The sequence below is a fragment of the Symphalangus syndactylus genome, chromosome 4, assembly GCF_028878055.3.
Source record: "Symphalangus syndactylus isolate Jambi chromosome 4, NHGRI_mSymSyn1-v2.1_pri, whole genome shotgun sequence".
NCBI lineage: Eukaryota > Metazoa > Chordata > Mammalia > Primates > Hylobatidae > Symphalangus > Symphalangus syndactylus.
The window spans coordinates 102,559,044-103,135,759 of record NC_072426.2 but is presented as its reverse complement, the minus strand read 5'-3'; the positions used below and the strand labels follow the sequence as shown (position 1 = coordinate 103,135,759).

At 38.2% G+C, this 576,716-nt stretch overlaps 3 protein-coding genes, 1 long non-coding RNA gene, 1 other non-coding gene and 2 pseudogenes across 31 annotated transcripts; 3 read left to right on the top strand and 4 right to left on the bottom strand.

Annotated features, from left to right (window-relative positions):
- The first annotated feature begins 191,454 nt into the window (after window positions 1-191,454).
- Window positions 191,455-193,717, top strand: LOC129480147 (zinc finger SWIM domain-containing protein 5-like; annotated as a pseudogene).
- A 2,554-nt stretch (window positions 193,718-196,271) lies between these two features.
- On the bottom strand, window positions 196,272-197,159 carry LOC134736333 (uncharacterized protein C2orf27A-like; annotated as a pseudogene).
- Window positions 197,160-197,275: 116 nt separating this feature from the next.
- Window positions 197,276-224,933, bottom strand: C4H4orf33 (chromosome 4 C4orf33 homolog). Of its 7 annotated transcripts, none has more exons than XM_055275912.2 (7): window positions 218,873-220,835; window positions 218,309-218,498; window positions 214,455-214,515; window positions 211,462-211,513; window positions 211,148-211,347; window positions 198,235-198,347; window positions 197,276-197,441 (listed from the first exon to the last, which is right to left on the bottom strand). In XM_055275912.2, exons 1-7 carry the CDS (start codon window positions 218,888-218,890, stop codon window positions 197,398-197,400), a joined length of 678 nt encoding a protein of 225 aa, XP_055131887.1. In that variant the 5' UTR covers window positions 218,891-220,835; the 3' UTR covers window positions 197,276-197,397. The 7 variants fall into 7 exon arrangements, 5 of the variants coding, with proteins under 5 accessions (XP_055131887.1, XP_055131886.1, XP_063494271.1 ...); XR_010120543.1 differs by lacking the exons at window positions 197,276-197,441; window positions 198,235-198,347 and adding exons at window positions 208,145-209,138; window positions 210,478-210,829; XR_008657244.2 differs by lacking the exons at window positions 197,276-197,441; window positions 198,235-198,347 and adding exons at window positions 208,145-209,138; window positions 210,478-210,689.
- A 2,519-nt stretch (window positions 224,934-227,452) lies between these two features.
- Window positions 227,453-442,896, top strand: SCLT1 (sodium channel and clathrin linker 1). 13 transcript variants are annotated; one of them, XM_063638191.1, is made up of 23 exons: window positions 227,521-227,997; window positions 244,747-244,814; window positions 271,513-271,571; window positions 272,106-272,178; window positions 276,456-276,511; window positions 310,136-310,271; window positions 314,234-314,356; window positions 316,092-316,157; window positions 322,078-322,148; window positions 344,251-344,341; window positions 349,413-349,504; window positions 354,963-355,140; window positions 355,850-355,885; window positions 357,622-357,720; window positions 364,892-364,963; window positions 368,547-368,621; window positions 370,966-371,111; window positions 373,923-374,115; window positions 380,177-380,373; window positions 426,360-426,438; window positions 428,748-428,843; window positions 430,451-430,519; window positions 432,974-433,516. In XM_063638191.1, the coding sequence occupies exons 1-23, from the start codon at window positions 227,964-227,966 to the stop codon at window positions 433,034-433,036; spliced, it is 2,172 nt and encodes a 723-aa protein (XP_063494261.1). In that variant the 5' UTR covers window positions 227,521-227,963; the 3' UTR covers window positions 433,037-433,516. The 13 variants fall into 13 exon arrangements, with proteins under 13 accessions (XP_063494263.1, XP_063494265.1, XP_063494268.1 ...); XM_063638192.1 differs by lacking the exon at window positions 355,850-355,885 and having other exon boundaries at window positions 227,859-227,997; XM_055275876.2 differs by lacking the exon at window positions 430,451-430,519 and having other exon boundaries at window positions 227,859-227,997.
- LOC134736491 (uncharacterized) lies at window positions 293,884-302,632 on the top strand. The gene is made up of 2 exons (XR_010120544.1): window positions 293,884-301,613; window positions 301,914-302,632. It is a non-coding gene; the product is annotated as an uncharacterized lncRNA (long non-coding RNA).
- On the bottom strand, window positions 442,019-507,627 carry JADE1 (jade family PHD finger 1). Of its 9 annotated transcripts, none has more exons than XM_055275866.2 (12): window positions 503,592-504,574; window positions 500,928-501,362; window positions 485,254-485,331; window positions 473,803-473,888; window positions 470,333-470,490; window positions 467,709-467,896; window positions 464,860-465,071; window positions 461,348-461,515; window positions 459,712-459,828; window positions 454,999-455,520; window positions 449,257-449,374; window positions 442,019-445,873 (listed from the first exon to the last, which is right to left on the bottom strand). In XM_055275866.2, exons 3-12 carry the CDS (start codon window positions 485,303-485,305, stop codon window positions 444,966-444,968), a joined length of 2,529 nt encoding a protein of 842 aa, XP_055131841.1. In that variant the 5' UTR covers window positions 485,306-485,331; window positions 500,928-501,362; window positions 503,592-504,574; the 3' UTR covers window positions 442,019-444,965. The 9 variants fall into 9 exon arrangements, with proteins under 9 accessions (XP_055131841.1, XP_063494258.1, XP_055131837.1 ...); XM_063638188.1 differs by having other exon boundaries at window positions 504,039-504,574; XM_055275862.2 differs by lacking the exons at window positions 500,928-501,362; window positions 503,592-504,574 and adding an exon at window positions 507,443-507,627.
- Window positions 507,628-562,214: 54,587 nt separating this feature from the next.
- Window positions 562,215-562,318, bottom strand: LOC129481472 (small nucleolar RNA U13). Its single transcript, XR_008657458.1, has one exon. It is a non-coding gene; the product is annotated as a small nucleolar RNA U13 (small nucleolar RNA).
- Window positions 562,319-576,716: the final 14,398 nt, after the last annotated feature.

Below are 576,716 nucleotides of genomic sequence, written 5' to 3'. Positions count from 1 at the left end.
TGGCACTCTTCCTGTAAAACAGTAAACATTCAATAAATGCTCATCATAGCTTTTAGGCCTGTGTCCCAAGATCTCTTCCTTTCCTCACTTAGAATTACACTTTTAGGCTGTTCTCTATCACTTAACACAAAGAAGCAGAAATATATAGAATGTTAGGTTCACTAACATTTATAACTTTCTAATTTTTATGTGTTGCTCTTATCTCTAACAAGAAATCTTCATCTCCTTGTAGGTATGTTAAACTTAAAACTTACCCTTCCTATGTGACTTCAAGAGTGACCAGCACCACGCCAGTGTACCTCAATGTCCTATGATTGGCCAAAATGCTACAGAGCAACATAACCCAGCCGTACTTTGGTCAGATTGTCAACAAATGTTTTGACTGCAGGTCAAAAAATGTAAGCTGGCACATGGACAGCTGCTTCACCATCAGTCATACTTCCTGGGTTGTAGCAATTCTTCCTGCAGCATAACTCTGCAGAAGATGGATGTGTCAATGTAATATTTGCCTACCTGATACACAGTAAGCTAAGATAAAGCAGGAAGAAAGCACAGTATTTCTCCTGACCATTGTTTCAAATGAAGCCACGTCACTGCAAATGATGAAGGAACAGAAGCAATCTAGGATACAATCCCCAAAGTAAGTTGACTCATATTGAGCAAACAAGCCATCTGTATTTCAAGACCAAAAAAAAAAAAAAAATTGAATCACAAATAGCAACAAATAACAAATAGCTTTTGCCTCATTATGTTATGATTACTGGAGGAAGTAACATACCTACACAATATCCATCACATGATGTTGTAAAAAGTATTATTTTATTGAACATATATTGGCATTCCATTAAATATAATTTAAGTTCAGCAAAATATTTTAGAGAACCTTCTAAGCTGAAATCTGGCCTTTATACATATGTATGAACTCATCTTTGAAGAGCAAAAGGAAGGAGAAGTTTAATAATTTCTCACTTCTGTTTTTTCTCATTTGCCAGCCCCTTCACACTGAGAAATTGCAACATTTTTTTTTTAAAAAAGGATCTCTTTATCAACATCATGTGCTTCATTCCTTTCATGAAGGGGAACTAGTAAAGTTTGAGCTTACCACTTTACCGTCATCGCACTGCAGTTATAGGGTAAAAAAAAAAATGAACACTCTGGTCCAAAGAACAAGGTATTATTATTTTTAATGTTGTTATTTGGGCAATTTGTTTTTCTTCAGTCCTTAATCAAACTTTAATCAAGCCAAGAGCCTAAAGCAGAGTCTTTCGAAAAGAAAAATGGCCAAATGCACAGGTACAATCACCAGCGCCAGGTGAGTAACTCTTCTGTCTTGTTCAGCAGATTGTGAGCCCTGATAGTACATCAGACCTCAACTTTCTCAGTGTGCTTTGGCAGCAAAGAGAGGCAATGCAATTTTAGGCTGTGTACACAAATGCATCTGTCACAGAGTAGGGGAAGAACGCCCTGATGTTGCCCTTAGGAAACATCATCTAGCACGAAATATGGTGTGCTCTTCCAGCCCTTACAAATCAGGAAAGTTTCGATCAAAGAGGGAAGAGCTCAGAGGGGAATCACAAATGTGGATGGAGGAAGAGCAAAAGTTTTTAAAGACTATGGCAAACACTCTGTGGCCAGACGATGACTAAGAGGTATGGGAAAGCGTTTATGAGCACAAGGAAATGGTAAACATGCAGGAGAAAGAGGGATCGTTTGGTGTGCACAAAAGCAGAATAACTGCAGTAATGAGATGAAATTGAGCAAAGGAAAACTTAGGCAGCACATCAAGGAAGAGTTTGCTAACAGCAAAGCCTATTAGACTGCCAAATGACCTCTCAAGTCCATTGCCTGGGTCATTTAAAACAGGACTGGGCAAAAGTACTCCAGGAAGCAGTGTGGTGAACAAGCCCGCCCTGGCAGGGGAGAGTCGAGATGACCTACCAGTTATTGTTCTGTCCCTCTAATTTTTGTGATATATCACATCACATCATTACATTGCCTCCAAATGGGCTGCTCCTTGGGCTGCGGTTATAATGAGAGTGGATTACTTAGCAGGCAATGTACTCCAGAGGAGGCATGCAGTGGCCCAACCTGTAAACCACAGCTCATTAACCAGCAGCTACTCAAATTATTCTGTGCATCTCTGGTCTAATTCAAACTAGAATTGGAGGGTTTTTCCTGACAGGCTAGATGAAAGCTTCAAGTTCTCAGTATATTACAGACTGTTTTTACTATGAGCTATGAATTCTGCATGTTTTTTAAACTTTGATTTTGTCTCAACAGATACAGAGGGGAAAAAAGTGCTAGGAAATAATTGGAAAATGTCAACTGACAAAAGCAGATTGCCTTCAGCATGGGATATGATGTAGCGATAGCTGATCACATAAAGCCAGTCACTTAGCAGAACAAGCCCTTTTCGTTGGAATAAAACATCATCTATCAGTATACTTGGAGGACTGCAATATACATGTAAATGGGTATGGGCCTCCAATAACCCCTCCTAATACTAGTCCATCGTGGCTAAGTGAACACCTCTTGGCTTCTTCATTGCTGGTCTTTATTTTCAGAGTTCCTCCTGATCTTCACATACAGATGTCAGGTATCCAATGCACCCCGGTTATGCAGACATTATTGAAATCAAGTTTACCTGGGGTCAGCACAACAGCCTACACTGAATGTAGAAAAGATGCACTTTTAAAAATATTTAGAGCAGACTATCTTTTAACTGTTCCTAAAATATCGTCATTATGTATACACATATCTTTTTACATTCCATACAATATTTTTATATAAATAAAATCTGCTGACTTCCAGTCATTTCAACAAACATATTTAGTGCACCTGCTAAGTTCCAGACACTACGTTAAGGGGACCAAAGGGGAGGAGAGACAAATAATTACAAAGATGGGCCGGGCGCGGTGGCTCACGCTTGTAATCCCAGCACTTTGGGAGGCCGAGGCGGGCGGATCACGAGGTCAGGAGATCGAGACCACGGTGAAACCCCGTCTCTACTAAAAAATACAAAAAATTAGCCGGGCGTGGTGGCGGGCGCCTGTAGTCCCAGCTACTTGGAGAGGCTGAGGCGGGAGAATGGCGAGAACCCGGGAGGCGGGGCTTGCAGTGAGCCGGGATCGCGCCACTGCACTCCAGCCTGGGCGACAGAGCAACACTCCGTCTCAAAAAAATAATAATAATAATAATTACAAAGATGAATAAAACATGGCCCCTGCCTTCGAAGAACTCATGGTTACGAACTGACCCAGCAACCCCTTTCATTACAGCCAGCCAGAGAGACAATGCCACAGGTGATCAGAACCCCTCAGCATAGCTCTGGACCTCCCAACTCAGCTCCTGGTCAGGGAGTTGTACCCATTCCCATTATTTCTACCCTAACACTCACTGTTTCCAGAACTGTTGTAACAGCTGATTCCTTTTCAGCTTTTTTTTCCTGTATTCAGATCTTCATTCACCCCTGAGAATAATAGCACTTCTTGCCCTTCCATCTATATTCTTACTCAGACATGACCTGTCCTCACCCATGAATCCTATCCATCTCTGGCCCCTCCTGGTATATCCCAGTCCAGTAAAATTCTACCCATGTGAATGGGAATTCTTTCTAATCAGACCCAGGGCCACAAAGCGAGGGTTGCACAGTTCATATTCTAACAACAGGCATGTTGATGTCCAAAATTAATAATAAGACAGAATGTGTTATAATGTCTCAGGAAAAATAACAAATAAAAATGTCATAGCAATATATTGGCAGGAAAGATTATTTCTGACTAGGATGATAGAAGGCAGCTTCATGAAAATGTGATGTGTTGAGACCAACCTTAAAGAGGAAGGAAGAATTTATCAGGAGTTAGTTAAGAGCAATCTAAATGAGGGGAAGAGAGTGAACAAAGGAACGGGGTGAGGGGAAAGCCTGGGACACTATCAGCTTAAGGAAATAGATTGGGGTAGAAGGGAGGTGGTTGGCAAAGGCTCACAAGTTAATTGGAAAGGAGATTTGTGTGGCCTTGAATTCCATGATAAAGATTTTGAACTTTATGCTCTATGGGATGAGCCATTAAAAGTCTTTCGGTAAGGATATGATACAATCAGCTATGTTCTAAGAATAATACTTTGGCTGCAGTTTAAAAGATAGATGGGAATTGGGGGAGGTAACTACCGAACAAAACATTAGGATGAGATATTTATTCTCCTCAGAAGGTGAGCTGAATATCTTCTGCACGCCCTCAGAGCCACTTTCCTCTCTCCCGTACCTGCTGTCTCTCCTGAAAGACTGACTGCCTCACCAACTCTCCTCCTCTAGTTTCCTCTAACGTTCAGCCAAAGGCAAGGACCCACAGGAGATCTGGGAGAAGGAGGAGGGTAAGCTCAGGTACATATTTCCTCAGTTTCCTCCCTGCAAGGTTACCTTGGGTGGCTGTGCCCTATTCCAATAGAAGGTCATGGCTCCTGTCAGCGGGCCCTTCCAAGCCCACCCCCCATCTCTCTCTAAAGTCCAGGAGCTGTTCTCTCCCCTCACCCCTTCAGGCCTAAGGGTAGCAGTAGTGGCCACCTCTAATAACACCACATTATCCCTGATGGTTTCTCAATACCCTGCCCATACCTTGGCAAATAAGCTCTTTATCTAAATTTTCTTGACTTCCGCAGTGTCATGTGTCAGGTGCAGGAGGCACTAAATGCCCTCGAACCACAGGGATGTCCAAGAGCATGGAGAGGCAAGGGTAGTGCTCCTGAGGGCACGAAGCTAAAAGGCTCTTCCTTGCTGAGGAGATAATAGCTGTGGTAAGGCAGCCATCATAGCTTAGTTAATTTATCCGTTTCAGATTGATGATACAATCAGAAAACATTTCTGACAATCCATGTCTGCTGGAAAAGGGATTTTAGTTGTGAGGTGGATTCATGATCACACAATTTGCTTTAGAGGTAAGACAGTACACAGGGTTTTGAAGTCAGGTGAACACAGCTCTCAGGTACAGCAGCCCAAGGCTAGGTAGCTGTGATCACAAAAATGAGGCTTCCTTTAGCACAGGAGACTAGATGTGTGACTGTTTATATAATGTATGCAAAGGCTGGAGCTGGAGAGGAAGGCATTGAGAAAACGGAGTGCGAGATGCTGAAGCTGCAGTTCTTTGAGCAGAATTGTAGAAGAAAATGTTTGGAGTCTTCTATGTGGGTCTATATAGTAGTCTATTCAAACAGATCAGATAATACCTGAAGGGCAGGTGGCTTATTTGTTCTAAATGCAGCAAGAGGTAATGGCATGCTTAAGTCATTTCTGCAGCAGCCTGTAATTTCACAAGTGCTCAAACATTTCCTTTGACAGCTGTGCAGTGCGTTCATTATGTTGTCAATGTGAGCTCTATAAAAGAGAGAGAGTGCCTGGTAGGATAAGAGCTGGGGAGAGCAAGTGTTCAATGTTTTTTATCTCTCCAATTGGTTTAAAGCAATCAAGTAAGGCAAGAATCCTCTATCCTGAAAATATTCAAATTGCCCATTTCACACACTATTCCATCTTTTATAGAAAGATAAAGTTAATCTTCCATGATTTACTTGAAGTTAGTGATTACAAGTTATCTACTTTTTGACCAGCCTTATCACATTCTCTGGAAATATATTTAAATAGAGTGCAAGAGAAAATTGAATGGCCATAGGGAGGGGGATGCAGAATTTTTTTAAAACTACAACTCAAGTTAGTCATGCAAATAGAGTTCAAGAAAATTTGAAAAATAAAAATAAGTAACTTTTCAGAATTGAATTACAAAACAAAAGGGAAAAGGGGTTGGTTTTTCCCCTAATTTCATAACGACAACATGGTAAATACCACATAAGGAAAAAGAAAGGCTGGGGAGTTGTTCTCAGATCTTATGAGCTCTTGGCACTGATTAAAGCAGCTGCGATTCTGACGAATGCCACTGTCCCTTTCTTTCTCAATCAGCATTGCTCCCCATGGAGAAATGAAGGTGGGAAGACCACAGAAAACCAAGCAAAGCCTCTCTAGCATTCCTCTTTCTGGCCTCTGATGTGAGTGCTTCCAGCTGGGAATAAGAGTGAGCAGCAGCAAGAAAACTAAAGTAGGTACTGTCTGGATGACCTCAACCAATTAGAGAAATGGAAAATTTCCTTCAAATATGGATCAGCTTACTGACCAACCCCCAAGAAAGCACACTTGACTTCAGCTGACTGTCCTACAGATGTCAGCACACCAAATTAAGGATTTTTGTTTTTGGTGTTTTTTTGCACCCTGGCACCTGTTAAAATAGTTCAATCAATTGACCTAATTTTCATTCACCTCTATCAACTGTATGCTGCGCTATTAGTTCCTAACTCCAACTGATTGAAAGGTATCCACAGCAGCTGGTGACCCTGTGTGATGCTGACGACTCCCTTTTCTATGTTTTGTTTTGTTTTGTTTGGCCTTGCTTTGAGGGCAAAGCAGTCTCATGGTCCTTGATATTTTAAACATTTTAATAAGTGGATTTTCAGCAAGTCCCAGCAACCACAGACTTTAAAAAGCCTATAGGTCCAAAGTTGGCTTATTCTGTGTTTGCCTTGCTTACTAATGGTAACTAATTGCCTCAATTAGTGCTAATTAAAAAGGTATGATCTCTAACATTAGCCTGCTCTAGTAGAAACAATGGGAGTTTCTGATGGGACACAACAAATACACTGATTTAAACTAATTGAGGGAAAGACAGCTTGAGTGGAAAGTCAGAATTAGACAATACCTTTAAAGAAAGCCCATTCACTTGGCCCGGCGCGGTGGCTCTCGCTTGTAATCCCAGCACTTTGGGAGGCTGAGGCGGGCGGATCACGAGGTCAGAAGATCGAGACCACGGTGAAACCCCGTCTCTACTAAAAATACAAAAAAAATTAGCCGGGCGTGGTGGCGGGTGCCTGTAGTCCCAGCTACTCGGAGAGGCTGAGGCAGGAGAATGGCGTGAACCCAGGAGGCGGAGCTTGCAGTGAGCCGAGATTGCGCCACTGCACTCCAGCCTGGGTGACAGAGCGAGACTCCGTCTCAAAAAAAAAAAAAAAAAAAAAAGAAAGCCCATTCACAAACACTTACTGAATACTTTTTATGTGATAGGGCATGGTTCCTACTTTCTGGAAATGGATAATTTAATTGAGGAATTAAGATATGAATTCCCATCCCCCAAGATTTCTGGTTCTGTACAATTAAGTAACAATTAGGTCTATAATTTGGGAGGAAAAATGAGAGGTATGGCAAGAAAAACTAAGTTGACATCCAGATATCAGATATAAGCTAACAATTATTAAGTAATCAGTGCCAAACATTCTTCTAAGTTCTTCATATTCTATGTAGTAGGTACTATCATTTATATCATCTTATAGGTGAGAAAACTATAGAAATACAGAGATGCAATAAGATCAGTAAGTACAAAATTGTATTCTTTTGCATTCATTTATTCATTAAGCAAATTTTACTGGGAGGCTAATTTGCGCTTGATATTCCCTTAGATATTGTTGATACATTGGTGAGCAAAACAGACACAGGACCTTGGGTATGGAGCCTAAAGCTATGTGGGGAACTTTTTAACAAATAAATACATGATAAATGCACTAGAAGCCGTAAAGAGATACAGTGTACTCAAATGCATATAACAGGGTTGTTTCAGGGAGTTAGGGAAGATCCATATTTGAGGAACTGAAAGAAGACCCTTTGCCTTGTGCCAGGGTGAAGCAGAGGGTGACATGATGTGACCCTGGAGTGGTCAGGAAAGACCAGATCATGGAGAGTCCTATAGACCATGTGGAGTGGTTCACTTTTCATCCTAAAAACACAAGAAAAATATAGAAATGTTTTCACGAAAGGTGATAAGATGTATCTCGTTAAAAGATGACCCAACAAGACTGTAGAAAAAAATAAGGAGGTAGCCAGGCACATTGGCTCACATCTGCTAATTCCAGCACTTTAGGAAGCTGAGATGGGCACATTGCTTGAGCCCAGGAGTTCAAGACCAGCCTGGGCAACATGGCAAAACCCCGTCTCTACAAAAAATACAAAAATTAGCTTGGTGTGGTGGTGCATGCCTGTAGTCCCAGCTACTTGGGAGGCTAAGATGGGAGGATCCCTTGAGCCCTGGGAGGTACAGGCTGCAGTGAGCCATGATTGCTCCACTGCACTCCAGCGTGGATAACAAAGTGAGACCCTGTCTTAAAAATAAATAAATAAATAAGCTTTTAAGTACTTCAAGTTGATAGTTTAGATTCATATGATGACAGTGGCAATGAACATGTGTGGTCATATTCCAGAGATAGGAGAGGAAGTTAGCAGTACTTGACGATTGGTTATTTACGGAGGTGTAGGGAGAGGAATGGATGGATATACTAAGGACATACCAGGAAAACTGGTGGAAGATAACATTATTAGTAAGATAAAAAATCCTGCAGGAAGAGCAGGTTAGAGAGAAAAGATTGCATTCTATTTGGGACTTGTTTTTGAGTTGCCAATAAAAGACATAAATAAAGATAAAGAATAATTTGATAAATATAAGTGCCTGGAGCTCAAAGAAAAAGTCTAGGCTGGAGATACAAATTTTAGAAGTAATATATAGTGGCAATTAAAGCTGTATGAATAAATGAGATCACCTAAGAGAAATGTATAAGACAAAAAAAAAAACCTATGCCTTTTAAAAGGTGGCTTATCCTAAATGCTAAAATATTCTAATATTTAAGGGAAACTTAAAGAAAGAATAGCCAGAAAAGTTACAAGATATTCTGTCATGACAGCCCAGAAAATAGAATGTTTCTAAGGTAAGGAATAGAAGTCTACTTGTGGTAATGGTGGCATAAGAAGATTAGGTTTTTCTATTCCACATGAATCAAGTACTAAAGTGGGCAACATTATTAAAAATAACAATGTATGGGCACTGGAAAACAACCGAAGGCAAGGAACAACCTCAGAATTGTTTACTCATAACAAAGTGCTACTCAGCTGTGAGTGGGTAGCTTTCTTGCCAGAGGCCATTTCAATCCAATGCAGCTCACACTAAAAAACCCCTTTATCTTTATTTATCAGGGTAGTAGACCAAGTTCAGGGCAGGCAAGAGAACAACTAAAAATTTAACTGTGATATGTGGGAAGTGAAAGAGTCACAGAAGTACTGATATAACCAATTCCCCAAACATCCCTAGATAACTTCTATACTAAGCATGAATGCAGGACACCTTCAGGGAGCCTGGCAAATACGAAAAGCCTGAGGAGATGTGTAAATATGTTGTGCCTTTGAATGCACGCCTCAGCCCACATGCAGCTTGAATATATAAAGAATGTAAAAGAATTGAAAAACCCTACCAAACAACTTGACATCTATAGAACACTCTACCCAACAACAGAAGACACATTCCTTTCAAGAGCAAATACGATATTCACCAGGATAAATCATGCTGGCAATAAAGTTTCAATAATTTTAAGGCATTGAAATCATACAGAGTAAGTTTTCCCACCAAAATAGCATTAGAAATCAGTCACAGAAAGAAATGCTGGAAAACCCCAAATGAGTATAAATTAACACACCTCTAAATCACCTATGAGTCAAAGAAAAAAAAATAAGAGAAATTTAGAAAATGTTTTAAACTGAACCAATATAAAAACACAACATATCAAGATTTGTAGGCTATATCTAAAGCAGTGCTTAAAGGAAACTTTATAGTACTAAACACTTATACTAAAAAAGAGGAAAGGCCTCAAGTCAATTATCAAAGCTTCTACCTGAAGTAGAGAAGGAGAAAGAGAAGGAGGGGAAAGAGGAGGTGAAGAAGGACCAGGAGGAAGAAGAGGAGGAGGAGACAACATTAAACATAAATTATGTAGAAGGAGGTTAATAATAAAGATCCGAATGGAAATTAGTGAAATAGAGAAAAGATAAGCAATAGAAAAAACTCAATGAAACTAAAAGCTGAGTCTTTTAAAATATCAATAAAGGGAATAAGCATTTACATAGCCTGATAAAGAACAGAAAAAGGAGATTTAAATTAGCAATATCTGGAATGATAAAGGCAACATTACTACTGACATTATGAAAATCAAAATGATTATGAGAATGTTATAGACAATGTTGCATGAATAAATCTGACAATATAAATAAAATAGACAAACTCTTTGAAAGTCTAATGTTACTAATGTTAGTAACTAATGTCACATGCTGCTAATGCTCACTTTTTAAAACTTTTTAAACTCTAAATGGATTTATATAAAGTGAAATAAATTGAATTCATAACTCTTTAGAAATTCTCCTTTAAAGAAAGCATTAGGCCCAAATGACTATATTGATTAATTCTACCAAATATTTAAGAAAGAAATTGTAAGAATCCTACCAAAAAATACAGGAAATAGCCAAGAAAAGATAAATTCCAATTCATTTTATTAGGCCAGCATTACTCCAACAAAGACATCATAATGGAAAACTACAACCCATATTCTTGATAAAATCTTCATAAAAATTGATGCAAATATCCTTAGCAAAATTTCAGCAAATTGAATCCAGTAACATATTATACATATTCACAATAAAAAGTCTTAATAAACTAAAAATGAAAGGGAATGTCCTCAACCTAATAAACAGCATTTATGAAAAATCTGCAGCTAGCATCATATTTAGCAGCATAGTGGAGTGCTTTTAGCCTAATATGAGAAAAAGAAGATAAGGATATCTCAGTTTTTTTAACCTTGTACTAAATATCGAAGCCAATGCAATAAGACAAGGAAAAGAAATAAAAGACATGCAAATTAGAAAAGAAAAATGTTCTTTTTTTGCCAACACAGTCTTATATGCAGATAATTCTAAGAAATCTACAACATAGGCCAGGTGAGGTGGCTCATACCTGTAATCCCAGCACTTTGGGAGGCCAAGGGGTGGGGGGGGGGGCGGGGGCGTGGATCACAAGGTCAGGAGTTCGAGACCAGTCTGGCCAACATGGCAAAACCCCATCTCTACTAAAAAAGTACAAAAACTAGCCAGGCATGGTATCATGTGCCTGTAACCCCAGCTACTTGGGAGGCTGAGGCAGGAGAATTGCTTGAACCCAGGAGGCGGAGGTTGCAGTGAGCTGAGATCGCACCACTGCATCTAGCCCGGGTGACAGAGCAAGGCTCTGTCTCACAAGGTCATAATAGATCAATATATAGAAATCAGTTGTAGATTTATATATACTAGCAGCAAACAATCTGAAGTTGAAATTTTTAAAAATGCCATCTCTAATAGCCTCAATAAAACATTTAGCAAAACAATTTAAAGAAAAAATAAAATGCCTCACAAACGATATGCAAGACCTGTACAATGAAAACTAAAGATTGCCAAGAAAAAAATTTAAAACATCTTTAAAAATGGAGATATTCAATGTTCATTAATTGAAAGATTCAATACTGTTAAGATGGCCATTCTCCCTAAGTTGATCAATAGCTCAATTTGCAATTCAATTGCAATCAAAATTCTCATAGGCTTTTGGGAGAAATTGGCAAGTCAATTCTAAAAATATATAACAATCAAATACCTGGAATAACAAAGACAATTTGATAAAAAAAAAAATGGAAAACATATCTAAGCTGATTTTAAGACTTAAACCCACATTAATCAAGATAGTATAGTAATGACATAAAAACAGACATTAGAGTACAGAAATAGACTCACCCTTATATGGTCAATTGATTTTTTACAGCTATCAAATTAATTCTACAGGGAAAAGAGAGTTTTTTAATTCTTACTTTTTATAGTTATGAAATTACTATATATCCATATATTTTTAAAACCCTTGACTGATTTCTTATACCATATACAAATATTAATTCAAAATGGATTATAGTCCTAAGTATAAGAGATAAAACTATAAAATTCTAGGACACCTAAGGGGAAACATTGGAGAAACTTTTCTGACCTTGGATTAGGCAAATATTTTTATGCAGCACATAACAAACACTAGCCATAAAAGAAAAACTAGACTTCACCAAAATTAAGCACTTTAGCTCATAGGTTTTTTTTTTTTTTATTTTTTTTTTTTGAGATAGAGTCTCACTCTGTCAGCCAGGCTGGAGTACAGTGGCATGATCTTGGCTCACTGCAACCTCCGCCTCCTGGGCTCAAGCAATTCTCCTGCCTCAGCCTCCAGAGTAGCTGGGATTACAGGTGTGTGCCAGCATGCTTGGCTCATTTTTGTATTTTTAGTAGAGATGGGGTTTCACCACGTTGGCCAGACTAGTCTTGAACTCCTGACCTCAGGTAATCCACCTGCCTGGGCCTCCCAAAATGCTGGGATTACAGGCGTAAGCCACCACGCCCAGCCTATGGTTTTCTACTAATAGAATTAAAAGATAAGCCACAGATTAGAAAACTTTATTAGTAAAACACATATATATACTCATATATATACATATATAAAGAGTTATATATATATATAGAAAGTTATATATATATGAGAAGAGCTTTCATTCAGAATATATATTTATACTTTTTAAAAAACCTTTTATAACTCATAAGAATATAACTCAATTCTTTAAATTTGTAAAAGATTTAAACATACATTTTACAAAAGAAAATGTATGAATGGCCCACAAACACATGACAGGCTAAACATCACTGATCATTAGGAAAAACAAATTTAACCCACAATGAGGTGCCACTACACATCCACTAGAATAATCAAAATGAAAAATGTCGCTGATGCTGCCAAGAAACTGAAATCCTCATGCCTTGTTGATAGAAAGGCAAAGTGGCACAGACACTTTTTTTTGTAAACAGTATTTTTTCTTCTGAAAAAGCGGGGGGAGTACATGTGCAGAACATGTAGGTTTGTTACATTGGTATACTTGTGCCATGGTGGTTTGCTGCACCTATTGACCTGTCCTCTAAGTTTCCTCCCCACAAGAGGCCCTGGTGTGTGATGTTCCCCTCCCTGTGTCCTGGTGTTCTCATTGTTCAACTCCCACTTATGAGTGAGAACATGCAGTGTTTGGTTTTCTGTTCCTGCATTAGTTTGCTGAGGATGATGGCTTCCAGCTTCATCCATGCCCCTGCAAAGGACATGATCTCATTCCTTTTTATGGCTGCATAGTATTCCATGGTGTATATGTACCACATTTTCTTTATCCAGTCTATCATTGATGGCCATTTTGGCTAGTTCCATGTCTTTGCTATTGTAAATAGTGCTTCAATAAACATATGTGTACATGTGTCTTTGTAATAAAATGATTTATATTCCTTTGAGTATATAACCAGTAATGGGATTGCTGGGTCAAATGGTATTGCTGATTCTAGATCCTTGAGGAATCACCATACTGTCTTGGACAATGATTGGACTAATTGACATTCCCACCAACAGTGTAAAAGTGTTCCCATTTCTCCACAGACTCGCCAGCATCTATTGTTTCCTGACTTTTAAATAATCACCATTCTGACTGGTGTGAGATGGTATCTGATTGTGGTTTTGATTTGCATTTCTCTGACGATCAGTGATGTTGAGCTTTTGTTCATAAGTTTGTTGGCTGCATAAATGTCTTCTTTTGAGAAGTGTCTGTGCATATCCTTTGCTCACTTTTTGATGGGGTTTTTTTTTTTTTTGGTAAATTTGTTTAAGTTCCTTGTAAATTCTGGATATTAGGCCTTTTTCAGATGGGTAGATTGCAAAAATTTTCTCCCATTCTGTAGGTTGCCTGTTCACTCTGATGATAGTTTCTTTGGCAGTACAGACACTTTTTAAGCCAGTTTGGCAGTTGCTTACAAAATTGAACATGAATCACATGATTCTTCTAAATATCTACTCAACAGAAATGAAAAACTATGTTCACACAACTTTTATGTGAATGTTTATAGCAGAGTTATTCAGTATAACCAAAGACTTAAAATAATACAGATGTTCAACAAGTAGATAACCAAAATATGATGTATCCAAACAATGGACCGTTACTCAGCAATAAAAAAGAATGAATAGCTGATACATGCAACCATATGAGTGAATTTCAAAATATCATGCTAAGTGAAAGGCACCAGACAAATTTGTACATACCATATGATTCATTATTTATATGAAATTTCTTAAATGTCAAAGGTCATGACAGAAAGCAGATTACTGATTTCCTGGGGACAGTTGAGTACATAAGGAGCATAAGGGAACATTTGGGGATGATACAGTCAGTCTTAAACTGAATTGTAGTAATGCCTCGATGGCTGCATACATTTACCAAAACCCAACAATACATACATTTAAAACAGATGAATTAGCTTTATGAAGCCGTTAAAAATTTAAAAAGCAAAAACAAAAAGGAGAGAGTAACTATATCAATAATTGCTATGAGGTTTAAAACAAAGAGGAAAATAATTTTCCATTGGAAATAATGTTACAAACATCAATTGTGACCTTAATGAGAATAGTTATTAGTGGTTTTATTGGAAGTAGACACTGCAATAGAGTCAAAGAGTTTATGAAAAGTGAGGAAATGGAGACATCCCACTATATATGCTAGATCCATCCTTATTAGCTGAAGAGATGAGAAGAATGGCAGTAGCTATACCCAGGGCCTATGCTAGCAGACTGTTCATGAGTAGGTATTTTGATCCAAATGACATCACCTATCTTCCATCTTAGTAGGAGTGATGCCAAGTCCATCCCACTTGCCTTCACATCATCTCCTAAGGCCTCCTCCCCACAAATATTTACCCCCATGTGGAGAGGACAGCACCAGAGAGGGGTCCCAGAATACATATTTAGTGTTGGATAAAAGCATGTACACTTAAATGTTACATTAAGAACAATAGAATGGCTGAACTGGGTCACCAAGAAGTGATACTTCTATTGAAATGAATCTTAATAAATCCATCCTTTTCAGTGATGACTTCTTGGCCACTGGATCTGACAGTGAAATTGGCATTCATATAACACTCATTGTTCCTAACACCAATCCTTCAATTAAGCCTTGTGACGCCCCTTAGAATTCTAGAATGAAGAAGGGTAGAGAAGGGAAAAATGAAGCAAAGAACAGGACTCGGGGACACAGTCAACATGATGGCCTGCAGAAAAATTTAGCAACTGGAAAATCCCTTTTGGCAAGAAAAGGAACTCTTTTAGAAAGGAACAGGAAGTCTAACATCTAATTTTAACTTAATTCCATGTAATTCTTTTTACCAATTCAAATTCATAAAATTTCTACACACACACATAGACACACACACATGCAATGCATTCCAAGAAAAGTATTTGGGGAAATCAAGGAAAAGGGACTAGGTTCCATGGATGGATTAGCTCAGAGTCAATAGAACCACTGCAGAAAATGGCACAAATGAATTTGAGAGTCCTCAGGAACATATGACCGTAAGAACATAAGCCTCATTGAATTCACAGATATACTGGTAGAGGCTTCAGTTGACCTTTCCACATTATAAGAGTTACAGTGTTTATGCTAATTTTATTTAAATCCCAAAGGATGAAGTGATCTTACCAAGAACCCGAGTTATACCTAAACAAAGAAGAAGGAAAAATATCTGAGAGAGAAGCCCAATTAGGAGGGCTGATGAAGAACAGGATTCTGGGCAGGAAGAGGGTACTATCATGGAAGTCAGCAAATAGGCACGTGGAATAAGCCAGGCCAATATCAAAGCCAAGAAGTCCACAGATAAGAAGCAAATACAAGTTCCAAGTACAGAGACAGTTGTAGTGTAGTAATTCAAAATATAGCATCTGGACCAGGCAAGGTGGCTCATGCCTGTAATCCCAGCATTTTGGGAGGCCAAGGTGGGAAGATCACTTGAACCCAGAAGCTCAAGACCAGCCTGGGTAACATGGTGAGACTCTTTCTACAAAAAAAAAATTTATTAAAAAAGTAGCCAGGTATGGTGGTGCACACCTGTAATCCCAGCTACTCAGGAGGCTGAGGTAGGAGGATCACTTGAGCCCAGGAGCTCAAGGATACAGTGAACTGTAATGGTGCCAATGCACCCCAGCCGGGGGCACGAAGCAAGACCTTATCTCAAAAAAAAAAAAAAAAAAAAAAAAAGCATCTGACATTAAACCAGAAACTGAATCCCAGTTTTTATACTTACTGGTAGTATTGCTGCAGTTTACTAATCTGAAACAACGGTAATCATAATACATACTTACCTCATACATTTCTTTTAAGAATGAAATAATGAATGTGAAGGCATTTAGAGTAGTTCTTGGCATATAGTGAGCCACTGATGTGTGTTGTTAATGATTGTTATCATTGCTATTACTGTTGTAGAGGGCAAGCACTAAGGATCTGGATAAGAGAAGAAGTGGTAGGAAAACTCTTCGGCGTGCCCAAGCATCTCCAAAATGTTTTTTCAAAAGACAGGTGGACTTTAGCCCCTAAGAAGAATCTGGTGCAGTCAGTCTGGGTAGGACACAGAGGTCTGCACTTTTGTTAGTCCCCCAGGTGATTCTGGTACACGTGGTCCATTTAAGAAATACAGTTCTAGAGGGAAGCCCTTGGACAGAGTGATTTTTCTCAGTAGGCTAACAAAGAAGTTAACATCATTAAAAGGCACCCAAAAATTATCGCCTAGGAGACAGGACCTAGGATCCAGTTGGGAGGATATTACAACACCTGGGGCCTGAAAAAAAATAAGTAACAAACTTTGGCAAGGCCAGAGATAAATAAGGGCATAAAAAGACTTACATGAATTGTCGAATGACCTTTGCAGAGTAAGAGACTACAGGCCAGCTAGTAAGCATGGGGCCAGAGGAGAATCAGTCAGATCAAAGAGAACAACTAGGGCTAGGATGCAGCAGAGAGGCAGGTCTATGGCGGCAGGGCCAAATGAAGGGAAAAATGGCATTGGGGTGGACAAGAAAGTAGATTAATTAGACAGAGATAAAATAGTGACAGTATTTTTAAATTAGAGATGGAGTCTCACTATGTTCCCCAGGCTGGCTTCAAACTCCTGGGCACAAGTGATCCTTCCACCTCAGCCTCCTGAGTAGCTGGGACTATGGGCTCACACCACCTTCCCTGGTATTTTAAAATAATATGTGTACAGGACATTATATATTCATTATTTTATACTGTCCTCGCATTAGTCCCAATTATCTCTTTTTTTTTTTTTTCATAATCCTAGTAATTCCCTTTTTCACAAAAGGAAGCAAGGCACATCACTTAGCTTGTCAGGAAAGGAGCCCAGAAGCAAAGCCAGGCCATCGGAGTAGAAATCCTGGCACTGTCGACTCCACCACTTGCTTGCAGAGGAATGGAACTTGTAGGCAGAGAAGTGGAGAGAGGACTAGAGAACTCCCACCCTCAAGATCAGGGAGCACACCTCTCTGGCCAGGATTTATTTTTTGAGACGGAGTTTTGCTCTTTCGCCTACGCTGAAGTGAAGTGGCACGATCTCGGCTCACTGCAACCTCCGTGCCCCCCCACCACCACCCAGGTTCAAGTGACTTTCCTGCCTCGGCCTCCTGGGTAGCTGGGCCTCGGCCTGCTGGGTAGCTGGGACTACAGGCACGTGCCCGCATGCCCGGCTGATTTTTGTATTTTTAGTAGAGGTGGGGTTTCGCCATGTTGGCCAGGCTGGTCTCGAACTCCTGACCTCAGGTGATCTGCCGCCCCCCGCCCCCGCCTCGGCCTCCCAAAGCGCTGGGATTACAGGCGTGAGCCACCAGGCCCAGCCCAGGATCTCTTTTATCACCAAAAGAAACCATAAGGGCTAGTATGTGAAACTGTCAAAGATCCACTAGATATTTTGGGTGAAAAGGGAAGTTCTTGGTGGTTTTTAGGACTTGGCTTAAAGAGATCACTCATTCACAGCATTGTTTCGCCTCCCATTAATGCAATATTCTGTACTCACTAAAGTGCTTGATCTGACTATCTTTTAAGATTATAAAAGCTAAGACTATACAGTCTTTCTACAGGCCAGCAGTATGTTTTCTCTTAACCCTGCAGTAACAACCCTACAGTGTCAGCTGCTAAATTTAAGCCACTTGAGATGTCTCACTTAGCAGGCAAGAACGAATTGAGTAAGTATGATTTAGAGCTAGAGTCTTAATTATAGTATTGTGTACCTGAGGTAATTATTCACATGATGTAGTGATGCTTGAGACTATTACCTGTGATCAACTCAATTAATGCAATTTGCCCTAGCCCACAAGTGAAGTCAATTACCTGGCAATCACAAAAGTCTCCTGATAGCTTCATGCTGATTATTCCAAGAACAGCTTCATAAGATTGAATATTAAGATACACACACTACACACACACACACACACGCGCACACACACACACACACACACATATATTGCATTTACCCACCCTTTTTAGAAGCAAACCTCTCTGTCCAAGTTCCAGAGATATCAAAACACTGTTCTATCCCTTTTCCTGTCAGAACATTTTTCTTAAATGTTTCTTTCAAACTTTACAAAGTCTGAGATGAACACAAATGCCTCAGCTAAACCTATTACTTTATGCCAGCCACTGAGTGGTATTGGAAAATGAAGAGGCCACATTCACATTGCACTGGTAATAGGCCTTCAACACATCAGCACAGTGTAATGAGATGTATGGTAATTTTTCACTTAAATAACAAGATGAGGAACGTGATTAAAATGGAGTTGGTTATCTCAGTTGTTTAAAACCAGCATTTGCCTACATACATATAAGGAAACAATGCTAACCAAATGTTTACATTTTCCTTCTGAATTATGATAACTTGATTAGCTAAAGTGTAATGGTGAAAAATGTCCACTAGAATTAAACTACGGAAATTACCTCTCAATAGGGTAGTTGCAATATGACATCAGTAATGAAATATTCACATTTCAGCTATTCCTGAAAAACTTATGAAGTATTGGCCAGGCACGGTGGCTCACACCTGTAATCCTAGCACTTTGGGAGGCCGAGACGGGCAGATCATGAGATCAAGAGATCGAGACCATCCTGGCTAACACAGTGAAACCCCGTCTCTACTAAAAAAAAAAAAAAAATACAAAAAATTAGCCAGGTGTGGTGGTGGGCGCCTGTAGTCCCAGCTACTCAGGAGGCTGAGGCAGGAGAATGGCACGAACCCAGGAGGCAGAGTTTGCAGTGAGCTGAGATTATGCCACTGCACTCCAGCCTGGGCAACAGAATGAGACTCCGTCTCAAAAAAAAAAAAAAAAACTTATGAAGTATCTTTTCTCATTCAGTTTTAAGATCAATAACACTACATCAAAAGAGATAAAGATCCATGCATATAACTTACTTGGCATAAATTCCCTCAACCAGGCAAAGAACAACGAAAATATTAACTATATTTATTCAGCATCTGCTATGTATCAACCACTCTTTTAGCACTTTTCATGTAATATTTCCCTCCAGTGCTTAAACAACCTAATAAAGTAAGTACAGTTATTATCTCAATTTTCTTATGTCAAAGCTAAGGCTAGCTATGCTAAGTAATCCAAGTTCACTTAATTAGTAGTGGCAGAACTTTTATTCCAGCCCAGGCCTGTCTCTGGCTATGATCACTACTTCATGACATCTGTGAAACAGGAGGCACATAGCCTCCCCAGCTGGTGGTCCAATGCCTCTTTATATAGGAAAGAACAATGTGGCCAAGAAGCCTATTTTGTTATTAGATGGAACTAAAACTCAGGCCAAATGATTCTGCTTTTGGCCTTTAAATGATAAAAGACCATTTTAATTTTCTTCTTCCTGTTATTCTCTAACAAAGTTTATATATTTCAACAAAAATGCTTTGATTTCTTAATTAAATCAACTGTTTCTCATTCCTATTATCACTGAAGTAGAACATTTAATAGAGTATTTGTTCACCATAGGTTTAGTGTGAAATTGTAACTCTGTTCCAACTTGCAAAACTTCACATTTCATTTTTCTTGGCTTCAGAGCATATACCACATGCAGACGCCTTTCTTGTAAGCAGAGTCCTTTAAGAAAGCAAATCAGCATTCTGTGAACATGGTCAGCTCACCTGCTTAGCAGGGGCTTAATCACAATCATGGAAGGAAATCACCAAGCACTTGGCAGTACTATTTTGATCAGAACCAATGAAGGAGTCCAAATAAAATTTTTTCTACTATTTAAGGTCAAACCAATCATCTTGGCAATTATTTATTACTAATACTATTGTCTACATTTTTCATCTACTAATCATCCTGAAACAAAAATTCTGCTTTAAAGATTGTAAGCTATATTTTTCTAGTCAAATGCAACATGAAAATAAATGTCATTAAAGAAATTCTCACTCTTCCAAATATACCATAGGCTACATATTTTGGAAGCTTCTCCTACTACAATAAAATTAAATCCTGGGTAAATAACATATCTTTATGGCATTGATGATTTATGATAAAACAAGGAGAATCTAAAACAAAGAACAAAAAGCTGAATAAGAATGATGATGAGATATTAAAATCTGAAAACCAAGTTGCCCAAGAATGTAGATTCCTACTGACATCAGAAAACAGCTTTGGGGTCCTTGCATGAGAGGAGAACTGAACTTGATACTCCTACATTAAGCCAGCAAACCTAGAAGGGGATTAAAGAAGTCTCAGGAGACTGAGCCTCAGGACCATTGGAATTACAGGCAAGATGAATCTGAACCCCACAGTAAATTAAGAACTTCGAAATGAATTAAAGTAGTCTCTGACAGGGCCAAAACTAGGGTGAGGCAAGAGAGGTAGTAAGGTGCAAATTTAAGAAGGCATACTTGCATGACCTTGGGAGTGAGTGCCTCCTTAAATTCTGCACCTAGTCAACCTCTCCTGCTTAACTCTTGTCCCAGCCCTGGTTTCAGGTTGATTTGACAGCCTGGTTCTGCTAAAGGCAAATACAAATCTTCTAAGGATAAAAGAATTCCCAAATAGAACTTCAGGATTCCCACGGATGAAGTTCAAACGAATATGAGCTCAAAAATATCACTAAACAGACAAGCAAACAAGCACCAAGATTAAGAATCAGCAGAAACAACAAACGTTTTTCTTGGACACATAAGGACTTCAGATATTGTAATAGCAGATAACTAATATAAACTATTTAAAGATATAAAAGGTATAAAATTTAAATCTATAAGACACAGAATAAAAAATAAGTTATCAAAACAGTGTAGTATTGGCATCGGTATAAACACATAGATCAGTAGAACAGAAGACAGAGTCCAGAAAAAAGTCTCATATGTATGCTGAATTAATTTTAAACAAAGATGTCAAGTGGTTAAAAGGATAATCTCTTCAACAAATGGCACTGGAACAATTTGATATTTATATGCAAAAAAATAAATAAGTTTAGACTCTAACCTCACACACACAAATTAACTCAAAATGGACTACATATCTACATGTAAGAGCTAAAATATGAAACTTCTAGAAGTTTCTAGAAGAATTTTTTCCCTTGTAAGGCAAAGATTTCTCAGATATGATACCAAAAGCATATGTAGACAAGAAAAAAATGATAAATTGAGCTTCATCATACCTAAAAGTTTTAGTGATCAAAAGAAACAATTAAGAAAAAAAAAAAACTTGCCACAGACTGTGAGAAAATATGGGCAAAGAATATATATAATAAAAACATATCTATAATATAAAAAGAACACTTATTACCCAATAATAAAAAGCAAACAACTCAACTTTTAAGGTGAAAAAGATTTAAAGACACTTCATAAAAGAAGATATAGGGCCGGGCGCGGTGGCTCACGCTTGTAATCCCAGCACTGTGGAGGCCGAGGCGGGCAGATCACGAGGTCAGGAGATCGAGACCACGGTGAAACCCCGTCTCTACAAAAAATACAAAAAAAATTAGCCGGGCGTGGTGGCGGGCGCCTGTAGTCCCAGCTACTGGGAGAGGCTGAGGCAGGAGAATGGCGTGAACCCAGGAGGCGGAGCTTGCAGTGAGCCGAGATTGCGTCACTGCACTCCAGCCTGGGCGACAGAGCGAGACTCCGTCTCAAAAAAAAAAAAAAAAAGAAGATATAGGAAGGATGAATAAAAATGTGAAAATATGTTTATAATTATTTATTAGGGAAATTATAATTTAAACCACAATGGGATACCACTGCACAACCACTAGAATAACTAAAATTAAAAGACTGACAATGCCAAGTATTGACAAAAATGTAAAAGAATGAAACCCTTATATACTGCTATTATATATTGCCAATAGGAAGTTAAAATAATACCACGTTGGAAAATTGTTTGGCAGTTTCTTTAAAAAGTTCAACATAAACTCACCATATAACCCAACAATATCACACCTAGCTGTGATATTGCCAAAGAGAAATAAAAACATATACCCACACAAAGGCTTGTACGTGAATGTTCATAGGAACATTATTAATAATAATCAAAAACTAAGAACAACCGAAATGTCCATCAACTGGTGAATGGATAAGCGAAGTGTAGTGTATCCAAACAGTGGACTATTATTCAGCTATAAAAGGTAACAGAAAGTAGAGCAAGATGGTAGAATAAAAGCCTACGCCCTTCATCCCCCCACAGCAGGAACACTATCTACACACAGAAAAGCACTGTCACAAGAATAAAAACTCAGATGACCAATCACAATACCTGGTTTTAACTTTGTGTTACCTCCAAAAGAGGCATTGAGGAGGGCAAGAGAGACAGTCCTGAATCACTGACACCACCCCTCTCCTATCCCCCCCAGCAGCGGCCTTGTGGTGCGAAGAGAGAATCTGTGCACTTTGGGGAGGGAGTGCACAGTGACTGGGGACTTTACATTAAACTCAGCACTGCGCTGTCTCAGCAGAGAATAAAGCCGTGGTGGGCTCAGCCAGTGCCCCTGCATGGAGGGAGCATTTGGATCAGCTAGAGGGGAATCACCCATCTCAGGGATCAGAACCCGAGTTTCTCCGCAAGCCTTGCCACCACGGGCTAAAGTGCTCTGGAGTCCTAGGGAAGAGAGTCTAGGACACAAGGACTGTAATTCGTAAGCAATGGCTAGTGCTAGGCTGGGCTTAGAGCCAGTGAACTAGGGTGACACATGACCTAGGGAAATGCCAGCTGGTGCATCTAAGGGAGTGCTTGCACCACCCCTCCCCTAACCCCAGGCAGTACAGCTTAAAAATGAAAATGACTCCTTCATTATGCTTAAGGAGAAAAAAGTGAAGAGTAAAGATTTTGTCTTGCATCTTAAATAACAGAGCAGCCACAACAGAATAGGGCACCAGGCAGAGTCACGAGGCCCCCATTCTAGGTCCTAATTCTTGGATGACATTTCTAGATACACTCTGGGCCACAATGGAACCTGTTGCCTTAAAGGTAAGGACCCAGTCCAGGTAGTATTCATCACCTGTTGACTAAAGAGATCTTGGTGCCTTGAATAATCAGCAGTGATACCCCGACAGTATGCTGTAGGCTTTGGGTTCTGAGACGTGCTGGCTTCACAGGTGACCCAGCACATTTCCAGCTGTGGTGCTACAGTGCAAGACTCCTGTTTGAGAAAAGCAGAGAGAAAGGTAAAAGGGACTTTGTCTTGCACCTAGGTACCAGCTTGGCCACAGTGGGGTAGAGCAACAAGCAGGCTCGTGAGGTCCCTGAGTCCAGACCTGGGCTTTTGGACAGCATTTCTGGACCTGCTCTGGGCCACAGGGGCACCCACTGCCTTGAAAGGTGAGTCCTAGTCCTTACCACAAGCTGACAGAAGAGCCTTTGGGCACTAAGTGAGCATCAGCAGTGGCCTCGTAGAACCCCTGTAGACCAGTGGTGATGGTGGCCACAAGGAGAAGCTCCTCTGCCTGTGGAAAGGGGAGAGAAAAGTGGGAAAGATTTTGTATTGTGGTTTGATTGCCAACTTAGCTGAAGTAGAATAGAGTATCAGATAAATGGTTAAGGTTTTTGACTACAATCCCTGGCTCCCAGATAGCATCTCTGGACACACCCAGAAACTGAGGGCACTGAAGGGAAGAGCCTTGGGTAAGGCCCAGTGCTGTGCTGGCTTCAGGTCTGACCCAGTGCAGTCCCAATGGTGGTGGCCACAGTGATGCTTGCATCACCACACCTCCAATTCCAGGTGGTACAGCACAGAGATAAAGAATGTTTGGGAGAAAATATGGGAAAAGAACAAGAGTCTCTGCCTGGTGATACAGAGAATTCTTCCAGATCCTATTCCAGACCACTGAAGTGGTATCTCTGTGAGTCCAAAAACCATAGCATTACTGGGTTTGGGGCCCAAGTCCCTTTGCATACCTGGAAAGCCTTCCAAGAAGGACAGACACAAGCAAGCCCAGACTGTGAAGACTACAATACCTAACTCTTCAATGCCCAGACACCAATGAACATCTATAAGCATCAACACCATCCAAGGAAACATGACTTCACTAAATGCACTGAGTAAGTCACCAGGGACCAATCCTGGAGAAAGAGAGCTATACGACATTTCAGACACAGAATTCAAAGTAGCTGTTTTGAGGAAACTCAAAGAAATTCAAGATAATACAGAGAAGGAATTCAGAATTCTATTAGATAAATGTAATAAGGACACTGAAATAGTTAAAAGGAATCAAGCAGAAATTCTAGAATTTAAAAATGCAACTGACATGCTAAGGAATGCATCAGGGTATCTTAATAGCAGAATTGATCAAGCAGAAAAAAAGAATTAGCAAGCTTAAAGACAGGTTATTTGAAAATACACAGTCAGAGGTGACAAAAGAAAAAAGAATAAAAAACTATAACACACACCTACAAGATCTGGAAAATAGTCTCAAAAGGGCAAATCTAAGAATTGGCCTTAAAGAAGAGGAATAGAAAGAGATAGGGGTAGAAAGTTTATTCAAAGGGATAATATCAGAGAACTTTCCACACCTATAGAAAGATATCAACATTCAATTTCAAGAAGGTCATAGAACACTAAGCATATTTAACCCAAAAAAGACTGCCCCCAGGAACTTAATAATCAAATTCCCAAAGGTCAAGGATAAAGAAAAGTCCTAAAAGCACCAAGAGAAAATAAATTAATAATAATATATACAATGGAGCTTCAATATATCTGGCAGCAGACTTTTCAGTGGAATCCTGCAGGCTGGGAGAGAATGGCATGACATATTTAAAGTGCTGAAGAAAAAAAAAACTTTTACCCTAGAATGTTATATCCCATGAAAATATCTATTAAGCATGAAGGAGAAATACAGACTGTCCCAGACAAACAAAACCTGGGGGATTTCATCAGATTTCTGTCCTACAAAAAAAATGCTAAAGAAGAGTTCTTCAATCTGAAAGAAAACAATGTTAATGGACAACAAGAAATTATCTGAAGGTACAAAAATCAGTAGTAATAGCACACAGAAAAACACAGAATACTATAACACTGTAATGGAGGTATGTAAACCACTCTTTACTTAAGTAGAAAAAATAAATTAAAACTACAATAACTTTTCAAGACATAGTACAGTAAGACATAGAGACAATAAAAAGTTAAAATGTCGGGGGACAAAGTTAAAGTGTACAGTTCTTATTTTCTTTTTGCATGTTTTTTTATGCATTCAGTGTTAAGCTTTCATCAGTTTAAAATGATGCATTATAAGATAGTACCTGCAAGCTTCATGGTAATCTCAAATCAAAAAACATACAATAAATATATAAAAAATAAAAAGCAAGAAATTAAAGCATACTACCAGAGAAAATTAACTTTACTAAAAGGAAGACAGGAAGGAAGAGAAGAGCACAAAATAACGAGAAAACAAATAACAAAACAGCAGGAGTAAGTCCCCACTTATCAATAATAACATTGAATGTAAATGGACTAAGATCTCCAATCAAAAGATATAGAGTGGCTGAATGAATGAAAAAAAAAAAAAAGACTCGGGCTCAGTCATCTGCTGCCTGCAAGAAACACACTTCACCTATAAAGATACACATAGACTGAAAATAAAGGGATAGAAAAAGATATTCCATGTCAATGGAAACCAGAAAAGGGCAGGATTAACTATACTTATATTAGACAAAATATACTTCAGACAAGAACTGTAAGAAGAGAAAAAGAAGGTCGTTATATAATGATAAAGGGGTCAATTCAGCAAGAGGATATGATTATAAATATATATGCATCAACACTGGAGCACCCAGATATATAAAGCAAATATTATGAGAGCTAAAGACAGAGATAGACCCCAATACAATAATAGCTGGAGACTTTAAGACCTCACTTTCAGCATTGGACAGATCTCCCAGATAGAAAATAAAGAAAGAAACATCACACTGTAGAACAAATAAACCTAATAGATATTTACAGAACATTTTATCCAATGGTCATAGAATACATACTTTTCTCCTCAGCACATGGATGATTCTTATGGACAGACCATATGTAAGGTCACAAAACAAGCCTTAACCCTTTAACTATTTAGAAAAAAAAGTGCAGCTCTGCCAGTGCTCATTTAATTTTACATAAGCATGCTCTCTGATGCTGAAGCAAATTTCAATGTGAAAATAAAATATAAAAAAAGTTCTTAAGAGTTATTTCTGAACAGAACTAACATCAGAATCGTCTGGATCATCAGAATAATCTATTTTGGAAAAAAAAGGGTTCATCAAATGAATCTTTGGCCAACAATTGTCCAAGAATGTTGTCAACATGGCAAATAGGAATGCTAAGTTTTCTAGAATCTTGACATTTTCAGTGATTAATTGCTATATTTTTAAATGGAAATACCACGACTAAAGACAGAGTGTTATAAATAGAATAATGTCTTTTATTTCCTGAGTCATTATACTATAGTAATGCAAAAATAATAATAAAAGCGAGATTTTTTTGGCTAAGTTATCGCAGGGTAAACACTGAAGCCGCAAGTGTCACTAACATATATTCTTGGGACAAATAGGAAAAAGGCTAAAACATTTTAAAAAACTGAAACAATATCAAGCATATTCTCTGATCACAATGGAAAAAAACTTGAAATCAGTAACGAGGAATTTTGGAAACTATACAAACACATGGAAATTAAACAATATGCTGCTGAATGACCAGTAGGTCAATGAAGAAATTAAGAAGGAAATTCAAACATTTTTTGAAACAAATAAAAATTGAAACATAACATATCAAATCCTATGGGATATAGTAAAAGCAAGTACTATGAGAGAAATTTATAGCTATAAGTGCCAACATCAGAAAAGAAAAATTTCAGCTAAATAACCTAATGATGTATCTTATCTAGAAAAGCAAGAGCAAAATGAACCCAAAATTAGTAGAAGATAATAAAGATCAGAGAAGAAATAAATTAATTTGAAATGAAGAAAATAATACTAAAGGTCAATGAAACAAAAAGTTGTTTTTTTGAAAAGATAACCAAAATTGACAAACCTTTAGTCAGACTAAGAAAAAAAGAAAGAAGACACAAATAAATAAAATCAGAGGTAAAAAAGAATACATTACAAGGGATACTGCAGAAATTCAAAGGATCATTAGTGGCTACTATGAGCAATTATATGCCAATAAATTACAAAATCTGGAAGAAAAGGATAAATTCCTAGACACAACCTACCAAGATTGAACCATGAAGATATCCAAAACCTGAATAGATCAATAATAAATAATGAGATTGAAACCATAATAAAAAGTCTTCCAGTAAAGAAAAGCCTAGGACCAAATGGCTTCACTGTTGAATTCTACCAAACATTTAAAGAACTAATACCAATCCTACTCAAACTGGTCAAAAGTTTATTGAGTAATACCCTACAAGCAGAAGAAGGAAACTTGACTGCTACCTCTTCCTTTATATAAAAATCAAATCAAAATAGATTAAAGACTGAAATCCAAGACCTCAAACTATGAGATTACTACAAGAAAATATTGAGGAAATTCTCCAATATATTGGTCTGGGCAAAAATTTCTTGAGTAATACCCCACAAACACAGGCAACCGAAGCAAAACTGGACAAATGGGATCACATCAAGTTGAAAAGCTTCTGCACAGCAAAGGAAACAATAAACAAAGTGAATAGAGCACCCACAGAACGGGAGAAAATATTTGCAAACTACTCCTCTGACAAGGGATTAATAACCAGAATACAAAAGGAACTCAAACAACTCTACAGGAAAAAATCTAATAATCCCATTTTTTAAATGGGCAAAATATTTGAATAGACATTTCTCAAGGGAGTCATACATATGGCAGACAGGCATATGAAAAGATGCTGAACATAATTGATCATGAGAGAACTGCAAATCAAAACCACACTGAGATATCATCTCACCCCAGTTAAAATGGCTAAAATGGCTTGTATCCATAGACACACAATACCAAATGCTGGTGAGGATATGGATAAAAGGGAAAACTGTTAGTGAGAATGTCAATTAGTAAAACCACTAAGGAGAACAGTTTGGAAGTTCCTCAAAAAACTAAGAATAGAGCTACCATAAAATCCAGAAATCCTACTGCTGAGTAGACACACAAAAGAAAGGAAATCAGTATGTCAAAGAGATATCTGCACTCCAATGTTTGTTGCAGCACTGTTCACGATAGCCAAGATTTGGAATCAACCTAAGTGTCCAGCAACAGATGATTGGATAAAGAAAATGTGGTATTATAAACAATGGAGTACTATTCAGCCATAAAAAAGGATGAGATTCTGTCATCTGCAACATGAGTGGGACTGGAGGTCATTATGTTAAGTGAAATAAGCCAGGCACAGAAAGACAAACATCAAGTGTTCTCACTTGTTTTGGGGACTCTTAAAACCAAAACAATTAAACTGATGGATATAGAGAATAGAAGAATGGTTACCAGAGGCTAGGAAGGGTAATGGGTGGGGTGGGGGGACAGTTAATGGGTACTATATATATATATATATATATATATATATACTATATATATATATATATATATAGTATATATATATATATATATACTATATATATATACACACACACACTATATATATATATAGTGTATATATATACTATATATAGTGTGTATATATATACTATATATAGTGTGTATATATATACTATATATAGTGTGTATATATATACTATATATAGTGTGTATATATATACTATATATACTATATACTATATATATATATACACAGAAAGAATTGAACAAAACCTACTATTTTATAGCACAACAGCGGGACTATAAATCAATAATAATTTAATTGTACATTTTAAAATAACTAAAAGATATAACTGGATTGTTTGTAACACAAAGGATAAATGCTTGAGGGAATAGATAGCCAATTTTCCATGACATGATTATTATGCATTACATCCCTGTACCAAAATATCTCATGTATTCCATAAATATACCTATTATGTACACCCAAAAATTAAAAATTTTTTAAAGGAACAAACTCCTGATGCATGCAACAACATAGATGAACCTCACAAACAGTATACAATAAAGAAGCCAGATACGAAAGATTGCACATTATATGATTCTGTGATATGGTTTGGCTCTGTTCCCACCCAAATCTCACCTTGAATTGTAATGATCCCCAAGTGTCAAGGGCAGGGCCAGGTAGAGATAATTGAATCGTGGGAGCATTTGCCCCAAACTGTTCTTATGGTAGTAAATAAGTCTCACAAGATCTGATGGTTTTATAAACAGAGTTCCCCTACACAAGCTCTCTTGCCTGACACCACGTAAGACATGACTGTGCTTCTCATTCACCTTCCTCCATGATTGTGAGGCCTCCCCAGCCATGTGGAACTGTGAGTCAATTAAACCTCTTTTCTTTATAAATTACCCTGTCTCAGGTATGTCCTTATTAGCAGCATGAGAACAGACTAATACATTCTGCTTTTAAGAAATTTCTAGAAAAGAAAAAACTATAGTGACAAGTTAGAATAGTGGTTGCCACTGTGGGAGCTAGGGGTGAAAGTGGAGATTGACTCCAGATGAGCATGAGGGAACTCTGAGCTGATGGAAATATTCCAAAACTGGATTGTGGTGATGGTTGCATAACAGTATCCATTTCCCCGAAATCATCAAACTTCACACTCTCAATGGGTTAATTTTATAGTATATAAATTATACCTCTATAAAGCCGTTTTAAAAAGTGTATACTCAACAATCACCAAAGTTTTGAAAAAGTACAGAATAACAAAAATATAATAGTCAAATATAAAAGTTCTACAGATAGAATGTGATGATAGATGTAAATCAAAGTATTATATTTGATCTCTTGAATTGAATAACTGTAACTGCACTGTGGTCATATAAGGATACCCTTGTTCCTAGGAAAGTCACACTGATATGTTAAGAATTAAAAGGGTATGATACATGCCACCTTTCTTCACATGGTTCAGAAAAAATGAATCATGTGTGTCTATGTAATGCAAGGTGGGAGAGGGAGCAAAAATAACAAAGCAAATATTCCCTGTGTTATTATTGCAACATTTTTGAAAGTCTTTGTTTATTTCAACATAGAAAGTTTTTCAGAAATGGATCATTTGAAAAGACTATTAAAATAGACAGATTTCAATGAGATGATTGATAAAAATAGAAAAACAGCATTAGAAATGAAAAGGGGGATTTACCACAGACACAGTAGAAATTTAAAAGAATATGATAAAAAATGTGTGTCTCAATAAATTTGAAATAAGATAAAATGACTAAATTCCAAGAATTGACTATTCAGAATTAACAATTCAATTTTGGGGCAATGCAATTCTAATAAAAATTCCAACACTGTTTTTTAATGAACCTAACAAACTGATTCTAAAATTCGTATGGAAATACAGAGACACAAGAATAGTCAAGAAAAATATAGAAAAATTTCACCTGCCATCTATTATAAAAAGTGATAATTAAGACCGTGTGCTTATGGCACAATAACAGATAAATAGACCAAAAGAACAGGAGATCAGAAAGAGATCCACAGGTAAATGAACAACAGAGGCAGCAGTACAGTTCATTGTGGAAAAGATAAACTATTTCATTAAATTTTCCCAAGAAAATTGGCTATTTATTAAAAGAAAATAATATTGGATCTCAATCTCACACCATACACAAAAAATTAATTTCAGATAGCTTGAAGACTCAAATGTCAACAATAAAACTTTAAAATTTTTGAGAGAAATTATAAGAGACTATATTCATGACCAAGTCTTGCTCCTTCTAAATGCCTGTCTGCAAACTTCTCTTCATGTGTAGACATGTTCCTTTCCCTAATAGAAAATTGCCCATCATCAAGAGTCCTGTGACAAAGCTTCTTGTCAGCTTTCAGGGCTGGTTATTCAGTGGATTCTACAGGACGCTAAAAGGGCCACCAGCTTGAGGGAACTTTTTTCATTACTTCAAAGTTATAAATTAATTCTTAAACAAGACATAGAAAGTAGTAATCATAACATAAAAGGGGGTAAAATTGATTACATTACAATTAAGAATGTCTGTTTGGCAAAAGATATTTCACAGTGGAAGATGAGCAAAAACTAGGAACAATCCAAATACCCATCAATCAGAGAAGGATAAATAAGTTATGTTATATTCACACACTCTAATATTATGCAGCAGTGAAAATAAATGAACATTCAACCACTTGGACAAGTCTAAGAAAGAGAATGTAGAAAAAAACATAAGATGTGCAAGACCAGGTACTATATAATATCATCTCTTAAATATTTAAAGGCAAAAACAATGAACAATATTGGCTAGGGTTGCATTATCTTTAAAGTAAGGAAATGATAAACACCAATTCAGGATACTGTTTACCTCTGTGTGGAAGGCAGGAGATTAAGCTTAGGAGGAGCCCTCAGTAAGCTTCAGCAGTGTCCAGTTCAGGGCTGGCAAAGCGGTTAGGAATTGTTTTGTTAACTTGCTTCATAGTTTATATGTATATTGCATGTGTTCTTTTGCGTATATCAAATACGAAAATGTCAATTTAAAAAAATCAAGGATTACTTAAGAAAAAATCATGCCAAAGATCCAAAGGGGTTTATATGCTGTGTTTTTTTTAATTTCAAATACCTTTTTATGTTTTCATGGTAGTTTGTTTATCTAGGAAAAACATGAGATTTTACTGGACAAGAGTTTATGCTCCTTTAACCTGCTCATATGTAAAATAGCAAGAAGGACATGTGGATTCCAAGGATCAGTGAGAGATAATTCTAATTAACATAGATTTCAAGCACATTTTGTAGGCTGAAATGAACTCTGCCATTGTGGGGAGATTTGAGGAGCACTAATAAGACTAAACTAAATCATTATCCATGTAAATGAGGTAATTAATCTGAAAACACTGTACAAACATGAGCGCATGCCCAATTGTAAGGACCTGAACCAAGACAAAGTGAGGTTCAAATCTTGACTTTAACTTGTTTAACTTCTTTGAATAACAGACTCTTCATCTATAAAGTGAAGAAAATAATACCTCCTTAAAGAACATACCAACCTGTGCTGATAAACTAACCACAGTATTATAGATTAAGACACAAGGACCATAAACCTTGTTCTTACATAATTCCCCATGTAAATCACCATCGTCCTCAACAAATGTTAATTATAGCTACTATATTTCATTTATTAGAACCAGTGAAATTTTAATAACCTTCATAAATAATTGAATTAATGCAGTAATAGTGCTTCTCCTATAGCCCATTGGGGAGGTCCTTGAGAAGAAAAAAGATCACTTTTACAATCAGTATAAATGCTTTAAAATTATAATAAAGTTATATAAAAAAGATGAGTGTAGCTGATCCTGAGGGATTTTCATAAATACATAGAATCCTTTCCTAGCCTTCACACCAGTCATCTCTGTCAGCAGAAATCACAAGAAATCCTCTGAGACCCATCTGATCATACCAGGTATGCGCCTTACCCTCCATCAAAACTCTAAGGAAAAGTCTCAGAACTCTACAGGGGCCTGGAAAGAACCTTCCATCTTCCTCATTCTCCAACAGAGCCTCAAAAATTGCCTCGCCTCCCTCATCTTGAAATCATCGGAACTGACCATTTAATGTCCTTTGTGCACATTAGGTATCTCTGCACGCCAATCCCTATATGGTCCATTATAGACCTTCTTCTGACCCCATCTTCCTGAGTCCTTAACTCTTACATTGTGTCCTTGAGAATTCAGTCAGCCATTGTCACATTCCTGTATGTGCTTTTCTTTCAAAATTCCCCTGACTTTCTTGATCTAAAGGAAACATGAATCGCCCTTGACAATACTACTTCTTCTGCAGCCCTCTCAAGTAGTGGCTGTATTTTTCTCCTTCATAGTGCTGGACATGGGGTAAATGTGTTTCATGCTCCTCATTCTGCTCTCAGACCATTCTAGAAATTGCCAGCTATGGATTCCATAAGCAGAATATAACTGAATCTCCGGTCACATTCCTCCTTCCCTTGAGATATTTGTTCCTGGCTTGCTGTCACATGTAACTACATTATGCCTGTAATTCTCATGATTTTAACATCTGTTTAAATGATGCTTCCAATGCCTCAGCCTCTCACTTCCTTAATCTTGTCCTCTGCCTGATCCAAATACTCACTTACATGGTCTATCCTATACCTGTGGTCATTAGCAATAATTACAATCCCTCCCAGATCTCAAATGCAAGCCTCCCACTCTCCAACCACTACCTCTTCCCTTTCTAGTTCACTGTGATCCTTATACAGTGCCTGCACCTACAATCAATTCCATTACTTTTCCATGATTCCTTACTTCTCTTATGTCCTTTCTTCCCTCCTTAACCAGTTTAAATTTTCTTGGTCCATCATTATAACTTCTTTGTATCACCCTCAACTTTCTTGCTTGTCTTCCATTTCAATGTATTCACGCTGGTAAACCATAACCTTGGTTAATACTAAATCTCTACCTTGGCCACTCAGCACCATTGTAGCAGAACTGGCTGCAAAAACACAAAATTTGCTTGCTGGTCTCACTTTATACGTTCTACCTTTGACCTAAATGAGCTCTAATGCTTCCCAGCAATCATACTGCCTTTTCCTGTTATATTCACACCCCCTTTCCACTCAATAGCTAGTCACCCTTCCTGCACATTCTCACTGATGACCTTGCTGTTTCATGAAAAACATAAAATTAAAAATAAAACAGGCCGGGTGCAGTGGCTCATGCCTGTAATCCCAGCACTTTGGGAGGCCAAGGTGGGTGGATCACTAGATCAGGAGTTCGAGACCAGCCTGGCCAAGATGGTGAAACCTCATCTCTACTAAAAATACAAAAATTAGCCAGGTGTGGTGGCAGGTGCCTGTAATTCCAGCTACTTGGGAGGGTGAGGCAAGAGAATCGCTTGAACTCGGGAGGCAGAGGTTCCAGTGAGCTGAGATAGGGCCACTGTACTCTAGCCTGGGCAACACAGCAAGACTCCTTCTAAAAATAAATAAATAAATAAATAAATAAATAAATAAATAAAACAACCTCAGAAAAGGCTTTTCTCAAGTTGTCACCACCAAAATAACCACCCCCAAAGTGTCTACCCTCCAGAATATGGCCGCCTTTGTTGCTTCATTAGTACACCAGGCACACTTTAGCCTCTAGGACTTCAAACACTGCTGTTTTACTGACTAGAATGCTCTCTGCTAGCCACATGCCTACTAATTACCTACTTCAAACATTTGCTTAAGCAGTACCTTCTTAATAGAAATGGTCACGCTATTTAAAATTGAAATCTAGCACTTCATATCCTTCCACACTCCATATATTCTTTCTTGCATTATTGTTCCTTCTAGTACTTGTCACCATTTATCTTAACATACTTTTATTTAATCTGTTTATTGTTTATCTCTCTCACTACAATGTAAGCTCTATGAAGGCAAAAATTATTTTTTTTTTTTGAGACAGGTGTTTCACTCTGTTGCCCAGGCTGGAGTGTAGTGTTATGATCTCAGCTCACTGCAGCCTCTGCCTCTCATGCTCAAGTGGTCCTCCCACCTAAGCACCCTGAATAGCTGGGATTATAGGCATGTACCATGACACCTGGCTAATTTTTGTAGTTTTTTGTATAGACCAGGCCTCAACATGTTTCCCAGGCTGGTCTTGCTCCAGTGATTCTTGATCCTTGCTCAAGTGAGGCCTTCCTCGGCCTCCCACAGTGCTGGGATTACAGGCATGAGCCACTGTGCCCAGCCAGAAATTCTTATTTGTTTTGTTCATTGCTATTAATATATCCTCAGAACCTGAATAGTACCTAATGTACAGAAGAGATCAATAAAGATTTATTGGAAAATGAATGAATGGACATATCTCAAATTGTTTAATAAATACAAGAAATTATAGTAAGATTGTAGACACTTATGACATTTCAAAAATAAAATTCTTAATTATAGTTAATTATATGTAATAAATGTCACAATTGCAGAAGTGAAAAGTGTTTACTTCAAACCTCTAGTGAAAAGTATATTCTGCTGAGTAGGGTATAAGATGAATTGGAATCCTTTGTGAGAAAAGAACTATAGTCCTGAGATATATGCACTATAGTTCGCCACCAGCATCCTTCTTTTCCACCCTTAGCAAGTCCCACAACAGTGGGTATTTAGTTTTCTTAAAACTACACAAGTGTGCAGGAAAAAATTAGCATAATTATTTATTTAACAGTAATCACAAAGTGATTTTGAAAATGCTAAACATGTGAAATTGCAACAAGCTTCTAAGTCTCTATTAGCTTAACTTTTCTTCTAATGATTTAGGCAAAAGTTATGAGGAATAGGTAACTTAGTTAATGGCTCTGATTTTTTTAAAATAAAGTTTTAAGTTGAGGGTACAGCATACATATTCACTGCAGAAATTTTAGAGAAATACAGAAAACGGGAAAAGTCACCCCTAATCTTATTACCATCTTTGGCCTTTTTTAAAACATATCTTGGTTTTATTTTTAATAAATATCAAAATTTAGATGACAATGAATGATTTTTCTTCTAAGTAGTTGTCTTGGAGTACAATGTACAATTGCATCACTCCTGATGCAATTTCAGAAAAACGTAAAAAATGGAACTCTCTTTTTCAGAAACATTTTCTAAGTATACATTACATTGTTAAAATAATTTCACTCTTCGTGCAGGACATCGCTGAAAGAAAGGCAGCAGCCCCAGTCATGGGCTTATAGATAAAACTCCCAACTCCCTGAGACAGAGCACCTGGGGGAAGGGGCAGCTGTGGGTGCAGCTTCAGCAGACTTAAACATTCCTGCCTGCCAGCTCTAAAGAGCAGCAGATCTCCCAGCACAGTGCTCAAGCTCTGCTAAGGGACAGATGGCCTCCTCAAGTGAGTCCCTGACCCCTGTACCTTCTGACTGGGAGACATCTCCCAGCAGGGGTCGACAGAAACCTCATACAGGAGAGATCCTGCTAGCATCTGGCGGGTGCTCCTCTGGGATGAAGCTTCCAAAGGAAGGAACAGGCAGCAATCTTTGTTGTTCTGCAGCCTCAGCTGGTGATACCCAGGCAAACAGGGTCTGGAGTGGACCTCCAGCAAACTCCAGCAGACCTGCAGCAGAGGGGCCTGACTGTAAGAAGGAAAACAAACAAACAGAAAGGGATAGTATCAACATCAGCAAAAAGGACATCCACACTAAAACCCCATCCAAAGGTCACCAACATCAAAGACCAAAGTTAGATAAATCCATAAAGATGGGGAGAAGAAACCAGTGCAAAAAGGCTGAAAATTCCAAAAACCAGAATGCCTCTTCTCCTCCAAAGGATCATGACTCCTTGCCAGCAAGGGAACAAAACTGGATGGAGAATGAGTTTGACAAACTGACAGAAGTAGGCTTCAGAAGGTGGGTAATAACAAACTCCTCTGAGCTGAAGGAGCATGTTCTAACCCAATGCAAGGAAGCTAAGAACCTTGAAAAAAAGGCTACACAAATTGCTAACTAGAATAACCAGTTTAGAGTAGGACAAAAATAACCTGATGGAGCTGAAAAACACAGCATGAGAACTTTGTAAAGCATATACAAGTATCAATAGGCGAATTAATCAAGCAGAAGAAAGGATATCAGAGATTGAAGATCAACTTAATGAAATAAAGTGTGAAGACAAGATTAGAGAAAAAAGAATGAAAAGAAATGAACAAAGCCTCTAAGAAATATGGGACTATGTGAAAAGGCCAAACCTATGTTTGATTGTTGTACCTAAGAGTGACAGGTAGAATGGAACAAAGTAGGAAAACATTTCAGGATATTATCCAGGAGAACTTCCTCAATCTAGCAAGACAGACCAACATTCAAATTGAGGAAATACAGAGAACACCACAGAGACACTCCTTGAGAAGAACAACCCCAAGACACACAATCATCAGATTCACCAAGGTTGAAATGAAGGAAAAAATGTTGAGGGCAACCAGAGAGAAAGGTCGGGTTACCCACAAAGGGAAGCCCATCAGACTAACAGCTGATCTCTTGGCAGAAACTCCACAAGCCAGAAGAGAGTGGGGGCCAATATTCAACATTCTTAAAGAGAAGAATTTTCAACCCAGAATTTCATATCCAGCCAAACTAAGCTTTGTAAGTGAAGGAGAAATAAAATCCTTTACAGATGAGCAAATGCTGAAAGATTCTGTCTCCACCACACCTGCCTTACAAGAGTTCCTGAAGGAAGCACTAAACATGGAAAGGGAACAACTGGTACTAGCAACTGCAAAAACATACCAAATTGTAAAGACCATCGACACTGAAGAAACTGCATCAACTAACGGGCAAAGTAACCAGCTAGCGTCATTATGACAGGATCAAATGCACACAAAACAATATTAACCTTAAATATAAAGGGGCTAAATGACCCAATTAAAAGACACAGGCTGGCAAATTGGATAAAGTGTGAAGACCCATCGGTGTGTTGTATTCAGGAGACCCATCTCACATCCAAAGACACATATAGGCTAAAAATAAAGGGATGAAGGAATAGTTACCAAACAAATGGAAAGCAAAAGAACAGCAGGGGTTGCAATCCTAGTCTCTGATAAAACAGACTTTAAACCAACAAAGATCAAAAGGAACAAAGAAGGGCATTACATAATGATAAAGGGATCAATGCAGTAAGAAGAGCTGACTATCCTAAATATATATGCACCCAATACAGGAGCATCCAGATTCATAAAGCAAGTTCTTAGACACCTACAAGAGATTTAGATTCCCACACAATAATAGTGAGAGACTTTAACACCCCACTGCCAATATTAGACAGATCAGTGAGACAGAAAATTAACAAGGATTTTTAGGACTTAAACTCAACTCTGAACCAAGTGGACTTAATAGACATCTATAGAACTCTCCACCTCAAATCAACAGAATATACATTCTTCTTAGCACCACATTGCACTTACTCTAAAATTGACCACATAATTGGAAGTAAAACACTCCTCAGCAAATGCAAAAGAACAGAAATCATAAAAAACTGTCTCTCAGACCACAGTGTAATCAAATTAGAACTCAGGATTAGGAAACTCACTCAAAACAGCACAACTACATGGAAACTGAACAACCTGCTCCTGAATGACTACTGGGTAAATAACGAAATGAAAGCAGAAATAAAGATGTTCTTTGAAACCAATGAGAACGAAGGCACAACATACCAGGATCTCTGGGACACATATAAAGCAGTGTTTAGAGGGAAATTTATAGCACTAAATGCCCACAAGAGGAAGCAGAAAAAATCTAAAATCAACACCCTAACATCACAATTAAAAGAACTAGAGCAAAAAAAACTCAAAGGCTAGCAGAAGACAAGAAATAACTAAGATCAGAGAAGAACTGAAGGAGACAGAGACACAAAAAAACCTTTCAAAAAATCAATAAATCCAGGAGTTGGTTTTTTGAAAAGATCAACAAAATAGATAGACAGCTAGTCAGACTAATAAAGAAGAAAAGAGAGAAGAATCATATAGACAAAATAAAAAATGATAAAGGGATATCACCACTGATCCAACAGAAATAAAATTACCATCAGAGAATACTATAAACACCTCTATACAAATAAACTAGTAAATCTAGAAAAAATGGATAAATTCCTGGACACATACACCCTCCCAAGGCTAAACCAGGAAGAAGTCGAATCCCTGAATAGACCAAAACAAGTTCTGAAATTGAGGCAGTGATTAATAGCCTACCAACCAAAAAAGTCCAGTACCAGACGGATTCACAGCCAAATTCTACCAGAGGTACAAAGAGAAGCTGGTACCATTCCTCCTGAAAGTACTGCAAACAATAGAAAAAGAGGGAACTCTCCCTAACTCATTTTATGAGGCCAACATCATCCTGACACCAAAACTTGGCAGAGACACAACAAAAAAACAAAATTTCAGGCCAATATCCCTGATGAACATCAATGGGAAAATCCTCAATAAAATACTGGCAAACTGAATCCAGCAGCACATCAAAAAACTCATCCACCATGATCAAGTCAGCATCATCCCTGGGATGCAAGGCTGGTTCAACATACGCAAAACAATAAATGCAATCCATCACATAAACAGAACCAATGACAAAAACCACACGATTATATCAAAAGATGCAGAAAAAGCCTTTGACAAAATTCAACAGCCCTTCATGCTAAAAACTCTCAATAAATTAGGTATTGATTGAATATATCTCAAAATATTAAGAGCTATTTATGACAAACCCACAGCCACTATCATACTGAATGGGCAAAAACTGGAAGCATTCCCTTTGAAAACCAGCACAAGACAAGGATGCCCTCTCTCACTACTCCTATTCAACATAATATTAGAAGTTCTGGCCAGGGCAATCATGCAAGAGAAAGAAAGTGTATTCAAATAGGAAGAGAGGAGGTCATATTGTCTCTGTTTGCAGATGACATGATTGTATATTTAGAAAACCCCATTATCTCTCCCCAAAATCTCCTTAAGCAATTTCAGCAAAGTCTCAGGATACAAAATCAATGTGCAAAAATAACAAGCATTCCTACACACCAATAATAGACAGAGAGCCAAATCATGAGTGAACTCCCATTCACAGTTGCTACAGACAGAATAAAATACTTAGGCATACAACTACAAGGGATGTGAAGGATGTCTTCAAGGAGAACTACAAACGACTGATCAAGGAAATAAGAGAGGACACAAACAAATGGAAAAACATCCCATGCTCAGAGATAGAATCAATATCATGAAAATGCCCATACTGCCCAAAGTAATTTGTAGATTCAATGCTATCCCCATCAAGCTACCTTTGACTTTCTTCACAGAATTTTAAAAAAACTACTTTAAACTTCATATGGAATCAAAAATGAGCCTGCATAGCCAAGACAGTCCTAAGCAAAAAAAGAACAAAGCTAGAGGCATCACGCTACCTGACTTCAAACTATAATAAAAGGCTACAGTAACCAAAACAGCATGGTACTGGTACCAAAACAGAGATATAGATCAATGGAACAGAACAGAGGCCTCAGAAATAACACCACACATCTACAACCATCTGATCTTTGACAAACCTGACAAAAACAAGAAGTGGGGAAAGGATTCCCTATTTAATAAATGGTGTTGGGAAAATGGTTAGCCATATGCAGAAAACTGAAACTGGACCCCCTTCCTTGCAACTTATACAAAAATTACCTCAAGATGCATTAAAGACTTAACGTAAGACCTAAAACCATAAAAACCCTAGAAGAAAACCTAGGCAATACCATTCAGGACATAGGCATGGCCAAAGACTTCATGACTAAAACACCAAAAGCAATGGCAACAAAAGCCAAAATTGACAAACGGGATCTAATTAAACTAAAGAGCTTCTGCACAGCAAAAGAAACCAGCATTAAACTGAACAGGCAACCTACAGAATGGGAGAACATTTTTGTAATCTATCCCTCTGACAAAGGGCTAATATCCAGAATCTACAAAGAACTTAAACAAATTTACAAGAAAAAAAAACAAACCCATCAAAAGGTAGGCGAAGGATATGAACAGACACTTCTCAAAAGAAGACATTTATGCAGCCAACAAACATGAAAAAATGCTCATCATCACTGGTCATTAGAGAAATGCAAATCAGAACCACAATGAGATACCATCTTACACCAGTTAGAATGGCAATCATTAAAAAGTCAGGAAACAACAGATGCTGCAGAGGATATGGAGAAATAGGAACACTTTTACACTGTTGGTGGGAGTGTAAATTAGTTCAACCATTGAACTAATGGTTGATTCCTCAGGGATTTAGAACCAGAAATACCATTTGACCCAGCAATCCCATCACTTGGTATATACCCAAAGGATTATACATCATTCTACTATAAAGACACATGCACATGTGTGTTTATTGCAGCACTGTTCACAATAGCAAAGACTTGGAACCAACCCAAATGCCCATCAATAATAGACTGGATAAAGAAAATGTGGCACATATATACCATGGAATACTATGCAGCCATAAAAAAGGATGAGTTCATGTCCTTTGCAGGGACATAGATGAAGCTGGAAACCATCATTCTCAGCAAACTAACACAAGAGCAGAAAACCAAACACCACATGTTCTCACTCATAAGTGAGAGGTGAACAATGAGAACACATGGACACAGGGAAGGGAACATCACACACCAGGGCCTGTTGGAGGGTGGTGTGCTGGGGGAGGGATAGCATTAGAAGAAATACCTAATGTAGGTGACAGGTTGATGGGTGCAGCAAACCACCATGACACATGTATACCTATTTAACAAAACTGCACATTCTGCACATGTATCCCAGAACTTAAAGTATAATAAAAAAAATTTTAATAAAATAAAATAATTTCATTGTTTCAAACTTCTTTTTGTGAGGAAGAATTTGATATTTAGAAAAGCCAAATACCATTTGTAAGTATGATGAAGATATCCAAGTTAATTCAGGCTTGAAGCTTTTCCTCAATTAGCTTAAAATCTAGCATAACAATATGGCATGTATATTATATAAATATAAGCATAGCTAACAACAGTATTGTTTTTATCTGTTACTTTTAAGCTGTATTATCTCAGTTTTCCTTATGACAATTCTGAGAATAAAATAAAATTATAAGATCCATTTTTATATATAAAGGAATAATGATCTGAGATGCTAAAGATTTACGTGCATGATTTCAAACAATAAAATGGACAAGATTAATCCCATTCTCTTTGTATCTTGTCCTAGTTCTACCATATGATGTGACCCATCCCCCTAACAATCTCAAGGAATAAATCTCATCAGAGAAACTAAGAATAATCATAGATTAGAAAAAAAAGGAATTACAATTAAGTGAAAGGGGCAGTGGACTCATGGAACAGATTACTTTAAGCTTGGTCTTGAAGATAGGGTAAGATTATGTTTAAATCTTAAACATAATAGAAGATGGAGGATTCTAGGTATAGTAGATTGTATTAAAGAAAAAGGTATTGAGATTTTGAAGAAGGATATGGTAAATTTAAACCTGTATTTTATCAAAATTGATATGGCAGCATTATGTAAGATACTTTAATGGGAGAAGGCATTTGAGGTCAATAGACAAGTTAGGAGACTATTACATTAAGTAGGCAAGGAATAAAAAAAGTATGAATTCAGTTGATGGCAATGAAGATGAAGATGGGAAATATCTAGAGGCATTTTAGAGCTAGAATTGTTCAGATTTGGGGATTTATGGTAGGTGCAGTGGAAACAAAGGAAAGGCTAAAGTTTCAAGGTTGTATGAGTAGAGGATTAGGCACATAACAAAAATAGGGGTACAACAGATGAGTAGGCTTGAGTGGGGAAATTGTTTTTCCAGCCTATGACTTCCTGGTTCCCCACAGCTAAACCTACAGTTTAGTCAGTCCCAACCCAATCTCCAACCACATTTTTCTTAAAGCAAGATGAAATTACCCAGCTTCATTCCCCAACACTTCACCCCTAATCTCATAGGGTTCAGATTATGTCATTATCCCCTTTTAGGATTGTATTTCTAGCTACCACCTGCCTATCTGTCTCCTTGGACTTTTAAGTGTGGTTACTTTACCTATGACTCCATTCTGACTTCTTTTTGGAGGACTCAATGTTTCCCATTTAGTTTACCTGAATATTTCCTTACTTTTTGGAAAGATAACCTAACCACCCTACTGAACCCAGTTTTGTCCTTCTGCCTCCACAGCCAATGCAGGATGTTTCTACCCTGCCAATTTTTATCCACCAATTTGTCACCAAGATGTGTTATGAATACCAACATTTTTATCAAAATTGTACAGTAAGTTTCAAACAGAAAACATTATCTGGAACAAATTTCACTTTACCACATCTGGTTCTACAACCAGTTTTCTGTATAGCATGCCATAGCATTTCAAATTCTTAGTTTTTATATGTAACTGAAATATTAAAATTAAATTAAATTATTCAAAATTTTTATCAATAGGATCAGTTTTTATTTAAATTCTATAATAAAAATGGACTTTATTGATCATATTTTTACACTTCTAACTTGACCAATTATGGCATAACCATCATAATTTTCTTGTATTTTTTTGTGGTCATGACTTCTTCTAAGTCCAATTTTTCTCAGTCAAAATTGATAGGTCTACATTATATCAAGTATACTTGATTCACTCATTATTTAATTGTCATAAACAAATGTTAATGTGTGCATTTTCAGCAATAGTCCACTGAAGTTTTATACATTCACGTATTAAGTCAAACATGTTTATTGATTACCTTTTATGTACCAGGCATTATTTTAGATGCTGATAATTTAAAGGTGTGATTTGTTAATTATTACAGTTCTCTCAGAAAATTCCAAGATTGTTCCATTTTCCATTTTTGGCCTATTGAGGTCCTGATCTAATTTTTATCATTTTAATCATTTAATTCACTGGGTGCTAACTGGCATTGAAGAGATAAAGAAAATATAAGTTTACTGGGTCAAACATTTACATATATTTTATACATAAAATGGATCTTATAATTTTATTTTATTCTCAGAATTGTCATAAGGAAAACTGAGATAATACAGGTTAAAAGTAACAGATAAAAACAATACTGTTGTTAGCTCTGCTTATATTTATATAATATACATGCCATATTTTTATGCTTTGGCTGTGGAGGCAGAAGGACAAAACTGGGTTCAGTAGGGTGGTTAGGTTATCTTTCCAAAAAGTAAGGAAATATTCAGGTAAACTAAACGGGAAACATTGAGTCCTTCAAAAAGAAGGCAGAATGGAGTCACAGGTAAAGTAACCACACTTAAAAGTCCAAGGAGACAGATAGGCAGGTGGTAGCTAGAAATATAATCCTAAAAGGGGATAATGACATAATCTGAATGTCAAAACAATGTCAAAATGTCCTGGCTCATATATCCCTTGTCCTTACTGGGCAGGTCCAGTTCCAGGTTCAGGCAGTGATTATTTCCCCCACGTTGTGTTACAAGCATACTATCATTCTTTATCAAAAAACAACAAAGACAATGAACTCGGTCCTCATATCTTGAATTAAAGGTGCCAGAATGGCCCTCAGGTAAAGGCCACTGGAACTTAGGAGAGTACCCAAAACTACAGATAAAAATTCACAAGACATATGAATAGAAGAGGAAGTTTCTTATCATAGAAAATGATAAGTCTAGATGAGACTTCCAAAGAAGAGATCACAATAAAAGAAAATTAGAGGAAGATCAAGAACCAGTTTTGTGGTCAGAAGAGGAAAGAAACAAGGAAGGACTTTTTAAAAGTGGAGGTTTTTGAATAGTTAGAGAAGATATCATTTTAAAAACAGAGGGAGATAAGACTTCAAGAACTTAAAAAGTTAACATTAAAATTATTTTGTTTATAATAAAATAATTGGGGGGACATAGTATGTAAAAAAAAGATTTTGTAAATAAGTGGTAGCACAGGCACAGACTAGAACACACCAAGGAGCAATTTGCAACAATTAAAATTATGCCAAACAAAACACACACGTATTTCTTCGTTGTTATCAACTGAAACTACAATGACAGATTCTCTTTATATTTCTGCTAATTCGTCCCCACTGTGGACAGCTGAGAAGGCTAACTTCAAAGGAAGTTTATATCAGTGCCCAATTTTGTCCCTTGCTCTGGTACTGCAAAGAAATGAAATTGGCCCATGATTATTTTTAAAGACAAAGTATAAAAAGGAAGAGGGGAGAATGATAGAGGAAAAAAAAAAATGAAGATCTGTATTTGGTAGTCATTTAGTGAAGCACATTATTCTGTCTTATTCTAGCCCTATCCCCTAGTATTTCCTCATGAAGCTGGAGAACCTAGAACCTAATCTCACGAGATGGTAGAGATGTGCAACAAGGTAAAAAGGTGTGGATTTCTGTGGAGCCAGAGTCATCTACTGGAGTTGGATGGAAGCATCAACCAACTGGCCAGCCTCCACCCCAAAACACTATCCAGGAGCTGGAGACTTCAAACAGCATGTGTCTTGGAGCAAACAATTTCCTGTGGTGAGAGGAGGGAGAGTAACCACTGTGATGCTTCTGAAGCCTCATGGGGTGCAGACAGGTACCCTTAGATACCGTCATGTGCTCCAGGATTTCAGCAGCTCGTCAGTGTCAAAAGAGTCACAGCAGCTGCACGGAGTCAACGAAAGGACAGGATCCATTCTATTTGGAGATCAGTGGAGACCTCCCCTTCCCTACTGACCTTGGGCTGTGGTTGCACCCCTCATCCGCAGTGCCAGGAACCAAACCAGGCAAAGACACTAGCAACAAGTATCAGCAAAAAGGGAACCTGTGGATGAGATACACATCCTACCCACCATCCATTTCATACTTAACTTCCACAGATCACTTACACTTTCCTAACAGGTAAGCACAAACCCATTAACTACAATAGAAAGAAGAAAGGAGGGAAAAAATCTTCAGAGGGAAAAAAAATATGGAGAGCAAACTTTGAGCAGTATCTAAGACTATAGTGTGTGAATTGGACTGCAAAAAAAAGTCTGAGTTTCAAATTGGAAGAGACCATAATAACTTAAAGACTCCTTATTTTTTCACTGCTGATCCAAAAAAAATCAAAAATCAAGGAGCACTTACATGGCTATTTTTATTTGTGAAACGTATTTTCATTTTTTGCACAGATCTGATTTGTAACTGTTCAAGTTATATCCATTACAAATATGTGATATCATGGAAAATGGTATATAACATGCTAAATGAGAAAAGTAGTTTTAAAACAGTCTGTATAGCATGTTACCTTTTTTTAATGATACATGAGCTTTGAAAGAACATACTGAGCTAAATACTATGCTATTAAGAATGGCTCTCTCTCTTTGAATGGCAACTTTATGGGAGACTTTCCTTTCTTATTTTTCTTAGCTGTATTTCCTATTGTTTTTATTAAGTAGCAGGGTATTTTTTTTCTTTTAACTAAGATAAATGTTTGTTTTAAAAAGGAAAAATGGCCAAGAGTATTGAGAGCCTCAAAAAGAATGATTTCAATGAGGATAAGAACTGTAAAAAATAAAAGGCAATTAGATTTGGGTGGTGGAATACTCATCACTGACCCACAGAAGAATAATTGTATGAAAGTGATAGGGATGGACAGTCATTTGTAAAATTCTAATATCATTCATTTTAAAAATAGTCTTGGTACTATATAGTTACATCTCATATATACACAGAATAGATGATATGATTCATTTCCTCATTGTACCCTTACTGAGAAAGCAGAATCTTAGACATTTGTCTTTGTTCTGATGGAAGCTGCTAACCTGACTAGAAGCAATTTGTTCACAACATCACACTTTGTATGTCAACACAAAGATAAATGTAAGAAAAATTACCCCCTCACTTTTCCATGATGTTGCCCTGCCTCCAGGCAGTCCTTCCAGGTCAGATGCAGAATTAGGGGCTAATTTAAGACTTCTAGATCACAGTTCACTTAGTTTGCTTTCATTTTTTAAATTTCTGTGAGACTGTCATTATATATGACAGGTTAATGATGATATATTTACTCCTGGATATTTTTAGATATATTCCAGATTGTAGAATAAAGTTTTATAGAGATATGCACGACACAGTGGGTGGTTGATATCCAAATTAGTTACAGTTGCCACATTTAAATAACAGGAGAAGAAATATAGAGTAAGATAACCGTACCTATATTGATAAATATAGTATATCAAATGATGATAAAAAGAATATAAACCTCATCGTGACCTCTCATGTCATTGGATGTTACTATTATTCCAGTTCCAGTTTCTATTTCTAACCTTAAAAGGACTGGATGTTACTGTTATTCCACAGTTTCTGTTTCTATTTCTAACCATAAAGGATAATTGCAGAGTCCTTGAGGAAAAACAATGGCCTTAATATGAAGAGTTCCTAATGCATAATACAATGTCAGGAAAACAGTGGGTTCTTAGTAAATGTTAGTTGATGCTGACAGTAGAGTCAAATTTAGGTTATGAAATTTTATGAATTTCAATACATGTATATTTCTTTAAAAATACCAAGGATGCAACTGGTCCAAGAAAAAAAAAAGAGACGAATCCTTGTGAGTTTCACATTAAATATTTAGAGTCTTCTGATCCAAGGACACCTGCTAAGCCATGATAAGAATAATGCACTCCAGGCTGTTCAAAATTGTTTGACCCTATGAAACATTAAAGCTGTTTTACTCTCAAAGGGTTCTCTTATAAAAGAGTAAAAGTGACCTCATTCTTCTTGCAGAGTAACCAAAAGGAAAGTCTCTTAGATCAGCTTTCTAAACTTAACAGTCTAGTTAGTCTGAAGTAGCAAAATACAATGGTGCCTATGGGACACCCACTACTTTCTTGAGTGTAAGATGAACAGCTTCTATCTCTATAAGAGTAAGAGGTCACTTGGACGGCGTGAATTAAGAGTTTCCTAAAGGTCCTCCTGTCCAGAAACCTCTTTCACTAGCCTACTGTATAGTACCAGTTCATGGGGTCCTAGGGTTGGAAGAAACCTCAAAAAGCATCCTGCCCAATGACCTCATTTAATAATTGAGAAGAGATAAAATGACACACCTTAAGTCACTTTAACAAAAATGAAGTGACAGCACAGGGACTAAAACCCAGACCTTTAATTGCCAGGAAACTGCTCTTCACATCATTTTGGCTATCCTTTCCTTCTGGCATGATGTTCCCACCTTTAAGATTACTATGGGGTAAAAAATAAATTCAACAACACAATATCTGCCCCCAAATAATTTCAGAAGCACATTTACATGAACAAAATTATATTATTAGCTGTAGCCATTGTGCCTCCAAGAGGAAAGCACTCCTGGCTTATTAGCTCTGCCTATGTGTCCTCGCCCATCTCTGCAAAGCCACTCCCCTTCCTCCCTTGTGATAGAAATCGTGCCCAAGTTTTAGGCCCCAACTCAATGCTTACATTTTCTAATCGCTCCATGACAGAACATATTCTCCTACCTCTGGATTCCTATAACATCCACATATAAATATTCACATATTCACTATCCTACTCAACAATATAGAACTTTACTTTGTTATTTGACTGTTTCATGGCTCTATATCTTGTCTCCAGTTAATTTGTGTATGCCCTGATAGCCGGTCCATGTATCTTATTTCTTTTTTTTTTTCGAGATGGAGTCTCACTCTGTCGCCCAGGCTGGAGTGCAGTGGTGTGATCTCGGCTAACTGCAAGCTTCGCCTCCCGGGTTCACGCCATTCTGCTGCCTCAGCCTCCCGAGTAGTTGGGACTACAGGCGCCCGCCACCAGGCCTGGCTAAATTTTATGTATTTTTAGTAGAGACGAGGTTTCACCGTGTTAGCCAGGATGATCTCAGTCCCCTGACCTTGTGATCTGCCTGCCTCGGCCTCCCAAAGTGCTGGGATTACAGGTGTGAGCCACAGTGTCCGGCCATGTATCTTATTTCATTAGTGTCCTCCATAGAATCTCATGTCTACTTTTATTTTTTAATTATTTCTTCAGTCATTACCTATTTTTAATAAATTATTTTGTATATTTAAAGCATACAATATGATGTTATGAAACATAGATACATAAGTAAAATGTTTACTTATGTCTACTCTTAAAATAAATTGATACATTTAACATTGTCTCTTTCAATTAATAATATCTGTTGAGTTTAGCCAAATAATATCTGTTGAGTTTAGCTCAAATATCTGTTGAGCATTAACAATATCTTGAGTTTAGCCAAATGTGAATTCAGGAGACTGTATTTCCGAGGAGGAAGAAAAATATCAAGAGCAGCAGATAAGGCAGACCTACATGACAAGGTGCCCCACATCGGCCCCAGGCCTTTACCTATTGCACAGCCAAGCTAAGCCTGCTGTCACATCCCACAACAGGCAAGTTTTCCCTGAAACCCTTTCATGTTTTATTTCACATTAAATGACAACATACAATCTCCCATCATGACATTTCAGAAACCAGTTGTTCCAAGGTATTAAAAGCCGACTCATCACAACTCATTTGAACTGTTTGGATACACGAGGTGATGGAGGTTCCGAGGGCAAGCGCTCTATATTTGCATCTTAAAAAAAACGAGTCACCCTGATCTGTGATTTGGTACTTGAAACTCTAATCATGCGTTGGGCTTATTTGCATCACATTGTTTCAGATACATATAGTGTCATTGAGGCATAGTAAACAGGATATATTCAAGAAATTCCAAAATCCCATTTTTATTAATCGCTATGAAATTATGATACACCTGTATTATTTACTTAATAAACCTGTGTTCCTATTTAAAAGGAAAGTCTTATTCCCCTGAAGGCAAACTAAACAAGCATTTATAAAGATACTTATTTTCTTATAAAATAATTACAATTAATCGAAATCACTAAAATATTAAAGTATTTGGTTGTCTGCTTATTTGCTATAACTTTTTTCCTTATACACATTAAATTTTTCTTCAAACTTTGAATTCTACCTGGTTAAGTAGCTGATAATTCTGAAGGACATTTGCTGACTTTTAATTAGAACTTGTTATGAAATTAGTGTTATTTTTCTCAGAATTTATAAATATACCATATATATTCATCAAAATGCACAAAATGTTGAATTTTTAAAATAGTATGGCTTGTGATGCAATGTTAATTAAAATCACAGACTATTCTGTGGTAAAAGAGACTCTTTTATCCATATGATAGCTCTTTTAGCAGCTTGTAAATTTCTGAAATTATAATACTATTTCCCTAGATCATGTCAACATGAAGATATAATTAAGTCCCAATGACAATAACAGAATGGCCACTACTTGAACTTCTGCCCCACTCAAATTCGTGAAGGTTTGCCAGGATAAATATTCCTTGTCATAATGGTATCCCACATTAATCCAGTCCAAAGTACACTCTGCCTGGAAGCAAGCCACAGCATGAATCTTATCCGAATAAATAAGAGTCTGGCAACTAAAAAACAATTAAAGCAATTTAGATCTTCATTGTAGCCTCTCAGAAATATTCATGAGATATAGAAAACAAAATATGCTTTCTCCATCTCTGCCTCAATTTTCCCAAACATGGCAGCTGCCCTATTGTATCTCTCATGGCTGTTTCCACACCAGCTTGCCTCTCCTTTCTCCCCAGCTCTGCCCAGCAAGGCCCTTTATGGTTAGATCAAGTTAGACTCCCTGGCACTCATCTCATCAATATGTTCTCCAGTTCTGTTCAACAAAGGAAGGCCAGAGATCTGACCTAGTTCTGTAATCTTCCTGACAGGCAATAGATATCAATCACTCTCTCCTCCCCTGCCCATGTACATGTGGCTGCCTGGATCCAAATACTAATTTGAAACTGGATTGGTAATGCTCCTAATTCAATTCATGGACCCACACCTGCTTCGCAGCTCCACGCTTCAACAGTTACTTCACATCACCAATGCAATGAAGCTATAAAGCAGAATCATTTTTGCTCCCAGGATTCTACAAAAATACTTGAAATGCTAATGTTCATCATCTCACTGCCTTCTTTCCAAAGAGCGCCACCACAAGAGTAAAAAGAATTGGGGGAAACAGTTAAAAAAAAATGTAGTTCAGAAGATGATATTGATCAGCCCACAACCTTCTGTTCTCATATTGACCCTTCAATCCTGGACCAATTCTTTTCTACAAAGCTTTTAAACAAATAGCCAGGAGCATGTATCACAGGACTTTAAATGTATTTAATTTTTGACCCAATAATTAAACATACTGACTGTGGTTTGTACACAAAGATTTTTATAACATTTTTTTTATAGTAAAATGTTGAAACAGCCAAAATATCATACAATAGGAAAATGTTTAATTATGGCATACACATTCAATGAAATATTATATAGCAATATTCAGAGATTGATCAAATAATTAGATATGGAAATGCTCTTCTCTCAACCAAGTTGGATATACATGATATAAAACAGAAATCCTCTTCTTCAAGTGAATCCATATTTGATTAGTAAATAAAAATAATTGTTAGGGGAAGATTAATAAAAATTAGTGTACATACATATAATACACAAAACAATTATAATCTAAAATATAAATTATATTCTTTCACAAAACTTTGAATGTAGAACAAGTCCATTGACAAGAGTTCGGCATTTCTGCAAAAATCATACCCACAATGCTGAAGAATGTTAAGCAAGGTCCTGTTAACACTTTTAAAAGATCCCTCTTATTGCTTTATGGAGAGTTCATGTCAGCAAGGCAGGAGTGAAAGCAGAGAAACAAGACAGGAGAAGATTCTGATAAGTCAAGAAAGACAAGAAGGAGGCTTGGACAGGGGTTTTAGCAGTGTGGGTAGAGATAAATAGCTGAATTGAAACAGATTTTTACAGTAAGTAGATGTCAACAAGATTTTTAAGTCAGTAAATATGGGGGAGGAGAAGTGACTCTTAGGCCTCAGAAACTGGGGAAGTACAGAAACACTAACTGAAAAGAAACAAACTAGGGAACAAGCAGGAAGGCTAGCAAAGAGTCAAGCTGTTTTGGACATACCACACTAGAGGCACCTATGAGACATTAAAGTAAAATCAAATGGACAGTTGACTATACAACTCTGAAACTCAAGGGAGAAACTGAAGCTGCTGTTATAAATTTATGAGTCATCAGCCTATACATTTAATTTAATGACTAGAGATTGAATTAAATTATCCAGAGGGAATGCGTAGACAAAACAAAAAGACAAATAAATTAGAAAATGGAGAAGTCAGTAAAGATGGTAACCAATGAGACAAAGAAACCTGGCTTTTCCAGGGTTCCAGAAGCAGATAAGGAGTCATGCTGAGAGGCTGAAGAGATGAAGACAAATAGCTGACACTAATTTTGACAAGCTGAAGGATAGGGGTGCACATGATTAGAGTAGTTTCAGTGGAGGGTTGGGGAGAAAATACTAATTAAAATACATTTTTTAAAGAAACAATGTGAGGAGAAGAAATGGACACAGCAAATATGGCAACATTGTCAAGGAATTTTACCATGAAGGGTAGCAGAGCAATGGAGTGGTAGGAGGTGGGCAAAATAAAGTCAAGGAAGGGCTTTTCCTTAAATGATGAAAATCTATTACACCGATCACTCCCTCGGTGTAATAGATTTTCATCATTTTCATTATTCATCTACTGATCGGTAGAGAAGGATGAAGCCAATGAGTGATGGGATATTGCAGTGGCAGAGAATCCCAGTGAATAAGTGGGAGTGGAAGACCCAGTGCACAGTGAAATGTTGGCCACGGGGAGAAGCTAGGACAATTCATCTTCAGAAACCAGAGGGAAAGCAGAGTACAGGAATAAAGATGTAGACAGATTTGGTGATGGGAAATGGAAGCAGTTCCTATCTGAGTACTCTGACATCAGCTGGAAATAAGACTGAGATACAAAGTATTGGAAGTTTTTAAAAGAGAAATCCTAAAATGGTTGCCTCAGAGAGAGGGAAAATAAATTTACTAGAGAAATATATTTGGACTGCTTAGCAGAGCTAAATGTTCACTTGAGATTTTTGCTAATAAATTTAATCAGACCCATAAATATAGTTGGGTATTTCTTTTCAGGCACATTCAGCTATTTGATTTTAGCCATAAGACAAAGCAGAGTTATATTTAACTAGAACAGAGTTTTGTCAGGTAAGAGAAAAGCTGGGGAGTTAAGGATGTATCCTAGGCAGTGACAAAAGGCTATTGACTCTAAGCTAGAAAAGAAGAGAAGTGAGGACACAGGTGGGTGATGGTGGGAAGAAATGAATAGTGAAAATGTGGTGAGGGGAGGGGCAATGGATTGAAGGTCCTGGTAGCATCAAGAACAGTTGAAGTGGGAGTACTAGGGAAAGTGAGCTAGAAAGACAGGAAGTGATGGTTTCACATGAATGCTTGAAACTGATATTTTGATGGTGAGATCACCATTACCAAAGACAAGGTTTTTAGGGTTCTTCAGAGAAACATAACCATTAGAGAGATGATGATGATGATGAAGATAGATAGATAGATAGATAGATAGATAGATAGATAGATAGAGATTTATCCAGGGAATTAGCTCATGTGATTATGGAGGCTGAGAAGTTTCATTGTCTGGAGAATGAGGAAAAGTGGTGGTGTAATTCAGTCCAAGAACTTCTGGTGTAAGTCCCAGGATCCAAAAGCTGGAGAACCAGGAACTCCAATGTCTAGGACAGGAGAAAAATGAATGACCTAGCTCAAGAAAGAGAGAGAATTTGTCCTTATTCTGCCTTTTGTTCTAATTGAGCCCTCTAAAGGCTCAATTAGATTAGCCTCAAATACCAATCTCTTCCTGAAACACCCTCCCAGACACACTCACACATATGTTCACCAGCTATCTGGGCATCCCTAGGCCCATCAAGTACGCCCCTGCAAGTGAGTGATAAGGAAGACAAGATCATTGGAAATGAGAGAGTCAAGGCACTGACTGGCTAGGATATGGGTGGATTGTCCAAATGGTTATCATTAAATTGATGCAGAAATTACAGTATAGATTAGTATAGCCAGGTACTAACCCCTCAGTAAATGAGACACTTGTCATATTGTACTGAAGTAACTAGTTTACATGATAAACTCTACAACTGAACTATGAGCTTGTCAAGAATAGGATCCATACAATTTTATATTTCCTAGGAGAATGTCCAGTACATAATAAGCATTTAATAAATGTTTGCTAAAGCACCCTTGTCCCAAGATCAATTCATGGAGGACTGACATGAAAAGGGGAAAAGTAAACCACAACTTGGGGATAAAAAGCCAACATAGATACATGGATGCCTCAGAAAGGCTCAAAAGTTTGGTGTTATTTTCAACAACAACAAAAAAGTTTAAATACTTAACCACATTTTGAGGAGAGGATATTGCAGCCATCATGATTCTCCTTTGATTTCTTTTGAGAACGTGGTCAGCTTCTCCTACTGTTTCTAGTAATTCAACATTGGTTCCAAATTTCCTTATCACACACAAAAAAATTAATTCAACATTGGTTCCAAATTTCCTTATCCCATACAAAAAATTAAGTCCTTATGTTAAACAAACCCTACTTCTTGTAGGATAATTTAGCTTGATTATTCTAATATGCCTTTTACAGTCTCACATCCTACTCTAAACAGCTTGTAAACATATTCCTTCCAACCCAAGAGAGTACATGCCCTTATATTTACAGTGATGTTTCAGAATCTCTCATAGATCCTGATTCAACTCTGTCCCCTTGTTTGAGACTGGGAGGATTAAGGGGAAAGTTATATCAATAGCTGCATGAGGAGCCAGTCTATAAAAGTGCTAACATATAACTTGAATAAATGTTTTTAAATTCATCCTCTACTGCAGACATGCAGCACCCTCAGGTAAACAACCCTCTCTGCTGCAGACCTAGCTCTATTGTATTCTTAACGAACATTTGCAATGAAGGCAGATGAAAGTCAGTTGCAATCAGTTGAATTTCCAAAAATTGAGTGATGCAGGATTATTGGAGTGCAATTTATTTTACTGCCTAAATTTTGAGTTCATTGCCTCCTAACAAGTTGTCTGGCTTGGCATACACGGAAGAAAGCTAAAGAAAAAACAGCAGTTTATTAATAATATCTAACTTGAAGTTAAATGGCTTGCCCTAGGTCACACAGTTAGTAAGTGACAGAGCTGGTATTTAAACCTAGGCAATCTGGCTCAGAGCCTGCATTCTTCCCCGTTACATTATTTTTGTCTCTTTAAAAATAAAATTGACACTGGTTTGGCATGCAAAAGTAAAACACTGAGTAACTCTTTCTTTGCACAATTTGTTCCAGTAGATGTTCAATTTCTCTCCACCTCCACTAAATAAATGCCAAACAAGTATTTAAAGAAAGTTGGCTTTTTTTTTTTTTTTTGAGATGGAGTCTCGCTCTGTCGCCCAGGCTGGAGCACTGTGGCTCAATCTCAGCTCACTGTAACCTCCGCCTCCCAGGTTCAAGCAATTCTCCTGCCTCAGCCTCCACAGTAGCTGGGATTACAGGCGCACGCCACCACACCCAGTGAATTTTTGTATTTTTAGTAGAGACGGGTTTCATCATGTTGGTCAGGCTGGTCTCAAACTCCTGACCTTATGATCGGCCCACCTCAGCCTTCCAAAGTGCTGGGATTACAGGCATGAGACATCGCACCTGGCCAAGAACATTGGTTTTAAAAAGTGGCAAATCATTAGCCTCCCTCAATCAGACACACGTTCTCGATCTAGTCCTAGGAGGTAGACTGCATTGTTGTTCTCTATGCTATACTTTTCCTGAAATCTACCCTTTGCTGTATGACTTTGCAGTTCCTCCTGCAAGGCAAAAGGTTTACTTCTCAATCTTTCACTTAGGGCTAGGTCTTGTGGCTTGCTTTTAAGCCAATGGGATATTACCAAGCAAAGCTTGAGATGCGGTTATGCAACTGGGTTTGTTCCCTTATGCTCTGCCATGAACATGCAAAGAACATGCCCTGAGTAACGCACTATTCCCAGAATGAGAGACACCTGGAGCAAACCTAAACCTCACCTCCAGCCATTTGCTAAGCTCAGCCTCGATCAGCTTGGCTCCAGTCAAATCTCAGATACAGGAGAAAAAGGGAATTGTTTATTATTGCTTGTCATTGAGTTTCACAGTAGTTTCTAATCAGCATCAATTCCACCAAAGTTAGCTGATAGTCTGCTTAGGACCCATAAAGTCTTGGTCCCATTCTTCTACTCTGAGACTCCAGCTCAAGCCTGATAAAGTGTGTAGGAAAGACTAACCACAAACATTCTGAAGAGAAAAATCTTTTCATTGTCCTTTGAGAGTAAAAAGAATTCTCTCTTTTACAATCTATACAAAACTCTACTTTCTTCTTGTGAACCACCAGAAAAGAAAATACAAAGAGGAAAATATAAGAAGGAAGTTGAGGGGGCTTTTATGCATTGTTTTCTCCTGTTTTAAGTATTTGGTATACTTTCTTGTTGGTAGCACAAAGAAGGAAGAAAAAATGAAAGGGAAAAACTCTTGAGAAATGAAATTGTTCCCCTTATTTCAGGAGTGGTAGTTTAAAAATATGTGAAACTACATAGAGGGCCAGAGAAGCAGGAAACCAATTCACAGAACCAGTAGAAGACAAGAAAGGGAGGACGGTAAGCCATGCATCACTTAAACGAGCTTCCAGGCAGACACACCTACTTGAACCAGAGAAGTTTCTACTCACAAGTGAGGGAAACTGTTAAAGAGCTCTTACTCTAGTGTACTAGTGTGTCTAAGTCTGTAGCTGGTATCATTCTGAAGTGGAGCTCTGAAAGCATTTTCTTGTAGGAATAATTGTCTCACATTGTGATTAATTTTACAGTGTGTTACATTCAGTCATTCATTCCACAATTGTTTCTTAGTACTTACTCTGTAACCAGGCATTTTGTTGTGGTAAGTGATAAAGGTAATGACTTGAAGACTGTCAAAGGAAGCTCAGCAACAAGTATAGCATTGTTTAAGGGAAATTTCAAACAATTGGCTTACAAATCACCTTTCAGAACATGATCTCTCTATAAATTAGGAGCTGTGTTGTTCTGTACTTTGTCCACTAAGCGCTCAGAGAGGCTCAAGAAACTTGAGGATTAAAAATAGATGTGCTGGCTAATTCTTAAAAGGAAACTGCAATGAGATTACTACATGGAATTAGCAGGTCAAAATTGTAGTCTATATGATTAAGTCGGTCAGGAATGGCTTCATTTCAACTGGCTGGTATCACAACAAATACAGCCAGTAGCTTTAATAGGTGCTTAGCTGAAAAGAAGATAGTTTACTGCCTGCTGTTTTAGACAACTGATGACAATTCAGGAAAATGCACTTAAACTACAGCTCCATCTTCAATTAAACACTATATTAAAAACAATTTTCAGAAATACCTCAAGTACATTTTAGATTTTTTTAAAAGGGCAATTTATACCACAGAAGTGTGGAAAGCTAGGCTGAAAAGCCATATAGAGAAAAAGATTTCCAAATGCCTAACAGCTTATTGAACTGGAAGGATTCTACTGGGATAGAGTGAGAGACTTTACTGTCATGCCCATAAATCCTGTCCAAGGATGGAGCCTATCTTACTAGATCAAAGTGTGAATTAATTGACTCTTTCCACATAACGGGATCTACTTCAGAGCTTGAACACCAGTTTATGTGAAAATGAGAGAGAATAGCAGAGTAAGGTATAAAGGACCTAAAAGCAGTAATAGTATTCATACCAACTGAGTTACAGCAAATTAAACCCAAGATGGTGCATCTCAGTTTTGAAACTGACAATGCTGAAGAGGTCATAAAGAAGGGGTCTGCAAGAAAATAAGTGCAGTTTTGAGAGAGAAGGTAATTATGGCAGTTTTGAGATTTAAAAGCAAAGAGCAATAGAAGTCGATTATTTAACGAACAATCATGACACCTAGCACCAAGATTTTAAGAATCGGGCATGACTAGGGAGGGTAGGGAGAAGGAAAGAACAGAGAGAGGTTGGTCAGAGAACACAAAATTATAGCTAGATAGGAGGAATGAATTCTAATGTTCTATAGCACTGTAGGATGACTATAGTAAACAATAATTTACTGTATATTTTCAAATAGCTAGAAGAGAAGATTTTTAATGTTCCCAGCACAAAGAAATGATGAATGTTTGAGGTGATAGATATGCTACTTACCTTGATTTGATCATTATACATTGTATACATGTATCAAAATATCATACTGTAACCCCATAAATAGGTACAATTATGTCAATTAAAATAATTTATAAAAAGAATTAGGCATAATACAAAGTTTGAAAAACATTATATTCCATTAAAACATTATTGACATTAATACACCTTTAACTATCCATCTCTATTACTGCATGTATAAATGTCCTCATAAAGACACTAACACAAAGATGGATGATTCCACCCTGTTACTTGCATCCGTTCAGCTAGGTTTTATTTAAATAACAAATGATGTATCTATGATGGATATATAGTATTCCCATGCAAATAGACCACTAAAATAAATCCTTCCATTCTTTATAACAAATGTTTGCTAATGACAAAAGAGGCCTATCTAAATCCCAAATGTCATTGGTCTCCTACTGGTGACTTTGCCATATCAGTGTTAGACTATAATTACTTAACAGGAAAAAAAATGCCTTTATAAACTTTTTGAACAAACATAAACTTCTGATTAAAAATTGGCTTTCTTATATTCTTTATTTGAGAGGCATGCAAAAAGGATGATGCAAAACTACACAAAATTTTAGATATCAAAAAACTAGCTGGGATTTGGATAACTTTTCACCTTTCCATTTGCAAATAGACACCCCCAAATGTGTAAAAGATATTATTGCCAGCTCAAACAGGGCTGGTTTCTGTACTTATAAATGGATATGTGTAGCCAAATGGACATTTGAGAAATTATTTACTTGAACCATAGAGAGGACTATGATTGACTCCTTTGTCTCCATGCAGAAAAGGTTAAATTTATAAATTTCATGCAGACAAAAGTAAGTATAATTTATGCAGAAAAATAAATAGGTAGAGATTGATAATACTAAATAAAACAAGTGCACATAAATCATAATTTAATTCAGCATTATTTATTCATTCAATTCTACAAATATTAGATAAAACCTCACCATGTGCCCAACACTGTACTGCAGATTTAGAATCAGTAAATTTTGAAATTATTTCTTGGGTTAAAAATAGTCATTCCAACAGTTTGTGATCACATATGATTTTAGGTTGTCTGAATTCTAATTGCCACTCTTTCCATTACCTATTATATGACCTGAAACAAATAAATAACTTTACCAGTGGTGAAAAACGGGAGTTTAGAGCACATGATCTCAAAGGTCTTTTTCAGAACAATATCATGAGCATCAATGAATCAAGGACAAATACATTAAAAATCAACTTACAAGAATAATTACAGTGCTAAAGTTCATTTTTGTATATAAAATATAAAAATAAATTTAATAATGTGGTGATAAATTTGATAAGTGGTAGAAAATCATGTCCAACACATACCACATCTGAAGACTACATCCCTTTGTATATGATGTAAAATATCCTTTATATACAAAAGAAAACACATTTGAGAAGATGGTAAGAAACAGCCGCCATTGAGCCAGAGACTCCCAAAAGTAGCCCTCTGGAGAAACATTCCAGAGGCCGCTCTTCTCTCCACAACAGAAGCCACAACAGGATGTTCTTCAAAACCCTAGAAAAATAAGACCGATGGTGCGTGTGTGTGTGTGTGTGTGTGTGTGTGTGTGTGTGTGTTTTCTCCATGAAGCTGCTTCAATTTCAGAACTTCCTTAGAATTCAGGTGAGATTCTGAACTTAACTCCTTTTCAAGGGCACCAAGCTGTGCCTGAAACAACTCAGAATTCTGAAGGCAAAAGTTGTCTTCCATGTCAAGTGCAAAGAATCACCTCGCTTCCAATTAGACCTCTGTTCCATAGTGCTGTGCCAATCATTTGAATGCTTTGCTCTCCTTTTTATAATAAATAAAAATTTAGTAATATATTCTCCCAGAGAGTCTACTGTATCTCCTTTTGTGGAGGTCACAAAAATTCCCCAGAAAAATTTAAAAAGTATCTCCATTTTATGTCACTATAAGACTTATAACAATATTCCCATCAAGGCCAAAATACGCTATGAAATAAAGCATTTTAAATGAAATCTCTTTAAAGTCTTGAGTTGCCTGTATTTGTTATCCTAACAATAGCTATAGGAATAGTGACATTAATTATTGAACTGAAAGTAGATGAATACATTCTGCGTGGTGTTCAAAAGCACTCTGGGAGCAGAGTCACAATCCGGAATCCCTTCTGAGCACCTGCACCTGCTTTCCAAGGCGCTTTTACTGTCCTTGAAGCACCACCTGACACCAACAAAGTCCCTCTTTTTAAACCAGAGACTTGACTTAAAAGAGAATTGAAAAATCCACATGATGCCTAACTGTATTTACTAGGGCAGTTATTAAGTCAATAACTTATCCTCACATAACTACTTTTGTGTTTCCAGGTGCCATAAGCAGAGAAATCCCAGTTCTTTCTCCAATTCGTTACTGAAAAGTCTCTTTTGTTCTCTTTCCAGCAAATAGGCACTACTGTATAGTTTTCTCTTGTTTTGTGTGGGAGTCTCTGAAAACACTGCAGTCAGAAATGACAATAATGTTGCCATTTTCTCTGTGACAAAAGTCGAACTTAAAAACACGTTTTAAGTCTCTCTAAGAAAGAGCAGGGCTTAAAGAAATTAGATGAAAGATGACAAAATTTCAGTAAGTGAAAATAGACTGGTATAAACAGGCTTAAATTTTAATTGAAGTGATTTGGATTGGGGATTAGAATTTCATGACATAATAGTTATGAAAACTAGGAAAACTTATCAACAAAGTAATTTAATTGTTTTTAGAGAGCTTCTGTGTTGGAATAAAGATGGAACAGAATATTTCAAGGCCTCTCCCAGTGTTATGATTTGGTGCTTTTTCTTCATTGTTTGAATCTCCAGTTAGATTTAATTTGTGTTACAAAATAAACTATCCTAACTCTCTTTGCAAATGAATTTCATTTCTGAATCACTATAAATGACAAAGAGATTCTTAGTATTTACATATGGTGCTTATCAGTTATAAGTAGCAGATTACTACTCGTAATGCTAAAATCAAGTAGCAGATTACCACTTGATCAATTACGAAGTTGGCCTTCCGCACCCCCATAGGTTCCTGTTCTGTTTACTTTTCCTCCTTTAGGGACACTCCTTCCAACTTTTTAAATATCCCAAATCTTCATGTTTTCTTTTTCTTCATCTTGATTACAGAATCAATGTAAATTACTGATAGCAACTTAAGACAGCATTGCCCAAAATATGCTGAAGAGAACATTAGGTCCTTGGTATATAAAGGGGACTTATTTGAAAAAAGTCAAATGTATTTCAAGAAATGTGGTAAATGTTATTTTCGGCACTTAGAGCATTAATATGCTAATGTGTATTATGACTCACCAGGATAGAGCTATAGTAGATAATATTTCCAAAATTATTTGGACATAGAATCTTTTTGGTTTTTTTCTCCATGGAACAACTCGGGTGGACTTCAAATTCTATGAAAGGCATTCTGAGAAACCCCAGGGAACAGAAGGATGTTAGGTTTCTGAGGAGTCTTCCACCCAGGGGTTTTGCCAACTCCTGTGACTATTAAACCTGGCACTGTGGCCATGCATCCAGAAGTCCTTAACTCTAGCTCCTAAATTCATTCTCCACACATGTGTTACACTGACCTATAAGGCTGAAAGAATACAAAAAATAGATATTTGCATTCAAAACACAACTGTTCTGAGTAAGATATGGTCTAGAATAAACAGACTAGCTGGAGTTTTAATTTTATACACATTGCTTGCATTGAGCTCTAAATACACTTTACTGCTATCTTTCTATATTAAAAATTAATTTTATTCAATATAATTTAATGAATTCAAGACTTTTGTTTAATGCTTACTATAAGCCAAGAATTATTCAAGAAACTCAATAAATATTTGATAATATTATTAAGTATAATATTCAATGATATAAACTATTTTACAGGCACAATACAAACATTTTATTAAAATCTAACCAAAGAGGACCTTGTTAAATCAACATCTAAAACAAATCAACTATGGACTATCTTTTTTAAAGAATTGAAATGAGATTTTTATTTTGCTTTTGGCTTAATTCCATGAAAGATGACAACTTTTTGTTAGGTACTAACTTTTTTATGTATATTTGCATTCTTTAATGTTTATTCATATATATTTTTTCTTATCAAATGACCAACATGTTCATCAATACAGTACTTATACAGCCTGACTCTCCTAGAGCACAGCATCTCCAAAAATATTTCACACTTTAAAAAGTACTCAAGTTCTTTCAGACCAAAAAAATCTACTGCATCCTGAAAGCAATGTATAGAATATGAACAAAATGGTTCTAGAATATTTTACATTAAGCCTATTCAACAGTGGACAAAGCCCAGCATCATTAGCAAATTACAGCTTCGCTATATTAATTAGCTAAGGAAATTGATATAGCCTCCAGCTGTGCCTAATTTATAGTCAGAAAGATGCTAATAACTTCCCTGTTTGCATACATGATGCTTTGCTAAACATTAAAAAAAAAAAAGCCTTAATTTTCAGAGTCTAAAGAAATGCAATCTTCTGTGGTACCTGTGATATAAAGTGTTGAATCAATGCAGAAAACCCAGCAGTTGTAAATTAAAAGAGCACAGGTAAGGCACAGAAAGGGTGTGTCAAGTTGAAGACTTCGGGCGGTTATTATCATATAGATTGGTCTTAAAGTCAAGCAAAAAAAATTGCCAAAGAAGGATGCAATTTCCACCAGGAGGACAGAGTGATATGAGAAGACTAAATTATCTAGAAGATTCAGTTATATTACTATAGTTCTGTTGCTAAATCTACCAAACAGAATTTGAGGTCTTTTATGCCAGGACTGTGATGCAGTACTTGGTAAATTAAATGTTATTAAATTTCAAGTGCATCATTTTCATCCAACTGCATTTGTAAGATTTTAATAAGTTATGTCTATGTTAGATACATAAAAATGTGTGGGTAGCATTCACACTGGAAGCACTCTTCTGGTAAACATATTTGATTCTATTTTTATAACTGAAAAGACTCCACTGGATCACTAATGTTTTGAACCAAGGAAGCATATTTCATCTACAGAACTCTGTATTTTTTAAACATTATCATTAATCCTCAGAACAAACCTGTCACTGCAAGGAGGTCTGGGACTAGGTGTTCTTCTCCTAACAAGGAGGAAATCTTTAGACACAGCGTCTAGAATCAGAGACTTAAATCCCAGAAAATCCTAAAATACCAGCAGCAGCTCTAAAGTTTTAACACACTCGAGACTTTTAAGTCAAAGAAATCCCAGAGTACACGTGAACTTTGAGTAGAAAGAAACTGTGCACCCTGAGAGGGGTGTGATATAAATTCCCACACATGAGATTTTGCCCTATTATGTCAAGCCAAGAAATATGGGTTACAATAGTCCCAAGAGATGTCAGAAACCATGAATTGCGAAGGGACTTTAGATCTGTACACTTGTGTGTTCTTTTAAGTTGGACTTTTTCTTTCACACTAGTGATTTATTTTTAAAATAACCTAATCCCCATTAAGTGTGGGAATATATGTAGCAAGTCAAATGTTCCAACTGAGAGCTCTTTGATTAACTCTCCTTTTCAGTTTATCCAGTCTGTGAAAGGACCACAATATTTGAATGACAGTCACAGGTGAGAAGGAAGAAAATACACTGCTCAGAAATGTGGGTCAATATATTTCCTTATTGCTCAGAAGCTACTGGTGTGAAGGCATTTTTGGAGAAAATGTTTCTAAGGCTGTGCTGTGATAATAGTCATATTTCTTCTTTACTTACAGCTAAAGGAGAAAATTCTAGATATGATTGTGTGTCAGGAGCTAGAAGACGGTGGTGGAAAGAGCAAAAGCTTTCTCCGCCCACGAAAATCTCATAGTTAGGGCATGCTGATTTCAAATTTTACATCTTTGACTCAGTGATTTAAGTATTTCTTGCTTTGATTTTATTTTCCAGTATGTTAACATATTCATTTTTGTGATAAAAAATGTAGTCTTGACTATTGGAGATGTTAAGATTGGAGAATCACTTTTGATTAGTTGATTATTTATTCATGCATTTGTTCATTCAGCAGATGTGTTTTGAGTAGTTCTATGTGCTGGTCAATGTGTTAGATGTTAGCAATACAGTTAACAAAACAGAGTCCTCATCCTCAGAGATTCCAAGAGGTGGCAATAGTCATTTATATACTCAAGAAAGTAGTTACTAAGATCCTAATATGTGCCAGGCATTATGCCTAATTTGGGGATATAGTGGTGAACATGACAAATGAAATCCCTGCTATGATCTGAACGTTTATGCAGCCCCAAAATTCATATGTTAAAATCCTAACCTCCAAGGTAATGGTATTAAGTGGTGGGGCCTTTAGGAGATGACAGTGTTGTCATGCATGCTATTAGCACCCTTATAAAATGGGCTCGAAGAAGATATATTTGCCCCTTCTACCATGTGAAGACACAGTGAAAAGGCACCGTTCTATAAACCAGGAAGTGGAACCTCAGCAGACACTGAATCTGCTGGTGCCTTGATCATAAACTTCCCAGCCTCCAAAGCTGTGAAAAGTTTCTGTTGTTTATAAGCCACTCAGTCGGTGGCATTTTGTTATAGAAGCCCCAGTGGACTAAGACAATTCCAGACCTGATGAAGCTCACATTAGAGTACAGAGATAAGTAAATGAGTAATTGAGATGACAAGGTAGAGAGTAACTCAGGATGTGGAGTGTCCAAAGATGTTTTCTGAGCTAAGACTGAATGATTAAAATGAGTTGAATCTGCCACACAAAAAGGAAAGAAAAACTGTATTCCAGACATACAGCAGGGCAAGATCAAAGGCCCTGGTGCAATGTCCAAAAGGCAGTGTGGCTAGAGTCCTGAGCAAGAAGGAATGGGGCATAAAGTGTGGGTGAGAGTTGGGCAGGGACTTCATGATGCAAAGCCTGCTGGACCACAGGAGAGTTTGGGTGTTATTCAAAGCGAAAATGAAAGCCAGTGATAATTTTAAACAGAGGACTAAAGTGATTCAGTGTGTTTTAAGAAGGCTACTATAAGAAGAAAAGAAAGAAGTACACAGTGATGTGGGCAACCTTTTATTGCTGAAGTCCAGACAAAGGATGTCAGGACTGAGAAGAGGACAACAATAGAGTGATTCTCTGGGAATAGAAGAGAAACTTGAGCAGCCACAATATTCTAAAGGTAACAGCAGTAACAATGACAATAACCACAATAATAAACTATTTTTTGTACCGTCAATGTGGTTTGTCGATATTAGACACTAGCTCCTCAGATGAGGTATCAGTATATCTATTTTACATACAATGAAACTGAGTTTTAAAGAGGTTAACCAACTTGCAAAATCACATAGATACTAAGTGGCAAAGGTGGAATTTGAACTAAAGTTTCTGACTCCAGATCAGGGCTTTTAACTCTTAAAAAGCTCTTAACTATTAAAGGAACAATTACACTGGCAAGAATATTTAACACATACAGTATGTTAGTCTGAATCAACAGTATTGCTGATTATATAGTTATATAATTATATAGTATATAATTATATGTAATAATAGATTATAAAACTTTGATAATTAAGTATGCTATATACTTATAATTTGCTAACGTAAGTTGCATAACATAACTGGAGTTATTCAATTGGCAAAACTGTTCACTCCAATTGTCTTTGCTGGCTTCTTTTCCTCACACTGTTGGAGTTCTACAATGTTCTGTTCTAGGTCCACTTAGCTTCTTTTCCAGTTTGGTCTCCCTAGCTGAACTCTTTCATTCTCAGGGATTCAAAATTCATTTTTGCCAGTGACCTTAAATCAATAAAGCAGACTAGAATCCATAGATCCAAATGTCTACTACATATCTCTACTTGATATCTCACCAAGTATGTCAAAAACAACCTGCACAAAAGTTAACCCAATTTTTCCCATAAAACTCCTTGGCTTCCTGTCACATCTCAGTAAATGATCCTTCTGTTTATCCAGTTTTTCATGCCATAAGTTTGGAAGCTGTCCTTAATTACTACCTCTTCCTCATCCTCAGCATCTAATTCATCACCAAATCTTGTTAATTCTATCTAAAAATATGTTTCAGATCCATCCACTTGTCCTTTTTCTCCATATTCTCTGTTATTACCTTAGTTGAAGGCACCATTATCTTAGTTGGATTATTGTAATGTTCTCATAATTAATCTCCTTTCATCTATTCTTTCCACCTCTAACCCAATCTCCATTTTCAGCAGCAAATATCTTTATAAAACATAAATTGCATTTTGTCATCCCTTTACCTTAAACCCTTCAATGTCTTCCAGCAGATAATAAAACAGGTTCAAACTCCTTACACCACATGCAAGGCTCTGCGCGACCTGGCCTTTGCCTGCTTCTCCAGCCCCCTCTACTACCACTGTTGCTCTAGCACACACGTTACAGCTACATCAGTCCACACAATCCCGCAACCAAGAGAAACTTGCCTTTCATTCTCCCTGGAATGCCCTGTCCTCTATTCTTCCTCTCTATATGATAGTTCATATATATCACTAAGATCTCATCTTAGATTGTGTTTTTTCAGAGTCCTTTCCTGATCCCTTGATCTAAATTTGGCCTCCCTATTATGCTCCTCTTACAATATTTAACATATTTTATAATTATATTTTTATGTTGTACTTATATAATTTTTAATCTTCCCTAATAGAACAGCCAGTGGTAAAGCTTACTGAAAGATTAAAGCAGCTCAATGTACGTAGGACCACTAATGGCTCATATTTTAAAGAGTACAGGTTTGAGTCACCCTATGAGCTTAAGACCCCCAAACAGCTAAAGTGCTTAGTCAATAAGTTCCAACATATTAATACTACTCTTTAGTCATGATCAGCCATCCATTCAATACAATGACAACCTTAGTTGCTTGTTAGCTGATTGGCATGAGCATTCCAAGGTGGCTAGAGCAATCTCAAATTCCAGGTCAATGGAATCAATGTTGGGTTCCCTTTTGGAAACATTTCTCCCTTGAGAACTAAGACCACTCAAGTACCAGAGCCCAAATATGTGGAGACAGGAAGACAAATTTTGTATGTGAGTTACAAGGAGTAATAGTAAAATGAAGCCAGTCTCACTTCCACACCTGGATTCTCACATGCATGTGTTCTGGCTATGGAGAAAATGGCACCATATCTTAATCACTGGATCAACATATATGCTCCACCTCCATGCATGATAATATCAAAAATGCTGTAGACAAAAAAGACAATGTTTCAGTTAGAATAAATCACTGATTCTTCAATGACAAAAGAAGTCCAATGTAAACAACCTGCCACAGTGTAGCTAGCTGATTCCCATGGGGAATGGTGGCACATCCGGGGCTTAACCCTGGTTTCTGCTGTTGGCATGTTGTGCATTTGGCAGTGCAAGTAACCAGATTAGTCTCAGTGGGAAAAAAACATCCTTCTGAGCATGCATAGTCTCCTATGTCATTATGTCCATCTTGTTCATGATCCTATAGAGCAAGCACAAGAACAGATAGGAAAAGAAGCTTGCTGTTCCACAAAACAGATCATCTTGCCCGCCCTCCTGATTACTGAACCCCTCTGCAGTGAGTGTGCTTTGGAGCATTCACATGAGGCACAAATATTCTCACACTCTGGGTCTACAACCACATATTTCTTCTCCACAACTCCTCGTGATTGATTTTCCAGTTCTGTGGTTTCCAGGTCTTTAACCATTTGGCTGAACTGTTAGCTGCTTCTCTTTGATCCATATAGATCTTTTTTTCTGTCTGTGTCTTTTGCCAGACAACTAGGGTAACTAGATATACTGCTTGATGTCCTACCACTGGCAGGATTTTTCTTCCCCACTGTCCTTCCAAGCCACTCTTAAACTATAATGTTGCAGCATTGAATTCTGGCAGGTGCCTGGATATCATGAAGAATTATTGGTAAACCAGACCTGAATGTTCTTCTTCCTAAATTAGATCATCATAGGGTACTCCCCATGAAACACAGGTGTAGGTTGGGGAAGAGATGTCAAGGCAGCGGGAGTAAGTGCCATGAGTAGTTTAAGTACCTACTCATGCAACTCATATGTTTTTAGGGCTTTCTCGAGACTGATATCATATAAATAAATTCTTACTTGATTATAGAATGTTGTTGCATATATCAATGTTATTGCTTGGTGGTTCAGGTAACACCCAGTTCATGACAGCAGCTTTGGTCACAGGTCACTTGTTCTATGGTCAGGGTCCAATATCCAACCGAGATTTTTCTCAAAAAGAGAATAATTATTTGTGAAAAGGGCACAGCTTTGTTTCAGACCCTTAAGGATTTGAAATGCAATTACGTTGGGATTGTAGATGATGCCATAGAACATACATGACTGCTGTAGATATTTTAACTGATTGAATCCTATAGGTCACCAGGCTAACATGGTAGAACAGCTTACATAATATCCTGAAGAATCTCTAAAAACTTCTTTTACTATTGGCACCACTCAAAACTGATATCCTTATCAGTAATTCAAAAATTGGCTACTCAGATGTGGTATATATTTCCTCCCTAATCCAGGTGAGAGTCTGTTTTTTAGTAGTGAGGGATACAAGACAAAGCAACTTTTCACTCTGAACAGGACATTACAACATTCTCAGAGTACTAAAACTCTAGAATTTTTAACCATATGCAGGTCCCTTGAAATTTTATCAGGGTATCTAAGGCATTTAAGTTTTCCTGCTTCCTGTTTCCCAGGTCTAATAAGCATGATATCATCAATGTAGCATACCAGCAGAATGTTCTGTGGGATGAGAGGACCAAGGCATCTTTGGATCAGATTACTAAGGAAATCTATTTGGGATGCCCTGCAATTCCATACAAATTTTAGAATCAGCCTTTCCATTTCTGAAAAAAAAAAAAAGACCATTGAAATTTTGATAAGGACTGAACTGAATCTGTAGATCACTTTGGGGAGTATTGCAATTTTAGCCATAGTAAGTCTTCCAACCCATGAGCAAAGGATGCCTTTCCATTTATTAAAGCTTTATTTCAGTAATTACTTTTTCAGTTTTTGGCGTATAAATCTTGCATCTCCTTGTTTAACTGTATTCTAAGGTGTTTTATTCTTCTCGATGTTATTGAAAATGGAATTTTTCTAAGTTCCTTTTTGTATTGTTTATTGCTAGCCTATAGAAATGCAATTTATTTTTTGTGTTGTGCCCTGCAACTTTGCTGAGGTTACTTATTAGCTCTAGTGACTAGTTTTTAGTGAGATATTTATTTCTTCATATATAATCATGCTATCCACTAACAGAAATATGTTTGCCTATTTTCTTTACAGTTTGGTTGCCTTTTTCTTCTCCTACTAATTGCTCTGCAGTTAATGCTCACTACCCAGTACAACAGGCAATGTCTAGTACGATATTGAATAGCAGTGGTAAACTGGGCATCCCTGTCCTATAGTTCTCAGTGTACAAGTCTTGCACATATTTTGTTAAAGTTATCCCTAGATATTTCATATTTTGATGTCATTATAGATGATATTTTAATCCCCATTTCCAATTTTTTGTTACTTATAAAAGTACAACTGATTTGTATATTGGCTTTATATTCTCAGATCTTATTCATTCTAACAGCTTTCCAACAGATATCTTTAAAATTTCTAATTCACTATTATGTCAACTGTGAAAACAGAAAAAAAAAATCACTTCTTTCCAATCCGCATGGTTGTGATTACTTTTCCTAACCTTAGTGCTAAGCAATGTCTAGTACAATATTGAATAGCAGTGGTAAACTGCGCATCCTTGTCCTATAGTTCTCAGTGTACAAGTCTTGCACATATTTTGTTAAAGTTATACCTAGATATTTCATATTTTGATGTGATTATAGATGATATTTTTAATCTCCATTTCCAATTTTTTGTTACTTATAAAAGTACAACTGATTTGTATATTGGCTTTATATTCTCAAACCTTATTCATTCTAGCAGTTTTCCAACAGATATCTTTAAAATTTCTAATTCACTATTATGTCATCTGTGAATACAGAAAAAAAAAATCACTTCTTTCCAATCCACATGGTTGTGATTACTTTTCCTAACCTTAGTCCTAAGTTCTAGATCCTCTATTACAATGTTAAAGTGATAGTAAGAGCGAACATCCTTAACATGTTCCTGGTTTTTGGTGGTAATGCATTCAGTCTTTTACTATTAAACATGGTGTTAGCTGTAGGTTTTCATAGGTTTCTTTCAATCCATTGAGAAAGTCTCCTTTAGTTCCTGTGTTACTGAGAGCTTGATTAGGTATGGTGGTTGAAGTATTTTTCTGCATCTATCAAGATGATCATATGTGTTTTCTCCTTTTCCATATTAATATGATAAATTGCATTGATTTTTAAAAATTGTGAATCAATCTTGCATCACTGGGATAAGCTCCACTTCATCATAATTTATTATCACTTCTCTAAATTTCTGGGTTTGATTTGCATTATTTTGTTGGAAATTTTTTATCTATGTTCATGGGGATAATTATTTTTTATTCAATTTTCCTATAATGTATTTTCTAGTTTTTGTATCAGAATAAGACTAGCATTATCATAAAGTGAGCTAGGAGGTGTTTCCTCTTCTAATTTCTGAAAAAATTAATGTAAGATTGATTTTATTTCCTTGCCAAATATTTAATAGAACTTCCCTTAAAGCAATCTCTCTTGAGTTTTCTTTGGGGAAAAAGATTTTCACTATAAATTCCATTTGTTTTCTTGTTGTTACATTGTAATTCCTTTTAAATTTCAGCTTATATTTTATATTCAGGAGGTACATATGTAAGTTTATTACCTGGGTATATTGTGTGATGCTGAGGTTTGGGGTACAATTGATCTTGTCACCCCAGTAGTGAGCATAGTACCAGACAGGTAGTTTATCAATCCTTTCACCCCTCCTTTCTCTTCTAGTAGTCCCCACTGTCTATTATTCCCATTTTTATGTCCACGTGTATTCAATGTTTAGCTCCCACATATAAGGGAGAACATGCACTATCAGGTTTTCTGTTTCTATGTTAATGAATACAATTTTTAATAGGTATAGGGCAATTTGGATTTTCCATTTCTTCTACTTCCAAGAGAGTTTAGTACTTGTATTTTGTTCACAGAATTTGTTAGGTTATTTAATTTATTGGCATAAAGATGTTCATAACATTCTTTATTGGACTTTATATTCTGTGGGATCTGTAGTAGTGTCCACTCATGCAATTTCATTTCTGTTATTAATAATTTGTATTTTCTTTTTTCTTGGTCAGTCTAACTAAAGGTTTATTGATTTTATTAATCTTTCCAAAAAAAAGTGTTTGGTTTCATTGATTTTGTCTATTTTTTGTCTCCTTTTATTTTTGCTGTATTATTACTGTATTATTTTCTTCCTTCTACATATTAATACTTGGAGTAAAAATGATAGATGATTGATTTTAATATCTCTTCTTCTCTAATATAAGCATTTTAAGCTATAAATTTCCACCTCTGATTCAATGCAGTGATTTAGCTGTATCTCACTAATTTTAACATGTTTTCATTTCATTCAGTTCAAAATATATTCTAATTTTTCTCATGATTTCTATTTTGACCCATGGATTATTCAGAAATGTGTTGCTTAATTTCTAAATATTTTGGAACATTAAAGGTATCTTTCTGTTCTTGGCCACTAATCTGTTCTATTTTGACCAAGTATTATTCTCTATATAGTTCTGAGCCTTTTATATTTATTGACACTTATTTTACTTCCCATCATATTACTTTATTACTACACATACTGTATTACTACATATACTATATACTACTATATTACTACACATACTATATTACTGAATGTTCCATTTGTGTAGTCTGCCATTGTGGGTAATAATTTTCAAAAAATATCAATTAGGTAAAACTAGTTGGCATTTTTTTTAACTTTTCTATATTCAAAGTAATTTACTAGTCTATCCATTACTGAGAAGAAATACTAAAATCACCAATTATAATTTGTATGTATTAATTTTTCTTTTCAGTTCTGTCAGTTTTTGCTTCATGTGTTTTGAAGCTCGGTAACTGATAAAAACACAAAGAATTATGCATCTCGTTTATGCGTATTTTATCATTATGAAATATTTTACTTCATCTCTCTATATATTCCTAGCCCTAAAGTCTATTTTTCCTGATATTAATAGGTGCACTTCTGCTTTCTAATATTAGTGTTTGCATCCTATATCTCTTTCCATTCATTTACTTTTAAGCTACTTGTGTCTTGCTTCTTCCCCCTACTCTGGAAATCTCTGCTTTTTCACTGCATGTTTAAACTGATTTATGTGAGATATATCTTCTTATATTTGGGTATGAATCTACCACCTTGCGATGTGCTTTCTATGTATCCTATATGATTTTTGAGTTTTTATTTTGCTACTCCTTTTCTTCATTCTTTCGGATTGATTAGCTTTTTAATTTTTCAGTTGATCTCCTCAATTGCCAAATAGTTATATCTCCTTTTTTCAGTAGTTACTGTAGATTTTATAATATCAACCTTTAATACAGTACAGTCTACCTTCCAATAAGATTACACCATTTCATACATAGTATAAGGTCCATTCCCTCCCTACCTCATTATTTTTTGGCTATTTTGGTTATTTCTAAATACCTTATAAATGCCTTATTGTTATTACATATTGTCCTTGGGAGTCATTATATTTTAGAAAAAAATGGAAAATAATAAAAATTTTTCATATACTTTACCAAAAAATTTCATTAACTTTTCTTGTTATTGCTGATCTATTAGAACAAAATTTTTCAACTTGCCTTGCTGAAAATGATTTGAATTGTTTCCATCTTGAAGAATAATTTATCATAGAAAATCCTACATTTACACACTTGTTTTCTTTTACTTTCAACAATTTAAAAATGTCATTTCATAGTTTTCCAGCAAATGTTGCTTCCAATGAGAAATGGCAGGTCTTTTCTATCTTTGTTTTCCTGCAAGTAATAAGTTCTTTATTCTCTAGGTACTGAAAGATTTTCTTGTTTTTTGTTTTTGTTCTGTGTGTGTGTGTGGTTTTTTTTTTTTTTTAGACAGTCTTGCTCTGTCACCTAGGCTGGAGTGCAGTGGTGTAATCTTGGCTCCACAGCCTCCACATCCTGAGCTCCGGCGATTCTCGTGCCTCAGCCTCCCATGTAGCTGGGATTACAGGCACCTGCGCCACCATGCCAACTAATGTTTGTATTTTTAGTAGAGACAGGGTTTCACCATGTTGGCCAGGCTAGTCTCGAACTCCTGACCTTAAGTGATTTGCCCGCCTTGGCCTCCCAAATTGCTGGGATTACAGGCATCAGCCACTGTGATCTGCCTAAGGTTTTCTTTTATCACTTGTCTCCAGAAATTTAATTATATGTACTTTAGGATAGTGTTTGTTTTCTTTCTTTCTGGCCCTGCCTTATGTTCATTGAGTTTCTTGGCTATGTGAATGTATGGTTTTACCAAATATAAGACATTTTTGGCTATAATTTCTTTAAATATGCTTTCTGATCCCTTTCTGATATCTGATTCAATATTTCATACTGCTTTATGTTGTCTCAAAGGCTGTTAGGATTTTATTCACTTTTTTCAACTCTATTTCCTATGCCTCTGCCTGGATTGTAATCTCTTCAAATTTACTTATCTGTTCTTCAGCAGTGTCCCCTCTCCTTTTAGGCCCACCAGAAATTATTTTATTTTACTTTTATATTGTATTTTAGCCCTGGAAATTTTACTTGCTTTTTTTTATAGCTTCCATTTATTTTTGAATAAAGTTTATGTTTTCCTTTAAATCTTTTCACATATTTATAATAGTTGTTTTAAAATTCGTGTTTGCTCAACAGATACTGGAGAAAGAGGAACACTTTTACAATGTTGGTGGGAGTGTAAATTAGTTCAACCATTGTGGAAAACAGTGTGGTGATTCCTCAAGGATCTAGAACCAAGAATACCATTTGACCCAACAATCCCATTACTGGGTATATACCCAAAGGACTATAAATAATTTTACTATAAAGACACATGCACATTTATTGCAGCACTATTTACAATAGCAAGGACTTGGAACCAACCCAAATGCCCATCAATGATAGACTGGATAAAGATAATATGGCACATATAAACCATGGAATAAAGCCGGGCGCGGTGGCTCACGCTTGTAATCCCAGCACTTTGGGAGGCCGAGGCAGGTGGATCACGAGGTCAGGAGATCGAGACCACAGTGAAACCCCGTCTCTACTAAAAATACAAAAAAATAGCAGGCGTGGTGGTGGGCGCCTGTAGTCCCAGCTACTCCGAGAGGCTGAGGCAGGAGAATGGCGTGAACCTGGGAGGCGGAGCTTGCAGTGAGCCGAGACTGTGCCACTGCACTCCAGCCTGGGTGACAGAGCAAGACTCCGACTCAAAAAAAAAAATAAAAAATAAAATAAATAAATAAACCATGGAATACTATGCAGCCATAGAAAATGAGTTAATGTCCTTTGCAGGGACATGGATGAAGCTGGAAGCCATCATTCTCAGCAAACTAACACAGGAACAGAAAACCAAACACCACATGTTCTCACTCATAAGTGGGAGTTGAACAATGAGAACACATGGACACAGACAGGGGAACATCACACACCAGGGCCTATTGTGGAGTGGGGGGCAAGGGGAAGGAGAGTATTAGGACAAATACCTAATGCATGTGGGGCTTAAAAACTAGATGACGGGTTGATAGGTGCAGCCAACCACCATGGCAAATGTATACCTATGCAACAAAACTGCACATTCTGTACATGTATCCCAGAACTTAAAGTAAAATAAATAAATATATAACTAACTAAATCAATAAATAAATGAAATAAAAATTCCTGTTTGGTAATGTCATCAATCTCTATTATTTCAGGGTCTGTTTCTAATGACTTGTTTTTCTCTAGTTCCTTGATTCTTCACATATCTAGTGGTTTATACTGGATACCAATATCATGATAAGTATATAGTGCAGAGTCTAGATTGTATAGACTCTCTTTAAAGAATATGGAGTTTTATTTTGACAGCAAACTAAATTATTGTCATATCAGCTTGATCCTTCAAACCATATTTTTAAACAAAACCCTCTGTGTATTCAGCAAAGTCTCTCCACTCTCATTTGTCAAAACATAAACTCTTCCAGGCTCTATATGAACTCTGGGAATTATTTAGCTTAGAGCTGCCTACTAGTTTTTCATTGTCCAGCATCACAGAGTCTCACTTTATGAACAAAAAACTTAATATTCAGGCAAAGACTGCAGGAAATCACCATATAAAATTCTGGAGCTTTTTCTATATATCTTTTCCTTCACTCCAGAACACTGCCTCACATGTTTCAGCTCCTTCTGCCTACTGAACTCCAATCTCTGTCTCCTCAACTCAGTGAAACTGTTATACTCTATTTGAGTTTCCCTTCCCTGCAATGTGGCCAACAATTTTTCTCCAAGCAGAAAATCAGAGCAATCAAAGATCATATTGTTTGTTTTCCATCTCTCCATGATCCCAGAGATTACAATTCTAACTTGTGGTTTGTTCCCTGGAGCCTGTTCTGGTACCAAATATTTTCTGTTTCAATCAGTGTTCAGTCAGGAACACAGATACAATCTAGGTATTTTAAATGGGAATATATTTTACACAGGGAAATAGATAACTACTAAACCACTGGAAATGCTGAAACAATAAATATCTGGAATGGCCACCCACTCATAGATCTAGGCTTTGCTCTTAGCTCTGAGAAAGTTAGAAAGTAGTAGAAACTATAGGGAAATATAAACAGTAAGGTAATGCACCCCCAGCAAAAAGATGGGTGACCTGTAGGAAAAAGCCTGAAAGTCACTGCAAAATTTCATGTCTGCTAAGGCCCATGCATCTTCCTGCCATTCCAGAGGAACAAATATAATATGGTATCTTTTTCTCATCAACCTTCTATATATTATGGAAATGCTCCTCACTGAAGATAGAAGAGAGAGCATAGAAAGGGGTGATAGATAATGAGTTTCTAACAGACAATTGAGGAAAAAGAAAAATATTTGATTCAGAGCCAAAAGTATCTGTTCAAATCCCGGATCTGCCACAATTATCTACATGATCAAAGCAAATCACAAAACCTCTGGTGTCAAGGATCCCCAAGACCATCCTCAGTTTCAGTAATTTACTATTAATAGAAGGATTTGCAACAAGGATTTGCTAATATAACAGAAAAACTGTTATACTCACAATATGACTGCATTAGTCTGTTCTTACACTGCTATAAAGAACTACCTGAGACTAGGTAATTTATAAAATTAAATAAAAGAGGTTTGACTCACAGTTCCACAGGCTGTACAGAAAGCATAGCTGGGAGGTCTTGGAAAACTTACAATCATGATGGAAGGCAAAGGGGAAGCCAGCACATCTTACCACATTGGTGCAGGAGAGAAAAAGAGTGAAGGGGGAAGTGTCACACATTTTTGAACCATCAGATCTTCTGAGAACTCACTCACTATCATGACATCAGCAAGCGGGAAATCCGCCCCCATGATCCAATCACCTCTCACAAGGTGCCTCCCCCAACATTGGGAGTTAAAATTCAACATGAGATTTCAGTGGGGACACAGAGCCAAACCACATCATTTTGGCCCTGGCCCCTCTCAAATCTCATTTTCCTTCTCACATTTCAAAACCAACCATGCATCCCCAACAATCCCCCAAAGTTTTAATTCATTCCAGTATTAACTCAAAAGTCCAAGTCCAAAGTCTGATCTGAGACAAGGCAAATTCCCTTCCATCTATGAGCCTGTCAAATTAAAAACGAGTTAGTTACTTCCAAGATACAGTGGAAGTACAGGTATTGGGTAAATGCTGCCATTCCAAATGAAAGAAATTGGCCAAAACAAAGAAGCTACAGGGCCCACACAAGTCCGAAACCCAGCAGGGCAGTCATTAAATCTTACAGCTCCAAAATAATTGCCTTTGATGCCATGTCTCACATAAAGGGCATGCTGATGCAAGAAGTGGGCTCCCAAGGCCTTGGGCAGCTGCACCCCTGTGGCTCTGCAGGGTATAGCTCTTGTGGCTGTTTTCATGGCTGGCATGGAGTTCCTGCAGCTTTTCCAGGTGCATAGTGTGAGCTGTCAGTGAATTTACCACTCTGGGGTCTGAAGGACTGTGGCCCTCTTCTCACAGCTCCACAAGGCAGTACCCCAGTGGGGAGTTACTCTGTGTGGAGACTCTAACCCCACATATTCCCCCTACACTGCCCTAGTGGAGGTTCTCCATGAGGGCTTTGCCCCTGCAGCAGACTTCTGCCTGGACATCCAGGTGTTTCCTTATATCCTCTGAAATCTGGGTATCTGCCCAAACCTCAACTCTTGCCTTATGTGTACCTGCAGGCCCAACACCATGTGGAAGCTGCCAAGGCTTGGGGTTTGCAACCTCTGAAGCCACAGCCCAAGCTAAAACCTTGCCCCTTTTAGCCATTGGAGCAGCTGGGATGCAGGGTGCCACGTCCCAAGGCTGCACAAAGCATCAGAGCCCTGGGCCTGGCCCACAAAACCATTTTTCCCTCCTAGACCTAGCCTGTGATGGGAGGGGCTGCTGTGAAGATCCCTGAAATGCCCAGGAGGCATTTTCCCCATTGTCTTGTCTATTAACTTTGGCACCTGTTTATTCATGCAAATGTCTGCAACTGGCTTGAGTTCCTCCTGAGGAAATGGGTTTTTCTTTTCTACCACATGGTCAGGTGCAAATTTTTCAAACTTTTATGCTCTGCTTTCCTTTTAAATATGTTTCTATTTCAGATCATCTCTTTGTTTATGCAGGTGAGTATAGGCTTTTAGAAGCAGCCAATCTGCATCTTGAATTCTTTGCTGCTTAGAGATTTCTTCTGCTGGATACCTTAAATTACCTCTCTTAAGTTCAAAGTTCCACAGATCTGTAGAGCAGGGGCACAATGCCACCAGTCTCTTCATTAAGCATAACAAGAATGAACTTTACTCCAGTTCCCAATAAGTTCCTCATCCCCATCTGAAACCTCCTCAGCCTAGACTTCACTGTCCATATCACTATCAGCATTAGAATGGTCACAACCATTCAACAAGTCTCTAGGAAGTTCCAAACTTTTCCTCATCTTCTTGTCTTCCTCTGAGCCCTCCAAACTATTCTAACCTCTACCCATTACCGATTTCCAAAGTCATTTCCACATTTTCAGGTATCTTTATAGCAATGCCCCACTTCTCTGATACCAATTTTCTGTATTATTCCATTTTCACACTGCTATAAAGAACTAACCGAGACAGGGTAATTTATGAAGAAAAGAGGTTTAATTGACTCACAGTTCTGCAGGCTGTACAGGAAGCCCATGGCTAGGAGGCCTCAGGACACTTAGAATTATGGTGAAAGTGAAGGGGAACCAGGCACATTTTATCATGCCGGAGCAGGAGAGAGAGCCAAGGGAGAAGTGTCACACACTGTTAAATCATCAGTTCTCATGATAACTCACTCAATCAATATCATAAGAAGAGCAAGGGAGAAATCCACCCCCATGATCCAATCACCTCCCACCAGGTCCTTCCCCCAACATTGGGAATTACAATTCAACATGAGATTTGGGTGGGAACACAGAGCCAAACCGTATCAATGACATATTACAGTGAAAGACTACAAATTAAAATCAGCAAAGGGAAAAATGCATAGGGAGGAACCCAAAAGAAACCAGGCACAAGCTTCCCTTCGCCCTCTCCCCAGTGGAATTATAAGAACAGTGCTTAATTCTCTCAGCAGTGATCTGTTACAACATATGTGAGGTGTTATAAGAAGGGAAACTCATCCAAGCCTTGGCATCTAGGGATTTTATTGGGAGTCAGTTACCTAGGGATGTAATACAGCCTCCCAGGGGTAAAATGGATACAGAGTGTCCCAAATCTTCAGGCATGCAAAAAGAGCTATTCACCAAAAATCATACTGTTGGCATTAACTACCTGGTGACCCAAGGCAGTCATTCAAAGACTGTCTTATCAGGGAGGATAGTCCAAGGACTGAGAGGTCATCTCCCTAGAGGCATGCAAAAGCTAGTCTTTGGTAGCCCTTCCCTTCTTATAACAGTTGAATAGAAGGATTTGAGGAGCCCAGGCCTGCTAGTTAGCCCGGCACACCTCCCTCAACTCAGGCTCCATCATCTCTTTACAAGCAGCTTAGGTTTGTTGTAAACAATAAATGGAATTGTATATATGGAAAGTGTCTGTATAACTGATAAAGAGTTAATATTTATTCATTTATTTGGTATAGTTCAAAAAAAAAGGAAAAAGAACCTGTATACCTTTTCCAAAATCAAAATATCTATATGATTTTTACATAGCAAATAAACAGATAATTAATTGATCATCATCACATAATATTGTCTGGTCAATGTGGTTATCCAGATGTGTCACCCACTAGAAACTCTTCTAAAGGTATGCCATTTGTTCTTTTTAAGTAGAATCTTATCATTGAGGGCAGATTCATATTTGTGTGTGGTTTGTGCCCTGCGCAAGGGTACCTCACTGAGGGGGAAAGTCAGGAACTCAAAGGCATTGCAAGTTTTGCTTGCCACCCTGAGTGACACCAGCTCTATCTAACTGGAGGCATTTTATTATTATTATTTCATACATAGGCCTGTAAGAGCTGGTGGTAGCCCCATCACTATTGTTATCTTCATGTTATAGTGACAAAACTAGTAATTTAGTTAATAGTAGCTTAAAACATTACGTGTCAAGATTACAGTCATGGGCCGGGCGCGGTGGCTCACACCTGTAATCCCAGCACTTTGGGAGGCTGAGGCGGGCGGATCACGAGGTCAGATCGAGACCATGGTGAAACCCCGTCTCTACTAAAAATACAAAAAAAATTAGCCGGGCGTGGTGGCGGGCGCCTGTAGTCCCAGCTACTGGGAGAGGCTGAGGCAGGAGAATGGCGGGAACCCGGGAGGCAGAGCTTGCAGTGAGCCGAGATCGCGCCACTGCACTCCAGCCTGGGCTACAGAGCGAAACTCCGTCTCAAAAAAAAAAAAAAAGATTACAGTCATGGATTTATTTGAGGAGCTATGGACATTCTAAATGTTTACCATACTAACCCTAATTGCAATGTTACTGAATACAGGATGAAACTTGCCTAATAAAATAATGTGTTTTATGATATATTGAAACACTGGTTTGGAATAAGAATCAGCTGTTGATATTCTTTAAAAAACACACACACACAAATATTCTGCACACACAAGACCATTTCCAAAAGCTACAGAGCAGAGGTGTTGCTCAGATCCTCTGTTGTTTATTTTAGCATTAAAGCCATTAGCTCTGGTTATTAGATCCTCACAGGAGATGAAAAGGATTACTGTTAATCAGAGGGAATATAAATTACCATGTATGCTGATGACATTTTAATGTTCATGACAAATCCAGACAAATCTTGGTAGGCATTGTTGGATTTACTGGATTAATTTATGTAACTGTCAGAATATAAAATTAACTGTGAAAATCTAGTCTGACATCAATGAATGACTTTCATCTAAAGCAACTGATCACTTACCTGCCTTTCCCTTAGAAACTACTTGGGGATATACTACCTTAATATTAAGGACTCTGTAATCTTAGCAAAATCATAAACATTGAAAATAAAACCAGGCAAAGGTTTACTAACATGAGTTCCTTGGCAGATCATATTTACCAGCACTTCATGTTTGTTCTCTGTATATTCTCCTTTCTTTTTCTTTCTCATACAGATGTCAGTCTAGGCTTTTCTTACCTGAACACTATCTATCTTCTCAAAATATTTATCTTCATAGGGCAGGTCATGAGCAATGGAGTGGCAATTTTTATAAGCTTCCGCATATCAAGGATAAGGTTAGACTGCATAAAAGCTAAAGACTGATGAAAATAAGCAAGGAGTCATATTTCAGTCACCAGAGGACTTTACTCTCTGCTTCCTTGACTTTTAAGCTAACTGACCTGAGAACTAAAAATATCAATCTGTTCCAGTTTTCCAGCTCTCTCCAACTCTCCCCAACCCAGCCCCACTCTCCAGGAATATTCAAGCCCAGCAGAGCCAATTCTACAACATAGAAAAGCAACTGTCAATAAGCATTCAACCATCTTATTTTAAAATCATATTTAAACAGTATGACTTTAATCAACTCTAAATCTCATTATCCATTCTTCATTTGATGCAGAATCAACCTCTGACTTGGTGCAGTATTTCCCCAGATTCCACTGCAGCTAGGAGTATCTAAGTGGTTAACAAGGTATGAAATGAGAATTCTGGAAAGAGATGATTTCTTCATGCAGACACTGATCTTTGCTTCTCCCTTCCTCCTTTCCTGCCTGGGACCCAGACAGGATCCTGGAGGTGCAGCAACCAACTTCCAACCAAAGTTTCTGTAACTCTCTATGCTAAGAATGACAAAGTATGTTCAAACACGGTATTAGTGTTGTCTATTGTTTGCAGCCAAAACCCTTCTTAACCGATGGAAGCAGAATCTGTTTATAAGTCTTGCACCAAAAAGATATTCCACTCAGAGTCTTTAATATGGCAGTGAGACAGTCCATTTCCATGAGAGCACTATGTCTCCATAATTGTCAGACAAATTAAAATGTGGTTAATTGTTACATAATGTTCCCAATATAATGCCATTTGATGTTTATGGTAAAAACAAAGCCATCAAGATGATTTGAGTGTGAGCACAAAAGAAAACACCCCTAGAAGAAATAACATAATTCTCATTAAGCCATCCCTCATCACAGAAAGGACGTCGCTGGTTCAATCGTAGTTTATGGTTAACATTGCAGTGGCAGGGCAAGAGGAGAAGGATGGCAGATTAATAACCGGACTAATTGGTTTAAATCCACTTCAGTAAGTCTCCAAATATTGCTTTTATTGATACCCAGTGCAAGCTCAGTGCTGTCACGAAGCAGGCACTGCTGTGGTGTACCAGTGTAGAATCACAGAGCACACAAGAAATTTTGACAAGCAGCAGAAAACATTCTGTGGTAGAAAAGAAAATATTTGTCTAGCTTCTCACACAGTGGAGCAACATTTCCATACCTTATTTACTTCTTCTCAAGAGGGTAGACAATTTTTACACTGAGTGAGAAAAGGAAATACTAAAAATGGGAATTACGACACTCATCTGCTTCTCACAAATCAATATTTGTTCAAAATCTCCCCACAATAGCACTGCATGTGAATTAGGCAATGCCAAAATTGCTGCAATCTGGCAAAATGTTAGTGTATGGCGATTACGATCCAAGCTCCGATGTTTGTGTTGGTCCCCTCCACAAGGGAACAGCCATTGCACACAGGCCAAGGTGGAGCTGGTGTCTGCAAACTCTATCGGCATAAATGGTTGTGTCGCGAACACTTGCTGCGCACCCATCTGTCTTATGCAAGACAAAATGCTTCAATTACGACAACATTATAAATGGAAGCGTTGATATACTGAAAGAGACTGCTTACCGAGGGTATCCATCCGCACCAAAATAAACATCATATTGTTAATTGTGGCTGACATGCAATTTGCAAAAACACTGTAAGTTATTTGTATTACTAACAGCCATCTGAGGTCTTATTTTATCTCCTTAAATCTGCTGCAGTTTTCTGAATGAATTTTTATGGTCACATTTAAGGAAACAATTAGAAGTGCAAATAAAGAATTCCCGGTAGTCCCACTTATCTTGTTTGATCTGAACACTCATAAACAAGCCCTTTGAAAAGCTCAGGAGCTTTTCCCCATCTCCTCCTCACCATGACAATAAACCAATCTAGTAAAGAAAACATGCAACTGACAGCTGAATTATCCCCTTCGAGAGACATCCTGTAACATTGAAAATTAATCTTTTCATCTTTTGATGTTCCCCAAACTTTCTTTCTGTGTTTAGTCAGTAAGGTTTCCCCTTCTTTAAGCTAGAAATCACAATTTTCCTTTTTTTTTTTTTTTTTTTTTTTCTTTCCAGGAAGACACTATGATCCTTTTTCTCTACAAATCAAACTGCGTTTTTGTATTCCATTCTTCATGGCTCAGGTCCTCCTTACAACATTATTATAGATACTTGCATACATTGTATGTACACATGACATTTATGTATTTTTTAAAAACTATTGGTGTTGTCAGAAAGCTGAGCCCTGTTTACAAATATGCTCGATAAAAATGGAAAAATAAGAGCTGAATATACAAGCGCTAGTCCCAACCCTGACAGAGAATCAGTTGCCCACTCTGCCCTCAAGGGAGAAGAGACAGGTCTATAAATAAAAATAATACGAACAGAAATTGATGTGTCATAAAAGAACTAAAAATGAAGCAATAAAGGAGTGCAGAGGGAGACTCCTCCCGGCTGGGGGATCAGAAAAGGCTTCCTAGGGAGGGTCTACTTGACAGGTCCACCCACAGGGCTTTAAACAACCAGAGAGACAGAGCTTGGCAGAGATCAGAGAGGAAATGACAAGAAAAAGGTGGAGAAACAAGGGGAGGGAACAAAGCACACTAAAGACCACAGCTTGTCCTGAAAACTGGGGGCATGAAGTGGTATAGTAAAAGGTAAGTTCCAACTAAATCGATGAATCACATGAAAGCCCCTTCCCTGGAACTGGGAATTCTATACACCTTAGGCAAAATGAAAATCCAACTATGAAAGGGATTAAATTGAAATAAGCCTGGTCTCAGAGGTACTTGAAAGCCAGTCTAAGAAATTGAAGCCTTATTTGGTAGACAATCATGACAAAACTTATGACACCAGAATAGTACCATACAAAGGCTATCTGGAAGCGGTTTGTAATGTTAACGTGTAGTGAGTGATTCCGACAGGTTGTCAGATGTCTCCCGTGCACAGCACTATGCACAGACCACTCATCTATCTGAGGTTGTGTTCTCAACCAATCCTGCAAGAGCCCTAATATTTACCCTCCTCCGGAAAAGAAATATGCAAATGTATTAAGCAATATAACTCCAAGTCAAGGGGCTCACTGGGTCTACCTCCAATTCACAGCAATTTAGAGATTAGAATTAAGACTTTTCCATACTCTGTGAATCATCAGTGTTCCTGACTTCTTTAAACATCTGTACCTACATATAACAACTTTCCCAAATTTCTTCATGGTTTTCCAGCCAATAGCGAAGATAATGAATGACAGATTTTCACACAAAAAAAAAGGAGACTCACATATATCATTATAATCAGAATACACAGAGTTTTAAAGAATATACATATGTATATGCATATATGTATGTGTGTGTGTATATATATATTCATTAAACACAATGCCAATTCAATTTCCTTGAACACTTGTCAAGACCTATTTTCTGTGAGATTTCTTGCTAACAGGCCCTCAGTCACATTAAGTGTTCACAAAGTGCATAGAAGTTGTATTTTATCGCACAGCCCTAATTGAACTGTCAAGGTTAAAGAAGCCGAGCGTCACAGAAATGTTTATTATACAAGCACACTTAATCTGAAGCTAGAAAGGAACATTTCTGTAGCTTCGGGTGTAATTTATCCCTGCAAAAGGCAAGAAAAAGGACCTTTTTATCACCCTCTCATTTCAGTGAATTATGTTTATAGAGTCCTTCTACTGCTATGAATCTGGTTTCACTCCAACATGAAGAGGAGTTAAGTCCCAAATCCCCAAGTTGAATCTCATTATGTTCCTTGTCCCTTGTTTCCCATCAAGACACATGTCTTCACCATACATACAGTAAGTCACAGTCATTTACACCTGCTCTAACTTACAGCAGCCATTTATTTATAGCAAGGAAAACAGAATGTAAATCCAGGTATCCAGAGACATTTATTATTTCATATATTTTTGTTTCGGTCAACTTGCCATTGGGAACTGGGGTGGGGGGCACATTCTTTTTATTTTCTCTCTTTTTTTTCTTTTTTGGTTCTCTATTTTTTTTCAATTGATAGGACAAGTAAAGGAGAATCTCCATTTTGCTAAATTGATAGTTTTCTCATCTTTGAGTCCTTTAAATCTTAGCATCAGGGTGGCAACAGCAGCCAGTAAGATTATCCAGATTAAGCATAGAAAGCAGACTTAAAAATTGTTTTCTACTTTTTATTTTGTTCTACACTAAAACATCAAAAAATAAGCTCATCAAAATGGACAGTATTGCTTAAAACAAGATATTCATCTGCCTCTTCTTAACAAAGAAGATATTCTGTATGTATAGATTATAGTATTGCTTTCAAATTCTAAATTTATTTTAAAATTTAATAAACAAAAGGCTACAAAATTTAATTTGAAATACTTAGACTTCATATAACTTTTACCATCTAGAAAATAAATTTCCAATGAACATTTACATCCAATGAACAAAAATAATAGAATATTGTGAATAAATCATTCTTCCCAACATGAAAAAAATATAATTCTCAAATAGGTATGTGATAGTGCTGAGTAATTCATGCATTCATACAACAAGCATTTATTGAGAGCCAACTATGTTCCAAGCTTTCTTCATTGAACTTATATTCCAACCAGCTGAAAACCATTTCATAAAACAAGAAACAAGAAATAAGGAATATATAACCACTTGAACATGATTAATTTTTTAAAATTTGTGTAAATTTTAATAGGGTATAATCAAACATTCCAAGTGAAATTTGTCCATGGCACCAAAGTAATAACTGTTCAACCAGTAGCATCATAGATTTTCTCAGAGTCATCCCTCCCTGACAATCCTGGAAGAGAGATCACTGTTTCAGTAGAGACCTAGAATAATAGGTCAAGACTCTGCAGAATACAGTAACATTAGAACATGAGCAAAAGTTCATTTCATTTAACAAAAAAAATTGTTGAGGTATAATAAAAGAGATTGATATTCAAAAGTTGATGAAAAGTCAGAATGCAAAGCCATAGGTAACTCTCTACAAAGCTCTTCCCACAGCATCTCGCTGTAGCAGAAATTAGTAGACTAAGAAAATTGCGATGGAAATTCAGGTACAGCTACTGATACACCAGTTTCTCAAAACACAACAAAATTAAGTAACCATTAATGAAAGTGATCCAAAAACAAATAATTGATTTTTCCTATCATGTTCGAATTTAATAAGCAATAATAAAAATACTATGAAAGTGAGAATAACTAGGAAGGGTGTGGTGGCTCACGCCTGTAATTCCAGCACTTTGGGAGGCTGAGGTGGGTGGATCACCTGAGGTCGGGAGTTCGAGACCAGCCTGACCAACATGGAGAAACCATCTCTACTAAAAATACAAAATTAGCTGGGCGTGGTGGTGCATGCCTGTAATCCCAGCTACTTGGGAGACTGAGGCAGAAGAATTACTTGAACCCGGGAGGCAGAGGTTGAGGTGAGCCATGATAATGCCATTGCATTCCAGCCTGGGCAACAAGAACAAAACTCCGTCTCAAAAAAAACGCCATTAGAAAATGAGAATAACTAAAAACTTCAAAATGACACAAAATGGTTTATTGTACACTAGTTTTAGATGCTATATAGCCAGGGCCAATGGGTGTGGAGAGGATTATTGTTGGAGAATAGATTCCTGGGAAGATTGATTTTCCTTGTGGTTGCAGGAGCATTTTCAGTAGCAATTAAGGCTAAATGCTTCTCTGTTCCCATCCAACAGGAGAAAGAGAGTTGCTTCTTCCTTCCAGAAGTCCCAAGCCACTTCACCCATCTTATTTGTCCAAATTATCATGGGCTTATCCATCTGAGAACCAATTCCTGACAAAGGGCATGAAATCACCACAATCAGACAAATCATCTGAGGTAGATAATGGGGAACTAGGCACAGCGTCCCCCACACCATCTCCCAAAGTCCAATTCAGTTAACACTTTTTGCAAAGCTTTCTTCCTCCTTTATCCTTCTTGTCTCCATCCCTAAGCTGGAAGTAAGCTTTCACTACTCAGACCTCTGATAATGTTTACTCTGTACTACTTTTATGATACTTATCGATTCCACACTTTACTATGAATATTGAATAATATTATGAACTATGTTGCATTATAATCCAAATGTGTCCCAGCATCCTTGGGAATCCTCGACTTGCATTCCACATTCACCAGAGGCTGGACTCAGTGAATCTAGACTTCTCCTATCTACCCTTCCAGCTCCCCCACAAACACCCAACTCCATAAACACTGGTAATGAGTGTCAGTTTCATTTAAAGATTCACAGACAGAAAAAGACGAGTTCACCTCATGCGTTTGACACCACAGAGCAGGCCCTTCCAGATCTCTCCAAAGGCCTGCTGGCCTCCATGGCTCTCTGCCAGCCCGCTAGTTAGCACTGTCTCCACAATCACACGCTCCTGATGCTATGTGACTGATACTCTATCCAGTCTTCTCAAGCAGGAGACAGACTCAGCAAGGAGTCTGCTTGGACAAGATTACCCTCAGCGTCACCGTTGGTTGCTTTCCACCAAAGAAACTGCATGGACTATTTCTTCACTTTGAATGTCATAACTATATCACTTTCTTGCTTGTCTCTGCCTGGCCCTCCTGTTTCAGTCCTAAATAAACATAAACATAACTGAAAGAGTAATTATAATACTGGCCCCAACATCCTTTGTCTATAGCCCAACAAAATACTCATTAGATTTCTGTATTCCTGGCAAAAGTCTTCTATTCATGTCCACCACTTGAACTCTAGCCATAGTGGTGGGTGGAGGGCAGAGGTAATTTTTTTTATACAGTTGTACGTATCTTCTCTTCCTACAAGGGTATAAGATCCTTGAAGGCAGACTCAATTTCTCACAGACCTGGCATATCATATCCCATTCTCTCAATTAATGCTGAATAAAAGAGAAGGAAATTATAGACGTATGGCAGATACTAAAGGAATCTTAAGGTTAATTGTACTTTCTCCTCATTTGCTCTGCAATGCTCAAACCTCATATCTGCCAGGTAGAACTCCTATCTAGGTCCAGAATCAAATAAGCTCAAATATAAATGTTTTTTATTAACTTGAAAAGCCAGAAGCCCCTTATATAATATTCCTACCTTATATGTTCTTTGCCAACATCATTGAGATTGTAGGGACTAGATGTAATGTAAAAACTTAGAAAGGTTCTCTGAGAAATATTGATAAGGGCACTGTTTACCTCATCTCAGAAAAGTTTTACTTCTAAAGGCCAAAATGCCACCATAAATAATTTTCAATAGAGTGTGAGTGACAAAACCTCATTCCTAAAAGTCATTGTGTATGGTTTCTTACTTGCCTCTGCATGGCCCTCCAGCTTCAATCACAAATGACAATTAAAATAACAACGACAATAATAATATCTACCATTTATTGAGTATATACATCAATCACTGTCCTAAGTATTTTGCATGCATCACCAAATTTAATCACAATGCTACCAAATTTAATTTCATATGAGATAAGGATGGTTATACCCATTACCATGTGTGAAAATTAAAACACAGAGAAAATACTCATCCAAGACACTAAATAGAGCAAGACTGAAAACGAGCTCTGAAGAGCTTTGTTCTTGCTGTTCTACCTGCAAACTTCATTCTGCAGACTTGTAACCAGTCAGCTCTAGTCGAGGATCTTCAGCTCCACCAAGTGAATGTCTGGATAAAGGCTGCTGCCCCATTCCTGGTGAGAAGTCAGCCTGGAAGGAATCTAACCCCCCTGCCCCCAACTGCAGTACTCTATTTCAGGCTCATTATGTGTGAAGTTTAAACAGCTCTGCCTGACTTGACTTCTGCCTTGGCTTCCAGCCAGTTCTCCTCTGGGATCAATAACAGAATGAGTAATTCAGCAACTATAACCCTCTTCCCCCTACCAGGCCTGGCTTCCCAGCTCCCCAAGACTAGACTCTGTTTCCCATATCACCTCAGTCACAGGGTGGCCTCTGGGATTAACTGAATGGCTCTGAAAACCCCTGTGGTTGGAAAATTCATGTATGAGGCGGGGGTGGGAAGGGCCAGGATCCTAAAATAATAAGTGCAAGAGACAGAGGGAAAGGCCTCCATGAGCTGCGAAAGCAGTCTGAAAACTTCAGCCTTAAAGGAAATCGGGATGAGGGAACTAAATTAGGAGGAAACCCGTTAAAATAAAACAAACTTACATTCACTAAAAACAACCCAATACACAAATAGGATGGTAATTGTATTTTACACACCTAAAATACACAGTAACAGGCAGTATACAATTACTATCCATTTACAATACCTTATTCAAAAGCAGTGATTTTTAAGTTTTCCTTCCTCTGCAGTTTTTATGTCATGTGTATGATTCATTTTTGATGAACTATTTTACTAGAAGAAAAGACACACATTATGCATGTTATACAAAAACAAATTAGCTCAGTCAAGATTTGGCTCATCTCTTTAAAAAAGTAACAATCATGGAGACAGCAAACATAATAATAAAAGCTGTTGTTTATGGAGTGCTCAGTACACATTGTCATTATTATTGTTGTTGCCGTTATCCTTTATAGATGAAGAAAATAAGGTTCAGAGACGTTAAGTAGCATCACAACAAAGAGTATGTGGCACATGAGAAGCAAAAGAAGGTTTTTGGGTTAGCTGGAATGCCTGGATATCTGGAAACTCCATCATATTAAGAAGTTTATAATATTATGACCAAAATTATCCAGAAACCCAGAGCCCTTAAGGACTTGTGACTTTTAGAAAGGATGAAATGAGAATTGAGGGCAAAGGGCTGGTAAAACCATGATGTATAACTGAAATTTGGGGTCGTACCTCAGGCTAATGAAAAGTGCAGAGGGAACCCAGATTTTTCAGAGATGTTTCTGTGGACACAACGCTCAGACAGCAGACGCATGAGGCAAATGGATTCAAAAAGAAATGTTTTGACCTGGTACCAAGAGGACATCTCTAGGAGGTTGGAATGCTATCTAAAAAAAATAAGTCATTCTGGAATTTCAGGAAAAACTAGGATAAAAAATTTTTTAAAGGACAATGCTTTCAAGAATTAAGAAAAAAAATAAGCAAAAGAAACCCAGAAGAGTCATACTAACACATCTAAAGTCTATGCCTAACTAAAGGAACGACTCGAAGGTACTCCTGTGAACTCGCTCCCTTGTGTGTGATTTGTCCCCACTCCCTCAAAAAGTTCTCATGCCTTAGTAAGGTTGGTAAAGTTGAACTCATATACTCTCCTCTGCGATCAATAAAAGCAAAAGTGGTCTTGCGTCCTAGACATTAGTGCTAGAATTGTAGACTAAGAGAGAGATGCAAAGGGTAAGGATGCTGATAATCTGAAACTGGGAGATCCAGGAATTCACCGAAGCTGAAATGTTCGAAGCTCAACAGTGAGTTAGCAATAAGGCAGGCAGGCAGGCAAGAGTCCAAAAGGACTGCACAGTGTGTCAAAGGGCAGGCAGAAGCAGTGAGTTAGGAATCAGGCAGACACATGGAAGGCAGAGCCTCACAGCTCCCAGAGATTCAGGCAAACACAGGGTCAGAAATCAAGCAGGCAGGCCAAAGCCAAGAAGGCATAACTATCACAGAGCAAAGGAAAGCAGATGGCCAAAGCCCTGGACAAGCAGCACAGGATGGGGAGTTTCACAGAGAGTGAAAAGAAAGGGCAAAATAGGTGAGCAAACAGATTTAGAGACATGTACAGATTTATAATATATTTGTGCCTGTATACGCACAAAACTAGCAAAAATGGAATATTGATTCTAACAAAATAACCCATTTAACACTGAATTCTCAAGCTTTTTGTTACTCTGCAATTGAATGTACGATTTAGTGAATGCAAACATTGTGCTTTAGTGTCCATTTTCTCCTTCCTCAAATGAGGAAGCGACATAGATGCATAGCTCAAATGACCAATGATTTAAAATATTCGTCTGAACAAGTTTTTTGCTGCCTCCTAAGGGATCACTGATATTTTCCAAAACTGAATGAATTCTTATACACATTGGGGCCTTGGAGCTTATATAGTTTTAAACTCATTTTGCCATACATCAGTTATTCATTCTGTGATCATTTATTTTAAGCACTCCTAGGGCAAAATGAATGTCTAAAATTGTTTTTTGTTGTACCTGCTTTGACTGATACTGAGATTCTTAAGCCTTCCTGCAATTTTCTAACCAATTTCTTGCTCTCTCTGTCTCTCAAAACTTGGTCTTTTTAAGAGATTTATATATATGTAAAAATAATAATTTTTATATTTAATTATTAACTACATTTATGAGTAACTATTATTATAGGTAATCAATGAACACTGAAGTTTCAGACCAAGATAAACAGTTGTGAATCAAGATCTGTAACATGATATACAGATAAAAATTTGAGACTTTTAAAACTTATAAATCATATTGATGAAAAGCTTTAAGCACAAACTTCAGGGTAAAAATTGCGATTGGACAGTTGTCTAAAGATGTAAAATACTTGTGGTTTTTCAAATTGGATTTTCAAAGTAAAATCTGTCCCTAAGAGTGGCTCTGATAAAAGGGTAAAACTGCATCTATATAGCTCCGTGTCTCCTGTCTTTTCAGGTTTGTCATCAGATGGAAATATTTTCATAATAAATTGAAATTGTGAACTCAAAAAAAAAAAAAACCTGAATGATTACAGTCAGATGTGACTAAGAGTTGTCATGATCACACAGTTCTGAAATTCTAAATTTCTCCCCCCAACACTCTTGTTCCCCACACTTAACACAGTTCTCAAATGTATATCTGTACCCATTCATTTAATGTGAAGAAAAAAATGGCTAAATATAAATTAATATCATCATGGTTTTTATGGACATGCAAAAAATAAAGTATATATAAAGATATAAAACACCGAAGATATAAAACAAGAAGGACGCATTTGTGCTTTGGCCTGAAGAATTTATTTAAATATTTTAAATGTTAGCATAATATAAGAGAAAGCTTCCTAAGCCAGGAAACAGAGATTGGGGGCCTATTTTCTGCTGTGTCAGCAAGTCGCTGTGCCTATTAACCTCTCAAGGACACCGTTTCCTTATTGTTACTATAACTAAGATTATTTCTTTAGCTTTAACTTCTATGTTTCTAAGAAAGATTCCTCTAAGCATTCTAAAGACTGAAGATTGAACTGAGTTCAGCACGAAGGCCATACATTGTCTTTCTCTGGAAGTCTTTAGCTATAAATTGAAAAACTCCAGATGGAACAAAGATTGAAATGTAAAATCCTGAAAACATAGAAGGACTAGAAAAAATACACAGTCATATTTTATTATAATCTTGGAGTGAGGAAAACTAAATACTAAGAAACACCATCTTCACCGTATTTGACAAGGAAAATTGACTAGGAAACTTGAAAAGCTATTTACACAATTTTCTTCTAATGGAGCACTGTACACTGTACAGAATAGGTATTCAAAAATACTTGTTGAATAAATAAATGAATGAATGAATGTAGTGGAATTATACTTAAATTATATCAGATAATTCTATCTAATTATGTAATTTATAATCTGTCTTCATCACCATGTACCTTGTTATTCATAGTCGTTTTAAATTAATACAAACAAGTTATGAAAAGTATAAACAATATAGAAATGGCCTTCTTTTTCTTCACTGCATAGTTTCCCATTGAACTGAAAAAATGTGATTTACACAGTCTGCTTCTTACTGGTGGATATTTGAATTATTTATTTTTAATCTTCTTAACAAAGATATAATGTTCATTTTTTCATTTTTTTAAACTTGAACAAGTATTTCTATAAGATAAATTCTAGGAGGGGAATTTATAGAAAACTTGAGGTGAGAAAGTGTACACACACTTAAAACTGTAGTTCATATTACCAAGTTACTCTCCAAAATGTTGTACCAATTTATACTCAAACCAGAAGTTTATGAGTATATTTGTTTCTCCACATCCTCACAAAATACTGGTGACACAAGCTTCAAGAATGGTCAGTCTGAGAGGTGAAGAATTGTATCTCCTTATTGTTTAGTCTAAATATTTCTAACTATTAGTGAAATTGAAAACCTTGTCACTTTTAGTGACATCATAGTGATGTTATGTTTCTTCCAAGAATTTCTAGCTTATGTCTCTTGCCATTTCTCAATTGTGGTGCTTGTACCATATTTATTATTGACTTATAAGACCCCTTTGTAGATGAGGTAAACCATTCTTTTGTCTGTAATCTGTGTTGCAGTTTTGCTAGCTTATGTTCAACTTCATTTATGGCATGTTACGTCACATTTTGTTGTACAGAAATTTATAATCTTCATGTTGCTGTATTTATTATCTTGTCATGGTTTTTTATTATGTTTAGAAAAGCTTTCCTCACTCTATGATTATAGTAAAATATAACTATAGATTTTTTCTAGTCCTTCTATGTTTTCATGATTTTACATGTAAATCTCTTCCATCTGGAGTTTTCTAATTTATGCTTGAAGACTTCCAGCGAAAGACAATCTATGGCCTTTATGGTGAACACACTTCCATCTTTAGCCCCTAGTATGCTTGGAAGAATCTTTCTTAGAAACAATTTAAGAAAGGTTGAGCATATCAAGTGTGTCAATTTTCCTTCCCAAATACAATGAATTTCCATTCCCAAACACAGTGAAGATGATATTTCTTAGTATTTAAGAAAACTGAAGCAGGTAACATATCTAATATAACAGCAGAATTAATATTCAGTCTAAAAGCCCAGCCGAAAGGAACAACACAGGTAGAACTTCACCAGTTGGTTGTGAAAGATTAGTTATGCAGTTGGTTAGGAATGACGGTACTGTTGTTGCAGTACTCATGTTGCATTTTTACCAGGAATGTAGAGTTAGAAGAGAAAAAAATATTGCCTCCCCAATGTTTACTGCTCTTAAAATTCTCAATTCTTTCTCCCATTACCTAACTTAAGAAGAAAAGATAAAAGAGAAATTTTCTGCAGCTCTGCATTAGTCTGTTCTCATGCTGCTAATAAAGACATACCAGAGACTGGGTGATTTATAAAGAAAAAGAGGTTTAATGGACTCACAGTTCCACATAGCTGGGGAGGCCTCACAATCATGGAGGAAGGTAAAGGACAAACACACGTCTTACATGGTGGCAGGCAAGAGAGCTTGTGCAAAGGAACTGCCCTTTATAAAACCGTCAGATTTCATGAGACTTACTCACTACCACAAGAACAGTATGGGGGAAACCACTCTCATGATTCAATTTTCTCCACCTGGCCCCACCCTTGACATGTGGGGATTAGTAAAATTCAAGGTGAGATTTGGGTGGGAATACAGCAAAACCATAACAAGCATTATGAATTAACATCAAGAAAAGAGAAATTTGGCAGGACTGAAAATCAGCCTGTATGTACTGGTTCATCTGAAGAGGTTGTTAACATATTGAAACTTTTTCCTCACAGTTGATAGGAAGCCACTGAAACTCTCATGCTTCTCACAGCCCTGACTGTCCTGCCTTCCCCCAGCATGCCCAGACCTCTCCATGGTACAGACACAAAGGGCCTAATTCTGGTCCCAGCAGAGGCATCCAGGACATTGCTGCAGGACTATGGCTAGTGTCCTTCTGAAGGGTCAGCACCATGCCCTAATCTCTTCCTTTTGAGTAGCCATTGACTTTGAGGACATTCAGAAGTCTCGTAAGTAGTTGCCATCTCCACCATATTTGTTACCATCTACCTCACTTTGGTGTTGGCAAATCCAAGTATCTGCAGCCATGACCATTCTCACATCTCCCAGCTCCCACTGCTCTGTCGTGCCCCTTCACACTTGCCATCCTACAGCTACATGTGCAAGATAAAGATCGCTGATTGCCCCACGGCTTTGGCCAAAGCTTTGGATCTCCATATGTTACCCAATAGAGGGTAAAATTTAGATGAATTGTGTGGGATGAAAAGGACTTGAAAATGAATGAAGATTTTGGTCTTGTCTGTGACATATGCACTGATCACAAGAGAAAATCAAAGTTCTAGTTTCTTGATCTGTTGTATAGAATTAACATTAATTTTTGTTATATTACTTAATCATTGATATTATTGACTTTTCTGTTCTAGTCCTGCTTTTCTATTTTCAGTATTATTTTGAATGTTTTTCTCTACATATTCACTTTCCTACCTAAGACTCCCTTTACAACTCTGCTCTGTCCTCTCATTAAAATTCAGAGTCCACACTAAGCTTCTACTTTGATTGACGGAGTGATTTTTTCCTGTGCCCATGTTTGGCAGGCATTTAATAGTAATTAAAGATTTCTCTAATATGTTCATAGGGCTCTCTGATAATCAAGAAGAAGTCACTTTGATTGATAGTCTCTGTCATGAAAATAGGAAGGCAGGACCTCTTAACAAATTTCCATGAAGAAAAATTCAGTAGATGAAATGTTGCAAATGAATGTCCAGACGTATTTAACCTCAAAGCAGAATTATTTGAAAGGCCAATGTGAGCTTTTATTGTCTGGCAACAATATCAAAGTGAGGCCTGGAATATGGATTCTGAGCATCCTAAGGCCTGAAAAAGCCCCTGGGGTTCCCTTTCTCCTACTCATTAGCTGGCACTCTTTGGTGGTGTGAAGGATCAACTAGAAATCTATAGCAATAAAGCTGGTGCTGAGGCTGTCCTGGCAGGTGAGAAATTAAGACAGGAAGTGAATCCTGTGGGCTTTAAAATAATGAGGAGAAATGGCAAAACCAACAGCAGTGGGTAAAGGGCATGAACAACTAAAGAGTCTCCATGGGTCATCATTGGAAAACATATTATTTCAGTATATATTCTCTTGATTTAGTGCCTGCTGCCTGAGGTCTGTGGTACCACTAAAGCTAATAAATCATTGCTCTGGATGACAGCCTGAGCACCTGTGTTTTATCATACAGCAGGAAACCTTGTAAATTACCAGGAGAAGCAACTGGTGACCATGCAGCAGAGCTATGAGAATCAGTCAAAGCCTCAGTCCATTAAGCCCATTTCATTTTATTTGCAGGTGCATTAAAAGAAATAGGGAGCACTACAAAAAGATGAGCCCCAGCCTTTTGATTAGTGTATAATGAGAACGACACAGGGCTGCTAGAGCAGAATCCTAATGGCCTACAGATGGAATATGTCCACAATGGGACCCCACCTGCCTCTGTATACCCATTGGCTATGTTGCAATTTAGCCTATGAAAGCAATAGGACAACTTCAAGGGAGTAAGTTTGTAGCAGGCACAGAAACCTTGCTTTGTGCTTTTGTGCTTTTGAGCTTTGTTTTGTAGAGAAAGTTGGCTTATGAATTCACTGGATGTGTCACACTTTTCAAAACTTTTGATTCTGTAAGTTCCTCTCAAAGAAATTGGCCAGGAAAAAAATGTGCTAAAGTGAGATATCTTTTTCTTAGCAAATTTTTCTAAGTGAATAAACTCACTCTTTTTTCACCCCTCAATTTTATTCAAACTTCTTCTATCTGGTTATGATAACCTGTATTCCTGAGTATTCATTAGAGCTGGAAGTAAAATGAAGCCTAAGACTAAAGGATATGTTTTTACAACTCACTTTAATGGAGTCATCAGCCATAATATACACATCCACAAGAGACAACCTCTAATGGTGCTTTTCTCCAAGCACTTCTTGATGTACGGTCTCCTGTCTGTCATTTCAAGCAAATCCAGTGCTCCTAACTTAGGTCAAGATGACATTTAACTGTTTAGGGCTAAGTTTCAGATTACCTAGAAATCATTTATCTGAACTGAATATATGCAGTGCTATTCTGAGGTCACACTTATTTACATGGAAGAATTCTGAATACACCTGCCAGGCTTCCAAATACAAGACCACAGCCCAAATTTCAGCTTGCCAACTTGTAGAAGAGAAGAGAAAGGGAATTGTGATTATCTCTAATTGTCTGTACTTGTAATAGCCAGATGGCCATAATTCAGCAAAACCAACAGCTCTCTCTTCCCTGTCATTCCTTTGAAAGCTGTGAGCTGGACAAGGAGGGAAGATAAACATCAATCTTCCCTTCAAATATTCCCTGCCCACTGACTATGGGGAGTAATTCCTGCAAGCACAACTCATAGGAAGATTCCCCCTTTGTGCCTCTCTGTAAGTGACTGTTCAGCCAGTTCTCAATTATTCAGGGAGAAGGCCTGCCATATTCTGGATAATTTTCATTCTGTGTATCCTTCATACTCTATCATCGTCTCTTCACATGCTGTCTGCTATTTCTAGTTGTGCCATTGCTGGGGTGACAGAAAGAAGCATCACCCATCAGCAACCCCTTCCCCACCAGCCGTGCCAATAGCACATCAAGCAGGGTTGCTAGAATAAGTACTCCATCAAACTTCCACTTCTCAAGGCTGTCAGCCCAAGATGATGTATCTACAAAGGGATTTCAGAGCTTTGTAAGCAAATAATGCCTCCTCCAAAGCACATATTAACTGAGCAAAAAATACGCCTTAATTCATCATGTGCATTTGCATATTTACACAGGAGCCCCTGCGCTTATTTGCCTAAGATAATGAAAGAGCATCCAAGGAATCTTCTCCACTGGAGCCCAAGCACATGCAGAAAACATGATGGGTTGATTTAAAGTTTTAATTTCCTTTTTCTGTGGTGAGGAAGAGTCATCATTTGGATTAAATTAGATGACTCACAGTATCTGGAAAAAGAGGGAGTAGCCCAGGATAGAAACTCTTATAAATCTTTTTTTTTTTTTTTTTTTTTTTTGCAGTGCTGCTGATTTATTTCAGTATGTTCTACCAAATTTTCTTCAGTATTAAATGAGGTTAATACCTGTAGAAAGACAGTAAAGCCTAAATGATATGAAAAGCTGTGAAGTTCAACAAAGCTTTGCAGCAACATGAAACCCTAACACGGCAAACCAAATTCATAGGATATCTACTCCCAACTTTCACAGAACAAATCATGTGGTTTCACATAGTCACCCTAGGTTACTACCCCAGAGCAGCATCGAGAAAACTCGCCTTTCTAGATTTTCCCATCATTAAGAATTTTTCTTTCAGCAAAATATTCTTGAAGGTGATTTTTGTGGTACATCCTAATCAGGCATGTCCCCTTAAATCTTTCTTAGATCGATAAGCAATAGAAATAATCAGATGTTCAACACTTCCTTTTCTCAGATAAATTAAGTTTAGCTTTTTATAAACATTAGCCACTGAAATTTTAAAATTATGTATTTGTTTAATTGACACATTATAATTTCACATATTTGTAGGATACAATTTGGTGTTTCAATACATATCTCTGTTGTATAGTGATCCAATCAGGGTAGTGTATCCATTACCTCACACATTTATCCTTTCTTTGTGGTAAGAATATTCAAAAGCTTCTCTTCTAGCCATTTTGTAATATACAATATTTTACTGTTAATTATAGCCAACCTACTGCTCATTAAAACACCAGAATTTTCCTTCTAACTACAATTTGTACCTTGTACAAAATTTGCACTTTGTACCTATTGGCCAACTTTTCCCATCCTACCTTCCCTGTTCCCCTCCTAAGTCTCTGGCAGCAACTATTCTACTCTGCTTCTAAGATATCAACTTTGTTGTTTAAGAGTCCATATGAATAAGATAATATGGTATCTGTCTTTCTGTGTCTGGCTTATTTCACTGATATGATTGGGCTGTGTCCCCATCCAAAATCTCATCTTGATTTGTAATCTCCATAATCCCCATAATCCTCACGTCAAGGGTGGGACCAGGTAGAGGTAAGTGATTCATGGGGTCGGTTTTCCCCATGCTGTTCTCATGATAGTGAGTCGCACGAGATCTGATGGTTTTATAAGTGTCTAGCATTTCCCCTGCTTGCACTCACTCCATCCTGCTGCCCTGTGAAGAGGGTGCCTGTTTCTCCTTTGCCTTCCACCATAATTGTAAGTTTCCTGAGGCCTCCCCAGCAATGCAGAACTGTGAGTCAATTAAACCTCTTTCCTTTATAAATTACCCAGTCTTGGGTATTTCTTCACAGCAGTTTGAGAATGGGCTAATTCATTCACTCAAAATGATGTCCTCCAGGTTCATCCATGTTGTCAAAAATTACAGGATTTCATTCTTTTTATGCCTGAATAGTATGCCATTGTGTATATATACCACATTTTCTTTATCCATTCATCCACTGATGGACACTTAAGTTCATTCCATGTCTTGGCTATTGTAAATAGTGTTGCAATAAACATTTCTTTTGAATATATACTGAATAGGATTGCTGGATCCTATTTCTGTTTTTTATATTTTGAGGAATCTCCAGACTGTTTTTCCATGATGGCTGTACTAGTTTATAATCCCGCCAGCAATTTGTAAGTATTCCCTATTCTCCACATCCCTTCCAACACTTATTTTATTGTCTTTTTGATAAAAGCTATTCTAACTGGAGTGAGGTGGTATCTCATTGTAGTTTTGATTCGCATTTCTCTGATGATTAACAATGTTAAGCATTTTTTATATGTCTATTGGCCATTTGCATGTCTTCTTTTGAGAAATATCTATTAAGGTATTTTGCCATTTTTAAATTGGGTTGTTTATTGCTTTTTACCATTGTGTTGTTTAAGTTTCTTATATAATCTGGATCTTGACACCTTGTCAAAAGTGTAGTTTACAAACATTGTCTTCCATTCTGTAGGTTGCCTCTTACTGTATTAATGGTTTTCTTTGTTGTGCAAAAGCTCTTTTAGTTTGATGTAATCCCATTGGTCTATTTTTGCTTTTATTGCCTGTGCTTTTGAAGGCTCATTTTTAAAAATTCTTGCCCAGCCCCATGATGTGAAGTATTTCCCCTACGTTTTCTTCTAACAGTTTTATGGGTTTGGGTTTTATATTTAAGTCTTTAATTGATTTTGAGGTAATTCTGGTATATGGTGAGGAGTAGAGGGTCTAGTCTCATTTTTCTGTATGTGGCTATCCAACTTTCCCAGTACCATATATTGAAGAGACTGTCTCCTCCCCAATGCATGTTCTTGGTCCCTTTGTTAAAAATTAGTTGGGTGTCAGTGCTTGGATTTATTTCTGGGCTTTCTATTCTGTTTCATTGGTCTATGTATCTGTTTCTATGCCAGTACCATACTATTTTTATTACTATAGCTTTGTAGTATATTTTGAAATCAGCTAGTGTAATGCCTCCAGTTTTGTTCTTTTTGCTCAGGATTGCTTTGACTATTCAGGGTCTTTGGGGTTCCATATAAATTTTAGGACTGTTTTTTCTATTTCTCTAAAGAATGCCAGGCCAGGCACGGTGGCTCACGCCTGTAATCCCAGCACTTTGGGAGGCTGAGGCGGGAGGATCACGAGGCCAGAAGATTGAGACTATCCTGGCTAACACGGTGAAACCCCATCTCTACTAAAAAATACAAAAAATTAGCTGAGCATGGTGGCGGGCGCCTGTAGTCCCATCTACTCAGGAGGCTGAGGCAGGAGAATGGCATGAACCCAGGAGGTGGAGTTTGCAGTGAGTCGAGATCGCACACTGCACTCCACCCTGGGCAACAGAGTGAGACTATGTCTCGAAAAAAAAAAAAAAAAAAAGAAAAAGAATGCCATTACTGTTTTGATAGAGATTGCATTAAATCTATACATTGCTTTGGGTAGCATGGAATATCTTTTCCTTTATGTGTATCCTTTTAAATTTCTTTCAGTTTTCCTTGCAGCAATTTTTTTTACCTCCTTTATTCCTAGGTATTTTTTTTGTAATCACTGTAAATGGAATTTTTTTCTTAATGTTTTTCAGATACTTCACTATTAACATATTGAAATGCTACTGATTTTTGTATGTTGATTTTGTATCCTGCAACTTTACTGAACTTACTAGTTCTAACAGTTTTTTGGTGGAGTCTTTAGGGTTTTCTATATATAAGTTCCTGTCATCTGCAAACAAGGACAATCTGACTTCCAATCTGGAAGCTTTTGGTTTCTTTATTTTGCCTAATTGCTCTAGCTAGGACTTCAAGTACTATGTTGAATAAAGTGGTGAAAGTGAGGTGATCTTACAGGACAAATTTTCAGCTTTTCCTCACTCAGTATGATGTTAGCTATAGGTCTGTCACATATAGCCTTTATTGTGTTGAGGTACATACCTACAACACGTTTGTCGAGAGTTTTTATCATGAAGAGATGTTGAATTTTGTCAAATGCTTTTTCTGCATCTATTAAAATTATCACATAGTTTTTGTCTTTCTGTTAATGTGGTATATCACATTTATTGATTTGCATTTTAGACTATCCTTGCACCCGCAGGACGAATACTACCTGATTAGAGTGAACGATTTTTTAATGTGCTGTTGAATTCAGTTTGCTAATATCTTGTTGGGAATTTTTGCATCTATGTTCAACAGGGATAGCAAAGAGAAATGCATCAAGATTAGAAAGAGATAAATAAAACTGCTATTTATTTGCAAAGTAAATAATTATCAGTGTAAAAAATCAAAAAGAATCTAAAGAAAACTTCTAGAACTAATAAATAAATTTAGCAAGGTAAGGATATGAGGTCAAAATACAAAAAGTCAACTGTTTTTCTGTATACTAGCACCAGACAATCGAAAAGAGCAATTTAAAAATCAATGCCATTTACAAGAGTTCAAAAATCAAGACATTGTAGTATTAAAATAATGATGAACAAATAGGTGAATGGAACAGAATGGAAGTATTCAGAAATAGACACACATATATAGCATCAATATATTTTAGACAAAAACCTAAGACAAAACAATTGAGAAAGGAAAGTCCTTTCAACAAGCAGCACTGGAATAACTGTATAAATGTATTAAAAAAGAAAAAGAATCCTGACTCCATCACACCATGCACAAAATTATTTTGAAATAAATTATATAGACCTGAACTTAAAGCTAAAAGTCTAAATATTTAGAATAAAAAAATAGAATATTTATATTAGTTAAGGTAAGAAAAGATTTCTTGGGTGACAAAAAAAGTGCTAACCATAAAGTACTAACTTCATCAAAATTTAAAAGTCATCAAGAGACACCCCTCGGAAAATGAAAAAGCAAGCCACAGACTGGGCAACAATTTTGCAATGATCTTATGTGACAAAGGACTTGTATCCCAAATATGTAAAGAGCTCAATAATAGGAAGACAACCCATTTTTAAAATGGGAAAGTTTTGAATACACACTTTGCCAGGAAGACAGAGTGGCCAATAAGCATAAAAAAGGATCTTCAGCATCATTAGTCATAAGAGAACTGCAAAAATCAGAATAAAGTACCACTTCATGCTCACTACAATGTTAACATTTTAAAAGGTTTTCATGAATTGATTGCAGAAATGTAGAATGGTACAACCACATTGGAAAACTGTTTGGCAGTGTCTTAAATTAAACATATACTTAACGTATGGCCCAACAATTCCATTACTAGGTATTTACCAAAAAGAAATGAAAACATTTATTTGTGTCCACACAAAGACTTATACAAACATGTTCACAGCAGCTATATTAATGATAGCCAAAAGTGAAAACCATCACATAAGCTATCAACAGGAAAAAATGGATAAACAAAATGTTGTATATCATATAATGGAATACAAATCAGTAATCTTTTAAAACAAAATACTGACATGTGCAACAACACAAACGAACATCAAAAACATTATGCTTGGACGTAGATACAAAAATATATAATCAATTATTACATCATACAAAAAAAGTTAAAGAACATTCAAAATGTTCTAATCTATAGTACTAGAAACCAGAGGATTGGTTGCCTATCAAGGGGTAGAGATTAATTGGAAAGGGCCTCTATAGAGCTTTTCTGAGCTGGTGGAGATGTTCTATATCTTATTTGGGTAGTTGGTCATATGAACAAATGTTGGTCACATTTGTCTAAACTCATTCACCTGCAGCTTTAGGATTTGTAATTCTTATCCCAGAAAAAAGAAGAGAAAAATGAAAGAAAAATAATCACATGGAAAATACTGAATATTAATTCTATATTGTCCATCCCTCAAAACCTAAAGTATCATCTAAATGCAAACTAATAATCTACTTAAGTACTCACTGAACACTTGCTGTGTGCTAGGAACCTTGTTGGTGAGGTGTGTGTGTGTTTTAAGAGACAGGGTCTCGCTCTGTCACCCAGGCTAGAGTGCAGTAGTATGATCATGGCTCACTGCAATCTCAAACTCCTGGTCTCAAGAAATCTTCCCACCTCAGCATCCTGAGTAGCTAGGACTAAAGGAGCATGCCACTGTAACCAGCTAATTTATTTTTAAAAATTTTTTTGTAAAGACAGGGTCTCAGTATGTTGCTTAGGCTGGTCTTGAACTCCTAGCCTCAAGCAATCCTCCCACCTCAATCTCCCAAAGTGCTAGGATTACAGGCATGAGCCACCACACCTGGCCACTAGCAACCTTTTTGAATGAGCACAGTTGATTAATTTTTCTCATTTTATCATCAGGGTAACCTATGAGGGTATATTTTATTATCATCACCCCACTTTACAGATGGGAAAACTGAGGCCTGGAGAGAGTAAATAATTCACTCAGGATCACAGAACTAATAGGTAAAAACCTATACCTGACTGTCTAACAATAGAAGCCAGGCTCTTAAACAACATGGATCATCTGAAAAGCACTTGTTTGTGCTTTGGAAGGCTTCAATACCTATGCTTGAATTGATGAGAAATGTTGATGGGAAAAAAATATATTGTATCTAAGAGGTGAAGGATTTAAGAGAAATAGGATGTCTTAGGTTAGTGAATTCAAGGTAACATTAGTCGTGATGATAATGATAGCTAAAATTTATTGAGCACTAACTACATATCAGACATTTTCCAAGCACTTACTGAATTTTAATCATTAACACCTCACAATGGGCCTAATAAAGTAGGTCTGATTACTCTCATTTTTATAGATGAGGAAACTAAGGTAGAGAGTTTTAGTCATTTGATAGAGATACACAGCAAGTAAGTGGTAGAAATCAGAAAGACATTGGGGAACAGACAAAATAAGAAAAGGAATCGGCAGGATATTTATATTCCTGCAAACTCAAAGGTGATATAATACTTCCCAAGAACACAGTTGAAAGTTAGCTATAAGAATGTCATAACAAGAAAAGCCACAAGCAAAGTGATTAGAGAGTAATCAGAGACAGAGCTACCCATGTTTCAGCTATAGCTACCTTAAGAAATGGCCTAAGAAGGTGCCTGAAAGGGGGTTGTGCATTGGATAAAGAAGGCTTCCCCAACAGACGGTCTCAAGTTGTACATTGTGATTGAATTCTCTCTGACAGAACTTCTTGGGTACCATGGACACATCGTAGGTCAGACTGACATGGTCTTAGGCTTTAACGGAAATAAACTAGATACTTGTGAATTTACATAACTTCACTTGTTCTATGGATGGCTACTGCATAAAGTGAAACCCCAGATTAAGGGAAGAGTGGGAACATCACACTCTGGGGACTGTTGTGGGGAGGGGGGAGGGACAGCATTAGGAGATATACCTAATGCTAAATGACGAGTTAATGGGTGCAGCACACCAACATGGCACATGGATACATATGTAACTAACCTGCACATTGTGCCCATGTACCCTAAAACTTGAAGTATAATAAAAAAAAAGTATAAAAAGAACTTTGTGAAAATTTTCAAAAAAAAAAAAAAGAAAAGAAAAGAAAAAGCACATCCTCCCCATGTTGTGGTGGCAGTTTTGGCATACTGCTGCCATGACTCTCTCCCTGGCCTTGCAGCCATCAAAGCAACTTGAGACCACTCAATGCAGTAAAGATAGGTAGATGGGAACAAATAAGAACACGAGGTTGTCTTTTATTATGAAACTATCAAATAATCCCAATCAAATACAATATTTTGAATCATAAAAGCAAATGCTATGAAAATCTGCCTTAGGTGGGGATGCAAAACAGGTCATCTTCCCCCATCCAGCTCAGCTCTACCTCCTTCCTTGCTGGGATGGACTGTATTACATCTCTGAGGGCTGATATTCACCAGGAAGCTTGGCAGCAAACGAGCCAAGTCCCAAGTGACTCCTAATAGTTGAGCAGGAAGACAGATGAACTTCAAGCCTTTTCCTTACCCTCTATGCTAGGCTGCAGGCTGAGGAAGAGAGATCAGCTTGGTAGGCAGATGGAAGCAATGCAGCCTTTCTCAGCTTTCCCACTTCAAGAATACTGGGTGAACATAATAATTTTCATATATACATACATACTAACAGAGAAATGAGAAGCTAGAAAATCATATCCAGAGGTAAATATTTAAATTTTAATAGGCTAACTATAAGCATATGCTATAGGAACAGAATTGAAGGAAGATCTGGGGCAGGCATTTTTTATCTTTATTGGGAAATTTGACAGACTCTTTTTTACCAAGTTGGGAAAAAAAACCATAGAAATGATGGTTTTTAGTGTACTAGTTTTTATTTCTATGTCTCTAAAATACATAGAAATTCATGTCTTGAAAAAGCACTCAATAACAACAGTGATTAAGAAAATGCAGTGTATTTTGCTTTGATCATTGCAAGGATGAAAAAACACTACCGCAATTATCTTTTAACCACTAGAGATCCCTGATATAACCAGGTACATCTTTAATGTAAAATATATGAGTGTTTTCTCTGTAAAATGCCAGTACGTATATATAACGTGACACTGGAGGTGGCATGGCAATTAAGGGCATAATTGCTGTAATTACTGATGGAATTACTCATATTCCTCTACGCTACTTTTTCTAATTATCTTGGTTTAATGAAAATGTGTATTTTTGCATTGAACAGGATGTGGCCATCATTTGGCTGCCTGCCTGGGATGATGTACAGTGTCTGTCCCTTGAATGAACATGGAGCAGAGAGGTCACCACTTGTTTGCAGGAAGAAGAGGTTTCTGGAACACAACAGGCAATTTAAATGCATGTCATGAACATCCTGAAAAAGCTCACAGATGGTTTCATTGGAAGAAATGTAACAGTAGGGGGGACATTATCCTAGAAGGAGCCCAATAGCTTTACAGTCTTCAGGCTTTAATGAGAATGACTTGTAAAAAAGGTTTCATACTGTTTGTCCATTCTTCTTCTAGTCTCTAACTCAAAAACAGATTCAAACAGTACCATTTTTCCTGATTTTGTTACACTCTTTATCACAAGAATGAGGCTTAAAAAACTGGTGTTTTAAACTTACTGAAAATTGCAAGACTTCTGGAAGTGCCCTCTCTCTCTCTTTCTCCCTCTCTATCTCTTTTACTTCATACATTTTAAATGTCTTGGTAACTTAATTGGCTGGCTATACCATTTATTTATTTATCAGCCTGCTGGACAGAAGTTAAATAGATAACCATTCAACAAAGACTATAAAGTCATTCAAAACATATATCTGATATATGCAAAAAGTACTTTGTAAATTCAGGTAATTATTGGTATCACAGCCACTTGGCATCACTAATTAGAAGGGGTATAGTATTTACATTCTTGTTGTGAAAATCACATGGAAGGAAAAGATAAAGTTGAGGAAATTATCTTGACTCAATCACAACAAATCTTAAGATCTACTTTCAGGGCCTGTATTAATTTTGTATCTTTTTTTAACAAATAAACATCAATTTACTGGCTTAAAACATTAGAAGTTTAATAGCTTACAGTTCCAGGGGTCAGAAGTCTAAAGTAGGTCAGTAGGGCCACGTTCCTTCTAGAGGCATTCTTTCTAGGGTCCTTTTCATTGTTTACAATCTCCCACTTCTCTCCAGGAAAGGTTTGAGTCAATCTTAAACTTTCCCTTTTTCTCATTTAATGCAGAGTTAATAATAAGCTAAGCAAAGTTAAGCCAGAAATACAGGCTGCTTGGGGGCATCCGCTGTTATCTTATATATTTTTGTGTCTTAGTGTATCCTTTTATACCCTAAAAGGCATTCGTGTATATGTCAGGTATGAAATAAGGAGACAGAGTTCCACAATAGGAAAGGGGTTCCTGAGCAGGAGCATAATGTTTCTTGACAGATCCACACCAACCTACAGCCCCTTACCCATTGGTCCAATCTACACAATAACCATGTGGAATTAAATACATCATCCTGGATGACAAAGTAACTGACAAATAATGAGGAACCAAAGGGGTCATCAACTAACTGGATACTAGTCCAGATAAATTTTAATTAATTAAAGGGAAGGGGAAAATAATAATATACAGAGAGTGCCCTGTGTGTCTTCTCTGTTTTAAGCCAATCTGACAAGATCAAGTGATAAATCATCTTTATTTTTACGTCATGTATTATAAACACCTTGGAAATTTAATTGTCAAGCTATACTGCTGATTCATTCATTTATCAGCCTGCTGGTAAAGTTAGATAAAAATTTAACTAAGAACCATTATAATCTAAACAGTCTTGCAGTGAGTATGAATTCTGTACACATCCCTAAGATGCAAATTATATCGCATTCTTTGATTTCTCTAAATTTATTCAGAAAGCATTTATTGAGCACTTACTGTGTGCCAGGCACTGTGCTAAAGATAAAGCATGATTCAAAAGAAAATCCTTGCTCTCATGAAGGGCTAACATTCTGGTGAGAAATATAGACAATACACACAAGTAAATAAAATGTGTGTGTGTGTGTGTATATACACACACACACACACACACACACACGAGATATATATATATATGAATGATAGGGTTGTGCTCCAAGAAGAAACACAAAGCAGGAAAGGGGATGTAAATTATTGGAGGTGTGAGATTAAATTCTGGACAGGGTGGCCAGGGAAGGTCTCAACTGCAAAGGTGACTTTTAGTTAAGATGGGAAGGAAGTAAGATTAATTAGCCATGCAAATAACTGGAAGAGGAGCATTCCATACTGAAGGGACAGCAAGTTCCAAAGCCCTGGGATTGCAAGCAGAAATAAAAGGACTGGTGTAGCGGGAACTGAAACAAAAAATGGATGAGAGTAGTAATAATAAAATCAAGGAAAATGAGGAGTCAGTTGCCATAGGGTTTGTAGGTCATGGTTAAGACACTGGCTTTTCCTCTGAGTGAAATGGGAAGGCACTGAAGTATTCTGAACAGAAGGATGACATAGTCTACCTGTGCTTAACAGAGAAGTCTGGCTGCTACACTGAGAATAAACTAAAGGAAGGTATGTGCAGAAGCGGGGGCCAGTCCAAAGGGTATTGGAATAATTCGGAAATGACGTGACTTGGACCAGGTTGGTGTCCATGGGGATTAGGAGGAATGGTCAAATTCTGACAGAGGAGAGTCAGGAGAATTTGCTGAAAATTCAGATACGGAGTGTGAGAGAAAGAGAGGTAGTTGAGGTTCTGGGCTGAACAAGGAGGAAAATGGAGTTGCCAGAACTGAAGTGGAAAAGACTGTAACAGGAACTGATTTAAGGGAAAAGTCAAGTCCAATTTCAGACATGTTTAGCTTGAAATGCCTATTAGGCCGCCAACTAAAGATGTCAAGAAGACAGTTGGATATATGGTTTGGACATATTCGGCTCAGGCTCCCCCCTGGCTGGCCGGCCAGTAATCCAGTCTCAGTCATTGAATACTAGAATCACAGGTTTACATTATTCCAGAAAACCATGAAGGGACCAAGTCCCTTAGTCCATGGTGATTCTAAACATTGCAGTTGTTTCTTCTCCTTCATGCTGCCATCAAGAACTGGTCCTCCAGCCATCAGAGGCCTCAAACTTGTCCACAGGGAGACACATGTGGTCTTTAGGCCACAATGTTTCCAGTTATTAAGGGCACAGGCCCAGACCACCGTATTGAAGCTCACTCACTTTTTTACGTTAATAAGTTATTTAACTTGTCTGTGGCCTCTTCTCTGTAAAATTATTATGATATAGCAGTACCGGAATCTACCACAGTGGACTGTTGTGAGCATTAAATGTGTTAATACTCATAAAACACCCAAAATGCAGACTTGGCACCTGTGCAATAAAGAATCACTCTCATCCTCACCATTATCATTGCAAGAATCTGTAGCAGGGCCTGGAACACAAGTAGAGTCACAAATCCTCAGGCGTGTTCTTCATCTCAGGGACTTTCAACATTTCCCACCCCTGTTATCCCAAAACTTGGCCACTTTTGCCTCCCCATTATAAACTCTCTTCTACCTGCCTCCCTGTCAAAGATTCTGAAGCAAAAAAAAAAAAAAAAAAAATTCTAGCATGGGAGAAGGGAAATTGGGGCCCTTCAAAATTCTTTGAGACTTTTCTCCATAGGATAAGAATGGGGAAAGAAGATACTAGTATTAGTTAATGATTTTTTAATAGCCTATCCTTTATACTGTGACTATGTACATCCTTCAATATGCCTTCCATTAGGACTATTCAAGGTCTGTTCAAGTCTGTCAGTTTACTTGATTGTATCACGATCAAGAAACAAAGATCCAGAAAGTTCAGATGGCATGTAGACAAGCCTTTACCCAATGACAAAGTGTCTCTGGGTTAGATGATTGCACAGAAAACACGGCACACAGATTTGAAGCCAAGCCGCCAGGCCTTCCTTTTTGGGCTGCTTTACCTTATCCCAGGCTCTCTCCGTCAAGTAGATAGATGAAAATGATTTGTATTTAGCCCAACACATGTTTGAATGCAAATGAGTGCTTCAGAACTTTACATAACATATAAATACAGAATAATGCTTTTGGTATATTTCCAGTTAAAAAGCAAGTTCTCATTTGCAACAAAATATATTTTACTAACCAAACAATCTGACCAAAAACCAACAATTTGATCTATGCAGCATATTTATCTATTGTCTGAAAAAGCAAATATCCTTCTTTTTCTTTATGTTCAAGACCTAGTGTTAGAAATCTTTACTCATCATCAAGAATGTTCCTTTTCTCTCATCTTAAAAGTAAAGTTTACTTCAATAATAGCCTTAAAAGACAGTTGTACATTTTAGCTGAGAAACACTGGATCTTTAAATTTAAAAAATCTTTCATTTAGCTTCTTCCCAAACAAGATTTCTTATAGTACTCAACCAACTTGTGAAATATTTCAGTCATATATAAGCTTTCACTGATACTAGGCAATAGCATTTTGACAAACAAGTTTAGCATTGAAACCAACAGTTGCAATTCAGTAGAAAGAAGTTCTCTTTCATTTTAATAACATTTCTGCACAAATTCCAAAGCGATAGGGTTCCTGTTATTCTGGATACCATGCTCATTACTCATGTCTGCTGGGGCATTATTGGATGTATACTTTGGAATAAAGAGGGCTTTTACAATGTCTAATATGATGTCCTTTGCAATCTGTTACTAGCCTGTGCATTGCCTTGCCAGTTAATCATCCCATTATAGATTCAGAAAATCTGACAACCCAGAGGGGTTGAAATGCAGTGTGCTACAAGGTTAGAAATAGCTGTATGAAAATGAAGTAAGGATAACAAATGTTGTATATTGGTCCGTAAAATAAAGGTTTCAAAAGATTTTTGTTCTGGAGATCTCTCAATACTTTTACCAGAAAAGAAACAAGAGCAATGGATAAACAGAAAGACAGGAAAGCCTTGGCCTTGACCACAGGTGAGGAATAAAATAAAAGCAGTTTGTTCAGGGTTTGTTGAAACCTACCCAACATAATTAAAAATCAAATTAATACATACATCAGCTCTCTATGTACCTGCCCTGTTATTTGAGAGCAGAAGAGGCTGATGCATTTCGTCAGTCATCCCCAGAACTGCACAGCGCCATTAATCTCACCACTTGTTTATGTGTTACGGTTGGTGCCCTTGCTTCTGCGTACTTTGCTGCCATCTCCAGGAAACTGTGATGACAAGAATAGCCAAACCTGGAGGGTTATTATAGCCCTAGAAAGTCTTGTAGGTGACTTTCTGTATTAGAAAACCCAGTATTAGAGAAGATATTTTGTAAAATCAAAATATTTGCAACTATCAATGGTTATTAGATCACATATAGAATGTCTATTGGTTATTTATTGAGAAATAAGTCACACTAAAATGAGAATTTCATTAGCAAAATGGCAAATTCAGAAGAAAGCCTATGAAAATTGCACTTCTACTTTCCACATTGTTAAAGAGAGTAGAAAAATAGTTTGTCATGAACATCATTATTGCTATAACAATCCAAAGAATTAATGGTGAATTAGTCTGTATAGAGTATATTGAATTACTATAAATTCAAATCCTTTTTTAGTGAAGAAGTTGTCTAAAGAAGACAGTACACAATGAAATTCTGCCTGCTGGAGACCATAAAAGAGGATAATTAAAAACACAAAGACAGACAGGCATTAGTTTTCTCTAGAAAACATCCTAAATCGGTGGGAGCTCTGAGACTTTTTAAAATTTACTCAATATGTCTGTATAGTGGTTACTGCTGGAACAGGTCCCCTTTGACTCTTGTGTAAAGAAAAGGAAAACTGTTCTCATAGCCCTCAGGGAAAACTCAAGGTATTTCTCAGCCGTGAACATGCAGCGAGTGCGCTGAGGTTCAGTGCTATGCATAATTAATGTGTAGACTGTTCACAATGTCAGAGTATAGTGAACGCTAAACACATGACTAAATAACAGTGAAGAAAGAATGACAACTTTGGCCTTGATTATTTATGTTTGATCAAAAAATATATGATGTAATAACTGCACAACTCTGTATTCTACAGACAACATTCGATATATGAATAATATGTCTCTATACACTTCAGACAGATTAATGGATAGGTGACTAGGAATTTCAACATTTAATAAAAGGCCACAAACCAATCCTTATATACTCTAGTAAAAGGTATATTCTAAATACTCAATAGAAAATAATAGCTTTTTAAATATATTTTCAAATAATTATTTTATTTTTATTTTTATCATTTCTTTTTTATTTTTTATTTATTTTTGTATTATACTTTAATTTCTAGGGTACATGTACACAACGTGCAGGTTTGTTACATATTTATACACGTGCCATGTTGGTGTGCTGCACCCATTAACTTGTCATTTACATTAGGTGTATCTCCTAATGCTATTCCTCCCCGCTCCCCCAACCCCACAACAGGCCCCAGTATAGTCCACACTCAAAATCAGAATTTATATCATCTTTTCCCCCTACTGGATTGTAACGACTTTACACCAGGGAAATAGTATCTTACTTATTTATAACCCTAGCTCCTAGCAAAATGCACAGCACAATAGACAAACATTAAATGTTTATTGAACTGAACTGCATATAGTAAACATATTCAGTAAATATCACAAAAGGTTATATATTCAGGATGGAACATCTTCTAAAGTAATACTTTCTAATCCTTAGGACAATTGCCATCAAATTAAAGCTAAGTGCTACACCTTAGTGGGAGAAAAAAGATAGTTTACAACTAGGTTTCACTATGGAAATTAAGCCACCGTCAATATAAAAATAAATATTCTTTAGTCATCAAGCCCTCAAATGAGAGTAGTACAAATTAATGCCAATGATTTTCCTAATTCTGCCTTTTAAAAAATACTGTAAAACATCTAATAATTGGCACAATTTAAGTGAAAATAGTAAGGGATCAAAAAAAGAAACAGTACACACACCAAAAAAACAAAATCAACAGAGAAAACGAGCCAGTCAGTTAAAGATCCCTTTGTAGAATAGAGGCCTTGACTCATAAGACAAACCAGATAGAAGTAGGTAGGACATCATTATATCACATATGGTATATAATCATAATATACCAATTACAGAAGACCTGAAAAAGAGACAAGATGGACTCTTCCAGAAGACTTCAGAACTTTTTCAAACAATAATTGTTAGTGGTTTATAAATTTGAAAAACATACAAACATGGTTTGCCCTAAACACTGAAGTAGAATTAAGTTTATAAAGTAAGGGGTCTACAGCGCCCAGAGTAGAAAAAATGAGCCATTCTTAAGGTCCTACTTTTTCTGTGCATTGTTGTTAGAGTAGACCAAAGGTATTGATGAGGCAATTCACTTTACTCTAGATTAGTCTAGCATGTAATTAGACTTTTGGCTGACATCTGCCCAGGGACCAGTTCCTTCCACAGCTCTGCCAGCTGCACTGGCTTCTGTAAGTGGAACCATGTTGAATGAGTGAAGGAAGGGACAAGTCCTTTTTCAGTCTGATAATTAGCCTCCCCATCCCATTAAGTACAAGGCACAAGAAAGGGAAGAGCCTCACAATCATAACATGGCAGCTGTTCCATTTATTACAGAAAGAAAATTGATATCCTAATGCTGAGGCATGAGAAAAGTATACCTTTTAGCATATAGGTTGCACAATAGAACCTGTTTATTAACACGTGTGCATAACTAAACTGAAATTTGTTTCTATATACATTGGCATGACCCAAAGCTGTATGCCCAATGAAAGCATGAACAGATTCACAACATAAATAATCCCACAAGATACCAAAATTCCCCTCTACATCCTCCTCAAAAATCAACAAGAAAGTGAAATTCAACCTGGAAAATAATTTTTCATTAATAAAACTCTTTTCTGGCTATTTCTTCCTTCTGTATGCTGTAATATCAGTCTACTTTTTAAAAAATCAAAAATTTCATGACTTGTTAGGAGTATCAAATGACATAATGTACATAGAAAATGCTTATAAATGTAAAAGTTCTACACAAATGTTAATTTTTATTTTTACTGGGTTGGATGTGACTTCCTTCTAGACTTTTTAGGCTCTCAAGTGCAAATGTTGCTGCAAATATAATCATATACTGAAGTAAACTACTATACATTTAAACTGTAGGGATTGCAAACTTCAAGATGGAGTGCAAATATTATTTGTCAAGATGGGCTGGTTGAAGCTGTAGGAACCCGATATCAATCTACTCCTCCATAGAACAGACCTAAGGGAATCAGCCCAAGTGTGAGGAAGCTCAGACTAGTTGGGAAAGCAAAGTGCTTTATTAGAACGGGACACCATGTGTTCATAGGGTTACCTATGATTCAGGCAACAATGGGACTCTAGCAGGTGGCACCATGGATAGCATCACTAGCCAGATCAGCAGTGAGGCTGACAGATTGCAACCAATTTCTACTAGACCTACTCTCCCCACCACCCTCCTTTCCCACAGCCACTGGAGCAGGTGCATCTTTTCTGCTAAGCAGGTAGGAGTGGTCAGCTGGGGTCTAATAAGGGAAGTTTGTACAGACAAAGCAGAAGAGGGAAGAGCAAGCAGTCTACGTAATCTTTTTTTGTGCTATAAAATATTTTGTTTATATTTATACTAAAGTTTTTTTCTTTTACTTTTTAAATTTTTGTTAAAAACTAGTACACAAGCACACATATGAACCCAGGCCTGCGCAGGGACACGATCATCACTATCACTGTCTTGAGCCTCCACATCTTGGTCCATTGGGAGGTTTTCAGGGGCAATAACATGCATGAACTTGTCATCTCCTATGATAACAATGCCTCCAACAAACAGAAAGTAAGCTTTGCAGGTCTAAGTAACCACAGTCTTTTAGAAAATGTTTTCTCTTTAAACTGTCCAGAAACGTATTTCCCAACTGTTCCTTTTGGCTTAGTTGAACCTCACTCATCTCTGATCACAGCCTATAGCTGAGTCTCCTGATCCTGTCTTGATTCACAAAATAATTAGTTGGATAACCTTTTTATGTGCCTACTTTTCAATGACTTATCACATTGAATTAAAATAGTCTCTCTATTTGTATCTTTTCCCACTCTTAGTTTTCCATCAAGAGGATCTTTATGTATTTCATTCTGACCTCCAATCAGAACCCTGCCTACTTGAATGTTATATCTAAAGGCCATTAAAATAATAATCAACACCTACTTTGAACCCTATAACCTCCCAAATGTGCTCATACCTTAGGTGGGCACTTCATACTGGGTTACCCAAGTCCTGGAGTTGTTTCTATGCAAAAAGTCTCCTTAGAAACCAGAAAATCCTGGTGAAGATAATATACTAAATGGAACTCAGATGCCATCATGAATATATACTAAATTAAACCTGTTATATAAAGTACAGCATCCTTTCACAATATGGATTACAACAGATCTCATTGTGAAGTTTGGAGGAGAGCTGGCAGTGACAAAGGTCAGTGTGTGTGCTGCAACGTCGTCTCCTACAATATGGCTCCTACAAGATGGCTGGTGCAAGGCAAACTGTGAAAGCAAAACACTTCTGTCAATTTCACAGAAGTTAATTCTTTTCACTTGCTCTCCTGATGACTCAATTTACAACGTTCGTAAACTTGTTTTTACCTATAGTGTAGAAGCATTATACTGGGTGCTGGATGGGGATACACAACAGAAGCTGAAAAGGTTTATAGAGGTCTTTATGCTGCAAGAATAGGCTAACAACCTGCTTAAGCTGATAAGGTATCTCTGCAAAACTATCCAGACTCACTTGGACTCTGTCCTCAGTAGCAGCCAAGTGCCTGGAGATAAGCACCATCATGCTGCCAATTTCAGTGACATGATTGGCCTGTGATCCTTCCATTCTTCTCTCCAAGTGCTCAGGGTTTGCTAGTTTGAAAGTAGTGGTGATCTCGTACATCTTTTGCATTGTTTTATTTCTTTGTCTTTGTTGTTGCTATTTTGCCTTAGCAATTCTATTACATAAAGTTGAGAATGCTCTGTTTGTTAAATGTTGTAGCACCAAAAATTTCAGTGGAAATTGCATTTTAGGTTTAGAAAAACTCATCCCCAAGGGACTTTTCGGGAGCAAGTTATACTCCTAAGACTGAGGAAAGGAACAGAGGGGCAAAACTATACTATAAAAATGGCCATTATCCCTGATAAGCTCAAAAACTTAATGTAATTACCAATGAGTTTCAACATAATTTTGGCATAGGAATACCCGATGCAGCAGTCCCCAATCTTTTTGGCACTGGGGACTGGTTTTGTGGGAGACATTTTTTTCTGTGGGTGATGGAGGTGGTTTCAGGATGAAGCTGTTCCACCTCAGACCATCAGGCATTAGTTAGATTCTCATAGGGAGTGCAACCTAGATCCCTTGCATGGGCAGTTCACAATAAGATCTGCACTCCTATGAGAATATAATGCCGCCACTGATCTGACAGGAGGCAGAGCTCAGGCAGTAATGCTAGCTGGCCTGCAGCTCAACTCCTCCTGTGGGGCCTGATTCCTAACAGGCCACTGACCAGTACCAGTCCACGGCCCAGGGGTTAGAGACCTCTGACCCAACGTCTAAATGAAATAGACTAAAAAATCTAAAAACATATATATATGTGTGTGTGTGTGTGTGTGTGTGTGTGTGTGTGTGTATTGTTTTAAATAGGAGATTGATTATAAAACCTCAAGGTGGGACACAACTTAAGCAATGAAGGAAACAAAGAAACCATTAAAAATATAACTATAATTGTTTTTCTAATAATAAAACAGAAAGAATTTTCTTTGGCATAAAACACAAAAAAAGCCAAGAAACAAACTATATTATGGAAGAAAGTATGTACAAAACTCATGACTGACAAATGGTTGTATTAATACACATAGTGCTTCTACTGATTAATCAGCAAAATGACAAATTCCGTCATAGAAAAGTGATCAAAGAAAATATAAAGGCAATTTAGAAAAGAAATGGAATTCACTAAAACACAAATGTTCAACCTCACAATAGTAAGAAAAATGCAAAGCACAGCAACAAGATAACATTTTTAACTCATTATTGTTACAAACGTGTAAGACAGGTTGCATCAGTGCTCATAAGGATGTGGCACCCAGGCAGCCTCATGCAATCATGATGGGAGCTTGAATTCCTTTATTTCAGAAAGTATCTGGTAGTTTCTGTTAAAATGTTAAAAGGACATAACCTTAGACTCAGCAACTCTACCTCTAGAAATTTAACCTATGAAAACAAAATCACAAGCCTAAAATGATATATGTAGAAGAGTGTTCACTGCAGCATTGTTTGTAATACCAAAGCAACTGGAGATAGTCCGAATGGCCACCAATAAAGTAATGGTTAAATATATTAAGGTACATCCACAGGATGGACAATTCTGCAGTTATCACTGAGGAGTTGGAGCTTTGTACTGACCTGAATATCTAAGATAATATAGTTTAAGTAAAAAAGGTACAAGTTGTAGGGAAATATGTATAATATGATATCATGATATAAAGAAAAAACATCTATAAATATGTATGGATACATATATGTATGCACATATAATTCATGTATCATTCATGTAAATACATATATTAGAAAAATGTGGAAAAATACCTACCAAATGTTAATATTGGTTATTTCAGAGAGATATCATTAGAGATAGAATAGGAAACTAATAATTTTTCTTTTATATACCTCTGTAGTATAAAGCATATTATAAAAGAAGCAGCTAATCCTGCCACTTTACTCCTACTTTAATGTATTTATTTATTCAACAAATATTTACTGGAGCTTAAACTTAAAACTAAAATTGTGTAATCACTTAAAAGGAAAATTCAAAATAATCCCAACCAGGAGGTAAAATCATTTAGCTATTTTGAGTATATTCTACGTCAATGAAATCGTTCAGCTGCAGCTACTTAAAAATTTTACTGAAGTAGTTTCATAGTTAGAAAACCAATGGGTCCAGTAATAAAAAATATTCTTATTATTTATTCTATGCTTCATGACATAAAACCAAGTATATTATAGGTGTCTGATGAGATTCAGAACTTTTTCTCTTAATACATGGTCAACCTATGAGAAAATGAGAAGACCTACCTCGACAGAAGAATGTAAATCTGAATTCTCACACCTGATTGTAAATTTGCTTTCTATATTTTGGGTAGGAGTTGCATTAGTCAGAAACCCAGAAGTTCCACCCTTCATGTTCTCCTCAGAGAAGTCACAAATAAATTTAAGACAATCATTGCCAAAAGTTGACTTGAGAGGCTCTCCGAGAAATGCATTTCCTAGCCATTCCTCTAGATTTTCTGGGCTCTTTATTCTCTGTTTATATTAACTCCTCCATTCCTTTATCCCATTTTTTTTGTTTTTGCTTTTTAATTATTTTTTTTTCTTTTTTTGGTCCTGGGGGACCTCAGAGACAAATGTAATATCCAGTTGTAGTAACCAACTTATCCTAGGTTCCCGAGAGCATCTCTTGATTCTACATTACTTGATAGTTTATCTACCTTTGTATTCTTGAAGTTTTTTCTTTAAACTCTTATTTAAGTGTTACAGTACCTTATTATTTTTAAAATAATAACTGTTAAAATATATTTACTATTTTCCATAAATATTAAAAAACCAAATTAAGATAGTTCTCGGACACAAGGAAGCAAATATTGAATATACTATACCAACTTTAATTATGCATAAAGGTGCATTTATGTTATTTTCTGAAGAGTATTTTTAATTTTCCTCCAACTATGCAAACAAAGATATTTTTGAAGATGGTTCCACAATGGAGAGAAAGACATATGTACTTGAGTGGTTCCCCAATAAATTATGTTCTCAAATGACTTATCATAAATCATTACTTACCGTTCAAAATATGACAGAATTCAGACTTCTATGGGCCTTGTAAGAGTGCCAGCATATGTATAATGAAAACAATTAATTCATCTCTCTACTCAATTAATCTGAAGGTTTGGCCATTCTTTCAGTAAAGAAAAGGGATCTCTTTGGATTTCTCTGCTGTTAATGACAAAACCACAGTCAAGAAGTATTTCTTTGACTGCACTGGCTCCATTACTTTATTTAAGAAATCTCATTATCCCCCCCAAAAAAAACTTTAATTGTAGAGAAGCACAGAATTCTGCCACAATTTTACTTTTCTCACTCTCATTTTTATGAGCTATTTAAAATCTATATTGTATTAAGACTAGTTTCGTTATAGAACACTGGATTCTGAGTATTGGCTCATGGGGCTTATGTTCAGCATAAGTGTAAAACTCAATTGATTAAGATTTCAAAGAGGCTGGGTCAGAATCAGAAAGATTTACAATGATTAAAACCTAATATGAGGATTATTATAATTCTTTATATTTTCATGGTTCTTTGGAGTTTCAGAGGATCATTGGAATAAATTATTCCATTTGGTCCATATAATAATCCTGGGTCATGTATTATTCCTGTTTTGAAAAATGAAAAAACTGGAGTTTTTGGAAGATAATGACTAACTCAGGTTTTTCAAGGTAGGGAATGACAAAGATCATGAGCATAGACCTCTCTCTTCATTCTCCATGGTTCAACTAAAACAAGGTCACTGCCTTTTTCAAGATTGTCTAAAAGCTAGGGGACAGCAGAAAGCTAGAGGACATCCTCCTCTAGAGGACTCTAGAGTACCTCTATGCTGACCACCTCCTTCTATAGCAGGCACCAGCCCAGTCCCACAGCCAGAGTGTCTGGAAGTGTGTCTGTCTACCCAGAGTTTAAGTCTAATAAAAGGAAGGGAATCCCCCTTTATTCCAGCCTCATGCTCACTTTGTAAATTCTTATTTTCTTTCTTAGAGTAAGTCCTTTTTTGGAGTGTAAATGGCTACTTTCTCTACTGTGATATACCAGTAACTCTATCCAGGAGGAAGACTTGGTCTATCATTATCAACTGGGAAATTCCTTAAACGTACAGTTGGTTCCTCCAACTCTAGATATTTGGCGCTATGTCCAATATCTTTTATAAAACCCTAGTGATCTAGTCCCACTTGGTCACGTGGAGTCAGCCCAATCCATTCGCTTTTAAAAGGACTCTCTCCAGGCCCAGGGGAGGCAACATCTGTGTGATCTTCCTGCAGTTTTCAGACTTTCTGCTTAATGTCCTACAAGCAGTTGCTTGAAGAAGAGCATGTACATGTCGTACCAGGACCAAACAATGATAGCTGTTTGTGGAGTGCTTTGAATCTATATATAAAGAAACAATTCTCTCTATCCTCATTCTGCTTCCACCAAAACCAAAAGCATCTTCAGAAACTGAACACATCAAATATAAACCCAATGTATATAACTCTATATAGACTTAAATAGAATACTTATCTTTTTAATTTAGAATATCTACATCAAGTTATTTCATAGTATTTTTCCAAAATCATTGATAGATTATTTACTTCCTAGAACTAAACGAGCTATTATTGTTGTTTTGGCTTATGTATGTGCAATTTTTTTTCTTTTAGTTTTATCTCCTGAACAAATAACCAGCCTTCCCCAAAGAGAAACTTAAGTCCCTGGGGAATACAGAAAACAGCAACTTGGAAACAGCAATTTTTCCATCTTCTCACCATCAAGTCCTAGTCTCAGCTCTTTACAGAAATTTTCAGATGCATTCTTTCTCACTTACTATATGCAGAGCTCTAAACACCTTCAAAAGTGCAACAAAAGCAGAAATGAAAAGAGGTAATATGTCTATCTGGATCCTCTTCATGCCATCAGCATCTCACATATTGAAGACATTCAAGAAATGTGGGGTAGATGGATGGGCAAATAAATAAAAGAATTAACAAATTCAATATGACTCATTTGTTTCAGTTAACTATTTGCTCTATCGTTTAAAATAGCAATGATTTTTTTATTTCTTGGGATTCTGTGGGCTGGCTGGGCAGATTTGCTGCTGGATTTGCCTGGGATTATCCACTCAGCTGCATTTAGCTGCAGGATCAGCTGGGATGCAAGTGAGGCCTCACTTGGATGTCTGATAGTTGGTACTGGCTGTGAGCTGGAATGCTTTGGTTTTCCTTCACTTGTCCTCTCATTTTCTAGTGAGTTAGACAGGCTTCCTTACATGGCAAATGCAGGGCAGCATTCAAAGGGTGTGAAGGTAGATGCTGCTTGAACTCTTATTTCCAGACTTCAACATTCACACAGCATTGCTTCTACTGCATATGTCAGTCAAGGAAAGACACAAGGCCAGTCCAGATTCAGGGGTTGGAGAAATGTACTCCACCTGTGGAATGAAGGGACTGCAAAGAATTTGTTTCACAGTCTACCCCCTAGCCACCCTCTTGTATAGTCCTTGCACCTGCAAAATGTGCTCACCTCCTCTCAAGCCCCCAAAAAGTCTCAATCATTTAAAGCATCTGGCTCAGATTCCAATATCTAGAATTTGTAGCCACATTTAATTTATCACCCACTCGTGCACCATAAAATCAGCACCTGCTACGAGTAATCTGTAAGAGTTCCTGCCCCATTTATAAATCACTTCCCTCCTCCTTTGCACCACTTCTTCCCTAATTAACAAATTCTCCAATACCTGACCTCTTGCTTTGCTTCTCACTTTTATCTCTACATTTTCTCCTCCTATCAGCTGATACAGTTTGTCTAACATAGCCTAGGAATCTTCTCCTCAGAAACGTTTTATTCTCTTTCTGGTTCCATTCTGCTTCTATGTCTCTTAGTAACTAACCCATCCCAACAACCCCCATATGGCTAGAGAGAGGGTCAGATGGAGTAAATAGATTAAACTAATGTTTTGAAATATTTATGAAGTTTCTTGGAAAATCAAAGCAGTTGAGCTTTACTTATGACTTCAGTAATGATTTGCAATTTAACATTTCAGTGATTCACTCACCTGTCTATAAAATAGAATAAATGATCAGACCTGGGGCTATAGCTTGCCTCCTACCTATCTACAATTTGTTACTCGGAGAATTTCCAGAGACATTGCTATATATGCTACTTTTTCATCCCATGGAAAAACTATATTACTTTACTGTGATCACACATTTTAATTGGCAAGTTTAATTATATACTATAATCATCTTCTGAATTATACCTCAGAATGGTTTGATCAAGAACTGCTTTTATTAAATTTGACAGAACTCACTTATAATTAACTTCCTAGAGAATAACTACTGTTAAAAAAGAAATTGCTATTTGTGTTTCATCTCACACTCGTATTATAACCTTAGCCCTGATTTATTATGATAAAGAGAACTAAAAATGGGTATACTTCTTTCTTTTATAATAGATTTCTTAAGCACTCATTTCACATACCAAAACAACTTGAATAAATTAACCATTACTGTGATTCCTTTTGCTAGAAATAGGGTCAGAGCAGATAAATTAACTTCATTTCTCAGGTGTATGTGTTTAGTCTCCATAATCCATGGGCTCTGCCCAAAAGTAAAACACCACACAATATAATTTATAATTGGGGCTATTTGTTTAGAAATAGCATTTGTTATTTTCTGTGCCTATAATTGTTTAAAGCTGTGTAACATCCCATGGTCCTGACTTTTTGTAATTTCACTTGGACATTCCCTACCAAAATAACCTCAGATTTTCATACTTGAATATTATCTTCAGGCATCTCTTAAACTCCAGCTATGAATTCTGATAGCAGCTTGTGCAGAATAACTATTAAGAAAATACATTGATTATCCAAAATATACATTTGAGCCATGTTCTAAACATTCTCAATAAGCCAAACATAATTGATTCATTTACTCAACAAATATTTGTCTATCAAGTGCAGGAGATACATATAAAACAAAGCCCTGGCCTTTGTTCCTCTTATATCCCAGTGTGTTGAAAAAGTCAGTCAAATAAGTAAGTGTAGAGGGTACTCAACAGAGATTAGTCAAGTAAGGAAATAATAAAACAGAATGAAGAGACGTGAGTACAAGGTTGGGGCAAGGGGAAAGAAGGTTGCTATTTTATGTAGCAGTATTGCCTATTATTAATAGATATAGATGAGGCCATAATGTCTGAGTAATTTATTTCAGTCCAGGTAACTGACCTCCAGAATGTATTTCTAATTCTGGCCAAGCTCTCTCTTCCTCTCTCCAGGATTACATGGCAGATTATGCCTCCTTTGTCTCCCATGTTACTGATCTTGGCACACTGATATTGGACAATCATGTGGATTTCTTATCTCCTGATATCTTCCTTAATTCCACTGAGTCTGATTAAGAGAAAAAAACTGATGCAAATATTGCCTTCCTCTTTAAAGACTTATCTTTGAATCTATTATATTCTTGAAAGTGGGTAAATCAGGCTTCTTGAGGTTGGAAATTAAAGTTCTCAACAGAACTACTACCATTCGACTCAGCAGTACCACTACTAGGTATCTACCCAAAGGAAAAGAAATGATTACATCAAAAAGATACCTGTGTTCGTATGTTTACTGCAGCACTATTCACATAATGAAGATATGGAATCATCCAGACAGTCCATCAATGGTTGATTGGATAAAGAGAACATGACATATATATGATGGAATATTATTCAGCCATAAAGAGGAATGAAATCTTGTGTTTTGCAGTAATGTGGTTGGAACTGGAGGCCATTACCTTAAGTGAAACAATTGGGAAATAGAAAGTCAAAGATTGCATGTTCTCATAAGTGGTAGCTAAAGAAAGTACACACAGACATAGAGTATGGAATAATAGACAGTGGAGACTAGGAAGTGTGGAAGATGGTAAGGGATGAAAAATTATTATACTTAGTGAATACAATGTACACTATTCAGGCAATGGTTACACTAAAAGCCTACACTTCACCACTACCCAATATATTCATGTAACAAAACTGCATTCATACTCTTTAAATTTATACAAATAAATAAATAAATAAAAATGAAGTTCCTTGCTGAAGTCATCCCTGCTCTGTGTTTTTCCTTTGAAGATTTATCAAGTCTTTTCTCTTTTCTATTCAAAGCCAGAGAAAAGAACTTAAAAAATGCCAGAAGCCAAAAATTAAAAATTAAAAAACCCTGCAACTGTCTTATATGAAAATAATCTGAGTTGACATAAAAATTAAATTGCAGATCTTTTACTAGACGTTTCAGTTATATACAAGTTAGCTTTTATGATCATTTACCTTAATGCTTAGCCAAAATTTGTTACCTCACACTAAATTCTCATCCTGTCCATAAAAGTCCATCAGCATGGATTTAGCAGTTTAAATTCCTATCTGTGTTTCTAAAATGTGATCCTTTTCAGACCACTATCTTAATTATTTTTCTGTTGATTGCTTCCTGTGCAGCTGCTTTGAACTTCATGGAGATTTGGTCTTCTGATCTCCACTTCTTACCCACGGAGACTGAAATTGTAATTCTGCTTATCCTTATCACCCACCTTGAGAAGTTATAGTTTCTTGATCTGATTTCCCATTTCTAATCCCAAATCTGGGGACTTTTATGAATATTAATCACTGTGCAATATTGCACTGCAGCAATGCTGAAAACATGAAGACTGTACAGTATGACTTAATCACATTATTTAAATATAAAAGATTCAGTTAGGATCTATGAAGGAGAAATAATCCTAAACTATAGCCATTCAGCTTGAGTACAGTACTACAGGTAAGTATTGTTTCAAGGAGTGGAGAAGATTATGTGAATTGCTCCGGAAAACCAGTAAGGCTTTTAGCTCCTATGGTTCTGCTTAGTCTATCAGCTTGCTCTGTTTCCCACTGTGGTGTGCCTGTAGATAAATAATCTGCAAGAAACGTTTACTCCAGGCTTTTGCTGGATCACAACCATGAAAGTGATCAGCTAGAACAGAGAAAATTAAAAAGTTTAAGGATTAAAAAGTTTGTTAATTTCAGGGAGAATGAATATTATGAATAACTAAAAACTTTTCTTAATGGAAATGGCTTTTGAGTTAGAAAAGCATTAGAATGAAAATTGCTATTCCCCTCCTACTCTGCTTTCTCATTGTATGATAAATGATAGTCAGGTTTGCTGCACTAGCCAATTTCCATATTTTTGAGATATTTTTCTGGTGGCCATTGTTATACAAAGTCAGCTTATCATTTATACTGCCCACTAACTATTTTTCTTACTTTTTTCTTTCTGTCTTTCTCATGCATTTTCTTTCACTCTTTGTCAGTCAAATACATGCAATCTAGGATTTTTAAAAACCATACTGCAATTTGAAACTTGGATATTCATTACCATATTACTATTACTATATAGACTACCTAGTCAAACGGCAGCATGGAAATGTGCTGGCCAAATTAGCAAAGAAATATGAAAGATTATCAGTTGCTAGGCAATAAGTTAGTTGCTTAGGGTTTTTTTTTTTTTTTTTTAGCTAAAAAGAAGAAAACAAAAGGTGGAGTATCAGTAGATTAGGTGGATAGGTATGACAAGAACATTTTCCCCATGCTATCAATAAAGATTTCCTCTACGTAAACTGGTTTTAGTTTGAATCTGTTTAGATTTGTAATCTCCAGGAATGAATGACAAATAAAGATAATGATTTTTACCAATCCTCTAAGTTAACAAAAAAAGCCATTGTGCTGTGGTACAATTTACCTCTTCAATAAAGACATTTCTAAGTGATGAGAAGGATTGCTGATTTTCATTTGACAAAATTTTATTATGGTAAACTTTGCTTTCTCAAATTTAATTTACTGTGACACTAAAATGTAATATTGCAATAAATTCTCCATGGGTCTCTGTCTATACTAAAACTTTTCTAAACTGCTAGAAAGACCATTCTTTGGTTAGCTTTTTAATGTTCTGGGACCAGCAAAAAGGAGATATTATACATTTTTACTTCTATCTCTGGTAAACTTACTGGTTTTGATAAAACCCAAAGCACTTGCTACTAGGGCATTTATGAAAACAGACACATTGTAAGCTATCAGGGTTTTTAATTTTTCATTCATTCATTTATTCAGCACACTTAAATTGTGCGAAACACTACCTAAACACTGATGAGGGGTGAGAAGGAACGCCGCCATAGTATCAGATTGCTCCTTTCCTGTTAGAGACCAAGATTCAGGAAGGTAGACAATGCAGGGTTTATTGTAAACCAAGTCGAGTTCTTCTTCAGTTTTCTGTGCTATGAACTACACCAAGTCCCAGGCACATCATATCGTCCATTTACCTGCAGCACAGCTACTGAGCACTAAATATGCACCCTGTAGGCCGGGCGCAGTGGCTCACGCCTGTAATCCCAACACTTTGGGAGGCCGAGGCGGGCGGATCACGAGGTCAGGAGATCAAGATCATCCTGGCTAACACCCTGAAACCCCGTCTCAACTAAAAATACAAAAAATCAGCCAGGTGTGGTGGTGGGCACCTGTAGTCCCAGCTACTCGGGAGGCTGAGGCAGGAGAATGGCATGAACCCAGGAGGTGGAGCTTGCAGTGAGCCAAGATGGTGCCACTGCACTCCAGCCCGGGCGACAGAGCAAGACTCCATCTCAAAAAAAAAAAAAAAAAATGCACCCTCTATTCTGGGAGAAAGAAATGCACACCCAATCTGAAACATCGGATGGTTTCAGAATGGCATTGATATATTAATTGTCAAAAATGTAAGCTAATATTTGCCTCACTCTTCTTTTATATATATTCTCTTAGAACCTAGAGTCTTCATGAGGCACCTCTTAAGATTACTAAATGTGTGCTCTTAAAAAGTTAATGCAACTTTCAAAAGTTTTAAATGTAAAACCAGGTGTACCTAAACCACTGGGGAAATCTGGCTCAATTTGAATTATCATTTTTCACCCATTCTACTTTATGCTTGGTCTCTCTTGAAATTTTCTTCTCAAGTACAGGCAAAGTTCCTGTCATTAGGGGGCTACTGTTGTGTAAAGTCAGCAAGTGCATTTCAAACTTTAAAATATGCATTAAGGGAATTACATTTGCAGTCAGTAATTGCAGTATGCTCTAAAACCCTGGCCTAACAGGTCCAAGGACAATGCTGTAGTTGTGTTTATAATAACGACTTGCTATAACAACTTTATGTAAACATGATCTCAGTAAGTGTTCATTTCATAATGACTTCTGCTATCAATAGTCTACTTAGTTATCAGAAACTGTCAATATGCCCTTCACCTCACGTTCTCAAGTGACAAGTTCCACTTCTCCAGCTTGTTATTTATTTGTTAGCTTTATTGATTTAAATTCCTTCTCTGCTTCTATTTGTATGCCTAGAAGAGAATAATATTAGCACGCACTTTGTGACAAAGATTCAATAACAAGCTTGAAGTGATCACTATGGGATCAATCTGTAAGGTCAAGGAAAAATGAAGGGATATAAGTATACAACACTGTGTTTACCTCTATTCTTAATTTACACCAAACCAACTGCCATGAATATAATTTTCAAATTCAGACATTTCATTTTTAGCTAATAAGGGACCCATTCCTACCATTTAACAAACATTTTTGAGGACCTACTATGTTCTTGCCACTGGATTGGGTGTAGAAAGATGAGTATGACATGCTCTTTCTTCATATCCTCATGAGAGAAAGAGCAATTTTACAAAGAATCACGCTACGATGAAGTAAGTACCAAAGTAAAAATATGAATGTTTTGCATTTTGAATTTTGAGATATATAATTACAACTGCTTCCTAAGGAGAGACTTAAAAATGAAAATCCATGATAGGATTGTGTAGGCAAGTTGAAATAGAGGCTCAAGAGTTAAATTTCTTTGCATCATAGAAGTAGGACAATTTGACAATTCAGGAGAGAGATCTAGGACAACACTGCCCAGCAGAAATATAATGTGAATCACATATGTAATTTCGAAACGTGAGTCACATTTAAAAAGAACAGGTGAAATTAATTTTAATAATATATTTTATTGAAACCAATAGATCTAAAATATTGTCATTTTAACATATAATCAATCAATATTTGAAAAATTATTAATGAGATATTTTATGTTCTTTTTCCCAACTGTCTTCAAAATCTGTTGTGTATTTGACACTTTCTGCACATCTGATCTCATACTAGCTACACTTCAAGTGCTCAAGAGTCACCATAGACCACAGGTGACTAGTGGCTGGAGTACTGGACAGTGTAGATCTAGCAAATGAAAGAGGAGAGGAGAAGGGTAAGATGGCAGAAGCATGTGCACTCTGTCATAGGATCTCTCCCACAAAACCCCACAATCTTCAGTGAAGTCCACCATCCTCATAAATGCTTGATGTGAGGAATTTGTGTTGTGGAAAATGACAAAGCTAAGTTCCACAAAAGCATTGATGTGGTGTGGGACAAATGCAACAATACTTTTTTTTTTTTTTTTGAGATGGAGTCTCACTCTGTCACCCAGGCTGGAGTGTGATGGTGCAATCTCAGCTCACTGCAACTTCTGCCTCCCAGGTTCAAGCGATTCTCCTGCCTCAGCCTCCTGTATAGCTGGGATTACAGGGGCACACCACCACACCCAGCTAATTTTTGTATTTTCAGTAGAGACGGGGTTTCACCACGTTAGTGAGGCTGATCTCGAACTCCTGACCTCGTGATCCACCCCCCTCAACCCCCCAAAGTGCTGGGATTACAGGCGTGAGCCACCACACCTGACAAATGCAATAATATTTTTAAAGACAAGAAGGCATGAAGGGTGTGAATATGTAGCTGAAGAGGTCTGGGAGTTGTTATTAAGAGATAAACCAGACAGATGGTATGAGAATAGGAAGTACTGTGTATACCATGCACAGGGGTTTGGTTTTATGTCGAATACAAGAGGGAACCATGGAGTAGGCTTATGCCTGAGAATATATAATTAGATTTCTGTTTATCATTTTCACTTGGATGTCTTAAAGGCACTTCAAACTCAATATGATGAAAATTTAACTCATTGAACCATTCCTTCAAACCTGTTATTTCTATGTTTCTTAATTCCTCCTGCTCCTTTAATCTTCTAAGCCTACCTCCTAATATCCTGCAAAGCTAACTACTTTCCTTTTTTTCTACTGCCCAATCCTATTTTGTACCATGACTATCTCCCAACTGGATTACAACAATTGGTCTCCCTCTTCCAACTTGATCTATTTTAATCCATTCTCCATAGAAGTATAATATTTTTCTAAAATGCAAAGTAAATTATAAAGTTTATGTTAGTCTCCTGCTTTTCTTAGAAGAAATTCCCAATCTCCTTAGTTTAGATGCTGAAAGGTCTGAATGCTGATTACCTCTCTGGCTTTCTTCCCTCTCCACTGCAGCCATATTAAACTTCTTTTAATCCATCAATTGTGCCTATCATATTAGGGACTTTGGCAGGGGCTGCATCCTCTGTATTGAACATACTGTCTAATTGTTTTGGTCTCTATATACATGACCTTCTCCTAGGAAGTATTTCCATGTGTTCCCAAGTGTAGATTGAATTACTCTCGTATATGGCTATCTAGAACTCTGTACTTCCCCTGTAACACATAGCAGACTGTTTTGAAATTTCTCATGAATGTGATAATTTTCCAGTGAACTATTTTCCCCCTTAACAAAAAGGGTAACCAAGTCTTTTCTCCTGTGATATCTCTAGTGCAAACCACATTTGGTACAGATTAGATACTCAGTAAATGTGTGTTGAATGATCAATTTATATCAATAGATTGGAGTGTTAGAGAGATCAGAGAAAGGTATCAAGTTAGGTTACTGCAATACTCTATATAATAATAGGTGTTGAAAGCTTGAACTAAGGCAGGAGTACAAATAATGGGTGAGGGATGAATGAGATATAGTGAAAGACATATAGAAAGTAAATTTGCCAGAGCCTGGTAACTAACTGGATGTTGGAGGTAAAGAAGAGGGAGTTTAAAACGATTCCCAATTTTAAATCTGAGATGGTTAGTGATGTCAATAAAAGAAGAAACACAAAAAGATCAGCAAGCTTGTGTGTAGGAAAGTTACAATAAGGTTGTAAAGAAATAATGAGATCTGTTGGACACATTTAGTTTGAGGGCACAGTAGGAGATTCAACTGTGGATTGAGAGCCTCCAACTAAAAGTAAAGCTCTGAAAATTCAGGAAAGTAGTAGGAAGTGAAAATAGAAAGTTGAAAGTCATTGACCTACAAATGATAGTTGAAGTCACAGGAATGGATAAAATCGAAAAGCAAGAGTATGTAGAATGAAAAGGGAAAGAAAAAATGAGGACAGCACCTAAAGAGCCCCCAGTTGTAGCGATTTGGCTGAAGAATCAAAGCCATAGTACTGCTGGTCAAAAACGGAAGGTTGAACACATTTGTCTATGTTCAGCCCATCTATAAACCACATTAAGATAAAAATACAGGAATTGTATTTAAAAGGATAACTTGTAAGAACAAGCAGAACAGGAGCAAGGCAAGAAAAGAAGAAAAGAGTATAAAACTTTGGGAGGGAGTAAACATTTGGACAAATGATAAATAACTTAGCAAGCCTGGGGGGAAATACCACAATGAAATCTTAATCCAGTATGGACAATGTCCAAGATCCAAGTCAATTTATAAAACCTAATCCCCCAAATGGCTCAGTAAGAACTGGCCGTGCTGTATACTTCAGAGCTGGAGTAAAGCTCCACCCACATGCACAGTGCTTCCATTTAAATTGTTAGTTGCCAACCCTTCGGTTTGAACAGCCAAACCAAATATTACCAGGCCACAAAGGGAAATTTTGCTGTGCAATACAAAAACCGAGGCAGACAGCTAAAACTTGGAGGAGACGGATTTTGCAGGCAAAATAAAATTCCCAGGAAAATTACTGTTAATATTCTTAAAAAATAAAACAAAATACGGCAACCATGAGTAAGAACAGGATATCATTTTTTAAAGGGAACATTTCAAGAACCAAATACGGATGCATTTCTAAAAAGTTATAAATTTGAGAGCAGAAATTAAAAATCCAAAAAGATAAGTTTGAAGAGAAATTTAGGAAATATTCTAGAAAACTGGGCAAAAAAGACAAACAGATAAAAATAAGAAAATCAAAGTCTGGTCTAGAAATTATAATAAAATAGGAGTTCCACAAAGAGAAAACAGGAAAGAGACAGAGGAGAAAACCACTTGTATTAGTTTCCTATGGCTGCTATAACAAATTCCCACAAACTTGGTAGCTTAAAACAACACAAATTTAATCTTTTACAGTCAAGAGGCAAGAAATCCAGAATCAGCTTCACTAGGCTAAAGTCAAGGTGTTTGCAGGACTGGTTCTTCCTGGAGGCCCTAGTAAAGAATCCATTTCCTTGACTTTCTCAGCTTATAGAAACTGCTTGTATTCCTTGGCTCATGGTTCCTTGCCTTTATCCTCAAAGTGCATTACTTCAACCTATGCTTCTGGTATACATCACCTTCACTGATTCTGACTCCTCTGTTGTCTGCTTACAAGAATTATCAGGCCCACCCAGATAACCCAGGATAATCTTCCTATCTCAAGACACTTAACTCCATCACATCTGCGAAGTCCTTTTTGCCATAGAAGGCAGCATTCTCAGGTTCCAAGGCTTGGGACATGGGCATCTATGGCAGGGAGAGATGGGGCATTATTCAGCCTGCTACACCATTGATGAAATAATTCATGGAAATTTCCCACAACTGAAAGATCTTACTTTGTAGATAAAAAGGACATCCCACTACCCAGCACAGGGATGAAAACAGAGCCACAACAAGCACAGTACAGTGAACTTTTAGAATATTAGAGATGTATGAAGATCCTATAGGCTCCAGGATAAATCATAATGACTTCACTCTTCTCAAGAGCACTGGACATTAGAAGACAGTGAATCAATACTTCAAACAGTTTAAGGAAATTATTTTCAACTTAGTGTTCCATAACCAACTAATCTACTATTCAAGCATCTAATTAGTGCAATCCTGATATCAAAACCTGACAAAGACACTATAAAATATAAAAATCTGGCTGGTGTGGTGGCTCATGCCTGTAATTCCAGTACTTTGGGAGGCCAAGGTGGGTGGATCACCTGAGGTCAGAAGTTCAAGACCGGCCTGGACAACATGGTGAAACCCCGTCTCTACAAAAAATACAAAAAGTAGCCGGGCGTGGTGGTGGGTGTAGTCCCAGCTACTCAGGAGGCTGAGGCAGGAGAATTGCTTGAACCCGGGAGGCAGAGGTTGCAGTGAGCCAAGATTGAGCCACTGCTCTCCAGCCTGGGTGACAGAGCAAGACTCCATCTTGCATAAACATAAATAAAATCTAGGTCAACATCTCTCTTAGATTAAAAAATCCTAAATGAAATATTAGCAAAACAAATCCAGCAATATATTAAAAGCATAAGACATCAACACCAGGTAGAGTTTATTCCCAGAAGGCAAGGTTAGTTTAACATTTGAAATACAATCAGTGTATATTACCACAATGTATATTACCACAGCAACAGAATAAAGGGAAAAAACAGCACATCAGTAGACTAAGAAAAAGCAATTGAGAAAATTTAATATCCATTCATGATTAAAAAAAAAAAACTCAAAGCAAGCCAGTAATACAAAAGAACTTTCTTAGTCTGCTGAAGGGCATCAAAGAAAAGCTTACAGAGAATACTAAACTTAATGGTGAAATATTGTACACTTTCCCACTAAGACAAGCAGAGTGAGACAAATAAGAATGGTCATTATCACCACTTCTAGTAAAATGAGGAAAACATATATAAAAGACATAAATATTTAAATAGAAGGAGTGAAATAGTCATTATTTGGAGATGATATTTCTATGCATGTAGAAAATCCAAAAACTTCCAAAAACTACTTAATAAGCATATTGAGCAAGGTCATTGGACACAAATTTGACATACAGAAATATGTTGTACTACCAACAAAACAATTGAGAAATAAAAAATAAAACTTTTTTAAACACCATTTCCAGGCCAAGTGTGATGGCTCAAATTCCAGTGCTTTAGAAGTTGAGGCAGGAGGATCACTTGATGCCAGGAGTTTGAGATTAGTCTGGGCAACACTGCAAGACCCCATCTCTACCAAAAAAATAATTAGCCAGGTGTGGTGGTGCAAGCTTGTTAAGTCCTAGTTACTTCAGAGGCTGAGGCAGGAGGATCACTTAAGCCGAGGAGTTCAAGACTTCATGAGCTATGATCACACCCCTGCAACAGAGTGAAACCCTGTCTCCAGAAAATAAAGGAAGAAAACCTATTTCCAAAAGCATCAAAAATATGGGATGAAAACAACAGGAGAAAATAAAACTCCAAAACAATATGGGAGTAAATTCAACAGAAGCTGTAGAAGACCTCTATCTTGAGAAATGTAAATATTGCTGAGAGAAGCTGAAAAACATCTAAATAAATGGGATAACATGTTTATGAATTAGAAGAATCAATATTGCTAAGATGTCAATTCCTGCCTAAAAAGATATATAGATTTGATTCAATCCCAATTATATTCTCTGGCTGGAAATTTTTTTTTTTTGTGGTGAACATTGATGAGCTGATTTTAAAATTTAAATGAAACTTCAAATAACTTGTAACAGCCAAAGACAATCTTGAAGAAGAATCAACTTGGAGAACTTACTTTTCCAGATAGCAACATTACTATAAATCTATAACAAATGAGACCACGTTAATGGTCCAAAGACAGAAAAACACATCAACAAACAGAACAGAGTACAGAAAGAGACCTACAGATAGTCATCTAATTTACTCCAAAGATGCCACTGCAATTCAGTAGGGCACATGCTGTTTTTCTCAATAAATGGTGCTGGAAATGGAGCATCCATATGGAAAAAAAATAAACCCTGACCTACTTTATATCATATACAAAAATTAACTTTGGTAGATCACAGAGGTGTTCTTCTAGAAGAAAATATAAGATAATTTTTGTAATCTAGTAAAATATTAAGCAGCAACAAAAAAATAAAAATCATTGTAAATACAGTGATATAGATGAATCTCAAAAACATATTGAATGAAAAAATACAAATACAAAAAGGCACAAACAGTATGATTCCATTTATGAGGTTCAAGAAGGCAAAATTAATCTATGTTACACTAGTCAAAATAGTAATAACGCCTAAAGGGTACATATCAAATGGCATGGGCACTAAGCGTCCTTTTTGGCTGATGGAAATATTCTATATCTTAATTTGGGTGGTGTATAGAAGCATATACATATGTAAAAAAAATTCACAGGAACTACATTTAAGCCTTGTGCAACCTACTATATAAAAGTTATACCTCAATACAATTTAAAGGGCTTAATTGAGATTCTAAGTGTCAGGGTAGAATAAAACACGTTTTTAGACATGTGAAGTCACAGACTATTTGCTTTCTGTGAAAACTACTTGGGGATGATATTCTATAGAATGGGAGGGCAAACCAACAATGAGGAAGATCTGAAATAGAAAAAAACAGGAGATCTAATGTAAATGATGAGCTAATGGGTGAAGCACACCAACATGGCACATGTATACACATGTAACAAACCTGCACGTTGTGCACATGTACCCTAGAACTTAAAATATAATTTAAAAAAAAAGAAAAAACAGGAGATCTAACAAAGGAGAGGTGACAGAGTTCCCAGCAGGACAGTCAATAAATCCCCCAATTACACCCCGGATGTGGAGGAAAAACAGCCCAACCTAGAGCAAGCCCTAGGAGAGATGCCTCCAAAAATATTAATTTGATAGAATATCAGAAACATCTGAACATCTAAAGAGGCGATTTAGGCAATTGCCGAGAGTTTGAGGTTTAGTTAACAGAAGGCACAAAGAAGAGCAAAAAAATGAATAAATGAGACAATCATTTATTTCCGGGAAAATGAAAACTTGTATAGGAAAAATAATGTAAACAGAGTTTACTAACATGGTTCCTTAAACATTATTTATATGGTTACAATAGGGTAACCACTGAATATTTATCTAACCAACTTATAACCATATTGAGAGGCTGGCAAGTTGTACATTAAAAATGTACATATGAAGGAGGGAAAGAAAAGTGGCTAAATAGCTTTGTCCCATTTAGTGGGAAGTTAAGAGATGTTGCCTAAAACAGAACAATCGAATGCAGTGTTGTAAGCATTTTTATGTCAGCACATCAAATAAATAGCAAAATAATTGGCTAAGAGGTGAAAGGAGTTACCTCTGGGGTAGGAGGAATGGTGGGAAGCATGGCTGGAAATTGATACTTTGTAATAAACCTGGCAGAATATTTCAACTCCTTAATGTGCATGTAAAATCTTGATTGAAATAACGACTTCAAAAATTTTCAAAAAGAGGAAGAGTGATGGAAAAGAATCTGAGAAGAGATTATTAGAGTCAGGAGATGAACTTCAGAAGAACTAATGTTTGGACTGAGTGATAAATGGCTCCTGATCATGGTCTAGATGGAACATCTCAAGGTTTTCAAATTAAGTTTTCAATGCCCTACCCTTGCATTTTAAACCTATCATTTTTCAGAGCAAGACAACCTTTCTTTTTTGAAACTCCTTTTTCTCAATGCAAAATTCTTTAAATAATTTTTGAAGCATTCTGTCAGTATTTTGTGCTTGCTGGGAAAAGAAATTTTCTTCTTTTTATTACTGCTATCTCTCAACACCTTCGGCAGAGAATTTATTACTTATTAAAGCAGATGACATTCCCTGAGAGTTTTCAGGAATTATAAACAATTACAGGAAAGAAAAGTGTTTCCATTACCAAAAGGGCAGTAATGATAGAATCCACTATTGAATATGCCAGCAAGATCATAGAGTTTAGAGAGCAAGCACAGTGTTTTAACCTTTATTCTAGCTGATAGAAGATGATGCAGTATTCTATTATCCACAATGACAAGTGATTTATTGGGATACTTTCTTTTCTTCCAAAGTGTTTTAAACCATTGTTTTTTTCTCCAATTGCACTGATTTTTCATCTTCGTACATGCATGGAGCTGTAAGCATTTGAGTGATCATTTTTTCAAAAATCAACATCCTCACCTCTAGAGATAGTCACCTTGTTAGTGCTACATCACAAATTGAGGTTTGCCAGTGTTGCACGCCAGAACAGCTTTTATTTAGGCAGATTTTGTTAGTATCCTAGTTGAAAATTAATGATAGGCTTTGGAAATTTGTTCCTACAAACATTTCCCTAAAAATCTGCTTTATGAAATCTTATTTTAAGAAAAATCATGACGTAGGGAGCCAGATATTTTTGCTAAAAGAAAAATACTTTAAAATAGGATTCCCAAAAATTGAACGACGCAGGGAGCAGATTAAAGGCTGATAGTGGGACTGTAATGGTTATATATCGTGTCATTTTTCAGGCCTGAAATTCTGGTGTAGGCTTTCTTTTCCCTCAAGGGAGGTGAGATTATCAGTCTTGTGGTAATGGATCAGAAAACCATCAGACAAGCGGGTTTGCTGAGCTTCTGAAATGAGAACAAAACATTTAAGGACCTTTCCTCCTAATGTTCTTCTCCAATGGAGAGAAAGACCCATACATACTTCAGGTCACTTCTAGAGTAGCAGATTATTATTTAGTTTTCAGGTAGGGAGTTGGGGGGATTATTAGAATGCTGAGTCAAATGGCGCTTTGCAACATTGATACCTTTTGACAAATTGCCCAGATTTCATGGTTAATGAGCCATTGTTATCTGTGCTCTGTAGATGTACAGAATTAAAGTTCTGAAAGACTAAAGACTGCCACTCTAGTGCATTTTCCATTTTCAATTGCCCTTTGTAATTTTGCTATATACTAAAATTTAGAAATATATATGTATGAAATGGGGAAAAATTGTAAAGGAAGAATGCATTACTAAGATAACAATCAGTATAGTTTCAGGTTGCTTTTATTTTAAAATTTATAATCTAGCAAGAAAAGTCTTAGGTATTGATATATAAATCTTAGATTAAGGAACAAAAGAATTGGATTCTAGCTACCTAGCTGAGTAGGTTTCGGTAAATTAATTTTTGTGCATCTAGGGCTTGATCGTCATCCAAAAATAAAGTGAAAAGATAGAGAGATGAACTCTAAAAATGCTTCTGACTCCAAAAATATTTGTATTTTTGAAATACCACAAATACTATGAAATATTAATCTGCAATTTTTCCTGTTTAAAATATTCTAAGATCTATGCCCATTTAATAACTTTCATCTCTTTGTTTTTACTATTAATCTTTTGATTTACATAGCCTTTAAAATCACACACAAAGAATATTAGAAAAATGTGTTGATAATCAAGTGTATTTCAGATGAATTACAGTGTTGAATGTAAAAATAATGAAAAAAACTACATATAAATGAAGACAAATCCAGTAAGAACAAATATAAATATAATCTTGTTTTCAATAATATCATTTTAAGCTAATATCAAAGCAGAAATTACAAAGAAAAAGATTGATAGCATTGTCCAAAAAATTAAAAACAAAATTAAAAGGCAAAATATCTGTGCTGAATGTGTAGAAAAATATCTTCAAAATCAGTAGAAGATTATAAACATCCTAATATTAACATGAGCAAAGTAAGGGGAAACGTAGTCAACTGTACTTAACATCGTGAACTGTAAATAAATATGAAAAACTGCATATCAATTGGGTATTTTTCAATGTTTTATAATAACAGAGGAGGTTCTGGAAATGAGTACTCATATACTGTTAATGGACATGTTAGGTGGAAAAAAATTCTGGAGTGTATTTTGACAATATGACTCTAAAGTCTGAGAATTTTGCTTTCCATTGCATTCAACAAGTCAATTTTGGAGACTATGGTCTAAAAGAGTACCATGAGCATACTTTTATCTGAATGGGGTGAAATGCCACTGGAGGGTTTTAGACAGAGGAGTGAAATGATCTGACTGATGTGTTGAGAACAGACAGCAAGTGGCAAGAGGAGGAAGCGATGAGGCAAGTTACAAAGCAAAAAGTAATGGCAGCTTAGAAGGATAATATTAAGATAAAAGAAAAAATGTTCAGTTTAGTGTTAAGCACAAAGAGTAAGTTAGGTTATAAATCACCATGAACAGTCTGCCTCTATTTGTGTCCAAAATATAATTATGTCCACAGATAACAGGTTATCTCTAAGAAGAATGTTTGTTTTTTAATATCTCTATATTTTCAAACTAATATACACATAACTTCACATTTTATAATCAGAAAATATAAAACATATTAAAATATAACTATGCATCTTGAGTCAGAAGTTCCCAGGACATGGAGCTGTAACATAACTAGCACAAACTGACCCAAGAAAATAAATTTATCTCAATACTTGAGTTGTTCAGTGCCCATTAAGTCACATGGCTAAATTAAAGGAAGAAAAAGTAACAAGAATTTGAGCATGTTGTGATGTGGACCATCTAACCAAAGTATATACAGGATCCTAAAGAGGCCTCTCAGCAAACTCTTGCCATGCAAATCAGTTTAAAGCTCAATGTTGTATTATACTTAAAATTTTGAAATTTGGTATTAGAAAACAAAGTCCAACAAATTATTCAAAAGCAAAGTTTATATAACTAGAAAAAAATGAATGAGTGACAGGGAAAAAGAAACTTTCCAAATGGAGGAAGTATGTGTGCAGCCCAGCATGATCATTTTATATGATGTTAAAATTATGGCATTAATTAAGTTATTACATTGCTTTAATTAATATTATGAAAGATTTCAGCCATATTAAAAAGTATAGGTTTAATAAACTACCTAGTTTAAGAAAAGCTTCCATTCATCTCTCTCCCTACCTCGAAATAGCCATTATCCTAAATTTGGTGTTTATAACTTCCAAGTATGTTTTTATAATTTTACTATATAAACTATGTATGTACACATAAATGTTGTTCGTGTCTCTATTCTTTACAAAATAGTAGCATACTATACTTATGCCATATATATGTACGTGTATATATATATATGCAAGGTTATATTTTTAGATTGTCTATATTGTAATTTGGCTCTAATTCATAATTTTAATTGTTTTATTTTAATGAATTAGTATGACAAAATTTATGTATTCATTCTCCTGTGGATATATAGATCTATGTTTTTTCCAATTTTTCAAACAATGTTTCAACATTCTTATATGTATCTCCTGTATACATATAAAGAAGTGTCCCTAGATTATATACATGGGAATGGAATTTTTGGGTTTTAAGGTTATGCACATCTTTAGGTTTACAATATGTGGCTTCAGTTGCCCTCCAAAGTCGTTGTACCAATTTATACTCTCACCAACAGTGTTTACAGTGTCTTATGATATATAGAACCCTTTAAATTTAAATTAATCTTTTTGATGCTAAGTCTTAAGAAAGCCATCCCTAGTGTGATGTCAAAAATATTTTTGCTATGCTTTCTTCTGAAAGGAATTTAGTTGCATTTTCATGTTTGAATCTTTAATACGCCTGGAATTGCTTTTTGTTTATGTTGTACTCTATAATAGATTTATTTTTGTTTCCCTATGAATAACCTACTGATTTAACAAAATCTGAAGTTATTCCGCATCTCTACCCTCCTTCAGGAAGAAAAACAACAATCCAACGTACCCTTAAAAAGCTCTAAATTCCAACTCTTTGCTATTGTGAATAGTGCCGCAATAAACATACGTGTGCATGTGTCTTTATAGCAGCATGATTTATAGTCCTTTGGGTATATACCCAGTAATGGGATGGCTGGGTCAAATGGTATTTCTAGTTTGAGATCCCTGAGGAATCGCCACACTGACTTCCACAATGGTTGAACTAGTTTACAGTCCCACCAACAGTGTAAAAGTGTTCCTATTTCTCCACATCCTCTCCAGCACCTGTTGTTTCCTGATTTTTTAATGATGGCCATTCTAACTGGTGTGAGATGGTATCTCACTGTGGTTTTGATTTGCATTTCTCTGATGGCCAGTGATGAAGAGCATTTCTTCATGTGTTTTTTGGCTGCATGAATGTCTTCTTTTGAGAAGTGTCTGTTGATGTCCTCTGCCCACTTTTTAATGGGGTTTTTTGTTTTTTTCTTGTAAATTTGTTTGAGTTCATTGTAGATTCTGGATATTAGCCCTTTGTCAGATGAGTAGGTTGCAAAAATTTTCTCCCATTGTGTAGGTTGCCTGTTCACTCTGATGATAGTTTCTTTTGCTGTGCAGAAGCTCTTTAGTTTAATGAGATCCCATTTGTCGATTTTGGCTTTTGTTGCCATTGCTTTTGGTGTTTTAGACATGAAGTCCTTGCCCATGCCTATGTCCTGAATGGTATTGCCTAGGTTTTCTTGTAGGATTTTAATGGTTTTAGGTCTAACATATAAGTCTTTAATCCATCTTGAATTAATTTTTGTATAAGGTGTAAGGAAGGGATCCAGTTTGCAGCTTTCTACATATGGCTAGCCAGTTTTCCCAGCACCATTTATTAAATAGGGAATCCTTTCCCCAACCCAAATGTCCAACAACGATAGACTGGATTAAGAAAATGTGGCACATATACACCATGGAATACTATGCAGCCATAAAAAATGATGAGTTCGTGTCCTTTGTAGGGACATGGATGAAACTGGAAAACATCATTCTCAGTAAACTATCGCAAGGACAAAAAACCAAACACCGCATGTTCTCACTCATAGGTGGGAATTGAACAATGAGAACTCATGGACACAGGAAGGGGAACATCACGCTCCGGGGACTGTTGTGGGGTGGGGGGAGGGGGGAGGGACAGCATTAGGAGATACACCTAATGCTAAATGACGAATTAATGGGTGCAGGAAATCAACATGGCACATGGATACATATGTAACAAACCTGCACATTGTGCACATGTACCCTAAAACCTTAAAGTATAATAAAAAAAAAAAAAAAAAAAAAAAAAAGCTCTAAATTCCATGAAACCTGGCTTCTAAAGTTATTTGTGGCTGCTTCAACCCAGTGTATAAATCACCTACATAGTGTAAAACTGAGCCCCAAATTAATGTGAACGCAGACCTATATTTGCAAATTATCAGAGGAAAAATTCTGTCAAACCAACTCCCCAGTTCAGGCTGAAAGAGGTAGGTTGACTTCTTGTGCCATGGGATAGATATTTTTCTGGTTCACCCTTAACCTATGCACTGGTGTTGCAACCTGCTGATCATTTTTCATTTTATTTTCTGTTTCTTTTTCAATTCCCTGGCTCATGCAGATCCACGGCATCATTTTCTGTTCCTAAAGAGTGTTAAATTCCAATTCTTGTTACTGAGAGATGAAACCAACCCCGACCCCGACCTTTCAAGGTGGCTGCCACATTACCTTTTACTCCAGGAATTTTTTCCTCATTTTTTATCTCCCTTGAGATTTTCCAGTTCTTTTGGGAGCAATTAAATAGATAGTTGTTATATTTGATTTAGTGTTTTTAGCTATTTAAAAACTGAAGGCCGATTGAGTTATCTAATATCCCCTATCCAGAAAATGAAGCCTTCTAAGTTGTTTTAATATGTCAAGATTGGCTATCATATTTAATATTCAATTCAATGCTGAAGATAGTTTTAGGATTACTAAAAATGAAATTTAATCTTCCATATATGATTCATTGAGAAATCTTTATATTCATGTCACATTCAAAATGGCTCTCGTTCTTTCTTAGATCCTTGTTAGCTTCTTTTTTCAGAGGCCAAAGATAAAGAATTTGGTTACTCTCAAAGCTCTGTTATTTAACTCACTTATGAAGGTACTCAAATTTATATAAATAAAAATTGATGTAAATGTTTATCTTACTCATCTCATCTTACATTGTCTTGATTTTTATTGGGCTACGATGTATCACGATCTACAAAAATTCAAGAAGTCAGTTCAGTTATTTTGCCATTTTCCCACTATTCCCATGCCTAGCCTATGCCACAGTAAAGCAAACTAGAGTGCATTTTCCATCCAAATGTAAAATATTTTTCTGCCTCTGAGCCGTTGCTTATGCTTTAATCTGTCCACATGCCCTTATCCACCACTCCTCAAGTTCAATATTCAACACCCTACACATCCTACAAAGCCTCTTTAAATGTCTATTATCTTTATGAAAGGACTCTGTATTACCCTCAATATGATCTTCAATCTTTTTCTATAGAACTCCTGTGGTTCTTATCATATTTATCTTAAGTTATTGCTTCATTGGGATTTTAAATTTTGTTTTAGTTTAGAAAATAAGAGTCTCTTTTTTTGTATTCTTGTATTTCAGGAGCACTTTGAGAACTTGTAGAATGTCAACAAATACCGAAATTGAAGGTAAATAAAAATTTATGTGCAAGTCAAAATGATTGTTTTAAATAATTAGAGTATCATTATCTTAAATATAACCCTTAAAGAGAAGATTTAGAAGTGTTAAATGCTACGTAAAAGATATGACAACATGCTGAATAAACTTCTCTGGATTGCTACAAAACGAAAGTAGTAGACTAGACGTCTCCTAAGATGTCTCCCATCTCTAATATGCTAACATTATTCATCAACTTCATATACACATTCATGTGTATATCAGTCAGGATGCATACGGTTCACACTGTGAGAACACAGGATTCAAACCTACCCAGTCTAGTTCTAAAGTTCATGATTTTAACTACTATGATATACTGCCCAAGTTGTACAAGAGGTTTTTATAATCAATAAATATAATTTCTTGAATTAATTTATGAACCAATTTATTAAACATAAATACTATTTTACAATAATAATTTAATTAAACTTAAATTACAATGAATTTATGGTATAAAATTAGAATTTAAATTAATTTATGATATAAAATGTAATAATTTATATATCATATTAATTATATAAACATATTTACTGCATATATAAACCTTTGTATACCTTAGGCAGTATTCCACAGCAGTTAAAATAATGGACTTTAGAATCAGACCAAATAGATTTGAAACCTGTCCTTCACACTCATTGTGTGACTTTGAGCAACTTGCTTAAGCCCTCTCTTATTATAGTTTTATGATCTGTAAAATCTGAATAGAGTACCTGCTTCATAGGGTTTTGTGTGTATTAAATGAGTGTACACAAGTAAAGTACTCTTTGCCAAGAGCATAATAATTACTCAATAAAAGTTCATTATTGTTTTTCTTCCATCTATATACTTGAAAATAACTATCAAACACTCGATTGATGTTGGTGACTGATTATGTTTTAAGAAAAAACAATTAATTTTTCCTAAAACTCTCTCATTCCCACATCAGAGAATAGAACTATAATCTAAAGTGAACTCTCTCTTACTTTACAATTCCAGAATCATTTATCTGTTTTTTCAAAATGGGACCAAATGTGTTTTTGTACCTATCCTAACACTTGTTCAGATAATCATGACTCTTTTTTTATCACTCAAGTTTTTTATCTATCAATATAAAATATGTTACATATCTTTATATTTATAGATTTCCAAACCCAACAGATGTTCAGAAAAATCTAAAGCCCTGGCATAAAATTTCTTAGCCTTCTGATTTTAAACCTTGCTACATTTTCTATTTTAAGTTGTGTATAGGGATGCTAAGGAACTTATTAATAAAAAGTTACTTCTAGGACTGGTGCAATATAGAATATAAATTTCATTGCATTTTATGTTAACCACGTTTATGGATTGGAAGAATTAATATTATTAAAATGTCCCTACTACCCAAAGCAGTCTACAGAGTCAATGCAATCCATATCAAAATTCCAATGTCATTTTTCATAGAAGCAGGAGAAAAAAGCCCTAAAATTTATACGGGACCATAAAGAAACCAGAATGAGCCAAGGCAATCATGAACAAAAAGAACAAACCTGATAGTATCACACCACCTGTTTTCAAACTATACTACAAAGCTACAGTAATTAAAACAGCATCATACTGACAAAAAATAGACACATTGACCACTGAAACAGAATAGTGAGCCCCAAAATGAACTCACATGTGGACAGTCAACTGCTTTTCAACAAATGTGTCAAGAATATGCAATGGAAAAAGGATAGTTCCTTAAATAAATGGTGCTGGCAAAACTGGATGTCCACATGCAGAGGAATGAAATTGAAATCTTGTCACATACCATATACAAAAATCAACTCAAAATAGATTAAATACTTAAGCATATGACCAGAAACTATAAAACTACTAGAAGAAACATGGGGGGAAACTACACAACATCAGTCTGGGCAATGATTTCTTGGATTTAACCCCAAAAGTACAGGGAACAAAATCAAAAGTAGAAAAATGGAAATACATCAAATTAAAAAGCTTCTGCACAGCAAAGGAAACAATTAACAGTGTGCAGAGACAACCCACAGATTGGGAGAAAATATTTGTAAACCATACATCCTATAAAGGTTTAATATACAAAATATGTAAGGAGCTCAAACAAGTCAGTATCAAGAAAGCAAAAACTCTAATTTAAAAATGGGCAAGGGGCCTAAAAGAGCTTCTGAACGAAGCACTAAATATGGAAAGGAAGAACTGGTACCAGCCACTGCAAAAACATGCCAAATTGTAAAGACCATCAAGGCTAGGAAGAAACTGCATCAACTAACAAGCAAAATAACCAGCTAACATCATAATGACAGGATCAAATTCACACATAACAATATTAACCTTAAATGTAAATGGGCTAAATGCTCCAATTAAAAGACACACACTGGCAAATTGGATAGAGTCAAGACCCATCAGTGTGCTGTATTCAGGAAACCCATCTCACGTGCAGAGACACACATAGGCTCAAAATAAAGGGATGGAGGAAGATCTCCTAAGCAAATGGAAAACAAAAAAAGGCAGGGGTTGCAATCCTAGTCTCTGATAAAACAGACTTTAAACCAACAAAGATCAAAAGAGACAAAGAAGGCCATTACATAATGGTAAAGGGATCAATTCAACAAGAAGAACTAACTATCCTAAATATATATGCACCCAATACAGGAGCACCCAGATTCATAAAGCAAGTCCTTAGAGACCTAAAAAGGGATTTAGACTCCCACACAATAATAATGGGAGACTTTAACACCCCACTGTCAACATTAGACAGATCAGCAAGACAGAAAGTTAACAAGGATATCCAGGAATTGAACTCAGCTCTGCACCAAGCGGACCTAATAGACATCTACAGAACTCTCCACCCCAAATCAACAGAATACACATTCTTTTCAGCACCACACCACACCTATTCCAAAATTGACCACATAGTTGGAAGTAAAGCACTCCTCAGCAAATATAAAACAACAGAAATTATAATGAACTGTCTCTCAGACCACAGTGCAATCAAACTAGAACTCACAATTAAGAAACTCACTGAAAACCACTCAACTACACTGAAACTGAACAACCTGCTCCTGAATGACTACTGGGTACATAACGAAATGAAGACAGAAATAAAGATGTTCTTTGAAACCAACGAGAACAAAGACACAACATACCAGAATCTCTGGGACACATCCAAAGCAGTGTGCAGAGGGAAATTTATAGCACTAAATGCCCACAAGATAAATCAGGAAAGATTGAAAATTGACACCCTAACATCACAATTAAAATAACTAGAGAAGCAAAAGCAAACACATTCAAAAGCTAGCAGAAGGCAAGAAATAACTAAGATCAGAGCAGAACTGAAGGAAATAGAGACACAAAAAACCCTTCAAAAAATCAACGATTCCAGGAGCTGGGTTTTTGAAAAGATCAACAAAATTGATAGACCACCAGCAAGACTAATAAACAAGAAAATAGAGAAGAATCAAATAGATGCAATAAAAAAATGATAAAGGGGATATCATGACCAATCCCACAGACATACAAACTATCATCAGAGAATACTATAAACACCTCTATGCAAATAAACTAGAAAATCTGGAAGAAATGGATAAATTCCTGGACACATACACCCTCCCAAGACTAAACCAGGAAGAAGTTCAATCTCTGAATAGAACAATAACAGGCTATGAAATTGAGGCAATAGTTCATAGCTTACCAACCAAAAGAAGTCCAGGACCAGATGGATTCACAGCCGAATTCTACCAGAGCTACAAGGAGGAGCTGGTACCATTCCTTCTGAACTATTCCAATCGATAGAAAAAGAGGGAATCCTCCCTAACTCATTTTATGAGGCCAGCATCATCCTGATACCAAAGCCTGGCAGAGACACCACCAAAAAAGAGAATTTCAGACCAATATCCTTGATGAACATTGATGCAAAAATCCTTAATAAAATACTGGCAAACCGAATCCAGCAGCACATCAAAAAGCTTATCCACCATGATCAAGTGGGCTTCATCCCTGGGATGCAAGGCTGGTTCAACATATCCAAATCAATAAATGTAATCCAGCATATAAACAGAACCAAAGACAAAAACCACATGATTATCTCAATAGATGCAGAAAAGGCCTTTGACAAAATTCAACAACACTTCATGCTAAAAACTCTAAATAAATTAGGTATTGATGAGACGTATTTCAAAATAATAAGAGCTGTCTATGACAAACCCACAGCCAATATCATACTGAATGGGCAAAAACTGGAAGCATTCCCTTTGAAAACTGGCACAAGACAGGGATGCCCTCTTTCACCACTCCTATTCAACATAGTGTTGGAAGTTCTGGCCAGGGCAATCAGGCAGGAGAAGGAAATAAAGGGTATGCAATTAGGAAAAGAGGAAGTCAAATTGTCCCTGTTTACAGATGATATGATTTTATATCTAGAAAACCCCATTGTCTCAGCCCAAAATCTCCTTAAGCTGATAAGCAACTTCAGCAAAGTCTCAGGATACAAAATCAATGTGCAAAAATCACAAGCATTCTTATATACCAATAACAGACAAACAGAGCCAAATCATGAGTGAACTCCCATTCACAATTGCTTCAAAGAGAATCAAATACCTAGGAATCCAACTTACAAGGGATGTGAAGGACCTCTTCAAGGAGAACTACAAACCACTGCTCAATGAAATAAAAGAGGATACAAACAAATGGAAAAACATTCCATGCTCATGGGTTGGAAGAATCAGTATCGTGAAAATGGCCATAATGCCCAAGGAAATTTATAGATTCAATGCCATCCCCATCAAGCTACCAATGACTTTCTTCACAGAAGTGGAAAAAACTACTTTAAAGTTCATATGGAACCAAAAAAGAGCCTGCATTGCCAAGTCAATCCTAAGCCAAAAGAACAAAGCTGGAGGCATCACGCTACCTGACTTCAAACTATACTACAAGGCTACAGTAACCAAAACAGCATGGTACTGATACCAAAACAGAGATATAGACCAATGGAACAGAACAGAGCCCTCAGAAATAATGCCACATATCTACAACTGTCTGATCTTTGACAAACCTGACAAAAACAAGAAATGGGGAAAGGATTCCCTATTTAATAAATGGTGCTGGGAAAACTGGCTAGTCATATGTAGAAAGCTGAAACTGGATCCCTTCCTTACACCTTATATAAAAATTAATTCAAGATGGATTAAAGATTTAAATGTTAGACCTAAAACCATTAAAACCCTAGAATAAAACCTAGGCAATACTATTCAGGACATAGGCATGGGCAAAAACTTCATGTCTAAAACACCAAAAGCAATGGCAACAAAAGCCAAAATTGACAAATGGGATCTAATCAAACTAAAGAGCTTCTACACAGCAAAAGAAACTACCATCAGAGTGAACAGGCAACCTACAGAATGGGAGAAAATTGTTGCGATCTACTCATCTGACAAAGGGCTAATATCTGGAATCTACAATGAACTCCAACAAATTTACAAGAAAAAAACAAACAACCCCATCAACAAGTGGACGAAGGATATGAACAGACACTTCTCAAAAAAAGACATTTATGCAGCCAAAAGACACATGAAAAAATGCTCATCATCCCTGGCCAACAGAGAAATGCAAATCAAACCCACAGTGAGATACCATCTCACACCAGTTAGAATGGCCATCATTAAAAAGTCAGGAAACAACAGGTGCTGGAGAGGATGTGGAGAAATAGGAACACTTTTACACTGTTGGTGGGACTGTAAACTAGTTCAACCATTGTGGAAGTCAGTGTGACGATTCCTCAGGGATCTAGAGCTAGAAATACCATCTGACCCAGCAATCCCATTACTGGGTATATATACCCAAAGGATTATAAATCATGCTGCTATAAAGACACATGCACACGTATGTTTATTGCGGCACTATTCACAATAGCAAAGACTTGGAACCAACCCAAATGTCCAACAACGATAGACTGGATTAAGAAAATGTGGCACATATACACCATGGAATACTATGCAGCCATAAAAAAGGATGAGTTCATGTCCTTTGTAGGGACATGGATGAAGCTGGAAACCATCATTCTCAGCAAACTATTGCAAGGACAAAAAACCAAACACCACATGTTCTCACTCATAGGTGGGAACTGAACAATGAGAACACATGGACACAGGAAGCGGAACATCACACACCGGGGCCTGTTGTGCGGTGGGGGTAGGGGGGAGGGATAGCATTAGGAGATAAACCTAATGTTAAATGACGAGTTTCTGGGTGCAGCACACCAACATGGCACATGTATACATATGTAACAAACCTGCCTGTTGTGCACATGTACCCTAAAACTTAAAGTATAATAAAAATAAATAAAATAAAAATAAAAATGGGCAAGGGGATATATATGCACAATGCAATATTATTAGTCTTAAAAAAGAATGGAATGCTGTCATTTGTGACAACATGGATGGAATTGAAGGATATTATGGAAAATGAAATAAGCCAGGCACAGAAAGGCAAATACTATGTATTCTCATTTTTATGTAGAATCTCAAAGAAAAACCTCATAGAAGCAGAAAGCAGAATGGTAGTTAGAAAGGCTGGAGGGAGGGGAAAAGGGGTAGATGATGGTCAAAGGGTACAAAATCTCAGTTATACAAGAGGAATATGGAATTTTTTTCAGTTCCATTGCAGTGAATGTAGTTACTATGAGTGCTCTACATTTCATAATTGCTAAGAGTACATTTCAAATGTTCTTACCACATAAAATGTTAAGTATTTGATGTGATGGATATGTTAACTAGGTTGATTTAATGATCCCATTATAAATACAATAGTATTTATAAATCATAAGTTAAAATTTAAATTTAATTGTAAATTTACAATTTAAACAAAGAATAATCTGGTACTGAGAATTTGCTATGGAGCAGACACATAGTAGAACATTTTTTCCCCCTGGAATCCTTCGTATGTTCAAGTAGCCAGTAGTTCAATTCATAATCATTTAATAAAGTGAATATTTGTAGTCTTAAATACTAAGAAACAGGTTATTAAAAGTTAAAACCCCACTTGCATTTAACAATGTTTAAAAAATATAATCCCAGGAATATTGTAATGAGTCCTAGGCTTAGGAGTGAGCATTGTGCAAGTTAATGTAAGTAATGAACCTTTCATGTGAAATGATGTTGTGTCACAACTCATTTGCATCCCACTTAAAGTATAATTAAGTTTCCCTGACAGCATGGCTTATGGCTGAAAGAACAGACCTGGATGCTAAATTAATCCAGAGTCCCTCAGTTAATAACACTCAGCAAAGAAAACTTTATACACTCTTTCATTTAAAGTTTCCAAACTCCCATTTACAGAAGTGTATGACAAGGCAACCCTACTGAGAAACCTTTGCATGAAATGGATGGCCTCTTGCCAGGCAGATTCAATCACTAAAATACCTGAAAACTGAATTTTGATGAATTGGGACATAAGAATGCGCTATTTTCACTGTAGCTAGGAAGGCTGGTGGTCCAGAAGGGATGATTTCAAATTTAAATTTCACTGCACCATGTATTTAATCTATAGTATGTTTTCAAACTTAAATCTGAAGTGTTGGTAGTTTTAAGATTTATAACAGGACTGGCCTATAACACTAAGTGCTGCGAAATAATATAATTCATTTTTTATTCATTCTTTAAGGGCTTCAGTTCTTCATATAAGTTTCCAAGTGAAGTTATTCAATAAATTCTCTTGAGGTTTTCTGGTATGTCTGTTTGTTTGCAGTTGTCATTACTTGTTTTGTCAAGAATCTTCACTTTTTGCCATCTCCAGAACTGATTATGATGCTGCCATAAGATTAGAACTACACTGTATTGTTTAAACAAGTTTTAGCTAAACAAGGGTTTCATTTATAAACAATGCAAGCCATTTTCAGGGAGGTAGACATGAGGACAGCAAATTTCTCAGGATCAGATTCCACTTCTCTGACAGAGCAACATAAGAATTTTTGCCCAACAATAGTTATTGCTTGGTGCTATTATCCTGTTCTGTTTCTGGCCACCCCAGTAAAAGGCCAATGTGAAAAGAAACACTCTATCTTGAAATGGATGGCTTCAAAATTGACTATTGCTACCACCATAAATAAAGTGGTTTTTTGGAGAGTCATTTTACGTGTTGGTAGCTGGAGAAAGACAACTCGATACACCTCTAACACACACAACACCCTTGAACTCTATGAGTGCCCAACCTGATTATGCCTAATAGATTTACTCTAGTTCCCTAAACCAATATTGTTCAGGGTCTTTCAGGCTAAGTTAGCATTCATTCTGACAGATGGCCTGCATGCTGTCCCTACCAGGAAAGTTGTCACATTTAGAAATTAGATAATAATAAAAGTGTATAGCATTGAATAGAAGCTCTAATATTCTCCTCCAAGTATTTGCATGGTACTGAAATGTCCCCAGGGCAAATTTGCAGCAGCTCATTTTTCTAGATCAGGTCTCAGCATGGTGCAATGTATCACTGGCATTTTAACAGAAACATCAAATGCTCTTTCCTGATTTTCGAAAGAACTATTTCAGGGAAAAGAAAATGTACCAGGAAGGATGAGTTTATGGGAAAGAAGCACCCAAACAATTATTTTCTCTTTATCATTTGTTAGAAGAATCATTACATAGTAAAACATAAAGAGTAAAATTCATGTAAATGATTTATTTTTGACACGTTGTTGGATCACTTATAGTGATAGCAGGCAAAGATTTTACTGCAGCCATCCAAGTGTGGCCAAAAGGTGGTGGTACATGGAGTTCTATTTAAGTGCCTTTCTTTGTGGGTTATAACCCATGTTGTCAGAAGGTAAAGGATCACAACAAAGCTCCCTCCATAGCTCTGAGTCTCGCTGCTGCCAGTCATCTCCCATAGTCCACTTCAGATTGAAAGGTTTAAAATACTCAAGGCGATGGCTTAAGATCACATTGAAAACAATTTAACTATAAGCATTAAATACACAGCCATGTTTTTCTGTATTCATTAAATACTAGAAAAAAGAAAAAAGTGTGCTTTAAAGTTTATACATAAATCTGTTATTTTAAAACATATATCATTTGTATATATATTATTTTTCTTATGCAAAAGTGTATAGCCCTTGCCACAATATTAAAGAGCAAGAAACCACTCTTTCCATGCTATTAATAAATATAACTTTATATATATGCATAATATATATACACATACATTTTTAAATTCAAATCATACCTGAAAAAGGTTATAAAGCAGTTTATTGAATTTACATGTTAAGACATGTCAAGATGGTCCAACTCTAAGGTTCAATATGTAATAATGAAAATATCCTCTCATGTCATATTTAGTTTTTCTGAGCTCCTCGTTACTATAAAACATGCTGACTCAATTCATATAGTAGTACTATATACTAATTAAGTACTTCATTCATACCACACTCTTATAAGATGAGCTTTAACTATAGATTATCAAAGTATATGAACTTTTGCTGCCAGCAGCAATGTTATCAATACTATCCATTAAAGCAAATAGGAATCTTGGAGTCTTGTACAGAGGACCTAAAATAGCTTGAAGGAATTTGATTCAAATTGACTGCTATGTAGATTCATTTCTAATTAGCTGGGAGTTAATCCAAATGATAGAGTTGTTAAAAGATAAAAGTATAAAAATAGTTCAAATAAACATACTGAAAACAATTCACCTGTGCTGCACAAAAATACTGTATGTGTGTATATGCATGTGTATCTATATAATCAGAGATGTATATAGAGAATATATACTTATATAATTTTATATGTACATGCCTTAGCTATTTAGATACTGTGTAAAATGGTGTATGTTTAAAGCATCTCTCAAATAATGTGCAATTTTTGAAAAGAGCAGATATCAAACCAAAGTATTTCATACTGTATTCATAAAATATAATACATGAGGGATGCTTTTTAAAAGTATAGCATGAATTTTTCACATTTGGATTTCCAGCTGAGGTTATGGAAGACTGAGAAAATAATGCAAATATACAAGAAAGATTACTTGGTATATTTAACCCTACATTTTAAAAAGTTTAAATAGTCCGCAATTGTCCGTTGGCATTTTCAGTTACTATTATTTTACATTGATGATGTAATACAAGCAGAAAATGTTTTAGAATAAATTTGGTTAAAATCTCACTTATTTGTGAATAGAACCCCTTATTTCTAATACCAGAAACAAAATAAAGGTCTTTTTTAGATAGTAAAAAAAACTTAAGAAGTGTTGTTCACGCTCTTACTTCCCTCTCACAACCCAAAGTAGCTAAAAGCTGAAAGTAGGTATGTAATCAAATTCTTGTTGCATACTGATGTATTAGGACGTTGTCCGTCCTCAATCTCTTCATGCAGTATTGAATAAAGGGCTTCATAAATACTTCCAATCCCAGATTCATGAATTGCATATGAATTCATCACGTCAATACCAAGTGGAAAATATTCCCAAGGAAGAAATGCAATCCCATTTCACTGGTTCCAAGTGATGTTGACTTTAAATTGTAAGTTCAGCTCTTTCTTTCTTAGGGGAAAATAATCAAAAATGTATAATTTAAAGGTAGCAGATAGCATGCATTGAACAAATGGAACCAAGGATTAAATTAAACAAAAATTATATAATTGTTTTGAAAAGCAAGCTTGTAAGTCATGGTTCCTAGGTTGAAGATATATTAATAAAGCCATTGAGAAATAGCCCCACTTGTAAAAATATTAAAAGTATTATGGTCTGGTATACAACAAAATGTCAGATCTGATTTATGCAAATGACTAATTTTTAAAAGAGTCATAATGATACTGCTGATCTGAGCATCGGTTCTTCATGCTTGGTGTGCTACAGAAAAGCAACTGAAACTGCTTTGTTTGCTCATTGGCCCTAACTTTATTACAGTTGTTAATATCCATACTGATCCCTGCTGGGCAAACCCAGATCCTGGAGTCCTGTTAAACAGCCACCTTAGCTCAAGGAACTTGATCTATGTAGGCACTAACTAAGGGGTCTTATATGCCCCTAGCTGCTTGAGTTAATTTTATTCTTTCTTATGCTTTCAGAAGCTAATCATATTTATTATATTGGTTTTATTCACTCATTCATCAAACATTATTTTGCTATTTTATTCAAATTTGAATATTTAACAATTTTTTGCTGATATCAATTTTTACCTTTTGAAGCTGTTCATCTCCATATTAATTTTATAATATAACCTTTTGATGGAAATAAGGAACAAAAAGGATAGGACTTGAAAACCATCTCTGTTCCAAACAGAATATTGAAGGTCCTTATTCAGATTATCTTGCCATAGACTTTCCCCTCCTGTTCCCAAAGCAGATCTTGTCAACCCTAATGAAGAATCTAATCTTAACTGCAGTCAGCTAGAATAATTGACATTCCCATTCTAAAAATTACCCATTTGGAAAACAGTAGTGATTGAAAGCCAAATTACCATCTCTGCTCTTCCAGCTTCACTCCCTCAGAGATCAGGACAACTTAATTTTTAAAATTTGTCAGGGAACTTCCGTAACAATGTTGTCCACAGTACAACTTACAACTTCTATGAAGAGACCCATAAACTAAAATCTATGGTCTCTGATAAACACAGTATGCTGATCATAGTCATTTCTCACTAACAGTGTATTCTGCATCTAGAGAAGGAAGTATGCAAGGAATTTTATCCAGGAAGGCTCTGAAGCTCACTCTGTGTAACTCCACAGAGCTGCTAATAGTTGTCTCCTTTGGATTTTTTTAAGAAAGATAACTTTTAAAATAGAAGGTCCATCATCAAATAATTAGAATCCTATATATCATCCTGATGCCAGGACAAACTTGAATAACTAGCTTGGCCTCCTTTCAAAACAGTAATTCAAAAGAATTCTCCATTATGGCTAGAATTTCTTGGTTCATTCTAAGATGATAAAAGTATCATAAGAACCAAGCATCACTGGTTAGGGAGTTCATTTTTCCAAAAAGTTTTCAAAAAAAGATCATTTTATAAAGATCTGAGTCCATCACGCTCCAACAAGTGTTATAATCTAAATCAGACATTATTGTTCCTCTCATCACTCCACTTGCTTCTGTGCCAAGAAACTTAAATGAATTCCTGACTTTATAAAGCCCCAGGTTGTTATTCAGCAAGTATGTGACTGCCAAATGGAACTGGGTATTTGTGGTCAACAAAAGCAAAATCCTTGCCCTTATAGAGCTTATATCTCAGGCACATTCATAGAAGAGATTCTCGAGTATCAGCAGAACACCTAAAGCAAGCATCTTAAATTCTTTTACGTATTTATTTATTTTTGAGACAGCATCTTGCTCTGTCACCCAGGCTGGAGTGCAGTGGTGTGATCTTGGCTCACTGCAACTTCCACCTCCCAGGCTCAAGTGATTCTCATGCCTCAGCCTCCTTAGTAGCTGGGACTACAGGTACACGCCACCATGCCCGGCTTATTCTCTTATTTTTAGTAGAGTTGGGGTTTCACCATGTTAGCCAGGCTGGTCTCAAACTCCTGGCCTCAAGTAATCTGCCTGCCTCAGCCTCCCACAGTGGCATCTTAAATTATTTTACCCATTTACCAAAAGAAGAATGGGATGCTATTTTTGATTTGCTGAAAGCACTGCAGAAAAACCAATTGATGTCCAGACACAGACTGTAACAATAAGTCATCCAGCTGAATAATTATTTGTCATGTACTATATTCCCTTCTGCTTGAGAAGAATATAATTCTAAGAGGTCAGAGATTATGTTTACTTTGTACATCAGCATGTATCCTTTGTCTGGCGTGCCTAAGTTTGGTTGAATAATGGAATGAGCAACAGGCCAAGTAATGAATGAATAAATAAGTATCTTTGAAGCATCTAGTCACAGGGAATCCTACAATAAGTGTGCTTCATTTAATACTCTTAATTTTTCACAACTTCCTTCTTGCTCTCTAAAGTGACTGTCAAGTACCCTTCCTGTTACAATAGGCAGAAGAACAGGTCATTAAAAATATTGTAAATGCATAAATCATAGATTAAGGTAGCTATTTCTATGTTCTTTGTCCCCCCATCCCTTCTTCTTCCTCCAAAAATATGGATTTTTGCTGCTAAATTCTTTAAATCTTGCTATGAGTAGTGATGCAAAAGACTACATAGAGTAGCTGTAGGAAGGAACCAATGTGTTATTCATGTTATTATGACAAAGGATAGCTCCATTCTTCCCCCAAACTGCAACATCATCAACCCACTGCCTATCCTCTCAAACCCTATTCTAGTTTTATCTACTAGATTGTAGCAATTTCTTAATTTTTTTAAGTGGAATAAACTAAACATGGTTCAGGAGCCACATTAGGATCCAACCCTCAAAAACCTTCCAGGCAAATATCTGTAAGGTTTATAGTAAATAATTCTGTAATTTTAAAGTGCTTATTTAAGTATTTGAGTAGAACCAGAATTGCTTTTTGAGAAAAGCTTTGGCACTACCTGAGTCATTCCTGCAGTTTCTTGGTAAAGTAAGCTGCTCTTCATTTCAGTGAGAATCTAAGAGAGGCTCTTCATTGTTTCCTCTGAAACACCATCTTGGCCATCAGCTTGTCTAGTTAAGATCACAATAGTTTTCTATCAGTCAACAACAAATAAAGAAAGCCATCATCACAGTGTGCTTCCTGTTCTGAATTTTCTACTACATCATTCTTATCACAAATCCAGGTAGGATAATTTACAGTCAAAAGAAATTGATTAAAGAGGTAATTTCAAAAAAGTTTTCTGATTGTAAACTCACACAACGTACTTATAAGAAGCAAATTTCTGGAATGCATTTAAGATCTTCTGAATTTGAAGATTAATGGAAGATGCAATACCTACAACTGTGTCTTGCACACAGTAGGAGCACACTAAGTATCTGTTGAAAGAGTAAATGTATGAACTATTGAGTCTCATACTACAATGTTTTATTTCCTGAAGGTAGCTCATTTTGTGGGACAGAATCACCGATTTGTCTACCTGCACATTTTGTCTAGATTTTCCCTGAAATGTGAGCTCCTTGAAGGCAGGAGCTTTGATTATCTTGTTCACACTTATAACCCCAGGCACGAGAACAATATGCTACATATGGTAGGTGCTCACAAAATATTTGTTGAATGAATGAATGAGTCTATAAACCTCTCTATATATCAAGCTTCACACAATGCAAGCGTGCTTACCCAGAGTAGAACTTATAATACAAAACACAGGTGAACCTATGCAAGAAAAGCTGAAAGTTGACATTGATGACTTCAACACATTTCAATGGCCTGCCTATTTTCTAAACAATAATATTCACAATTCTCTTGGGAAGAATTGTAATCTCTCTCATTTAGGGAACAAATTCTTCTCATTTACTTCACTATGTATAATATTGCCCTATAGAATTATTACCTAAGCTAAAAATTTGAAATGTATTAGTTTGTTAATATTGTGACAGATTTCACAGGCAACATAAGTAAATCTATAAACCTCTAAGTCAAAAACCCACTAATAGAAAAGGTACAGCCCTTAACATAGAAGGAAAATGTTTTTTTCCTATCAGAGTCAAGGAAGTGTCCTTATTCTATAGACTCTCAGTGTACTGGCATGGCTTCATGTTATTTGTTGTTTTGTTTTGTCTTGCCTTTGTTTTTGTATTACAAAATAGTAGCAGAGGTATTTAAAGTACATATAAAGAATATATTAAAAAAAATTGGAGAAATATTATTTGTCATAAATCCAATAAACATTGACTAACTGATATGGTTTGGCTCTGTGTCCCCACCCAAATCTTATCAAATTGTAATCCCCACATGTCAAGGGAGGGACCTGGTGGGAGGTGATTAGTTCATGGGGGCGGCTTTCCCCATGCTGTTCTCATGATAGTGAGGGAGTTCGCACATGATCCACTGATTTTATAAGGGACTCTTCCCCCTTCAATTTCTCCTTCTCTCCTGTCACCATGTAAGTTGTGCCTGCTTCCCCTTCCGCCATGATTGTAAGTTTCCTGAGGCCTCCCCAGCCATGCAGAACTGTGAGTCAATTAAAACTCTTTCCTTTATAAATTACCCAGTCTCTGGTATTTCTTTGTAGCAGTGTGAGAATGGACTAATACACTAAATTAATAAAACATTTTGAACAAATTAATACATGTTATCAGAGTGAAATCTCCAGGAGAGCACAGACCACATATTCCGTGACTTTGTATCCTCTGCCTCTAACATAGAGTCAGGCTCATAACAGGTACTCAAAAAATTCTTGATAAATGAATGAATGCAAGAATGAGTGAATGAATAAATACATTTCAATTATTTTATTTTTATTAATCAAACCCATTTTTCATTTAGAAACCTACCACTTTCAGTAGCATTTGCTTGATACTCAAGTGTATCTACCTTATTTCACATATTAAGACGATATTGTGCTCTAATTTTCAGTGTCTAATTTTCAGTGTTGTATGCTAGCTCTTGTAGTACTATGGTACCAAACCATGTTAAGAATTCAGCAAATCACTTAACTCCATTTGACACTTAAATAGACAGCAGTGTTAAATCTGTCACTTTGTTTCTGTTACCTCCATTACTGTTCATGGGATGTTAATGTAGTTGGCATCCACTTAACAAACAATATACTCACAGTCTTCAATTTTCTTTATTTCTCTACTTTTACAAAGTAGAAAGTCAAATGGTACAGTTAATAGAGCTGTAAAAAAATACAGTACCAAATTTATTTTAATGACAGTGTGGGTGTCATTGATTTAGGACAGCTGCTGTCTGAATAGATATAGTCAGGACCTAATAACTGTACAGAAAAAGACCAAGGCAGATGTCCACTTCAGATGCCTGAAAACCTGTTGGGAGACCACTGCCCAGTTAGAATTACTGGTCTCAGCTGCAGTTTCTTTATGGTTTAAAAAACATCCCAACTGCTTTTGTATGCAGAAACCCCCTAGATTGATTTCTTACTGGAATAGATTTTTCACAAATAAGGATAATCCTTTATTTGAGGTTTAGTCACTTGAATTCCTCTCTGTATTCTTCACTGTCAGGCTTTGCAATTTTCATTTTTTCTTGGGAGAATGCACTTACCATTGTAGTTATGGAACTTTCCACTCCAAGCCCTTCTTTTCAGAGCCTTAGAGAAAGAAAGGTCTTTAGCTAGAAATTTCTCATGCTTGTTCACAATTTGGAGACGATTTATTTTAGAAGAGAACAGAGTCGAAGGGAAATATCATTTATTCCACCATCTTTGAGAACTTGATTATCAGTTAATCACAGGTTTGTTGTTAAAAGAAATGTAATGGCTTTCAACATTTAATTTTATGGCTTTTATCTAAGAATTTACACAAATATTTCAAAGTCTCATGAACAGAGTAAGCCCAATAGGCTAAAAAAAATTCTTTATGACTACTGCATTTTAACTTATTCTCTCCCACATTAATGTAGTAAAATGGATTCTGTAACACCAGATATTGAAAGCATATTTAATCTATATATATTTATAAATACATGTATATTTATTCAAATATGGATCTATATATAAACCAACATTTATGTATTCTGTGGATGTCCTTTCAGATCTTTTTTTTTTGAGACAGGTTCTCACTCTGTTCCCCAGGCTAGAGTACAGTGGCACAACCACTGCTCACTGCAGCCTCAACCTCCTGGACTCAGGCAATCCTCCTGCCTCAGCCTCCTGAGTAGCTGGGATCGCAGGTGCATACCACCATGTCTGGCTAATATTTAATTATTTGTAGAGATAGGGTCTCATTATGTTGCCCAAGCTGGTCTTGAAATCCTTGGTTCAAGCAGTCTTCCCACCTTGGCCTCCCCAAGTGCTGGGATTATAGACATGAGCCACTGCACTCAGTCTCAAATGTTTTTAACACTAGCTTCAACTACACATGGAGGAGTCCATAATAATAAAAACTGTCACTCTTTACCATCTCTGCTTAATATCTTAGCATTTTAATCCATTGTTTTCCAAAGCTTTTTCTCTATGAGAATTATTGCATATGTGCTTAGGACTAAATTATATAATGGTTACTGAAACAATTATTCAACAGTGTTTCAAAATGCATCAAACTTACTTTAGGGCTCTCTGATTTTGCTACGTAGAAGTAAAATATTTAGACTAACTTCTTTAGAGCATAGTAAGATTCAAGGCAATATATTGCTCTCATCTTTTCTTTTTCTAATAAAATAAATCCTTCAAAGTAAGTTATTGCCAATTACTTACAAGAATATACAGGAAGAGGACTAGAAAACAAATAGTGAGTGGATTTGCTTAAAAGACTATTTCAACTTCCTAAGTGTGAAGTCTTCAATATTATCTATTAAATAGCACAGAGACTATAGTAAATAATATAGAGAATGAAACTAGATATAACTATTAAGAATTTAAAGGAAACTTGTCATTATCTTCTTAATTAGATGTAAGAGCAGGCTGCTTATGAAAGTTAAGCCCCTATGTGCTTTTCTGATTTTTCATGCTAAACTCAAAGACTCTACAATAAATAAAAACAATGAAATACAGAATTTAGATTCAGATAATTATTTCTTAAAGTTTATATGCCAGAAACAGAAATAAGGAGAAGATCTACATAAAAACATAAAGTTATATGTTGTAATTATTATTATATTTTTATTCTCTGAGACCTCAAAAACTTGATTTTGCCTCAGATTTGCAATTCCAAATGCAACATTAAGTACCCTTGTTTTTTTTTTCCCTAAAAATATTTGACTAGAGGTAAGACTAGGAGTAAGCCATTATTAAATTCTCTTTCATCTTCTTAGGGTAGGACCAGTAAGTAAGAAGCAAGCTGGACATGAGTTTTGTATGCCAGGAGGTCCCCGGAAGGAACACACCTATCCAGGACAGAGCCCAAGATGTTATATAAACAGTGTGCTGGAGGCAGCCTCATATGAACTGGAATCGTCTTAGCTATTGCTCCAGAGAGCACAAGTAGGCATCCAAGGAAAGCATAGAAGGAAAGCTTCTCTCCTGTCTTCCATATTCAGAACATCACACTGCTATCAACTTTCTGGGTACAAGGGAAAAACATAAGTGACTCTTGCCTAACTTCCCAATATTAAAAACTATTATGCTCATTTGGAAAATCTTTTGCCAGCACAAAAGCATTACTTCCCATAAATTCACAAATGACATATAATTTTATGTTCAATAGAACGTTACGATTACTGTGTATGAAACACAGTAGGACCATCTGGCAGGCATATCATTTGCGACACAAATCTCAGTCTGTGTTTCAAAAAATTTTTAAAGGCATTACATAAAATGCTCAGCTAGATATTTGCCAGGGTTCAAAATGAAAACATACGCATGAGCCACTCAGAACTTATAAATAAATAAAAATGGAAAGGTTGGCAATGGTCTTTTCCTCACTGTTACTAAGCCTTTCAAATAAGCTCAGGAAATGTATGCAGGTGGTTTTTTGATTAATTTGGTAGAGGTACATCCACGGAACCAATTTACAAATGATTTGCAGGCAGGCTGGCATTACTGAAATAAACGGTGCCATTACTATGATTTATGCTACTATTCCTAACACAAATGATAAAGTGAAATTTACAGTCCTTAATTACCACCATGAAAAATTGGAAGGGAGAGAAAAGAGCAAAGATTGGCAATTTACAAACTTGTCAGTAAGGCAAGATGCAAAAATCCATTTTATCTATTTATTTAAAAAATACATATTGTATAAATGGGCCTATGTTGTTATCAATCCTCTAGGTAAGAGGGGGGAGTTAAAAATAAACAAACAAAAAATGACCAGAACCTAACCTTAAGATGCCAGGAAGCGTGTCTTATGAAAGCAGCTGACAAAATGAAGCCTCTAATTATAAAAAGCAAGAAGGTGACAAAACACAATACTGCACATTATTTGGGCCACTCAGAAGACCCAGTTTGCTCTTCAAATCTTTTCCTTTCTTCTATATTTTAAAAGGTTTATAGCGGAGGAAAAACCAAATTAAAAACTGCAATTTTTAACTGAATTCTTTTATCTTGTCTCATTCATATCTAAGTAGTACCTGCTTGAAGTCTGTTAGGGTATTCAAAAATACTTATAGGGAGGTTGTTATCTATAGAACACTAATAAAGCTATACAGAAAACTTACTTTGAAGACATGACTTACTACAGTTGTCAAGAGATTAGGAATAATGTGAATGTCCCCACTGGCTGGGCTCACAGCCCATTCTTGTTTTCATCTTCCACCATTTACTACTTTAAAAATCTAGCCATGCTTTATTTCCAAAACCTACTTTCTTGCATAACTGTGATACAGGAGCTAGAAAGAAATTATTTAGGAAGATATTAAGGGCAACAGAGTCCTTGGTGGAATTTCTTTTTAACAAAAAGCAGCCCAAAATAATTTCTTTTCTAACAAAGAGCAGCCTGAAAAATCTAACTGCAGACATAGATAAGCAAGCTAGAAGCTCACACAGGGGAATGCCAGCAGCTATGCCAATAGAAAAGGGCTACCTGCAAGCCAGTTATGTTCAGCATACAGGCTCCATCTTCCCTTTCCTTTGTCACCATGTGTACGGTAAAGAAGCAGGCAACATTGCACCGGCCAAGGTAAAGAACCCATCTGCATAATAAAATATGAGGGTGGGGTGGCCAGTTTTTTCACTAACTATACAAATGGCACACCTAGCTCTAACCAGCTTCTCGTACCTTATGCAAATGGCACACCTGGTCTGACCAATCTTTCGTGCCCAATGTAAATCAAACACTGCCTCCTCAAGCTCATCTATAGAACCCATTGCATTCCACCACAGAAGCGGCAACTCATTTCTCTGGGACCCCTCTCTCTGTAGCAGAGGGAGCTATTCTCTTTCATTCACCTGTTAAACTTCAGCACTGAACCTCACTCTGTGTGTCGGCGTCCTAGTTTTCCGTGGCCGTGAGACCACGAATTTCAGGTATTTACCCCAGACAACAATGCCGCTTCAACTGGCCTACTTTTAGGGAATGGCTGCGGTTCTAATGGACCTTCTAATCACTGTTTGCTAAGTTTGGTTCAGTCTATGGTAATTCCACACAGTGGCCATTTGTACTGTTTCACAGACTGCTTTATAGCAAAATTCTGAAAAGTTACAAAACAGGACAACTGATTCGATATGAGGGGCAACAGAGATGGAAGAATCAAAGACAGCAGAAGTTTCTTGTCTGCCAGATATAGGAAATAGTGGTGCAATTTTAGAAACAGGGAAGGCACAACCCAAAACTGGAAATTTATCAATTACTTTCAGGAATGTTAACTTTGAGTTGCAGGGCACTTAGTTGTAAACATTCAGTAAACATTATTAGAAAGGTAGTGCTAAAATTCTGAAGAGAGCTTAGGCCCAAAGGTGTAGGTTTGGGATAAATATGAATAGAAATAAAGGTTGAAAGCATGGGATAGGATCGGATGGTCATAGTATAGAATGGAAAGCAAAGAGATCTGAAAGGAAATACAGAGAAAAGACATATTTAGAGGATCCGGAAAAGAGAAAATGAGTTCCAGAAGGAATAGTCAGTGGAGAAGTAGGAGAATCCTGAAAATAATCTTAGGAAGAGAGAAATGATCATCAATGCCACATACTACATAGAAATCTGGAAGAATGAGAGATTAAATCTGTTGACCAAAACAACTTCAATAAATAAAAACCAAAATATAAACCTGGGTGTGTACTTCTTTCCAAACTCAAAATGTATACATTAAATATGTACAGCATTTTGTATGTGGTACATATTGTTTTTTAATTTTTTAGTTTTTAAAAAACAGACAACAAAGATTTAAGAAACAAACACATCGAAGAGAACGGAGCTGCATGTATAGTTTTCCTGTTAGAAATCAAATAGGAAAAGATTCAGGAGAACACTCTGGAGATGGATTAGAGGGCTTTTTAAATAGTGGATATCAAGCATATATAAGTATCTTAGTGATTTCTAATTGTTTTTACACTCCTTAAAAACTACTTCTTTCATTACTAAGATATTATAGTATGGGAAAAGCCTTCAGATAAGTCTCTTTTGGAGTTTATCCCTTTTGTATGTAAGACCTCATGATCATGGTGGATTCTTATTTTATCTTTGCCTTGTTCCTAGAAAACCTACGAACACTTGGGCATTCTACAAGCAAGTAGTTTCAGTGTTTCTATTCCCCATAAATTCAGGCTTCATTACTACTCCACAAAACTTAAAATGTTTAAGCAGCTTTTTCTCCACTTCAATTATCTTTCTCCAAGGTTTCAAATTGTAATAAAAGGTTCGCATCTTCTTTAATAATTTCCTCATTTCAAATTCCTAAGTTTCACGCTTTTCTCTCAGACTTTTCCATACCTCCATTCACGTATATTTGGGTGGTATCTCCTTCTCATAAGTATTTTCTAGGTTATAATTTCATTAGCATTCTTGAAACAGGCCCATGGAACTTGAAATGCTTTCTTCTAATTTATTAGTATTTCATGAAAGTTTAATATTAACTACCATTTGAGGACTTTATTAAACATTACATTAAGTGCATGAAATTCATTTCTCTTTTCATCCTCTCTGCAAACCTATTGAGGGAGTATTTTCATTCTCTATAATTCACAGGTAAGGAAACCGAGCATTAGTAGGGCAGGGTCACTCATCCAAAATCACACAGGAAGAAAGCAACAGAGCTGGGGTTTGAACCTGCATCCCTTTGACTCCAGTGCTCATCATCTTCCTTGTGGAAAAAATCTACTTCAACCCTTTTAGTCTTACTTTGTAAGGATTTTAATCATTAATTAATATATTTTTAGTTTTGAAACTCTGCTGCACAAAACAAACTCTCTTTAGAGAAAGCAGATATCAATTTGTCAATTCTGGTTCATCCGAACTCAAAATACTCAGAAGAGGATAAATTTCAAGAATTTTTTTTTTCCTCTTTTATCCTTAATTCACTTTGGTCCAGCAATCCTGTCTCCTAAGAGACCCATTCATTGTTTCAATGGGTCTTTCCCTCTATCATTCCCTCTGTTCTTTTCTCTATTCTAATTACTCTGATAAATAAGAGTAATTGTTGATAGTGATAAATGTAAGATCACCACCATTTGAAAATACTCATTAATTTTCATTAATATTATAACTACATATTCTAGAGTTGACTTTAATACATATATTTTTATCAAATATAATCTGTTATGAATCAATAAGTATATACATACTAATGACATTAGTCAGTAATATACCTTTATATTATGTAGTTTAGTGTAAATATGTTAAATTTTAATCATATATGCATACATATATACACATTCACATATGTGTATTTTAATGATTTTTAAACCATTGGTATATCTTTATATTAAGTAGTTCTCAGTCAATACATATATTGATTCCTTACTACATATGCTAGTTGTTTTTCTCTCTTCTCAAACACATTAAAAATCAAAAATCACAATTATATTTCAATATGGTAGCCATTAGCCACATCTTGGCTATTTAAATTTAAGTTTCAATTAATTAGAATTAAATAAAAGAATCCAGTTTGTCAGTTGCAATAGAAGCATTCTAAGTACTCCAAAGCCACATGTGGCCAGTGGCTACCATTTTGGACAGGACACATACAGAACATTTTCTGTCATTTCCACAGAAATTTCTATTTGGGCAGTGCTGACCTAGAAGACCCAATAGCTAAGTCCATTGTTAGGATGTCCTGCCATTTCTCTTAAGATTATTATCTTCTTGGCTACTTTCTTTTTTATGGCAAACCCTTAGGCATTATTTATTTTTCCACTACCACTTTGTAATACTCCTGAAAATATTTTACAACATATGATCAATATTGCAAATGTTTCCCAATTCAAAAAGTCTTCCATAATTTTTTTCTTAAACAAAATAGCCAACAGACCTGAGTTACTTCTGTCATATCCCCTTCCTCCAAAACTTAAAAAACAACTCAAAAATAAAGGAAGCCTCTGTAACAGAATGTGCAACCCTTTGTAAGTTCCAGTGATGAAACTATCTGTTCTTCCAGGTGGTCCTATGATGAGAATTTCGTATCTAGAGTTGTAAAAAAACTCCTTAATAGTTTATTATATTTTATACACACAGGTCATTATTTTAGCTCCTAAATCCTATATTTCTACCACTGTCAGTAACTTTATGCTATCAGCTTCTGGTTGTTTCCTTGCTTATTTTTTGAAAACCGAAACCAATAGAATACACAAGTAAAAAACTGGCAGAAGTTAAGATTGTAATCTATAATTACAGAACACACAGGGATAACTGGCCAACACATGGATCAAAACTCCAATCTTGACCTTTTTATCACATAAGACTACAACAAAGTTTAAGTCATATGTTGATATGGTTTAGCCCAAATCTCACCTTGAATTGTAATTCCCATAGTCTCCATGTGTGGTGGGAAGGGACCTAGTGGGAGGTAATTTAATCATGGAGGCAGTTACCCTCATGCTGTTCTTGTGATAGTGAGTTCTCACAAGATCTGATGGTTTTATAATGGGCTTTTCCCCCTTTTGCTTGGCACTTCTCCTTCCTGTCCTTATGTGAAAAAGGACGTGTTTGCTTCCCCTTACACAACGATTTTAAGTTTCCCGAGGCCTCCCCAGCCCTGCGGAACTGTGAGTCAATTAACCCTCTTTCCTCTATATATTACCCAGTCTCAGGTATGTCTTTATTAGCAGCATGAGAATGCACATACGTATTAGAAAAAAAAGGAATATATCATTCGTTTCTTCTTTTCTTAATAAGTAAAAAGAGCCACTGAAACATGAACCTAGTCCCTTAAATGTGAAAACCAATTTACCTCAAGGGCAACCTTTTAAAAACTAATCAAAGTTTTTCAGTAAAAAGCATCTGGTTGTTGATTATGAGTAGTTAATAATGTCATAAACTATTAGGTGCTTTTAAATGAATTTCAACACAAATTTTCATACACTGACAAAGATACTTATACTATTTTTGTGACACTCTTACTGGTGTATTTGTAGAGGACTGAGAGAAAAATAGAGAGAGTCACAGGTCTCATCACCTTGATTTTCATAGGAGCAACTCTGGCCCTGCCAGAGTTATCATATGTCTATCTCTCTGATACTGGAGGACCCAGGAGTGAGCAGTGACTTTTCCCCTTCATAGCAATTCAACATTTCATCTTTGCCACCTCTATACCTGGTGTTGAAACAATGTGAATCTTATCTCAATTGACAACAAAGCTCTACACAATGCAAGTGCTCACTAGATACTTCAGATTTCCAGTTGCCTGTCATTCCATTTTTTTATATAATACTTTGAGTTGCTGTTTTAATAATGCCTGCCGTTCCATTCTGACAGAAGATCAGTTAGACCAATATTGAAATAAGTCAAAGCCTTTTTACTCCAAGTATTGTCTGCAGGTAAGCATCACATGGGTGCTTATTAGTGACATAAGATCTCCCACCCCAACTCAGATTTAGTGAATCAGCATCTGCATTTTAACAAGATCCCATGGAGATTTGAGAATCACTGATGTGAGAGACTTGTGACCCATATTAAGCATGGATTTAGGTTAGATCTTACGTATCTAGGTTTTGTATTGCCTTAGCTCTCAAGGACAATATAAAGAATAGTTTTAAAATGTGCCATTTTATATGCATTAACTTATCCAGTCTTCCTGGAAGCCCTGCAGGGTTGGTGATCCCCATTTTACAATGAGAAACCCAAGTCTGAAAAAGGTCCAAGGCCAGTGAGTGGTAGTTTCAGTACTGAACCCCTATCTCCTAGACCCAAAGGCCTGAGCTCTCAAGTCACTGGCCTGGGTGAACTCCCCAACAATAAAGTTTTTGCCTTTTAATTTACTTGAGATTAAATCAAGAAAAAATTTATATAAGTACTTCTCTTTTATAAAATTGAGATTATAAACACATGGCCCAAATATTGAATTCACGGTATTTTATTTATCTTTGTTTTAGGACAAGGAAAAACTTGACAAAAGTATGTCAATAAATTTTCGGAAACTAGATGGAAGAAAGGTAATTTATTGATCTAGAACAGCAGAAATCAGGAAACACTGAGTGCATGTAACGGGAGAGAGCAATAAAAAAGCAGGTTAATTTGCCCTACATAATCTCTGAAAGGCTCAGGCCTTGGGAAGACAATAGACAATTTAAAGATATGAGTAAATCTCATGGCTCAAGCCAGGAGTTTATTTGAAAGAAATAGTCATTATGCCCATAGAGTTCTTAAACCCAAGCAGCCAGAGGTATCTATTACCCAGGCAGGAAACCAGAGGTTTGTTCTTCAGAGAATTCAACCAGAGGGGCTCTTGATTTAGTCATACTAGGCAGAGAGGGTGTTGGAGGTGAAAAGGTAGATGGAATATGATTGATTAAATAAGTCTATACACTGAATGATAGAAACTCCAGCCCCAGTTTTTGTGCTGTTCATAATCCTGAAGGAAAACCACCCAGAAACTAGGCTAATGAATTCTTCTCTAACTAGAACAGCCCTAGAGAATATACTTACAGCAAATGATTACTGAAGGTCTCCCAATTAAAAAAAAAATCCACTCAGAGCTTCTAGTATCAAAATAGACAAGAACCACCAAGCATTTGAAGAAAACCTCTCATATAAATGGCAAGAAGAAGATCAAGCATAGAAACAGAACACAGAGAAAATAGAACAGCAGAAATAGCAGAAGAAAACTTAAAATTTATTAGTAGTCCCCACATCTTCTAAAAGATGAGAAGAGGTGTTGCAAACACAGAAAAATTGCTGGATATTGTTTTTAAAGTATACATTCATGGAATAGATAATAGCTTTTGGAAATTAATTTTTATTACCAGAAAAAATTTTAAACATGTAAATTTGAAAAATGAAGTCCAGGAGATCTCATAGAAAATGATATAAAGTCACAAAGGGATGGAAAATAATGTAAAGTCACAAAGGGATGGAAAATGAAGTAAATTAAAGGAGAGTGATGAGACAGAGAATCATCCACATAGTCCAACATCTTACAATTAAAGAGTTCTAAACAAACAAAATAGAAGAAAAGAAAGTTAATAAAGAAATATTAGAAGAAAAATTATCCAGAGGTAAAGGACATGAGCCTCTACAGTAAAGTTTGTAGCATAGCCAGTACTATGAATGAAAAGAGATTCATATAAGTTTAAAGTATCTAAAATCCTAGTGTGACAGGGATAAAGAAAACATAGGAAAAGTATTCAAAAGAAGAACAGGCCAGGTGCGGTGGCTCACGCCTGTAATCCCAGCACTTTGGGAGGCCGAGACGGGTGGATCACGAGGTCAGGAGATCAAGACCAAGGTGAAACCCCATCTCTACTAAAAATACAAAAAATTAGCTGTGCGCGGTGGCAGGCGCCTGCAGTCCCAGCTACTCGGGAGGCTGAGGCAAGAGAATGGCGTGAACCCGGCAGGCGGAGCTTGCAGTGAGCCGAGATTGCGCCACTGCACTCCAGCCTGGGCAACAGCGAGACTCCGTCTCAAAAAAAAAAAAAAAAAAAAAAAAAAAAGAAGAAACAAAATGACACATTAAAAAAATAAGTAAAAGAATTGAAAGTCTCATCAATAATAATGGAAACTAGAAGACCATGGAGGACTGTCATTAAGATGGTGAGGAAAGATGACTATCAACTTCAGTGGACATTTTCAGACACAGAATAGTCAGAAACTGGACAACCCACACCTCTTTCCTAAGATGATTCTGGATTTTATGCTTCAGAAAATCATGGGAGTAAACTAAGAAAGATAATTATCCAACAAACAGGAGCTCCAGCACAGTAAGTGCTACAGAGAAGCTCCTGAGTGGCCCCTGTGCAGCTCACCGTCAAGATGGCAAGCAGCCAATCCAAAGCCTAGCAAATGGATTAAGAGCTATAGGGAAAAAATAAAACCAACAGAATATTTGAAACTGGGTTTGAGCATTTGTAAAAAATTAATAGGTTTATGACAAATGTGAGGGAAGATTTGGGGAAAAAAATACAGGCAAATAGGAAATTAGGCAAATGAAAAAATAAGGCAATTATAACCTTTAGAAGAAAGTGTGATAAAGAACATGTTATTAAATACATTTCTCACCTCTGTAGTGGACAAAATTTAAAAATCATAGCATAAACACTGAATTTAACTAAAATTTGTGATGTAAGTGTTCTTAAAGGAGGGAGTAAGGAGGGAAGGTGATGAAAAGAGAGCTAAATCCTCAACCACTATAACAGGAGGTGAATAGATAAGACTTTCGCTTGATGAATTAGAAAAGGCCAGTATCTGTATATTATTCAGAAATAATTAATAAAGTAAATACCAAAAGAACTCTTGAAAGCAGTTGTCTGTGAGGGAACAAGACTAGAGTGAGGAATAATAAGGCAAACAGTGCTCCATTTACTCATAAGCCCTGCAGTTGATCTTCTAAACCATATGTTTGTAAAATAATTTTTAAAAATAAAATTGCTTTTAAAAACTCTATGGAAATAACCTAATTGTCCACCAATTGAGGAACATATGAGTTCTATGTATTGAAACAAAATACAGCACTTAACATGAGCCATTGCAAAATATATGACTTTGCAAAATATTTGACTTCTGCCATATTTATATAATTTATGTATCTATACCTATATGACTCTCTCATATATATATATGCCTCATATTGTCATTTACAAAAACATCTTAATCGCTTTTTTCAATTAATTAACAAGAATATATCATTTTATAAACTTTCAAAATATATAAAATATGTCTTTTATGAATACACATATTGAAAGGCATGAAAATACTATGGAAATAATACAGACCAACTTTAGAATAGTGAAAGTAGAAAAATGAAAAAGTAGGAAGAGAGAAGAAAGGAAGGAAAAGAAAAGGATTAAGAGGTGAGTTTTTGGTGTGTCTATAATGATTTATTTTTTTAATATCTGACAGATTCAGGTGGTGAGAGTTAATTCCAGGTGGTAAGTGTCATTATTTTCTGTGCTTCTCAGTCATTTTGAAATATTTCACTTTTTAAAAAAATTTATGCTTCTACATTGTTGAAAGTGTCCTCAGTTTATATAAGATTTTCCAACAAAGTACACACTATTCTCTGCTGTTCCTTTTAGTAAGCTGAGTAGAAGAAACTCTGTTCCCAGAAGAGCAGTTATCATTACTAAATCCAGTGTGCAAGAGCACATATAAAGCAGTAAGTCTTATGAAGGACCCACTCATAAACCATCCAAACCAGGGGTTCATTAAAAAAATATTAGCCTCGCAGATACAACCCTCTCAAGTCCTTGAGCTCTCTTATTTTGTTTCCTTTTCCCAGAACTTTAGAGGAGAAAGTCAAAGTTAAAAAACAAGTATATATGCATTTGAAGTCCCAAAAACATTTAAACCGGCATTTCAAGATATAGTAATTGTAGCATAATGATTAAATCAATTTAGTATAGATTTGTATTACTCACTGCAAATGCTTCACCATGGCAGAGCAGCAGGACTAGGTGCTGTCCGTGCCTAAGCAAACAAAAGAGAATCATAATGATAGAGATGAAATTAGGCCAATAGCTCAAGTATTTTCAAGTTAAAATGTCATCCAATTTTTATTTTTTATATGATTATATTCATGATTTTCTAGTAGCTTATTCTTGGAAAATAGTGGCTATTTAACTGACAGAAGTTGAGAACCAGTAATGGTGGGACACAGAGCGTGTACATTTACAGATTTTAAAGGAAGGGATTTGTCTTTTCCATTTGCATAGATTATGTACATTTTCCCGCTTTTTAAAAAACTTACTATATAAAAAGTGTGCTAAGCAATGTCCATAAATCTCAACTTCATTTACATTTTTAGCTCTTCAAGTAACAGGGGAAGTTAATTATCAGATAAAAGAACATCAATTTCAAGACCAGCTGTTTGGATTCACGTTAATAATGTTCAACACAGTGTACATAATACACTAATGTATTCTACTCACAAATTGTCAGAGATGTAAATATACCAGCATCTACCCAATTCACTGCCTTTCACACAAGAGATACGTGCATTTCAACCAAAGTCTGCATTAAGTACATATCTGACAGGTGTCATATTTATAAGGTTAGAAGCTAAATTGCCTCATCAAAAAAGTTAAAGAATGAGGATCTTAGAAATGTCTCTTAAGAATTAGGATTCCCAATAATGTTTTAAAATTAACATTAAATCAGTAGTGTTCAAAGTTGGTAACATAAGAAAATTAAACTACAGAAATTTAATACCTTTTATCTTTAAATTTGTCATTTATAATAATGGACAATTAATGGACACTCAATGTAGTACTATTTGACCTAAAGTTTTTTACTTCCTACACTGATGTATATGGTTTATATTTTTTACTTTCTGTATATTAGGATGTTTTTGGAATCTTAAAAAAAGCCTTTCTGGCTGGGAAAGACTGCCCATCCAGAAACTAGCCAATTATTAGAAATAGGAAAGGGCCCAGCTGGGAGCATGCCTTGGAGATGCAAAGTAACCAATCCAGAGCCATATCTTCTCTGTCCATACACCCCAGGAAGCAATATTCCTCTGCTTTAAACAACCCAAGGCCAGGTACCATGCAACGGAGGATGGCCCCTATCTCACAGTTTAGAGGCTGCCAAAATTTTTTAAACTTCCCAATCCTAAACTGTTTACCTACCCTGTCTTTCCTGCACCAGCAAAAGCCACGGCCCAGGCTCTCCCCTGGCTCCTGCCCCTTTTGCATCCTGACTAAAGCTGATGCTTTCCCATATGGCCTTGCTTCCAATTTCTAGGGCCCGTGGGTACGAATGGTCCCAATTTTAGGATGGTTAGACTTAACGGTTTCTCAACATTGTGACGGTACAAAAGTGACACGTTCAGTGTGAAGATGCACTTTAATTTTCAGCTTACATTATTTTCAACTTAGGACGGATTTGTCAGCCTCCTCCTAAGTTGAGATGTATTTGTATAGTAAACTTTGTTTCCCTGAGCCTCTCCTGTAGCCACACCTAATCAACTACCATATGAAAGAACACATAAAATGATGTTCATGTTTCACTTGTTTTCCTGTTTTCTGCGTGAAGCATTCCTGCTGATTGTTCACCAGTATCTTCTCTCCCCTGCTACCTTTTAATTACAGATACCACTGGATTTAGCTGGCCCATGACTGCTAGAGGTGATATTTTCAGCCCCCCTTGCAGCTAGATGTGGCCCTGTGATTAGATTTTAGCCAAACTAATTACACAGATGAGAAATAAAACTTGTTTTGTTAATCTAAAGGACAAAACTAGGAACAACACAACAAATATAAAGGGGGGAGTCTCAAATATAAGAAATTACTTTCTAACAATAACGTTCTTTAGAAGATACTGCACTTCCAACATGAGATTTTCTTTTCAAACAAAGGCTGAATAATGGGCTCCACCACTGACATGGAAGGAGAGATTTCCGAACCAAATAAAAGTTTTGGATATATGGCCCTTAAAGTCTCTTCCAGCTCTAATATTTTATGGTTCTATGCTAAGTAGGAAAAGGAAAGTTGGGAGGAAGGCAAGAAAATGGGAGGCAGGATGAAAAGATAGGAGAGAGTGAGGCAAAAAGGAGTAAAGAAAAGACAAGTTTTAGAAGTAAGTTATTTTATTTTTTATTTTTTAAATTTTTTTGAGATAGGTTCTTGCTCTTTCGCCCAGGCTGGAGGGAATGGTGCAATCACAGCTCAGTGCAGCCTCAACCTCCTAGACTCAAGCAATCCTCCCCACCTCAGCCTTCCTATTAGCTGAGACCACAGGCATGTACTACCACACCTGGTTAATTTTTTTAAATTATTTTTTGAATACACAGGATCTCACTATGTTGCCCAGACTGGCCTCCAACTCCTGGGCCCAAGCGAGTCTCCTGCCTTGGTCTCCCAAAGTGGGGGGATTACAGGCATGAGCCACCACACCCGATAAGAACCAAGTAATTGGCCGGGCGCGGTGGCTCACGCTTGTAATCCCAGCACTTTGGGAGGCCGAGGCGGGTGGATCACGAGGTAAGGAGATCGAGACCACGGTGAAACCCCGTCTCTACTAAAAATACAAAAAAAATTAGCCGGGCGTGGTGGCGGGCGCCTGTAGTCCCAGCTACTCGGAGAGGCTGAGGCAGGAGAATGGTGTGAACCCCGGAGGCGGAGCTTGCAGTGAGCCGAGATTGCGCCACTGCACTCCAGCCTGGGCGACAGAGCAAGACTCCGTCTCAAAAAAAAAAAAAAAAAAAGAACCAAGTAATTTATAGCCAAGAACTAGATTACTGGGAAACAAGTCTTAATGATTACCAAAAAAAAATTGCTTTAAAGATAATTTTTATATAATACCAAGTTTTGTCAGACACAGTGGCTCACACCTATAATCCCAGCACTTTGGGAGACGGAGGTGGGTGGATCACCTGAGGTCAAGAGTTTGAGACAAGCCTGGCCAACTTGGCAAAACCCTGTCTCTACTAAAAATACCAAAATTAGCTAGGTGTGGTGGTGCATGCCTATAGTCCCAGCTATTAGGAAAGCTGAGGCACAAGGATCTGTTGCACCCAGGAGGTAGAGGTTGCAGTGAGCCAAGATCATGCCACTGCACTCCAGCCTGGGCAACAGAGAGAAACTCCATCTCAAAAAATAAATAATAAAAATAAAATATAATACCAAGTTTCACATGTTCCTACTCTTTTAAAAAAACAAAATAACCACATCTTACAAACAAAATGTTTGAGAATCTAGAGAATGGACTCCAGATTCAGAGTATAAAAGTAGAACTATGGCTTTGAGATTAATATAATTGGAATCAAAAATCTTTCATTTATCATTTATAATAGCAGTTTTAGATTCCTTGATTGATTCATGTTACAATCATGGAGTAATTTAACATCCTATTTTATAACATGCTGTTGGTTGACTTTTGCCATACTTATATTTATGCCTGCCCTAGATTCTGTCACTTTACAAGCACCTTAGTTAATGGCTCCCTCCCGTTTATTTATAAGTTTAATTAAAGCAAATAAGGCAAAGACTAGCTACACTCATCTTTGCACCATCTCTATTGCCTAACACAATGCCATTGTTTTCAGTGGGGCTCCAAAATACTTTTATTCAACAATCATTTATTGAGTCTCTACTGTGCACCTGCCAATGCTCTGGGCACTGAAAGTAACATAGTGTTATAGTTAAGAGTGTGAGCTTCTAAGTGAGTCAAATCTGTATTGGAATCCTTGCTGTGCCATTTACTATACTTCAGTTTCTTATGCCTAAAGTTTCCTCACCTGTAAAATGGATAAAATAATGATACTTTCCTCCCAGGTAAAGACAAAATGTGACAATATGTATAAGATGCTTAAAATGGCCTGGAATATAGTAAATCTTCGATAAATGTTATTTGTAAATCAATCACATAGTATCTATAATATGATGTTAATTATATGACTTCATATTATAATTTATGCACTATAAATTCATTGAATAAAAGTACCAGGAAGAAAGGACTTTTACCCGATTTTTTTTCCATTGCTGTATCTCCAGTGCCTAAAATAACACTGGAACAAGGCGTTTTAAATAAATGAATAAGTAATCAAGGCATTTTTACATAAAAATGATTTTATTTTCTACAACAAACTTTTATTTTAAGAATTAGAAACTATGTGAAAGAATGCTCTATTAAAATTAAATGAAGCAGGACTTAAAATATAGCTAGATATTCCATTTCCTTCCAGGATCTTGCCTTGGAAAGATCAGATCACTCGTATCTTTATGGCACTAACTACTTACATTAAAATGCTTACCTTTACAATCTAAGTAACAAAATATTCCAATTAGCCATATATTGTGAGTTAATTAAGCATAACTGTTACCACCCGGAAGTCTTAACATATAAGAAATTTAAAAATCAAAAATTATAAACTCTTGAATTTCTTCTCAATCTCTGGGACTACACAAGAGAAATGTTTTTAACAGAAGAAATTAAAATGTCAGTAATTTCAAGGTTTTCTTCCTAAAACATATTTTAGTAGTTCCTAATGTATAGGAAAAGTGATTTATCCACACTTACTTATTTTTCTATTCAGTACTCCAAAAGGCAGAGTTCCTGATAGAAAAGAACAAACAAAACGTGATGTACCCGAATAACCCACAAGGATTTATGTTTAAGAATTACATTATGAATGTACTGTATGTAATGAGGTATAATGGACACCAGTCACTTCTCTCTTCTAGCTAATATTTCTCCCTTTTCCTCAGAGCCATCAGTCCCTTGGAGAACTAACAGCTCCCCTCCCTTCCAACTCTGTGATTCACAGACCCCTTATCTTTACATGCTGAAATAGGAAGAAAAAAAATCTTTGTTTCCTCTAAGGTGGCTTAGCTAGCACTGGTGAAAATTTTCACCTGCCTGAGTCAGCGCCCTCAACTCTACTACAAAATAAAAGCCTCTTTCTATAAGAGGAAAGAATAAATTAAGACACAGGCACACCGATTTGTAAGAGACAGAGATGAATGGGTGGGGGGTAAGGCATGGAGTGTGAGAAGGGTACAGAGCAAGGGAGAAATGCCCGTTTACATTGCTCTGATCTTGGGATTCATGCAGGTCTGAGGCAAGCCACCTAGTTCACCTCTGATTTTCTTAGAAACCTGAGCCAACAAGCTTCTTTTTTATGAGTTGTACTTCTTTCACTGTTAATGAAAAGAATTCCAATGCACACAGGAGATTTTCTATTTTACTTAGTTACAAAATATCTAAAGGTACAGAATAAGTTTATAAATCAAAATATTTCAAGTCTTATGAATACTCAAGATTTTCAAATATGGGCACTACTTTTGTTTTTAATATTTTATACATTTGTATGATTAAAATTGCAGAACGCTTGGGTTTTACTTAAAACTTTCTCCTCTATGAGATGTGAGTTTCCACACAATTAAAAAGAATAAATACTGAAAATCACTAATTTATTTTGAAGAAATTATCTTACCAACTCAAGTGAATATAATTATTAACTTAGCAACAGAGGCAGTGGTGCATGAGGATTTTAAAAAGCACATATTCTGAAGCCAGACTGCCTTGATTCATATTTAGGACCTGCCACTTGCTCATGGTGAGGCACGTTTTCTCATCTATAAAATAGATTATAGAGTCATTAAAAGACTTAAAATGTGGACAGTGCTCAGAACAGTATTTGACACAGAGTAAGCATTACGTCAGTGTCATATTGTTATCTAAAACAAATGATTTTGCAATAAGCAGACCCTAGGTCTCATGAACATGACTTGGCAATAATAGTACAATGCTTTAAAATGCCTCACTGGTTGGTTCATTTTATCATCTCACACTTTGCTTCAGTTAAAGAAATGAGGATCAGATCTACTTGATAGATGCACAAAAGTTCATATGTACACATCCAAATTAATGAAGCATCTCAGCAATGTTAGTAATGACAAAGCCAAGATAGCATGATAGTTCCCCTTGCTACTTGCCCTTTTTCTCCTTAGAGAGGAATGCAATGGAAAGCAAACTATCTGACTAGGAATTTGGGACTTGAGGCTGGAAGAATCTAATGCTGATTGCTTCTGCTTATTTTCTACAATAATATGATAATGTACAGCAAATAAAATGCTGTCTATGATCCTAGGGATCTCATGTTCAAAATATGCACAAGACCAAGCATGCATTGTGACTGTAAGAAACACTGAGTATAAGCGCTTAAATTCAAAACTGGAAAAGCACATTGTAAGCTTACCAAAAAAAAAAAAAAATCTGCTGACCATATTCGGCCTTTGAGACACCAATGGAGACACCTGGTTGCACATTCAAAAGTGAATAATGACTTTACCTGAGTAGTAATGTTACATGACTTTTATGTTTGTGTATCTTTTATTATTTTTGAAGTGTTTTACCATGTACGCTATTTCCTTTCATCATTAAAGGATAAAAAGACACATGCTATTTTTTTCAATTATAGGTTAAGTGACTCAGCTGTACCTAAATGAATTTGTTAATTCATTACATGTTAGAAAATCACGTAGCAAGCCTTATGAGAAGAGGACAGAATGTATAAGCACTTTAAGGAACAAAAGAAAAATCTGTGGGTGAAGTTAATTTGAGGAGGCAAAGAACATTCTTAGATGATTGTCTGTTATAGAAAAGAAGTCCAGGATACCATTTTCAACAGGCAGAATTCACAGTGATTCAAATATGCTGAATGTGGTAAATGCTTTCTAAATGTGGTGACATTGTATTTAACTATCCAAAATGACTATGTAAAGAATTATTTTTTTCTTTAAAGCTGTAACTATGCAGTGCATCTGCAAATCATACTCCCTGAGAATACATCGTTCATTCATCTTTCCAGGTGTCAATAGCGTTTATTCATCAAATGCCAGAGGAAATGTTAAAGCACAATGAAGGTCAGAGAGTCGTATTATTAACCTTGTATGGATTTTGTATAGAAATGGATGATAGCCAGACAGAGCTGAATAGATCACTTTAAACTTTAAGCTTTTGAAGTTTACACAGTAAAGGCTTTGGAGCTCGGAATTTCTCTCATTAGGAAATTATCTGCTAAACTTTGCTTGCTTGTTGACTCATAGGCAGAGATTATAAAGCATAAGGGGTAGGGTGTGTGTGCATAGAACTTATTTAATGGAGTTAAATCAGGGTGATAAGTATCCTAAAAATCACTGGAAATCACACCTACACTAACATCTCCACAGTTTTGAGATCCATGAGACTAGTTTCATGAAAAGGTATCATCATGATGAACCTAAATCAGAAAGTGGGTCAGCCTTAAGAAAACATCATAATCTCCACCTTATGTGTGATTTTGCATTTCACAGAAAATGCATAGTCCCTCTAATTCTTCGAACTTTGCACGATGTCTAAAATAATAAATACAGACGGGATTCATGCATATTTTGCAAACCAAACAGAATGAGAGTTTACTGATTTTTAAAAACTATTTAGAAAGCTAGTCAAAAGCAGTGAGCAGCTTTAAGTATGCATTACAAGAGAATTTACAGAGTTCTACCTCAAGGTACTGCTTAGTCCTGTGGTTCAAAAAAAATGACCCAACAACTGCAAATAAAAAACTATTATAGTAAGAGATTTAATTCAGAAAAACTGAAGAAAGTAAACATTTGTAAAGGGTCACACTCTGAAGAAGGGAAGTCTAGTACCTTATAAAAGGAAATTTTTATGTTCAACACTACTGCAAATCGTTTCTGGAAAATGCAATGTACGTCCTCAGGACCTTGTGAATATTACAAGTAAAAGCAGTCAGGCACAGAGGTACATGCCTGTAATCCCAGCACTTCGGGAGGCCAAGGCGGGCAGATAACCTGAGGTCAGGACCTTGTGACCAGCCTGGCCAACATGGTGAAACCTCGTCTCTACTAAAAATACAAAAATTAGCCAGGCGTCGTGGTAGGCACCTGTAATCCCAGCTACTCGGGAGGCTGAAGCAGGAGAATTGCTTGAACCCAGGAGGCGGATGTTGCAATGAGCTGAAATCGCGCCATTGCACTCCAGCCTGGGTGACAGAACAAGACTCAAAAAAAAAAAAAAAAGTAAAAGCAACTTATCTGCTGTCTATACAAAATATTCTACTCCAGTTGTTTCTCAAAAGTGATTTCCTGGAAACGTTAATTCCACAGAATTTCGACAAATAACGGGCATTAAATATGGGAAGTATTTTAGAATAGCAGTTATGAGTAAGGCCTCTGGGTGCAAAGAAGGTGAGTTCAAATTATGCCCCCACCACTTATGTGTCCTTGGATATATTTCTTAATTGCTTTATGTCTCAGTTTTCTGATCTATGAAAGAGATAAAAATGGCATCTATATCACAAGATTCAGCAAGTATTCAAAAAATAGTAGTTGCCATTGTTGTTATTGGTATTACTATTATGTTAAAAATTACAGTGGTCAAATATGTTTGGGATACATCGGGTTAATAAAATGAGACATTTCTCTTCTGAAAGGTTTTGGAGTTATTATTATTGCTAATACTCAGTGTCTCCAAAGGACAGATAGAATTTGCAGTGTTTTCCAAACTTCTTTCACCGTGAAAGCTTTGTTTTTTCTGAGCACATTTTTCAAAACTAATGTCAAAGAACTGAGTTGAGGAATATGAATAAATAAGGGGATTTCAAAAAGATTTTTTTAAAAAAAAATAATACAAAAGAATCTTTCTACTGTTGCCACTCTAGTCAGGAGCTTTTTTCATGTCCCAGAGTCTTGCACAGTGGCTACGAGTTTTGGTGCTAAAATCAGATAACATGGCTTTGAGTACCAGCTCTATCATTTACCCACTGCATGAATCTTAGGCAAGATAATGAACTTCTCTGAGCCTCTACACCCTTATTTGCAAAATGGTAGTAGTCACCATGTTAGCAGTGGTATTATAGTTATCCATACGAGTCTGCAGCAACCTCAATTATTGCCTACTCAGAAGAAAGCATTTGACTGAGGGGCATAAGGCAAAAGGAAAGACCAAGGCAAGTTTCAGAGCAGTAATGAAAGGAAAGAAGGTACCTTTGGAAGAGGACCAAGCAGGCGACTTGAAAGACCAAGTGTGCGGCTTCACCTCTTGACTTGGGGCTTTATACATTGGCGTACTTCCAGAGTCTTGCATTACTTCTCCCCACTCCTGAAATCTTATTGGAAGCTGCTGATTGCTAGTTTCAGGTGTTTTCTATCTAGTAGGAATCAGCCTTTCCCTGGTGCCAGCTGTGACTAATTATTTCCTTAGAGAGATAGTTAACAACCTCCTGTCCATCACCTTGTGTCCAGAATTAGTGGGTTCTTGGTCTCACTGACTTCAAGAATGAAGCCGCCGCGGACGCTGGCGGTGTTACAGTTCTAAAGGCGGTGTGTCCGGAGTTTGTTCCTTCTGATGTTCGGATGTGTTCAGAGTTTCTCCCTTCTGGTGGGTTCGTGGTCTCACTGGCTCAGGAGTGAAGCTGCAGACCTTAACAGTGAGTGTTACAGCTCTTAAGGCGGCACGTCTGGTGTTGTTCCTTCCTCCCGGTGGGCTCGTGGTCTCGCTGGCTTCAGAAGTGAAGCTGCAGACCTTCGCGGTGAGTGTCACAGCTGTTAAGGCAGCGCGTCTGGAGTTGTTACTTCCTCCCGGTGGGCTCTTGGTCTCGCTGGCTTCAGGAGTGAAGCTGCAGACCTTCGCGGTGAGTGTTACAGCTCACAAAAGCAGTGTGAACCCAAACAGTGAGCAGTAACAAGATTTATTGTAAAGAGCAAAAGAACAAACCTTCCACAGTGTGGAAGAAGACCCGAGCGGGTTGCTACTGCTGGCCCGGGCAGCCTGCTTTTGTTCTCTTATCTGGCCCCACCCACATCCTGCTGATTGGTAGAACCGAGTGCTCTGTTTTGACAGGGTGCTGATTGGTGCGTTTACAATCCCTGAGCTAGACATAAAGGTTCTCCACGTCCCCATCAGATCAGCTAGATACAGAGTATGGGCACAAAGGTTCTCCAAGGCCCCACCAGAGCAGCCAGACACAGAGTGTCGATTGGTGCACTCACAAACCTCGAGCCAGACACAGAGTGCTGACTGGTGTGTTTACAATCCCTGAGCTAGACATAAAGGTTCTCCACATCTCCACCAGACTCAGGAGCCCAGCCGGCTTCATCCAGTGGATCCCGCACCGGGGCTGCAGGTGGAGCTGCCTGCCAGTCCCGCGCCGTGCGCTCGCACTCCTCAGCCCTTGGGTGGTTGATGGGACTGGGCACCGTGGAGCAGGGGGTGGCGCTCGTCGGGGAGGCTCGGGCCGCACAGGAGCCCATGGAGGGGGTGGGAGGCTCAGGCATGGCGGGCTGCAGGTCCCGAGCCCTGCCCCGTGGGAAGGCAGCTAAGGCCCGGTGAGAAATCGAGCGCAGCGCCGGTGGGCTGGCACTGCTGGGGGACCCAGTACACCCTCCGCAGCCGCTGGCCTGGGTGCTAAGCCCTTCATTGCCTGAGGCCGGCAGGGCCGGCTGGCTGCTCCGAGTGAGGGGCCCGCCAAGCCCACGCCCACCCGGAACTCCAGCTGGCCCGCAAGCACCGCGCACAGCCCCGTTTCCCACTCACGCCTCTCCCTCCACACCTCCCTGCAAGCTGAGGGAGCAGGCTCCTGCCTTGGCCAGCCCACAGAGGGGCTCCCACAGTGCAGCAGTGGGCTGAAGGGCTCCCCAAGTGCCGCCAAAGTGGGAGCCCAGGCAGAGGAGGCTCCGAGAGCAAGCGAGGGCTGTGAGGCCTGCCAGCACGCTGTCACTTCTCAACCTGATGGTCGCCCGACACTCCTGGTGTGTGTGTATGCTCTGCTCATACCTAACTAGCTACCTACAGAAACAAGCATGCCTGTCTCACAGGATTGCCATGAGGATTAAAGGAACAACGGTAAAGTACTTGCTAAAATGCTACCAAGCTGGGGGCAGAAATCCTGTTCAGGGCATCCTGGGTACTGATGTGTTTCTATTTCCCTATCCCTCCTTAAGTTTCTGACCTTCTGATGCTTCCTTTGACTTGAGAGCCAGGAAAATGCAGATGTCTTCAAATATTTCTCCCTGAGGACATACTATTGCTAGTAGAAGATTTTCTTGGATGATAACATAAATCCTAAAGATAAAGAGGAGTGACATAACAAAGTATTCAGTTTCTCAGAGACTTCATGACTGAGCCCGGCTGTAATTGTGTCACTACCAAGATTTTGGGACCAAAGGAAGCTGCTCTGAGAAATCCTATATTTTCTCTTGCCTTGTGTGCCTTTGCTTCTGCTGGATTTCTATATTTTTTATTATAAATTTGGAGATTAACATAATTATACTGGGGCCATGGTAGAGTTGGGGAGGGGTGTTCTATCTGCAGCCAAACAGAAATACTGTACTACAGCAAAACCGTCTCAACAGTAAGCACACAATGAACATTGTTAGCCAGCATTGCCATTCAGGGCCGGAATCAGGGTTTGTGGGGCCAGAAGTTTACACAATTTGGGGGAACTCTGAAAAACAAAAAAGAAATACAGAATTGTGACACAGTTAGACGCAGAATCTTAGAAGGGATCCATGCAAGTGAGCCCTGAAGCATAAGCCTCATTAGCTTTACAATAAATCCACTGAGGAGACAGAAAATACGTGTTCTTGCCTTCAAGGATTTTAAAATAAAACAAAGGAAATAAGACAATGCATAAGAGTTTAAGCAGCAATCAAAATACAAGAGAAAATTCAGAATGGTGCTATGTAAATGCCACAAAGCAGTATATAATACATTTCTAAGTGAATGGCACAGTTAGTATATGTTGCAGAAACTCAAAAGATAATCACCATAAACTGAAACTGTTTTAGAAGGATTCACAGAGCAGGTGCCATTTTAATGAGGTTTAAAAAATGAAGGATTGGAGTAGGCAAAAAGAAAGAAAAATTCTGTGTATTCAGAGGTTCAAATCATTTAAGTTAAAAGGAGAAAACCTGCTTGGTCGGGGCAGAGGCTTTTGGAAGAACAGTAACTGAACACAGGTTCAGGAGCAGCCAATTAAAGGCCTTGAAATGTCAACCTAACAACTTTGAGCTTAACCTTGCAAGCTGCTAATCTTCTTGAAAACAATGGAGTGACATAATCAAAGTGGTGTTTCAGGGCAGCTAGCCAGGTCATTGAGTGTGGAACAGAGGCACTGGCAGCAGGTACAGCCTCTGAGACCATATTATAATAGTCTAGATGGTCTTCAAGCAGCAATGCTGATGATGGAAATGAAGGGACATATTCAAGGGATATCTGCAAAGAGGAATTAACAAGAATTGATAACTATTTGCAGACAACAACAACAACAAATGACTAAGAGATCAATGATAACACCAGACTCTGAAAGCTGGTAAATTGGAGAATAACTTAACTGAACTGGCAAGTTGGAAATGAAGAGATTTTGTAGGAGGACAAGTTCATATTTAGGTATATAAGGTTTAGTGTAAAGAAAGAATACAGGTTTTCATGTTCATGAGGAAATCGTAAATATTATTCAAAAGTGACTCCAAACAAAGAATGTCTACTGATTAAATTCTAGTAGCCTAAGAAATGGATTTTTTTCAAAACAGAGTATCATCGTATATTGGAAGGTTCTGAGTTTTAAGTCAAGAAACCTCAGCTGTAGACATTTTATATATATATATATATATAATATATACATATAATTATATATCATCTAGTAATATAATATATATTATACCACAAAGCATTTTATTATTTTTATTTTAGATTCAGGGAGAACATGTGCTTATTTGTGACACAGGTATACTGCATGATGTTGCAGTTTGGACGCTTAATAATCCCGTTGCCCTAGTAGTGTACATGATACCTGATAAGTAGTTTTTCAATGCTTGTGCCCCCCCGCCGCTTCCTTCTTCCTCCCTTTTGGAATTCTCAATGTTTATTGTTCTCATCTTTGTTTCCACATGCACCCAATGGTTAGCTCCCACTTGTAAGTTAGAACATGTGGTATTTGGTTTTTTTAATCTATTTTAATTTTCTCAGGATACTGGCCTTCTGCTGCATCCATGTTGCTGCAACGGACATTACTTCATTCTTTTTTATAGCTGTATACTATTGCATGGTGCATAATTACCTCATTTCCTTATCCAATCCAAGATTCATGAGCACCTGCTTTGACTCTGTGTCTTTGCTGTTATGAATAGTGCTGCAATAAACATATGCTTATAGGTGTCTTTTTGGTAGAATAATTTATTTTCCTTTGGGTATATACCCAATAATGGGGTTGCTGACTCAAATGGTATAAATCTATTATTAGTTCTTTGAGACATCTCCAAACTGCTTTACACAGGGGCTGAGCTAATTTGCATTCCCACAAACGGTATACAAGGGTTCTCCTTTCTCCACAACTTTGACAACATCTGTCATTTTTTGATTTTTCAGTAATAGCGATTCTGACTGGTGTGAGATGGTATCACATTGCAGTTTTGATTTACACCTCTCTGATGATTAGGTATGATGAAGAATTTTTTGTATGTTTGTTGGCTGCTTTTATGTCTTCCTTTGAGAAGTGCCTATTCATATCCTTTGTCTGCTTTTTTCTTATTAAATTACTTATAGATTCTATACATTAGTCTTTTGTTCTATGCAGTTTGCAAATATTTTACTCCATACTGTAGGGACAGGTATATTTAAGGCAGCTAACTGACTGGATCCTTCATAGGCAGAGTTCCAATATATTATGATTCTCTGAAACAGTCACCTAATTTTCCCTAAATTAGTCAGTGAAGTCTATAAATTTTAAAAACACAAAATATCTAGATTTAAAATCTTTCTTCAGAAGCTATAGATAACTTTTTAGAACTAAGCATCACAACACTGCTGTAACATTTTAAAGGGGCACAGTTTTAACTTATAGTTCCTAGAACTTCAAAGAACACTGTCAATTTAAATTTAGTGCTTTGCAAATACCACTCAATACCCAAAATAAAACAATTATCTGTATTGACTATGTGGCCTAACATTTCCACATTAATTACTAATTAATATTGTTTCATGGATAATTTTCTTACATGCTTATCAAACATAGATTGTTCATTCCAAAAATCTCAATTCCGGTTCACACAATCTTTGGCCCAGCTTTCTGAGTCATTAAATTTTTCAAATACTCGTGTTGAATAAGCTGAGATATTTGGAAACTCCAAGATAAATAACAGATACTGTAAGAAAACATGGCCGCATATCACAATGTGTGTTCTTCATTTTTCTCATTGTCGGCACTCAAAATACAAAATCTCTCACCTTCATACTTCTAGAGTTCATTAAAAGGTTGCCCTGGTGCCCCTGATGGTGCTGGGGGATCATTGAAAATTGGAGCATTCACTTCCATTAGTAAGCCTTGAGCCCCAGGTTTAAATGTGAGAGTCACAGGCCTGTGCATCACTGGTGTACTGTTCCTTGTTGTGGTAATTTTATATTCCAACTACCAAAATGAGACAGAAGATCAAATACCATGATATAAGTAAAGCAATGTGTTTCTTGTTCCCCAGTCTTGATGTAATTAAGCTCAAATAACATTTTTACCAGTATCCTCAAGGCAATGAATACTTCATTACATTTTTTTAAATTCTATTAGTTGCATTAAAATGTTTTTACCCACAGCAAAATTTCTACAAAAAAAAAGTTTGAAAAATTGCTTGTTGTGACTTAATACAGGTACATTACCTATGCAGTATATACAAGGTTTACCAACATAAACATATTTTTATTCATTCCACAAACAATTTTTGAGAATAGACTATATGCAGCTGCTCACTAGTTCTATAAAGGAAATTCAAAGAACTGAAGATGTAATCCCTGTCCTTAAAAAATTATAATCTTTATTATTAGGGGAAAAAAACAAAATGCACATCTACAAACTAATGAACAGTTCAAAAAAGCATTAAGAACCTGATTGGAATACACAGAAAAGTAATAAAAACATGGAGATGAATATGAGTTGGAGTAGTCAGAAAAGCCTCCTGGTTTGGGAGTCCAAGGCGGGTGGATCACGAGGTCAGGAGATCGAGACCATCCTGGCTAATACGGTGAAACCCCGTCTCTACTAAAAACATAAAAATTAGCCCGGTGTGGTGGCAGGCGCCTGTAGTCCCAGTTACTCCCGAGAGGCTGAGGCAGGAGAATGGCGTGAACCCGGGAGGGCAGAGCTTGCAGGGAGCCGAGATCGCGCCACTGCACTCCAGCCTGGGTGACAGAGTGAGGCTCCGTCTCAAAAAAAAAAAAAAAAAAAAAAAAAAAGCCTCCTGGAACTTGAGCTGCACAAGAAAGGAAAACACATATATTTAATGTAACTATCTTATGGATGCTTATTTTGCCTACTTTAATTTCCATTTTTTTGAAAGCTGAAAGTAATCTCATCAGTTAGCATTTATTGCTCACATTCTGTGCTAGCTGCTGACTTTTATGTACCCTCCCAAAATGTATTAGAATGTTGTTCTGACCTAGGTATATATTAAATGCTTCGCAAGTGCTAATCAATTAATAAACATCATGACTTTTTTGTTCTAGATGATGAAGTTACAAAAACAAGACCTGTCCCTTGGACTTAGATGACTCACAGTCTAATGGAAAAACACACAACTGTGAGGAACATGTGAGAAAACAGCATGAAAAGTGCCTTAATAGAAGTAGGGGCACACGGAGCACGGGGCCTCTAATTCTGATGGTGGGAACTGCAAGAGTGGGAGTGTGGCTGACTGCCAGGGTTACTACCTGAGACCGTCACTACAGCAGTTACTACTGTTATTGCCTGGGACCGTCATTAGAAGACTGAACGAAGGGACGAACGCAGAAATGAAAACTTAATACAAAAGAAACTGTTTTAAAGAAGAAATGAAAACTTAAGACAAAGGTAACTATTTTAAGGAAAGGCTAGCATGGGGAAGAAGAGAAGAAGAAAAGGCTCCCTCTCTGCTTCTAATGAGCAAAGGCAGCCGCCTAAGCATCTACAGCCCTTATTGGGTAACAAGAGCAGGGAGGAGGAGGTAACGATTGGTCAGCTGCTTAATTGATCACAGGTTCATATTGTTACTAACAGGCTTCAATTATGCCTAATCGTAGGAACCACTTGCACCTGGGTTGTGACTGCCCTCAGCAGTCCTTCTGGGCGGCAGACGCAGTTTGTCAGTTTGCCAGCATTCTGCATTTATGAGAACAGTTTCTTGTTTACTCATGTAGCCTCCAGTGGTATACTGAGTTGATCACGACCCTCTCTCTCTTTCCGCCTCCAACAGGGGAATGCCAGCAAAGACCTCACAGGATGTGCAGGAACAGAACAGGAAAGGAAGCAATTATGTTACAAATGGAGGAAATAGCATGAACAAAAGCCCAGAACCATGAGAAAGCTGAGGGGAGATAGGAGATAAACGGAGCATAAGGGACATGGTGGATGGGGAGTGATGAAAGAAGTGATGTTGGCAGAAGGGGTGCAGATCACTGGGCTGACATTCGAGTTTATGCCGAAGCCATGTGGACCACTGAAGGTTGTAAGCAGGGAATTTACTGACAAGTTTTATGTTTTAGAAAAATCACTCTGGAAAATGTATAGAAAAACCAAAATACTCTGAGAAATCTGAAGTCTTTTTTTTTTTTTTTTTCCCGGGCCGGAGTGCAGTGGCGCAATCTCGGCTCACTGCAAGCTCCGCCCCCCGGGTTCACGCCATTCTCCTGCCTCAGCCTCTCCGAGTAGCTGGGACTACAGGCGCCCGCCACTACGCCCGGCTACTTTTTTTTTAGTAGAGACGGGGTTTCACCGTGGTCTCGATCTCCTGACCTCGTGATCCGCCCTCCTCGGCCTCCCAAAGTGCTGGGATTACAAGCGTGAGCCACCGCGCCCGGCCATAAATCTGAAGTCTTAATCCAAATTTATTTTATTTATTAATTATTTGTTTCTATCCCGATTTCTCCTAACTACACTGGTAAGGTTTTATTTTCAAAGTTATAGTCTTTATTTCAAATGGTTCTTATGCAATGTTTATCAGACAAAAGGATCTTAAAGAATACAATTGAACTCAATTCAATAGAACTCTTTATTTTCTCGCTACAACATGATACTTCTTGAATTTCCTAGTGCAAAATATATTCATGTCTTTTAAATTATTCATTCCCCATTACGTAGAGAAAATTAACCAAACTGACTCTGACTAAAGAAAACAACATTTACAGCCAAGAATAAATTATGATAAAACATTGGTCTAAACAGTCATTCAGAAAACTATACCATCATAAAAGCAGAAGAAATTTATGTGCAAAAAAGTTTAAAACTCCATATAGTCAGTGGTATGATTGTTCTTTTGCTCCTAAACATTCCCAAATTGTGCCTAACTCTGAGCTACTTTTGCTTAAAAATAGAATTAGAATGATTTTTTAAATGTATTATATTTATTTTTTCCTCTTTTTATAAATAGATTATGTTCTTTCTAACATCCCAACATGTTCAAAGGCGTTCTTCTAGCAACTTGCAAATTTCAGTAAAACTGTCACCTTCAGTAAAAGTTCAAAATGTCAAAATAATTTTAAATTTAGTATGAAATTTCACTTGTTTTGTTATGTAGTTTGGAAATATCAAATGTTAACCAGAAAATGTATGAAACACAATAAAAATGAGTATGTGTGGACAAATAAGACATTTTTAAAATTCTGGTAATCAAATGCTCTCTGGTATGAAACTTCTTAAGCAAGATTCCTATATATATATATATGTACACACACACACACGCACAACATTTTTAGACACCCTAATGCTCAACTGCTGGTGTATTTTAAAATAGCTTGATGCTTACCAAATTCTCAACTGCTTAGTCAGCTGTCTGTTAAATTCATGAAATTCCCACTTGATGCCAGCACTACGTAAAACAGAATTTGACCCGATGAGTTGATTTTTGTTTTTTGTTTTTTAAATTAGGTTTCCACAGAGGAATATCCTACAACCTATAGTAACAAAGAGGTTTTATTTGGACAAAAATGGTATGATTCCTGAAAGGCAAAATTAAATTTCTCTAAACTGAAAGAAATACACTTCTAAAAGTCAATGAAAGAGCAGATAACACTCTTTTAATGGACAGGTTTTGTTCAGCTATATAACCTTTTTTTGACAGATTTCATTTTTAAAACTCTCTGCAGGAAAATTACTAATGATTTTCAAATCAGAATAATAGGAAACAAAACAACATTAAAGTTAGGGCTGAGTTGTATCAGAATTAGAGAATTTTATTTCAAGATGTTCCCCTTTCATCTATAAAGGCAAAGAATTACAAGAGTTGTGCGATTATGTTAGGTCAATAGAATCGATGTAAATACACAGTTTGGGTAAGTAGGCTAAAAACTCCTTGCTGTATCATTTCTTCAACTATAGAATTTTACATTTTGCCCACCTTTTTTCAAATAATTGCCTCTATTCACTACCTTGCCTACATATATAGGGCCCTAAAAGATAAACAATAATTCATGTAGGTTTCTGTGGCCATTTTTTTTATCCTTCTGACAAATCCATTTGAAATTATATATTTTTATATCTAATACTACTACTGAGTTATGATTTTTTAAAGATTTTAATTGTAGATAGGCAGAAAATATAAAATCAAACTGCCATCTTCTCTTAGTAGGACAATCAGCTTATATTTTATAAAGGATGTGAAGGGTCAGCAAAATAAAATTAACTTTAATTAGGTTCAAACATGGATGATGTAGGTATGTTAAAATCTCTAGGATATTTACTTTGAATCCAGAAAAATAAGCATATAGAGAGAACTATTGATACAAATTACTTTTTATAATAAAAAGTGAGGTTTATAATCAAAATTTATTAATTGGAAATGATATATATATATAAGTATATATATAATTTTTAGGTAATCTAATAATCCTATATAGTATCACACATATATCAAATTTAAGTAAGATTTAATGAACAGCATTTTTACCCATTAAGATGTAAAATAATGTTTAAGTTTTAACTACACCTTACTTGTAAGCAAGATATAGAACAAAGTAGGTAAATGAGACTTAAAATTATATAAAGTCTTTACTCCAGAGCCAAAAAAATTATATAGTCTCCTATGTGTAATTTTAGCAATTAAAATGCTGAACTAGATACAAACAATATCATAGGAAAAATGTAAAAATCTGAATTCGGAAAAGAAAAAGTTACGAGGTCCTCATTGGGTTATACAAAATTATAATACTGTAAAGCTTGTCCCACTATAGAACAAGGTGATCTCTGAAATTACAAGCCAGTGAATTCAGAACTATAAAAAGGAAATATTACTTCATAACCTTTAGTTAACCTGTAGCTACACTTCCACAGAAGGTCATAAAATCACATTCTGTGGTTGGATTTAAAAGCTGGATAATTTTATAGCCACTCATAATATCAGAGCTCAAGATCATTGCCTTTAGTGGCTGGAATAGAATTCTTTTATCATCCCTATGAATATACTGCTAGGTAAGGAGGTAGATAGTACAACATGCAGCCTTACGGGTTAAATACTGGTTTCTTGGAGTCAAATGACAATGTTTATCACCTTTGTCTTCTTTCGAGAATGCTTAAGATTAGTGAAGGTGAATAGAAGCCACAGAAAGCTGCCTTTGTAAGTCAAAACATTTATTTCCCTTATGGAATCTTCCTAACAATTGATAGAACCATGTGTACAGTAAGCCTACATCTGATAAAACACTGGCATCAAATGGAAGCTAGAATTTCCATTTCCAGGTTCTTTCAACTTGGGTGACCTTTCATTTCCAAGCTGAAACTTCACTTTCCCAGCATCTAAGGTGCTTCTCTTAGATGGTACCTTAGTTTGTGAGTATACTTCCTGTATCTATCATCTGCTTAAAAAGTACCACTTACAATGTCCTCTCTAGGCAAGCTTTTAAATTATTTTAAAATGTACTATCCTTTCATCTTTAAACATTTTTTAAATTGTCGTTTCCTGCCTCTGCGCCTTTGTTCATTCTGCCTCTGTCACTGGAATGCTATTCTCTGTCCCTCCTACTTCAAGGATCCAGTTTCTTCCTGAAGTTCTCAGATATCTGATGTTCTCAGATAAAAGTGATATTCCAAACCTCCCTCCCCACCTACCATGTACATCCCAAATATTATATCTGTGATTTTGATATTTATCAATCTCTACCTTATTCTAAGACTATGTATAAATTCATTTGGCTTACCTCTTTCTTAGCTCTCTTCTAGAATGTAAAAATTTTATAAATAGGAGCTGTACCCAAGTCATTTCTTGTGTGTTTCACAGCACCTAGTCCACTGTCTTCAACAAGGGCAATACTGTGTGCTTTCTTGGCAATAATGCATGCTAAGAATTACTTTGTGGCATACCTGTTATGGATGTTTTTATATAATTCTTACCTTTCCTCTTCCAGCTGGCAATTGTTTTCTTTCTTGGTTACTTTTGAAATCTCCAGTGATCAAAATAATAAAAAGAAAATTAATCTCTACAAAAATACGGTTCTTAGATCCAGTATTCACGCAAAAAGAATAATGCAGTAAAAATAGATAAATAGAAGCATGCTGAGGTTGTCATTATTTTAAACACAGTTGTGTGGTGTTTCCTGGTAGAGTTGAATGAAGCACCAAAAATATCATTTTGTTAACCTGCTTCTTCCATCTAGTGGCAAAAAGCAGGAAGAAACAATGTCCTAGAAAAACACCATGATCAAATGGTTCTAAATGCCATTTCAGGAAATACTGATGGTAAGAGTTCAACATTGAAGGTTTAAATGATAAGTATATGATAAGTATTTTAAAATAATTTTAGCAAATTGATAGTGCTCAGCTGGGATAACTGTCAAAGTTACTTAAAGTCATACATGTATTTGCATGCTTTCACAAAGACTTCAACTACATATGTAAAGCTATGTATCACCCCACATTAAATTGAGATGGATTTATTTTGGTATACATAATTATGGATCTGGAACAAACTGTTGGATAACTATTTAGAATGCCATTATTTCCTCAGCTATAAGCACATGGCAACCGTGCTGATATAAGTTTTAAGAGATACAATTGAGAACCACTGCAATTGGACTTCACCATTGGAATTGCCAGTGAAAATATTTCTGCAATAATAGGCAGTGAAAAATTTTGTGACCTGAGGCATAGGGTCAATTGGAAGGCGGAGAGAGGGAAAGTTTAAAGGGAGTACAATCAGCTGCTCTGCATTGTTAGAGCTGCTTCAAAGACATTAATGAAAAATAATATGCAATGGACAGCATAATTGTGCATTCTCTGCACTCAAAGGCCACCAGCTTATCTCTAATACATGAGGTTTGACTGCCCTTCTAACACTTTCTGTTTGCCTCACTGCAAATGTAATTAATGTTTTAGAAGTTAAATGTGGGTTATGCAGAAGTGGAAAGAATGTTCTCCAGGACAGCAACTTTTTCCCGTTCTTCTTTTCAAGTGAACAAGTCAACCATGTGTAATGGTGATAAAAATAAAAAGCCATCAAAGTATTTAAATATGTAAAGACTATAAGGGAAAATATAAGTATTCATGAGTATCATAATTATTTTAAACTCAGTTTTTAATAAAAGAAAATATACTTTTTGTTTATTTCCTAATTTTTAAGAAGAGAAAAACTTGTGTCTTCCTATCTCTGAAACCCTTTTCCAGATGAATAGGGACCAGCTACAAAAGTTCATCGAATATTTAATCACGGCACACCACCACGCTGAAGTTCTTCCTACTGCACAGAAACTGGCAGATGAGATTCTATCCTCCAACTCAGAAATCAGCCAAGTGAACAGCGCTCCTGACCCCACAGCTGGGGCCAGCATTGACAGTGAGAACTGTTGGCATTTGGATGAAGAAAAGGTGAGAGAACAAGTGAACCTTTTTCTCTCCCAGGGGGCTTAGTATGGCTCTGGAGAGCAACTGAACTCAATATTTGCCAAGGTTCGAGAGATGCTGTGGACGAGAGATTCCAATGGAGCAAGGATACTGATGCTAACAACTGAGCAGTTTATGGCTGACCCACGACTCACACTCTGGAGTCAGCAAGGAACAAGCCCGACAGGCAAGGTCAGGCAACTCTGGCATGAGCTAGGGCTTTATGGGTGTGCATAATTTTAAATCCACAATGCAAACTGGAGGAGAAATCCTGCTGGCTGCAGCAGCTGCAGAAGTGGAGCGACCTGGATATCTGTCCCCTGGAGGATGGAAACTATGGACATGAGCTGTCCAGCATCACCAATGCACTTCCCCAGAATGCCGTTCACAGCCCAGACTCCTTATCCAGACCAAGACGAACGATATTCACAAGGGCCATTGAGGGCCATGAATTACACTGACAGGACAGCCACCTACAGCGAATAATCAGCAGTGATGTTTACACAGCTCCTGCCTGCCAGCAGGAAAGTGAAAGAGTACTCTTTAGTTCCCCAAGCCAGCCACTGTGCCTTGAGCATGTGCTTACAGCCTGTGCCCAGGTTGATGCCCTACGTTCCCATGGTTATCCAAAAGAGGCCCTCAGACTCACAGTGACCATTATTAATACTCTGAAGCTGCAGCAACAGTGGCAACTTGAAATCTACAAGCATCAGAAGAAAGAATTGTTGCAGAGAGGAACCACAACCATCACAAACCTGGAGGGCCAGGTGAGCCACCCCCGATCCCATTGGCTGCCTGTTTCTCACTTTGACTGAGGCCTGCTGCCTGAATGATGATGGCTATCTGGAGATGTCAGATATGAATGAAAGCTGACCCCCCCGTGTACCAACATGTACCTGTGGCTGCAGGCTCCCCAAACAGTAGTAAGTCCTACCTGTCATTGGCCTTGGAAGTTGCATTGATAGACCTGGGTCAACAGAGGATAATGCCTGAAGACCTCTACGCACAGGACAAGGTGTCCCGTAATGAAGAGCATCTCCTAAGCCAACTCCAAGAGCTGCAGTTTGACGATGAGCTAGTGCAAACACTGCAAACAGTGTATCTTACTGCTGGAAGGGGGCCCTTTCAGTGGTCTGGGAGAAGTCATCCACTAAAAGAGCGTTCCCATGCATACATACCTTTGCCAAGTATTTGTTCTCAGCTCTGTTGTCTCATGATCCAGACCTGTCCTATAAATTAGCCTTACGTGCTATGAGATTACCTGTTTTAGAAAACTCAGCTTCTTTCTGGGCATGGTGGCTTATGCCTATAATCCCAGCACTTTGGAAGGTTTAGGTGGGTGGATCATCTGAGGCCAGGAGTTCAAGACCAGCCTGGCCAACACGGAGAAACCCCATCTCTACTAAAAATACAAAAAAAAAAAAAATTAGCCAGGTATGGTAGCAGATGCCTGTAATCCCAGTTACTCGGTAGGCTGAGGCAGGAGAATCAGTTGAACCCAGGAGGCAGAGGCTGCAGTGAGCTGAGATCATACCATTGCACTTCAGCCTGGGCAACAAGAGCGAAACTCCATCTCAAAAAAAAAAAAAAAAAAATGAAAGAAAGAAAACTCAGCTTCTGTAGGTGACACATCCCACCCTCACCATATGGTATCACAGCAGTGTGAACTGGCCTCTGCCATGCTGACTGCTGCCAAAAGAGACACTGAGACTCTGAACAATTCTGGAAGCAATACAGAATCAAAGCACATTCATTCTTCCTTCCTCATCTTCAAACTGGCCCAAATGCATTCAAGATTGCTACTCCCACTGACAGTAGTACTGACAGCACCCTGCTCAACCTGGCCCTGGGACTTGGGTTACAGGTGATGCAGATGACCTTATCAATCCTTAACTGGAGATGCCAGGAGATGGTACTGTGGTTGGTGACCTGTGCTACAGAAGTGGGTAATTCTCCCACCTCCATCTACAACCAGGAGAAAGGAATTTCTAGGCCCTACTCTTGGGATGGGACAATGAATCCTTAGAGCTTTCATATTCCTATTCCTAATGGCCTAAGAAAGGATGGGGCTGCTGGTGGGAGAAGATGGCCTCTGTTCAGCCAGCCCAAGCCCTGTTCTCACTGCTTGAACCATATCCTGATGTCAGCAGAACTTTGACCCTCTCATCAGAGACATATCTAAGAGAGTGAATTTTCAGCTGCCAATACTCAAGTGCTCCCTTGGGAGGTATGGAGCCAGGTGGTTTGCTCCCCAACCCTGTCCATGCTCGTCAGAAACCCTAGACAACTTGGAGGCTCAGGACCCTTTCTAAAGTCCAAAGCCCCAGCACAAGACTCTACCCTGAGAGGCCTCACTTCAACTAGAACCCCCGGCAGGTCTCCAACCCTGGCCTGGGGGCAAGCAAACCACAGGCTCCACTGCTCCATCCTTGTGAGAGGCTAACGGCACCTGAAGAAACCTTCAACCTTCTGCCTAACACTCATGCCTAACACACATCAGCTCTCGCCACTATGGAAAGTTCATTGAATTTCTAAGCAAGGCTCTGGAGACCTTCCTGCTGCCCCAGGATGACCACTTGCAATTTTCCCAGTTCATCGACAACCTCAAATAGATCTACAAAGACAAGAAAAAGCTGATGCTGCTGGTGCGAGAGCGCTTTGCCTGAGGAAGCAGGTAGCTCACCACCAGGGCAGACTGGGTCCCCAGGTAGGATCAGGACAGGCCAAGGACACTGAAACATTTGTCCATGAATGTGTCCTTTTCTTTTTGCCAGACTTCTCTTTCCCATTCCTCTTAAATCTCTCTCACCACCTACATGTTTGTTCTTCATCTCTGTGCCTCCTCTATTCATTCTCTCACCAAACGAGCTTCTAAGCACCAGTCTCCATCTGCCATCAGATTAGCTGCTTTAGGTGCACAGTTCTCTTCTCACCCCCTACTTTCTTTCTTCCCCTGCCTTTCTATCTCAGTCTTCCTCTGCCTGCTTTTACCACAGTCTCATTGCTCGCTGACTTGGAGGCTAGGGCTGGTCTGTACTCTCTCTTCCTGACTAATTTCTAGACCTAGTGGGCAGCCCTGTCTTAGCCCTGACTGACCTCCACAGTGTATCATCATGTTCCTGCTACCTTCCTGACCCCTATGCTCAGTCTGGAATTGTTATAGGAGGTAACAAGGGCACTCAGAAGAGTCAGGTGGATACCAGTGTCTTGGTGTTTACTGTTTCATGTCTTCGTTCCTGAGTTAGGGGTGGGGTGTCATAGAGAAGGGGTGGTATAGCTAGAATGCAAACTAAGAACCTCTCCATCTGCTTTACTTTTTTTTTTTTTTGAGACAGAGTCTCGCTCTGTCGCCCAGGCTGGAGTGCAGTGGCACAATCTCGTCTCACTGCAAGCTCCGCCTCCCGGGTTCACGCCATTCTCCTGCCTCAGCCTCTCCAAGTAGCTGGGACTACAGGCACCCGCCACCACACCCGGCTAATTTTTTGTATTTTTTAGTAGAGACGGGGTTTCACCGTGGTCTCAATCTCCTGACCTCGTGATCCACCCACCGCGGCCTCCCAAAGTGCTGGGATTACAAGCGTGAGCCACCGCACCCGGCCTAATTTTTCTTCTTTGACAAACTGTCACCTTTTTTACCCCAAAAAGACCAAGAAGTTGTGTTAACCGTTTGTGGCTCCTCAAGTCTTACCGTCCAGCTGAGGGCCCCTACAACATCTCAGTCCAATGTGTTGGTTAAAAACAAGAGAGAGAGAAGCCACTCTCATTTCTGTATCACAATTGCCCTTTTTTGGCAAGTGTGTGAACTCACAGTGCTTTTCTATGAATAAACCATGGATCACATAAAAGATCATTTTTCTAAAAGAAAAAGAAAATCCTAAACCCAGAAGGGACCAGCAAACAATTATAGAAGATTATAGATTTCCTGTGAGTGCATATGGATCAGGATGACCTGATGCTATAAACTCAAATTCATGTGTTGAAATCTCATTCTCCATACGATGGTATTGGGAGGTGGGGCCTTGGGAGGTGATTAGGTCATGAAGGCAGAGACTTCATGAATGAGATTCATGCCCCTATCAAAGGACCACAGAGAGCTCCTTCATCTCTTCTGTCATGTGAGGACACAGTAGAAACATGACTGTCTATGAACCAGGAAGCCAGCCCTCACCAGACACAGAATCTGCTGACCACTTGAGCTTAAGTTTTACCATCTCCAGAACTGTGAGAAATAAATTTGTTTCTATGCTACCTAGTCTATGACATTCTGTTTTGGCCCCCAGATTAGCTAAAGTGCCAACATATCAACTTCTACACATAATTTGTGGAAACTCTGTTGCTAAATCTTTGATGGCAAAAGGTGATTGGTCTGCTGGAGAAGTGAACCTACATGATCCCTCTTTTCACAATAAACCAGACAGTCAAAACCGGCAAAAGTAGGTCAAGTTCTTCTAAAAGCCATACCTGAAAGGTTTCCAGTAACAGTTGATTCGATGGTAATTCAATCACACAAACAACCACAACAAAAACACACAACTATCAGAGATTTTCAGTTTAGCCTCAAAAACACCATCTGACATGAGTTAAGAAGGCATGAAGTTTCAAAAAGTCAAACTTTATTAAAATGTTATTTTATAAACTTGTAATTCTGGTATTATGAATAAATCTTAGGGCAGGTGGCGGCATGGAGACCCTGGGGCACAAGCGCTGAATTTGGAAGCTTCAGTTCCTATACCCTTTGGAGATGCCCCCCTGGCCCCTGCATCCCCTGTCCACCTGTCAAGAAGAGCCCATACTTGGCAGCACATCAGGGGCAAATAGCCCAGATGCCCAGTTGAGGACAGACCTCCATGCCTGGAGGAAGAGACCACCTCTGGGAGCAGGAGGAGCTGCTGGAATGCCTCCTTGCAGGCTCCTTTTCCTGCTCTCTAGCACCTTTTGCAGGCAGATATACACCCCCAGCAGCAGTAGCCCAAGCAGGTCCTGCAGGAGCACAGCAGCAGCTCTGCTTAATGAGAAAAGCCTCTCTCCAGCGAGGCAGAGGAGCCCAGGCTGCACACCCTGGTCTCCACCTCCATGACTCCCACTGTGCCCAGGACCAGGAGCAGTGTGGGAGCTGCTGGCTCGGGCCATGTTGGCCACACCCTCTCTGCCACCTCTAGCTCCAGCCACACTTTCAGATCCAGGGCTTAGGCCAATGGCTACAGCAGGTGCCATGATGTCAGGCAGCTCCTCATTGGGCTGGTCCTTGGCTGTACCAGGGCAGTGGCAAGAGGGCTGTGGGGCTTCCTCTAGCTCCAGCACTATCCCTGAGGGCACTCTTCCCCTGGTGCTGGAACTGGCTTAACAGTACTGGAAGTTCCTCTATTGCTGGAAGTTCCTGTATTGCTGCATATGGAGCAGGAGCTGAAAAAGGAGAAAGGGTCACAGTCACTTTCCACTGGAATTTCCAAACACAAAAACAACCTCATTGAATTTAAAGGAATTCAGCCTGAAAATACCACCCCCAGAAAGTCTTCCAGACTGCAAGCCACCTCACCATGTGCCTGTGCCTCAAGGGGATCCAGAGGCTCCAACCGGATGAGGACAAGGACAATGTGCAGGTGAGGTCCTGATGGGATCACTGGTGAGGCCTGCCCTGAGGTACCTGGGGCGCCTTCAGTCAAATGGCCAGAGGTGTCTAGGGTGAGGGATGAGCCTTCATTGGCATCATTGGAAAACGCTCTCACTCCCGCCAGTCCTCAAGCAGGAGCCTCAAGATGTGGGGATGCAGCATGAGAACAGCTTCCTCTCCTGAGCGACTCCCACCAATTGAGCTGGCTACAGGGCTGACTCTAAGATATGGGTGCCTAGTTACCAGGGTTCTCTTGTTCTGTTCGGGACTGTCATCAAGGAAGTGAGGTCGCTTAAGTTTCCGTCCCCTTGGCCCCTTCCTTCCATAAGACCTACTCAGGACCCCACTGAGGTGCTGACTGTTCACCCTCCCCCCAGGTCAACTCCTTACCTATATACAGTTACGTCCACCCAGGGCCTGCTTGTATACCTGCACCTGATGTCCACCAGGGGCCAGATGTCCTCCTCAGGCCTGATTTCCACCTGGGGCTTGTGTGTCCACCTGGGGCCTGATGTCTGCCTTGGGCTTATGTCCCACTTGGAACCTTGTGTTCACCTGGGGACTGGTATCCAGCTGGGGCCTGATGGCCTACTGGGTCCTGTTGTTTACCTAAGGCCTGGTGTCCACCTGGGGCCTGGTAATCACTTGTGACCTGGGGATCAACCTGGGTCTTGGGTGTCCACTTAAGGCCTGATATGCACCTAAGGCCTGAGTTTTCATCCGGGTCCTGATGATCACCTGGGGATTGTGTGTCTAATGTCCACCTGGAGCCTATGTATCTACCTAATGCATGGTAGATGTCTACATGAGTCTGGTATTCAACATGGGCCTGCTGTCCACCAAGGGCCTTGCTGTCTATTTGGGACCTGGTTGTCAACTTGGGGCCTGATGTACACCTTGAGTCCAGTGTGCACCTGGGACCTGATATCTACCTGGAAGACTGGTGTCTTTCTGAGGCAGGAGGATCCCTGGGCCCCAGGAGGTCGAGGCTGCAGTGAGTTGTGATTGTGCCACTGCACTCCAGCCTGGGTGACAGAGTGAGACCCTGTCTCAAAAAAATAAACAAACAAAAAAACCACACAAATTATGTAGCTGTACAAAAATATTTTCTTTCTTTATAACCTTATTCTACAAGCTTTTTTCTATTATTTATTTATTTTACTTTTAAAACTTTTTTTTTGTTTGTTTTTGTTTTTTTGAGACGGAGTCCCACCCTGTCGCCCAGGCTGGAGTGCAGTGGCGCAATCTCGGCTCACTGCAAGCTCCGCCTCCCCGGTTCACGCCATTCTCCTGCCTCAGCCTCTCCGAGTAGCTGGGACTACAGGCGCCCGCCACCACGCCCGGCTAATTTTTTGTATTTTTAGTAGAGATGGGGTTTCACCATGGTCTCCATCTCCTGACCTCGTGATCCACCCGCCTCGGCCTCCCAAAGTGCTGGGATTACAAGCGTGAGCCACCGCGCCCGGCCTACAATGATGTTGCTATATGTGATAGTTCCATTATAATCTTATGGGACCACTGTCTTATGTGTGGTCTGTTGTTGACCAAAATGTCATTATGCAGTGCAGGACTGTATTTGAAAATGGTACAAATATACTCAGAAATACATGAAAGATGTCCAGGCACAGTGGCTCATGCCTGTAATCCCAGCACTTTGGGAGGCCGAGGCGGGCAGATCACCTGAGGTTGGGAGTTCAAGACCACACTGACCAACATGGAGAAACCCTGTCTCTACTAAAAATACAAAATTAGCTGGGCATGGTGGCACATGCCTGTAATTCCAGCTACTCGGGAGGCTGAGGCAGGAGAATCACTTTAACCCAGGAGGCAGAGGTTGCGGTGAGCTGAGATCATGCCTTTGCACTCCATCCTGAGCAACGAGAGCGAAACTCTGTCTCAAAAAAAAAAAAAAAGGAAATACATGAAAGACGGAACATTAAGACGAGAAACTTAAACAAATTTACAAAAGAAAAACAAAGCCCTATCACAAAGTGGGCAAAGGATGTAAACAGACACTTCTCAAAAGAAGACATTTATGCAGCCAACAACATATGAAAAAAAGCTCATCATCACTGGTCATTAGAGAAATGCAAATCAAAACCACAATGAGATACCATCTCATGTCAGTTAGAATGGCAATCATTAAAAAGTCAGGAAACAACAGATGCTAGAGAGGATGTGGAGAAATAGGAACACGTTTTTTTTTTTTTCTTTAAGACGGAGTCTCGCTCTGTCGCCCAGGCTGGAGTGCAGTGGTGCAATCTTGGCTCACTAGGAACGTTTTACATTGTTTTTGGGAGTGTAAATTAGTTCAACCATTATGGAAGACAGTGTGGCAATTCCTCAAGGATCTAGAACTAGAAATATCATTTGACCCAGCAATTCCGTTACTGGGTATACACCCAAAGAATTATAAATCATTCTACTATAAAGACACATACACATGTATGTTTATTGCAGCACTATATATAACAAAGACTTGGAACCAACCCAAATGCCCATCAATGATAGACTGGATAAAGAAAATGTAGCACATATACAGCGTGGAATACCATGCAGCCATAAAAATGAATGAGCTTGTGTCCTTTGCAGGGACATAGATGAAGCTGGAAACCATCATCCTCAGCAAACTATCACAAGAACAGAAAACCAAACACTGCATGTTCTCACTCATAAGTGGGAGCTGAACAATGAGAACACATGGCCACAGAGAGGGGAACATCACATACCGAGGCATGTTGGGGGGGTGAGGGGAAAGAGGAGGGAGAGCTTTAGGAGAAACACCTAATGCATGCAGAGCTTAAGACCTAGATGACAGGTTGATGGATGCAGCAAGCCACCATGGCACATGTATACCTATGTAACAAACCTGCACTTTTAGCACATGTATCCCAGAACTTAAAGTAAAATTTAAAATAAATAAATAAATAAAAGAAAACAGCAAAGCAAGAAAATCATATATAGGTAGAGACAGAGACACAATGAGACTGTCATTCTCTAGATCAAATGCTGTCACATGTCATCATACTTGTAACCCAAAGCATCCTAACTTACAGATTAGGAACAGAGCTACATACTGTGAAAAGTGGTCACTTCCAATGAAAAATTTTAAAATCTTAGTATCTCTGTATGTAAGTCATCTATCTCTACCTATCCGTCTCAATATATCTACCTACCTATCTATATCATTTGTTTTATTCTCAATTTATAAATCAAACTAAATTGAAGATTGTTACTCTCCTTAGTTTTTAAGATACATCAGAGACACATTTGGGTGTGAGCTACACTTCCAAATCTTCTCTAGTCACTAATTATTGAGATTCTTTTGGATATAAACAAGTTACCCAAAAGATAATACTGTGAACACTCAAGTGTTTAAAGCTTGTTTTCTATAAACAGCATAAATTAATGGATTTTGAACTTTTATGATTAGATAAAAAATAAAATTATTAAAACAATATATACACTTAATACATGTGATGCATTCTGATATTTTCTATTTACTTCTCTGTTAGATACAATCTACTAAAAGATTCTATAATCCACTCACTAATGGGTTTGTAACCTGGATTTTGAAAAGTCACTGATAAATTACTCTATTGCTTTTGAAAAAAGATAATCCTCTCAAGAAAAAAAAAGGGTGACTTGTCATTGTTGCGAAGAGTATAATATAATGCAAGGAAAACAGATTCATTTATAATCTTTAGATTTTCTGCACAAGTGGACTATGAGATGACCATTCAGAATAAATTTTAACTAAATCCATCATATTTCTCACATATAAAGATAAAACTTTATTATAGTTATTGCAAGTTATTTAAGGGTATGAAGTTTTGCTTGCCAAAGGTTCCATGTCTTCTGAAGCTTGTCTTTTGATCTTTGATAAAAACAAGCTAGTAAAAGCATTTAGTACAGATGAGGCCTGGGATTTCTTTCTTTCTAATATTCCAGAACAATATGATACATTCCCTAACGACAATAAATGTTAAAAGAGTTGCATTCAGATTAGCCACTAGTCCACACTACAATAATAATTTCCATGTGTTACACTGCTGCAACAAATAATACTTTAGAAGGGCTTAGGGGAAAAAAAGTGGCTCTCTTAGTGAATGGCTTATTAATGAGTGGCTTGAATACTCATCTTCCGTATTATATACTATCACATAAAAGCGAAGGGTTTATGAACCTCTTTTCTCTTGTATGCTGTTTTTATTTATAGAATCAGGGAGGAAGAGATCTTGATTTAATATCTTGTAGTACTTTATTAAATATGTTTTTCTCACCATTTCCATACTCTTCTCCTTCTTGAGTGCCTATAATATGAATATTTGTTCACCTGATTTGGTATTCTATACATTCTGTAGGCTTTCTTCATCCTTTCTAATATATTTTTCTTTCTTTTGTTATTTTTCTCCTTTTTCTTTCTTTCTTTTTTTTTTTTTGAGGTACCTGTGTTATTTCAAAAGATCTGTCTTCAAGTTCAGAAATTATTTCTTCTGCTTGTTCTAGTCTGCTGGTAAAGCTCTTGATTGTATTTCTTTTTTATTGCATTCATTGAATTATTCAGCTCTAGGATTTCTGTATGGTTTTTAATGATATCTCTTTGTTGAATTTCTAATTCAAATCATAAATTGTTTTCCTGATTTTGTTAAATTATCTGTCTGTATTCTCTTGTATCTCACTGAGTTTACTTAAGATTATTATTTTGAATTCTTTTTCTGGCATTTCATATATTTTCTTATGATTGGAGTCTGTTCCTGGAGAACTACTGTTTTCCTTTGGAGGTGACATATTTCCTTGCTTTTTCATGGTTGATATGTCCCTATGTTGATTTCTACACATCTGGTAGAAAAGTCACTTCTTCAATTTTATGGGGTAGGTTTCATAGAAAAAGAGCAATTTGTATTAATGGGTCTTAGAATGTCAGTTGGGTGGGGTGTGTTGGCCTTCATTTTAGGTGGATGCAGTAGTGTAGCCTCCAAGTAGTTTCTTTAACTGAAATCCACACTAGTGGTGTTTGTGAGTTTCTCAGTGGCCTAAGCTGAGAGAATTTGTGGTGACAGTGGTGTGCCTTTGCTGGGATTGGGCTCACCACCCTGTTTCTCTGGTCAGGGATACATGCATGCACACAGTGGGTCAGCCACCCTGGGGTCTGTCTTGCTATGGTTGAACCCATAGGGCTGTTACACTGGCCAGAAGCACAGACAAGTGGCTGCTTAGTTGGTTCAGGGGCGTGTCCACTGGGGACAGCCCATGGGGCTGTTTCTCAGGTCTGGGACATACGCTCTTGGCTGCTTGGCTAGCCTAGGGATGTGTCCACCTATTTTTCAGGTCCTTATTGGGAGCACAGGGCCAGTGGGAAGGCCCAGGGATGTGTTTGTGGTGGGGTTAGGGGAGGACGTGAGGGTGCAGGGCTGTTTCTCAAGTTCTGAGTGTGGGCACATAGCCAACTCCACTGGGTGTATCAGCTGCTCGGATGCTCAGAGACCTCTCCCACTTGGAAGAAGGCATGCAGCAGTTTGGCTGGCTCGAGGGCAGGTTCGTCCTGGGAAGGACTGGAACACTGTTTCTTCTGCCTTAAGCATGAGTGGGGGTTGGTTTCTCTGCCATGCAAGACCAGAGTCACAGCCAATCCTGAGCCCAGACTCCCCACAGCTGGGTTGTGAGGTTCAATCACCCATGTGGGTTTGGCATAATGAAGATGGAGCCCCAGTGCTGGAAAAGCACAGTGGCTACTGACCTCAGAGGAAAACACACTCCAGAGATGGCTCAGATCTCAAGATGGCACCATGCTGCAGCTGCTTTGCTCACAGTGGGTGAGTAGGGGTGGGGAGTATACACCTTGTGCAACACAGCTGCATAAATTCCCTGCAGCTCTCCAAGAGGGACTCGGGGCTTACAGGAACTATGGGATTCTTCTGTTTAAGGACTATAGGTGTTGGCGGTGGCAATGGGGCTGGGTGACAGTGGGGGATCTCCTGCTTATCATTTCCCCACATGTGAAGTCTCTCCTGACTCCAGGTGTATCTGATCTAGGCAGAGAAGATGAAGCTGCAGACAACAGGTACCTCCACCTTACCCTCCTAGACTTCCAATCACTACTCCTCCATCACACTCCAGCACTCTCCCTTCAACACTGTAACCAAAATCTTAGCTGTTTATTCATTGCCTTGGTCCTTTATTGTGGTGGGAATGAATGCCAGGTGTCTCTAGTCAGCCATCTTGCTGACATCACTCTCAATAGCTTTATTTTGTAGATGAGTAATGAAGACTAAGAAAGGCAGCAGCAGAGTAAATAAGTGCCTTCTCTTGAGAATCAAATTCCCTGGGTTCAAATCTGCTGCTTCTTAACTGTATGATCTTGGGCAAGATACTTAACTCTGTAGGTCTTAGTTTCATTAACTTTAAAAATAAGCATTCCAAGAGTATCTGACTTTCTTTGAGATTGCTGTAAAAAGTAAGGGTAAAGTTCTTAATATAGTTTCTGAAAAAATAATAAGTATTCAATAAGTATTAGATATTTCAATGAGGCCACTTGCACAAGGTCAGGCAGCTAAAAGGAAAGCCCAGTCTATTGTGCGAGTATAAGACATTGGGTGTTTCTGCTGTGTATACCAAAGCATACTAATTATATTTAGTGATATTAATGATATTAATAATATCACTAAGTAATATTATCTTTTTGCCATTTTTCAAAAAACTAATTCAAAGACATATATTTGTATTTAGCATAATTTTTATTTCTCTGAATGCTCAGACTTCAATTTACAGTTTGGTTTTCTATTTCAGCAAAGCTCTCTCCTCAAAATATATACGCTAGGTACTGCAGTGCTTTAGGGCATTATTACAGACATGGGTTTTCAGTGTACTATTGAGTCAGAAATGCTGTTTAACGGAAATTACAGGTGATAGGCTGCCAAAAGAAAATAAATTTTTGCTAAACCTTGCATTCTCTGCGAATTTTTCAAGAGTGCAAAGTAAAAAATTTACAGAACACCCAAAGCTCTCTCAGGAGCCAGTGATGTAGCTATATATTATTTCATTGTAATTCAAATAAGTAGTAAAGTGAAATGTCATTTGATAGCATTTTCTATTTCTCCTTTATATTACATATTAGATTTATAAATATCAGACAAAAATTTACTCGTAGGTCTCATTATATGGAAAAGAATATTTTAATTACTGGTTATTTATTATGAAACAAAATAAAATAAAATATGCACAGACACCCCTCACTTTTCATAGATTCATGATTTCTGGCTTCCTATATTCCTCATACATGTGTCATCTTAGCTTCAGAGGTAACTCTTTTTACTATTCCTTCCATGAAAAATTATAATTGGTAAAAAATAGAGTTACAATAGTCAATTTTATAAGTTTTGCTCTTTCAGAGCAAATTAAGATAAGAAATTATCAGAAAATGAGTAGGGCCCAGGAATGGTGATTTAACAAAATATATGCTACACACATACACAGCACATTTTATGCTCTCTCTCTATATATATGTATGTTATATATAAACATATTTTTTATATATATTCATATATATATTCATAAATATATATATTCATATATATTCATATATATATTCATAAATATATATATTCATATATATTCATATATATGAATATATATATATTCATATATATATATATATTCATATATATATGAATATATATATTCATATATATATTCATATATATATATATTCATATATATATTCATATATATATATATATTCAGTTAGAAGATAGGTTAGGCACATATTCCTCTTGGACTTAGGTGCCTTAGGCTGGATACCCCTTCTACCCCTGACAAAAGCAGAGGGTTGTGTGCAGTGCATTAATTTTGGAATGTGATTCTAAGGAATGGGATTGGGAACTTTGGAAAAATTAAATAAAGCAAGCCAATCTAAGATTGTATTTTTAAGCTGATCAGTACTGTAGGTAACTGAAGACCCTAGCGGAGTCCTACTGGAGACCACTAAGGAATGCACTTCAGAATTGTCTGCCCAAAGGACAGAAAAGGGGAATATTTATCCACTGAATCCTGTCCCTATTGTCAATTCCCTCAAACTTCCAGGTTTGCATATATGTCAGAGTAGATTAGCAGATTTCCACAGGTGTTCCACATAACTGAGGTGTCAGAAAAGCACTAATACAGAAATCTAGAGATACATGGGACAGCAGAGGTAAAGTGCTATCAAAGAGTAAAATGGGTGAATTGAAAAATGGCCTGAGAGGATGTGAGGTAGGACACAAGAGATATTAAATACAGTCCACTCCTTGCAGCACTCAGAGCCACACAGGTTCCACATTGAGTCCAATCTGTCACAGAGTCTTCAAGGAAGTGGGCGGCCATTACACAAATACTAAATGCAAAAGATTTAGTGGAACAAGTTTTGTGGCTCCTGTAACTGATTTCAAGTCTAGAATTGATAGTTATCATCTCTCTCTTCCATCACAAATTCTGTATTTCTCTCACATTTGGCCAAGCTCTTCAGTAGGTTCAAGTAGTTTGAATGGTGAGGTGACCTAGACCTTCATCCTCAAAGGGTCAGAGTCCTTAGTTGCTTTACCTTGTCAGGCTGTGGTTGCTACAGTTGCCCATTTAAGGTTATCACTTGACATTGAAGCACCAAAGGATGCCTCAATGAATCCCCTAGGAAGGACATACTCTATACTGCCTCCATTAATAGTTATAACTCTAGCTCTGCATGGCAGCCAGGATCAATATCTCTTCTAACATCATGCTTCTATTTGCCTGCTGAACAGTTGACACAAAGAGTCATTATGACTAGATGGCTTTCACAGCTTCAGGTACCTCAGCTGCACCTCAAACCAGTCTACCACTCCATGAAAGTTTTAATAACTGTGAAGTTACTTATAGCAGAGTCATTACCACTAACAATGAGGTCCTTGTCACCAAATGCCCTGTGATACAATTCTAGATTCCCATCCTGATGAACTGCTTTCTAGGGCTACTTTAGGTAATCGCTGACTTAACCTGGGTTCCCCATAAAGCAAACATAGGACAATAACTTCCAAAAAGGCTGACTGTAGTTAAGTAATTCCAAAATAGAAAATTATGGAAATGAAGGAAAGATAATGCAAAAGTGTGTTACTAGTTGGCCACTGTTGTGGGTAACCAGGGTGGGATCCTTTTAAGAGAACTTCTGAGGAGCTGTGTGGAAGGGACCATAGAATTGTTAAACTGATGGATGTAACAGAGAAGTATTTATCCATCAACTCCCACCCTCCTTGGTCAAGAGGTGCCCCATTGGGTGTTTTAGTCCCTTAACACATCCAGGGTAGTTAATGTGTGAGAATGGCTAAATGGGTGCCTGCAAGTGTTCCACACAGCAGAGGAAACAGAGAAGCCCTAGGGGCAGGAAGTAAGACATACACAGTACAGCTGAGGCAACTGGCCAGTCAGTTCACTGTATGCAACTGATTGCTGGAGTAAAAAGTTAGGCTGAGAGGATAGGAGGTGGGTCAGAAGAGCTATCTAGGACACAGTGAAATAAATGCTCTAATAAAGCAATGTGTAAAATACTATGGAAACTTACATGGAAGAGACAATCCTTAAGCTTTGAGGCATGAGAAAAGGGCTGATGGCTTACTGTAGTTGCTTTATCCATTTGCTACCCTTTCTGTTTCAATATCAGATTAATTATGCTTATTATCTTCTGTCCCCCAGAAGCCTAACATTTAAAAAAGGAGCAAAAGGAGAAAAAGGAGGAGGAGAAATTAAATATTTTTTTTCCTGTGGCAAAAACCTTTTTAACGTTTAAAAAAAGTAGTTTGGAGCCAAAAATAAAAAGCATATATTTCCCTTCAGACTGTGACTTACACTTTCCTGGAGCTGGGAAAAAGCATGAGAACGCACCTGAATAAATATGCACACTGTGTAATCTATTTAGGTGGTGAGAAGAGAGAATCTGCTTGACACTGCAGTGAACAATTCAAATCACAGCAAAGAATTGCATTTATGCATATTTTAAACAAAAGGATGATTATTCTTTCATGGTCCTGAAGTTGAAAAACAAATTTGAAATGGCTATTACAAACACCTACCCTCAAATAAAAGTTTCTTGGATACAAGTTTCTAGGATATATCATTTGTACATGACTAATGGACAAGCTTTCCGAAATTCTGTAGTTGATATGCATGTTCCTTTCAAAAGAAAATGTTTATATAATGTATTTTTGCTTGCTTGGTATTGGAAGAAAAGGAAATGTCTTATCTAGATGAAAGAAAGTTAAGAGATGTTTAAAAAACATCTAAACAAATTTTAAAAAGATACATATTAGGTTTGAGAAAGCTCACAAGCTGCAACATTCAAATTCAGTATTTTATATTGTTGTGATTGTATCTATCATATTTGTGCTTCATTTTTATCCATATTATAAATAGTTATTATTTATATCTGAAACTGTGATTCATAGTGTTTGATTCACTTCTAAAATCAAGATCTTCTAAAATATATCTTATTTTTATTTTGATAGTTTTATATGCATTTATAAAATTATTCAGGTAATTTATAAATAAATCATTCTAGGTTATTTAAAATATGCCATTCCTATCCAAAACAGGCAGATCGTTTCTATATCAAATTAATTAGTTGCTATTGTCAGTTTTAAGAATAATTTCTCAATTTATCTAAGATGCCTAACACTGCCACCATGATGTGTAGTCAGGATACTTATAATACCTTTTGTAAAAGTCAGCCTTACACCAGCTCTCTTTTTAGACAGAGAACATATATAAGAAATGAGTAAGTTGATAAGCCACATTTAACCAGCACTAGTGATTGTTCAATGGAAACATATAAACTCAATGTAAACTTGAAGTTAATTCCATTTAATTTACAGCTTATTTTATAATAGTATTTTATTAAGGAATTAATTTACATATACTAAAATCACAAATCTAAACATGAGGAATGTTGACAAATGTATGCAGCTACATAACCATCATCCAGATCAAAATACAAAACATTTCAATCACCCTAGAAAATTTCCTCAGGCCCCTTTTCCATTCAATTTGAATTCCCCGCCCTCACTCTAAGCAGCCACTGTTCTGGTATCTATCATCAAATGCTAGTTTTGCCTGGAAGTGGCTTTAATATAAAAGAAATTAGATAGTATGTTATGTCTGGCTTGTTTTGCTCAACTTAATGTTTTTGAGATTCATACAGGTTGTTGCATATATCAGCAGTCCTTTTTTAAATGAAGAGTATTCCACTGACTATATTGCAGTTTGTCTATCCATTTTCCTATGGATGGAAATTTGACTTTACAATTTTGTGCTATTATGAATAAAGCTGCTATGAGCAGTCATTTTTCTGAGGTATATATCTAGGAATGAAATGGCTGAATCATAAGATAGTGCAGGACAGTGCTCTAGGTGTCCTTGGACAAACTCAACTGTCCCCTCTTTCTCACTTGTACTTCTCAAGAATAACTGTACTGTGTGCTGGGAATGTAACATCCTGGACTAAGTGACTCTGAGAAACACTGTGACTTTACAGATGAAATAATCTACAAAGAATCATATATTTTCTTGTTAATCATATACAATTTGCCACAGATACTATATTTTCAGTGACTTCTATGAAAATATTTGTTGTTGAAATATATGCATGACATCTTAAAAAAATTGATATTTATTTTTTGTTTATCTTAAAAGGTATAGAGAAAAAATGATTGGTATGGTTATCTATTACTCCTGTATATCACATTTCTCTATTAGCCACAGGTCTGATTCCGGTTGTTTCCATTCTTTTCCAAGCAGTGTGTTAAAATTGAAAGGCTTGAAGTATTCTAGGCGATGGCTAAAAGCAAAGAAAAAGAAGGTGGGAATTGAAATGAATTATGCATTTGTGAAATAGTTGTCCTGAAGGGCTATTTATTTTGTCACATCTGTAATACGACAACATTCTATTTTAAGCAATACTAAAGGTAAGATATATTTTATATGTAGTTTTCTCACTCCAGCTATCAAACACTCAGCTCTGAAAACATTCACCTGCATCTCAAAGCACTCTTCTTCCAATTCTGCAAATAGCTCCCTCACAGCTGAAGGGAGAAATCAGTTCTCAAAACATGACTCATTCCATCCAGCTTTAAACAAATCATATCATGCTCTTGCATATGTTTTTATATTCAAACTTTGATATAATTTATATCAGTCATATAAGCAATTGTTTTAAAAAGTTTCAGTTTCATAGATAAAATAGACTTCTTAATTCCCTTCTCTGCCGAAGCAAGAGAGGTTAATGTAAAAGAGTATTAATCCCAGTTCTTTTCTTTCAAGGAAAACCAGTTAACTACATTAAGAAGCTTTCTCTTGTGGCTTAATGAGGAGAGAAAGGCTTAGCTAACATGCTGCAGTGGAGCCCCACTCTAGGAAGTCACTCTGCCTTGGCTCTGTCCTGGCCAATGTATAATCGTACTTCCACCTAAGATAAGCTTCCAAATAATGTATGAATGAAGAGCCTAAATACAGGAAGGTGTTAGCTGATGAAGAGCCAGAGAGACATGACGTCTTGATATGAGGACCTTGAGTCAGTTGCAACTACATGTTTGTCTCATTCTGCCCACCTGGCCAGGATAAGTCAGTTTTTGAGTCACAATTGTCAATCCCAGAATAAGAGATTAAGGAAAAAACAGTAAAGGATAAGAAGAAGGAAGGGGAAAAAAAGACTAGGTAAAAGCTACGTCAGGATTGGGGAGAAAGGCAAAGGGAAAAGGGGAAAAAATATCAAGCAAAATAAAGAAATATGCTAGAAGTGATAAAGACAAGCATAAAGTAAGAGCATGACAGGAAGGAGAAGGCAAACAGGGAGAGGAAGGACAATGCAGCACATTCCACAGGTTAAAAGGCAGGAATGTCCATCTACCACAGTGCAATGCTCACTAGGATGTCTCTGTTAGGTTCTTCCAAATGCCCAGACTCACGCAACTACCGTGGCCATAGTGAGTATACCTAGAGGGATACAGAGCAGCAATCACAGCTTGCCCCAGGACAGCATCTGGCTTTCCTCCCTAAAGGAGTAGTCCTTGCAGAAGTCCATGAAGCATTCATAAGGCTGGCCAGGAGCTCTAGTCTGCCTATGTGAGAGCTACAGGTGCAAGGAAACAAGACTCAAATTGAGAAAGCACAGCAGATACCTTGGCTCAAATGCCTGCTGCCCCATGAGAGCAGTATCTCTTGGAATAACTCCAAAGCCATAGTTTCCAGGGTTCCCACAGGGAAGATGACTGTTACAGGGGAATCCCAAAGTCATGCTGTCTCCATCATATATTTATAGTTCATCCAAAATTATTCTCAGTCCAGATGTAATGTACCACTTAAGGGTCATTTTTATCACAAGCAATGTTGCCTAGAAACATAGTTGATATTTTTATCCTTATGAGGTTACCAGAAGAGGAGAACTACAGAGATAACTGAAGATTAGATTTCCTTGTAACAGGGGACCGTTTGTTCACACCAGGAAACACTGATGCCTCTGGCCCTTTAGCTCTGAAAGAAATTTTAAATGAATTTGCGACCATACTTCTATACCAGCTGTTGCAACATTTACTTTTCTCACACGCAAACAACACTTTTCTCATACCACTATGGAAAAATAAGTGCTCTACTGACAGTAGTGAGAGAGATTATGTCAGTCCAAAGTTTACCAAGTATTCTCTGAGGACCATCAGTGAACACTGGACTCTACTAGGTACTTGTGCACATATGTCGTCTTCTTTGATCAAAAGTGTTACTTCGGCTCCATTAAGAATTAATTTCGAAAAAACTCGTATATTTGGAACATATCTTCATTTATTTTCTACTTACAAATCAGGTTTTTGTCCTTGTTGCAGTTCATGCTGAGGTACAGGGTAAAGAGCTTCATAACTTCGTTGATCTTCTGATCCATGAATTGCAAATGAATTGAATTTTGTCACATTTGGTGGAAAATAACTCCAAGGGAGATAAGCTTTGCCTTCCCATTTTGTCTCTCCTCTGGACACTCTGAATGATAAAGGAAGTTCTTGCTACAGAAACAACATGTGAAACACAAAAGATAAAATTGGGCTTACACTTTTAACATAGAAATATGTGTATTACTGTGTACGGAATGACTTTGCCTCCTATTTTTATTTACTTACTTTCCACACATTTCTTCTTCCAGAAAGTAAAAGCACTAAATGCTGTCCGTGGCTGTCAAAATTAAGATTCCTCATGAGTGTTTGAAAAACATAAATGTTATTTTCTTCACTATCCTTTATACATGGAATGTGTGTGCTTGCAACTAAACTTCCAAATAATTAAAAGATGCAGGCTGAGCATGGTGGCTTACGTCTGTAACCCAGCACTTTGGGAGGCCAAGGCGGGCGGATCATGAGGTCAGAAGATCAAGACCATCCTGGCCAACATGGTGAAACTCCATCTCTACTAAAATACAAAAAAAAAATTATCCGGGCATGGTGGCATGTGCCTGTAGTCCCAGCAACTTGGGAGGCTGAGGCAGGGGAATCGCTTGAACCCGGGAGGTGGAGGTTGCAGCGAGCCAAGATAGCACCACTGTACTCCAGCGTGGCAACAGAGCGAGACTCTGTCTCAAAAAAAAAAGATGCAATATTAATATGAGATAATTATAGGGCAAGCCAGTGTGTTCAGTTGCTTAGAAATGACATCTTTGGGTTTACCACTCTTCAGACAACTGCCACCAAATGCATAAAGTTTCATGTTTAGATTGCTTTTTATATTCTTTAAAGAAACAATTATATAAAACATTTGGTTAGATGATACAAAGTATGAAAAAAGGTCAGAGAGATACCATGTTATTTGGAGTTTTTTATAAAACGAGTTTCAAAAACTAAAGCAAGCAACAATTTCCAAGTCTGAATTCAACAACTTTAATAAAGGTTATTTCTGTAAGAAAACTATCTGGTAGCTCATTAGGAAAATAAAAAATGCAAAACATAGTCTACAACTAGTCAACAGGCTAAAGATTTTAATCTTTGTCTATTTTTTTCACACACTGTCCTCAACCTGTCTGCCTCTTGTGTTTTCCTGCTTTCTACCATTCGTTCAGCATCATGTTTTCAAAAAGGAACACAGTATATTTTCAAAGAGAAATTCTAATAACAGTGTACAATTGGTACTAGCCAGGTCATTAAGAACCAAAGGATTTCATGTATTTGCATGAAGCAAATTCACTAACTCTAGAAAAACCTATATATTAAAACATTTCTATACAGGTACTCTTTTGAGAGCTTTTCAGGGAGGATTTCCTTCAGTAAACTAACAGAAGCCAAGTATTCTTTTCCATTTAAAAGTCTTCTGATTATTTTTATTGTTATTATGCAGCCTTAGGAGTACATCCTAGGAGTAAAAATTCTTGCAAATAAAAAAAATTCTTCCTGTTGCTTTCTTAGAGGTTAATAAGCTCTTACAGGAAATGATTGCCTGAAGCAAAATTATGATTCTTGATTATTAACTATCCTGATACATAAGAAACCAAACTACTCTGTGAATTTTTTTAACCTTTAAAATCTATTAATTTTATACACAATGATTACTGTGTAATTTCTTAACAAAAGATAATCTAATTATTCTATTCATCTAGTGTTGTCATCACTTTATGAAAATGAACCAATATTATCATCTAATAAAATTAAAACTAAGGGCAAAACTTTAGAATATCCAAGTTCTTTACTGTTCTCTAGACAAATTATGAATGTTTGCCTTAGTTTTCTCACCTGTAGGGTAAAAATAAGCACACAATAGTTGAAATTTTCTTACTTCTCATGGCAGTTTATGAGAATTAATCATATTTTTCAATAACAAATTTTGGCACGTTAGTTGAAATGTAACACACAAAGGTATATGATTATTCTTCTTTAAAAACATAATGCAAACAGCTACACTTTTCTACATTAGATTTAGCTGAATATCAAAATAAAAGAAAAGAATATCTACAAATCTCATTTAAATCAATTGTTTGGAGCTCTCTGTCCAGCTTACAAAAGGAGCAATGGCTTCTGAATGTTAGGCACTGAGAGGCATTTAAACGGCATTTCAAATGAATAACTGCAATATAAAGAAATATTTCATTATTAAATACTTTATTAATTTTAAATGTGCTATAATTTAGATAATAGGTGTACATCTACAGGAAAAAAGAAATAGTTTGCCAACCAGGTAAACAGGATTCCCAAGAGACAGTTAAACCTGAACAAAGAGAGTCCAAGGTTAATATTTTTAATGAGGCCGGGCGCGGTGGCTCATGCTTGTAATCCCAGCACTTTGGGAGGCCGAGGAGGGCGGATCACGAGGTCAGGCGATTGAGACCACGGTGAAACCCCGTCTCTACTAAAAATACAAAAAATTAGCCGGGCGTGGTGGCAGGCGCCTGTAGTCCCAGCTACTCGGAGAGGCTGAGGCAGGAGAATGGCGTGAACCCGGGAGGTGGAGCTTGCAGTGAGCCGAGATTGCGCCACTGCACTCCAGCCTGGGCTACAGAGCGAGACTCCGTCTCAAAAAAAAAAAAAAAATTTTAATGAGTCTAAGAAAATCTATATGTGATTTAGTTTTTAACCCTGGCGCTGAATGCAAAAGTGACACAGCATATACTTAATAAATGCATGCTGAATAAAGAATGGAATACATGAATACATAATTATGTAATACACAAAATTAAAGTTTCATCTAGTCATTTAAAAATCCCCTAAAAGAAACATTTTTATAAGCTAGCTCAATTAATTATATCCATAGCTCTCCTTTTATTTCTGAATAGCTATATATAATAATACAAATTTATTGAGTAAATAATGAGAAAGTTTTTGTTTTATAATGAGTTTTCATTTTGAAAAAAATTATCTTCAAATTTATTAGAAAAATCTACATTACTGAACTGAAAATATTGACATAGGATTTTCAAACATTTAGAATATGAGTATATTCTAAACATACATTCTAAATATGTGCTCTGTACTTGAAACTAAGAAATATATAAAAGTATATCATTCAAACAAATTCAGAGTGCCATTCTTACTAGTCAACTGGAATTAATGAGCTTTTACTATATCATTTATAACTAGAAAATAATACGTTCAAATTATGTAGTAATAAGTAAGAAAAAACATTTTATACTTACGGACAAAGTTCAACTTCTAAATACTGCTCAGTTACATCATTCAAGAAAAATGCTTCCACAACTTTTGAAAACAGAGATATAACATACTGAGATATGTAATACTGCTTTCCAACAATAAATAATTTGTTTATTCCTTTAGAATATAAAATGAATTAACTATTCTTAATTATAATACTATCCCCAATAGGAAAAAGAGCAAAGAAAATAGACATTGCCTGGAAGAAGAAATATATAGGAAATAAATCAACAATTTTCTCACATATCAGATTGCCACATATTGAAAAGATTAATTAAAACTAGTGCTGGTTAGGTTGTAAAGAAATTAACATTATTACATAAACTTTGAGCCAGTTATCTTCTTCTAGGAATTTATCCTAAGAAAATAATCTGACAACTGGGAAAAAAATTAAGTATAATGCTATTCATTAGAGTACTGTTCAAAAATTAGAAATGATCTAAATGATTATCTCCTATTACATAAGATTATCTCTTATTCTCTAAATAAATCTCCTATTATACAGGAGAACTGTTAAGTAAATTATGGAATTCATGTATTCCATGCAATGGAATACAATGCAGCTATTAAAATCAAAGACACCATTAAATATTTGTTGATATAGGAAGATATCCATGACATTCCATAAGTCAGCTGCAGAATAGCAACCAAAATGTGCGTGACATTAAAATTGCATATGTGTCTATGTCTAGATGTCTGCAAAATGTGCACAAAAATGTTAATTACTGCCTATCTGTGATTGCAGGAATTTAGGTAGGTCATCTTTCTTTTCTTTTTTATAATTTTCTGGAAATTTCTGAATATTGCTATTTTTAAAATTGTTTAATTTTGAACATATATACATCTTTCTTGTAAATAATTAAAACAATATATATATGAAGTAAAAAGTCAAAGTCCTTTTCCTCCCCTTTGGTCTAAAACCTGCCAGACCTTTTCTGTGCTTCTACATACTATTTTAATGACTGAATAGTATTATTTTATAGAATATTATAACTTACTTAATCCTTTATGGATAGACATTTAGGTTGTTTCCAATTTTCCATGTGTTATTTTTACAATAAAATAGCTAAAACATAGACATAGTTCTGCCAGCAATTCAGAGAATCTTATTGTCCCTTTTTAAATCTTTTATCTAGACAAATTAGAATGTCTACTGTGATAGTTAACTGTATCTGTCAAATTAACTAGGCCATGGTATCCAGATATGTTGAAACATATTATTCTAGTTGTTTCTGTGAAGCCATTTTTTAAAGACGAGAGTAACATTTAAATCAGTAGACTTTTAATAGAGCAGGTTTCCCTCTATAATGTGGCTGGGGCTTATCCAATCAGTTTAAAGCCTTCACAGAAAAAAAGACTGACCTCCCCCAAGAGAGGAATTCTGCCAACAGACAGCCTTCAGATTTGAACTGCCACATTAACTCTCCAGGTGGCAGACTGAAGACCCAGGGAAGAGTGGACTCTCCAGCCAGTTGACTGAAGACCTAGAGAAGAGTGGACTTGCTAGCCGCCACAATTGTGTGAGCTCATTTCTTAAAATAGATCTCTCTCTCCATATATATAAAATAGATAGATACATACATACACACACATACTGTCTCTCACTATACATGTATGTGTGTATCTCTCTCTCTCTCTCTCTCTCTCACACACACACACACACACACTCAGATGCACATATATATCTTCTGCTTTCTACTTTCCATCATTACCTTACAAATACTTTTGGAGCTTATCTGTATTAAAACACTATTATCAGATTCTGGAAATACCTTTATTAGCTTACAATCTACTCAGATATAAAGTGGAAAATTTTAATAAAAGTTCCAAAATGGAGGATGCATGCATTGCTACAGGAAAAAAAGGAAACAGATGTTTAGCTCAAAAAAAATGGTTTAGTGAAGGATTCCTGGAGAAGTTGCTATTTAAGCTCTGTCTTGAAAGATGATTTGGAACTAGGTGAAGAATGATAGAAACAGCATTCTAGGGCAAGACAACAGTAAAATCAAGGGTACACAATTAGGAGATATTGTAGCTTATTGAAAGAACTATGAACAGTTCAGTCTTACCAGGCAAACCTTTCAATGTAGGAGGAGTTGGTGGTGCTCCAGAGAATAAGGGGCCAGGTCATGGAAAGTCTTATATAGAGATCATATGAAGAAGGACAAAACTTACCTTGAGAGGAAAAGGATCCTGAGAAGGTTTTTAGGTAGCTGAAGGATGAGTTTAAATTTTCATTTTAGATATAGCACTCTGGCTCCTAAGTGAAGAATGGGCTTAAGGGCTAAAAGACTATTTAGAAGGCTCTGCCCTAACCAAGGTAAAAGATGATGAAAGCCTAACTTTTGGCAAGGATAGTGGGAATGAAGAGGAGATACTGAGTTAGAGGAATATTTAGGAGGCAAAACTGATGGGACTTAGTAAATAAATCCAAATAACGGAGAGTGTCAAAGAAGGATATCTTAGAAAGATCTCACAATTTTTTAGATTTGGTGATTTAATGCATTGTTAGTACCATTTATTGATACTGGGCAATTAGGTAAAGAATTGGTTTATGAAAGAAGTAGGTGAGTTGAGGTTAGAATTTGTTGAGTTTCATGTCTGTAGTGCCTCTAGCAGGTAAGTCACATTAGTGTGTATTCCATTAGGAAGATGATATATACCAGTTTTGTATCAATAAAAGACAATATATGTTTAACATATGACAAATTAACACTGACAAAATGTGTGCTTACAAATGGCATAAACTAGACATATTGACTAGAAGATTCATCAAAATCTTCTTTGAAGAAATGGGACATAAATTAGATCTTGAACTATGCATTAGAGGCAAGGGGAATAGAATAAGAAGGTACATAGGTTAAGAGCTTTTGGTTAAATATGGTGGCCCAATTCATAAGTACGCTGAAAGCTTAAAGGAAGGGTTTGAACTTTATCCTAGGGATAGTAATGATTTATCATCTGGGAAATGGCATTATGAAGAGTATCTCAGAAAGATGAATCTGATAGCTTAATTAGGATACAGTAGGAGATCATAGAGCAAACCTGAGAGTGTAATTTTATGTTATGTCTTAATTTGATATGTGAGATGAGCTACCAGTATAAAGTAAAAACTACATTTCGTATTGAGGTTGATAGTGTTTCTACAATAAGTAAAACACTCCAGATCTTCCATAAAGAAGATTTATAAGGTTAGAGTGGTAATTTAAAGATACTTAAATACAAAACAGGAATCCTGAACTCTTCTCAGCATAGGTAACAGAAATAAAGGAAGAAAATAAGGCAGCAATTAAAAAATCTGGATTTGTGGCCAGGCGAGGTGGCTCACGCCTGTAATCCCAGCACTTTGGGAGGCCGAGGTGGGCGGATCACGAGGTCAGCAGATCAAGACCATCCTGGCTAACACAGTGAAACCCCGTCTCTACTAAAAATACAAAAAATTAGCCGGGCGTGGTGGCAGGCGCCTGTAGTCCCAGATCCTCGGGAGGCTGAGGCAGGATAATGGCATGAACCCGGGAGGCAGACCTTGCAGTGAGCCGAGATTGCGCCACTGCACTCCAACCTGGGCAACGAGCGAAGCTCCATCTCAAAAAAAAAAAAAAAAACAAAAAAATCTGGATTTGTAATTGCCATTTTTTAACTGTTTTGGTTATATAGTTAAAGTCACATAGGTAATGGAGAAAAAGTCAGAAAGAGAGATTGGTAGGAAATATCAGAAACTGCACATGTCAATTGCTCAGAAGCACTTACTTCCCAACAGCAAGATAAAATAATAGTTCTGTGAGAGGTTATTATAAGAAGATTTATGTTTGCAATAAAATACAGTACTTCCACTTACCTTCACAATCCCACAGTTCATTGAAAGGTTTTCCTGGTTCTCCAAGTGGGGCTGGAGGATCGTTGAAAAATGGAGCACTAATGTCCATCATCACTCCTCTGTCACCTGGATTCAGCCTGATAAATACTGGCTCGTGCTTCACTGGAAAACCATCCCAAGTGTGTTCAATTTTAAAATCCATCTGAAGACTCTAAAAGAAAATATGTCAAAACAAACTCTTTAACAATATACACGTTTTCTTTAATTGGAAATGAAATGAAAATTTCAATGCCAAACAGCAGACGGGAGTCAAAAGGCTATCTTGTGTTGTGCCAAAGCACGGACTCTGAGTTCTAGTCTAAAATAGGTAACTAGTTCCTAGAGGTTTTAAAACTTCTAGATTTAACACTTTTTTATTTAACTTTGTTTTTAATTGCTGCCATAGAAACACTATCAATCTCAACATGAAAAGTGATAAAAGTGTTAAAAGTCTAGATTTGGCTCTAGTGCTGTTGTAAACAGTGCATCAAAATCATTTTTTTAATTGTAATTAAGTCTACTGCAAAAATTGTTAACATACTTAACTGTAACTATAAGCACCATGGGTTCTTATGTCATCCTTTGTCTTTTATTTATTGTAAAGTGTGCAGGTGTCTCAGTTACTGGATCCTTTGGGAATCAAGATCTTTATAATAAAATTCAGTTTAGTTAAAAAAAATCTCCATAAAGCAGTAGAAGCAGTGCTGTTAACACCTGTTCTTTTGGCCAAAATCCTTTTCTTCACGGGGGTTGGTGATGGGGAGTTCCAATCATTTAAAAGTTAGTAGAGTTGAATTTTGCCTTCCTTTGTCCCAGCATATACACTTTCAGTTTTAATATTTTAACGTTAAATGACTGCTTGCTTGGTTAATTACCTCTCTCCAACTGAAAAATGGGAACAGAATCTGCAATCATTTAAACTTTGAAATAGAGTAAGTACCTACAAAAAAGCAGTTTTTGCATTTTAAATTAGCGTTCTAAGTATTCAATAGAAGGCCATAGTATTGTAATGCGTTGATAAAAATCACATTTTTGAATACTATGGATTGGGCATTTTCTAAACATTGTCTCATTTAATTGCACTACAAACTTGCAGAGAAACTATTACTGTCCTCATTACAAATGGAACAGATTTGTTCAAGGTCACGTGACTACTATATCTAGAAATTAAACCAATGTCAACAATGTTTTCCCAGATGCAGACATTTCAGGAATCTGCAAGGAGGTGAAAATTTTATTTTAGGAGTGGTGGACCCCCCAAATTATACTAGATCCTATGTTTTAACCAAAAGATAATCTCACTTAGTACCTGATAACTTTTCCAAACTGTAACTTCTTTTATCTGAAATCTTTGAATGCATTCCTTTGCTTCATAAGTTATTTACGGTCTTTTACTGTAACTAATGAAGTTACTAAATTTGGAATAAATTTAATTCAGTGAATATGTATTGAAAACCTACTACGAGCTAAGCAGTGGGAGATCCAAATGTACAAGCTCTGCGTAATATAAGAAATCCAAGACCTCTAAAAACCTTTTTCTAAAGCATATAGCTTTTACCAATTTTCACTATATGCTCACAAATTTTACTAGATAATCTCTAAAATTAAACAATTCTGGCATTATAACCCATTTGTAGACAGATCTTAAATAGCATGTCAGAAGAAATGTTCAGCAACTCATATTCTTCATTATTGATAGAAGCTCAATGAGTGATAAGACTATATAAATTGATTCTGATTTAAGTGGATTGTATGGAATAAAATAATAATAAATTTATTTTCTTTAGTTGAAACATCAAGGCACATTCTACAAAAAAATGCATAATCTTCTACCCTAAATTTTGGTAGTAATAAGTATCCTCATGCAGCATATAGGAAGAAATAAGAATAAATCAGGACGTTAGAAATGCTGAATGACTGATTCTGACACCAATAGGCTGAGAGAAAATGCTATTCTCCTAATTTAGAGCTTGATAATTCTTGACAATTTTGGCAATATATACCTTAGCTACTAGGAAGTTCTGGTAGATTCACTTATTCTTCATACAACCGCCAAATCCACAAAAATTCTGCATACATTAAAGAGATCCCTATCTTAATCAGTGGGTTTCCACTAGGGATTTATTAATTCCCAGCACATTCAGGCAATCAATTCTATGTCTAAATGGAATAAAACCATATCCAGTGATATCCAGTGATATGCTACTAAAAGCAGCCTATCATTTCCATGCACACATGGTGGGTCTCATGGTCAGAGTGAGGTAGACTTTATAGCAGGTGTGTCCAATCTTTTGGCTTCCCTGGACCACATTGGAAGAAGAAGAATGTGTGTCTTGGGCCACACATGAAATGCACTAACACTAACAATAGCCGATGAGCCAACAACAACAAAAAAAATCACAAGACAATCCATAATGTTTACGAATTTGTGTTGCGCTGCCTTCTAAGCTGTCCTGGGCCACATGTAGCCCATAGGACCTTGAGTTGGATAAGCTTGCATAGGTTTCAAATTACTTCAAAATGTAATATTATCTGGAAGATAAGAAGTAAAAGATAAAAGCAAAATTATCATTGTTAAGAATTAGGTAGTGAGTACCTCAAACCTTTCTACTGGTTCCTTCTGCTTTCCCCCACTAAGGTTTCTTTGAGCATTATTTGAAAATTACTGCTAAAAATAGTGACTAGACTTCCACAAGTAGGGAATAGTGCATGGCTGATCAGTCCAAAGACAGAATAAAATTTTGGCTTTAATTGCATAAACAACGTTCGTTTGTTATTGCAATGACAAATTTGTTTGTTTTTTTTTAAAACTTTATATCGCTTAAAGAACATTGACATCAATCTAAGTATGCATAATATTTATAAAAATTAACCTAAAAAGTATAGTCCGTCCTGCCCAGTAGTTAACAGTCTAGTTTAAAACTAACATAAGCTAGAGACAGATGATTCTCCTTCAGTAATCTTCTGAGATTTAACCCCTACAACCTTTCAATTTCTTTGTATTTGAACATGTGTTCATTAAGTAAAGACAACTGAATTGTCAATGTCCTTCACGTCTTGGGCTAGCACTCCACTCCTGGTCATTCTCTATTAACCTGTACACTGCTCTATTCCTATTCTTACATGGCACTTACATGGCATGACATATTTGTTTATTGACTCCCTGAACCCAGATAGAATGCCTATAAGTGATGGTTACTATTTATCTGTTGAGTGAATAATTTTTCTAGTCCCCAGATCTAACACTCTAGATTTTGTGCAGGAGAAACCTACTGTGTTCGTGGTATCATCATCTCATTTAACACTACATATCAGATCAATACAATGGCTAATAACAAAGATAATAAACCCAGAAATTCCCTTCAATTTAGTTTATCATCATTTATTAAGCACTCATCTTATTTCAGGTACCATACCAGATGCTGCGGAAATAATATATAATAAGTCTACAGGAGTTTGGGATGGTTCTCATGCAACTAATCAATGAGGTCCCCGTTTCCATTATCAGTTGGTTCATTTTGCAGTCCAATGTAATTCAGTGGGATCCTTATACCAAAGTAAGTTTTACATGAATCAAAGATTTAAACATAAAATCAAAATCATATAAAAACAAGAAATAAAAAGAGAGTTAAATAAAATCTTATAGTAGTAAGGTAGGAGATGAGCTGGACTTGTTTTCTGAGCACCAAGGCCCCACTGATTGAAACAGAATCTTATCAAAACAAGATGCAGCAAAGAAACTGGCCACAACCAGCTAAAACCAAGATGGCAACAAAAGTGATCTCTAGTTGCCCTCACTGCTCATTACACATTAATTATAATGCAGTAGCATGCAAAAAGAAACTCCCAACAGTGGCATGACAGTTTACAAATGCCATGGCAACTCCTAGAAGTTACCTTATATGGTTTAAAAAAGGGAGGAATTCTCAGTTCTGGGAACCCTTCCTACTTTTCTGGAAAATGCATGAATAACCCACCCCTTATTTAGCATATAACCAGAGCATTGTCCTGTATACAGCTGGCCAACAATTCATGGGAGCTGCTGCTCCTACTCTGTCTATGGAGCAGCCATTTTCCTGTACTTTGTTGCTCTGATAAACTTGCTTTTGCTCGTGAATCCTTTCCTGCATGAAGCCAAGAACCCCTCCTGGGCTCAGCCCCAAATCTGGGCTTTCCCTGCATTAGTAGAGAAAACCTTTTAAAATACAAACCAAAACCCAAACATTTTACTACATAAATATAACAAAACTAACATGGATGCAGCTGGAAGCTATTATTCTAAGCAAATTAAGGAAAGTACAGAAAACCAAATACCACATATTTTCACTTATAAGTGGAAATTAAACATTAGGTACTCATGGACATAAAGATGGCAACAATAGACACTGGGGACTACTAGAGGGGGAAGGGAAGGAAGGGGCAAGTGTTGAAAAACTAACTACTGGGTACTATGCTCATACCCAGGTGATGGGATCATTCGTACCCCAAATCTCAGCATCATGCAATATAACCATGTGACAAACCTGCACATGTATCCCCTGGATCTAAAATAAAAGTTGAATTTTTTTAATAATAAATAAATAATAGTGAAAAAGCAAAAACCTCCTTCCCAAGTTCCCTTCACCCCAAAAGCCTATCATTAACAAAATCAAAAGTCTGGGAAAAAGTATATGCAATTCATACTTGATACAAATAACTAATTTCTTTAATGCACAAAGAGCTCCTAGAAATCAATAAGGAAAAGACCAACATTCCAACAGAAAAGTGACCAAAAATTATGAACAGCCAGTTCACAGAGAGAAAATGCAAAATGTTCACTTATAATGACAGAAATGCAAACTAAAACCACAATAAATTACCATTTTTCACTTAGATTGGCAAGGATCAGAAAGTCTGATAACATGCTGTGTTAATGAGGGCATTGAGAAAAAAATCTTATATTGCTAGTGAGGCATAATTGATACAGCCTCTGTGAAGAACAATACGTCAATATCTATCAAAATAAAAATGCAACTAACCTTTGACAAAAATAATTCTAGTTCTAGGAGTTACTATACCCGCACATATTCAAAATGACATAAGCGTTGAGGATATTTGTGGTAGCATTGTTCATAATAACAACATGTTGGAAGCAACTTAAATACCCATCAGTAGAGGACTGGTAAAAAAAATTATGCTATACCATACAATGAAACACTGTATAACTGCTAAAATGAATGAGGCAGCTCTAAATTAACATCTATGCTAAAATATGTTGTGAAGTGAAAAAAAGCAAGGTGCATTTATTTAATAAAAAGGAAGCTTATTTGCATATATGCTTGTGAGTCATACACTATCTCAGGAAACATCCAAGAAATGAGTGGTAACGGTGGTTGCTTCCCTGAAGGGAATTATCTGCCTGCAGATATGGGAAGGAGGAAGGCTTCCTTTCAACTTCATCACTTTTTAAAAACCTATCTGCATTTTATACTATGACAGACATGCATTACTATTTTAAGGTAACTGAATAGTTTAAAATTATTTTTTGGCGGGGCGCGGTGGCTCACGCCTGTAATCCCAGCACTTTGGGAGGCCAAGGCAAGCGGATCACAAGGTCAGGAGATTGAGACCACCCCGGCCAACATGGTGAAATCCCGTCTCTACTAAAAATACAAAAATCAGCTGGGCGTCGTGGCACGTGCCTGTAGTTCCAGCTACCAGCTACTCGGGAGGCTGACGCAGGAGAATCGCTTGAACCCGGAGGCGGAGGTTGCAGTGAGCCGAGATCGCTCCACTGCACTCCAGCCTGGCAACAGAGCAAGACTCCGTCTCAAAAAAAAAAAAAAATTAAGTCCAATTTAAGGCTGGGTCTCTTAAAAAGAGTATAGTGGCTGCCTCTTCTCCCCTTTATATTATATATGCTGAACGTTTCCGAAAAGTCATAATGCACATTATCAAGATGATCGCTGTCCTGCAATGCAATTTTAAGTTTGGCTGTTTAGACTTTCTTAATACAATATTTATTGTTACTCTGTATGTTTCTTTTAACCTCTATTCTTCAAATTGCTCTTAAAACAAGTTAAAAAAATAAATTTTCAATTACTCTGATTGCTTTATCTTTACCTGGAAAGACCTCTAAAAGGAAACGAAGGAAGAGAAAGGAGACCGAACACTGCAGCATTAAGAACCCAGGAAAAGAAAAAATGTCCACAAAGTTTAAAAGAAATAAGTTATGGTAAAGGTGTTTTCTCAACCAAATGATCTGCAAGGAAAATTTCCAAATTCCTCTGCTCAACAAAAATTTCTTTAGTTTTTCTACAATAATGATTTCTTTTCAATTTCCATACCTCCCCGAGGCCCCGCCCATTTATCAGAGAAACGGAGAAATGAGGAAGTCAGCCTGAAAGGGGGAGTACGCTCACTTAGCAGGAGACAGCTGAAAAGTAAAATACTTTTCAGTATTTTCCAGAGATCAAGCGAAAGACAAGACCTGGCGACGACGAAAGGAATGTCAGAGAGAAGAAGGAATAACTAGAGAACACAGACCACAAAGCTTTTCTCAAACACTGGCTTCCTCTTTTTAGCCGAGGTCACAGGAGAGGGCTCGGCTTTAGGCTCCACCCAGCTGTCTACGCGTTCTGGGGGAGGGGCTTAGAACACTAAAGCTGAGACGCTTGATTTTTCTAGGAAAGACAGATGTTGAAGGGCCACACATGAACAACTGAAGACTTCTAATCGTTCCACTAAAGTTTGAGTGGTTTCCTAGAAGAAAGAAGGGTGATTTAGAAATATAAATACTGTGCAATAATTTGAAAATCAACTGTAAATCATTAAGATTACAATATAACATGTACAGAAATATTTCATTTAATACAACTAAAGGCTAACTGGCTATATAAGCAAAAACTATAAATTATATTATACCAGCTATAAACTATATTATACTATACTCCTGGGGAGGCATGTTCATAGCAGTTAACAATTGTGAAATTAGAACCATACTGCCTGGTTTCAAATCTCAACTCAGGCACTTGCTAGCTGTGTGATCTGTTCTGGTCCTTGCTTAAACTTCTAACTTTGTATTCTTCCTGGTACTTTGCACATAGTACTTGGTGCTCAATGTCAATTGATCGACCAAATGAATGTTAGCGAAATGTCACTAATTTTCAATCTATACAACTTTAGGGGTTTTCTTTATTGTAGAAAAGTCATATAAAAACATTAAATGGTGGCTTGACAAGAGTTACACACCAACTACGCACATTTCCGCTTGTCATTCCTTGTATTCAATTTATACTAATAGATACTTTTCATGAATATCCACTGAATTCTTTTATTCCTTCCATCAGATATTTAATCAACTCTGTGTTCCAGGTATTATGATGGAGCCTGGAGACAAACTACAAAACATGATAGATAACGCAGGAAGGAGCATGAAGTAAGTACTAAGGTGGCACCCACCTTGGGAGAAGTGGATAGAGAACTCAGGAGATGTGAAAAGGAGAAACATGAGAGGGGATCCTTTAAGGATAAGTGAAATCATCACAATTTTGTTTCCTAATGATGAAACTTATGTTGAAAATACTCCATTAAAATTCAACTACTAAAATCTTGTAACCACAAACACAAACGCAAAAACAAAAAACTATCATGATCATAATTATGATCATGTAAGCTAAAAAATTCGAGTGCAGACATAAAAGTTTTCACCTGAGATATTCATTTTATGTAAATACCACTCATTAATTACAGCCAGAAGGTATTTGCTTCCATCCAGTTTGGGTGTAAGTGTAAAGTTAAGTCTATAATTATTTATTTGGTGCCAAGTAGAAATACAATATGACAATATACAAGGTTCAAATGTGGGAGAAGTTACAAGCAAGTCCTTGGAGAGTCAGTGAGATGTTTATGAAGAAAGAGTCATATACTGAACTTCAAAAACGAGTTGGACCTTGCACACTTAATTTTCCCTTTACACAAAAAGTTTTCGTGTACACCTTATAGCTACTAAAAATCAGAACAAGTTCAATTATCACCGACTCAAAGCTGGATTAGAACTTTTCAATGATTATTAAGCTACACATCCATATTTAACAGCTAGTCTTTAGAGGAAGGGACCATCTCATTCTATTAACAGTGAGTATTGAGTAAGGCCTTCAGATGCCTAACTGCATATATTTGAATACATTTTTTAAATATCTTAACACATATCGCTAAGGTTACTTTGTTTATATGACATTATGAGTACGGGACAACAAAACTGTTAAGCTGTTAAACAGAAAGCCAAATCAAGCTGCATCTATGACATGCCTGTTCAGTGAAACTTTACTTCAGTCCATAAAAATACAATTTATTAAAAGCACAAAACTAGTGGCTAGCTTCAAGTTAACATTTTTGTTGCTAGTGGTGAGATTTCCTCTAATGTTAAATGACAGTTTTTTTTAAAAAATACGTTTTAAGTCCAGACAAAATTAATTTTCAAAAATGAAAATTGTAATCTATCCACAAATGTAAGTTTTACCGTTTTGTTTTTTGCAAAAAAAAAAAAAAGTACCTTTTATCTTTCCTTATATTTGAGGAAACAAGCTTATCTTTGAAGAAGTAGCTGCTGAATTTGCAAGATCTTTTGAGTACTTCTAACTACACGCTTTATTACTACACAGTTAAATATTTAAACTACAGTTGTCTCCCTTGTCTAAAGACCCACAAAGACCAAGAAGGTACTTACCTTCTTGAGATGACCAAATCCAAACCCAGAACTCCTCCAGAGGTACAGCCTTGGTGGGAGATTCTGAAGACGCCAGTCTGGCTTCTACCCCTAGCCGCAGGAACCTGCATCCTTTACTTAGTCCAGAAAGGCTTAGTATATTAGTAACCCAAAGATAGTGAGGGCATTTAAACTGTGTATTTCATTCCCTACTCACGTTTGCATTTTGGTTTTTGTTTGTTTGTTTTAAAAAGGTTGGGCCTCACCACCTGGAGACACTGTCCCACCAGTTTGGCCGCCGCGCCAAGCCGGTGTCTCAGCCCGCTGTTATCCTGGTTCTCACGACTCCTCCCATTGCTTGACAGCCAGCCAATAGCGTGCTAGGACTCTAGGACACGCGATGGCGTAACCTCCAACGCCCGCGTGATGACGCAAGCGGCGTCACCGTCTCCAAGGAGTGGTCCGGGGCACCGGTTTCAAAGTCGCAGGGCGGGCCGAGTGGACTTCCGCTACTGGCCTGGGGCTTCCCAGCCGTCTTGGCGTCGTCCTCTCCAACCCCCGCCGCTCCGCGTAGAACGCAGCTCTCAGGCTGCCCTCCAGCTCCCGCGGCACTCTCCTAGGTGGCCCGACGAGACCCAGAGTGACCCGCGGGACGCCTGTATCGACCGCGTCCTCTTCCCACCAGGGTGGGATTCGGTTGAACGTGGAGCAGAATTCACTTGGCGCGTCCCCAGCAATCTTCAGTCTCTCACCAGGGTCAGGGACTCGTCTGGGGCGCGGGGGAAGGAAGCGTGGCGGGGCTGTAGATGCCGCGTGAGCAGGATGCAGATTGCACCGCTGGAGCGCTTGACAACCTACCGAGCGTTGGCTTAGTTTTGTTTTCCCGCACAGCAAGCTCTCTTTCAGAGGAAGGTAAAGGTGGTGAAAGCTCCAAACTAAAATTGTATCGAAATGGCTACAGAAATCGACTTTCTGAGAGAGCAAAGTAAGCTCCGTGTTTTTTTGAGACTTCATATTCATATACAATGTTTAATATCGTCGTCGTTGACCGACAAATCTTTTGAATGCTGGTTGGGTACATGTAAATTGGTAAAGAGTTAAAGAAGTTAGTTGCAGGAAAAAAAAAGCTTGATGGTATACGTGAGGATGTGTGTGTATTTAAGCAGAACCGCGTGGTAGTACTTGTAGCTGAATTCTACTAGACGCTAAACATGTTTGTTATGCTCCTCTCGTGCTCTGAAGATTAGAAGGCTAATGGCCAGCAGGAGTTTCCAAGTGTGCATTTAAAATCTAGGGGCACAGCTCTCTGGCCATTTATTCAAAAGATGTTTATTGTACTCCTGTTTCTATTATGTACCAGACACTATAGAAGAACAGCTGCTGCAAAGATAAACAGGACAGTTTTTACCTCCCAAGAATTTAATTTGGGGAGGGAAATGTATTCCAAAATATATTGAAGTGGCAGCAACTGCTGGCTCTTTTGCCACAGTCCCATACGGTTGTTGGAATGATTAAATGAATATTAAAATATGTAAAGGATTTAGAATAGTATCTGATACATTGTGTTAAACAAATATTAACTATTACACGATTATTATTAAAATTTGTTCAAGGAAGGTGCTATTGGGCTGAAACGTGCAGTACCAATATGAATTTACTATATGAAAAACTCTAGGCATCCCAAATAGAACAATATTTGTGACACTGAGGGGATTAGGAATATGCTTTGTTAAAGACTTGCAGTAAGGCTGGTTTGAATGTAATATTGATGTAAATTGAATTGGAATATTTATATAGGGAAATGGCAAGTGCAGTCGAAGGCGTAGAAAGGGGCTGGATAGTGAAGGGCCCTGTCTTCTCTGTGCTAAGGAGTTTGGACCATTGCATGGGTTATAGGAATTCAATTGAGAGTGGCATGATCAAATTGTAATTTAGAAGGCCCGGTCTGATTTTTATGGGGAATATGCATTATAGCAGAGTGCAGTTAGTTGTCTACTGTCATCATTCAGGTAAGAAGTAAACTAAGTTGGGCACAGGGAGACTGGAGATCAGGGGATTTGAGAGAAAGAGGTAGAGGGCAACTTAGTTTTTGCTTGAGCAACGGGGAAGTTAGGAAAAAGGTAGTAAGTTCCATTTTGGTAGCATTATAGACCAGTGGTTAAGAACTCAGTCAGCCTCTGGATTTAGTCTGTCTGGGCTCACAGCCTACCTCTTTCCAGGTCTGTGACCTCGAGCAAGTTTCCTAGCTTTTCTGCACCTCAGTTTTCTCATTTATATGAGTATAAGAACAAAAGAATCCTCTTGAAGTTGTGAGACTTAAATGAGATGATGAAAAAGCATTGAGCATAGTGTCTGACACATATTAAGTGCGTGGTATATGTTATCTAAAATAATTAATGACACTATAATGACACAATAACATTAGCATTATTTCTTAGGTTTGCAGTGGGAATATCCCCACCCCATAAGAACAGCTAACTGGCCACCATAAGAGTGGTGTGGGACGGGAATTGGTTGATGAGGAGTTTGGCTAGAGTCAGGATAGTACTTGAGGCAGTCAGAAACTATTAATTTTATAAGAATGATCCAGCCAGAATTCTTAGATAAAACTGAGATCCAAATACCAGGGGAAAACAAATAAGACAACTGAAGCATAGTAACATTTTTTGAAAAATGAGTGGTATTTAATAGTTCCACAGAAGACAAATTGAGTGCAAGAAGGAAATCTCAAGCAGAAGGAGCAGAAGAAGGAATGGTTCAAAGGCTTAAAATAACTGATTTTATTCAGGAAATCGGAGCATAGAATGGTAGCATTTGCATGAAGAGATAAGAATGAGAGTTGAGTGTCTGTGTCGCTCTCCTTTTTTCTTTAACTGGATTTTGCATGCCATTTGAAAGTGGTGGGTTATTCCATTAAGTGACCCACCTAAATACCAGCCCAGATAAAGATAGATGGCTTGCCTTCTTTCCACCTGCCTCTGACTTTTTCTACACTGATTTCTGTTGATCTTGATTGTCTCTTTGTTCCATTTGGATTTGGGAGCCTAGGTCAAGACCATTTGTTTTGGTACTTATCAGCTGGCAACCCCACATGACATTTCCTCTGATAATTACTATTTCAGCTTTACATATCATAACGACAGGCAGCTCCACACTCAACCAGGCTACTAGTAGAGTAAGCTTGTAGCATATTTGCTGTGCACCATTCTTCCACCTTTGTCCGGGAAAGATCATTTAGTTTTTAGGAACCTTTTCAAAGAAGTACTTGTATTATCAATCTAAGGAACTAAGAATTCATTCATGAGTGGGGTGTGAGACTCACTGGCAGATTGGTGATGAACTCATTTTTTTCTTTTCATTCTCTTAACAGTATTGTAGCCAAACATTTTTAATTTCGATGAAATTTAATTCATCAGTTTGTTCTTTTATGAATTGTGTTTTTGGTGTCATAAAAGAAATCATTGCCTAACCCAAGGCTGCAAAGATTTCTTCTATGTTTTCTTCCAGGAGTTTTATAGTTTTAGGTTTCACATTTAGATCTATGGTTCATACAGTTAAATTTTATACAAGGCATGAGGTAAGGATCCAGGCCACTTTTTTGCATTGGATGCCCAATTGGAAAAACTACCCTTTCTCCATTGAATTACCTTTGCTCCTTTGCAGTTGTTTATATACATATGGATCTATTAATTAACTCTATTCTTTTCCACTGATTTATTTGTCTGTCTGGACACCAGTACCCCACTGTCTTAATTATTGCAGCTTTATAGTAAGTTTTAAAATAAAATTGGTTCTTCTTTACATCATCCATCGATATATCTTTTTAAATTTTCTTAGCTATACTTTGTAGTTTTTAATATTTAGGTTTTGCACATCTTTTGTTAGATTTATGCCTATGTATTGAAATTTTTGATACTACTGTAAATGGTATTATTCTTTTACTTTCAGTTTCTGATTTTTCGTTGATAGTATGTAGAAATAACATTTCTTTTTTATTATTATACTTTAAGTTCCGGGGTACATGTGCAGAACATGCAGTTTTGTTACATAGGTATACACGTGCCATGGTGGTTTGCTGCACCCATCAACCCGTCACCTACATCAGGTATTTCTCCTAATGCTATCCCTCCCTTAGTCCCCCACTCCCCAACAGGCCACGGTGTGTGATGTTTCCCTCCCTGTGTCCACGTGTTCTCCTTGTTCAGCTCCCACTTATGAGTGAGAACATGCGGTGTTTGGTTTTCTGTTCTTGTGATAGTTTGCTGAGAATGATGGTTTCCAGCTTCATCCATGTCCCAGCAAAGGACATGAACTTATCCTTTTCTATGGCTGCATAATAGTCCATGGTGTATATGTGCCACATTTTCTTTATCCAGTCTATCATTGATGGACATTTGGGTTTGTTCCAAGTCTTTGCTGTTGTGAATAGTGCCGCATTAAACATCATGTGCATGTGTCTTTATAGTAGAATGATTTCTGATTCTTTGGGTATATACCCAGTAATGGGATTGCTGGGTCAAATGGTATTTCTGGTTCTAGATCCTTGAGGAATCGCCACACTGTCTTCCACAATGGTTGAACTAATTTACATTCCCACCAACAGTGTAAAAGCATTCCTATTTCTCCACATCCTCTCCAGCATCTGTTGTTTCCTGACTTTTTGATGATTGCCATTCTAACTGGTGTGAGATGGTATCTCATTGTGGTTTTGATTTGCATTTCTCTAATAACCAGTGATGATGAGCATTTTTTCATATGTTTGTTGGCTGCATAAATATTTTCTTTTGAGAAGTGTCTGTTTATATCCTTTGCCCACTTTTTGATGGGATTGTTTGCTTTTCTCTTGTAAATTTGTTTAAGTTCCTTGTAGATTGTGGATAGGATCTGACCTTTGTCAGATGGATAGATTGCAAAAGTTTTCTTCCATTCTGTAGGTTGTCTGTTCATTCTGATGATAGTTTCTTTTGCTGTGTAGAAGCTCTTCAGTTTAATTAGATCCTATTTGTCAGTTTTGGCTTTTTTTGCCATTGCTTTTGGTGTTTTAGACATTAAGTCTTTGCCCATGCCTGTGTCCTGAATGGTATTGCCTAGGTTTTCTTCTAGGGATTTTATAGTTTTAGGACTTACATTTAAGCGTTTAATCCATCTTGAGTTGATTTTTGTATAAGGTGTAAGGAAAGGGTCCAGTTTCAGTTTTCTGCATATGGCTAGCCAGTTTTCCCAACACCATTTATTAAATAGGGAATCTTTTCCCCATTGCTTGTTTGTGTCAGGTTTGTCAAAGATCAGATGGCTGTAGATGTGTGGTGAGAAATAACGTTCTTTAATATTCTGCTCTGCAGCTTTGCCAAACTCATTCATTAGCTCTAGTAGTTTTGTAGAGTCTATCAGTAGTTTTATGTAGATAATCTTGTAATCTGAAAATAAAAACAGTTTTATTTCTTTCTTTTCAATTTGGATGCCTTTCATTTCTTTTTCTTGCCTTATTGCAGTGGCTAGAATCTCTGGTACAGTATTGAACAGAAGTGGTGGGAATACACATCCATATCCTGTTCCTGATCTTATGGGGAAGGCATTTGTCTTTCAGAATTAGGTATGATACTAGTTGTAGGTTTTTCATAGATGTTCTTATGTTGAGAGTGTTCCTTTCTATTAATTTGCTGAGAGTTTTTATCAAAATAGATGCTGGATTTTTAAAAATGCTGTTCTGCATCCATTGAGATTATCAGATTTTTTCATTTTTTGTTTGTTAATAGAGTAAATTACATTGATTAATTTCAAATGTTAAAACCACCTTGCCTTTCTGGGATAAATTCCATTTGCTCATGATGTATAATCCTTTTTCTATATTGTTGAATTTATTTTATAAATGTTTGTTTAAAATTTTAGTGTGTTCAGAAGCTTTTTTTTTTTTCTTTTTGGGACAGGATCTTCCTCTGTTGCCCAGGCTGGAGTGCAGTGGCACAATCACGGCTCTTTGCAGCCTTAACCTCCTGGGCTCAAGCAATCCTTCTGCCTCAGCCTTCTAAGTAGTTGGGACTACAGGCACGTGCCACCATATGTGGCTAATTTTTTTTTCTTTTTGTAGAGATAGGGTCTCCCTATGTTTCCCAGGCTGGTCTTGATTCCTGGGCTCAAGTGATCCTCTTGCCTCCCAAAGTGCTAGGATTATAGGCATGAGCTATCGTGCCCAACCTATGAAGGTTTTTTGCTTTGCTTTTTTTTCTTCCTTTTTTTTTTTTTTTTTTAATTTGCTCAAGGGTCTCACTGTCACCCAGGATGGAGTTAATGGTACACTTGTAGCTCACTACAACCTTGAACTCCTAGGCAGAAGCCCTCCACCTGCCTCAGCCTCCTGAGGAGCTAGGACTACAGGCATGTGCCACTGCTCCTGGCTAATATTTTTATTTTTTATTTTTTGTAGAAGCCAGGTCTCCCTTTGTCACCCAGGCTGCTCTTGAACTCCTGGCTTTAGGCAGTCCTCCCACCTCAGCCTCTTAAAGTGCCTTTTTTTTTTCCTTCCCAATATTTTTGTCTGGTTTTATTATCAGGTAATGCCAGCCTCATAGAATTACTTGGAAAATATTTTGTACTCTTCAACTTTCTGTAAGAGTATCTATAAAATAATATTATTTCTTCCTTGAATATTTGATAGAATTCACCAGTGAAGCCAACTGGACCTGAAGTTTTCTCTGTGGAAAGGTTTTAAAATACAAACTCAATTTCTTTAATAAATAAAGAGCTATTCAGTACTCTGTATTGTACTCGAGAAGAACCTCTGCAGGTCTCATATTCCCTAGGGTTCTTTCTCTGTGCAGTCTTCTATCCTTTGTCCTGCCAATTCTAGTTCACTTAATCTCCACTACTTCTCAGCTCCACCTCTTAATAAGAGTCCAGTGGTTCTCCACTTGCATTTCCTCCCCTCATGTCATGGCCCTGGAAAGTCTCTTAAGTCATTAAGGTGGGGCAATCATAGGGCTTACCTCATTTGTTTCTTGTGTCTGATTATCATTGTCTGATGTCTAGTGTACTATAAGGTATTGATGATTTTTTTGCTTGCTTTTTCGTGTGTATCAGGCAGAAAAGTAGTTGCCCTACTTTTTGATGTCTTAAACTCAAGTATCTTACTCCTACTATAACTGTTCTTTGACCTCCTCAGACCTCTATCCTTTCAGCCCTTCATTTTCTTTACCACCTTGACTGCTTCCCAGTTTGTTTTTACTGGTGTCTTTTACAGGCTGTAACCATTGCCCATTAGTCCTTCTGCTCTTGTCAGTAATCTTAATATGATTATGCCCCTGCTTTTCTATAGCTGATGCCCGGTAACACCTCATGCCATAATTGGTTGGTTTGCCTTTACAGTTCTTGCACCGAATGCTGTTTAGTACCTATAGATAGCTGAACCCTCTGGATAAGTGCCTTCACAAAGTCAAGGTTAACAAAGCTAGTAGGTGACTGAGCTGGGATTTGAACCCAGGCAGTCTAGTTTCAGTGTCTCTTTTCTTAACTGCTACACAAAAAGCATACTTGCAAGAAAAGAAAACTGTAAACCTGTTTTACGTATGCATGTTGGAACTAAAATCCAAAATAAAATATTAGCAAATTGAAACTAACAATGAATGTGTATGTGTGTGTGTATATGTATACATACATATACTAGCATCTTCATATATCCAGGAAATGCAAATTAAACAAGTGAGATAAGTACTTGTAGAATGAAGGAAATAATAGCATTTAAGTTACAGTAAAATTTTCTCCAGATTATAGTCAATCTATGAAGATTGAAAGTGTTTCCCTCATTATTAATACATAATTTACTTCTTATCCTTTTTTAATTACTGAGGACGCAGATCTAGTTTTTTTCTTAATTGAAAACTCTGTCAGGGGAAAAAAGGAGGTTCGTATTGTGATTAATTTTTTGTTTTAAGTTTTTCTTTTTTTAAAATTTATCTTTTAAGTTTAGGGGTGCATGTGCAGGTTTGTTATGTAGGTAAACTTGTGTCATGGGCATTTATTGTGCAGATTATTATCACCTAGGTATTAAGCCTAATACCCATTAGTTGCTTGTCCTGATCCTCTCCCTCCTCCCACCCTTCACCCTCCAATAGGCCACAATGTATGTTGCTCCCCTCCATGTGTTCTCATCATTTAGCTCCCACTTATAATTGAGAACATGCCATACTTGGTTTTCTGTTCCTGCATTAGTTTGCTAAGGATAACGGCCTCCAGCTCCATCCACGTTCCTGCAAAGGACATAATCTCGTTCTTCTTTATGGCTGCATAGTATTCCATGGTATACATGTACTACATTTTCTTTAGCCAGTCCACCATTGATGGGCATTAAGGTTGATTTCATGTCTTTACTCTTGTGAATAGTGTTGCAATGGACATACATGCTCATGTGTCTTTGTGGTAGATTGGGTGTATACTCACTAATGGGATTAAAGGGTCAAATGGTATTTCTGTCTTTAGGTGTTTGAGGAATCACCACACTGTCTTCCACAATGGTTGAACTAATTTACACTCCCACCAAAATGTATAAAGGTTCCTTTTTCTCCACAACTTCACCAGCATCTGTTATTCTTTGACTTTTTAATAATAGCCATTCTAACTGGTGTAAGATAGTATCTCACTGTGGTTTTGATTTATGTTTCTGTAATGATCAGTGATGTTGAGCTTTTTTTCATATGCTTGCTGACCGCATATATGTCTTCTTTTAAAAGGTGTCTGTTCATGAGCTTTGCCCACTTTTTAATGGGATTTTTTTCTTGTAAATTTGTTTAAGTTCCTTATAGATGCTGAATATTAGACCTTTGTCAGATGCACAGTTTGCAGAAATTTTCTCCCACTTTGCAGCATGTCTGTTCACTCTGTGGATAGTTTCCTTTGCTGTGCCAAAGCTCCTTATTTTAATTAGTTTCCATTTGTCAATTTTTGCTTTTGTTGCAATTGCTTTTGGCATTTTTGTCATGCAACCTTTGCCTACTCCTATGTCCAGATGCTGTTGCCTAGGTTGTCTTCTGGGGTTTTTATAGTTTGGGGTTTTACATTTAAGTCTTTAATTCATCTTGAGTTATTATTTATATATTGTGTAAACAAGGAGTCCAGTTTCAATCTTTTTTCATATGGCTTGCCAGTTATCCGAGCACCATTTAAAGTAGAGAATTCTTTCCCCATTGCTTGTTTTTGTCAGGTTTGTTGAAGATCAGATAGTTGTAGGTATGTGGCCTTAATTCTGGGTTCACTATTATGTTCCACTGGCCTATGTGTCTGTTTTTTGCACCAGTACCATGCTGTTTTGGTTACTGTGGCCCTGTAGTGTAGTTCTAAGTCAGGAAACATGATGCCTCCAGGTGTGTTCTTTTTGCTTAGGATTGCTTTGGCTATTCAGTCTCTTTTTTGGTTTCATATGAATTTTACAGTTTTTTCCAGAGAAACGTTTCATAGTTTTCTGTGTAGGGGTCTTAAACATCTTCTGTTGTATTTATTCCTGGACGTTGATATTTTTATGGTACTATAAATAGCATCTTTTACTGTTTTCTAACTTTATGTTGCCAGTATCTAGAAATATAATTAATTTTTTTTTTTTAATTTTTTTATTTTTATTTTTTTTATTATACTTTAGGGTTTTAGGGTACATGTGCACAATGTGCAGGTTTGTTACATATGTATCCATGTGCCATGTTGATTTCCTGCACCCATTAACTCGTCATTTAGCATTAGGTGTATCTCCTAATGCTGTCCCTCCCCCCTCCCCCCACCCCACAACAGTCCCCGGAGTGTGATGTTCCCCTTCCTGTGTCCATGAGTTCTCATTGTTCAATTCCAACCTATGAGTGAGAACATGCGGTGTTTGGTTTTTTGTCCTTGCGATAGTTTACTCAGAATGATGTTTTCCAGTTTCATCCATGTCCCTACAAAGGACATGAACTCATCATTTTTTATGGCTGCATAGTATTCCATGGTGTCTATGTGCCACATTTTCTTAATCCAGTCTATCGTTGTTGGACATTTGGGTTGGTTCCAACTCTTTGCTATTGTGAATAGTGCTGCAATAAACATACGTGTGCATGTGTCTTTATAGCAGCATGATTTATAGTCCTTTGGGTATATACCCAGTAATGGGATGGCTGGGTCAAATGGTATTTCTAGTTCTAGATCCCTGAGGAATCGCCACACTGACTTCCACAATGGTTGAACTAGTTTACAGTCCAACCAACAGTGTAAAAGTGTTCCTATTTCTCCACATCCTCTCCAGCACCTGTTGTTTCCTGATTTTTTAATGATGGCCATTCTAACTGGTGTGAGATGGTATCTCACTGTGGTTTTGATTTCCATTTCTCTGATGGCCAGTGATGAGGAGCATTTCTTCATGTGTTTTTTGGCTGCATAAATGTCTTCTTTTGAGAAGTGTCTGTTCATGTCCTCTGCCCACTTTTTGATGGGGTTGTTTGTTTTTTTCTTGTAAATTTGTTTGAGTTCATTGTAGATTCTGGATATTAGCCCTTTGTCAGATGAGTAGGTTGCAAAAATTTTCTCCCATTGTGTAGGTTGCCTGTTCACTCTGATGATAGTTTCTTTTGCTGTGCAGAAGCTCTTTAGTTTAATGAGATCCCATTTGTCGATTTTGGCTTTTGTTGCCATTGCTTTTGGTGTTTTAGACATGAAGTCCTTGCCCACGCCTATGTCCTGAATGGTATTGCCTAGGTTTTCTTGTAGGATTTTAATGGTTTTAGGTCTAACATATAAGTCTTTAATCCATCTTGAATTAATTTTTGTATAAGGTGTAAGGAAGGGATCCAGTTTCAGCTTTCTACATATGGCTAGCCAGTTTTCCCAGCACCATTTATTAAATAGGGAATCCTTTCCCCATTTCTTGTTTTTGTCAGGTTTGTCAAAGATCAGATAGTTGTAGCTATGTGGCATCATTTCTGAGGGCTCTGTTCTGTTCCATTGATCTATGTCTCTGTTGTGGTACCAGTACCATGCTGTTTTGGTTACTGTAGCCTTGTAGTATAGTTTAAAGTCAGGTAGCGTGATGCCTCCAGCTTTGTTCTTTTGGCTTAGGATTGACTTGGCGATGCGGGCTGTTTTTTGGTTCCATATGAACTTTAAAGTAGTTTTTTCCAATTCTGTGAAGAAAGTCATTGGTAGCTTGATGGGGATGGCATTGAATCTATAAATTACCTTGGGCAGTATGGCCATTTTCACGATATTGATTCTTCCAACCCATGAGCATGGAATGTTCTTCCATTTGTTTGTATCCTCTTTTATTTCATTGAGCAGTGGTTTGTAGTTCTCCTTGAAGAGGTCCTTCACATCCCTTGTAAGTTGGATTCCTAGGTATTTTATTCTCTTTGAAGCAATTGTGAATGGGAGTTCACTCATGATTTGGCTGTTTGTCTGTTATTGGTGTACAAGAATGCTTGTGATTTTTGTACATTAATTTTGTATCCTGAGACTTTGCTGAAGTTGCTAATCAGCTTAAGGAGATTTTGGGCTGAGACAATGGGGTTTTCTAGATATACAATCATGTCATCTGCAAACAGGGACAATTTGACTTCCTCTTTTCCTAATTGAATACCCTTTATTTCCTTCTCCTGCCTGATTGCTCTGGCCAGAACTTCCAGCACTATGTTGAATAGGAGCGGTGAGAGAGGGCATCCCTGTCTTGTGCCAGTTTTCAGAGGGAATGCTTCCAGTTTTTGCCCATTCAGTATGATATTGGCTGTGGGTTTGTTGTAGATAGCTCTTATTATTTTGAGATACGTCCCATCAATACCTAGTTTATTGAGAGTTTTTAGCATGAAGGGTTGTTGAATTTTGTCAAAGGCCTTTTCTGCATCTATTGAGATAATCATGTGGTTTTTGTCTTTGGTTCTGTTTATATGCTGGATTACATTTATTGATTTGCGTATGTTGAACCAGCCTTGCATCCCAGGGATGAAGCCCACTTGATCATGGTGGATAAGCTTTTTGATGTGCTGCTGGATTCGGTTTGCCAGTATTTTATTGAGGATTTTTGCATCAATGTTCATCAAGGATATTGGTCTGAAATTCTCTTTTTTGGTTATGTCTCTGCCAGGTTTTGGTATCAGGACGATGCTGGCTTCATAAAATGTGTTAGGGAGGATTCCCTCTTTTTCTATCGATTGGAATAGTTTCAGAAGGAATGGTACCAGTTCCTCCTTTTACCTCTGGTAGAATTCAGCTGTGAATCCATCAGGTCCTGGACTCTTTTTGGTTGGTAAGCTATTGATTATTGCCACAATTTCAGAACCTGTTATTGGTCTATTCAGAGATTCAACTTCTTCCTGGTTTAGTCTTGGGAGGGTGTATTTGTCGAGGAATTTATCCATTTCTTCTAGATTTTCTAGTTTATTTGCATAGAGGTGTTTGTAGTATTCTCTGATGGTAGATTGTATTTCTGTGGGATCGGTGGTGATATCACCTTTTTCGTTTTTTATTGCATCTATTTGATTCTTCTCTCTTTTCTTCTTTATTAGTCTTGCTAGCGGTCCATCAATTTTGTTGATCTTTTCAAAAAACCAGCTCCTGGATTCATTAATTTTTTGAAGGGTTTTTTGTGTCTCTATTTCCTTCAGTTCTGCTCTGATTTTAGTTATTTCTAGCCTTCTGCTAGCTTTTGAATGTGTTTGCTCTTGCTTTTCTAGTTCTTTTAATTGTGATGTTAGGGTGTCAATTTTGGATCTTTCCTGCTTTCTCTTGTGGGCATTTAGTGCTATAAATTTCCCTCTACACACTGCTTTGAACGTGTCCCAGAGATTCTGGTATGTTGTGTCTTTGTTCTCGTTGGTTTCAAAGAACATCTTTATTTCTGCCTTCATTTCATTATGTACCCAATAGTCATTCAGGAGCAGGTTGTTCAGTTTCCATGTAGTTGAGCGGTTTTGACTGAGTTTCTTAATCCTGAGTTCTAGTTTGATTGCACTGTGGTCTGAGAGACAGTTTGTTATAATCTCTGTTCTTTTACATTTGCTGAGAAGAGCTTTACTTCCAACTATGTGGTCAATTTTGGAATAGGTGTGGTGTGGTGCTGAAAAAAATGTATATTCTGTTGATTTGGGGTGGAGAGTTCTGTAGATGTCTATTAGGTCCACTTTATGTAGAGCTGAGTTCAATTCCTGGATATCCTTGTTAACTTTCTGTCTCGTTGATCTGTCTAATGCTGACAGTGGGGTGTTAAAATCTCCCATTATTATTGTGTGGGAGTTTAAGTCCCTTTGTAGGTCACTGAGGACTTGCTTTATGAATCTGGGTGCTCCTGTGTTGGGTGCATATATATTTAGGATAGTTAGCTCTTCTTATTGAATTGATCCCTTTACCATTATGTAATGGCCTTCTTTGTCTCTTTTGATCTTTGTTGGTTTAAAGTCTATTTTATCAGAGACTAGGATTGCAACCCCTGCCTTTTTTTGTTTTCCAGTTGCTTGATAGATCTTCCTCCATCCCTTTATTTTGAGTCTATGTGTATCTCTGCACGTGAGATGGGTTTCCTGAATACAGCACACTGATGGATCGTGACTCCTTATCCAGTTTGCCAGTCTGTGTCTTTTGATTGGAGCATTTAGCCCAGTTACATTTAACGTTAATATTGTTATGTGTGAATCTGATCCTGTCATTATGATGTTAGTTGGTTATTTTGCTCGTTAGTTGCTATAGTTTCTTCCTAGCCTCGATGGTCTTTACAATTTGGCATGTTTTTGCAGTGGCTGGTACCGGTTGTTCCTTTCCATGTTTAGTGCTTCCTTCAGGAGCTCTTTTAGGGCAGGCCTGGTGGTGACAAAATCACTCAGCGTTTGCTTGTCTGTAAAGTATTTTATTTCTCCTTCACTTATGAAGCTTAGTTTGGCGGGATAGGAAATTCTGGGTTGAAAATTCTTTTCTTTGAGAATGTTGAATATCGGCCCCCACTCTCTTCTGGCTTGTAGAGTTTCTGCTGAGAGATCAGCTGTTAGTCTGATGGGCTTCCCTTTGTGGGTAACCCGACGTTTCTCTCTGGCTGCCCTTAACATTTTTTCCTTCATTTCAACTTTGGTGAATCTGACAATTATGTGTCTTGGAGTTGCCCTTCTCGAGGAGTATCTTTGTGGCGTTCTCTGTATTTCCTGAATCTGAATGCTGGCCTGCCTTGCTAGATTGGGGAAGTTCTCCTGGATAATATCTTGCAGAGTGTTTTCCAACTTGGTTCCATTCTCCCCATCATTTTCAGGTACACCAATCAGACGTAGGTTTGGTCTTTTCACATAGTCCCAAATTTCTTGGAGGCTTTGTTCATTTCTTTTTATTCTTTTTTCTCTAAACTTCCCTTCTCTCTTCATTTCATTCATTTCATCTTCTATCAGCGATACCCTTTCTTCCAGTTGATCGCATCTGCTACTGAGGCTTCTGCATTCTTCGCGTAGTTCTCGAAACTTGGCTTTCAGCTCCATCATCTCCTTTAAGCCCTTCTCTCCATTGGTTATTCTAGTTATCCATTCTTCTAATTTTTTTTCAAAGTTTTTAACTTCTTTGCTATTGTTTTGAATTTCCTCTCGTAGCTCAGAGTAGTTTGATCGTCTGAAGCCTTCTTCTCTCAACTCATCAAAGTCATCCTCCATCCAGCTTTGTTCCGTTGCTGGTGAGGAACTGCGTTCCTTTGGAGGAGGAGAGGTGCTCTGTTTTTTAGAGTTTCCAGTTTTTTTGGTCTGTTTTTTCCCCATCTTTGTGGTTTTGTCTACTTTTTGTCTTCAATGATGGTGATGTACAGATGGGTTTTTGGTGTGGATGTCCTTTCTGTTTGTTAATTTTCCTTCTACCAGACAAGACCCTCAGCTGCAGGTCTGTTGGAGTTTACTAGAGGTCCACTCCAGACCCTGTTTGGCTGGGTGTCAGCACCGGTGGCTGCAGAACAGCGGATTTTCGTGAGACCACAAATTCAGCTGTCTGATAGTTCCTCTGAAAGTTTTGTCTCAGAGGAGTACCCGGTTGAATGAGGTGTCAGTCTGTCCCTACTGGGGGGGTGCCTCCCAGTTAGGCTGCTCAGGGGTCAGGGACCCACTTTAGGAGGCAGTCTGTCCGTTCTCAGATCTCCAGCTGCGTGCTGGGAGAACCACTACTCTCTTCAAAGCTGTCAGTCAGACAGGGACATTTAAGGCTGTGGAGGTTCCCGCTGAGTTTTTGGTTGTCTGTGCCCTGCCCCCAGAGGTGGAGCCTACAGAGGCAAGCAGGCCTCCTTGAGCTGTGGTGGGCTCCACCCAGTTCGAGCTTCCTGGCTGCTTTGTTTACCTAAGCAAGCCTGGGCAATGGCGGGCGCCCCTCCCCCAGCCTCGTTGCCGCCTTGCAGCATGATCTCAGACTGCTGTGCTAGCAATCAGCAAGACTCTGTGGGCATAGGACCCTCCGAGCCAGGTGCGGGACACAATCTCCCAGTGTGCCGTTTTCCAGGCCCGTTGGAAAAGCGCAGTATTAGGACGGGACTGACCCGATATTCCAGGTGCCGTCTGTTTCCCCTTTCTTTGACTAGGAAAGGGAACTCCCTGACCCCTTGCGCTTCCCGAGTGAGGCAATGCCTCGCCCTGCTTCGGCTCGCGCACAGTGCGCTTCACCGACTGTCCTGAACCCACTGTTAGGCACTCCCTAGTGAGATGAAACCGGTACCTCAAGCAGAAATGCAGAAATCACCCGTCTTCTGTGTCGCTGGGGCTGGGAGCTGGAGACCGGAGCTGTTCCTATTCGGCCATCTTGGCTCCACAATATAATTAATTTTTATATATTAACCTTGTATCCAACAACTTTGTTAATCTTCATGATTGATTTTTAAGACGGTATCTGTGTTTTTTTGGATTAATCACATATGCACTCGTAACTATGAATAATGACAGTTGTTTCATCCTTTCCAGCCTTTATACCTTTTAGGTCCTTTACTTGCTTTACTGCGTTAACTTAGACCTCCAATAGAGTGTTGAGTAAATGTCGTAAGAATTTATCCTTATGTAATTCCTAATTCAAGGGAAAGTTTTCAACATTTTCACTCATAAGTATGATGTTTGTTGTGTATTTTACGTAAACATTCATTATAATAACAATGTTCCCTTCTAGTCTTACTTTGCTAAGGCTTTATCATGAATATATCTTGAATTTCATCAGATGCTTTTTAAAAATAACTTTTGAGATGATCATATTTTTTATCATTTTTTGTGAGTTTATTTTCAATTTCTTTATTTTCTGGGCTTATCTTTATTTACTCCACTTGGCTTTCTTTGGATTTAATTTGGTGCTGTTTTTCTAACTTCTTGGAATGCATTTGTAACTTGAGACTTTTTCTCTAGTATATGCAATTAAAGCTACAGATTTCTCTTTAAGCAAGTTTTGAGGTATCACATTTTCACTATTGTTCACTTCAAAATACTTTAAAATTTATTTTGTAATTCCTCCTGAGATCTTTCTTCTTTTTTTTATTTTTATTTTTTTGAGATAGAGTCTTGCTCTGTTGCCCAGGCTGGAGCGTAGTGCAATCACAGCTCACTGTAGCCTCAAAGTAGCCTCAAACTCCTAGGCTCAAGTGATTCTCCTGCTTTGGCCTCCCAAAGCAGTGAGATTATAGGCATGAGCTACCATGCCTGGCCAAAAGTGATTTCTGAACTTCCAAACATATAGAAGATTTTCCTTTTTTTTTGGTTCTTGATACTAACTTAATTGTGCTGTTATAAGATAACATACTATCTTTGGTTTCAGTCCTTTGAACATTATTGAGACTTTCTTTTACCAGTAAATAATCAACATTAAATGTTCTGTGTGATCTTGAAAAGAATGTGTGATTGCAAATTTGTTGGGTACTATGCTGTATGTGTGTTACTTTTCTTGATGTAAATAAAAATATGGTCTTGTTATTTCTTTTTTTCTTTTTCTTTTTTTTTTTTCAGAGTCTCACGCTGTCACCCAGGCTGGGGTGCAGTGGTGCGATCTTGGCTCACTGCAACTTCTGCCTCCCAGGTACAAGTGATTCTTCTGCCTCAGCCTCTCAAGTAGCTGGGATTACAGGCGCATGCCACGGCTCTTGGCTAATTTTGTAGTTTTAGTAGAGATGGGATTTCGCCATGTTGGCCAGGGTGGTCTCCAACTCCTGACCTCAAGTGATCCACCCACCTCGGCCTCCCAAAGTGCTAGGATTACAGGCATGAGCCACCAGGCCTGGGCTGGCCTTGTTATTATCAAGACCTCTCACCTTTATTCTGGGTCTTCTTCCCCCATTGTCTCTTACCCACTCCTGTTTAATTTGGATTCTTTGTCCTGCAATTTCTCCTTAAGGTGGAGGTTTGTCCTGGAAGAGTTTCAATTGGTTTTAAGAATTCTAAAAAATATGACTATAGTTTATCTTCCCAATGCTTCTCAATTTTCGTAGCAGTAATAAGATGTGGAGAATATGTTTTACTTTCATTAACCCGAAGAGCAAGCCAGCAGAGACTGAGATTTCATGTTTATGAAATCAGAAATGGTAGTTCTTTGCAGATGTTATTTTTTCACTTTGGCAGTAATTAATTGGCTTAGATATATAAAAGGGCCTATTTTCAAGTTTTAAAATGGTGTAATGAAATTGATGATTCATCTTATCTTGAGAAGCAGTGAAGACTAGCTGTTTTGCACTGGATACATCAAATAATTACTGTATTTCTAGTTTTAAAGAATTGACCATTACTCAATGAACTGAAATCTGTTTTCCCCCTTGTTTCAGATCGAAGACTAAATGAAGATTTTAGGCGGTATCAAATGGAAAATTTTTCCAAATATTCATCTGTACAGGTATGTAAATTATAAATTCTACTGGGGAATATTCTCATGTGAAGTTGCCTACAGCACTTTGAAGCTTGGCTTACAACTTTGATTCCTGTAATGAGAAAGCTTGTTTTTGCTTAATGAAAGTAAATCTTTCGACAATAGAAATTGCCCTTTTCCCCCCAACCAGAGTTGGAGCTTATATTTATATATGATATATAAAATGTCTGAGTTCTAAAATGAGAATTCATTCGAGTTTTGAAACATCCTAAAATTGTTTCTCAAAATACCTCTAGTTCTGTGTTCTAATTCTCTGCATTCTCATAAATTATGACAGAAGCATAAACTAATGCAAATTGTAAATAATATATGGATTTTAAAAAATATCTTTTTTCCTTGGTTGTCATATCTTCTTATTTAAATATTGTGTTTAAAAAATTATTTAGCCAGAAAGGTATAATTATTGGTGGACGTTGCATTACAGGATATTAAAAGGAAGGTAATGGCTCGTAGATTAGTGGTGACTCTCTATAGAAGCAAATAAGAGTGTTTTGCTTTTACATAAATGCATTTTATAATTAGAACTTAATCTGGTTTGGATCTGTGTCCCCGCCCAAATCTCATGTGGAGTTGTAATCTCCAGTGTTGGAGGAGGGGTCCTGGTTGAAGGTGATTGGATCATGGGTGCAAATTTCCCCCTTGCCCTTCTCGTGATAGTGAGTGAGTTCTCATGAGATCTGGTGGTTTAAAGTGTGTAGCACCTCCCCATTCTCTCTCTTCCTCCTGCTCTGGCCATGTAAGACATTCCTGCCTCCCCTTCATCTTCCACCATGATTGAACATTTCCTGAGGCTTCCCCAGCCATGCTTCCTGTACAGCCTGTGTTGGGGAAACCAGCCCCACACCACCCGGCAGGTACCCCGAGTCCAGCGGAGACAAAGGAGTTAGAAAGAGACAGAATAAGCATTTAAAAGGTGGGTCCAGGGGACCAGAGCATTAGAGGCTTGCTCATGGCCCAGAGCTCTTTGACTCTACCTAATTTATTAGTTTACAAGCTCTTTGTTCTTAGGGCAGATGGGAGGGGTAGGAAGGGATGAGGAAAAGGCTCATGAGGGAGAACTTGTGAGTCATTCAGTAAGAAGTGTAGCAGTGGTGGTTTCTGTGAATTTCCTTGAGCAAAGACGTGTGTCTAAACTACTTAAGATCTTTAACTTACTGGGACTGAGATGGGTAGGAGTGGGTTTCAGGAGGAGCCAAGATGTTTGATTATACTCCACTGCTTCAAGGGAGTGTTATCTCCCTGAGCAACCTGTGGAATGCCGCTGAGCTGTTATGCTCTTGGGGCATAAACATATAAAGGCAATAAGGAGACTTTTCTCCTCAGAGGCCGCCCATGGCTCCCCATGGGTGTCTCACACAGGGGAGACCAACTCATCTGGCACCCCAGAAACTCTCTTTCCCACAGCCTGCAGAACCATGAGCCAACTAAACCTTTTTTCTTTATAAATTACCCAGTCTCAGATGTTTCTTTATAGGATTGTGAGAATGGACTGATATAGAAAATTTGTACCAGTGAATGGGCATTGGTATAAAGATACTTGAAAACGTGGAAGCGACTTTGGAACTGCATAATGGGCAGAGGTTGGAACAGTTTAGAGAACCTAGAAGAAGACAGGAAGATGAAGGAAAGTTTGGAACTTCCAAGAGACTTGTTGAATGGTTGTGACCAAAATGCTCATAGTGATACAGATAGTGAAGTATAGGCTGAGGAGGTCTCAGATGGAGAAGAGGAACTTACTGGGAACTAGGGTAAAGGTCACTCTTGCCATGTTGTAGAAAGAGACTGGCAGCTTTGTGCCCCTGCTCTAGGGATCTGTGGAACTTTGAACTTGAGAGAGATGATTTAGGGTATTTGGCAGGAAACTTTCCAAGCAACAAAGCACTCAAGATGTAGCCTGGCTGCTTCTAACAGTGTAAGTTCATATGTGTTTGCAAAGAGATGGTCTGAAACTGGAACTTACATTTAGAAGGGAAGTAGAGCATAATAGTTTGGAAAGTTTACAGCCTGACCATGTGATAGAAAAGAAAAACCCATTTTCTAGGGAGAAATTGAAGCTGGCTGCAGAAATTTGCATAAGTAAAGAGGAGCTGAATGCCCAAGACAATAAAGAAGATGCCTCGAAGGCATTTTGGGGATGTTCACCACAGCCCCTACCATCACAGGCCTGGAGACATAGGAGGGAAGAATGGTTTTGTGGGGGCAGTCCCAGGGCCCCACTGCCCTGCACATCCTCAGGACATTGCTCCCTGGTCCCAGCTGCTTCAGCTCCAGCTGTGGCTAAAAGGGCCCCAGATAACATCTCAGTCAACTGCTCCAGAGAGTGGAACCTGTAAATCTTGACAGCTCTACATGGTATTAAGCCCGCGGGTGCGCAGAGGGCAAGAGTTGAGGCCTGGGAGCTTCTGCCTGGATTTCAGAGGATGTATGGAAGTGCCTGGATGTCCACACAGAAGCCTGCTGCAGGGGTGCAGCCCTCATGGAGAACCTCTGTTAGGGCAGTGCAGAGAGGAAATGTAGGGTTGGAGCCCCTACACAGAATCCACACTGGACACTGCCTAGTGGGGCTGTGAGAAAGGAGCTACCATCCTCCAGACCAAAGAATGGTAGGTCCACCAACAGCTTGCACTATGTGCCTGGAAAAGCCTCAGGCACTCAATGCCAGACTGTGAAAGCAGCTGCAGGGAATGTACCCTGCAGAGCAACAGGGGCGGAGGTGCCCAAGGCTGTGGGAGCCCACCCCTTGCATCAGTGTTGCCTAGATGTGAGACATGGAGTCAGAGGAGATTATTTTGGGCCCCTAAGATTTAATGACTGCCCTTCTGGGTTTTGGACATGCCTCGGGGCCTGTAGACCCTGTCTTTTGATCAATGTCTCCCTTTTGGAAAGGGAGTATTTACCCAAGTCTATACCTTCATTGTATCTTGGAAGTAACTAACTTGTTTTTTATTTCACAAGGTCATAGGCAGAAGGGTCTTGCCTTGTCTCAGATGAGACTTTGGACTGTGGACTTTTGAGTTAATGCTGAAATGAGTTAAGACTTGGGGGACTGTTGAGGAGGGATGATTGTATTTTCCAGTGTGAGGATATGAGATTTGAGAAGGGCTGAGGGTGGAGTGATACACTTTGGATTTGTGTCCCCACCTAAATCTCATGTCGAATGGTAATCACCAGTGTTGGAAGAGAGCCCTGGTGGGAGGTGACTGTATCATGGGGGTGAATTTTCTCCATGCTGTTCTCCTGATAGTGAGTTCTCATGAAATCTGCTTGTTTATAAATGGGTAGTACCTCCCCATTTTCTCTCTTCCTCCTGCTCCAATCATGTAAGATGTGCCTGCTTTCCCTTCACCTTCTGCGTTCTGAAAGTTTCCTGACACCTCCTCAGCCAGGCTTCCTGTACAGCCTGTGGAACACTTAGCCAATTAAACCTCTTTTCTTTATAAATCACCCAGTCTTATGTATTTCCTTATAGCAGTGCAAGAATGGACTAATGCAGAACTAAAATTATTTTCAAGGTATTAAAAGTGAAGAGCTTGTTTTTAGTATTAAAAAGGAATAGTTTATTTGGTTGGCTTGAGTATTTATTCTTATAGATATTTTTTAATGTATATTCAATATTTAGCTGACTGCTCTATGCTTTTATTTCCAAAGACCAGATTCAGAGTCCACAGAGTCTTGAAGCTATCCATTCACTATTTACTGTTATAACCATGATATTATTTTTATTATATAATTTTTATGCATACTTAATAACTATAATAATTTAAGTGATAGAAAATCTTTCATATTCCAACAGCTTGTAAGTTTTGCTCAGAATCTTAAGATTTTTGCTTCTGTTTAGTGTCTTGTGGAATAGGCCTGAACAAAAGAGTAAAAAAAAATTTTTATTTTAAAGCCCCAGATGACTCTGGGCATGGTAATGCATCATATCTGTGGAAAGCTGTGGTTGACTTGATTATGAAAGATGTTTTTAACAGATAGCATAATGGTGACTCTAGCCTTTCAGATGCACCTGCATTATGTATTGTGATTATACTAATTAAAGCTCAAGAGTAGCAGACCTAGTAGGGACAAATCTTCCTTTACAAGAGTGTCCTCTTTGAAAGAATGATAACTGCTTTACTTTTCTGAAGCTAACCATTCTTCTCTTATGTGTGCTATTCTTGTTGTCTTGCAACCAAATCTTGATTCTTATCTCTTTAGTGGTAACATACTGTTACTGCCTAAGAGTCCTCTGCCATCCTCCATATCTTCAGAACATGTTGCTGTTTCCAGACTCCCATCCCCATGGACCTTGCTTTTCACTGCATGTTTTGCAGTGGTAAGAGAGGAGGTGATATGACAGCATGAGAAGGAGATTAATCTGCTTTCTAGCAATAATGCCCATATCCTTGGCCATATGTAGTGCATCCCCAGAGGGTTCTTTACCTCAGATATATTACTTCGGTTTCTGGAAAAATGTTCAAGAGAATTTTTTTTCTTTTTTTAGTTTGTTGTCGTGTGTTTTGTAGTAAAGGAAGAAGTAGAAGGAAACCATTATCAATGGGTATGTGGGATCCAGGAGTGCTAGCTCATATATCTTATCACTGTAACTTAGTTGTTGCTACTAGCAACAGAAATCCTTTATAAATTTGTGTTTCCCCTTTTTGTTTAGCCATGTTTCCCAGATGCCTAGAACAGTTCTGGTCAGTAGGCATTTGATAAATATTTGTTGAGTACATGAAACAACTATGTTCTTCCTCTTTTTCCTTCCCTGCTACCCATTTATCTTCCAATATGATTTCAACTCTATGTGTCAAATATAGTGAAAGTCGTGGAGATGTGAAAAGTCATGGTCAGCTTGGGAAATACAAGTAGTTCTTACTTTTTAGTTTTATTTTTCAAGATAAAGTCCTAAAGTCCTTACGTTGGGTGCCATAAAATTGCCAGGAGTTGTGTTAAATGAACATATTTTATTAAGTCTTTTTATGATATTGGAAAAACAAAGCAACAGGAGTTTGATATTTATTTCTTGTATTTTAAGCTGGAACTTCAAACTTGATTTTCTATATAAACTTTGTTAGGTGTAATGGTGAAAATTCTTTAGTGCAGTTATTACATAATGATCATTTTGGCTTGCTTTGGATCAAAATAAGTTTTCTGAATTGCCTTAAGATAACCATTTTGAAGCTTATTGTTCTTAGGGGACTATGTTACCTTTATGATAGCTAACTATATACTTTATGTAGATTTTGTGGACATCGGCTGAAATTTGAAGTCTTCCAATGTGTTGAATAGCTTATATATTTAATATATTAAATATTTGGTTCATTGTACTTTCATAATTCAATCATCTGTTCTCTTCATTACATTTGTATGTAACTTTTAAAAGATATTTTAAATAGCTGGTTTCTTGATTTTTTTCAGAATTGTGAAATTCAGTTGTCTTTCTTTATTTTGTGTTTTCTGTATAAGTAAAAAGTATTTCAAGTGACATTGCTCTCTGAAGTACAGTAGTCGGCACTAGGTGACAAATATTCAAGATTAGGAAAAGATTTTGCTTAAGAAGCTTAGTGGAAAATTTCCCTTTTTTCCCAGTCCTTTATTCCATTTTTTTTCTTGAATACGTGCTTTTTTTTTTTCATACCCAGGCTAATTGAATCCTCTTTGTTATCTATGCCACACTGGTATATGTGTCTACTGAAGGGGCTAAGGTTAGTGCTTTGGTCTCTTGGTACTTGCTGAGGGTACAGGATGGAATACTAAAAATAAGTTTGTTTTCTCTGAAAGCTCACCTAAAAATACTTTCTTCTTCTAGCTTGGGAATTCTTTTTCTACTCATTACCCTTTGTACCCAAAATTAAAACAAATAAATATTGAGATAGTCTGCTGGGGGAAAAAAGGAGATACATAAGCTAGAATAAAAAGAAAGGGAGGAATACATATAAAAGCATAGTGCCAAAGAGGTATGAGTGGCTATGGAGGGGAAAGACATCATAGTCTAAATATATTCACTTATTCAACAAACATTAGTATACTCATTCAGTGAATTTTGAATTCATGCCTATGCTAGGTAAGCTCTGGGGACAGGACTATGAATAACATAGACAAAGGATCCTCCTTCTGTAGAAGATACATGAATGAACGAAAGAGATGTGAAGGAATGAATGAAATAATTAAAATTACAGTATCCTATGAAAGAAGCAGGGTGCCAAGATAGAGATTAATGGTATGTTGTTGTGGAGGTGGTGGTGGTAGAGACCTATTTTTGATAGAAAGGTCATAGAAGACCTTTCTAAGGTAGTAACATTCCAGCTGGGACAGAAAATGAAGATTGAGCCAAAGAATGGACCAAGAAGGGGCCTTGAGGCAGGGAAGAATTTGGCATGTCTTGTACAATGTATAGGAGTTTGTGCCAACTGTCATCAAAAAATAGTTATTTGAAAATTATATTAAAGGAATAGCAAGGCTACACCTATTGCTCATGAGTTAACAAATAAAAGATTCAACAGATAAAATATAACAATTCACCTGTACTGTTTGAGTTGAATCAAATTATTAGCTTTCTAGACCAGCACTGTCCAGTAGATCTTTATCTGATGATAGAAATGTTATATAATTCTGCACTGTCCAGTGTTGTAGCCACTAGTTACATGGAGCTTTTGACCACTTGAAATTAGGCTAATACAACTGAAGAAATGAATGTTTTATTTAATTTTCATATAAAATGAATAAAATTTAGATTTAAATAGTTACATATGCTTGAAGCTTTTGCATTGGCCATTGTAATTCTGGACTCTCTATTGATGAGTTACCAGCCTCCTCATGATATAAACGAAAGGATTAAGAAATTTCCTGCAGTCCTTTAAAATGTACAGGAACATCTTCCCAAAATGCTACCCAACCTGTACTTTATTTCCTTCCAAAGGATAGAGGAAAAGATGCAATTTACATATTTGGTAGCCAATATTGATTAGAGTGAGAGCCAAAAGTAAACATTCAAATTTGTAATTAGAGTACTTACAGGGTGTATAATTTTGTTAGAGAACGAAAAGTATCCAGAGAATTTGCTTACATAACCACAATCCAATATTATTGACATTTTTTTCTGTGATACACCATCAGCATTATTTCAGGGAGTCATCTGGAGAGCAAAGATAATTAGAGACCCAGTGTGGTGGCTGATGCCTGTGAACTCAGCATTTTGGGAGGCTGTGGCAGGAGGATCATGGAGGCCAGGGTTTGAGACCAGCCTGAGGAACATAGCAAGACCCCATCTCTACAAAAAGTTAAAAAATTAGCAGGGCATGATGGTGCATGCCTATAGTTCTGGTTACCCAGGAAGCAGAGGTGGGAGGATCTCTTGAGTCCAGAAATTTGAGGCTGCAGTGAGCTATGCTTACACCATTGCACTCCAGTTTGCGTGATAGAACAAGACCCTGTCTCTAATTTTTAAAAAGATAAATAGAAATTAATTACACAATATCAGTTATTTAAGATTCAAGAAATACACAATTCTTTAAATTATTCCTTTATTTAGTATAGCTTGTTTAAATTTTGCTTTAGAGAAAATGAAAGGAACATTTGTAAATTTTTTTAGGCAATTTCAGTCTTATTCTCTCAGTATGATTTTTTCTATTACTGCTTGAGTTATTAAGTAATGTAGTTTTTTCTTCTAAAAGTTTCACTAGCAAATGGAAAGGGATTGCCAGATCAACATTTTTATTCTTTCAAAGATTTTTTTTATCTCTGTTTTGACATATGCTTATTTTCATCTTACAACTTTTATAATTAGTTTGGATTATTGGGTCATTTATTCTTAGGTTCGTATTTTCTTAGCAATTGTTATTAGAAAATAGTTTTTGAACAGTGTTTTCACATAATTCAGCTTAACTAATATTTTCTATCACTACCTTTATGGAAAGAATTATGCCAAGTGCTTTAGTGATATGAAGTTAAAATGACCATATTATAGGAACTTAAAGACTAATAAAAATATGGAATGAGACAAATATCAAATAACAAGGTAAATGACATATTATTGGTATCTTAAGAACATTAAAAACAAATGTGTGTATTAAGGGTGACAAAAGAAATATAGTTGGAGAGATCAGGAAAAGTTTCTTGAAAATGTAGCATATCTTATGGACATTGAAGAGTAGATGAAATTTCAAACTAACTTGATGAAGGCAAAACTAGAGGTTGTTGGGAGTGTTTCAGATGGACCCACTGGCATAAGAAGCCAAAGGAGATGAGAAAATGAGAGTTGTATTTAGGGAATAAAATATATTTCAGTTTATATAATGTATTTGGCATATAGGAGAGAATATGAAAAACATTAGGTTGAGTAAGTTATACAGAGCTGTGAATGATTATGTTGAGGAGTCTGGATTTAATTGAATAAGCATTGGTAGACTGCTAAATTTTTTTTAAAAAATGACTTTCTGAATAATCTGAAAGAAATTCATTTATTCATTGGTCTATAACTAATTTGTTGTGCACCTATAAGTAGTGAGACATTGTGTTAGACTCTGGGAATATGATAGTGAATAAGGCAGGCATAGTGTGATCTATAAGGTAAATTAAAATGGAGTGAAATGTGATAGGAGTAACAATCAGGAAACTCATATAAATGATGGGTAGATCAATTAGCCCATAAATTACTGTTTTATAAAATGTTATTCATCTCCTACCTTCAGTCATAAGAATTTGTAAGATTTTGATTTTATAACTATTCCTAAGAAACTTGAGAAGTAATATTTTAAAAGTTTGAACTGTTTAGTCATCCCAGGTAGCTTTTGTAAGTAACTTTTGAACAATTGAAAGTTAAATACAATGGACAGAGTAGCATGCAGAGGCTCACATTGTGAATTTTTGCTCCAGAACGACTACAGGAATAAGTCAGGAAATCCAAGAGGACCCATAGACCCTCTGAAGGAAGCAGATTGCAGGGCTGAGAGACCCACAGATGGTTCACATCACAGGACTTTGTACAGACAACCCCCAGTACAAGCCCAGAACCTAGTAGACTTGCTGGGTGGCTAAATCCAGAAGAGAGATAGCAATCACTACAGCTAGACTCTCAGGAAACCACATCCATAGGAAACAGGGCAGAGTGTTACATCAAGGGAACACCCCAAGGGACAAAAGAATCTGAACAACAGTTTTCAGCCCTAGACCTTTCCTCTGATAGAACCTACCTAAATGAGAAGGAACCAGAACACCAACCCTGATAATATGACAAAACAAGGCTCTTCAGCACCCCCTGAGAATCACACTAGTTCACCAGCAATGGCTGCAAACCAAGAATAAATCCCTGATTTACCTGAATAAGAATTCAGGAGGTTAGTTATTAAGCTAATCAGGGAGGGACGAGAAAAGGCAAAGCCCCATGCGAGGAAATCCAAAAAATGAGACAAGAAGTGAAGGGAGAAATATTCAAGGAAATAGATAGCTTGAAGAAAAAAACAATAAAAAATTTGGGAGACTTTGGACACACTTTTAGAAATGCAAAATGCTCTGGAAAACCTCAGCAATAGAATTGAACAAGTAGAAGAAAGAAATTCAGAGCTCGAAGACAATGTCTTGGAATTAACCCAATCCAATAAAGACAAAAAAAATAAGAAAATATGAGCAAAGCCTCCAAGAAGTCTGGAATTATGTTAAACAACTAAACTTCAGAATAATTGGTGTTCCTGAGGAAGAAAAGAATTCTAAAAGCTTGGAAATATTTGGGGGAATAATTGAGGAAAACTTCCTTGGCCTTGCTAGAGTCCTAGACATCCAAATACAAGAAGCACAAAGAACATCTGGGAAATTCATCGCAAAAACATCTTTGCCTAGGTACATTGTCATCAGGTTATCCAAAGTTAAGATGAAGCAAAAAATCTTAAGACCTGTGAGACAAAATCACCAGGTAACCTATAAAGGAAAAACTATTATATTAACAGCAGATTTCTCAGTAGACAAACTGGAAGGGATTGGGGCACTATCTTTAGCCTCTTCAGACAAAACAATTATCAGCCAAGATTTTATATCTAGCTAAACTAAGCATCATATCAAGGAAAGATACAGTCATTTTCAGGCAAACAAATGCTGAGCAAATTCACCATTACCAAGCCACCACTACAAGAACTGCTAAAAGGAGCTCCAAATCTTAGAACCAAAACTTGGAAGCACATCAAAACAGAACCTCTTTAAAGCATAAATCACACAGGACCTATAAAACAAAAATATAAGCTAAAAAAGCAAAAATAAAAAAATCAAAGTACACTGGCAACAGAGAGCATGACGAATACAACAGTACCTCACATTTCAATACTAACATTGAATGTAAATGGCCTAAATGCTCCACTTAAAATATACAGAACTGCAGAACGGATAACAACTCACCAACCAACTATCTACTGCCTTCAGGAGACTCACCTAAAACATAAGGACTCACATAAACTTAAAGTGAAGGGGTGGAAAAATAATTTCATGCAAATGGATACCAAAGGCGAGCAGGAGTAGTCATTCTTATATCAGACAAAAACAAACAAACAAACAAACAAACAAAAAAAAAAAACCTTTAAAGCAACAGCAGTTAAAAGAGACAAAGAGGGACATTATATGATGGGTAAAAGGCCTTATCCAACAAGAAGATATCACAATCCTAAACATAAATGCACCTAACACTGGAGCTTCCAAATTTATATAACAATTACCAATTGACCTAAGAAGTGAGATAGACAGCAACACATTAGTAGCAGGGGACTTCAATACTCCACTGACAGCCCTAGGCAGGTCATCAAGACTGAAAGTCAACAAAGAAACAAGGGATTTAAACTATACCTTGGAACAAATGGACTTAACAGATATATACAGAACATTCCATCCAACAACCACAGAACACACATTCTGTTCAACAGTGCATAGAACTTTCTCCAAGATGGACCATACGATAGACTATAAAACGGGCCTCAATAAATTGAAGAAAATTGAAATTATGTCAAGCACTCTGTAAGACCACAGTGGCATAAAACTGGAAATCGACTCCAAAAAGAACCTTCAAAACCATGCAAATACAGGGAAATTAAGTAAGCCTGCTCTTGAGTGAGCGTTGGGTCAAAAACGAAATCAAGATAGAAATTTAAAAATTCTTCTAACTGAATGACAGTAATGACACAACCTACCAAACCTCTGGGATACAGCAAAAGCAGTGCTAAGAGGGGAAAGTTCATAGCTCTAAACACCTACATCAAAAAGACGGAAAGAGCACAAACTGAGATTCCAAGGTCACACCTCAAGGGACTAGAGAAACAAGAACAAACTAAACCCAAACCCAGCAGAACAAAGGAAATAACCAAGATTAGAGCAGAATTAAGTGAAATTGAAACAAACAAGCAAGCAAACAAACAAAAAACCCAAAAGATAAATAAAACAAAAAGCTGGTTCTTTGAAGGGATAAATAAAATTGATAGACCATTAACAAGATTAACCAAGAAAAGAAGGGAGAACATCCAATAACCTCACTAAGAAATGAAACACGAGGTATTACAACTGTCACCACTGAAATACAGAAGATCATGTAAGTCTGCTATGAACACCTTTATGCACATAAACTAGAAAACCTAGAAGAGATGGATAAATTCCTGCAAAAATACAACCCTCCTAGCTTAAATCAGGAAGAATTAGATTACCTGAACAGATTGATAACAAGCAGCGAGATTGAAGTGGTAATTAGAAAATTACCAACAAAAGAAAGTCCAGGACCAGATGGGTTCACAGCAGAATTCTACCACACATTCAAAGAAGAATTGGTGCCAATACTTTTGATACTATTCCACAAGATAGAGAAAGAACCCTCCGTAATTCATTCTATGAAGCCAGCATCACCCTATTATCAAAACCAAGAAAGGACACATCCAAAAAAGAAAACTGAAGACCAATGTCCTTGATAAACATAGATACTAACATCCTTAACAAAATACTAGCTAACTGTATCCAACAACATAGCAAGAAGATAATCCACTATGATTAAGTGGGTTTTAGAGCAGGGCTGCAGGGATGGTTTAACATACGCAAGTTAATACATGTGATACTCCACATAAACAGAATTAAAAACAAGAATCACATGATCATCTCAATAGATGCAGAAAAGGCATTCAACAAAGTCTGGCACCCCTTTAGGATTAAAACTCTCAACAAAATTGGCATACAAGGGACATACCTCAACATAATAAAAGCCATCTGTGACAAACCCACAGCCAACTAATACTGAATGGGGAAAAGTAGAAAGCATTCTCTCTGAGAACTGGAACAAGACAAGGATGCCCACTCTTACCACTCCTCTTCAACATCATACTGGAAGTCCTAGCCAGAGCGATCAGACAAGAGAAAGAAATAAAGGGCATCCAAATTGGTAAAGAGGAAGTCAGACTGTCACTGTTTGCTGATGATATGATGGTTTACCTTGAAAACCCTAAGGACTCCTCCAGAAAGCTTCTAGAACTGATAAAAGAATTCAGCAAAGTTTCCAGATACAAGATTAATGTGCACAAATCAGTAGCCCTTCTTCTATACAGCAACCAAGCAGATAATCAAATCAAGAACTTGACCCCTTTTACAATAGCTGCAAAAATAAATAAATAAAATGCTTAGGAATATACCTAACAAAGTAGTCAAAGTACAAGGAAAACTATGAAACACTGCTGAAAGAAATCATAGATGACACAAACAGAAACACATCCCATACTCATGGATGGTAGAATCAACATTGTGAAAATGACCATACTTCCAAAAGCAATCTACAGATTCCATGCAGTTCCCATCAAAATACCATTATTCTTCACAGAATTAGAAAAAACAATTCTAAAATTCATATGGAACTAAAAGAGAGCCTGCATAGCCAAAGCAGGACTAAGCAAAAAGAACAAATCTGGAGGCATCACACTACCTGATTTCAAACTATGCTATAAGGCCATAGTCACCAAAACAGCATGGCACTGGTATAAAAATAGGCACATAGACCAATGGAACAGAATAGAGAACCCAGAAATAAACCCAAATACTTACAGCCGACTGATCTTTGACAAAGCAAACAAAAACATAAAGTGGGAAAGGACACCGTTTTTAACAAACGGTGCTAGGATAATTGGCTAGCCACATATAGGAGAATGAAACTAGATCCTCATCTCTCACCTTAAACAAAAATCAACTCAAGATGGATTAAGGACTTAAATCTAAGACCTGAAACTGTAAAAATACTAGAAAATGACATTGGAACAACCCTTCTAGACATTGGCTTAGGCAAGAATTTCATGACCAAGAACCCAAAAGCAAATGCAATTAAAAACAAAGATAAATAGCTGGGATCTAATTAAACTAAAGAGCTTTTGTACTGCGAAGGAACAGTCAGCAGAGTAAACAGACAATCCACAGAGTGGGAGAAAATCTTCACAATCTATGCATCTGACAAAGGACTAATATCCAGAATCTACAACAAACTCAAACAAATCAGCAAGAAAAGAACAAACAATCCCATCAAAAAGTAGGCCAAGGACCTGAATAGACAATTCTCAATAGAAGATATACAAATGGCCAACAAACATATACATATAGACAAATTCTCAAAAGAAGATATACAGATGGCCAACAAACATATGAAAAAGTGCTCAACATTACTAATGATCAGGGAAATGCAAAACAAAACCACAACGTGATACCGCCTTACTCCTGCAAGAATGGCCATTATCAAAAAATCAAAAAACAGTAGATGTTGGTGTGGATGCAGTGAACAGGGAACACTTCTACACTGCTGGTAGGAATGTAAACTAGCACAACCACTATGGAAAACAGTGTGGAGATTCCTTAAAGAACTAAAAGTAGGACTGCCATTTGATCCAGCAATCCTGCTACTGATATATATACACACACACATACATATATATGTGATGGAATACTACTTATCCTTGAAAAGGAATGAATTAATGGCATTTGCAGCAACCTGGATGAGATTGGAGACTATTATTCTAAGTGAGGTAATTCAGGAATGGGAAACCAAACATTGTATGTTCTGACTCATAATTGGAAGCTAAGCTATGAAGATGTAAAGCGTAAGGATGACACAGTGGACTTTGGGGACTCAGGTGGAAAGGGTGGCAAGGAGGTGAGGGCTGAAAGACAAATTGGGTGCAGTATATACTGCTCGGGTGCTGGCTGCACCAAAATGTCACAAATCATCACTAAAGAACTTACCCATGTAACCAAACACCACCTGTTCCCCAGCAAACTGTAGAAATAACATTTTTTAAAAAACAAAAAAGTTAAAATATTACTTCTTTGCCAGGCATGTTGGCTCACGCCTGTAATCCCAGCACTTAGGGAGGCCAAGGCAGGTGGATCGCTTGAGGTCAGGAGTTAAGGCCAGCCTGGCCAACATGGTGAAACCCCATCTCTACTAAAAATAACAAAAATTAGCCAGGCATGGTGGTAGCAACCATCCCAGCTACTTGGGAGGCTGAGTCAGGAGAATCACTTGAACCAGGGAGGTGGCTGTTGCAGTCAGCTGAGATCGTTCCATGGCACTCCAGCCTGGGTGACAGAGCCAGACTCCATCTCAAAAAAACAAACAAACAAAACCTCTTACTCTTTTTAAAGTATAAACTATTTTTAGTAGTCTAGGATAAATCAGTTTCTGAAATTATGTAGGCTACTAGATGGATTTATTATTTTGTTCACCAAGATGTACTATGGAAGATTGCCTTTTCATTTTACCTAATTCATATTGCGGTTCTCCTGGAACCATATGAACATATCATTTAAAGTTTTGCATTTCAAGAGTTAATCCTTCCCATGTTGGTTAAATGCTTATAATATATACATTGGGTTAGCTAATGATTTGGGGTTTTTTTTTCTCATGTTTAGAAAAAAAACAAAAGATAATGAGCCAAGATTTATTAAGATTTATTAAGAGTTTTCTATGTCAGGAATTAGGCTAAACACTTTATATATCTTATTCTTTATTTTGAAAAATTTATATACTTCAAGCATACATCAAAATATAGAAGATAAAACTAATACCTGTGTACCTACCACCCAATTGTGTCAGTTCTTAACTTTTTGCCATATTTGTTTCAGGTTTTGTTATGTTTTATGTTTTATTTTTGTTAAGAAATTAAATATTGCAGAAATAAATGAATCTCTGTGTGCACTTCTTTCCTCACCTGTTTCCTTCTGTCTCTTCCCAGTGGTAATTACTATCCTGAACTTAGTGTTTTTCAATACTATTCATGCTTTAATACTTTATATGATTATACCTGAAATTACTTTATAGTGCCATTTGTCACATTTTTAAACTAATAAGTGATGATATCCTGCTGTATGTATCCTGCAAAAGCTATTATGTGCTCAACATTATTTTAATATTTGAAATATATTTTGCCAGTTTATGTACTGTAACTATTGTCTGCTACATTCCATTGTATTACTATACTAAAATGTATCCATTCTCTTGACAAAGAAATTTAGATTTTGTCTAATTCTTTAATTTTGCGATAATGTTTCAGTACAGTCTTGAACATGTCTCCATATATACATCTGAGATTTTTTTTTGGTATGTCTACCTAAAATTGGAGTTATCTTGAGATTTACTAGAATTGCTAGAGGTGGTTGCAATAATTTTCATTCTAATTCATGGTCTGTAAGAGTGTTCATTGTGAAACAACCTTTTAACATTTGGTAGTAATGTCAAATATTTTGTTTTGTCAGTTTGACTTGTATGAAATAACATCTCACTTTTGTTTTTATTTGTATTTCTCTAATTATTAGTGAGATTATTCTTGCTTTTATTTGTTATTGGTCTCAGATTTCCTCTGTTATATTTTTTCTAATAATACCGTTTGGTCATTAAAACATAGTAAACTTTAAATTGTGGGCTTTCATTTATCTGGTTTATATGTTTTCTAATAGAAAAATTTTAACTTTTAATACAGTTAAATGTATATGTTTTTCTGTTGTGCATTTTATTACTGTGTCTTAAGAAGTTCCTCACTAGCATATATGAGCTTTTCACATTTAAGTCTTTATTCAGTCTGGAATTTATTATTGTGGATTGTTTAGGACAGGGCTCTGTTTTTTTTCTCTGTATAAATAACCAGTGCTTTCAGCATTTATTATTTGATGTTTCCCCTACTGACTTATCTATATCAAGTTTGCATATATGCATAGCTTATTCTGTGTCTAGGTACTCTAATTTTGTCTGTTGCTATTTTGTGTTTCCTTCTCAGAATAATATGGTTTAATCGCTACAACTGGAAAGAAAATAAATTGTCGTGAAATTGCTAATTTAGAATTCACACTTGAAATAAATTGATATTCTATGAGTCAAACTTAAACTCAGTATGCTTTTGCAGGATATTGGTGCTTTGAGCCTTTTATTTATTTCCTGATTACAATAAATTTATTTATTGTAATTTATAATAAATTACAATAAATTACATTTATCTATTGTAATTTAGAGTTTAGCAAACTATAGCCCACTGGCCAAATCCCACATGCTATGTGTTTCATTAGATAGAGATTTATTGGAACACAGCTGTAGTAATTTGTTTATATATTGTCTATGACTCCATTTGTGCTACAGCAACATGCTTGAATAGTTGGAACAAAAAATCATGTTATTTGCAAAGTCAAATATTTATGGTCAGGCCCTTTACAAAGAAGCTTTGCCAACTCTTGTTTCAACTCTATTTTATTATGAACATTAATTATATTAAATGTGAATAAATTAAACATTCTAAGTACTTAAAGTGCACACACATACACACACACAAAGCCAACTATGTGAACAACAATATGGTTGAAAATCAAAAGGATAGAAAAAGTTACACCATGAAAATATTAATTAAAAAAAAGCAAACATAGGCCTAGTGATATGAAATGAAATAGATTTAACTAAGAAATATTACTATAGATAAATAAGTGAAGGAGTTAAATCTGTGGTAAATTTTAATACTTCTATACCCAACTTCAGGCTTCAAAATGTACAAAAGAAAAAGTGACAAAACTAAAAAAAGAAGCAAATATATACTTTTAAGGGAGAATTCTTTCACCATGGAGAATAAGCAAGAATAAGTAAAGAAAAAAATAAAAGGTTCTAAACAGCACAATTGACAAAATTCCCCTAAATGACTTATGTAGAACACTGAACTCAACAAAAATAGAGTACATGTTCTTTTACAGTGCATATGGAGCAGTTGCCAAAATTGACCATATGCTGAGTCATAAATTTCAACAAATTTCAAGGATTTCAAATTACTTATAATTTGTTTTCTGACGACAGTGGCATTTAGCTATAAAGCAACAACAAAAAGTTAACCAGAAAATCCTCTGTTGCTTTGAAATTAAACAGTATGCTTTTAATGGCTTACTAGTCCAAGGGAATTTCTAAATTAAGCTAGAAAATAGTTTGAACTTAGAATACTAAAAATTAGACACATAAAAATTGTAGGATGGACATCTAATTTCAGGAATATGGTGTAAATGTACTTTTCCTTATTCCTCTCACTGTGTACATCTAAAAGCATTGAATGTTATATGTGAAACAAAAATACAATGCTGAAAGCTAGAAAGAAGGCAAGCAGACTGTAATCTCAATGAAAATCTCAAAACTTATACGAAAATGAACTCAAAGTGGCTCATAGAATTAAACTGAAGATGTGAATCTATAAAATTTTTGAGGGTCATTTGCAGATACTCTTCAGAATCTACAGCTAGAAAAAGAATTTTTGATATCACGAGCATGGTCCATAAAAGGAAAAAGCAACGTCTATAAATTGAAAATTTGAACTTTACTAATGTTAAAAACTTTGGCTCTGTTACGGGAGGATGAATAAACATACCACAGACTGACAGAAAAATTTGCAAACCATATATATGACTGGTTATTACTATGTTAAATTTATATAGAACTCTTAAAATTCAACAGTTTAACAAACAAGAAAAAACAAAACCAGCTATTAATTAGAAAATATTTGAAAGAGGGCTAGATAAGAGAATAAGTGTTATCTACTGTCATCTCCCCACAGTGCACCAATTTTGACAACCACCCTTTCTAGGAGTTTAAAGGCTAGAGAAGTTCCAGAATACTGTTGGAAAATAGACACATTGAAGAATGTAAGAACAATTTCAGTTCACCTGCACACTCCTGCCCCAAGATGGCACAGCTTGGTTCCAAGAGAGATTCCCTCAACCTGTGATTCTTCCCACAGAGGGAAGTGAGAGCATAGTGAGTAAGCTCCTGGCTTTTCTACCTGCGCAGCACACTCAAAAAGACCCACCTCTTTTTGACTCACTCAGAATAATGGGATCAGCCTGGCTAAGTGTCCAGGAGAGACCGAGAACAGGGAGGGACTCACAGTCAAGGCTTGAAACTCAAGAAAGGGCTATGTATCCTACTAACCACTTTGCAGACTCTATCAGCAGACCCACTCATAAGCTGTTTGGGATGCCTAACCTGTGGTGTACCACCACACCAGCTGGCCCACAGGTGATTCCAACTCTTCATATGCATTACTGCCCTCCTTCCCCATGGCTGGCTGTCATGTGCACCCCCTAGATGGGGAATGCAAGCACAGTCAGCTGGCACAACCCTTTGGGATTTAGAGAATGCACACAAACTTGAGCATTTCAGGGCACTACCCCCCCCCCCCAAAAAAATGGGATATTCTCAACACCCAGCCTAGTTTAATGGGATCCAAAGAAAGCATACAGTCTTAGGAATTCTCCCTAAAAGGTTATAGCCGAAGGTATGGAGTGGGTACATCTATTGAAAATGTCTGAGAGAAGCTTGGTGAAGCTGTTTGTTTCCCAAAGCCAGTCAGTAAAGACTACAAGAGGTGAGTGCTTCATATGTTAAGATGGCAACATAAGACTGACTCAGATGTTAAGATAGCAACATAAAACAGTTAATGAAATGAAAAGTGCAATAGAGAGCTTTAGCATTATACTTGATCAATTAGGAGAAAGAATCTGTGAACTTGAAAGCAGGTCATTTGAAATTACCCAGTCAGACAAGAAAAAAAAAGATTGAAAAGTAATTAAGAAAGCTTAAGGTATTTATGAGACATTGTCAAAAGAAGTGATACACAGATTGTGAGAGTCTCAGAAGGAGGAGAGAGAAAAAAAGAAGCACAAAGCTTAAAGAAATGATGTCTGAAAAATTCCCAAATCTTGGGAGACATCTGGACATCAGACATAAGACCCAAAGTTTCCCAAACAGATTTACCCAAAGATGACTTTACTCAGGCACATTATAATCAATTGTCAAAAATCAAAGACAGTTAATTCTAAAAGCAGCAAGAGAAAAGGACTTACAACCTACAAAGTAACTTCCATAGGCAATCAATGGATTTCTCAACAGATACCCTGCAGATCAGGAGACGGGGATGGCATATTGAAAGTACTGAAAGAAAAAAAAGTCAACCAAGAATACTTTACCCAACAAGACTACCCTTCAGAAATGAAGGAGAGATAAAGCTTTTCCTAGACCAACAAAAGCTGAGGGAGTTCATCACCATTAGCCCCAACTTACAAAAGATGCTAAAGAGTTCTTGAAGCTGAAGCAAAGTGATATTACTTATTAAAATATTGAAACATGAAAATATCAACTCATTGATAAAAGTAAGTTTATAGTCAAGAATATTCTGACACTGTAATGGTGGTGTATAAATCACTTTTACCTCCTCTACAAAGGTTAAAAGAGAAAAAGTGACATCTGCAAGATAGCGAAGTAGAAGACTCTAGCAATTGTTCCCCTCACAAAGATAGCCAGAACAACAAATAACTTCATTTTAACAAAAATAACCGAGAGTGAGTGCCAGAGTGCATCAGAGGAGTAACAGAAACCCAAGTGGGCACAGAAACTCAAAATGGCCATGTAGAAAATGGAAGGAAATGACAGGCTTCCATTACACTAACCACCAACTGGGACCAGCTAGGAACCAGGAGGAATTTCTCTCTACTTGGGAAAGGTAAGCAAGAGGATCTCAGCAGCCTGCATTAACTCCTTGGACAGCTACAGACCTCGCCACTGGGGTCCCCTGCAATCCTCAAAGTCACTAAGCTTATCTGAGGGAGCTACCTAGAGTCCACATAACCAGGAACCAACACTGTACCCTGACCCCTGTGGCTTATGCAACTAGTGTGCTATGCACTGTGGAATTGAAACTGCAATTGGAGTGTGCCTTGCTCTGGGGGCAAGTAGGCATAGCTCCCCTTCATTACTGAGGCTAAGCAGCTTTTCAGCCACCCCATCTCAGTGGTTCAGCATCTCAAGACTGAGCTGTGAGAAACTGTTACACCCTTCCCTGTGGGCCAGGCAGAGGTGGAACTACTCTACCTTCCCCTCACCCGATCCACGCCCCCACCACCAGACTGGACCCAAAATGGTACCCTGTCTCCTAGGAAAACAGCACCTTAGTCACTCAGAGCAATCACATCTCCTCAATGCCTCAATTTGAAGCAGCATCCCACATTCCAGCAAAATGGTGTGTAGACCACTCAGAATGCTCATTGTCCCCAGGATTGATCTGAAGTATGCTGTCACCTTCTGGGAAATTGCTGCCATGTCAGAGCTGAGTGCTTATCCCAAGGAAACATCAGTGACTAAGCTGAAACACCCCACCCTACAGGCCAGACATCTCATACCCTGCTTCCCTGGAGCTGGACTAGCTCCTGGAGTCTGTGCTGCAGAGACACATTTCTTTCTAGGGAGTGGATTCATTGTTGTGCTATTCTCTGATGCCCCCAAAGCTGAAAAGACAACTGTGCTTTGCCATTCTGGGAAACTTGCTGCTGTGCACCTGCCCTCACAGAAAGTAAGATACAGATAAGCCTTACCATCCTAGGGTCTATAGTCACCACTACATGGTGTCTTATCCCCTGGTATCTGAGATGCCACTGAACTCTACTGGCTCAAGTTCCTTACTTCTAGGTGTACTCTGCTCCTCAGGCACAAATCTCCAGAGTACCTTTTCTTCTCAGGAGTTGGGCCAGTGCTGTGCCCTGTCCCCACCCAGGGATAGAACCACAAGTACAATGCAGCCCTTTGGCCCAAGTGGATAGGGGTGTCTTAGAGTCCAGATCCTGGCTCTGTGGGCACTCTGCATCCAAACCTGCCACAAAGAGTAAACCTGAACCCCTAAACCCAGGTACCACAAAGGATTGATGAAATGCTGAGCCTAAGATCTCACCCCACAGCCATTCCAAAACCCTGCACCAGGAACCCAGTGCCACTGCAGCTACTTGTAGGCCATGTCATACCTGGGAACAACAGGGATCCTCTTGATAAGTCTCCCTATTGTGGTGAAATTAAATATAGGAGGACCCCAAGAATACTTGACATTAAGGAAATTAACAATCCATACCACCACTGCCACAAACTTCTACAGCTTAGGCCACTAAGAAACCCACAGTTACTGCGACATTAATTACAGCTGAAAAAGCTTCATGGACCCTATTCCATTGCACTTATCTGTAAACAAAATTACCGTGCCCTTCCCAACTGGTACACTAAAGCCCAAATGCAGGTGCAAGTATTTCTCTATGAAAACTACTCTACAAGATGTGGAAGAGGTGATTGTTCCAACAGGTGTATGGATCAATGCAGGGACACAAGAAACATGAAAAAGGAAGGAAATATGTCACCACCAAAGGAACACAAGTCTTTAGTAAAAGAACCCAATGAAAAGGAAATCAATGAATTTCCAGAAGAAGAATTCAATGTAATGATACTAAGGTAACCCAATGAAGTAAAAGATAATACAGTAGATAATTCAGTGAAATCAGACAAAGAATTCATAATATGAATAAGAAATTTAACAAAGATAGAAATCACTAAAATTAATCAAACAGTTTCTTCAACTGAAGAATTTGATTAATTAAATGAAAATTACAGTCCAGGCCTTCAAGGAGAGACTTGATCAAGCAGAACAAAGAATCTCAGAACTTGAAGACGGGTTGCTTGAAATATTTTCTGCAGAAAAATATAACAAAGTCTACAGTATTTATGGAATACCATTAGGCAAACAAATATTCATATTATGAGCTTTCCAGAAGGAGAAGAGAAGGGAAAAGCATAGAAAACCTATTAATGAAATAATAGCTGAAAACTTCCCAAGGCTGTGGAGAGATATGGACATCTGGATCCAGGAAACTCAAACATCCCCAAAGAGACTTAACCCAAACAGGTCTTCTCTGAGGTATATTACAGACAAATTTTCAAAAGTCAAAGACAAAGAGAAAATTCTAAAGCTAGCTAGAGGTAAGCAGCAAGTCACATATAAAAGAATCTGTAATTAGACCAACAGCATTTCTCTGCAGAAACCTTACAGGACAGGAGAGAATGATCAAAAGTACCAAAAGAAGAAAAACAGTATCAGCCAAGAATACTATACCCAGCAACACTCTCCTTCAGAAATGAGGGAGAAAGTTTTTCCCAGACAAACACAAACTGAGAAAATTCATGACCACTCTGTCAGCCCTACAGTAATGCTCAAGAGAGTCCTATTTTTGAAAGCAAAATACAATAATTGCTATCATGAAAGCACATAAAAATACAAAACTCACTGGTGGAGCAGATACACGAAGGAGAAATGGAAAAAGCATCAAACCTTATCACTAGAGAAAACTTCCAAACCACAATAATAAGAGAAAAACAGGAACAAAAGGATATACAAAACCACCAGAAGACAAATAACAAAGTGACAGGAGTAAGTCCTTAACTGGCAATAATAACCATGAATCTAAATGGATTCCATTTCCCACTTAAAATATAAAGACACGCTGAATGGATAAAAAGCTGTCACCCAGTTATATGCTGCCTTCAACAAACTCACTTCACCTGTAAACATACATATGGATGGAAAGAGAAGGCATAGGAAAAGATACTCTACTCAAATGAAAATAAAAATCAAACAAAGGTGGCTATTTCTTATATGAGATAATACAGATGTTAAATCAAAAACTGGAAATAAACACAAAGTCATTTTATAATAATGAATTCAATTATATCATGATGATCAATTCAGGAAGGAGGATATAATCTTTTTAAATATATATACACCCAACACCAGAGCATACAGATATGTAAAGGAAGATAAAGGGAGTCCTGTGATCAAGAATAAATAAAACAATTGTAAATATTTTATCTAAAGTGATAGATAGACTCTAATACAATAATAGGTGGTGGCATTAACACCCCACTCTCAGCATTGGACTGATCATCTAGACAGAAAAACAATAAACATTAGATTTAAACTACAGACCAAATGGATCCCACATGCATTTATATAAATTTTTATTCAACAACTGAAGAATACATGCTATTTTCATCAACACATGGAACATTCTCCAGGATATATCATATTAGGCCACAAAACAAGTCTCAACAAAATTAAAATGATTAAAATATTTCAAATATTGTTTATGACCACAGTGGAATAAAACTATAATTCAGTAGCAAGAGGAACATTAGAAACTGTACATATACATGGAAATTAAACAACATGCTCCTGAATGACCAATAAGGTCAACGAAGAAATTAAGAAGGAGATATGAAAATTTCTTGAAACAAGTGAAAATGGAAACACAGTATACCAAAAACAATGGGATACAGCAAAAAAGGTAAATTTATAGCAATAAATGCCTACATCAAAAAAATAGACTTCAATTAACCTAATGAAACATCTGAAGGAACTAGAAAGGCAAGAACAAATCAAACACAAAAAATAGTATAGGGAAAGAAATAATAAATGTCAGAGTAGAAATAGACAAAATTGGCACTAAAAAACCAATATGAAAGATCAACAAAATGAAAAATTCATTATTTGAGAAGATAAACAACAAACCATGGCAAAATAACCAAGGAAAACGTGAAAAGATCCAAATAAAGTCAGAAGTGAAAAAACGAGACATTATGATACCACAGAAACACAAGGGATTGGGCCAGGCATGGTGGCTCATGCCTGTAATCCGAGCACTTTGGGAGGCCAAAGTGGGCGCATCACCTGATGCCAGTTTAAGAGCAGCCTGGCCAACATGGTGAAACCCCGTCTTTACTAAAAATACTAAAATTAGCCAGGCGTGGTGGTTGGTGTCTGTAATTTCAGTTACTTGGATGGCTGAGGCACAAGAATCACTTGAACCTGAGAGGTGGAGGTTGCAGTGAGTCGAGATCCTGCCGCTGCACTCCAGCCTGGGCGACAGAGCGAGATTCCCTCTCAAAAAAAAAAGAAATACAAATACAAAGGATCAATGGGACTATTGTGAACAATTATATGTCAATAAATTAGAAAACCTAGCAATAATGGATAAGTTCCCAGAACCTTCCAAGATTAAATGTAGAAGAAATAGAAAACCTGAACAGACCAATTATGAGGAATGAGAATGAGTCTGTACCTACTACGTGTAAGGGCCCATGGGAGGTACAGTAAATAATACAAAGATGAACAAACAATTCATAGTCCTTATCCATTGGATGGATTGTAGTTATAGGAAGAGACAGGCAAATAAGCAAGGAACAATAATAATAATAAAGACATACCATGAAAGAGGCAGAGAATGGTGAGAATGAGTAGATTGGTATTGGATTGGTATCTAAACCAAATACAATCATGAGTATATTCAAGCTCTAATAAAGAGAGGTCATTGCCTCCTGATAGGTTTAGCTTGAGACATACAAGTATTTAAGAAATACTTCTATTATATGGTTATCCCAGTATCAGAAAGGTCAAAATTTTAGGTGAAAATGTTAAAAGACATTTTCAGATCAAAGAAACACGTTATAAATATTAGGCATACTCTAAACATGTAGCTCACTGAAACTCAAATTGTACCCTCAACAATTTTGTGCTATTATTCTAGTTCTCCATAAGCCCTGGGACCTGAATAAGATGTTAAAAATTAATTAAGTGAAAGTTTAGAATTCAGAGGCTTGAGTTATATTTTTAAATTGCTCTTTAATATGTATGTGATCATAAATACTTTCTCCCTTCAAAAGCCAGAACATTACAGATGCTTTTAGTGATCCCTTTGAGCACCTTTCTTCTCTGTCCTATTTTCTTCTTTCCACCCCTAGAAATAATTTCTTTGTTTTCTGTGATATATATATTTTGATACATATGAATTTAATTAATTTCTTGAACTACTTATGGATTCTATTGTATCATTTTTTATTTATTCTGTTAAAAGACATTTTGTTAGCTATGTTTTATAGTGAAGGCACCACTGAAAAACCTCGTACATCTTTTGTTTAAATGTTTCTCCATATGCCATAGATACAAAATTTCTGGTCATGTTACGAATGCTATAGGTCTTTTAACTTTGCTTTTGGTGTCTTTAGCTGTATAGAAGTTTTAAATTTGGATGTTGTAAAATGTGTCAGTCTTTCCATTTTTTTGCTCCGGGTGTCTTCCAGTTAACAAATGTAATTTGAGCAAAAAAGTATGGCAGGCACTGTTTGGGATATTTGCAAACAAAACAGACAAAAATTTCTGCATTTGTGACGTTAAGAAAGCATTGTCTAACTCAAGGTCAATAATGCATTTTCTTGCAATAATTGTTAAAATTTTAACAACATTTGGATTTTTATCTCTATTTTTCCATTTAGTATGTGCTAGAAGCTAATTTTGTTTTGTTACCCAGTACTATTTGTTGGATAGCAGTACTGTGTCCATTCAATTATAATTCCTCTTCCTTTATATACCACATACCTATAAATGCTTGAATCTATTCCTGGGTTTGTTATACTGTTATGTTTGTTACTGTACCTGTAGCATACTGTTTAAATTGCTGTAGCATTGTGGTGTTTTGCTATGTAGTAACCAAGTTCTTCCCTCTTTCTTTTTCTTTTCCTTTTTTTTTTTTTTGGTGAGATTATCTTGGCTAATTTTTCATACTTACTCATTCATGGAACTTTAGGATTTATTTAAGATCAAGTTTTACAAATTATTCTATTGGAACTTCATTTTTTAGTGCAATGAAGTTGTAGTGAATTTTAGAGAGCTGACATTCTCAAAATATTGACCGTTCCACACATACCTGAATGTTATATTACCATGTTTGTTTAGATTTCCTTTTATATCCTTTAGTAAAGCTAATTTGCTCAATAAGCTCCTGTACCATTTTTTGTTTGCTTTATTCCCAGATATTGTTTGTCATACTAGTGAATAGGATTTTTTTCAGTTACATTTTCTAATTATTGCTGGTATTTGAAAAAGCTACCAATTTTTTTTTAAGTGTTCATCTTCTGTCTGGTGACTTTTAGTGTATTATCTTACTAATTCTAATAATTGGTAGATTATACTGAGTTTTTAGGTAAATGGCCAAATTGTTTGTAAATAATAATAGCTTTCCATCTTGCTTTTCAACCTTTAAATTATAATTGATGTAGATTTCTGGCAGATATTTTTATCAAATTAAGAAAAAATCCTCAAATTTCTAATTTGCCAATGGTTTTTATTATGCATGGGTATTAAATATACCAAATGCATTTCAGTATAAATTGAGATTATTGTTTTTTCTTTTTCTCTCATTTTGAATTACATAGTTTCTAAGGTTATGAAAATTTAATTGCATTTAATATTATATCACTATCAATTTTGGCTAGAATGATGTGAGAACACATTTTAAGATGTACATTCTTTTATAGAAAGCTGTCTGCCAAGGAGAAGGAGACGACACACTTGAAAACCTAGTATTTGACCAAAGGTAAAGTATTACCAGAATAATATTTTCTTAGTTATATTTAATTATTATTAGAATAATTCTTTCAGTATCAGGAATGTTTGTTTTATGGTCTGCTGTTATTAAACTTAAATGCTTTGTTCTTGAATTGACAAGAAAAAGCAAGTATTACAGGGTCAACAAAATTAGTTCTCAGACAGGAACGACTTTACTCCCTGTTTCCCCAGAAGATATTTGGCAATGTCTAGAAACATTTTTGCTTGTCACTACTGTGGAAAGTGAGGCTGCTGCTGCCATCTAATGGGTAGATGCCAAGGATGCTGTTAAACATCCTTCAATGCACAGTCTAGCCACTCCACAACAAAGAATTTTTCAGTCCAAAATATTAATTGTGGAAATATTTAAAACTCCTGGTTTTGGAAAAAAGGGAAAAGTTTTAATTGCATGAGTAAACTAAACATAAAATTTTTATGTGTAATTTATTTCACTTGTTATATATTTATTAAACTAGATGGAACAGAATATGCTATATTTTTTATTGTCTTTTTTTTTTTTTAGCTTTTTAGCTCCTCTTATTACTGAGTATGATAAACACCTAGGAGAACTAAATGGGCAGCTGAAATATTATCAGGTATGAAATCATAGTTATGAGGCTTTTGTAATATTTTATTATGAAAATAAAAAGTAAAATAGACTCCGTCTTTTTAAAAAGACATTGATGAGAAAGAGAATATTTGCTGTAACTAACCAATTGGTGGCCCTCTGTAAATGTGTGTGAATGTATATATGTGCATATGTTTAAAGATTCTCTTCTAGCTGGGTGCGGTGGCTCATGCCTATAATCCCAGCACTTTGGGAGGCTGAGACAGGAAGATCATTTGTGCCTAGGAGCTTGAGACCAGCCTGAGTAACGTAGTGAGACCCCATCTCTTTTTTTTTCTTTTCTTATTTTTGAGATGGAATCTCACTCTGTTGCCAGGCTGGAGTGCAGTGGCGCGATCTCGGCTTTCTGTAACCTCTGACTCCCTGGTTCAAGTGATTATCCTGCCTCAGCCTCCCGAGTAGCTGGGATTACAGGCATGTGCCACCATGCCCAGCTAATTTTTGTGTTTTTAGTAGAGATGGAGTTTCACCATGTTGGCCAGGATGGTCTCGATCTCTTGACCTCGTGATCTGCCTGCCTTGGCCTCCCAAAGTGCTGGAATGAAGTTAGCTGGGTGTGGTGGTGTGCACCTGTGGTCCTAGCTACTCAGAAGGCTGAAGTGAGAGAATTGCTTGAGCCTGGGAGGTCGAGGCTTTAGTGGGCTGTGGTCAAGCCACTGCACTCCAGTCTAGGCAACAAAACTGGACCTTGTCTCAAAGAAAAAAAATACTCTCTTCAGTTTTGTCTTTTAATTCAGTGTTTCCTTGCTCTTGCTATCTTGCATGAGCTATTTCTTAGGTGCTTAGAAGAATCTCTTAATGTCATTATTGTTTGCTTACATCTCTCTGTCTTTTTTTAACCTAAAACTGTCTCTCATCCTTTCAGACCTTCCTCCTTACCTCATTCTGTCTCCATCTCCCATTACTTGCGGAATAGATTATCATTTTCGGTCCCAGGGCTTATGGAGAACTAGAATAATAGCACAAAATTGTTGAGGGTACAATTTGAGTTTCAGTGAGCTATATGTTTAGAGTATGCCTAATATTTATAATGTGTTCCTTTGATCTGAAAATGTCTTTTAACATTTTCACCTAAAATTTTGACCTTTCTGATACTGGGATAACCATATAATAGAAGTATTTCTTAAATAGAACTTATATGTCTCAAGCTAAACCTATTAGGAGGCAATGACCTCTCTTTATTAGAGCTTGAATATACTCATGATTGGATTTGGTTTAGATACCAATTCCTGGATAAATACAGTTGTAGCAAGGGTGGCAGGGTTGGCTTTCATTAATGCAAATGGAAGAGAGTGTAATGACTTTATATTAAAGCAGCCTGGCCAGGTGTGGTAGCTCACGTCTGTAATCCCAGCGCTTTGGGAGGACAAGGCGTGCAGATCACTTGAGGTCAGGAGTTCGAGACCAGCCTGGTCAACATAATGAAATCCCATCTCTACTAAAAATACAAAAATTAGCTAGGTCTGGTGGCCACAGACCTGTAATCCCAGCTACTCGGGAGGCTGAGGCAGGAGAAATCACTTGAACTTGGGAGGGAGAGGCTGCAGTGAGCCGAGATCGTGCCACTGCACTCCAGCCTGGGCAACAGAGTAAGACTCTGTCTCAAAAAAATAAATAAATAAAATATATTAAAGCAACCCCTGAGACTGATTTCCTCAGAATCGGTCTGTGTGTGTGGCAGACTCTAAGCACTTTCTCCCTTACTTCCTTTTCTTTTTATGCACGGACATGAAGGGATCCTACTGTGTACTTTCAAGTGTAGCACATAGTAGACCCTTAAATATTTAATGAATGATTAAATGCCAGGGCTTATGGGAATAAGATGATTAGAGCTAGCTTAACAAGCCCTTATTTATCAATTAATGCATTGATATGTAGCTTTACTAAAAGAACACATAATGCTTCCAATTTCTAAAAATAAAATGAGGTTCTTTCACTGCATTTGAAATTATGTAGGCTTTCATTTCCAAGGTTATTTCTCAAATACATAAAGTTGTCCTTTAGACCCAAATGTCAAATAAAAGCATTTCATTAAAATTATAGTGTCTGTTTTATCATAAAGTCTTCCTGGTCTTTACTGTGTATTTTTTAGCCTGTAGTTATTTAAATTTAGGACAAGCACAGTAATGTCTTTTAATCTTCCTAGCTGACAAAGAGCAACAGAAAGCTCTCTTTTGCACAAATGGTATTTTGCTTTTGTTTTCAGGACTAGTGAATTTAAAGTTGCTGCTGAATTTACTCTCTCTAAATTCCTATAATAACATATTATGTACTTTGGTTGTTATAACATAGGATAGCTAATTATCTTGAAATTAAATTCTTTTAAATTTTTTATAATCTGATTCATGTATTTCTTTAATCAGCCATTTTACTAAGATGTTTAACTTTGTTTTTCCATTTTGCATTCTTTACTGCCAAAGGTTGATCACTTAATTAATTACGAGAGAGATAAACTATGCTAGAAAGCCTGAGTCTTTGATGATAAAAATAATTGCTCCTTCTTTTAGAGAAAAAAAAAATGTTGACAGCTAAGAATGGTTGCTCAGATAGATGTGATTAGAAGGATTAGTTCTTATGACTTACTGACCTAGTCAAAAAATAGTATATCTCCAAAGCAGGAAAAGTAGCACTGCAATTCTCTATATGGACGATTTTCTGCCAGAAAATATAAATAGTAGGGAAGAATTTGATGATGTGAGAAATACTGTGTGGATTTCACTTCCTTCCAAATGTAAATATTTTGAAATATTTTACAGTAAGGAATTTATAGTGAGAGTGTTACAATCCATCTTTAGTCTTAGCTATTGAATATATCTTACATAATTAAGAGTAATAAATATTCTTTAAGATGCACTGATAGTTTTGCAACTTTTAAAGATCAGTTTATTGGCTGCAGTGGGCTGTGATCGTGCCCTCACACTCCACCTTAGGAGACAGTGAGACCCCATCTTAGGGGAAAAAAAATTATTTAAAAACTATAAAATTAAGATAATGGCTACAATAAATCCAAACCTCTTGCCATGGCATTCTTAAAACCCTGTACCTGTCTTTCTGATTTTATATCTCACTGTATCAGTCCATATATGATCAGTGCTCAATTATCTGTTAGTGAATTAATCCATGTTAGTTTAATTGTGTTTCAGGCATAACGGGGACCTTGGAAAAGTTCACTTTTCAAACCAAATTTATAGTTAGAATTTGCTATTCTGATCTCCTAGACCAAGCTGCCTTGATCTTCTCTGGTTGAAAGGGAGAGAAAAAGGCTTGCAGAACTGCCTGTTCCACCTGGCCCTTGCGAAAGTGTACTCCAGGATAAGCTTCTCTCCTTTAGCCTAGGAAGCACCATCAAGACTAATAGACAATCATGAATTGGTTACAGTTTTAAGTGAGATTTTGCATGCTTTTACATGTAAATTCAGGGTTTTGTGTGTGTGTGTGTGTGTGTGCGTGCTCTCCATTTGCCCATTCACACTTACTGAGAGTTGACTACTTATTTTTTGCTATTTTGCTTTTACTCATATTTTCGCCAACTTTAAATGCTCTTTCTTTTCTTTTGAAATCCTAACATCTTTTTACTCCTTCAGAGAGCATTAATCAGACCTTCATTTAATTCCCTTTCTAGTGTGCATTTTATTCTTCCTTGTATTTTAGTTAGGATTTTTTTTAACCATCTTTCCTACTATTTTTCAATAAGCATGTCTGTTTACCTTAGCAGCCTTGTATGGTACAGAGAGTTTAGATAGTTAATGAAGGTGGTGAATCAGAGACTGAATGAATGACTGCTAAAAAAGACCTCTATTTTCTTCTTTACTGTTAGCATTTTGCCTTTTGAAATACTAGAAAAATATACATGCTTATATGAGCTTCATCTTAACTGAGGTGAATTAACTAAGATATACATTCAAGATACAGGAACCATCTGGTATTTGTTATAGTGACATACTCCAGAATATCTTTCATCTGTTTTTCACAACTACAAGTCATAGGAATTACATTTATAAACATTTCTCACCATGTTACATAAAATATTTCTATTTTATTTATATTCTATTTAAAATGAATGTTTTATTGTGTTCTGTTTATTAGTAAATTATCCATATTAATTATCCCTTTGTTAGAAATAAAGAATAAGTCTTTCGTATCTGTAGACTAGTGTCAGAATCTGATTGCTTACGTGAGTGGTCTACTTAATGGAGATCTGATTGTCTGGAAAATGTATTGCCACACCATGTTTTATTCTTTCAGAAACAGGTGGGTGAGATGAAACTACAACTTGAAAATGTCATCAAGGAAAATGAAAGGTAAATCAATTAACTATTGGTTTTATCTTTTATTATTGTCTTAGGTAACTTTTATTTTTGTTATTTGATATTTGATAGCTATAGTATTAATAGTTAAGAATGTGGACCCTGGGGCCTGATTTTCTATTTGACTCCTGGCTCGATTACTTGTTAGCTGTGTGACCCTGGACAGGTTACTTCCCTTTCTGCTTTTGTGTCCTCTTCTATAAATCAGAGATAATAATAGAACCTATTTCATAGGGCTGACTGTAAGGGATAAAGTAAGTACTTGGAGTAGCGTACAAAATAAGCACCTTACCAATATTAGCAATCAATAATGTAGTATATATGTATATTAGAAAACATATTGATAAAATGAAAACTTTTCAGCCCACCACTCAGCTTGAATGTTAAAATGTTGCCAGTGCTGGTGCATCTATCCATGTTTTTCTTCCATTTCCCATCCTTCTCTTTCTCTCTGCCAGAGATAAACAGTATCTTGAATTTTGTGTTTATCATTCTTTTGCTTTTACTGTTTTTTTATAGGTATGTGTATCTCCAAGAGATATACTTTTTAGTTTTATATTTTTAAAGACTGTATAAAAATGGTATCATCTAGTGTTCTAGGACTTACTTTTTTAGTCAATAACATACACAAGTGCAAGAGTTTCAAGGAAGGAAGTTGCTGGATTATAGGTTATATGAATATCAATTTTGCAATATAATATCAACTTAATTTCCAAAATAGGTATACCAATTTACATTCTTACCAGTGATATTTATGAGTTTATATTGATCTATGTCTTTTAATACCTGTAGCTCTTATTAAGCTTCTTAATTTTCATCATTTTGGCTGTTAAATACTTTTTTATTGTGGTTTTAATTTGCATTTTCCTGAATGCTAATATTGTTGACTTTTTTTTTTTTTTGAGACAGAGTCTTGCTCTGTCTCCCAGGCTGGAGTGCAGTGGTGCGATCTTGGCTCACTGCAAGCTCTGCCTCCCGGGTTCGCACCATTCTCCTGCCTCAGCCTCCCCAGTAGCTGGGACTACAGGCGCCTGCCACCACGCCCAGCTAATTTTTTTGTATTTTCAGTAGAGACGGGGTTTCACTGTGTTAGCCAGGATAGTCTCGATCTCCTGACCTCATGATCTGCCTGCCTCAGCCTCCCATTGTTGACCATTTTTATATGTTTATTTACCTATGTGGTTTTCTTTTCTCATAAAATGCTTGTTCATACATTTTCCCCATTTCTACTTATCTTGTTCTTATTAAATTGTCAAAGTGCATTATGTGATCTGTATTCTGAAAATTTGTTGATGTGCCAGTCAGTTTCAACACAGTAAACAATAACCATTCTAGAAATTTCAAACAAGAAAGGATTTAATTCACTTATATTTAAGTGCTACTAAATCATTGGTTTTACAGTTACACCTCAGAGACTATAATCCTGAGGTTAGGAATTTATGGTGCTACCACCATCGCTATTACTACCATGGCAGCATCATTTCCATAAAACTGGAGACTTGATATTGGAAAAAGGGCCATAGGATATTGACTACAAGAGACATTTTTGTCTATCCAGTTTTACTTACCAGCCACCATATCAACAGAAAAAATGATCTCAGCTCACTTCTACCTTCTATATCTCCCTTAAATGCCTCTCACTGGTAAAATTTTAATCTTATGCACAACTTCAGCTGCAAGACATCTGGGCAATGTAGTTTTGGACTTTCCGCCCCTGGGACAGAGGCCAGAATATGGAAGGGGACAGAAATAAATAATGAGTGCCAGTGGTCCATACAATGCATTCGATAATAGGTGTTTCAAATGTATATTCCCAGATGGTGGTGTGTTTGATGAACAGAATTTTTTTCTTTTTTTTTTTTTAACTTAAAGTAAATCTCTCACTCTTCTCCTGTGGTTATTGTTCTTTGTATCTCCTGTAAGAAGTCCTTTCTCAGCCTAAGTCATAGAGATCTTCTCTTATATTTGCTGCTAAAAAATGCTTAAAGCTTTTCCATACCAAGTTTCTTAACTTTAACCCGTAAAATTCATATAACTGGACTGAAATCTGATACTTCATTTTTTGTTGACTTTTAACTAGACTAAAAATCCAAAAGTTTTTGAGTTCTAAATTTATTCAAAACATGGGCTCTTTTAAAGTTTGACATTATTTTATTTGTATTTTTCTATATTATATAGTAATTTTATTTTTATTTTTATTATATTTATTTTTATTTTAGTGTAGCTATATTTAAATGAATACATGCTGTTCCTTAAAATTACATAGCACACCCACGGAATTGTCTTGCCTTTGGCTATTTCATGATTTTCTCTCTTCCTTGTATTTTCCATTAGTTTTCTTGCCTTCTAATTTCCAAAAACTTCACATATTTAAGCTGTCAGTGTTTACTGAAGTGCAAAATAAAGTACATCTTTTAATTGGTCTTTTGGTTTTTCTCATTTAGTTTTGTTTTTTTCCCATGGGAAATTTTTTTTAATCTTAGTATTTTATGATTTACTATTCTTTTCCAAAATACTTATTAAGCAGGAATGTACTCTTCCTAGTAAAGAATATTATAAAGATTTCTGAATCACCAATATACTTAGATAAAGCTTGTATTTTAATGTGCTGAGAATAGACAAGGTATTTTATGGTTGAGATAATCATTTAATTGTTTCCTATATTGGACTTTATATTATTCCTTTCATATGCAGGTCTTTTGAAGCCAGTCTTTAAAATCTGCCTTCACCTATTTAATGGTAATGCAGTCATGTCTCATGAGTATGTTTATTCCTAGTACAATAGGAAAGTGCAAAAAAATGGATTCTAAGTTTATTAAAGACACTTGGTAACTTGAAAGTGTTAATCAGGTTTTAAAGTGAACTCTACTAATTATGTCGTTAAGAAACATCCTACTTTTAATTATATATTGCGGCTAAGGACTACAAAATCAAAAGAATTTATTATTTTTAAAGAAAATACCTTAAATATATATACATGGACAGGTCTAAATAATGGAAGGCAGCAAAGTTGTGGATTATGTAAAAGTATGCAATTTCACATTACTGAATTTTGGAAAAATTTTAATACTTACATTTGCATATCAGAGTATATTATCTGAGAATTTACTACAATAGGAAATAATGAAGTCATTTTATAAAACTCAGACTGAGGAAAATGTAAAAAAAATACATATTATTATCATGCTCCCTTCCATTTTTAAATCCTTGAAATGTATTTCATGTTGAGATTATAGAGGTTTTTGTTTTGTTTTGTCTTGTTTCTTTCTCAATACTATTTTTTCCTCCTCTCATAGCTTTCCAGAGGAAGGAAATTGAGTAAGATAATTGAGTAAATGAATGAATACATGTACAGCATTTTCTGATACTAAGTAAATACAAAGTAAATTTTATTGTTGTCCCTTTTTATTTTACTATGGAGGGTATGGAAGACATCATCTGTTGCCAATACAAGAGCTGTTTTTTTTCCTTCATACATAGTCACATAACCCTAATTTTGTTCCAGTGGCAATGTGCTCAGGGAAGATGAGCTTCTTCCATAACCTGAGATAGTAAATCATTGACCTAAACCAGTTTTTATGTCTTTTTGCCAGGAATTGGTTTGCAAGTGGACATGTGACCTAGTTTTAGCCAGTGAGATATAAAGGAAAGTCTCTTGTGGAGCTTCTGAAAAAGTTTTTCTCTCTGATAAGAGGAGAGAGGGCAAAAAGAAAGTGAAGGGCTACAGGCTAGTCAGAGACGACGCCGGTGGCAGCCAAGAGATCTTTATTGGAGAGGTAAAGGTCAGGTCACGCGGGGGAGAGAGAGAAGAGAAGAGAGAGAGAGAGAGCTGCTGGTGTGCTGGGTTTTATATCCCTTGGGCCTACATGGGGCGGGCCCAAGGGAAGGCGGGAGATGCTTCTTTCTGATTGGCCCTCCTTTGGCGGGTTCAGACAGTGCCCGGTCAAGGAGGGGAGAAGAACCCAGAACCGGCGCCATTAAGGTACCCCTGTTGCCTAACAGAAAGCCTTCCCCTTTTCCTGCTCCTTGTCATTTTACAAAGTGATGTGTGAAGCTGCAATAGCCATTTTTAAACTATGAGTGTAGGTATCAGCAACATGAGAAGATTAGAAGAAGAGAAACCTGAGGAAACCTTTGCAAAGTCCTTAAGTGACATTATTGAGCTACTGAAGCAAATCTGGAACTATATACCTTCCAACTTAATATTAGGTAAAGTAAGAAAATAGTCATTCACAACCGTTGAGTGATTACTAAATGTCAGGCACCATTTAAGGCTTTGAGATACATTAGTGAATAAAATATACAGAAATGACTATTCTTATTTATTTGTTGGGTGTTTTATTACTTGTAGCCTAAGTTTACTGATAAAGAGATTTAATTACATCTGTCAGGGGTTCACAGACTGTAGCTCATGGGTCAAATCTGGCCTGCCACATCTTTTTATAAATCAAATTTATTGGATCACAGCCATGCTTAGTCATTTAAATCTCGTCGATGACTGCTTTGTTTTATGTGACTATGAAATTGAATAGTCGTGACAGAGATTGAATGGCTCACAAAACCTAAAATATTTATGTACTCTCTGGCCCTTTACATAAAAAGCTTACTAATCCCTAATACATAGAATGTTCTTTCACTGCAGAATCTCTTAAACTAGTCTTTAACAGTCACTAAAAAGTTTTTTTTGAAATTTAAAACTATCTTAAGATATTTATTTAGGCATATATATATATATATATAGCTTTAGAACACAGAGACATAAAACTTCAACAAGATTATAAAGTTAGTATTTAGTATATAAAGTAGTTAGTATATGAATCTAGTATGTAGTGATATTTGGCATCTTGTTATTTTTTATTTTCTGATAGCCTGATATTTATTTTTTTAGATTACAACTAAATATGTTCCAGATTTAAATAGCATTATACAATGGAATTATTTTAAACACTTATTTTTATTGATGTGCTTTCATAATTTGACTAATGATAATCAATGGTGTGATATTAAATTTGATTTTACTTTCCCTAATTATGCCATTCATTTGTGCTGACAATATCCTATGAATACAGTATAGTAAATGTTTATTATCTATTTGAAATTTGGGAAGGAGTTCATGTATGTATTTACAAAAACAATAATAAAGCCATTATTTTTCAATGCTAGCCCAGAAAATGTTATTCTCCTCCCTTCAAATTGATTTGTTTATGTAATTTCAGAAGATGTGATGTAAATGTTTTATCTATTCTTGCGTGAAAAAGAGAAAAGAAATCTCTGGGATTACATGGTCAACACCACTGTGCTGGCGTTTGTACTTGAGGTCATTATACTGTGAAGAAGAGCATTCCCCAAAGCCCGCCAGAAGCCTATCTGCCTAAGCTTTAACTGTGAAGTTTTAAATATCTATTTTTAATAATCTCATGAAAAGCCAGAACTAACCTGGTTTCTATATGTGTCTTGGTTTATAATTGAGTTTATGTTTTTGTATTTATGTATGTATAGACCTCTCATCAAACTTCATTTTGTTACTAGTCTTAAGTCACCTTACATTGAGTTCCTTAAACATGGTAAACTAGTTTCAACCTGAGGACCTTTTACTTGTTTCTTCTTCCTCGAATGTGTTTCTCCAGAGCTGCACAGGACTGGACTTTTCCCTTTATCCAGTCTCTTATCAAGGAGGCATTCCTGAGCGCATTATCTAGCCCTGCTCTTTCCAACCCCTCCCCTCTTTCATTTTTATATTATCCAATTTCGTTTTATTCATAGTACCTTATTACTATTTGAATTTTTTTTTTTTTAAGTTCTGGGATACATGTGCAGAACATGCAGGTTTGTTACATAGGTATACATGTGCCATGGTGGTTTGCTGCACCTATCAACCCATCATCCAGGTTTTAAGCCCCACATGCATTAGGTATTTGTCCAGTGCTCTCCCTCCCCTTGCCCCCCACCCCCGAATAGGCCCCAATGTGTGATGTTCCCCTCCCTGTGTCCATGTGTTCTCATTGTTCACCTCCCACCTATGAGTGAGAACATGCAGTGTTTGGTTTTCTGTTCCTGTGTTAGTTTGTTAAGAATGGTGGCTTCCAGCTTCATCCGTGTCCCTGCAAAGGACATGAACTCATTCTTTTTTATGGCTGCATAGTATTCTGTGGTGTATATGTGCCACATTTTCTTTATCCAGTTTCTCATTGATGGGCATTTGGGTTGTTCCTAGTCTTTGCTATTGTAAATAGTGCTTCAGTAAACATACGTGTACATGTGTCTTGATGGTAGAATAATTTATAATTTTTTTGGGTATATACACAGTAATGGGATTGCTGGATCAAATGGAATTTCTGGTTCTAGATCCTTGAGGAATTGCCACACTGTCTTCCACAATGGTTGAACTAATTTACACTCCCACCAACAGTGTAAAGGTGTTCCTATTTCTCCACAGCCTCACCAGCATCTGTTGTTTCCTGGCTTTTTAATGATTGCCATTCTAACTGGCGTGAGATAGTTTCTCATTGTGGTTCTGATTTGCATTTCTCTAATGACCAGTGATGATGAGCTGTTTTTCATGTTTGTTGGCTGTATAAATATCTTCTTTTGAGAAGTGTCTGTTCATATCCTTCACCCACTTTTTGATGGGGTTGTTTTTTTCTTGTAAATTTGTTTAAGTTCCTTGCAGATTGTGGATATTAGACCTTTGTCAGATGGATAGCTTGCAAAAATTTTCTCCCATTCTGTAGGTTGCCTGTTCACTCTGATGATTGTTTATTTTGCTGTGCAGAAGCTCTTTCATTTAATTCGATCGCATTTGTCAATTTTGGCTTTTGTTGCAATTGCTTTTGGTATTTTAGTCATGAAGTCTTTGCCCATGCCTTTGTCCCGAATGGTATTGCCTAGGTTTTCTTCTAGGGTTTTTATGGTTTTGGGTTTTACATTTAAGTCTTTAATTTATTTTGAGTTAATTTTTGTATAAGGTGTAAGGAAGGGGTCCAGTTTCAGTTTACTGCATATGGCTAGCCAGTTTTCCTGGCACCATTAGTTAAATAGGGAATCCTTTCCCCATTGCTTGCTTTTGTCAGGTTTATTGAAGATCAGATGGTTGTAGATGTGTGGTGTTATTTCTGAGGTCTCTGTTCTGTTCCATTGGTCTATATATCTGATTTGATACCAGTAACATGGTGTTTTGGTTACTGTAGCTTTGTAGTATAGTTTGAAGTCAGGTAGCATGATCTTTTTGATTAGCTTTATTCCTTTTGCTTAGGATTGTCTCCAGGTTTGTTCTTTTTGCTTAGGATTGTCTTGGCTATATGGGCTCTTTTTTGATTCCATATGAAATTTAAAGTGTTTTTTCTAATTCTGTGAAGAAAGTCAGTGGTAGTTTGATGGGAATAGCATTGAATCTATAAATTACTTTGGGCATTATGGCCATTTTCACGATATTAATTCTTCCTATCCATGAGCATGGAATGTTTTTCCATTTGTTTGTGTCCTCCCTTATTTCCTTGAGCAGTGGTTTGTAGTTCTCCTTGAAGAGGTCCTTCATATCCCTTGTAAGTTGGATTCCTAGGTATTTTATTCTCTTTGTAGCAATTGTGAATGGGAGTTCACTCATGATTTGGCTCTCTGCTTGTCTATTGTTGTTGTATAGGAATCCTTTGATTTTGCACATTAATTTGGTATCCTGAGACTTTGCTGAAGTTGCTTATCAGCTTAAGGAGTTTTTGGGCTGAGACGATGGGGTTTTCTAAATATAGAATCATGTTGTAGTCAAACAGACACAATTTGACTTCCTCTCTTCCTATTTGAATATCCTTTATTTCTTTCTCTTGCCTGATTGCCCTGGCCAGAGCTTCCAATACTGTGTTTAATAGGAGTGGTGAGAGAGGGCATCCTTGTAATGTGCCAGTTTTCTAAGGGAACACTTTCAGCTTTTGCCCATTCAGTATGATATTGGCTATGGGTTTCTCATAAATACCTCTTACTATTTTGAGAAATGCTCCATTACTACCTAGTTTATTGAGAGTTTTTATCATGAAGGATGTTGAATTTTATCAAAGGCCTTTTCTGCATCTATTGAGATAATCATGTGGTTTTTGTCATTGGTTCTGTTTATGTGATGAATTTCACTTATTGATTTGCATACGTTGAACCAGCCTTGTATCCTAGGGATGAAGCCAACTTGATCTTGGTGGATAAGATTTTTGATGTGCTGCTGGATTCGGTTTGCTAGTATTTTATTGTGGATTTTCGCATCGATGTTCATCGGGGATATTGGCCTGAAATTTTGTTGTCTCTCTGGTGTTGGTATCAGGATGACACTGGCCTCATAAAATGAGTTAGGGAGGAGTCCCTCTTTTTCTATTGTTTGGAATAGTTTCAGAAGGAACGGTATCAGCTCCTCTACACCCCACATCAACAGAATATTGATGTAGAATTCGGCTGTGAATCTGTCTGGTCCTCGACTTGTTTTGGTTGGTAGGCTATTAAGTACTGCCTCAATTTTAGACCTTGTTTTTGGTCTATTCAAGGATTCGACTTCTTCCTGGTTTAGTCTTGGGAGGGTGTATATGTTCAGAAATTTATCCACTTCTAGATTTTCTATTTTATTTGCATAGAGATATTTAGAGTATTTTCTAATGGTAGTTGTTATTTCTGTGGGATCAGTGGTGATATCCCCATTATCATTTTTTATTGTGTCTATTTGATTCTTCTCTCTTTTTTATTAGTCTAGCTAGAGGTCTGTCTATATTGTTAATATTTTCAAAAAACCAGCTCCTGGATTCATTCATTTTTTGAGCAGTTTTTCATGTCTCTGTCTCCTTCAGTTCTGCTCTGATCTTAGTTATTCCTTGTCTTCTGCTAGCTTTTCCATTTGTTTGCTCTTGCTTCTCTAGTTATTTTAATTGTAATGTTAGGGTGTTGATTTTAGATCTTTCCCACTTTCTGATGTGGGCATATTTAGTGTTATAAATTTCCCTCTTAACACTGCTTTAGCTGTGTCCCAGAGATTATGGTACATTGTGTCTTTGTTCTCACTGGTTTCAAAGAACTTCTTGATTTCTGTCTCAATTTTGTTATTTACCCAGTAGTCATTCAGGAACAGGTTGTTTAGTTTCCATGTAGTTGTGCAGTTTTGAGTGAGTTTCTTAATCCCGAGTTCTAATTTGATTGCACTGTGGTCTGAGAGACTGTTTGTTGTGAACTCCATTCTTTTTCATTTGCTGAGGAGTGTTTTACTTCCAATTATGTAGCCTATTTTAGAATACATGGTATGTGGTGCTGAGAATAATGTATATTCTGTTGATGTGGGGTGTAGAGTTCTGTAGATGTCTATTAGGTCCACTTGGTCCAGAGCTGAGTTCAAGTCTTGAATATCCTTGTTAATTTTCTGTTTTATTGATCTAATATTGACAGTGGGATGTTAAAGTCTCCCACTAGTATTGTATGGGAGTCTAAGTCTCTTTGTAGGTCTGTAAGAACTTGTTTTACAAATCTGGTTGCTCCTGTATTTGGTACGCATATATTTAGGGTAGTTAGCTCTTCCTGTTGGATTGATCCATTTACCATTATGTAATGCCCTTCTTCGACTTTTTTGATCTCTGTTGGTTTAAAGTCTGTTTTATCAGAGAGTAGGATTACAACCTTTGCTTTTTTTTTGCTTGGTAAATATTCCTCCATCCCTTTATTTTGAGCCTATGTGTGTCTTTACACATGAGATAGGTCTCCTGAATACAGCACACCAATGGGTCTTGACTCTTTATCCTATTTGCCAGTCTGTGTGTTTTAATTGGGGCATTTAGCCCATTTACATTTAAGGTTAATATTGTTATGTGTGAATTTGATGCTGTCGCCATGATGCTAGCTGGATATTCTGCACATTAGTTGATGCAGTTTCTTCATAGTGTCATTGGTCTTTATATTTTATTGTGTTTTTGCGGTGGCTAGTACTGGTTTTTCCTTTCCATATTTAGTGCTTCCTTCAGGAGCTCTTGGAAGACAGATGTGGTGGTGACAAAATCCCTCAGCATTTGCTTGTCTTTAAAGGATTTTATTTCTCCTTCATTTATGAAGCTTAGTTTGGCTGGGTATGAAATTTTGGGTTGAAAATTATTCTCTTTAAGAATGTTGGATATTGGCCCCCACTCTCTTCTGGCCTGTAGGGTTTCTGCAGAGAGATCTGCTGTTAGTCTCATGAGTTTCCCTTTGTAGGTAACCTGACCTTTCTCTCTGGCTGCCCTTAACATTTTTTTCCTTCATTTTAACCTTGGAAAATCTAATGATTATGTGACTTGGGGTTGCTCTTCTCAAGGAGTATCTTAGTGGTGTTCTCTGCATTTCCTGAATTTGAATGTTGGCCTGTCTTGCTAGGTTGGGGAAGTTCTCCTGGATGATATCCTGAGGAGCGTTTTCCAACTTGGTTTCATTCTCCCTGTCACTTTCAGGTTCCCCAATCAGTCGTAGGTTTGGTCTTTTCACATAGTCCCATATTTCTTGGAGTCCTTGTTCGTTCCTTTTCATGCTTTTTTCTCTAATCTTTCCTTCAGATTTTATTTCAGTAAATTGATGTTCAGTATGTGATATCCTTTCTTCCGTTTGATCGATTTGGCTATTGATACTTTTGTATGCTTCACTAAGTTCTCGTGCTGTGTTTTTCAGCTCCATCAAGTCATTTATGTTCCTCTTTAAACTGGTTATTCTAGTTAGCAGTTCCTGTAAACTTTTATCAAGGTTCCTGGCTTCCTTGCATTGGGTTAGAACATGCTCCTTTAGCGCAGAGGAGTTTTTTTATTACCCATCTTCTGAAGCCTACTTCTGTCAATTCTTTAACCTCATTCTTTGTCCAGTTTTGTGCTCTTGTTGGAGAGGAGTTGCAATCGTTTGGAGCAGAAGAGGCATTCTGGTTTTTGGAATTTTCAGTGTTTTTGCACTGATTTTTCCTCATCTTCATGGATTTATCTACCTTTGATTTTTGAGGCTGATGAGCTTGGATGGGGTTTTTTGTGTGGGGGTCTTTTATGTTGATGTTGTTGCTTTCTGTTTGTTAGTTTTTCTTCTAACAGGCCCTTCTTCTGCAGCTCTGCTGCAGTTTGCTGGAGGTCCACTCCAGACCTGTTTGCCTGGGTATCTCTAGTGGAGGCTGCAGAACAGCAAAAATTGCTACCTGCTCCATCCCAGAGAGTCACCGGCCTGATGCCAGCTGGAGCTCTCCTATATGAGATGTCTGTCAGCCCCTGTTGGGAGGTTTCTCCCTGTCAGGAGGCATGGGAGTCAGGGACCCCTTTGAGGAGATAGTCTGTCCCTTAGCAGAGCTGGTGCGCTGTGCTGGGAGAATCCCTCTTGTCAGGATCAGCTGCTTTCTTCACAACCGGCAGCCAGGAATGATTAAATCTGCTGAAGCTGTGCCCACAGCCGCCCCTTCCTTAGGGCAATGGGGATTTTGTCTGTAGGGCCCTAACTGGGGCTGTTACCTTTCTTTCAGAGATGTCCTGCCCAGTTAGGAGGACTCTAGAGAAGTGGTCTGGCCATAGCCGCTTTGCCACGCCCAGCCCAGACTTCCCAGCCTCAGCACTGTCGGGGGGAAAACTGCCTATTCAAGCCTCAGTAATGGTGGATGCCCCTCCCCCCAACCAAGCTTGATCATATCAGGTGGACTTCAGACTGCTGTGCTTGCAGCAAAATTTCAAGCCAGTGGTTCTTAGCTTGCTGGGCTCCGTGGGAGTTGGACCCGCCGAGCAAGACCACTTGGCTCCCTGGCTTCAGCCCCCTTTCCAGGGGAGCAAACGGTTCTGTCTCACTCTCGTTCCAGGCGCCACTGGGGTATGAAACAGCCGCACAGTTTTGTACTTGAAACTCAGGGCCCTGGTGGTTTAGGCACAGGGAGGAATCTCCTGATCTGCAGATTGCAGAAACCGTGGGAAAAGCATAGTAACCACTCCCTCACAGCTTTTCTTGGCTATGGGAGGGAGTTCCCCGACTCCTTGCACTTCCTGGGTGAAGCGACACCCCACCCTGCTTCTGCTCATCCTCCATGGGTTTGACCCACTGCCTAACCAGTCCCGATGAGATGAACTGAGTACCTCAGTTGGAAATGCAGAAATCATCGTCCTTCTGCGTTGGTCTTGCTGGGAGCTGCAGACTGGAGCTGTTCCTATTTGGCTGTTTACTACCTGAAATTATTTATCTTCTTGCTTATTATTTGTCTTTTCCACTAGAATGTGTGAGAGCAGGACCCTTGTCTCTTCTACCACTGTATACCTATCACCACTGAACAGTGCTTGGTACACATTAAACTGCTCAATAAATATTGAAGGAATGATTTCATATATTAAAAATATAAACATATACATATATTCATACCCAGATCTTTTTGCTGTAAAAAACAGAGGCTTGAGTCATTTTAAGTAATAAGGAATATATGATAAGTATATACGTGGAATTTTAACTAGAACTGGGAAACAGTTAGGAATGTCTCTACAGGTGTGTTCCTCTTACCAGTTCATATGGCCTTATAGTCTCCACTGTAGTGGTACCCCTCTGTGTAGCTGCTCCTTCTTCTTTTCCAGCCAAAAGACTGATTCTCTCTTCTCTAGTCCAAATCCCGGAGAAATCCAGTCTTGTTGGTTTAGCTAATTGCCATCACTTGTATTTGTCAAAGCTCTTTATACCAGTCAGCTGTTGATAGGACTGCCCTCAGAAAATATGCAAAATTATAATCTAATCATTGGCTTCTGTCTGTGCACAGAATAGTGCATGCTATCCCCAGAGCCATGGGCTCTGGGCAAAGGCTACTTAAGTCTGGGCATGGCAGATACCATGACTATAACATATCCAGTATATATATAAGAATGTATTTATGGAGGACCTTACTTTGGCTTTAGACATCAGAGAAGGCTTAAATGAGTGGGTAAAATTTGAGCTGAGTCAGAAGTAGAATTTCATTCTCAATGATTTTCAGAAAGAGTAGGATAAGTAGCAGATAACTGAAGAAAACATTATATGTCTAATACATTCAGGTCATGTAATATGGCTGTGTCTCAACATATGTAAGGGAATTATGCATGATGAGACCCACATGGCGGGTAGGGACCAGATGATATAAAATTTTATATTCTCTGCTTAAGGAATTGTCCTTCTCCTACAGATCACATAGAGAGTTCTTCAGGGATTTTAAACAGAGGAAGGGGTGCAACTTTAGAAGGATTATTTCTAGTTGCATTTTAGAACTGGAGAATACCAGATAGGAAAAAAATGTGTATGATTAATTAATTGGAGGAGCATAAAAAAGGAAACAACAATTCTAGTTTTTAGGATCTTTTGTATTAATCCCAAAAAGAAATGCTGCACTGTGGCAGTGGTGTGGATATTTTCACCAAGGAGGCTTGGATTGGTGAAATCTGTCAGGTGAGGTGAGGCATCTGGAGAGTCATACCAGCCAGTTGTCTAGAATGGTTTTTTTTTTCATTTATATAAAAAAATACACAAAAATATAGTGGCAGCTGTGGCAGGGTGCAAATGGCTGCTGGGGTGCCTGCCTCCCTATGGGAATTAACCATAGTGGTTATATATGCATATAGTGGCGTATATACCTCTATATTTGTCTAACTTTCTCTTCTGTCTTATTTGATTCTAAAATTCACTAACTATCCCCCTTTTCCCACCTTTTAACACCTGCAAAAGTGAGATGCAGCCATATTCAATGCCTTGTCAAAGGTTAATAGGCAGCAATTTTTCTTTTTAATGGTATGTAAAAGAATGGTGCATCTTTTGTTGGAGACAAATTCAATTCAAAGAAATACAGACATTGTGTTTGATTCATCTTTGTCACCTAAAAGATCAAAACTTTTATAAAGATGATCTTTGCCAAAATTTTATTGTCTGTTTGGGATAATTGGTTATAACTTTATTACTTCAGTCCCTGCCTGGGTAATTTTCTTGGTATTAGTACCTGAATTTATATGGAACTCAGTTTCTTAATATATGAAATTAAAGTCTTAGACTATATAATTTCAGTTTTATTGTTTTATATTCTTATAGTAAGTGCTCTTTAAATCTTTTGAAATGATACTACAAGTGGTAAGCTAGAAAAATAATAAAAACCATAAAGAATAACTATAAAAGCATAGCTATTTTTATTTTAATGTAAAAGCACTATCTTATAAGACAGTATTTATTTTCTTTTTAAAAAATTTAATCAGAAATGTCTTTTCTCCAGCAAAATAGTCAACACTAAGGTTGGGCAACCTGTTTCTTTTTTGTGTTACTCATGTTGTACCTGGCATAACATATAATAGAAGCTCCCTTACCTTCTAGCTTAATAGTTGGTCTGTTGATTGAGAGTTAGTAAAATAAGGAATCATAAAAAATACATACTTAAAAAATATTTGACTTTGACTTAATATAAATGTACATTTATTTTTTAATTATTTGGTATAATGCCAAGGTCTTTACTTTGAGCGAGTCTATTAATTGTAGTTTTTTGTTATCTTTCATGCATAAACCATATATGTTTAAGTCATTCTTTATAATTTCCAGTTTAAATTTCTTTGAAGAAGAGTGAGAACTGAGAGATCATTTTGATCTCCTTTCAATCTTCTATGGTTTTATAGTTTTTCTGACTTTTTATAATTACCTTACCTACCTCTAATTAAATAGCAGTGAATTTAACAACACATCTGTGCTGGGCCTTTCACATTCAGTTTAGGTGTTATAGAAAAACTAACTCTTTATACTTTTATTTATCACTTTGGGGCATATGTAATTAAATTGTGCAATTATAATAACAGGTTGTGGCAAATATGGTAGATTGGCTTAACATCTGTCGCACCTTCCTTTTAGTATGCCTTCCTGTATTGCAGAGGCTGGAAAACTAAAAACTAGTTCAGGATATGAGTTTGATTCTGCTAATAATAACCACTTGTACGATACCTAAATTGGGAAATAGTGGGAGAAAAGGCAGTGCCTGAGGCATCTATTTTGTGGCTAAGAATCTAACAAGTGTAGTATGGCTGTAGAGCCAACAATTCTGGCAGTCACTTCTGCCAAAGCTAAGGCCGGGTGTTGCTGCAGGCAGCAGCTCTGGCAATAACATTCTGATCTCAGAATCTCAGCAAAGGGATGTGATTCTAGAACCAGCAGTAGATATAGCTGCTTCCTGATTGTCCAGTTTCCTAATTGTGACCTATGTAGCAAACCATTTCTGCAATTAGCTAAATCAGTAAGATTGACTTTTTTTCCAGAACTTACACTGGAACATAGAGATCAGCTAATTGATAGTGATAGCAGAAAAGAAGTTATGCAGAGATATATGGTGCTATTAGTGTTATTAATAATACAGATAACACTGTTTGCCTCCAAAACGTTTTATTTAATTTCTTTTCTTAATATCAAGCCAACCAAATATAATAGTACTTTCTCTTTTTTATTTTCCTTTGGCTCTTACATTTTGACTTGCTTATGTATTTTAATAAGTACAACTGGAACCAAAATTGTCTTACTATCTTGCGTATAGTATTTCTTTAGATATTTGTTGAGCTTGAATTGTTGATATTTAATTTTCAAGATGTTTAACCATACATAAAAAATAATGCTTAAAAAAAGATCAATTTCTTAAACCTTTAGGGTACTTAACTGATTTTCTTAATTATACTGCCAATATCATTGGAATATCAGATAAAATTCATTTAATCTGTATTTACTTACAAATATATTATTACAGCTGTTATATTTAAAAGAAAATAAGCAAAGATATAGATGATATAAGGAGCAAATAACAAATTTGATTGTGTGCATGTACATTTCTGTTTATACACACTCATATTAACCAACAGGAATATACTTTGTTTTTCAAAGACCCATGAAAATCTTACAAACATAGATATGTACTGAAAACCCTCCCTACCACATACACACATACAAACTCCCCCCCACAAAAAAACACGTAAATTACGTCTGCAATAAAATAAAAAATGACAAAAGATGAGCACATAAAAATTTTTAAACTATATTTTCAAATAACTCCTGAGATTAAAAAAATGAATTGACAACTAAAATTAAAAACTACTTAAAATGAACAGCATATCAAACTAGTAAGGTGCAGCCAAAATAGTATGCAGAACACTTTGTCATTTTTAATTAACAGAAAAGTAAAATTGAAAATAAATAAATCAATGTTGTTTACATTAATGACAGAGTAGGTACTGTAATCAGGCTTCTTCTGAGAAAAACTAGAAGTTCAGACAAAACTATAAAATCTTGACAAAATCTTTACAAAAATCAAATCTGTTTAAAGAAATTGGAATCTGTGAAAAAATTATAAGGCAAAGACCAGGAATAGAAAGAAATCCAGCGATATAAGCCTGCATTTGGGGCTGCTTTCCCTAATTGCATCTCACCATCCAAGAAGAGATGGAGAGAGGTTTAAAAACTGAGGAGAGCTTGAAACAAATTTCCAGAGCTAGAACAATAAAAATTGAAATTCAGCGTCCATCACACTTATGGATAGGTGTGTTAGGATCCTCAAAATGCCACTATACTTTTTAATGTATAATGTCTAGCTCCTATCTAGCACAAAAAGAATTAGGAACAGGAAGGTTGATACTAACATGGTAACATTTTAAAAGAATCATTAGAAATAATAGGCAGTAAAAATAGATCCACAGGGTTGGCCTTTAAAAAACTGCTTTACCAACAGAAAACTAAACACCACGTGTTCTCACTCATAAGTGGGAGCTGAACAATGAGAATACATGGACACAGGGAGCAGAACAACACATACTGGGGCCTGTATGGGGGGATGGGGGAGGAAAGCATCAGGATAAATAGTTAATGCATGTAGGGTTTAATACCTAGGTGATAAGTTGATAGGTGCAGCAAACCACCATGGCACACATTTACCTGTGTAACAAACCTGCACATCCTGCACATGTATCCCAGATCTTAAAATAAGATAAAACTAAAATAAATAAATAAATAATTGTGCTTAATATGGTCAGTGAAATAAGATACAATATTGAGAATTTTGTAAGAGAACTAGAAACTCTAAAAAAAGAAACAAATTCTAGAACTGAAAAAATACCACAATGGGAATGAGACATAACAAGATAATTAATCAAGTGCAACTTAATTTAGAAGAAATATTTTAACGGAATATCAGTAAGAAGCAGAGAGACAAGAGTATAGAAAATATAAACCTGTATGATAGCCAACTAGATGCAGCTAGGTGGAGCAGCTGCCACTGATGGATGGAGATGACTGGCGTACTCCTTACAGATTCTCAGAAGGAAGGCACTGAGAGTGGATGGAGGGAAGACACAGAAGCTGGAATGAAGTGGGGGAAAACTGGACTCTGGTGGCTCCGGGGGAATGGGTGAGTTGAATTTTCAAGGAGCATGGGCCTCTGGAACCCTAGCAGGAGGAGACCCTTCAACCATCATAGACACTTGAGTTGGCAGGGAGAGGTTCCTAGAGAAGTGGTAGGGGCAGCAAGCCAGCTGATGTGGATCCCAGAGGGTTTGGTGTAGGAGCATATGTAGTGGAGCATGGCCAGGGACAGCCATTTCCTTAGGCTCGACTTGCTCTCTTAGGAGACTTAAGCCCTGGGGGAACTGTTCATCCTGAACTCTGCAGGGTGGACTTGCCCCAGCTCAGATAGGGCCAGTTCAACTTGAGCTCCTCTTGGTCTGCTGCCCTCTCCTGGGGCCCCAGCCTGGCCATGCCTGCTTAAAGAACAGCCTCAGGTGCCCTGGGAGCAACATCATAGCGTGTGTGCTAGTGGACCATGCCTGACTTGCAGAGAGCTCCAGAAGTGTGGCCCCAATAACTATACACTAGCCTGCACACTCCCTCCACACACCGCAGCTACCCCTGGACCCATGGCAACTCCCCACATCTTTTTCCTGATACATGTCTATGTGGGCAGGTTTTGCTTTCCTTGCCCCACCAGCACATGGGAGTGTAATCCACTCCCCTCCAGTAGCTGACCGCCATTGCAGACAGAGCCTTGGTGGGAATACAGCCAGCCAGTCCCACCCTGCCAGCACTCCACTGTTGCACTAATACTTCCATGGGAGCAAAACTAGGCTCATAGAACAGCAGATCCTCCTCTACACTGAGCTACCACAGAGAAGGCACACAGACCTGTGCCTACCAGTGCCCCTCCCCCAAGCCAGCACCGCCACCTGCACGACCACCCACATAGTCACCAGTAGGGGCCCCCTACACCCATCCAAGATGAGCTGCCTCTGCCACTGTGGTTAATTCCCACAGGAAGGCAGGCACCCCAGCAGCCACTAGCACCCTGCCACAGCTGCCGCTACTGCTGTTGCTAGCATGTGAATGAGGACAGATCCCTCTGTCACTGCAGTATGAAACACTTTGGCTGACACTACCCATTGGAATGTAGTGACCAGTAGTCCAGAAGTACCTGGTGCTCCCAGCACAGTGGATTTCTAACCTCATGGAGTAAGAGAACAATGTCAGGGCCCAATACAAATCCCCAGAGTTAGAGCATACAGTCCAGAAGTCAGGAGCTGAGCATTGGTCCCCTAATGTCTTTCAGAAATGAAGCCAGTTAGCTAAATCTACCCTATATGATAATCAAACCCTCAAGGTCATCAAATAGGATAAAAGAGAACAAAAGCCATTGAAAGGTCAGCAGCCTCAAAGATTGAAGGTGGATAAACCCACAAAGATGAGAATCAGCGCAAGAATCCTGACAACTCAAAAAGCCACAGTGCCTTTTTTCCTCTAATCTACCACATCACCTATACAGAAAGGGTTCAGAACTGGACTAAGATGGCTACAAATGACAGAAATAGAAATCAGAATATGCGTGAAAACAAAGATCATTGAGCTACAGGAGTATGTTGAAACCCATCCAAGGAACCTAAGAACGATGATAAAACAATGCAGGAGCTGCCTGGCAAAAATAGCCAGTATAGAAAAAAACCAACTGACCTGATAGAACTGGAAAACACACTACAATAATTTTATAATGCAATCACAAGTATTAAAAGCAGAATAGACCAAGTGGAGGAAAGAATCTCAGAGTTTGAAGACTGGATTTCTGAAACAAGACAATCAGACAAGAATAGAAATAAAAGAATGAAAAGGAATGAACAAAACCTCCAAGAAATATGGGATTATGTAAAGAGACCAAATCTATGACTCATAGGCATCCCTGAAAGACACGGGGAGAAGGGAGGCAACTTGGAAAACATATTTCAGAATATCATCCATGAGAACTTACCCAACCTAGCTTGAGAGGGTAACATTCAAATTCAGGAAATGTAGAGAACCCTAGTTAGATACATTACAGGAAGATCATCCGCAAGACACATAATTATCAGATTTTACAAGGTCAAAATGAAACAAAAAATTTTAAAGGCATCTAGAGAGAAAGGTGAGGTCATCTACAAAGGCAAGATCATTAGACTAAGAGCAGACCTCTCAGCAGAAACCCTACAAGCCAGAAGCGATTGGAGGCCAATGGTCAACATTCTTAAAAGAAATTCCAAGCCAGAATTTAATATCCAGCCAAACCAAGCTTCATAAGTGAAGGAGAAATAAGATCATTTTCAGGCAAGCAAATGCTGAGGAATTTCATTACTACCAGACCTGCCTAACAAGAGCTCCTGAAGGTAGCACTAAATATGGAAAGGAAAGATCATTATCATCCACTACAAAAACACACTGAAGTACACAGACCAGTGACACTATAAAGCAACCACATAAACAAGTCTGCAAAATAACCAGCTGACATGATGACAGGATCAAATCCATACATATCAATACCAACCTTGAATGTAAATGGGCTAAATGCCTCAATTAAAAGGCACAACCTTAGCAAACTAATGCAGGAACAGAAAACCAAATACTACATGTTCTCACTTACAAGTGGGAGCTAAATGGTAAGAACTTATGAGCACAAAGAGGGAAACAACAGACACTGGGATCTACTTGAAAGGAGAGGGAGGGAGGAGGGAGAGGAGCAAAAAGATAACTACTGGATACTGGGCTTAATACCTGGGTAATGAAATAATATGTACAACAAACCCCTGTGACACGCATTTACCTATGTAAGAAACCTTCACATGTACCTCAAAACTAAAATAAAAGTTAAAAAACAAAAAAAGACACAGAATGACAAACTGAATAAAGAACCAAAACCCATTGGTATGCTGTCTTTAAGAGTCCTATCTCATGTGCAGTGACACACATGGACTCATAATAAAAGGGTGTGGAGGAAGATTTACCAAGCAAATGGAAAACAGAAAAAAAGCAGGATTTACAATCCTAGTTTCTGACAAAGGCAAAAAAGAGCAAAAAAAAAAAAATGGCATTACATAATGGTAAAAGGTTCAATTCAGTTCAACAAGAAGATGTAACTATCCTAAATATATATGTACCCAACACAGGAGCACGCAGATTCGTAAAGCAAGTTTTTAGAGACCTTCAAAGAGACATAGACTCCCATACAATAATAGTGGAAGTCTTTAACACCACACTGAAAATATTAGACCAATCATCAAGACAGAAAATTAACAAAGATATTCAGGACCTGAACCCAGCACTGGATCAAATGGACCTGATAGACATCTATATAACTCTCCACACAAACACAACAGAATGTACATTCTTCTCATCACCATATGGCACATATTCTAAAATCAATCACGTAATCAGAAGTAAAACACTCCTCAGCAAATGCAAAAGAACTGAAATCATAATAGTCTCTCAAACCACAGCACAATCAAATTAGAAGCCAAAACAGAAATTTGCTCAAAACCATACAATTACATGGAAGTTGAATAACCTACTCCTGAGTGATGTTTGGGTAAATAATGAAATTAAGGCAGAAATCAACAAGTTCTTTGAAACTAATGAGAACAAAGATACAAAATACTAGAATCTCTGGGACACAGCTAAGGCAGTGTTAAGAGGGAATTTATAGCACTAAGTGCTCACATCAAATAGTTAGAAAGATCTCAAGTTAACAACCTAACATCACAACTAAGAGGACTATAGAACCAAGAGCAAACAAATTCCAAAGCTAGCAAAAGACAAGAAATAACCAAAATCAAAGCTGAACTTAGGGAGATTCAGACACACAAAAAAATCCAGAAGATCAAACAACCCAGAAGCTGGTTTTTTGGAAAAATTAATAAAATAGACCATTAGCTAGACTAATAAGAAAAGAGAGAAGATTCAAATAAACACAATCAGAAATGACAAGGAGGATGTTACCACTGACTCCACAGAAATACAAACAACCATCCAATAATATTATGAACACCTCTATGCACATAAACTAGAATATCTAGAAGAAATGGATGAATTTCGAGACACATACACCCTCCTAAGGCTAAACCAGGAGGAAATTAAATTACTGAGCAGACCAGTAATGAGTTCTGAAATTCAGGCAGTAATAAATAGCCTATGAACCAAAAAAGCCCAGGACCGGATAAGTTCACAGCCAAATTCTACCAAATATACGAAGAGCTGGTACCACTTCTACTGAAACTATTCCAAAAAAAAAAAGCTTAGGTATTCCTAAGCAAAAAGAAGAAAGCTGGAGACATCACACTGCCCAACTTCAAACTATACTTCAGGGCTACAGTAACCAAAACAGCATGGTACTGGTACAAAAACAGGCACATAGACCAATGCAACAGACCATAAAACTCATTTTATGAGGCCAACATCATCCTGATACCAAAACCTAACAAAGATACAACAGAAAAGAAAACTTCAGGCCAATATCCCTGATGAACATAGAGACAAAAATCCTCAACAAGATACTGGCAAACAAAATCCAGCAGCACATCAAAAATCTTATCTACCACAATCAAATAGGTTTTAGCCCTGGGATGCAAGGTTGGTTCATCACATGCAAATCAATAAATGTGATTCATCACATAAACAGAACTAAAGACAAAAACTACATGATTATCTGAAATGATGCAGAAAAGGCTTTCATTAAAATTTAACACCCTTCATGTTAAAAAGTCTCAATAAACTAGGTATTGAAGGAACATACTTCAAAATAATAAGAGCCATCTATGAAAAACCCACAGCCAGCATCATGTGGAATGTGCAAAAGCTGGAAACATTCTCCCTGAAAACTGGCACAAGACAAGGATGCCCTTTCTCGCCACTCCTATTTGATATAGTATTGGAAATCCTGACCAGGGCAATCGGGCAAGAGGAAGAAATGTAATCCAAACACGAAGAGAGGAAGTCAAACTATCCCTATTTGCAGATGACAGGATTCTATATCTATAAAACTCCATAGTCTTGTCATAAAAGCTTCTTAAGCTGACAAACAACTTCAGCAAATTCTCAGGATACAAAATCAATGTGTAAAAATTACTAGCACTCCTATATACACAAAAAAAAGTCAAGCCAAGAGCCAAATGAGTAATGCAATCCCATTCCCAGTGGCAATAAATAAATAAACAAACACACAAACTACCTAGGAATACAGCTAACTAGGAAGGTGAAAGATCTCTCTACAAGAAGTACAAAATACCGTTCAAAGAAATCGAAGATTACACAAACAAATGGAAAAATGTCCCATGCTCATGGATAGAAAGCATCAATATTGTAAAAATGGTCATACTGCCCAGAGCAATTTATACATCTAATGCTATTCCTATTAAACTACCATTGAGATTCATCACAGAACTAGAAAAAAACTATTTTAAAATTCATGTGGAACCAAAAAAGAGTCCAGATAGCCAAGGTAATCCTAAGCAAAGATAAGAAAGCTGGAGACATCATACTGCCTGACTTCAAACTATACTGCAGGGCTACAGTAACCAAAACAGCATGCTACTGATACAAAAACAGGCACATAGACCATTGCAACAGAATAGAGAACCCAGAAATAAAGCCACACACCTACAACTATCTGATCCTCGACAAACAGAACTCAAGCAATGGGGAAAGGACTCCTATTCAATAAATGGTGCTGAGATAACTGGCTAGCCATGTGCAGAAGATTAACAAACATTAAGATGAATTAAAAACTTAAATGTAAAACCCCAAAGTATAAAAACCCTGGAAGACAACCTAGGCAATACCATTCTGGACATAGGAGTGGGCAAAGATTTTATTAAGAAGATACCAAAAGCAATTGCAACAAAAGCAAACATTGATAAATGGGATCTAATTAAACTAAAGAGCTCCTGCACAGCGAAAGAAACTATCAACAGGGCGCACAGACAACATACAAAATGGGAGAACATTTTTGCAAACTGCATCTGACAAAGGTCAAATATCCAGCATCTATAAGGAACTTAAATTTACAAGAAAAATCAAACCTCATTGAAAAATGGGCAAAGCACATGAACACTTTTCAAAAGAAGACATACATGTGGCCAACAAGCATATGAAAAAAAGCTCAACTTAATTAGAGAAATGCAAATCAAAACCACAATGAGATACCATCTCACACCAGTCAGAATGGCTGTTAAAACATCAAAAAAAAACAGCTGCTGATATGGTTGCAGAGAAAAGGGAATGCTTTTATACTGCTGGTGGGAACGGAAATTAGCTCAGCCACTAGTGGAAAGCAGTTTGGATTCTTTTTTTTTTTCTTTTTGAGACAGAGTCTCACTCTGTCGCCCAGGCTGGAGTGCAGTGGCGTGATCTCAGCTCACTGCAAGCTCCACCTCCCAGGTTCACGCCATTCTCCTGCCTCAGCCTCCCACGTAGCTGGGACTACAGGTACCTGCCACCATGCCCGGCTAATTTTTTTTATTTTTTTAGTAGAGATGGGGTTTCACCACGTTAGCCAGGATGGTCTCGATCTCCTGACCTCGTGATCCGCCTGCCTCGGCCTCCCAAAGTACTGGGATTACAGGCGTGAGCCACCGCGCCCGGCTTGGATCTCAAAGAACTCAAAACAGGAGTGCCATTTAACCCAGCAATCCCATCACTGGATATATAACGAAGTAATAGAAATCATTCTACCATAAAGACACTTGCACTCACATGTTCATTGGAACACTTATTCACAATGACAAAGACATAGATCAACCTAGATGCCCATCAACAGTGGACTGGATAAAGAAAATATGGTACATATATACCATGGAATACTATGCATCCATTAAAAAGAACAAGATCATGTCCCTTGCAGGAACATAGATGGAGCCAGAGGTGATTATCCTTAGCAAACTAACAGAGAAACAGAAAAGTAAATACTCCATGTTCTCACTTATAAGTGGGAGCTAAATGATGAGAACACATGGACATGTAGAGGGAAACTACACACACTGGGGCCTATCAATGGGTGGAGGTTGGGAGGAGGGAGAGGATCAGGAAAAATAACTAATGCGTACCAGGCTTAATACTTGGGTTGAAAATAATCTGTACAACAAACCCCAATGACACAAGCTTACCTATATAACAAACCTGTACATGTACCCCGACCTTAAAAGTTAAGTAAAAAGTAAATTCAAAAAAATTTAAAAAGAAAATATGGCACAAAATGTAGTAGAGAAAAGAACTAAAATTCATGTAATTTGAATTCCAGAGAGAACAGGAAAGACAGAAATAATATTTGAAGAGACAATAGCTGAAAAATTTCAAAAGTAGCAAAAGATCTGTGGATTAAAGAAACACCATGCATCACAAGCATGATAATGCAAAAACATCTACAAAATCAAAATCAAAGAAAAATTCTCACAACAGAGATTATCCTCAAAGGAATAGCAGTAAGATAACTGACTTCAACAGATGTGATAGAAATCGAGAGACATGGAATATCTTCAAAGTGCTGAAAAGAAAAGAAACGAAAACTGTCAACTAAGAATTGTGTGCTCAGTGAAATGTTCTTCAAGGAGGGTTAAATAAGTACATTTTCAGATGAAAACTGAGAAAATTACCATTGACAGAATTAATCCAAATCCCAAAAATGAGGGAAAAATCATCCTAGAATAAAGTTTGGAATTATGGAAAGGGTAAATATGGGAGAAAATCTAATGAATATAAACTTTTAAAAATAATGATAATTGCGTTAAAATGTTTGAGGAGACTTGAAATATCAGCCAGCAATACCATACATTTAGGAAGAGTGTAAATGGAGTTGAAATATTCTCAGGTGCTAGGCCGGGCGTGGTGGCTCACGCTTGAAATCCCAGCACTTTGGGAGGCCGAGGCGGGCGGATCACAAGGTCAGGAGATCGAGACCACGGTGAAACCCCGTCTCTACTAAAAATGCAAAAAATTAGCCGGGCGAGGTGGCAGGCGCCTGTAGTCCCAGCTACTCGGAGAGGCTGAGACAGGAGAATGGCGTGAACCCGGGAGGCGGAGCTTGCAGTGAGCCGAGACTGCGCCACTGCACTCCAGCCTGGGTGATAGAGCGAGACTCCGTCTCCAAAAAAAAAAGAAATATTCTCAGGTGCTTACATTATCCATTAGAAATAGGATACTAATTTATAGTAGAGGGTGGCAATTCTCAGAGGCATGTTACGATGTCTGGGCTGGGCACTACAGTAAACTAAATTTAGATTCTATCACTTCCAAGCTAATGGAGTGGGAAAGTGGAATAATAAAATGTAATTAATTCCAGTTAATAAGCAAAGAGAATAGGAACAAAAAGAGAGGTGTTTTGTTTTGTTTTTTCAAAGGCAAGGCAAATAGGAAATACTAAGGTAATAGATATAAACCCAGATACCTTAGTAATTGCATTAAATTTTGCTGTATTACATACTGTAATTTTAAGACAGTGATTTACCAGAGATTAACTAAATGAACCCACAATTACATGCTTTTAACCAAGGAGATTTGTAAAATACAAGAGTACAGAATGGGTGAAAATAAAAGGATAGAAAATATGTATACCATGGAAGTGCTAACTGAAAACATGCTGGTAATATCAGACATAGTAGAATTTAATGTGAAACATATGATTACGGATTAAAAGGCGGTTTTCATAATGTTACAAAATTATATTTGCCCAAAATATATGACAGTTCTAAATGTGTAAGCACTCAATAACAAAGACTCAGAATATAAAATGTGATAGCACTGAATGGCAGAACAGACAAATGCACCATTATAATAGGAAATATGAGCAGGTTGCTCTCAGTAAATAAAATAGCAACCAGAAAAAAAAAACAGTAAGTTAAGATGCAATATTTGAATAATGCAGTTAAGAAATCTCTTTTTTTGGTTCCATATGAACTTTAAAGTAGTTTTTTCCACTTCTGTGAAGAAAGTCATTGGTAGCTTGATGGGGATGGCATTGAATCTATCAATTACCTTGGGCAGTATGGCCATTTTCACGATATTGATTCTTCCTACCCATGAGCATGGAATGTTCTTCCATTTGTTTGTATCCTCTTTTATTTCATTGAGCAGTGGTTTGTAGTTCTCCTTGAAGAGGTCCTTCACATCCCTTGTAAGTTGGATTCCTAGGTATTTGATTCTCTTTGAAGCAATTGTGAATGGGAGTTCACTCATGATTTGGCTTTCTGTTTGTCTGTTATTGGTGTACAAGAATGCTTGTGATTTTTGTACATTGATTTTGTATCCTGAGACTTTGCTGAAGTTGCTAATCAGCTTAAGGAGATTTTGGGCTGAGACAATGGGGTTTTCTAGATATACAATCATGTCATCTGCAAACAGGGACAATTTGACTTCCTCTTTTCCTAATTGAATACCCTTTATTTCCTTCTCCTGCCTGATTGCCATGGCCAGAACTTCCAGCACTATGTTGAATAGGAGCGGTGAGAGAGGGCATCCCTGTCTTGTGCCAGTTTTCAAAGGGAATGCTTCCAGTTTTTGCCCATTCAGTATGATATTGGCTGTGGGTTTGTCGTAGATAGCTATTATTATTTTGAGATACGTCCCATCAATACCTAATTTATTGAGAGCTTTTAGCATGAAGGGTTGTTGAATTTTGTCAAAGGCCTTTTCTGCATCTATTGAGATAATCATGTGGTTTTTGTCTTTGGTTCTGTTTATATGCTGGATTACATTTATTGATTTGGATATGTTGAACCAGCCTTGCATCCCAGGGATGAAGCCCACTTGATTATGGTGGATAAGCTTTTTGATGTGCTGCTGGATTCGGTTTGCCAGTATTTTATTAAAGATTTTTGCGTCAATGTTCATCAAGGATATTGGTCTGAAATTCTCTTTTTTGGTTATGTCTCTGCCAGGCTTTGGTATCAGGACGATGCTGGCTTCATAAAATGTGTTAGGGAGGAGTCCCTCTTTTTCTATCAATTGGAATAGTTTCAGAAGGAATGGTACCAGTTCCTCCTTGTACGTCTGGTAGAATTCAGCTGTGAATCCATCAGGTCCTGGACTGTTTTTGGTTGGTAAGCTATTGATTATTGCCACAATTTCAGAACCTGTTATTGGTCTATTCAGAGATTCAACTTCTTCCTGATTTAGTCTTGGGAGGGTGTATTTGTCGAGGAATTTATCCATTTCTTCTAGATTTTCTAGTTTATTTGCATAGAGGTGTTTGTAGTATTCTCTGATGGTAGATTGTATTTCTGTGGGATCGGTGGTGATATCCCCTTTTTAATTTTTTATTGCATCTATTTGATTCTTCTCTCTTTTCTTCTTTATTAGTCTTGCTAGCGGTCTATCAATTTTGTTGATCTTTTCAAAAAACCAGCTCCTGGATTCCTTAATTTTTTGAAGGGTTTTTTGTGTCTCTATTTCCTTCAGTTCTGTTCTTATCTTAGTTATTTCTTGCCTTCTGCTAGCTTTTGAATGTGTTTGCTCTTGCTTCTCTAGTTATTTTAATTGTGATGTTAGGGTGTCAATTTTCAATCTTTCCTGCTTTCTTTTGGGCATTTAGTGCTATAAATTTCCCTCTACACACTGCTTTGAACGTGTCCCAGAGATTCTGGTATATTGTGTCTTTGTTCTTGTTGGTTTCAAAGAACATCTTTATTTCTGCCTTCATTTCATTATGTACCCAATAGTCATTCAGGAGCAGGTTGTTCAGTTTCCATGTCGTTGAGTGGTTTTGAGTGAGTTTCTTAATCCTGAGTTCTAGTTTGATTGCACTGTGGTCTGAGAGACAGTTTGTTATAATTTCTGTTCTTTTACATTTGCTGAGGAGAGCTTTACTTCCAACTATGTGGTCAATTTTGGAATAGGTGTGGTGTGGTGCTGAAAAAAATGTATATTCTGTTGATTTGGGGTGGAGAGTTCTGTAGATGTCTATTAGGTCCACTTTGTGTAGAGCTGAGTTCAATTCCTGGATATCCTTGTTAACTTTGTCTCATTGATCTGTCTAATGTTGACAGTGGGGTCTTAAAATCTCCCATTATTGTGTGGGAGTTTAAGTCCCTTTGTAGGTCACTGAGGACTTGCTTTATGAATCTTGTGCTCTTGTGTTGGGTGCATATATATTTAGGATAGTTAGCTCTTCTTATTGAATTGATCCCTTTATCATTATGTAATGGCCTTCTTTGTCTCCTTTGATCTTTGTTGGCTTAAAGTCTATTTTATCAGAGACTAGGATTGCAACCCCTGCCTTTTTTTGTTTTCCATTTGCTTGATAGATCTTCCTCCATCCCTTTATTTTGAGTCTATGTGTGTCTCTGCACGTGAGATGGCTTTCCTGAATACAGCACACTGATGGGTCCTGACTCCTTATCCAGTTTGCCAGTCTGTGTCTTTTAATTGGAGCATTTAGCCCATTTACATTTAACGTTAATATTGTTATGTGTGAATCTGATCCTGTCATTATGATGTTAGTTGGTTATTTTGCTCATTAATTGATGCAGTTTCTTCCTAGCCTCGATGGTCTTTACAATTTGGCATGTTTTTGCAGTGGCTGGTACCGGTTGTTCCTTTCCATGTTTAGTGCTTCCTTCAGGAGCTCTTTTAGAGCAGGCCTGGTGGTGACAAAATCACTCAGCGTTTGCTTGTCTGTAAAGTATTTTATTTCTCCTTCACTTATGAAGCTTAGTTTGGCTGGATATGAAATTCTGGGTTGAAAATTCTTTTCTTTAAGAATGTTGAATATCGGCCCCCACTCTCTTCTGGCTTGTAGAGTTTCTGCTGAGAGATCAGCTGTTAGTCTGATGGGCTTCCCTTTGTGGGTAACCCGACCTTTCTCTCTGGCTGCCCTTAACATTTTTTCCTTCATTTCAACTTTGGTGAATCTGACAATTACGTGTCTTGGAGTTGCTCTTCTCGAGGAGTATCTTTGTGGCGTTCTCTGTATTTCCTGAATCTGAATGTTGTCCTGCCTCGCTAGATTGGGGAAGTTCTCCTGGATAATATCTTGCAGAGTGTTTTCCAACTTGGTTCCATTCTCCCCGTCATTTTCAGGTACACCAATCAGACGTAGGTTTTGTCTTTTCACATAGTCCCAAATTTCTTGGAGGCTTTGTTCATTTCTTTTTATTCTTTTTTCTCTAAACTTCCCTTCTCGCTTCATTTTATTCATTTCATCTTCCATCAGCGATACCCTTTCTTCCAGTTGATCGCATCTGCTACTGAGGCTTCTGTAATCTTCGAGTAGTTCTCAAAACTTGGCTTTCAGCTCCATCAGCTCCTTTAAGCATCGCCAAGTCAATCCTAAGCCAAAAGAACAAAGCTGGAGGCATCACGCGACCTGACTTCAAACTATACTACAAGGCTACAGTAACCAAAACAGCATGGTACTGGTACCACAACAGAGACATAGATCAATGGAACAGAACAGAGCCCTCAGAAATGATGCTGCATATCTACAACTTTCTGATCTTTGACAAACCTGACAAAAACAAGAAATGGGGAAAGGATTCCCTATTTAATAAATGGTGCTGGGAAAACTGGCTAGCCATATGTAGAAAGCTGAAACTGGATCACTTCCTTACACCTTATACAAAAATTAATTCAAGGTGGATTAAAGACTTAAATGTTAGACCTAAAACCATTAAAATCCTAAAAGAAAACCTAGGCAATACCATTCAGGACATAGGCGTGGGCAAGGACTTCATGTCTAAAACACCAAAAGCAATGGCAACAAAAGCCAAAATTGACAAATGGGATCTAATTAAACTAAAGAGCTTCTGCACAGCAAAAGAAACTACCATCAGAGTGAACAGGCAACCTACAGAATGGGAGAAAATTTTTGCAACCTACTTATCTGACAAAGGGCTAATATCCAGAATCTACAATGAACTCAAACAAATTTACAAGAAAAAAACAACCCCATCAAAAAGTGGGCAAAGGACATGAACAGACACTTCTCAAAAGAAGCCATTTATGGAGCCAAAAAACACATGAAGAAATGCTCATCATCACTGGCCATCAGAGAAATGCAAATCAAAACCACAGTGAGATACCATCTCACACCAGTTAGAATGGCCATCATTAAAAAATCAGGAAACAACAGGTGCTGGAGAAGATGTGGAGAAATAGGAACACTTTGACTCTGTTGGTGGGACTGTAAACTAGTTCAACCATCGTGGAAGTCAGTGTGGCGATTCCTCAGGGATCTAGAACTAGAAATACCATTTGACCCAGCCATCCCATTACTGGGTATATACCCAAAGGACTATAAATCATGCTGCTATAAAGACACATGCACACGTTTGTTTATTGCGGCACTATTCACAATAGCAAAGAGTTGGAACCAACCCAAATGTCCAACAACGATAGACTGGATTAAGAAAATGTGGCACATATACACCATGGAATACTATGCAGCCATAAAAAATGATGAGTTCATGTCCTTTGTAGGGACGTGGATGAAACTGGAAAACATCATTCTGAGTAAACTATTGCAAGGACAAAAAACCAAACACCGCATGTTCTCACTCATAGGTGGGAATTGAACAATGAGAACTCATGGACACAGGAAGGGGAACATCACGCTCCGGGGACTGTTGTGGGGTTGGGGGAGGGGGGAGGGACAGCATTAGGAGATATACCTAATGCTAAATGACGAGTTAATGGGTGCAGGAAATCAACATGGCACATGGATACATATGTATCAAATCTGCACATTGTGCACATGTACCCTAAAACCTAAAGTATAATAAAAAAAAAAAAAGAAATATCTTAAGGGACGTATATAGAATGCTAATACCAAAGACCTTCAAAATATGCATTCTTTAAGTACACATGATAGTTTTCTGAAATTGACCAACTCAAAAAAAGCAACTCTCAGATTATAAAAGGATTGAAATTATTCAGATTATGTTCTTTGATGCCAGTGAAAATTATGCTAGAAATCAATAACAAAAAGGTAACTAGAAAATCCCCAGCTTTTTCTAAGTTAAGCGGTATGCTTCTAAATGTTACTCACAGGTCAAAGAACTCACAATGGAAATTAGAAAATATTTTTAACTGATTAATAAAGAAAATAACGTCGGCATTGCCACTAAGGCGATTCTTAGAAGGAAAGCTGTAATCTTAAGAGTATGTATTAGAAAAGAAAGTCTAAAAATAATGATGTCTTAGAATTTGTTGAAGAGGTTAGAAAAAGGACAGCAGTCTAAACCCAAAATCATATAACACCTCGGGATCAGAGCACACTCGGTGAGAGACAGCAAGCATTACAAACGCAAGATTGGACACCTGTTCCCCAAGTATTCCAGATACTGAAGCAAACAAAATTAAACTATGTATAGGTAGTACTTCCTTTGTATGAAGTGTAAGATTAAAAAAAGACCTTTCAAGCTGAAACTGTACAAAATTATCTTAATAATCAATGGGGGACAATTATGATATTTCTGTGACCTTTAAATTTTTTTTTTTTTTTTTTTTTGAGACAGAGTCTCGCTGTGTCACCCAGGCTGGAGTACAGTGGCTTGATCTTGGCTCACTGCAACCTCCGCCTCCTGGGTTCAAGCAATTTTTCTGCCTCAGCCTCCTGAGTAGCTGGGACTACAGGCACGTGCCACCACGCCCGGCTAATTTTTGTATTTTTAGTAGAGACGGGGTTTCACCACATTGGCCAGGCTGGTCTCAAACTCCTGACCTCGTGATCCATCCACTTCGGCCTCCCAAAGTGCTGGGATTACATACGTGAACCACCGTACCTGGCTAAAAATTTTGTTAAGACCCTAAAAACTCTCTTACTGTCAGTTATAATTATACTTCTTGTTATAACTACATTTTTAACAAAGAAATAAGACACTTTAATTCTCAGTGTTCTGATATTTTAAAGTACAGTGTACTAAATATTAATTTTACTATTTTTTCGTTTCATTTTACAATCAATTTAAAGGATTAGGATAATTGATAGGTTATGATGCAGATAACTATATGATGAAAATGATGGAATATTATGTCATCTTTAAAATATTTGCAGAAATCTTTTTAGAATATGAGAGAATGCATATGTCTCAATACTACAGTTAAAGAGACAGATTATAGTATTAGCAATACAGTATGTCATTGGTCTATTTTTAATGGAAAGTAAAAATTCTGCTAGAAAATGTATTACAGAATTAATAATGGTTTTTTTCATAGGACTTGGGGTATCTTTTCCAAAACTTGTTATATTTCTATACTGATCATTTTCTCTATGAGATAAACATTTCATATAGGAAAAATAAAAGTTTGTTAAAACACTGTTAGATATTTAAAAATAAAAACTTCTGTCTTAACCAATACTTGTAAGTTTTTTAATTAGAGAATAATTTTCAAGCTCTATCCTTTCTTCAGAGTAATTAAATTTTTTGTTTCTAAAGTGTTACCTCCTCAGTTTTATTGTATTTGATGAATTTTGTTTTCAATAAATATGTTTTGACATCAAGATTTAAGTTTTCTTGTTTCAAAGGAGATTTGTAATATTAGTAAATCATTCATTCACCTCTAAATGTTTTAGGTAGATGGATGTAGTTTATTTTGTTATTTTCACTTTGTAATGTATTTACTATAAATATTTTCTGCTTATGATTATATGAAATAAGAGTGTTTTCTGAAAATGTACATTTTTTTCTCTTAAGTATGTATTATTTTAAATTAAAACAAGCATTCTTTCAAGTTGAACCTTCCTTGCTTTTTTTTGTAGTTGTTTTAAAGCATGAAATATCTGTAATTTACTTTAATGTTAAGATTAAAGTCGAATTTTAGCCTTTCAGTATTATTGTTGAGCTTATGTAAGGATGTGCTGAAAAATAAATCTTCTGATGTCTTAGTTTTATAGCCAGTGACCATTTTCTTCTCTTTGCTTGTTAGCTGGAATTAGTAAGAATTCCAATGAGTTTTGTGAAACACACTGAAGAAAATAGCAAATAATTCTACAGGATTTAATATATAATTTTCACTTAATTGACTGGATATATGTAGATATTTTAGAATTTTTCTGAATGGCTTATTGTATCATTTAATAAGAGATAATATCTGAATTTACTATTTTGAAAAGTTTTTGAAAATTTTTGAAAAATTAAAACCTCTCTAGGACAAGCTGAATCATGCTTCAATTAATTGTGATCGATTTAATGCATTTGAAATTGTTACATAATCTTTTGATTCTTATAGCACAGTATTTAATGGTAATTAAACACTTCTAATTTTTTATTTGGAGTCTACTTAAAAATGATTTTGTGTAAAGAGTTATTGTTGACCCAAATGTTTAATTGACCTCAAAACAGTAATTACTGTTACTAAAATGACTTGAGACTGTCATGTTAACTATTTGTTTCAAAGGTTGCACAGTGAATTAAAAGATGCTGTTGAAAAAAAATTGGAGGCCTTTCCCCTTGGCACAGAGATAGGAACTGATACATATGCAGATGATGAAACAGTCAGAAACCTTCAAGAACAATTGCAGCTAGCCAATCAAGTGAGTGACATGTATTTTTAAAAATTATATTCTGAATTAACATACCTTTGAAAAAATTCATGTTAATCATTATTTATGGATAACAAAATAATAAAATTGTAACATGATGATTTTCTAGTTTATAAGAATCATTACAGGTAGCAACACTTGTAATAAATACTCTCACTGTTATAAATGTACTTGCCAAATACCCTCACTGGTTGTTACAAATGTGTTTAATTAAATCATAAAGCTTTTGATGTGATTTTTTTTCTTATGAGAATATTTTTTTCTTTCTTTTTTTTTTTTCTAATTATACTTAAAGTTCTAGGATACATGTGCAGAATGTGCAGGTTTGTCATATAGGTATCACATGCCATGGTGGTTTGCTGCACCCATCAACCCATCATCTACATCAACCCATCATCTACATTAGGTATTTCTCCTAATGCTATCCCTCCCCTAGCCCTCAACCCCACGACAGGCCCTGGTGTGTGATGTTCCCCTCCCTGTGTCCATGTGTTCTCATTGTTTAACTCCCACTTATGAGTGAGAACATGCAGTGTTTGGTTTTCTGTTCCTGTGTTAGTTTGCTGAGAATGATGGTTTCCAGCTTCATCCATGTCCCTGAAAAGGACATGAACTCATCCTTTTTTATGGCTGCATAGTATTCCATGGTGTATATGTGCCACATTTTCTTTATCCAGTCTATCATTGATGGCCATTTGGGTTGGTTCCAAGTCTTTGCTATTGTGAATAGTACTGCAGTAAACATACATGTGCATGTGTCTTTATAGGAGAATGATTTATAATCTTTTGGGTATATACCCAGTAATGGGATTGCTGGATCAAATGGTATTTCTAGTTCTAGATCCTTGAAGAATTGCCACTGTCTTCCACAATAGTTGAACTAATTTACACTCCCACCAACAGTGTAAAAGTGTTCCTATTTCTCCACATCCTCTCCAGCATCTGTTGTTTCCTGACTTTTTAATGATCACCATTCTAACTGGTGTGAGATGGTATTCCATTGTCGTTTTGATTTGCATTTCTCTAATGAACAGTAATAATGAGCTTTTTTTCATATGTTTGTTGGCTGCATAAATATCTTCTTTTGAGAAGTGTCTGTTCATTTCCTTTGCCCACTTTTTGGTGGGTTTTTTCTTGTAAATCTGTTTAAGTTCTTTGTAGAGAGAATATTTTAATCTCAATGGAAATTTTTAAAGGAAAAAATCCTTTATTTCTCTAAATTTGCATTTTTCAGTCTTCTTTTTTTCTGGTATTGTTTTCTTCCATTTTCAAAGATTATATTCATATTACTATATTTTTCTAACATTGCATTTCTTCTAGAATTATACTTTTCCTTTTTTCTCTCATAGTAATTAGAATCTTTGAGCAGCTATGTTAAATATATCCTGTTTTTCAACTGTAATTTTGTGTGAATTTTATTCATAACAGAATTTTATTTTAATTTACAATGTTATATCCCAAATGTTTCATATCTTGTATGGGTTTAAATCCCCATTCTTCTACTTTCCAGATTTGTGATCATAGAAAAAACTCTTGTGCCTCAGCTTTCTCATTTATAAATGGGGGCTACAAATTCTAAATTACAATTTTGATTTGATAATTATCTGAAAATTCAGTTTTATTTCCTGAAAATTTGGTTTTAAAATTCTATAATTATGAAAATGATATTTTAGGTAAGTCAGAAAGGCTATATTTAGTTTGATAAGGAACATGTATTTAACACTAATTTTTTTTAGTGTATGAATGGAAAGAATTTTTAAATGTGATGAAAGAAATAATGAAGAAAGCATGCTGTTTGTTCTAGACGAGGACAGATTTATAATTGATTTCATGGGAGTAAATAGAAATAAATTTAGGCTTATATGTCTAGCACATATGTAAGTTAATAAATTTGCCTTTTATCATTATTATCATTATTGAACAGCAAGGCTCACAAATAAGAATCAAAATTATGTGCAAAAGGTGCTGTGTAGTGTAAATATATTGCTTTAGGAGCCAATAGCAATAGCACGATACTAAGTTCCTAGCTTAATATTTTCAGTTTAAAATATTTTTTCTGTTGCAGTATGATTTGTAAAAATCTTTCTAGAAGTCAGTTTAGAAGAAGAGCCTTAGAAATGTTTGCATTATTTGATCCAGTAATTAGATGATGACACCACATAGATTTTATGAATTTGTTCTAAAGAACTGAATATAACAATTTTTGAGTAAATATGTTCATTATAATATTTATTGTAATGAAACATTTGACATAGTTTAAAAATCTTAAATATGGAATCAGTTAAATTGTAGTTTGTCCAAATAGTAAGTTGTACCATTTTTAAAAATTATATAGTGTACATCATAATCATTTGAGGGCTTTTCGAAACATGGATTTCTGCCGTGCCTCCCCACCCCCCCAACCACCCCAGTTTCTGATTCAATAAGTCTGGGAAAGAGCTCACTAATTTACATCTCTAACAGTTCTGAGGTGTTGCTGATGATGCAGATCCTTTAAGAACCACAGCTCTAGGAGAATCTGGGTTGTGTAACTACTAGTCTAGGTGATTTTTGTCATCAGACAGGTCTGGAGAAACAGTGGGACATTTTGAGGTATGAGGCATTTTTACGACCATTTTACTGAAAAGAAAACTTGAGTCTTAAGGAAATAAAGTGAATTATCCAGGACTATTCAGCCAGGAATTAGAGATCACACCCATATCTTCTGGCTCCAGATTCTGTGTTTATCTACAAATTTTAAAACCACTTTTAAAATTTTTAATTTGCCTACAGTTTTTTTTTTTTTTTTTTAAGTTTTAGACGAAACTAATCTATGGTGTTAGGAACACGAGGAAATGGTTATTTAGGAGAAGAGTATAGTAACTGGAAGAGATCACAAGAGGGTCGGCTTCTAGATGATGGTAATGTTCTTTCTCTTGAACTGGGTGCTGGTTACATAAGTGCACTTCCTTTATAAAAATGTACAATTTGTTCATTTTCTGAATGCATGGTATACCTCAGTGTACTCCAAGGTGCCTTATGTTTTTGTGGCTTACATATCTATCAGTATTTATTGTATTACAAATTAAAACTGAGACTTAAAAAAAAAGTAGGAGCATAAGCATGCAGTCTATTAGCCCTTAGAGCAAGGATGACATCACATCATATAAACTTTAGAAAACTTCACTGTACATTTGTGAGAGGATGAGAGTAAAAAGGCAAATAATGTTAACATATTATTCTGAAGATAAATTTGACTTCTAGGACCTTTCAAAGTTTAAAAGTTTCTGTACCACAGATAATACTGTATGCAAACAATAGTTAGTGACCTGAGAAAATTATAAAATCATTATAAAATGGCAAGTAAAGTAGCCCACTATATGGTCCCTAATTTTGTTAAAATAATTACAAAATTCTCCCCTGGAATCACATTTATAAACATGAATGCATCAACATTTAAAAAGATGATTGTGTCTAGATGTTAGCAATATTTATTATCAGGCAGTAAAATTGTAGGTGATTCTGATTTTCTCCTGTTTTTCTCTGTATTTTCCTAATTTTCCACAATGAAAATTTATTACTTTTATGATCATGAAAAAAATATTGTACTTTACCAGGAGGCAGTTTTCTTCTTCATCAGTTTCTAGGGCTTATACTTTCTTGTGGAACAAAGAACATGGTTTAAATCTACATCTCTGTTAAGGATTTTAATTTTAGCTAAATCTGAGTAAAAACACAATTTCAAAATAAGGAACTTTATGTCTTCAAGTTTACTCTCTAAATTATTAATAATAAAACTTCATATCAAAAATATATAATACCATCTTTACACAGTTCTATTTTATTTTATGACTTTATAAGAACTTATTCTATAAAATGACTTTATAAGAACTTATAAATATAAAAGAAAATGATCCATTTGTACTATACAATAAATAGCCTGCTGATAATGAGTTACCAAATTTTTTTAATAGGAAAAAACTCAGGCTGTGGAACTCTGGCAGACTGTTTCTCAGGAGTTGGACAGACTACACAAGCTTTACCAGGAACATATGACTGAGGCCCAGATTCATGTATTTGAAAGTCAAAAACAAAAGGTAATCTTGGATTTCATCATTTTCTTGTATATCAATAAGAAATTGCACTCTGAAGAAACCATTTTAGAGGGGAACGCCTAAGACTCTACCCTATAGCATTTAGAATTTCTAATCACTTTATTATTTATGTTAATAATATATAGATCTTTGATGGTTACACTCTTGAACAGGTAAGCTAATTAGAGAACTGGACAGTGATCATTTGGTTCTATAATGTTGTCAGCAATGAAAGCTGAATTTAGTGCTAAAGAGCAACTTTAACATTATTTTGTATAAATAAACCTTCAAAGTTTTTATTTGCTTGATTTCCTTCCTGACTTTTAAAACAAAACAAAACAAAATTGTTCATTAGTTTATGGCCAGTGAAGAAACCTGCTCAAATACAGTGGGAACACTATGTAAAATCAAATGTTAATACCCTTAAATGTGACCTGTTACTAAAATAGGTGTCAATTTTGTCTATCATAAATTAATCAGAATAGAATTTTACAACAGGAAGCGATCTTAATGGTTATTAAAAGACTTTTTTCTACCCGAAGCAAGAATCATTCTACACTCTTTCAAAGTGGACATCTAGCTTTAGCTTTTGCTTTACACATCTATTGACAAGAACTCCTTATCTCACAAGACCATCCATTCCATTGGGAAATCTACCTCTTTTATTCTTCTGTTGGTTCTTTCATTGCTAGGTGCATTGAGCACTATGGAGGAGTTCTAATTCTGACCTCTTTTCTATGTATTTTGAGAGGTAGCTCTTTAAATAAGTTGGTTTTCATACCTCTCTTCAGCTCTCATTTACAGACTTTTCAAATTCTTGTTAATGAATATTCCTATTATTATAATTAGAAATGTCTACCTACAGAAATTGTAAAAATACTTACATGATGCTTTACAGTTTACAAAATGATTTTTCTTTACATGCCATGGCTTGAAAAAACGCCCACATGTAATCAATCTGATTTGCTGGACTTTTACCTCTGAGATTTAAAAACCATTATTCATATTAAGTTCTTTGGGGGCTGTTTCCTCATTTAGATCACATTTAGATCAATCAACTAAGCCCACAAGGTTGGATTTTTGTTTTGTTTTCACTTGAATAATATCATTCTTTTACTATAGCTACATAGTTTGATGGGTCCTTATACAAGACTTTACAAATAACACTTCATTCTTTTTTCCCTGGTTATCTATTTAATTCTGTCATTTAGTATATTTACAGCCTCTCCCAACTTTGTGTCATCTGTACAAATAATGTTTAATAGAATCGTAACAGCTAATCAAACAATTTTTAAAATGTGGGGCATGAGAATTTTTTTTAAAAAGGTGGGCAGTAACTCCTGTGCCATGGTTTGTATTACAGGTTTTGAGTAGGTTTGAAAGTGACGTTCCAATATTGGACAAGGTCTCTCTAGTATTTAGAATTTCTAATCACTTATAATTTTTTATGATCTATTTCTTCGAGTTTTAAAATAATATTTAATAATTGATTTCTAGAAATAATTATTTGACAAAATAAACAGCTACATTAATTTCAGCATTGCCGCTTTAATTTTTTAATCATTTAAAAAATTTCTTAGTTTTTCAACTACTAATTCACACAATAGTAATAAGAAACACTACTAATTTTATCTAAACTTAGGCATAATGATTTTAGACTTGATTTTAGTTTAATTTTAAATATGGGTTATAAACAACAAAATGCTATTTATATACTCCCCTTACCTTCCCACTGTAGGATCAGCTATTTGATTTTCAACAACTGACCAAGCGACTTCATGTTACTAATGAGAACATGGAAGTGGTTAAGTATACTTACTTATATAAACTAGAAATTGTCCCTATTAATAATCATATTTATTTGTGTTAATATAAATCAACAATAAGAAAGCATGCTGCATGAAATTAGATAATACTCTTTTTTCTTTTACTTTTGCTTTCTCATTCAATAGCATGACACAGTTTACAGGACCTTTTGGAGATCTAACATCTCTCTGAAATATATCTTAATCTGGAAATCCTCTTACGATTCTTAGTAAGGTCTCCTTAGACTAATCTAGACAGTGAGTTCCTCAAGAGTAGAGTACATGCTTAATTTTTTTTATTTCACCTGACACACTGCCAGGTATTTAATAAGAATAGTGTAATTGTTTAATGAATTAATAGCCCATTTCCTAAAAAGTTTTAGGAAACTAAGGACCATGTGTTGGTATGGTACTCCTAAATTTCCCTGTAAGTTTTTCCTAAAATAAATAGAATTAGTCTTCCCAGTTCTGCTCTTTACCTTCTTATTCTCTCACTTTTGTTTTCTTTACTTTCTTGGAATGTTATTTTTACTTCATTGTTGAGTAATAGAATTATGACACTTCAGGTAATTCCTCTCTCTTTCCCTTCTTCATTCTTGCTTAGTTACTCTGCTAATTCTTGTTAGTACCTAATAAAAATGTCTTTGTATAACAATGGATTTGTGCCATCAAAAGTAAGTATCCAATTTTATTCTACTTTAAAAATTTTTCTTTTTTAACCATGTAAAAATAATTAAACCAGTCTGTACCTATTCTGTTAACATTTGAAATGTCTAATCAATACAGTTTTTGATACTATATTATACTTCTTAGAGTTTTAAAATACTAGTACTCCAGAACAAAATGGTTACTGATTTCTATAATTAAGAAAGGCATTTTTTAATTTAATATATTTCTATATGGAATTAGTACTTTAACCTAGCATCATCATTATTCATTACTTCTTCGATATGTCTCCTAGAATTGGAATTATATCATTCTTTGATATATCATATCACAGAGCCCCTATTTTATTATGATTTTGATGAAAGAAAGTCATGGGAAAAGGATGTCGTATATTCCAAGGGAATATGTTAAAAATTTCTAAGGCAGAAGTATTCATGGTTCCAGGTCGGAGCTAAGAATAAACTGGATACAAGAAAACTGATAAAGAAATGGCATGATAGATAAAAGAGAGTTTTATAAAAATATAGAAAAGACTATATAGGTGGTTAAGATAAAAGTAAATGATTGAAAGAAATTTTAAAATTTAAGTTGTTCTTAGGCCGGGCGCGATGGCTCACGCTTGTAATCCCAGCACTTTGGGAGGCCGAGGTGGGCGGATCATGAGGTCAGGAGATCGAGACCACGGTGAAACCCCGTCTCTACTAAAAATACAAAAAATTAGCCGGGCGTGGTGGCGGGCGCCTGTAGTCCCAGCCACTCGGAGAGGCTGAGGCAGGAGAATGGCGTGAACCTGGGAGGCAGAGCTTGCAGTGAGCCGAGATTGCACCACTGCACTCCAGCCTGGGCGACAGAGCGAGACTCCATCTCAAAAAAAAAAAAAAAAATTTTAAGTTGTTCTTAATGTATATAATGAATAGCAAAGAAGACTGATAAGTATAAAGGGAGCAAGCAAAGTGATAAGATCTTGTACATTTCAAAGAGCATTCAGAACATAGTTATGGGGGCAAGTATGAGTCAAGATCAAACTTGAAGAAAAGTGCCCTTTAAAAATCAAGCAGTTTCCAACAAAAAATTTTCTGATTACATGAATAAACTCATTAAATGAATAGATTCTTATAGATGTAGAATAAATTGATGAGTATGCAGTGAGTAAATAAACTGTCTTTCAATATAATTTGACTAACATGGCAGAGTAGGACACCCTGGACACTCCTTCTCCCCACAGATAAACCAATTCAGCAACAATTCATGGACAAATTTCCTTTGCGATAAATCAGAAATGAATGGAAATGTTCTCACCTCCTGGGGGATTGGAAAACCAGACTCACCAAAGCTAGCAGGGAGATTTGAGACCCTCTCTTGCTAGGCAGCCTGTCCCCAGTGCCATGCCATGTGATCAAAAAGAGACCCCTTAGCTCCCAGCTTCACCCAGGGGAGGGAAGGGATTAGGTATGTGCATTCATCACCCCAAATTTTCTGAGGGTGGTCCCCAGAATACTGGTCTCTATCTTGCCAGTCTCAGAGCTCACAAATCCAGCATAGTCTGGCCAACCAAGGGAGAATGGAGGCATTGGTTTGGACTGATAGATGGCATTGGTCCTATGCTCTTCTCAGCACAGAATAAGTAGATGAAAATTCAGTTCTCAGCTTTCCCCTAGGGAAGGGAAAAGTTGATCCAGCACTGCAGCTTCTCTAGGGCAGCCTAGAGAAATAGCATCTGTCTCAAGAAGCTCTAATAGTTCCAGCATAGTCTAGCCACCTAGGCAAGAACAGAGATAGCAGATTGGGCTGATACATGCTATAGTTCCCTACCCCCCAGCTCATCACAGAGCAAGCAGACAAAGCCATGGCTGCCAGCATCTCCCTGGGGAGGGAAAGAGTTGGTAGAGGCCTGCTGAATCTCTGGCCAGCTGATTTGTGGGGGTCTTCTCTTGTATGACACTAATCTATGAAGACTGGGAGAGGTGCCTGCTTTCTGTAATGTACGGACGTGAGCACAAAGTCAAGGAAAAATGAAGAACCAGCTAAAGATGTTCCATACAAAGAAATAAGATAAATCTCCAGAAACCAATCCTAATGAAAAGATGTTATGAATTACCTGATAGGGAATTAAAAATAACTCTCATGAAGATGCTCACCACAGTTAAAAGAACAATGCATGAACAAAGTGAGAATTGCAACAGAGAAAAAATATTAAAAAGTAGCACACAAATTATGGACCTAAAGAACACAATAACTGAATTAAAAATGGAGTTGGGAAATCTAGATATTCATATTCAAAACATGATTTTGGACCCTTATCTTACACAACACACAAATATCATCCCAAAATGGATTAAAGACTTAAATCTAACACCTCTTACCCATAAAGTTCTTAGAAGAAAACCTAGGGGAAAAGCCCCATGGCATCGGTCTTGGCAACGATTTCATGGATATGACACCAAAAGTACAGACAGCAGGAAAAAAGTAATCAAGTGGGACTACATCAAACCAAAAAGTTTTTGCATAGTAAACAAAACCAACAGAGTGAAAAGGCAAACTATGGAATGGGACAAAATATTTGCAGACCGTATATCCAATAAGGGAATAATCTCCAAAGTATTTAAGGAATTTCTATAACTCAGTAGTAAAAAAACAGAAGACACACAAAAAAACCTAATAAGTTGATTTTTAAATGAGCTAAGTACTTAAATAGATATTTTTCCAAGGCAGTGGGTATGTGAAGAAATGCCCAATGCTCGATGTCACTAAACATTAAGGAAACACAAATACTAAAACTACAATGAAGTATCACCTCACACGTGTCAGAGGGATTATTATCAAAACAAGACAACACGTGTTGAAGAGGATGTGGAAAAATTGGAAACCTTGAACATTTTTGGTGGGATTGCAAAACCGTGCATCTGTCATGGAACAAAGTATAGAGTTTCCTCAAAAAAATAAAAATATAACTACCATATGATCCGGAAATCCCACTTCTGAATATTTATCCCAACGTATTGAAATTAAGATCTTGAAGAGCACTCCTATGCTTATTTCAGCATATTCACGTTAGCCAAGATATGAAAACAACCTTAAATGTCCATCAAAGAGGAGTGGATTAAAATGTATAAACATACAGTGGAATGCTATTCAGCCTTTAAAAAGAAGGAAATTATGCAATATGTGATAACATGAATAAGCTTTGAGAGCATTAAATGAAATAAGCCAGTCACAGAAAGACTAAACACTGTATGATTTTACTTATACGAAGTATCTATACTAGACAGATTTATAGAAACAGAGATTGGAATGGTGACTTCCAGGGCCTATGGTGAGAAGAAATGGGGACTTACTAATCAACACATGTGAAGTTTCGGTCAAACAAGATGAATAACCTCTAGAGATCTGTGCAATATTGTACCTGTAGTCAGCAATAACGTATTGTACACTTAAACATGTTTTAAAAGTGTATAACTTATGTAAGTATTCTTACTACAAATTGATACAAATAAATATCTTTCTTTACCAATGCAAATTAGTAATATGCAACAGATATGCTCTGACATGAATGGTACATAAAAGTATATATTTCTATTTATTATGCTGTAGATATAATTTCACATTTCCCATAGGTTTACTTTACTGAAATATTTTTTAAGATTTGCTCATCTCTATAATTTACTCAAAAATATTTAATTGCATACTTATCTTGAATGAAAGTATAGGTTCTCTAAGTTGCAAAAATGCATCAACCGTAAGATCTCTGTCTCCTTGGTAAAACAGGCTGACGTATGAAATAATCAGTGAAAAAGGTGCTAAATAGATGATGGTTGAAAAGGATGCTTCCCTACACCTTCTTGAGTCTCCTAATTCTAAAATATTAATATAGTACATAATTTTCTTTATGGTCATAAATATAGAACAACAATGCCATATTCAGATGCAGTTGTGAAGCTCTTACTAGGCTTGCTAGCAAGTTAAGCACCTTGGTTTCCAGCACTAGATTCTTAAAACGCAGAATTTTAGCTTATACTTCTGTTAATTGCTCTATGTAATCTATCTTTGAGGTGTTCCCAAATGGTCAAAAACACAAGCATTAATTATGCTAGTGCCAAGACAGTATATATAATAAAACACTAGTTGTGCCTGTGATGTACTCAATCATGTGCGAGGCACTAGGAGTTCTGGGAAAAGCTGATCCTTTAAAAAGGCTCATATTTTAGTCAGGAATACCTACACTTTAATATTTAAATTTAATGTGCACTGTAACGGCATGTATTAAGTTTTATCAAAGTGCAGAAAGGAAACAGTTAATTCTACCTGAGAATGAGTAAACCACACATGGTATTGAGGAATGGATGCAGGCAGAATGACATCCTGGGCAGAGGAAAATACGATAGTATGTTAAAAATAGGAAGTCAGTGAGCTCAGAGCATGAGAGAAGCACAATGAAAGCTCTCTCAGGGACTTTAGTTGGAGAAATTTAAGCATGATATGTTGGGACAGGATTAAATCAAAACTATTAAAATCAATCGAGAGCAGCCATAATATATAAAGAAAAGGGATAAGGAATTTGTATCATCATGGATAAAACCAGCAGTTATGGAAGAAAATCAGTTCCCTTAGGAAAAGTTTTTCTACATTTAGAAGACTACTTCATATCTTACTATGGATTTCTCCAGAAGCCGACCTTCAGGAAAAAGTTCCAAAACGTGTCATTTATTTAGTAGGTAATACCAGGGAGCACCAGTAAGAAGGTGGGGAAGTGGTACCAAAGAGAAGAGAAGACAGCCAATAAAGGGCTTTTTAAAATTAAGCAAGTTAACACTGTGAGTAACTAAAACTTAATGAATTCTGAAAGACAGTATAGAACACAAGCCTCAGAATTATTTCACCCATGCGAGAAGTGAGTTTGGGTTTTTTATATACCAGTTCCCTTCAGACATGTCAGGCTGCTCAGAACAGGGTAGAACATTAGTTCTATAACACGTACAGCTTTATGCACAGGTGGATAGATGACCAAAGAGATTCAGATAGCCAAAGAAAGCCCTAAGACAGGAATGCAGGTGTAGGTAGTTTCAAGTGAAGCAGGTATCCAATGAAGTAGTAAAGGCAAGGAAAGAAGGCCAAGGTTACGTTTTACCCTCAAAAAATCTAATCGTTATCATAAATCTCATTAAATTTTTTTTCTACTTGTATGTCTGATGTGTCATCTTTAAAGATACAGTTATTAAATATTCTAATACTGATTCTTTTTTTTTCTTGTGGCAGACTAACCAACAGTTTCTGAAAACAGTAACTGAACAAAGTGTGATAATCGAACAACTCCGAAAAAAACTTAGGTATTTTCAAAAATGAGTTTCATTATTTCATTGTTAATTATTTTTCTTCAGGGGAGCTAATGATGCTATAATTTTCCCCATGGGTGTTTTTTTTCCTTCCTTTTATTAAGCTTCTGCCAATATCTTCTTGTGTATATGACCTGTTAGGATGGGAAGAAACTGAAATCAAGATGATTATTTGATAACTGTGATATACAGTCAGACCTCTAAATACACAGATGTTCAAGTCCCTTATATAAAATGACAAAGTATTTGTATATAGCCCATGCACATCTTCCTATATATTTTAAATAATCTGATAACTTATAATACCTAGTACAATGTAAATGCTATGTAAATAGATTATATACTGTATTGTTTTAAAATTTTTTCAATCTGCAATTGGTTGAATCCACGAATCAGGAACCCACAAATCATTTGAGCATTTTTTCATATACCTATTGTCCATTTATTTGTATGTCTTCTTTTGTGAAATGACTATTCAGATATTTTGCCCATTATTTGTTCTTCTTCTTCCTCTTGAGTTGTTTTAGCTCCTTATATATTCCAATTCTGGTTATTAATCCCTTGTCCAGCAGGTAGTTTACAAATATTTTCTTCTATTCTGTGGGTTTTTTCATTTACTTATTGTTTCCTTTGCTGTCCAGAAGCTTTTTAGCTTGATATGATCCCATATGTACATTTTTGCTTTGGTTGCCTGTACTTTTGAAGTCCTCCTCAAGAAATCTTTACCCAGATGAATGTCTGGAGTATTTCCGAACGTTTTCTTCTAGTAGTTTCGTAGTTTCAGGTCTTAGATTTAGTCTTTGATATATTTTGATTTGGTTTTGGTATATGGCAAGAGATAGGGGTTGAAAATGCGTTGACTGTAAATGCATTGATTTATTTCTGGGTTCTCTGTCTGTTCAGTTCATCTATGTGTCTGTTTTTATGCCAGCACCATTCTGTTTTGGTTACTACACGTTTGTAGTATAATTTGAAGTCAGTTAATGTGATGCCTCTAGTTTTGTTCTCTTTGCTCAGGATTGCTTTGGCTATTCTGTGTCTTGTTTGGTTTCCTTTAAATTTTAGGATTTTTTTTCTATTTCTGTAAAGAATGTCATTGGTATTTTGATTGCATTTAATCTATAGATTTGTTTGCTTTGGGTACTATGGGTATTTTAACAATATTGATTCTTCCGATTCATGAACATGGAATATCTTTCCATTGTTTTGTGTCATCTTCAATTTCTTTCATCAGAGTGTTACAGTTTTCTTTTAGAGTTCTTTTACTTCTTTGGTTATGTGTTCTTGAGTATTTTGTTTTATTTGTAGCTATTGTAAATGGGATTACTTTCTTGTTTTTTTTTTTTCAGACTGTTCAGTTGGCATATAGAAATAATACTGATTTTTGTTTGTTGATCTTTTTTTATTTTATTTTAATTTTTTTTATTATACTTTAGGTTTTAGGGTACATGTGCACAATGTCCAGGTTTGTTACATATGTATCCATGTGCCATATTGGTTTGCTGCACCCATTAACTCGGATCTTTTATGTGACAACTTAATTTATCCAATCTAATAGTTTTGTTGGTTGAATCTTCAGGTTTTTCTAAATATAAGATCATGTCATCTGCAAACAAGGATAATTTGACTTCTTCCTTTCCAATTTGGGCACCCTTTATTTCTTTCTCTTGTCTAACTATTTTGGCTAGGACTCCTCATACTGTGTTGAATAACTGTGGTGAAAGTAGGTATCCTTGTCCTGTTCCAGATGTTAGCAGAAAGGCTTTCAGTTTTTCCCCATTCAGTATGATATTACCTGTGGGTTTGTCATACATGACTTTTACTTTGTTGAGATATGTTTCTCCTATACCCAGGTTTTCTTTAGAGTTTTTATCACAAAGGATGTTGAATTTTATCAAATACTTTTTCAGCATCAGTTGAAATTATCATATGGTTTTTGTCTTTTGTTCTGTTGATACATCACATTTATTGATTTTCACATGTTGAACCATCCATGCATCCCTGGGATGAATCCCACTTGATCATGAAGAATGATCTCTTTAATGTGTTGTTGATTTGAGTTTCCTAATATTTTGTTGAGGATTTTTGCATCTGTGTTCATCAGAGATGTTGGCCTATAGCTTTCCTTACTTTGTTGTGTCTTTGTCTGGTTTTGGTATCAGGGTGATACTGACTTCATAGAATAAGTTTGGAAGTATTAATAATTTGGAAGTATTCTTTTCACAATTTTTTGAAATAGTTAGAGTAGGATTGGCATTAGTTCTTCTTTAAATGTTCGACAGAATCCAGCAATGAAGACATCAAGTCCTAGTCTTTTCTTTGATGGGAGATTTTTTATTGCCACTTCTATCTCTTTATTTGTTATTGGTCTATTCAAGTTTTGTATTTCTTCGTGGTTAAATCTTGGTAGGTTGGATGTTTCTAGGAATTTATTCATTTCTTCTAGATTTTCTAATTTATTGGCATATAGTTGCTCATAATAGTTTCTAATGATATTTTGAATTTTTGTGGTTTCAGTTGTAATATCTCCTTCATCTCATTTTATTTACCTGAGTCTCCCGTATTTTTTTTTTTAGATTGGCTAAAGGTTTATTGATTTTGTCTTAAAAAACAACTTTTTTTCATTTGTCTTTTGTAGTTTTTAGTTTGAATTTTATTTATTTCTGCTCTGCTCTTTATTATTTCTTATACTAATGTTGAGTTTGGTTTTCTCTTGCTTTTCCCGTTCTTTAAGATATATCCTTAGGTTGTTTATTTGAAGTTTTTCTACTTTTTGATGGAGGTATCTATTGCTATAAACTTCACTTTTAGTACTGCTTTTGCTATATTTATAGCTTGTGATATATTGTGTTTCTATTTTTATTTGTTTCAACAGATTTTTAAATTTCCTTCTAAATTGGTTAATTGACCCAATGGTCATTCAGGAGCATATTGTTTAATTTCCTTGTGTTTGTGTGGTTTTCAACTTCCTCTTGTTACTGAATTTTAGTTTTATTCCTTTGTAGTCAGAAAAGATACTTTATAAGATTTCAGTTTGTTTGAATTTTGGGGACTTGTTTTATGGCTTAATATATGTTCTGTCCTTGAGACTGTTTCATATACTGAGAAGAAAGACATGTTTTTCACCTGTTGGATGAAATATTCTGTAAATGTTTATCAGGTCAATGTAGTCTATAGTACAAATTTAATCTGATGTTTCTTTGTTGATATTCTATGTAGATTATCTGTCCAATTCTGAAAGAGGGGTGTTGAAGTTCTCAGCTATTATTTTATTGGCGTCTAACTTTATCTTTAGTTCTTATATTTGCTTTATATTATCTGGATGTTCCAGCTGTGAGTACATATATATCTACAATTCTTATATCCTCTTGTGGGATTTACCCCTTTATCATTATATAATAACATTTTTGACTCTCTTTACAATTTTTATCTTGAAATCTATTTTATCTGGTGTAAGTATAGCTACTCTTGCTCTTTTGGGGTTTCTGTTTGCATGGACTGTCTTTTTCCATTCCTGTATTTTCAGTCTTTAGGTGTCTTTATAGACGAATTGAGTTTCTTGTAGGCAGCATATGATTAGGTCTTATTTTTTATCCATTCACCTACTCTTTTTTTATTGGAGAATTTAGTCCAGTTACATTTAATGTTATTAGTAATAGGTAAGGACTCACTACTGCCATTTTGTTACTTTTTTTCTGGGGTTGTATTGTTGGTCCTCTCTTCCTTCCTTTCTGTTTTCCTTTGTGTAAAAGTGACTTTCTCTTGTAGTATATTTTAATTTCTTGGCTTTTCGGGTTTTTTTGTATCTATTATAGGTTTTTGTTTTTGTGGTTACCATGAGGCTTGCAAATACTATAACCAATTGTTTTAAACTGATGACAACTTAACTCTGATTATAAAGAAAAATAAGCAAAGAGAATTTAAAACTCCAACTTTAACTTCATCTCCCCTGCTTTTTGATTTGTTGTCTCTATTTACATATATTTTATATTGTCTATCTCTTCAAAAGTTGTAGTATTTATAATTTTTGGTAAGTCTGTCTTCTAGTCTTCTGACAAAAGATATTAGTGGTTTATACACCACCATTACAATTAAAGGAGTCTAACCAGAGTTAGAATATTCTGTATTTGTCTGTGTACTTACTATTGCCAGTGAGTTTTATATCTTCAGATGATTTCTTGTTACTAATGAACATCCTTTTCTTTTGCATTGAAGAACTCCCTTTAACATTTCTTGTAAGACAGGTTTGGTGTTGACAAAATCCATAAGCTTTTTTTTTTTCTGTGAAAGTTTTCATTTCTCTATGTTTGAAAGACAATTTTGCTTTTACATATTATTTGCTTCTCTTCTCTTGCTTCTTTTAAGATCCTTTATCCTTGACCTTTGAAACTTTGATTATTGTATGTCCTGAAGTAGTCTTATTTGTTTTGAATCTGCTTGGTGTTCTTTGACCTTCTTGTACCTGGATATTCGTATCTTTCTGTGGGTTTGGAAAGTTCTGAGTTATTATTTCTTTGAATAAACTTTCTACACTCATCTCTCTTAGTACATCCTCTTTAAGACCAGTAACTCTTAGATTTGCCCCTTTAAGACTGTTTTAAAGATCTTGTAGGCATGTTTCATTCTTTTTTTTCACCTCTGAGTGTGTATTTTCATATAGCCTTTCTTCAAGCTCATGGATTCTTCCAATTGATCAGTTCTGCTTTTGAGAGAGTGATGCATTTGTCAGTTTTTCAACAGAATTTTTCAACTCCAGAATTTCTACATGACTTTTAAAAAATTATTTCAATCTCTGTCAAATTTCTGATGGGATTCTGAATTCCTTCTGTTATCTTGAAACTTGTTGAGCTTCCCCAAAACAGCAATTAATACTTTGAATTCCTTGTGTGAAAGGTCACATATCTCTATCACTCTAGGATTGGTCACACTGGTGCCTTATTTAGTTCATCTGATAAGTCATGTTTTTCTGGATGTTCTTCGTGCTTGTGGATGCTCATTGGTATCTGAACAATGAAGAGTTAGGTATTATAATTTTTGCAGTCTTGGCTTGTTTGTATTCTTCCTTCTAGAGTGGGCTTTCCACGAATCCAAAAGAGATTGAGTGTTTTGACCTAATCCTGCAATTATTGCAGCCATTTCAGAACATTACAGAAGCCATTTCAGAACATTACAGAAGCCATTTCAGAACCATTCCTAGGCTTAGATTCCTAAGCCTAGGAATGCTGCAGCTCTTAGATCCTCCTACAAACACAGACTTGCTAGACTTCAGTAAGATGAGGGATAATTCCCTGGGTAACCAGGCAAAGTCTCTTACTCCTTCCCCAATCAGAAGGAGTCTCTCTGTGCACTGTGCTGTCTGGAGTTTGGGAGAGGTGACGTGGTCACTCTCATGGCTACTACAGCTAGCACTACACAGAGTCACACCTGAATCCCTGCAGACCAGTACAATACTGGGGCTAACCCAAGGCCTCCAGCCACCACTGCCTGATGTTTATTCAAGGCCCAGGACCACTTCAGTTAGCAGGGGGTGAATTCTGCCAGGATGGGGTCCATCCCATCAGAGGAGTGGATTCTCTTCTAGCACAGAGTGAGTCTAGAAACCCATCCAGGTGCAAAAATCTAGAATCTGGGACTTCAGAAATCAGCTTGGTGCATTTACTGTGGCTGAGCTCGTACTCAAGTTGCAAGACACAGTCCTCTATACTCTTTCTTCCCCTTTCCCTGAGCAGAAAGAGTCTCTTTGGAGCAGTACTGCCTGGAGTTTGGGAAGGGATGACACAGGCAATCCTTTGGCTGCCACTGCTGGTCACACTGTATTGTACCCTAAGTGTACTGCCTCTGAGACCAGTGCAGCACCAGGGCTTGCCTTAGGACTGCAGTCCCTGTGGCCTGACTGCCACTTAAATTTATTCCAGGCCCAGGCTACTTTAGTCAGTGGTGGTGAAGGCAGCAGAGACTTGGTTTCCTCCCACTGGGATGGTGAATTCCTCTCTGGCCTGGGGCTGGTCTAAATGCTCCCTCCATGGGTGCTGGTGGAATTCTAGCCTATGTTGTGTTTCACTGTGACAGGGCAGCACTGAATTCTAATGCAAAGTTCAACACTTGCTTCACTCTCCCTCCCCCTAGCACACAAATTATCTGTCCACTCTGCACTGCCTGGGGCTGGGGGCAGTTTGTATAGGTAATGAAAAACTGTCTTTCCTACACGCATCGGTACCTCTTTCCTTGATATTACGTTCAAACCAGGTATTGTGATCACTCACATGATTTTTTGGTTCTTATGAAGATGCTTTCTTATGTGGGTGGTCATTCAATTTGTTATTTTTACAGGCGAACGGTTGTTGGAGAGTTCTACTCAGCCATCTTGCTCTGCTTCCTCTCCTTAGAGAAATATTTCTTAATCAAGATTTAGGCAGGGCACAGTGGCTTATGTCTGTAATCCCAGCACTTTGGGAGGATGAGGTGGACAGATCACCTAAGGTCAGGAGTTCGAGACCAGCCTGGCCAATATGGTGAAACCCCATCTCTACAAAAATTAAAATTAGCCTATCATGAAAAAAACAAAAGATTTAAATACAAGCCAAAAAGGAAAAGATTTCTTTACTTGAATATGTTAAGATATTAGGCTTCTGTTACAAAAACAATATAAGTCAAATGAAAAGACAACTCATAGTCTATGAGAAGACATTTAAAATGCATGTATTGTAACTGACAACAGGTTAGTGTTAAGGACACATTAACTGATTAAGTATCAATAAGAATAATTAACTCATTGAAAATTAGGCAAACGATATGAATAAACATTTCAAAAGTTACAGCAATCAGGAAAATGCAAGTAGAAAACGTGATACTACTTCACACTCAGCAATCAATGTAAAAATGTGGAGTGTAATAACGAGGCCAAAAAATTACAGTGTGATACAGTTTAAATCTTTTAAACAATAGTGTGTATTGATCATCGATATATGTATATGGGTATATCAATATATATTCATAATATATAGTAAAAATTATATATCTGTTACATATATATGTAGTGTATGTGTGTATGTATTACGAGAGAATAAAGTACCATTCCCAGAAATGATATATCCTTACTTCAAGTTAATGATTGTCTCTGTGGAATGAGGCTATTTGTGGAAGTAGAGAATTAAAGGCAACCTAGGTATTTGTCACTAAGGGAATGAACAGTAAAATGTGGTAATTACATCGTGTGGAATACTGTGCATCATTTAGAAACACATATTTAAACGTAAAGATGTATTTACAGCAACATGGGTAGAACTAGAAAACAATGTTTATATTTAAAAAGTAAAATATACGGATCCATAGCATAAAACATACGCTCGTAATAACAATATATGTTTTACCAGTAAATGTGTATATCTGAGGATATATCACATTTTAATGTGAACTTATGAAATGGAGGAGAATGAGAAAGGGATTGGGAATGAGCAAAAATAAACAAATGAGAATATCTTTTACAGCTGATAATGATAATAGGTCTTGGAATTAATAGTGTAAAAATTCAACTTTACATTCAAGATTAAGAAAAGAGTGGAAGGAAAAAAAGAATGTAAGATTTTTGGCATATGTAGGATAAATTAGAAGGTAGAGATCCTGGAAGGATGAGTAAGGAAATTGGTTCATAAAGACCTGCAATCATATTATAGTAAAGGAAATAGAGAATAAAAATGCATATAAAAAGTCTATATAGGAAAAATGGGCAGAACTTCGTAATATTGGGCTAAAGGACAGGGGAAGAATCATGAAATTTTATTGCTAGAAGGTATCTGAATGTTCATCTAGTTTAACTTCCTAATTTTATAGAAAACTCAAAGCGAACCAAAGGCTTAGAAACTATTTGTCTTGTCCAGAGTTGCACAACAAATTCATGGAAATGCCAAATTAGAACTCACATCTTGTAACTGCTAATCTAGTGAGCTTCTAAGCCTGGCTCTCTGACAGTACTCACAGCAGTAGGGAAGTCAAGTAGCAGAGTTGATTGGGGGGAAAGTATGATAAGTAGATACTTTGATTTTTGACGTCTGCCTGGAAGACTCGTTTAGTGTGGACATTAGGGCCTAAGGATTATAAATTGAGTTTAGAGATTGATAAAACTAGTTGCAGTTTTCCAAAGCCTAAAACGTCTTAAGTGTTTAATTGTCCATGAACAACTTTGCCATAATATTTACTGACAGTATTCCATAGCTTAGCATTAAGCAGTTCAGAGTTGTATACATAAAACTATACTTGCTTTTCCTGCCACAGATTTGAAGGAACATAAGGATAAACAGATGCTTCTTTTATGGAAGAGAGTGTCGCTTTCAAGTATGACAGATTCTGAATGATGGGCATATTGACATTACCAGAATTTAGGTTTTGAGATGCTCTATATAGCCATGCCAAGAATAACTAAATTAGAAGCTCCTTAAGCACTAGAGTTGTTTAAGTTTATACTTATACTGAAACATATTAGTTTCATTTGTTGTCTGATAGTGTGGTGCAAAAAAGTTAAAATCATGTGAACTTATAATTAAAGCTTCAATCATATTTCATTTTGAGAGTTTTTGGTGATACCTTGTCATAGTAGATAAAACTCTTCAGCCTATTTTCTTAAGAATCTTCATTCACCTGATCCTCCTCAAACCTCCAGTTATACAGAAAAGTAGTCATATTGTTGTTTCTCGCAGAAGAACTTTTCGTAACTTCCTTTTTGCCTTAGATCATTCTGTTTCTCAGAAAATTTATAATTTTCTAAACCTATCTAAAACTTGCCTTCTCCAGAAAGACTTCTCTCATTCATTCTACCAGATTTTTACTGTTTGATTCTTGTGAACCTACTCAGGATTTATTCATTTAAACTGAGATTTATACTGTTTTTCCAGAGGTGCTTTTTTTGTCTTATATATTTATTTATAATATATATCCAACTGAGTTATGATGATAATTATTTTCCAACTCTCATGTGCTCAGATTTTATTCCTGCCTTGTAAAGTCTTCGAAGGGAAAGATTGTCATTTATTATATCTTTTTAGGAATAACCAATGTTATCTTTAAAAAGGATGTACTATAAAGACTAAGTAGTGGCCGGGCACGGTGGCTCATGCCTGTAATCCCAGCACTTTGGGAGGCTGAGGCGGGAGGATCACCTGAGGTCGGGAGTTTGAGACCAGCCTGACCAACATGAAGAAACCCCATCTCTACTAAAAATACAAAATTAGCCGGACGTGGTGGCACATGCCTATAATCCCAGCTACTAGGGAAGCTGCGGCAGGAGAATCACTTGAACCTGGGAGGTGGAGGTTGCGGTGAGCCGAGATCGTGCCATTGCATTCCAGCCTGGGCAACAAGAGTGAAAATCTGTCTCAAACAAACAAACAAACAAAAAAGACTAAGTAAAGCATTTGCATGGGGTCCTTATTAACTTCTCATCAGAGTGGCATCATCAGAATATTTGTTAAAAATAATTTTAGCTGGCCAGGTGCAGTAGCTCATGCTTGTAATCTCAGCACTTTCAGAGGCCAAAGCGAGTGGATGACTTGAGGTCAGGAGTTTGAGACCAACCTGGCCAACATGGTGAAACCCTGTCTCTACTAAAAATACAAAAATTAGCCGGGCATTGTGATGGGAGCCTGTAATCCCAGCTACTCAGGAGACTGAGACAGGAGAATTGCTCGAACCCAGGAGGCAGAGGTTGCAGTGACCTGAGATTGTGCCATTGTACTCCAGCCTGGGCAACAGAGCAAGACTCCATCTCAAAATAATAATAATAATTTAGCCACTAAGGACTTATCTCATTAACAGACATAGATATTATCTTCATGTAAGGAGCCTATAATTTGTCCAATCAATTTATTTTATATTCATTGAGAACTTAAAAATGTACATCTGTGCTCTGAGGGTAGAAACAGTCTTTATAATAAGTTTATGTATAATGTGATAGCCTCAAAGTTGTTTTAATTTGACCCATTTCATCTCATGCACACTTGTAGCTTTGACAGTTTCTATGAGGATGAGATCTCATTAAATTTGTCTAGCTCAGGGTTCTCCTGGTTATCTCTACCCACATTGCTCAGAGGCACCTGAAAAGCAGTAGGCTCCAAACTAAGCTTATCATTATCTCTCAGATCTTTTCTCCATATTTGTGAATTGTACCATCCAATTCCTGATTCAGAAAACTAGGAGACATCATAAATTCTTTTCTGTCCCAACTCTACCTTATAAATGTTTCTCTGATATTTCACTTCATCACTTTCTCATCTGAGCTACGGTAGTAACCTCTAAATTAGCTTACTGCACTCATCTTCCTTTCTTATACTGTTATCAACGTGATCTTTCTAAAATATGTCTGATCATGTCACTCTCCTTTAATGGCTACTAAATACCTATAGGATATAATCCAAATTATTCAGCTTGACAAATTATTCATCTTGAGTCTCCTGTAGTACCAAACATGCCTTCTTCCTGTGTGCCTCAACTGTAGACTGCACATACATCTGTCATAGCATTTTTTTCTTTTTTTTCTTTTTTTGCGGGAGACCAGAGTTTTATGATTACTCAAATCAGTCTCCCCGAAAACTCAGGAATCAGAGTTTTTAAGGATAATTTGGCGGGTAGGGGGCCAGTGAGTCAGGAGTGCTGATTGGTTGGCTCGAGGATGAAATCATAGGGACTCGAAGCTGTCCTCTTTATGGACTCGAAGCTGTCCTCTTATGCAGGATCTGTTCCTGGGTAGGGGCCACAGAAACGGTTGGCAGGTCCAGGTGGGGCCATCCGGTTGTCAGAAATGCAAAAACCTGGAAAGACATCCTTTTTTTTTTTTTTTTGAGACAGAATCTCGCTCTGTCGCCCAGGCTGGAGTGCAGTGGCGCAATCTCGGCTCACTGCAAGCTCCGCCTCCCGGGTTCATGCCATTCTCCTGCCTCAGCCTCTCCGAGTAGCTGGGACTACAGGCGCCCGCCACCACGCCCGGCTAATTTTTTGTATTTTTTTAGTAGAGACGGGGTTTCACCGTGATCTCGATCTCCTGACCTCCTGATCCGCCGGCCTCGGCCTCCCAAAGTGCTGGGATTACAAGCGTGAGCCACCGCACCCGGCCGGAAAGACATCTTAAAACGACAACCTTAGGTTCACAATAGTAATGTTATCTTCAAGAGTAATTGGGGAAGTTGCAAATCTTACGACCTCCAGACTAAATGGCTGGTAATATTTAGAATTCCAGCCCCTCTCATCCTAACTTGGTGGCTAGTGGCCTTTCATTATTTTACAAGAACAGTCTAGCTTTCGGGAAGGGCTATTTAAACTATAAACTAAATTCCTTCCGAAGGCTAGTTCAGCCTATGCCCAGGAATGGACAAAGAGAGTTTGGAGGTTAGAAGCAAGATGCAGTTGGTTAGATCTGATATCTTACCATGTCACAGCATTTTTAACACTTTATTAAGTGGTTACAAATCCATCTCTCTACCCTAGTCTTTGAGCCCCTGGAAGGCATGGATTATGATTTGGTGATGTTTATCTTGCCATCATCTAGCGCAGTACTAGACATATGGCAGGTGCTCAAAAAAATACTTTTTGAGTGAGTGAGTCAGTTAATTAAATAATTAAATTGCACTTTATTGGAGAGACAAGGCTAATTTATTCATGTGGATTTTCTATTTGTGTCCTTTGCTCTTTGACCTCCCAGGGCACAATTATTTTCTTGAACTGTCATTATTTTAAAAAATTATATTTTTTCTCCTTCAGCTACACAGAAATGTGTGACCACTTAGAAGTTTGATTTCCAAAACAGCACACCTGGAAAAACAATCATTTTAATATAATTAATAGAAGCTTTGCGCAATGAATTAAAAAGATTTTTAGTGTTTCTCATTATAGATCCAGACTTTAAGCTGTATTGACTTTTAAATCTGTTTTTATTACCAATAATCTCAAAGTTTGACTGGGTGCTAGAGGCTTAAATATTTTTTATGTTTAGTGCTCTCTCTACATTTAAATATGAAATAAAATCCAGGACATCTTTAAAATATACTAGCAAAATTACTTATATATAAGTGGTTTCATTGAAGAGCATTAGAGCTGATGTGATAGGAATGTAATTCTTAGTATTGCTCTATCATATTAAATCTGAAAAGGTAAATTATATAAATCACAGTTTGTATATATTCATTGTGTTCATTTTTAATCTTTTTTACAAATGCATATTTTTTCTTTACAAATGTGTGTGCTGATAATTTTTATATACTATCTTATTTTTTAAAAGACATGTACTTTTGCTAGGTAATAGTTTTATTTTAGCTAACAGATTTTTCTCAGATGTTTCATGTTCTAATTTAAATAATATTGTGTCTTCTATTATAAAAATGCTATGGAAATCTGGAATTCATGGATCACTAGTTTTGATTCATAGTGTATCTTGGAAACAATCCCATGTGAGAAATGGCCCTGAGCAGATGTGCTTAGTCATAGAATTGCCAGACAGTTCCTTATGTGTTGGCAGCTAGTTTTCTGAGCATGGAAAACAGGTTTTAAGATAAGAAATAGGGCTTTGCTGTCAGTTTTCTGTTTCTTCACACTGTTTTACTTTAATGTTATTTAAAGGGATTACTGTCACCTTTATTCAATGATGTTTATATTTTTTTTCTCTCAATCTTTAAGAGACAGTAAGAAGATTATTAAACTTCCAGAACACACTGGTCAAGAGTGGAACCTTAGCCACAGTTAATTAATATTAACATTTCTTGTTTGGGAGTCTGGCAAGAATAAAACAGATACATAACATCATTGTTCAGAACTTTTGCCTCTAAGAGTAGATGACTGTTTTCTGTCAAAATATATTTTAATTGATGTTTATAACTTGCTTTTGCAAATACACTACATTTGTACACCTGTCTTTAAAAATGTGGTTCTGTGTGGTATGAAATTTAAAAAGCATAGGCTTTGAAGTCAGCCCTAGTTTTTTATTCTGGCTTTGCCATTGTCTTAATCCATTGGGACTGCTATAACAAAATGCCACATACTGAATAGCTCATAAACAACAGAAATGTATTTATTACAGTCTGGAGGCTGGGAAGTTCAAAGTTAAGAAAATGGCAGATTCGGGGTTTGGTGAGGGGCTATTTCCTGATTATACATGCCACCTTCTCTCTTTGTCTTCACGCAGTAAAAGGGACAAACAAGCCTCTCTTGGGCCTCTCTTATGGGGGCACTAATCCCATTTTCGAGGGCACTGCTATCATGACCTAATCACCTCCCAAAAGGCCCCACCTCGTAATATCATTACATTGAGAGTTATATGAAGGTTGTATTTATATGAGATTTCAACATATGAATTTTGCAGGGACACAGATACTCAGACTGAAACAGCCATTTACTGGTGATTGACTTGGGTAGGTTGTTTAACTGCATGGACTTCAGTTTCCTCATTGCTATAATGAAAATGAAATTACCTTCCTTGCAGTGTTGCAATGTAATATAACTTACTGTCTTTGCCCACCTCCCTTCTACTTTAGTATCCAACCTCTGTAGGTAGGATATACAGTACTTACAAATTACCTGCTAGTAGATTTGGGAGTTATTATTAACATTGTAATAAGTAGTGGATTATTTACCTCCCAGACCTGGGAAATCTGCCTTTTGTTGTTGCTGCTGTAATTTCTAGGACCAGAGTAACCATTTCTTTCTTTCTCCTCTTTCTATTATATTGTACCCCCATTTCTTGCCAACTGTACAATCCCAAATTCTTTCTATTCCCTCCTGTATGTTTCAGTTATATTCTTATATTCTTTTTGTTTTGAAATCTTAGTTTCTCTTTTGCATGGTTCTTTTAAGACCTCAGATGCATAGATCTCCCTGATGACTCCTCAGATACTTTCTTCTTCCTATTCTTTGATGTGGCTTGGAAGAATCTGTATTTATTATAGTCACTCTTTGGAATTTTCTTCAGTTTGGATTCAGCCCCCCCTCCCCGCCCATCTATTCTTCTCCTCAAGAATTACTGGTACCTTTTATGACTTAAAAATGCCTCCCTCATTCTCCTTGGTTGTTGATTTTCCTTAACTGATGATTTTTTTCTACCTTTCTTGAACATTTCTTTACCAGGACTTTTGTGTTTATGCAATGATTTCTTCTCTGACTTTTGTTGCTTGTTTTTTTTTGTTTTGTTTTGTTTTGTTTTTTGCTTCTTTTGCTTCCCCTATTTCCTTATCCTATGTTTGAAAAGTATACATTTCTTAGATTTCTAACCATGTGACTCAGTTTTTCTCCTTCATAGATGATCATATCTACCCTACCCAATTTAAACTTTCAGCCCTAATGTTTCTCAAGTATACACCTCTGACCTTGATCACTTTGTTGAGTTCCATAATTGAATTGCTAGGTCAGTGGTTTTCAAACTTTTTGTTTTTTGACAGTAAACTCCTTTTTTTAAAAAAGAAATCTTATACATGGAACCTCAGAATTTAAACTTATAAAAGTAGAATGGCTATGATTGAAGGAGTAGAGGGCCTCTCTATCTTACTAGCTAATGCCATCACCAATCCTCAGAATTTTTGCTTGCTTGCTCTCTTTTGCTTCATCTCTACATGTGCTCTTGTTGGCTCTATGTGCAGATGATCACAAATCCAGTCATCATCCATATCACCTCTACCCCACCGTGTCTTGTTTGCAGTACCCTTTTCTCTGGTCTACCTGCTTTCACTCTTATTCCACTGCAATTCATTCTCCACACAATATATCACATCATTTACCTGCTTCAGACCCTCCAGTGGATTTTCATTGCAATTGGAACACATTCCAAAATTCCTAGTATGTTCAGAAGGCCCTTATGTGATCTGACCTCTACCTTCCTCTCTGACTTTATCTTACACTTTTTTCTCTGTGATACATTCCAGCTTAATTGTCATTTCTTTGTTTTTCTCATATTCTTTCATTTATTCTTAATTATCTTTGCCTGTAATTCTCCTACCCTAAATTTTCTTCAGTTTGCCTCATCATCCTTTAGGTCATAGCTCAGGTATTTCTACCATAGATGTCCCTGATGACCCATGTCTTTCCTATTTCCCCGTATCATCTTCTTTGTAACATTGTCACTTTCTTTAATTACCTGATTTATTGAAATACTTATTGCCTGTCTCCCTCCATTACAATATGAACTTTATGAGATAGGGGCTTTATCTTCCTTGTTTACCACTGCATCACCAGTGCTGATGACGGTGCTTCGTATGGTGCATGTAGGTGCGCAACAGACAGTGCTTGGTATAGTACATGTAGGTGCTCAGTAAAATAACTCTAGGACTCCTGAAATAGAGATAAAACAAACAAAAAACTGATGAGCCACCAGCACTTAAAACTCAGCATGTCCAAATTATATTCACAGTGCCGGGCATGTTATAAGCATTCAATAAATATTTGTTCAAAGAATGAATGCGTGGAATCCCTTAAATTCTCTTTGTAAAATTTGCACCATCTATCTCAGTATTGTCATCACTCTGGTTTAGACTTTTCCTCCCTCTTGCTCATTTATTATAACATATTGGTTACAGAGAGAGACAGAACTATCATTCTAGTCTATTCTTTTTCACAAATGTCAGGTTTAAATTTCTAAAGTGCAGCCCTGGGCTGCGATACCATTATTGGTACAGTTCCGCATTTGCCTTTAAATTGATACAGATAACTTAACTGTCAATTAAGGTCATTGACATTGTAGTCCCCATGGCCTTTACAGTCTTATTTCTCATCTTCCCTAAATAAGCCCTACACTTACCTACCTTTATGCTTGTGCTTATCTTGTTTCTTCCTAAAGCTTTCTCTGTCTCTTCTTGTGAGATATATAATTCCTCTGCCAATTCTTGCTTTAAATAATTCTCACTTCAATATTCTCCCAGCTAAATGTAAATGTGCTGCATACTCAGAATCATAATGTTTTATTTTAATCTTTTGTGTTGCTTAACATATGCTTGCTTTGTGGCCCTCCTCAAGATTACTATAGCACTATAATTACATTATTGAACTGAAAGTTTAAATTGGGTAGGGTAGATATGATCATCTATGAAGGAGAAAAATCCTTCTTGTGTTTTGTACCACACTACTGCAGCACCTCAAACATTGCCGGCATGAAGTAAACATGTTTTAAGCATGTCTGTTGCATAAGAGATTTGAATAGTCTGATCAATAATAGAGTATGAATTAATATTTTCTGCACTTTGTCAGTGTTACCCAAAGTTACATGACTCTAAGACTATACTTGTAATCATCGTTTACAAAAGAGTAAATTGTCAATTCTGTAGGTATTTTGTAATCTAAGACAGTGAATATACATCAGAATCCCCTGTAGAGACTCTGAAAAACAGAGATGACCAAGTACTGCCTGCAGACGTCCTGAATGAATAAGTCTCAGATTGAGCCTATCTATATATGATGTGAAAAAGCCTATGCATATTAGTTGCAAAAAGCTCACTTTCATACACACAAAGTATGGACACTACTACTAGTATCATAGAATATTATATCTAACATAGAAATTAGAATTTTGAATTACCTAAAACTATGTATAATTTTGAATTAACTTTGTCTATAAATAATACACAAATAACGTAAAAACTGAAGAGCCACTGTTTTGGAAAGTTTTGATAGCTCAGTGTATGGATTATAATATCCACTGCTTTTAGAATTTCTTCAGAACCGTTCTGTCTTGAATAGGTTTCGCTATTAGACTGCCAGTAAAGATTGGGAAGAGGAAAAAATTTGAAATAAAACTTTTCCAGTTTTGGTACTTACTCGGTTTCCTAAAAGCAGTAGTGATTTTAAAAGTTTAAAACTTTGTCTAAAATTATGTTTCAGGATTTTCTAAAGTTTTTAAATGTAAATGATTGGCTTTATTATACTGGGTAATTACAAAAGTCCTTAGTAAATTACCTAACGTATGCATTTTTTTATTTTAAAGAGGAAAAAATTAAGAATATCAAATCAGCAAAAACTAGCTTTTATATCTCAGAATCTTACCATTTTTCACTGTATGCAAAAAAGGCATTATAAACATTTCTAGGATTCTCTTTGTATGAGAGTGCAGGAAGAAACAGATAAAAATTTGTCTTAAAATAGATTCATTTTACTTGATGTTAAGTCTCAAAAAAGTGTATTGATAATTAAAGCATTTTAATTTCCATCCAAATTGATGGTGTAATTTAAATCTAGTATTATATCCTATCCTTTATGTTATACTTGATTAAATTTTGCTTAACAAAGTTTTATTTTTAAAAAGTTGTCGGCTGGGTGCGGTGGCTCATGCCTGTAATCCCAGCACTCTGTGAGGCTGAGGCAGGCGGACCACGAAGTCAGCAGATTGAGACCATCCTGGCTAACACAGTGAAACCCTGTCTCTACTGAAAAATACAAAAAATTAGCCAGGCGTGGTGGCGGGTGCCTGTAGTCCCAGCTACTCGGGAGGCTGAGGCAAGAGAATGGCCTGAACCCGGGAGGCGGAGCTTGCAGTGAACCGAGATTGTGCCACTGCACTCCAGCCTGGGCAACAGAGCGAGACTCCGTCACAAAAAAAAAAAAAAAAAAAAAGAAAATTGTCATTCAAATCTGTTTAATATCATAAGAAATGAAAAAATACATTAATGAAAAATCCCAGGAATATAAAGTGGATTAACAAGCATACCTGAAAATAAAGTAATGTACTTTTTAGAATACTTATTTGAAGCAAAAATAAAATCCTTTGGTAGTTATGACATCAAGATTGTTAATAGTTAACTAGTTGTGTTTTTTTAAATCAAAATTTTTTTGTTACACTGTTCTTGACTTTTATAAAATTACATACACAGGCAGACATATCTAAAACATTTGCATGTAAATAGTATAAACATAATTATTGAGTTTCTCCATAAAATAATATTAGAATTATTTTTGTTAGTTCCTTCAAAAATTTTAAAAGCTTGAATATTTAAAAGAACTCACAAGACTGCACAGAGCATACTTACAGAAGGCATTTATTTAAAGGCCAAAGGATATTGTGCAGCCAGAAAAAGAACACAGGCAAGCATCTAGCGTCCAGGACACATTCAGGATAGGCGCCCTAGGGCCTTTATTTATACACAGACATGCTTTGTCTCCACATTGAGCCACCAAGATCTGTGCAATGAATCTTGGCTTCAGGAGAGCTCCAGGCAGGAGTTCCCATCAGGGTCATTTTTTTTGCCACACTGATCACATAGCCTAGCCTGGCTATGTAGTTATACCCGGTGAAAATTATCAGTAAACAAATCAACTTGCAGGCTGCAAGGAGAGATTCATACTTTAAACAGCACATCATAAATCCCACTGTTCATATACTGGCTAAGAGTCAAAGCTAGACATTCAGGCATCCCCAGAGCTTTCCCAGTCCAGCTGTAAATTAATACTTTACTACACAGTTCCTGACAATTTAATCTAATAAAAGGCAAAATGATGATGGTAGCTGCATTGTATAAACTACAGTAAAATTTAGAAAATGCTTTAATATGTATTAACTTATTTGAACTTTATAAATTCTGTGAGCTATATGGGAAAAATTGTTTTTATCTCCATTTTATAGATACTAAGACTCAGAGAGGTTAAGTGATTGGCCCAGTTCACATACCTTTTGTGTTGGTAGAGTCAGTTCTAGAAGACAGGCCTTCTGCCTTTTATTTTAGAATTTTTTTTCAACATTTCATGCCAAAAATAGATATAAAGAACTATTTACTTATTTTCTAACTGTTCTATGGAACAATGTGGGAATAAACAAATATATTTAAAACTACTACTTATTTCCTCCCCCAAAAAAATAGTATTTGTGTTTTAGTGAATATAATATGAATGTTTTCAGAATTTTTTTTATAATGACTTCCAAATTAAGTCTAAGTCCAGTGCCTATTTTTTTTTTCTTTTTACTTATGTAGCAGGAGATTTCGTTTCAAAGGAATATGAGATAATATGTATTTGGAATAATTGTTCATAAAATTATTTTTCTAGAATTTTTCACACATGAATATTAAATTGGGTGTGTAAGATCTAGGTAAAATATCAAGATATAGTTGTAACATTCTCTCTCTCTTTCTCTCTCTCCCTCTCTCTCCCTCTCCCTCTCTTTCTCTCTCCCTCTCCCCCTCCCTCTCCCTCTCCCTCCCACTACTCCTCCCCCTCCCCCTCCCCCTCTCCCCACCTTTTCCTTTTGCCCTCTCATTCATTTATGATTGATTTATTTGTCTTCTATGCCCCAGGTACTGTGCTATCTCCTGAAGGTTTAAAAATTAATAAGATGTGATCCTTGCTTTTAATTATCTTACATTGCATATTTTTTATGAACTCACAGTTCCACAAAGGAGAATCTCTATAGTATTGATTACAATACAGTGTGGTCAGTTAATAATGTATAAAGTATTATAAGTATTGAGATATGGGGTTTTTGCCAAGGAGAAGTTAGCAAAGACTTGAAGATGGGGAGACTTTTGATCTAGGTCAAAATTAAGGAATTGGTTAGAAAAAGAAGGAGAAGACTAGTCCAACCAAACGTGTGAAAAAAGAAACAAGGATGTATTTAGGAAACAGTGAGTGAGTATTTTATTATACTTGGAATATAAATTACATGGGGGTAATTGGCAAGAGATGAGACTGTTTGAGGCTAGATGTTGACTGGCGTTATATGCCATGTAGAGGAGTGTAGACTTTATGCCAAAAAGTGTGGAATCCAGGAATCATTGTTGAATAGGAGTTTTTATTACTAGATAACTTTTTTAACGGATAAGATACATTATAAAGAATGAACGAAAGAGGAGACCATCAGTGAAGAGATGAGTTTGGAATCTATTGGAATAGTCTTATGAGTGATAATGAAGCTAAAGTTTGGGCCAAAGAATGAAAAAGGAATACACAATTGAAAGACAACTTAGAAATAGACTCAGGCCAATTAGATTAAAATAAGGAAAGAATCTAATCATAGAATTTTGGTCTTGGCAAATTGCCTAATCCACCTCTGTTGTTGGACATGAGGTCTTTGAGACGTGCAGCATGGTCAAGTGAATTGCATTAAGACATATTACTAGTTAGTGACAGAATTGGGTCCCTGCCTCTAGTGTTCTCCACATTGTACCTTGCTTCCTGTGTCTCCAACAGGTTTTTTTTTTTCCTTGATCATGCTATGACCTTATCTTGCCTACAGTTTACAGGACACTCTAATATACATTATCTATTTTTACTTGTTCAGCAATCCCATGAAACAAGTAGAACAAGCAGTTATTTTTTCCTTTCTGAAAGTAAGAAAACCAAATCAGTGTGGTTGCTATGCTTATTCAGAGTTTTCTCAGTTATATCCTTACTACTTAAATATATTATTCCTTAAGATTTTCCTTTAAAAATGTATAGGATTTTATAACTAGTAGAATCATTTGTTGATTTAGATTGTAGATATACTCCTGAAACTATCTCTCAGCCTGACGTAGATTTTACATGAATAAGGTGGTTTTTGTTTTGTCCTTTAGCGAATCATTTTGCAAATGAAAAAAATCTATTTCTGTTTGATTTTTTTTTTATTTGAGACGGAGTCTTGCTCTGTCACCAGGCTGGAGTGCAGTGGTGCGATCTCGGCTCACTGCAACCTCTGCCTCCCAGGTTCAAGCGATTCTCCTGCCTCAGCCTCCCAAGTTGCTGGGACTACAGGCACGCACGCCATCACACCCACCTAATTTTTGTATTTTTAGTAGACATGGGGCTTCACCATGTTGGCCGGGATGGTCTCGATCTCTTAACCTTGTGATCCTCCCACCTCAGCCTCCCAAAGTGCTGGGATTACAGACATGAGCCACCGCACCCTGTTTGATTTTTTTTATAATCTTGGTTAATTTAAAGCAAAACATTTTCTTAAATGCCTCATCGTATAAAATATTATTAGGACCATGTAAGGGTAGGCAGTCTGTCATAGGGGACTCGTTGAATACTAGTTTTATTACTTATTGTGAATCCTCAGGCATAGTAGTAAACCTCTGTCAACCTTGCTCTCCTCTACTTCAGTTTGATATAATAGTAGTCTTAATTCACAGTTATTATTGAGTGTCAAGTGAGATGACTGCAAAGCATTTACAACAGTCCCTGGCACTAATAACTACCTGAGATATTATCAGCTATTATTGGATTTGTATTTTCTATTGTAGGAAATTTATAACTATATAAGTAATGCAGCTTTAAAGGCAAAGAGTCAAAAGGAAATGAATTAACATTTACTTGTGAATTTTGCTTCAAATAATTTCTGTAAGTTTTATAGCACAAATATGATTTACATTTAGATACATACATAAAATGTAATTAAGAAATAGGGAACAGTTCCTACACTAAAGTATTTTTCTTTTTAAAAATGTGTGTTCTTTAGATAATCAAAGGGTTTTATACTCACTTACTGCTTAATTATGATGATATTAAAAATCATTTTTTCTGTTTAAGAAAGTCTTATTGTTCTAAAATCTTTTCCTATGAGGAGTCAAGAAGATATTGAAACTTACTTGATTCTGTTAGAATGTTCAAAAAATTTGTCTTTTTCATTCATTGCCAATACAGTCTCTGAAGAAAATAAACATTGTATTATGGTGGAACAAATGTTTTAATTTATGTTAAGTGTTTACATAATACAAACTTTTGGTGTCTATGGAATGATCAAGGTATTGAAGTTTAAGTTCATTTTCATAGAAAGTCCAATCAGCAGTATATCTCCATCTCCATCTATAAAGATATTATAGACATAAGTATATTCTTCTTAGTGCACTGGAGCTCTTGTTAGGTAATGTATCAAGATGATAAAGTGCTTTTTCAAGAAATTTATTGAATTACTTTGGTATATAATATAATTTACCCAAATACAGCATTCATGACCTCCACTTCATACCCTTCACCATTCAGCTATATTTTTTCCTCTTTAATCGCTTCTACATGCATTTCATTAGTAATAAATGAATCTTCCAAAATTTATTCCATGGATCCATTTTAGATAAGAGTTAGAATTGATTTTACCAAATGTAGATTTCTATTCTAATTTTTTATTCTTAGTGGTCTATGAAAACAGTATTTATTATTTTACTTTATTTTTTAGGCAAGCCAAATTAGAGCTGAGAGTTGCTGTAGCAAAAGTGGAAGAGTTAACTAATGTGACTGAAGATCTGCAGGGACAGATGAAAAAGAAGGTATTTTCTGTTTCTAAGACAAATGGGTATCTATTGCTTCGTTTTCTTTCTATTTTGTTGATTTATTTTGGATTAGGTGTTAAAGAGGATTGTCAGAAGATGAATTAATTATTTTATTACCCTTAAAATTAGAAAGTAGGAAGCTAAACTATATTATTGAAAACAACTTTATAAATAATTTTTATTTCCATTCTCTGTAGCCTAATTCAATAAAACGTCATAATCACACCTAAACACATCATTACTGAAAGGCAAATTGATACAACATCAAGTTTCAGTTAACTGGTTATTTGCAGGTGGAAAACAAGCATTTAATACTACTTTTATGTTATTTACTAAAGTATTTATTGGCATAATAGACTGGTTCTTTTTAATATGTAATAGAAATTTCAGAAGGATGTCAAGGAAAAGTCAGGCTTTAGTTTTAGATAGATATAATTATTGAAAATTCTCACTCTGGGACTTATTAGCTATGTAACTTTCTAAGCCTTATTTCCAATCTGTAAAAAGTTGATTATAGATTTCTAATAATGATAGATTTTTTTAAGTGTTACAAGAACCCTCCCATAGGTAACAATTTTAAAACTTGGATAAATTTTTAAAAACACCAGAAAGCACCCAAAACAGAAAGAAGTAAAAGAAATAAGAATTGTTAAATTTTAGATTTCTGGCCTGATGGTTCTCCCAAACCCCACAGCTGTGGCTTCAGAAAACACCTTTGTATGGGCTTAAGGTACCCAGATCAAAGTTGAGGGCTAGAAAAGCAGTAGGAAATTTATTTTATTTTATTTTATTTTTGAGTCAGAGTCTCGCTCTGTCACCCAGGCTGGAATACAGTGGTGCGATCTGGGCTCACTGCCAGCTCCACCTCCCGGGTTCATGCCATCCTCCTGCCTCAGCCTCCCAAGTAGCTGGGACTACAGGTGCACGTCGCCACGCCTGGCTAATTTTTTGTATTTTTAGTAGAGACGGGGTTTCACCGTGTTAGCCAGGATGATCTCAATCTCCTGACCTTGTGATCCACCCGTCTCGGCCTCCCAAAGTGCTGGGATTACAGGCGTGAGCCACCGCACCCGGCCAGCAGTAGGAAATTTAAAGAAGAAATACTGGCAGCAAGAGAAACATACAGAAAAAGTGAGAGCCAAATTCTGAGTGTAAATTCTTACCAAATTCATGCCTGACAACTAAATTATGCATGTGGAAGTCGGGAAGGGACCCCAGAGAGGCCAGTGAAGAAGCAGGCAGAGACCTAAGAGAAATTTACTTTTGAAAGATAGAGATGTATGGAACTAGATATTTGAGTTTGTTACTTTTATAATTGAATACATGCGAGAAATGTGTGCAATTGAAGCATCAGCATACTGAAGACTTCCTTATTGTTTGAAGTATCAGAGGACAAAGCCCAAAGCTAGAAAGGCAGCTGGAAATTACAGGGGAATCTGTAGAAGCAAGGGAACCACAAAGATGATGAACCCTAACTCTTCCCAAATCTTGACTGATCTTCAAATTATGTAGGCACAGAGCCTAGTTATAAAAGCAACAGTGGAAAGCAGTAAGAACTAATTACGGATATCAGCTGCTACCTACTGTATGTGGAACAGATTTCAAATTTCAAGACCAAGCAAGATAATTGTCTACTTGAACTAAAAAATAAAAATAAAAATTTAATGCTCAAAAGAACAAAACAGAGTAACTGCAATGTATTATCTACACTATCGAGTTTTCAAAAATTACTAGACAGAAAAGCATGACCTATACTTGCGGGGGAGGTGCTGAGGGAGGAAGCCATTAGAAACTGACTGTAAATGGATCTCTGTTAGATTTAGCAGACAGAGACTTCAAGTCAGCTATTATATATATGTTCAAGGAATTAAAATCTGTTTTTAAATTAAAGTCTCTAGGAAGAGATAGATAATTTTAATTGAGAACTGGAGCATAATTTTTAAAAAAGAAACTCTAGAGCTTTAAAGTTCAGCAACTGAAATAAAAATTTCACTAGATGGACTCAGAAATAGATTGGGAAAGACAGAAGAAATAATCAATGAACTTGAAGTCAGATCAATAGAAATTTCCCTGTCCAAAGAACAGAGAGTTTAAAAGATTGAAGAAAAATGAACAAGAGCTCAGAAATCTGTAGAACAATGTGAAGCAATACAACATAAGTGTAATTGGAACTGCCAAAGGGAGGGGGATGGGAGCAGAAAAAAGTTAAAGAAATAATGGCTGAAAACTTCCTAAATTTGGTGGAAAACATTAAAATTTAAGAATCTCAATGAGTAAACACAAAATCACTTTGAGATACATCACAATGATACTGACAGCCAATTATGAAGAGAATACCTGAAAGTAGCAATAGAAAAATGACCTGAACAGAGAGGCAATGATAAGATTAATGGCTGAGTTCTCATCAAGAAACTGTGGAAACACTTCTGGACATAGGCCCTGGCAAAGATTTTATGTCGAAGACTCCAAAAGCAATTGCAACAAAAAGCAAAAATTGACAAGTGGGACCTAATTAAACTAAAGAGCTTCTGCATACCAAAGGAAACTATCAACAGAGTAAACAGACAACCAACAGACTGGGAAAAAATATTTGCAAACTATGCATCTGACAAAGGTGTAATATCCAGCATCAATAAAGAACTTAAACAAATTTACAAGAGAAAAAAAAAAAAAACATTAAAAAGTAGGCAGCGGACATAAACAGACACTTTTCAAAAGAAGATATACATGTGGCCAAGAAGCAAATGAAAAAATGCTCAACACTATGAATTAGAAAAATGCAAATCAAAATCGCAATGAGATACCATCTCACACCTGTCAGAATGGCTATCATTACAAAGTCAAAAAATTACAGATGCTGGCAATATTGCTGAGAAAAGGGAATGTTTATCCACTGCTAGTGGGAATGGAAACTATTCAGCCACTGTGGAAAGAGGTTTGGAGATTTCTCAAAGAACTCAAAACAGAAGTGCCATTCAAGTGAGCAATCCCATTACTGGGTATATAACAAAGTAATATAAATCATTCTACCATCAAGACACATGCCCATGTATGTTCATCGCAGCCCTATTCACAATAACAAAGAGATAGGATCAACCTAGATGCCCATCAGCAGCAGACTGGATAAAGAAAATGTGGTATGTGTACACCATGGAATACTGCACAGCCATAAAAAGAATGAAATCATGTCCTTTGCAGCAATATGGATGCAGCTGGAGGCCATTATCCTAAGCAAATTAACTCAAGAACGGAAAACCAAATACTGCATGTCCTCACGTATAAGTGGGAGCTAAACATTGAGTACAAATGGACACTAAAGGGAACGATATACACTGGCCCTACTGGAGGGTAGGGGATGGGAGGAGGGTGAGTATTGAAAAACTGCCTATCAGGTACTCTGCCCATTACCTAGGTGGCAAAATAATCAGTATACCAAACCCCCTGATACACAATTTACCCATGTAGCAAACCTGCCCATGTACCCCCTGAATCAAAAATAAAGGCTGGAAGGGAGGAAAAAAAAAACCTGTGGAAACAGAAAGTATTAGAATAATATATTTCAAATGCTGAAGAAAAAAATACTAAGAATTCTATATTCAGTGAAATTATACTTCAAAAATGAAGGCAAAATACAGGCATTTTCAAATAAACCAAAAATGAGAGAGTTTGTCCCCAGCAGACCTGCATTCAGAAAATTCTGAAGGAAGTTCTTTAGGCTAAAAGGAAATGACATCAAATGGCAACTCAGATATAAGAAGAAACTAAAAGCAACAGAAATGGCAAATATGAAATAACATGTGTACATACTTTTAATATCTTTAAAAGATGGCTGCTTGTAGCAGAACTAATAACACTGTATTTGGTGGATTTGTAAACTGTACAGATGTAATATATGACAACAATGGCACTCAGGACTGGGATCGTACATGGATATACACTGTTGCAAGGTTCCAGTGTCTTCTCTGAACTATTATCCAAATATTAACTCTGAATAAATTGGATAAGTTCAAGATGCATATTGTAATCTCTACAGCAACCACTAAAAAATAGGTCAAACAGATATAGCTAAAAGCAATAGAGGAATTAAAATGACATTCTTAGGCTGGGCATGGTGGTGTGCACCTGTAACCCCAGCTACTTGAGAGGCTGAGACAAGAGGATCACTTGATCCAAGGAGTTTGAGCGTAGTCTAGGTAACATAACAAGACCCTAAAAAAAAAAAAAAAAAAAAAAAAAAAAGAAAGAAAAGAATTTGGCCGAGCACGGTGGCTCACGCCTGTAATCCCAGCACTTTGGGAGGCCGAGGCGGGTGGATCACGAGGTCAGGAGTTCAAGACCAGCCTGGCCAATATGGTGAAACCGCGTCTCTACTAAAAATTAAAAAATTCACTGAGCGTGGTAGCAGGCGCCTGTAATCCCAGCTACTTGGGAGGCTGAGCCAGGAGAATCACTTGAACCTGGGCGTCAGAGGTTGCAGTGCGCCAAGATCGCACCACTGCACTCCAGCCTGGACGACAGGGTGAGATTCTGTCTCAAAAAAAAAAAAAACACAAAACAGTTATGGCATCATAAAAAATATTTGTTAACACATGAAGCAGGAAAAGATGAACAAGAAATTTCCTTAGAAAATTAATACAAATAAAATTTATTAATATAGGTCAAAGCATCACTGTGTGAAAGAAGAAAGACCCTGTGATTACCTTGATAGTTAATGAGACATAGAATAATATAGTTAAGAGAGCATATTCTAAAGGCAGATTATCTGCATAGAAATCCCTCTCGTTTTGTTAGACTTGTACTGTAGAAATAGTTTGAAATATTGGTAGAAATCTATGTGCAATAACTGTTTTGAGTATTTTTTATTAACACAGGATTGATGATGAAGTTCTCCCCTCCTTTTTATTATACACCTGATTTGTTTCCAAAGTCATATTGTTTCTTTTAATGTACATATTGGAATGCTAATAGCATAATAACTTTATAGCATGAACTGTTTTCTTTATGCTGTATAATGGTGTATTGAATTTTCACATACTCAAAGTAAGCTTCTAGTTTCTTTATTTTCTAGGAGAAGGATGTGGTGTCTGCCCATGGAAGAGAGGAAGCATCAGATAGGCGCTTACAGCAGTTACAGTCTAGTATAAAACAATTAGAAATAAGGTAAATTGTTAAATGCACCTAGCTTTGTTGATATGCTTTAAAAGATGTTTTATAATAGAGTTTTAGTGTGTGATATTTAGTAGAATAAATATTTTATAAACTCTAAATCAAAACTATAATCATAGGTGTAAAACCTGATTTAATCGACATTGTTTATTAAAAGTTGTATTCAACACATTGCTATACTTTGAATATATATTCAAAGATAATTTGTTTAATATGATTTTAGAACCTTTACTAAGTACGTTAATTTAACTTTGAATGAGAATAATTGTACCACATTTAGTCCAGTGCTTTTTGGGAGACAAATAAAACCCTTGATATCATGCTTTTGTATCAGTACTGCAGAGCACAAAGCACACCTTTATTTCCATTTCTCCTCAGGTCATCCTGCAGAGTTTGGTGTGAACATAGTTGACCCTCAGTAACCTGAAATCTTTCTTTCTTCTAAAGAGCGGTTAAAATTTTAAAATCATAGTTAAGAGGAAATTTGATATTACCTCAATCCCTCTATAATTGTGTACTTCTACAAATAATACAGTTACAGTAGAAATAAACCATTAAAATGGAAGGCAAAGAAAGGAGAGGAATGTTATTTTTAAAAACTATTTTTTAGGGATCATGAACCATAAATCCTACAAAAAGGTTTAGCTTCAAGAGCTAAATGTAGATTCTTTTTGTATCTTGGGCGTAATATGTCAGAAAAATCTTGCAAGCTGAAACTTGATCATCAATTCTTTTGGTCCTCCAGAAGGCAAGGTGCTAGTGCATCCTGCTCCCCAGTACTGTTCTCCCTTGTGTTCTTGGGAATTCTAATTTGCAGTGCCCCTTCGGATACCTTTACTCATCACTCATCTCTGCCCTGATAGCCATCATCAATTGGTGTCATGTTTTTCAACAGGAGTATTGGCTTTTTGAGTGAGACAATTCTTAGTTGTTTGAGACTGTGCCAATAACTACAGGATGTTTAGCATCCCTGGCACCAAATACTAAATTCTAGTCACACCCCTTAGCATTGTAACTACCAAATGTCCCCACACATTTCAAATGCCAATACCATCATAGTTGCAAACTGTTGAATATAGGACACTGGTATATCAGAATGGTCCATGTAGTACTTTTTTAAAAATCTTTTTTCTTTGTACACTCTGAGCCACATGACTTGATAATAGATTGTGGACTTTATTTTAGGTAGGGAGAATATATATTTGTCTTTTTCTAAAGCTAAGAAGTAATTTTTAACCAGATGCTAAAAGTCATCTTGAAAAGATGACATTTTCCAAGTGCTTTGATGATTTTATTTTGCTATAAATGAATAATTTATCTGTTTAATAAAATCTTTTCATTTGACACAATGACTATAATAAAAGTGACAATAAATATATGCCTGCCCCCCCACATCAACAATGCCTTTTGTGTACTAATATTTAGAATAGCTAATATAGGTAGAGGAAAACAAGTATGATCCTTAAAGGAATCAATAATAATTAGATTTGAGAAGAAAAGAAGTGAAATGAAGTTTTAATAATTTTTATATGTTTGTTTGTTTGTGGTAATTTTGGGCAGTATAAAGGAGACATATGCAAAGCATACTTGAAACTTCTATTTTTATGCCTACTGAACAGGAGTAGTAGAAAAAGGTCTAAGAGATAGTTGAGATATGCCCCAGTATGACTAGATATGATTTTCCATACATTGTTAGAAGAAAAGTCTTTAAGACTCCCTCCTAAGAGGGGCTTTCGTATTCACAGGTGAAGCATCACGTTTTCAACGTGTGTTGAGCACCTACTGTTGTACCAGCCAGTGTTTTAGGTTCTGGAATTCTAGGAGTGGCCAATATCTGGTGATATCTGATTATCTCCGTAGATGACAGAGAAAAGTCCTTAAACAACATTTATACCTATTTAAACAAATACAAAGGATTATCATCAATAGGGAAAATTCACCAATGGATAGTACTATTAAAAATAGGGTTTCTAAAAAAATAAGTAAAAACTTAAATGAAGTCTGATTGAAAGGCATCACTTACTTGTATAATCACCCCCAATACCTTCTGACCTTCATTACACATATGCTTAAATTGTTAGGGAAAGAAAATTATTCAATAATATAATTGACTCTTGGTTGGCTGCCACTATCCACCTGAATTGATATTTGAGATTTCACCCATATTTACTAAACAATGCACCCAGATTTATATATCATTCATTACTTAATCAGAATCCAAATCACTTTTTTTCTCCTTTCTTCAGCAAATACTCACTTCCTAGGCTGAAGACATTTTAAAAGCTAAGTTACCATAGGATATATGTATATGAGAGCTTGAAAAAAGTAATATGAAAGTGATTGAAAAACAGAATTTAGATACAATTGTTTTTCCTCAAGATTTAGTTGGGTGAGTCTTTAGTACTGTGAAAGACCAAATGTACCAGATAATTCAGAAGATGATTTTATTCAGGCTATTGCAGTAGGGAGAATGCTCATTAATGAGGAAGGTTTCAAAGATAAGGAAGGGGCGGGAGGTTTTATATAGGCGGATAAACGAGGTGTGCATGAGTCTTATGGGAGTCATGAGGAGGGATGGAGGTGGGTCTTGGAATATGCGAGAGTAGGATTGTTTTATGCTGTTAACTCTATTCTGAAACACAAAATGATAGAGGGGGTTTAGAGAACAAGGGTGGGAGGATTTCTTAGCCATCCCTGTTTTCTTGGCTCAGGTAAAGTCTAATATTATCAGTATAAAGGAAGAACAAAAGCCAGATACAGCAGACATAATATACAATTAACATCTATTCTTAAGATTTGAGGCAGATATTTGAGTGGACCAACAATTCTGTAATACAGTTTAGAAATGGAGGAAAACAAAGTAATGATTAATAATGATTGTGCAGACTATTCCATTCACATAATATGTCAGACTAAATATTCTGAAAAAAAAAAACCCTCTTAATGTAAGCATCTTGATAAATTACAACATGATTTGTTTTCGAAGTTGTTTCTTTAACTTACATATTAGAATGCTAATAGCATAAAAACTTTATAGCATGAACTGTTTAATTACATTTAAATGCTCAACTTATATAGTTGGGAGTTCTCAAGCGTACAAACAAACAAACAACAACAAAAAAAAAACAGGAAGCTAAAACGAGAATGACAAATAAATGACTTCCCTGCCAAAGAAGTCAGGGCTGGATCTATATAATGTCGCAAGAAGGTAAATGTCCTTAGGCAGGCTGGAACCCCTGAAGGAACTACACTCTCATTAAAAGACTAAAATAGAAAAAAATCCTGCTTCTTAACAACAATAGCCAACAAATAAAACTATTTCCACCATGTAGCCAAATGGAAAAAAGAAATCATAACAATCATTGTAGTCTTCTCTGAGAATGTGTAACCATAACTCTGCCCTCGTATGAGCCTGTTGTTTAATATTATACCATTTGTTCATTTGGAAACCTCAGCCCCAAAAACTAAAGTGGCAACAGATTGGTAGGGAGTCCTGGTGCATGGAAGAAGCAATAGTAAACCTTTGGGGGAAATATTTTTGAACACAGACCCCTCAGGATTCCCACAGATTAAGTTTAGACAGATATGAACTTAATCAAAAATTACCAAATGCATGAGAAAATAAACCACTTGACTGACAGGAAGAGGGTTTTGATGTGGGTAGTGGAGGGTAGTGGGGAGAATAGAGAAGGCTGCTGCTTCTACTATTTAGAAAAAAGAAATGCTTGAAAATAACAAATAACAAAGAAAATTATAAAATGTCTTACCAAACATGTTATAAAGCCACAATAATCAAATTAGAATGAGTTGAGCATGTAATAAATAAGTAGATCGGCCGGGCGCGGTGGCTCACGCTTGTAATCCCAGCACTTTGGGAGGCCGAGGCGGGCGGATCACGAGGTCAGGAGATCGAGACCACGGTGAAACCCCGTCTCTACTAAAAATACAAAAAAATTAGCCGGGCGTGGTGGCGGCGCCTGTAGTCCCAGCTACTCGGAGAGGCTGAGGCAGGAGAATGGCGTGAACCCGGGAGGCGGAGCTTGCAGTGAGCCAAGGTCGCGCCACTGCGCTCCAGCCTGGGTGACAGAGCGAGACTCCGTCTCAAATAAATAAATAAATAAATAAATAAATAAGTAGATCAATGAAACAATCTACTGGTAAATTATGATATTTGCATATATGATATTTGCATATTTTGGGGATGATAATAGAAGTATTGAAATTCATTAGTTACTACTGGTATTCATACAACTGGCCATTAGTCTGGAACTTAAGTTGAACTTCTCTCTTACATCATATTCAGGAATAAATTCAAATGAGTCAGGATTAAAAATTTAGGGGTAAAAATTAAAGTCATGGAAATCTTTGGAGGAAATCTAAGAGATTACACTGACAATCTATGGATGAACGAGACCATCTTTATAAAAACTGAAATCCCAAAAGTTGAAAAAAATAGTCAAATTTAGCTGTATTAAATTTTTAGTGTGGTGAAGATTCCCTAAATAGAGTCAATAGGCAACAACAACGAAAAAGTAGATTTGGAAAAAAAAATATTTGCAGCATAAAGGACAGACTAAGGGTTAATATTTATAATTTGGAGTTCTTATAAAGGGAAGAGCAAAGTAAACAACCCATCAGAAAAAAATGTGCAAAGAAGATTAGAAGAAGTTCAAAGAACAAAATCCATATGGCTTACAAAAGGAAGAAAATATGCCTAAACTTTCTAATATAGAAATACAAATTAACAGTGAAATGAGGTTACATTCATTAGACTAGGAAAGGAAGGAGCCTTTCTAACTTGATGAGATTTCTATATCATTAGATGAGAAAAGCAAGTACAGAATAGGGTGTATACTATGATTTTTATTGTTATAACAAAAGTTTAAAAAGCTCCTGTGGTTAGCTGTATGTATAATATGTGTGTATATTTATGTGTATATGAGTATATATACATATATATGTACATATGATCATATGAATATTGAGAAAATTATTTTAAGATATACATTAGTAAGTTAACATAGCTTATCTGGGTAAAGAGTGTGAAAGGGGAGAAAAGAGAAAAGACCATATAAATGTAAAGAACAACTCATTTCTTAAGGGTTTGCTTTCTATCATTGTCATGTAACTATATAATACAATGTGATACCATAACAAGTATAATAACATAATTAGGATCAGAAAATCCAGGCTCAGTCTCAGCCCCACTGCTCATTAGCCATATGACCTTAATCAAATGCCTAACCTCTCTGAGTATGTTTGTTGTTCTTTAAAATGAAGATACAGAGATAGTAAAACCTACTTTATAGAAGGGTAATGAGTATCAAATGAGAAAATATTAAGACGTGTGAAAGTTACTGGCATAATACCTGTCCTGTAGTAGATGCTCAGTAAATGTCCCTCCTTCCCTTTAAAAAAGTTTAACTTTCCCATTGTAATTATTGATTTCTAGATTATGTGTGACAATCCAAGAAGCCAACCAATTAAGAACAGAAAATACACATCTGGAAAAACAGACCAGAGAGCTACAAGCAAAGTGCAATGAATTAGAAAATGAGAGGTATGAGGCTATTATAAGAGCCAGAAATAGCATGCAACTCTTAGAAGAAGCTAACCTTCAAAAAAGTCAGGTAAGAAAGCTAGTAAATATGTTTAGATATAATAAAATGTTGACTGTTGTCCCATGTGACCTCACAGTAAAGGATTCAATAGCTGTTGAATAAATGCATGAAAATGAAATTGCTACTCTGTTCATTAGTAATCATCCATATTCTTGGATGGTAAAACCAGATATCATAATATGATAAAATGTCAATTCTTTTCTAAAATAATGTATAAATATCAGACTTTCTTATTCTCCCAGATGCTGCATAACTAATCTTCATCCCCGGTAGTCTCATACTTAAAAAAAAAAAAAACTGTTAACACTGCTTTACTTCAGTATACCCTATATTTTATTCAGTTGAATCTGATAAATCTTACCCATCTCTATTACCCTTCATCATATACTCAGTTACTTTAATAAAGCAGAAGCTTAATTGGCTTTAAAGACTTATTTACTGAAGTCTTCATGTCACTGTTCTTTTTTAATTCTCTAACAATTGTGATTCCTGTGCTACTAAATACAGTGTTCCTTGTCATATACTGCTTCCCTATGAATGATACATTTAAGTTTATTGAAGTCACAAAACAAATGTTTTAATGTTTATTTTGCGGCCTCCCTTATGTAGAGTTCATTAAATCATTAATTTATTTACCAACATTTACTGAATGCCTAGTATATGCAGAATACGAGTACAAAGGAAATGCTTTGTTTTATTTTTATTTCCCTTTTTACAGAGGATTTTTCAAGAGAGCTCTAAAACAGAACATAGTGTAAGTTGGATATTGAGAAGCTAATAAATAAAAAAGAATTACTTATCTAAATCCTAACTGTGGGAATGCTAAGGTGTTTATCATGCCTTTCAACTAATATTTTCATCTGTGATCTGAATACTGTCTTTTAGAATGGTTAAGAGGCACACAATAGACAATATGCTTGGGAATTGTGTCGAATACCTAAATCAGCTGGAAAAATTAAGGTCAAGAAAAAATTTTTATCTCTACCCTCTGAAGCCTACTTGTATGAGCACTCTTATACCAAGCCATTAAAAATAAACATCTTGTGTAGAGCACAGTGGACAGAGAAAATAGTAGGAACCCTCATTGCCCATCCTCCTCCCAAATCTTCTCACTCAAATCTTAAGTCAACAGACCCTCACAGAGGCCGTCTATGGCTGCAATATTAAGCTGCTCCTTGACTCATTGCTTAATTGCTAGAGGGTTCCCATCTTCAGTTGCTTATTCAAAGTCAAAGGTTCTCCCAACCGATCATGCAAACAAGGTAGGAAGTACAGCCTAGCGTAGTTCCCCTTCTCCCCCTCAAGGTTATTACATAACAACAGCTGTTGCTTCTCACTATCTTACTTGTTTAAGCTGGAGGAAATTGATCTTAAAAAACAATTTTTAAAAAAACAGAGGTAAGAATGTGTATGGTACCTTTAGAAGATGGTGGGAACAACACAGGGCCACTTACATGTTGATTTAAAGTGGATTCAATTTGGCCTAATTGAAGGAGTTCCAAGCCCAGAAAAAGGTTTGTGTTAGAGGTGTAAATATGGGGATTGTCAGCATATAAATGATATTTAAAACCATGAGATTTGATTAGACCACTAAAAGAAGGACAGATAGAGAGGGGGACAAGAAGTGAACCTTGGGTAGTCCAGTATTAAGAGGTTCAGGAGATGACGAAGAATCAGCAATGTAGACTGAAGAGGAATGATCAGTGAGATAGGAGGGAAACCAGTACTGTGTGTGATGTGCTGAAAATCACATTCAGAAAGTACAACAAGGAGAGGAAAGTAAATATTTCAAGTGCTGCTGGTAAAGAAGTACTGAAAATTTACTTATAGATAATCAATATGGAGATCATGGTGGTGAAAGCCTGAATCCAGGGAGTATAAAAGAGATTGAGAGGAAAGGTCTTGGAGATGAATAAGTTACAGAGTTTTGCTTCACAGAGAAGCAAGGAAATGGAGTGTGACTGACAGCAGAGCTAGGATTATGGCAATATTTATTTGGTGGGAGATGGAAATGATTTGGAATGATAGAAACACATCAAAGAGACAAAACAAGTGGTGTCTGCAATGATCAAGTTATGAGTTAATGAGTGACATAATTTGAATAATAATAAATAATGGAAAGAGAGAAATTCAGTAGATTCTTATAAGGATACAATACTTAGATTTGATGATTTACTTTATATAGGGACTTGAAAAAATGGAAAATTCAACAATGGTTTTAAGATTTCTGGCTGTGGAGATTAGAAAGGTGTTAGAAACATTGGGTGAAATAAATACCATAGAGAAAGTATCTTTAGTTAGGACAAGGGCAGGTGAGGAGGTTAGGGAAAATAAATATCATTCATGATTTCAACATGATATTCAAGTAGAGATGTCCCAGAAGTTTTGAATAAGGTGTTTATAGAAAGTGACTAGTGGATAGGTTTTTACCTGTTATTATCTTTGCTAATAATGATGTTATCTATAACATGAAATGATTATTTTCTGAAGGCTCTACTTGAGGAGAAGCAAAAAGAAGAAGACATAGAGAAAATGAAAGAGACAGTTTCTCGTTTTGTACAAGATGCTACCATAAGAACCAAGAAAGAAGTAAGAATTTTTAATTATATTTAAAATTCAGAATTTAAGTCACAACTAAAAACTAAATTCTACCTAAATATTTGTAAATTAAAATTAAAATACTTGCCTACATAGTTATAAAGACTCTATATGAAATTATTAACATAAGTGTTTAAAAACTAACTAAAGGAACTGAGTAAAGGCTCCTTTCCTTTAAAATTATCTCCAGTAGGATAGTGGGATATACTGTATAGCCCTCCACTGGATAAAATAAAGATGTTCCTTTTTTTTCCTTATCTGTATTTTTTGTGGGCAATATTATTTCTCTCCTAGGTGAACTGTAGTTTTAAACTGGTTTTCAAAACTTCATCAGTTTAGAAAAAATAAAGTTAAAATGTTTGCTTTCTCCCAAGCAACTAAGTGGTAGAATTTTTATTTCCACAAAGCCACTGTATAACATTTCTTCCTGCAGAAATATTTCTTAGAAATCTATTACTTTTACAGAATCATGGTGTAAAGAAAAAATCTATTACTTCGACTTTATATGACTGAAATTAGATAATTTCCCAAGATAAAATTTTTAATTTAAGGCAGAGTTCAAAGTAAACCCTGGGCTTTTTAATTTCTAATCTTCTGTATCCTTTCTGCAGGAGCTCTGTCTTTCCTATTTGTGAAGTTGAGAGTACTGTAATGTTGGACTATAGCCTAAAATATTCTTGATGACATATTTTTAAAATAAATATTAATAAACTTTATACTTTTAATGATAAAAAAATTTTATTCAAGTATTCATGGTATGAGCATTCCTCTAATTGTATTTTCTTAACCTAAAATAAATTCAAATTGATTTTGAGGTTGATGAAGGTCATCTTTTGCATGAAGCTTTAAATAATCTAAGTAGAATTTTTCAAAAGCATTGTGATCTCATTCATTCCAAATGTTTTGCAAACAGAAAATACAGATGCTTCCTAAAATCCAATTATTTCCCTATTCAAATATGTAGTCCTACCAGGCATCTGAAGCTCAACATGTCTGAAACTGAACTTACTCCTGTAGTCAGTCCCAGATTGTTCCTTCGTTAGGTGTTCCTGTTGATTTCCTGTAGCCAGCCTTTTCCTGCCATTACAACTATTCACTCAGGAAGTATTTATTGAGCACTTCCTGTGTGCCAGGCATTTTGCTGGCTCTTTGCCCCCTCTGAGTTCCACACTGTTGCCAAGTTGATTTTTTTAAGTAAACTTCTAAAATTATTGTTAAAAGTGACATATACTCGGCCGGGCGCGGTGGCTCACGCTTGTAATCCCAGCACTTTGGGAGGCCGAGGCGGGCGGATCATGAGGTCAGGAGATCGAGACCACGGTGACACCCCGTCTCTACTAAAAATACAAAAAATGAGCCGGGCGTGGTGGCGGGCGCCTGTAGTCCCAGCTACTCGGAGAGGCTGAGGCAGGAGAATGGCGTGAACCCAGGAGGCAGAGCTTGCAGTGAGCCGAGATCGCGCCACTGCACTCCAGCCTGGGCGACAGAGTGAGACTCCATCTCAAAAAAAAAAAAAAAAAAAAAAAAAAAAAAAAGTGACATATACTCATTGTAAAAAGAAATGGAAAATATGTATAAGAAAATATGTATAAATGAAAAATATGTATAAAAGAAAATTAAAATTACAAATTTAATACCCAGAGATAGCCACTATTTTTAGTATTGTTCTGTGAATTTCATTTAATTCCAAATTATTCACGGCATTTCTTTCAAATATGTAGAATTAACCTGTTAAATTGAGAGTAACTTTACATGTATCTCTTCCTATTGACTAAAGTAAATATAGTGAATAAATTATCACATATTTCTGTTCTGGCTATAAAATTGAACAAAAATATTACAGTGGCTTATTTCTTTAAAATATGAAAATACTTTATTTCTTAGATATCTCTCAAATAAAATTTGTAAAAAAAATACATTGTTTACTTTTGATTTTAAATCATGGCTAGTGCCATTATTGGATTTTCCTATTTCTTAATAGTTTATCTTACTATTTGGTTTATAAATGTCCTTACTATTCATAAAATTATAGAGGGAAATGCTTATATAAAGTGAGGTTAGGACAAGAGAAGGATATTAGTCCCTCTACAGACTTCAAAACCCCAATCACAGTAAACTACCTCACTGAAATGTGTGTTTCCTCACATGACAAAAGTTTACATTTTGTTTCATTAGATACTAACTCTAGGAAATTCCATATGACCTTTGGAGCATAGAAGTTTACATATGATATGCCATCAGTGTCAATAGTTCTACACAGTCCTTTTAAAAGGCATGAATAGTTTGATTCGTCTGAATTTGCCAGGATTACTATAAATGTATTTCAAAATATGTACCCTTATTGTCATAAACCCTCAAGTTAGCTGTATCATTTCTAGACACTAAAAAGAACATATTTTAGAAATTATGTGAGAGAGCGACAGACATGACAAGGCTTATAAGAACCAAAATTTTTATATTATAGAACGTTTATGACTTAATTTCTCTGCCTCAGTCTTCCTCATCTATAATGGAAATAATAACCACCTCATTGGATTTTTGTGAGAATTAACGAGATAATACATGTAAAGCACTCTGAATAGTACCTAACACACATTAATCCTCAATAAATTCTGTTATTGTTACTGATTTAGTAAACAGAATACATTGATTCTTAATATAATTATTCATAGGAAAAGTCTAAATCAAATTATAACCTTAAAAAGAGCCAGCCGGGTGTGGTGGCTCACCACCTGTAATCCCAACATTTTGGGAGGCCAAGGCGGGAGGATCATGGGGTCAGGAGATCGGGAGGATCATGAGGTCAGGAGATCGAGACCATCCTGGCTAACATGGTGAAACCCCGTCTCTACTAAAAATACAAAAAATAAAATAAAAAATTAGCCAGTCGTGGTGGCGGGTGCCTGTAGTCCCAGCTACTAGGGAGGCTGAGGCAAGAGAATGGCATGAACCCAGGAGGCAGAGCTTGCAGTGAGCCGAGATTGTGCCATTACACTCCAGCCTGGGTGACAGAGCAAGACTCAGTCTCAAAAAAAAAAAAAAAAAAAAATAGCAAAAATAGGCTGGGCGCGGTGGCTTACGCCTGTAATCCCAGCACTTTGGGAGGCCGAGGCGGGCAGATCACAAGGTCAGGAGATCAAGACCGTCCTGACTAACACTGTGAAACCCTGTCTCTACTAACAATACAAAAAATTAGCTGGGCGTGGTGGCAGGTGCCTGTAGTCCCAGCTGGAGGCTGAGGCAGGAGAATGATGTGAACCTGGGAGGCGGAGCTTGCCGTGAGCGGAGATCACGTCACTGCACTCCAGCCTGGGCAACAGAGTGAGACTCTGTCTCAAAAAAAAAAAAATAAAAGAACTAGAATAGACCCAGAAATAATATGCTTGTCAGGCCTTCAAAAAGATAACTCATGTTAATTAACCATATAAAGTACATGCCAATATTGTAAATGTTCTAAACAAAGTTTACATCATATTTTCAAAATAGTCCATCTTGTACTAGAAAATTCTCAAAGACCTTTAGATCATAAAATTTACTGATGATATACTATTGGCATCAGTATTCTTCACAGTACTTTTAAAAATGCAAATCAATAAACATTATCCAGCATATAAACAGAACCAATGACAAAAACCATATGATTATCTCAATAGATGCAGAAAAGGCCTTTGACAAAATTCAACAACACTTCATGCTAAAAACTCAATAAATTAGGTATTGATGGGACATATCTCAAAATAATAAGAGCTATCTATGACAAACCCACAGCCAATATCATACTGAATGGGCAAAAACTGGAAGCATTCCCTTTGAAAACTGGCACAAGACAGGGATGCCCTCTCTCACCACTCCTGTTCAACATACTGCTGGAAGTTCTGACCAGAGCAATCAGGCAGGAGAAGGAAATAAAGGATATTCAATTAGGAAAAGAGGAAGTCAAATTGTCCCTGTTTGCAGATGACATGATTGTATATCTAGAAAACCCCATTGTCTCAGCCCAAAATCTCCTTAAGCTGATTAGCAACTTCAGCAAAGTCTCAGGATGCAAAATCAATGTACAAAAATCACAAGCATTCTTGTACACCAATCACAGACAAACAGAAAGCCAAATCATGAGTGAACTCCCATTCACAATTGCTTCAAAGAGAATCAAATACCTAGGAATCCAACTTACAAGGGATGTGAAGGACCTCTTCAAGGAGAACTGCAAACCACTGCTCAATGAAATAAAAGAGGATACAAACAAATGGAAGAACATTCCATGCTCATGGGTAGGAAGAATCAATATCATGAAAATGGCCATACTGCCCAAGGTAATTTATAGATTCAATGCCATCCCCATCAAGCTACCAATGACTTTCTTCACAGAATTGGAAAAAACTACTTTAAAGTTCATATGGAACCAAAAAAGAGCCCGCATCACCAAGTCAATCCTAAGCCAAAAGAAACAAAGCTGGAGGCATCACGCCACCTGACTTCAAACTATACTGCAAGGCTACAGTAACCAAAACAGCATGGTACTGGTACCACAACAGAGACATAGATCAATGGAACAGAACAGAGCCCTCAGAAATGATGCTGCATATGTACAACTATCTGATCTTTGACAAACCTGACAAAAACAAGCCATGGGGAAAGGATTCCCTATTTAATAAATGCTGCTGGGAAAACTGGCTAGCCATATGTAGAAAGCTGAAACTGGATCCCTTCCTTACACCTTATACAAAAATTAATTCAAGATGGATTAAAGACTTAAATGTTAGACCTAAAACCATTAAAATCCTACAAGAAAACCTAGGCAATACCATTCAGGACATAGGCGTGGGCAAGGACTTCATGTCTAAAACACCAAAAGCAATGGCAACAAAAGCCAAAACTGACAAATGGGATCTAATCAAACTAAAGAGCTTCTGCACAGCAAAAGAAACTACCATCAGAGTGAACAGGCAACCTACAGAATGGGAGAAAATTTTTGCAACCTACTCATCTGACAAAGGGCTAATATCTAGAATCTACAATGAAGTCCAACAAGTTTACAAGAAAAAAACAACCCCATCAAAAAGTGGGCAAAGGACATGAACAGACACTTCTCAAAAGAAGACATTTATGCAGCCAAAAAACACATGAAGAAATGCTCATCATCACTGGCCATCAGAGAAATGCAAATCAAAACCACAGTGAGATACCATCTCACACCAGTTAAAATGGCCATCATTAAAAAGTCAGGAAACAACAGGTGCTGGAGAGGATGTGGAGAAATAGAAACACTTTTACACTGTTGGTGGGACTGTAAACTAGTTCAACCATTGTGGAAGTCAGTGTGGCGATTCCTCAGGGATCTCGAACTAGAAATACCATTTGACCCAGCCATCCCATTACTGGGTATATACCCAAAGGACTATAAATCATGCTGCTATAAAGACACATGCACACGTATGTTTATTGCAGCACTATTCACAATAGCAAAGAGTTGGAACCAACCCAAATGTCCAACAACGATAGACTGGATTAAGAAAATGTGGCACATATACACCATGGAATACTATGCAGCCATAAAAAATGATGAGTTCATGTCCTTTGTAGGGACATGGATGAAACTGGAAAACATCATTCTCAGTAAACTATCGCAAGGACAAAAAACCAAACACCGCATGTTCTCACTCATAGGTGGGAATTGAACATTGAGAACTCATGGACACAGGAAGGGGAACATCACACTCCAGGGACTGTTGTGGGGTGGGGGGAGGGGGGAGGGACAGCATTAGGAGATATACCTAATGCTAAATGACGAGTTAATGGGTGCAGCAAAACAACATGGCACATGGATACATATGTAACAAACCTGCACATTGTGCACATGTACCCTAAAACCTAAAGTATAATAAAAAAAATAAATAAATATAATATTATTATTATTTATTTAAAAAAGCATAAATAGTTATTAGAAAAATTTATTGTCATAGAGAAATCCTGATGAGATGTGACTAATTCTTCCAGATACTCTGTGCACATTAATGTGTTCTTTCTGAAGATATTTAAATGTTAATTAAATTTTATTAAATGTTATTTATTAAATGTTATTAAATATTAATTTAAATATCTTCAGATGTAAAAGTAATTTAATACTGGGATGTGGTGTGTATTATTTAAAAAAGTATTCTGTTTATGAATCAAAAGCACCTTAAAAGTTTTTTTTTTTTTTTTTTTTTGAGATGGAGTCTCGCTCTGTTGCCCAGGCTGGAGTGCAATGGCGTGATCTCGGCTCACTGCAAGCTCTGCTTCCCGGGTTCATGCCATTCTCCTGCCACAGCCTCCCGAGTAGCTGGGACTGCAGGTGTCCGCCACCACGCCTGGCTAATTTTTTATATATTTTTTTTAATAGAGACAGGGTTTCACTGTGTTAGCCAGAATGGTCTGGATCTCCTGACCTCATGATCCGCCCACCTCAGCCTCCCAAAACCTTAAAAGTTACTAATTAAATTTTGACTTGCTTTATAGCAGCAGTTCTCAAAAATATTGTTCAGAGAGGCCACAAGATCACACCTACTTCTGTAATTGTTGTTAAGACGTCATCTGCCTTTTTCACTCATTCTCTCACACGTGTGCAGTGTTGTTTTCCAGAGGCTGTATGATATGTGACAACACAATAGGTTGAATACAGAAGGAGATATCAGAATCTAGCTTCTATTCAGCCAGACATTAAAGAAATTTGCTAAAGTATTTTTAAATGCCACTCAAAAATTTTTAGTTTTGGGGAATATACTTATTTCTCATAAAAATATTGTTCAGGTTAATCGGTAAGAAATTACTTTTGAAGAGATTAATAAGTAAATGTCTTTAAATTTTCTGTTTTCATTTCTAATATGGTAGATTTTCATAGAACCCATTATAAGCAAAAGATCTTTTTTTTAATTGTGGGTAAAAGCATCCTATAACCAAAATGTTTGACAACCACGGTCCTTTTGGATATACCATTCTATTGACTCTCCTTCCACTTTCATGGCAAATTCTTGGCTCTTTAATACATTATGTGCTTATATGTCTTTTATGCCCTAAAAGTTACAATTTTATTTTTATCAAAATTATTATTCTAAGTGTTTTTATCGGATATTAATCATTTTTATTCTAGCCCCAAATAATGAGTAAACATCTTAATTTACAGGTTGCAAACACCAAAAAACAATGTAATATACAAATTTCTCGATTAACAGAAGAACTTTCAGCCCTTCAAATGGTATGTTTGACTATATTGATATTTTCTTCCAAATATTGCTTATTTTAAAGGCCAAGATATATACTATTGGGGATTCATTCATTCAAAAGATACTTATTAAACCAAGCCCTAGCTAGGTGCTAAGAAAAAAGTGAAAATCCAGATAGACATGTTTGCAGCAGTCTTGTGGCTTATGTTCTAGCAGGAAAGATAGATGGCATTTATCACATTTTACTGTAACTACCTGTCTTTGACAGAGAATGCACAGGATGCTGTTGCTAGCTGTAGCTCCTATCATATGCTGAGTTTATCTGGGAAACCAAGGAGAAAGAGAAAGTATATATAACAGTGGGAAGGAAGAAAGACAGAAAGCTTCCTGAAAGAAATGAATACTGAGGAATGAGTAGGCCAAGAGGGGAGAGGAAAAGAATACTTGTGTGGCTAGAGGTGGGATTGGAAATAGAAGTTTAACTTGAAGATCTGATGTAATGAAATTTAATAACCTTGCTTACAGGAGAATAAAAGTATAACAATTTTCAAGAATTGAGAAAATGTTTATAACTTCACAAACTCTCATCTTTTCTGACTCCCTGTATCACTTTTTATCTCTATTACAAAATTTAGCAATGAATCATATCTTGTAATAACTATCATGCATTAGGTATATGTTGAGCATACACACTCTGTCTCTCTCCGTGAAAATCTTATCTCTGCAATTAGATTGTAAGCATCTCAACATAGTAGAGTCTTATGCCTTCCTTTATTTTCCCTATTGCTTGCCTAGTACAGTGTTTTGCAGAGTATATTTTTAAATGTTTATCAACTGAATGGTATATTTAAACACTCTGAAAGAGGGATCACATTTTCTTTCGCCATTCTACAAACTTTGGAGAGCACATGATGGGATCTTAATCATTGTGTATTGGTCCCAAATGTAGTAGAACAAGGAATATTTATTTTGTATTTGTTTGTTTAATGTCACTTATTTTAATAATGTAGGAACATCAAGTAAAATTAGTGGGATGCAATGTGGCCAGTTAGTCACGTGTAATTCTTTGTTGTACAGTTTTGCTTCCTTTTCTATCACCCAGTTATTTTGCTTGTTCTCTTTCATGGGCTGATTAGCTATCAAGAGATTCATATCTTTGTGGAAAAAGAGGAGTAGAAGGGTACTACCCAAAGTTCAAGATCATTTAGTGGATGGTAAATTCTGCAAGGGCATGAATATTCATTCTTTCTATATTCTCAAGGGAACAAGGACTGGCTAAGACTTCCAGGGATTTTTCAAATCATTGTTAGCTGTGTAACAACCAGAGCTATATTAAACTCACTTTAGAGTAAAAAGAATGACAATTTCAGTTTATTGCAAAAAGTGTTTCTTATAGTAAAACAATTCTATTTCATAGCTAAGTGATTTTTCTAAAGATATGAAACATCTCATAGTCATGTTGATTCTATGGGGAGAACTATACTGTGTAATTGAAAAGTTTGAAGTATTATGTTAAAAATATGTTCAAAGGAAAACATATTTGGCTACTTTAAGACAGATTTTCTCAAAAAATCTAAGCTACAGTTTGAAGCATAATAGCCTGATGCTTGCTATTGTTTTCTATTATTAACAATTTTACTATCTAGACTAATAGTATTAGTATTAATATACTATCCATCTATACTATTATTTACACTATGAAGTCCAGGAAGGAAGTTATACATACTGTTGCTAACCCAAAATTAAGGTATGCTCACAGGAAGGAGAAAAACTTGTATTTTAGATGAGTGTGCAGATTATTTAATAGATTAAGATAAAGCCGAAGCCATTATATTTCAAGCTACATATCTCCCTTTGGAGATCAACAAAGAAAAGCCTTTGTTTTCTCTGGTAAGTGTAGTTTATCTTAAGAATATTCAAGGTTTTATTCTGCCATGTAGCAGATTGCTATTAATCTATATCAAATAAGAAAATTAATTATAAAATGTTCAAACTTACAGAAGTAATATAAAATGTTCATTATGATCTTTTCTTTGATGCATGAATTTTTTGGAAGTCTTTTTTTTAGTTTCTAAATACATGAGGATTTACACTGTCTTTTATTGTTGATTTCTCATTTGGTTAGGTCGGCAGCACAGATCATGGTCTATATGATTGGCTCTTAATATGTATTGAGACTTCTTTTATAGAGTATTATTTTGGAAATACTCCATGAGTACCTGAAAAAATATCTATTATTTTGTCATATTTTCCCCCAAAGGTAGGCATGTCAGTGGTGATAAGCAAATATCTCTAAAAACTTTGTAACAGTAATTTTTAATGTTTGCTTTAGTATTATAGTGCATTTCTAATAGAATTAGTATGGTAATTCTCTCTAAAGGCTTAAACTTTACTGTCTCATTTTACCTTTTTTACCCCCAGGTTAACCAAATATTCTTTAGGCCATCATCATTTGTCAGTGAAATGGTGGAATGGGTGGAGAGGGATATGAAGCATACTCACACATGTATTTCTTTATATACCACTTGCCAGTCCCAGAAGTGTGAGCCAGACTTTGTTATTAACATATATACTAAAAATCACATGGGAGGAGTTATGAGTGCAGGTAAAATCCCACATTTAGCACTGAAACTACCCTCTCCTAGATAAGCAACTTACTATATGAATATGTGGAATATTAATGTTGCATTTTGTGTATACTCAGGGTTCTATCTTAATAAAAGATATTAAATTTAAATTTGTCAACTGATTTGTAACATAGGGTTAAAGATCTTCATTATAATCAATAGTGATTAATTTTGGATTACAAAAGAAGCTTACTTTAAAATTTAAAAACATATTGAAATATACTTCTTCTAAAAAATAATTGAACATCATTAGTAAGTAGTGCACGGTTAGCAAAGCGGGTTCCTCCAAAGCATGATTCACAATTAGCAAAAAAAAAAAAAAGAGGAAAAAAAGCCATACCCATTACCCATTCTCCAAAATAAATTTATAAATACAAATAATTGTGAAGAACTAATAATTATAATGATTTTTTTGTTTCAGGTGCATTAGCAAAATGTTAAATTTTATTATCTAATTGATATGTTTGCTAAATACAGAGTAAAATCTTTTGAGCAGAAATACTTTATGTTCATGCTAATAAAATGTTTTTAGTATTTCTGTTGGCTGTAATTTTTGTAAAGAAAAAAGTTAACTTTGTTAGAATTTATACACCCACATATCTGTTAGGCCATAGGTTATCCCTGAGGGTTTTGTGCCACTACCTGGTTCTATGTTCCCTTTTCAAAATACTTAATAAGAGTATATAAAAAGAAAATCTATAGTATGAGAAAGGGGTTCTATTTATTTTTTTCTCCCTGGAATCCTCCAACCTCAGTCTGTAATTAGAACTCCTTGGCATCCTACAGCTGGAGGCAATTTCTGAAATCCTGGGTTAGGTTGTTCTTCAAATATTGGGTTTTGTTTTGTTTTAAATCAATATAACCTTAAACTTGTGTTGATAACTATGATATTCCCATTATGAACAAATTATTTTACTTCTCCATTTTTCCCCACTTTTCTTAAGATATTACCAAATGTTTATATTTACAATATGACTTGAATTTATAGGAGTGTGCTGAAAAACAAGGCCAAATTGAACGAGTCATTAAGGAAAAAAAAGCAGTGGAAGAAGAACTAGAAAAGGTAAAAAGAAAAAGGAAATATAACTACCTAAAACCCAACTGCAAATATGCAACATTACTGTCTGCTTCCATCATGCCATCTACTAGCAATTCCTTTATTTGTTAGTATTGTCCTGGTAAGTTTTTCTTTTCTTTCTTTCTTTCTTTTTTTTTTTTTTTGTGATGGCGTCTCACTCTGTCACCCAGGCTGGAGTACAGTGGCGCGATCTCAGCTCACTGCAACCTCCACCTCCCGGGTTCAAGCAATTCTCCTGCCTCAGCCTCCTGAGTAGCTGGGACTACAGGCGCGTGCCACCATGCCTGGCTAATTTTTTTGTATTTTTAGTAGAGATGGGGTTTTACCATGTTAGCCAGGATGGTCTCTATCTCCTGACCTCGTGATCCACCCGCCTCAGCCTCCCACTTTTCTTAAATATATTCAGAGTCTGCAGTTAAATACTGATGTTGTCTGGATACAATTCTTTTCCAAGAGCGGCTGTATTCTTTGAACTTTGTACTTAAAGATATAAATTTTGTGAAGTAGCTATATTTTTTGCTTAAACCTCATCCTACAAAATTTCACTTTGTCTTTACTTTCTTTTTGAATTTTATGTTAGCTGTTATGGTACTTAGGCCATCTATAAATAAAACAGGTATATATAACCAGAAAATTATAGCATTGCTATGATTTTTACCTTTTAGAAGTACAGATTTTAATTTCACACTTAGGAAGAATATTTACCCCCGTGATATTTCAGAAGAACTATTGGGAGAAGTCTATAGTTTAAAATTTTCATCTCTTTCATATACTTTTTTATTAGCAGTAATATCCTACTCTTTTAAAGTACCTTGGGAAAAGAAAGGGAGGTCAAATTTGATTGAGCACTTACTGTGTTTTAGGTGCTGCATTAAGAACTTTCATAGAGAGGTTAAGTAACTTACCCAATGGTAAAAAGTGGTAAATGGTAGAGTCAGAGTTTGATTTTCAAAGAAGAGCTATGTAGCGTAAAGATTATGGTCTATATCTATTATGAACATGAAAAAATTATGACATCAGTAGAAGAGTAATACACAAAGCAAAACATAATGTACAATTCCATTTGTGAAAAAAAAACATACATGTGTTCAAAGTAGGACTTATGGTTACCACTCTCCTGCAAGATAGGTCCCTTCTGAGTTTCCATCTGCATATCAGTTCCCATTTATATTGCCACCTGTTATACGTCAGGGTTTGGGATGAATGTTTTAACATCACATGGCAAAGGTTAAGGAAAAGGCTTTTGGGGAAGTGTAAAACTTACAAGGCAAAAGACAACAGGTAAAGGGAAAGCACAGTGCCTTATTCTCCCACTGTTCCATAGACCAGTGTTCTAAGGTCAAAGTACTGCTGGGTCTGCGGGTAGATCTGTATTCCAGTAGCGGAATGTTGACGTGCTGATACTCCATGTTTTTATAGACAGTGACAGAGCAGTCCTGTCAGTGAGGAAGACACAGGTTACTTGGCCAGGCAGTCTGGATTTTGAGGATAGCTGTGTGCAGGATTTGCTTCAACGTGTGAACTGCTTAGCACCTGGAGACCTTGGATCTCTTAGGATGTTACAGACCCTGTGCTGTAAGGGGAGCCCCATTGCATGGAAAGCTGAGCTTGGGTACAACCACCACTGCTGAGGAAGGGGGAAGCCCCATCCAAGCTAGATCATTGTCCAGGTAACCCAGAGTGGGATTCTGGAGTCACTTGCAGAGAGTTCTAGTTATTGCACCATGTCATGTATCTTTATTTTTGAATATTGGAAAAGAGGATTGTATTGAACGGTATTCATCAAAGAATCACCAGTGGTTATCTCTAAGTTGACATTTATTTTTACTTCAGCTGCTTTACATTTTTGCATTATTGCATAGTTTACCATGAGCATGAATAATTCCAAAAAAAAAAAAAAAAACTCTATTTTTTAAGAGACAAGGTCTTGCCCTATTGCCCAGACTAGAGTACAGTGGACATGATCATGGCTCACTGCAGCCTCGATCTGGGCTCAAGGATCCTCCTACCTGAGCCTCCCTAATAGCTGGGACTGCAGGTGTGAGCCACCATGCCCAGCTAATTTTTTAATACTTTTTTTAGATGACAGAGTCTTGCTATGTTGCCCAGCATGATCTCAAAACAATTGTTTTATGTATCAGTTTTTAGCATTTTATTTTGTAAATATGACAGAACCAGATTTAGTCATTGATATGTTTCATATGTTACAGTCGGAACAAATGAACACATGATCGTGGCTTTTTGTTTCTTCCATTGATTTCTGTTTCTAAACTGTTTATTAAGACAGTTTCTTCTGTAATATTATATACCTAATAAGCATTTTCTGCAGATTTACCGTGAAGGCAGAGGAAATGAGAGTGATTCCAGAAAACTGGAAGAAATGCACCAAAGATTCCTGGTTTCAGAGCGTTCAAAAGATGATCTTCAGCTAAGACTTACGAGAGCAGAAAATAGAATAAAACAACTTGAAATTGAGTAAGTTTTTCTTTTGGATTTTCTGTGATAACATCTTCAGAATTCACACAATTTTTGACAGATTCTCTACCTTTTTTTTTTTTTGGTAGGACTTACAATATATCTTATGTTGAAAAAAAAATTAGGACCAAATATAATTTTATTCAAGATTATTTCTGAAAACAAATTTCTGCAGGAAGAAAAGATTTAACAGTAGCATACCATTTTCTTTTAAATGTATCCTTTCTGGCAGTTAAATAGGATGTTTATAATATTGTTGTCCTTGTACCAATGTGCAGCTATTATAGTAGCTTGCTTATATTCTTTTATACTACCTATACTTAGTGTATTTCTTGTTATAGTGAATATTCTATAATGATCCATCTTGTATATTTTATTATCTATAAAATTGATAAAGTCATAATTTGACATATCCATTTTATTTTTATACCTCCCTACCCCGACAGTATTACCTAATGTAACAAAATTTTCTCATTTGAATTGCCTGAAATCTCAATCTCTATATGTTTTCAAAATATGTTTTTTAAATAAATACTAAGTTACTTAACAAAGATTTTTTTAATAAGAGATCTTGCAAATGTGTTTAATAAATATATGTGTAATTTTCAATAACCTATTCAGATAATCTGCTCATATGGTTACTTCCAGGTCAAACCTGCAGGAGGAGCTGGTTTATTCCAGCATAAATCTTGTATGTACTAAGAGAAGTATCACACATGAAGGCTTTTCCCAATACCATACATTCACGGAGTTTCTCTCCAATATGTATATCCATATGTCTCTTAAGGGAGGAGTATTGAATAAAAGCATTCCTGAATTTGTTTTAATTCACATGGTGTCTCTGCATTATGAGTATTTTGCGTGTGTACAGTAAAAGGAGATATCGAAGTCTTCTTTATGTTCCTTATATTCATAAAGCTATTAGTCAGGGTGAACTCTCACATATTTCCTAAAGGGTGTAAACATAGAATAAGGTGCGAGGACTGGGTAAAAGACCTTCCCATGTTCCTTACTTTCAAAAAGCTTCTCTCCAGGATAAATTTTGAAGGTTGAGTGAAGAATAAGGATTAGCCCATCTTCTTTAGATTTACGGGGCTTCTTTCCAATATGAGTTCTTTTCCTTCATTAAGGAAATGAGAAATGACTAAAGGCTCCCATGCATTCTTTTTATAAGCAGAGTTCTTCTCCTCAGTATCAATTCTTACAAGTTCATCAAGACAGGAGGAATTAATGAAGGCTTTCCCACATTATCCACATACAAAGAGTTTTTCTCCTAAGTTTTCATATGTGCTTTAAGGTATATTTGATGAATTTTTTTCTTAGTCACTTCATTTAAAGGTTTTCTCTTGAGTGTGAGTTCTCTTGTCCATTTCTAATTTCAGGAATGCTTTGAGTGCTGTAGTCTTGCATCTCCTTTAATCTCTGGGAGTCCTCTTTTCTGTATTTTTTTTGGTTGCGAATAATTTGTTTTAAAAACTGAGTTCTTAGTAATGCAGAGTTTCCTCCACTACATGCCTGTATATTGATGCTATTTACTCTGTCTCATGTAGTTCCTAAAAACCAGTGATTAGACCCAGAGGCTTGATCTGGTCTAGCTTTCTTTTTTTGTTGTTGTTGTTGTTTTTGGAAGAATTCTTCATAGATGATGATATTGTAGACTTCTGTTAGGAGGCTCACAATCTATGGTTGTTTCTGATCTCAGCATCTTCTGATGTTAGCATCCTTTTATTATCATTGCCTAGATATGTCATTTTCTTAGGAACTTTATCAGCCTAGGTTTAGACAGAAAAAAGACTATGAGTTTTGTGGGAATAAAGGATTTAATGTAGGAAACAATTTACAAGAATGTGGGAGTTGCTGGGGAAGCAAAGATCTAGAAAGGCAGAGGTAGAGATCAAAGAAAATCAGTCACTAACTGTGTTCACCCAAAGCACTGGCAGATATGGGCAGGTCAGAATGCCAAAATAGGACCATCAAGGAGTGGTTCATGGTGATAAAACTGCCACCATGTGAAAGTTGCTTCTTTATTTTAAGAATTTTTCTGCTTGCAAAATACTTTTAACTAGTAGTTTTCTTAAACTTTCACAATATTAGTAGCATTTCCATACAATTCCCTGTGAAACCTATTAACCAGGGAATGTTCACAGTGCTTATCTGTTATTGAAAAGATAGAAGTTTAAAAAGATAAGAATAAAAATTAGCAGTATATTGATTTGAAACAACATTAATGTATAGAGATTGTCTCACCCGGTGATCAGTGGTCCATTGTTGAGACAGTTCAGGAAATATAATCTGTTTAACCTATTATAAAACAAGAAGTTTACAGAACTAGAAGTTTATAAAAAGTATTTCTAAAACATATAATGGGAAAATATAAAAGTAGATTTTATAATTTAGTAATATAGTCAGCTGTTGTGTTAGTCCATGGAGTTTATTGATTAAGTAAAGGAGTTTTGGTTATTATCCGCTTCATCCTTTTTTTGTTGCTTCAGTTCATTCCCTTGAAGTTCTCCATACACAGTGATTCTTCATGTTAGTACAAATTTGAAAGAAGTCTCACATTGATTTTCTAGATAAGTGCTAACAGTTCAATTCATCTGTTCTTAGTTAAGATTTGAATATATTTAAGTTGAATGTATTTGCCTGGTATAACATAACATTTTGAAACCATATAGTTTCAGTCTAAAGTGGAAAGAAATGGCTCAGAATAAAGCAAACAAAAGTCCATGTGATAAAATGTGTAGACAGACTTTTATCTTCTACTATAGATCATTAAGTTTAAGGATTCTTTTCATTTCGTTTTTTAATCAGCTCCTCAGAAGAAATATCACGTTACCAAGAAATGATTCAGAAACTTCAAAATGTGTTGGAGTCTGAGAGAGAGAACTGTGGGCTTGTCAGTGAACAAAGGCTAAAACTTCAGCAAGAAAATAAACAGTTACGGAAAGAGACTGAGAGTTTAAGGAAGATTGCCCTGGAGGCTCAAAAAGAAGCCAAAGTAAAGGTATTTTCAAGACTAGAGTTAAATGTGTACTTATGAAAATCAAAGTATACAGAATATTTAGAGAGACCTAGCAAAACATCTTTAAGGCCCCCCCTTTTATTTTTGCCTTCTCATCAGATAGCACTAAATCATAATTCAGAGTGTTAACCAATCATTTCTGTGTTGTAGAACTTGGCAGGCATACTTGAAAATGATTGCCTTTGCTACACACAAAAAAATTCTTTTCCAACCACGAAATATATTGATATTCCTGCCAAAGCAATTTAAGCAGCACTAGCAAAACCATAGATTAGATAACTTTACAGACTGCCTTCCTCTCTTCTCTCTCTATAGTAGCCTTTGAAAAGTTGAACTTCTTTAAAACTAACTGTATGGAGGATGTTAAAGCAGTAGGCTCTGAGAACCATTCATAGCTAGTCTGAAAATTCCATGGCAGGAAGAAGGCAAGAGGCAAAAATGTCATCTAAAACAAATTCCCTTTCTTTTCTCTCTTATTTCCTTCTCCTTTGATGCTTATATGGTTTGGTAATAGGAAGATGATCCTCTTTTTAAGGGACTTTCAAGAAACATAAGAATCTTCATCAACATCTTGCTTACCTTTCCCCATGTCATGAGACTTTTGTAAAAAGTGGCACTAACTTTTTATGATAAATATCTACATCTTCCATTTTCATAGTAAGAATATGAAGGGGTCATGTCACTGTTTTATTTTGGTTTTTATTGCTGCAAGGACTCCTAAGTCATATTCCAACCTAATTCATGTCAACATAAATTTATTGCAGGTATGAAATTCCCTAGTTATTTGTAAAGCCTTGAACTCTGAAATGAAAAAGAGAGTCTTATTTACAAAGAAGTTTGTACTTTTAGCTTTAGACTATAGGAGTTCTTTGAAGAACAAGGAGAGGACCCATACCACCAGATATCAAGACTTGATAAAAAGCTAAAATAATTTAGACAATATGTTATCAACATACGAATAATCAACTTGATCAATGGCAAAAAATTGAGTCTAGAAACAAACTCATTTATCATAATCACTTGATTTATAACAAAGGCACCATTGCAGTTCAGTGGGGGAAAAACTGTCTTCACAAATGGTGCTAGATCAGTCAGATCCATATTTTAAAAATAAAACTTAACTCCTGTATCACAGCATATATGCAAATTAGTTGGAGCTGCCTTGTAGACCTAAATGTGAAATGATAGTTTCTAGGAGAAAATCTTCATGCCTTTGGGTTGGAAATACTTCTTAAACAGAGTACAAAAAAACACTAATCATAGTGAAAAATCCAAGCTGAATTGGATTTCACTAAAATTAAGATATTTTTAGTCACCAAAAGACACCATTAAGAAAGGGAAAAGTGGGAGAAAATATTTGTAGTACCTATGACCAAAAAGAGAACTCATATCCAAAATATAAAAACTCTTACCAATTAATAAGAAAAATATTAATAAGGAAAAAACAGCTAATAGCTAATAAGGAAAAAAATAGATACTCCATTTCCAGAAAAGGGCAAAAGACTTAAGTAGGCACTTCATAAAATAGCATATAGGCAAATATGTTCAACTTCATTATTTTTCAGGAGAATTTAAATTAAAACTACAAAATAACACTTCACACCACCAGAATGGCTAAAATTAAAAAGACTAAAAATATCAAGTATTTTTAAGAATATAAAGCAATTAGAACTTTGATAGATACTGCTGGGAATGTAGCAGTATCTTTTAAAGCCAAACATACATACATCCTGATATGGTTTGGCCGTCTTCCTACCCAAATCTCATCTTGAATTGTAGTTCCATAATCCCAGCGTGTCATGGGAGGGACCCAGTGGGAGGTAATTGAATCATGGGGGCGGGTTTTCCCATGCTTTTACCTAAGGAGCTTTTAAAAATATAAGAGAAAAATATTTGTAACCGAATAAAAAATCATGTGAGAGTTGAATAGAATCTGCAATCTAAGAGAAAAAACAGTAGGCAGTAAGCAGTTTAAACTCACCATTAATTAATTGCTAAGTATCTCTGAGTGAACGTGCAGCTAAAAGTATTAAATGGTACATACTTACTTTAGAGTCTAAAATTAAGTCATAAGAAAGTAAAATATTTCATAAATAAGTTCATTGCAGCATTATTTATAATAAATCAGAAACAACCTAAATATCTAGAAGTAAATAATTATGTTACATCTATATGTATAGTAAAATTATGGAAAATACAAAATATTAAAAAGACAAATATAAAGTCCCTCTACTCCCAAAACTCAGATAATATTTCTAATTTCTACATAATTGCTTTTATTTATGAATTTTAAAATTGTTACTATAGTGTATAAAGGATTACTACCTGTGTGTGTACACGTATATATTTTTGACATATAGTGTATATGTTTTTAATAAAATACTGTATTGTCATTAAAAACTATATTTCCAAATAATTTATAATGCATTTATATTGATACACCCTATGATTAAAAAAGATATATGTATACACACATACAGGTAGGAATCCTTTACATACTGTAATAACAATTTTAGAATTCATAAATTAAAACAATTATGTAGAAGTTAGAAGGGATTATCTGAGTTTTGGGAATAGAGGGACCTTATATTTGTCTTTTTAATGCTTTGTATCTTCCATAATTTTATAATATATATTTGTTTTGTTTTCTTTTTTTTAATCATGGGTGGGGATGGAATCAATGAATTTTCCTTATCTAGTACTCCACTTGATCCGTCTTTAACATTTCACTTTAATGCTTTGTTATTTTCCATAATTTTACAATATATATTTGTTTTGTTTTCTTTTTTTTATAATGAGTGGGGATGGAATCAATGAATTTTTCCTATCTAGTACTCCACTCGATCCGTCTTTAACATTTCAGGATAGTAACTGATGGTATGGACAACAAAAGAGTGATAGAAAGTTTATCTACCCCACATATCTCACCAAATCTATATCTCGCTTAAGAGAATAGCCATTGATAAAGAGTCGAACCTCTTAACTAACTAGCTATAATTCTGTCTTATGGAGGAGGAAGGCTGTCAGATAAATTGCTTTGTAACTGATTCTTTCTTTGACAAAATAGGAACCTGGTGCACCTACACCTTGCTGTTTTTCTCCCCATTGCAAAAGAGTATGATCTTCAGTAGATAAACTGAAAGAAGCCGAAAAGATAAAGACAGTGAGATATTGGGAGGTCAGTTGGCTACAAACCTTAACAATTTATCATATGAAGTTCTCATTTGATCTTAATGCCACTGCATTGATTTCAGCCCCCACTTTCTCCTTTTCTAACCACTCCTTTTGCCAGGGCTCTCCATTTCTTTATGGTCTAAATTCCCCCTCATAACCATCTAAAATTAAGAAATGGAGTCGTCTCCAGCAACTCAGTTATCTACTTGTGTGGATATTTCTCTGTAAAGGAAGAAAGAAGAGAGACCATAAAACCATTTTTCCCATCCAACATTCTGAATTTTATCATTAATAGAATTTTTGTAATCGGAGATCAGTTGTTGTGGCCCTTAGCCTGTCAGCATTACCACAGACCTGTCCAATTTAGGTAGTAATTCGAATTGTATCGACTAAAGGCTATGGAGGTTGTTAGAGACTGAATTTTGACATCAAAAAGCCACCATTCAATCTGCAAATATGTTTTGACAACCGTACTATGTTCCAGAAGTTGAAATAGGTAAGCAGAAAGAGATTATTTCAGGCAAAAAAAACCAGCATGTGAAAAGAACCAAAGAATAAAAAGGCATTATAGTGGAAATAAAAGAAAGGGAAGGGAATAGTGTGGCACAACACAAGCTTCTAAAAGTAAGCAGGGACCAGGTTATCATAAAGGGTCTTAAAGCAAAGCTTGTGAAACTATAAGTAGATTTTCCAGGTGAAAATGGGGAGTTAACTAGGCAGCCAAATTCTAAAACTGTACAAATGCATAGATCAGTTTTGTGTGCGTATATGGTTTGTTGTTTTTGTGGTTGTTTCTTTGAGAAGCTCTGTTGCCTAGGCTAGAGTGCAATGGCGCGATCTTGGCTCACTGCCACTGCCACCTCCCAGGTTCAAGCGATTTTTCTGCCTCACCCTCCTGAGTAGCTGGGATTACAGGCACCCGCCACCTCGCCTGGCTAATTTTTGTGTTTTTAGTAAAGATGGAGTTTTACCATGTTGGCCAGGCTGGTTTCGAACTCCTGACCTCAAGTAATCTGCCTGCCTCAGCTTCCCAAAGTGCTGGGATTACAGGCATGAGCCACCGCACCTGGCCCATAGATCAGTTTTTAACATGTGTTCATAAGAGAGAGACAGACACTCACAGGGGCTGTACTTTTTGTTTTCCACCTGAGATGTCAGACCAACATGTTTTCTCCAGAGGAGATGAAGATTAAGGCAGGGAAGGAGAAAGGGCAGGCAATCTAAGTTTGCAGAATCTAATAATTCATAAATTATTAAGATAGCAGCAGGGGTCAAGGGGCCTCAGGAGGCTTGCATAGCAGTAATACAACATAAAACTAACACATCCAAGATTGTTTTTCCAGTGCCTGTATTTATAAAGTCTTCAATTTCTGCATGTGTACTATTTGAGAAAGCAAGTTGAAGAGTTTTAGGAAGCATTTTGCATTTAGCAGGGGTGGCAAGGACAGGATGTTTGCAGTTTGTTCCAATGAGCCAAGAATTTCGTTGTTGTTGGGCCTTGTTTTGTGTTTTTTAACACACTAAAGTTGATCTCATTGTTTTTTGAATTTGAAAGTAACCATATTTAATGAATTACTGGAAGTCTAGCCAGCTGTGGCCATTTGTAAAGCAATTAAAAGTGTCACAAGATAGGTGTTCTTTATACTTCTTTAGTATAGCAAAATATAGATGGCCTGAGAGTACAATAAGGAAGTCAGATCACCTTGCTGTCTTTTTCCACAAGTGTTTTTCATCTAACCACAAAACATAGAAAAATATTTCAGTAGCTTTTTTCTCAATTTCCCCAAAAATGGTACTTAGGTAGTTACATTCTAGACACATATGAAAGAAAGCAAGTCATTATATACATTGGATGCCTTAAAGCATTAGGGCTTAATTCTCTCCCTGAACCCAAGCAGAGAAAGCTTCTAGGGTATCCAAAGAGTATTTACTTACAAGTTCATTTTGCAATTAAAGTGCTTTTACTATAATGACATAAATTCTTAGAAGTGTACTAAAGACATTTTCATAAGAGATTTTCAAAATCATTATTTATATTGTCTCTTTCTCCTGAAAAATAATTCATTCATTAATCATTCACTAATACTGCAGCTGAAGTGGTAAAGAAATTCCTGTATATAATTATCTTTGACTTTACAAAATCCTTTGAAAGAGTTTCAAATTTGGTATGTAAGTCAAAAGTGTTTTGAGTAAATACTTAACTCAGATACCAACAGCATCGACACTTTCCTTAGATTCTGGCAACAGAAATCAGAGTAAATAAAGAGAGAAGTGTTATGTTATAATAAATAGACTTTTACTTGCATTTTAAGGTGTTAGGGAAAGTGTTGAAAAAAAATATAGTTCATCATAATTCTAGTTTTACTGACATAACATTATAAGTTTTCATTTGTGATGAAAACCAATTGTAAACTTAATTTCTTTTTTTCTTTCTTTTTTTTTTGAGACAGAGTCTTACTCTGTCACCCAGGCTGGAGTGCAGTGGTGCGATCTCAGCTCACTGCAACCCCCACCTCCTGGGTTCAAGCGATTCACCTGCCTCAGCCTCCTGAGTAGCTGGGATTACAGGTGCGTGCCACCACACCCAGCTCATTTTTGTATTTTTAGTAGAGATGGGGTTTCACCATGTTGATCAGGCTGGTCTCAAAACTCCTGACCTCGTGATCTGCCCACCTTGGCCTCCCAAAGTGCTGGGATTACAGGCTTGAGCCACCGCACCTGACCAAACTTGATTTCTTACATAGTTTTCTCATCCAAACATTTTTGTCCCTCAGACAACACAATGAATGATTCCTTTTGTATATATCATTGATCTGTATAGCACCTATAAGAAAAGAAAAAGAAAATACGTTTTCATTTTATTCTTTAGATCAGTACAATGGAACATGAATTTTCAATAAAGGAACATGGGTTTGAAGTGCAATTGAGAGAGATGGAAGACAGTAATAGAAATTCCATTGTTGAACTGAGGCATCTCCTAGCAACTCAACAGAAGGCAGCCAATAGGTGGAAAGAAGAAACGAAGAAACTTACTGAAAGTGCAGAAATTAGAATCAATAATCTAAAGTAAGTCTACTGTCAGTTGTTTGACATGTTTTACAGAAGAAATTCTTTAACCTATAGTTTAATGTCCTTGCCATAATCTTTTTTAAAAAATGTATAATTCTGGATGTTATCTTTTTATTCAGTAAATATTTATGAAGCTACTATAAAAACATTATGTCATAAACCAAAGCAAATATTTTTTACAAATTTCATGCATGTTTCATAAAATATAATAATTTTTGTTGGGTATATTAGTTTAGATAGTTGCAACAAAATCTGTTTCGCCTGCAAAGCCTGAAATATTTGTTCTCTGGCCCTTGAAAAAAAATTCTCTGACCCTTCCTCAGATGAACTTGAGATTTTGTGCTGAATGAAATGGGAAACTCAAGAGCTTCAACATGGGAATGAGATCAGAGGGCTTTGAGCAAAGTGATGTGATCAGACTTAAATGTTCAACAGATGATTGTGATCACTGAATGATCTACTATATCACCATATGATAGTAAACCTAAAACTACTCTAAAAAATAAAGTATATTAAAAAAAAGAATAGACTGTAAAGAGGCAAGGGTAAAAGAAGGGAGAAAGAAACTAGTACTATGATAGTCCAAGTATAAAATGGTGGTGGCTTAAACTAGGTTATAAAGGGTTGGAGATAATCACGGGAAGTTTGCTTTGGGCCATTAAGTATGAGCTGCCCAAAAGATATTTAAGTCAGGATATCAACTAGTAAATTATGTATATAAGTTGATATTCAGGGGAGAGATTACAATAAGAGCTATAAATTTGTGAATCACTAACATACACATGATTTTTAAAGTCATGGAATGAGAACATGTTGAAAAAGAGGATAGAGAGATGGAAACTGTGTGAGGACTGAGTTTCAAAATGTAAAGTTTAGGAAAATTATTCCACTGAGAGAGACTGAGAAAGCATATCCAGAGAAATAGAAATAAAGACAAATAGTAAAAATCAAAAATAAAAATTCAGAAAAGGAATAAGCAATAATGGGTGATATTTATTGAACACTTAATGTGTGCATTTTTCTAAGCAACTTACATGTACTTAATCTTTATAGCAACCCCATGAAGTGTATAACATTATTAATTATGTTTTACAGATAGCCAAACTGAGGCCAAAGGAGGTTAAGGAACTTGTATAAGATCACATAGATAATGAATAGACAGATCTAGGCTTTACATTCAGTTTGGGTAAAGACACTATGCTCTTAACCATTATGTTTTATAAAAATCTGTTATTCATTGGTTGAGTAAGGTAAGGACTGAGAATGGACCTTCTAATTTGGTACCATGTGGTGACTTTGTTAACCATGATAAAAGGAGTTTTGGTGGAAGGTTGGAATGACATATATTTAAAATGAAAGAGTTAGTGGTGAACTAGGCAATTCTAACCAACCCTCCACCACAAGTAAAAATGTTGAATTTGCTACAAAGCACCTACAAAGAGCACTAAAGAACTAACAACAAAAAAAACTCATTACCAGTTAGGCTCAATGTCAGGGACACAAAGTTGGTATAACATTAGAAAGTCAATATAATTTACAACATTAACTTATTAAAAGAGAAAAATCATAAGGTCTTTTCAATAGATATGGAAAAATCATTTGATAACATTTAATATTCCTTCATGGTTATTTTTTCAAAAATATTCCTTAAAAAACTAGGAATAGAATTTCCTTAATTTTCTAAAGGCATCTATTCTATAGCAAACATTGTTCTTAATGGCAAAAAATAATGTCAGTAGCATTCTTTTGAAGACTGAGAAGATGTCAGAGAAGTTCACTATTACCATTTCTATTGATCTTTGTACTGGAGTCCTAATCAGTGCACTAAGGCAAGAAAAAGAAATAAAAGGTTGACAAAACGGAAAGAAAGAAAACAGTCACTCTTAACAGACAACATGGTTGAATATGTAAAAAGCCCAAAATAATTGTTAGACAAATTATTAAGTGAATATAGAAAAACCATTTGTAATCTTCATACCAGTAACAAACATTTCAAAAATAAAACTTTAAAAATAATTTATAATTACATCAAAAAACATCAAATACCTAGCAACAAATCTAACAAACGATATGTAAGACTTTTGTGTGAAAACTATATATAATATTAAAAGTAATTAAAGAAAGTCTAAGCAAATAAAGGCAGAGACCATGTTTATTAATTAGAATGCTAAATATTATAATTATGTTCATTCTCCCCCACCAATCTACCTATGGATTCACTGTAATCCCAGTTAGAATCCTAGCACATGGAGCAATATCTGAAGTATATTAAGTTAAAAAAAGTAATATAACAGTATGTATAGTATTCTACTTATCTAAGAGTGAGGAGTGCGTGTGCCTGTGTGTGTTTATATACATGTATGTATATAAACCAACATATGTACACTCATTTGTGTTTTTAAAAGTGAAGAGGTGAGCCAAAAAATAATTCAAAGGTAATCTCTGAGAGGAGAGAGGGGGACAGAATGAAGGCTAAACTTCTTTGAATGAACCTTGTTTTGTAGATTTATAAGCTTAATTTTGGAAATATATAAATGTTTATGTAATTATTTTTTGAATTAAATCAAAATTTGAAAAGCAATACCTAAAAATCAAAAGTAAAATTAAATGAATTAACTTAATTATATAGGAAGTTGATGGCTTAACTACATAGATGAATTATTTCAAGTGATATTAAACATAGTAATTAGACTGTGTGGGATAAAGCCTAAGGATTAAAGGAAATGCAAGAAATCATAAACTGTTTCTAGTAGTCATATTGTTAGAAATAATATTCATGGTGTTGTTCTGAAACTTATAATTATAGGATAAGGCAGTTGAGTTATTATAAAAGTCTTTAAGAACCAAATTTTTCATCATAGAAGAGAAGAAACTCAAAGAAATTGAATAAACTTGTAGTTCTAAATTGGAATTGGAAATATGAGTTTATGAACTCAAGATGTATTTTACTCTTTAAAAACGTGTATTCCCTAGTTCAGTCTTTTCAGTAAACAGTAAAAACAAGACCAGTATTCAGTTGCAATGAGGTCTCCTAAAAGAAACTAGGAATCTTTGGAAAAATGATTGATTACAGATTTGGGACAGGAGAGTACAAGATAAGCCTAGAAAATGCTTTGTCATCACAAAAAGCAAAGAGAAGGTATCAAGATTACTGGGGTCACATCAAAATGGCCCATGGACCAACTTAAGGTAGCTCCCCCTGGCCCATTTGGGGACTGTCTGGATATCAAAAAGAATATGTGCAATAAATGGAAACATATCAAACATATTTTTTAAATCCATGACTTCAAAATGGTTTTAAGTAAAGAAAAAAAATGGAAGATGCTGTAGATTCAGCTCATTCTAAAAGAAAAAAAATGAATAAAAGGAAAAATCTAGTGTTTATTCTTCCTTTCCTTTGTTCACTATATGTTATCAAATGCCATTTGGTCTTTTGTGCCATAATAGCCCTAGTGTGAAGCCTCCAACTTTGTTTTTCTTTCTCAAGATTGTTCTAACTGGGGTCATTTGTGGTTGCATACAAATTTTTGGATAATCTTTTCCATTTCTGTAAAAAATGTCATTGGAATTTTGATAGGCATTACATTGAATCTGTAGATCACTTTGAATAGTATCGACATTTTGACAATATTAATTTCTTCAGTTCATGAATACAAGATATCTTTCCAATTATTTGTGCCTTCTTCAATTTCTTTTATCAATTTTTGGTAGTTTTCAATATAGAGATTTTTCACCTTCTTGGTTGAATTTATTCCTAGGTATTTTATTGTTTTAGTAGCTATTGTAAATGGAATTGTTTTCTTGATTTCTTTTTCAGATAGATGGCTGTTAATGTGTGAAAATGCTACTGATATTTTGTGTTTTGAACATGCAATTTTACTGCATTTGTTTATAGCAGTTTTTTGATGAGGTCTTTAGGGTTTTATATATATAAGATCATTTCATCTGCAAACAGGGACAATTCAACATCTTCCTTTCCAATTTGATGCCTTTTGTCTTGCCTAATTTCTCTGGGTAGGACTTTCAGTACCATATGGAATAGAAGTGGCAAAAATGGGCATCCTTGTCATGTTTTTGACTTTCAGAGGAAATAATTTCAATTTTTCACCATTAAGTATGATGTTAGCTGTGGATTTGTCATATATACCCTTTACTGTGTTGAGGTAGTTCCCTGTTTTGGGTAGGAAATATGTTTTTTAGAAAAATCAAAGAATGACCTCAAAAACTATAGATATTTTAGATTTTAACTTAGGTTTTATACATGTATATTTTAATATATAAGGTTAAACATATTTAACCAATAAACATTTTAATTCATGCCATGAATCTCTTATAAATTTAATTTTTATTACTAAATCTTATTTTAAATGTTCCGTGGTTTATACTTTTTTAAAAACCTATAATGTAGGTACTCTAGAAAGGAAATTTTGTTTCAGTTTTGTTTTTAATTACAGACAAATCTATTATTGTCATGAATTATTCCTCCTCAAAAGCATAAACTGAGGCAGAGATCTGGTATGGGCACAAAATGTGCGTGTTCCCACATATGGCAAATGCTAAAGATTAAAACAAAGTAGAGATGAGGAAGAAAAGGACTTGAATCAATTTAGAGGAAGATGGACAACATATCAGTGATATTAAACCAGATGGGCTATAATTGTTTAAAAAAAAAGGAATAGAAATATAATAGATTTTAGGAATAAATATAATTCTCTGGCTTGAGAGTTGAAGATAAGAAATAAGCTACAGAAGACAAGATTCCAAGCTCAGCAGTGAATAACAATTTTGTAGGAATATATTTACTGGAACATACATTTGCAACCAAAAATTAATCATAAATGGAATCTTTAATGATTTCTGATTAAAATTCTGTAGGCCGGGTGCTGTGGCTCATGCCTGTAATCCCAGCACTTTGGGAGGCCGAGGCGGGCTGATCACGAGGTCAAGAGATCAAGACCATCCTGGCTAACACAGTGAAACCCTGTCCCTACTAAAAATACAAAAAATTAGCCGGGCGTGGTGGTGGATGCCTGTAGTCCTGGCTACTCGGGAGGCAGAGATAGGAGAATGGCATGAACCCAGGAGGTGGAGCTTGCAGTGACCCAAGATTGTGCCACTGCACTCCAGCCTGGGCGACAGAGCGAGACTCCCTCTCAAAATAAAATAAAATAAAATTCTGTAATAGCAAATGTTTATATAATGAAATATATCTGCATTTGTTGGCTTTCAAGAGGCAACAAATCTCGACAATAAAAGATAGTTGAATGCTGAAATCTAAGAAAGAAATACCACAAAAGGCAGTTCCTTTTTAATCATACTGTGGAATTACTATTCCCACAGAGATTATTCTGATTTGCTCTTTGCTGCTCAGTAATTTTATTATTAGCTTTATTGCTGAATTACTAATCTCTTTTTTCTGAAGCTCTCAATTTTACCCATTTGAGAAAAAAAAAATTACAATTTCCAACCCCCCAAAAACCTTCTGCCTAGTTTCTATTTCTCTCTCTCCCCCCGCCACCACTCAGTCCTTCCTTCCCTTATTGGCTTTTAGATGCCTATGACTGTATTTAAAGTGAAAATAGTTTCTCTTTCTCATTTCCTCTTCTCTACATTTTATTACCAAGCTTATTTTATCCAGATGTTTGAATAATTTTTCTTTTACTTTCTATTTTTATGTACTCACATACAAGCTTCAAAGAAACAAGCCCTTCTGATCTTATCAAATTCTTTTTTTAAAGATATTCATTCCTATACTGTTAATTATCTGTTGAATTCTTCACTGCACCCTCCTGCAGCTTTACATCTTACCTGGTATTTGCCCTCATTTTGTACCTGTCGATAGAACATTTACCATGTCTTGTTATTATCTTAATTTCTACATTTCAAAACTCAATTTATATTACATTTTCCAAATTGATTTCTTCTTAACAGTCTTTTTTCAATAATACCACTATTCCCCTAATTCCTGGATATAAAAACCTTATAGCCATCTTTGACTCATTCTTTGTATGTATCTTCTTTCAGTAACCAAGTCCTATTGATTCTTCTTTTGAAACGCCTTCTATCTTTTCATTCCCACATCCATGACTCTAGAACTGCATTAGTTACCTATTTCTATGTAACAAATTACCCCAACATTTAGTTCTTAAGGAAAACATTTATTATTTTATAATTTAATGAGTCAAGAATTTACTCATGAAATAATTGGAAGTGGCTTATCTGGGTGAATCTGTCACAAGGTCTTTCATGAAGTAGCAATCAGAATGTCATCTGAAGACTTAATGGGAGCTGGAGGATCTGCTTCCAAGATTACTTACACCTCTGTGGATAGAAGGCCTAAGTTCCTATTTATGGCCAGACACCTCACTTCCTAGCCCTGTGACCTTTCCACAGAGAAGTTTGGTATCCTCATGACTTGGCAGCTGTCTTCCCTCAGAGCAAATAATTCAAGAGAAAGCAAAAAGACGTAATGCTTTTTGTGACCTAGTCTCCTAAGTCACATTTTTCTATTCATTTGAAATGAGTTGCTAAATCCAGACCATATTAACAGTAAGGGGTTTTAGGGCCTACCTTCTGAAGACATGAATCTCCAAGAATTTCTGGACATATTTTATAACCACCATAAGACCAAATCTGCATATTTTACTTGTGTGAATATTTGCTTATATTGTCCTTTTAACTCATCTTTGCATGTAAATTCCTTGATCTTGAACTTCTCAACCTCTAAAACAATGAGAAGTAGATTTCTCTTTTTAACCATCCAGTTTATGGTATTTTGTTATAACACCATGAATAAACAAAGATAACAACACAGGATAGATGCAAGTCAACTTCTGTTTTTCCCATGTTGTAGCCATTCATCCCTGAAACACTTAATGACAAGTCTCTCTTTTCCTTGCTATTATACTTTGCACTGCCCCTTTTGTCATAATTCATGTTCATATATGTGTGGATCTGTTTCTGACATCTCTTTTATGTTCTATTGGTTTGTTTGCTTATCCTTGTGTCAATACCACACTGTCTTATTTATTATACCTTTGTAAAACACTTTTGAAACAACTACAAGATTTGAAAAGTGACCTGATACCTAATTACAGCCATTTCTCTTACCTTGTTCTTTTTTGTAAAAATATCTTACCTATTCTTGGTTCTGGGCATTTCTGTATTCATATTAGAATCATATGTCAAGTTCCTTAAATAAATTTGATGGAATTTTAATTTGAATTCTGTTGACTTTGTAAATAAATTTAGAACAAGCAACATAATTAAAATTTTTATAATATTAAGTCTTTCAATCTATGGACATGAAATAACTCTCCATTTGTTTAGGTCTTCTTTAATGTCTCAATAAAGTTAATTTCCTTGTAGAAATCTTACACCTTTGTCAAATTTATTTTAATTTCATTTTCTCATCATTGTTTATACACAGAAATGTGAAAACTTTTTGTTGCTGACGATACTTTCTTTAACCAGTGACCTTACTTAGGACAAAAGCTGTAGAATCTTTTGGATTTTGATCATATCATCTATCAATATAACAGTTTTATCTCTTTCAAATAGCTATATGTTTTATTTCTCTTTCTTGCTTATTGTACTAGCTAGGACTTCCAATGTAGGGATAGTCAGGATTCTTATTCTTGTTCCCAATCCTAAAAAGAAAGCTTTCAATTTTCATCATTTCATTGGTGATAACCTCTATCGCATTCAGGAAATTTCCTTTTATTATTACTTTACTAAGAGCTTTTATCACAAATATAATTTTTTTTTTTTTTCGAGATGGAGTTTCGCTCTTGTTGCCTGGGCTGGAGTGCAGTGGCGCGATCTCAGCTCACTGCAACCTCTGCCACCCGAGTTCAAGGGATTCTCCTGCCTCATCCTCCCAAGTAGCTGGGATTACAGGCATGCACCACCACGCCTGGTTAGTTTTTGTATTTTTAGTAGAGACGGGGTTTCACCATGTTAGTCAGGCTGGTCTCAAACTCCTGACCACAGGTGATCCACCTGCCTCAGCCTCCCAAAGTGCTGGGAGCCAGCATGCAAGACCGACAAATATTAAATTTTATAAAAGCTTTTGCTGCATTGTTTGGGGTGATTATTTGAATTTGTTCTGTGTAATCTGTTAATGGGATAGATTTTATGGATTGATTTTGCTAATGTACCAAATTTTCATTCCTGTGACAAAACCAACATGATTGTAATGCATTCTCCTTATATATATTTCTGGATTTGGTTTGTTAGAGTTTTATTTAATATATTTTTATCTATGTTCATGAGAGAGATTGACTGAAATCCTTTCTTGAACTCTCAAGTTATATCAGTTATGTTAGCCTCAAAAACAAATTGAAGAGTAGCCCTTCTTTTTCTGTAATCTCGTATATTTTATGGAGTATTGGAAGTGTTTATTCCTTGAATATTTGATAGAATTCTCCAGTGAAATCTCTTGGCCTGGAATTTTGTTGTTGGGTTTTTGTAGGAGTATTTTTTTATTGTTGATTCAATCAAAATTTCTTGAACAGTGATAGAATTCTTCAGATTTTACATTTCTTCATTGACATAGTTTTGGTAAATTATATTTTTATAGAAATATGTCAATTTCTTCTAAATTTTTAGTATTTTTGGATATGTTTTTCATATTATCTTATTGTCCATTTAATGTCTGCAGCATCTGTAATACCTCCTTTTGCATTCCTGATATTATTATACCTTGTCTCTTTTTTCTTTATCACTCTTATCAGAGTTTCTCAATTGTTTTACTCTTTATAAATAACCTTTGATTTTTAATCTTTTCTATTTTGTGTTTATTACATAATTTTATTACTTTCTGCTCTTTGTTACCCCTCTCTTTCATGTTGCTGTTCTTTTTTCTGACTTCTTGAAATAGAAGCATGGCTCAAATTTTCACCTAATACATGCATTCTTCAATGTTATAAATTTTTCCCTATGTCTTGACATAGCTTTAGTATACGTTTTGATATATGTAGTACTATTTATTTAGTTCAAATTATTTTCCTTTTTTTTTTTTTCTGAGACAGGATCTCACTCTTTCACACAGGCTGAAATGCAGTGGCACAATCTCGGCTCACTGCAACCTCCGCCTCCCAGGTTCAAGCAGTTTTCCTGCCTCAACCTCCCAAGTAGCTAGGACCACAGATGCCCACCACCACAGCTGGCTAAGTTTTGTGTTTTTTGTAGAGACAGGGTTTCATTATGTTGCCCAGTCTGGTCTTGAACTCCTGGACTCAAGAAACTGATCCTCCTGCCTTGGCCTCCCAAAATGCTGAGATTATAGGAGTAATGTCAGTTACTCCTATTGGATTCAATAGGAATAATTGGCCTCAAATTCTTTTATAATATTTATTATCTTTTTTAATCTACATGTTATATATAAGTATATTTTCATATAAATTCTAAAGTTCTTAAACATTTGCAGTCATTTTAGTTATTTTTTTCTTAATTGTTTCTATGTTTCATAGATTTAGAAACAGTAGATAGCTCAGTTTCAGGCCATTTCATTCACTGATATTTAATATAATTCAAAATATATTGGGATTTGTTTTTATTGTATTATTTAGTACTTTCTATTTCTGACATCTTTGCTTTATTCCTTTTTTTCTTTCTCACCTTTTTAATTCATTTGTTTTTTTTAATCATTCTACTTTTTTCCCCAATATTTGGAAATTAATTACTCATATTCTTTTGGTGACTACCCTACATGTTATACCACACATACTTAGGAAGTCTGAAGTTAATCAAAGCTTTTATTCTCCTCCCAGAAAACTCAAGAACCTTGAAACATATTAGCACCATTAATTTCTCTTACCCAGCTTATATATTATTGTTGATAGGTTAATTACTATTCATTTAGTAAAAAATATATTACTGTTACGAACTATATATGAACAGTAATAAATGTAAAACAAAGTAATATATATGAACAGTAATATATTTATTGTATATTACTGAATGTATGAGATACTAGAAGCAATGTGGAACAAAGTAATAAATATATATGAACAATACTGTTCTCATACATTCCATCTGGGACTACTTTCCTTATGTCTGAATTATGTCTTTCAGAAGTTCCTTTGGTAAAGATCTACTGGTGATGAATTCTCAACTGCTGCTCGTAAAATATATTTACTTTTTGTTTATTCTTGAAAGATATTTTTGCTGGGTATGGAATTCCAAGTTGACAGGTATTTTCTTCTAGAACATTAAAGATAACATCTTTGGGAGCTGTGAACTGACAAAACATCAAGAGTTTACGCAGTGATAAGAGACATGAGAGTTCCAGTCGGCCAGAGTGGAACATCCTTGTTGAACACCCAGAGTATACAATAAAGATTTCAGGATCACTTTATCCTATTGTTAAAACTAAACTAGCCTAGAGTAAAAAGAATTGAAAATCTGTCTTGAAAAAGCTAAAAACGAGCTTCAAAATGAACTAGCTGGTCCTCAAGTAACTTAACTACCTGCTAGAACAAATCCAGCACTTTTATTACTAGATAAACAAAAGCAGGAAAATGGTACCCATAACCAGAAAAAAAGAAAAACAAAAACTACTGCATCAAAACACACCCAGAAATGAGAGAGGATACAATTATTAATTTTTAAATTTTTATTAATTAAAATTATTAAAACATGAGAACTTTAAACCAGCCATTGTAAATATTCTTAGTGATTTAAAGGAACACATGAAGATGATAAGGAGAGAAGTGGAAGATGCAAAAAAGGAACCAATGGAAACCTGTGGATGAAAAATATTAGAGAATTTTAAAACTCACAAAATGGGATTAACAGCAGATCATACACTGCACAAGAAAATATCAGAGAACTTGAAGAGAGCGAAAGAAACCATCCAAAAATGAAACATAGAAAAAAAGACCAAAGAAAAATTATGCACAGAGAGCCTCAGGGACTTTAGGGACGATATCAAGCAGTGTAAAAGACATACTACTGTAGTCCCAGGAGGGCAGGGATGGGAGTGTGGGAGTGTTTTAAGAAATAATGGACCAGACACGGTGGCTGATGCCTGTAATCCTAGCACTTTGGGAGGCTGAGGCAGGTGGATCACTTGAGGTCAGAAGTTCGAGACCAGCCTGGCCAACATGGTGAAACCCCATCTCTACTAAAAATACAAAAAATTAGCCAGGAGTGGTGGCACATGCCTGTAATATCAGCTACTTGGGAGGCTGAGGCAGGACAGGAGGCAGAGGTTGCAGTGAGCCAAGATCATGCCACTGCACTCCAGCCTGGATGACAGAGTAAGACTTCAGCTCCAAAAAAAAAAGAACTAATGGCCAAATTTTTTCCAAACTTGATGAAAACCCTTTGTGTAGTTATCTACTACTGCATAACAAATTGCTCCAAAATTTAGTGACTTAAAACAGCAAACATTTATTTTCTCATGGTTTTTGAGGATTAGGAATCTAGACATGTCTGAATCAGAATGCCTCTGACTCAGAGTTTCTCATAAAGTTGCAATCAACTTGTTGACTAAAGCTGCATTATCTCAGAGCTTGACCAGGAAAGGATCTGCTCCCAAGCTCACTCTGTAGCTGTTGGCAGGCCTCAGGTCTTAACTGGCATTGGCAGGAGACATCAGTTCCTTGCCTTGTTGGTCTCTTCATGGGTCTAAAATGTGGTAGCTTGCTTCCCTCAGAGTGAGGAGAGGGGGAGGGAGTGAGGGAGAAAGGGAAGGAAGTTGAAAGAGAGAAAGTAAAACAAAAGTCAAGATCTTTGTTTAAGCTAATCTTGAAAGTGACATCACATCATGTTAACCATATTCTATCAATTAGAAGTGAGTCCCTGGGTAGAGCCCACATAGGTGAGACTTCATAAGGACCTCATAAGGTAGGGATCTCTGAAGTTCGTTTCAGAGCTTACGTGCCACACCATTACATCACACCATACACAAAAATAATCTGAAATGAATCATAGACCTAAGCATAAAAAAGGAAAACAATAAAATATCTAAAAGAAAATCTTATGATAAGCAGAAATTTCTTCCAAGACACAAGAATAAAGTACAAAAAATTTGATAAAGAGGACTATATTAAATTAAAAACTTCTGGCCAGGAGCAGTGGCTCATGCCTGTAATCCCAACACTTTTAGAGGTCAAGGTGGGCAGATCAACTTGAGGCTAGGAGTTCAAAACCAGTCTGGCTAACAAGATGAAACCCCCATCTCTACTAAAAATACAAAAAATTAGCCGGGTATAGTGGTGCACACTTGTAATCCCAGCTACTCAGGAAGCTGAAGAGCGAGAATTGCTTGAGCCTGGGAGGTGATGAGCCAAGACTGTGTGCTATTGCACTCCAGCCTGCGCCACAGAGCAAGACTCAGTCTCAAATACAAATAAATAATAAAAAATAAAAATAAAATTTTAAAAACGTCTGCTTTTCAAAAGCCACCATTAAGAAAATGAAAAAAGACTGTGAGAAAAAAATTGCAATTAGTATATCTGACAAAGTACTTGATTTTTTTTAATCTTACAACTCAGTAATAATAGACAATTTTACTACAAAGTTAAATGTATACTCTTCATACAGACATGCAGTTTTACTCACAGATGTTACCCAAGAGAAGTGAAAACACATCCACACAGAGACCAACCTGGGCAACATAGTGAGACCTCGTCTCTACAAAATAAAAAATAATAAAATTAACCAGGCACAGCAGTGCATGCCTAAAGTCCCAGATACTTGGGAGGCTGAGGTAGGAGGATCACCTGAGCCCAGGAGTTTGCAGCTGTGAACCCTGATCATGCTACTGCACTCCAGCCTGGGCAAACAGACCAAGACTCTTTCCAAAAATAAAACCAAAATGTATCGACACAAAAAACCTGTACACAAATGTTTATAGATATTTTGTTTATAATGGCTGAAAATGAGAACCCAAATGTACATCACCAGGTGCATGGATAAACACTCATAAATAAAAAGGAAGAAACCACTGATACACACGACAACATGGATGAATCTCAAAAAGGAGATTGAAAAAAAAAGACATAGAAGACTACAAACTGTATGATCCCATATGTGTGAAATTCTAGAGAAGGCAATTCTAATTTATAATGATAAAACAGTTTGCATGCCTAGGACTGGGATTTGAGGGGTGGGGCAGTGACTGCAAAAGGGAAGAGGGAACTCTTTAGGGTGATGGACTTATTCTGTATCTTTTTTTTTTTTTTATATGAGATGGAGTCTCACTCCGTCACCCAGGCTGGAGTGCAGTGGCACAATCTTGGTTCACTGCAACCTCTGCCTCATGGGTTCAAGCGATTCTTCTGCCACAGCCTCCCAAGTAGCTGGGATACAGGCATGTGCCACCACGCCTAGCTAAATTTTGTATTTTTAGTAGAGACAGGGTTTCACCATGTTGGCCAGGCTGGTCTCAAACTCCTGACCTCAAGTGATCCACCCGCCTCGGCCTACCAAATTGCTGGGATTACAGGTGTGAGCGACCGCATGTGGCTTATTCTGTATCTTAATTACAGTGGTGGTTACATGAGTGTATGCTTTTGCCAGATCTCACCAAACTCTACGCTCAAAATGGCTGCACCTTATTTCCCACAATTATATCCCAATGAGGTTGATTTTAAAACCAAAATAAATATTGCTTTTGCATGATTCACTATGTCTCCTGTCCTCCTGAGATTCTGATCAAAGGTATTTTAAACTTCTATATTGCATTTATTTGTCTCTCACCCTCTTTATTTTTCATCTTTTTTCATTGTGCTGCAGTTACACAGTCTCTTCTGATTGTTATTTTACAAATTATCTTTTTTAATGTTCAATTTGCTGTTGTATATTCTCAAGGGGTTGGTTGGTTGGTTTGTTAACTATTATTTTAGGTTCATGGGTACATGAGCAGGTTTGTTGTATAGGGAAGTTGCATGTCACAAGGGTTTGGTATACCTATTATTTTGTTACACAGACAATAAGCATAGTACTTGATAGTTTTCTGATCCTCTCCCTACTCCCACCCTCCATCCTCAAGTAGGTGTCTGCTGTTTCCTTCTTTGTGTCCGTGTATACTCAATATTTAGCTCCCACTTGTGAGAACATGCAGTATTTGTTTTTCTGTTCCTGCGTTAGTTCACTTAGGACTGTGGCCTCCAACTCCATCCATGTTGCTACAAAGGACATAATCTCACTCTTTTTTATGGCTGCGTTGTATTCCATGGTGTATATATACCGTATTTTTTTATCCAGTCTACCATTGATGGGCATTTAAGTTGATTTCATGATTTTGCTCTTGTGAATAGTGCCACAATGAATCTACACATGCATGTGTCTTTGTGGTAAAAACAATTTATATTCCTTGGGGCATATACCTAGTAATGGGAATGCTGGGTTGAATGGTATACTTCTGTTTTAAGTTCTTTGAGAAATCTCCAAACTGCTTTCCACAGTGGTTGAACTAGTTTCCATTTTCACCAGCAGTGGATAGGCATTCCCTTTTTCTCCACAACCTTGCCAGCATCTGTTATTTTTCTGACTTTTTAATAATATCAATTCTGATGTGAGTTAGATAGTATCTCATTGTGGTTTTGATTTGCATTTCTCTAATGATCAGTGATGTTGGGCATTTTTTCATATGCTTGTTGGCCACATGTATGTTTTCTTTTGAAAGTGTCTGTTCATGTCCTTTGCCCACTTTATAATGGGGTTGTTTTTTTCTTATAAATTTGTTTAACTATCTTGTAGATTCTGGATATTAGACTTTTATAGCATGCATAGTTTGCAAATATTCTCTCCTGTTCTGTAGTTTGTCTGTTTACTCTGTTGATATTTTCTTTTGCTGTGCAGAAGCTCTTTAGTTTAATTAGGTCCCACATGTCAACTTTTATTTTTGTTGCAATTGCTCTTGGAGTCTTCATCATAAAATCTTTGCCAGGGCCTATGTCCAGATGGTATTCCCTTGGTTATCTTTCTGGGTTTTTGTAGTTTTAGGTTTTACATTTAATTTTCTAATCAACCTTAAGAAGATTTGTGTATATGATATTAGGGGTCCACCTTCAGTCTTCCACATATGGACAGTTACCTCAGCACCATTTATTGAATAGGGAGTTCTTTCCCCATTACTTGTTTTTGTCTACTTTGTCAAAGATCAAATGATTGTAGGTGTGTGACTTTATTTCTGGGCTATCTGTTCTGTTCCATTGGTCTATGTGTCTTATTTTTTACCAGTACTATGCTGTTTGGTTGCTGTGGCCTTGTAGTATAGTTTTAAATTCGTTAACATGGTGCCTCTAGCTTTGTTCTTTTTGCTTAGAATTGCCTTGGCTATTCGATCTCTTTTTTGGTTCCATATGAATTTTTAAATATTTTTTTTCTAATTCTGTGAAGACTGTCATTAGTAGTTTGATAGGAATAGCATTGAATCTGTAAATTGCTTTGGGCAATATGACCGTTTTAACAATATTGATTCTTCCTATCCATAGCATGGAATGTTTTTTCATTCATTTGTATCATCCCCAGTTTCTTTGAGCAGTGTTTTGTTATTCTCATTGTAGAGATCTTTCCCCTCCCTGGTTAGCTATATTCCTATTTTATTCTTTTTGTGTCTCTTATGAATGGGATTGTGTTCTTGATTGGGGTCTCAGATGTCACTGATGTATAGAAATGCGATGGATTTTGGTACATTAATTTTGTATCCTGAAACTTTGCTGAAGTTATCAGATCTGGGAGCTTGTGGGTAGAGACTAATGGGTTTTCTAGGTCTAGAATTATATCATCCATAAGCAGAGATAGTTTGACTTCCTCTCTTCCTATTTGGATGCCTTTTACTTCTTTCTTTTGCCTCATTGCTCTGCCTAGGATTCCAGTACTATGTTGAATAGGGGTAGTGAGAGTGGGCATCCTTGTCTTGTTCCAGTTATCAGGGGGAATGCTTCCAGCTTTTGTCCATTCATTACAATGTTATCTGTGGGTCTATCATATACAGCTTTTATCATTTTGAGATATGTTCATTCCATGCCTAGTTTGTTGAGGGTTTTTAACATGAAGGGATATTGAATTTTATCAAAAGCCTTTTCTAGGCTGGGCACAGTGGCTCACGCCCAGCACTTTAGGAAGCCAAGGCGGGCAGATCACTTGAGGCTAGGACTTCAAGACCAGCCTGGCCAACATGGCAAAACCCCATCTCTACTAAAAATGCAAAAATTAGCTGGGCATGGTGGCATGTGCCCATAATCCCAGCTATCGGGGAGGCTGATGTATGAGAATCATTTGAACCTGGGAGGCCAAGGTTTCACTTAGCCGATATTGTGCCACTACACTCCAGCCCAGATGACAAAGAGACTTTTCTGCATCTGTTGAGATGATAATGTGGTTTTTGTTTTTAGTCCTGTTTATGTAGTGAATCACATTTCTTGATTTGTGTATGTTGAACCAACCTTGCATCCCAGGAATAAAGCTTACTTGATTGTGGCGGATTGTCTTTTTGATGTGCTGCTGGATTCAATTTGCTAGTATTTATTGAGGATTTTTGCATCTATGATCATCAGGAATATTGACCTGAAGTTTTTCTTTTTTTCTTGTGTCTTTGCCAGATTTTGATATCAGGATGATTATGGCCTCATAGAATGGGTTAAAGAGAAGTCCCTTCTCCTCAATTTTTTGGAATAGTCTCCGTAGGAATGGTATCAGCTCTTCTCTATACATCTGATAGAATTTGGCTGTGAATCCTTCTGACCCTGGGATTTTTCTGGTTGATAGACTTTTTATTATTGATTCAGTTTCTGAACTCACTGTTGGTTTGTTCAGGGATTGAATTCCTTCCTAGTTCAATATTGGAAGGTTGTATGTTTCTAAGAATTTATCCATTTCTAGGTTTTCTGGTTTGTGTGCATAGAGATGTTCATAGTAGTCTCTGAGGTTATTTTTTTTTTTGTATTTCTGTGGGGTTAATAGTAATATCTCCTTGTCATTATGGTTATTTATTTGGATCTTCTCTTTTTCTTTGTTAGTCTAGCTGGTGGTCTATCAATCTTATTTATTATTTCAAAAACCAACTGCTGGATTTGTTGATCTTTAGTATGGTTTTTTGCATCTCTATTTCCTTCAGTTCAGCTCTGATTTTTGTTATTTATTGTCTTCTGCTAGCTCTGGGGTTGGTTTGCCCTTGTTCCCCTAGGTGTGATGTTAAGTTGTTAATTTGAGGTCTTTCTAACTTTTTGAGGGCATTTAGCACTATAAACTTCCGCTTAACACTGCTTTAGCTGTGTCCCCAAGATTCTGGTATGTTGTATCTTTGTTCTCATTAGTTTCAAATAATTTATTGGTTTCTGCCTTAGTTTTATTGTTTCCCCAAAAGTCATTCAGGAGCAGGTTGTTTAATTTCCATTAATCATATGATTATGAGCAATTTCCTTAGTATTGATTTTTATTTTTATTGCACTGTGATCCAAGAGTGTGTTTAGTATGATATTTTTTTTAATTTGCTGAGGATTGTTTTGCAGCTGATTGTGGTCAATTTTAGAGTATGTGCCATGTGCAGATGAGAAGAATGTATATCCTGTTTGTTTTGGGTGGAGAGGTCTATAAATATCTGTTAGGCCAATTTGGTCAAATGTCCTGTGCATATCCTGAATATCTTTGCTAGTTTTCTGATTTGATCATCTGCCTAATACTGTCAGTGGTGTGTTGAAGTCTCCCACTATTATTGTGTGCTTATCTAAATCTCTCTGTAGGTCTGTAAGAATTTGTCTTATGAATCTGAGTGCTCCTGTGCTAGATGCATATATATTTAGGATAGTTAGGTCTTCTTGTTGAATTGAACCTTTTACCATTATGTAATGTTATTCTTTGTCTTTTTTGATCATTGTGGGTTTAAAGACTGTTTTGTCTGAAATTAGAATAGCAATCCCTGCTTTGTTCTGTTTTCCATTTGGTTTTTCTCTATTCCTTTATTTTGAGCCTATGGGTATCTTTGCATGTGAGATGGGTTCCTTGTAGATCGCATACAGTTGGGTTTTGCTTCTTCATCCAACTTGCCACTCTGTGCCCTTTAATTTGGAGCATTTAGCCCATTTACATTCAAGGTTAATACTGATATGTGGAGGTTTGATCCTAGATCATACATTTGGTCTCTTTACATAATCCTATATTTCTCAGAAGCTTTATTCATTCTTCTCTGTTGTTTTTTCTTTGTTTTTATCTGGGTTATTTCAGAGAAACCAGTCTTCAAACTCTGAGATTCTTTCCTCAGGTTGGTTGATTGCACTGTTAATACTTGTGATTGATTGTATTATGAAATTCTTGAAGTGAGTTTTCCAGCTCTATCAGTTCAGTTTGGTTCTTTCTTAGAATGATCATTTTGTGTTTTATGTCCTGTACCATTTTATTGTATTCCTTAGTTTCAAAGTTTGTTTCTGACCACTCCAATATCATCCAATGTCATCAGACAGATCTGTTTCTTTTGGTTCCTAAGCATCTTATCTGGTTTCTCCATCTATTTATTAGTAATTGCCCTTGAAAATTTTTGTTATAAAGCTTCCATAGAGAATCTTTGCCTTTGCCTCTTCTGGGTGCCTGAGAGCACTACTGAGTGTGAGAACTTCAACTAAGGGTGGGGTTTCTGGGCTTTGTTAATTTTGAGGTATACCTTGGTCTGTGGCCACAGAAGAATACATTTTTTCTTCTGCTTTGTTCATAACCAAAGTAGTTTCCCTGTCGTCCTGTGACTCTGAGAGAAGTGGCATGCATTCAGATATGGTTCACCTTAACCTTGAAGGGATGCTCTTTTGGGATACCAGATGAACGATGGAGAGGATCTCTCTACCACACCCCTTTCTCTCAGTGGTAACAGAGTCAGATCCCAAGTGTGGAGTATTGTAAATGCCATCCGGGAAAGAGGAAGTGTTGGTGCTCCAAGATTCTGTTACCTTTTCTCATTATAAGCTTTCATTCAGAAGTTGTCTTGGAACATTTTCACTATATTTTCCTCTGTTTAATGCTTTTACAGAGTTGTGGAGTTTTTAATGAATTGATTAATCTGAATAATTTAGTATGCCTTTACTAGATCCAAACATATATTATTTAAAAGTATCCCGTCTCACTTAGCACAGTAATCGAGAACTTGGCTTCCAATAATTTTTGTCCCATACAGAGTTTACATATGTCTGTGGTCAATTACAGCATCCTGGAAATTGAAATGGACTGTGGCTATAAAATAAATTATCAGAACTGTTGCTGGGGATTAGTATCAGGATCATTAAAACCAATATGGCACTTAAATAATACATAATAATTAAGAAACAGTAGTTGATCTTAATATTATTTCTTGACTAAAATCAATATGTTGTGTACCATTATATTTTAACTGTATTACTTTGTATGAGATGGTGAGGCCAGATGCAGATCAAGAAAGAGAAAATGGAAAGAGTTTTACAGTTTGTTATGCTCATAGTTCCCTGGATAAACTCAGCACACCACACAGGACCACTCGGGAAGCACTGGGGTCAGTCATGAGGTAGAAGGTGAAGGGGGCAACTGTGAGCACACATTTTATTGTGGTTTTTACAGAAAGGAACAGATGATGCCATGGTGAGCAAGTTTTAGATTGGCTGATGTGAACAAGTTCAGTGGGCTCCACGGCATAGTGGCTGTTTCTGGTTTGGTTGGTTGGTTGGTTGGTTTTTTCTGGTTCCTGGCCCTAGAGTGATTATGGCAGATATAGTGGCCCAGAATGTGAGAGCCCGATAAGGGAAGTGGTTGGAGGTGTACACTCAGCTTCTCAAAACAGGAACTGACCAGCTTCTTTGCCAGGGTTTCAAAACTAAGTCAAGACATGTAAGTCTTGACAAGTCAGAACTAAGTCAAGACATATAACTATATTATACCTTGAAGCAACTTATAGTATAGGATCCTGAGCCTATGATACAAGGACACATTGCTCTAATGGACCAAAAGTGCCTAACTTTGATTTATTTTTACACTGTGTTGAAACGGTAGATGAAAAAGTAATTGTCTGTTGCATTGGCTGAAATCTTCAAAACATCTTGAAAAATTGTACCATAATTTTTAACTATGTTTCTTCCTTAATGATGGACTGCCTGTGCTGAGGATGTCCTGTAGAGACTTTAAGTCGTTTAGCTTTTTCGTCAGTCAGTATGCTTTGGTGATTAGAAACTAAATCTACTCAGAGAAAGCTTCTGCCACTTGGCAGATATTTTGGGTCAAGTATAACAGAAAGGCAGTGCTACTCCTTTGTTGGTTTCATTACATTTGATTTTCCCATTGTTTTCAGAACAAAAAAAGTAACAAGTCAATTTGGTTTAATGTCATTTTTGTATTAAAAATAACATGTAGACTATTAAAATGATATATATTAACTGTAATAATAGAAGCTTATTAATATTTTATACACTTGCTTTAACATATTCATACACTTACCTGAAAATATCCAAATCTGCTCTGATTCAGAATTTTAGTACCCCTGTAAAAGTGTTCAGCAGTATTATTAGCATCTTAGCTGTCCATCTTTTCACTCTATCAAGTTAAGAATTGTACCTTGCAATTTAAAATGTCTAATACTTCAGTCTGCAGATGTATACAAATGGATCCAGAAACAAAAGCAAATCACTTAAAACTCAGTTTAATTTATATAACAAACAACTGAGTGACCATTCTTTTCCAAGCATTCTGCTAAATGCTAGAAACACAAGATGAATAAGGCTTTGCCACTAAGAACGTATTCTATCCCATTGCCTATCTTTGTTTCTCCTAGCGTTCATCACTGTCAGTAATTATGTTTTATACTCGTTTCTTTACATGTTTTAAAATAGTCTTATCTTTCCTATGGGACTATCAGCTCCATAAAGTTTGTTTTATTCCTCACTGTATCCCTAGCTCTTAAAAGAGTGTCCAGCACTAGTAGATATCCAGAACATATTTGTTGAATGAATGAATGAATGAGTGAATGAATGAATGAATGAAAGCTAGTGAATTTTATCAATTATTGTTTCTTTTCTAGGCCAAACTCTTCTTCCAGTTTTGATCCTTTCTGGTCAAAGTAGAATTTCAGCTTTCTGAAATGCATCTGAACTTTTAAAACATGATATAATGTGCCCCCAGTATTTAACAGACCTAAGAAACTTGAATTCCCATAATTGTACCACTGCTGTATAATGAAACTTGTTTCTCATCTTACAAACTTGAAAATGCTATTGATTCTAAGAATTATTATGAAGACTGTTGATAATAAAGGAATACGTAGTCCTGAGCATAAGCAGTAGGATTAATTGGGTGAAATAATTTTTAAAAATAAGTATTGCTAATAATTAAGGTCATACTTCCAGAGGAGAAATATTGCACAAAACATTGCAGCTAGGATTATTCAATTTTTTGAACTCCTATTCTGAAATCTAGAAAAGTGCACGTTGGCCATATAACACAAACCTCTGTGAACTGTGCATGTATGTCCACAGGCACCAGTCCACTAGAAATTATTGGCAGAGTATTTGTTGAATGGGTATCTATATATGAACATAACTATTTGGTTAAGCATAACAGTTCATAGTATAGTGTTGGGCACTTAATAATGATTCTTTAAATGTTTATAGGTAATTTATTTAAGAATTATTGAAATGTGATTTTTAAAGGAGTTTGCTAGCCAGCAGTGCAACACCAAAGAAGAATCCTTTCAACTTGAATTCTAGTATGCCATGCCCCTTTATGAGCAAGCAGAGTAGCCCATAGATGACTAACTTAAAGGAGTTTACTAGGATGAGTTGCGTCAAAACACCTCAATCTTGCTACTTGTTATCACACCATCATAGCTTAATTCATTTGAATACTGAAAATTATTTGTTTGTGTGGGCTTTTTGGTACTGATTTTAACTAAAATTCAAATACTGTAGAAGAAACTATAGTTTCCAGTAACCATGATCTTGAAAACAACCTAAATGTCCATAGAATGACAGATTGCTCCTCTCTCTGTATCCCCTTTTGTGCACCTCTATAGTCAGCTTTCAGATATGGTTGATTCTTTCTCTTCTTTCTCCTTAATGTTTTCAAATCCATTTGCCTTCATCCCCGCTATTCCTATCTTAGATCAGATCACCATCATCTCTTACCTCTCTTACAAACTCATTTATCCCTGGACTGCTGCAACAGCTTTTAGATCTGGCTTTTACATGTATGTCCAATCTCATTTCTCATCACTTCCTATTTTTTATTACTCTATTTAAGATTTTAGAGAAACATCTATCACATTAAGGATTTTTTGTTACAATAAAAGATAGTAAGATAATATTACTAGTTTCTTTTTTTTTTGAGATGGAGTCTCGCTCTGTCGCCCAGGCTGGAGTGTAGTGGCTATCTCGGTTCACTGCAAGCTCCACCTCCTGGGTTCATGCCATTCTCTTGCCTCAGCCTCCGGAGTAGCTGAGACTACAGGTGCCGGCCACCATGCCCAGCTAATTTTTTGTATTTTTAGTAGAGACGGGGTTTCACCGTGTTAGCCAGGATGGTCTCAATCTCCTAACCTCATGATCCACCCGCCTCGGCCTCCCAAAGTGCTGGGATTACAGGTGTGAGCCACCACACCCAGCAATATTACTAGTTTTAAAGATCAAAATGATAGCCAAATCACCCAGTGCTTTAGAAATAGCTGCTAAGTAGTAAGCCAGCTAGTCACTTCTCTTTGTGGGCAGTGGTGAGGAGCGGGAGAGTACCAGTACTCTGATACCTGCTTTGCTGTTATCCAGCAAGGACTCATACCTTTTAAAAGACAATACCAGTGAACAAAACAGGCAAAAATCCCTGCCCTCGTGGAGCTTTCATTCTAATAGGAGAGACAAACATTAAACAAGAGAAATTAAATATGTGATAGATGGTAAGTGCTAAAGAGAAAAATAAACAGAAAAAGGCCATAGGCACTGTATGTATTTTTAAGAGCGCCCCATTTTAGAAGAGGTCAGCAGAGATAATCATCCTCCACTCTCCTGCCCTTCTTTCTCTTCTTCCTTGGCCAACCACAGCCCTGTTTAAATATAACTCGTTGTCTTCTCTGTACCTTTACTCATTCAGCTCAAGGTGGCTGGAAAAAACACACACAGCCATTCTGGGTTGTCTCGCTTTAAATTCATGACCACAAAAGGGGCCTTTAGTGCTGCAAGACAATCATTTTATATATTCTACTCTCTTTGGTGACTATTTCATACCCATTTTTTCTCTCCTCAATTTACAACTCCTCCCCCATCATCCCTTTTAGTCAGTAACTTCAATTCCTATTTCACTGAGAAAAGAGAAGCAATCAGAAGAGAACTTCCGCAGTTTCTGACACTGCAGTTGTATTTTCCCATGCCTCTGTTTCCTGTCAACTTGGCTGTAATGCTCCAGTGTAAGAACAAACTCATTTGTCCCTAGATTTTATTTTGTTTTGCTGTAGTGCCTCCTTGTTAGATGTTCAGTTAAATACAAAGAATTGTTTTAAAAAACAATTTTCCACAACAACAGAATGCCGAATGTAGCAACATGAAATGGTTAACTACCCTGAGAGAAATAAATAGAAATAATTCATAGAATAAGCAATTTGAAGCAAACCAACCAACCATCTAAAGAAAATTCCTACTTAAGTGAAATCTTGGCTTTTAAATTTATTTGAACTTTCTGCCGGCACTGGCCAGATATGCTCAGCAAATCACATTTGGTAACAAAGCCCTGCCTAGCCTAAATAGTCAAGATTGCAGTTTATATCTTGACCAGTGGTATATGTAAATCCAGTAAATATCACTAGGATTTTTTCCATCTTTTTTCTTTCTGTTTCAAAGCTTACCTCCTTTTCTACCCAGCCTTAAAAACCAAGTCTTGGTAAAGGACAACACATTGAGACCCTGTCTCTATTTATATATATACAAAGAAAAACGAGGAGGAGGGGGAAGAGGAGGAGGGGAAGGAGGAGGAGGAAGAGCAGGAGAGAAAAGCCCATGTACTTACTTTTACTTGCACAAAAAGATTACTAGCTCTAGAAGGCAGTAGATTTTAGGCAAGATTTATATATATGAATTGTATCCCTCCTTTTTGGAGAACATAAATAATACTGAAGATTATGCATGAAATCAATAAAGTGTATCTACTGAAGTATTTTCACTGACCTATCTTACAAAATTCTATGACAGTCATAATAGATTTATAATTTTTCAAGTTAAAAAAATTTATTTTTAATTTTAATGAAAAAATGTTACAAAGGTGATAATCTACCCTTGACATACAATAGCATCCATATTGAGCATCAATAAAGTACCAGACTAACTGCTAGATGGTACTTCATATCTCTGGGGAAGAATTCATTTGTTCTCCTTAGAAGTGGTTTTGTTTTTAGTGATTCAATGGTATAGTTCAAGTCTTGAACCAATTAGGTCTTTTATTAATAATAAATTACAAAATAAACTACAGAGCATTTTAAAAGCAAATGGCTCATTTGATGCATTTGACTCTCCCTGTAATGATTTCTCTATATATACCACAGCTTTATATATTCTAGCATTCATATCAAAAGTGTTATTACTCGCTTTCAAAAGTGAGCCTTTTCAGGTTAGGGCTCAGCATTCTGCTTCTTTGTGTGCATTATTGTGACATATTAAGCATCAAAGCTTTCCTCCTGAAAATACGCCTTTTGAAAAGTGCTAGCATTCCTTGGTCTCTAAATTAGTTGTATGCATTGAATCTTGAAAGTACTTGGCTGTTTGCCTCTGTCCTCTCTACTTCATAACAACTGAATTCTTTTAAGTTGCTATTTTCTTGCTTGCCTTTGTCCACCTATTTGCTACAGTTAGGAGAATATTAGAGGCAAAACCAAATATAAGTATAGTCACGATATACGTAGTCCTCCCTTGACTTGCTTTATTCCCCGTGGAAACTTCTATACCTTTTGGCAACTGACAATTAAATATGATTACCAGTACCTGTGATTTTTAAAATTACCTACCCATAAGTAACTACAGTCAAAACTAAATGTAACACAAAATAATTAAATAAAATAATTTTTTCATAGGAGGTAATTTTTCATCTTAGTATCAGAGAACTTAGGATCAGAAGCTTTTTAAAAATTTGAGTTTCTGTATGGTATCTTTTGGTTTGAAGTTTAACTTGTAATATCTTATTAATTCATCTATAATTATCCCCTCTTAGCTACTACTACTTTATCTTGCAAGGTATGTATCAAAATTTTGAGCTTCAAAGAAGAAGCTGTTTTACTAGTTAACTTATTAGTGTATAGTATCTGTAACTGCAGTATATATGTACTAAGCTTACTTAAATGAGAGATTGTTGTTATTTTATTTATTTATTTATTTATTTATTTATTTATTTATATTTTTTTGAGATGGGGTTTCATTCTTATTGCCCAGGCTAGAGTGCAATGGCACAACCTTGGCTCACTGCAACCTCCGCCTCCCGGATTCAAGTGATTCTCCTGCCTCAGCCTCCCGAGTAGGTGGGATTAAAGGCTCCTGCTACCACACCCAGCTAGTTTTTTTGTATTTTTACTAGAGATGGAGTTTCACCATGTTTGCCAGGCTGGTCTTGAACTCCTGACCTCAGGTGATCTACCTGCTTTGGCCTCCCAAAGTGCTGGGATTACAGGCGTAAGCCACCGCACCTGGCCTGTTGTTACTATTTTTATAGATTAAATCAACAAACCTCTGTGGGAAAAAAATGAGATTTTCCCTAACAGATATCAAAATACATAAAACAGTATTGGCACAAGGATAGATAATTGGAACAGAATACAGAAAAAGAAAAAAAATGTAAAATCGGAAATTTTGGTCATGATAATGGTAGTATTTCAAATCATTGGTGAAAAGATGATGTTAAAAAGATAGAAAGTCATTTAGAATATTCTTTATTTCATATATGAAATAAATTCCAGATGTATTAAAGAGCTAAATGTAAAAAAGAGTGTATTAGAAGAAATAAGATCTCACACCAGTTAGAATGGCCATCATTAAAAAATCAGGAAACAACAGGTGCTGGAGAGGATGTGGAGAAATAGGAACACTTTTACACTGTTGGTGGGACTGTAAACTAGTTCAACCATTGTGGAAGTCAGTGTGGCGATTCCTCAGGGATCTCGAACTAGAAATACCATTTGACCCAGCCATCCCATTACTGGGTATATACCCAAAGGACTATAAATCATGCTGCTATAAAGACACATGCACACGTATGTTTATTGCGGCACTATTCACAATAGCAAAGAGTTGGAACCAACCCAAATGTCCAACAACGATAGACTGGATTAAGAAAATGTGGCACATATACACCATGGAATACTATGCAGCCATAAAAAATGATGAGTTCGTGTCCTTTGTAGGGACATGGATGAAACTGGAAAACATCATTCTCAGTAAACTATCGCAAGGACAAAAAACCAAACACCGCATGTTCTCACTCATCGGTGGGAATTGAACAATGAGAACTCATGGACACAGGAAGGGGAACTTCACGCTCCGGGGACTGTTGTGGGGTGGGGGGAGGGGGGAGGGACAGCATTAGGAGATACACCTAAGGCTAAATGACGAATTAATGGGTGCAGGAAATCAACATGGCACATGGATACATATGTAACAAACCTGCACATTGTGCACATGTACCCTAAAACCCTAAAGTATAATAAAAAAAAAAAAAAAAATTAAAAAAAAAAAAAAAAAAAAAAAAAGAAGAAATAAGATCCTTTTTATTCTCTTGGAATAGAGAAGACTTTCTAAAGAAGACTTTCTAATCAAAACACAAAACCCAGAATCCAAAAAAGAAAAAGTGATTAATTGATTTACCATAAAAATTAAAATTTTTATGAAGAAAGATACTAAACAAAGATAAATGACAAATGGAATACTGGAAAAATTTTTAAAGAGTTAATATGCAAAATTCATCAAGTTCCACATTAAAAGGTTAACAACCTAATAGAAAGATGGACAAAGTATGTGAACTCAGTGGTTCAAACAAAGCTCACAAAAGCATCAATGCAAATGTCCTTATAACAAAGCAAGTTCAGCCTCACTTTTCATTAAAGAGATGCAAATTTAAGCAATAATTTTACCCAGCAAATTGGCAAAATGTAGAAGATGGTTAACGTCCAACATCTACAAATACATGGGGAAACAGGAGTTGTCATACAGTATGGGTGGGAATGTAAACTGGCAAATACTTTTTAATAAGGTAATGTAGCAAAATCTAACTAAATTTAAACTGTACAGATCCTTTTGCAGTTCCCGGTACAGGAGTCTGTCCTATAGAAATACTTGCATGTGTATAAGCATGCGGTGACATAGGTGTCCCTGCAGTTGGTCAGGGCCCTCACATCTTTAACTATGGCTCCTAAAGTGGCCGCCTTCACTCTGGTTTCTCTGCCATCAAATTTTTCCCCACTCTATTCCACCTTTCATACTGCTGTTACAGTTATTTTACTAAAAAGTAAGTATACTGGCCCTGCCTACTTAAAGACTTCTGTTTTATTGTTGCCTACAGATTTTTCACAATCTTTTCTCTGCCATATTTTATCTGCAGTCTGCCTCTCTACCTCCAGCCTTCAAGTTCTTTATGCGCCAGTCGCACTGAACAACCACCGCAATAAACCAAAAGTGCTTGGCCAGCCCTTGGGCATATTCCTAGTCTACATATTTATTGAGCAGGCACTGTTCTTGAAGTAATGGGAATACAGCAAAGACAAGATTCTTATTTTTTTGAAGTTTAGATTATTGACAGTGAAGTAGAAATTATTGAATAAATAAACATATGCATGTTAATTATCAGATAATAAGTACCATGCAAAAAGTTTAGAGGCTGGGTGCAGTGGCTCACACCTGTTATCCCAGCATTTGGGAGACCGAAGTGGGAGGATCACTTGAAGCCAGGAGTTTGAAACCAGCCTCTGCAACATAGCAAGACCCTGTCCCTACAGAAAATGCAAACGTTATCTGGGCATGGTGTGTGTGCCTGTAGTTCTAGCTACTTGGGAGGCTGGGGTGGGAGAATCACTTGAGCCAGGAGGTCAAGACTGCAGTGAGGTATGATCGTGCTACTGCACTCCAGCCTGAGCGACAGAGCGAGACCTTGTCTGTAAAAACAGAAAGAAAGAAAATTTAAAATAAGCCAGTGTGATAATGGATTGTTGGATATCTGAGGGTGGTAGACCAGGTAGATCCTGTGAAGAAATGAATCTTAAGGTGAGATATAATAATAAAAAAGATATAAAGATCAGGAGAAAGAGCATTTTAAGCAAAGAGAACAGCTAGTTCAAAGACCCCCAAAGCAGTAATACAATTGGTATGTTTGAAGTAAAAGAAATAGTATGCAAAATGAGGCAATAGTGTTGTAAGAGTAGGTCAGATCTATGCAGTTTATTATGTTAAGCAATGTCAGCCACCACAGCAAACAAACTGAAATCTTAGAGACTAAACAAAACAAAGGTTTATTTATTGCTTACGTTGCATGTCTTAGGCAGTTTGGCAGGAAGGCTCTATTAGAGTGTCCACCTTCTTGAACACGTGGTTTCCTGAGATCGCCTCTGAGAAAGAGAGGAATGGAAGAGGAACATGGGCACTTAACTAACTCAGCTTTGAAATTATATATATCACTAACTTTTACCTCCATTGGTGAGAACTGCATAGAAGTCTGGGAAATGTATGGTACACATGGAATGTCTGGTGAACACTGTTGTCTGTGCTGCAGACAGGGATCTAAACATTTATGGTTTTATTAACCACATTAAACAGTTTTAATTGGGAAAGCAATCTTAATTATTCAATTAGATTGTATTGAATAAATGAATGAACACATGAATATACGATATGTAATATTCGCTTGTCCAAAACAAACTGTACATATAGAGTGAACTACACAGCATTTGTGCCTAAGGCATTCTCTTCACTTTGTAAAACAATATAATTCCTTGGCTGTATATCTGTAATGTTTGGCTGCTGTAACTGTTTTTTTCTCCTTTTTTTTTTTTTTAATAGGATGAGAGGCAGCTGCAGGTACCAGCAAATTACAAAATACAAAATTACTAAAAGTAACTGAAGCATATTATAGCATAATTCAACAGGAAAAAGAAAAAAACATCTGGCACATGCTATGTTAATTTGTCATAAGGGAGTTCCAAGGAAAGTGCTTGCTGCAGCTGGCGGATCCATCATTTCACTGAAATGAATAGCGCACCTTTTGTTTTTAATTCTTTCATATAATATAGAATAGAACCTTATACAATTTAATCATCAGTCATCACTAAAGCATTTCATGCGTTGAGGGAGTTTTCCTTTGTGCTGTATCAGCCAAAATCTGCATGGCTCATCCTTACCTTAAACGGTGCCTCAATCATAACAGAATGGTCCAAGCAATTATAGTAATTAATTAAAATGTCTAAGATATTAGCCTAAATTTAAATTTCTTATCCCATAATTAAGTAACTTTGTTTTATTTCATATGCTTTTATTTGTTTTATTTAAAGTATGTGTGATGTTTTCAAAGAGATGGATACATTGCAGGGAAAACCTTGCTCATACTCTCATAACCATACCATTTCAGCAAATGGATGTGCCAGTGATAGTCACAATTAAAATACAATTAGTGTGGAAACTCTCTCTTTCAATATGGGTTAGGATATTCATTTCTATGATAGAGACAAACAGAAATGGGCCAATTATTATTATAAAACATCTTCTAATGCAGACCTTTTTGAAATAGTCTGTATTTCCAACTCTCTACTGAATATTTTCATATGTACGTCAAACTGAGTTTAGTCTAAATTGAACCCCTTATTTCACCCCAGCTGAAGTTTTTATTTTTATTTCATCCTATATTTCCCATTTCTGTGAATGGTAGTATCATCTACCCAGTTGCTCAAGAAAAACTCTAGGTATCATCCTGGACTCCTTCTCATAACCCAAACCCCAGTGTTACTAATTCAGTCTCCTAGATGTCTCTTCAATCTGTCCATTTCTCTCCAGTTGCTATCATTCAGGCTATCAACATTGCTCACCTGGATTACTGCAATAACACTCTAATTTGGCTACGGATTAATATCCTTACTATTCTTCCTGCTACAGTCAGCAAGATTTCCTGATGTTCAAATCGAATCATGTCACTTCTCTTCTTAAAATACTTCAGTGCCGATTTCCTGTTACGACTTATAAGGTTCTTTGTGATCTGTATTTCCTTGCATTTCCAGCTTGTTCCTCTCTCACTCCCACCCCCACTTCCTAGTAACACTCTGTATCCCATTCATGCTGAACTTCTTTTGTTTCCTAAATTTATTATCGTTTTTTCCTGGTCTTCACACACGGGTTTGATTGTGACACTCTTCTTTTCCTTCTTCTGCCTTTTTCCATCTAACTGCTATTTATCTTTCATGTATCAGCTTAAAAGTCTACTTCCTTTGAAGAGACAGCTCTAACCCCCGATTCTTCCATATGTCTTGTCATAGCACCATGAAGTTTTTATAGCATTTGCTACCTATTTTAAGCCTAGTAGCTTTCCAATATTTCTAGTGGTTCATAAGTTTCACTATGGCATTGACTAGATCTTGTTTCTTCCTTGTCTCCCTAGCACCTAGCACAGTTGTATGTAGCATGAAACAGGCACTCATTTCAGTATTTATTAAATGAGCGAACTTCGTAATTTCCCCAAACTCCTTCTAAGATGAGTACTTAACATTAGATGTGAGGAAATTTCAACTGTTACTTTGTAGCTTTCAGTTCATTCTTCAAATAACTTTAAAATAAGCTTCCTGTGAAGGATCTTTATAAATAAAGCTTTAGAACACATTGATTTTCCTATTACTAATCTGCCAAATTTATTATACCACTTGATGGCTACTTTGAAAATATAATCGGCCGGGCGCGGTGGCTCACACCTGTAATCCCAGCACTTTGAGAGGCCGAAGTGGGCGGATCACGAGATCATGAGATCGAGAGACCATCCTGGTTAACACCATGAAACCCCTTCTCTACTAAAAATAGAAAAAAATTAGCCGGGCATGGTGGCGGGCTCCTGTAAGCCCAGCTACTCGGGAGGCTGAGGCAGGAGAATGACGTGAACCCGGGAGGCAGAGCTTGCAGTGAGCCGAGATCGCGCCAGTGCACTCCAGCCTCGGCGACAGAGCGAGACTCTGTTTCAAAAAAAAGAAAATATAATCACTGAATTATCTCATTAGTTCTGATATGAGAGCAAGTACTTAGCAAAAACTTTGAAAAAGCAAGATGTAAGATATTAGAAATGTTATTACTGGATGGACTAGGCAACTGATTCTGTGGAATTAATTAAAACATGCATAGGCTAAAAAAAACCACCTTTTGATTGCCAGTTACATTCTAAGCCTTGTGAATGTGGCTTCTCGTTAGGAGTTTTCATTGTAGTGGGGAGAGGCTGTAAGAGAAGAACCAACAATGTAACAATCAGAACCAACAAATAAACAATTTTAGATGTTTAAAGTGGTATGAAGAAAATAAATGGAATCACGTGATACATTACTGGAATGGAGGTAGGAGTTAGAAGAGCTAGACTATTTTAGAAAAAAAAAATCTAAAAAGGTGACATTTAAACTGAGGTCTGAAAAATGAGAAGAAATTATACTAAAAAGTCAGGAAAATATTCCAGGCAGATGGAAGAATAGCAAGTGTAAAGGTCCAGTGTTAGGAAGGAGTAAGCTCATGTGAATGAGTATAGTGAGTGAGGGGAAAGAATGCTGTAATATTGAAGAGCTACCTCAGCAGGGATCAGATTGAGTGGGCTATTCTAAATGAGATACTTTTACTTATTTTAAGTAGAATGTTCAAGTAGTACTATTTTAAGGTTAAAAAAAAAAGTCTAAAGTGCAGCAGTGGGGAATCACTGGAGAATTTGAAACATCCTTAGAGTTTAAAGACCACTTATAACTACTGTGTGGAAAATAGACTAGAGAGGGAGCAAAAATGGAATCAGAGAAACCAGATATTAATGTATTACAGTAGTTTTGGCAATAGATGATAGTGGCTTAGAATAGGGTATCTCCAGTGGAGATGGAGAGAAATGGGCAGTTTTGAAATACATTTGGGAGGTAGAACAGAACTTACTGATAAATATAGGGCATGAGGGAAAAAGGAGGAATCAAAGATGATGCCTAAGCTTTCGACTTGAGCAGCTAGGTAGATGGCAATGCTTATTTACTAGGAAGGAGGGAACTTGGGAAGAGATAGATAAGAAGTCGTTTCCATTTTGGACAGGTTACATTTGAGATGCTTATTAGTTTTTTTCTAATAAACGTGTCAAGTAGGTCATTGAATACACAAGTGAAGAGCACAGAGAGGTCAGGCTAAAGATAGAAATTTGTAATGTTATGTTTACAGTCATGGACTAGAGAAGATCACTTAGGGGGAAAGTGTAAATAGGGAAAGAAAGAACCTAAGACTGTGACCCAAAGTTCTCCAGTATATCTAAAGCTGACCTGCCTGCCTTAACCCATGGTATTTTTAGTTAACTGAATGAGAAAAGATTTGAAACTTTGGAATGAATTTTCTTTTTTAGCAGTCAGGTCTTTTGAAGCCATACAAAAAGTCGAGATTACAATCTTTGCATTTGCTAACCATTTTGCCACATACTAGGATTAAATATTTTGTTCAGAAAATCTTTATTTTGCCTTTTAGATCTTAATATTATATGATATTACAGATTTGCTTTACTAACATCTCTCGTAATTGATTGGACTTAAGTGGGAAACAATATGATTTAGTTGAGAAAACATTTTGATTAAAAGACTGGTACAACATGGACATAAAGATGGGAACAACAAACAGTGGGCACTCAGGAGAAGAGAGGCAAGGGCTGAAAGATATTCCAACAATGGTCTAATCTGATGGCACATCAGTGTTGATTACAGTATTTTGTTTATTTAAGCATTTAATTTTTTAATAGATATAAATTGCTTCATATGTAAGTTATTTAGTAAACTTTTACTTACACAGAAATTACATTTTGCAAGTATATTTCTAAATTATATTTTGTAAGGATGAGTAGGATTTTCTGTCACATAAACATGAATTATATAAGTGAACTAAAAACGTATGAGACACTGATGAACTAAGCACTTCCCAGTGATACTATAAGGGATTCCTCATTCTTCTATATGTACTTTAAATTAGTGGAAGATCGTAATTACACCTTGAACCTTATACCCTATAATAAGCCAGAAATTATAGAGAAATTGGGTACAGTTTTATTTCAATTACTTGGTGCAAAATACTCTTTAAAATGTCATACCGAAATGAAATTTCCTCTATCTCTGTGTCTTCCGGCAGGCTACACTTAAATCATCTCTGATAGGTATGAATGTTTCTGTTCTTAAAGATTTCCAGGGAAGAGATTATATAGTCTTACTGGGCATGTGTTTCAACTGTAATACCACTGTGAAACTTTCTGGAAAGTCTTATTTAATGTTTATCCTAAATCACTCATGATACAGGGAACTCTCAATTATTTTCTTTAATGAAGGGAAAATGTCTTGTAGATAACAAAGAGTCGAATCATCCTCCCGGGTCTTTCCTTTATCCCTGCAATGAAACATCCTGACAGAGAAATAAGAGGTTACAAAGTACTGACAGGAAGGCTCTAGGAAAGTCTCAGGGGATAGAGTTGGTGAAATCACTTTTCTCTTCACCCTTTAATACCTTCTAAAATTTCATTTGGAAGAAAACTGTAAGGTTGAAAGAAATGCTTGAATGAAAAATAAGCTTTTCTTAGCCACTTCAATTTCTTTGGAGAAAGAAGAATATAAATAAGTCTAAATAAATACCAATAGTCTTTATCTAAAATATGGTTTTTCTGATAAATTCCTCCGTAAATCTTGAGCAAATAAGGATTAAAATTTTCCAACTGCTATGTTTTCTATAATTTAGAAAATTAGAACTTTTCTAATTTTAGAAAATTAGAAATTTAGCCATAAATCAGCAAATATGGTAATGTACCACGTAACATTTTGGTCAACGATGGATCACATATATAATAGTGGTCTGATAAGATTATAAAGGAGATGAAAAATTCCTGTTGCGTAGTGACGTCATAGCTGCCATAATGTCTTAGTGCAATGCATTACTCAGGTGTTTATGGTGATGCTAAACAAAACGACCCCACTGCCAGCCTTATAAAAGTATAGCATATGCAATTATGTATAGTATATAATACTTGATAATCAACAGCAATGTTACTAGTTTCTGTGTTTACTATACTGTACTTTTTATTGTTATCTTAGAGCATACTCCTACATTTTTTTTAAGTTAATATAAAACAGCCTTAGGCAAGTCCTTCAAGAGATATATTCCAGAGGGAGGTGTTGCTATCAAAGGAGATGACAGTGCCATGTGTGTTATTACTCCTGAAGACTTTCCAGTGGGACAAGACGTACAGGTGAAAGACACTGATATTGATAATCCTGACCCTGTGTAGGCGTCGTCTGATGTGTATGTTGGTGTCTTTGTTTTTAACAAAAAACTCAAAGAATAAGGATATAGAGAAAAAATATTTTTGTACAGCTGTACATTTGTGTTTTAGAGTCAAAAGTTAAAAAATTAAAAATTTTATAAAGTAAAAAGTTACAGTAGGCTAGGGTTAGTGTTGAAGAAAAAATGTTTTTATAAATTTAGTGTAGCCTCAGTATACAGTGTTTGTAAAGTCTACAGAAGTGTAAAGTAATGTCCTAGGCCTTCCCATTCACTCTCCACTCACTCACTGACTCACCCATAGCAACTTCCAGTCCTGCAAGCTCCATTTATGTCAAGTACCCTATACAGATGTACCATTTACTCTGTGATGTTCGTACAACAATAAAATTAATGATAAATTTCTCAGAATGTATTCCTATTATTAAGTGATGCATGACTCCATTTGGATGTGTAAAGCATTGTGCTAGATATTGTGGAAACTAAAAATAATCCTTCTTTTAAAAGTTTCTGCTGGGTACGGTCGCTCACAACTATAATCCCAGCACTTTGGAAGCTGAGGTGGGAGGCTCGCTTGAGCCCAGGAGTTGGAGACCAACCTGGACAACATAATGAAACATCATCTCTACAAAACACAAGATTAGCCAGGCAAGATTAGCCAAGCCAGCTGCTTGGGAGGCTGAGGTGGGAGGATCACTTGAGCCCAGAAGGTTAAGCTGCAGTGAGCCATAATTGTACCACTGCACTCCAGCCTGGGCAATAGAGCAAGACCCCCATCTCAAAACAAAAACAAAAAAAAGTTCCTATTCCATTTAGAAGAATGTGTGTATGTATGTATGTGTACATATATGTGCATATCTATACATATATGTAAAATACTAGCATTATAATACAGGATTGATAAATCTCTTATACATAAAATAAGTATTTAATATCATAAAGATTTGATGTGTAAAGAAAACTGTCTGGATTAAAATGAATGGAAAGGAGACCTGAAAAGAAGGGGGACAAGGGTGCAGTCTTTTTTTTTTTAATTTTTTTTTTTATTATACTTTAAGTTTTAGGGTACATGTGCACAACGTGCAGGTTAGTTACATATGTATACATGTGCCATGTTGGTGTGCTGCCCCCAGAAACTCGTCATTTAACGTTAGGTATATCTCCAAATGCTATCCCTCCCCCCTCCCCCCACCCCACAACAGGCCCTGGTGTGTAATGATCCCCTTCCTGTGTCCATGTGTTCTCATTGTTCAATTCCTAACTATGAGTGAGAACGTGCGGTGTTTGGTTTTTTGTCCTTGCGATAGTTTGCTGAGAATGATGGTTTCCAGCTTCATCCATGTCCCTACAAAGGACATGAACTCATCATTTTTTATGGCTGCATAGTATTCCATGGCGTATATGTGTCACATTTTCTTAACCCAGTCTATCATTGTTGGACATTTGGGTTGGTTCCAAGTCTTTGCTATTGTGAATAGTGCCACAATAAACATACATGTGCGTGTGTCTTTATAGCAGCATGATTTATAATCCTTTGGGTATATAGCCAGTAATGGGATTGCTGGGTCAAATGGTATTTCTAGTTCTAGATCCCTGAGGAATTGCCACACTGACTTCCACAATGGTTGAACTAGTGTACAGTCCCACCAACAGTGTAAAAGTGTTCCTATTTCTCCACATCCTCTCCAGCACCTGTTGTTTCCTGACTTTTTAATGATGGCCATTCTAACTGGTGTGAGATGGTATCTCATTGTGGTTTTGATTTGCATTTCTCTGATGGCCAGTGATGATGAGCATTTTTTCATTTGTCTTTTGGCTGCATAAATGTCTTCTTTTGAGAAGTTTCTGTTCATATCCTTCACCCACTTTTTGATGGGGTTGTTTTTTCTTGTAAATTTGTTGGAGTTCATTGTAGATTCTGGATATTAGCCCTTTGTCAGATGAGTAGATTGCAACAATTTTCTCCCATTCTGTAGGTTGCCTTTCACTCTGAGGGTAGTTTCTTTTGCTGTGCAGAAGCTCTTTAGTTTGATTAGATCCCATTTGTCAATTTTGGCTTTTGTTGCCATTGCTTTTGGTGTTTTAGACTTGAAGTCCTTGCCCATGCCTATGTCCTGAAAGGTATTGCCTAGGCTTTCTTCTAGGGTTTTTATGGTTTTAGGTCTAACATGTAAATCTTTAATCCATCTTGAATTAATTTTTGTATAAGGTGTAAGGAAGGGATCCAGTTTCAGCTTTCTACATATGGCTAGCCAGTTTTCCCAGCACCATTTATTAAATAGGGAAGTGTTTCCTCATTTCTTGTTTTTGTCAGGTTTGTCAAAGATCAGATGGTTGTAGATATGCGGCATTATTTCTGAGGGCTCTGTTCTGTTCCGCTGGTCTATATCTCTATTTTGGTACCAGTACCATGCTGTTTTGGTTACTGTAGCCTTGTAGTATAGTTTGAAGTCAGGTAGCGTGATGCCTCCAGCTTTGTTCTTTTGGCTTAGGATTGACTTGGCAATGTGGGCTCTTTTTTGGTTCCATATGAACTTTAAAGTAGTTTTTTCCAATTCTGTGAAGAAAGTCATTGGCAGCTTGATGGGGATGGCATTGAATCTATAAATTACCTTGGGCAGTATGGCCATTTTCACGATATTGATTCTTCCTACCCATGAGCATGGAATGTTCTTCTATTTGTTTGTATCCTCTTTTATTTCATTGAGCAGTGGTTTGTAGTTCTCCTTGAAGAGGTCCTTCACGTCCCTTGTAAGTTGGATTCCTAGGTATTTTATTCTCTTTGAAGCAGTTGTGAATGGGAGTTCACTCATGATTTGGCTGTTTGTCTGTTATTGGTGTATAAGAATGCTTGTGATTTTTGCACATTGATTTTGTGTCCTGAGACTTTGCTGAAGTTGCCTGTCAGCTTAAGGAGATTTTGGGCTGAGACAATAGGGTTTTCTAGATATACAATCATGTCATCTGCAAACAGGGACGATTTGACTTCCTCTTTTCCTAATTGAATTCCCCTTATTTCCTTCTCCTGCCTGATTGCCCTGGCCAGAACTTCCAACACTGTGTTGAATAGGAGTGGTGAGAAAGGGCATCCCTGTCTTGTGCCAGTTTTCAAAGGGAATGCTTCCAGTTTTTGCCCATTCAGTATGATATTGGCTGTGGGTTTGTCATAGATAGCTCTTATTATTTTGAGATATGTCCCATCAATACCTAATTTATTGAGTTTTTAGCATGAAGTGTTGTTGAATTTTGTCAAAGGCCTTTTCTGCACCTATTGAGATAATCATATGGTTTTTGTCATTGGTTCTGTTTATATGCTGGATAATGTTTATTGATTTGGATATGTTGAACCAGCCTTGCATCCCAGGGATGAAGCCCACTTGATCATGGTGTATAAGCTTTTTGATGTGCTGCTGGATTCGGTTTGCCAGTATTTTATTGAGGATTTTTGTATCGATGTTCATCAGGGGTATTGGTCTAAAATGCTCTTTTTTTGTTGTGTCTCTGCCAGGCTTTGGTATCAGGATGATGCTGGCCTCATAAAATGAGTTAGGGAGGATTCCCTCTTTTTCTGTTGATTGGAATAGTTTCAGAAGGAATGGTACCAGCTCCTCCTTGTACCTCTGGTAGAATTCAGCTGTGAATCCATCTGGTCCTGGACTTTTTTTGGTTGGTAAGCTACTAATTACTGCCTCAATTTCAGAGCCTGTTATTGTTCTATTCAGAGATTCAACTTCTTCCTGGTTTAGTCTTGGGAGAGTGTATGTGTCGAGGAATTTATCCATTTCTTCTAGATTTTCTAGTTTATTTGCGTAGAGGTGTTTATAGTATTCTCTGATGGTAGATTGTATTTCTGTGGGATCAGTGGTGATATCCCCTTTATCATTTTTTATTGCATCTGTTTGATTCTTCTCTCTTTTCTTCTTTATTAGTCTTGCTAGCAGTCTATCAATTTTGTTGATCTTTGCAAAAAACCAGCTCCTGGATTCATTGATTTTTTGAAGGGTTTTTTGTGTCTCTATTTCCTTCAGTTCTGCTCTGATCTTAGTTATTTCTTGCCGTCTGCTGGCTTTTGAATGTGTTTGCTCTTGCTTCTCTAGTTCTTTTAATTGTGATGTTAGGGTGTCAATTTTAGATCTTTCCTGCTTTCTCTTGTGGGCATTTAGTGCTATAAATTTCCCTCTACACACTGCTTTGAATATGTCCCAGAGATTCTGGTATGTTGTGTCTTTGTTCTCGTTGGTTTCAAAGAACATCTTTATTTCTGCCTTCATTTTGTTATGTACCCAGTAGTCATTCAGGAGCAGATTGTTCAGTTTCCATGTAGTTGAGCGGTTTTGAGTGAGTTTCTTAATCCTGAGTTCTAGTTTGATTGCACTGTGGTCTGAGAGACAATTTGTTATGATTTCTGTTCTTTTACGTTTGCTTAGGAGTGCTTTACTTCCAAGTATGTGGTCAATTTTCGAATAAGTGCAATGTGGTGCTGAGAAGAATGTATATTCTGTTGATTTGGGGTGGAGAGTTCTGTAGATGTCTATTAGGTCCGCTTGGTGCAGAGCTGAGTTCAATTCCTGGGTATCCTTGTTAACTTTCTGTCTCGTTGATCTGTCTAATGTTGACAGTGGGGTGTTAAAGTCTCCCATTATTATTGTGTGGGAGTCTAAGTCTCTTTGTAGGTCTCTAAGGACTTGCTTTATGAATCTGAGTGCTCCTGTTTTGGGGGCATATATATTTAGGATAGTTAGCTCTTGTTGAATTGATCCCTTTACCATTATGTAATGGCCTTCTTTGTTTCTTTTGATCTTTGTTGGCTTAAAGTCTGTTTTATCAGAGACTAGGATTGTAACCCCTGCCTTTTTTTGTTTTCCATTTGCTTGGTAGATCTTCCTCCATCCCTTTATTTTGAGCCTATGTGTGTCTCTGCATGTGAGATGGGTTTCCTGAATATTGCACACTGATGGGTCTTGACTCTTCATCCAATTTGCCAGTCTGTGCCTTTTAATTGGAGCATTTAGCCCATTTACATTTAAGGTTAGTATTGTTATGTGTGAATTTGATCCTGTCATTATGATGTTAGCTGGTTATTTTGCTCGTTAGTTGATGCAGTTTCTTCTTAGCCTTGATGGTCTTTACAATTTGGCATGTTTTTGCAGTGGCGGGTACCGGTTGTTCCTTTCCATGTTTAGTGCTTCCTTCAGGAGCTCTTTTAGGGCAAGCCTGGTGGTGACAAAATCTCTCAGCATTTGCTTGCCTGTAAAGGATTTTATTTCTCCTTCACTTATGAAGCTTAGTTTGGCCGGATATGAAATTCTGGGTTGAAAATTCTTTTCTTTAAGAATGTTGAATATTGACCCCCAGTGTCTTCTGGCTTGTAGAGTTTCTGCCAAGAGATCAGCTGTTAGTCTGATGGGCTTCCCTTTGTGGATAACTTGACCTTTCTCTCTGGCCGCTGTTAACATTTTTTCCTTCATTTCAACTTTGGTGAATCTGACAATTATGTGTCTTGGAGTTGCTCTTCTCGAGGAGTATCTTTGTGGCGTTCTCTGTATTTCCTGAATCTGAATGTTGGCCTGCCTTGCTAGATTGGGGAAGTTCTCCTGGATAATATCCTGCAGAGTGTTTTCCAACTTGGTTCCATTCTCCCCGTCACTTTCAGGTACACCAATCAGATGTAGGTTTGGTCTTTTCACATAGTCCCATATTTCTTGGAGGCTTTGTTCATTTCTTTTTATTCTTTTTTCTCTAAACTTCTCTTCTGGCTTCATTTCATTCATTTGATCTTCTATCACTGATACCCTTTCTTCCAGTTGATCAAATCAGCTACTGAGGCTTGTGTATTTGTCACATAGTTCTTGTGCCTTGGCTTTCAGCTCCATCAGGTCTTTTAAGGACTTCTCTGCATTGGTTATTCTAGTTAGCCATTTGTCTAATTTTTTTTCAAGGTTTTTAACTTCTTTGCCATGGGTTTGAACTTCCCCTTTAGCTCAGGGAAGTTTGATTGTCTGAAGCCTTCTTCTCTCAACTCATCAAAGTCATTCTCCGTCCAGCTTTGTTCCATTGCTGGTGAGGAGTTGCCTTCCTTTGGAGGAGGAGGGGCACTCTGATTTTTATAGTTTCCAGTTTTTCTGCTCTGTTTTTTCCCCATTTTTGTGGTTTTATCTACCTTTGGTCTTTGATGATGATGACATACAGATGGGGTTTTGGTGTGGATGTCCTTTCTGTTTGTTAGTTTTCCTTCTAACAGTCAGGACCCTCAGCTGCAGGTCTGTTGGAGTTTGCTGGAGGTCCACTCCAGCCCCTGTTTGCCTGCGTATCAGCAGCAGAGGCTGCAGAACAGTGGATGTTGGTGAACAGCAAATGTTGCTGCCTGATCGTTCCTCTGGAAGTTTTGTCTCAGAGGAGTACCCGGCCGTGTGAGGTGTCAGTCTGCCCCTACTAGGGGGTGCCTCCCAGCTAGGCTACTCCGGGGTCAGGGACCCACTTGAGGAGGCAGTCTATTTGTTCTCAGATCTCCAGCTGCGTGCCGGGAGAACCACTACTCTCTTCAAAGCTGACAGGGACATTTAAGTCTGCAGAGGATTCTGCTGCCTTTTGTTTGGCAATGCCTTGCCCCTAGAGGTGGAGCCTACAGAAGCAGGCAGGCCTCCTTGAGCTGCGGTGGGCTCCACCCAGTTCGAGCTTCCCGGCCACTTTGTTTACCTACTCAAGCCTCAGCAATGGCAAGCACCCCTCCCCCAGCCTCGCTGCCACCTTGCAGTTTGATCTCGGACTGCTGTGCTAGCAGTGAGCGAGGCTCCATGGGCGTAGGACCCTCCAAGCCAGGCACAGGATATAATCTCCTGGTGTGCCGTTTGCTAAGACTGTTGGAAAAGCACAGTATTAGGGTGGAAGTGACCCGATTTTCCAGGTGCCATCTGTCACCCCTTTCTTTAACTAGGAAAGGGAATTCCCTGACCCCTTGCACTTCCTGGGTGAGGCAATGCCTTGCCCTGCTTTGGCTCATGCTCGGTGCGCTGCACCCACTGTCCACCCACTTTCTGACACTCCCCAGTGAGATGAACCCGGTACCTCAGTTGGAAATGCAGAAATCACCCGTTTCTGCATCGCTCATGCTGGGAGCTGTAGACTGGAGCTGTTCCTATTCGGCCATCTTCGCTTCACCCCCCAAAGGGTGCAATCTTAAAGAATGGGCAGAATTGTAATGGGAAATCTGAAAAACGCAATCTAAAAAATAATATAAACCTGATCCTGAGGTAATACATATGCAGTTTGTTTTTGATACAGTGAGAGCCCAACTGAAGTATGGAAGGTTCCTGTTGGGGATAAGGTTGGAAAGATAAATTACACAGAATTTTGGAGGATCTTATGACATTCTCAGGAATTTGGACTATTTTGTCCAATAGCTGAGAGCCATTGAAGATTATCGCTCAAAGAAGCAAATTATTAAAGTGGTGTTTTAGAAAGAAATATGCTAGAGATACATGGTTTAGAGAGGGAAACCCACTATATTAGTTGAGTATATTCATATGCCCTGTGGTAGAGTACTTTACATATATTGTTTCACCTGATATTGAGAAACCCAAGCAGCTCGTTGTTACAATAAATCTAAGAATTAAGTTCTAAGAACTTGAATTCAGATGGTAACACTGAATAGGAATGAAAAATATATGGAAGAGACATATCAAAGAGAGAGTCTCTTTCAGGGTATATGAGATGTTGCATTTAAGACAAAGTGAGAAGCTGGGCACGGTGGCTCATGCCTGTAATCCCAGCACTTTGGGAGGCTGAGGAGGGTGGATCACCTGAGGTCAGGAGTTTGATACCAGCCTGGCCAACATGGTGATACCCCATCTCTACTGAAAATACACAGATGAGTTGGGCATGGTGGTGGGTGCCTGTAATCCCAGCTACTGGGGAGGCTGGGGCAGGAGAATCACTTGAACCGGGAAGCGGAGGTTGCAGTGAGCCAAGGTCACGCCACTGCACTCCAGCCTGGGAGACAGAGCAAGACTCCGTCTCACACAAAAAAAAGAAAGACAAAGTGAAAAATAGGAGTTGACTTTAAGCTTTTTAACGTAGACACCTTGGGCTGAGATGTCAGTATAAAAACTGAGCAGCAGGATGAGAAGTAGATTTGTGGGACAATGCAAAAAGCTTGATATTAGGCTTGTTAAGTTTGAATTTAAGACTGGACTTTTAGGGAAGAAGTCTGAAGTAAAAATTTAATTGTTAGGTTTCTAAGTAAGTATATAAATTTTCATATTCCTAGAAGGCCTAATACACATACACACACACATATACTCTGTGTGTGTGTGTGTGTGTGTCTGTGTGTGTGTGTGTGTTACTTACTCAATGAACTTTCATTATTTGCCTGCCGTGTTACAGTGTAGGGCAGTGGTTAAGAGCACAGACTTTGGAATCAAAGGACCAAGTTTTTTTAATCTTGACTCTACAACTGACAAGCAGCCAGATGCAGTGGCTCATGCCTGTAATCCCAACACTAAGGGAGGCCAAGGTGGGAGGACTGCTTGAGCCCAGTTCAAGACCAACCTGGGCAATATGGCAAAACCCTATCTCTACAAAAAATACAAAAAAACTAGCCAGGCATGATGGCATGCACCTGTAGGCTCAGCTACTCGGGAGGCTGAGGCAAGAGGACCACCTGAGCCTGGGAGGTGGAGGCTGCAGTGAGCTTTGATTGTGCCACTGCACTCTGGCCTGGGTGACAGAGTGAGACCCTGTCTCAAAAAACAAACAAACAAACCTGACAAGCTATGTGACCCTAGGCAAGTTACTTATTTTTTTAATTTCTGTTTTTTAATTTTCTCATATGTAAAAATAGGGATTTCGGGGCTGGGCACAGTGGCTCACGCCTGTAATCCCAACACTTTGGGAGGCCGAGGAGGGCGGCTCACAAGGTCAGGAGATTGAGACCATCCTGGCTAATATGGTGAAACCTCATCTCTACTAAAAATACAAAAATTAGCTGGGCGTGGTGGCAGGCGCCTGTAGTCCCAGCTACTTGGGAGGCTGAGGCAGGAGAATGGCATGAGCCTGGGGAGGCAGAGCTTGCAGTGAGCCGAGATGGCATCACTGCACTCCAGCCTGGGGGACAGAGCAAGACTCCATCTCAAAAAAAAAAAAATGGAGATTTTATATATTAGTCATGCAAACTAAATATTAAATTAATTTATGAAAGCACCTTGAACAGTGCCTGGCACATTGTAAGCAAATACTATGGAAATGTTTGCTCTTATTATCATCATCACATCATTTTCACTATTATTTGCCAAGCTTTGTTGAGTATAAAAATGAATAACAAAGTTGCTCACCATCCAATGGGGGAGACAGAGCTTTATATATAAAGAGATAAATATTTACATAGATTAAGGGTAACTTAAAGTATATTTTCATTTAATGATTTGTGTCTTTGTGATCTTAAATATTGTGGAAAATCATTTCTATCCATCATTCAGATTGTCTTGAATGAGTAAGTGAAGAATAGTTTAGGCATGAAATTGTACAAGTAGGTGTTTTCCTGAAAAGGTTTTGTGTAAACTGAATTTTGGCTAACTTTATAAATGTGATCACTGTTTCATCTTAATCTCAATTATACTCACAATTTTTTTTTCATCAGCGCTAATATGCATAACTTTTACCTGTAATTACATTTGACCTAGAAGACTGGCCACTAGTCATTTTGTTTATCATTCTTTAGTTGTTTTTTTTCTTATGTTGTTGGGGGGATGGTTGGGCAGTAATTTTAAGCTGCACAAGATACTTTAAGCATAATAATTTATTCTATTTTGTCATTATCACTCAAAGCTAAAACAATACATTTTGGTTTGTCTGTCATGGAATTAATGATAGATACTCAAACTCCTCATAGTCAGTGAACCTGTATTTATGAAATCACTAAGTTAGAATAACTGATCTCCCTCGTAGTCTGTCAGTTCTAGGATGACAGCAATTATGTTTGCCACCACATACCTTGCACCTGGCCTGTAACGAATGTTCAGTAACTATTTGTATAATTGAATAGTGGTGACATTGCTTTTTGTTTTATATATTTATAACAAATTACTTGCTATTTTTAACAACTATTCACTCAACTATCGGATACTTGAGAGGCTTACCAAATTTTTAGGCTGTTTGCTGGCTCATTTGAAAAAAATCAAAGCTGAAGTTATTTTGGAAGTGCTAATCTGTTGATTGATTGAAGAAGCACAAGTAAGGTCAAAGGATAAAAGCCAATACTGAATCAAGAATTTCACCTGCGCCAAATCCAAATTAATTCTCTACTTGGAAATAATGATACAGAAATCATCCATAACCGTCATAACCCTAAAAGTTCACACACAGTGTGATGTGAAGAAAAGCTTTGAATGTCGTTGATTCCTTATATGTAATACTCACAAATTTATCTGATCTTTGTTCAGATTATTTTTAAGGCTACATTGTATGTACCCTTAACCTGAAACTCTTGAAGTGACATTTGGCTAAAAGCAATAGAATACTTATATGTTGGACAACAAGAAGACAATTCTGTGCATAAGATAATTTCAGCTAATGAAGCATAAATGATATGAATGAGTAAAATACAGTACATTTACAACCAAAACATAAATAAGAATTCTAACTATACTGCACTGAAGTGATACTGGAGTAATTAATGTTTCCTTAAATTTCTAAGAGTTGAGCTCCCCTAAAAAGCACTGTATATGAATCTTACAAATGCATACTAAGGCCAGGCACGGTGGCTCATGCCTATAATCCCAGCACTTTGGGAGGCCGAGGAGGGTGGATTGCTTGAGCTCAGGAGTTCAAGACCAACCTTGGCAACATGGTGAAACCCCGTCTCTACTAAAATACAAAAAATTTTCCAGGTGTGATGGTGCATGCCTGTAGTCCCAGCTACTCGGGAGGATGAGGCACGAGAATCACGAATCACTTGACCCTGGGAGGCAGAGGTTGCAGTGAGCCAAGATCATGCCACTACACTTCAGTTTGGGCTACAGAGTGGGACTCCGTCTCAAAAAAAAAAAAAAAAAAAAATGGCTTACTATAGCTAAGAAGCACAGTAGCTTACAAGATTTTGTAATAATAAACACTGTATCTTTTTAATATGTGTATGCTTTTATTTTAGTGTCTAATAGTATCTCAAAATAATGTTGAAGATAACTTTTGTACTTTTAAAATATGTATTTTTATTTTGCTTTTTTTAGTTTGGCAAAATAGACATAAAATTTACCATTTTAATTGTGATAAAATTTTTTAAATTATGATAAAATACACATAAAACTTACCACCTTAACTATTTTTAAGTGTACAATTCAATAGTGTTACATATATACACATTGTTGTGCAACTAATCTCTAGAATATATGTGTATTTTACTAAAAAGAAATGAGTCCTTGAGATATGGTCTATTAGTAAGTGACTTTATTTTCCACATCAAGATGATATTTTTGTTCAAATCTTGAACATGTATCTTGCTAATAAAGATTCTGTTTTCTATTTGGAACAATTATATTAATGGATTTTTTGGTGCTCTCTTTTGATTAATAGGAGTGAGCTGAGTCGACAGAAACTTCATACCCAAGAGCTGCTTTCTCAGCTGGAAATGGCAAATGAAAAGGTAGTTGAGGTGAGATAATGACTCCCCTGGGAAGTGCTTTCTGCTGCAGCTTGATACGCATGTTATAGAATTTTACCTGAGCCAAATCCAAATTATTTCTCTACTTGGAAATAACAATACAGAAATCATCCATAACCCTAAAAGCCCACACGCAATATAATGTGAATAAAAGCTTTGAACGTCAGTGATTCATCATATGTAAATAATAAAAGGTAGAGCTCTTATTTCTGTTTTACCAATAGAACTTGTGTAGTATTTCAGAGAATGTATTAGGATCCCCTTTATTCTTATGCATCTCTAAAATTATTTTTTAACGCATTGATCTTTTTTCGTTTTAATCCATCCCAAAAGACACATTACATAAAAAATACTTTTGCCTACTGGAATATATTAAAATATATTTAGATTTATGCCTTAGAACTAAATATAGCAAGAGTTCAAGTTTTTTTCCTTGAGGCGTTCAAAAAGTAAACAATTTTTGGATTATGATTGGGGCTTTTTAGATCTCATTTGATATTCTGACTTCAAATGTTTGTTGGAATTTCCCTGAACATATGGTCTACTCCATCTTTGTGGTCTACTGTAGGAGCTATAGTGAAATCATTACTCCTAAGCATCATGGCATTATGAATTGATATGAGCCATTTAGAAATTAATTGAGGAATAGCCATTAAAATAATCTTTCAGGTAGCTCCCACTTCCAGATATCTATTCTAATGAGTAATTTAAAATACAAAAAAGTTTAAAAGAAGATACTCAGTACAGTAATGTTAATAATATAGGAAGATCAACAGCAACCAAAATGATGAATAGAAAAGGAACAGTTGCATATATTAGGATTTACCCAATCTGAACTGTTCCTCAACCATTATAGTAGCAGTATAGAAGTTGCATTATATGAAGTCTGATTATAAATATGAAAATGATTATTACAGATGATGGAATTTTTCCCCCGTTTTCTCTAGCATATGATGTGCTTCTTAAAATTGAAAGGCTACATATTTAAATTTTTCCCCCGTTTTCTCTAGCATATGATGTGCTTCTTAAAATTTAAAGGCTACATATACTGGACCAGCCAATATAGTTCTCTTCATAACATTTAATTTTGCTTTTGGGCATAATAAGAAATATAATAAGCTCATTTTAGCAGGATACTGTTATTTCAATATTTTATATTACTGTAATAGCCATAACATTCATTCTTATCACTTGTATGTTAGGACATGGGAACTATAAGTTTCTGGTTCTTCATAGAAAATGTGTTTTTCTAACTCTTCCTGATTAGGCTTGTATTATTATCTCATTCAGGTAAGTGCCAGAAAAACTGTTTAACAATTCTAGTTGTACAAAAATATTTTTTTCAGATGTACTATAACCAGGCTAGTAAGTATGGAGAGAGCTAATCCATTTTTTAATTGATAGATTATTTGCACTTGTCTTCCTGACAGTATGTTGTGACAGCTTTGTATTCATGATGCCTGTATCGTTCTTGCCATAACAAAGTATTAGAAACCGGGTGGCTTAAACAACGGAAAATAATTGTCTCTTAGTTCCAGAGGCTAGAAGTCCAAAATTGAGGTGTTGACATTGTTAGTTCCTTCTAAGATCTGTGAGGGAGAATCTGTTCCATGCCTTTCTCCCAGCTTCTGGTAGCCTCAGACATTCCTTGGCTTGTAGATTGTGTTCTCTCTGTGTCTTCAACTGGTCTTTCCTTTGTACTTGTATGTCTCTGTGTCCAAATTTCCCTTTTTATGAAGACACCAGTCATATGGATTATGGTCCACCCTAATGATCTCATCTCAACTTGATCATCTGCAAGGACTCTCTTTCCAAATAAGGTCACATTCCCAGGTACTGGGGGTTAGGACACAATTCAACCCCTAACAGTGCCTAATAGCTCTTTTGACCCTAATAGACTCTGGAGTATGCAGATGTCTTGGGGAACATACAGAAACAGTTCATCCCACCCCTACTAAAGCTCTGGTTGTAAGGCCCAGCAGTCTGTGTTTTCACAGTCCAGGCGATTCTGAAGCAATGAGCTTCACAAATTGAAAGTCTTATTCTTCCGAGTCATTTTGCTTTGAGATTTGTTAATTCACTTTCTTTGTTGGCATGTGGGAGAAAGAAAACAATTTATTAAGAATGTAAAACCAAGTTTGTATTTTAAAGCTCATAACTTGAAAAATGTAAATTTGGAGATAATATTGTTTGTATTTTGTAAGTGGTAAAGTGATGTCCAGATTTTTCATTGATTATTACACAAAACATCTCCACATCACATATGGATTTCTAACTTGTTTTCTATTTCCCCTTAATAGAATGAAAAGCTAATTCTAGAGCATCAAGAAAAAGCCAACAGACTTCAAAGGCATCTAAGTCAGGCAGAAGAGAGAGCTGCTTCAGCTTCCCAGCAGGTAGGGAGCACCCCCTTATCCCTAGATAATAAACAGTTCAAAGATAAGTTTTTTAGAAGTTCCCAGAGAACTTAGTAGTTTATTTTTACTAAATTAACAGATTTTAAAATTAATCCCTTTAATATGTGAGGTTGAAAAAGTAAACATTGGAAACAAAAATAAGCTATGCGTGGTGGCGTGCAACTGTAATGCCAGCAATTTGGGAGGCCTGGGCAGGAGGATCACTTGAGGCCAGGAGTTCAAGACCATCCTGCGAAACATGGCAATACCTTTTCTCTACAAAAAATTTTAAAAATTAGCCAAGTATAGTGGCGCATACCTCTGTTTCCAACTACTCGGAAGGCTGAGGCAGGAGGATGGCTTGGGCCCAAGAAGTCGAAGCTGCAGTGAGCCATGTTTGTGCCACTGCACTCCAGCCTGGCGGACAGAGTGAGACCCTGTCTCAATTTAAAAAAAAAGAAAAAAGAAAAATACTGTCTAACTATCATAGCCTCTAGCCACAGGCCACTATTTATATTTAAATTAATTTAAATTAATTTAAATTTAATTTAAAATTGAGATCCTCAGTCATACTAGTCAGATTTCAAGTGCTCAATAGCCATACGTAGCTAGGGCTATCACATTGGACAGCGTAGATATGGAACATTTCTGTCATAACAAAAAGTTCTGTTACACAACACTGCTCTAGAATTATGTCCTGTCTAAAACTAGGCAGAGATTCACTAACAGATTTGAAAGTAGATAATATTGCTTTGAATGTAATATTTCAAATTTCACTGCCTTTGTTTTTATTTTACTTTTCAGTGGAAAAAAATCCCTTGACTTACAGGTTAATTTACTTAATGCATATTTTCATATGACCAAAAAAATCTAAAATACAATATAAAAGTTGTCCAGTGGGAAATAGAGTAGAAAATGCAGAATATCAATGAAATACTAAGGGATAATTTCTCTTAATACACACGCATCATATTAATGAAGTGGGCCCGTGATTGTAAAGTAGAAGCAATAGTCCCTCATATGAGGAACAAAATGAGACCAGTTCAGTGATTATAAAGATAGACTAGACACAGACAGTTGAAATGGATAGATAGATAGGGCAGGCGAGAAAACAAAAACAATCAAATTACTGTATTATTAATTATATTTGCTTATAAATGTATTATTTCAATCAAAATTAATATTATTCTTAACTATTACAGCATTTTATACATAGTAAAGCCACTCTGCTTGCTGAATTCAGTTTATGTTCATGATATTTACAGATTTTTTTAAATCTACTTCTGTTACGAACATGGCATGCCACTTAAAGAAAATTTAATAATAATTTATCCTTCTGTTCCTCTCCTTCTTGAAAGTAATTATAGCCTTTTCAAATAATTTTTATGTCTTATGAAGTTATGAATTAACTAATGGGTTAGCTAATTATTCAAGAATGTATTTAGGTTATAAGGTAACAGAAGTTAGGTGCACTGGACAGTATCTGGAGAGTATGTGTTTTGGTGTCAGGCAAATCGCTTAGTGCCATTTAGTACCATTAAGTAAAAGCATATGACTTTGGGCAATTTCAACTTCTCTAAGCCTCAGTTTCCTCATGTTTAATATAGGATAATAATACCTCCCTCATATGGTTGTTAAAGGATCAAAAGAACACATGTAAAGCATTTCCTATAGTGGTAAGTAGATATTTAGACAGATACATAAGAAATTAAATTTCTATATCATAATCCTTAAAGCTTCACGTTTACCTTTTTTAAGGCAAATGGCAAAGAAAATGTCTACGTAAAATCAACTATGTTGAGTTCTGTAGTAAAAAGGGTACAATTACAGGACATTAATTATATAACCAGTTAGCATCTAGTTTAGTTTCTCCCCTGAAAAAATTAAACCTAAACAGTCTAGTACTGATGTTTCTTCTGTTGTTTAAACTCTCCAGTGGCAAAGATTCCACCATTCTTTTGACTAACCTTTTTAAAATGTTTTGTCAGTAACCACTTCATGAATTGTTCTGTAACAAATCTTTCCCTAAGCTTTTCTCCTTCCATTCTGTTCTTATTTGAAGATGGAAGGTAATTATTCAGCACTTTCCCCTTACCCAAAAAGGAATTTCTTCCCTGGAGTTAATATTTTTTCTGTTTTAAATGAGTCTAAGTGATCAACTTTGTAAGACATGCATTTTATTTTTTTAATTTTTATCTTTGCCCTCTCTGAATCTTCTAATTTTCCTATAAAAACTGAAAAAGTGCTATTAGAAATAATATCCTACTAAATGCATATTAACAAAATGAAGAAAATTTAAAAATTATTATCATCTCTGACACATCACACTTACCATAGTGCAGTGCAGCATCGTGTTACTGGTTCAATACAAGCCCTGAATCGTGCTGATGCACTGTGTTCTAAATGTGCTTTTCTGATTAACTTTCTCTACACGTTATTCATCCATTCTAAGTGTATCACTCTAAATGGTTGAATGTCATACTGTGTTCTGTTAACATATGAGTTTTTTAAATCAGTGTGGTGAAGCCTTTCAATGCAAGAACACAAAACCTAGAAACTAAGAAAAAAAATTAATATGATCACAGTTTCAAATTTCTGTATCAGAAGAAGTCATAAAGTCAGTGACAAACCGAGAAAAATATTTGTACCATATATGACAAAAGGCTAATGCCCTAAACACATATAAAGGATGCCTAAGTTTTCAAAAAATGCTACAGTCCAGTAGACAAATATATAAAGGAAGTTTATGGAGAAAGAAGGACAGATGGCTTTTAAACATTTAAAAAGATGTTCATCCTCACCTATAAGACAAATACAAATTTAAACTGTAATCACATCATTTTTCACCTATCAGATCATGAAGTTTGGAAATGCATTGTGCTGTCACTTTCACGTATTACTGATATAAGCACATGTTGGTACAATCTCCGAAGCACAGTTTGGCAGTATCTTTCAAAAACTGTAAATGTATGTAACCTTTGACCCATACTTGCACCTGGAAACATTTTTGCCAGGAAGCAAACATGTAAAAATACTGATTGAAGCATTGTCTCTCCTTTTAAAAGATTAAAAACCAAACAAATTCCGAACAATAGCAGACTAGTTATATGGAGTATTCATACAGAGGAATAGTTTGCAGCTATTAAGAGGAATAAAGTATAACAGGCCTAACATAGAGCTATTTCTAAGATAGATTATTTAGAAGAAAAAAAAACAAGATGAAAAGTGTTTATAATACTTTCATCATTTTTTAAATTAAAGGAATGAAGAAATACATATATTCTCATTTAAAATATTTCTGGAAACATACTTTAAAACTGGAAATAGTGGTTGTATCTGGAGAGGGGTCTATGGAATGAAAGACAGCAATGGAAACGAGACATCCTTTATGCTGTCTACTGTTTTGTACTGTTAGATCTTTTTTTACCATGTGTATATATTATTAATTCCTACTAACATTTAAAGATTATCTTTCTATTAGACTTTTTTTGTTATAATCTATCATCACTTTATTATCAGCCTTGCATTGTGTTGGCTCACATTAGTTTGTGTTTTAGAAACTTTCCTGATTAACTTTTATCTAGATGTTTTTCATCCATCTGGAATATGTTTTACAATTCTAAGCATATCACCCTGAGCTATAGAATGTCTTATTTGACCTGCATTTCTCTAATTTAATAGACATTTTAAAGTTTCAAGAGTAAAATAGAAATTAATTTTAAAATGATCACTGACTGGGCACAGTGGCTTATACCTATAATCCCAGTACTTTGAGACCAAGGTGGGTGGATTGCTTGAGCCCAAGAGTTCAAGGCTGGTCTGGGCAACATAGTGAGACCCTGTCTCTGAAAAAAATTAAAAATTAAAATTAACCAGGCATAGTGGCTACTGAAGAGGCTGAAGTAGAAGGATCACTTGATCCTGGGAGGTCAAGGCTACATTGAGCTGTGACTGGTACTCCAGCCTGGGCAACAGAGCAAGATTGCCTCAAAAAGAAAAAGATCATTTACAAAACCCTTTCCAATAAGACCATTTCAGTACTTATAGGTTGTGATGCATTCTACTTTGTATTAATCTAAGATTTTCCACAGAAAAAGTAACTATTTACCGATTGTTTATTTTAATTGCAGCTCAGTGTGATTACAGTGCAGAGAAGAAAAGCAGCCTCCCTGATGAATCTGGAAAATATTTAAAAATATTCATAGTTCACTCACAGAACTTTAGAGTTGGGAAAGCAGTTGGACTAGAAGTGTATTGAAATGGTAAAGCCTGCAAAGTATAATAGTTAAGGCTTGTGTTATTTTGCGTAAGCATTGTTGTTCTGTTTTAAGGGTTATTGGAAAACAGAGCAGTGACCACTTCCTGTAAGTAAAGAAAATATAATCCTATATTGAGCTTCAGTGGAGAATAAACCAGCTGAGAAGAACTCATTGCCTTCATCAACGTGTCTGTTTTTTAATTCCTCTTTTTTCCCTTGAAAGGACATAATAATTTTCAAACTATGCAAATTTCTATTTCATAAGAGTTTTTAAGAAGATTCTAGAATTTAATATTTCGGTTTCCAAGATGTGAGAATTTTACATCTAATTGTTACTTCTAACTCATTTTTAAAGTTCCTAAGTATCCATTTTATTATGAACTCATAAATGTAATAAATTGTGCATTTTCTAAAATGATGCTGTCATGTATTTTAATGTATGATTGTAGTGCTTCATTTTTAACTTACAGTTTTCAATATTTATGGAACTTGATATTTAAGAATTTGGAAGGAGTCTTTTACATGTTACTTAAAGCAATACTAATCAAATGGAGATCTTAGGTGCCAAGACTGCATGGCATTGAACTATTGAAGTCCTATTGATCTTTATAGATACATGTACCTATTCTCTGGTTTGAACCTAGTGCACCCTGGTTTCTGTTGATTAAAGCAGAGAGGTTTGCATCTGGATAACCAATTAGGAGACTGCTGCAGTTGTCCAGATAAAAGAAATGAGTTTGAGTTGAAGGTGACATGAAAACATTCACGTGTAGATATTCAGCCATCAGTCAGAAATTTAGTACTGGTGCTAACAGTTAAGATAGTCATAGGAATCTTTTTTTATTATTATTATCATATTTTAAGTTTTAGGGTAAATGTGCAGAACATGCAGGTTTGTTAGATAGGTATACCTGTGCCATAGTGGTTTTCTGCACCCATCAACCTGTTATCTACATTAGGTATTTCTCCTAATGCTGTCCCTCCCCTACGCTTTCACCCCTCGACAGGCCCTGGTGTGTGATAGGAGTCTTTTGCGTGGAGGTGAGAATTGAAGCTGTGGAAGTGGAAGAGCTTCCCTTGGGGCCTTCCATGATGTGAATAGCAATCTCTTCAGCATCCTCTCACACTATTCTTCCCCTCCATTTCTTATGCTCTGACTTTGATGGCCTTCTTTTACTTCTGTCAATATATAATCCTCCCTCCCAATACAGGGTCTCTGCATGTACTTTTTTTTTTTTGTTTTTTGAGACAGAGTCTCACTCCATCACCAGGCTGGAGTACAGAGGCATGATCTCGGCTCACTGCAACCTCTGCCTCCCAGGTTCAAGCAATTCTCCTGCCTCAGCCTCCCAAGTAGCTGGGATTATAGGCACCCGCCACCACACCCACTAATTTTTCTATTTTTAATAGAGATGGGGTTTCACCATCTTGGCGAGGCTGGTCTCGAACTTCTGACCTCAAGTGATCTGCCCGCCTCGGCCTCTCAAAGTGCTGGGATTACAGGCCTGAGCCACCGTGTCTGGCATCTGCATGGACTTTTTTATTTATACACTTTTCAGATCTCTACTCAAATATCAGTTCCTCAGAGGCCTTCCCTAGCCTCAGTAAGATCCCCTTCTGATATTGCTCTTAATAGTGCACCATAGTTTTCCTTCATAGCACTTGTCAAAATTTGTAATTAACTCTTTTTGGAATATTTTCTTTAATGTCATCTTCTCCCCAACAGAGTACAAGCTCTCTAAGAGTAAGACCACATGTACTGTCATTCATTTTATCCCTAGCACCCAATATAGTCCCTGGCACATGGAGGGTATTCAATAACTCCTTTTTCAATAACTGAGTTTTTAAGAACAGGACCTTAAGGAATGTCTTTATTTGTTGAATGAGCTCATGAAGATGAGTCATTAAAGGAGACTAAATAGGAGAAATGAGAGGGTCATAACAAAGAGACTCCAACATGATAAAACACTCAAGGAAGGCACATGGTTGCTAGTATCAAATGCAATGATGAGACCAAATCATACCTATATGGCAGTTAAATGGTAATCAGATTGGAGGCACATAGCTTATTTTCATTTCTTGAAGAATTTTTCATTTGATTCTTTAAATTCCTTCCCAGGTCATTCACAGACTAATTTCCATGTCGTAAGAGTTGTGTTCATATTCATATTTATAGAACATATAATTTATTTTTTAAAAATTTTAGGGATGTTAGAATTTTATGTCTGACAAAAGTATGAGACTGTCGAAGAAAGCACCTCAGAAACTAACATCTAGCAAATGGAATATAAGTATTATATTATTATACTTTTTCAAAAAAATCTAACTTTCCAGACACATTTTTTCAAGGTAAAATCTCTGAACATAGATACTTTCTCCAAACTTTGGCCACAGGCTACTACTCTTCACATCCTGATAACCCATCTTCTCTTGTATCTCCTTGCATACTTAGATATTCTCCAAGAGAAGAATAGGCTGCTAATATGCAGATAATATGCCTTTCTGACTTCTGTTGAATTTGAACAGGCTTAAGCTATGTTTAGCAACAGAACTAAACTTGATGGTTTTTTTTCTTTTCGGAAAAGTTTGTTAATAATTTCCAATGTAAAAATGTAGTGGAGTTTTTAACACTTCTCATAGAGGTCAGTCTTCACTTATAAATGATACAAACAGTATCATTCTGTGAACTGTATTTTACTATACAGGAGAAATGAGTAGGAAAGAGAGGTAAGAAATGATATAGATCTGCAATTGAGGACAAGACAGCCAGTTCATTTTATTTATTCATGTTTCTTTATTATTTCTCCCTGAAGAAGAAAGGAGATATGATTACCTCTTCTTCCCTTTGTATACAAATATGCAAACTAGGGCAGGCAACAATCTTCTAATTTCTTCTCTGGTGTGAGAATTATAACTACCCCAAACATTGGAAAACATTAGCAACAATTCAGTCACTCATTAAGTCTGCAAATATTAAATATTTCATAGTTACACAGTCTTGCCAAACCAACTCTCAAATCAAGAAAGAATGAAAAAACACTTTAAACATTTTACTATAAATTCTGTTCTTTAACCATAATGTCTTCTATCATTTTTTTCAAAATAAATTTGTAATGAGCTTTTTTGCAAAAATGTTTATCAAAAATAATTAAATTTGTCTAGTTTGCCTAAAACATACATATATACACACAAACATGTAGACAGAGAGATTGCAGTACCCTGAGGTTACAGATAAAAACCTGTCCCCTACCATCCCTTAAACCTTAGAAAAATATATGGCTTCGGGGACAATGTTAATAATATTTATATAAGGAAGAAAAATACGCTTAGATAATAAAAGTCATAGGACAGAAAGGCATCTTAAAAGAAATTTTTTAAAACACTGGTACCCTCTAGCTCAAGAATTCACTGCAAAACACTCACATATAATGCCCCATGTTCTCATAGGTGCCCCCCATGTGTGATACTTGCCTATGTGTAAGCAGACAACTTATTAGATCTCCAGAGAATAGATATGGTTTCAAACTATGTACCCTTTCTCTTTTCCCCACCCCAAGAAGATTCTGAAACATACTTTCTTAGGAAATCATGCTTCTAGGGTCATTGTAGTTAGTGATTCATTGAAATGTACATATATTTTTCAGGGTTTAGGATGAGGAAAAATTGTGAATTACTGTTCTATAGTTTACACTTCCATTAATGCAGCTTAAAATTATGTTAGCTTTTTTGGATGGAAAGTTGAATCACACTGTTGGACAGATAGTGAGCGTGTTGTCAACTAAAATCCTAAGTCTTTTTCAAAGGTTTTGTTGCTAAGCCAAATCTTTGCCCAAATGCAGGACTAGTCATTTATCCCTGTTAAATTTAATTACATTATTATAACCTGCTGAGGTCATTTTAGCTCCTAATTCTGTTACCTCATTTGATAGCTCTAAAGGTATGATAAGGGCCATGTCTATCTTTATTTACTGCTATATTTCTTGCACCACAGACAATTTTTGATTTACAATGAATGCTAGCCACACATTGGATAAACATGCTACCCATATTTTCATTCGAACCATTGAAAAAAAGAAAGAGGACTAGAGAGATTGAAATATAGACAGTCTCAGAGCATACCAAGCACCAACTTCCTTAATGAATAACTGATCAGCACATGTCAGATGTGGTAATTCAACCTGTTTTTAATCTGGCCCATATTGCTACTTGTACACTATCATAAGAACATCAAGAAAAATCCAGCCTTCTGCCCAGCAAAAGTTCATTTATGCCATACTAGTCATATTTTCCAGATGTAATCTAGTAATCCTGTCCAAAATGAAAAGTAAGTTAGCCTTCTTAGTAAATCCATGTAGCATCCTAGTAATCACAGCATGTTCCTTTTATGTTTGTTAAAACTAATTCGTTTGATAAGGCATTATGGAAGTTTTCATTCAATGTTTTCATTCTATGGCAGCACAGTCCTTTTTTTCAATGAATGAAAAAGCTATCAGAGCATAATATAAAATATAAGGAAATCTTTAATATTTACATCTAGGAAGATTAAAAGTGAGACTAGATCTCCTTTCATTTAAACTACTCTATGGGTTAAAAGAGAATAAGAGAAGTTATAAGCATATTTCTTCAAATAACTAACACAATCCAATGGAGAGTTTCTCTGGATTATAGTAACATGCTTATGTGTATTAATAATGTCTATCTGTGGAGCATCTGTCATGTGCTGTGCATCATGCTAACATTTTGCATTTATTACCCCATATAGTTCGACAGCCCTTCTAGGTAGGTGTTATTTCCTTTCCAAAGATATGAGTTATAGTAAAAGTTAAATCATTTTCTCGGGGTCACATAGCTGGCAGGTGGCACAGCTGGATTTCAGACCAGATCTGGTCAACACCAGAATTGTACTATTGTGCAACATTGTATCTTTAGAGTTTGAGGAATTTATAATTTTGACACCTCTCCCATTTGCTGACAGTGATTCAAAAGTAACCTTTATAGGTTCTCCAAGTGTCATGGGATGTAATTCATCTGGGTCAGGAGGCTTGAACTCACTGTAAACATCTAGATGCTCTCATATAAGTGCTTCACACATTCTAGACTTCAAGTGACCCTCATCATCTTACCAGTGTCCACTCTGTCCTTGCAGTTCAAGGATCAGCGTTCTTGATTGAATATATAGATGCCAAATAGGTTTCGAAAAATTCTACTTCCACTTTTTCATTCATCAACCTTAAAACAAGTCTGAGCTGTGAGCCTCTTTTTTTTTTTTTTATATACTTTAAGTTCTAGGGTACATGTGCACAACGTGCAGGTTTGTCACATATGTATACATGTGCCATGTTGGTGTGCTGCACCCATTAACTTGTCATTTACATTAGGTATATGTCCTGATGCTATCCCTCCCCCCTCCCTAGTGAGCCTCTTTTTTTAATTCCCTTTCTGACTGGACTACCCAAAAAGCTCTTTTGGTTTTCAGATTATGTATATATCCCTAAAAAACTTGCTAGAAGAAAGTATCTTCGTATCTAGTGGGATTTGGTAAATTTTCCAGACCTAGAAAAAAAATTGGCCACAACCTAAATGTAAGTAAAGTAGTAGAAAAAAATAGATCTAAGCAAAGGAAGTTATAATAATTAGCTTAATACCTCCTTTGAAAGTTTCCAGATTTCTTCAATGAGCGATGACAATTTTACCAATTTTAATCGACCAAAAAAAATGTTAAATTGTGTTTATTGTAAAGTGATATAATGCATAATTTCCTTTCAGAGTGTGTGATATTTTAAAGTATGCAGTTTGAAAGGTATTTAGAGTACTTGAGACTAGTTGAGGCAAAGATATCATCACAAGCATTTGATATAAAAAAAGAGACGCTCCAAGGATGGAACTGAATTAGAGCCAAAGTTGGTGGGAAAAAGGAGAAAAGCTCTCTTTGAAACTGTTGGATGGGAAGGGAAACACCAGAGAAAAAGATTTGCTTCATGAAGAAATTGTTTTACACTGGTCATAATCCTGAAGTTAGAACTATCACCCCAGATTAGTGAGTAAAATAATCACATTAACCCATAATTATAAATGTAATTTTTAAAACTCAGCCATATATAAGCCAAGTAGTAGTGAGAATATCATCAGGACACATTGGCGATACATTAGGAATGACAATACACGTTATTTTCATCTTTGCTACTTAATTCTGCATTGCTTATTCATTTGTAAAAATAACTGGATTTATTATACTTTATATCACAAAAATGCCGACTTGGAGGTTTTATATAGCTTTAATTTAGTGTTAAGATATTAGTTCTCAACATCAAGAAACTATGTGATTTTAAATAATTCTGAAACTTTCCGAGCAGTGTTAGGATGTTCAATTATTCTTTTTATTCTTTGATAGCAGTGTTGTTTTCTTTGATCACATATATATATATTTGATCTGTAAATATGTTTGTATGTATGTGTGTTACATAAATATGCATGTGACAATTAATTCCATTCTCCCTAGAATAAGGCTGGAACTAATTGACCATAAGCAGACTATCCTGCTCATTATCTATTAGGTTATATTCAAAGTCTTTTAACCGGTGCATTAACATGTTTTAACCAAGTTTATTGGCTTTACCAATAAATTTAACTTTACCAATTCATTTAACTGAAGTTTACACGTGTAGTACTAAGTATACTCAAAAATATGCAAACTACTTCGTGTGAACTTTTTTTTTTTTTTTTTTTGAGACCGAGTCTCACTCTGTCACCCAGGCTGGAGGGCAGTGACGCGATCTCAGCTCAATCCCAGGCAGGCTGGGATTGAATCCCAGATATACCCGTACTGACCTTGAGCAAATTACTTAATTTCTCTATGCCTCAGTTTCCTCATCTGCAAATTGGAGATAATAGTGCCTACTTCACGTTATAAGGATTAAACTAATTAACATAATACATACCAGTGCCTGCCACTTGATAAACCTTTGTAATTATCTGCAGAAGTCAGGAGGTTCCCCCAAAGGCTATGTGGAATGACAAAATCAGCTTTTATTTCAGAAGTTATCACTATGGAGATACCATTGGCAAGGCTTCAGCCAAATGCTGGAGAGATTAATTTCAGCAAGACTTGTGTCAAGGAAACCAGTAATCCAGGCAAAAAATGAAGAGACCTGAATTATATAGCAAATGGTGGTGGGATCCGAAGCAAAAAATATTAAGGCAATATTAAATGTAATACACAGGCCTTGATCACTATTTGGCTGTGAGAGTTGAAGAATTCATAAAGGACTCCCAGGTTTCAGTCTAGGAGGACGTTCTCTAAAACAGGATATAGAAAGAGTTCCAAAATCTCAAGTACCTGTATACATCCAAGAGGGGATGCCCAATAAGCAATCTCTTCACACTCCAGAAAAGCTGGATTGCAGAGATACCAAACTGAATAAGTAGTACAGGGAACAGCTGAAGTGAAGGAAGTAGATAACATTGGATTTGCCTTTATCCTATTTTTCAATGACCAGGCAATCAACGCCTACCTCAGACTAGAACACGTCATCTAATGCAGTTCTGAGCATTAAAGGGAAATCATATTGAAGATTTCAACCTTGAAGTTAATTGTGAAGTTTGTTGCAGAAGGCTAATGCTTCAAAGGTAGAAACTGTTTTTTCAGTGATTTGGGTGAAAACATGAACATGAGTGAGTCCCTGGTGCGACATTTCCCATCACAGATTGCACAACTGCCAATGATGGGTCCTTCCTTTGGCTCCTGGGGACTTAATTTCCCTAGGGAACTATTGTGGTTATTCAACTTTAAGACCTTGTAGGAAGAATCAGTTATTTCTCTCAGGGGTCTTAGAGCAAGCAATATGGAAGTAAATAGTCACTAAGGAGAAACGAGAAATAAGCTTTTAGCAAAATGTACGAATAATTGTTTTTTCTTTTAAACTAACTCGCCAAATCCTTTAAAAAATTATAAATTAGACTAAGATAGCTACCCTGTTTTGGATCCTAATCATTATAATCTACATGAGAATGCATAATTCACACCAGTTTTGCTGTTCCCAACATAAAAAGGTGCATTTCACTATATGCTAATTTCTGCATGTAGTGGATGTACAAAAGATTGCTTCAGGCTGGAAACAATCTTTTCAGAAATGAGAATGAGAGTGTAGGCCCAGTTCTGCCAGTACCTACTGCTGTGATTTTGGCCAAGTCTTAAGGTGTATAATGCAGATAACATTTTTTTGCCCTATTGTCCCAGACTTCTGTGATCAAAAGAAAGCATTTAATGAAACTGTTCTTTGAAAAATTATTTTTAAAAATTATTTAAAGGTTGTATTATAAATACAACTTTCCCATCATTCAGGAATATTTTTTCACCTCAGAAAGCTCATTAGTTAAAATACTGTAAATATCAGTGTCTTGTTCCTAATAAAAATAATAGCCTACCACTTACTAAATGCCTAATATATGCTCTCTGTAAGGTGCTCAATGGACTTGCTTTAAATAATCACAACTACTTCAATATCTAAGCTACTAAGATGTTATCCTCCTTCTGGGAAAACTGAGGCTTAAAACGGTTAAGTGACTTGGCCAATGTCATGTGCCTGGTAAACTATAGTTTAGCCTTTAAATACAGTTCTCTCTGACCCTGAAGTCTATGTTGTTTCAACGATTCTATGTTTTCAGATCCAAAACTGTATTCTGGAAAGAAAAGAACTCCAGGTGGGGAAGACTAAAATCAAACCGTTATTTTTCAGTCTCACCATCAGAGTTGAGCCAGAAAGCAGCCCAGTGAATCTGTGCTCTGCACAAACTTGATATGTTCTCTACAGTTCTCATTCCTGATTTAAATTGGAAGACAGTAAACAACTGATTCAGGACTGCTAAGTCATATATACCTTTAAATATTTAGCAAAAGCAGATTTCAAGACACTTAAGATGTATTGCAAAATGTACAGCATTTATTCACATACAGACAAAAAGGCACAATTCTACTAAATAGTTCAACAAAAAAATACAGCTGTCCTCAACTAGTTTTATAAATACTTTCAAAAAGGGGGTAGAAATAAATACAGGATTGGGTCATGTAATATAAAATAGTCATCTCTACATATACTTTAATTTGATTTTTAACTCTTCATGCACCTTTTTTTTTTCAATTTTAGCTGAATGGACACCAAGCTAGGCACATAGTGAAAAATCCTCTGTACAAGGTTACAAATGTAATGACAAGTTTGTCCATTTCAAAATAATTAAGATTTGTACACAACACATAAAACCCTTCATTTAGATCTCGTGTTTATAACCTAACAAATGACATTCCAGGCAACTTTACAAAAGTTTAACTAGCCTACATTTTGACATAATACATTAATCATAATCAAAGATATTTCTTGGTCAGGATGCACAAGGAAAGATAAAGCTTAAAAAGAACAAATGCAAATGGTTCCATACTAACAGAACGCAAGTGGGTGTTTGGGCTGGTTGCTGCTTATGGCCACCTCATACAGAGTTCCCAGCATGACATGAAACTAACTCACAAAGCTATCATCATTATACTGTCAGAGAAACCGTGCTCTATCCATTTGCATTTCGAAGCAGGAATAAAAAGTGTGGGCTTTTTATTTTTGTGTGTTTTGTTTTTGTGTGGGTTTTTTTTAAATATTTTTTGTTTTGTTTTTGTTTTGTTTTTTGGTTCAGCATAACTTGGAACATTTGAAAGCTTTTCAACCTAAATGTGGGGAAAAAACAGGTAAGGCATTATTTTTGCACAAAACTAGCATTCCTAATAGTGCAAATGAATCTGATACCTCTTAAAATGGTGGGAGGTCATACGCTTACTAGATTAATTTAGATTTTCTTTCTATGGCTTGACAAATTATCCCTCTATAAATTCTACTCTCACCCAGAGCTGTTGCTGTAGTCAAAAGATAACTGTAGATAAAGTCCAACCTTCTCCTGTATCCAGCAAAAGGTTTTTGCTCATATGCAAAAAAAATCTAATTTTTAAATTATGCTACAAGTGAATATACAACTTGGATTCATAAGAACCTTCTATTATCTAGCAACAAGCTGATCTGGACAGCAGTCTTTCAAAATGAGCCCCATAGCTCAAAAATAGTCAGTCAGTCTAAAAACCTGCATCATTCTTCCCCTTCCCCTGAATTAGCTACTAAAATGTCCTTGAAAAGTTAAGACTTGGTTTGAAAATGTCATACATACAATGGGGATGCATCAGATCTACTATTTGATCATCTGATAAAACTTGCATAGCAAGATGGGATTCAATAAGCCTTTTTTTGTTGTTGACAATCATCTGGAAGACTTGAAAGTTAACTGCAGAACTCAAAGCATTATTCATTAAGTATCATAATGTCCCTGCCATATGGAAACAGATGTATAAATGAATCAGGAATCTGAATACTGGTATTAACAAACTAAGGAGAATTTAGGGGAAGTCGGGCTTGTTCCAAAGGCCCATAATTCTGTATCTCATTGCTATTTAAACGTTCCTTCCTTAAGTTTGATTCACAACCACATTGAATTCTAAAGAAAATTAACAGGACCTAAACACTATCCACTGTCTTAATACATATGCACTACAGTGAGTGCAAAAACAAAACATTGTACTCAAATTTAATGCTAAATTTATTATTGCTGATAACTTAATAGTTATTGCCATTTGCAATTAGAAAGTCCAAGTTACAAATTAGAGTTTAGAACTCTGACTACAGAAAACCTATTCAAGGGTACACTTCAGTCTCTTTCCTGTATAACCTTGGTCAATAGTAAGAGCTTGTCGCAACTTATTGCCTTTCTATTGTTTTTAAAATATAACCTATTTCACTTTTTTCTCTTTTTTTTTTTTTCTTTTTTTTTTTTTTTTTTTTCCTTTTTCTTAAGGAATCCGTTCATGTTGGAAGCCCGGATTCCATGACATATGCACTAGTGGTTGGCTCTGGGAAGTAACAGTCACCAGAGTCTGGAAGTTCTTCGCTTGAACTTGAGTAGCCATTGTACTATTGGAAGCCACACGGCCAGGTATTGGCAATGGCCAGGGAAATCCCAAGCTGGCTCAAGAGCCAGTGGTTAGGGAAGAAGAAGGTCAAGTGGACTAGTAAAAATTGTACTTCAACTGCCCTTATTCATAGACACAACTTTCCTAACAATGTCACTCTCCACCAGTCCCATATCCACAACCCACTCACAGGCTTCAAGCAGCAGGACCTTGCTATATTACCCTAAATCTCCACATTGCAGCAGCTCTACCCTGTCCCCTCAGCTCCTTCAATAATGACCTTTTTTAAAATTCTCTTCCCTGACTGCTATATTTACACATAAATTTCTTAGTGTTACTGAAGCTTCAGAGCTGCTGCCTGTATACTATAATGCAACAAAAATAGCCTTGAGGGCCAAATATAAATATGATTTCAAGATCTACCACAGTCCTAGAAAATAAACTTTATGGGCTGTGAATGGTACCATGAGGGTTTCTCAAGAACCTTATCTGGTTCCCTATATTCAGGTAACCACGAGTTTGTGCTTTGGGAAGAACGCAGAGGGCTATAAAAATTCATGAGGCTTATTTAAGCCTTGCCTTCTTTAAAACTTATTTCATTCTTATTTTAGTGTTTAGTTCGGGTTCTAGTCTTAGCAGTGTCTTATGGTTACAGTCTACTCTTCTGTTTCCTCAACAAGTTGCAAATAACACAAACTTCTCACAAAAATGATTTAAAAATGACTCTGGAAAAAAATTAATCTGAATTGCAAGTAAATGTGTTTGTGTAGCTCAGGATTAATGGGTTTCTGCTTCTCCCCCACATCAGAGCTCTCCTCTAGTACACCCAATGACGAGCCCAAAGGGCTTCCGCGTCATCTCTGTTGCATCAAGAAGCCAAGATGCTTCTCCTGATAATGTCTGTCCTCCTGCTGATAGTGCTGCTGGTGTGTATACATTTCTTTTCTGATGCCTCACTCTCTGAGTCACTCATTTCCACATCAGGGACATACCCGTCATTCTCATTGTCGGATTTTAATTTGTTTTTTGCCCTTTCCTTGGCTGGAACTCGGCCTAAGCCCAAATATGGGTAGTCTGAGTGCTGGTGGCAGGCCCCGTCATGGGCCTCTCCCTGCTGCTGCCGTTCCCCCTTCTTTGGAATCCGGAATCCTCCCCAGTTTTTCACTGGGCTGGCAGGTGTTGTAGGCACTTTGACTGCAGTCTGGTTATAGTTTACTTTGATTAGGGAGCCATTGCACTTGGGCACTATCTCCTTCCTTGTGCCAGGTGCTGACTGCCCCACTCCAGGGGACGTGGTAGCTCTTGTGTTGTCCAGATGCCTCTGGGACACATCTGTGGACCTGAGAGGCTTGTGACTCTGTTTAAAAGATTTGTCCTTTAAGTCTCCTTTAATGAGATCACAATGAAAACGATTGTCTCTTCTTTTCCCGTGGTCTGGCATCACCACACCATTTTTCTGTTGTGCTGATATGAGACGTGCTTCTGCAAAGGTCTTTTCCAAACCCAAAAAGCTTTCTGGGACCACCATCCCCTCCCTTCTACCACACAGGTCTGGCTGCTTCAGCAGGGTTTTGCCTTCACTTCCAGTGCTATTCTGCAAAGGATCTCGCTTATGGGGCTTTTTCAGCGAATGAACCAAGGAAGTACCCATTTGTTTTCTGAAGAACGCAGAATGCCACTTCAAGTCCTCTATCTTGGGAGCATCAGGGCCAACAGAAGGACTGTTAAACAAAAGCATGTTTTCCAGTGAGGAGGAGGAGCAGGAAGAAGGCACACCTATAAACATAAAACCACAAATAAAGAAAAATTACAGCAGAAGCAAATCCAAAAGAATAAAATTCTACACCCTTAGTGTGGCCCAATTTATGTGAACTCCCCCCCCAACAATACAACACTTACACCACCAAGTTTGTACAAATTTGGTTTTTATAGTGAAGAGATGACCTGCCTTGAGAATCTCCATTCAATCTGCAGACTCAATATGCCACATTTTCTAAAACAGCTGAAGCTCACATAATTTTTCATAAAACTGGACCTCCTCAAATACATGTTCCTCCAAACAAAATAACTGATCTGATTTTCAGAGGGGACTCCATGCAGAACCCATCAGGTGGCTGACGGCTGCCTCTGCTCCCTCTACCTGGTTACAGAGCAGAACCTGCGCCGCGCTCTTCCACGGTCCAGTCTTCTGCCGCCCGTACGAGACTGAGAGTACCCAAAAAGCAGGGCCCGGGGCGTCTAAGTTTCTCTAAGTGTCTATACCCTCACAGGGTTATTATGAGGACAAATACATGTAAACATGTGAATGAATAAAGGAAATGTTTAAAATAATTCTTGACGTAGTAAGTGTTCCAAAAATGTTCATTATTATTATGTGCAAAATACATTTGTGGGATTCAACTGAATTGTCAATTCAACTTGAAGTAAGTTAAATTGATGTTTTTCATATTTTTTTGATGCAAATCAGTGACTAAATTCCACAGCATGACCTAGTAAGAGTTCACATTTCACGAAATAATATTAACCCTCATCACTTGATAATGTACTCTGACATTTCCTATTATACTTTACTTGTTTTTAATGCTGGTCATGACCCACTGAATTCATCTCACAACCCACTAATGAGTTGTTACCCCTAGTGGGTGAATTCATAACACATCAGAGTTTGTCATAAAGACCATGATTCTACAACAGCCTCAAGATCATCTAGAAAGGGCAGTTCTCATGTTTTCATATGAACCACCAAGAAAACAAGGTTCAGCCCCCAGGGTATGAGACAAGAGGCCATATGAGAACCTAGTGCTCACCAGACACAGACACTGCAAGCAAATGACACATAGCTAGCGACTCAGAACACAGAGCTGTCATGACCACAGGAGGAGGTATTTTACAACCTGCTGGTTTGGAAATGCTGCTTTCTCAAGAATCAATCATTAGAATCAACCTTCACATCACACTGAATATATTTATTTTACTCAATCACCTGCCACAGGAAAAGAGAATGGTAAGAAGAGGCTAACATTTTCTGAACTCTGATTTCTATCTCCTTGACTGTAATCCATGTCTCTAAAGAGCCTCCAACTCATGACCCCTGCCCCCATAAGCACTGTTGCCACTGAGGACCCTCTCAGCCAATGACCCTACCCACTCTCAGAATCACAGAGTTTAAACCATGGACCCTAAATGACACATAAATCATGGCCATCTGCTCTACTTCAGGCAGGAGACAGCCTTTAGGCAGGAATAAGAACACGACTGAAGCCTAGGACTGGAAAAAGAAAAAAAGCACCCTAAAGGGTTTCAACTGCATTACTCAACAGCATCCTATAGGAAGATAAATGTTTTCAACTGATCATACCTATGGTTCTTACATCAGAATCAAAGGAAGATTTGTTTTCCTTTTCTGAAATAGTAGGACTTCTGAATGCAGATCTACATTACAGCTCTGTTACCACAAAACAACTCCCAGACTTATTAAGAATATCATTCGCTCACCCAGTAAAAACCTCAGCCATGAAATGCAAAAACCTGCCTGCAATATCCATGAGAAACAACTCAAATGAAACCAGATGAAAACGCTCTTTACGGCTTATTTTTACAGGGAATCACTCATTACATAATGACTTAAGAATTGCAGAAAGCCCTCCAATGGCACAACTCCACAGGCACAACTTGCATTAGTGATCCCAGCTCAGCATTTGCTGCTTTAGGCTCGGTGATCTGCACCAGACAGTCTTCCAAGGGAGTTAAACAGATCTCATTTATTTGCATTCAGGTAGGAATCATGAAGAGAGAGCTCACCTTAGGGAATCTGAATTGAACTACTTTTACATATGACACCCTACTTGGAAAATTTATTTTTAAAATCTTTAACAATTAAACTCCAAGTTCCAGCTAATGATATGCACTTGATTCACCTGGAAAATACTTAATCTTGGGAAGAAAATATCTAGGATATCAACAAGTTATTGCATTCAAACTATGCAACACTTCAAGAACATTATTTAAACCTCCCTAAACCTTTTTTTATTTCTTCAGATGACCAAGCTCCCTCTAGTCGCACATAATTGCACAAAACCAGAATTTGGATTTCAACGCAACAGGTTATACCAACTTCTTTGTTGTCTCTGTGCACCATAATAATCTAGATGGAGTGACAAAAAGTCACAAATGCACAAAAACAAGAGTGAATCAACTGTGATTGCACAACGCAAGCACCAAGAATGGTGCAGCTAGAACTTTAAAGGGCAGTCCAAGGCAGGAGAGAGACGCTGACTATCTTCCAATGAAGTCCAGTCTGAGACCTACCTGTTCTGTGGGTCCCTAATTCTGCCTGATCCACACTCAGCAGCTCTCCTTCTCTGAAATCCTTATACTACCTACTTTTGGGGGTTTATGATCACAGAATGTAGTGCTCAAACGCACTTAAGGGGTCTTGATTCTAAAACAAACTTTAAGATCAACGGAATCTCAGAGAGGTTAAACAAGCTGCCCAACTTGATCTTTGCCCTTGATCTCCCAAGTAACTGATGTGTTCTCCAGAGTAGAGGAAGTATATACCCTAGTTTTCTTTTTCTGTTTGCCTAGCCCAGGGCAATATAAAATAGAAGACACTAAATAAATATTTGGTGCTCAATCTCAGAAATATTCAACAATCCGTCTACACAAAAAAAGTCTACTGTGAACATTATCTAAAAATGGACTGTGTCTTAAGTACAGTCTTAACATATATTGACCATATTTACCATGTTACAGATAGAGCCCAAGGCCGAATATAAACCTGTTAGGTATCCCCATGATGTGTTTACCAACTACTGTGTAATATATAAGTCACTGTTTCATTTTAGTCTCTCAATTCCAAGAGGTAGCTTGAGATATCCCCATTTTGCACATGAAGAAACTGGGGAGACTCCAAAGACTTTCATGTGTTTGCTCAGTAAGTGGAGAACACAGGATTCCACCCATATTTATAGAGGGCAAATTCATAGCTTTTTCCCTTAAACATGATGCCTCAAATTAAAGACTTCCTTTAAATATGAACATCTGTGCTTCTTAAATTCTTCTATAAGAAAATTAAGAAATGATTATTTCTTCCTCAACAGTGTTAAAGCTTACAAACCCCTGCCCTATACTTTGACCTACCAGGGCTTAATGCATACCTGAAACTCTTTCTTGCTCCAAAAGCTTAGTGTAAAGATTGAATATCTGTTCCTGGACTTTGCACACAGACCGTTTAATCTTTTCCCTGCGGGTCACCATGTAAGTGAGGTTCCGAACCTAGAATGTAGAGAATAAAGATTCTAAGTAAGCAATACAGTATAACAGTACTTTGGTGCTTTTTAAATTTCTTTACCTAAGAGAAATTACTCCTACTAGGGCCTTGACAGATACTTGAAATCAATAGGTACTTTAAACATTTTATCCAATCTCTAATCTCCTTTTGGGCAGATAAGAAGGATTCCACATATACCCCTCAACATAGGCAGAAGCAACACCAAAGAGGGTTAGGGACCCACAGGAGTGGGAGGGACACCTAGAGAACTCCTACAGAAGTCCTGCCTCCTCCACCACACCTAACCCATCCCGGCACAGAGGCCATTGGTGTCCAAGTCAAAACTTGCAACCTCTTGCCAGTCGACTTTGCTAATTATTGCATCAATATCTTCTATTACTTGGATGGCCAATGGCTTTAAAGCAGTTCAGAAGCCACTTCTGTACTTTATCAACTATCTTCTGAAGGCTGAACTAGGTAAACATGGGGCCAAGGGTCATCAAAGTGGAGCCCCCTGCACCAGGCCCACTGGAAGACCAAATGGTTACCAAGAATCCTAGTAAATGTCTTTGTCAACTGCACACTGAACTCACTGAAAGGCCTGGAGTTAGCAGGTAGCTTATGTGTTGCTGTGAGGTGTGAGAATGCCTAGGAAATTTCCAGCTTTGCCAATGATTTGCTGGTTAGACATCGCCAGTCCAGTTCTCTGTATCATCACTTGAAAAACTGGTATTGCCCTCTCCTGATTCGCTTGTAACTGAAAAGACCCAGTGCTAAGAGTTGGCTCTACTTCCTATCTGATGTGCGACTGCTTTGGATCACATAACCCTAACCTATGCTCAGTAATCAACATTTAGATTTGTTCTCCACCTGTCATCACTCAATACACAAAATTTAAAGAATTAGTCTCTAAACTCCCTTAATCCTTCAGTCCTAAAATCTTCTATTGGTCAACCTGATTAGATTACATGGACCTGCAAACACAGATGTCAGACACAGCACACCGAATACACAATTAAACCCTTCTTCAGGAACATGTGGACAAGACCTCCTAAGTAATTTCAGTGGCAGGAGTGGTAGCATCTTTATCTGACCACATCTTTCCCATTAGCTTCCCAAGGCATGCCTTCACTTTCCTAAAAAAATCCCATTATAAGTAAACTCTTCCCCTGACACCTTTATAATTTTTCCTCATAAACTCAATAAAGTAGTATCACCCTACTTTAAGTGGAAAAAGTCCAAAGGTCACCAACCTTTTCTTTTGGCAGTGAGGACAGCAACAAGCATCAACAAGCCTTGTGAAGACACAAAAGATTCTGCACTCTGGTGTAGAGTGTAAGTGTAGACTAAACCCTAACAATTCCAGCTGTGCTGAAGGCAGTCTCATTTGCAAGAGGACATGAAACATTAAGAGAGACAGAACACAGGCTTTCACATTTGCGTCATGGTAAAATCTCCTGGCCTAAACAGGAAAATGCCAAGTCAGGCTTCTCCTGCCCCTAACCAATTCACTTTCAGGATCTTCCCATCTTTTTTTCTCTATCAATCCCTTATGTCACTAACATTTCCTATCTTACTTTAAAATTATAAAGAATTGAGAATAAAAACACTCTCCCTGTCTCATAGTAAATATTACATGGATGTCAATCAGCCTAGTTAAGGTAGTTTCTTCCCTTCTCTGACAGCTGCACACCCTCAATCCAAGAAGCAGGTGTCCGTTATAGAAATTCTCACCAACTTGGGAATGGAAGTGGCTAACAGACTACTCTCTTTGATAATATTGTTCTACCCACGGGAAATTAAGAGTGAAGCTCAAGAACGAGGGGCCCTACCTAGATCCATAGCAGATTCAAAACTTCTAGGAAACAGAACCGTTTTTACATTAACAAGGAATCTGACTCCTGGAAATAATAAATGGAAACAAATTCTGACATCTTAGGAGCAGACAGGTTGCTCTCATATTCAAATCAGATGTGTAATAGAGATACTTACATCTCTCTTACTTGAAATTATCCTTGAAAATGGAAAACGGGGAAGCCAGGGAATTTGAACTTTGTATATTATTCAAATTTAATTTTGGTAGCTTTGACCACACCATGGCTGCTAAACAGAAAAATCCCACTGCTATTCCTCATGATCTCTGATGGGAAGTATCTAAATGTGAACCCAAAAAGCAAAGGGCATGGTTTTCAATTGGAACAAATCAGCCCTGACTAACTCCACTTTATAATACTGAGGACTCTAAACCTGACTTCCCTTATGCATAAAGCTCCCTATAGGACAACACTCAGCAACCTCCACCTGCAGAGCTGGACTGATGCTCTCCCATCCTCAAAACACATCCAGCTTGTCCCTTCCTGCACCCGTTCCACCAAGCTCCCTCCCCTGCTTTGTCTTCTCCCAACTGCCTGCAAGGAGGTATCTGAAAAAAACATTTAAACCATCTCCAGGTGCACTCTCACACCACCTTAAACCTGATCATCACTTTCCCCTAAAGCAGTGTTCCCAAACAGAAACATGGGGTACCCACAAAACAGAACCACCCTTTGGAGGTGGGGCCCATGAATCTGCATTCCTAAGTTTCTGGGTCAGGGACAACACCCTGAGGTACACTGCTCTAAGACATCTAAAAGTGGTTTCAGTGTTTTCTTGAATCCAAAACTGTTTGCAACACTAAAGTTGAACGTGCCTTTTGTTCAGGTGACACTGTAGCCACTACCAGATTTTCAAAGGTGACCATTCCACTGAATGACTAGAGGACTGCTCCCAGGACTTGGCCACTTTCCATAACACTAGCCAGAGTGCAGTGGTAGCACGTCTTTATCTGAATAAATACTCATTTGCTGAACTCACGTTTACTGCATCTTTTAGGGGAAAGGAATGAGAGTGAAGTGGCAGCCTTGGGAATGACATGGCTGCCCACCACATCAGCAACTGTGTCTTCTTAAAGTTGTGTGCTCCCAAGCCCTCCTGAAATCTACTCCTGTCACCTAACTTCCAGATCCAGAACTGGTACCCAGGTGTGCAATGCCCCGAGGTGTGTGTTTGAAGGAAGAGCAGTCACCATAATCACTCAGTTGTCTGCATTTCCAATGATGGCTACTCATTTGTCAGTCTGAGAATGATCGTATGCCTTGATTGTAGTCACAGGTATTAAATGATTTTTGAGGATCTGCTATAAACTGATACTGTGTGAATTAAACAGAAAACTAACTTACTTGAGAAAACAAGTTGGTAGTAATGATTGGATTTTTATTGTTACCCCTGCCCTGATACACTTACTGTTTATAATTACAAATAACTGTGCAACTCTCTGGGCAAGGCAAAGATTTCAATTTTTTAATGCCTTCACCATCACAGGCATCATGGCAGATTTTGGGTAGCGTATTGTTTTTTTCATTACAATAAGCCCATTTTAAACTGAGTCTAAGGCTGGGTACAGTGGCGTAATCCCAACACTCTGGGAGGCCAAGGCGGGTAGATCACTTGAGGTCAGGAGTTCAAGACCAACCTGACCAACATGGTGAAACCCTGTCTCTACTAAAACTACAAAAATTAGCCAGACATGGTGGCGCACGCCTGTAATCCCAGCTACTCATGAGACTGAGGCAGGAGATCACTTGAACCTGGGAGGCGGAGGCTGCAGTGAGCCGAGATCACGCCACTGCACTCCAGCCTGGGCAACAAAGTGAGACTCTGTCTCAAAAAAAAATAAAAATAAACTGAATACAAATTCCTTTAAGTTCCTTAGGCTTTTTAATAAAGTAAATGTAAGTAATGCCACACACATACACACACAAATCCTGATTTATTCCCTGTTTCTCATACATCGTTGGCATTGTTCTACTTAAACAGCGACAATGATGACTCCAAAAAAAATGTTTAGAATTAGAAGTGCATGTTAATCTGAGTAACTTAAGTACAGAAAAGAGTTAGTACACCACAAGCATTTTCTACACTTTTATTTTGTGGTGATTGTGAGACAAACACAGTCCAAACAATAGACTTCTTCTCCTCCCCCTCCCAACAACTATCTGACTCCACAGCTCATGCACCCCAATTACAGCAGGTGTCGGGCTGGCATAAAGGCTTCTCACCAGGATTCCGGTTTATCCTTCTCAATCCTTTTCTCATCTCTAACAAAAATGCCACACATACATGTAGTTGTGAGAGGCAGTCTTCTTTACACTCACCACCAGGGGGCGTATGGGAGCACAAAAGCCTCACAAATCTGCTCCTGGATCCTGCCTCTTCCAGGGCCGGAATCCATGGCCTTCCCAGGAATCCTAACCTGGTCTGGGAAGGGTCATCACAAATAAGCTGGCACTCAGTCGTGTACTAAAAGGATCTCTAGTGCTCCCTTTAAAAGACTCACTTCTACGCCATCTCTAACAGGGCCATGCAGGTCTCCATGAGATCAGGCTTTTTTGGTCCAGTGTTTCCCAGGTCTTTCCCTACATTGTTTCAGGTCACTTGGGTGCCTTTCAGTGCAGACTGCTTCAGGCCAGAAAACCTCGCTCCCACCTCTTTCACACTAATGAATTTAATTGGTAGCCAGCAGCCAGGGGAGTTAATGTGGAAGATGCTCTAAGAAGCATCCCCAATTAGCAAGCCTCAGCCAGAAACTACCTACAGGGAGCAGGAGGCCCTAGGGGTAGGCAACCCACTCCTCATTATTTCTGTAGCAGGAAGGGACGTCCAGACGGGACTCCAGAGGTGATGGAAAGTGGGAGAGGCACAAAAGCAGCAAACAGCAGAAGGAAGTGCCAGCAGCTGAGGCTCGGCAGCCAACAGCCACGACATTCAGCAATCTCAGTGTGACAAACAACACATCTGTAGCGTGCTGAACATGACTGGGGCTCCTCAGACAGATCTGACACCCCTGTGCACCAGGAATCCCACCCATACCTGCACACAGACACACAACAGACATGGATGGACACGGGGACACACACACACACACACACAGCCTCAGTGATGACTTAGCACCTCACTGCCAGGAGTATCTTCTGTAACAGATATATGCATGTGTACATACAGCTCATGCACACACATCAGCACCCACTGCCTGCTCTCCTCCATGACAGTACTGAGAATTCCCCTGTGAATTACCCAAGAAACAAAGGGGGGGCCAGTGAGCAGCCGTGCTTAGCTTCCTTCATAAGCCCATCACCAGCACCTAGTGTTTCCCCGGACTCAATAAGAAATTTTCCCATCTCTGGCCCCCTCCATTAGAAATGAAATCCGTTCTGGTTTTCTAAATCAGTCTGTAAACAATCCTGAGTCAACTCCTTGGGTCATTTTCTTGGGGCTCATTCACTCTAGCTCTAGAATGAAGGAATGGGGGTGGGGAAGACACACCCCATTTGATCTTACAAAACAGTAAAGATTAATGGGAAAGTGTTTAAAAAAAAAATCACAAAGAAGCTCCCCACTCAGTGGCAGTTTTGCACATATGTACAATGAGTTTACCAGCCCATAAATATTTTTAACCAACACAACCTCATGCTGTGGTGTGTACAAGGGTCTGAGAGTATATGACTGGCTATCATTTCTTGCTCTGGGCGAGCGTTCGCCTCTTTGCATCTTCTTCTCTAAGTCACTATAAAGTGTCAGTGTCAATCATTACCCTCTCCAGGTCCTGCCGCAGGTGCGTGAACAGCTGCAGCCTCCTAAACAAGACATCCTGCTCCCGCTTGGCTAGATTGTCCTCTTCATCTTTCTTTGGGGTGATCAGGGGCTTGTTGAAGTTGACCTTCCTCTTCAACTTCCAGTACTGGTACAGGAAATCCACTACTTCCTCAGGCAGCCGCAGAGCCCTGGCAACATCCAGCAGGTTGACGAAGGTGTAGAACTCATCCTCCAGCTGCTGCAGCTTCTGCTTACGGACACTCACCCGGTGGGCCTCCTCCCGGTTCTGCTCAAGGCTGGCAAAGGGCTCCAGTGGATTCCGGGGGGAACACTCAGGGGCCCCATTCTCCTGTGCAGCCCCCTTGCCAAGACTCTCCTCGGGTTTCCTGTGTGAGCTGTGCTTTGGGCAATAGGACTTGAACTTGACTTCATCATTCTCTGCTAAGATGGTCTTCATCTCCAGGCCCCGGTCAAAAGCACAGGTCACATGGAAGGCTGTGCGGCAGTTCTTCACAGAGCACTGGTAAGAACACACAAAGAACATGAGAATAGGCCATTATAAAGCAACCATGGCAGAAGGCCCGCAGCGCTAGGCACCTCATGTACACATGCACAGAGAAGAGCCATGCTTCAAGCATGTGCTGTGACAGGAAAGTTGTACATGGATTACCCCTGGAAGATCATGTCATGTTTTAAAAGAGGTAAGGCTTGGGACTTTTTTTGTAGAGATGAAGTCTCCCTATGTTGCCCAGGTTGGTCTCCAACTCTTGGGCAAACGAGATCTGCCCATCTCGGCCTCCCAAAGTGCTGGGATTACAGGCGTGAGCCACTGCGCCCAGCCAAGTCTTGGAATTTAAGGGCCCTCTTCAAATGAAAGGTTTAATCAACCAAACCCTAACTTCCTCAGAAAGGTAACTGCATCCAAATCCCATCGTGGAGCAGACGTGATTATACAAATGACATGTGTAGAGGAAGGAGGTGTGGCACTAGGATCATGTTCAAAAGAATCTGTACTCAACAGGCAAAGTCCACTTTCAGGCATTAACGTGGGTTTTCTTACAGATTTGAGCTCTTTTGGTGTAAACATGAGTAAGAATCTCCTTGGGAAGAATGACTACTACTCACAGTTTGAACATAAATCCTGACTCCCCAGCCAGGAAGAGTCCCAACACGAGTGAGAAAATGAACAGTGCACTTCCTTGAAGCAGCATGAAGGAGAAACTGAATAAAAACCCCAAAAAATAGGAGACAAGAGGTATCCAGCATAGGAAAGGTCGGGAAAGGTCTTCACACTTGTGAAGAAGCTTCACCAGATGCATGGAGGGCTCTGAGCCCTGAGATCTGTGCATGCCGATCCTGGCCACTGAAGAGAGGCAGGAGAACCGTGAAAGATCCTTCCCATGGGTCACAAGGAGGTCAACCTAGAGGCCAGGTATCAGCAACCTATGCAGGAGAACACTTCTCCTCTCGCTGCCTAAACGGGGCCACAATTTCGTGCCTTTGATCCAGACAACAAGCCTCTGGTCTAGCAGGAGCAAACTGATTAAATCCTCCTCCACTGATCTTGCTGAGCAAATCCCTAGAAGGTGGTTCCTCATGGTGACTGAAGCCAGTCCCTGAAAAGCAGCACTGCATTGTGTGAGGCCAAGTGATCCCCAGGGCATGCCAGGGGCTGCACAGAGCTGTAGAATCCAGTGGCTTCAAGCCAACTGAGAAGTTGAATTCAACTCATTCAACAGATCCTGAATCACATCACCAAGGATGGCAGAGGCTAGAGCTGAGGATTTCCCCCTAATCATTTCAGTATTTAAGAGGAAACTCGCTGCCAACCAGGCTTTCTTCCATTACTATGAGGTCTCTTTTACTGAGGAGAAAATCCAGCTCCCTTCACCATTCCACCCTTACAAACACTTCAACCACAGAGACTGACATAAATCTGTATTTTCTCTATAAATAACCTCAATTCTAAGAAATGTGTGAAGTCAGCTTTGGTGGCAGAACACACAAACACGCACGCACGCACACACACACACACACACACCTGGCCACTGTCATGAGAAGACAAAGTGTCTTCCCTTGTAGCACACAGCCAAGTGGGAAGTAAAAGTGGGAACAGATGACTGAGACACTATCTGTGTTTGGCTTAAACTACACTTAACCCAAGCGCTCTAACCCTAAAGAGAAATGAACTGCAGCAGAATATTTATACAGGACTTTGTAAAAACGCCAAATGGCCTTCCTCTGGGTTTTCCCATTCAGGTTGACTCAGCAAACAGATGTTACAGAAACGTAAACCAGAGCCTTCACAGCTGCAGACATTTCAGAGAGGAATTCTTTTAATAAAATCAATCCATTCTGTGAAGATATGAAAAATCATCAGCCTTCTTTGGCCTCTTCTTTAGATTAATGTTCTGGGAAAAAGAGGTCAATGGCAACAAAAAAGTCATTATATCATCTCTCTTCAAAAGGGAAACAAAAATCCCATTCGCCCCCCTCTTTTAAACATTAATTATGGACCAGGATTGGCAAACTCAGGCAAGGGCATAAATTCTACGCTCAGAACACCGGGGAATGTGGTCTGCTGCAGCCTGTTTCCTGCCAGTGCACATGTGCATACACATACTTACACACTCATACTCACACATGCACACTCACACACACACATATATACACACATGCATACACATACACATGCATACTCACACACACATACACATACACGCATACACACATGCATACTCACATGCATACTCACGTGTATACTCACACACGCGCATACACATTCACAGACGCATACTCAAATACGCATACATGCATACTCACAGCATACACATGCATAACCAAATACACACGCATACACACATACATGCACACTCACACCCCCACACATGCACTCACATATGCATGCTCACCCACATACGCATAATCACACATACGCATACTCACACCTATACTGACACATGCATACACACACACACTCAAGTACATCAGCTCCCTGCCCTTTTCCCTTCCTGCTCCACTCTTCCCTCCTCCTTCCCCAATCCAGCTCAGGCCAGAGGCGTTTGTCATGTATTCACATGCCAAAAATATCTCCACTATTTCAAGGTCCCCAGCCAAATCCCACCAGCTGTCTCATGACCCACCCTCCAAATATTTCTGTTATATTTTGGATTCCTGAACACTAGTCGAAGTGATAAAGAAGAAAAGTAGAACCACTTGGCTTGTTTAAAAAAAATTCAAAAACAGCCAGGCGCGGTGGCTCAAGCCTGTAATCCCAGCACTTTGGGAGGCCAAGGTGGGTGGATCACGAGGTCAGGAGTTCGAGACCAGCCTGGCCAACATGGTGAAACCCCATCTCTACTAAAAATACAAAAATGAGAACTAGCCGGGTGTGCTAGTGCGTGCCTGTAATCCTAGCTACTCAGGAGGCTGAGGCAGGAGAATCGCTTGAACCCGGGAGGCAGAGGTTGCAGTGAGCCGAGATCATGCCACTGCACTCCAGCTTGGGCGACAGAGTGAGACTCTGTCTCAAAAAAAGAAAAAAAAAATTTAAAACCACCTTCCCGAAAGAAGTATTTATCAGCCAAAATACAAACTGACTTTGCCAAATGAGGTCATTTCTTTAAAACCCATGGCTGACAGGATGACCATGCTCTTGGAGCTTATGTCTGTGCTGAGCTGCTTTGAGAAAGAAGCCATCCCAAAACAGTGCCTCTGCTCCCAGAATTCAATGAGGAAACCAAGGAAGAAGAGCCCGTGGCCTGTGCTGGTGCATCCCAGAAGATCCAAACTTAACCTGAAGGGCCCCCATCAGCCACACAGCACTGCAGGCCTCTCTAATCCTGACTGTCTAGATGTCAATAATGTGAGGCCTAAAAACGAACTTCTCGGTAGGGTCTTAGACCACATGAAAAACAGTATGCCATCTATATTCCCTCCTTAATTCCCCTATCTCATGACATCCTACACTTGTCTGTACCTGGATACGCAAAAGCAGGCAGGCAACATGTTTACACACAGGTGTGCTCGCACTCTTTCACTCACGCTCTCACACACACACACACACACACACGTGCATGCGCGCGAAGTGCCATAAAGAATCAGACATCCAAATCATGTTCCAATCAGATGACAGCATACACAGGAGTTCCTCACAGATGCCCCTCTACCCAGGCCATGTTCAAAGAGTCTCTGTTTTTCCAAATGCAAATACATCAGCATATCCCCTTGATTACTAACAGGTGTGCACACACCATGGAAACCTGCAATCTCAGGAGACCGCCACAGAGGTGGGCCAGGGTCTGCAGCTACACTTGGTGACTGCAGGTGGGAGGGTGGGCCAACTCTCAAATGCCGTGTCAAGGAACATCTCACTAAGACTGCTAGGAGGTGTCAGCCTATGGAAAGAAGCTGCGATGCTAGACTTTGGGCAGAAAGAGGGTAGTGAGAGACAAACTGGAACCGCCTCACAGCTCAGGGGAACTTCTGAACTACGCTGTGACTGTGAAAGCTTGGGTTCTGGTTACACCGGATACAGTTAGCTTATTAAAGGTGTGCGTACTGGGGCTGGAGTCACCCCTTGGGAACCTCGTCCTGCTTCCTGGATTCTAGTCCCCTCTCCAAGCCCTTGGACAGTTCACAGAGCCTTCCCTCATCCTGCTCCCCACCATGCAGGAAAGGAAAATGAAGCCATTGTTAAGAAGCGAATTACCTGTATAGAGGCCCCAAACTTCTCATTGCAGAGGCTGCACACTAGTGCCCACCGGCTGCTGGGAATGTGTGACACCTTGGTGATGGGCTCCATCTTCTCCGGGCTGCCAATGCTCACCTAAAGGTAGGAAAATAACAAGACAGGGTGGCTCAGGTCGTCAAAGGCTGAACATGAATGTCACAAACTAAAAGATCCATTACTTTCCTACATCTCTCCTACCAGACAGTGGCAAGGGGCACCCAACTCACCTGGAACAAAGCAAACCCTTACTTTAAAAGCCTCCGAACAGCCCCAGTGACAACTGAGCCCAGTCCCCATCTGACAGACATCCTTGTTTGTCAAAAACACTTAGATAACTGAGTTTTCACTTCTTACCGGAGCATCTGATGACAGAGTCATGTACCAGGACAATGTCGTCTATAATCTCTAGCCCATAACAAATTGGTGAAGACTAAAAATCCATCTTAAATCGATTCAAATAGGTTGTAAACAACCGGGTAAGTAAATATAACCTGTTTTTAATCTCTCGCCAAAGAAAACCATTTTCTTCGGTCCAAAACATGACTACATTCAAGATGGGAAACTCCTCTGCATTCGGCCTGGATCACCTAATTGTGTATCCCATCAATACCAAACCACGAGACCCAGTGCTACCAAGACCCGAATCATGAAACCTCAATCCAAATCATCCTCAAATAATATTCCCCAGGAGGAAAATGTACCAAAATCACACCCAAAAAATGCTGGAATTTGAATAGCAAATTATATTCTCACCCTGGGCTATGCAAATTATATTAGTCAAGGTCTGAGACTAGAAATAAATTAGACCAGACCTGAAATTAAAAAGGTTGAGGCACAATAAGAGTTTAAATAAAAATCACCAAAGTAAGCCTAAGAGTGGTTGTTTTTTAACCATGGTGGTGCCTCAACTCAAGCTTGCCACACACAGGATGTACAGCTGATCCTTGGGGAATGACACGCCCAGGCCACAGCTGGTTAAGTGCTACAGGTCTACTCCTGGGAGTGAGAGTCGCAATGGGAAGGCTCACTGCGATGGCTGAGTGACCACCACTAACTTACAGTCCCAAGTGACTGCTGCTTCCAGCTAACATTTCCACAAATTTACATTCCATGACAAGATGAGAGTGTGCTTAAGATTCAGTGTTTCCTCAAGGAAAAAGGTAGCAACTAAAAGGTGTCTTTTTACTCATCAGCTACAATGCTGCCTATTTATGCATGGTTCTCCACCCACCCACTGAATCCCAGTTAAAAGCCAGGACCTTCTGAGCTAAGGTGCTATTAAAAACAATGCTTGACCAGGCACAGTGGCTCACGCTTCTAATTCCAACACTTTGGAAAGCCAAGGAAAGAGGACTGCTTGATCCCAGGAGTTTGAGACCAGCCAGGGCAACAAAGTGAGATCCCCTCACTATAAAAAAATAAAAAATAAGCTGGGCCTGGTAGCACATGCCTATAATCTCAGCTACTCAAAAGGCTGAGGTGGGAGGATCACTTGAGCCCAGCAGGTCAAGGCTGCAGAGAGCCATGATCCAGCTCACTGCACTCCAGCCTAGGCGACAGAGTAAAACTCTGTCTCAAAAAGAAGTAAAAACAACAAAAAAAGAACCACACGTACCTCAGGGATCCACAGAGCACAGCTAACGTGGACCCACTTGGTTCCGCTACGGGTGGGCTTCATAGCTCCACCCTTCTTCGGACACAGCAGACATTTTGGCTGAACCCCCAGGGCACATGTCCGGCACAGCCAGCTGCCCTCTGGTACCTTGAGGATTCCGTAACAGGCCTGTGATGCCACAGCACATCCCAGAGGAATAGAGAGAAAGAGAAAATGTTATTTTTCCCATTATATCTATTCATTTTAAACACTTAGAAAGATTTTAACAGAACTACCACCAAAGTAGAGACACTCCCACAGCTTCCTGGCTATGACCCTCTCCCCTCGGGAAAATGCCCGGCAGCCTCACAAGAGCATTTAGGAGGTATGTGAGCTCTGCTGACACAATACATATTTATTTAGCAGAGGGTGGTCCTGGAAACTACTTGAGAACAGAAAGGTTTATATTAAATCTGCTTTACTGTGTTGCCACAGAAACCCATCCATACCAAGTTTCTAAATATTGAGCAGTAAGTCCTCTGTAAGTCCTCGAAACACTCCACAGGGTTCCGTGAGAGAAGCTATTCCTCTACTTTACTGACAGAGGTGGGGTGGAATACAGAGTGTGGAGAAAAAGCACACAGCAGTTGAGAGAATCTCCCAAAGCTGCTGAATGAGATGGCAATGGAACAGGAGAGAAGCACGCACACTCCCTAAGCTAGGCAAACTCCATACCAACTAGATCCCAGCACTCTCCCAGTGAACACAACAGGGCAGAAAAAGGAGACCTTCTACATGGAAAGAATGTCGTCTCCTTAGCTGATATTTAAAACAAATTCAGCCTTTCAGAAATGGAGACAAAAAAACAATTTAAATTAAAAAATAAGACAAAGCCTGTTTTGTACAAGACAGCAAAATTACACAAGATGGCATAAACTGCAGAAATCAAGGCTATTACAACTAAAGTAATTAAGACAGTTCAAAGAGAGAAAAGGTTAATGTTAAATAACTGAATAAATAAAAACCACGATGGTACCAGGAGCATATTCAGAGAGCCCTTTAAAAACCCAACTGTTCAGAACTTTATCCTTAAATGACCTGGAAGTCAGGAAGTCGAAAGTCACAGTAGCATAACTCTAATTCTTCAGACAGAAAAAACACAGCCACTATGCAATCTGAATACCCATGACGATGCAAAGAGGAAACCACAAGGATGAGAGTTGAGCACGAAAAGTCACACTTCAGATGGAAGCCTCGGAGCGCTGTGTCGGGGCCATGAATAAGCCACTGTCAACGCAGACTTACCAGAAAACAATTTTTAACGGAGGTAAGTGACACTATAAAGGTTTCGAAATACTAAAGGTCTGTATCAGACATTCTACAGCCTTATTTGAAGGAAGAAATTTTTTTCCTGGAAAAGCAGGTCTAAACTAATTTAGGAGATTACATAAAGTATGCCTTAAAGATAAGCCATGAAGGATTTCTCAAAGGAAAAATGAAGTAAATGTTGAGGAAAAGAGAAAAGGTGATATGGCAGAAAGAACAGAAGGTGAGAAGGGGGCATCCAAAAGCCTTAAGTTACAACTCTGCCACACGCCTACCGTGAGAGCTTGCACAACCCTGCCCTGACATCAGTTAACTCGTTGATAAAACAGGGGTTGACCAGTTTTCAAGCAGAACGCTTTTACTCAAAAAAAATTTTCATGGGGAAAAAAAATTGCAGGTAAAGACAAGAAAAAGAATGAGAAGTCAGCCAAGTAAATACAAGAAGCACCAGCAACCAAAAAAGCAACACTGGTCATCAGGGTGCTCATGTCACAGAACAAAGCCACCACAGGAATTCTCACTGCCGTAAGGAGACTTCCCAGACAGTGTGAGATCCAGAGCAACAGACGGCGATGACTGAAGCAGGAGTCGCAGGTCTCCCTGTCAAGGAGCCAGGACTGGGCCACAGCTGGGGAGGTCTTCAGACAGAGGGAAAGTCTAGGAGGTCACAAATTATGAAGCAAAGGGTAATTAAGAACTTCATGGAGCAAACGTGCTTCTTCTTCCCAAGAAGTCACCAAGCACCTATTCCATACAAGTCTTTCTTTTAAGTTTGCTTTAAATCTCAGCATCAACAGGTGAATTTAAAGAAAGTACTTCAGGATAGCCTTTTAAATCCTAAGAATATGCGTGGGCACATGTCCCCACCCAAATCCAAATTTCTTCATTACTGCATTAAAAGCTAAATAAAAAAGAAAAGAGGCACTGAGATTGTCATAAACTTTTTAACTTACCTAGCGCCCATTCTCCTGAAATCTAAGGGTTCCCCTTTCTGTGGATGGTAGCAAGCAATCACCGAAACCTACTGTCCTGTTTTTTAAGACAGGAAATCGTCTTCAAGAAAAGGGGCTGCTTTCCTCTCCTTTAACAGCTCAGCTTATACCCTAACACATGCTCACAAACATGACAGGCAAATTGTGTCCTCTAAAAGACATGTTGAAGTCCTAACTCCAAATATCTCAAAATGTGACCTTCTTTAGAAATAGTCATTGCAGATGTAATTATTTAAGATGAGCTCACTCTGAAGTAGGGTGCGTCCCTAGTCCAATACAACTGGTGCCCTTCTAAGACTGCCATGTGGACCAGGCGTGGTGGCTCACACCTGTAATCCCAGCACTTTGGGAGGCCAAGGTGGGTGGATCACGAGGTCAGGAGTTCGAGACCAGCCTGGCCAACATAGTGAAACATCCCATCTCTAGCTGGGTGTGGTGGCACACTCCTGCAGTCCCAGCTACTCGGGAGGCTGAGGTGGGAGAATCGCTTGAACCCAGGAGGCGGAGGTTGCAGTGAGCCAAGACCACGCCATTGCACTCCAGCCATCTCAAAAAAAAAAAAGAAGACCTCCATGTGAAGACAGAGACACAGGGAGAACACACACGATGATGAAGGCAGCCGCAAGCAAAGGAATGCCCAAGATTGCCCAAATCACCATAAGCTACAAAGAGGCAAGGAAGGGCTCTCCTGCATGTTTCAGAAAAAGCACAGCACTGCCACCATCTCAATTCTGGACTTTTAAAGTCTCCAGAACCACAAGACAATATATTTTTGTTGTTTTAAGCACACACAGTCTGTAGTAATTTGTCTGTTACACAGGGCGGCTGTAAGAAACTAATACAGCACACTAACCACCTTTTCAAAGGTTTGTTTTCTCAGTGTTCTTAATACCTAAACTTAGATGTTACAGTAGGACAGAGGGGGCTCATACATTCTTTTTAAGTAAACTTGACTTTTATGGATAAGAATAAAACACTGTGAAGAAAGACGATTTCCACAGAGGGTGCTATCCTTCTGGCTGCAAAAGCAGAGGATATATTTCAAGCACTATAAGAACCTACTAGGGAAAAAGAACGTCTATAGGGCGCATTTCTTTAAATCGTAGAAAAACAGACCCCATTCGGAGGAAGAATCCTGGACTCCAGGCATACACTCCCATAGCAGACAGGCTCGTGCCCGAGGTTTCTTCTTTCTGGCCTCCCTGCCCCACATACCTGGTGCACACAGATGTTGCATTTGTCACAGAACACCATCTCATTGCCGTCCTCACCATCAGGAGACTGGCAGACATCACAGACAACATCTTCATCATATTCGATCCCCAGGCCTTCCTCAGTCTCTATGGCGTGATTCATATTGTCGTAGCATCGCTGCTCAAATTCCTCTAGGACCCTCTCCATGGTGTATTCATCTAGTTCAGGCATTCCTGAGTTAAAAATGCCAAAAAACCCATTTTAATAAATCCATATTAATAAATATTACAAAATAGTACTGGTTTATTTATACTTAAAAATAATGTATAATGAATAAATAATAGTACAATAAATAAATCCAATCACTGGCCAGGTGTGGTGGCTCACATCTGAGCCCAAGAGCTCAAGGTCAGCCTGGGCAACATAGTGGAACCCCATCTCTACAAAAAACATGAAAATTTGCCAGATGTGGTGGCACACACCTGTAGTCCCAACTACTCAAGAGCCTGTGGTGGGCGAACTGCTTGAGCCCAGGAGGTTGGGGCTATAGTGAGCCATGACTGTGCCACTGTGATCCAGCCTGAGTGACATAAGACCCTGTCTCAATCAATCAATCAACCCATCGATGCATCCATCCCTGAGGGCCCCAAAACTTTTTATTAAATGCTTATCAGATCCTTCTAAGAAACAGTCTTCAAAGGGGAGTCTTCCAGGAAACTGTTATGTTCCTATGGTCAGGTAGTGAAGATGCAGTGTAGTAAATGGAAAAGCAAAAGGTAAATTTTACAAGGATTCAAGGATATTAAATACATAGGTTGTTGAGTAAGTCATTTCATTATACTCATTACACATAACAACTAACACGTGACTTCAAAACCATGACTTCATATAACCGTTTGGATGTTTTTTAAAATTTGCCTTTCTTGGTAGGTAAAACAGTTCTCTCAAAACAGATTTCATTTTGGGCACTCGAATATTTTTAAATGGTTTACCCCTCCTCATCCTCTTACTTCTACAAGGTTGAAAAACATAGTTAACCAAATGCAAAAAAAGACTAAACACCAGGCGCGGTGGCTCACGCCTATAATCCCAGTACTTTGGGAGACTGAGGCAGGTAGATCATTTGAGGTCAGGAGTTCACGACTAACCTGGCCAATATGGTGAAATCCTGTCTCTAATAAAAATACAAAAATTAGCCAGGCATGGTGGCAGGTGCCAATAATCCCAGCTACTTGGGAGGCTGGGGCAGGAGAATCGCTTGAACTCAGGAGGTAGAGGTTGCAGTGAGCCGAGAATGCACCCCTGCACTCCAGCCTGGGCCACAGAGCGAGACTTCATCTCAAAAAAGAAAGAAAAAAAAGACCAATAACAGCTAAGACAAACATCTTTAAGCATGCATTCCGTTTATGTTATAAAATTACAAAATTAATCCTGCCAATGTATTCAGCAGTATCTTCAAATATGGATTAGCCCAGTTCTTATTATTTAAACCATTCATAAATGCGAAGAGTCTTTGGGCTGAGTCCTCTGACTTAACACAGGACACCTAGATTCCAGTCAAGTGCATTACACTGGTCTTTATAATGTGTTTACAACAAAGCAGAAACTCTATCATCTCTGAAGCTAAAATTTAGTATTCAGTTCCAAAAGATCTCTGAGAACTCCTGAACTCATGCCATAAAACCACCTTGAGCAGGACCAAGAAGAAGGAAGTCTATTTTGTCTATAAAAACACCTGAGTAACTGAGCGAGTAGAAAAGAACACCATGCTCAGCTCAGTCTACATTATCACTCCCATTCAACAGGCTGGTGAGCCTAATGGCAGGACAAGCATCTACTGCAAGCCAAACCCTATGCTAGGTTCCCTGGAAAGACGCAAAAGAAAAGGTCTTTTTGTATTTTCAGTAGAGACGGGGTTTCACCATGTTTGCCAGGCTGGTCTTGAAGTCCTGACCTCAGGTGATCTGCCCACCTCGGCTTCCCAAAGTGCTGGGATTACAGACGTGAGCCAACAAGCCCGGCCGATCTTGTGATTATTTACTATGTCCTAGATTACAATACGCAGCCCTTGCCACCACTTCCCCACCCTGTACCTACAGCACAAAAGCTAATTAATCCTCATAGTTTTTCACACTGAGCCCAGACTTGACTCCATTGTCTTGTTCATCAAGACCCTCAAGGCAACCCTTAGCAATCAGGACTGGCATGTGAGATGAGACCTACATGCCATCCCAGTCTCAACACCATGAGATGCTCCAACGTCTACATACACTAAAATGAGCTTGCAGAAAAGAGGTGGAGAAGGGCTGGGCACTCAGCCAATGTCAGGCTTCACTGAAGGAAAGCCAGGACAGAGATAAACAGGAGGGAAAAAGAACTCCAGGTTTGCAGCATGACATAAGGAAAATTGCTCAAGTTAAAACACACACGATGTGCTTGGAAACGGGGAGCATGCCTGGAAGAGTGTTCATTTAGAAAAGCAGCAAACCACGGCTAAAGGAGGAATCTGAATGGCATCACAGGAAAAAAACACTAGAGCAGGTAACTGTGGACCATGCCCTTTTGTCACTTAGTTTCTCTGGACTTCAGTTTCCTTAAGGTAAGTGAATGAGGGAGTTAGATCAGAGCGGGGATGGGAATCCCTGGTGCCTGAGCCGAGGAGCCCTGCTTCCACTCTGAATCCATCTCAGCACATCTGACACAGCCAAACAGGCTGAGCTCTAAGGCAGGGCTGCGATTCTCACTGACTGAAGCTATGATGGAGCTGCCTTCAACTGGCAATAAGGAGCTTTCTGCTACTCACCTACCTGTCTAAAATATGTCTCTATTCATCATTGGTTAATAAAATAATATAATACATAGTCTCTCACCCATCTCCTTAAATTCTTCATTGGTCAGTTCCAGCCATGCAGCATCCATGTCATTGAGGTCATAGCGACACACACTGTCAGCCAGCGTCCGGATGTCCACATAGCCCAACTCAGGAGGCTCAGAGCCTGATGACACGATGTACTTCTTGGGCCTGATGAACATGAGGGATTTCTCTTCAGACACAACCCTGGATAACAAAAAAACAAGGCAGCCAGGTTACCCTTTCAGCCACAGACAATGAAGTGTACCACAAGGCCCCAAGTGCGTTCCTCTTCCAACCCTCAGAGCCCCAGGTCATCACCAGAGGCTGAAAACCTGAATGTCACTGCTAATAAAACCTTAACTAGAAGTTGTTAAAGCCTGCTAACAGGCAATAGATATGAATGAAAACACTGCAGAAGCCTTCGAAATCTGCTTCCCGGGACCCTGCTGTGCCCTGCCCACCACCTCTGACCACTCTGGCCTGCAGCCAACACCAAAACACACTGACCCATACATTTCAAGAGCTAGTCATTAAATCACTTTCCCTTAACCAGACCTGCCCATCCCTGCTGGAGGCCATTAGAACCAGGGCACCACACAGGCATGGCAGGCACAGCAGACTCTGAGAACCAGAGGGAGAAACCCGCCAACCCTCACACCTCACAAAAAAAAGATGGAGAGAGGGAAAAAAAAATTAGGCCTTGGGCTGGGCAAGGTGGCCCAAGCCTGTAATCCCAGCACTTTGGGAGGCCGAGGCAGGCGGATCATTTGAGGTGACCAGCCTGGCCAACACAGTGAAACCCTATCTCTACTAAAAATACAGAAATTAGCCGGGTATGGTGGCACACGCCTGTAACCCCAGCTACTCGGGAGGCTGGGGCAGGAGAATTGCTTGAACCCAGGAAGCGGAGGTTGTAGTGAGCCAAGATTGCACCACTGCACTCCAGCCTGGGCAACAGAGTGAGACTGTCTCAAAAACAAACAAAAAAAGGGAAATAAGACCCCGGCAATTACCAACAAATCTAAGAAACAGAGTCCCAGCCAAGAAGGAGACTGACTCTCCCAACATATACCTATGATCCCAGGAACAAAAGCACAAGTTTCTCCTCCTGGTACTGCCACACAATCTCCCCGACCTTTAACACCTGGAGTGGTGCTTTCCAACTCACCCCACTCAAAAGAAGACAGCATGTGCAAGAAGAGCAAATCACTCCTGACTTGGAACCAAAAAAGGGCCATCTTCCTAATCACAGGCCCCAGGCCTCAACAAAGTCCTTCCACATATGCATTTCCGCAGTTTAAATTACTGTCAACAGGCTGCCCAGAGTCTGTCAGAGTACCTTCATCACCCTTATATTACGGGAGTGATTTTATCTACATGACGCTGACATGGACAAACTGAAGGGATTTATTTCTCCTACTCAACCAAGAGCAGGGATCCAACTTGCTCAGGGCTCCAACTTTAATACAGCTTGTAAAACTTCCACAAGCTATATTAATGCTCACTTCTGTCCCGGCTCCCCACTGAAAGTGAAGCATTCAGCAAGTGACTCCTGGACTGGGGCTGCCAGTGCTGAATCAGGTGGTGCTGCATCTCAGACACAGGCTCTGAGGCAGATACCTGGTCTGCCCCGCAGGGCCCCATGACCACTCCATTCCACAGGTCCAGACTCTAGCCTGTGGGGGCCATCCTGGCACTCCTGATTGGTCACCTAAACCTGAGTAAGACAGGGGCATTTGTCACCACTGGATAGACTCCCCAGAGATCCCAAAATGACAACCCAAATTTGATAATCTTAAGTGCCCAAAAAAAGAGACACAAAGTGGGTGAGGGCCAGGAAGCAAGTTCAGTCGTGACTCAGCGTGGAGAAAGACACTATTTCGCAAAGCAGCAGCGAACTGATGATGGCGGAGAAGCCAGGTGCCGACTGAGCACAGAGGGCACTCAAGCCTCCCTCCTAAGAGGACTCTCCAGGTGGCACAGAGAGGCACAGTGAGGAAATGAGTAAACCAGCTGCAACCTGATTGTGAGGAGAGTCGGCGGGGACTCGACCCTGAGGGATCTTTAAAGATAAGTCAGTAAATCCAGAGAACGCACCCCAAGAACAATGTGACCAGTCAAAATAAATCCCTCCAAAACTCCCCTCTCCACAAACCCTAACTGGCAGGTCTCCTTACACCTGTCCTCCTCCAAAGGCAGAGGCAACCGCAGTAGGCGGAGCAGCTGCCCGTGCTAGTTCCCAACAAAGCCAGATGCTTCTCTCCAGGATAGCCACTCTCCAGAGTGAATACGGAGGGCAGGAAAAGCGGATGCAGACGTGTGAACACCCAAATTTTCCTCCCCCAGCCCATCACTTCCCAGGATGTCTTGGAATTTGCCTTCCTCTCATAAGACAGCAGCAACTCCCCACAGTGGTGGCTGTAATGTTAAGTTTGGAGGCTCATGGCCCTCAAAACCACTACCCTGTATGCCTGAAGTATGTTGCTCCTGCATTTCTATTTCCACTTGAGGCCTCATGATATTTTATTGCTAACTCAGACATTGTCTCTTCCCACAGAAATTGTCTCTTCTCAGATGCCTGCTGTCAGAGAAGAAGAGCAAGGGTGGGTGGAGAGGCTTCTGTCCTCAGGGCATCTCTACCTGGCCACAGGCTGAGGGATGGTCCCTGGGCTCACAGGCACCTGGACCCCTTTCTCCCATTCCTGTCTCCATGGATCTGCCAATACATAGTACTCATCCGGGTTCAGCTGGTAGGAGTCATGCAACTTCATGGCAGTGATCAGGTCTGTCCTAAACACCTGGAAAGGAAGAGAAAGGGACACTGACATTTGATATTTGCATTCTTATTCAGAGTGCTGGCAGCTGCAATGTAACCATGGAGCTGCCATGTAACAAGGTCACTGTATCAACATAGAACAAGCCTGACCTATTACAGAAAAACTGCCTGACGTGCCTTTTGCCTCACTCAGGCATGGGGGGTGGCAGTGCTGAGGGAACACTGCCCTCTCACTCCCTCAGTCCATAGTGTCCACAACAACGTCAACAAAAACAATAAAAAATCTGGTTGTCTGCCTCTGAAAAATGTCTCTCAGTTCACCAAAAGGGCTGCTGAAAACATGCACCTGAAATCTCTGAAGGGAGATACTGCACTCAAGGGTGCTCTAGAAATATAACTCCACTAACCACATAACAACTTCAAGCCAAAACCCAGAACCACCAGGGACTCATCTCCTTTTTTTTTTTTTTGAGATGGAATCTTGCTCTGTCGCCCAGTCTGGAGTGCAGTGACACAATCTTGGCTCCCTGCAACCTCTGCCTCCCAGGTTCAAGCTATCCTCCTGCCTCAGCACCCCCGAGTAGCTGAGATTACAGGTGCATGCCACCATGCCCAGCTAATTTTTGTGTTTTTAGTAGAAACAGGGTTTCATCATGTTGGCCAGGCTGGTCTCAAACGCCTGACCTCAAATGATCTACCTTCCTCAGCCTTCCAAAGTGCTGGGATTACAAGCATGACCCACTGCTCCTGGCCAGGGACTCGTCTTCTATAATGAGACTGCCCCCACCCAGGCCCCACCTCCCAGGGCACCAGGTTTATGGTATGGTAGCTGGTGAAGTCAAGGTCTGGGCTGGCCTAGAAAAATCTGGAAGAGATGCAACCACAGGCCACTGGGTTGATGGGCCTGCAAAGAACACATTTGCACAACTTCACCTGGAAAAACTACCTGGGAAGAGTTATTTGTGGGGAAAGGAAATAGAGAAAGTCACTACCCTCTCCCCACTCTGCCAAAAACAGACAGATCCAACAGTGCCCCTCTACCAAGAGAGCTCCCCAATTCCTTATCACAGGCCAAATGAAGGAAACCACAGGAAAGGCAGCCATTCCAGTGCCTATGCCACTGCAGACTCCTGGGCCTGTGGCATTCATCCTTGGTCAATGAGGCCTGCCCCTGGGGTGGAGCACAACACCGCCTCCCAGCCAGGGCTGCACAGCTGGCTCCCTCTCAAGCCTCGTCCTTGGTCCACTGGTGTCTAAGGCTGCATAAGAAAGCTCTGACCTTGGCATCAGGACCAGCCCAAAGTTGTGTTTGGCATCGAGCAAGCTTGCATCTGTAAGCTGCTCTGCCTGTTTACACAAGTCACAATGCTGAACTCTCTTTTCTCAGGACAGGGAGTTCTTTCTTGTGCTACTAAGCACAGTTCACACCATACGCCTGCTAATAGGTCCATATTTGTTTTTCCTGGTGGCTTTTCAGGCTGGTGATCACTTTAATAAACTTCACCATAATAAAGTCTGAGGCAGTGTCTGAATAAAGAGGCCATTTCTCCTGCCTGTCATTTTCAATACGGACTATTCCCCAGTATGCCACTCTTCATTTCTAAAGACCTATTAACAAGCAAGAACTAGGCCATGCACCTCCCACAAAAATTGCATGTAATACCAGGATCCTTCCTTTCAAGCACAGAGCCGCTGAAGCAGGTGCCCAGCCCAGTGGACACCAACTCCCTGGCCCCCAAGAGAAAAGTACTTTAAAACCTAAGAGATGGGCCTATAACTTCAAGAGCCAATCAGGTAAAAACATATTCCAACTAAGTGGTAAAAATAAAAAACAAAGGAGTTTGCAAAAAAGAAAGAAAATCAAACTGAAGCAATGAAATGAAAAAAAGGCAGCCTGCTATTCCTTTGCTCAAAGACTCGGTCAAGAACTGAAACAAAGGCCCTCAAATGGACGTCAACTCCGGAGTCTCTGGTAGAGTATGTCAGTGCCATACATATAGTCTGGACTCAGGGTTGAGAAAAACATCTGGACCAAAATGTGGGGCTGGGACAAAGCCAGCACAGCAACCCGTGCTGCTGGGCCCCCTTCCTCCATGCTTGGTGTCAGTGCTGGAAGTAGGTTTCGAACTACACCACTGGGGACCAGCCCTCGTCACACCAGGTCACAGCTCCTCAGTCACCCTTGTATTCCTGTGCTGAAGTAACAGGAGTTTAGTGTGAACATCAGAAAGGTATTTTGGGGGTTATAGACACAGCACAAGGAATTAAGAAATAAAGAGCAGCAGAGACACTCCTTGGCAAAGAAAAGGAAGAGAGCACTAAAGGTTCAAAGGAAAAAAGGCCTGAAATAAAGTAAGGGGAAGAAGTGGCTACCTTCCCAAGCACATTTGATCTCAGACTAAAGTGCCTCCTGGGATGGTTTTCCACAATTCTAAAGGATGTAAACTACTTCCTCATGGAGGAAGCTATTCCACAACCAAATAACTCCTCCACTCCACAACAGGGCAGCCTTCTGACGTTCCCTATTAGAGCCCAGGAAGTTCCTCCAAGGAATATCTGCCTCTGCATTGCCATTACAGGATGAGGCTGTCTGTGAACTCATCCCATAAGAAGCAGCACAAAGCAAAGTATTCAGCCAAAGAAACTTCCTATAACCTTCTCACTTGAAAACTGTGATAAAATAAAACGCTTTTTCTTCGATGCTTTAAAGCCTAGCAAAAGTCTTACAGACCTCAGGCCTCATAAGGGCCCCTAAACAAAGACCAGCAGAAAGAAATGCACCTAAAAGCAACTTTAGATAGATAGATAACAAAAGTTAGGGAGCAGAGGAAACATAAGATGAGAAACAAATTGAGAAAGAAGGGGGAAAGCCTTCAGCATAACCCCCAAAACAAAACTCCCAGAGTTTTGGTTGTTGCCAAATAAGCCACAAATTCATGGCTAAAACTAACTTGAGGCTGGCAGTGACTTGGCAGCAGCTGAACCTGCTGATATCCTGGCCAGAGGAAGAAAAGTTGTTGGGAGCCAGCGAAGATGCAACAGGAAAGGAAAAAAAGAATGTAATTAATAATAATAACTAACATTTACTGAGCACTTTTTATGTGCCAGCAACTATTCACATGCTTTGCATGTATTAGTCTATGTGTATTAACCCACTTAATCCTCACGACAATCCTATGAGGTAGACACTTGTGTTCTCCCCATCTTACAGATTTTGAAACTGGGGCACAAGGATTTGAATAATTTGCCCAGGACTGCACAAATAGACACCACTCGACTAGTTATATGGGGCAGCATATATTCATGCACGGTCAGGCAAGCATTCAAGAAGTACCTCCGAAGGCTTTCGATCTTCATGTCTGGAACAGGAACTTCTCCTGTGCTGGGATCGGGAATTCTGGGACCAAGTAGTTGACAGGCCTAAAGAAACAAATATCCAAATAAGAACCATTAGAAACTGCAGGGGTCACTGAGTGTTCTCAGGGGTTTTCTTACCCAATCTCATCCCAGGCTCACCTCAGCACTGCACCATGAGACCACCTGTGATGCCGTCTTGGCTCTCACAGAGCTCTTCCACTTCCATCACTTATTTAACTCTCATCTCTCATGAGCAGGCCTAATGTGCTCATTCTGTGCAGGGATGCTGTATCAAGGACCACACCCAACAGAAGACAGGACTTTAAGAACACCATGCAGGTGTAGTCTTCACCCATAAGCCTGCACTGAAGAGGTTCAAAGTCTCATGCTGCTAAATACAAACTGAAAAAATATCAGGCCAGGGGTGACGGCTCATGCCTGTAATCCCAGCACTTTGGGAAGCCAAGGCAGGTGGACCACCTGAGGTCAGGAATTCAAGACCAGCCTGGCCAACTTGGTGAAACCCCACCTCTACTAAAAATACAAAAATTAGCTTTGCGTGGTGGCAGGCGCCTGTAATCCCACCTACTTGGGAAGCCAAGGCAGGAGAATTGCTTGAACCTAGGAGGCAGAGGCTGCAGTGAGCCAAGACTGCATCACTGCACTCCAGCCTGGGGGACAGAGTGAGACTGTCAAAAAAAAAAAAGAAAAGAAAAAACATCTTATTGAGTTTTCAGGAAGCTTTCTAAAACACTTTTTTAAAAAAAGGTTTCACTCTACAAGGCATAAACACTTAGCAATCCCTAGACAGGGAACCTCAGGCCTATGGTGTAGTAAATAGCTAGTATAGTGCCGTAAGAAGGGAGGACGGTAGGTAAACAAACTTAGTGAAGACTAAGGGGCCAATTGCCAAATAACCTTTAAAATTTGCTCCACTTTCCCATGAAAACGCCAATTGGCTCTGTTCTCTGCCTTTCTTCCAAAGGGGGTCTACTCCTATTATCTGGCCTCCCCCAGAACATGGTACCTAACTGCTGCCTAACAGGGTCTCCCAACTGCCGCCAAGTCTGAGCTCTTCTCTGCCCTGACACTTCTCAGCACCAACAACTCCATCCTGCCTGAAATACTCCCTCAGCCTCAGTGGCAATTCTCTTTCCACTCTGTGGGTTCCTCTTCTCCATGTACCCCGTCAGCATGGGTTTCTCCTGAACTCTTTGCTCTTTTCTTGCTCCAAATGTTCTCCCCAGGGGGCGCTCACCCATGTCCACAGTCTTACCCAGCACATCCAGAGGAACCTGCCAGACCTACAGTCCCAGACTAACCTCCCCCTCAAGCTCCAGATCCAGTTTCACCTTCACATAAGACATCAACCCTAAGGTATTCCTTAGATCTGTCAAGTCAGCATTATAAAAACTGAGCTCAACGTTTTACCCAAACCTGTTCTGCCTCTTACATTCCTGCTTTGATGATTATTACCACCATATCTACTTGACGTCAGCAATCTAAGAGTCATCCTAGACTCCTCTCATTCAGGACACAATCAATGGCTAGGTCAATTCAACTTCCCAATAATTCCAGCCTCTCTTCTCCATCTCTGCCTCTACCTCCTGTTAATTTGTTACAAAGACAACTTAAGTGCAAAACCTTCCATTTGTGGGTGCCATACTGCTGCTAGAGATCTGAAACAACCCTAACACCCACATGTAGTATTTGTCCAACTTTCTGATAATTCACCTCCACCTCCTATTTTTAATAATCATCACCCCAATCCTGAACACCTACTGTACCATTTTCCAGAAATTAACAAAATCCAGAAAAATAAAAGCCAAAAGCTTAAGGTTAACTGCCATTCTGCCAGTGAAATCATTTGTCACTCAGACAGGAAGCTCTTATCTCTACAGATTCCAGAGACAGGAACAGAGAATCAAAGCACCCTTAAGACCTTAAGAAATAGATTCTGCACGTAAGCCTATCATCAGATTTGCGACGACCAAGACCAAATGGGATTGCCATGCTTCCCTGACAGGGACAACGTCGGCACTACCCTTGAGCACCAGTTCTGAGGCTCATTACTAGGTCAACTGACTGACTGCTGTTCTGCCAGCACAATCAGCAGAACTGGAGCTCCTGCTGGTGGCCCCATGGCATTTCAGTAAATGTTTTAGAAAATTCTTCTTTAAAAAAATTCTAAGTGTGCCTCTTTACACTCTAAATGAACAAGAATATTTCACTCCCACACTGAAAGAAATATTCTGGGCACACTGGGGTGAGCCCAACCTGCAAAAGTTCTAAATCTGGTCATTACTGGAAAAAAGGAAGACAGATGCCGAGTTAGGAACCTGGAGATGAAGGTGGCTGGGTGGCTCCTAGGGTCTATAAAGAGGCCTCTTTTTCTCTCTGTTGTCCTGGAGGCCATCCTCCAGCCGGTCCACAGCCTGAAAGAAGAGACGAGGAAAAGCACACGCAGTGTCTGGATGGAATTATCAGAAGGTTTGGGGAAGGGAAGAGAAGCACAACAAAAAGGGATGGTCCTCCTCTGCTTTGAATTACTATGGAAAAGGTTATAAATGATAACCTCTAACAAAGCCAGAAATTTAGAGAATCACTCCATTGCTATACTTTAAAAATTAACATGAAGTGGGGAGAAGAGGGTCTTCAGAGTCAAATACTTTCAGAGTTAAAGCAGAAACAACAAATTCGTTCATTCTCAGGTTTTCTGACCCTCTTGTCTCTTCTTGAGGATCTGCCAGGATCCCTCCCAAGTAGTTTCCAAGGTTCCCAGGAAGCTTGCAGCTTTGCTGGCATACAACACAACCCAAATAATGACACTCATTTGAAAGCTTTTCCTAGGACTGCTTTCATAAATCCTGAAAATTGCTGTGTACACCACATTTGCTTTTACAAACAGATATACAAAGATGCTACATATTTGGTATCCAATAGTCATAACCAAGAGAAACTCTAGTCCACCCAAAAATAGTCTGTTCCTTTTCCTCTTAATTTACCTAGTGTTGATACAATACAGAAGACGGAAAAGCAAAATTAATCCTATTAAACTCACTTTGCAGATAGGGAAAGACTGGTAAAGAAACTAAATTTAAATTGTCACTGGCATAAGGAATGCTCTTAGCAGCTTATTTAGAAAAGCCAAAAATCAGAAACAACCTAATCATCCACCAACAGACTGTGAATGAAAAAACTCTGGTATATCCATACAGTGGAACACCATCCAGCAATAAAAAGGTACTGATACATGCAAACATGAATGAATGCTGAAGTAATTCTCCTGAGTGAAAGAAGCCAGACCAAAAAATAGAGTCCATATTGTATTATTCCATTTACATACAACTCTAGAAATGCAAACTAATCTATAGTGACAGAAAGTAGATCAGTGGAAGACTAGAGAGAAGTGGGAGGGAAGGATTATCTTGATTTCAATGATTTCATGGGTGTAAACATGTCAAAACGTATCAAGTACACAATTTAAATATATGAGGCTCAGAGGCTCACTGTATGTCAATTATTTCTCAATAAAGCTATTAAACATTTGTCACTGAGATACCATCCATTAACAGTAAGGGGAAAAAAATTCTATTTTACTTTACAAATCTGGTCTGTATAAAACCTAGACTTTGCTGATGAACCAAGTGAGAATCTGGGAGGGGGTTGTAAACCCGAGGGAACTGCTCTGCCTTCCATGTCCAGGAGCAGGTATTTGTTGATGATCTATTCCTTCTCATTTTCTTATTGTATCAAAAAGTTAATCTATCAAGAGCCATTGGTATAAGACGCAGAATTTACAACATAGAGCATAGCTAAGTTAGTCAGTGCTGTGAACACAGCAGATTCTCAAAATTTCTTTGAAAAGTAGATAATTTTTTTTTAAGTGTCATTGTTGAGGACAGTCAATCATGCTCTAACCATCACTGTAACCCATGAACTGAAGGTGGCAGGCACTAAGAATTTACTCCTGTTTCACCTAATAGAAGATATGCTTTTGAGCTCAAGGAAAATAAAGCAATAATACATTTAAAGATAGATTTGTGGAGCCACTGTTTCCTGCTTGGAATGCACCTACATCTACAGAAACATTCAGGGAAGGCCACAGGCTACAGACTCAAAGGGAGTGTCTTGACATTGCTACACCAACACCTTTCCCTACAGCCAGGCTCTCCCCAGACACTCCCAGGAGGTCAGGAAGCTACCAGAATATTATTAAAATCAAAATAATTAACACTCCTTTTTAATTAAAACAAAATTTATAAACACTTTCTGGAAAATATTGGGGGTGGGACAGTGGGGTCAAACCAGAAATTAGAATATTTTAAATACTAAAAAGACCAGGAGTCAGTGATTTATACTACAGCAAAACATCACGCACTTATTAAAAACGGTGTGCTTGCTATTGTTAAAAACTGCGTGGTAAGATTACGCAGGGTTGGTTTGCATTTTGTTTGTTTCCAGAGTGCTGATATTTAACGACAAACTAATTTAAGCATATGATGAGTAAAATTTTGTTTTACTTTCTTTTCGCTTTCAGGAAAGGAGTTAGGAACTCTAAAAATCTGCTAATAATGTCTAAAAGTATTTTACTGCCATTCACAAGGTAAAATTATTACCCAAAGTTAAGTTCACTTTGCTGACAAATTTAAATGACTTAAAATTCTTGACATACACTGTTAAAAACAATTCTATATTACATTACCTCATGTTAAACATGGGAAAGACTGAGTGGGGAAAAACACTGTCTTGTTTTTAATATCCCCAACTTCCATTAAAACAGAATCCTTTGGGTTAATATAAAGTTATAAAAGGCTCAGAGTTCGTAGCACCATGACCATGGACACTGCCTGGGCATAACGTTCTTTCAGGTCCTATTATACAGACATCTCCAACACTCACTCCCCTTTGAAATATTAAAAATAGCCATGCTGTCTTGCCCTAGATCTAAAATAAGGAAAACCTCAAGAGTAAATCTAACACATACTGCACACACCTTCCACATCTGGTAGCTGGTGTGTGATAAGCTTCTCGTGTTGTGCCATGCACGAAAGGTTCAGAAATTAGAATGAATGGCCGGGCGCGGTGGCTCACGCTTGTAATCCCAGCACTTTGGGAGGCCCAGGCGGGCGGATCATGAGGTCAGATCAAGACCATGGTGAAACCCCGTCTCTATTAAAAATACAAAAAAATTAGCCGGGCGTGGTGGCGGGCACCTGTAGTCCCAGCTACTCGGAGAGGCTGAGGCAGGAGAATGGCGTGAACCCAGGAGGCGGAGCTTGCAGCGAGCCGAGATCGCGCCACCGCACTCCAGCCTGGGTGACAGAGCGAGACTCCGTCTCAAAAAAAAAAAAAGAAATTAGAATGAATGGCAGTCTTCGTGTTCGCTGCACCACAAAATGCAAACTATGAAAAAACCTTGCCACTCATCAAACGTCGGTCATCCTGTCTCAGTCACTGATCTGGACACTAAATAATATGCTGGTATCTGTCTTTAGGGGTGTTAAACCAGCTTAACAAAGTAAGATGCTTAAAACTGGCAAGTATCGAGTCCAGCAGTCTGGTGTCACAGCAAGGGCACACAGACCTGACAAATCCATCTATGAGTTACTTAAAAGCCAAGCTAGCCTTGTACTAGAGTAAAGCAATGCTGTGTTAATTCTCATCTCAAATTAGGGAAATGTAATCTAGTTACTGTTTATTTGTTTTAGCTGCATGATAGAAGACAAGCATCTGATATAATTGTCATTTAGACCAGTGGCTGACCCTATACCTGCCATAGTTTTTTACCCCAGCGTAGCCCAGCTCTATAGCCCAACTCACTTCCACTTCCAACAAACAAAGGCATCATACATACATTCAAAGAACTGGCCCAGAAATGTTTCAACATACTTAAATACACTTAGGCCTTCAACCAACTGACACACAAACATTTGACACTCACCCACCATTTCTGCTGAGGTCCAAGTACAAGTCAGTGGGAAAATTACTAATTTTAAATTTCAGTTGGCTTCCTTTCTGCCCATTCCTTATCACAGGTGATGGGGCAGAGCCTGGCTCTGATAGGTGGGGAGACAGACTGCTTCCACCCTAGCTCAGGTGTAGAAACAGGGCGACCAGAGAGGGCCCACATGGAGCCTGGCTCCAGACCTTCTTCCCACAGAAAGTCAACAAATCTCTGAAATTTAAGGAAGTCAGACAAGAATAAGAAGTCCTGCTCTATAACTTTAGGAAAATCTTAACAGTATCAGCACACTTCTATCATTCTTCGTGAAGTAAGGAATGAGACCAATTTCCCTTTGAACCTTTGAGACACCAAATTTTAAAAACAACCAAAACCAACAAAAACACCATTTGCTACATATATATAAAGATGCCGATCATACTCAGGGGGGCTGATGCAGGAAAATCACTTGAACCTGGGAGGCAGAGGTTGCAGTGAGCTAAGATCATGCCACTGTACTCCAGCCTGGGCAACAGAGCGAGACTCCACCTCAAAAACAAAAAACAGTGCTGATCAGAGCTACTATTGGCCTGAGATAAACAATAATATATAATTCCTGATAAAAACAAGGATACTTGATGTTTAAATTAGCCTCTACAGGTTTACTGAAGATAACATGAAATGTCCTTTAGGTTTTAGAAATATAGTTGACTCTTGAACAACACGGGTTTTAACTGCCCGGTTCACTCACGTGAGATTTTTCTCTCTGCCACCCCTAAGACAGCAAGACCAATGCCTTCTCTTCCTCCTTCTCTTCTACCTACTCAACATGAAGACGAAGTTGAAGACCCTTATGATTATCTACTTTCACTCACTGAATAGTATATTTTATATATATACATATATATTTCCTCTTCTTTATGATGTTCTTAATATTTTCTCTAGCTTACTTTATTGTAAAAATACAGTATATAATACATATGACATATAAAATATGTTGATTTATGCTATTAGTAAGGCTTCGGGTCAACAGTAGGCTATCATTAGTTAAACTTTTGGGAGTCAAAAGTTATACAAAGAATTTTGATTTGCAGGGTAGGGGGAGTTGTTCAAGGATCAACTGTACTGAAAGTAGTTAGTGGACCCCATTCCCACATGTGCCAAATCCTAAGGACAGGATCCTGGGCTGGAAAGCAGAAAATTAAGGACTTGTTTCCCTTTGCCACGCTCTGGCGCAATGTGTAACTTCAGAGACTGGCTGAGCCACCTAGTCCCAGAAGCCCAGCAATTGCAGATGCTGCCTGCAAACACCCCAACATTACTCCATCCAACTGCAGGGCTGGGCCTCCAGAGCACCTGGAGAAAGCCTTCAACTATGACTGCAGCTATATAAGGGCTTGCACCTGGCACAGAAAATGCCTGTCCGTCCCCAACTGTAAATACGACACTGGTATTCCTCTGGACCAGGCCAGAAAACAAGGCAAAGGGCTCCAGACCAGAGGCCAGCAAGTCCCAGCCATGGCTGTGGCTCATGCTGCAGCCCCATGCTGACGTCTGCAGCTGCCTCTCCTTCACTTGGACATGGTGTGCACTGGGCTGGGAAGTGCTGCCAAAATTCTGTCAGGCCTGCAAGCTGGAGAGGCTGAGGTGTGGCCACCGCATAGACCCTGTCTTTCTTGTAAGCAGAACTTTCCAAATGCACAGGGCCGGCTGAAAGAAGGCAGGGTATGGGTAGTTAACCCAGGTAGGGCTCATTTTGTGGACCTGAATGCAGGGACAGGAGGCACACCCCACGACGCAGGCCACCCAGTTATATACAAAAGGAAGGCTCCAATGCAAATGAGTGAGTTGGTGGCAGAGGCTGTGAACCGGCTGCCTTCAGAGAGGATGGAAAGGGGTGTGTATTCCATGACAATGAGTATGTGCATCTTTTTCTAAGCCTGGCATTCCAGGGGTTCTTAATGAGAACTCTGCGTTTACCACTACCATCATCCACCTTACCAAATCATTGAGCGTGGACTGACAGCATAGCTGTAAAGCATCAACATATACTTTATATTGAACCAGCTGTATGACAAAAGGACAGCCAACCTTCTATTAGCAACTATCATTCCTCTCCTCCACCACCAGATTTCCATGTTTAGCCTAGGCTAACCCTTTGGTAACCTATAAATATTTACCTTAATTCTCCATCCCCAGCTTCTTGACAGAGGCCAGTACAGACTTGTGACTTGACAGACACACTTTTGGTGGGGACTGTGGACACTCTCTTCCTCCTTCCTTTCTAACCAGAGTTCTAGGTGGAATTTTTTTTTTTTTTTTAATAGAGATGGGTTCTCACTTTGTTGCCCAGGCTGGTCTCCAATTCCTGGGCTCAAGCAATCCTCCCAGCTCAGCCTCCCTAAGTGTCGGGATTACAGTCATAAGCCACCGTGCCCGTCCTGAACATATATATTTTAGATGAAATATTTGGCCAGGCGCGGTGGCTCACACCTGTAATCCCAACACTTTAGGAGGCAGAAGGTGGGCAGATCACGAAGTCAGGAGATCAAGACCATCCTGGCTAACACGATGAAACCCTGTCTCTACTAAAAAATACAAAAAAGTAGCCGGGCGCGGTGGCAGGCACCTGTAGTCCTAGCTACTCGGAGGCTGAGGCAGCAGAATGGTGTGAACCCAGGAGGCGGAGCTTGCAGTGAGCCGAGATCATGCCACACTGCACTCCAGCCTGGGCGACAGAGCAAAGACTCCGTCTCAAAAAAAAAAAGAAATATTTGGTCTTCTAGGGCTTTTATGGGCTGAATTGCACCCCCATCCCCAAATGAGTACTTTGAAGCCCTAACCTCCAATCTCAGAATGTGACTATATTTGGAGACAGGGCCTTGAAAGGGGTGACTGAGTTAAAACGAGGCTAACAGGGTGGGCCATAATCCAATTTAGTCACACCGAGGCACACCAGGGATGCCTGTGCAAAGGAAAGGCCAAGTAAGAACACAGTGAGAAGAAGTCCATCTGCAAACCATGAGAGGCCTCAGAAGAAACCACACCTGCCAGTACCTTGGACTTCCAGTCTCCAGAACTGTGAGAAAACAAATTTCTGTTGCTTTAAACTAGCGGGGACTGTGGTACTTTTTTGTAGCACCCTGAGCTGACTAATATGAGGCCTTCTGGGCTACTAGGAGCCTCTGGACAATTGAAAGGGACTAAACTAAGCCAAGGTCCAGAACTACACCGTCCAACACAGTGGACACTAGCCACATGTGTCTTCAAATTTTTTAATTCATTAAAATGAAGTAAAAGTTTAAAATTCAGCTCCTCAGTTGCACTAGATTAGGACATTCTCATCCTATGGGACAATGCTAGTCCGAAAAGAGAAGGCTCTAAATCGGAGAGAACATCCAGGAGAAACTTTTCTAACATAGCTCTCCCAAGGAGGAAGAGAGGCAGTGACGAGAGCAGACAGAGTGAGCATACACCTGATGCTCAATGCCAAGAAAAATATTTAAATAGGGCTCTTAAGCTTTTATTGGGCATTATCTTTATATGGAGGTAATTCACCAAGCAGTCTTCTGACTAATTCTCACCCTAAAAGCAAGACTTTTTTTTCAAGATGGAGTCTCGCTCTGTCGCCAGGCTGGAGTACAGGGGCTGTGATCTCGGCTCACTGCAACCTCTGCCTCCTGGGTTCAAGTGATTCTCCTGCCTCAGCCTCTCGAGTAGCTGGACTACAGGCATGCACCATCATGCCCAGCTAATTTTTAGTAGAGACGGGGTTTCACCATGTTGGCCAAGATGGTCTCAATCTCTTGACCTTGTGATCCGCCCGCCTCGGCCTCCCAAAGTGCTGGGAATACAGGCGTGAGCCACCGGGCCAGGCAAGACTTTTTTTTTTTAATTAATGTAGGACAAAATTATGTACTCAAGCAAGCAGCATTTATGGAGTACTTATAACTCACGAAGACACTTTGATAGGCGCCACACAGGGGCAGAGAAGAAATCCCAAATGATGTTTTTGCCTCAAGAAGTAAAATGCCTAAAACTATAAACATTAGAAAACAGGTAGGCAGGGTTATGAAACAACAAGCGCCTCAGAAGTTCGGAAGATGGCATCCCAAAGGCTTGGACAGGTGGCTTTACCTGCCTGCACTTGGAAACAGACCTTTAATACCTTTCTCTGAAATAAGAGGAAAGGTCTTTCCCTCTGGAGCCCCCACACTCTCTCTCAACTAGTTCACTTCTCTCCTGCTGCAAACATCAGCAGGCAACCCTAAAACTCTCAATTCCTTAGAGGTCCTCATTGCAAGCCCTTCACACCTGACACTCTCCCTTAACGGCCAATTCTCCTCCCCAAAAGCCCCATGCCTGTGCCAAGCACACCAACCGAAATACCACATTGAGTTCTGTTTTTCATGTTCCTGGTCCCCTCTTCTGAACAGGGTGGCTCCTACAGCAGCAAAGCCTTGCTTTCTAATGTGCAGCTTTTAACTTGCTGAAAACTTAGAGCACAGAAAACTGAAAATAACCCTATTTGCCTAAAGAGTATTTCATCCTTAAGGATCTACACAACCTTCATCTCCTCTGCAGGTTTCCCTGCCCTCCCCTCCTCCGAATCTGTATCTGTATCTGTTTCCACAGTGCATCAAAAAGACATCTCTATTACTGCCCTGATGACTTTCACATCAGAGCTCTTCTTACATATGTCTAAAGCAGAGTTCCTTGAAAACAGGCCCAGCTCCTTTCCCATCACACATTCTTTCAAGGTGTCCTGGGTTTAATTTGTAATGTAAAACATAAGCTAATGGGCTAGAGCTCAGGCACTGCGCTAGGTTCCAAATTTCCCTCTGTTATCTGAGGGGAGCTCTTCTCTGAGTAGTCTGTTAGCTTCTCAATACACAGACACTGTGTGATATTTATTTTGACTGCCTGGAAGCCAACTAACTTCTGGTTCTCAGCTGCACTGTGAAAATACGAAGTTGCCAGAGAGCTGAGATACAGACAGCAGTAGTATTCAATATAGTCACATTAAAACCAAGTGAAGAGCAGGGACTTTCGACCTATTAAGAACCTGTACTTAATAATTTTCACATCACACTAGGCAGTCTTCAACCTCCCCTTGTATTGAGTTGAACCAGTTAATGATTACCTGGCTTTAATTAAGTTCCGCTTTCATAAAGCGCAACTGCGAAGTACCATAAATGATGTTTAGGAAAACCAGACACACCAGTGACTCTTGGAACTGGATTATTCCTCCCAGGATAACAAATAGGAAGCCTCAGGAATGCTTGCCTGCAGTCAACCTTACCCAGTAAGATCTGGTTACAGACCTGCAGTATCAAACTCAGGTATGTTTCTCCAGGCTTTGGCTTTCTCTGACCTGCCTGATATGCAACGGGCCTCAGCTATTTAAAGCATTACATTAAAAAATCATGTTTTTACCCTGACCCAAACCCTGGTAGGCTCCAAGAACAACAAAGCAGGACTCACTGCCATTGTCGTCAGAATCCTCACTGCTGCTGGGAAGGCGACCTCGTTTCATGATCTCCCTGGGAAACAGCAGGCAGCCTGCAAAGCAATGAGACAGCACTTAACCCAAGATGATCATACACAATCATCAAGTTGTGCTTCAGATGGCAGCCCAGGATTTACAGCAAACAAAAGCAAACAAAAGGCTTTAAGTAGCATTTGAATTATAAACAGTAAAAAGACCAAAGATACATAATTAGGTGCAATCATTAACAGACCAGGTTAAAAAAGGGGGGGGAGGGGTGGAGAAGTCACGTATCAGTAGGTCTCCCAAAGATGCCAGGTTTCTTTCTATATTCCTGTGACATTATTACTATAACTACTCCAGGAATCTTTAGCTGACTGGCAGCAAGCACTGCAGAAAAAAATCCACAGCAATGAACACTGTACTGTGCTTCCTCACTACAGACAGATTCATATTTTATGCGTACATGTGGGGGGTGGGGTGGGGTTGTGCCTGGATGTGTGAATATTTACACTGCACTGGGCATGATTATGCTTCTCAGGCAAATTTTACTAAAATAACCCTGAAAGCCGAAAGAAACAAAACAAATGGGGTAATGGGAATGCAAATGTCTCCTCCAGCCATCTCCAACCCCACAGGTGGAATAAGAAGGAACCACAGACGTTATATAATTTTGATCCAGACCCCTCCCTTTCACATTAAGAAACTAAAGCCAAGAAAGGTTAAGCAGCAACTTCCCCAAGGTCACATTGTGGGAATGGACCTTCTAATTCCAAATCCAACACTGTTTCCACTCCACTCCACCTCAGCTCCCTTCAGGACAAATACAACCAAATCCAGCCAAAATAAGAAGTCAGTTTGTACAAAGACCCAGCGCATCTGGCCAACTCCTCCCAGTAGCTGATGATAACAGAATTCTAGCACTACCCTCAAGTATGAGAAAGGCTGCATTTAGGTAAGAAGGCAGTGAACTGAGACGGAATGGCCAGTAATGAACTTATACAGATGATCTCACGGTTATATTCACACAGGGTGGCTCTCTAAACAAATACAAAAAGCTTTTCCAAATTAAAATTACTGATCAACCTGACATCTTCAGGGCACTGATCTGTCAGTTCAAAGAATCCTAAAGAGGAAAGGGAGCTTTTTCAAGTCAGAAAAAGTATGGTAGTCCATCACCTACCTACCCTTCCACCCTCTCAGAAAAGTACATCCCAATCTCCTCTGCATTGGGAATCACAATATGTATGATGCGGTGTTAACAATGCAAGTGTGGCTGGGCATGGTGGTTCACCCCTGTAATCCCAGCACTTTGGGAGGCAAAGACGGGAGGATCACTTGAGGTCAGGAGTTCAAGACCAGCCTGGCCAACGTGGTGAAACTCCGTCTCTACTAAAAATATAAAAATTAGCCGGGCGTGGTGGCGGGTGTCTGTAATCCCAGCTACTTAGGAGGCTGAGGCAGGAGAATTGCTTGAACTCGGGAGGCGGAGGTTGCAGTGAGCTGAGATCACACCACTGCACTCCAGCCTGGGCGACAGAGACCCTATCTCAACATACATACACGCACACGCACACGCACACACACACACACAAACAATAGAAGTGTGGCACATAGGAATGGTGTGGAGAAAAAAATGTGGAAAACCGGGCTGGGTGCAGTGGCTCACACCTGTAATCCCTACACTTTGGGAGGCCGAGGTGGGCAGATCACGAGGTCAGGAGTTTGAGACCAGCCTGACCAACACACGGTGAAACCCTGTCTCTACTAAAAATACAAAAATTAGCCGTGCGTGGTGGCGCATGTCTGTAATCCCAGCTACTCAGGAGGCTCAAGCAGGAGAATCACTTAAACCCGGGAGGCGGAGATTGTAATGAGTGGAGATCACACCATTGCACTCCAGCCTATGCGACACAGTGAGATTCCGTCTCGAAAAAAAAAAGAAAAATGTGGAGAACCACTGTGATAGAACAAGAAAGCAATTTTAAAAAACCAAAGCTCCACTCTAAAAAGGCCTATAAACGAGCAGTCAAAAAAGCCTAAACTCCCTTTTTCTTTGACTAGTCACTTCACAATTTATCACCCTCTGTTAAAACTGTATATAAGCCTTCAGATCTAACTTTTTTTGGGTTTTTTCTCTTCAGTGAAGTCTCCTTCCCTTTACCCCCACCTGGCACATAAAAATATCAGCATCAGTGAAGTTTGTTTGCCTTTTCTCCTGTAATGTCTTCTGTCATTTAATTCAGACTCGCATGAACTGAACCTAAAAAAGTAGATGAAAAGTTTTTCCTACACTACACTTAAAAAATGGATCTACACAATTCATCCAAATATTTAGGTCCCTAATCTATAATTGCAATATTTTATATTTTCTTCCTGAAAAACTCACCCAGCTGAAGTTTTTATCAATTGATTCTTCAAAAGCCATTAAAATGATGTACCAAGAGAAAGCCTGAACATGAGTCCTGATCAGTATGGGTCATGAGCTATATTATGGACACGCTTTACAAGCTGGGGTTTCATGCTGTAGGCATAGTGAAGTCCTAAAACCCACTCCATCCCTTTTCCAAAAGCCCCACTCACCCATAACCAGGCAATCTGCAACTTGGCCTGGGACAAGCCCACTCCAGCCCTCAGGTTCCATAACCAAGAAACACCAGTGGCCCACTCCCTATTCGACTGTTTTCTCTGCCCTGTGTGTGCCAAAAACACCAACTGCAGACAGCTAAGCTCTCCAACCTTCTAGAGAATGCACCTCTGGGTCCCCTCAGGATCCAGCAAGAGGTAAAAGGGAAAAGGGAAAGGCAGAAGACTACTCACTCCTAACAGCTTCAGCTCCCCAAAGCCAACATTACAAAAGAGTGCTAAAAAAAATTGGTACTAGGCTGGTCGCAGTGGCTCACACGTGTAATCCTAGCACTTTGGGACGCCTGGGCAGGAGGACTGCTTGAACCTAGGAGTTGAGACCAGAGTGGGCAACATAGGGAGACCCCTATCTCTATAAAAAAATTTAAAAATTAGATTTACCTAATAGAGTAGCTTTTAAGAATCTTTTTGAATCAAAATGCTTACTTTCCATCTTTCAAACACAACTCCCTGAGGAAGCACTTCAACAGTCACTAAATAAAGAACACGAGCATTGGCCAAAATACAATGATGCACCTAAACACACATAAATACTCTCTTAAGCAAAATTATTCAAGTAAAAGAAGAGTAAAAATAGTATTTTCTTTCTAATGAAATCCATTTTCATCCACCCTGAAGATCTTGCGTAATGAGGGTTTGAGAGTGCTGTATTTGCTTCTCCAGGGAACTTGGCACAGTAATGGGGGTTAGTGCTCAGCAGAATTTCCTCCTCTGTGGCTCTAAAGTACTTAAACCTTGACATCAAGCTGATTTATCTCACCCAGGATTACTTATTGTATCAGAAAATCAAAACACATGTTACTCTCTTTAAGCTGCACAATACAGTGGTTGTATGCTGCAAACATCTGCCCCACTAAAAAAGCCAGCATCTGCATCATCACCTTTCCTGACTCTCAGGGCAATGGCTAATTACTATCTAGACGGTAGTAGGGTAAGTAATAATCAATTAAAATGGCTACTCACAACACCCCAAAGCAGCAAGAAGATATGATGGCACATAATGCAGCCGACAAACATTTGAATATCTCATATACTAGGAGGTGCTGGATGAAAAAAATTACTATCCCTGACCTCATAGAGCTTCTGGCCTAGTTGAGCAGACAGGAAAACAACAGAAATTCACTGTTTGTGCCTGACAGTGGTAAACGCAGAGTTCTACAGGAATACAAAAGGTGGATAAGAGTCAGAGGATGCTGGTAAGACTGAGCTGAGTCCTGAAGAACAAAGAGGTGGTAGCCAGAAAAAGGAGCATGTTTGGGGCAGAGCACCATACGTACCAACATATGTGTAACACAGCATATTACTCTGGGTAGCATCTTCATACACATCCATTCTCACCTTATAGCCAATTGCCAAAGTTTACTGATTCATAATGTTATGACTCTTCTGAAGTCCCCGTATGCCCTGTGGGTTTGTCCTCCAACTACTTGTACCTAGAAAGCTTTAAACACCTATTCTCCAAACTATGATTTCTTCCCACTTCCAATTATTACAACAACAAATTAATTACACCCCATGAGGCAACCTCATCAAAATACTATATCCAGATCTCTCCCTCCATTCCACATTACAAATAGGTCTAAGTCCAAACTGTCCAGCCAAAAATGAAGTTTTCTGACTTCTCACAGCTTTACTCAGGCATCTGTTCTAGCAAGCCCCAAAACCCAGAGCTTGCACTGGTTGGGCCAGGCTTCTTCCCTGAACACTCTGCTTTCTTTCAGTTCTCATTCTCTGCTAATGCTGCTCCTGTTGCTTCTTGCTCCCTATCCTAATCCCACCTCTTTTCTGGGGCTCAGCTCAAAGCCACTGACCACTCTAACTCCAAACACATATATTCTGTACTGCTCAGTTCAACTTTCTTCCTCTTTTAGAACTTTTTCACCTTGCTTTTCAATGCAGTTACCTTAATAGCATCACTGAAAAAAATTACTCATGACACTTGTTAGAAATGGTAAAGCAGATTTTACTCAAGGGGGACCACAGTGGTAGGTACAGGGAACACTGCAATGGGATCTTGCAGTGGGGGATGGAGATTGAACCCAACTCAGATTCCAACAGAGGTGATTTATAACCAAGGAGGAGGGTGGGGCCAGTGGATAGGAGACTACTAAACAGAAATATCAAGGATAAGGGGTTTATGGCTAAACTAATTTGATAGGATTATTCTTGAAGACAGGCCAGGATAAGACAGGAGAGAGTGGTCAGATACTCAGGTGAAGAATTTTCCCTAAACTGATTTTAACAGGATTTTTGCTTCAACTGGATTCAACAATAATACAAAGAGAAGCCCAAGGTAGTGCCCATTCACGCGGAGGACCAGAGGAGTGTGACTTAAGTTTTGGTCAAAAGAGTCTTTGTCAGTATTCAATCAACTACTGCCTTGCGTCATGACTTAAATGTTTCATGTGTGTGTCTCTAAAGATTACAGTAATTTCTGGAGAACAGATTCTCTCAAGTCAAATATGAAATAAACATAACAGAGGGCCAGGTGCAGTGGCTCATGCCTGTAATCTCAACACTTTGGGAGGCTGAGGCAGGCGTATTATCTGAAGTCAGGAGTTCGAGACAAGCCTGGCCAACATGGGAAAACCCCATCTCTACTGAAAAAAAAAAAAAAAAAAAAAAAAACACAAAAATTAGCCAGGCGTGGTGGTGCATGCCTGTAGTCCCAGCTACTCAGGAGGCTGAAGCAGGAAAATCACTTGAACCCAGGAGGTAGAGGTTGCAGTGAGCTGAGCGTGTGCCACTGCACTCCAGCCTGGGCGACAAGAGTGAAACTGTTTCAAAAAAAAAAAAAAAAAAAAAAAAGACATAACAGAGAAGGTATGGTAGGTATAGAGAACACTGCAATGAGACCTTGCAGTAGGGTACAGAGATTGAATCCAACTCAGACTGGTCAGAAACAAGGCCTCTCAGCGTGGCTACAATAGATGCCCTCAGAACTCTGGATCCAGTCGACATGGCTCACCCTGACATTCTGTCTACATTTCCTCAAAACTGATGCAAAGTCATCCAGCTTATCGGAGCCTGGAGTGTCCACTTGCCACGAGAAACATAATAGCTACAGAGACAAAAGAGCTAGTTAGTGGGCATTTGGGAGTTTGCCCAAAAAGAGGAAGAATACCTAGGAAGTAAAATTAAAAACAGAATACTGCCAGGAAAGGCCACTGGCCAAAGACCCTGGCTGGACCAGTTACTTAACAATCCTCTGGTGTCTCTACTCCACTCACTGCATGAAGAGATGCACCAAGACAACTGAGCATCTGTGACAGCTGCTGGAGAACCATCTCCTCAGGAAATGCAAACACATGCTTTACCCACTGGCCCAAACCCCTATTTAGATTATATGCAGATCACTCTCTCCTTGGATCCCTTCTGTCATGTGGGTTAAAATGCAGTACACATTAGCTAACATAATAATTTGAGGAAAATTTTATCAAGGTAGATGTCAGAGATATGGTGAACAAGATATGGAATGTCTGCATGGCAGGAGCACACAGTCTACTTGGAGGAAACATCAAATAACCAGACAAGTGGCTTCAGTGTGGTTAAGTGCTATAAAAGTCACCAGATTACTGCTCACATGCACGTGAGACAGCAAGGCACCTGAAAACCTTGAAATGCACATTCCTCTTACTGAAACTGGGAAAAATCTGCATGCAATAGATTGAGAGGAGCCACTATGTGAAGGAACCCATCCCTAGGGTGGCTCAGGAATTTGAGTGAACTAAGTTCAGTGACCTGGGCGTGGTCATGACTGATGTGATGATTCTAAGAATGAGAACCTCATGGACAAGCAGAGAAGGACTTTTACAGAAGAATAAGAGGGCTGGGCACAGTGGCTCACGCCTGTAATCCAGGCACTTGGGGAGGCCGAGGCAGGCATATCACTTGAGGCCAGGAGTTTAAGACCAGCCTAGCAACATGGTGAAACCCCATCTCTACTAAAAACACAAAAAGTTAGCCAGGTTTGGTGGTGTATTCCTGTTGTTCCAGCTACTTGAGAGGCTGAGGCAGGACAATCGCTTGAACCCGGGAGGCAGAGGTTGCAGTGAGTCAAGATCATACCACTGCACTCCAGCCCGGGCAATATAGCAAGACTCTGTCTCGAAAAAAGAAACAAAAAAAGAGTGAGGTAATTAAGAATTTGAGGATGTTTATTCAATGCTATTCCTGGGAAACAAGGACTGATTTGAGGAAAACAAACTGTCCAGTTACTAGAATTACTTACCTCTGTGGTGGAACAGGGCCCATTTATCAGGCCATCAACTCTATAGCTACAATAAGGATTACACCCTAGTGATTTTAACTGTCTTATGGCTCATATGCAGTAAGGCTGGTTTCTCTCTCAAAGTATCAGTTTTATCTACTGTTTCCATTTTTATTTATTTCACTCAAGAAGTTCTGGAAGGCACTCAATTAAAGACCTCTACATACTTTTATATATCACCCAATGCAATACTATGTATTAAAATAACCTACTGAATGAATGCCTTAGAGTTCCCGTACTGTTACCTTATGTTCAATCCACTTTATTGAATTTGAGATGCTTTTACTTTAATACCTAATTGACCTTTAACTGGAATAACTTCTACTGTATTCACTTTTAAATTTATTGATGTCCTTCCATTCTGTCAAATAGCTAAAATCTAATACCTAAAGGTACTAAAGAATGTATTTTCAGAAACCAGGTGGTCTTATATAAAACTAAGTATTTTATGAGCTACTCCTTTCTCTTTTATTTATTTTATTTATTTATTTTATTGAGTTGGAGTCTCGCTCTGTCACCTAGGCTGGAGTGCAATGGCTCACTTGGCTCACTGCAAGCTCCACCTTCCAGGTTCATGCCATTCTCCTGCCTCGGCCTGGGACTACAGGTGCCTGCCACCATACCCAGCTAATTTTTTTTTTTTTTTTTTGTAATTTTGGTAGAGACAGGGTTTCACCGTGTTAGCCAGGATGGTCTCGATCTCCTGACCTCATGATCCGCCCGCCTTGGCCTCCCAAGGTGCTGGGATTACAGGTGCTGGGATTACAGGCGTGAGCCACCGCGCCCTGCCACTCCTTTCTGTTTAAGTTCACATAGTTCAAATTATTTTCTAAACACTAGGTACCTGATAATTTGATTCCTAAATTACTGATCATAGAATACTCCCCCAAAAATATACATTATATTCTTAATAGGTCACTTTTGTCTTCTATGGAATATACAGTTCTAAATACCCAAATATAATGACCTATAACTTCACAATAAAATCTGTCCACCTGCCCTAAATGAATGTGAAGGAAACCCAGCTGCTTTCTTACCTCAGTTTTTAAAGTAAACGTTAATCGCTTAAATATGAAGTTTTCAAATAGGCAACATTATCTAATTCATATGCTCACAGAATCTAAAAATACTACTATTACTATAACTCAAACCCTGATTCTCAATTTAACTAAAGGGTTATATCTACTCAAAAAAAAGTCATACATTTAACTGACAAATAGCTTAAATCTTAAGCGTTAATGTTTTAATCTTGTCTAAATATCTCAAGCAAAAAAATGTGCTCTTTATAATGTCATACATCAAAACTTATTTAAAGAAAATGCTGGCCCAAGCTAATACAGAATCTCTGGAAAGAGGTAAAACTTACAAATATTCAGCTGACAAGTTTACATTAGCATTAAATAGCCACCTCCTCCACAAGAAAAAAATTATGATAACTGACCACATAATAAATAACTATAATATTTACTCTTAAGAGCATTACTCATAAAGCCCATGTACTATATTAGTTCACCTTAAATTCTTTATAAGTTATTTTTGAACTCAGATTTAAAAACCAAGAAAGCATTTTTCAAGACTTTAAGGAATTTATAAATTTTAGTGGTTCTCAATGAATCACAAGCAGCTCTCATTTGCCAATTTATAAATAATCCAATCACTGCTTATGAGCTCTAAGGCAATCTATTAAACCCCTTCCAGGACTCTGTAATTGCTGACTCAATTAAGAGTCAGCAACTGAATAAGAGCAGCTATGACAAAACATTCCAATCATTTGTACTTGGAATGTATTTTTTTAACTTCCCTTGACATGGGAGTAAATGAATTCACAACCAAACAAAAAAGGCAGTCAGTCACCATGGTCTCCAATCTTGAGCTTTTATCCCTATTTCCAACTACTCAGGATTCTTTTCTGTTAGATCTAAATGTTCAGGTGTGGAAAGATGCCCAAGACATATTAGGGGAGAAAAACAGGCAAACTGCAGGGAAAAAACCCAAAATATAAGGCCATTTATATATAATAGGAGGAGAGAAAATACCTACAGCAATTGCTTGTATATTCATAGAACATTTCTGAAAGAATATAAATGTTCATAGTGGTTATCTCTGAGAAATGTGACCAAAGGGTTCCAAGACAGACTGAGTTGGGAACTTTTCCTTCTCTTTATGACCTTTAATATGATTTTAACTTTTTTTTTTTTTTTTCTTGAGACGGGAGTTTCACTCTTGTTGCCCAGGCTGGAGTGCAATGGTGTGATCTCGGCTCACCGCAACCTCTGCCTCCCAGGTTCAAGCGATTCTCCTGCTTCAGCCTCCCTAGTAGCTGGGATTACAGGCATGTGCCACCACGCCCGGCTGATTTTGTATTTATTTTTTTAGTAGAGACGGGGTTTCTCCATGTTGGTCAGGCTGGTCTCGAACTCTGACCTCAGGTGATCCACCCGCCTCAGCCTCCCAAAGTGCTGGGATTACAGGCATGAGCCGCTGCACCCGGCCATGATTTTAACTTTTTACCATGATTGTGTACTACACTTATAATAGTAAAGATATTTTTTTTTGAGAGACAGAGTCTCGCTCTGTCGCCCAGACTGGAGTGCAGGGGTGTGATCTCTGCTCAGTGCAACCTCTGCCTCCCGGGTTCAAGCGATTCTCCTGCCTCAGCTTCCCAAGTAGCTGGGACTACAGGCGCACACCACCACACCCGGCCAATAGTAAAGATTTATTTCTTCCCTGCTCCTCACTATATAAAAGACCCTGGAAGCACAACTTCTTGCCCCAGTGCAAAGCACCAGCCCATAACGAGCAATCATCAATAAACTATGTAGATGCCACCTCTTTCCTGAGATGCGCTATCAAAGACTTGTCTTGCTTTAAAAGAGTATCTGATGCAAAGGTGCAGAAGAAAAAAAAGAGAAAAGGTAATAATGCCATAAAATGCTATTATCCCCTATTTGCTTGATTAGGTCATCGCATACTTCAAAAGCTTAAGTTTTTGAAACAGGTAAAAACAGCCAACATTAGTAGGAGGTCACTTAAAATATATGCAATAATAATAGAAAAAAACTAACCCAGACAGGAAAATTAGGGTTTAAACTATACACAGGCTGGGCATGGTGGCTCATGCCTGTAATCCCAGCACTTTGGGAAGCCGAGGCGGGCCAGATCACCTGAGGTCAGGAGTTCGAGACCAGCCTGGCCAACATGGCGAAACCCAGCCTCTACTAAAAATACAAAAATTAGCCGGGCATGGTGGCAGGCACCTGTAATCAGGTTGGTGGTCTCAAACCTGGCAGCTACTCTACTCGAGAGGCTGAGGCAGGAGAATCGCTTGAACCCAGGAGGCGGAGGTTGCAGTAAGCCGAGATCATGCCATTGCACTCCAGCCTGGGTAAAAAGAGTGAGACTCCATCCCAAAAAAAAAAAAAAAAAAAAAGAATCCATTTCAACTCCTTATCCATTTCCACAGTAGTACTACTTTGGAAAAAATTTAAAAAGGCTATGTTCAAGAGGTAGCTGGCAAATATGCCACTCCTTCCACCTATGGCAGGCATGGTTGACAAATTAGGTCATTCTTTTCCACACCCCCAGGCACATATCTTCAGAATCCTCCTTAACACAGTGCTACCACCAAGAGAGATAAAGCCCATTTGCCCTATATGTCTTATTCCTCATCTCACAGTTTTCTGACAATTTATCAGGGAAAGCTAGGGTCAGATTAATCTCTTCAGAATATATAAAAATGAAATGTTTATTTTTTAAAGCATTTCACTGAAATCAGGAGTTTGTGTTCCATTCTGCCTTGGGGGGTCTCTGAACCAGGTACTAATTTCTATAATACAAACCTACACACTTCATGTCAAACTCTAAAAGCTCATTAGACACTTTAGGAAAACCAAGTGCTTCTGAATGAACGAAGGTAAGAATAAGCATGAGAAAGGATTCTACAACCCATTATTCCATCCTTGGTGGAATAAGCCAATAAATGCTAAATGTCTACAGAGTAATTTTAAAAGATTTTTAAGCCGGGCGCGGTGGCTCACGCTTGTAATCCCAGCACTTTGGGAGGCCAAGGCGGGCAGATCACGAGATCAGGAGATTGAGACCACAGTGAAACCCCGTCTCTACTAAAAATACAAAATTAGCCGGGCGTGGTGGCGGGCGCCTGTAGTCCCAGCTACTCGGAGAGGCTGAGGCAGGAGAATGGCATGAACCCGGGAGGCGGAGCTTGCAGTGAGCCGAGATTGCGCCACTGCACTCCAGCCTGGGCGACAGAGCGAGACTCCGCCTCAAAAAAAAAAAAATGTTTAAATGCTCAAACCAGATGTTCTTATACAGGATATACAAAGCAGCTTCTGCAGAAACCAGACTCAACCAGCTAATGACAATTACACTGTGCACAGATTGAAATGCAGCTGTTTTTCAGCAACTTTGTTCCTTGATTATACCCGGTTGTCAGAAACTATCCGTTACCACTAACAATGTTAAGTCACCAAAAATTTTTAAAGTACTGTTTTAAAAAAAAAAGAGAGAGACTCCCAATGTTGTATATTTGAAAACCTAGATGACACACTTGACAAAAACAGCATTTACACAATCATCCAAGTTATATATGAAAACAAACATTTCATCACAATTGTACAAGCCTTGTTATTATGATCATGGAAACCTAAGATGGTCTCAAATCTAGCAGCAAGGTCTAGAAAGCACTCTGAGGCTGATGTCTCAGTCTCACAACGTAGACTGTGTCTACAAGTCTCACAACACAGATTGTGTCTACAAGAAATCTTCCCAAAAGAAACCCATAAAATCATAATTAACTGCAGAGCTAGAGAGGATTTCAGAAACAATTTAAAATAATTTAATCCACCTTTCCTACTTTTAAAGAGGAGTACATGGATTTCTGCATGTTTATCAACTTGCACAAACACACATAAGTAGATCTAGTGCAAAGGCAGTAGCAGAACCAAAGACCAGTTCCCCAGGTGGGTGGGCGGGCACTCTCCTCCTGTGCCAGCCACCTCCTCCCAGATTCCTGTACCATGGGCTCTTCCTCCTGGATGTACACTGGGATTTAAAAAGACGTCATGTGAATGATTAAGGCCATGAAACGTTATCAGAGAGCAAAAACTGAAAATGTAGTCAATGAACAACAGTCTGTTAACTTGGAAACTGAAACACAGATTCATGGCAAGATGGTCACAAATGCCACTCATTTTGCGTAGTGAAGCACACAAAAGGTAAAGCGGGAAGAATGTGTCAGCAGTTCCTTAAACACTACCACAGGAGTATGAGTTCTCCCGGAGTGACAGGCATTAACTTCTGATTGCTGTGACACATACACCCTACTTGACATTATCTCCCTCTGTAGCGGAACCCAATCTTATAATACATATCCTCTTACACAGGGCTTCTTAGCTTGACCCCCCTGGAGGGTGTGAGAGATGACCAAGGTATTTGTTCTTACACATTTTATCCTCAAAAGGGATCTAGGATCAGAATCCCAGCTACTCCAGAAGCTAAGGCAGGAGAACTGCCTGAGACCAGGAGGTTGCTGAGCCATGATCATGCCACTGCACTACTGCCTGAGCAACAGAGAGATCCTGCCCCCGCCAAAAAAAAAAAAACCGCCATTGCACTCCAGCCTGGGCAACAAGAGCGAAACAAAAACAACCCACAGCCCTCAGCATAGCCAACTACCTCCAAACAAACTTCTAATTTCAACTTGTATTTTCAAGTTCCTAGAAGGGAGCTCAACCACCAGCAGAAACAATCAAGTAGCTGCTGTGTCTTACTATAAATCTGGGGAGGCCAGGGAGTGATGGCCAAAGTGAGCAGAACCTTTGAGCTCAGGAGTTCGAGAACAAAGAAACACAGCAAACCCCATCTCTACAAAAAACACAAAAAACTAGCCAGGCCTGGTGGGGGATGCCTGCAGTCCCAGCTACTGGGGAGGCTGAGATGGGAGGATCAAGTGAGCCCTGGAATTCACACCACTGCACTCCAGCCTGGACAACAGGCTGGACAACAGACCCTGTCTCAAATCAATCAACCAACCAACCAATCAGGGGTCAACAGCCTGTTTCTGTATGGTTTTTGAGCTAAGAGTGATTTTCACATATTTAAATGGTTGAGGGTAGAGGGCCAAAGAACATTTCATGACATATGAAGTTTATAAAAATTTTACATTTCTATATCCATAAATATCACGTTCACATTCATTTTACCCATGGTTGCTCTGGCACAACTGCAGACTTGAGCAGTTGTGACAGACCATATGACCCACAAAACCTAAAATATTGACTACCTGGCTCTTTACAGAGAAAGGCAACTGATCTGTCCTATAAATCAACCGATGAGTAGTATGATGTTTATAAACCACCATTATGTGTGTTTAGTTCAATGTGAATCAGTTACCAGGTGCTGGACAAGTACCTCAAAGCTTACAAAATTAAGGATCAGACACAATCACTCCTTAAGAAGTCCCTAACTATGTATGGCCGGCCATGGTGGCTCACATTTCTAATTCCAGCACTTGGGGAGGCTGAGGCAGGTACATCACCTGAGGTCAAGAGTTCGGGATCAGCCTGGCCAACATGGTGAAACCTCGTCTCTACTAAAAACACAAAAATTAGCTGGGCATGGTGGCACACGCCTGTAATCCCAAATACTCGGGAGGCGGAGGCAGGAGAATTGCTTGAACCCAGGAGACAGAGGTTGCAGTGAGCCCAGATCGTGCCACTGCACTCCACCCTGCGTAACAGAGTGAGACTATCTCAAAAAAAAAAAAAAAGAAGTCCCTAACTAGAATAGGCAATAATCAAAAGGAGGGCATTGAGGGAACCTCTAAGCAACTTAAATAAAGGCCACAGTAAAACCAGTGGGTTTTTCTCAAAAGAAAACCCCTGAGGCTCCTACTTGGAGCCAGTGTACACAAGTTTTAAAAACTTCTAACAAGCTTCTTACTTGATTTTCAAGTTAATGACCAAAAAGCAGAAAAATCACTGTTCTCAATAGGCATTTTAACTACAACACATGGTAACAGTGGCAGTAAAAGGATCACAGAGAAATCATAAAAAGAAGTCACCAGAACTTAAACTAGAATCCAAGGATGTACTTAAGGAAACACCCATGTTTTCTGGGTGTTTCAGTTTCCAGTCTCCAACTTAAAAAGTTACAAACCACCAACACTCAGTCTCTATATGTTAAGTGCATCATTGCATTTCCACATGGAAATAACTGATGCTCATAAAGATGACAAAGAGTAATCAATAAAAATTTTAAATTGCATTTAGTGCACTTTGTGCTAAATTAAAGCAAGCCATGAAGTTCAACCTCAAGCAACTTGCCAATAACATTGCTATTTCTTGTTCCTTACCCTGGTGTAAGTGGGAAACAAAAAAAAAAGAAGATTATTTTATGCCTCAGTGTGGACCCACATCACTGAAATCTTCACTTAAAGTAAGTGCTTATAAACTCTCATGGAAGATGCCATGAATTCTCAAATTAATAAAATCTCCTGCACAGGAGACACTAAATGATCAATAGTTCAAAATATTACCGCCACCAGCCACATGGGTGCACACTTGTAATCCCAGCTACTCAGGAGGCCAGGGCGGGAGGACTCAGCTCTGGAGTTCAAGACTAGCCTGGGTAACCTGAGCAACATAGTGAAACCTCATCTCTCTAACAAAAAATACACAGACAGATGCCAATTGTGAGCGCCTTCCAAGTAATAGAAAACTGGCCAGTCACGGTGGCTCACACCTGCAATCTAGCACTTTGGGAGGCCGAGGTAGGTGGATCACTTGAGGACAGGAGTTTGAGACCAGCCTGGCCAACATGGTGAAACCCCGTCTCTACTAAAAAATACAAAAATTAGCCAGGCATGGTGGCATGCACCTGTGATCCCAGCTACTCCGGAGGCTGACTCACTTGAACCCACTGCAGTGAGCCAAGATCCCACCACTGCACTCCACCCTGGGTGACAGGGCAAGAACCTGTCTCAAAAAAAAAAAAAAAAAAAAAAACAGAGAGAGAAAACTGTAGTTTACTTCCCTCAACAAGTAAGCCCCAAAAAATCTAAGGTTTTAAAAATTAACTTTCTTGGCCGGGAGCAGTGGCTCACGCTTGTAATCCCAGCACTTTGGGAGGCCGAGGCGGGCGGATCACGAGGTCAGGAGATCGAGACCACGGTGAAACCCCGTCTCTGCTAAAAATACAAAAAAATTAGCCAGGCGTGGTGGCGGGCGCCTGTAGTCCCAGATACTCGGAAAGGCTGAGGCAGGAGAATGGCGTGAACCCGGGAGGCGGAGCTTGCAGTGAGCCGAGATTGCGCCACTGCACTACAGCCTGGGCGACAGAATGAGACTCCGTCTCAAAAAAAAAAAAAAAAAAAAAAAAAAATTAACTTTCTTCAACTGCTCTCTATCACATTATGTCTTACCTCTACCTGAAGAACCAAAGGCAAAAAGTAAATACTGAATTCATTTTAGAGTAACCAAAATTTGGTCACTGAACATTTACTGTGTACACATCGTATACTATAGGTCTAGGGGATTAAATGTAAAAATACATGGCCCCTTTCCCAGTGATAAAGGCTTTCCATCCCAAGTCTGGTAATCTTTATGTTTGTGCTTTGAGGTGAGGAAAGGATCCTTAATAATCATTCAAGTCCTGGGCTGGGAAAGGCCCCATCATAGCCAAAGTTTAGCATCAATTTCTTCCATTCTATTCCATGACACCCAACCTTAAACTTACAAATTGTCACTTCTATGTGTAATTAAAAAGGCCCTCCAAGGTCATTTTCTTGCATTTATTAGGAGAGCAGAGTAACTTGCTTCATCAGGGCTACGAACTGCAAAAAAAGAAAAGACCAAAATAATGCATACACCCTCATGATCACAAACCAAAGTTTTCATATGAGAAATACACTAGGCAAAGGACAATAGACTCAATTAAATCTCAACTTTCTGAGATATTACATTCCACAAAGATAAAAAGAACAAACATAGTAATGTCCAGATTGTAAATACATGGTCATATAAAGTGCTGCAAGGACTTGAAAATGGAGAAAACAGATTTAACTTTAAGACTTTTAAGGAAACAACTTACCTGTCTCAGGAATTAAATTACTTTCCTAATTTAAGATTGCTGATACCTTCTAAGAAACTGGAAACTCCAAGCAAACTCACCCTTCATGTTTAAAAAAAAAAAAAGTATTGTTGAATATGGTGCCAATTCTCTAAGTTAAAGGCTTGTACAAGGGAGGAAATAAGTTTAAACGTGACATAACTTTCACTGTTTTATCAAGCTAAACCTCTTAATGACAACCCAAATAAAAAGCAAGGTGTGTTCGCTAATATGTCATACTGCCCTCTACAAGATATGTTTTATAAACCTCATGGGAAAACCAGTTTTATAATGCAAATTCTGACAGACCATTAACTGTAATGCTGTAACAGGTGCCCCATAATACTAAATGACAGGGAAGAGCTTCACAAACAAGAAAGTAAAGAAGGAAGCAGAACTGTGACAGATTCCTACGCCTCCTCTTCACTCTGACCAAACCCTAAAGAGACAGGATGTAATCCGTGTTTGATATCTTGATGTTTACTGTTCCAACCACCTCAGTACTGAAACACAAACATCTGATAAATCTTTTTCCAACAAGTCTGTGGAAAGTAACATTAAGCAAGCAGATGATCTCCAAATCTAAGATTTCCAAATTACAATAAATACCATTTTGATTTCCTGCTTTTTTAAAATTCAGGTAACTTTATTTCCAAAGGCTTGCCTCCTCAGTGTCAAAAAGTTACTTAAGATTGCCAGGCGCGGTGGCTCACGCCTGTAATCCCAGAACTTTGGGAGGCCGAGGCAGGTGGATCACGAGGTCAGGAGATCGAGACCATCCTGGCTAACACGGTGAAACCCCGTCTTACTAAAAACACAAAAAAATTAGCGGGTCCTGGTGGGGGGGGCGCCTGTAGTCCCAGCTACTTAGGAGGCTGAGGCAGGAGAATGGTGTGAACCCGGGAGGCAGAGCTTACAGGGAGGCGGAACTTGCAGTGAGCTGAGATCGCACCACTGCACTCCAGCCTGGGCTACAGAGCAAGACTCCTCTCAAAAAAAAAAAAGTTACTTAAGATTAAAATCGACTTAAGTCGATGCAATAAATGGTCCTTTATTAGGGAGTGGTTTAGACAAAGCTTCTCTATTACATTCTGGGGCTAAATGGGGAAATCTGGACACGTCACAGTAATAGATTATATTAAAACTAACCAAGCTAGCTGACAGAAAAAAAAAAAAAAGGTCCTTAGAGCTGGGTGCGGTGGCTCACGCCTGTAATCCCAGCACTTTGGGAGGCCAAGGCGGGTGGATCACCTGAGATCAGGAGTTCAAGACCAGCCTGGCAAACATGGTAAAAACCCATCTCTACTAAAAATACAAAAAATTAGCTGGGCGTGGTGGCGGGAGCCTGTAATCCCAGCTACTCAGGAGGCTGAGGCAGGAGAATCGCTTGAACCTGGGAGGCATAGGTTGCAGTGAGATCCCACCATTGCACTCCAGCCTGGGCAACAAGAGCAAAACTTCGTCTCAAAAAAAAAAAAAAAAAAAGTCCTTACAGATGGTATATACATGTATTTCATTTTTATTAAAACACACATGTACATGCATAGAAAATTATCTGAAGGCAATACAGTAGTCATCTATGGATGGTAGCAATTTGTTTTTATATTTGTTTCCTTGTATTTTCTAATTTTCAAAAACGTACATGTAACACTACTTGTGTAGTAACTTTTTAACAGCTCCTTGAAGTCAAAAATCAATATCGATCACGTGCCTACCATACGCAAGACGCAATGGAAATCTGCTTTTACTCTCACCTAGTCCTCCAAGTTTGTTTTTTAGGTCATCTTTCTTCCCCAACCCCCTAGGCTAAGCAACAAAACACATTTCCTCAAACTCCCTCTAGGTTTTCTCCCTCTAGTTTCACCCAGACACACGTACTTTTCATTGCTATCCCTGTATTGATAACTAATATAAGCAAAGCACTGGTTTACAGGCAGAAAACCAGTCAAATGAAGCTGGGAGAACTAAGAAGGTGGGTTTTTTTTTCTTTTAAATGAACACATACCTACCTTTGTTAAAGCTAAAATATATGTGCAACCAACCCAACTTTTACTAGCAAGCAGTCTGTAATCTTAAAGGTGGAATCAAGTTGAAGTTCTACCTTACTTTCAGACACTCCCATTATCTCTGCTAAATAGGGACGAAAGGAAATAGGAAACATAACACTTAAACAGCTTAAAATTATATTTATTCTACACATTAAAATGACAATGCCAAGTAAAAGACACTTAGAGAAGTATGCAAACTTTGAAGAAGACAGTAAAATACCAAGCAGAAAGTCATCTGACTTACAAGTGACCGTAAGTAGGCTGGGCGTGGTGGCTCACGCCAGTAATCCCAGCACTTTGGGAGGCCGAGGCGGGCGGATCACGTGGTCAGGAGTGGAGACCAGCCTGACTAATACGGTGAAACCCCGTCTCTACTAAAAACACCAAAAAAAATTAGCCAGCCGTGGTGGCACGCGCCTGTAGTCCCCGCTACTCAGGGGGCTGGGGCAGGAGAATCGCTTGAACCCGGGAAGCGGAGGTTGCAGTGAGCTAAGATCATGCCACTGCACTCCAGCCTGTGTGACAGAGCGAGAGACTCCGTCTCCAGGAAAAAAAAAAAAAAAGTGACCGTAAGTAAATGAGACTAAGATCTTTGGGAGAAAAGGACAATAAAAATTCTGGGTTGCATGTACTTGCTAAGAGTGTTACTCACAAAACATCCCATTTAACTCCCCCCACATATGTTACCCACCGACAACAAATTATTACATCAAAAGTGTTGAGTCAATGTAAGTATGGACATATTGAATGCTTCCTTTCTCCACCTGTAAGTGATTAAATCTTGATCAGTTGTGATTTGATCAAAATGCAACTTACTATAAAACCTGTAACCACTGGGGAGTCACTACCTAAATCAGCTTTCAGGGAAATAATTTCCCTCTATCTTAAAACTAGTTCATTAGCTTTGCAAAGGTATTAGCCTTGAGCTACAAGTAGCAAGAGAGCCAGCCTTCATGGCGGGTAGTATAAAAAGGAAAAATAGTTCACCTAATAAAAAACCTTTGGGAACGAACCCCCTAAGCATTCCCATTAATGGAAACCTCAGATCCTCTCCTACTTTCCTAAAAACGTAGCTGTCTCAGGTCATTCACTGCAGCTGTCATTTTACAAAAGAAAATTTAAATTCCCTCTTGGCCGGGGCAAATAGAGGGCGACAGCACCTCGCCCCCGCCGAGGCGAGGCAGGGCGCCAGCCCCCTCGTTACTAGAAGGCAAGCTAAAGCTCCTTTTAAACGGTCTCCGGATGACGACGCATTTCCTAACGGGTTTCGAAGGCATGTTTAAATCGCCCGCTTTTTTGTTTGCTCTCAGCATTCACCGGCGCCGGGACTGCGGCCGCCCCCGCCGGCTTGGGGTGGGAAACCTGGAGCCAGCGGAGCCTGGCGCGGGGGAAAACGTGGGGCGGGGGGAGACCCGGGACGCGCCGAGCCGGGGTTGAGGACTCGAGAATGAGGAGCTCTCGTGGGAGGGTGGCGGAGTGAGGGGGGGACGCGAGAAGGCTGAGGATCCCAGCAAGGGGGGGCACCCCGGGGTTGTGGGGGAGCTGGGCCGCCGCCCCGCAGCGGCGAACGCTCCGCGCGGCTCCCGCCGCCCGCCGGGGAATGCGCAGGGCCGCGGCTCCGCGCGGCGCCGCCCCCTCCCTCTTTCCCAAACCTCCTCCTCCTTCTCCTCCTCCTCCTCCTCCTCCCGAGGCGACAGAAACAACAGCGCGGGAGGAGGGGAAAGTAACTCCCGGCACCTCCGCCGGAATTAGCCCCGGTGCAATGATGACACCTTCTCGTGGCGCAACCAAGCCCCGCTCCCTCCGCAGCGGCGTCCCCGCCGCCGCCGCCGCCCTCTCCATTTGAAAGTGGCCACCCCCCGCCACCGCAGCTCCTCCCGCCCCGCCGCCGCCAGCTGCACCAATCCGCTCGGCCCCAGTTGCAAATCAAACGCTCCCTCGCGTCCAGAAGCCACTTGCGCCGCTGGAAACGGCCGCGCCGTCCCCCTCCCCGAGTCCCTCCGGGGCGGCACCTTCGGGCTGGGGCGGGCGCGCCGGCGAGAAACGGTTTTAAGATGGGGGCGGCGGCGGCGGCGGCGAGGAGCTCCGAGCGGGCTCGGCTCCCGCTCCCGCCCCCAGACAGTTCTGGAAACTGTGTATCACCTCTGTCACAGGAAGCCATCCGGCGAGGAAGGCGGCACGGAACCAACAAACAAACGCCTGCGGCCGCCCGCCGGAACCGGCGCGGGGACCGCGTCGGGCTTCGGGCCGTTCCCGGGGCGGGGGCGCGGCGGCCACCCCCGCGCCGCGGGCTTTGTGCGGGGCGGGCGCGGCGGGCCGGGCGTCCCCGCCCCCGCAACCCCCCACCCCGGCCCGGGCGGCGCAGCTGGGACCGTTAGGTGACGCTCCGGCCGCGGCGGAGAAGCAGCGCCTCGGCCGCAGCCCGCCCCCATTTCCACACTGGGCCGCCTCTCCTCAAACGCCAGAGGCGGGCTACAAAAGTTGGCCCCGGGGCCACCCAGCACCTGCCCACGTGCCGCGGAGGCTCGCTCCCGAGTCTCCCCCGGTTCCCTCCCCCGCCGCCCTCGGCCGCCAGGTCACCTATTACCGGTGGGAGGGGAGAGAGGCTGCTATTTAAACGCCCGCGGAAGTTGAGGCACCCCCACTAGCGGGTGCCGTGCACCTGCCTCCCGCCGCCGCGCTCCGCCACTTTGAGCAGCAGCCGCGTCCTCAGCCCCGCCTCCTGCCCGAAGGCGGGCGGGGGGGAGCGGGAAGGAGGTGGAAGGGATCGAATTTCTCCAGCAAATGGGACCGTTCCGACAGGATTCGGTTCCCCGGTCAACATTCCACATTCCATCCCTCTCCTGCATTTGCAAGCCAATGCCGAGCAACCCGGAAAGCCTGCTGGCTACCGAACAACAGCCCCCAACTCGCAAACACAGACTCACAGGCACAAGACACGTGCACTGAAAGGCTCTGCAACTTGCAGTCCTGGGGTACACACTACACGTTCATTTAAGGAAGCAAGGAGACTAAGATACCCCACCCCCACAATTTGCAGATGGTGCCAAAGGTTGCAATTTGCAATCCCCTTTAAGTTCATGATTAATCGGTACTTTGCTCTACCAACGCCAACTCCTACCCCATTTCATCGATTAAGGGGTTTTACACTTTACAAGCAGTCGCGCCGTAAGCAAAAGATCTGATCACTGGAAGCCCAATTCGGAAGAATCTAATTGCCAAATTGTCCCCCCACCCCCACCCCCCTCTCACTGCCCTTGAATTGATGCAATGAATATTTTGGACATGTGGTGACGCGGTGACAAGAGCCAGGGCTGCGGCCACCACACACAGATGTACCTACACACACCTATGTTTGGACAAATACAGTCCCACCACACACACGGTCTCACACACTCTGGATTCATATATGTACGCGAACCTGCGTTCTGCCATTGCCATCTGTCTACCAAGTTGCTACTATGCTTTCCACTTTCATGCAGCCTAATGCACTTTGGCTTTCTAAAAAAAAAAAAAAAAAAAAAAAAACCTATAAACTAAAGCCAACTTAAACTAGGCTTCTGCTACTAAACGCGTTTAATTGATGATTTCACCTGAAAGCCGCGTGTTCTTCGCAAATCCAAAAGAAGAAATAGCTCTAAGTCTTCAGCCCCCCAAATTTGAAAAAAAAAAATCATAATAAAACTTACTGATCCAACATAGATCAATTCTCAGGATCCAAAAATCATCCTCTCCTCCTCCTCCTCCTCTGGCCCCCGCCCCGGCAATGCCCAAGTTACTGGTGGGATAGTAACGCTGCGCTCAGCGGCTGCCTCCCTCCCTCCTCGCTACATATCGAGAACCCAATCTTTTGGCGCCATATTAATGACGTACTATATTATTTCCACTAGGCAGCGACCTTCGGCATTACTCCCGAGAACTCCCGAGCAAAGCAACAAAACCATCAAATATGGCTGAGCCTCTCGGCTCGTCCTGCAGCCGCCGCCGCCGCCGCCGCCGCGGGACCGGGACGCGCACACGGACCCACACGCGGACACGCGCGGACACACGCGCGGCGCGCCCACCCCGCGCGCTCCCCAAGGCCCGCGCGCGTACCTGCTGCGGAGGGGTTCGGCCAAGGCGCTGGGCTGGGCGCCGCTCGCTCGCTCGGAGCTGCATGAGTTCGGGCCGCGGCGGGCGGGCGGGCGGGCGGGGAGCCGGGCGGGCCCCTGCTCTCGCCGGCGCGCACACACCGGGCACTCGCTCACGGAGGCACTCTCGGTCTGGCGTTTGGCTTGTTATGGAGGAAGGACTATGTGAATCAAACTCATTTCTGGGTCACTGCTGCCACAGGGGGGAGCACTTTAATCCCTTGCCAAAACGAGAGGGTGGGGACGGGAGGGCGGAGGGAGCATGCGGGAATCCCGCGGCGCTGGGGGCTCGGTCCCTCGTTAACTCTTCGCAGCCCTCTCCGCAGCCGGCTCAGCCTGTGCCAGTAGGGGCTCGCAAAGAACGGCACTGTTCAGCTCTTAGTCTCTTTCCTTACTTCACCCACCTTGTGAGCCTAGAAATTCTTGAGGTGTCTCCAAGCAGGGAAGTGGGTTTTTAAATTAGTCCCTTCAAACTCCTGTCCCAGTTTCAACTCTTGTCTGACAGCTAGAAATGGATTCTTTTAGAATAGTTTAAAATTACGTAGATTAAAATATGGCTATTAAGATGTGTCATTTGGGTGAAAGGTTTTATTTTTAGGCTGAGTGGCAAAATAGTTGTTTGTAGTAACAGTTTTAGGGAGTTGCACATTAGTTTGACATTTTTAAATATAGGTAATCCAATTCCGAATAACATCTTTACCTAAATTTGTATGGAAGTGATCATTGCAAATGAGCATTAATCCATTAGAAGATATTATTTATAAATTGACACCACTTTATGTTACACATTACTACAGAATTGGACATCTTCTCCCAAATATGAGGAGTGAGCCTAATGCTAAAACTAGAATTGCAGACTAGTATCAGATCAGTCATCAGAGATTCATTTGGGGGGTATTTATCTGTAAAAATGAGTGGTTACTGATTTTCTGCAGAAGACAAGCTTGCTTTTTCATATAGAGGGCAACATACTTCTTTCATGGATTCGCCTAGGGAAATAGAGGGGTATATGACATTCAGCTTCAATAAGAAAAAAGTACGGATTAAAAACTCCCATTCAGGCCGGACGCAGTGGCTCACGCCTGTAACCCCAGCACTTTGGGAGGCCTAGGTGGGCGGATCACCTGAGGTCAGGAGTTTGAGACCAGCCTGACCAACATGGAGAAACCCTGTCTCTACTAAAAAATACAAAATTAGCCGGGCATGGTGGTACGTGCCTGTAACCCCAGCTACTAGGGAGGCTGAGGCAGTAGAATCGCTTGAACCTGGGAGCTGGAGGTTGTGATGAGCCGATAATGCGCCATTGCACTCCAGCTTGGGCAACAAGAGTGAAACTCCGTCTCAAAAAAAAAAAAAAAAAAAAATAGGAACAGTGATCACTAATTACAAAATTGAATATCGAACCCAAAAGGCATATGTATCCACAGGAAGAATCTTTCTGAATATATCAGGTTTGATTTCATGTAATCCCACACCAGCCCAACCACCCACATCCAGAACATTATAATCTGATAAATGCGACAAAACAAAACTAATTGAGCCTTTCAGTTATTTTTCAGAAAACAAAGTAAGCCAATGGAAATCCTAAGTACTGTATATGTCCTCTCCTGTTTCACTAATGAAGAGTAGAAAGACTCCCTGCCAGTCCTATTCACTTGTTCACTTAATCCTGTTCAAAGCGATCACACATGTAAAGCACTGTGTTAACTATCATTATTACTATTCTTAATATTGCACTTCAGTTATTGTTATTTTTATTGGTTCACCTTGTACATACTCTCTGTAGAAGTTAAAGTACACAGGCTTTGTAGCCAGACATGGCTGAATCTGGCTCTATCAGTTACCAGTTTGTGTGCCTGTGGGATAAAAGAACTTTATCTGAGCCTCAGTTTACTTCCCTGGTAATAAAATGAAGTTAACAGCTGGCCCCTAACTTGAAGGGTTGTTAAGAGGAATCAGGCAACCTCATAACAGTTCAGGAGTAGAGGCCCTGGCCCGAGGTTGTCCACTCCCTTGGCCATCACTCAACTCTTTCTTGATTTTCTCTCCATCAAAAATTGCAACTTTTCTAAATTCCAAACAGCCTTACTTCACGCATTCGTGTTAAGAAAATTTTTGCCGACCGGGCGTGGTGGCTCATGCCTGTAATCCCAGCACTTTGGGAGGCAGAGGCGGGCGAATTACGAGATCAGGAGATCCAGACCATCCTGGCTAACACGGTGAAACCCCGTCTCTACTAAAAATACAAAAAATTAGCCGGGCGTGGTGGCGGGCGCCTGTAGTCCCAGCTGCTAGGGAGGCTGAGGCAGGAGAGTGGCGTGAACTTGGCAGGCGGAGCTTGCACTGAGCCGAGATCACGCCACTGCACTCTAGCCTAGGCAACAGAGCGAGACTGTCTCAAAAAAAAAAAAAAAATTAACTCACATTTGCTGCTTACTCTTTTACTTGCTTTTTCTATCAAAAACATCAGGCACCAACGAAAGTATTGAATAAAATGGATGACAAAAATAAAGGGAAAAAATTGCACACAAACTCCCCACACTGACACATTGAACAGGACTGAAGGTGCCATGTACAGAGTCTCAATTATGCCATGGCTTCAGAATACCCATCGACTGAGACAATGCTATGTGCTATAAATAGCCCTGGACAAGAAGTCAGGAGATTCCCACCAACTCCCAATATGACTCTTTGGGCTTTAGTTTCCCCACCGAGATGATAGGAAAAATAATGTCTAAGGCCCCTTTCTCTTTAACATTCAGTCATTTCTGATTTTCTTACCAAACTTAGAAACGTGATGATTATTTGAAGAAATGGCGGACAACTTGAATCCATAAGGAACATGTAATATTTTGTCATCAATGATCAGCAGTTGGCATTTCTTAAATAATAGGTGTCTCTTGCCATCAGACCACAGAGGAAATTCCTATACAACCTATTTCTAAAATGGGAAAGGCAATGATATGGTTTGCCTTGCGGCAGCACAGATAATACAGCCTAGAATAAGAAGTACTAAGCTGGCAATTAGGAAAGCGAGTTTCTGATTCCACTCTGTCACTTACTGTCTTACCTTGCCAAATCATTCCGGATCATCATTTCCTAGTCTCTGGAATAGTTCTTTTTAATTCACACCTTATTATCAGAGATGAAAAGACATTCAACAAAATAGCTACAGGGTACTCAGTGGAATCGAAATATCAAGATTCTAGTCTTCCCTGTTCATGGTGATAATTACAATTCTATATATCCTGTACATTCTGCTGTAGTCATAAACAGTTTAATTATTTTCTTCCATCATAATGGGTTTTTATGAAATAAAAATTTGGATATTTATATTGATATTCCTGATTTTGAAACAAGACTTGATTAAACCTCTGAATGTTTACTTAGTCATTTCATTTCATCTACTTCTCTGTAGGTAAAGAATTATAAGGCCTTGATAAGAGATTCAGAATTGTTCATATTTGAAATGAAGGGATGCATACACTGAAGTCCTATATTATCTCATTCCTTTACGGAAATGAGCAAGAAATTCTTACTGGCAAATACCACTGTCAGTTGGTATACATTCCGACAAGATAATTTTTTTTTTTTTCAAGATCGGGGTCTCTGCCACCCAGGCTGGAGTTCAGTGGTCCCAACATGGCTCAGTGCAGCCTCCACCTCCAGGGCTCAAGCAATCCCCCCACTTCAGCCTCCAAATTAGCTGAGAACACAGGCATGAACCACCACACCTGACTAATTTTTCATATTTTTTGTAGAGACAGGATTTCACCATGTTTCCCAGACTGGTCTCAAACTCCTGAGCTTAAGCGATCTGCCCTCCTCACTCTCCCAAAGTGCTGGGATAATACGCATGAGCCACTGCGCCTAGACCCAGAGAGAAGAATTTTTTTTTTATTATTGTAAAAGGGCAATCTTGGATAAAATGGGTTGTATCCTAAAAGTTTATTTGCATGTACTTTAATTTTTTGGAATTTTATGCCAAAAATGTCTTGTTACTGAAGAGGGCTTAGATTGTTGTTTTAAAAATAATTTTAATAACTAAATGATAAAAAATAACTTTTTATTTTTCAACAGGGCGTGGTGGCTCACGCCTGTAATCCCAGCACTTTGGGAGACTGAGGCGGGTGGATCACTTGAGGTCAGGAGTTTGAGACTAGCCTGACCAACATGGTGAAAACCCATCTCTACTAAATATAAAAATTGGCTGGGCGCGGTGGCTCACGCCTGTAATCCCAGCACTTTGGGAGGCCAAGGCAGGCAGATCACAAGGTCAGGCGTTCAAGACCAGCCTGGCCAACATGGTGAAACCCCATCTCTACTAAAAATACAAAAATTAGCTGGGCATGGTGGCACATACCTGTCATCCCAGCTACTTGGTAAGCTGAGGCAGAAGAATTACTTGAACCTGGGAGGCGGAGTTTGCAGTGAGCTGAGATCTCGCCACTATACTCCAGCCTGGGTAACAGACTGAGACTCTGTCTCAAAAAAAAAGAAAAAAAAAAAGAAATTACCCAGGCGTGGTGGCGCATGCCTGTAATCTCAGCTACTTGGGAAGCTGAGGCAGGAGAATCGCTTGAACCCAGGAAGCAGAGGTTGCAGTGAGCCGAGATTGCACCATTGCACTGCAGCCTGGGCAACGAGAGCGAAACTCCATCTCAAAAAAATAATAATAATAACTTTTTATTAACTTTTTTGAGTAATATTGTATGAGGGAGGGATGTAGTTCAAAGAGAAATAAGGACATATAATTTTTTTTTAACACCCCTTGTCCTAATGTATGGTACATATAATTCTGAACAAGAAAAGTTGAGAGCCACAGTCAACACCTATCTGAACTCCGTGACACAGGAGATGAAGGGTAAGAGATTAGGACTAGAATTCCCTGTCTGACCTGTTGATGAAGTCACCAGTCCTGAACAACGTTTTAGCTCCTCCAGGCAGGTCATTACAACCTCCAAATATATGGAATATTTGCTTCTTGTTGGTGTCAGTACCAACTAAATTATTTTTTTCTTGAGATTCTTTCTTCCCCTTCTTTTTGTTTTCCTTTGCTTGCTTTTCATTTTGATTGTTTTAATATTGTTGATTTCCATAATTTTAGTGAAAGTAAAAATGTCAAAGAGAAATAAGTATGAAATGGGATAAGAGGAGATAATTCCACCAGATGGAAATGACCAAAGCTGAGGAGGTTCAAAATAAGTAAAGCTCTTCCCTAATCTTGAAAGGAATACATGATAATGAAATTTTGAAAATTTAGAATAATGAAGTAATAAAACTCAACCATATGGATAGCTATTATAAACATTGTCCATTTTTTGGGCTTTTTCTATGCATTTTTCATAAAATTGGAATGATGCCACACATTCCATTTTACATCCTTCCTTTTCACTTACATCTTTCAATTTTCCATTTGGGTATTAAATACTTTTATGCAATGTTTGTGCATTTCGGGTCTTTGACCCCCTCTTTGTTATCATACCTTCCTCCACAGGTTACTTTGGCTATGCATTCTCATAGCTACTCTCCCTGGACCTTGTCAACTACTGGAAATTTCTGCCGTCTTTATTATCAAACTCAAGTATCACCCATTTTGACCACTACCTTTCAGATTTCCAAAGTCTATACATCCCACCTTACCCTTCTTTTTATCTGAAAGTCCTCAGATCTACCCCTCCAGCCTTTTCTTACCAACAACAGAACGGATGTAACTCATAAGGGCTCTGATCATCAGCAGCAGCACCTGAGAACTTGTCAGAAATGCATTATTTCCAGCCCCATCCCAGACCTACTGAAACAGAAAGTGGGATCCAGCAATCTGTGTTTCAACAACCCTTCCTGGTAGTTCTGATCCACACTCAATCAGAAAAACACTTATGTAGGTCTCACTCCCACCTACCACCTCTAACCAACTGTTTTCTGAACTTTCTTGTCTAATGTTTCTTCATTCCTCAGACAAATGTGTTAAGCAATTAGTATGTCCCAGGCACAGGGCTGGCTAGGCACTGGAGACAAGGTAAAACAGGCAGATAGGCCTATTCTCTGTCCACAGGCCAGTAGAAAATATTAAAAAGTGATTACAATAAACTCCAGGGTTTGGGGGAGGCATATAGCATACACCTGATCTGCCTGCTGGGAAGAGGGTGGTCAGAGAAGACATCAGTCTAAAAATAAGTGACACTAAAGCTGAAACCCGAAGGCATCAGCCAGGTGAGGAGGAGGATGGGGGCCAAATGTTGACTTTTTACAAGCCTTTTGGCTTCAGGGTAGAGAACTGGATGGGTTGGAGGGCGGCGGGTTTGTAGACTGGAGAGAGTAAGGCTAGTTAGGAGGCTAGGTGACAGTTGAAGGCAGGCTGGACTGTCGTCGTTGATTGTGGAGTGCAGACAGGCAAACAAACCACCCTGTGATGAGGGCATCATTAACACTGTCTCAGCTTTTCAGAGGCCTCCAGCTCCCCCAGTTCTGGAGCTGCTGTACTAAGGCGTACCTGGGGGATGTCTCTGGGGTTTTCAGAGTCCGTGGGGCATGTCAGGAGGGTGTCCACAAGGCAGAGGCAGTGTTTTGGGCAGAAAGCAACATGTAGGGGAAGCAAGCAAAGCTCCTGATGGGCAGTGAGTAGGTGGAAGTCCTGGTAAAGGGGGATCCAAGTCCTCTCCCAGCACCGAGAGCCGAGGCTCATGCAGCACGGCTGAGCAGAGGAGGCCTCCCTGACGGTGCCTGGGGAGGACTCGGGTCCCTCATAGGGGTCCTGCTCCAACCCCTCTTCTTCCAAAAGGCCTGGATCAGATCCCAGGCCTCCCTAGCATCCTGAGGTCACCACCCCATAGTTTCTTTATCCCTCCACCTGAAAGTTTCATTTTTCCCCACTTTCTTCCACAATTCACCTTAATGGCCCATTATAGCCTGAGCCCAAATCATTAGCAAATGAAAAACCGGGTTCACTTTTCTCTAAGGCAGAGCTGGCTTGGTGGGGAGTGGGGAGAGGAAGCAGGGAGGGAGGTGCTCTCCCACTGGTTTAGTTCTGATGTTAATGAAGCAAAAAAAGGAGGTAAAGCAGCTAAGTTTCTGTGTTAAAACTGCTTGAAAATTCACTTTTGTGTGTGTGTGCCTGTCGGAGGGAGTGTGTGTGTTTTTGCCATGAAACATATTTAAATGTAGACAAGACTTGATGGGTTAGATGTCAGAGATGAAGAAGAAATTGGAGTAAAAGCTGACTCCAAAGTCTGTGGCTTAGAGAACTGAGTGGATTTCTTTTTTTAATCAACCAACAGTTACTCATTGAGCACTGAGTTCAGGATCTATAATGGTAGAGACAAATAAACCCCTGTCTTTCTGGTGTTTACTTTTATTCTCGGAGACAGTGGGAATATGATTAGTTCAATTTGAGGTGCCCAGGAGACACCCAATTGAAGATGCCCCAGAAGGCAGATGGGAACCAGAAGAAATCTGGTACTGGAGAGAAAGGCTGGGTTGCAAATATTGGATTAGGGGCCGTCAACATAGAGAGATTAACTGAGGCCACCAGAGTGGATGAGATCAATAGGACGTTTCTATAAAGTGAGAAGAAAACAGAGCCTAGGCTAGAAACTAAAAAGAAGCATTTAAAGAATGGGCAAAGGAAGCTGCAAAGCTGCAATGGTTTCCTTGAAGACAGTCCTAGAATAATTCCAACATATTAGCCTTCTTCATTCCTGAATTTGGACTTCAAAGCTACTGGAGAAAGTTACAGATCTGTGCTGATTGGTTCCAGAATATACTCATTATCCCCCACCTCCACAATGCCCTGAAATCACTCTGTTTTCCTAGTCAGTTCAGTCTGCATTCTCCTGCCACCTGCCTCAGCACTTTCACTAGAGCTCCTAACCTACATCACTATCACGGAGGTAACAAGCCAATGGACAAGAATGCGTTCAGCCTTCCCGCACTAAACTTGCAGACAGTCTTCCTTACAGGCCCGTCCTTGCTCTTCTTTCCTGTGGGAAGCTGACCTTCCCTCCACTTGTGCCCGGATTCCCCTCCCAAGTCCCTGAGACACCCTTACTCAAGATGCTGGTCTCAAACTCAAGATTAGCCCTTCTCTCTCAGGTCCCTTCTTCTTTTCCTACTCACTCCTTCTCAAACACATTTAAATATACTTATGTTCCCCACTAAAAAAGCCCCCTTCCCCTTTACAGCCACACTTTTTAAAAGAATGGTCTACGCTCACACTTGAATGTACTGAAATCTGACTTATGCTCTCCGTCACCCCACTCAGCTCTTGCCAAGATCACCATTGATGTTCTTATTGCTAAACCTCATGGCCATTTCTCATCCTTGTTTTGTTTGAACTCTCACCAGCATTTCACACTGTTGTCCATTCATGCCGTTTTCTTATTTTCACCTGGCTTCCATAACACCAACATTCTGATGATTTCTCTCCTACCTCTCTGGCTTCTGCGCATTCCCTTGCAGATTTATTTTTCTCTTTTGTTAAGGTAGTGTTTCTGACAAATTGGTTTTGAGCACATGAGAAAGAAGCTTTTTGAAAAATCCAACCGAAGGAGTAATTTTGGTTGAGATATTTTATAAGAAAAAAAAAAAAAAAGAATGGTACCCTAACCATGTTTAGAATGGATATTTAAAAAAGAACATCTGGTTAAAGATTATTAGGCTAGTCAATCAGCTGGGTGGGTAACCCTAGCTTCCCAGAAGGAGTTCTCAGTCTTATTAAAGTCTGTCAGAAAACTGTTCACGCACTTTATCAGGAATGCTAATTGCTTCCCAGAAGGAGTTGTAAATTACATCACACAAAAAATTTCTGTCCCAGACCAGGTTTGAGTCCATTTTCTTTCTCACTTTCAGTCTCTTCAACGTTGGTTTTCTTTGGAGTTCTGTCCTAAGCCATCCTCTAATTGTACATATATCCCTTGTGTGACCTCATCTACTCCCATGACCCCCCAAACACATGTCTACACAGCCAGTTTCATACCTGACTTTCAGACTTGCATCTCTAAAAGCCTCCCGAACATTTCCTTAGACTTCCCACATGCATTTCAAACTCAGTGTTTCCCAATCTGAACTCATTTTCCCTCCCACTTTGTGCCTCTTCATCTGTCTCCAGTCTCAGTTAGTGGTACCACCATCCGCAATTGCCAACCCGAGAGCCAAAACATCATTCTTGACTCTTGCTTTTCCCTGACACCTCCTCCACTACTGTCAGCAATTCAAACTATCATCAAGTCACTTCTACATCAGGTTTCATCTCCCCATCCCTACAGACAGGGTCATCCTCTCAGTGACCTAAACCACTGTCTAACTGGCTTTCCTGCCTCCAGCCTTATCTTCCTCCGATTCATTTCCTACTCAGTAGTTAGTGTGATCTTTTTAGAGCAAAGTCCACGTCCTTTGTCAGAATCATAAATGATCATGCTATTCCCATTTAAAGCCTTTAATTCCTTTTTTTTCCTTTTTCTTTTTTCTTTTTTTTCTTTTTTTCTGTTTACTCTTAAGGATAGAAAGTCCAAACTCAGCAACATAGACTATACGGAACTGATTTTCTGATTCCTACTCACTTTTGCTAGCCTTCCTACCAAACTCTCCTCCAGTCCCATGCCTGTTTACTTTTCTTCATGGAATCCCTTGAGAAATTTTGAAAATGCTATTCCTACCTAAGCTTGGGTATTTCTTCCCTATTTACAATGTTTCTTTGGGCTCATTCAAGTTTCAACAAAAAACCTTATCATACCTCCCTAACTCCTACCCTTCTCTGTGCTTCCATGACACTCAGCACTATATCTGTATTGTCACTTCTCTCACTGTCTTGTAAATTTTTTGTATCCCTCATCAGACTATCTGATTCAAAGATTTTGTCAATTGTGCCCTTCGTTGTGTCCCTAGTATTGGGCCTAACAGTTGGTAGGTACTTAATAAATGTTTTGAATGAGATGAATGATCATTATATCCATGTAATTAAATAGTCTCTAAAACACTATTTTAAAAACAGATTGTAACTTTCGTTCTTGTTTTCTTATGCTAAAAGTAATAAATATTATTATTATTATTATTATTTTGAGACAGTCTTGCTCTGTTGCCCAGGCTGGAGTACAGTGGTGCTATGTCGGCTCACTGCAACCTCTGCCTCCCGGGTTCAAGCAATTCTCATTCCACAGCCTCCCGAATAGCTGGGATTATATGCATGCACCATCACACCCAGCTAATTTTTGTATTTTTAATAGAGACAGGCTTTCTCCGTGTTGCCCAGGCTGGTCTCGAACTCCTGTTCTCAAGCGATCCACCTGCCTCAGCCTTCCAAAGTGCTGGGATTACAGGCGTGAGCCACCATGCCCGGCCAAATATTATGTTTTAAAGAAGCCATAGTTAAAATGAAAAGCACCAAAAATATTTTAGTCACAGACTATCACCACTAAAATTTTGTTGTATATTTTTCCTGGTTTTTGTATGTTTGTGTAAGTGCATCTATATGTACCTAAGTTTTTTAAAACAAATGTGATTGGCCGGGTGCGGTGGCTCACGCTTGTAATCCCAGCATTTTGGGAGGCCGAGGCGGGAGGATCACGAGGTCAGGAGATCGAGACCACGGTGAAACCCCGTCTCTACTAAAAATACAAAAAATTTGCCGGGCGTGGTGGCGGGCGCCTGTAGTCCCAGCTACTCGGAGAGGTTGAGGCAGGAGAATGGTGTGAACCCGGGAGGCGGAGCTTGCAGTGAGCCGAGATTGCGCCACTGCACTCCAGCCTGGGTGACAGAGCAAGACTCCGTTTCAAAAAAAAAAAAAAAAAAAAAAATGTGATTATACTGTAATTCTATTTTGTGACAGTTTAATTTATCCATAGGGTTGGGCTTTGAGATTATTTCTACATTGTCTGCTAGTATAAAGAGTGCTTTAGTGTATATCCTTATTGAAGAGAGCAAAATCACCTGGTGGCCATTGAACAGGCCTGGGCGACAAAAACTCCTTACCTGAGGAATTTAGAAGGGAGCAAAGACCACCTGGTGACTATCAAACAGGCCATCCAGAGGCAAAACTCCTTCTCTGGGGAAAATTAGAAGTAATTCGACTTCCCTATTATCTAAAGCAGGCATCTGGTTTCAGATTTCTTTCCCTCAAAAAAATTTATAAGTAACTAGAATTTCTATACATCTCCAGAATGCCATGCCAAAACTCGTTGTGCAAGCCTTGCTGACATTAAGGCACCAAAATGTCTACAAATGGAATCATCTATTATGACCTACATGGCTAATGTGGTCCAAATTACCCATAAATGCTCCTAAGGAAAAATCCACCACTGCACTCAGTCCTCTTGCTGAGGCACCCAGCTACACTCTTCTGCAGCATTTTCTTTCTAATAAACTTTCCTTTTTCAAACCTATACTGTTGTCGGTACATTCTTTTTACCAACCTACTAGTCCGCTACTTCCCAATGTCAGGGCTCTGACACCTCACCCAGCACTTATAGCTACAGAATTGTATTGATGGTATAATATTCCATCTATAAATGGAATTTACCCTGATTCCTGATTTTTTTTTTTTTTTTTTTTTTTTTTTTTTTTTTTTTTGAGACAGAGCCTTGCTCTGTCGCCCAGGCTAGAGTGCAATGGTGTGATCTCGGCTCACTGCAACCTCCACCTCTCGGGTTCAAGCATTCCTCCTGCCTCAGCCTCCCAAGTAGCTGGGACTACAGGCATACACAACCACATCTGGCTAATTTTCATATTTTTAGTAGAGGTGGGGTTTCACATGTTGGTCAGGCTGGTTTCAAACTCCTAACCTCAGGTGATCCGCCCACCTTGGCCTCCCAAAGTGCTGGGATTACAGGCATGAGCCACCATGCTGGGACTCTGATTCCTGATTTTTAAAATTAGTATGCATTTACATTTTTCTAAATATTTATTTATTTATTTATTTATTTTTGCGACAGAGTCTCACTGTTTTGCCCAGGCTGGAGTGCAGTGGCGCGATCTCGGCTCACTGCAAGCCCCGCCTCCCGGGTTCACACCATTCTCCTGCCTCAGCCTCCTGAGTAGCTGGGACTGTAGGCGCCTGCCACCACACCCAGCTAATTTTTTGTATTTTTAGTAGAGACAGAGTTTCACCTTGTTGGCCAGGCTGGTCTCAAACTACTGACCTCAGGTGATCTGACAGCCTCAGCCTCCCAAAGTGCTGGGATTACAGGCATAAGCCACCACACCCAGCCATATATAAATTTTTTTATTCAAGTATCTGACCATTCTTAGGATGGATTCTGAAAAAGGTAAATTACTAGGTCAAAGTATTCAATGTTTCAGATTCATTTTGCCGAATTGCTTTCTACAAAAGTTGAAAAATTGCTTTCTACAAAAACATTTCTACAAAATGTTTTAATTTAGATTCTCCACTATTAGGGGCCACTTGCCCAACATAGAACTGGACTCTATGGAAGACTAGGGCCATGGCATGCCCTTGAGGAGATATGTCGTTGGTGAGATACACAACACATACAGGAAACAATAAAGATAGTTTGACACATATAAGAATACCACAAACAAATTGGAGATAGGAAATCCTATCAAATGCCAAAGTCTGTTGAGAATGTTTAATAAAATAAGTAGAATAGTTAAGACCAGAAGTAGAGAGAAAGAATTGGAGACTCTGGGGAAGCAGATGATGAGTTGGGGAAGGTATCCAGAAAATCTTCGCATGGGGGGATGGGAAGGAGGAGGACTAAAAATTATTGAATGTTTTCTATGTATGTGCTAAGCAATGTGCTAAGCATTTTACACATAATGTTTCATTTACTTCTCACAACAATCCTGTGATGTAGGTATTATTATTTTCATTGAGATGTGAATGATGCAAAACATTGAGTTTCAGAGGTATTAAGTAACTTGCTAAAGATCACAAAGCTGCTGAGAGGTGGCACCAGGTTTGACCAAGCTAGTTGGGTTCCAAAGTCCACGCCCTGAAGTACATTACTCAATTGACTCTTTGCAAAATCTGAAACATTTATCTAATGAGGAATTGTACACACGATTTGGTATCAGTGACTTGAGCCATAGTTGGCACTCAATAGATGCTTGAGGGAAAAAATGAGGACAGAAAGAACTCCACATGCTAAGGCTTATTTCAGACATCAGACATGTCAAGCAGGGTCTAAACACCTACTTAAAAATATGTGACCATGGACTTAAGTGTAAAATGTAAAGCTATAAAACTTTTAGAAAAAAATAAGGGAAAAATGTTAAGATCTAGAGCTAGGCAAAGAGTTCTTTTACTTGATTGCAATAGCACAACCCATAAAAGGAAATACTGATATATTGGATCTCTCAAAATTAAAACTCTGCTCTCCAAAATATCTTGTTAAGAAGATGAAAAGACAAGCTACAGAAAATATTCACAAACCACAAATCCAACAAAAAACTACTATCTGGAATATATAAAGAACAGTCAAAACTCAAAAATTAAAAAATCAAATAGGCCAGGCATGGTGGCTCACGCCTGTAATCCCAGCACTTTGGGAGGCCAAGGTGGGCAGATCACGAGGTCAGGAGATTGAGACCATTGGCTAACACAGTGAAACCCCATCTGTACTAAAAATACAAAAGATTAGCTGGCTGTGGTGTCACGTGCCTGTAGTCCCAGCTACTCGGGAGACTGAGCCAGCAGAATCACTTGAACCCGGGAGGCAGAGGTTGTACTGAGCAGAGATCACGCCACAGCACTCCAGCCTATGCAACAGAGCGAGATTCTGTCTTAAAAAAAAAAAAAAAATCGAATAATTCAGTTAAAAAATTGATTTAAAAAACGTGAACAGATATTTTCATAGAAGACATGCAGATGGCAAATAAGCACATGAAAAGATCTCTGACATCATTATCCATTAGGAAAATAATGTAGATTTCAACTTTGATGAGAAATCACTACAGTTACTATCAGAATGGGTAAAATAAAAATAGTGACAACATTAAATGCAGACAAGGATATAGAGAAACTGGATAACTCATAATTGCTGGTGGAAACTTAAAATGGTCCAACCATTCTTGAAAACAGTTTGGCAATTTCATATAAAACTAAACATGCAACTCCCACATGACCCATCAATTGTACTCTTTGACATTTATTCCAGAGACACAAAATCTATGTTCATATAAAAGCCTGTGCTCAAATATTCATAGCAGGCCAGGCGCAGTGGCTCAGGCCTGTAATTTCAGCAATTTGGGAGGCCGAGGCAGGTGGATCACCTGAGGTCGGGAGTTCGAGAATAACCTGGCCAACATGGCAAAACCCCGTCTCTACTAAAAATACCAAAATTACCCAGGCACGGTGGTGGGCATCTGTAATTCCAGCTACTCGGGGGGCTGAGGCACAAGAATCACTTGAACCCGGGAGGCGAAGATTGCAGTGGACCACGATTGTGCTACAGCACTCCAGCCTGTGCAACAGAGCGAGACTCCGTCTTACACACACACACAAAACAAATATTCATAGGAGCTTTAATGATAAAAGCCAAAAAACTGGAAACGACCCACTTATCCTTCAATGAGTGAATAAACAAACTGTAGTACATACCACAAAATATTACTCAGGACTAAAAAACAATTAAATATTGATATATACATGAATCTCCAGGAATTATGCTGAGTTAAAAAAAAAAAAAGCCAATACTAGGCCGGGCGCGGTGGCTCACGCTTGTAATCCTAGCACTTTGGGAGGCCGAGGCGGGCGGATCATGAGGTCAGGAGATCGAGACCACGGTGAAACCCCGTCTCTACTAAAAATACAAAAAAATTAGCCGGGCGTGGTGGCGGGCGCCTGTAGTTCCAGCTACTCGGAGAGGCTGAGGCAGGAGAATGGCGTGAACCCGGAAGGCGGAGCTTGTAGTGAGCCGAGATTGCGCCACTGCACTCCAGCCTGGGCGACAGAGCGAGACTCCATCTCAAAAAAAAAAAAAAAAAAAGCCAATACCAAAAGGTTTCATACTGTATGGTTCCATTTAATTAACATTCTTGAAATGGCAAAATTATAGAAATAGAGAATAGACTAGTGGTTGCCAGGGATATCAAGGGGCTCGGGAAGGAGAGAAGTGTACACGTCTGTAAAAGAGCAACAGGAGGGATTCTTGTGATGATGAAATTTTTATAAATCTTGATTCTGTCGACGTCAATATCCTTGTTGTCACATTGTACTATAGTTTTGGAAGATGTTACTATTGGGGGAAACAGGGTAAATGGTACATGAGATTTCTCTGCATTATTTTATTATTATTATTTTTAAAAATACCTCTTAAGTGCTGAGAGCACTCCTTACCCAATAGGTAGCTTCTGGCTTCAGCTGCATTCTTTCTTTCTTTTCTTTTCTTTTCTTTTTTTTTTTGGAGACAGAATCTCACTCAGTTGCCCAAGCTGGAGTGCAATGGCGCAATCTCAGCTCACTGCAACCTCTACCTCACGGGCTGAAGTGATTCTCCCACCTCAGCCTCCTGAGTAGCTGGGACTACAAGTGTGCACCACCAAGCCTGACTAATTTTTGTATTTTTAGTAGAGACAGGGTTTCACCATGTTGGCCAGGCTGGTCTCGAACTCCTGGCCTCAAGTGATCCGCCCACCTCGGCCTCCCAAAGTGCTGCAGTTACAGGCATGAGCCATCACCCCTGGCCTGCATTATTTCTTATAACTGCATGTGAATCTACAGTTATCTCACAATTAAAAGTTTAATTAAGTCTGGGTGCAGTGACTCACGCCTGTAATCCCAGCACTTTGGGAGGCCGAGGTGGGCGGATCACGAGGTCAGGAGATCGAGACCATCCTGGCAAACATGGTGAAACCCCGTCTCTACTAAAAATACAAAAAAAATTAGCCGGGCATAGTGGCGGGCGCCTGTAGTCCCAGGTACTCGGGAGGCTGAGGCAGGAGAATGGCGTGAACCCAGGAGGCGGAGCTTGCAGTGAGCCAAGGTCGCGCCACTGCACTCCAGCCTGGGCGACAGAGCAAGACTCCGTCTCAAAAAAAAAAAAAAGTTTAAATATATATATATATATATATAGTAAATTAGAAGAGAAAAAAATTTAAACACTAACATATTCCTAGAAAGTAACCTAAAAATACTTAGAAAGTAACCTAAAAGATAAAGGAATTTCGTTATTTCATTCAACAGAGCCACATGAATGAAAAATTCATGTTGGCCATAGGTTATGCTGATGTATACATTCCTGAGACTTCTGTTGTGTTGCAGGAAGGCATGCCCTTTCAGTACTAGTAGAAACAGAGGGATAAGCAGAGCCGCAGAGGTAGCGAGAGAAAATGGAAGCAACAGAGAGAATGGTTCTTCTTAGAGCCCTTTATAAATATTCTCTGTCACCTGGCTATCTGTTTTCGACCCAAATGACCAAAAGGAATAAATGACCGTGCCCTTTGTGTGGTAGAGACCCACTAGGGACCTGAGGGCAAGGGAAGAATCTAAGTCTTGCCTCACATATGCCAAATCTTACCTAATCTCTCACACATTTCTCCACTCTACTCCCCAAGGCTTCACCCTGAATGCCCTCCTCACCCTCCCAGAATCCCATCCCCCTAGCCACCTCACTATCCAGAATGGAGCATCCATGTACACATCTAATATATCACTGCCTGACTTCTAGTCGTGGATCCAGTCCACTAGGTCACTCTATAACATTCATCTTAGTTTTAAAAAACATGAGAGGGACATTGTTGGCAAAAATCCACGGGTAATGAATTCTATGTTCTAGAAACAGTGAAACTGAACTATTTCAATTTGAAAGTAAGAGCTGGCAAGAAACCAACAGAGCAAAGTCCTCTTGGGGGAAAAACAGGCTGGTTAGTTAACTTGTAGGTCTGTAAGGTGGGCAGATTTCTTTAAAAAGCAAACAAAGCAATTTTAGACTTGAGAGACTTAATTGCTATCCAAGGCCAAAAATATGAATAATGTTATACAAAAACCTTGCTCAAGTGAGAATTCTGCAATCAAAGCATTCTGACTCTAATAGCTGAAGTTTAAAGGAGAAGACTGTAGAAAAAGATGTTTATTTATCCACTCATATATTATTATATAAACCATTCATGGTATTGAGATATAAATCTCATCTTTTTTTCCACTGTGGTAAAAAAAGGTTGCTGCTTTTCAGAATTTCTATGTCTAAGAAAAAGAGTCAGGCTAGGCGTGGTGACTCACGCCTGTAATCCCAACCCTTCAGAGGCCAAGGTGGGTGGACTACCTGAGGTTGGGAGTTCGAGACCAGCCTGACCAATATGGAAAAACCCCATCTCTACTAAAACTACAAAATTAGCCGGGCATAGTGGCACATGCCTGTAATCCCAGCTACTCGGGAAGCTGAGGCAGGAGGATCACTAGAACCCAGGAGGCGGAGGTTGCAGTGGGCCGAGATCACGCCACTTCACTCCAGCCTAGGCAACAAGAGCAAAACTTCGTCTCAAAAAAAAAGGAAAAGAAAGAGTCAAGCTGCTTTTGCTTTTGTAGGTTACAGATAATGTTAGGATTCTTTTACATTTGTTCTTCCCTCAATAAAATGAGACTTTTTTATGCATAAGATAAAATTAGAGAACTAATAATGGCTTAATAGTAGTTCTAGATCACTTTGTAATGAACAGGAAAGGCATATATAAATATAATTCAAAGATAATAAAACATTTATTTAACCCTTTCCCTTTCTCATATCTCTCCCTATCCACCTAAAATATTAGCAAAGAAGTGGGAGAAAGTCACACAGGAAGACAAACAACAAAGTAAAGAATCTGAGAAAACTTCACCTATGTCATCTTTCTAATTATAAACATCATTGTAAGCATCATTGGATGGACAAAGATTTACATATAAAAATTCTCATTTTGGCCGGGTGCAGTGGCTCACGCCTGTAATCCCAGCACTTCGGGAGGCTCAGGTGAGTGGATCACCTGAGGTCAGGAGTTTGAGACCAGCCTGGCCAACTTGGTGAAACCCCCTCTCTACTAAAAATACAAAAAATTAGCTGGGTGTGGTGGCAGGCACCTGTAATCCCAGCTACTCAGGAGGCTGAGGCAGGAGGATTGCTTGAACCTGGGAGGTAGAGGTTGCAGTGAGCCAAGATTGTGCCACTGCACTCCAGCCTGGACAACAGAGCAAGACTTTGTCTCCAAGTCACATTTTCAAATAGTAAAAATTAAAGAATGCAAATACCTACTAATGGTAGGGAAAAGGAAGAAAGGAAACTCATGTGATACCAGTGGAAAAGTAAATTGTTATAGCCTTTTAGAAAAGTAATCTGGCAGTATCTATTCAAATAAAAAAATACACTATTCAAACAAGAAGCCTGATGTAAGCAAAGAGTATCAAAAATTTTTTTTCCTAAAGAAAATAAAAGCAGGTAAGGACTATGCTCTAGAATCCTCATATGAAAGCACAGAATAATTTTCATGTAAATAATCAAAACAGAGAGAATGCATTTCAAACTCTCTGACCCCTCTTACAATGTCTATGGGGGCCCAACCCTGTGATCCTCAAGCCTTGCCCTTCTCTTTATATACCAGCCCTTCAGGTCATACCATCTCTCATCTGGTAACGATTCAATGATGTTTATGGACCCCTATATTGTACAATGCATCTAAATTCTTCCCTTTCTTCACTCTCTTCCTCCCTCCCCACCATACAATTATGTTAAAAATGGCCGAGTCTGGTTAACTCTGTATCTGTGGTGTGTCTCCCGCCTGTCCCTTTCTCCGCATTCCTACACCTGCTATCCTGATTGGGCACTGTATTACCTTTCACCTGACATCGAATAGTGTAACTGGTTTTCCTGCCTTTTTTTTTTTTTTTGAGATGGAGTTTTACTCTTGTTGCCCAGGCTGGAGTGCAATGGTGCGATCTCAGCTCACTGCAACCTCTGCCTCCCAGGTTCAAGCGATTCTCCTATCTCAGCCTCCCAAGTAGCTGGGACTATAGGCGCTCGCCGCCATACCCGTCTAATTTTTGTATTTTTACTAGAGACGGGGTTTAGCCACGTTGGCCAGGCTGGTCTCGAACTCCTGACCTCAGGTGATCCATGTGCCTCGGCCTCCCAAAGTGCTGGGATTACAGGTGTGAGCCACTGTGCCCGGCCGGTTTTCCTGCTTCTTTATCCCTCCCTGTTCCAAGTTAGGTTACACACTGTGACCAGCAGTCCTCCATGAAATTAGGACCATGATATTGTCCTGTCCAGAACACTTGATGCCTCCTCACTAGGTAGAGAGCAAACCCCAACTCTCTGGCACAACACTCCAGGTTTCTGAGTACCTGGCTCTAAACAGGATCTGAACTTGCAGCCTCGGTGCCTTTGTGCATTGAAGCAGTGTCCTGAGTTGAATAGTATTCCTTCAAAATTTATGTCTGCCCTGAACCTCAGAATGGGACCTTATTGGGAAATAGTGTCTTTGCAGATGTCATGAGTTAAGATGAGGTCTAGTTGGGTTAGTGCGGGCCCCAAATTCAATGATTGGTGTCCTTAGAAGAAAGGCCTTGGCCGGGTGCGGTGGCTCATACCTGTAATCCCAGCACTTTGGGAGGCTGAGACCTCTGAGACCTGGGGTCAGGAGTTCGAGACCAGCTTGGCCAACATGGTGAAACCCTGTCTCTACTAAAAAAAAAATAAATAAAAAAACTGGGTGTGGTGGCATGCACCTGTAATCCCAGCTACTTGGGAGGCTGAGGCAGGAGAATAGCTTGAACCCGGGAGGCAGAGGTTGCAGTGAGCCGAGATCACGCCACTGCACTCCAGCCTGGGCAACAGAGACTCCATCTCAAATTAAAAAAAAAAAAAAAACAGAAGAAGAAGAAAGGCTATTTGAAGACAGAGAGGCACACAGAGTGAAGACAGCCATGTAAAGATGGAGGTAGAAATGGAGTGATGCAGCTACAGGCGAAGGAATGCCAAGGATTACAGGCAGCTGCCAGAAGCTAGAAATTGTCGAGAAAGGATTCCTCCTTAGAACCTTAAGAGGGAGCACGGCCCTGTGGACACCTTGATTTTGGACTTCCACCTTCTAGAACTGTAAGAGAATAAACGTCTATTGTTTGAAGCCTATAACAATAGGTAATTTGTTATAGTAGTTGTAGAAAACTAATATAGGCTGGGTGTGGTGGCTTACACCTGTAATCCCAGCACCTTGGGACGCTGAGGTGGGAGGATGGCTTGAGCCCAGGAGTTTGAGACCAGCCTGGACAATATAGTGAAACCCTGTCTCAACACAAATTCAAAAATTAACCATCCTGTAGTCCCAGCTACTTAGGAGGGTGAGATGGGAGGATTGCTTGAGCCCAGGAGGTCAAGGCTGCAGTGAGCCATGATTTAGTTCACTGCACTCCAGCCTGGGTGACAGAGTGAGACCCTTTACCAAAATAAATAAATAAATAATAATACGATTGGTTAGGAATTTTTCTTTGGTTTGTTTTTTTTTTTTTGAGACAGAGTCTCACTCTGTCACCCAGGCTGGAGTGCAGTGGCACTATCTCGGCTCACTGCAACCTCCACCTCCCGGGTTCACGCCATTCTCCTGCCTCAGCCTCCCGAGTAGCTGGGACTACAGACGCCCGCCACCATGCCCAGCTAATTTTTTTGTATTTTTAGTAGAGACGGGATTTCACCATGTTAGCCAGGATGGTCTTGATCTCCTGACCTCGTGATCCGCCCGCCTCGGCCTCCCAAAGTGCTGGGATTACAGGCGTGAGCCACTGCTCCCGGCCCTGTCTTTCCTTTGAAGATACTTCTAAACACATTTCTCCTCCTCTCCAAGGTGTCAGGTCATTGTAGACAGGGTCCAGTACTTTGCACATGACAGTCAGGCAGTAACTCTTTGTTAAATATAATTCCCCCTCCCCACCCCCTCAAAAGTCCAATTAATATGTATTAGTTTCAATGGAAATATAATTGCATATATAATGCTAATGTATTTTGAGTCCCAGTATAGGTCCCAGTTTCTACTATTCTCAACTCACATGATGGGCTCAAACCACACCTTCTTTTTTGGGACAGAGTCTCGCCCTGTCGCCCAGGCTGGAGTGCAATGGTGCGACCTCAGCTCACCTCAACTTCTGCCTCCTGTGTTCAAATGATTCTCCTGCCTCAGCCTCTCGAGTAGCTGGGATTACAGGTGCACATCACCATGCCCGGCTAATTTTTTGTATCTTTAGTAGAGACGGGGTTTCACCATACTGGCCAGGCTGGAAACCGCACCTCTTATTTTATTTTATTTCATTTTTTTTTTGAGACAGGATCTTGTTCTGTCATCCAGGCTGGAGTGCAGTGGCGATCACGGCTCATTGAAACCTCTGTCTCCTTGGCTCAATCAATCCTCCTACCTCAGCCTCCTGAGTAGCTGAGACCGCAAGCACCCGCCATCACACCTGGCTAATTTTTTGTATTACACCTTCTCGCATAATGTAGTGAAGACCCCTCTTCTACCATCATGGCTGGGCCTTGGACGTTAGTGACCAGAGTAAAGACATCCTGCCAGAAGCTCATCCATTTAGGCCCTGAGTACTGCAGGAAGGAGTGGGAGACAGAAATAGGGAAAAAAGGAGCCTTGGCACAATGCCAAGGATCAGGAGGGGAGATCACCCACTGGGATGACAGGAGCTGCGGGACTTTGGCCGTGTTACAGAGAAAAATGCTGAGAGACCAGTGATTCAGGGCTGAGTGCACAAGTTTTACTGCCAAATGGGGAACCCAATCCAGTATAGTTAGACTGGGAAGATGAAGTTGGGGGAGGAGAAAGGCGGTAGGTCTTGTCAAGCCAAGATTCCACCCGTGGTCTGGGTCACTTATCAGACAAGCAGTACCTCTAGCCTTGATCGGCTAGCGATTCCTGGACTTGTGACCTGAGCCTGCTGGCTACCCTGGGTAGGATTTAAGAATAAGCCTTACATACTGGGCCAGCTAGGAACGGCTGTGGCTAGAGACTGCAGTACCGTATCCGGGCCCTGAATGTCGGAGCTGTGCTTTGAAGCTGTGTCCTGGACTGCTGGACTGGCAGGGCCTGGGTGGGGAAGAGGAGGCCTGCAGAGAAAAGTTGCAACTCAGAGGTCAGGGCAGCTCATCTTTGGATGCTAAAACTGCGTGAAGGGCAGCAAAGTCGGGAACCTCGCACGTGCCAGTGTGGAGAGCAGGCCACCTCATTCCAGCACTCCAGGCTTTTGAGAGTTCCTTCCTGCATCTGGACACCATCCCAAGCCAAGAGCACCAACTGAGAGTCGGACTTTGATAGGAGACAGAAAAATACAGTTAACAGGAAATTTAAGAACACTCTTGCCCCACATCCAAGCTGGGCAGGGGGTTTAGGAATAAGACCAGTTATAGCAAGTTTTTTTTTTTGTTTTTTTTTTTTTTGAGACGGAGTCTCGCTCTGTCACCCAGGCTGGAGTGCAGTGGCGAAATCTCGGCTTACTGCAAGCTCCGCCTCCTGGATTCACACCATTCTCCTGCCTCAGCCTCTCTGAGTAGCTGGGACTATAGGCACCTACCACCACGCCCGGCTAATTTTTTTCTTGTATTTTTAGTAGAGACGGGGTTTCACCGTGGTCTTGATCTCCTGACCTCGTGATCCGCCTGCCTCAGCCTCCCAAAGTGCTGGGATTACAAGCGTGAGCCACCGCGCCCGGCTGCAAGTTTTTTTTTAATTTTTTTTTTTTTTTTTTTTTGAGTTGGGATTTCACTCTTGTTGCCCAGGCTGGAGTGTAATGGCACAATGTCGGTTCACTGCAACCTCCACCTCCTGGGTTCAAGCGATTCTCCTGCCTCAGCCTCCTGAGTAGCTGGGATTACAGGCGCGTGCCACCACACCTGGCTAATTTTTTTGTACTTTTAGTAGAAACAGGTTACACCATGTTGGCCAGACAGGTCTTGAACTCCTGGCCTCAAGTGATCCACTCGCCTCAGCCTCCCAAAATGCTGGGATTACAAGTGTGAGCCACCGCACCCGGCCCAGTTATAGCAAATTTTAAAACTATAATATATTACAACCAAAAATGAAATGTGAGGCTCTGCCACTCACTATTAATCAGTGTTTTGCTATGTCTTCATTCTACATTGATCAGTCATGTCACTACAATGTGGTGAATTTGCAGCTCTTATGCTCAGGATCCTCTGTGGGTTTTTACTGTACTCTTTGCTTAATACAGCCACAATTAGTTCTGCAGGTCAGTTAGGAGTCCCTTAGACAATCAAAGAGCAAGTTAATGAAGCAAGTCCATTATACCATGTGCTCAGCTCCTTTGGAGAGATAAGAATCATGCTGTGAATTGGTATTAAGGCCAGTGCATCATTTATTACATGCACAGAGCACAGTGAGGACAAGGGGTTGCTGGGGACAGACAAACCCAGACAGGGGCATGGTTTCTGCTTCCCTTCCCCCATCCTGCAGCTTCAGCACTGAGGGGCTCATAGCACTGGAGCAACTAGCCTCGCAAGGCAGTTAGAGACAGACCCAAGCTTATTCAGTCAGGGCCTGACCCATCAGCCAAAATCTCTCCCCAACCTCCCCTTCCTTATCTGCCATCCAATTCAATATATTTCCTCAAAGGCGGCTTTTGCAAGCAGAAAAAATTATTAATATTCGGGTCGGCATGGTGGCATGCACCTGTAGTCCCAGTTACTCTGGAGGCTGAAGTGGGAGGATTGTTTGAGCCTAAGAGATGGAGGCTGCAGTGGAGCTGAGAGCATGCCACTACAATCCAGCCTGGGCAACAGAGTGAGACTCTGTCTCAGAAAAGAAAAAAAGAAAGAAATTATTCAGAAGTTGCCTGGCTTTGAAAATTAATATTTGACTTTACAAAATCAAAACCTGAGAGGATTTTTCTGTAAGCTTATAAATTCAACTTATAAATTGTATAGATATAGCTAAATTTAATCACTTTTGGGGAGGGTTTTGATTAATGTTTGGTCAAATTTATACATTTACTTAATTGGTGGGGCGTGGTGGCTCATGCCGGTAATCCCAGCACTTTGGGAGGCCGAGGCAGGTGGATCAATTGAAGCCAGGAGTTTGAGACCAGCCTGGCCAACATGGCAAAACTCTGTCTCGACTAAAAATGCAAAAATTAGCCAGACGTGGTGGCACATGCCTGTAATCCCAGCTACTTGGGAGACTGAGGCAGGAGAATTGCTTGAACCGGGGAGGCAGAGGTTGCAGTGAGCTGAGATTATGCCACTGCACTCCAGCCTGGGCAACACAGCAAGACTCTGTCTAAAAAAAAAATAAAAACAGCCAGGTGCGGTGGCTCACGCCTGTTATCCCAGCACTTTGGGAGGCTGAGGTGGGCAGATCACCTGAGGTTGGGAGTTCGAGAGCAGCCTGACCAACAAGGAGAAACTGCATCTCTACTAAAAATAGAAATTAGCTGGGCATCCTGGCACATGCCTGTAATCCCAGCTACTGGAGAGGCTGAGGCAGGAGAATCGCTTGAACCCAGGAGGCAGAGGTTGTGGTGAGCCGAGATCACGCCATTGCACTCCAGCCTGGGCAACAGGAGTGAAATTTCGTCTCAAAAAAATAAATAAATGAAATAAAAACATACAAAATAGGCTAGGTGCAATGGCTCAAGCCTGTAGTCCCAACACTTTGGGAGGCTGAGGCAGGCGGATCACCTGAGGTGGATAGTTCGAGACCAGCCTAACCAACATGGAGAAACCTTCTCTCTACCAAAAAAATACAAAATTAGCTTGGCGTGGTGGTACATGCCTGTTATCCCAGCTACTTGGGAGGCTGAGGCAGAAGACTTCACTTGAACCCGGGAGGCGGAGGTTGTGGTGAGCCAAGATCGTGCCACTGCACTCCAGCCTGTGCAACGACAGTGAAATTCTGTCTCAAAAAAAAAAAATAAAATAAATAAATAAATAAATAAATAAATTTACTTAACCTACTTTAAGTATTTTATCTGCATTTGTAAACTTAAAGTAATTAATTTATTTTGTCAAGTACTTCAGTTGTATGACTGACAAAAATTCCTTTTCAAGTACTGATGTGATTCATATATATGCAATCGATTAATCTTAAAAATGTGTTAATTTTAGGTCCTTTTAAATGTCTAATATTACATTTACATTTTGAAATATTTCCACTTAAAATCACAAATGTAAGTCAATTACTTAGATCATATGTTTTAAATAAGTACTACATGACTAATATATTTTTCTTTTTTCTTGTCTTTTTTTTTTTTTTTTTTTTTTTTTGAGATGGAGTCTCGCTCTGTGGCCCAGGCTGGAGTGCAGTGGTGCAATCTCGGCTCACTGCAAGCTCCACCTCCCGGGTTCACGCCATTCTCCTGCCTCAGCCTCCCAAGTAGCTGGGACTACAGGTGCCCCCCACCATGCCCGACTAATGTTTTTTTTGTTTTTTGTTTTGTTTTGTTTGTATTTTTTTTTTTTTTTTTTTTTTTTTGTGAGACAGAGTGTCGCTCTGTCACCCAGGCTGGAGTGCAGTGGCGCGACCTTGGCTCACTGCAAGCTCCGCCTCCTGGGTTCACGCCATTCTCCTGCCTCAGCCTCTCCGAGTAGCTGGGACTACAGGCGCCCGCCACCACGCCCGGCTAATTTTTTGTATTTTTAGTAGAGACGGGGTTTCACCATGGTCTCGATCTCCTGACCTCGGGATCCGCCCGCCTCGGCCTCCCAAAGTGCTGGGATTACATGCGTGAGCCACCGCACCCGGCCTGTTTGTATTTTTAGTAGACACTGGGTTTCACCGTGTTAGCCAGGATGGTCTCAATCTCCTGACCTCGTGATTCGCCCGCCTCGGCCACCCAAAGTGCTGGGATTACAGGCGTGAGCCACCGTGCCCAGCATGTTTGATTTTCTTAATCATTTCTATATTTAATTGTCAACCTACCCAGGTTTAAAATACTTATTGCTTTAAGCTGGGTGTGGTGGCTCACACCTGTCATCCCAGCACTTTGAGAGGCCGAGGTGGGCGGATCACCTGAGGTCAGGAGTTAGAGACCAGCTTGGCCAACATGGTGAAACCCCATCTCTACTAAAAATACAAAAATTAGCTGGGCATGGTGGTGCATGCCTGTAATCCCAGCTACTCAGGAGGCTGAGGCAGGAGAATCACTTGAACCTGGGAGGCAGAGGTTGCAGTGAGCTCAGATCACACCAGGGCGCTCCAGCCTGGGTGACAGAGTGAGATCTGTCTCAAAAAACAAACAAATTAAAATAAATAAAATATAAAATAAAATAAAATAAATAAAATAAAATGAAATAAAAATAAAATAAAATACTTATTGCTTTAAAAAACAAAAGTTTTTTCTCAAATTCTTTTGAATATATCTTCCAAAGCTGGTATTGCATGAAGTCTAGAGCCGAATATTTCTAGGGGGGCCAGATGTGGTAGCTGGCACGTGTAATCCCAGCACTTTGGGAGGCCAAGGTGGGAGGATCACTTGAATCCAGGAGTTTGAGACCATCCTGGACAACATAGGGAGATCCCATCTCTACAAAAATTAAAAATTAGCTGGATGTGGTAGTGCTGGATGTGGTAGTGCTGGATGTGGTAGTGCTCCCAGCTATCTGGGAGGCTAAGGTTGGAGGATCACTTGAGCCCGGGAGGTTAAAGCTGCAGTGAGCACAGCACTTTAGCTTGGACCACAGAGGAAGACCTCATCTCAAAACAAACAAACAAAAACAAATATCTAGGGAATTATGTTCATAACACCTCTACCAGAAGATGAGTTCCTTTTACTCTTAATATGTCATGAACTTTAGAACTTAAAAAGGAGTTGTAGCCAGCCTGAGATTCTCACACCTCATAGTCACTCCCTTGGGTGGATACTTTCACTCTGAACAGGGCTGACCAGGAAAATCAATAAGACAGTGTGGAAATGATGTAGAGTGACTTCTGAAGCTAGGTCATCAAAAACATTTCTACTTCTACCTTGCATGCACTTGGATCATTTGCTCTGGACGAAGCCAGCTACTCATGCAGTCCTGTGGAGCAGTCATGTAGTGAGGAACTGAGTCCTCCTACCAATGGCCAGCATTAGCTTGCCATGAGTATGAATCACCCATCTGGGAAGCAGATCCTCTAGCCCCAGCCAAGCTTTCAGATAACTGCAGCTCACACCAACATTTTGACTGCAACCTCATGAGGGATCCTGAATTAAAAATGAGCCGCTCCATTCTGCCCTCTTCCTCCCCCAAAGCAACAACAAGGAAAAACCAGAAACATCAAGCAGCTCCTAAATTCCTTTTTTTTTTTTTTTTGAGACGTTGTCTCGCTCTTTCACCCAGGCTGGAGTGCAGTGGTGCAATCTTGGCTCACTGCAACCTCTGCCTCCCAGGTTCAAGCAATTCTCTGCCTCAGCCTCCTGAGTAGCTGGGATTACAGGATCCTGCTGCTACACCTGTCTAATTTTTTTTTGTATTTTTAGTAGAGATGGGGTTTCACCAAGTTGGCCAGGCTGGTCTTGAACTCCTGACCTCGTGATCCACCCACCTCGGCCTCCCAAAGTGCTGGGACTACAGGTGTGAACCAACACGCCTGGCCAGCTCCTAAACTCCTGATCCACAGAAACCCTGTAAAATTATAAACATTTATTATTGTTTTAAGCCTCTAAATTTTTGAGTAATTTGTTTCATAGCAATACATAACTAATAAAAAATGGTCACATTAGCCCACATCCTTGAACCTAAATCATATCATTATCTAATTTCCAAGCCTGATTAGCTCCTACAAACCTCCATTCAGTGATTACACCATTTGTTTGGATTAAGCTATTTATTGTTTCATCTCATCCTGAATTCTTTTTCTATTCCTTCTATCTGTTAGGTCCACAATTCTACAGAGATTCTAGATCATACCTAATTCTGTGGCTTGTCAGCCTATTCCTGACACACTATCCCAACTCCAAAGCGTGGCATTCTGCTGCCACCTATCATCACAGCCTCCTCCTAGTAACCAGATTGACAGTTTATGTTCTAACAATAAAAGATGGAGTCATCTTTTTCCCAAATCTACTGCTCCACTGTTTGTGAAGTCTAATAAGCCATCTTAACATGGCTAAAAGAGAACCCTGGATTTTTGTCTATCTTCAACCTACTTTCCCCATTCTTTCACAGCCCCATAAATGGCATCATCATCCATCCAGTTGCTCATACCAAAGACCTTAGAATCATTCTGGATTCCTTTCTTCTTCTCACACCATTGGCAATGCCCTTAGACTCTCTCTCCAGATACATCCTGGATTTGTTAACTTCTTTTCATCTTCATTCCTAGCAGCCTAGACCTAGTTACCGTCTTTCACCAGGACTACTGCAATAGTCTCCCAACTGTAATCCCTGATGCTTTTCTCTGGTTTTCAAAAATCAACTGTTGTGAATAAAACAGCCGTAAACCATCACATAAGGGTCTTTCTGTGACATATTTTATTCTCTTGGGTAAATACCAATAAGTGGGATTGTTGTGTCATATGGTAAGTACCTGTTTACTTTTGTAAGAAAGTGCCAGAAGTTGGGCACGGTGGCTCATGCATGTTATCCCAGCACTTTGGGAGGCAGAGGCGGGCGGATCACGAGGTCAAAAGATTGAGACCATCTTGGCCAACAGGGTGAAACCCCGTCTCTACTAAAAATACAAAAATTAGCTGGACCTGGTGGTGTTTGCCTGTACTCCCAGCTACTCAGGAGGCTGAGTCAGGAGAATTGCTAGAACCCGGGAGGCGGAGGTTGCAGTGAGCCAAGATCTCGCCACTGCACTCCAGCCTGGGTGACAGAACAAGACTCCATCTCAAAAAAAAAGAGAGAGAGTGCCAGACTTTTTTTTTTTTTTTTCAAGGAGACAGGGTCTCACTCCCATTGCCCAGGCTGGAGTGCAGTGGCATAATCACAGCTCAACTGCAGCCTCGACTTCCCCAGCTTGCGTGGTTCTCCCACCTCAGCCTCCCAAGTAGCTGGGACTCAGATGTGCACCACAATGCCTGGCTAATTTTCTGTATTTTTCGTAAAGATGGAGTTTTGCCACATTTCCCAGGCTGGTCTCGAACTCCTGGGCTCAAGCCATCGGCCCTCCTCAGCCTCTCAAAGTGCTGGGATTACAGGCATGAGCCACAATGCCAAACTATTTTTTAAAGCGCATATACCATTTTGTATTCCCATCAGTAACGCATGGGATTTCCACATCCTCTCCAGCACTTGGTATTGTTTTTTTTCTTTTTTAAGCCATTTTATTATGTGTGTAGTTGTAGCAGTTCTTTTTTTTTAAATTTGCATACAGTGAAATGTGCCAATCCTAAGTGTACAATTCAAAGAGTTTTTATAAACGTGTATACCCATATAATCAAGATGTAGAACATTTTTATTACCCTCATAAATTCCCTAGGAACCCTCTTTCAGTCAATCCTTGTGCCCCTAGAAGCAGCCACTTCTATTGCTATCACCATAAATTAGTTTTACGTCTTCTTAAACCTCATAAAAGAAGTAGTACAGCATATGCTGTTTTGTGTCTGGCTGGTCTTACTCAAAAACTGGTTTTGAGATGCATCTATGTTATTTTGTGTATCAGTAGTTCTTTATTTTTACTGCTGAGTAATATTTTATTGTATGAACATATCACAATTTGTTTATCTAGTCACCTTTTGATGGACATTGGGGTATTTCCAGCAATTTCATTCATAAATATTTACCCAAGAGGAATTAAAGCATATGTCTCCAAAAAGACTTGAACAATAGTGGCCTGCTTTCTTTCTTGATTCATTACAATCCATTCTCCTTACAGCAGCTAGAGGGATCTTTTAAATAAATCACTCAAATCCCATCACTTCTCTGCTTCCATACCCTTTAGTGACTTCCCATCCCACTTAGGAGAAAATGCAGGCTGCCTACCATGGCGTGTGAACCCCAGACATCAGTGAGTCTTAACTAGGTAGCACACAGGAATCCCCTGGGATCTTTTGATGCCTGGGCCCCACCTCAGATCAAGTGAATCAGAATCTCTGGAGGAAGGCCCCACGTTTCTTAAAGCTCCCCAGGAAATTCGAAACAGCTCTCAGGATTGTGAGGTCCTGACAGTGTGACCTGACCCTGGCCCTTCAACTTTATCACACACCACTCTCCTCTTGCTCTCAACCCTCTGAACACAGCAGTTTTATCCCCATCTCAGGGATTTTGTGCTGGTGTTTCTTCTGCCTGGAATGTTCTTTACATTTTACTGTGACTTGTTCTTTCTTGTAATTCAGGTCTCAGCTGAAACGTCACCTGTTCAGAGGGTTTTCCTGCTCACCCACTCTAAAGGAGCTGTACGATCCCCACAGCATGTCATCTGTTCAAATGCCCCATATCACATTTGTTTTTGCTTTGCTTTTCTCTTTTCTTTTCTCCTCTTCTTTTCTCTTCTCTTTCTCTTCTCTTCCCTTCTTCTTTTCTTTCAGAGTCAGGGTCTCACTCTGTCACCAAGGCAGGTGTGCAGTGGCGTGATTACAGTCATAGCTCACTACAGCCTAGAACTCCTGGGCTTAAGTAATCCACCCACCCCAGCCTCCTGAGTAGCTGGGACTACAGGTGCGTGTCACCACATCCAGCTAATTTTTTTTCTTTTTTCTTTTTTCTTTTTTTACCTCTTTGTAATGATGGGATTTTGTCATGTTGCCCAGGCTGGTCTCCACCTCCATGTTGCCCAGGCTGGCCTCAATCTTCCCACCTCAGCCTCCCAAGTCATTGAGATTACAGGCATGAGCCACTGCACCCGGCTTACTTATTTCTACTATTGCCTTGATGGTATATTTTTCTGCGTGATTGTCTTCCCCTCTAGAATGTAAAACCGATGAGAACCTTGTCTGTATTGCTCATCACAGCATCCCTAGTATTTATAAATGTGCCCGAAACATAATAAAGGCTTAATAAATGTTTGTTGACAGCGTGACAGAATACATCAACGGCATGACCATATTACCCAGGAGATGGGGCAGGAATCCAGAAGTTTCCTCAAATATTCTTTCTTTTCCCAGGGTGTTAGGATGAGGTAGCAGATTTTCAGGAAAATGGAGACTCTAGTCTAAAAGAATTAAACCCAGGTACTAGAGTTCATTAGGTTCTAAATGGCAGAGAGGTTGTTTTCTGCCTCTAGAATCATATATTTGGTCCTAATTTGATGCTGTGCCTATTGTTGATACTAAATTCATATTTTTCTATTAGTAGTGAAATAACTATGGTGTGCTTTGAGGGGCTCTAAGGGATGTGAGACCCAGAGGAGATGTTAGGTATAGGGCTAGACCTGGAGAAGACAACAGTATATGAGTGGGAATTAAAAATTTTCCCATAAAAGAGACAGAAGTATCTTTGTTATTTGTGTCTCTATCTGCACTTTAGGGAGCCGCCACCAACTCAAAGCATGAAATTCAGTTTAATCTATTCTGTCCAGTTGGATCTCAATGCACCCTTCTATATGCAGTTTCTTTTGTTAGGCAAGACAGTATATTAAAGCAATGTTTAAAGAAATTTAAAGAGAAAGGAAGGGAAGGAGTGACACAGGGAGGAGGAGAAAGGTGACAAGGAAGAATTCAGGAGCATCTTCTATGTGCCAGATACAGGCTTCAATTGAAGATTGAATGTTTAGGCATTTACTTATTTATGATACTTTATCAGAAATCAATATAATTATACTCATCTTTTTTTTTTTTTTTTTTTGAGGCAGAGTCTCACTCTGTCGCCCAGGCTGGACTGCAGTGGCGCAATCTCGTTCACTGCGAGCTGGACCTCCCAGGTTCCCGCCATTCTCCTGCCTCAGCCTCGCGAGTAGCTGGGACTACAGGCGCCTGCCACCACGTCCGGCTAATTTTTTGTATTTTTAGTAGAGACGGGAGTTCACCGTGTTAGCCAAGATGGTCTTGATCTCCTGACCTCGTGATCCGCCCGCCTTGGCCTCCCGAAGCGCTGGATTACAGACGTGAGCCACCGTGCCTGGCTTTTATTTTTATTTTTTATTTTTTGAGACGGAGACTTGCTTTGTTGCCCAGGCTGGAGTGCAGTGGCACGATCTCAGCTCACTGCAAGCTCTGCCCCTGGGTTCACGCCATTCCCCTGCCTCAGCCCCCATACTGGCTGGGACCACAGGCGCCCGCCACCGCGCCCAGCTAATTTTTTGTATTTTTTAGTAGAGATGGGGTTTCACCGTGTTAGCCAGGATAGTCTCGATCTCCTGACCTTGTGATCCGCCTGCCTTGGACTCCCAAACTGCTGGGATTACAGGCGTGAGCCACTGTGCCTGGCCTGTTAATTATACTCAACTTACAGATGAGAAAACTGAATGCAGCTTAGAGAAAAGTTACTTTCCTTTTAAGTATTCTTACCACTTACTTGTTATAAAAAGATTACATAAAAATATACAAGACACAGGCCGGGTGTGGTGGCTCACGCCTGTAGTCCCAGCACTTTGGGAAGCCAAGGTGGGTGGATCACAAGGTCAGGAGATCGAGACCATCCTGGCTAACACGGTGAAACCCCGTCTCTACTAAAAATACAAAAAAAAAAAGAAATTAGCCGGGCGTGGTGGCAGGCGCCTGTAGTCCCAGCTACTCGGGAGGCTGAGGCAGGAGAATGGCGTGAACCTGGGAGGTGGAGGTTGCAGTGAGCCGAGATCGTGCCACTGCACTCCAGCCTGGGCGACAGAGTGAGACTCTGTCTCAAAAAAAAAAGAAAAAAAAAAATATATATATACAAGACGCGTACATCAAATATACAGATGACATTATCAATGGAAAAGCCATTTAATGTAATAAAGATAGATCAAAGATTCAAACTGATCTTGTCAGGCTAGAACATTAGACTAAAACCAAGAGTTAGATACAGCATGGTGTATAAAATGGAAATCCTGCAGTTAGCTACAAAGGTACAGAAAGAAAGGCAACTAGTTTGGCTGGATTTTGTGTAAAAGCAATTTTGTGGATTTGGCTAGCTGTTAGTTTAATATAGGCCAATAGTAGGTGCTAAAAACGTGAATAGGACCACTTATAATCATTTCATGATGGTCCTTATCTTATTTGACTTCTTTCCGGTATTTATCACTAGAGACACTTTAAAAAATTCTCTTCTCTTGTCTTCTGTTCCATCTGATTATCTTTCCATCTCTGAAGCAGATCCTCATGAATATTAAAACTAATAATAGAGTAGCCTTCATTTCTTAAGGGTTCTGTGTTAAGTACACATATTACTATTATTTAATCCAACCTCTTAGCACTAATGAAATAGGTATAATTCCTCCCCATTTTATAGATGAGAAAACAAGTGATTTTCCCATGATCCAACAGCTAACACTAGTAGCACCTAACTCAGTCTCACTTTGGAGCACATGCTCTTAATCACTGCACTCTTCTGTCCCAGGTCAGTTTCTTTCAGAGCTTCATTTTACTTTGCTCATTTTCCTAAGTGTCGGCATTCCTTAGAGTCCTGCCCTCTGTCTCAGCTCTTCTGACTTCAGTACTCTTCGGTTAATCATCAGTAGACATCGGACTTCCACTGACAACTTCTGCATTGATGAATCCTGTAGCAGCTGCTGACAGCTGCTTACCCAAGAGCACTTACCCTCTTCACATTCTTCCTTGCCGGTAGGAGCCTCTATAAGCTTCAGAAGAGGCTGGCCCCATGCCCAACCCTGGCTCCAGGGAGTGAATCATGGTTAGTTTAAACCAAACACAGCTCCTTTTCCTTTTTCTGTGATTTAAGCACTGGGAGAGAGTCAGCTGAGAAATTTTTGAAAAAGGTTATCCTGGCTCTTAAACAGAAATATTCATTAATGGAAAAATCTCTCCTCTATCACATTGTTGTGCCTGTATGTAATGTCTGGAACTAAGGCAGCTATCTTGGCGCCTTTGTTTGTTTGTTTGTTTTTTGAGATGGACTCTTGCTGTGTTGCCCAGGCTGGAGTGCAGTGGCGCGATCTCGGCTCACTGCAACCTCTGCCTCCTGGGTTCAAGCGATTCTCCTGCCTCAGTCTCCCAAGTAACTGGGATTACAGACACGAGCCACCATGCCCAGCTAATGTTTGTATTTTTAGTAGAGACGGGGTTTCACCATGTTGTCCAGGCTGGTCTCAAACTCCTGGCCTCAAGTGATCCATCTGTCCAGCCTCCCAAAGTACTGGGATTGCAGGCGTGAGCCACTGAGCCCAGCCTTGGAGCCTTTAATAATTTTCAAGAGTATGAAGAGCACTTAAGGCCAAAATGTTTGAGAATTGCTGACTAGTCCACCCTCCCTCACTGAAACAGTTTCCTACATGTTTGTTTTCTTATTGCTAATCTGTTCATGGCCAACTGCAATAAGCCCATTCTTTACATTGCTATCAGAATGATCTTTCTAAATGCTAATCAGATCCCCTACTTAATCCTTCAATGGCTCCCTGTGGCTTTTAGCGTAATACCTAACACTCTACTTCTTTAATTTTATTTGTTCCTCTCCTCTTAAACACATCCTTCACCCCAGCCATTCACAGTTCATCGAAGTTTCCCATCAGAAATGGTGTTGGTTATTCCATGCCTCCCACAGCCTGCTCTTTCTTTTTTTTTTTTTTTTGGTCTTCAGAGCAGAGATGAAAGAGCTGAGAAACTAGTAACGATCCTTAGATAATCCAGAAATTAACAACAACAGCAAGCCACCACCAACAGCAAGTCCTAAGGCTGAAGGAATAGAAGGAGATGAAGTCACCAGACCCCAAGGGTCAAGGTTACCCAGGAAAATCTAGAACCAGAATAGGCCTATTCTGCAGGTGCTGGGACCAGGAATGGGGCAAGCCACTGCCAATGGTGCCTTGCAGAGCTGAAGTTCCCCTCCTGCTCTTAACTCCCACTTGACACACCCTATCCCCTCATTCTCTAGCTAGCTACTACTCATGCTTGTTCTTTAAAATTCAACTTGAGAGCCACTCTCTACAGGAAGCTGCCTCTGAGCCCTCATTGTAATTTACCTGCCCCTCTTCTGTGCTTCCAAAGTGTCTTTTATCATAGTGGTTCCTGTACAAGTACTAAGGAAAGAAGACAGCACGGTATGAAGTATGAGAATGAACAAAGTATGCACATGGACAATCCTTTTTTTTTTTTTTTTTTTTTTTAGAGACAAGATCTCGCTCTTTTGCTCAGGCTGGAGTGCAGTGACACCATCACTGCAACCTTGAACTCCTGGGCTCAAGGGATTCTCCCATCTCAGCCTGAGTAGCTAGTACTACAGGTGTGCACCACCACATCCAGCTAATTTTTACAGTTTTTTGTAGAGACGAGGTCTCACTATATTGTCCAGGCTGGTCATGAACTCCTGGGCTCAATCCTTTTTCAAAAGACAGCTTTGTTGAGATATAAATCACATACCATACAGTTACCCAGTTAAAATACACAATTCAATGGTTTTTAGTATATTCACAGATATGTGCAACCATTGCCACAATTAGAACATTTTCATCACTTCAGAAAGAATACTCTTGCCCTTTAGTGAACCACACCTTGCCTCCAGCAACTACTAATCAATCTACTTTCTGTCTCTATGCATTTTCCTGCTCTGGATTTTCAGATTAACAGAATCATGTAACATGTGGTCTTGGGGACTAGCTTCTTTCACTTAGCACAACGTTTGCAAGGTTCATCTGTGTTGTAGCATGTGTCAGTATTTTATTCCTTTGGATAATCCTTCCCAAGCACCAAACCTGGACTGTCCCAGCACTGTCACTGGACAATCAGAGTGAACTAATCGGTTTCACTTTGGTGAGATTTTCACTTGAATTCATTCCTTGCTTGTGCCTGCTATATGTGCTTCTTTACTTAAGCAAACACTGGCAGCTGGCCGATGACCTTATATGAAGAAAAAAATTAAAAATTAATTAGAATTAGAGATAGAATCCCCCACACCACTGTATGACTTTTCAGCAATAGAATTCATAAGAAAACCACCTTAGACTGTTTCTTCATATAGTTCTAGTTGTCTCCCTAGGTATATGCAGCGGGAAAGACCAGACTGGTGACAGGGCTGATGTCAGTATAATAGTTTTTAGTTCATTCGTTCTCTCCATGGCAGACCATGGAGAGAACCAATGAACTAAAACATCACAGCATCAGTATTACCTGAGGAACTTGTTAGAATGCAGATTCTCAGATGGGGGGTGGTGGCTCATGACTGTAATCCCAGAACTTTGGGAGGCCCAAGGGGAAGGATTGCTTGAGCCCAGCAATCCTTGAGACCAGCCTGAGCAACATAGTGAGACCTCTGTCTCTAGCAAAACGTTTAAAACAATTAGCCAGGCACTTGTGGTCATAAGCTACTTGGGAGGCTGAGGTGGGAGGATCACTTGAGGCCAGGAGGTCAAGGTTGCAGTGAGCTGTAATTGCACCACTGCACTCCAGCCTGGCTGATAGAGCAAGACCCAGTCCCAAAAAGAAAAAGAAAAAAGAAATGCAAATTCTTAGGCCCTACTCCAGACCTAATGAATCAGAAACTCAGAGTGGGGCCTAGTAATCTGTGTTTCAACAAGCGTCTAGATGATTCTGATCTACACTTAAGCTTGAGAGCCACTGATTAGTTAATGGTATAGTACTATCAATATTGGCACATAGACATAAATTAATTACTGACTCATATCTTGTTTTGCGTCAAGTGTAAATGCCCAGTGGATGAATAAAAACACTGTTTAGGGGCTAAACAGCAGATTATTTTACATATACTGAATTTCTGTGCATTGCTAGAGCAGGCAACCCATTTTCTTACTCTTCCCTCCCATCTTTACTTCCTTTTAAAATAATACTTTGCTATAAACTTACTTTAAAAAATAATAAATCCTGATAAATGTATTGCCCTTACAAACTTACCTTAAAAAAATAAAAAATCCTAGTAAATTTACTGCCTTTACCATGAAGTTTATTTCCACTTCAGGTTGAGCAAATTCTGCAGAAAGCATCTCTAGAAGATGGTATCTCTACAAATCTTGGTTCAGAAAAAATTAATTCCTATGCGAACTCACATCAGACATAGATCTCTAGAGATCGCTCTTCCTAGTGAATGTTTTGTCAGCACAGAGACTGTATCAGGCAATGCATTTTTAAAGCAACTGGTAGCATGATGTCTGTATTGATGAAATACTGGGGACTTTACTTTGACACAACAGGGACTTCATCTAGTCCTTTGTTGTTAAGACCAAACACTTTTTAGATACTCTGAGGATAGTCATTATCTCTTTCAAAAAAACACCAGAATGGCTTATTCTCAGTTCATCTTAATAGATTTGACTCATGGTTAGCAGTTTTGAAATTCTGTTAAAATGTTAACAAGTCTGATCAAAACAATTTTCTGTTAATAATTCTGATCAAAACAATTTCATTTGTCAAAAGTTCACTGTTGTGGTTCTTTTGAAATAGTAGTCATTATTTCCTCAGCATCTACTTTCATTTTGTTTTAAATACCATTAAAATTAAATTTTAAAACATCTTAGATACATAAAACCCTGATATGTGGTACTTACCATACACTGCCTCACATTGTTAATTATCATTTTATGTTATTCATGTCTCATTCCTCTACCAGATTTACTTTTCCTGGAAACAATTATTATTTTTTGCATGTATTTGTTTGCCCCATCATGTCTCTCAGTGTCTTAAACATAACAGACACCCACTAAACACGTGTGTGTTCATTGATGGGTTTGACAGTAACTTGAAACACCCATTCCTCTGGTCGGGAATAAAAGCTGTCTCAAATTAGGTAAGTTGAGAAGAGAAGCTGGGCACAGTGGTTCACGCCTACACTTTGGGAGGTTGAATGGGAAGATTGCTGGAGCCCAGGAGTTTTAGACCAACCTGGGCAGCACAGTGAGAGCCCATCTCTACAAAAAATTTTAAAAATTGTTTGTTTGTGGTGGCACATGCCTGTAGTCCCTGCTACTTGGGAGGCTGAGGTGAGAGGATCACTTGAGCCCAAGAGGTCCAGGCTGCAGCAGGCCAGGATTGCACCATTGCCCTCCAGCCTGGGTGACAGAGCAAGACCTTGTCTCAAAAATAAAAGAAGAGATACAACAGAACACTTCCCAGATATACAAGGACATTAGTGAAGCACATCTAGACCGTATGGGACATGGAGCTGGACATTCAGGACCCAAGGCTAGTCCTTTCACCCTTCTTGAGGCCCTGTGGCAGCAGGTCTGTGCTTGAATCGGTGTGTCTCCTTCTTTCTCAAGCTTCCTTGAGCAAACTGACTTCTTTTTTATTGTGCTATCTCCATTCTTGGAAAATATGAGTTTACCTTTGGCTTTGGTTTGTCATGGACCTACCCAACTACATATTTTACTTCAAGAGTCCATCAGCATCTAGTTAGTTCTATTTCAGTGGCCCAATTTCAAATTCCATAGAGCGGTCATCTGATGGGGTGATCTGGTACAATCAGTCATGAATAAGAAGTAAGACGTGTTGAGGAATCAGGAGGTATATAGAGCTGCGTTTCCAAACTGTGGATGGAACAGTTTCACTAAGAAGGGGTCATGGGCAAGGAAGTCACGACTGGCACTTCTACTCCAATTTCTTTCTCTCTCTTTTTTTTTTGAGACAGTCTCGCTCTGTTGCCCAGGTTGGAGTACAGTGGCATGATCTTGGCTCACTGCAACCTCTGCCTCCTGGATTCAAGCGAATCTCTCACCTCAGCCTCCCGAGTAGCTGGGATTACAGGCACCCGCCATCATGCCCAGCTAATTTTGGTATTTTTGTGGAGGTGGGTTTAACCATGTTGGCCAGGCTGGTCTTGAACTCCTGACCTCAGGTGATCCTCCCATCTCGGCCTCCCAAAATGCTGGGATTATAGGCATGAGCCACCGCGCCTGGCCTTCTACTCCAATTTCTATTATACTACAACCTAGAACTCTGGCAGGTTTGCAGAATTTAGACATTAGAGGTAACTAGGGTTATAGATAAACTTCTTCCTTAATCTAGATCAGGATTGGCAACTATGACCCTTGGAGCAAATCCAGCCCTTGATCTGTTTTTTTGTTTGTTTTTTGTTTTTTTGTTTTTTCGTAAGAGCCAAGAATTACTTTAAATGAAGAAGAATAGGCGACAAAAATCTTAAGTGACCTGCAAAGCCTAAAATATTTAATGTCTGGCCTTTTGCCAAAAGAGTTTGCCGGCCAGGCACAGTGGCTCACACCTATAATCCGAGCATTTTGGGAGGCCGAGGCAGATGGATCACTTGAGGTCGGGAGTTAGAGACCAGCCTGGACGGCAAGGAGAAACCCCGTCTCTACTAAAAATACAGAATTAGCCAGGCGTCGTGGCACATGCCTGTAATCCCAGCTACTTGGGAGGGTGAGACAGGAGAATTGCTTGAACCCAGGAGGCGGAGGTTGCGGTGAGCTGAGATCACACCATTGCACTCCAGCCTGGGCAACAAGAGTGAAACTCTGTCTCAAAAAAAAAAAAAAAAGAGAGTTTGCCAATCTGCTCTTGGTGATATACTTCCTTCTTTTCTTTTCTTGATTCCTTTAATGACTCTTCATTGTTCTAGCTGCTGTTCTAAGTATTGGAGATGTGGTGATGTCACAAGACAGATGTGGTTAGGAGATTAGATTTTGTTGTGAGTGGGAAAAGACCAACAATAGGCATATCCGTTAAATAAACAGGGCAATTTCAGATTGTAAGTGCTGTAAATAAAACAAACAGGGGGATGATACTAACAAAGAGAAGACAGCCAGGGAAGGAGAAGCTATGGATTGGTCAGGAAGATGATGATGATGATGATGATGATGATGATATTATTATTATTATTTTGTTTTTGAGATGGAGTTTCACTCTTGTCACCCAGGCTGGAGTGCAGTGGCATGATCTCCGCCCACTGCAACCTCCGCTCCCGGGTTCAAGTGATTCTCCTTCCTCAGCCTCCAGGGTAGCAGGGATTACAGGCACCTGCCATCACTCCCGGCTAATTTTTGTATTTTGGGTAGAGACGGGGTCCCACCATGTTGGCCAGCCTGGTCTCGAACTCCTAACCTCAGGTGATCCATCCGCCTTGGCCTCCCAAGTGCTGGGATTACAGGTGTGAGCTACTGCGCCCGGCCTGAAGATTATTATTATTATTTTTTGAGACAGAGTCTTACTCTGTCCCCCAGGCTGGAATATAGTGGTGCAAATATGGCTCACTGCAGCCTTGACTTCCCAGGATTAAGTGATCCTCCCACCTCAGCCTCTCAAGCTGCTGGAACTAGAGGTGCAAAACACCACACCCAACTAATTTTTTCTATTTTCGGTAGACACAGGATCTCCCTATGTTGCCTAGGTTGGTCTCGAACTCCTGGACCCAAGTGATCCTCCTGCCTCAGCCTCCCACAGTGTGAGAGCCACTGCGCCAGGTCCAGTCAGGAAGATCTTAAATGTGGAGATGATTTATGCTAAGACCTGAAGAACGAAAAAGAACCAGTTATGAAAAGATAAGCATTACAGCCAGAGGACACAAGGGGAAATAAGAACTTGGCTTAGTCATGAAACCCCAAACAGGACCAGTGGTGTTAGCGGGAAAAAAAAAAGGTAGGAAATGAAGTTGAAAGGTAATTAGGGGCCAAACTATGTAAGGCCTTGTGAGGAAGCCATTAAAGATTTACTGACACAGTAGATCCTTTTTTTTTTTTTTTTTGAGACAGAGCCTTGCTCTGTCACCCAGGCTGGAGTGCAGTGGTGCCATCTCGGCTCACTGCAACCTCCACCTCCTGGGTTCAAGCAATTCTCCTGCCTCAGCCTCCCTAGTAGCTGGAATTACAGGCATGCATCACCACGCCTGGCCAATTTTTTTGTTTTTTGTTTTTCAGACGGAGTTTCACTCTTGTTGCCCAGGCTGGAGTGCAATGGAGCGATCTCAGCTCACTGCAACCTCCGCCTCCCAGGTTCAAGCAATTCTCCTGCCTCAGCCTCCCTAGTAGCTGGGATTACAGGCGCCTGTCACCACGCCCAGCTAATTTTTTGTATTTTTAGTAGAGACAGGGTTTCACTATGTTGGCCAGGCTGGTCTCGAACTCCTAACCTCAGGCAATCCACCCGCCTCAGCCTCCCAAAGTGCTGGGATTACAGGCATGAGCCACTGTGCCTGGCCAGATCTTATGGATGTTTTAAAAATCTCTCTCTGGCTGCCATGAAATAGATTATGGAAGCAAGAGTTAGTTCTGTTTAAGAGGTTATGATAACAATTCAGGTGAGACATGATTTTATACTAGAATGGTGCCATGGGAATGGAGAAAGTGGATGAATTAAGGTATTTTGAAGGGAGAACTAATGAAACAAATGGATTGGGTGTGAGGGGTGAAAGAAGAAAGGAATTAACATGAATCTTAGATTTCTGTTTGAGCAACTGGGTGGTTAATGGAGTTTGTTATCTTATCTGTATCATTTTTGATAACTGAGTAACTGCAACTCCAGAACTAAGAATTTTGCTTGGCCGGGCGCGGTGGCTCACGCTTGTAATCCCAGCACTTTGGGAGGCCGAGGCGGGTGGATCACGAGGTCAGGAGATCGAGACCACAGTGAAACCCCGTCTCTACTAAAAATACAAAAAATTAGCCGGGCGTGGTGGAGGGCGCCTGTAGTCCCAGCTACTCGGAGAGGCTGAGGCAGGAGAATGGCGTGAACCCGGGAGGCGGAGTTTGCAGTGAGCCGAGACTGCGCCACTGCACTCCAGCCTGGGTGACAGAGCAAGACTCCGACTCAAAAAAAAAAAAAAAAGAATTTTGCTTACATATTAAGAAAATTTTCAAAGCCAAAACAAAAACTATTTTCGATATCGAATTTTCTTAACTTTTACATACATACTTTCCTTCAAGGGATAATTGAATGAAAAGGATTTCTTTGCAAACTTCAGACTAGCCCTATAGTGAATAGAAAGTAATCTTCTTCTCTTCAGAACAATAGCTTATGCATGTTTTCTGACTGTGGGTTGCCCTCTTAGGGCTGCCATTTTGTCCTAAGATTTGGTGACTCTGGTTCTCCCTTTAGGAGACTGCTATGAAAAGGCAGAGAACCATTGGGGCCTGTTCAGTAGGGCACACCTGGCTCTCTCCGTCTCTCTCATCAAGGCCTGTGGGGCATGATGAGAACTGGCATCAGCCTACTGATGCTGAGATTTGTTTTGAAGCATTCGAAGAGGAAGCGAATGCTCAGGGGAAGCTTTAAATTTCTTTCTACTTACAGAAGTTGAATTGCAAGAGCTATCTCTTTACCATTAATCACCAGGTCTAGTGTGAAGCCAGCCAACTTCAGAGAGTTAGTTAAAAGAGATGACTAATGACTCGACTCTCTCCTTATCTCACTCTCTCTTCGGGTTTGATCTCACCAGACACTCAGGCTGCACTTACCCACTTGAACAAGAGCTCTTCCAGTGTTCTGCAGTATTGAGGGAGTTCTGCGTTTAAAGGGGCCTGTCCTGTACCCCCGTCCAACTGACTGACAGGGAACTTCAATGCCCAGCCTGGGATATAAGTGGGGCCGAAGGTGGAAGAGTGAAAGTACCAGGTCTCTATACATGTCCAACTTGACCGTGATGGTTTAGGCATGACCTAGAATCCCTAGGAGGTCTTGAACATTTCAGTTTAAAATGACTCTTATTATATGGGGAATCTTTTTTGAAGTTAGTTCTTCTAAAAGTCTGCTTTTGGTCTCCGCTCACAGAGTTCTGTAAGAACTTATTTTAGAGATAAGCTTTCATGGCTATCCCAATTGTTCCAACTTCAATGATCAAAACATCTGAGACTGTGTTTTGATTTGATTTCTTTGTAGTTATTTTATCACAAGGCTTTCAGAGTTTTAGATTATACTAAGCAATTACTGGTTACCTTTCCACAGATTCATTACAAAAACCCTGATTATATATAACCAAGTATTGCTCTCTCAATAATATTCCAGTGAAGCTTGTTGTTCAAATCATACACGTTTCCAACGATGTCTTCTCTCTCTCATAAATAAGGGGGCTCCCTCTGCTCCCCTCCACCAGGGCTGCTCAATCCCAAGAGGACTTTTCCGGCTTCCAGTCAGGTACATCTTAAGTAATGAAGTCAACAGGGAAGAATCAAGGATGGAAATGTACCCAGTTTATGTCGATGGATTTGTTTAACTATTTAAGGCTGTATCTCACAGTCTAGTGTGTTGCAGTACGTTTTGTAAAGAGTGCTTGTAATACCCTGAGCTTTCAAAATAGCTCTCTTTCCTATTAAGCCTGCATTGAGAAGTGGGGTTAATTTGCCAGAGTACTTTTTTGTGATAATGACAGTACTTGCAGATTAGCTTAAGTGAACTGGCAAGGTTCTGTAACTAATAAAAAAATACAGAAAAAAATTATAAAATTCGACTGCTTCAAGGTTCCTCAGGAGAGAAATATTAAATATTCCTGATAGGCCAATTTTGAGTCCAAGCTAGCACATTAATAGATACTTAGGGAAAGATACCTTTCAAGTGACATATGACCCAACATTCCCATAATAACAGGAACTGTTCTGCTATTCAGAGGCTTGAAACTTATAGTAGTTGAACTAATAATGGATAAATTTCATGAATTAGAAAATGCCTAATAAATTTTTTAGGTGATAATTATTTGGCCAGCTAGGCTATATGACTCTTTGCTTTATTAGACCCCTATATGAAATATTAAAATTCTGCCCTGAACTCTGGGAACGCATTGCCATTTACTTAATGAACATGTGTTAAGTGGGTACAGAGTATTAAGTACCATGCTAGGATCAGGACATGAAAACCCCAACATGTAATCCTGTCTGAACACTGGTGCTAAGAGATTCTGTAACCAACATTACTTTGGATTGGTTAAAGCTATCTTTCTAGTTGCATGTGGTTGAACTTTGAGGACTGGGAAAGAATGGATCCACTGTCCTAATGGTTAGAAGCCTCTGGCCATCGGTGTTCATTATTGGTCATTTAATAGCTGCCTTGGGAGCCTCAGGGCAGGTTCCAACCAGATATACAGTTATATGAACACTGAAGGGTGCTAAGACATCTGCCTTCAAGTTTGGCAAGCTCACTCATAACACCAAAGGAAGAGAAGAGAAATACCTTCTGTGTCTCTGAGCAAAGACCTCTTCTGTTTTTAGCAAAAACCAACCAAACCAATCAAATACTTCCTCAGCTGGAAGACAAAAAAGAAAATTTTTTTGTTATACATAGAGGGGGATGGGCCACATTTTTACAAGGTTTCATAGACCACTGACTTCATGCCCCCCCCTTTTTTTGTGATGACCCTTTTTTTGAGAACAGTTTTAGATTTATAGAAAAATTAAGACAGTAGAGAAAGTTCCCATATCACTTCTACCACCTCCCTCAGTTTCACCTATTATTGTATATTACCATTAATGACAAATATTAAAACATGATTAATATCTAAAATCCATATTTATTTAGATATCCTTACTTTTTACCTAATGTCTTTTTTTGGTTTCAGGATAGTACATTATATTTTTGTGTCTCCTGAGCCACCTCTTGGATATGATAGTCTCAGAATTTCTGTTTTTTCAGCTGGATGCGGTGGCTCACGCCTGTAATCCCAGCACTTTGGGAGTCCGAGGCAGGCAGATCACCTGAGGCCAGGAGTTCGAGACCAGCCTGACCAGCATGGAGAAACCCCATATCTACTAAAAAAATACAAAATTAGCCAGGCATGGTGGCACATGCCTGTAATCCCAGCTACTCGGGAGGCTGGGGCAGGAGAATTGCTTGAACCCGGAGGCAGAGGTTGTGGTGAGCCGAGATTGCGCCATTGCACTCCAGCCTGGGCAACAAGAGCGAAACTCTGTCTGAAAAAAAAAAAAGGAATTTCTGTTTTTTCTTTCTTTCTTCTTTTTTTTTTTGAGACAGGGTCTCAGTGTGTTGCCCATGCTGGAGTGCAGTGGAACAATCGTGGCTCACTGCAGCCTCAACCTCCTGGGTTCAAGTGATGTACCCATCTCAGCCTCCCGAGTTTCTGGGACCACAGGCACGTGCCACCATGCCCTGGCTAGTTTTTGTCTTTTTTGTAGAGATGGGGTTTTGCCATGTTGTCCAGGCTAGTATCGAACTCTTAGGCTCAAGGGATCCTCTCATCTCGACCTCTCAGAGTGTTGGGATTACAGGCATGAGCCACCCTGGGGTTCTGTGGTGTTGGGAAGATCACTGAGATACAGTGCCATTTTCATCACATCACACAAAGGCACATCTATTAACATGATTTATTACTGCTGATGTGACCCTCGATCACCTGGCTGAGGGAGTGTCTGTTTTCCCCAGCGGGCAGCTACTCCTTATCCCCCTTTTGTGCACTCTACTCTTTGAGAAGCATAGCTCCCCACTCCTTGTGCAGCCCACACTCAAGGAGTGCAGAGTTATGCTCCCTTCATTATGGATGGAGTATCTACATACATTATTTGTCATTCTTCTGCAAGAGAGCATGAAAGGTTTGTTTGTTCTCCTCAGTTTATTAATTTATTCAATAATTTATATCAGTATGGACTCATGAATATTGATATGTTGAGTTTTTTGTTTTTTTGAGACAGAGACTCGCACTGTCACCCAGGCTGGAGTGCAATGGCTCGATCTTGGCTCACTGCAACCTCTGCCTCCCGGGTTCAAGCGATTCTCCTGCCTCAGCCCCCCGAGTAGCTGGGATTACAGGTGCATGCCACCATGTCCGGCTAATTTTTTTTATTTTTAGTGGAGATGGGGTTTCACCATCTTGGCCAGGCTGGTCTCAAACTCCTGACCTCGTGATCCACCCACCTCGGCTTCCCAAAGTGCTGGGATTACAGGCGTGAGCCACCGTGCCCGACCTCTGATATGTTGAGTTACAGTCCAATACTGCTTTGTTATTCAGTTGCTTAAATTGTTTTCCCATTGGCTACTGGAAGTTCTATAGCTGGCTACTGTGTACCTCTGACATCCTCCCATCAATGAGGGCAGGTTTTTTGTCTGTTTTTGTTTGTTCTTTGAGCTCTTCATGACCCCTTTATATTCTAAGAAAGAATCTGTAATCAGTCAGTCTCCGGTATTGAGATTCGGGCTGTAAGAGATATATTTTTTTAAAGGTATCTGGGTCTAGTGTCTCAAATCTTATGTGGAAGTGTCCCATCAAAGACATGGGTGAGTCTTTAGGCTCACCCAAAGACATAAAGTCTCTGCTATCCACCTCCCATCCCTGCCCCTTGCCTGGGCATAGAAAGATGACTTAATTATATTTCTCAGTTCATGGTCCATGACCATCGTTGGATTGTGCAAGTATCTGCTTTTATTCTACTTACTTATTTTCCTTTACCCCAATACTCTATTTTGATTCTTTTTCCCTCCCCACAAGCCTCAGGAAACCATTCTAATGTGTATTATTTTGGTTGTAGGTACAAAATGTATATGATTTTGTGCTCAGGTATTATTAACTTACACAAATAATGATGTATTATATATTTCATTTTTTATACAATTATATTTTTATTTTTTACTATTTATGCTTTTTTGTTTGTTTATTATTAAAGATGAGGTTTCACTATGTTGCCCAGGCTGATCTTGAACTCTTGGGCTCAAGCAGTCCTCCCACCTCAGCCTCCCAAAGTGCCGAGATTACAGGCATGTGCCACCATGCTTGGCCTAACTGTATTTTTAATGTCCTAAAAAAATCTAACTGGTATTTTGATTTGGATTGTATAAAGTTAGTAGATAAAATTCTAAAGAATTCAGAGATTTATAATTATTTTATATCTCTTTTTATAACGTACTGACTAAATAAAGGCATGGTCCTATATCTCTTCTACCAGTATCTGGCCAATCCATGTATATTAACAAGCTAAAATTTAATTGAATAGTCACCAAAATAGATAGAACTGGTTTCAGAACACTAAGTGGGTGGCAAATAAATAAACAATCAGTGTCATATGGCCAGGCGCAATGGCTCACACCTGTAATCCTAGCATTTTGGGAGGCCAAGGTGGGCAGATCACTTCAGGCCAGGAGTTTGAGACCAGGCTGGCCAACGTGGTGAAACCCATCTCTACTAAAAATACAAAAATTAGCTGGGCGTGTTGGTACACACCTGTAATCCCAGCTACTCAGGAGGCTGAGGCACAAGAATCACTTGAACCTGGGAGATGGAGATTGCAGTGAACCGAGATCGCACCACTGCACTCCAGCCTGGGTGACAGAGTGAGACTCCGTCTCAAAAAAAAAAAAAAAAAAAGAAAAAGAAAAAGCAAAAGAAAATAAAAGAAATCAGTGTCATAAAAAGGCATTTATTAAACTCATAATTATTCTTGGTATTATACTAGATTCTGTACTAAAAAAGATGTACATGTGTATATCACATTATTTGGGGGTTTCCATTTAAACAGACAATATTGAGTGGCTAAACATGTACAAGATTTCAGCACATTAAAAACTAAACTAGGCCAGATGCAGTGGCTCGCGCCTGTAATCTCAGCACTTTGGGAGGCAGGAGCAGGAGGACCACTTGAGGTCAGGATTTCATGACCAGCCTGGTCAACATGGTGAAACCTCGTCCTACTAAAAACACAAAAATTAGCAGGGTGTGGTGGTACATGCCTGTAATCCCAGCTACTCGGGAGGCTGAGGCAGGAGAATGGCTTGAACCCAGGAGGCAGAGGTTGTGATGAGCCGAGATTGTGCCACTGCACTCTAGCCTGGGCAACAAAGCAAGACTCCATCAAAAAAAAAAAATAAACAACAAAAAAAAACACCTAAATTAATCAGGGAATGGACTAATGTATTTCTAGCATACAAAAGTGCAGAGTAAATGCATATTGGGAATGAGAAATGGGAGAGTAGGACAAGAGAGATAACCAGGATAGATAAAGCATCTGAACATATTAAAATTTAGTTTTATCTGATAAAAGTAAGCTCAAAAGTATATAAAATCGACTGCCACTTGAGTAAAAGGAAAAAAAACAATAATGTAGCTATATATTTTTTCTTATATATACATACTTTAAATATGTCTGGAAGGATATAGAAAATCTAACAACATTGGTTGTTTGCAGAAATAAGAACTGATTGGTTAGAATGGGAACAGAGAGGAGAAAAAGACTTCTTAGTGTATACATTTATATTTTTTAAAATTTGAATTATGTAAATTATTTAAAGATTAAAAAATTAAGCTTTAAAAATTGACGGGTACGTAAAAGAAAAATAAATTTTCAGAATGTTTATGATATGAAATAGAAATAATGGATATGGGCTGGATGTGGTGATTGAAGTCAGGAGTTCCAGACCAGCCTGGCCAACATGGTGAAACCCCATCTCTACTAAAAATACAAAAAATTAGCGGGTTGTGGTGGCGCACGCCTGTAGTCCCAGCTACTCGGGAGGCTGAGGCAGGAGAATCACTTGAACCCGGGAGGCAGAGGTTGCAGTGAGCTGAGATCACACCACTGCACTCCAGCCTGGGTGACAGAGCAAGACTTCGTCACACACACACACACACACACACACACACAAAATAAAAGAAAGAAATAATGAGTATGCATGTGTACACACTTGCACAAATGCATCCGGAGAATTTGGTACCACAATGCCAGTAATTCAACCCTATATTAGTAAGGGGAATAAAAGGTTGAGACTATGGCAGAATTTCCAAGTCAGTTATCAAAACCTCCAGGCTGCATGTCATTGATATGATACATTGATATGAATAGGGCAGACCAGAAACTAGTTACTGAAGGTGTGGGTCTCAGTCACCTTCAGTGTCCTGCAGTAATCTGCAAAACTTTGGAGTCCAAAGGATATTTAGCCATACGGTAAATCTCAGCTTAGTCTCCCACACTGCCTGCTATGTATGACACATCTTGGAAAAGCAACTTGGTCGGCTTCTTCCTCCTCCCAGCCAACTGAAAGCTATGTCCAAAGTTTAATGATGGAGTATTGATCTGTAGAGTATAAGAATTGATAATCACTCAGCTATTCCAGCAAATTCATTGCCAACTATTAAAAGATTATAGACAATTCACTGTAAACAACAGAAGAGAGACAGCTTTTCTGTAGTCTCATAGGAGCAAGAGCTAACAGTGAGGCTCAACAGCCTTTTCCTTGGCTCCTGGTCAAAATCATACAGTTTGTAGATAATTCCTTCTCAAATGATATTTCCTACCTTGACTTATATATCTGGGTTTTACACTTGCTACCACCAGCATACGTAAATTTACCATATCATCTTGGCAATTTGCCTGCAATACATGAATAGCACATTCATGTCACAACTACATCTTTCTTTTTTTAATATCATTTTATATATATATATATATATTTTTTTTTTTTTGAGATGGAGTCTCATTCTGTCGCCCAGGCTAGAGTGCAGTGGCACGATCTTGGCTCACTGCCAGCTCCACCTCCCAGGTTCACGCCATTTTCCTGCCTCAGCCTCCCGAGTAGCTGGGACTACAGGCGCCCGCCACCGTGCCCGGCTAATTTTTTTTTTTTTTTTTGTATTTTTAGTAGAGACAGGGTTTCATCGTGTTAGCCAGGATGGTCTCTATCTCCTGACCTTGTGATCTGCCCACCTTAGCCTCCCAGAGTGCTGGGATTACAGGCTTGAGCCACTGCGCCCGGCCTATATCATTGTATATTAAAATTCCTTTAAATTAAGTTGTGCATGTTGATTTGTTTTTGTTTTGAGATGGAGTCTCGCACTGTCGCCTGGGCTGGAGTGCAGTGGTACAATCTCAGCTCACTGCAACCTCCACCTCCAGGGTTCAAGTGATTCTCCTGCCTCAGCCTCCCGAGTGGCTGGAATTCAGCCACACGCCACCACGCCCAGCTAATTTTTTGTATTTTTAGGAGAGACGGGGTTTCACCATGTTGGCCAGGCTAGTCTCGAACTCCTGACCTTGCGATTTGCCCACCTCAGCCTCCCAAAGTGCTGGGATTACAGGCGAGAACCACCACACCTGGCCGTGCATGTTGATTTTTAAAATCACATATTACTTCCAGCATATACAATCTGATTTCTGATTACATTAAAATTTATCCTTAATAGAATCTCTTCTTGTTCTTGTTAAAATTTTTGAATTGTATTCTATGCAATGGTTCTACTTAGAATTTTCATATAAAATAATTTTCTCTGAAAACTATCATTTAACAATGATCTTATAATGTTCCTTCCGGATACTGGTGAAAATTATATGACTTATTTTTAAACTGTCTTCATTATAACTTTTTTAGAATCATGGATATAAACAAAGATTACGCTATAAGGATATATTAGCATTACGTCTAGTGGTGAATAATTAGGAACAACTAACTACTTAAAGTACTTTAAGAACTGGGCCAGGCACAGTGGCTCACACCTGTAATCCCAGCACTTCGGGAGGCTGAGGCAGGCAGATCATTTGAGGTTGGGAGTTCGAGACCAGCCCGGCCAACATGGCGAAACCCTGTCTTTACTAAAAAAATACAAACAAAATTAGCCTAATGTGGTGGCAGGTGCCTGTAACCTCAGCTACCTGGGAGGCTGAGGCAGGAGAATCGCTTGAACCCAGGAGGCAGAGGTTGCAGTGAGCCAAGATCGTGCCACTGCACTCCAGCCTGGGGGCTACCATTTTGAGACTCCATCTCAAAAACAAACAAAGGAACTGAAGTCTTTCTTCTTCTTCTTTTTTTTTTTTTTTTCCAGACGGAGTCTCTGTCACCCAGGCTGGAGTGCAGTGGCGCAATCTCGGTTCACTGCAACCTCCACCTCCTGGGTTCAAGCAATTCTCCTGCCTCAGCCTCCTCAATAGCTGGGATTACAGGCATGTGCCACCACGCCTGGCTAATTTTTGTATTTTTAGTAGAGACAGAGTTTCACCTGTTGGTCAGGCTGATCTCAAACTCCTGACCTTGTGATCTGCCCACCTCGGACTCCCAAAGTGCTGGGATTACAGGTGTGAGCCACTGCGCCCAGCCTGAAGACTTTCTTATTGTTGGACATCTTCTCCTCTGGCTTCCCTCTGGCTTCCCACTGCCTGTTACCTAAGAATATCAGGTAGAAGTCCTTCGAATGTGATGAGGTTTATACAAAATTTTTTGATGGTCCAAATCCTGAAACTCATCTTCTTACTGAAACACTGGAGGGCTAAACTTCATTTAGAGCTTTATTAATGAAAGCAAATAAGAATTTCTATAAAAATTCAAAATGCTACAGCAGCTAATTCCATGAACTCTGTAGCCAGATGGCTTGGGATCAGATCTGAGGCTACTACTCATTAACTGTGTAACCATGAACAAAAGTTAACCTCTCTGTGCCTCATTTTTCTCACCTGCAGAATTGGGCTTATAATAGGACCTGGCCCATAAATCTGTTGAGAAAACTATGGGTGAATATATAGAAAATATTTTGGATGGTGCTGATATAATAAGTTTAGGCATTGCTACCCAAATAAATAATTTGTGGGTCTACCACTTGGTATACTAATTTTTAAAAAATTTTCTTTCATATAGTTTTTTTTGTTTCCTTTTTAGAACAGTTCTAGATCTCCATCGTTATAAAAATGTATTACCGTGTTGGTGTACCACAATTTCTCAAGAAAAACATTAGCTAAGCCCAAGCTGGATTTTGGTAGGTGTCACAGGACTTTTTTTTTTTACCCCATTCTATTTCTTTCTCTGAATTCTTTCTTCTCATTGTCAACCAGATGCCACTTAAGGTGATAATAAAATTGAGACAGAAGTTAGGAAGGAAAAAGCAATCTGACTTTCAGAGCCCTAAGAGATTTTTATGAGCGAGACAAAGAAAGATCCCTACATTATACCTAGTAAATGCTCTAGGAGGATAAAAAGGGACAACAACCTCCACCAATAAAGTGCAGTCACTATAGAAGCTTTTCCACGTCAGAACACTCTGACCTTACTCTGAGAGCTTCTGGCTGCATAATCCTTTCATGGACGTTATATGCACCACAGGGGACAAGAGCAAGAAGAGAACAAGGCACCGAGTTTCAGAGTGACTAAGGTATAGAAATTCAGAGGAAAAGCAGAGGCAGAGGAGCGATTAACAACAACAACAAAAAAGCAGCACAAGATTTGACAAAGAGGCAAGGGGAACAGGAATGGAGATGGGGAATGAGATAAGAAAGCTGCACATCAGGGAGAGATATGGGGAGAAATGCAGTGCTTAGTAGATGGCAATAAGTAGAGTTCTGCTTTGAAAAAAGAAATCAAAGGGCAAAAAAGAAAAAAAATAGAGAACATATGGGGAAATAACTAGAAAGCAGCTGAAAGGGTTGCACCTGGAAGGAAGAAAAAAAAGAAGTAACATTTATTCATAACAATGTTTGAGAGAGGGAAGAAAGATTTTCCTCCTCTTCAAGATTCCCATCCCCTCTAAAAATACAGTCACTAAGATGCAGCCATCTTTGTGGTATTCACTCCTCCAATCCCATTTCCCCCTTCTCTGACATTTATTTTCATTCAAGTCAGCTGCCAGTCACTCTTACTAGAAACTTGCCAAATCATATATCAAGAATTTGTAAAAGACAACGTTCTCGGCAAGGGGGCCTTAGAGGTTGGCTTTTTCTTTTGGTCATGCGGCATCAGGTTATCCCTGACAGCCACACAGCAGCAGGCAAGATGAAACTTAGCTCGCAGGTTGGAGCTAACGGCTCAGATTACTTCCTCATGTGACCCAGTTGGCTTTGCTTTCTTCTGTGGCAGCAAACTGAATCTCGAGCCCCAGCCAGCTGTCACAAAGCTGCCAATGGTCAAAGGATGTCCAGGCTCTTAATATAGCCTGAGGAGCCAAGCAAAGCACAACTTAGCCCAGAAAGGGCCAGGATTAGAACCTCTTGTCCTAGCTCAATGCACTTTCACTACAGAGGCCAGATATGGACAGTTGAAACATGACTGTGTAAGATTTGGGAAAAGGGGTCTCATTTACTAGGAGACGACTATTTGGGTAACTTTTTTTTTTCTTCTTTCTTGCCTTCTATAGGACTAATAAAGTTTTCTTGTTTTTTCTCCTTGCCCTCTCTTTCCTTTTCTCCCTGTTCTGGTTTGGAAGCTATGATATTTCATTTCTTTCAGTCATTTCCACTGATAAAAAAAATACTATGGAACTTCTCAAATATGTTCAAATAGAGATAATAGTATGAATTTCCCAATGTATCTGTTGCCTAACTTCAGCTAACAATAAATAGCCACTTTTATTTCACCTATATACCCACCTACAATCTCACTCGATTATTTGGAAAAAATTCCAGATAATATATCATTTCCCTGTATATATTTTAGTATTATGTCTAAAAGATAAGAACTATTTTTTGAGACAGGGCCTTCCTGTGTCACCCAGGCTGGAGTGCAGTGGCAGGATCATAACTCACTATAACCTTGAACTCCTGGGCTCAAACAGTCCTCCTGCCTCAGCCTCCCAAAGTGCTGGAATTGCAGATGCGAGCCACTGCACCCGAACAAAAACTCTTTTTTTTTTTTTAAAGCAAAATTATAATGTTACCATCACTTCTAAAAAAATTAACAATAATTCCTTAATATCATCAAATATCTGGTCATTGTTCACACTTCCCCAACTGACTTCTTCTTATATTTTTCTTTTTCTTCTTTTTTTTTTTTTTTCTTTCTTGAGACAGGTTCTTGCTCTGTTACCCAGGCTAGAGTGCAGTGGCACGATCATGGCTCAATGCAACCTCTACCTCCTGGGCTGAAGAGATTCTCCCACTTCAGCTTCCTGGGTAGCTGGGACTACAGGTATGCACCACTATGCCTGGCTAATTTTTGTACTTTTTGTACAGACAGGGTTTTACCATGTTGCCTAGGCTGGTCTTGAACTCCTGAGCTCAAGTGATCTACTTGGCCTTTTAAAGTTCTGGGATTGGCCGGGCGCGGTGGCTCACGCCTGTAATCCCAGCACTTTGGGAGGCCGAGGTGGGCGGATCATGAGGTCAGGAGATCGAGACCATCCTGGCTAACACGGTGAAACCCCGTCTCTACTAAAAAATACAAAAAAAATTAGCTGGGCGTGGTGGCGGGTGCCTGTAGTCCCAGCTACTAGGGAGGCTGAGGCAGGAGAATGGCGTGAACCCGGGAGGTGGAGCTTGCAGTGAGCCAAGATTGTGCCACTGCACTCCAGCCTGGGTGACAGAGCGAGACTCCTTCTCAAAAAAATAAATAAATAAATAAAGTTCTGGGATTACCGGCGTGATCCGCTGTGCCTGGCTTTCTTCTTCTTTTACAGTTTTTGTTTGGATCCAAATAAGGCCCATGCATTGCAATTGATTGCTAAGTATTTTAACTTTCTCCCCACATCTGCACCCATTTACCGTCCACCCCATCACTCTCTCTGTTTTATTTTTAAATTTTTTTATTGAAGAAACTTGGTTTTTTGACCTACTGAGTTTCCCATAGTCTAGATTTTGCTGATTCCACCCTTACACTGTTTTTTTTTTTAAGAAAATGTGTTACGGTGTTCCTTGTTATTTCCTGTGAAATGGTAGTTAGAACTGAAGGCCCGATCAGATTCCACACTTTGTTGTTACTGTTGGCAACACAACTTAATGGGTGATGTTGCACACATCTATCAGGAGGCACATGATAATGCTCAAAAGTCTCTTCTTATGACATTACCAGACATTGATAGTCATTGCCTAGGGTCAGTAGCTAATTAAGGGTTACAAATGGTGATTTTAAACATTGCTTCTTTTTTATCTGAAATACTTTTGTAGACAAATGTTTCTTCAATGCTGACAGGTAGATTATATGTAAAGACAAGATAAATTCTTAATTCTGCCTCTCTATTAACCCAATTTTATTTTGTTTTATTTTATTGTTTTCATGTTAGATAGGTAACATGCTGATGTTGTAACAAGGCTGGAGCGTGGCACATCTCACACGTGCACGTGAACACCCAATTACCATGCCTATGAACTACAAAAGGATCTAAACAGATTTTAAATTAGCCAGTTGTTTCCCTAGGATCCTCCAAAGGTGATCAATACAGTTGTGCTTTTTTCTTGGGATCTCATGATGAACTAATGCATTTTTTTTTTTTTTGAGACGGAGTCTCGCTCTGTCCTCCAGGATAGAGTGCAGTGGCGCAATCTCGGCTCACTGCAAGCTCCGCCTCTCAGGTTCACGCCATTCTCCTGCCTCAGCCTCTCCGAGTAGCTGGGACTACAGGCGCCCGCCACCACGCCCAGCTAATTTTTTGTATTTTTAGTAGAGACGGGGTTTCACCGTGGTCTCGATCTCCTGACCTTGTGATCCGCCCGCCTCGGCCTCCCAAAGTGCTGGGATTACAAGCGTGAGCCACTGCGCCCGGCCTTGAACTAATGAATTTTAACATGAATTGTAAGCAAATAAATAAAATGGTATGGTTTAAGCCATTAAGTTTTGGGATATCTGTTACATGGCAATAGATGACTGCAATGGTCCTCTTCCATTTAACAAGAAAACTTTGTAGATAGAAATGTTAAAGCTGGGTGCAATGGCTCACACCTATAATCCCAGCACTTTGGGAGGCCGAGGCAGGAGAATCACCTGAGGTTAGGAGTTCGAGACTAGCCTGGCCAACGTGGTGAAATCCCATCTCTACTAAAAATACAAAAATTAGCTGGGCATGGTGGGATGTGCCTGTAATCCCAGCTACTCAGGAGGCTGAGGCAGGAGAATTAGCTTGAACCTGGGAGGCAGAGGTTGCAGTGAGCCGAGATTGTGCTGCTGCACTCCAGCCTGGGCGATAGAGTGAGACTCTGTCTCAAAAAAAAAAAAGAAAAAGAAAGAAACAAAGAAAAAGAAAAAGAAGAGAAATGTTAAAGCAATTTTCATGATCAATCTTGTCTTTTCTGTTGCATCTGTGAACTGACATTCTAACCTTGATGGGCAGGTGGCATTGCCACGCATTTTAGAAGTTGCTGCCGATTTTGTGCCCATCCACATGGAGCAGGGTGCCTTCAGTCTGACATGTTCCCCACATGTCCCTTCTGGCATTGTTGCTTCAGGAACCAGGCACTGCATTTGTCCCACAAGAATCAGCCCCCAGATTTCCATCCAGATTATCTGATTTCTTCCATTGGTTTTAACTCATGGGTGGCCCATTTACTTCAAATCTAATGTCTGAAAGGCTCTTTATTTTTTTTTTCTAGAGACAAGAAGCAAAACTGGTCAGTATGTTTCACTCACACAGAAGCCATGTCTAATCTGTAGGTGGATAATTTTGACATTGCCGGAACTATTGTTCTGTCTGAATGACTATGATTAGTTTAGGATCTCATTTGAAAATAAGGCAATTATGCTGGGCGCGGTGCTTCACGCCTGTAATCCTAGCACTTTGGGAGGCCGAGGTGGGCAGATCATGAGGTCAAGAGATCGAGACCATCCTGGCCAACATGGTGAAACCCCATCTCTACTAAAAATACAAAAATTAGCCAGGCCTGGTGGTGCGTGCCTGTAATCCCAGCTATGTAGGAGGCTGAGGCAGGAGAATAGCTTGAACCCAGGAGGCAGAGGTTGCAGTGAGCCGAGATCACACCACTGCACACCAGCCTGGGTGACAAAGCAAGACTCTGTCTCAAAAAAAAGAAAAGAAAAAAAGAGAAGATTCCTTGACATAATAAGACTTATCCATAAGCTATAGTATATATAACTTAGGCCAGAGGGAAATACAATAGATTTCTATTCTTTCTAGCTATGTGTTTTATTACAATATCATAGATTATTGCAACAGAGGAAGAACAATAAGAAAAACACTGAAAGAAAACAACAAAAACAAATATTCGGACAGGCTGCTCATCTCCCTCATGGTGATGCCTTCTCTGGCCAATTTGCTAAGGCTATGGCTGTAAGAGAGGATGACTGGGAGATGGGACAGTGAGTACATCCAGGAATAATTCTTAGAAATCCTCAATTAAGTTCAATAGCATTTTGCTAAACCTCAAGCCTGGTAATTTATATACACACTTATACACAAACACAAACACACTCTGCTGCCCTGGTTCTTCAGCAAAAGAAGAGGGCAGCTTATAGCTGAAGAGAAAGCTCACATTACAAAGACTTCATTACTTTTACAAAATATGCACCAAAGGACATTTACTAGTGCACTGAGAGCTATTATCATAAATAATTAAAACTAAACTATTCTTCTCTAAATAAATGTATAAAGTACATTGGGTGATTCAGAGCACTAAGCTTTCTCAACATACTGCTCTGTATACTTACAATGCAAGAACCCACCCAGGCCATTAAAATGATATTTCTGGTTTTCCCATAGAGACTTTAGAAAGCAGATTTGGACGGGGCACAAGAACTTAGGATGCTGAAGTCCTTCCTTCTAATTGCTTTTTTTCCCTTTCCAGTAATTATTTACAAGAAAATGAAAATGTTTGTAGACATCTTTGCATGAAGGGCCCTTATAGTCGTATTTTACACAAATACATTGATGCATAGTTCAAAAAGTCTGAGTGTTAAGCAACATGACATTTCTCAAGCATCACTGCCCATGGTGGAAGCCATTGTGATTTCTGTTGAGAGGGTAACTTCTGGAATCTTCCTTATTCAAAGAATATAAAATGAAGAGCCATCGTGATGTGACAAAAAGGATTTCCTATGCCCTTTAACCCAATACGACACTCTCATATTTCACTCAAACACTGAATTAGATATGTAATAACTACTTGGCTTGCTTCTCTGTGAGTCCCGGAGGAAACTGAAGTTGTCTAGGGAGTCAAGAGCTGCTTTGGATTTCTAGAGTCAGGATCCACTTTTGTTGCTTTGTCAATTTCCAGGCTTACCCGATTTGGGTCTTGTGGAGGTGAGTAGCTTTTAGGAATCTAATAACCTTTAGGTCTCTAGGGTTAATCTGAATGAATTCAATTCTCAGAACTGAACTTAATTCAAAAGCAGCCTACAGTTAAAAACAGGTCTTTATTCCTGGGTCCTGTTTAAACAAAACTAGACCCGTCCTTTTTCCATTCTTTTTTTTTTTTTTTTTTTTTTTTTGAGACAGAGTTTTGCTCTGTCTCCCAGGCTGGAGTGCAGTGGTGCAATCTCGGCTCACTGCAACTTCTGCCCCCCAAGATTCAAGTGATTCTTCTGCCTCAGCCTCCTGAGTAGCTGGGACTACAGGCGCATGACACCACGCCCAGCTAATTTTTGTATTTTTAGTAGAGACGAGGTTTCACCATGTTGGTCAGGCTGGTCTCGAACTCCTGACCTTGTCATCCACCCGCCTCGGCCTCCCAAAGTGCTGGGATTACAGATGTGAGCCACCGCACCCTGCCTTTTTTTTTTTTTTTTTTTTGAGATGGAGTCTCGCTCTATCTCCCAGGTTGGAGTGCAATGGTGTGATCTCAGCCCACTGCAATCTCTGCCTTTTGGGTTCAAGCAATTCTCCTGCCTCAGCCTCTCGAGTAGCTGGGGTTACAGGCATGCGTCACCATGCCTGGCTAATTTTCGTAGTTTTGGTAGAGATGGGGTTTCACCATGTTGGCCAGGCTGGCCTCGAATTCTTGACCTTAAGTGTCCCACCTGCCTTGGCCTCCCAAAGTGCTGGGATTACAGGTATGAGCCACTGCTATAACAGAATACCACAGACTGGGCAATTTGTTATTATTATTTTTAAGTTATTTCTTACAGTTCTGAAGGCTGAGAAGTCCTAGATCAAGGGCCTCCATCTGGCAAGGACCCTCTTACTATGTTATCCCATGGCGGAAGGGCAAGACAGCATGTGTGAGAGAGCAGGAGGGGCCAAACTCACTTTAAAAGAAGCCCACTCTCACAATAACTAACCAACCCCCTTCATGTGGACAGAGCCCTCATATCATAATCACCACTTATTAGGCCCCACCCCCGAACACTGTTGCCCTGGGGATTAATTTCCCAACACATGAACTTTGGAGAACACATTCAAACCGTAGCATAGGGCAAGTTCCAAAGGCCGAAAAGTGTGACTCAAAGGAAAAGTGCATACTATAAAGCTTGGCTAAAATAAAATGAAAGAATCTTAGTATAACAATTACAGCAGCAAAAGCTTTGCTATGAGGGGCTGATGGAGGCTGGATCTTTGAGTATTTGAAGCTGGAAAACTGCAATTTGGGGGATTGCTTCTGCATTCCGGGTGGGGGTAAAGAACTGAAATTTGTCCTTAGGTCAACTCCTCATTTCTGTTCACTTTGGTAAACTTTTTTTTTTTTTTTTTGAGACAGAGTTTTGCTCTGTCGCCCAGGCTGGAGTGCAGTGGCACAGTCTCGGCTCACTGCAACCTCTGCTTCCCGGGATCAAGTGATTCTCCTGCCTCAGCCTCCTGAGTAGCTGGGATTACAGGTGTGAGCCACCATGCCCAGCCACACTTTGGTAAACTTTTTAGTAATATAAACGTAAGGCCAGTTAATTCCCAGTTCTTCAAAAGAAGCCATGAATCAGCAAGTTACACACACTCAGATCCTTCAAACTGAGATGTTAACATTCTGCTTAGTCATTTAAATTAGCACATTATCAACTGAACCATGCCACTCTAGAGATAGAAAATATTTTCCTGCATAAACTCAATTGGAACTAATCCATAGCTAAAAATTATTTCATTCTTGGGAGATAAGTGCTTGGCTTTGTCCAAGCATGTGTTCACTAGGAGATCTGCAGACCAGATTGTGGCAAGAAGAATGCTTAGGCTAAACTTTTCGCCAGCTAATGCCTGAGGAAATAGAATCCCAAGGAAACAAATAGTGTACGTATTCATGCTACCTGGGCTATGTACAGGACTGGCTACACAATTTGTGGGGCCTAGTGCAAAATGGAAATACGGACCCCCCTTGTAGGGACTGGCAAAGACTCTCCTTGATCAAATTTTAGTCAAGATCCTCTGAATGGGCCGGGCATGGTGGCTCATGCCTGTAAACCCAGCACTTTGGGAGGCTGAGGTGGGCAGATCACTTGAGGCCAGGAGTTTGAGACCAGTGTGCCCAACAGTGAAAACCTGTCTCTACTAAAATACAAAAAAAAAATTAAAAAAAATTAGCCGGATGTGGTGGCACACACCTGTAATCCCAGCTACAAGGGTGGCTGAGGTAGGAGAATCACTTAAACCCAGGAGGTGAAGGTTGCAGTGAGCTGAGATCTCACCACTGCATTTCAGCCTGGGTGACATAGTGAGACCCCATCTCAAAAAAAAAAAAAAAAATCCTCTGAATTCTCTTCTCCTTTCAATTAGCCTCAATGTTGGCTCCCATCCTCGCCAGGCCTGCATAGTTCAGTTGTATCATGAATTCTATTAAGTCAGTATTGAGAGAATCCCCAATCCTTAATACCTGATCACCCTGGCCTGCTTTAGCAAGAGCCCTGTTTAAGTTGGTTTAACAATCATCTCCCTGCTGTAGGCTGGGCATGGTGGCTCACGCCTGTAATCTCAACGCTTTGGGAGTGCCAGGCAGGAGGATCATTTGAGGCCAAGAGTTGAAGACCAGTGTGGGTAACATAGCAAGACCTCATTTCTAAAAAAAAACAAAATTAAAAAATTAGCTAGGCATGGTGGTACACACCTGTGGTCCCAGCTACTCAAGAGGCTGAGATAAAAGGATTGTTTGAGCCCAGGAGGTCAAGTCTGCAGTGAGCCATGATTGTGCCACTGCACTCCAGCCTGAGTGACAGTAACAGAGCAAGACCTTGTCTCAAAAAGGAAAAAAAAAAAAAAAAAAGAATTTCCCTACTGTTGATGTCTCATCTTCATAATTTCCATCCATAGACTCCACAACTCTGAAAGTTGGTTATAAATCCCCACTTGTACTTGCTGTATTTGGAATTGAGCCCTGTCTCTCTACTCTATTGAGTCTTGATACCTATTGTAATTGTCCTGAATAAAGTCTTCCTTATCATTGTAACAAGTGTCAGAATAATTTTTTCCTGAACTGTTATGGTGTTGTGACTCAGATAGGATCAGATTCATCAATGGACTCCCAAAACTGCTCACCCAGGACCCCAAGTGTTCACTTTGAAGACTTTGCCTTCAATCCTGACTGATTAGGGATCACGTTGATGAGTCTGGCTCCTGAAGAAGGGCAGCAAATGACAGTCTGTTGAGGCACTTTTGATTTTGATTCTTAAGATATAAGGACAGGCTGGGCTCGGCGGCTCATGCCTGTAATCCTAACAGTTTGGGAGGCAGAGGCGGGTGAATCATATGAGGCCAGGAGTTCGAAACTGGCCTGGCCAACGTGGCAAAACCTCATCTCTACTAAAAATACAAAAATTAGCTGGGCATGGTGGTGGGCGCCCAGCTACTCGGGAGGCTGAGGCAGAAGAATCACTTGAACCTAGGGGGTGGAGGTTGCAGTGAGCTGAGATTGTGCCACTTTAGCCTGGGCAAAACGCAAAACTCTGTAAAAAATTAAAAATTAAAAATTTAAAATTTAAAAACAGAACGTACAGATTTTTATTGTCTCTCTCTCTCTCTCTCTTTTTTTTTTTTTTGAGACGTAGTCTCACTCTGTTGCCTAGGCTGGAGTGCAGTGGCGCAATCTTGGCTAACTGCAACCTCTGCCTCCTGGGTTGGAGCAATTCTCCTGCCTCAGCCTCCTGAGTAGCTGGGATTACAGGTGTGCACCACAACACCCAGCTAATTTTTGTATTTTCAGTAGAGATAGGGTTTCGCCATGTTGGCCAGGCTGGCCTTGAACTCCTGACCTCAGGTGATCCTCCCACCTCAGCCTCCCAGAGTGCTGGGATTACAGGCATGAGCCACTACACCTGGCCTCTCTTATTTTTTAGTAGAGACAGGGTTTCACCATGCCAGCCAGGCTGGTCTCAAGCTCCTGGCCTCAAGTGATCCACTTGCCTTGGCCTCCCAAACTGTTGAGATTACAGACGTGAGCCACCACGCCTGGCCCCATCGAATTAATTTCTGAAATCCTATAAAAGAATGCTGTTTAAATTGACTTAGAGATAAATACATGCTTAAGTAAAGTTAATATTCCTAAAACTCTTAGAAATATAAGAACTAATCCAAATGTTTTTCAAGTTCACATGTATTGAGTAAATCTTTGATAAATAAGACTAATTTGGTATTATTGGCTTAATAAAAATGAGTATGTCTTATAATTTTCATCATTAAGTATGATATGCTCATTTTTATTCTACTTGGGGTTACTAGTCAAGTGAGGCAATATTATATTTACTAGATATTTAAGATTATAAAAATTGGCCAGGTGTGGTGGTTCATGCCTGTAATCCCAGGACTTTGAGGACCAAGGTGGGCAGATTGCCTGAGCCCAGGAGCTCAACACCAGCCTGGGCAATATAGTAAGACCCTGTCTCTACAAAAAATACAAAAAATTAGCCAGGCATGGTGGCATGCGCCTCTCGTCCCAGCTACCCCAGAGGCCAAGGTGGGAGGATCACCTGAGCCTGGGAGGTCAAGGCTGCAGTGAGAGGAGATCACGCCATTCATTCACTCCAGCCAGGCAATGGAGTGAGACCCTAGCTCAAAACAACAACAAAAAGATTATAAAAACTATAAATTCACTCTAAGAACAAATGTACAAGTAATGATGTAGTGAAAATGAGTCACTTGATATTCGTTACTTTATGCATATCAAGCACAGCAGTAAAACAAACAAACCAATGTATGAACCTTTTTAGGCTTTTGCTTACGCGATACTTGCCTAACAGGCGTAGACTATAAAAGTACTTAACAGAGAAATAACGTGAGATGATGGCCAGCTATGTTTAATGGTATGTCTGCCTGAAAATAGTTTCCAAAATCTTTTTAGTAACTTGGAACCTTAGAGTTATGCTAAGTTAAATAATAGATATCCATTAAATATGTAGATCATTTCTAAGTAAGATAAACTACTGAAACATTCATTATTAAGCATAAGTTTAATTTTATATACTTCTGGTTTCTCATTTTTATATGGTACAGCCAAGCTAAATATATTTGGATCTATTAATAAACATGTTCTTTTTGCCACATTGGAAAATTGTACTATGAAGAAGCATATACCTATAAAAATTGTCGGATGATATATATTCATAAAATATGCTAGTCTGCCACAGACGGCTGGTATGTGACAGACAATCCACAATTGTCTACTTCCTAGTTTTCTCTGTTAAAAAAAAAAGGTTACTAATGGTTAAAAATAATAATCAATATATGTAAATAAAACTACTAGAAATTGTAAGGGTGAGGAGAAGCAAGTTTGCATAAAAAGTATGCAAGCAATGTAGGATGTGTTTCTGTTAAGAGAAAAAGAGAGTAATTTTATCCTAGATTAAAATGACTGGTTGTTCCAGAATGAGAAAGATAAAAAGTAGAAGACAAAAACTGAATGGATATAAAAAGTTGTAGAGTGCTTGTGGAAAAGGAATCTTGGAAAAGGAATTTTATCTCGTGGTCAAAGCTGACTAAGATTGGATAGGTTTATTTATAAGGGTTTTAAAAAATAAAAAAAGTACACTAGAAAGAGTAAAATTGTACACCAAAAGTACACTGGTGCGAAACTAGAATTTAGCTTTCTCTATATTAAAAATGACAAAGTTTCCTTGGATTATTGGTCTGCTCTTAATAAGAGATTATAAGAGAAAGAGGTTATCCTTCTCTTTTGAGTGATCTGCCCAGGAAACCAAGATTTTGTGTCTTATCAGAGTAATTTTCTATGCTTTATGTTAACCTTGATTATGTCCTTCATTATTTAAGACAACACTTTTCACTTTTTAAAAGAGCTATGAGACGGGCGCCATGGCTCACACCTGTAATCCCTGCACTTTGGGAGCCCGAGGTGGGCGGATCACCTGAGGCCAGGAGTTTGAGATCAGCCTGGCCAACATAATGAAACCCCATCTCTACTAAAAATACAAAAAATTAGCTGGCTGTGGTGGCAGGCACCTGTAATCCCAGCTACTCAGGCAAAAGAATCGCCTGAACCCAGGAGGCAGAGGTTGCAGTGAGCCAAGATCATGCCACTGCTCTCCAGCCTGGGCAACAGAGTAAGACCCTGCCTCAAAAAAAAAAAAAAAAAAAAAGCTATGTTTCCTTTACAGTTGTTTTATCTTCTTTTTTTTTTTTTTTTTTTTTGAGACGAAGTCTCGCTCTGTCACCCAGGAGGCTGGAGTGCAGTGGTGCGATCTCGGCTCACTGCAAGCTCCGCCTCCTGGGTTCATGCCATTCTCCTGCCTCAGCCTCTGGAGTAGCTGGGACTACAGGCGCCTGCCACCAGGCCCAGTTAATTTTTTTGTATTTTTAGTAGAGACGGGGTTTCACCATGTGAGCCAGAATGGTCTCGATCTCCTGACCTCGTGATCCACCCGCCTCGGCCTCCCAAAGTGTTAGGATTACAGGTGTGAGCCACTGCACCTGGCTGTTTTATCTTCTATACTTACTTTTGAATTCTTTTTTTTTTTTTTTTTTTTATGAGACAGAGTCTCGCTCTGCAGCCCAGGCTGGAGTGCTATAGTGTAATCTCAGCTCACTGCAACCTCTGCCTCCCAGGTTCAAGTGATTCTCCTGCCTCAGCCTTCTGAGTAGCTGGGGCTACAGGCACATTCCACCATGCCCTGCTAACTTTTGTATTTTTAGTAGAGATGGGTTTTCACCATATTGGCCAGGCTGGTCTTGAACTCCTGACCTCGTGATCCTCCCACCTCGGCCTCCTAAAGTGCTGGGATCACAGGTGTGAGCCACTGCGCCTGGCCTACTTTTGAATTCTTTTGCTGTCACTTTGATCAAATAGGTGGTTATTGTTTCACAGTGTCATACATAGATTTCATTTACTCAAATGCTCAAACCTTTTGATATTTCTGACAATTTTGTCTTCCCCAAATCAAATTCTAAATGAAATCTTGATTTTGAATGGAATTTGAGGTTTCCTAAAGGGCCTTTGGAAAATCTCAAAGAATTTATTCTTTCACCTTGTAAAGAGAGAGAGATTTTTTAAAAATTATGTTTATTTGATACGTTGAATTGCAAGAAAAGCATCAAATTGGGCCTGGCACAGTGGTTCATGCCAGTAACCCCGGCACTTCGGGAGGCCTAGGGGGAGGATTGCTTGAGCTCTACAGAAAATAGAAAAGTTAGTCAGGGCATAGCAGTACACACCTGTGCGCCCAGCTACCCAGGAGGCTGGGGTAGGAGGACCACTTGGGCCCAGGAGATGGAGGCTGCAATAAGATATGATCGTACCACTCTACTCCAGCCTGGATGACAAAAAAAAAAAAAGGTGTACTGTCCACTGTATTGTATTGACTCTTCTCTCTTTGAACAGAAAAAAAAAAAAAAAGAGAGAGAGAGACTGACGACGATTTGCTCCTTGATTTAACTTTAGTATAGTTTGAGCCCTCTTCTTCACCAGCCCTTGACCTTGGTCCGCATGCTTTCTGGGCTTGCATAGCCCAGTAATAAATAGCAAGAACGCTACTACATCAGTTTAGAGGGAAGCACCTACCTTTGATGTCTGATTACTTGGTCTACCTTTAGCAAGAATCCTGTTAAGTCAGTGTAATAAGACTTCCTCTATCCTTGATGTTTCTTCTTAAGTAATTTTTCGTCCAGTGACCTTGCACACACCTCACATTCTGTTCCTTGGTTATATTAATAAATTTCCACTGTCCTTGCTGTATTTGGAATTGAACTCTAATCTCTTTCTCCTATTGTGGTAGTCTCAACACCTTTCACAATGGTTCTGCCTCCTGCCACCTGCTGGACCGAGCACCATGTCCACCCTGGGGCAGGAAGTTGAAACAGACATCTGTGCCAGGAAGCTCAAGGCACCTGGATCAGGGCTGGGGAAAAGGCAAGGTTTCCTCCTTCTTCCTCTGGCCAGAGGGCAAGTTAGAGTCTTCAGAGACAGGCACAGGTAGAGGACATCTGTGCCTAGCAGTGTGGATATCTCACAAAAGACACTCAGGCAAAATGAAGAGGCCTGAACAGAAACAAAACAAAACAGAACAAACAGGCATTTGTTTTGGAGCATATGAGGAAATCCCCTGAGAAAAGGATGACTTAAAAGGAACTACATTTGCCAGGTGCAGTGGCTCATGTCTGTAATCCCAGAACTCTGGGAGGCCGAGGAGGGCGGACCATGAGGTCAGGAGTTTGAGACCAGCCTGGCCAACATGGAGAAACCCCGTCTCTACTAAAAATGCAAAAAAAAAAAAAATTAGCAGGGCATGACACGAGCCTGTAATCCCAGCTACTCAGGAGGCTGAGGCAGAAGAATCGCGGGAACCTGGGAGATGGAAGTTGCAGTGAGCCAATATTGCGCCACTGCACTCCAGCCTGGGCAACAGAGCAAGATTCCATCTCAAAAAAAAAAAAAAGGAACTACATTTCAGCAAATGGGTCAGTGATAATTTAGTTACAAAAAATTTATGTACTTTCATTTTGAAGTTACACACTGCTGTGACCAAAATGTGTCAGTTGCACATGCCACAGATGATAAATAACTGGAATTCTCATTTCTTTTCTAAATGTGAGGGAAAAAAAAAAACCTATGGCTATTCACCACTTTGAAAATCAAAACAGAAATGATTTCTTGGCTATGACACCAAAAGCACAGAACACAAAACAAAGCAGACTTCATCAAAATTAAAGACTTTGTGCATCAAAGTAAAAAGGCAAACAATAAAATGGAGAGGAAATATTTGTGAATCGCATATCTGACAAGCGATTAATATGCAGAATATATAAAGATATACAGTAGGAATAGGGAAGTATTGTTTAATGAGTACAGTTTCAGTAAGGGATGATGCAAAATTCTGGAGATGGACAATGGTGACGGTTGCACAATAATGCGAATACACTCAATGCCATTAAAAATAGTTAAAATGGTAACTTTTATGCTATATATCTTTTACTATGATAAAAAAAACTCAGCTGGGTGCAGTGGCTCACGCCTGTAATCTCAGCACTTAGGGAGGCCGAGGCGGGTGGATCAGGAGTTTGAGACCAGCCTGGCCAACGTGGTGAAACCCCATCTCTACTAAAAGTAAAAAATTAGCCGGGTGTGGTGCCATGTGCCTATAGTCCAAGCTACTTGGGAGGCTGAGGCAGGAGAATCACTTGAACCAGGGAGGCGGAGGCTGCAGTGCAGGGAGCTGAGATCGCGCTACTGCACTCCAGCCTGGGCGACAGAGTGAGACTCCGTCACAAAAAAAAAAAAAAAAAGCCCTCAGGCTGTGTGTGATGGTGCATGCCTGTAAGCCCAGCACTTTGGGAGGCCAAGGCGGGCAGATTGCTTGAGGTCAGGAGTTCAAGACCAGCCTGGCCAACATGGTAAAACGCTGTCTGTACTATAAATACAAAAAAAAAAAAAAAAGCCAGGTGTGGTGGCACATACCTCTAGTCCTAGCTATTTAGGAGGCTGAGGCAGGAATATCGCTTTAACTTGGAGGCAGAGGTTGCAGTGAGCCGAGATCATGCCACTGCACTCCAGCCTGGGTGACAGAGCAAGACTCTGTCTCAAAAAACAAACAAACAAAAAAATCTCAGAAAAACTCAACTATCAAAAAGCCTGAATTTATTAAACCTATAAATTAGGAGATGGTTATTGAACTATGAAATGATTTTGTCAATTTTAAAATGATTTAATTTAAGTAGGATTCTTTTCTAGAGCTTTACTGTCTGTCTCTTCACAAATCATTAAAAATTTGTTGAAGTGGTCAGGCGCGGTGGCTCACACCTGTAATCCCAGCACTTTGGGAGGCCGAGGTGGGCAGATCACCTGAGGTTGGGAGTTCACAACCAGCCTGACCAACATAGAGAAACCCCATTTCTACTAAAAATACAAAATTAGCTGGGCCTGGTGGCGCATACCTGTAATCCCAGCTACTTGAGAGGCTGAGGCAGCAGAATCTCTTGAACCTGCGAGGCAGAGGTTATGGTGAGCCAAGATCGTGCCGTTGCACTCCAGCCTGAGCAACAAGAGTTAAACTCCGTCTCGAAAAAAGTTTTTTTTTGTTGAAGTGTTCAAGAATGGGTAAAAGGAGAAGCGGAATAAAAAAAGAAAACATACTAGGGACATTCGCAAACAATGTCTCTTAACAAGGCTATTGAGTACTCTATGAGTTTGTTGGTTTTTGTGTGTTTTTTTTTTTTTTTTCAGACACAGTGTTACTCTGTCACATAGGTTGGAGTGCAGTAGTGCAGTCATGGCTGGACCATCCTGGACCTCCCAGGCTCAAGTGATCCTCCTACCTCAGTCTCCCAGTAGCTGGGACTACAGGTGAACGCCACCACGCCTGGCTAATTTTCTTATTTTTTGTGGAGACGGGGTCCCACTATGTTGCTCAGACTGGCCTCAAATGCTTCAGTTTAAGCAATCCACCCACCTCGGTCTCCCAAAGCGCTGGGATTACAGGTGTGAGTCACCACACCCAGCCTATATATGTGAATTTTTCAAATTTTTATTTTTTAAAAAATCGAAGACTTACAGATATAGTACAATGAGCTCCCTTGTATCTGTCATCTACGTTCATCAGTTGCTAACAAATTGTCATTTTTTCTCTCTTTATGTATATAATTATCATTTTATTACTTTTGATGAAATATTAATGATTAGATAGTAACCTGCAGACATCATGGTTCTTTACCCTTAAATAATTTTAGCATGTGTCTCACAAAAACCATGACTTTGCATTACATAGCTAGAGCACAATTGTGTCCGGAATTGGTTCCTTCCGGTGGGTTCTTGGTCTCGCTGACTTCAAGAATGAACCCGCGGACCGGACCCTCGCGGTGAGTGTTACAGTTCTTAAAGATGGTGTGTCCAGAGTTTGTTCCTTCAGATGTTCAGATGCGTTCAGAGTTTCTTCCTTCTGGTGGGTTCGTGGTCTCGCTGACTTCATGAGTGAAGCTACAAACCTTCGCGGTGAGTGTTACAGCTCTTAAAAGTGGCAGGTCCAGAGTTGTTCATCCCTCCCAGTGGGTTCCTGGTCTCACTGACTTCGGGAGTGAAGCTGCAGACTTTCGCAATGAGCATTACAGCTCATAAAGGTCGTGCAGACCCAAAGAGTAAGCAGCAGCAAGACTTACTGCGAGGACTGAAATAACAAAGCACACAAGGGGACCCAAGCAGGTTGCTGGTGCTGGGTCAGGCGGCCAGCTTTTATTCCCTTATTTGGCCCCACCCACATCCTGCTGATTGGTCCATTTTTTAGAACGCTGATTGGTCCGTTTTACAGAGTGCTGATTGGTCCATTTTACAGAGCGCCAAGTGGTCTGTTTTTACAGAGTGCTGACTGGTGCATTTACAAACCTTTAGCTAGACACAGAGTGCTGACTGGTGCATTTACAATACTTTAGCTAGACAGAAAAGTTCTCCAACTCCCTACCCGATTAGCTAGGCACAGAGTGCTG

Excerpts from the sequence above, each read along its gene's own strand:
- C4H4orf33 (XM_055275911.2), bottom strand. Across the intron at positions 214,516-218,308 it reads TGAACTGTGGGATTGTGAAG|TTGTGGAAGCATTTTTCTTG; the intron begins GTAAGTGGAAGT and ends TGTTTTCAAAAG. Across the intron at positions 211,348-211,461 it reads GAAGAAGAAATGTGTGGAAA|CAAGAACTTCCTTTATCATT; the intron begins GTAAGTAAATAA and ends TTGTTTCTGTAG.
- SCLT1 (XM_063638191.1), top strand. The coding sequence starts at position 227,964 with ATGGCTACAGAAATCGACTTTCTGAGAGAGCAAA. Across the intron at positions 322,149-344,250 it reads CAACTCCGAAAAAAACTTAG|GCAAGCCAAATTAGAGCTGA; the intron begins GTATTTTCAAAA and ends TTTATTTTTTAG. Across the intron at positions 428,844-430,450 it reads CTGCTTCAGCTTCCCAGCAG|GATAATAATACCTCCCTCAT; the intron begins GTAGGGAGCACC and ends TGTTTAATATAG.
- JADE1 (XM_063638187.1), bottom strand. Across the intron at positions 470,491-473,802 it reads AAGATCGAAAGCCTTCGGAG|GTGTTTAGGACAGACCTGAT; the intron begins GTACTTCTTGAA and ends CTTCCTTTCCAG. Across the intron at positions 459,829-461,347 it reads GTGCTCTGTGGATCCCTGAG|GTGAGCATTGGCAGCCCGGA; the intron begins GTACGTGTGGTT and ends TCCTACCTTTAG.